Raw genomic sequence first — 576716 nt, 5'->3', positions numbered from 1 at the left:
TCAAAATGTAATTACTTTTTGTAAGCAGTTTTAACCCTGTCATATTGAAACCTCTGGAATTACTGAAATTGAGAAGCTGTGGCCCAATGTTATAGCATGCCTCAGACTGACAGCTATCACCCATCTAAACAACACAGCTATTGTACCCTGCTGCATGTACAGCTTGGTGTGGCTCAAGGGAAACCCTGGCAAGAAGCTAAAGTCAGCAGAGGAAAACGTTCCTCTGAAAGATGGGATGGACAGGAGAGCACATGTGAGAGGTTCATTACAAATATGGACAGTAGAAATAATCTTTTCCATCATGTAGTATGTTACTTGTACCCTGAAATGAAGAAGACAATATGTCTTAGAAGGAAAAGGAGGAGGGACTATGTCTATGACTTTTGAGATGGTCTCAAAGAGTCTCGATTGCTCTGTTCAAAGGAGGAAAATAGGTGGGGTAGGAGGAACTGGGGAGTCACTTCTACAAATGCCTGTCTTGGCCTGGATGATTTCTGGGAGTGAATTCTTTTCCCTCAGTTTCAGTGGATATTTAGGCAACAAGCCTAACCAAAGTAGGCAACAAGGACTTCATCCTACCAGTCTAAAGCATCTACCTGGAGGAATATCTTTGTTCTAATCAGCTGAAGATCATGGACACACAGGATTTCTATTAGAGTCCAGTATAAAGAAAATGTATTTCACTAAAGCTAGGAATGATATTACAAAAAAACATGTCTAGACCTGTCCTGGTATTACCAAGCATTTTGCTATGAGCATCAGCAAGAATAGACCCTGGTACCTTAAAATCAGACTAGTCGAATGCAATGTTCACTCTGCTTTTACAGGGCTTGGTCTTAACCACATTAGTATAAACCAGTAGTAAGACTGCTTATGTCATTACGGTTACATCGAGCAAATCAAGGTACATGGGCCTGGTTTCATGTCCTCTTCCTAATGTTCTGCCAGGATTATTCATAACACTGGTGCACAAGCAAGAAAACTATCAAAAATATTCATTTCAAGCTCCACTGTGAGCAGAGTAAAGTAATCAATATTCACTTACAAAAACAAAAACAAAACCAAACCCCAAACCCAAAAAAACCCTGAACCACCAAAAAGGGAAAAAAAAAACTTGTTTTGGAACCATTATAAGTAAAATGTAGTGTGAATAATTGGAAGCAAATAGTAAGTACATAATTAAAATAACCTGTATAAAGGAACATTCTCCATATAAACAAAATCTACATCTAATTTGCTTCCACTGTTTTTTGCTTGTCTTTTGCTTTTTCTTTTAACTTTTTTTTTCCCCATTAAATGCAATTCTTGTCAGTCTGGTTCTGTCTGAAGGCAGTTTCATTTCCCTGCACTTTGCTATTGGAACATAGTTCCCTGGCTTTGTCACACATATATTTTTAGATGAACAGGTACCTGAACTGAATGACTGAGAATTTTGTGCTTTCCCACCCTTTCAGTTTGCATAAAGATTTATTTACTTTTTATTTTTTTACCTAGGTATCACCAAAATGAATTCTCATTTCAGTTTGAAGTGAAAGTTCTACCAGCAAAACAATAACAAAACTAAACTTGAGTTTGGAAAAAATCAGACAGACTATTTAGTCCCAACGTTCCAATGTTTAATTGGAACATTTGTTTTGTTGAATTGCTTAATACTATTTTCAAAAATTTCTTTAAAACATAGCCTTATATCATCTAAAATAGTGTAAGTTGTTGGTCTCTTTCATATAGACCATAAAATGCAGATTAACTTTGTGATTGGATGCTCAGCTGGAGTTATTCCTTACTCACCACAGAAAAGCAGATGTTTCATACCCTCTGGGTAACAGTACACCATACAAAGTAATTGAATTTTTTTTCCTTTTTTTAAAAAAAAAAAAACACAGACTAACAGTATTACTGGTTCCATGGTGTTTCCCATTCTAAATACAGGGACTGATTCACCAAGAATACTAAAATGTGGCAACCCTATATGAATTTGGAGCACATAATTATAGCAAGCTTCAACAGCAGAGTTTTATTCTTTAATGCTTTCTCTTATATACCCCTATGAGCTGTAAATATTTGTTTCTCTACAATTCAAACATATTAGTCAGTCATTAATGAGAATGCAATACTGACTCTCAGAGGGAGGAAAATTCTTTACGGGTAATGCCCAAAAGACGAACTGGAAATTAAGACAGCTGCAAATAAGTATTTTTTAGAGCAGGGATGTATGAATGGATTCCATAGGATAATCTTGGTTGTGGACTTATTAGGTAGAGTATAAATTGGTCTCTGATGTGGTTATGGGCATGCTTTTATCTGACATCATATACCAGTTCCTTGAACCACCAATGTAAGAGGAGAAAGGTGACTCTCATATGTCAGAAACAGTTGTCTTGGAGAAAGAACAAATCATTGTGGACAATTAATGCAAACCACTCAATATGCAGCAAGTTCACAGCCCAGGCTTTGCTCTTGAATTATCACTCCTTATTCTTACTGCAGGAGAGATTAACAACCCAGAGACAAAAATCACCATCCCATCAGGTTGCACACCGGACAGGGCAACAGCAATGGGAAGCCCCTTCCCACCCAGAAACTCTACTGAACAGGCGGGTGTCCAGATTCAACAGGGAGACGAAACAACAGGTGGGAAGCTGAGATAGGAAAGGAAATTAACGGGAGACCAATCTTGTTTTATGTGTTGTAGTCTCTGTGCATCATTTGGCACTACCCCGTTCAGCCTCCAGGCATTTGTTGTGCTATCATCTGATGCCTGACAGAGGCTCACAATGCTGTCAGCTCTTGGACAGCCCTGAATAAATTCACAGGGTTGTACCTTGTCTCTCCAGTAACGCTGGGTATGCAGGGCTGGGAGTTTTCCTGGTACACCCACTGACAGTTTCATCATCACGTATCCTCCATAGGAGGAGAGGAGAGTGAGCTTGGGCAGGAAGGACAAAATGCTCTGTTAGAAATGAATGAAGTGGAAGTTTTTACTCATCAGTGGGAAGCAGTTATCTGAAACACTAGAATGAAAATACATATGGATATTATTAGCCAAGGAAAACTTAAAATACCCCTCTGAGGAAAAGTCCCCTTAAACATATGTACATCAATTAAATAATGATACAAGCACTGTTCTGTTTTTACCTGAGCCAGACATCTCAAAGCACTCACTAAAGTTGGTTATGCATTACTTTCCCTGAGTTGAAGACTGCTTCTCATTGATTCCCAGAGTTATCCTTAGTGTCTGCAAGGCCACACTACCCAAAGTCCTGTCCAGGATCAGAGCTCAATTTGTTTTACAACTTTTTGGAACAGCAGGATGACAGCCCTGACTCCAAAAGCTTTTAAGTTCAAGGTAAATCCTGGTGACTGGCAATGTGCCGCTCCCTGTGCAGGCTCTCTATCGATTACAAGAGGGGCTCTGTGCAGACACAGCAGTTTTCTCCTCTATGGTTGCAAAAGTTAGAGTCAGCTTGAGTAGAGGTTGATAAAGAAACAGAAATCAGAGTGGAAGGGAAGGAAAACTAAACTCAAGGCAATAAGAATAGGTGGTTATATAGATGAGATGTGTGCACAGAAACGAAATCCTGGGCAGATGTTTTATGCCAGTGGAGTGGTTAAGTGATATATGCCTTACCCCACACATCCAGTTGGTAGGAATATCAAAACCAGGCATCAGATTATTTTTTCCACTAATACCCTCAGCACTGAGTATTGCTGAATACCTGCTAGAGCATTATCAGTGTGATGAAGCAACTGCATCTGAAACAGTATTTTTTTGTCATTTGTGCTCACATATTTATTCTCTTACAACTCACTGGAGTTTCTAACTGACAGCAGAATTTGGCCCATTGAATACAAATCAGCAATTATCTGTATTTCAGAATTTGTTTTGCCAGAACCTTAAGACAAGGTTAAACAGATCCTTCAGCCACAATATCTCTCTCTTTCTTCTCTTATTTCTCCTAGTTCTATTAGCAAAGCCCCTGTTGAAACAGTGAAGAATTCCACACAAGGCAATGTAGATTCAATATACATTGCACAGAAAGAATTATGTCCCTATAAATTGATTTCAAAAAAAGGTCTTGGCATTTTGACCAAAACCACATCTCTTAAATTATCTCGTATCCCTCCAAACACACACTACTAAGCCCTTTTTTGTCCATACTAGAAAGACAGTTGTACTTTGGCACAATTTAAAAGGTTTTGAGAATGATGATGATTTAAAACAAAGTATTCCCCAAGCAGACTGTGGACTTGAGTAGAAACAGCCGCAGAGTCCTGCAGGGACTTCACAACATAGAATTGATTTAACAGGGAAGTGTATAGATTGAACAGTGATGGATTCTATAGAAAACTCTGTAATATAGAAGATAGATGGTCATTTGAAAAAGATCAAGTAAAAACACACTGAAAACCAGAAGAGCCTCCAGGATTTTCCAAATTATGATCAGTATCAGGCACAGTAAGGATGCAAACAAAAAAAATGCATAGATAAAGACATGCTCTGCTCTTATTTCATCTCTCTTTGAAAGGGCTGCCCCACTGTGAAAAAGTTGTTGCTATAATAGGTTTCATTAGACATTAACACAGCTATACAAAAACTCCTCTTACACAACATAGGGACATGCACATGATGTGTTCACGCACTGAAATATTGATATTGCTAGTGCCAGATACAGGGAAAATAAGCAGCTAACATCCCCTGGCTTCTCCTGGACAGGGGCTGAGTCCCCAGCTTGGTCCCAGCTCCCCGTCGCCCCTGCACTAGGGCAGGTGCTGTGCACAGGATGGTCACCCTTAGACCAGGGGTCTTCCCTGGCTGATGATGGCCAGCATGAGAGAGGAGGGAGCGGTGGGTATCCTGTTCTGGTTGGTGCCAGGAGCTCATTAAATACATCTCTTATTGTCTTCTTTTTTGTGGGAGAACTGTTTGGTTTGTTGTGGAGTCTAAAGAAAAAGATTGCCCATCAGTCTTACTCTTGGCAAGCACTTTGGGCCCTTTTATGTTCTGCAAGCAGAAGATGGAGTGGTGGAAATATATCTTCAAACATTCCCTGTCTTCTCATATCCCAAGACAAAATGTTGCAAAAAAACAACCACACTTTTTTGATAAATTCCTATCCGCTAAATAAAGTCTCATTACATTGTAAACACCAGAGAATGTACTTTTTGTAAAGACACTATCAGAAAACATGTACATTTGTGCTTTCAAATTCATGTTAAATTCAAAGGGCTCATTTTAAGATTCACTTCCAGTTCTTAATTTCACAAATGCTGTTAATACTTTCGACACCTCATTAGCATATCCTGTATGCTCTTTAAATTATACAGGAGCTGCTATCAAAAAATTGCCAAAGGAGATTCCAGAGAACCACGACACACAAAAAAGATGCTTAATATCTACCATTTTAGCGTTAGTCAGAGCCTACATAGATCAAAGATATATTCTGGGACAGTATGATTATAAGCCTGCACAAGTGAAGAATAAGAACCAAATGAAAGGGCAGGACTCTGCGCATCTGCATTTCTGTAGACTAAATACACTTATAAAGGAAAAAGCATTGGGAGATACTAATGAGCTGTACACTATAGCAGTGCCAAAAGAGCTGGGACAGAAGACTGGCACTGGAATCCTAAAATTATAGCAATAAAAATTAACAGTTTTCTTCCACAAAGTTTGTACTGCTTTCCATCTGGTTCTTCATAATAGCAAAATTCTCCATTTATTATAATATTTAAATTAAGAAGCCTCAAACATAGACAAGGAAAAACTTTGTCCATGAAAAATTCCAACAAGTACAAAATCTGTATCAGGAAACTTAGAAATATGATACATTTCTGTAAAGCCTTTAGAAGACATTGTGTGACCAAATACAGGCTTCTCTCAGAACACGTGAGCAAAAGTAGAGCTAATTTTGAAAGGGTTGCAAATGTTTTCATGCAGGTTTTCTTTGCATTTTCAAGCCAGAAGAGTGGTTGAAAATAATGTTAGCTTAAAAGAGCTCATGAAAGATGATGGAATACTTTTTTAAAAGGGGGCCATAAAGTAAGCTTTCAGCCTTGGAGCAATGTATCTTCAGGAGTTTAACTCAATGACCGTGCTACTTGGCACATTTACTGATTGCAAATTTTGCTGATTATTTCTTGATCTGAATATCTCCTCTTAGAAAAATTTTAAAAAGAAAAAAAAAAGAAGAAAAAAGATAGGTGGCAGACTCATTTATCTGCCCTGTAACTACTAAACAACTGACTGATTTCAAATCCCTCATTTGAATTTGCAAATACAGAAAAGCCTGTAAATGCCAATATATTCCTTTCAACGCCCATATTCCAGAAAAGTTCGCTAACATTTGTCATTCCCAAGAAGCGCAAAGAGTTTTACAGGTTGCGAACAAAGATCATTTTGCCAGCTCATAAAATAGTTTTATGTAGGGAAATAGAGCAGCAATTCTCTTCTGTTTCAGAATTAGGGAATGGGAATCTTAATTAGGCATAGGGATAATATCAGCTAGTTGCATAAAACAGAATAAAAGCGTGTAAAGGGTATAAGATCTCATGCTTCAGGACATTAGTCAAGCAGTAATGAATGGGTTAGTACAAAAACACCCCTGGGGAGTAGGCAATTTTTTCATTTCCCTCTTCATTTATCGCCTTTGAAAGTTAACTCATCTGAACAGGTGTAAATGAGTCCAGTGGGTCTAATGAGACAAATGAAAAAGAGGATGGGAGTTACAGTGAGGATCACTAGTTTGGAAATGAAGCTTCATGAGGAGAAATAACTGAATAATGCATTAGTCTGCCTGATAGCCACCTCTGCTACTTTTCCCCCTGCTCCTCGCCCCACATTTTGTTACCGATTACCAAGGTGAAGCAATTAGGCATGTCGATTCTCAACTACCCATAACCTATTGCTAGCTCCCCAGCAGGGATGAGCCTATTATGTACACAGTAATACAGCAGCTTTCCCATTTGTACGGGCCAGTACATTTTTAGGATCAATTTAGCTCACTGCTATAATGTGAAAAAGAGATGTAATGTGTCTTCTTACTAAACCAAATAGTATGTATCAGTAAGTTTTTTGTCTTCATCCCAGCATGTGCTCTTTTCATGGGGGAAACATGATGTGTTATATGAATTTTGGTGTCAGCTATAGCTTGTCTTCACTCCAGTGATGGTTATTTCTATGCAGAGATTACTCTTGCTGCAAAATCTTAATGACAAGGCATAGATTATAACCTCAGTAAAACTAAATTAACTCAACCCTACAATCCTCACCTGCAATTGATTTTGGCTACTTACATGCAGCAAAAACTACCAGCATCCAGTCTCTACTAGCATTTTACAACTAGGTAGCTGTAAATCCTGCAGAAACACCCCTCTCTGCACTGAAGACAAAGCCTATGTGCACAAACCAAGCTGCCAATAAATTCAATGCAAGTTGTACATAAGCCAGATTCTCAGCTGGCGTCGATTGGCACAGCTCCACGCATGCCAATTACAAGCAGCACCATGTCTGTCTCTGCTGGTGGTGGGCCATGTGCTCATTTGCAACAGGAGAGGACGCATAACACTGGACGGCTCTTGCCCGGCTGCAGCAGAGCACCGTGAATTAACTGTTCGCAGGGTCCGATGGTCACACCATTTTACCCAGGATCACAGCGGCCGGGGCTTTGATCCAGTCTATGTTCCCAGCTCTGCTGGAGAGGATGAAAACATCTCTCTGACTGCATTAATTATTCCATTACACAGGGCAATACGGTGAGTAGCTGTCCACTTCTCTTGTGGACATTGCTGCAGCACGCACATCGCGGTGTTATATTCACAGAAGAAGCAGGGGTGTGGATGGCTCTGTAACCTGCCTGATGCAGAGATACTGAAAGCATGACTAGAAACGATTTACGAACTCACAACAATTATTTATCAGTTAATACACACAGCAGGCAGCCAGTGCTAACAGGCTACTATGCTCATCACAAGCACACTCGCTGCCTGTGATAGAGGCACCCCGTGAGTATCTGCTGTCCAGGCAGCCATCAGTCAGATGGGGCTGTGTCAATCTCCTTGTTGGAAATGACTGAACCCTGACCTTGCTGAGTTGCTCTCATTTTATTTCTTGGAGCTTTATACTGTCACATGTCAGTAGCTTTCTCATGAGTACTTAATTTATGGCTCAACAATCTTGCTTCTGTCTGTGTTTTTACTTGTCTTACTTTGCATGGCTTTGGTTTATGTTCCCTTAGAGCTCAACACCAACTTCTTTTTCAGTAAAGCTAAGCTGAAATCAGAGAGATCAGCTTCACAAACCCAGGCCTTGGCTCTCAGAGAACTAAAACCCTGGGCTGCATGCTCTATCACAGTCTCCAGCAATGCAGTCACACTCTTTCCTTCACACCAGCGCTAGCCCTTGGGCATCTGAGCAGCAAGCCTGGAGACAGGATTGGATCCAGTTAGAAACAATTATTTTTTAATTCTACATGGATTTAGTTTGCAGGCAGGCCATACCTGGTCACATAAGTGTTAGCAGCAGCACTAAGGAGGTAAAGGGAACAGACATCCAAGGACAAAGTGAAGGGAAAAAAATCCTGTAGCTTTCATCAGCAATGTAATCTTCCACCTGACCCTACCAATTATGAAACTACAGTTTGAGAACAACCTACCCAAAAAGCCCAATGGTAAGTTGAGAAACATCTGTAGATGTGAGTCCTCCTTCCCCTAGACAAAGTAGGGAACTGAATTCAAATCTCTTGGTCCTGAAAATTTTCCCTTGATATTGTGCTACTGATTAGAAGGGACACATTTCCCTTTCTTCCTTTATTTTGGGAAAGGGCTTTAAACAGTCTTCCAGAGCCACTGCTATCATTTTTCCTAAAGATGTCCAAAGTTAGAATAAGTGTCTTCATTTCAGGTCAAATGTTTCAAATATTTCACTGAATTTTTATCTCTTCTTGAATTAGACAAGTTAAAAAAAAAAAAAAAAAAAAAAAAGTTGTAGGTTGAAATAAAACTTCCTCTTCCATTTCGTAGCCAAACCAATAAATCAGTTATTCATGTAGTCCTATTCCGCCGTGCTTCTCTACTATGTATTTTATAGAAAACATTTCCTACAGTTTGCACTGTTCTGTTTTCTCAGTGTTGTGCCCCAAACGACAGTCTTAAGGAATTACTTGATCTCTAGTGTCCCTGAGACTTTCAGAAAGAATCTGCTGATGATGCTCACTGAAACAGAGATGCAAAAGAAAACAGATTGAAGACAACTTCTATGGTTTGAGGTTATTTCAGAGCATGAGTTTAAGACCAACTTTCCATAAAAGTATAGGGACAGCCCAATTTTCCATATCAGTATCTTCTCCTGGGGCTAAAAGTAGGAAAAAAAGAGCTTTCTGATCCTTCTTTCATCTGTACTGATGCTTCTGAAGAAAGATTACATGCGGATTTCATCACTGTTTAAGCATGACTAATTTTTAAAACCTTAGCTCTGACTTCATTCTTGTGAAACTTTTCACCATGAGAAAAGATTACAATTTCCAAACCAAATCCTGAGAAGAACTGGACAGAAGATTGAACTGCTGGAAGGATTTATTTATTTGTGTCTGTTGTCACTGAAATGTCTGTGTTGGTTAGAGTGTAATTAAAAACTCTGTTTGACTGATGCAGAAGGGAAACTTCTTCAAAATTTTTCTACATTTCTTCTACCCAAAGATCCACTTTGAAAGAACCAGGTCTAGGGCCTATAGCACAGCAGGTGTGGACACACGATCTAACAAGGCTGAATTATGATGGGTGAAAAAATTGCCACTATGCAGCTGAGCTCCCACAGCTGGCCAGTTGTGCCTCCTGGCTTATTCCAATAGTGAAACAGAATATATTAGATGAAGCAAACTGTTTCCTCAGCGGTGGGAAAAAGCATGAAGAGTCGGTTATTACCACCCAGCTGCTGGGCAATGATTTCTTACACCACAGTGATTCAATCATTCTTGATTGTATGCCAGAAAGGTACATGTAATTAGTGCTAGGAGCCCAGATGATGAGTGGTAACTTTCCGAGTTTCCATGGCTTGATTGCATTTCATCATGTGTAACTTTAGATTCGTTCTCAGGAATAACACAGTCATTTGTGCCCACATTGCCTAAAGAGGCTCGTGTGGGCTTTTCAAAAGCATTTTTGAATATTAGAAACTTAAATTCTATTGAAAATAGTGAAGTATTTACATATGATATAATGCTTGTCCTAATGTATACCTGCCAAATTGCTTCATCTTGTAACTTGTCACATCAACATGTTTCAAGATGCATGACAAGATGTTTTACAACCTTAAGGTGTTTCTGTTCTTGAATTATTTTACACTGAAAGAATTTGCCATGAGTGTTTACTCAACATGATTATTTTTGTGCACAGCAGTCAGCAAAGTTTTCTATTTCTGCACTCTTTTGGGGAAAAAACTTTCAGTCTAAGACTGCATTGAGCATAACATTATAGAAATTATTTCCACTACATACTTTTAATTTCTTTCTTTTTCTTCTACCATTTTTGTGATAGCAACTCAACAAAGCAGGAAACACAAACAGAAGTGTGTCATAGCTACTTCCACCGGAAAGCCAGGGTTTTACTTCTTGGTCTTAGTTGTAAGATGATTTGTTGACTCCTTGCCAATATTCTATACAGCTATGAAGAGCTTTTTGTTATGCATTTTGGCCTTTTCAGTAAGCTGGATTTCACCTGACTAAATGTTTTTAGTGCAGACTTCAACATACAAGATATGTTCCTAGCTTCCCGTTACAGCTTTTGGAGATAAATAGGCACTGAAATAGGATGGGTTACTTTAAACTACACATCTAAAATGGGACACCTAAAATAAGACATCTAATTTGTGCCCTTAAATGTCTAATTCTTTCCACTGACTAAAGGGAGCTGATGTTGACTAGCTCAGACACAGATTTATTCAGAGCAGGCATCCAAACCTGATAGGAAGTGATCCAACGCTTTTGCAGGTTTTTCCCAGGATCTTGTTGATGAAAGGAAGTGGAAACTACACGATTTGTCACTGCTGTCAATCTCCACCATTCCAAACTCCATCCCACCTACATTTAGCAAACGTTGTTGATCAGCATGATGATAAGGAATTAAACATGTGCAGTGCCACTGTCCCAACCTCCACAGCTATAAAAATATCCTGTCTGTGAGTATCAGTTATAAGTACCCAGATGAAATGAAATACCACTACAATGTTAAATAAAGGTTATTGAATACTTTATTTGGGTGGGGGAGGGGGGACGATTTCTAACCTCAATCACATAATAATATTGAACGAGCTGCATTTCAATCTTGTTGGCCAATAAAACATTGATTACACAGCTGATGCCACAGTACCAAAATTATATCTCTCTGAAAAAGCTTGTGAATATTTCACACAACAAAGAAAGTGTACTGTGCATAGAAATATTATGCAATGTGTTACACAAAGCCAACACAGTGCGGAGTGTATTATTTCCTAATATTCGTTTTTATGGTACTTCTAAGAGGTCTGTAAGTCATCTGTTTAGCCTGAAGAAATACCTCCTGAGTGTTACAAAGCCAGGAAAAATCTACAGCTCAGAATTCATAGGCTTTTCACTAACACTCCTAAACATTTTAGAGGCCAGCTAAATTTCAGTCCTGATGGAACTTGTGGCAAGCTCCATAGATCCAAATTCTGGCTTCTTCTGCACAGTGTCTTCTTGCAAGCCTGGTCTATTAACCCTTGCTGAGGCACATTTCATAGTGTTTCTGATACACTTGTGCATTGCCACCACAGAAATTCCTCTCTGAGAGGAACTGAGTAACTCTGAGTGTTCTTAACAGTTTTCTTATTTGGTTCATATACAGAAAGACTGATAAATATTTTTTTCCTTTTCTGGCAGAGGAAGATTTTTAGAAAACTGAACAGACATATTGGAGTCCATGGAATCTATGCTCCTAAATGCTCCTCTGATAATCCTCTCACTATTCCTTAGCTGGCTGTGCCCAAGGAAATATAGCTTTCTTTTTTTTTCAGGGAGCTGTGTTTCAAAAAACAAAGATATTTCTCCCTGAGGTCTTTAGCTGGTTTTGAAAAGAAACTTAATGGACTTTCTTTTTGGTCAAGGCCTTCAAAACCTATCCCACCTTCCTTCTCTCTGTTGATATATGAATGTTGTTTAATCAGTCACAAGAAAAAGGGAGCAGAGCTAAACAAAATGAAAGGACTAGAAGAGGAAATGTGGGATCAAATTCTCTAGTTCTTTTCATGCATTACTCCAGAAATCATCAGCAAGAGATTGTCTGATTGGTTCTATTCTCATTTAATAGCCAGCTAAAGACGTCCCTTAAAGAAGCCAGTAATGTTCAGGGCCTCTGAGCACAAAGGGGCATTCAGGGATTTTGTTTCTCAGTCCAAGGAAAGTGTTCAGAATCTTTTCCGATAAGATCATTCTGTAGTTTTAATTTCTCATTAGAGGGGTTTTCAGTAAGTCTAAAGTCAGATTTCCATTCAGTTGCATCTTGTGAATACAAGTTATTGTGCTGTTAAAGTGTTTGTTAACTTAAGAGAACATGTGGTATAGCTGCGTGTGTTCTCTTGATCCACTTTAGATAAGTGTGCATGCCCTCTTTGGAGCATTGTGGGATGTATTTTACTATGCTTTTTCTCAGATGGGGAAGCTAGTAACTTGTCTGGCCGTTGGATGAACAGGTGCTGAACAGTTCTCCAGCATTATGGGCATGTTTCTGACTTGATAATAAACTGCAGACAATTCATATATCATTAAAGACAGAGGCAAAGGAAGGGAGAAATTCAGTTTGAGGAATTCAGATATGAAGTAGCAGTGGGTCTCATCTCTCATGTACAATGGTAGCACTAAGCATTACCTACTGCTCTTACACAAACTTTGTTTGTTTGCATCACACTGTTGCTTAGTGGACTGAGAAGAAACAAGCTACAGAGGGAATGGTTTTGCCACTCCAGCTCTGGGGTTTTGCTGCAGGAGAGGAGGGAGGAAGGAGTGTGATCTTGACTTGCATCTCCCCCACCTTGTACAAGATGAACAGATGTTTATGTAATGAGTTTTGACTTCAACCTTAAAAGAGAGAATAGAAAACATGGACTTTCTAAATAAATGCCCCTGAACATTAGGTCACTCCCTTTGCTAAATATTTGCAAAGATTCCCCAATTTGACCATTGAGGGGGAAAACAGGAAAAAAAAAAAAAAAAACAAAAAAAAAAAAAAAAAAACCACAACAGGAACAGTCTTTTAAAGCCTCTTCCTTGCAGCTCTGTCACACCCTTGCTCAGCCACAGCCAAGGTGAGAAACCACCCTTGCAACACTGCCTTGGGAGCCTGGCTGAGCTGGAGCCAACAGCTCTCCCCACAAAGGCTCTGCTTTCGCTGCCAGCCTGAAAGTGGCGGTGAGGCACCCAGTAAAGTGCAAGACTATGGAACAGGGGGGCCCCACACCACATGTGAGGAGCCCATATTTGTGTTTGAAAAGGAGAAGGAGACAAGGGAGTGAGATGCCTGATGAGATAGGATGGGAAATATCACTGATAGCACATTCAACATACATTCTTGCACTTTTTGCTATGTACAGCTTCTGTGCTCAACTGGAGCCTGCCCACCATTTTTATCATTTATTAGTGAGCAAGCGCTTCCCTTTATGTATCACATGGAGTGAAGCAAGGTCCATCACATTGATGGTAGAGGTTTAGACCAACAAGTAGCTGACCACCCTAAAGTACCCAGATGGACTTAAGTTTCAAAAATTCTCTTCCTGGCAAGCTAAGGCTCTCAACAGAGTAAAAACCACAGGATTATCCCAATGCATTAACTTAAACCTGACTCTCCTAAAATCTCCAAGCAAAATTTTGAAACAAAACACTGCACCTACAATATTAAATCCAAGTGTGCCCAGGAATGTTCCTGTACCCTGGATCAAGGTCATCCTTGCCAATCAACCATTAAACTGTTCCCCAGTACACATATGGCTTTTCATAGTATCTTTTACGGAAATCCCAGGTATATCCTGGGTCTTAAATTGCCCAGGGGTCATTCCCAATAGATAGCTGACATTTAATTATTCTCTCTTGGTGGTTAGAGCAGCTAACTAGTGTGCATGTGAGCTATTCCAGACCAGTTGGCCTCCACATATAGTAGCTTTCCCCAGCATGTTTAACTTGGTGGGATAGCCATAGACCAAGCCTCTAAATTAAGGTCCTAAATTAATATCTAGGCAGTTAAATAAAAGTAGCTTCATTCTCCAAGTTGGGGAGACCCTAAACTCCTGCTAAGGTCAATGGCAGTGACAGGTTTCTAATGTTCCTGAAAATTAATCTTGTTTTATTTGTGTAGAGTTTAGAAGTCTGATGTTAGATTTGGAAATTTTGTCCAAGCTCTGTGTGACAGTCTTTAATATTGAATGGATTACTCCCATAATCCCTATGGAAAATGCAAACATCCGTTTGCAAACAAAACACCAGGCTGACGTGTTTGCACTAACAGAAGTTGAATGTGGCTGAAAATTTAGCCTTGTGTGGCATAGGAAGTATATTATTTGAATCTTAGCTGCAAAAGATAATACTATAAAGTCTCAGCCAGTGAGATAATAAATTCTGAAACAAAACAGAGCAAGACCTTTGCAATCCATGGTTTGCGTCTGTTTCTTGAAATAAGCAGCAGGTTGTGGCTATTCTTTGTCACATCAGGTGGTACGTAAAATGTTAAAAAGATTTTTGGATTCCAGTCCATGGCTGTTATTAATTCCTTTGAAAATCCTCTGTTTATGCCTCATTTCCAAGTTGAGCGTGGCTTCTACAGGAACCACACATGGAATTGCAGAATACCCATTTGCTACCGATATTCTTTAGTCTTGAAAATAGCCTGCTATTAACCAAAGTGAAACCCATGCATATTTTTAATATGGTAGCCCATTTCTCTCTGATTATTTAGTGTAAACTATACAGTGGTTCATTAGCATGGTTGGGTTACAGTGTGCTTGTCACGTAAAAGCACATCATGATTTATAGAATGGACAATATTTTTTAAATTTTAATTTATTTTTAGACCTCACTTTAAAAGGTAAGTTATCTGTTTGTTACCAGGGTATTAAATCTTACTTTCTTCATAAACATATCCTTCTGAATTATCCTTATCACTCACTGTTGTCACAGCAAAGTGACTGGAGGCAAAACAATAAGTCAGCAGCGATTAAAACAAACGATGAGAGAAATGGAGCCACTGAATGGACACACTGCTTTTAATCTATAATGAAGAGTGATGCTTATACTGGAAACAAAACTATCCTGGTGGTCTTCATATCTCCTTCAATCAATACCCCATCTGCATCTTAAAAAGCAAGCTTGACTCTCTCTCTCTCTTCCCAGGAAGGATGTTTATGACCAAGGCTGTCAGCTGGCTCTAAGTGGTGTCATTCTGTTGGCTTTCATAGAGCTACACTGCTTTAGGCTGGCTTAAGTTCTCCATATACATACCAGGGGTGTCAAAGGGCAGGGTAAAGGTATGTGAAACACCTGTCTGAATACAGAAGGATAATCACCTCTTTTGACCAGTTGGTTACACCATGTTTGATGCACCCCAGGATGCAGTTGGCTGCCAGAGCACTCTGCAGACTCATATTGACCCTGCTGTCAACCAGCACCCCAGATCCCTTTATGCAGGGCTGCTCTCCAGACATCTCCCAGCTTATTCTTGTGCCCGGTGGTAGATGCTTGTTTTGGCACATTGTCTCCCTTCATCTCAATACTGCTGTTCTTCAGCCCTGTGTCAGTGAAACGAGATATCACGGGGCTGGTGTTTTATAAATACTCAGTTCAACACTGCTTTGCTCAGGTCTAATACTGGTATAACTCCACTGAATTCTCCCCCTAATTTTAGGACTGCCTGAAACCACCGTTATGTCATGTTTTACCACTTGTAAAACAGGGATAGTGTTACCTGTTGCCTTTGTTCTGCACCACGGAGCCTCCATAGGCGAAGTGTTACATAAATGCTCCACATTTATATTTCAAATAGTAAATCAAGGGCAGGACAAGTACAGCAAGCTGGAACAGGTCTTAAATCTGCAGACATAAGCAGAGTTGTGTGTGTGAAATGTTTCAAAAATAATATAAAAATGTGAGACTAATTCTCTGTAGTGAAGGAACAAGAGTAATTGCAGAAGTGTAGGGGTGAGATGAGAATCATGGGAATTACCACTCACACAAAATTAACTGCAACAGTGTTTTGCAAACACAAAGGACATGAATATGAAAGATTAGTCAAAAGGACTGGAAAAGTGATCCAGCAGAGCTATAGCAAAAGCCAGAGTCTTGGTGGCTACTGTTAGAAATTGAGGACTTTCTGGTTTTTCTTCATATGGACGAAATGAACATTACTGACAGGACTCTGCTTATATTGGCATAACTCATTTCCTCACAAAAAATTACTGCACCAGCTAAATCCATAGTAAAATTTATATTAAGCAAAGAATTAGGTCATTGTGTATGGCTTCAGACAGCCACCACATCAGTGATACATGGGAATATAGTAGCTCAAGGCTTCCTGGAAGTCAGGTAGTTTGATATCCCTGATTTGTCTGAAGAGCTACAACTCCAGATGCAGGTCAGGTAAATGTGCTTTACTTCTGAAGATGCAGAGGAAGGTCAGTTTATGCTAAGTAGGATAGAATATATTTCTATAGAATATATACTGAGATACATATAGAAAATATGATGTGGCCCATTTTCCTGGCTTCACGTATGCCTTGAGTGAGAAGGGAGATCAGTCTTGGACCCAGCAGAACTGGTATAGATATACTCTGGATTTGAAGAGCATACACAAAAGATACTCAGCTTCTGGATGCTGTTCAGTACAACTCTATTAAGGACTCTCTGATCACAGGTTAAAAACATCTCTTAATCAAAACCATTTCTTCACCAAAAGAGAAGCATTGCAGAAATGGTTGCTTCACTTTACCCAAGCTTTGTGGGATTTTCATGCAGTTTAAGAAGAGAGATCTGAAACACTTAGCTAACTCATGTGAAAATAAGGTAAAAAAAGTTACCTGTTAAACTGAATAAGGAGAGATTATGTGCTACTTCCTTAAAGGGATAGTTTCGATTGTAAACCTCCTAACAAACGTCTTCTTCTGTGCCTTCCTAATGGCAAAGGAGGAGGCTGCATGCTGAGGCCACAGGCATTAACGCAGGGCACCTGTGTGCAGGTGCAGTCGTAGCACCACAAAAAGCAATGCTCCTCCTTGGGCTCCCCCCGATGCAGAAATCCCACTGGTGGTCAGTGCTGCTCCAGGCACTTCTGGAAGTTGCTGAGGCTCCCCAGTGCCTGTTAAGATAAAAGGGAACCCAGAGTGTGCTCAGCTGTTGAAAGGAATATTCAGCATTTTGTAGAAGTGACTCTCAGAGTTTGCAATGTGAGGACATGGTGCCGGGAAGTAGTGTTTGAAGGGTAAAAACCTGAAGATCATTTCCCTCTTTCCATACAATATCTGCAAGACAAGATCCTCATGTAGACTTCAGCTATAGCTCAGACAAGGAAGGAAAATACCTTTCCTTCTTGCCCCTGGAGTCCAAAATATGCCCAGCATATTAATTCAAGGTGTATACTTAGGGAGGAGTTTCTTTTCCTTGTGAAAATATTTGGAGTCATCAGGACATACAATACTTCCCAAAAGCCGAGAGCTATTTGCAGCTACCAACAGTATTTTCTTCAACTGAGCTCCTAAATCTCAGACCTCTGAAACCCAGGAAATAACAGAGATAAGCCATACACATACACTATTTACTCAAACAGCTTTAATTCTACTGACCCTGAGTGAAATGATAGAAAGGAGGAAGCACCTACCAGTAGCTTAGCTGTACCCAGTTTATTAGTTGTAAGTGTCCTGAAGGGTTGAAGATAATATGGAGCAATCAGGAGAGCTGTGATTGTGATGTGAAGTGCTTCAGGCATCCTCTGTGTATGTGGAGAGAGGAAGAGCTGCAAATTCACCTCAGCAGAGGCTGTGGTGCCTCATTTCAGCAGCGTGCTGAATAGATTGTGCCAGAATCTTAGCATAATTTCTCTTTTTGTTGTGGGGATTATAATCCGTTAAATGTGAGATGCGTGATATCTGTGGGGTTTATCCTGGGAAACTGAAAGAGGGGCTTTAGAGGGCATTGTGTGTGAAGGGTGAGGGGATTACAGAAGGAAATGGAAGAACCATAAATATTAGCAGATGTGTTGCTTTTTCAGAGCATGGAAAGTATTTTACAACAGGCATTTCCCACTCTATTCATTTCAAAGACAGGGAGCACGCGTGTGTGGTAAAGGCACAGTATATCACTTAGAGATGGCAGAATTATGGACGTCCTCCTCACCTGCATTTGCTTTTAGAGATTTGAGATGAGCAAACTTAACACTGCAGAATGACACAGTGCATCATGGGCAGCCTCATGTCTAATTAACAAGTTCTGCCATTCGATTTCCAAGGGGCTAGTTTGCTTCCTTTGGTAATTTGTTTTTTTACCTTGTCTGCCTGCTTTTGATGGAGGAAGGCTGGAAGTGTAGCAGGGTATTGGAGCCTGTTTCAGGAAGAAAAACTGTTTCTCAGACAAGATAGCAATCAAGCACAAAGAAGGTTTTTACAGTGTTTTGCACAGAGCTACTACCATGTTTGGATAAAAAAAAAGAATACAACTTTATTCAGAAATGTTCCTTTGTCTGTATACATTGTAAGCATGGTGTGGAGTGTATGAATATGCTTGGAAATGTTTTCAAAGGATTCATTAGGCCCCTGGAAAAAATCACAAATGTAGTCCATGTCCTCACATGTTAGCACTTCTATTCCAAGGTGGGAACAAAGAGTGGTAATTACAGGTGTGAAAATCATCTCTCTAAATATGATTCTCTCAGCAGAATGAAAATATCCGTGGGTATAAATATAGATGGGGGGAGGGAAACTTGAAAAGTGAACGGATTTTTTGCTATCCCTGCTACACAGCAGTGCTAGCACATCAGAGTCTGTGATGTGCATCAGGAGTACCTGTTCTCAGCTCTTATATCCAAGCACTGTCTTTAAAGTATATTTCAAGCACCTTTTTTCCCCTCTATTCCCTTTACAGAGAAACAAGACAAAACCTACAAAAGAACAAAAGTCTTCAGATTTATAGGCATTCACAAAAGGCAGGAAAAGGGAATGCAAAAACCTCTATTAGATTGACAGTTGCTGGCAGTTCACACACTTCCAAAACCAGAGCACACTAGAGCATGCAGGAAGCCAACCTCATGCATCCCTTGCATGAGTAATTGTTAGATCCCATGAGAAAGCAAAGAACAAAGTCCCCACATCCCACTTACCCTCTCTCATCCTTACTTTGGGCATGGCCCCTTAGTTTAGGACCAATAAACCCTTTCTTCTATACTTCCAGATGTTACCTCCATTAATTCTTGTTTCCCTCTTTCTGAATATTTCTATTTGTAGTTCATTTTATTTAGCAATTACCTCCTTAATTTCCTGCTGAGTTCATATGAGTTCATTCCCCAGTCTCACCATCCCCTTAAAGAATATCCAAGGTTGACAGATACACAGATTATAACAATATGGATATCTTACAGTGATAGAATGATTTAATTTTTCTTTTGGTTTAACACGATGGAACCACATTAAGAAAAGAGAAAAAAAAAAAGTCCACTGTGTTTTCAGAGAAGATTATGCTCATTTTCAGACATTGCACATAGAAGAGCAATTATCTGATTTTTACATCATAAAGTGAATCTTCAGTTCTTATAAATATAACCCAATGTTATCGATAAGCTAATCTGTAAAAATACAGATGCTACCAACTCAGTTCTTCAATTAAAACTTTGATTTAAAGTGTGATTTAAAGCCAATTAATGTCAGAAGAAGACTTTGCACCGACTTCTAAAGGAGTTCGAAACAGACCATTATAGATGTAACATTTTTGGCTCTGCGGAAGAAATAGAAGGCCGACATGAAAATTAAATCACTTCACTGTGGATTGTGGACAGAAGAAAAACATACTCAGCATATTAAGATGAAACATGTCCTTTCCTCTAATGTGCAGAGGAACACAAAAAATAAGAGCAATACTCTAACTTTCTAATAAATTACTTATTCAAGCACTGGCATATGCTTAAGTGGCAGACATTAAGGTATCTTCAGACAGAAGACTCCATCCTGTCATTTGACACCCTGTTGCCACAGCTGTCCTCTGCTTAATTCTCATCACACCTCTCCTTCTTTGATAGTGCTCTTGTAAAGTCACCTTGTGGGTCTCACAACCTGATCCATTTTTTACTTTACAGCTAGCCTGATCTGCTTTCCATGTGATTACAGAAGAACTCCACCAGAAATATGTGCTCAGTGGCAGTGGATAAACCATGGGGTATTTGCAAGGCAGTCTTCATAAGGGTGAAAAACAACAGGGCAAAAATAACTGCTGTAGGATTAAATGTAATGGTCACCCAGCTACAGTTTTTCAACATATTATCAGTTCAGCTTACTGATAAAAGTGACAATATTATGAAGAATGAAAGCTAATACCTCTGCATCTGTTTTTTATTCAAATTGAAAGCACACAGATGAAAAATACCATACTCTAGCCATCAGATTTTCCTCCGTTCTGAGAAAGATACTGCAGTTCTTCTGGAGGTAATGAGTTTCTCAAAAACACTGCAGTTTGTCAACTAGTACAGTAGCCATTTCCTTCTTGACTGTAGGTGCTGGGAAGCTTTCACAGCTGTTGTGTGGTCTGCTAGCCAACACAATGTTAGCAAATGTTCTTTCACGTGAATTGCTAAAATAAGCAACATAAGAGCTTTTGCTGCTTTACTCTTTTAAAGAGAAAAAAAAATCTTTTATATGGATGAGGAGGGAGAAGAAGAATGTTCCTGCTGGCCCGCTCACTTTTCTTTTTTTTTTTTCTTTTCTCCCCCTCTGTGCTATTCTTGTCTCTGAAAAGTTCTTCAAGAAAAGTTGAAAGTTTCAAATAATCCCATGACTCCTGGAGCTGTGACTTTAATGAAAATAAACAAAAAACCATAACAAGATTTTGATGAAAAGATCAGAATGGAAAGACATACTGTTCATTACAATTACGCTGAAAAGTTGGGGGAGGTAGATGACAGCTATATAATTAAAAAATCCTGTACATAAGTATTCCATTCATCGATATTGAATATTTCTCTCCATTCCCTACTAGAAAAAACATAATCCTGTTCAATTTACAGAAGATTGAAAGGAGACATACTTACCTTCAAATATGTAAAAAAAAGCAATAAATTTTTTATTATGTTTTCTGGGAATGGATTAAATCAATACAAGACAATTATTTTAAACTCACAGTTCCCCAATTCTTACTCATGCAAACAGATTGCCTAGAAAGACTGCTGAATTCCCTGACTGAGAAGGGAGAAGAGAAAGGTTATTATATATAAAGAGGGATAAGAGTTGAGGTAGAGGGATGGGCTAGATGACTAATGTCCCTATGAATTCTTCTGCTTCATGATTCACCAAGCATAGTTTTTCATCAGCTATGGGTTACTATGGGTTCAAGTCTTTTTGAATGTCCACTACCTTCTTAAAACTTATTAAGATATGAATATTGCCATGAGATAGGAAATACTTATCACACATAGGTTGCTCTGAACACCTTCACCTCCACCTGTGGCATCATAATTACCTCACTGTCATCTTTAAATAGAATAAGCTCATGGTGATGAGCCTGGTCCTGAATAAATGACCAGACAAAGCATCTACAGACATAGTAGACTATCCCTTCGTCTGAAGGCTTTAAAACAGGAAGGACCATCAAGCTTAAAAAGATTTATGGAAATCAACAAACACGGTTATTGCCCTGTCTACAGTGGAGGTCAGACTAAGCTAATATTACTTGTGGTTTTCAGCAAATCATGACCACACCAACAGTTGATGGCTGGAGGATGAGCAAAAATGGAAACACCTGAAGGGCAGGAATACCTATCTGCCTGTTACAGAGCTGAGCTATAACACTAGCTGACCTTTTTCCTCTTCATTTCCCTTGTCTTGACCAATAAACAAGCAAGCTTGAGCAATAAAACCATGAGAAGGAAAACTTGCTGACTAATGAACTGGATTTTTTCTTATCCCTGACCTTGCTGGGCCATTCCACCAGTTTAGAGGATCGTTAATCAACAAATCTCTTTCATTTTATCTTTGCCTGGAAAATGAAAAGGTTCACACTTTCTATTAATGTCACACACATATAGTTTATAAAGGCTTATTCAATTAATAAATGTACACTTTAATAAATGGTTTACCAGTTGTTACAAATTCTCCTTGGTCAACAGATTGCCTATAATCCTGGCTTCTCAGCTCTCACTACCACTTCTGCTTTTGTATTCTGCTCTGTTACTTTTACAAAATATTTACTATTAACAATCAATTTAACATTTTAAAATATTCCTTCATATATAATGTGACTGAGAAGACTAAAAATATTTTAAGACTCCTTCTGATATCAGGAAACAAAGACCTTATTTTTTCTCGCTCCTCTTGCTTAAGAGAAACAATAGAATCCAATGTAACCACTAGCAAACATATATTAGTCTCTTGGCTTTATTTCTGAAACTTCTCTATTAGAGCCCTCTTAATTAGATGCATAAATCCTGTAAATGATGTCAATGTTCATAATTAAATGAGACAATTGTAAAATCAGCTGCAGCACAAAATGTAGATAAATGTGGGAAGGAACAATAAGGGATTGCTTTATTATAAATCTGCATGACTAACACTACCATAGTGATGTAGCACAGAACCTATAACATCTGCTTCATACATATGAAAATTCAATTAAATTATCAGCCATGAATTACTGTAGCACAAATATCAACAAGAAAAACTTTGACCTAATTATTTTAAGATTTTTTAAGAAGAAAAAGGTCATATTTTCGTATGATGAATTTAGATTCGTTTTGTGATGCTTAAACAGCTTAATCCTGTAGTCTTTAAAAAACATCTTTCACCAATAGCAAGAATACAAAAAGAGTGGGGGGAGACGGATTTAAAATCTACTGTTGCTCAAAATAAATCAAGTAATATAAAAATAAAACACAGTAGCTTAACTGTCAATTGTCGTAACAATCAAAGCTCTATTAATTAGGGTATACCAACTCAGGGTCCATATCCAAGCCCAAGGTACATCTTATTGTTTCTTTAGAAGAAATATCTGTTTGCATTAAATAAGATGGATGCTTCTGTCAGTCCAGTAGTTTTGTGGAAGGAAGAGGAGTTTAGGAAAAAAAAATGACCAGGGAAGAAAGATTTCAAATGTTTTCACCCTCCATACATTCAACATATATAGGACTGACAGCAACATTGACTTTGCTTGCTGTAGGTATAAATAGACATTTATATGTATATTTACACATACATGAATGCACACACACACACACACACACATATATATATATATCAGTATATCCCCCTCCTTTTGCTCCCTCTCTGAAAGAGTCCAATTTTGACCACACTGACATCTAGCCAGACTGACTTCCTTAGGAAATATCGACAAATACTAGTATCCTTTCAGATCAGAAGTGAATTTTAATATTTTTCCCCAAATAAATCTTGATGACAGATGGACTGTTCTTTCCACAAAATATAACTAGGGCTCAGATTCTCCAGCTGGATCTGGCAGCCCTCTTGCAAAAGCAGGCAGATCCTCAAGTCTGCCACCATAAACTCTCAGCTGAAGGACTGACTCCATCACAGGTAACATATCACAGAAACACAGAATCATCTAGGTTGGAAAAGACCTTGAAGATCATCTAGTCCAACCATTAACTTAACATTGACAGTTCTGAACTACACCAGATCCCTAAGTGCTGTGTCAACCCGACTCTTAAACCCCTCCAGGGATGGGGACTCCACCAAGCCCTGGGCAGCTCATTCCAACACCCAACAACCCCTTCTGCAAAGAAATGCTTCCTAATCTCCAGTCTAAACCTTCCCTGGCACAACTTGAGGCCATCACCTCTTGTATCACTTGTTACTTGGTTAAAAAGACTCATTCTCAGCTCTCTGCACCCTCCTTTCAGGGAGCTGTAGAGGGCGATGAGGTCTCCCCTCAGCCTCCTCTTCTCCAGACTAAACCCCCCCAGTTCCCTCAGCCACTCCCCGTACGACCTGTGCTCCAGACCCTGCACCAGCTCCGTTGCCCTTCTCTGAACACGCTCGAGTCATTCAATGTCCTTTTTGTAGTGAGGGGCCCAAAACTGAACCCAGGAATCAAGGGGCGGCCTCACCAGTGCTGAGCACAGGGGTCAGATCCCTTCCCTGTCCCTGCTGGCCACGCTAGTGCTGACACAAGCCAGGATGCCATTGGCCTTCTTGGCCACCTGGGCACACTGCTGGCTCCTGTTCAGCCGGCTGTCAGTCAACCCCCCCAGGTCCCTCTCTGACTGGCAGCTCTCCAGCCACTCCTCCCCAAGCCTGTAGCGCTGCTGGGGGTTGTTGTGGCCCAAGGGCAGCCCCCGGCATTTGCCCTTATGGAAACTCCTCCAGTTGGGCTCAGCCCATGGCTCCAGCCTGTCCAGGTCTCTCTGCAGAGCCTCCCTACCCTCAAGCAGATCAACACTCCCGCCCAACTGGGTGTCATCTGCAAACTGACTGAGGGTGCACTTGATCCCCTCGTCCAGATCATCAATAAAGATGTTAAACAGGAGTGGCCCCAAAACCGAGCCCTGGGGGACACCACTCGTCAACCAAATTTAACTCCGTTCACCACAACATTTTGGGCCCAACCATCCAGACAGTTTTTTACCCAGCAAAGCGTGTGTCCATCCAAGCCTCGAGCAGCCAGTTTTGCCAGGAGAATGCTGTGGGAAACGGTGTCAAAGGCCTTACTAAAGTCAAGGTAGACAAAATCCACAGCCTTCCTCTCATCCAGTGAGCATCTTACAATGCTCCACGATTCAGTGCTTCAAAAATATACTGCTCCTGATATCACATTTACTGCTGTGAGAAGCACACAGAACTGAGCTCAAGGACAAAACTAGCCAATTGCCCCTTGTCCACATTCCCCATCTTGGCAGTACCAGAACGGGGCATCTTCTGCTATTCGTTATAGGCTACCAAAAATATTGTCAGTGCTTAACAAATACTGTCAGGACTTACTTGAAGCATTGACTTGGTGTTACCAAATGCAAACAACAGCTAGATGGGAGGGTGCCCTCAAGTGAGATGTCTAGCCAAAGACCATCCTTTTGCACTAAAGGAACAGCTCAGCATGTTCTTGGCCCTTGCATGGAAACGCAGGAGACTATAGAAAATGCTCTTCTTCTCCTCTTCCAAATACTTTATTAAAGGCTTAGGGATAAGAGTAATCCACAGGCCTAATGGACAGCAGGCAATACACATCCTTGGTCTTGGAAATTGTTGGAGAGCTTAAAGAAGGCACAGCTATACCATGGCTGACAAACCAGGCTGCTGTTTGGGTTTGGAGAAGGCAGGTCACTGCCCTGGTCTTTCACCAATTTTTCCCTCCAAACTCACAAATGCCACAGAATTTCTATTCACCTACACTTGTACATCCAGATGTCTAGGGAGAAAGCCCTTTAGACACAGAGGGTTAAACCCTGAGGTGATCTTTAGCTCTGAAGGTTAGGAAGCTTTAAGAAAGGTCATCTGTATCTCTGGAACAAAATTGCCAAAAGAAGCCCACAGGCCACTCCATAGCCTGAACTCTGCAAGGAGAGTAGAGGAGAAGTGTGCTTCGTATGTGTGAGAAGGTGCTGGCAGTCATTCATGGCTCAAAGCTAGCTGGACACAAGCCAGCTCTGGTTCAGGCACTGTCTTATTGACTGGGATCGCATGGCTTCCCTATCAGAGCTGGCTGGAGTCCAGATAGCTCAAAGCGCATGTGAGGAAGATGCAGACACAACTGTCTGCACCCCTCCAGACAGATATGCCTCAGGTCTGATCAGTCTTGCATCCAGCTGGAGTCCAATATTCGTTCCTACCATGCTTCCCCTACTGCACCCTACAAGCAAGACGGTTAGGTCACAGGTTTCACAGCTTCATTAAAACTAGTTGGTTTGGATGCATAAAGTACCAGAGCAGGAGAGAAGTCATGGTGCTGCAAAGCGGCAGAGGCCATATTTCCCTCACCTTAAAAAAAACATGTTTTCCTTCTGAAACTTGGTTCTGGGCCTCTTCATCACCATATGGTCCCTGCAGCCACTTCTGTTTCACATGTTCTAGAGCACTAGGCATTGGTGTGGTGCCCAGTTGCTGAGAGTACATCCTTTACCCTATAAAGCAATGTTAAATTGTTTAATAACATTGTTTTTAAATAACAATGTTATTTAACAGAAAAAAACAAAAAAACAAACAAACAAAAAAAAACCAAACAAATAAACAAAAAAAAGGCAAACTGCAACAAGTCAGTCATCATGCAGTTCTGCCCTGAGACTGAGACAGGAGAGAATGATCTGCTTCTGACAGATGTCACATAAAGCCCCACCTGCAGATGGTGATGCTCTGCAGCGTTCAGGGCACCCGCATAATGCACCTGCACAAACTAGACTGAGTTTTGCCTTATTTACACACATACTTGCTGGGCTACTTAAAAGCAGGCACATGCCCTAATGGACAGCTCTTCCATGGCACAGTGCCAGCATATTAACAATGTTTGGTTTAAATATCTAATTTGTAGAGGAAAAAAGACCAAACTGGTGTCATAGATTTGCTTCCAATCGGAAGACAGATGGAGTGCTATTAGCTACAGAAAGCCTATATTATTAACAGAGATATAGCTCCTAGCCTCGTAGATGGCTAATATGGTGTCTTTGTTTCCATTATTAACTGAGATCTATATGGAGTAAATGAAGTCAACATGATGAGTAGATTTTATAGAGATAATCTGGATCAAAAAGAGTCATCTACTGTGTGATGAGCTGCTGCTGAGAATTGCTCCCTATGGTTCAGTCTGGTACCATCTAAGCTGTATTGAGGGCATAAAAAGGTGTGACAAACCCACGCCTCCTGCATTTCACAGCTTGCTATGGCCTGTACACATTAGTTTCTTCAGCTGCACTGATACTTTATCCTTGTATATTAGCAGCTGATTTCAGTTATAATAGTAGATTTAATATGTCAGGTTTTAGAAAAATTCCTCTTTGTCATATAACTAAACCTGGAATCACTACTGATTTTTAACACCCTTGCTTGTTCATCTTTTCTTGTACTTGAAATTACAAGTGATGCTAATTGTTAACACATGTAGCAATACGTTCCTGTCACTCTCCTATCACTGCATCTCACAGCCCTGCTGAGTCCTGAATCCACCTTTTTCATGTTTAATAAACTGACAGCAGGAAATCCCTAAAGATTTTACCATGCCCAGAAGCAACTGCCCTCAGATCTCACTGCCTTCTTGGTGAGATTCCCCTGACTGAGAGCAGACCTCTACTTGCAGCATCTACAGCTGAACCAGTCACCCTTCCCTTGGCAGGGGATAAGAAGTGCAATTCAGTGCATCCTCAGCATATTGTTTTCCCCTGCAGTTTTTTTTCGGTGTGCCATATATTTAAATAGGCCTTAGTGAAAGATTTATTCAATAAAATTATAAAAAAGCACAAAACAAAAACCCTTGCATTCATTGTTCTTTACTTCATTAATAGGTCAACAAGACCAGACAGGAGAACTGTGATATTTCTGTTCCAGGCAGACTTCAAATTCACACCTATTATGATCCAAAATTATGTTTTTAATTAATGTGTTCCCTTTCTCAATAAATATTCAAAAAAACCTTAACAGTAAAGTACTAGATGTGCTGAGATTCAGAGCTAGTCAAAGCCTTTGGGTTTTGAGCTTGCTAGACTATGGCTTCTCAGTTTGACTGATTACACTGCTGTAAATCACAACCTGGTCAATAATGTCAGACAGAAGCAGTATAGTCAAGAAAAATACTGGAACCAATGTAGGGGTTGTATTGGCTTCATGTCCCAAAACTGCTAGACCCTGTGTGCCCTAAACATCCTGAATCTCACAATTTTTTGCAAGTATTTTTGTGCTGTCACTGTGTTTGTGTCATATGCTTACACTTTTTGACTACTGAATAATCTTAGATTTTTACAGAAGAGCATAAAGCAGCCTTGGTATAGCAGATTAAGAATCAGCCTCCAGTCAAGTAACAGAAATGGTAAGATAAATAGATGCCAAGACACTGTGTTGTTACTGTATTGCAGGGATATGACTCAGCATGAATTTGACACTTTTCAGCTTTTTTTTAATATTCACTCTTTGGCAATGGAGTTGATTGAGTAAGAAGTTATTTAGGTAGCGAGATGTCTGAAGTTTTCTCTCTCTGGCTCAATATCTTCTGTCATCAGGACCCACCTGTGTCTATTTTCTGTCTATCTGGCAGATGTCTGCAAGGGAAACACCCCACTCCTTGGATGGTCTTTGAACAGCCAGCATGGTGACAGCACAGCTGAACAGTTTCCATAATTCACACCCTATGAATATCCAGAAAACAGCACCATATTCATACTGTAGCTTCAGTTTTTCAGTCTTCCTGAAACTGCAGGAGCACCTTTCTTCCAAAAAAATTAAAAAATATCTGTGGTGTCAAGAGTAGACATTGAGTTCAGTAGCCATGGAGTACAAAGACACAGTGGGCTTGGAGGCCATTGAGACCATCAATCTCTCCAAAGGCACTTGATATCACACTCTCCAGGACTCTTTTCTGACTGGTTTTCCACTTCAGGATCTGACTTTCCTGGAAAAAATTACTTGTGGTATGGATAATGTGTTGAACTGTCACAAAGGGTAGCTAGTCTGCAACTTTATAAATATGCATATGCATTTCTATATAGGCATTCAATATACACTGGCTGATGTGGGTATAAAAAAAAATTAAAAGGAGTAAAAATGAGCCTTACATTTCAAAATTCATCATCCCAAAAGAAAACAAAACAAGAATGGATTCAATCAGGAAAGCACAAAGAGACCATGAGCTTCTGTTTCTTTCCATTCAGCTTCATTTCAGCTAGCAGACTGAGGATGAACAATGAAATAGTTAAATATTCTGGATTAAACATTTATCTTAGAGCATTTGCCTTTTCACACATAAATTAAATTTTCTTGTTTAATCTCTGCTTTTCTTCTAATTATCTCTCTCCACACACACTAATGGCTCACAGCTAGCATCTCTCTTCAAGCAAGATGATTAGGAAGTGTCTGTTGTTGTTGGGCTTTCTTTTTTTCTTTATTTTTTTTCTCCTGGAGATGATAATACTCTTCACTTGCTGTGAAGAAGCAGTTATAACAATATACGTAAAAGTCAAGAATAGACCAACAATTTAGGCACCTTCTCCTAGAATGGGACACGACTTACATTTTTGATAACTAACACATTTTTACAGATTCTTTAAAAAGAAAATTCCTGTAGTTCTTCTTCCACCTTGACACATACGGTTGCTCTTTCAGCTTAAACATTGATCTTTTGTGTGTATGTGTGGGTAATGTTTTAGAACTGAATATCTCGTAAGACTTTATTACAAAGAAGCATAATGTCATTATTACCTGTGTATTTCAAAGCGTCGCTATGAAAATGGGTTAGAAATTAGAAAGTTGAGGCTGACGGATGTAAATAGCATCTATCTAGAAGCTACATGGCTAAGAGAAATGACCAAAGGACTGGATCCTAAAACTTCTTTGTTTCAGTCATATAAAAGGTAAACACAACTCTTTGCTCCAGCCCTAGATTGGACTCTGAAAAGCCTTCCTGGAGCACTTCCTTTTATATATGGAATCACACATACAGGTGTAAATATATATTTACATTATATCAGTATCTAAAAATAGTAATACAAAGCATTTTTATGACTGCCTTCTACTAGGAAGAATTAGATCTACCCTGTTGTGTATGGACTAAGCTCTCCCTTTACTGTCCATGTGAAGTTTCAAGTGGCCATGTCCTTTAGGAAAGTAACATCCCTAAAATCTTCAAGTGGACAGAAGTAGAGATTGATAGACAGCTACATCCATACATGCATACTCACAAAAACATATACACTTGTCTGCAAGGATGTGTACCTCTAAAGCATTTTAAGAGCATTGTCCAAATGTCACTTAAACACCAGAGGCATGGCGCATCAACCACCTCTCTAGGAAGCATGATCCATAGTATAATAAGAAAATTATTTTACAGCATAACAATACTCTTTAACTTTTGATTAGCCCTGAACTGGTCAGGTAGTTGGACTAGATGACTATTTTAGGTCCCTTAGAACTTCTATTCTATTCTATTCTATTCTATTCTATTCTATTCTATTCTATTCTATTCTATATATCCAGTGAAGCTCCTGCGTTTGCCCTCAGTCTGAATACACAATATAAGCACCAGGATGCACAGACAAAAATTAAATAGTATATAAACTGTCGTGTCTAGTCTATATCACTCTGAAGTTTAATCCCAATGTGTTTTTAAATTGTTTCAGTGATATGGCTTTTAATTGACTTTTCTTCAATATCACATCACAAACACATAGTTCTCACTTGCATTTGTGTCCTGATTTTGCAGCTCATCAAAGCGTTTGGCTATCATTTGGCTCGAAGCATCTCCAGCCTTGCCAATTAATTGATGAAGAACCATTATGAGACAAATATATCATCTGCATTTTAACTGCTTGAATGGAAGGTTATTGAAGTAATAACTGGCAACATCAAAACCATTAATAAAATATGGGCTGGGAATAGCAAATTACAAATTTCTGTACCTAGTTCCCAAAATAAATTTGCTCTTGAAAGTAGTTTTAGCATTCACGATGACATAGATGAATGATGCTGATTAAAAAGGAGTGAAGAAAAGATTATCACTTTAGCATAGAAACCACTGGCATCATTATGGGTCTCATCTAAATAAAAAGTGTTAAATTTTTCAGTGGTTCATAGCCTTGCTGTGAAATTGCAGGTGTCATTGTGTACTAGTTGTTGAGCACAAGATAAGGCAAAAATTGAGATAAAGTAGGTTAGACCAAGAACAAAAGCCCACAAAGCATGAGAAGAGGTGATAGTTCTGTGGCTTTAAAACAGGCTCTTCCTGGCCTTCCTTTTGTGAATGAAATATCTGTATTGCTTCTGCCAGTGATGATACGTCCCTTACAACATGAACAGATGCAAACACTGTGAAGGAGCCAATACCTACTCAAAGAGTAAAGATGTAAATTATTAAGAGTGCTTAATGCTGTTATCACAACCCAAAGACATGAATAAGCTTCCTAGAGAAGGAATGAATAGGACACAGCACTCAGAAGTACTCTCTCTCTGCCAAATATTTGCAGGGAGCCCGTAGGTGTGCCTCTTTCCCTCTCTATATTTTTCTTTCCTCTCCCACTCTCTCTGTCTTCTTGTCAATTTAAAATTTAAACTCTTTGCAGCAAGACTGGCTCTCACTATGTGGTTTGTACAGTCCCTCGCACAATAAGGCACCAATGTAATGCAAATCACAGTATTAAATATTCATACAAAAGCTTCATAGTGTGACTGCATGAAATCAGAACAATCAGGGAACAGGCATAAGCTGAGCGCCTAGGTAAGATGAAGCACGGAGATTTCTATAACAATCGCAGCCTCATTAGAGGAAGTGTGCTGACATAAGCTGTGTTTTCATTGTTGTAAGCCCAATTTCATAACCGTGTATTAGAGTTATGAGTTCTCCTAGCAAGCCATAATGTTTTTACTTTTGGCTGTGCAATCACATATTGTTAGCTTAAGACATTTAAACTATAAATGGCTCTGTAATATGTGGTCTTTTCAGCTATAAAATTGTTCCTTAAAAAATAATCTGAGGCACTGGTCACCAGAGTCAATGTCACCTAACAGCAAATAAATTTTGGCAATAAATTAGAAGTTAACTACATAGCTGTGAGTAATTCCAACTAAGAATTAGACATATATTCTCTTTCTGTCTAATAAAAACATCACTAAAATGCTATGCAGTGTTCCTGTTCCTATCTGATGCTTTGTTTCAGAAATGGTAAAGGATGTGTCCAACGATGAAGTATTTGAGGCACTTTGCAGGACTTCGCACTGAGAATTTTAGCAGCCTGTTTAGGGAAACTTGTCTTATTCTATAATCCAGATAAGGAGACAAAAAAACCCCACATGTGAATGGCTTGGTAACATGAAAATACACTGAGTAAAAATCAAATCCACACTCAATAAAAAGCTTTTTTTTGGCCCTTTATTGAATGATTGAGTCTGTCTCTGGATATATTATCTGTCTATTTAGTTTGTAGGCTGTTCAAGGCAGCTTTTATCTCCTGTTCATCATGAAGCATGCTTTTCCAGTAAATTATAGCTCTGGAAGCTCATTCTTACTCTATACTTGCTTACTGAAACTGTTCTTTTATAGAGGAAGAAAACAAAGCTGGTGTCTATCATAATGAATTTATATGCAGTAGAGTTTTTATAAATATATTTTTATCACAGTGAACGTGAATTGAAATCTCAGGAATTTGACCTAGGGCTAATATTTTGCACTTTGAACCTTTAGACCACAGAACTTCAGTGTGCTCTCCTAAAAGCAGACTTTGGACAATGATTCCAAAAATGACCAATAACGCTTACACCTGAAAGACAAGTGGGTGACAGACATCCCAAAACCCAACATTTACAGATGATCATCATTTTAAGAGATCACAGCAAGCCGTTATGTCTTTATTATTCTTATCTTCTTCTGGTGTATGATAGGAAAACAAATGTGCATGTTGCACTCTGCCTGCACAGCCTTGTGGGTGCAGCTGCAAGATGGGAACCAAAGCATGGCACGGCCAGTGGGGTTGTGTTGCCACCAGCATGATCAGGTAGGGATAAAAAAAAACACCAAAACCCCTCATTCCTGTCAGAATTCTGCATTGATTTTTAGAGTGTTTAGAAACTTTGTCCACTGTAAGAATAAAAAGCAGTACTCAGAAGTATCCTCAAAGCTCGCCTTTGTGAGAGCGCATGTGAGAGCTTCATCTCTCTTCCTGAAAAGGTGCTGGTGTGGACTTGCACTCTTGTGGCTTCCTCAGAGCTGCCCTTGCACAGGGCTGTTCACAATGAAGGCAGTGATGGCTGTTTTGGTGGCACTTTCAGCAATATCAAAACATGTGGAAGAACTTTCCCTATTTTGTTCTTTTAAAGGACTTATATTTATTTGATAAAGATACTTCTTACTGGTAAAAGCATAAAATAATAATAATCATTATCATCATCAGTAACAACAATACTACCAGTAATAATGATAATAATAGAACAATGACTGTAATCTCTAGATATCTGTGTTACAACAATATCTGACCAGGCTGACTTTTGACCAAAGCTCCATGATATCAAAAGCTTCACCATCTCCAGACTGCGGCTGTTTCACACCAAAATCCAAATTCCATACCCAATCTATTTTTCTCCAAGCTATAAATTCACAGACACATCTTTCTGAGAGAGCATCTTGACTAGAGAGGGGAGTTCATTCATTACTTCCACATCCAAAAAAAGACGGAAGGGCTGAGCAGGTCAAGGGTGTTTTTATGGGAGAACTTCATAGAAGAAACAACACAGTGGTCAGACAGGAGATAAAGCAGAGGTTAGATGTGAGAGGTAAGCATGTTCCAGCTTTGCTGTTGGGCTGCATATTGACACAATATTGTGGAGCACATCTCATTTCCCTGCTATTCACAGAAAGAAAATCTGGGTGTATGGTGTGGCCAGGAAAACCCTGATCTGGATCCAGGTAAGTCAGTAAGTCTTGACACAGCCAGAGATGTGAGCTGGCTGATGTCCTGATCCTGTGGGCTTGGACCACATACTGGCAGTGAACAGAACTAGGATATTTCTGCATTGATATCTTTAGGGCTTTGAACGGACTGTACAAAAAAAGTACACAAGATGATTTTTCTTTATATGCTGTCAGCAACTGTTGTTGCTACTGCTGGCTTCTGATTCAACAGCAACATAGGCATATTTCTTTAATAGGAGAAGTTGTGGGTTTTTTTCCCCCAAGAACTTCATGTTCTGAGTGAGTTTATTCATGAACCATGGAAACATCATTAACATTCACTCTGAGGAAAAGAACAGCTTTTACTGCATGCACATTCATTGGATGTCTCACTCGATCCCATATGTTGCCCATCACATTGAACACTCATTCCCCTGGACCGTTTGCTCCCAGTAAACAGAGAGCACGTTCTGGGAAGTACAACAATGTATCCTGAGAAAGCAAACAGTTTTTAGCTGCAAGAAAAACACAACACAAGTGTTTTGAGTGATGAAATGGGAGACAAGACATTTTCAACTAGCTTCAGAGGAGATCCTGTAAAATTGACACTGGCCTTTTAGGGCTTACAGTGGCAGTGAATTAGTCATGTGGGTTTGAGGCATAACTCAGTCTTGTAATTCTGGGGCTTGTTTTTTAACCCACACTGTGTAACTTTCCCTTCTTATTCAAGTGTGAATTTCCCATCTGAAACACTGGAGGGGAAAAAAAAAAAAAAAAAAAAAAAAAAACCTCTAAGGTTTTTTAATCTTTTTATCTCACACTAACCTGTACTTCAGAGCTATGCTTGAGGATTGCCACTGCATTTATGGTTTTGATACTTCTTGTACAAGACATATTTCTTTCCATTGTATTTGTACAATAAGAGTCCATTAAACACATACCAAGGGCAATTAGACATTATTGCAACTATCGTATTTATTAATAGTTATTACCACAAATCCATTTCATTACTTGTCACCAGCTTCTTACACTGACCCAGCAGTCAAAAAAAAATAGCAAATTTAAGGGAATATTTCTTCTTCTGAGTCAGAGCAATGAGGATCCCTTCCTTTCTTTCTTTCCTCTATTTCCAAGTCTTACCATTTGTATACTTATGACAGTCAACCAAAACCAACTCTCTGGATGCCTGTGCTTTCCTTCCTTGTTCTGACGAACTGAATATATTTTCATCTCATGTCCCTTTGCTCTGGAAAGTGTACTAGTTAACCATCTTTAAAACATTTCCAGCTTTATAGCAATCTTAAATGAACCATGTCTGTAGACAGACACTGGAACAGAAGAGCAACCTGCAAGGTATGCAGATACATCACTGTTTCTGACTGCAATATTACCCAAGTGTTTCTACTATGCTTAATTGCATTCCACTTACCCATGGTCACTAGGAAAAAAAGTACTAAAACCAGACATAAAATAAAACACCCTACAAATAATCCTCAGATAAGTCACAATGGACCAAAATTTAAAAAAAAAAAAAAAGCTTTCTAGTGATTTTGATTGATGCACCAACACAAGTCTTAACTTGAATTCATTATGATAGCTTTCGAAACACAGCTTAATCATCACATGAAGGTCATGAAAACTAAAAGGAAGTGACAAGAAATAAGAATGATGTTTGTAAGGTGGCTGGGTGAAACCAGCTACAACCTTTTTGCATGAGTATCTAAAGTAAGTGTAGTTCTTAAGCATTCTTCTCACAAATTAATAATAAATCTGTCATAGTTTATCATTTTTAATTGGGAAGGGAGGATTTATTTTTTTTTTAATTCTTAAACCGTGCTGTCCTATCTATTATTTTGAGGTAAACCAGCTGCAGTAGTGGAAGGGGTCAGATAAAGACACATGGAAGCATGAAGAGTGCAACCTGATAAGCACCTTCAAAGTCTGTGGTGGACAGTAGCCAAACTGAAGCAAGGAGTACATCAGTTGATGATTAATTCCAGTAAAAGAAACTGAGCTACTCAGTGACATTCCCAATTTTCCACAGTTTTATGTTCTGTTCCTATGGCCTATGGAAAATCATCTTTGGCTGGAGCCAGCCACAGCTTTGTGTTGGCTTTCTACCTCATACAATGTGGCTTCTGGGTACCAGCAACTCATGCCCCAAAAAAGCAAATCCCCTACTGGGTCCCAATCACATCCTTGACAGCAGTATCCCATTTATAACTTTCCTCCTTTCCCCAGAATGATGTAAGGCTGTGCTGTGCAAAGCTTGTGAAGATTTTTTTCTTATTTATTTCCTTTTTTTGATATATATCTGAGAGCCAGTTTTGCTTACTGATGGTAAATAGTATGTCTCCCAAAGAGAGAGTACTGGCTTACCAGTAACCCTTTTCTCAAGCATGAAGATCAGTCACCTTAACAAAAGTATTTGTCACTTAAGCTTTTTTCCAGTTGCAGCTGGAAAAATTATTATTTCTGGTGTTTCCATAGTTCCTGAAGGCCCCTGCCAGGTCCAAGGCCACTTTAGGATGGGACTACATTAACTATGTTTTTAGAAGCATTTGTTAGTCACTGATTTATCAATCCAAAGGAAGAAACAAAAGTATAAGGGAAATGGGAGCACTGCATGAAGAGATTATTTGCAGAGTAAGGAAGAGAGCTTGATCTCCCCAACCTGAGCGTGGTGCCCTGCTCTGTGCTCCACGCACTTTGGCACCTAAAAACCCACCAGCAGTTTATGGAAAGGGCTGTGGGCACCAGGCACAGGAAGGTAACTGTGGGGCTGGATAAAGCGGGGAGAGAACACAGGGGCCCTTGTGCAGAAGCTTGTATCCCCACAGTGGGGCAAGATATATGGGTGGGAAAGGGGTCAGGCAGAGGATTTTGACACAAGTTGACAGTGAGCAGCTGATATCCCTTAGGCAAATACCTAGAGGAGATGGATGGTTGGGTTGTCCTTGAGATTTGCTGCCTACTTGCCTGTACCTCAAGCTCCCTGAGAGATTTGGTTTTGAGTTACTGGTTCCAGCCCTTTAGATGAGGTTTCTGTCTATTTTATAACTCTATTTAGTACCTGCTTACTCAACATGTCTTTTATATCCATAATGATAAAATAAAATGTTATAAATTTACCCAACAGATGACAAATCCACTGCTCAGACATTCCTCCCTATGCAAAGAAACTGCTTTTAATGGTAACTATTTGTGCAGAAGGCCTTCCTAACTGCAGATGATCTGCCTTGATACACAGAAACATTTGGTTTCTTTACTCTTCCAGAGGAAAAATACCAAGTTGATAGGAATGGTACAACTGAAATGTTCACAAACTCTTAACAGTTACAGACAGGCTTCAGCACCACTCCAGCAAGACACATGCCAGCAGCAGCAGCCACAGCAGGACCAGGTTCTGCTCTTCAGCTGCTTCTCCACTCCATGAGCAGAACATCTACCTCCTAACAGGTGGGCTGCAGCCACCTCAGCTCCTTTGTCCCTTAATGACTCCTTCCCTGGTTATAGCAATAATATTAGTGGGTTTATACCCCAGTATTTGTGTTGTCTCAGACTGACATCCCAACAAGGTCAACATCCTCAAATCACATGCCTGAAAATTAGACTAGAGAGTTTCAATAAAACTAATTTTTTAATGTTTCTTATACCTTAAAGCTGTCAAAAAATATTCTTTCTTCACAGCAAGCTTAGCAACATGAAACCTATGCGCTTGTCAAGCCTACAAGCTCCTGGCAGCTCCACTTTTCCTTTCCAGTGAGGTGGCAATCCTGGCAGCAGAGCCTTTGGCCTTGCTGCTGAGAACAGGCACCAGTGCAGGATCAGCCATTTTGTGGAGCTGCACAAGGCAGATAGCTGGAGTCCAAGTCCCCACAGCCACTCACATTTGTCATGTCATAAAGTGACAGGAAAACATGAGAACAGAGATGTGAAGAGCGAGACATAAGCTGACATCTTCCAATATCAGGACTGGGAAAACAAGCCTGTGCACAAATAAGTATCAAGAGTTAACAGCTTTATATCATTTTCTGCTTTAATTGAATGTGTTTATGCAGAAACTCCCATCTGCACATGCCTCGGGACCTTTCCTGAAACTCGGTTCCTGAAAAACATTCCTCTGTCTCCTGATAGTCTAAGCACCTTACCAATGATTTCTAAGGGGGACTTTTGAATTCTCTGTGTATTAAATGCTTGTTTTCCTTACTCTTGTTTGCTGTCAATAGATTGTATATTTTTTTCATAGGTAGACCATCTTATGTCTTATATTCCATTATTTTGGAGCCACTTTTCATACCGATGTTTGCAATTTCAAGTAAAGTTCTGTTTAACCTTTCCTGTGACAGTCTGGCTTTCTCTATGATAAGCTCTATGAATATTTATTTTCCTAGCTCACATCTGTGGTCAGCTGTGACATTAAATATTTGAATTGTGATGGAGCCAGGAGACCTTATCCACCTGGTGCAAAGTCCGCAGTAGCCAAACTCCTTGCCATGGCATACACCTTAGCCTAATTTCCTCCTGTGATGATCTGATGGCTTGTGCGTAGAGTGAGCAGCTGATCTCACCGTTCACAATAATGCATTTTCTTCCCCAAAAGCTTTGGATAAACATGCACCAAATTGCAGACCTGCCCATTTTGGGGAGGCCTTCACAAGGAAGTCAGTAGCAGGCCACAGGCCGGATGAACCCTCTTGGTGGGTCAGAGAACAACCACAGGCTATGGATGAGGCATTTAATGCATGTGGTGGTTACATGGTACCTACTTGTATGATTTAGAGCAAAACTTAGCTACACAATGACAGAAACATGTAGATGTAAGACTTAGAAGTTTATGAAAAAACAAGATCATTCAGCAAGATAAGCAGCAAGATCAATATACCAGCTCACTATATTCTCACAGCCAGTTCCTAGAGCGTACAGTTCTCAACCCTTTATTGCTAGCACTGCAGAGGAGAGGTGGTTATACTCTGTTTACTTTCCAGATGACTGTGTGGAGCATCAACAGGCAGACTAATTTCCTCTGCTCCTTCCCAGGGAAACACACTGTTACAGATGCTTTCAAATAAACAACCAACAACCAAAAATAAATAAATAAATTTTATATATATATATATATATATTATTATTAACACAGTTAACTAGCTCTCCGTAAATTACAGGTTCAAATGTCTGTGAGAGAAGAACAGAACAGCTTTCTAGGGTTTAATGGCAACCCAAAATGCTCTCACTCACCTGACAAGTGAGGGCTCTCAACCTCGAGGACCTGCTCCGGGCAGCGTCCCGACCCAAGGCCCCTCAAGGAGTTTCCTTGGGCAGCGTCCTGACCCCAGGGGAGAGTCCTCGAGTGCAGCTGCTGCTCCAGGGGACGAGCTCCCAATGGCTCCCCCAGGGGACTCCATTTACGCCCGGGCCCAATCTGACCTGTGGTCAATAGCGGCTGCCACTGGCCAAAGGCCCCAAATACCGCGAGACCCTGAGAACAAAGGCAGCCCCGACCTGCCACCCCTCGGCAGCCAAGAAGCTCTGCTCTCACTGGGCAGGGGCACCTGCCACCCACACCATTGTCTTGCCAGTTAATAAAGTGTAACCACCTACAGAAAGCTTCAGCAGTCAGAGCAAAGACTGATCACGCTGCTTACAACACAGTTCTCTAAGCCACGGACAAAAAAAATCTGTGTGACTTTACAACACATTGCCCCTGACATTTAACATGATGGTCAAAATTGGGAGTGGTGTCTATCTATGGATTTTCAAAGCTTCATGTCCTTTGCCTTTCTCCACTTAAGCTGCTTTCACGAAACAGTAGAATCTCCAAAGCTGATTGTTTGGGGGTTGAAGCCGATAGGGAAGATTTGCCAAGATATCCACAGATTAGTTTAGCTCTGATCCAGTCTCCTTCTTAACCTGACATATAATCAGTCATTGTCTGTGAAGAACTATACTGAACTATAAATTCAGCTGAAGGATTCTGAAATGCTAAGTCATATAATTCTACTTCTATTTAATTTCAGTAACAGTGATGAATTGTATAACTATATAGTATCTGATATGCTAAACTGAATGGGCAGCTGTCATCAAGAAGAGTTCAGAGGCTGAAACTAAAACAGCTATTTCTTTCTTTTTAACAAAAAAGATGGCTAGTACTGAAAACATCGTCTCAGTGATCAACTTCTCTGTTATCCATTATCTTCTCCATGAATATGAAGGGAAGTTTATTTCCCTGTACCTTTTTGTCTCTCCCCATTTTTAAAAAGACTTACAGTAAGAATACTAAATACTGGAAAATAACTACATTCTGAGGCTATATTCTGTTATTTTATTGACACTGAATAGTATTCTCCAAACATTCTTACTAAAACCATTGGGATCACTCCTGAAGAAAAGAGATAGTGGAGAAAGAAGAATATCAAACTCTGGCTCATTAAAATTGAAAGAAATCATTAATATAATTTTATTACTTCCTGTTGGTTTTTATTATTATATTTTTAATATAACATTTGCAGTAGGTGCTTAGGTTTTAAGACATCTATGGAGACCATCAAAATGACAAATACTGAAAAAAGGTAAGAAAGGGAGTTATTAAAATATAAGAATATTGAAATCCATATCGACTAACAGGCTAATCAGAGCAGTGAATACATGGATCATTACATATTTCAAATCAAATTCCAAGGTTGAGATGTTTAATTTTTTTTTAATAGGCTCAAAGCAATAACATATCTTTAATCAAATAAGCTCAGTATTGCACATTATAGTGTAATAACATTTGGCTTTAAAAACTCACTTCCAAATAAATTAACAAAATGCAGACACATTAAAAGAAGTTTAGGGAGACATCCTTTAGAGACTCTTTTTATGTTCTAGTTCTGCAACCTTTGGAAATGAACAGATATGCTTAATGAAGAGCTACATCCTATCTTTCACTGTAATGAAATTGGAATACTGATGTAGAATATTGGAGGTTTGACTTCCTCTGTAAAGCAATGACAATTATAATTTTACATATAAGATCAGATAGCATTTTACATAAGATCAGATAAATTCTTGCAGACTTAGAAAACAGTGATCAATATCTTTTTATGAACAGGCTGTATCAATATTATGGAAAAATCTGATCATCACAGTTGCTACGTAATTACTCTTGGTTGTAGAGACAATGGATAAGACTTCCAAAAGTATGTACAAGATGTAGGACTGTAAGTCCTTGTGCCTTAACTTCAGGTTTTGCCCTGATGATAAGAGGTCTTCTTGCATTTTTAGGAATGCAGAATGCAGGATCAGAATCCTAAATTCATGAAGTCTAAATCCGCCTTTAGCTGCATCAGTTAGCTACACCAGAGTCTTCCGCTGTACCTTAAAATGTGTCTTTTCAAGGAAAAGGAACCTTACATCTTCACTAAAAACGGTCTGAACCTCTGGGGTTACTTTGTGTAAGAGCCAGCCAAACAAGCTTTCCTGCTGTTACCATAACCTCAGCAACTAGACAGAAACCTACCAGACAGATATCTGCTATTTATCAGAACGGGGGGACATGCTTTTTCACATACCCAAATCCCACCTGATGTTCCTCTTTTCCAAAACACCATTACAAGGGCTTGAGAAAATCAAGACAACACAGAATCTCACAGAATCTCAGCACACAGCCAGTTCATCAAAACACAGAAAAAAAAAAGAGGTGTTAGGTACCAAGGGTTTCCAGAACTTACGGGGCAGACCTAATGTTCTTGGATATGTCCAAGCCAAGAGTCAAGGCAGAAAGCCAAGTGTCTTCACTACCCTCCAGCAAGCTTCTTGCAGAGCAGAAATGAACTCTTCAGCCAGATAAAATGGGAATTTAATCAACTACAATCTGTAAGCATCATTTACAGTAACACCATGCTCCTGGCTATCTCTCTTAACACCAGCCTGAAAAAAATAATTATCTTTCATAAGAAAATTGTGAAACAAACAAATAAAAAATTGTTGTTTGATTTATAACAACATGTAAAAAGCTAGGACTTTTTTTTTTCCAGCTCTAGAACCATCTTCATTTTTAATAAAGACGACACTAACACTCTCCATGCCTTCTGACTAAAAACAAAAAGAATAATTACAATTTACAAAAAAGCCCTCAATATCATCTAAATTTAGAGCATCACACTGTTATCTCACTCACATACTTTATGTCTCACCTGTTAAATTATACTTGCTGGGAACACAGCCAAGGAACAACTGCTGGTGTTGTCACTCTTTGTAAGGAACAACATTACAAATATTACTCTAGAGAACACGGGTGGGTTGTGGAGATTTTTTAAACCTGGAATGGAAAAATCTTAGAAGCTATTAAAGATGAGACAAATTAACTAGGAAGTTAATCCATTGCTTTGTTCTTTGGAAATGGCTAAATGTAATAACTGTGAAGATTTGTTATGGATGTTCAATATCTTGCTCAAGAAAATATCTGTCAAATAGATTATATATCCCCACCACTCCCAGCCACAAAGCAAGTGTTATGAACACATCTCATGGAGATGTGGCAGGCAAAAAGGGAAATACTAAACATTTTCTAATACAGAATTCTTTCTCTGAACATGGTGCAAACAACTAAGTTAATTAAAATCTTTCTAAATGTTACATATCTGGAAGTGGAACAAAAAGGGCCTGATTTTGCTTGTGATACAGCCTCTTTCTGTTCCTGTAATGACATAGAAGACTACAAGGCAGATGCAATGGCTTGCCTGCTCTGCCCAGGCTGGAGGAGCTGTCAGGGCAAGGGAGCAGACCATGCCTGGGTTACGGAGCAGCATTTCACAAGACACTGGCTGCTCTGCAGCATCACAGCTGATCTCACCGGGTTGAAGCAAGAAACAAATATTGTGACAAAGCTTCCATTGTTTCTGAGCTTCACCTTTCACACAGTTTAAAGTGGAATAGAATTCTTATATTTCTTTATTATCATGCTTATAATTCTTAAATATTGCCGAATAAATTTTTGGTAATAAACTGTCACCAGATGGAAAGAGTTGAAAACAAGGTTAATTTTGTTCCTCTTCAGGTAGGGATCCTCTCTGCAGCATTATCTAATAAATGTCTGACACTGAATTTTCTGTGTAGAGTATGCTTGGGTTATGCTTGGATTACATGTTTCCAGGAGGACTTGAAGCTGATTAGATTTTTCAGCCATCAACACGCATTGAGCACCTCACTTTTAGAACCTGAAGACCCTGGAATCCAAAGGATGCTCACAATTAAGACAGGTTTTTACACTGCATTGAACTCTTTGTGTTGAATGCACATGTGCATTATCACTGCACATACAATGATAATTTATATGCAAATCCTGTATCTCTAAACATTCAGTTTGAAAACACAGCTAATCTCACTGGCAATATTGTATTAATACATAGTATAGCACTTTTCTCAGAAGCACATAGTGCAGAACCTGGTATAATGGTGCTGGGTATGAATTTAGGCAAAACAAACTTTTCAAACCCATTATTTTAAATATATTCCCCCCTGCCTTGTTTATTATGATGTAATATTAACATCCAGCTGTCAGGATTATATTGGGGTTATCTTTCAGATTTCCCAAGCTGCTTATGTAAGTCTTTCAGTTGTGCAAAGATGGAAAAGTTTGTAATTTTTGGAAAGTCTGGTGCATTTCTTATCACAGTACATAGAGCAGCTTTTGCATATAGTCCCACTATGAATGACATTGCTTCATTTTTAAATACAGTCCTCAATAACCACTTGCAAATGGCTCTGCTTCAAGGTAGTTATACACTCAGATACTCTGTAAATATTGTTTGTCAAAGATAAGTACTCCGGAAGATTGTAAACAAGCTTCAGATATAACATAAATGCATTGCTGTTACAAATACCTTGTCTTTGGTGAATTCTTAGCTCTATTAAAGTTGCTGGGAATTTTGCCATTGACCTGTCTGGGGGCAGTATTTCAACTATTCTTTCTGTTTTAATGCAGGACCGTTGGGAACTTCAGCACATCCCCTGGTGAAAAAAATATCTAACGCTTAAGGCACAGACGCCCACTTCAAAAGCATCATGCAAGCAACAGCACTGCATCCTCAGTATCATATTGGAATGGCTATGAAGATTGAAAATCAGCTCCCAGATCAAAAAGGCCCTTTCCTGCACCATCCCCAGCTCAGAATGGGTGAGGAGGGACTAAGGTCGCTCCAGTCTCACAGAATCACAGAATGGTGGAGGTGGGAAGGTACCTCTAGAAATCATCTGGTCCATCCCCCCTGCTCAGAGTCAGTGAAAGCAGGCTGCTCAGGGCTCTCTCCAGTTGGTTTCTTAATATCTCAAATGATGGCAAATACCCCTCTGGACAACCTGTGCCAGTGTTTGACCATCTTCTCAGTGAAAGGGATTTTTTCTCATGTTTAAGCAGAATTGCCCGTATTTCAGTTGATGCCCATTGTGCCTTGTCCTCTCACTGGGCACTACTGAGAAAAGTCTAGCTCCATCATTTAATCTTCTCCATCAAATACTTATAGACATTGATAAAATTCCTCCAACCTTTTCTTCTCCAGGCTGAACAGTCCCAGCACTCAGCTTCTCCCTGTGTGGTCTTGATTCAGAAAAGCATTAAGCAAATGCTTATCAGAACTTTGTGTTGAAAGGTCATCATATTTCATGGGGGCATGCAGAGATGTGGAAATTCCATCCAGATCCAGAAAAAAGTTCCAATATATAAAGATTGTCTGTAAAAGAGAAATATATGGTCTCCCTACCTAATCACTGCAGTTACTTAACAGCAAAGCCAGGATGTCCTAAAATCCCCAGCCTCACAGCCTGTGGAGCTACGGAGTCTGCATCAGCCCATCTGGAGGATTGCCCTTTGGTCAGGACTTTGGTCAGACTTCAGTCGAGACATCCCTTGTCTGCAGCTCTGCAACAGTCCATCTTCCATTTCATACGTTTGAGACAATATAGTTCTATTGCATGGCTTGTTTACTTCAAATACAATAATTTACTTGAAAGTCACAAAAGAAATAGATTTCCCCAAAGAGAGTTATTTGAATTAAAGCATTTCCTGCAGAACAGAACTTTAAATTAGAAAATAAAATCTCATACAGGCATAAAGTTGACATTTCAGTTTAATTAGGAAGACTACTGTACAAATGCTTGCTGTTAATATCAAAACAAGTCAGACTCCAAAATGCTAGTAATAATGAAATTAAAATTAGGTGCACAGATGAGACACTGAGTTAAAACTTGGACTACTCTTCAGTAATTCTGATAGGCAAAGTTCATCCATTACAGAAGATAAATAAATGGTTCATATATTGCCATACACCACCTGAGGCCTGGCTTCACATAGTGGGCAGGGTCCTTATATTAAAATTCAGAAGTGTGAGTATTACTAAGATGTTAAAACCCTGTACTAGTGCTTTACATTTCTACATGGGAAAATTATGTTCTCACTCTCATAAATTATTCTGTGACCTATATATGACAAGCTTTAAAAATATAAACTAGCTACCATAAATGGAAAGTAAGAAGTGAATAGGTCCTGTGCTGAACTCCCATAGAGGGATGGATTTCCTTTACTTGGAACAATTTAATTTACACTTACTTCAGTCAGGAACTCCTCACATCATATTAACAAACTGAAAACGATCTGTATGGATGTGTCCAGCAAAATGATAACATATCACAAGAAAAGGGATTATGTTTCATTGAACAGAATTCAATTTAAAAATCAAACTGCATCAACAAATAGCGCAGTGACATTTATCCAGCTCTTCCTTTGGTGGTTCCTGGACCAAGATATTTAGAGGACTGAGGTGTAAGTGAAGAGCCCCAGATAATACTGTTGTCAGGCATGTACTTAGAATTCAAGGCCCCCTTCTAACCCGCCCATTCACAAATTTACCCTTAACCACATAATCTATACTCCTCATATAGATCCTCTCTGCAGGGAAGCAGGCACCTCTTAAATCCCCCTCCCCCTGAACATCAACCTCAAAATATTACTTTCTGTTTGGGTTTCCCTGTGGCAAGGAGAGCAGCTGGGGCTGGCAGGACAGCGGGTCTAATCTCACCCATCATTACCCTGCCATAGAGCTGTGTCACCACACAGAGTGAAACACTGTGCCTGGCTAATAACTGATCAAAAACACACATAGAGGACACCAGAAAATAGGTCATGACTCCTTTACCCAAATTTGCCTAGATCGATATTCATGGTGCTTTGTTTCTTATTTGCAAAGGGATAAGACCAAAGAGCAGCAGCAGCAGCACCAGAGACAGACATATGAAAGAGGAATTCTCCATGAGCATTTGTTGGTTTTGTTCATAGATTTAAAAAAAAAAAATAAATTTCAACTTAAATATAGTGCACAGATGTTCTTTGGAATAGAGTACAGACCCATTTTATGAAAATGCCCTTTCACTCTTCATTTCTGGTGGTTCTCAGTGAAACACTGGCTTTCTGGACAAACCAACACTCACAGACAGACAGATTATTATTTTTAATTATTTGAAAATTGTTAAAGTGTTTACAATGGTTTAATATGAAACATACTTTACATCAGGCATCTTCAGACGCTAATCAGAACTGAATTGAGAGGCAGGTGGAATATTAAATGCAGATTTGTGGGAAATAAAGTGTCTAGCTTGCATAAATATCAATATTAAAACAAGAAATGAAGCAGCAGAACTTCTCTGGTTGCCCTTTTAGAGTGATTTCCTGGTGTGAGATGTACCCCTTTAATGAAAAACTTAGAACAACCCTCAGGAAAGCTGAACTGTAAAGAAAACCCTGACTCATGATGGCTCCTCTTGTCTGGCTGCTAATAATCTTGTGATTTACCTTTGAAAAGGTAAGTACTAAGATATGGTGCCATTTTTCTAGGTACATGTAAATTCTTAAAAGGCACATCCTTCTTGTAAGCACTTACAGTCCTCTAACACCACATAACATTTAATTTAATTCAATTACCTGTGAGATGAGACCAGCACCAACCTCTCTACAGTGTCCTTTCAGGTAGTTGTAGAGAGTGATGAGGTCTCCCCTCAGCCTTCTCCTCCTCAAACTAAAGAGTCCCAACTCCCTCAATCTCTCCTCACAGGGTTTGTTCTCCAGGCCCTTCACCAGCTGCATTGCCCTCCTCTGCACTCGCTCCAGCACCTCGATATCTCCCTCGTACTGAGGTGCCCAAACCTGGACACAGCACTCCAGGTGTGGCCTCACCAGTACAGAGCACAGGGGGACAATCACCTCCCTACTTCTGCTGGTCACACTATTTCTAATGCAAGCCAGGATGCCGTTGGCTTTCTTGGCCACCTGGGCACACTGCCGGCTCATGTTCAGCTGCTTGTCAGAACCCCCAGATCCTTCTCTTCCACACAGCTCTCCAGCCACTCCTCCCCAAGCCTGTAGCGATGCACGGGGATGTTGTGGCCCAAGTGCATCACATTACCTGGGAAGAGCAAGAAAAGGCATCATACAATAAAACCCCATTGAGATTTGCCACCTACATCATTTTTATGCCAAATGACCACAGGCTTCTGTATTTCTGAGAACTACTCATGTAAGAGCTCAGCAGATGGACTGATGAGGAAATTTCCAGTGACTGGATTACTATCCAAAAATACCATTAAGGGGAGTAATCACAGCGCCCAGGTTGGGGCCAACTTATCTATGTAATTTCTACTGCAGCTTTACCTATATTGCATAGAAAAGCAGGTTCCCCTGATCTCTGATTAATCTTCTCTGTCCCAAGTACTTCAAAATGTTCAGCAGGAGGCCAGCTAATTATCTTAAGCACCTAGAGTTAAAAGATTTTAATGTTGTCTTTGCCTACATCTAAGTGAGACTTCACTTTAAAAATGGTACAGAACATTTTGACCTCCAATGACATTTTGTTTCCCTATTTAACTTTTGTATTATACATTAGGCAAGTGAGGAAACTTTAAAAAAATGAAATGCTTTACGTTTCATTATCAAAGCAAATCCTTCCTGTTTTCTTTATATTAAATGCTTTGCTGAAGCTTGGGATTTTTTTTTTAAAAGGGGGTTTCTGTGTATTATTTTAACAAGCACATTATTTTCATTCCAGGTTCACGTAGTTACCCAGAAAAGAGAAAATCTTGATTGTATGTAGCTTCACTCAGCAGTTATTTACCTCCTGACCAGAAATAACTGCTTTAGCCTAAGACAAGTTACTGGGACTGTGCAATGGAAATTGGATGAAGTGCATTAGCCTAGGATGGATACAGCAGAGATCAGGTTAGATGATGAACTGGCCAGTTCTGTCCTTCAGGAGCAGGCTGTCCCCAGATGCTGTAAGAGAAGCCTATGCCAGAAAAGACCACCCTGGCTGAACAGGGAGCTTTGGCTGCAACTCAGGGAGAAAAGGAGAGTTTACAGCCTTTGGAAGAAGGGGCTATGCACTCACAGTGATTACAAAGATACTGTGAGGCTATGCAGGGTGGAAATCAGGAGATCTAAAGCCCAGCTAGAAATTGATCTGGCTTCAGCAATCAAGGATAAGAACAAATGTTTCTTAAAGCACTTCAACAGCAAAAGAAAGACCAGGGAGAGACTCCATCTCCTGCTAGTTTGGGAGGAAACACGGCAACGAGTAATGCCCTCTTTGCCTCAGTCTTTAGTAACAAGACTAGTTATACAAAAGGAAATCCAGTCTACTCAGGCAGAAGAGAGAGAAGGAGAGAACAACTCCCCCACACTCCAGGAGTAGAAAGTCAGTGACCAGCTGCATCACATGGACACACACAAGTCTATGGGACCAGACAGGATACACCCAAGGGTGCTGAAGGAGCTGGCTGGGGTGCTCGCCAGGCCACTTTCCATCATTTACCAGCAGTCCTGGCTGACCGGGGAGGTCCCGACTGAATGGAAATTGGCCAGTGTGACACCCATCTATAAGAAGGGTCAGAAGGATGATGTGGGAAATTACAGGTCTGTCAGCTTGACTTCAATGCCCAGGAAGCTGATGGATCAGCTCATCCTGAGCACCATCATACAACACATGTGGGACAACCAGATGCTCAGGCCCAGTCAGCATGGGGTTATGAAAGGCAGGTCCTGCCTGACAAAGCTGATCTCCTTCTATGACAGAGCGATCTGCTTATTGGATGAGGGAAAGGCTGTGAATTTTGTCTACCCTGATTTTGTAAGGCCTTTGAAACCATTTCCCACAGCATTCTGATGAAACTGGCTGCTCTTGGCTTTGATGGGCACACACTTTGCTGGGTAAAAAACTGTCTGGATGGCCGGGCCCAAAGAGCTGTGGTGAATGGAGTTAAATCCAGTTGGCGGCCGGTCACGAGTGGTGTCCCCCAGGGCTCGGTGTTGGGGCCACTCCTGTTTGACCTAGACGAGGGGATCGAGTGCACCCTCAGTCAGTTTGCAGATGACACCCAGTTGGGTGGGAGTGTTGATCTGCTCGAGGGCAGGGAGGCTCTGCAGAGAGTCCTGGACAGGCTGGAGCCATGGGCTGAGGCCAACTGGAGGAGTTTCCATAAGGGCAAATGCCGGGGGCTGCCCTTGGGCCACAACAACCCCCAGCAGCGCTACAGGCTTGGGGAGGAGTGGCTGGAGAGCTGCCAGTCAGAGAGGGACCTGGGGGGGTTGATTGACAGCCGGCTGAACAGGAGCCAGCAGCGTGCCCAGGTGGCCAAGAAGGCCAATGGCATCCTGGCTTGTGTCAGCACTAGCGTGGCCAGCAGGGACAGGGAAGGGATCTGACCCCTGTACTCGGCACTGGTGAGGCCGCCCCTCGATTCCTGTGTTCTGTTTTGGGCCCCTCACTACAAAAAGGACATTGAATGACTCGAGCGTGTCCAGAGAAGGGCAACGGAGCTGGTGCAGGGTCTGGAGCACAGGTCGTAGGAGGAGCGGCTGAGGGAACTGGGGGGGTTTAGTCTGGAGAAGAGGAGGCTGAGGGGAGACCTCATCGCCCTCTACAGCTCCCTGAAAGGAAGGTGCAGAGAGCTGGGGATGAGCCTCTTTAACCAAGTAACAAGTGATAGGACAAGAGGGAATGGCCTCAAGTTGTGCCAGGGAAGGTTTAGACTGGATATTAGGAAGCATTTCTTTGCAGAAGGGGTTGTTGGGCGTTGGAATGAGCTGCCCAGGGCTTGGTGGAGTCCCCATCCCTGGAGGGGTTTAAGAGTCGGGTTGACACAACACTTAGGGATCTGGTGTAGTTCAGAACTGTCAATGTTAGGTTAATGGTTGCACTAGATGATTTTCAAGATCTTTTCCAACCTAGATGATTCTGTGATTCTGGAACTTCAGGAAATCTTGCAGCCTGTTTTGGGAGTGTCGTACTGCAGTTTCCATAACCCCTGTAAAGCAATTTTTCAAATCTCAAGAACATGAGTAAAGCCAAGCCTCTAACAGGATTTCTAATATTATCATCCACTGTCCTAGGTTAAAACAGGAAAATGTAAAAAAAAAAAAAAAAATACTCAAGACATATTTTCAGGTCTATAGGGTAGCTAGTTCTTGGATTTATATCTTCCCCCAACTACTGATGCAGGTCTTTCCCTAAGTATCTGAAGTATCAATCAATATCTGACTCAGCTGCCAAAGTAATTTCAGAAATAGCTCTCTACTTCATTCCAAGACTTCAGCCTTCTGAGTTTTCACTCTTAAGCATTGTTGCAGCCTCCAGTAGTACTACCACAAAGCTGCCAGAGCGCCAAACCATCTGCCCAGAGCCCAGACTAGCTGCATTCTTTCTAAACAGCTTCTTGTATGTACCTGGGAGTGAGCTGCAAGCCAGAGTAATTATTTAGGCAGTTTTCAGCCTGATCCTCATCATTCTGTTTCCTGAGGGCTCTTCAGAGCCTCTTCAACTGTGTGACTGTAGATTCATCCATTCTGCAAAGTGTCTGTTGGCATATGTTGCTAAGAGCTCAACATATGTTGAGTGTACATCCATCCAGACACACAGCAGAAGTCGTTGTGGACATTGGACCACACTGCACAAGGACTGCCTGCATGTCCTGTCACAGGGCCTAGCTCATGCCCATCTTGTTACAAAAGAGAGCAGAGTTTTGGTTATGTGATGGACACACATCCGGCCACTTCTTAATGGAACGTGCAAAGATTTGGTCAAGATGGTAGCTTTTGACATATGTAATCTTTTTGTGTACATTCATGGGATAAGAAACACCTACCTTGAATTCCAGGCATATGGTGGGAGCAGCCCCACCATATATTGAGTTTAAATGGTACTAATGGAGTTTATATTTGGCACCCTCCTTCCAGAGCATTTGGTGCCACCAGCCTAAGGTAACTTTTTCTTGTAGAGAACACTCTGACAGACAAAACCATTCTCAAACCTGCTCAGGAGAAACAGGTTGCCAGATGTGTACATAGTAAGTTTTGACGTCTACAAAAGGCCTGGAAACTAAGAAAGAGAATTCTAACCTGTGGATTCCCTGTGCCATGGTTCATCCAAATTTACAGGTCAATGATTTTTTCTTGAATGAAATCTGTCAGATGTTCATGATGTACCTGGACATTTGAGGAGCCTAAGGGAACCTTGGAAGATGCAGCCGGACATCAGGGGCCGTTGATCTGTATCAGCATAAGCAGAGGCAGGAGTACCCAGCAACAAGTGAGGTGATTAATCGCAGTACCAGAAGTTTGGCCATTTGACTGATTAGATCCCATATAATGGGATGCACTAACCCTGTTTCTGATCTTGTCATAACAAGCACTTTATTCATGGTTTTTATACACAGCTGAAGCTGTGAGGGACTCTATGATGTGGCTATGACCCATTTTTTAACTCAACCTCTTTTTTCTTCTTTAGTTGCCATTGAAAGAAAAAGATTTAGGATCCTATCCCCCTCATGCTTTTTGGCATCTTTAGATAGATATCCTCCTAATTCCTAAGTCTTAGGTGACATTGGCAATTTAAAGTCTTGAATGCACTCTCAGCATGGAGAGAACTTAAATGATTTTATATTCCAACAGCACCAGGGAACAGAACAAGGTCAGGTACTGTCATCAATTCATTTTTATTTATTTATTTATTTTAAAACTAATTCAAGGAAAACTCATAAAATACTTTTTGAAATGGAAGCCAAATTCACCTCTGTCTCCATCATGATTCACTGGATCTGCACCTACCAGAAATAAGATTGAAGATAGCTGCTTCATTTGAAACCAAGACTTTTGTCCACGAGCACATAGATGCAATTTATCTCCCTCCTAGTCTGAGCTAGACCTGGCACGTCCCAGTTGTGGCTATTGGTCACATAACTCTACATTCGTGAACACTTCTGACTTCTAACTTAACAGGCAATCACCCTATGTTGAAATCATACAGTCATGTGCTGAAGGACACACTGCATGCATGCATGGATGGATGGATGGATGGATGGATGGATGGATGGATGGATCTGTAGTCACACATCAAGAGCCCTTTGGAAATGGGAGAGAAATCGCCTCTGCCAATGCATGTTTCATCTCATCTATTTTAGACAACCACCTCAGAAAGAGATGTATCACACCCTGGAGGTTCCTGCTCATCTCCTTTTATTAAGCAGGGATTCAAGACTGACTTCCTCACAGAGACATGCCCATTGAAGATGTAAATCTGCAGAGGAATTTTCCCCACCTTCCTTCCCCCTCCCACAAATATACGGTACAGCTCAATTTAGATGCTACATCTCTGTAAAGACAAGGGACCCTCTTTTTATGCACACTAATCTCCTGACCTGCACCTCAAAAGGCTGAAAAATAAAAGATGATGCCCTACCTTTTCTTTGGTTTATTATAATGAAAAAACAAGCAGTTTGTGCCCTAGGTGTGATTTATACTCAATGATGTGCAGTATTTTCCTTTTTTTATTGGGTGTGCCAACATTTGAGGAATAAATCTAGAAAATGTGCAAATTCTAATATCTGTGTATGTGAGTTTAGTGCCTTTATACAGACAAGTTAACTCAGTTTGCATCAGCCAATTTATTTCTTGGCAGTTTCTCAGTTTTGAGGTAGAAAGAAAGTTGTTTGGGCAACAGTCTACTCTTACACATCTTTGCATGGATTAATTCCTCACTCCTTTTCTGTCTGCAGAGAGTAATTGTTTTTAAGTTGAAGAGGGATGTGCTCTTGGTTTACTTTTTTTTTTTTACATAGTGATGAACAAGAGGAAATTGTCAGAACCAACAGAGCTTAGTCATTAACAAAGTTAAATAACAATCAAGGCAGATTTTTTTTTTTTATCTCAAACTTCTGTTTTGCATCAGAACTAATTATTTCAACTTAGAACCTGGCACAACTCACCATTATAATGGAAGGGAGGTTTCGATGAAAAAGCTGCACCTTTATAAAGAAGCTTGGCTTTAAGTCATCTCCCACTGAAACATCAGAAGATCAATACTGCACAGCACCCCAGTGTACTGGATTATTGTGAACATCCTGCTGGCTACAGTTCAGCTTTCCATTTAATTGTGTTCTTATTTAAAAATCTGCTGCACCCACAGAAGAGCAAGAGAAATCTGATAGGCATTTTGTAATATTATGAACAATGAAAACTCTAGATAAATGTCAAAGAAAAGATAGTAAGCCATAAATCATATCTGATGGTGTAAGGTGAAATAACCTGTTCTCTCCCCCACCTCCCCGGGGCAAGTAACTCTAAGTATGTTAAATGCTGGATTTATCAGTGATGCAACATCCCCACTGACACTTAGATATGAGGCCATTTCAGCAGTGATGGAGAAATTTTTTTCCATCTTACAATTCTTTTGATTTTTCTGGGGACAAGAAGTCTCAAGCGACAGATGAAAATAGGGCAGAGTGGCAGCAAAACTGAAAAATCCAGCCTCACAAGTGATTGCCTTGTATCTGTCTTCAAAAAGTTGTGAAATAGATCTATTCATATGACAAGAGTAAGAAAATTCCTTTTCCACTGTCTCTTTGATAATCACAAATGCTAATGGTATCTCTGCAACGTTGTCTTGTCAAATTATGGTAACCCAGGTACTCGGGCTGCCTGATGCAGTTTCTCCATACCTAGATAAGTGTAAAGCAGCAAAGAAAATCAGCCCAGCCTGGAACCAAAGGGGGAATCATTAACAAATGCTTCCAGATCAAAACAATTTTTCCTCTTGTCTCCATATTTTCTGCTTCATTTCATTCCACAGTGGCAGGGGGGAATGTTGTCATCTGGCATTGATAGCAACATCATATAAAATGCAGGACCCAAAGGAAAAAAATATTCTATTTTTACTTGAAAATTGGAGTCAGGTTTTCAGAGCAAGGCAGCTAAATCATGCCTGCCAAATAGTGAATCCTTGGAGGTGCACACAGACACAGCCACTCAGCGCATACATGTGAAGCCCTGCCAAAGCTGGGCTGAGGAACTGCAACGTCCCTCCTTATTCCTTCTCTTTACTCCTCCCCTTTATTCCTCCCCACAGAGCAGAATCGTAGCTCTGGGGTCTCTCTCCCACTCAGTGACCCCCTGCTTCAAGTTCCCCTGTACACCGTGAGGAATATCAAAACAGGATGGCAGCCACCAACTACAGCTCCTAATAACTATGCTGCCCAGAAGCTGGGGAGAAAAAGCCTCACAGAGAAGGTGTCCATCTGCAGAGGAGCCCTTGCAGAAGAGACACTCCTCAGTACCCCATTACCTCCATAGTTACACATCTCAGTCACTTGAGTCAGGTGAAGCTCTTCACATGCTAGGGGAGAAGAAAGATCACGCAATTTGAGATCCAGATGCATGTTTGCACATCACAGATGTTTTGGTGCACATTTGGGTAACATTCCTGTTTGCAGCCATCTATGATGAAGGGAAAAAACAGCTCCCTCTTGTTCAAATGATAAGATCCACGTGAAAATAACTGCTGCTCTGCATTTCACACAAGTAGTGCCCTGCACATGTTTGGGGTGGGAATCATGATTCAGAGAGATCCCTTGGGGAGCACTGAGCAGCAGGCACCCTGGCAGCAGATGTAGCATGTTTTGAAAGAGTATGGTGTGAGCATATTCTTCCTCTGTGTAGGCGTTAACTAGCTGAAAAAGCTAGACCAGATAGCTGGAGGTGTTGGCAATATTGCAGTCCTCCATCTTGGGGATGATGATGACCCATGGGGCGGAAACTCTGGCGACCATTTGCACAGAAGGGGCTGTGTCATGTTTTAACCCCAGCCAGCAACTAAGTCCCACACAGCCACTCGCTCACTTGCCCCCAGTGGGATGGGGGTGAGATTCAAAAGGGTAAAAGTGAGAAAACTTGTGGGGTAAAATAAGGACAGTTTAATAGGTAAAGCAAAAGCCACGCATGCAAGCAAAGTAAAACAAGAATTTGCTAGTTCCCATCACCAGGCTGGTATTCAGCCATCTCCAGGAAAGCAGGGCTCCATCACGCATGATGGTTACTTGGGAATATAAACACCATCACTCTGAATGTCTTCCCCTTCCTTCTTCTTCCCCCAGCTTTATATGCTGAGCATGATGTCATATGGTATGGAATATCCCTCTGGTCAGTTGGGGTCAGCTGTCCCAGCTGTGTCGCCTCTGAACTTCTTGTGCACCCCAGCCTAGTTGCTGGTGGGGTGGTATGAGGAGCAGCAAAGGCCTTGACTCTGCATAAGCACAGCTCAGTGATAACAAAAACTTCTCTGTATTATCAACACTGTTTTCAGCACAAATCCAAAACATAGCCCCATACTAGCTACTATGAAAAAAATTAACTCTATCCCAGCCAAAGCCAGCACAGGCAGGGCCAGCCCCTCTACTTCTTGAAACTTTGTTCGAGACTTTCATTTTTGTAGGGTTTGAACAGCATCCAAATAAGTTAAAACCACAGATGGGATGAATTGAACTTGGATTTAAATTTGGATTTCACACTGCACATATGCATACACATACGTGCACACAGCACAGCAGCTTCGCTGATCTGAGAGATGGGTTTGAACTGCTCTTGAGACAGAGATCAGCTGTGACAATGCATCCCTAAACCAGCCATGCCCCTGTGAATTACAGCCATAGATATTGAGGGGACAGGTGAAAGTGAGAAGGAAATATCTCTTCCTCTACAAAAATATTTTTTAATCAATCCACAGCAAATACGTCTTCTTTCCCATCTGTCTCCTTATTACCTATGACAAATAGAAAGTAACACCTTCTCTCAGCTCCAGGTTCCTTCTGCTGATTTTCTGTATGGTTGCCTTTCATATATGAGCAGACAAGGACCAAACCGTTATTTCTCACCGCAGCTCTCTGCAGCTCTAAGAGGCTCAGGGCTTCTTTCCCTTCCCCTCCCAAAGGGAAAAGTCTAAATGTTCAGGGACTCCTTGAATTTTTCAGCAGCTTAAGTTTCTCCTTTACTCCTTTGCACTTACATATCTGCAGAGAGGACTGGGAAATTACATTAAGTCTCTGATTTGCACTTACACTACATATCCCCTGAGCTTATCTGGAACTTTGATGGGGACTTTCAAATTGGGAGAATAATTTGTTCTTTCTTATTTATTTATATTAGCTTCCAGGTTACATCAGCTGAAATTGCCACTTGCCTGATCCTCAGATAAGACGGCATGGGCATTTAGGCATCTAGATCTCCAAGAAGAAAGGAAGGGTGCTGTTGCATCTGATCTCATAGGCCAGAGAATTGGTTATCTAAATTGTCTTCTCCAGAGATCTGTGTGATTTGGGGAAAGAAAAGCTGTATTCTCCCCTGCCTTGTGTCTTTTCTGTGCCTCAGTGCAAAAGGTCTTTAAATCAGAACAGCCTGGTTAGGCGCACTTGCCTTACACAGGTGTATATGACACTATGGGATAAATGGGATGTAAAGCAGGACAAACCTTATGTCTTTGTTCCATCACCTGTGAAGTTTTGTGTGATTTGTTTTTCTTTGAATTTCTAAAGTAAACTTGAAATCACCAGGAGAGGAGAAAGCAAGATATGAAACATCCATTCTTCATACATGAAACAAAATCATAGCTCTGGTAATAGTCATTGAAGATCCCTGGATACTTTATGTAAGAATTCAGCCTCCACCTTGATGTTGGATCATATTCCTACTTAACCAATTGTATTCCCTATTTAAAATACCCTTCTCTGATGGTTTTTAACACTGTTGTCAAATATTTAAGAAGCTTCCCTCAGGGACAGATGAGTTTCAATGGTGGATGAGGAGACCACACGTGCAATTTAAATATCTCTGTTCTCATGCAGAGGTCACTTGAGATGAAGAATACTAGATACTATAACAGAGCATTTCATTTACTGTGTGTCTGATAGTTAATATTTTCTTCTTCAACTCTGTTATTCATAGAACGTGCATTTTCTCTCTGAGCTTAAAAATGAAAACCTTGTTGTAGTTGGAATATGGCTACTCTTGTTCCTGTTCCTGGGGAAAAAAATAAATAAAAATAAATAATAATAATAAAAAAAAAGAAGCCAAAACCCCAAACACCACAAAACTTGTGAATTTCTAACACCAAAAAAAATGTGGTGCCTTTTATCTTTAACATCCTTCAGAAGCAAGTTAAACTACATGCAAACAGCATTGATTGAACAAGATAAGGCTGTTCATACACCAAAAAAAAGCCTTCAACTCAGAAACATTTAAGAAATGTGAGTGTGCATATTCAGTAACTTCTTTTGCAAAAGGCATATACATAAGGTGCATGTCCAGTTAATTATTATTGTATACTGGGGCTTCGTGTGCAACAGTTCGTTCTAACTGGGATGGATACTGGGACTACCATTCCCAAAAGCAGTCCAAGACATCTCGTAATCTCTGCAAATGCAGCAGAGACATAGCAAGAAATACCATTAGGAAAGAAACTTATTACTCCTCCAAAGTAAACAAGAGAATATATTTCCCACCCCAGCTAAACACAGAAACTTCTTAACTATGCCACTGCCCGAGTTAAAAACAAACAAAAGTATTTCAACAGCCATTGGAGCCTTTCAGCTTCAAGTACTTACTCAGAAAGGTTCTCCTTGTGAGGTTAATGTCTAATGAATATTGCAGGAGAACTTGCTGGTTCTGGCTCTGTCAAAAACTGGCTGCACAAAGCACTAAACACACAGAAAGGAGACACAAGTGGACATTTTCTCTTAATGCTGGGAAAAAGGTTAAGTGGGAAAACATTTCAGAGGCCAAGTTTGATTCACAAGGACTTGAATTTATCCATTTATTTATTTATTTATCATAACCTGTTTAAATGAGAGGGAGAAAAATGTTGAAGTTCTGTTTTCTAGGTGTGTGTGGAAAGTGATAAAAGGGATGACTGCAGAATGCAAAACACAACAAGGGAATTAATGAACCAAAGGGAAGCATTGGAGTAACAGGTGATACATTGTTCAGTCCGAAGCCATACAAACACAGAGCTTTGCTAGAGGGGGAAAGGTGCCCAAAAAAGAGAAACTCTACGTTCTACTACAAACCATATGTGGGACCTGGAGGAGACAGGAAAAATTATGGGATAAAGGGAAGTTCATATTGAAATGAGAAACAAAAAACTTTTATGTAATTTATAGAAAATCATATACGTAATACATGCAATATACCACCAACATTTCTCTTGAATGGCTTTGGGTTGAACTTTCAGTTAAGCACTGTATCCAAATGCACGAGTAGTCTCCTTGTCTGCAAGTGGTCGAGGTTAGATAGGTGTTTAAATGCCAGGATGGATCAAAGACCTCAGCTGTCCCTCTCATGCCACTCTCCAGTGCTTTCCCCTAGTTACTTATCTGGGTACTCTCCACTGCTGCCTGTGAGTGGATTCCCCTCATAACTATGTCCCAAGCAAGATATTCCACTTAAAAGCCTTCAGTGTCTGTTGGTAACTTAAGTGTGTGCCCTGATGGTCTCCTGTTGCTCTCAGGTTTGACACAAGCTAATAGTAGCTTTGTAATATTTATGTTTTCCTACTCCCCTCAAATTTTTGTTTTCCTTAATGAGGTCTTCTATGCATCTCCAACTTTCCAAAGAACCTGCTGCACTTTCTCCATGAATACGAGCGAGTGATCAACCTGCCCCATCACTTGGGATGCCTTCTCCTGCAGCTTCCCACTGCTGCAGCTCATTCATGCAACAACTCACCAGAGCAGCTCTTGGCCTCACTCGCTCCCCATGCTGTGACTGAAAGTTTTCTTCCACATTGTTTGCAGTGATCTTGCTTTGAGTAGCTCTGTTCCCAGAGATATGCTCAAAACTGTCAGAGGAGAAATTGTTTATAAATAAACCTTAATGTAATAAAACTTAGGTGACAGGCACACAGTCCCACAGACAAGAGGATGCTGGTCATCGCTGTCAGAAAGCTGAACATGATTAATTCAGGCTAGAAGTGAGATACCTCATTTCATTAATGAGAGTATTTGAGATAGTTTACAAGAGTTGGGGTGAGTTTCTCCCACTAGTAAGTTTGTTCTGAAACATTTATTCCAGTTCAAACAAGGTAACAGGACTTTGTTATATGAACAGATTCCCTCAATAAGCATAAGCAAAATTGTATTTCCCCACTCTCAGAAATTTTAGGTATATTCTCCTTAGCCTCCAAGGAGTCTACAACATTCCTTCCTATAGTTCATTCTACAACACTCCTTCCCACATCCAGACTGCCACAGAAGCATCGTACACTTTGTCACATCGTTCAGCAATTAAGCACAATAACGTTTGGCAGTGGACCCCAGGGGATCTGGACATTGTGTAAGGGCACCAAATCAGGCTGTCAGACTGGGGAGGAGTGTCAACAGCCACAAGGTGCCACATAAAACACAGTGGGAAGACAGAAGTACTGGAAGCGTTGGTCGCACACCACTGACTGTTTTTTGTGCATGGGTGTCCAGCAGTGCTCTGGAAATCAAACCCCGGGTGCACTTTGCATGGGTTTGTCCACCTTCCTCAACTTCCCACACTCCTTTAGCAGCTGAGCTGCTTAAAAAACCCTCTCACCTCAGATTACCACCATATTTTTTTAAAGAGTAGAAAGATTGTCTCACTAAGAGCAAAATGATCCTCTTGTGTATCAGGAAATGAAGTCCAGTGCAGAAGCATGACACACACAAGAGGACAGTAGATGTCTCAATTAGTTCCACAGTGTTTCAGGACTTATTTTCAGTGTTCAGTGTTCTTACCACAACACATGCACAATTTTTATGGAAAGCAGATAACACTCATAAAAATATCTGCTTCGTTAAAACTTGATTTCCTGCAAAGACTTTCCCAACTGCAAGTTCTCAATCAGTTCCAGACACAATCCTTCACAAATGGCATCGAAACTGTTGATTTTATTTAAAACAAAGAAAAACCCAAACAAAAACCTTTCCACTTACTGAATCATAAAAAGCTTCTGAGTGTTTAGATTCAGTATCTTATAGTTAAGAAATACTGCTAAAGATTATCTAAAAATCAGCTCAAAAATCTGACTAAACCAGAAAATAAATGTCTACAATTTATTAAGTGATCAGGCTGATGATTCTGTCAGATCTGAAAACTGTCTGGCTATTAGAAGGCGACTCTCATTAAAGGAAACCTGGACTGGCTGTAACCACAGCAGTGTGATCAGAAGATCAGGGAGTGATTTGGCTATAGTTTATCTATATCTGCACAAAACACTGATAACATGCTTTCAGACCCACAGTGATAAAATGAACACCACTGGCTGAAGTGTTAATGCGGATGATTTCAAACACAGGGGCTGTGTTTTCACTAGCAAGGATAATTACTTGTTCATACAACTTAGCTGTGGCTACAGCAGGCTCTGTGCCACCAGTGGCTTTTAAACTAAAAGTAGATCTTGTGGTCTTTGAATGATGTTCAGTTGGAACATCAGTTATGTCAGAGAAGGTCTGTGGTTTGTCTTGGTAGTGATGTCAGAATAGATTATTACACTGGTCCCTTTTCATATAAGATTTCATAAATGTGTGTATATAAATGTGTATACAAAAGTATGTTTTAACTGCAAAGATGTCTTCTATATATGGCTGATAAAACAGTTTTGCTGAAGTCAAAGCATAGAATCATACAATGGTTTGGGTTGGAAGGGACCATAAGGATCACCTAGTTCTAAACCCCCCGGAACATGGCTCCAGCTGGGTTCAGTAAGCTCTTCACAATACTACCAACGTTTCAGTGAACAAATTCCCACAGAGCTGGAACTGGGATCCTCCTGCCTGACAAGGTATTGCTCACAGAACTGTAAAAAGGGAGAGGAAAAGAAGGAATGGCAATAAATACATTCAAACCTCACTGCACGTTTTTGTTAACACACAGAAAAAGAGACATCAGGCCTGTAGGAGTGGCAGGAACTGAAAGCAACTCCTGGTAGCTAGTGTGGAGAAGGGACTTAGAGAGGACTCTGGAAGAGGGAAGGAGATAGAGGTTCCTCACGTAGAGATCATGTCTCACAAGGACTCTGTTTGCATAGGACAGAAAGACTCCGTCACGCTGGTCACTTCTATGACACACCTTGCAAGTCATCCCTTTTGTTATATCCCTCTCTGGAGGAAATCAAAGGACATTCTGCAACCCTTCCCCTCTGGTTCTCAGATGTGCAACAGCACCTCTCTCACAACTAAGACTCCAGGTGCATTTTTAACATGTCACAGATATTTGGTGGATAACCTTAAAAATAAGAAGGTTAGTGAACTCTTTGATGAATTTCAACATTTTTAGAAACCCATTTAGTACCTAATATTTTTCTACAGCCTTCAATGTCACTTATGCATATGGTTGTAACTTTGATGAATGTCCAGCTTTCATCCATACGTTAAGGTAGAAATAGCATTTAAATTGAAGATCGGTAACTTGAACTCAACATTGCAGATATTTTAGTGGCTAAGAAAAGGAAATACCCGTATTCTCTTTCCAGCTCATGACATCATTTCCTTCTGCACGGGCTTACATTGGAGCAACATATCAAAATAAATTCAGTAATGACAATAACACTTTGCACTGTTACAGCACTTGTCACAAACAAGTTAAATAACTCCTCCTCTTCAAACACTTTCACCACCACTCTGGTTTTAGGATATTACAGGCTGGTGAGAGATACTAAGTAACACGTCTCATACCATTCTTAACATCTGTTGCTGAAGCAGGAATAGACAGCAAGTCTCCTGAGCATTTACCCATTCATTTCGCCACAAAACGATCATTTCTGTCTACGATAGGAGTTCTTCAGTCAAGAGATTTCAATTACACAGCCTATGCGCACAATTCACATTTACCCTTGGATTAAAAAAAGCATTTGATTCAAAGGACCAACTTTTTTTTTTCTTATTTTTTCCATTGGACTTTAAGCTAATGATCTTAGACTTGACAGTATAAGACAAAGGTTGGCAGTTCACATCCAGGAATACTCTAACAGCATTAACTTGCCCTGGTGCCCCAGTCATGGGGAGGATTTATTCAGGGCAGCTGAAAAAGGTGCCTGTTGGAGAGAAAAAGTATACCAAATCAATTGCGATCTACCTTCTCATCTAAGAAGAGTCCTCACAACATTCATGGTATCTCCGGCTTAAATGGGAAAGTATAAACCCCTTCCAGATAAATCCTGGATAAAATTAAATACTATGAAGCTCTTAACTGCTAGTTTTATTCTATTCTATTGGTGTCATTTGGGGCCACTCACTACATCTAAGGTTAGACTCCAGACCGCATTCTCACCATTAAATCTGTAGCATTTTGTTTACTGTCCTCAAGAGCAGTAGGATTGTTCCCTTAAATTTCAGTACTGAGAGATAATGAAGGCCTTTCATCTGCATTGAATATAGGGATTAAACACATATTTATAGAAACATGCTTCTCACGTGCTGTGCTGGATCAGGGCCAACATACTCTTCATGTTGCAGAGTGACGCCATCTGGGGCATATTCTCAACCCCACAAAATCCAGTAACATTATCAGAAACAGATTTTGCCCTATGATTTCAATGTAATGGAAATGGTGCCTATTGCCCAAGAGGCAGTAGGACTAATACAGCTGCCAAGATTATCCTACTACTGTCAGAATTGCACATCTTTCAGGAGACATCGTGAAGTGGATGTTTTACCTGGTACAATTTCCCCAAGCTTCTCAAAATGACATAAACATTTTATAACAAGCTATTATAGAGCAAGTTTTGTTTGTGGTTTTTTTTTTTTTTTTTTCCCATACAAAGATATGCATTATAGGTTGGAGGTCAGGAACTTACCTGGAAGATTTGTGGAAACTGAAGGAAATAAAATTAATCCTTCGAGAATAAACCTGCACAGTTCAACTTGCGATGAGAAACAGCAGTTTACACGTTTCTGTCACTAGCCTCTGGGTAGCCCAGGAAGGGAAACTACAGCAACATTTCTATAAACAATTAGAAATTGTATTTTTGGCTGCTTCAATCTATTCTCTTGGAACTTGGCAGTTGCTCAAATAAATTGTTTTCATTTTTTTTTTTCCCCAGAAGAAAGACTGATTGGATTATTTAAATATGGTACAGCACATTCTAGCTCTCCCTGCTTACCAAAGATTGCCCCACTTTTTTGGAATAGGAAAATACTTTCCCCCCACTTTACCTCCAAAATTGTTTTACCTTAATATCTTTTGGGTGAAAGGGGAGGACTCTTTCACTCTACATCAGAGGAGATTTCTATGTTAAATAGCATTTAGATCTGACTTCTGCTTTATCAGCAGGAAATATGGAGCTGCTGTGCCATTCTTCTTACACCCTGCCCCCATTTCTGAAATGAGTTCAGCAACCATCTGTAATTCCACTCCTAACAAGTTGAATGTCAGAATTCCTTTTTTTTTTTTTTTTTTCACAATGTTAGACAGCCCAAGGGAAATGACCATTAGCTTATTCAAATGTCAAGGGATGTGACATTTTCTACAATCAATAAATCACCTTTCAGCATGTGAAACTTCGAAAATCCTTGTGTCTCCAAAGCAGAGAGTGCATAAAAATAGCTTCTAATATTTTCCCTCTCCCAGGGGAAATGCATGCTTATGCACAGGTTCAAGGAAGAACTGAGAAGACAGAACTGTCTTCAACTCTGTCCATGCTAGGAAAAGGCATATGCTTTGAAATATGATAGCAAACACATTGTAAAGGCATCAGGGATACAGACTAAAGGAGAGGTACATCTGTATGTTGCTGGTCAAAATGAATGCAGTGTGCTTTGGCCCTATATATATGTGCTGTTGAATCATCCAAAACATTTTAAAAAACTGACCTACTTCATTGCTAATGGTAACAGAAGCGCAACATGACTGTTGCTAACCCAGGCACCCAAATTGCTGGTCTCTTGACTGAGTCAGTGACATGGTGCTCTCTACATCTGCATATTAAGAAGATGGGATTACAATGGGTCACACTGAGGGTTCTGGAGAGCCAAGGATTTTTCACTTCTTATAGCACATTGTGATGCTTTCTGGACACATGCATAGAAAAGAAATAACAGAAAATAAATAAGGTTGCATGGTTAGTGCCCTAGGGCTGCCAACTTTTGTTGGTTTATTGAGGCTTGAGATATTTACTGATTTACTTAAAGTCACAGCTCCTTGGGTCTGGTAACTATATGTCAGTTTTATTTTCATTTTTTAAGAATGTTTCTATTTTTTATGGTTGAAGAAGAAAGCTTGAAGCTTGAAAAATATGAAGACAAATAAAAAAGGAAACCAAGAATACAGTGGGAGGTGGGAGGAAGAATTGGGTTTTCAATTACCTGGCAGCCTCCTGCATTTATCTTATGCATTCGGAGGGTGTCTGTGTATCCTAGATTTTGAATGTGCAGAATGTGCAGCACTGGGGTTGGAGAATTATTTTAAACAGCTCAAGATACATGTAATCCAAACAGATTGGACATGTTTGGGAAGAAACAAGCCGAACGATCCTCCCACTCTTATCCCTCTCCCTTACTGTTAGACTAATCCCTTGTGTAGATACTAGCATCCTTAAAATGGACAAGAATATATCAATTTCCAAGTGTTGATCCCCAAATCAAAGGAGTGGCCACTCTCCAACAGTCACCCCAGCTGCAATCTCCATTGCTTTGGCCATAGCAGATGTTGCAAGGAGTGTGTTTCATTTCTTTTCGTGGCTCTAGAGATAAGGAGCACCTTTGCTAGTGATGCTTTCTCACTGCCATAAGAAACTGCTTAGGGGACAACATCACAGAAGACTGTCCTGATCCCCACACAATTAAATGTCCCCAGTCAAACCCACAGCTACCAACTGAGGACAATTTTCTCATGAGGAGAACAAGAAAACATGGAAATAGCCATGAGAGAAAGTGTTTGTTGGGTCAGATTTAGTGGACCTAGGCTGGGCAGGAAACATGAGCTTTTTCAGAGAAAGATGAGAGTGTTCTGGCTTTGCAATGGATGAGATCTTTTGGATGTAGCACTTTCTTCAAGGAATAAACTATATTTCATTATATTTCTAATGAAATACCACTGAATTGGTGATAATGAGTTTCTCCCTATAAAGCAAGGGAACTAAGAGGTACTGTGCAAGGTTTCCAAGGCAGAAGAACCAGGACTGATGTTGGATATAGCACATGAGTTGTCTACTTCCAGGGTTTCTTGGGTATGCTTCCTTGTGCAATGGTGGGCAAGTCAATTAATCCGGCTGGACTTACTTCCCCACAAACAAGAAAAGGTTTCCCCTTTTTTCAAAACCCTTCCTTTTATTTTTCAGAACAGGGACTCTTTCTTCTTCCATACAGGAAAACTGGGACCATATTTTTGCTTCACTATATGTGGTAAAAGGAGTATAAAGCAACATTTTGCAGGCACACAGACAGTAAGGATTTTTTTGATGGCGTGTTGTCTCTCACAAACAAGTTGCTGCTGACTTGTTCTACTGTTTCCTATCCTCATATGCTGAAGATACAGAGAGTCTTGTTTGCAAATTTCAACTTTCGCTGCTCAGACAAAAACACTGGAAAACGTACCACTGGGTTATGAACCAGTCAGTCTGAAGAAAATGTGCTGGCTGGCTTTTGCTGTCACAGTATTCATGATAGGCATATTACACATTTCCAGCCAAAAAGGGGGGGAAAAAAAAAGAATAAAAGCTTCAGCCCATTAAAACAAAGTGAAAGCTTTTGCCATGATATAATTAGCCTCTGGAAATGTTTCAAATTAGGGTTTGTTTTGTTTTCTATTTCATTTGTGTACTTGAAATATATGGCCAACAACATAAGGGATAAATATTTAAAAGGTAATCTTAGGGCACAGATCACTTGCAAGTTTTAGGTAACTGAAAAATATACTTTTGAAAAATATGCTTTATATACAGAAAAAAAGCTTATTTGTCAAGGATTATGAAGATCCTATGTCTGTCTGAAAAGCACCATGCTTGAACCCAGGGTGAGGTGTTAAAGCTGAAGCTGTCAGTTCAGCTGAGATTTCAGTCTGCAGAGAGTAAGCAGGAAGATTTCTGAGAAAAGCAAATCAGAAAATATGACATTTCCTGACACTGCTTTGCCAAAGTTACTGAAGGTGCAATGATCATGCAGGCACGGCTGCCAACCTCCTCTGAAGTACAAGTGTCTCATCTTCAGCAGGGTCACTCAGAACTCATGTATTGATTGGAGCCTTCCAAGGTTTTACCCTGCCTGCACTAAAACCAACAGCAGTAACAGGTGAGATTACAGTGAGATTGGGTATTGGATGTGTAGGTGTTTGGTGTTGTACCTCAAGGATGACCTTAACACTGTCAACATGACTGTTCAGCCAGGACCACAGTGCCATCAAATGCCAAGAAAGTCACAGAAGGTTAAGGTCATCAGCACTTCAGGAGACTGTGAACCACATGACCAACAACGTGCTTATTTTAGAGGAAAGTTTTCTTCCTGCTGAATTCACAAATACCTAAGTGGTGATCATTTGTTGTATATACATGGCAAGTGTAAACATACATTTATAAACACTCATAGTGGTTCTCAAACTTTCTGAGCCAACAGAGCTTCAAAACCCTTGCAGGTGATCTTGTGCCATTATATTCAGCTTTGGGCTGAAAGAGTTGTGTTAAATCCTGCTCAGAATGGTTGCCCAAGGTGTCAGTGGGATATTTCCCTTGGGTCACCACACTACAGTTTTAGGATTACTAAACCATCACTGCTGGGCATGGACTCTGACACTGAGACTGGAAATCAAAGTGGCAACATGAAGGTAACATCTCTGTGCCCCTCTGTATAATTCATGAGTGGGGCTTCAAAACTGCTAAGCATTTCCTCCACTCCCCCCACTTTGGTATCAGTAAAACATGATTAGATGTGCCTCCTCACTAATGATAAGCCCTTCACCGTAATGATATATGGCGAATGAAGAGATTAGCGGAATGTCTAGCCTTTGCAGTGACAAGGATGACAAATGCATCATTTCAAAATTAAACATCTACAGACAGAGCAGCAGAAAAGAAAGAGCTGGAACCACTGCTCAGAGCATGACACTGAGGAATGGACAGTCCTGTGTTATGGATGCACCCCTGACACAGCCTCTGTGTGCCCCCATGCAGCTCTGTACCCTGTTACGGAGTCTCTCAAATAAATAACCAATCCCAAAAAAAAAAAAAAAAATTATTTTAACACGATTAACTAGCTCTCTGTAAATTACAGGTTAGAATGTCTGTGAGAGGAGAACAGAACAACGTCCTGGGGTTTAACGACAACCCAAAATGCTTTATCTCTCACCTGACAAGTGAGGGCTCTCAACCTCGAGGACCTGCTCCGGGCAGCGTCCTGACCCAAGGCCCCTCGAGGAGTTTCCTTGGGCAGCGTCCTGACCCCAGGGGAGAGTCCTCGAGCGCAGCTGCTGCTCCAGGGGACGAGCTCCCAATGGCTCCCCCAGGGGACTCCATTTACGCCCGGGCCCAATCTGACCTGTGGTCAATAGCGGCTGCCACTGGCCAAAGGCCCCAAATACCGCGAGGCCCTGAGAACAAAGGCAGCCCCGACCTGCCACCCCTCGGCAGCCAAGAAGCTCTGCTCTCACTGGGCGGGGGCACCTGCCACACCCCTTCTCACGGTTCAGTTTTCCCCTCTCCCATCACTCCAGGCCCTTAGTCTGACTCTTCATCTCAGGTTGACATCTCGAACAGGAACAATTTCACCAAGGGCAGAGATCATTCAGAGATTCATTTGAAGTGAAGCACAGATGTGGCCGGGCTGCCTCCTTCATCAGAGGGATGGAAGACTCAAATCACATCTGTCTGTGGGTACAGCACTGTGAAACCTCATTCTGTACAAGAGGTCAGACTGGAGCACCCAAGGGTCTCACCCAGTCTTGGAGCCTATGAATACTCAGCTTCCATCTGGTAAACAGCTGCAAGTTGATGGGGGGTTACACACTGAGAAGGTGCATTTAAATATTGAGAAAGCACAGGAAACCATCAAAAAGCAGGAGCAAACAAGGCTTCAAAAACAGGAACATGCAAAATATTTCATTTTAATAAGTGACCACACCAATTACAGCCATCTAGTGGGCATATGTATTAAGCAATGAGCTGTCAAAGAAGTGGTGCCCCTTGTATTACCGGAAAGCGTACCTCTTTCAAAGTCTGATCTGTGTTCCTAATTAAACCAGCTACCAGGGGCACCCAGGAACGCCATGCTATGCAGAACAAGGGCTGAACCACAAAACTGGGATTCTTTGCCAAGCCCTCTTAAATTTGAAGGTGTTTGCATCAAGGGCTTTGGCATGTCTCTGCTAATAGTGTAAACACGGGCTGTAATTACAATAATCCTTCAGCATTTTAAGTGCAGGAACAAGAAAAAAAAAAAAGCTCTTCATGAACACTTTACCTTGAATTTCATCAGCAGGGGATGCATGTATTATTCAATCATACACCTACCACTATTATGAAGTTGCTCTTAATTATACTACAAGTGGAACCTCTCAGGTAATCAGAATTCAGGGCTAATGCATAGCTATTCCCCCATCAATTTATAATAGACACAATTAATCCAATTTAGAATTTCAAGTTTTTAGTGATTATTAAATGCAAACAAGTGTTCTTTTTTTTTGCTTGGGGGTGGACGTTTTTTTAAGTACATCTCTTTTTATGGCTCAGTAATATATAAAGTAGCAATTGCCACAAAAGCAGTAAGATTATTAACATTAAGGAATCATGACAGAGCATGAACTTAAGCATGCTTGGACTAAGCCCTATGGGAATTCACTTACCCATCCTCCCTCTAACCAGCTGGGCAGTCTCTTTCACTCTGTGCCTCTATTGCTCTTCTGCTTTTGCCTTGGGAACTATCTACGTCACAACGTTGATAATAAACAGAGAGGAATGACCCAGTGACAGATCCTCTGTTAGCAACCAGCATCTTGGCATCTCTTTTGTTTCCTGAATTCCTACTAAACATGAAAGATCAAGTGATATGCTTATGAAATTCCTTGAAGGGAGGAACCATATGCCACTCTTAAACAGCAAACCAAAGCTCATGGTTTATGGCAATATGGCTTGCAGGGGAAAAAATAATTTAAAAAAAAATCTTTAAAAAGGCAAATCAAAGGTGTTTATAGACTCAGAAGAAAAATCTTTCCATGACTGAGAAGCCATTACATCACTGGAAGCAAGGATTGCTCAGAAAAAGGCATCTCTTTTCCCTCCTAAGTTTAAAATATAACTTATATAATTTTAACATATGTAAACATTAACATATTTAACATTTTTAACATTTTCAACCTATATAATTTTATCATTAGGTTTCAGATTTATTTTTGCGTAGCTATATATTATACTACACACCAACACAACATACTAATTCAAGGATTTTGCATGTCTTACAGATGTGGATTAAATCGTCAAAACTGTTTGTGTGTCACACTCACTGTATATTTATAGGTGGTGCATCTATCAGTCCATTAATTTCCTTCATGTTCTCCATTAATGAAAAAGCAACATTTAAAAAAAAGAAAAGGAAAGCAATGGACCCCTTCCTTAGTCCCCCCAAAACAACTTTTTTCTCAGGCAAGCAGAAGGAATAGGTGGGGAGAAAGTGGAGACAGAAGTCACAGTTGTTCTGAGGAATCTCAGCTCTCTGTATTTTTAGACATCTCTGGCTGTCACAACTGTGAAGAAAACCCAAGCTGAGCTTCCCTGGAGCAGCGGTGTGGGCTTGGCAGAGCAGACGAGCCTGAAACAATTGCTCCAAGAAATATAAACTGCTGCACTCCTCACAGCAAAGATGGTAATTCAGATGCTTATATGTAAAATGGTTAACTGTTTCACGGCCCATCAGAGCATAGCAGAAAGCATATGAAGCTCCCCACAGATTGTGCTAACTGCCTTTCCCTTTTCCATCGTCCTTCAGCAATGCCCAGGAGAACGTGCAAAGGAGCAGCCTGTTTGGCTTTGCAGTACATATGCTGCTGATGAACCAGAATTGTGTCTGCTCTGATATTTTGCCATGGGACACTGCTGAGTCAGGTGGAGATATCATGCGAGTCCTTTCCAGAAGCAGAAGCAGCTCAGATACATCAGTACAGTAATTAATCCAGAAAAGCTGATCCATGCCTATGTAGCACTAAGCCCAAAGCTGCCCGTCGGTGGCTATACTGTTTCCAGCATCCAAAGCATGAACAGGTCCGGTTTGTTGTGCAGTTATGTGGCTGGTGATCTCCACCAGGCACCTGGTAGGGGGCCTCGGTATACCTTCTGGGTCTTGATAAGGCCAAGTTCCTTCCTGTTACCTGGGGAGAGGCTTCACCAGATAGCACAAAGATGTAGTAACTGGAAGAAGTTAGAAAAAGAGCAAGTGCTCTTCACACACTATTTTCTTCATTTTTATTAAGATATATTTATTTGTTCCTTTACTTGTGAGGATTTCCATTAAATATATCCAGCCCCTACCACTGTCAGAAGTATAGGCCTTCCTAATACAGCAAAAGAACAGGTAAATGGGACTGCTGCTCTTCCCAGAAAGCAGCAACGGCATCCTGCTTCTTTGCATTACCAGCTATTATGATGTGATATTACACTGGCAGAAGCTTACAGAAAAGTTAACCTATAACGCTCAGAGAAGGCAGCAGCTGTGATAAATACTTGTGATGGGTTGCCTAACGGCAAGATGAAGATGAACTGGTGGGAACAAAATCTGTATAAAGACGGCTGAGATACTGTGCATGCATTTTAAGAAAATTAAATCTTGAAGGAAAACACTTTTTTTTTTAATCACTCTGACTTCTCTTGCAGCTCAGTTTGATGGCCTTTCAACATATTCTTATAGTTACTCATGAGCAGCTACAGATGATCTATCACAGAATCACAGAATCAACTCAGTTGGAAAAGACCTTGAAGATCATCTAGTCCAACCATTAACCTAACATTGACAGTTCTGAACTACACCATATCACTAAGCTCTATGTCACCTGACTCTTAAACCCCTCCAGGGGTGGGGACTCCACCACCTTCTAACACCCAACAACCCCTTCTGGAAAGAAATGCTTCCTAATATACAGTCTAAACCTTCCCTGGCACAACTTGAGGCCATTCCCTCTTGTCCTATCACTTGTTACTTGGTTAAAGAGACTCATCCCCAGCTCTCTGCACCCTCCTTTCAGGGAGCTGTAGAGGGCGATGAGGTCTCCCCTCAGCCTCCTCTTCTCCAGACTAAACCCCCCCAGTTCCCTCAGCCACTCCCCGTACGACCTGTGCTCCAGACCCTGCACCAGCTCCGTTGCCCTTCTCTGGACACGCTCGAGTCATTCAATGTCCTTTTTGGGGTGAGGGGCCCAAAACAGAACACAGGAATCGAGGGGCGGCCTCACCAGTGCCGAGTACAGGGGTCAGATCCCTTCCCTGTCCCTGCTGGCCACGCTAGTGCTGACACAAGCCAGGATGCCATTGGCCTTCTTGGCCACCTGGGCACACTGCTGGCTCCTGTTCAGCCGGCTGTCAATCAACCCCCCCAGGTCCCTCTCTGACTGGCAGCTCTCCAGCCACTCCTCCCCAAGCCTGTAGCGCTGCTGGGGGTTGTTGTGGCCCAAGGGCAGCCCCCGGCATTTGGCCTTATTGAAACTCCCCCAGTTGGGCTCAGCCCATGGCTCCAGCCTGTCCAGGTCTCTCTGCAGAGCCTCCCTACCCTCGAGCAGATCAACACTCCCGCCCAACTGGGTGTCATCTGCAAACTGACTGAGGGTGCACTCGATCCCCTCGTCCAGATCATCAATAAAGATGTTAAACAGGAGTGGCCCCAACACCGAGCCCTGGGGGACACCACTTGTGACCAGCCGCCAACTGGATTTAACTCCGTTCACCACAACTCTTTGGGCCCGGCCATCCAGACAGTTTTTTACCCAGCAAAGCGTGTGCCCATCAAAGCCAAGAGCAGCCAGTTTCATCAGAATGCTGTGGGAAATGGTTTCAAAGGCCTTACAAAATCGGGGTAGACAAAATTCACAGCCTTTCCCTCATCCAATAAGCAGATCGCTCTGTCATAGAAGGAGATCAGCTTTGTCAGGCAGGACCTGCCTTTCATAACCCCATGCTGACTGGGCCTGAGCATCTGGTTGTCCCACATGTGTTGTATGATGGTGCTCAGGATGAGCTGATCCATCAGCTTCCTGGGCATTGAAGTCAAGCTGACAGACCTGTAATTTCCCACATCATCCTTCTGACCCTTCTTATAGATGGGTGTCACACTGGCCAATTTCCATTCAGTCGGGACGTCCCCGGTCAGCCAGGACTGCTGGTAAATGATGGAAAGTGGCTTGGCGAGCACCCCAGCCAGCTCCTTCAGCACCCTTGGGTGTATCCTGTCTGGTCCCATAGACTTGTGCGTGTCCATGTGATGCAGCTGGTCACTGACTTTCTCCTCCTGGATTGCAGGGGGATCATTCTCCCAGTCTCTGTCTTCTGGCTGAGGAGACTGGATTTCCTCAGTACAACTAGTCTTGTTATGAAAGACTGAAGCAAAGAAGGCATTAAGCACCTCAGTCTTTTCCTCATCACTCGTTGCCATGTCTCCTCCTGTGTCTAGCAGGGGATGGAGGCTCTCCCTGGTCTTTCTTTTGCTGTTGAAGTACTTATAGAAACATTTATTGTTATCTTTGGCTGCTGAAGCCAGCTGGGCTCTAGACCTCCTGATTTCCACCCTGCATAGCCTCACAGCATCTTTTTAATCACTGTGAGTGCCTAGCCCCTTCTTCCAAAGGCTGTAAACTCTCCTTTTCTCCCTGAGTTGCAGCCAAAGCTCCCTGTTCAGCCAGGGTGGTCTTTTCTGGCACCAGCTTCTCTTACAGCACCTGGGGACAGCCTGCTCCTCAGCCATTAAGACTTTCACCTTAAAGAGTGTCCAGCCTTCCTGGACCCCTATACCCTTCAAGACCATCTCCCACGGGATTCTTTCAAGCAGGTGCCTAAACAAGACAAAGTCAGCCCTTTGGAAGTCCAGTATGGCAGTTCCGCTGCCCCCTCTCTTGTCCTCTCTAAGAATAGAGAACTATTATATCATGATAGTTGTGACCTAGTCAGCTTCCTACCACCACATCATCCACCAGTCCCTCTCTGTTCACAAAGAGGAGATCCAGCAGGGCACCTTCTCTGGTTGGTTCACTCACCAGCTGTGTCAGGAAGTTCTCTCACACATATTCCAGGAATCTCCGGGACTGGTCCCGCTCTGCTGTGTTGTATTTCCTGCAGATGTTTGGGAAGTTAAAGTCTCCCACAAGAACAAGGGCAAGCAATGGTGAGATTTCTCCTAAGTGCCTACAGAATATTTCATCCACCTCTCTGTCCTGGGTGGGTGGCCTATAGTAGACTCCAACGACAACATCTGCCCTGTTGGCCTTCCCCCTGATTCTAACACAAAGACACTCTACCTTGTCTTCCCTATACTTGTGCTTGAAGCCATCATAACAGTCCCCAACATACAGCACCACCCCACCACTTCACCTTCCTTGTCTATCCCTTCTAAAGAGCCTGCAGCCATCAATTAGCGCACTCCAGAGACATCCCACCATGTTTCTGTGATACCCATTACATCATAATTTTCCTGCTTCATCATGGCTTCAAGCTCCTCCTGTTTGTTACCCATGCTGTGTGCACTGGTATAGATACACTTCAGATGGGCTCATGTCCCCAGCATCTTTTTGCATTTTGCCATCTACTCTGGCTTTAAATTGTTTTCTCATGCCATATTTTTAAAAATATTTCTTTCCTCTTTAAAATGAAGGCTTTTTTTTTGCTTTTTTTTTTTTTAAATTCCATTTCTCTGCAGCATATTTAGAAGCATAGGAAAAAAATGCATGTTGTCTAGAGGAAACACCAACCAAGCACTAATGTAAAGGGGATGTGGCCTCTCTCTGGAGGGCATCACCCTGAAATATGTATACATAAGCCGGTCTATACCTTGTTCTATGGACCATGGTTTGTTCTCTGAAGTAATGTTCGATAAAAACATCTAGCAATCTTTGTATAGATAAGCACAAGAGAAGTAAGGAGATTTCTTTTTTTTCTATGCATTGCATTAGCCAGACAGCATCTACCATCCTGGATTCTGGTCTAGTGCTCAGATATTATGCCGTGAATTAGAAAGGTCACACAAAATTATCTGAGAGACAGAGAAAATGTCTAGTGGTAAAAGAATGATGAAGTTCAATACACTAATCAAAAAGAATAATTGAGAAATAATATAAAAACTGCACTACTCCACAAGGGTACCCAACATGAGGTATAAAACCCTCTTTATCTTAGCATAAATAAGCAAAATATGAATTCATGGAAGCTAAAGAATAAAAACACAAAAAGAAAATACAGTAATACACACATTTTTAATATACCGAGAGTGCTTAACCTCCTGAACAAACTACCAGAGGAAGTGGTGAACTCTCCATCAGTCAGTGCCTTTGGAGCAGGACTCTGCACCTTTCTGGAATCTGTGCCTCAGATAAACAGAAGTTTTGGGCTCTATACAGGGTCACTGAATAAAATGCAATACCCTGTTATGTGCAGGAAGTTCGGTGATTTAATGGTCCCACCTTGCCTTCAGCTTTCTGCATTCGGCTGCTCATAACTATGGCCTTACTAAGGACCAACGCTGTGTTGAAAAGTATGCTGTTCCTTTCCACCTTTGTGCATTTGCATGTGGGTATAACATCTACAGGAATTCATCTTCCACGTCGTATTTTGTCACGCAAGTCATGCAGCCATTTCAATGTAAATGAGAGCAGCACAAAATATAATTATTTTTTTTTGCCAGCTCCACAGGCCTTCAGACCATCCCGGAGCACACATTCAGCAAGGCACATCATTAACTGAGATACCATATCTGCTGCAACGTACAACATTAACTGAGATACCATATCTGCTGCAGAAGCACTAGCTACCCTCGCTAAGGGGATTCCTCCATGCTGGCATGAGCCCAAGGCTGAGGGACAAGTTTGTGCTCTTCCCTGAATTTAAACACTGACATCACACCTCAGTGAAGTTTCTCCAATGTAAGGAACAACACAGCTCTAAATGGCAAATTTGGCTTTCAAGCATGTCCTGTAGGGTCAAGACAGTTGCAGCCATATGGCAAACACAAAGTCAGTCCTCCTGGTCAAAGCTCAAAAAGCTGAAATTGTAAAATCAGCCACTTGGGCTTCATATCAATTTAAGTATCGTTTATCCATGCAGCTGTATCACTGAACCTTTTTCTGCTGCCTCCAGTCTTTCTCAGCCTATTCTGACCCACAGCCTTATTCTTCTCAGGTCTTCTTTTTGCTTTCTGGCCCTGCTACACAGATGTCATTATTTTCACAGTCATGTTCAAGTCCATATCTTTTTCCAGTCATTAGGAAAAACTTGATCTTTCTTTACTTGCTGTCAGACATGCCTCAATTCAAGCTACCTAGCCTGTCAATGGACATTTTCATTGCATGTTACTGAATCAATTTACCTTTCAGTTGCTCAGGCAGTACCCAACACCCTGGCCAAACTACTCCGCGGCTCTTACAGACAGACAGACAGACAGAAGTTAGGGCCAAACTTGGCCGATAGCAATGAATCTCACAGCTTAAACTGAAGCAGACACAAAAGCAAGGCAGGCATCATGTATCTGCAGTCTGGGCTTCAGAGATCTTTTTAAGGCATCTACAGTTGAAGTTGGAGCCATTTCTTTTTGTCTTTTTTGAAGGAAATTGCTATGACAGCAGGACCCCAAGCCTGACAGAAAGTGCTTGTCAGAGAGAGGAGGTAACTTAGAAAAATTACTTAAAATGCTTTATCTGACATTTATATTATTAATACAGCATGTGTCTTTCCAAAGAAAAGCCAAGGTTAAATTGCAAAATTGCTTTAAGGAGATAATAGAAATTGTAGAAATAGGGCTGGAAAGGATCTCAAGTGTAATTTTCAAACATTTTCACCCACAACTTGTGAGAAACAGGACAGTGGTCATTTCAAGACTTTTTCAAGTCATAAACCATCGTAGTTCCCTTCAGGACTTGAATCTTCCTTACTTTTATGTATGTGGCTCTATGAAGCATGTCAGACTGATCTTGAATATTGATCACCCCACCCCAAAAATAAATCAAGCATTGCATGCAAGTTTTGAGAAGAATGTGAGACATTTTTAAACTCTGATTTTATGTACCTACATGCACTTCAAATTAGCTCTGCATCTACATACAAGTTGTTTAACCTTGTCCGTCTATTCCTTGTTTGATTCTCAGATCACAGAGAAAAATAACTAGAAAAGGCTGAAATAGGGTTGCCTTTTATAACATATAAGTATGTGGTGTCACAACGCATGGTGTTGCACAGGCAAAGAAACCCAGTTTCCTGAAGCAGTTGACAGGACGATCCCACAACAGCTCTGTCAGCAGGAGGAGAGGCAGCACACCACAGCCTGGGGATGCTAAAAATACCCTGTGTAAGGAAGGAGGAATATTTGAGGCCAAATTCTTTGTAATGTGAAACTGTAGTGGGGTTTACAAGGTATGGCAAAAATTTAGGCAATTGTGCAATATAACCAAGAAGTAAATTTGGAGAAACACCTTGAGAGCAGTGAGGAAGTCCAGCTTGCTCTGTCTGTATTTTCCAATTCAACTACAAGAAAATAGTACACAGCAGGGAGACACAGTCCTAGAGACTTGGGAGAAAACTGTGAGTTGTCACAATCATATTTGGTATAAATGTTAATATTATATTCCTATTTAGAACAACTAGAAGACAGGAGAAAGATAGGTAGCAAAAGCAAAGAAGGATCTATCCTTAATAAAAGAAGCAGGCATACGGAGCTTCAGGTCTCCTAAACCAGTCCAGACCAGTGGTGGGCACAATCCAACGCTGTTGCAGCTCCCTAGTTTAGTCCCTATCTGAGACACTGAAACAGCTAAGGAGGCGTATGGGTTTAAGTATAGTCAAGGGCTGCCTTCCATGGGTTTCTTCTTGCTACCAGTTTCATAATTAAGCAGTTAGTCCTGCTAATATATTGTTTGTTGCTTTAATTTCAAGCCTGTCTAGCTCTCAAAAAAAATAATTCAGTATATGTGACAGGCAGAAAAAACCATGGTTTTCGAGAAAACTAACTTTCCCTCAAAAGCACTGACATGGATAAAACCCACTGCAGTGTCTGCAACCAAAATACAAGTGTGAATCCCAGAAACCAGGCGGCACTTCCCACCATGCTGCGAAGGTCGGGGGCACACCAAGAGCCTTTCAGCTGGCATGAGTCACTTAAACACGATCAAGAGGCAGGCATTGAAGAGGTAAACCATAGCAGTAGACAAATTTTGTACAAAAAAACCTTCCACAAAATCTGAAACACAAAGTCTTCCTTAATTTGCAGCATGTACTCTACCAGCTAGGATGACTCTCTTTTTCTCAAATTCGATGATTGGTTTTGAGTTATAATTATTTTTTAATTGCTGTTTAAAGATATTTATACTCTTAAAGAATCATGATTTTTCAGGATAATTAGCTACATATTTCCAGAAACTGAGAATCTATTTAGCAGCAAACTGCAGTGCTATCAAAGGGAAAGCTATTTCTTTCACTCTATATTCATTTTAGTGTATCAGCAACTTCATCAGGACTTGTTTCTGGTGTCAGAAGTAGTGTTTGTTGACAATGTATGTTCCAAAATCTGAACATTTTCTCAGCATTTATTTTGTGTGGGGAATCTTGTCATATTTGAACTCTACTGCAATCACCATTGCATACAAGCAGCATAAACGTTTGTTAAACACAGCACAGATGCATCCTTTTTAACCAGCCATGATGCCTTTCATAAAAGAAGTATCTTTAAGAGTCAATGCTTAACCAGGCTTTGCATCACTGCTTACACAAAGCAGCTGGATCAAGTCAACAAATATGACTGACTCCAGAGTGGTGATATAACCCGCCCACTTAGTGAACCAGGCGTTAACCATCTCCATCTGAGCTGACCCATTGAATGCCTTTTGAAGCTACCATCGTTTGTGCTTTTGGTGCTTGCAACCAGCTGAGTGCCCTCAGAGACAACAAGTGTGAGAATGAATTTTTCCCAAGCAATCCTGATCCTAGCACTGGCCAGATGATGAACGTCTGTCATTTCCCATCCAAGATACTTCCATTAAGGTAAAAGACCAAAAATTCAATCTAGGTTCTCTTCTGACCTAGTTTGAGTTCAGCCTTCTCCTGTATGTTTGCCCAACATAGCAAGCATATGGTCCCAGATCCAGTTTGTGACCAGCGTTTTCCTGCTGAATGCAGCTGATTTACAGCAACAGAGCAATCCCACTGCAGAGCAGCCAACCCTATTTGCTGCTATCAAATGAATTCTTATCTTCTTTTCAACACCAAACTGGGTGAAATGGCTCTCAAAAGCCCACCCACAAGTGCCTCTCCCTGTGACAGCTATGAACCTTGTGGGTACAACCTGAAGAGAAGTGTTACCTGGGTGAACTTGCAGTGTCAGTCGCATGCATACACAGTGAGAAAGCAGAATCATGGACAAGGCTTCCCTGCATGCTGGGGCTCTCTTGTCTATCCAGCAGCAGTGTGACCGCAGCAGGGTTAATCTAACAGCAGGCTACTCGTCATCAGAGCAGGGCTGGGAAGGACAGTAAATTCTCTGCAATTACTCTGGCAGCACTGCTCATCCAAAAAAACTTGTGCCATCCTCCGGGCATCTTCATGATGGTTAAGGCTGCAACGTTCTCCCTCAAACAGAGTGTGCAGATGCTAGGTTTGTCTGTGGAAAGCAGCTTACGTTAATAAAATGGTGTGATTTTCCTTGGTCTTGGCACTCAGGAAGCACACTGGGCAAGCAAAAAGCCTGTGGGAATGATTCACTAGTGTTTGCATGAGGTTTTTCTAATTTCTTCTTTTCTTGCTATTTTTGTCCTGCTTCTTTTGTGTGTGTGTGTGTGTGTGTGTCTACCAGCTGCTTCATATTCTGCCATTTGCTACAGGAGAAGACTGTTTCATCTTGTAGGATCCAGTTCAATGCATAGACATTGCAGAATTGGAGCTGCAACCTGGTTTATTTTCCAGTTTACAGCTTTTGTTCAAAAACCCAGCAGCAATTCCCAAGGCACAATGTGCCAATGCCAGAGACCATGAGTGATACAGAGGTGATTTCTGGAACATCTTTTCCATTTCTAATTCAACTCCAAAAATATTTTTATAACTTTTTTTCCCTCTGCTGTGATCCATAAACTGAATAGACATTCAAGCTGAAAATTGCCAAAAGATTCTTACTCATTCACATGAAAAACAAAGTTTTGAGGTTTCCTGGCCTATTGATGCTAGTTATATATTCAGATCATACTCATTTTTCAAAGAAAAAGGCCTGTTGGGATCAGGTCCAGGAATATCTTTAGATCTGCATAGGAGTGGGAAAAGCAGGAATCCCACTTATCTAGGACTCCCATTGGGAGTGAATTGGAAAATAAGACTGGAAAAAATCTAGGAGATCTATATTATGGTCAGGTTGGTAAATACGCAGGCAGTGTAACTGGGAATGCCTGGTCTCCTATGGATCTGTACCTTGCAGTTGTAGTCTCTGATGCCTTAATAACACTTGAGTTCATGTTATGGTCCTTATCCCAAAGATATTAGCAGTGCCTCTCTCATCAATCCACACTCTGTTATATTAGAACTTGTCAAAAAATAATCTCCTTGGGACCATTTCTAAATGTGATTGAAATTGCACAAGCCAAAAAATCCCTGGGGAAGAGAGTGACAGATAGATGCACAGAGAATCTGAGCACAGAAACCCTGTTTCAAAATGAAAGCAGGCTAAAAGCTGGTATACTTGCATTCAAAGTGGTATTCTGCTAATTTAAATCTATCAGTGAACATTTCCAAGTGCACCAAAAAGCGCCAAAAGAACAGGTTGTTTGCTTATAAAGGGAACGCCTTAACCATTTAACTATCACTTTTGTCGACTGATGGGGAAATGCAGTGTTACGTGGGCAATCAGACTGGAAGATCATAAACACTCTTTCCAGATTTAAAATATGCAGGAGCATGAAAGAGTGTAAAAAATGTAAATCAAAGGAACCAGCTTCTATCTGGATTGAATAAATGAAGGATCATTGAAAAATGACAGGGTTTGTGGGGAAACAGTAGTTAGAGAGTATGCTTACACATATGCTTATAAACTTATATACACTTCTGCTTACAAACAGCGCCAGGAATGTTCCCAAGTGCTGGAACTCAGTCTTCTACACTGCTAACTTGTCAGAGTCCCTGACATCACTCATCCCAGGCCAAGTACCTTCTCCCAGCCACGGATCAGGCATTAGCACAGACCAAAGACCAACAGACAGCTTGATTGCAGCCTCCCAGTAAAAAAAAAGAAAAAATGTAATAGCCTGGAGACAGCTGAGCCTGACAGAGCAGTGGCCCTCCAGCTGACCTCACCAGCAAGTGTCGAGGCAGGGATGTCATGTGCTCTGCACTGAAGGCCAGTGCCAGACCAAAGGCTGATGATGCCATGGGGAAATGTAAATGCCATGTATTGCTGACAGCGCTGTTGCCAGATGCACTTCTTTGATGTGCAGCTTGGGACAGCACATGGGAAAGGAGAAATGGGAAAGAAGTATCCATATACAGATCCCCTCACTCTTTCTTCAACAATCTTTACAAGCACAGACCAAGAGAAAGACCAGAAGTCCCCCTTGGTAGCAGCCCAAACCACACCAAGCTTGCCCTGTGCCTCAGAGGCAGCCCCAGCTTTGTGCGCTGGCACTTTTCAAGTGCCTTACAGGCCTCAGCCAATGATTGCATTAGCGATGTGCAACATCATATCCAGGTATAAACCATAATGCAGGGCTGCCTACCAGCCTCAACACTAAACCACATCTCCATGGACTCCTCTTGAAAGAGAACTCAAGCTTTTAAACACTTGATTTTTTTAATTTTTTTTTTTTTTTTAATGGGCAGAATTTTGTGAGACAGGACAGCACAAGTACTCCTAGTTCTGATTTAAATTCTCTCTGCAAACATGTTTCTCCACTTCTTGCACTTCTGCATCAGACCCCAAACTCCAGGCCCCTTCCCAGCTACCAAGGGTATCTTACCAACCACAGTGAACTGCTACAGCCATGTTATAGCTGAGACAATGTGAGGCTCAAAAACATGTATTTGTCTCATCACTGAGCCACCAGCTTTGACCACCCATCAAGTGAACATCCCTTTCTGGAAGTGAGAAGACCCTTCCTGTTGATTTAACAAGCTCCTGCTCCCACTCTGAGCTCAGAGATGTGAGGGATCAAATTCAGTTCAAAATTAAGAAGTCCAAATTTCAATAAGTAATTGTAGGTGTAGAAGATAATCTAGTTCAAACAATAAAGTAATGGGGGTCCTGCCCATTAACATGCCTGTCCAAGCACTGATTAAACCTCATTTCCTCTCCTGCATGATTGTTTTCTCCTTGAGGTGGGCTTCAGTCTTCCTGCATCCATTCCCTCTACCACTCTCTTCTGCCATGACGTCCCCCCATCTCCTCTCTTGCGCCATGCAGGACTATACCCCTGAGTGCACCTTCCCATTTATTTGTCCCAATCCAGTCTCTATCTCTCCCTGAAACACTTGCTGTGTCAGTGCTCCCAGTCTATGCTCTCCTACCACCTATGCTAATCTAAAGAGCTCCTGGGAGAAAAAAAAAACAACAAAAGACACCTCAAAAGAATCTTGTTATGTCTCCAAGACCAGGCTTCGGTATGTACTCTGACTCCCTCTGAACTCAAAGTGCTCTTACCTTTCAGCCCAGGGCACCCTGGCATCTGATGCTCACTTTAGCTAGTTCATTTTCCCTTCTTCCCACCAGCAAGAGATTCCAAGCAGATGTAACTTTCTCACAAATTCACCCCACAAGCAGTACTGCTTAAAAAGACATAGCAATGGGTTAATAAAAAGGGTCCAAGCAAATTGGATCAATGTGTCACATGAAATGTCACCTGCAAATATTTGAAAAATGCATGTTCTCATATCTAAAGGGGCATGGGTGCATGCACCAAGCTCATGTTGATTGCCTCTCTGGCTGAAATTTGTTGATGGTTACATTTACTGTTCACCTCCACATCTACTCTCTCTTGCAATCTGTCAGTAGAAAACTTTCTCTCATGTGGTGCACTGCAAGAGAAGAGGAGATTATTTGCTACAAGCCAAAATGCCCTCAGCTTTTTCAGCACTATCACATCTACCAGCAGGAAAATGTTTGGTTTATCCTATTTCATTGCCAATCCACAGCATCGATATGCAAGGCTTTCTCATCAGGCTTGATTGGGCTGTATTAATGAATGCTGCCTTCCCCATCCCGTAATCCTTCTCATATCATCATTTATTTTCAGTCTTTTCCCTGGAGGGGGGGAAGCTTCACAAATATTAAGAAGTCAACTGGATATTATAGGTAATATCTAGAGAAAACCATAAGCCGTGCATTGATAAAAACACTGGCACTTTCTTTTTTAAATTGAATGATGAAACTGTCAGGAACCGAAGGAAAGATTCCCAGCATCACTTTTATGTTAAAAAGGTAACTAGCATAGTAAGTAAGGGGAGCACGATAATCAGGGAGTATATAAGGAAGTGCTTGAGTGGTGATGGGAAAATCTTAATCCTTTGCTGAAGGCATTTAAACTGAAGGACTAAATTGCTTCCATGTTAATTTTGATGTTACTCTGTAATATCTGTGAGTGCTCTAATACCTCTGCAAAAGTTAATGTTTTCTATCCGATTAGTTCAAATGGGTAAGATATGTTATAATGATGGCATGTATTTAAGAAAGACAGGGAAATTAATGGTATGGGTACAACTCCCACCTTTTTAGGAGGAAAACCCATGAGACAAGAACTCCACTGTTCTAACACAGGTTCAGGTACAGGAAGCCCTCAGGATTCCGCCTAAACTCTGTTCTCAGTTTCCTTAAATGTGACAGGAAGGGAATATTTATCTTGTGAGATTACAGAGATCATTTTTTAAGTTGCTTTTAACTAATTCTCATCTTTTGAAGATCGAAATCTTTGCATGAGTGCTGGATACTATAAAGTATACAAAAGCAATAAGAGGAAAAAAATTTATTTTTGAAACAGATTCTTGCATCAAATGTTATATACTGAGTAAACCAAACAAACTATAAATTGTTCTCACAGTCAAATGTTATGTAGACTCGTTGCAAATACTGCCTGGATCGCTTTTTTTTTTTTTTACATTTTAGCTATTTACATCTCTCTCAGACAGTCCTTTCTCTCTTTCCCTTGACAAGACCAAGGACTTCATCTTCTGCAGTTATATTTCACTCTGTCTTTTGAACAATGGTTCTGTGAAAGGAAATGGCAATCAGTTATCACTTCTAGTTTCAACAATGACTTTCCTTCATTCCCAGAGGAACAATTTCTTGTGATCTGCAAAAGCAAAATTAAAAGAAAAACATGGAGAACTATTTCAAGTGATGAAGACTACAAAATAATAAATGACTATAGGCAAATGTGTTCAAGCAGACATTTTTTTCTACATCAGATCTCACTGCAAAAACATGTTTGGATTAATTCAGTGGATGCTGGAATCTGCTGTCCCTCTCAAACCACAGTAGATGACACTTGGAGAGGAACTCCTCCATTGTAAACCTGAAATGTCCTGTTTTTCTCTCTTTCTAAAGGCAATATGCAACAGAAACCTCAACTGCCTGGAGCTAATGACTTCCAGGAAGCACAGAAAGGCCCTGTGTTGTTCTAACCTCTTCTGGGAGAAGGAAAATCTGGTTTTCTGTATTTCTCATGCAGTCTCCACTTGATGAGGAGTCTTTCTTCCTCTTCGATGTAACTGGGATATATTAATAGTGCCAGACTATTAAACAGCTGCTGCATTTTACTCCAGAGGTGGCTCCATGTGTGTGGTGAAGAGGATGATCTCCATCTACAGCTCATAAAGAGTTTTATATAAATGTCCATTACCCATGTAATGGCAACAGCCAACAGTTTTATTAGGCAATATAAAAAGATATTAGGAATATAAACTGTAATGCCTCAGGGCATAAGCCAATCAATGACTGGAGTTATCAAGAAGAAACTTTCTGTCCACAAGTTATTCTCGCATCATCTCTTAGGGTATTTCTTGCCTCTCTCTGCAAAACATCGGGAGGCAGAAACACTCAGAGCCAGGCTGCTGAATTCCACCAGTGTCTGGCTGGGTCCAGTCTGGCAACTCCCCTGTTCTTGCTGCAATGAAGTGTGGCACTTCACTTTATCAAATGATCGATCTCCAGGAATTCTCCCATGAAATTTAGGCTTCCTAAAACAAATTATAGATCTTGTTTTCAACTTTTTATTGGTTTAGTTCAGGAGATTTCCTCACTATGTTTAAGCACTTCAAATAGCAGATGAAATGGCAAGAAACTCCTGGTTTTCAGATGGTGAAGAGGACCCTAACAATATGATTAATCCTGCAGTCCAGAGGGTCACAGTCTCAGCTTTTGCCTTGGGACTCTGGTAAGGTCTGTTGGGCATTTTCTGTCTCACAACACTGCGTTACCAACCTTTCGGATGCACACATCCCTGCAAATAACCTCCAGGTTTCCTAACCATCTGCAGTGCTGTCCTCTTACAGGCCATGCCTTAAGTGCCTCAACCACTCCTCTCAGGTTCTACTTTGTTTTAACATTTTAACATGTCTCTCGCATCATTCGCCAGGCAGTCCCAACCTGTGTTCCTCAAACTCTTTTCTCATTTTTTCCAGCTGTCTCTTAAGTGTGTCTCTTAAATCTCTGTTCCTCTCTCCAATCCTCTTCTCTCCTGTTGTCCTAACCATGCCTGGTTCTCACTGTTTGTCCTTGCCACTTCTCTCTAGTGTAGTTAATCCCAGCAGCTGACATACATGAAATTTGACAACCTTATTGTATGCACATCACACACCCTAACAGCTCCAGAAGCTCTCTGGAATATATGGAGCAACAGCAGAGTGTAACAAAGACATTAAAAAGGCTTGAAATTTTGCTACTAGAAATAAGACTGCTGTTTGCATTAAAACACACTCTTTAATTGAGATTACTGGGTTATTTTGTAAGGTAGCCTCCTAAATATAACACAGAAGCTGGTGCTACTTTCAGGGGATGCCTTTCCCATGGGCTGCTACCTCTTCATCAGACAGAAAAAGCCATAATCTCATCACACAACCTACTCAGGTTGAAACATCTTTCTGTCTGAAAAGGTGCTGATGAGGGAAGAGGATGAGATGTCTACTGGGTGGGATGAGACTCGCTACAGGGATGGCTGGGTGAGGTATTTTGGGGTGGGAGGAAAGGGAAGAGCTGCTGTTTTGTGTGTTTTGTGATGAAGAGTCTCCTGTAATGTTGCATTAATATAGGTTTGGCGAGGTGCTCTGTGATAGGAAGTTCTTTTCTATGGGAATTAAGAGACAAAATCTTGTTCTCACTGAAGATCACAGCAGCTTCATCAATGACACAGGGCTGAAAGCAAAGTGACTTGATTGAAGTGCCCTGTTTTCATTAGGTGTAAATCACAAATGTCAAAGCCAAGGGTCTCCCTGGTTCAGATCTCAATGCAATACTCCCTTTGAGCTTTCTGTGTTTGCAGCTTGGTTTGCTGAGGAAGCACCTTGTTCAGCCACACTGCATGACTGCCTGTCAGTCAGTCTGCTCCCAAAACTTCTGAATCTCTGTTTAGAAGGATAGGAATCTCACAGATACTAAATTCCTGTAAGACTTGTAAAAATATGTTGCAAAAAAGAATAAAAAGACTGAAACAGACTTACTGGATACCAATGAATTCACTCTACAAAGAGATACCATCACTTCTCTAAAGTGGAAAAGATTTCAATTTGCATCTTAATAGAAACCAGAGAATCCATTTCTGCCCTTGTGGCCCCAGGATAAGAGTTGCAACTATGATTCAGTTTCCCAGGTGGAAGGAAATAATAGAGCTTCCTGATTTTCAGCGTGTATTGAACACCCAACAATTAACCAGGTTCCTTCCTAGTTGTTGCAAATTTCCCTCCAAATCTTGAGGCACCTGTAATTAGGCATTTTTAAGCATATTCAGCTCTTGTTCTTCCTTTGGATCTTTCTTTAACCCCCAGAGACTAACATTCTGGGTGAGTAACTGGTAGTGACAGTAACCTTTGCAGCTATCTCCAGGAAACTAGGAAAATGTATCAGTTAAAAAGAGAGGCCTTGCAAAGCTGGATCTTCTGACTTCTCAGCTCCAGCTGGTACTCTGAGGAGCTGTAAGGCAACAAGCACTCAGCAGGTACCAGCACTCAAAACACAATGACACGCCAAGATGACAATGCTATACTTGTCTTGATTGACTTTTAACACATTTTATTCTTTCATTTCAGCTGTTTTTTCATCCTTTATGGTGTCTAGTTTCTTCTTTATGTCCTATTGACAGTTGATTATTCTTACCTGTCTTTACTGAAGTCATCCACCACTGGCATATTCGATGTTCTTACTAACTAGCAGATAGCTATCTTCTTCCTTTTCCCCTCTCTCTTATCCTCTCTTTTCTCATTGCTTTCCATCATTTCTATTTGTTATCACACCGAGTGCAAGCACCAGAGACTGTGGTTAGGGAATGACTCAGCTGGAAGCAGAGGGCAGAAGGCAGCATTCAAAGCCATCACTGGAAGTAAGAATTGCCCCTGCCAACCTGTCATTAATGTGGCCGCCAAAAGAAGGAGAATATCAATGCAATGAACTAGGACTCAAATCTGCATCTCAAACTCCGCTCATTACCAAGAAGGTTTTCAGGAATGACAAGTTTTTAATCCTGTAACTCTATTACAAGCTGATGCCGACAGCAGAAACTGAAGCTGTGATACAAGTTAAGCTAGGATGGCTTTCCAGGGCAACTTGAAAGTCATCTCACCTCATGTGAGATGACAGCAATGGTATGAAACTACAGATAAGATGGCATTTGTAAATATATTATTTATAGACATTTTTTCAAACCAGGTACCATGAAAGCATACAACAGCTAAAGAACCTGAGAACCGAAAAAATCATGATCATTACCTCCTGCAGAACTGTTATGCACAGCCAAGCAACACCTTCTGCTCAGTTAAAACTAAGGGTTTGCTATGACTATGTTATACTTTCCCCTTATATTCAGCAGCTTATAGTACAGCTGGTAAAATTTTGCTCTGGTTAGAAGCTTGATTTATAAAGTCTCTAGTCCTAAACCAGGAAATGAGTATTTCATCCCCACAAATTTAGGAGGATTTTTTTTTTGGCTTTTATGTTCCACAAAATCTGGTTTTATTTCCTATAAAGGGTCCAACCCAACTGCCATCAAAATCTGTAGAGATCCCCCTTGACTGCAGCTGGGCTTGGCTCATGCCTTAAGGCAGTGCTACAGAAACAGACAACACCTAATGAAATCATGTGTGTAAAGGACCAGGGAATCCCACACTAAATCTCCACCCCACAAACAGCCATGTCTAAGCTTAAATGTGCATTAAAATTGAAGTCAAAAAGCCACTCATGTCTATCAAGTTAAGCACATGTTTAAATGTTTACTGGAGTTGGTTCTTGGTACAATGAACAGAAAAAGCTATACAAAACTATTGTGGGTAAGATCAGTCCTTCCCTTATGCTGCACAGTACCCTGAATCCTTAGGGCTTTCTACTGTCTGGTTGCAGGACCTTTGACAATTTTTATAAACTCAAGTTGCTTTCATTTTAGTCTGTCTTGTGTATTAACTAACATAACATACTTCTTCAGCGGCATCTTTCCACTGACCCCAGAGTGTTCCAAGGAGAAATCTCTAAACTATTTATTGTAGCCTGTTATTAAAAATGAAGGACGTCAGTTGAAGTCAGACCTCTAGGAGGGAAATCACTGTAAAATACCTGACAAAAGATATATTCGTTTGTGTAAAACCAGGAGAAAAACTAAAGTGTTTGCGTACCACAGACAGAAAAAATGAGGCACAGAGATAATCCATGATTTCTCTGAAGTCTCACAAGATATGGATAGCAGAATAGGGAATCAAACTGAAATTCCTCTTGTAAATTCACAAAAAGATCATATTTTCTTGTCTTATGATCCCCAGTGACTTTTTCTTTTTTTTCAAAATGGGAAATCAAACTCAAGGAGGTTAAGGTAGAGGCCAAGAACTACCTAGAAACTCACTGGCAGAACTGAGATGAATGTGAAACTTCTGGCTCCACACAGCACTTCCTTCCTCTCTCAGATCTGTTTCAATGAAATAAATTTTCAAAAAAGCCACAAACCCCTGCTCTCAACTTTCTGCAAGCAGGATTTGATATGTTAGATCAAGGCATCAACTGCAGCTTATTACTCTGATGGAGGGTAAGCATTCCAGCATCACCTTCTGCGATTTGCCTTCAGCTCATTGATGACACTGTAACCCTCTTTGATTGGCAGGTCTGTTCACTGTGAAGGGACACTGTGGATATGATCCACTCCTTCTGGAGTCAGCACTACATCCAGCAGGACTCAAATGAGACCAGGCTACGGCTGGGATGAGCAAAACAGAGCAAAGACAAAAGCAAACTTAAATAATCAATGTTAAACAATCAAAGCTGATGCAGTCCTTCACAAATATTACTGTATTCTTCAGATGGTGGGAACTGCAGACACACCAGCTTGAATGTTTCCCTTCTATGCAGGATGACCTCACTCTATGAATTTAAGTCAAACCTTTGACGTTCAGCTGCTAAAAATGCTAATAGTTTTGTGCTGCAAGGCACAATCTGGCATAATAGAAGAGAAATACTTCAATATGCACTGTCAAAATTGATTTTTTTCTGTGTGATCTCATTGCAGTCTCTAAACGAGATGGAGAGATGTGGTAAAACTCCAATGCAATGTTTCCTGCATTAACAGGAGATCTTTCTTGTTGAAAGGCACCGCTAGCTAGCAATAAGCTATCTGCCATACCTATCCCCTTAATTATTCCTGTGGTAGCATCTCCAGGCTGCAACCCCTCCATTGCTGACACTTCTGCAGAGCAGTGCCACGCAATCCCCTTGAATAACAGTTGAGTAGGAATCACTTTTTGAGGAAATGCGAAGGATGGCCTTGAAGCAAATTTCTAGTGTTGTCACCATTAGGCTGTTTTGTGCTGCCACATCACGTTTCTAGAGAAGTCTATGATGAGCACCGTTACCACTTGTCAACTTTCTCAACACTGTGTTACTGTTACCCACTGCCATGAGAAGTGAGAAGAGACAAAAAAAGCTGCAAGAAATTTATACAGAAGTCCTTGGTATGACCAGGAGGCTGCCTCTCTACACGGAATCAGATAGCCAGAGAGAAACCCACCTGCAGGATACGGGACTGTGATTTGTTCACATCAGTCCTGAGGCATTTCTGATTTGGGAGATTTTACCTCTGAGAAAAGGCTTTAAGCAATGGATACCAGTTTCTTGTTCATAATGATGGACCCAAAACCCATGGAATTTGCAAACACTGGCTAAGAGATTTTTCTGCAAACACTGGCTAAGAGATTGTATCATTCAGATGACATTTCTAACATTTATTTTAATTATTTGAAATGCCAATTAAGTGAAGCACTTAAACACGGTTTGTAAATTTAACCATTTCTCAATGTATTGAAGCACATTCTTAACCAATACTTTATTGAAATGACACCTAAAACACAGATCTATAAAAAGTAATCTCACAAAAAGTTATTTTGGAGTGTTATCACTTTCCCTCTTTACAAAAAAAAAAAAAAAAAAAAAAAGACAAAAACATTGCCAATACATATGAGCAATAAACTGATGTTTCAGTAATGGCTACTTCCAAAGTTTGAATTTCAAGCAACTACAGAGAATATTTTTGTTACATGCTCATGTCTAGTTCTTCCACTTCTAACTGCTATCCAGACCTTGTGCTGGTAGCAAGCCCAGAAAGGCAACTGTAGCCCACTGAATGCCTTTTTCCATGGCCCTACAAACAGAAAGCAATTGCCTCATAACAAGCAACCTCTCTCACTGAAAATCATTGGTAGTATTTTGAATCAAGTTAGATTTTGAATCAAGGAGCCAATGAATTATGACTGATTACCTTTTCAAAGTAACTCACACAGCAGCCCCAGGGGACAGGCTGTATTAAAACATTTTCGATATGCAAATAGTTTGATACTTTGAAAAATAGCAGTGTTGCTAACATTTGGCCTGGTGAAGGAAAAAGTGTATTAATTTACCCAGGCAACTGTCTCTAAAACACTGTATAAATAGCCCTTTGCATTAATTCAAAGTGAAATGTCAATGTTTCATAATTTATGATAGTACGCTGAGATTCAGCTTCAATAGCTCACTACTGGTTCAGTTAACATCAGGTCTAAAAGCTGTCTTCCTGTCTTCTGAACCTTGAATCTTTGGGAAAACCTTTTCTTTCTGCTTGGATTTATTTTTATTTATACCAGCTGAATTATTTACTATCATTTCAATGTAAATTACTGAGTTAAGAGAAAGTGAAATACTCTGTTGTCACAGTGGTTTACTCACATATTTTTGAATCTGATCATCTTGGCAGGAAAACGAGGAGAAATTATTCTTGCTGCTCGGGATGCAGGAACCTAAAAGCTGTTTCCTGGTCTGTATCTGTAGAGCATGATGACATTATTAATCAGACACGATACTTACGTTACTGTCTTTCCAACAGCCATTTGAAACTGTTTACCTTTAAAGATCTGCTGTGAAATCACAAATTATTGTGAGGTGTGGAGCTTTGCTCCTGGCTATCTGATTGGGAGCATGTCAGCCATCCTGCTCCTGCTCTTTCACAGCGGTGTAAATTCTACTGAACTTGGTGGTGTGGGAGACAATGCAATTCCTTCTGCCCTAGTTATTCCTTAAGCAGAAGTCGGGAACTGCTCACCTCTTTGAGAAAAAAATACGATAATGAGACTGTTACAGATGAACAAAAATGTTATATACATGCAAAATGGTCTTGCTAATCAACAGAGCTCACTCCCTGCTGGAGGAAGCTCCAGAAGAACAACAGAAATCATTATCATGCTGGTAGGATTGATTAATAAGGAAAACTGCATTAACTACTTCTACTAATACTCATTAGCATTTATACACTGTAACATTCTCTAAATGTATGTGTAAATAGCTTTCCTAAGTGACAAGTAAGGGTGCCTAAAGGGTGCAACACGGTGTTACTGCTGTTTTCTGGTTGTGTGTGTTTTGCATTGAAAGAAATGCTTCTGCATTGGTTAAGAAAACCAGTAAGAGGGAGCTACAGAATAGAAGGAGGACACAGTGAAGGCACCTTTCCAGACCTGAGACAGGTTTGCCATAAAAGGAAATGAAAGCTGTATTCCAGGGAATGTTTTACTGGGGTTAAACAGGGGATAGTGAAATATGGGATCAAATCTGGGGTACTGCTGCCAGGCAGAGTGTGGGTATGGACACTACAGTCCCTTGGAGCCTCAGGAAAGCACTATGAGGAGCAGGATCTCCCCCTCCCAAGACAAAGGCGCAGATTTGGACACCCTTCTGGTTCTCCTTAGGAAGGGGGAAGCAGAAGCAGACACACTCAGAAAGCATCTGCGTTGGCCCAGATGCTATCTGTTAGTGCCTTTTGTTCCACGATATGAATTTCTGGACAGAGAACTTTCAAATAATGTGGTTTAAATTTAGAAAGTGACCGTTCAGTTATCAGTGCAGTTGAAAATTACAATGAAATGGAGCCCAGTACCTCCAAAATACTGGTCAAAAGATGATTATCTGTGTAATGTGTGTTTTCTGGAGTTCATGTGCAATTATCAAACACTATTTTTAGACTGGGTTTCAGGAGAGTTGTGTTTAGTTCTTGGCTCTGCCACAGCCTTCCTGCATGACCTTGGGCAAATCGGTTTCTTTCTCAGTACCATCTGCAGCATAATACATTTTCCTCCCACTCTAAATTTGTCTCGTCGATGTGGATTATGAGCTTTTCGGAATAGGACATCTCCTCGCTGTGTTTATTTAGTGAGTGACACAATGAGGCTCTGATCTTCTCTTGTGACATAGATAGTTTTTTAATGCAATTGATAATAACCTGCTAGAAAAGGTGACTTGCACAGGATCACCGTCTATGACCAATACAACCGGGCGGTGGGTATAGAATCATTAAATCTACTGTAGGTTTTAGGTCAAGCTGGTATCTATTACACACTTCCATTGCAGAACTTTTAATTTCAGATGGTAAATTTTACAAGCAGTTTTTGTATTTATTTTCCTTCTCATTTTTCACAGCGCAGACCATGCCCTCCTCCTTTGTGATTATTACCCTGGTCCCTGTGATTAGCGTGCAGTTGCTGGTTGGTTTCTTTGCTCACTTGTTTTTTCACCTTCACACTAAATTACAGCAGCAGATTGACTGAGGCATGTGAGTGTTTTATGGAACTGGTGAAGGGCACTACGCTGCCGGTTCTCATGGGGAACTTCTTACCTGTACTCGGTTTAGTAGTTGTGACCTGCAGCCAAGTGAGAGGCATGGACAAAGAGAGAGCAGCAGACTAGAAAACAAAAATTAGTAGCACGTCAAAGATCTTGCAGAAGAGGGAATAGCTGAAGGTAGTCACTGTTTAACAAAAAAAAAAAAAAAAAAAAAAAGAAATAGAAAAGGATGTGAAAGTGAAGTGATCTCCCTCTTTCTCTCCTGGATGAGACGCTTGGCCAGGCAGGGGCCTGGACTGCACTGCTGCGGGAGGAACCGAAGGGGTGATCAAACAGGTGGCTCATCACAACACCCCAATAAGATCGGCAGAAGGGGAACTCGGACCGCAGTTCAAAGGCGCAGGAGGCACTAAATACATTTCCTGGCGAGCAAAGCCAAAGGGAGCAGCTCTGCGGAGAGGTGTAGCTTTCGCAGCGGGGTCTCACAGACCTGCGGCTCCGCGGCGTAGCTGCGCTTACAGGCAAGCTGCAAGGGCGCCGGTAGCCGGGAGCTGCCGAGCGCTCGGAAGGCGCTCACCGGGGTCACCCCGCGGGGCAGGGGGTACCGGCCCCTCCCGCCGTCTCCTCCGAGAGCGGCTCCCGCGGCCCCGCGCCAGGGCGGGCAGGGACGGGCCATGCAGCCGGTGAGCGCGGAGCCGGCGCGGCCCGCCCGGCCAGCGCCTTCCTCCGGCGGCGCGACGGCAGGCGAGGAGCGGTGACCCCCGAGGGGAGCGGGGGGCAGCGGGCGAGCCGGCGCCTTTCCCGCAGCGGGTGACCTTGGGCAAGTCCCCTGGCGGAGAAACTTTCCGGGAGCGGCTCCGTGACCGCCCCCCGGGCCGGGGCCGGGGCCGGGGCCGGGGCGGTGGGAGCCCCGCGGCGGGCGGGGCCGGGGCGGGCGGCGGCGGCGGCGCGGTCCCTCCCCGCGGGCCGGGGGGCGGCGCGGGCCGCGCTCCCGACAGGCTGCGCAGCGCCGGGCTGCGCTGGGCTCGGTGCGGCGGCCGGGCGGCGTCGCCCCCTCTCCCTCCGTCCCTCGCTCCGTCCCTCGCTCCCGCCGCGGCCCCCAGCAGCGTCCGGGGCCGCATGGAGACCCGGCGCGGGAGGCCGCGGGGCAGCCCCCGGAGCTGAGCCGGCCGGTGCGTACCCGCCTGGGGCTCGGGCGCGGGGCGCGGAGGGGCTGCGGAGAAACTTTCCGCTGGGCGAACGCGGCGGTGCGCGGGGCCGGCGGTCGCGACTTGGGGAAACTTCTGCCGCGGGGGCTCCGCCGGGGGAGCGGGGGGCCGAGCGCCGCGTCCCCCCCCCCGCTCCCTTCCCCGCCGGCGGCCGGTCGCTCTCACGCTTTGCCCCGCAAGGTGCAGCGGCGGGCGGCTGCCCCGGGCTCGCTCCCCGCTTCGCACCGGGCTTTAGCTCGCACGCAGGCAAGAGCTGCGTTTTCATTTTTTAAATTTTTTTTCCTCGCTGCTTTTTAAGTGTGGTTTGTTTTTTGTTGGGTGGTTTTTTTGTTTTTCTTTTTGTCGCAGGGAGCGGGCGAGGGGAAAGGGGGTGTGCGTGTCTGTCGCTGCTCTTCAGCTGCAGTTGCTCTCGGCTGAGCCTGGGGACTGGCTGCAGCTGCTTGGGCTGGGGAGAGAGGGATGTTACCGGAGGACCTGCCTGTTAGTATTTTATCTCTCTCTCTCTCTCTCTGTTTTTTTCCCAGATGTGTTTAGAAGGGCAGGCTCGCCTTGCCCTCCCCGTTTGGAGGCACCGGCGCCGGGGCGCTGGCTGGATCTGGGGGGAGCGCCCTGCGCCGGGCGGGGGGAGCAGCCGTGGCCCCCCCAGCCCTGCCGGGCTCTGTTGGGGTGGTTGCTCCGCGGGGCAGAGACAGGAGGGTCCCCGACCCTCAGCCCTCAGCATCCCCGGGACACCCGACGCTGGGACCGTGTGGGAGTGCCAGTGAGTGTGTGTCCGTGTCGGGGTGTGTGTGTGCAAGGGCTGGTGTGCGCCTGGAGGGAACCTGCTCCGGCTGGGCACGGGTTAAACGTGTCTCTTCCCTCCTCTAACTTCTGCTGTTAAAGGAAATAATCCAGCCTGTCCTGCTCACTTTTTGAACCCCGCGGGATTATTTGCAGGAGGAAAAGAGAACCGCGCTGCCCCGAGAAACGCGTTAGTGGGTGTCTTTTTCCGTGTGGGTTTGGGGTTTTGTGTGTGTGTGTGTGTTTGTTTGTGGTTTTTTAGTTATTGTTCGTCGTGGCTTCGTGCCCTTGCTTTGTTGTTGGGAGGGTAAAGGGATGCCGAGTGTCCTTAGTCCCAGATTCAATTAAAATAAATGCAAGTAAACGGGACATAAAGGGAAGTCAGCGCTGGCATCCCGACAGAGGCACTAAAGCATCAGGGTTGGTTAAATGGAAGAGACTCGAGGAAATACATGCTTTCCTTCTTACTCATTTGCTTTCCCATTGCAGCGCTGTCAGACAGCCTTAGAGAGGTGCATCGTTTGATCAGGGTTTCACGGATCCTTAACCAATCTCTGTCCAGCAGAAAGAAAGAAAAAAATCTCCACAGGCACAGGCATTTTAACTTCTCTCTCATTTAGCAAATGCTTTGCTTTATGAAATCTGGTTTGAGTTCTCAGCAAAGGAACTAAATATCAGGAGAAGGTGAGCTATGAGAAATGCAGAGCAGAAGTGCTGCACCATTTCCTAGTCAGTGCCTAGACTGTGTGCTTTCACTGAGGGCTTATTCCTGGTCTGAAGCAGTTGAGGGGAGGGTGTAAATGTTGGCTGGAAAAGCAGAACAACGCAAAATAGCCTGACTAGTTCTTGGCTGTCTTCCCCCCCCCCCCCCCCCCCCCCATCCATTTTTCTCACATACAGAGAGGTTTTATCCTTTAGTTGAACAAAAAGTTAGTTTTGTTGTTTGGAGAGGACTTGGTGGTAGATGCAAGAGGAGAAGGATCGATCCCTCCAGAGCCAGCTTGCCTTTGAAGAGTGCTGCTGAGACAGAGCTTACAGGTGTTATCGTAGTGTTCAAAAAACACTGGAGTCTCGTTGAGAAAGCCAGGTAGGAGCCAGTGTACTGCAGGGCTGGGAACTATGGATATCCCTCTGCTTGATCCTTTGGTGGTGCTAGTGTTGTAGAAAATCAGCAGGTTGGCTGTACTTGCCTTGAAGCAGCAAATCACACTGTCTTTTTCTTTACTTTTGCTCCTTTTTTTTAAAGCTTAATTCTTGACATAGCATCTGTTGGCACCTTAATGACTGTGCCCCGTACCTGTGTGCTGATGGTAGGCGGGATGCTTCCTCAGTTGTGTGTTAGGTTACTGTGTTGTTACCCTGCGTGTGCAGGACAGCGATGGGGCACAACTCCCCCGCTTTCCCTAAGTGCTGGCTTGCTTTGTTCTGACATGAGGGCCTTCTATTCCACCAGGTTATGTTTCTACCATCAAGTTGCGCTGTTGTGACCTGATGTACTCTGGTGGAGGGATTCTGTCAAATACACTGAAATGAGCAATTAGGAGAGAGTTAGGGTGTTTAGCCATTGCTCGTTAGGAGCAGTTTGTAGCTGCTGTTCCACTACAGATGTATTTCTGTGCTGAGTTCTCAAATGTCTTCTGACACATGCCAACTGCACTCATACCACTTGTATTTACAGTCAGGTTTTTCTGAAGGACAGAAAGTTGGTTAGGATAAGGTTTGTTTTAGCATGGTGTGCCAATGTGAAACATCATACTTCTGGATGCAGGTTTGAATCCATTACAGTTTGGTAGTGTCTTAAATTTCTTAACTGATGAATATTTGGTTGCTTATGTGAAGGGTTTCATGACTTCTGCCTGCAGTTCATAACACAAAAGCTGCTGGCACTGTTAAGACCCTTACTGTGCTGGCTGGAAGTCCCAAGGCAGAATGGGCAGGGAGTCAGAATCGCTGTGACAGAGGTGAAATCCTGGCTATGCTGACTTCAGTGGGAGCTTTGCCATAGATGACAACGGGCCAAAGCTTCAATCCAGAAGTAGTCCTCCCTTCTTGTTGGTAATCCTGGTGTATGCTCTAGGGAAGCTTTTGCTTTTCTGCTGCCACCCAGACTGTGTCTGTTAGTGCAGAGAAGATGTAAGTCTCTTAAGATGTCATGCTGTGCCTTTCACAAGCACAGCATTCCTGGGAAGGAAATCAGGGCAGATACAAGTGGAAATAAAACCCCAAACGTGGACAAAAGCTCACTGTCTCGTTGCTCATGTCCTGAGTCATTCCCAGGAACATGGATCAAGCACTCTGAACCGAGCAAGATTAGCTTCTTGAGACTTCAGTGGAGGGAGCTGTCAGTGCCTGCAGCCAGTGCATCCCCCGGTCCCTGCTTCTGCATTTGCAAATTATTGGTTTAGTGACAGACATTCAATATGTGAAGCAACAGTACATTCATTAATTCAACCCTACTTAGCCTGTGCACACTGAGTGAGTTTTCTGTTTGTATGTGGTCTAGTGAGCTGTTCTCAGAGACGCTTCATATATCCAGCATCCAGATACATTTTTATGTTAAATGACAGCAACGAATGGGAAGTATTTGATACTTTTTTTAGAACGTGGAAGGTGTGTAGTACAGAATATTGGAATTTGCATTTAGTCAGTGCTGGTTGAAAGCTGGTCCAGAACATGGCCATGTAATGTAATAATAGCACTGGTCTTTTCACCAGGAATGTGTTGCTTCATTTTGTTGTATTTAGTAGCGTAGAAGAGGATTTGTTGATATACAGCAAAAATGTTGACTGAGATTAAGGTATTTAGATCTGTCTGATACTTTTTTTTTTTACGGTCGAAACATTTTGGTGACTGTAATTCCAGTGCAGACAGTTTTCTTTTACAGTGCATTCTTTTACAGTGCATTCACCCCAGACTTTTAGGTATTTTGCTCATGTGTGATGACGAAAGGAATGAAAATACAAATTAATGTGGAACTGAGTAGCCTGTCTTCCATGTGCATCCTTGTGTCCTTAGTTTAAGAGACTTCAATAAAGAGAATATTTTAAATGGTTATAAATTATACCTTGTTAGTGTCTCTTAGCTTGTTTGCTATGAAAATTTATGCATCTAAACCAAAACAGTCCTAATTCTCATTTAATTTAAATAAGTGCATGGGCCTCATTTTGTCCTAGTGTAAAAAATTATAGATATTTTAACAGCATCGAATCAGACCCTGAAGTCATACTAGTGATGTTAAAATCTGAATGAGTATATCAACGGCAAGTAAGTTTTGGGCACTGTTAGTACTGTCAGGATGCAAAAGATGGCAGTGCTGTGAAGAGGGATCCGAGCAAACCCCTCTGGGCTGCCGTTCAAACCTCTGCTCTGGGATCTGCATGGACTTCCAGCTTCAGGCTTTGTTGGGGTATTTTTATAAATGCAATTCAAAGAGTTGACAAGAACCATTGATATATCCTTTGCTCTGTGTGTTGTCTAAACCCTCAGTATCGTATTCTCTTTAGTGCTTGGCCTTGAGGGCTCTACTGGGAGCTGGAGCCACAACTTGCGGGGTCCTGGGCTAGAATACGCACCATGTGATGGTTTGAGAGACCCGCTGTTCTTAGCTTGTACTTTGCTTCACTTCATATGTAAACTGCAAACTAGGGAGTCATTTTGGGTGAAATTGGTGTTCCATGGGATTAGTAGCAAGGCTACAACTGATCTCAAAACTTCCTGATTTTACTTTTTTTTTTCTTCTTTTGAAAGAATCAAGAGCAGAGCTCGATGTGAGGCATGTAGGGTTTTGTGTTGGAAAATTCTCCATTGTCTTATTGAGCTGTTGTTGATTTTGCTGCTGTTCGTGGTGCATGAGCCTGGCTACTATAATAATTATACCTAAACGTGTCTGTGCCTGTACTGCCCATCATCCGCAGTAAATCAAAGCATGGACCCCGCAGGCACTTAGAGCCAGTTAACACAAATGAAAAACACTAGTGGCTTTGCCTGGGAGAAAACAGTATTTTACTTTTTTTCTCCTGGATGATGACACTACTAACTGTGGATGGCTTACAGTGCGTGAGTGTAACTTCCTTTGACATCAGTGAGTGTTGCTTTGGTCATTACACACATGCCAATGCAGCACAGCCTCTGCCACAGGGATTTGGTGGTGCTGGTTCTCTGCTCCTGCAGAGTCCATGGCTCTGTCCCTTGGCTGCAGAGCTGGTCAGAGAGACGCGGCAACACGTGGGGTGTCTTCTCTGGGCTGAAATCCTCCTTCCTTTGCTACTGAGTGGATTTTTCTCTGCTTTAAAAGGCGTCTGTGATTTTTTTTTTTTTTTTAATTATTTTTTATTTTAAATGGGTTTAGCCTCCCATCCTGAGATGGGCTGGCCTTTCTAGGCAGGTGGCCATCAACAGTCTGAGTAAGGTCACTTCTGTCTTCAGTGGAGCTGGTGCTGGTGTTTAATGCTGACTGTAACGAGAGTTGGGTTTGGACCACTCAGGGTATTTAAAATCCTGCCCTACAGCATTTCCAGATTCTTAGCTTGGTCGGTAGAGCATCTGGGGAGGGAAAATAGTTTCGCTGACTTCCTGTAGTGCTGGTGAGAAATGGTCTGTCACCAGCACTGGAAATGCACAGCACAACTTGTCTCTGCTTGCACCGTGCAAACCGGCTGTAAATAACATTTCTTCTGTGTCTTCGGAGACTTCAAAGATTATTCCAGCTGTTGAAGGAAGCCTAGTGAGAGAAGGTAGCTGCAAGTTTAATTGTAGCTTCAGGACTTGAGCTAAATCAAAATCCAAACAATCTGATAAAAATTACAGCCACTTGAATGTTGTTAAAGGTTAAAAGTGAGCCCTCTTCAGAACAACTGTTAATGTTTTACATCTTAAAATAAAGGAGCTTATTAATATTCCTAAATAACATTGAACATACATTATATTTTTGCCTTGAAACTATCTGAGCACTTTTCATGATAATGCAGATTAAATTTAGTGACAAGTGCAGATAATGACAGCAAAAATGTCAGTTTTGCTATCAGATGTGTTGCACTGGTATCTTTCTAATATTAAACGTGATTATGTCCCATATTGCTGAAACAAGTCATGGCACCCAAAGTCTCAAGAGGATGTGGTTCATTTTTTTTTTTTTTTTGAAAGCTGGTGTTTGAAATTCTTTCATGTGCATCCTCTAAATGGCGATTAAATAACTGCAGCTCATGCTTTGTCCCATGAGATAAGTTGCTGCTTGCATGGCTGCATCTTTTTGGTGTGATTGCATGCAAGGTGGAGTTGCCACCTTGTGTTGGGGCAACCTAGCTATATGGATTTCCTCTGCAGTGCAGTCCATACGGTGGATACGCTGGCAGTCCATAAACCCAGAGCTGAGGTTTTACGTGAACATTTTTTTCCAGAGGCTTGCTATGATATTTTTTTAGTCAAAATTCAGACACTGTTGTTCACCGCTAGGCTCCTTCAAGGGAGCCTAATTGCTGGTTTCCTTTGGAAAACACCAGCCTTTTTCTTGGTTCCTGTACTTTGGAAAAAATGTCATTTTCTGTTACTGCTTTGCCCTTGATAATGGGTGTCCATATTATTGTAGTGGTCCAGACCTAGAAAAAGCATGTGCTACCCAGAAGGAAATGTTTCTCTGGCAAAGAAGCTAGAGGATTGGGTGGAACAGCAGTAATAATAATAATTACTATTTTTATTTTGAGCTGGAGGTTTTCATTCATGGCCAGGATGCAAACAGAGTGAAAAGGCACCTGCTACTTCCCAGTAGTCAAAAGGCTTCAATATTATCAGGTACTGAAGAGCTGGAAAGTGACATGAGGAATGACACACAGATGAGGGACAGCGTGCTGGTAAAGCATCCTAGCACATCTGCTGCTTGCCCAGAGCAGGGAGGTTGGTTAATGCTGGAGCTCTTTTGAGTTTTCATGGAGCAGACTGGTTTTAAAGTCTTCCTATTGACCTTCCACGTGTGGACACAGCTTTCTCCAAATGATGTGTGAGCTTTGGATCACCTCTGATGCGTTGGATGGGGCTTTGCCGGCTGGCCTTGCTGCCCTGCAGAAGGCTGCTGGCCCGCTTCCCTCCGCTTCACACGGCAGCATCTGGTTGGGAGGTTCTTTACCCAGCATGGTTTGTGCAGGGAATATTTAAAGATGCCCACAAGGCTCCTTTGGTGTGGTTTATTGCATTAGTAAAAAGCATTGTGATACAGATCATTAGGACTATAAGCAAATACTCTGTGTGCTTTTGCAGCCATATCGTGAGGTCAGGAATAAATGGCAAGGCACGTACACTGCTGATGGGGCTTTGAGAATTGACTCTCGCCAATATGTGATGCGTCTGTTTGGCAGTGGTCTGTCTGGGCAAACTTATATTGTGAGGTTTAGCTGGATTCATGCTGGGGTCCTGGTTCTCTGCATGCTTGGGTGCTGCTTTGGACCAAACCAGCAGGTATAATAACAGAGACAGAGAGGAGATGGAGCCTGTGGTGATTCCCTGTGGGTTAGTATGGTACACGGGAAAAGACCTGCATAGTATGTTAAAGCAGCAGGATGCGGGGTTTTCTTTCTCTCTGTTTCCTCAGATGTTTCTGTAAATTGCATCCTGGAACATCCCTCCCAGAGCTGTTTCCCTCTGTTTGGAGTTGTTTAGTTACAGCTCAGATGATTGTTGAACATTAGTAAATATCAGTTGATTCACTGGTGACTTTTTCAGGTGTAGGGTGTAAGTGTGGGAAGACTAAGGAGAAGGTGAAAGGGAGGAGAGAGGATTTCATGATTAAGGAGTAGGGGGTACTTCCATGTCTGGGCATGGGTTAATGAACATTGAGGAGTGAAGGATGGAAAAGAAACAGTGGGAGGGTGCTGGCTTCTGGTGGTGGTGACTGAGTAAAGGAACGTGGAAGTTTTGAGGTCCTGGACTATGCTAGGTACCTGGCAGGGGAATAGGGACAGGGAGAATGATGGATAGGGAGTTCTAGCTTTATTAGCCTTTACTTTAACTGGTTCTGGGATGTTTTTTTTAAGCTCTCTTAAATACCTGAGATTTTCAGCAGGGCTAAACCAACATACTTAATATATTTGTTTGGTGTTCTTAGAGTGACAATCCTACGATGTGCTTTCACACTTAATTTTTCATTAGCTAACTGTGTGTACAAGCAGAAAGTATGTCTGCACATAGATTCCGGGAGACAATGATGTATAGAGGATCTGGCTGAGACCGAACCAGATTTGACTCTTATCAAAGTATTGGTAACTTTGGGCATTTTTCATCCCTTATATTATTGATTTGTTGTTTCATCTGTAAAAATTACAATGATGATACTAATTAAAGGAATTTTACTACCTATTCCCAGAAGCTTTGAATAAGTCACCAATGATGATACGCAGCCAAAAGCTAAAGGAGCATGTTTATTGTGGAAAATCACATCACTTATTTCACTAACTCTTCTGAGAGATTTCCTTTTGGCTTCATAATTTCTCTGCTGTGCAAGTGCTTCTTAGCCCAAGCGTTTATAAAATGAATTTAGCATCCCATCACTCCTGCAGATGTAACAGCTCTATCCGAGTCTGCTTGTGGTGTACGGCCTGTGAGGGGCTGGTCTGCCCAGTGTACTGGCCTGGCTCACATCTGCATCAAGAGGGGCTAACCTGAAGCATCCTGCAGTGATCTCTTCTGCATATAATTTACCTTTTTCACTTTTGTTGCTTTTCATCTACTGTGTGCTCTTCCCCCAGTGCTCACCCACAGTGAGACGTCCCCAGTCCATGTGCCAGCGTGGAAGAGAACTAAACCTTTTACATCAAAAGTAATTTGTCTCCCAATTGTGCATTGCTGTAGTCCTAGGAGCACCGTTACTCGGTTGAGTAGTCTTGTTGGATATGTTAACCCTGCATCTGAAGGTGGTTCAGCTATTGCCATAAGGACCCGAATTGCTCTCTAGCAGCCAGAGGTCAGTCCTCCACTGAGTCAGAAGCTTGTGAACCCAAGTACACGTGGTGGCCACTGGTGCTCCCAGGCAGTTGGGGAGTTGCCCAGCAGCCATGTGCAGAAGGCAGGCCACAGAGCTTGCTGTTCTCATGGCCGTTCTTGCAGATGCCCTTCAGGGTTTATATGGAGATACACACTGGCTTCAATAGGAATCATTAAGCAGGAATTATGTAGGTCATTATCCTGTGTGGAGTGGGAGTTCTTGTGCAGCGCATGTGTACGCTGAGGATTGGGACTGGTACTGTGGTACATCCTTACAGAGTTTAAGTAATGTTGCTCTTAGGTATTTTAAAGTTATTCATAATAGGATTGGCCATCTTCAGGGTGCACTTTATACGTGGACTATCTTTACTGTACTGATGGCATAACTATATTTGTTGCTGAAGGTTAGCAGAAGTCCTTGTTTGTACTGTCCTCTCGATTAGGTAGTTCTCGGTGTTTGTGGAGTCATTTTCAATCCATTGCAGTGAAGCTGAGATTAGAATGTGATTCTTTGGATTTCAGACAAAAAGAATAGTGACTTCTCATGAATGTTTGTTTCCATGCCAGTAGAGGCTGGATGACTTAATTGCTGCATATATCAACACGTTGATCAAGTTTCACAGCAAAGTATCCAGGGGTAACTATAACAAATATTTAAAAATGTAAGACTGGGTTGTAATTTAAGGCATTGCTTGGTTATACAGTTCTGAGTGTAATGGGACTGACAGCTCAGGGCTGGATTTTAGGGTAGTTTTATCTGCAGTAATATTCAGCTGTAGGTGCATCAAAACATTCTTCTAAAGCCAGAGCTGCCTGTGGCATGGCATTTGATCAAATATGCCTTAATAAAATCAGTGCGAGGTTCCACATCCAAAGGAGAAATCAAGTCTTTGAGTATCTCCCTTTCAGATACCTGTTAGGAAGTCATAGCGCTGAGATTGTGTGAAAATGACAAAGTTGGATTAACTGTGGACACGTTTCCTGAGGGAGTTGTGGCTGGTTGGTTTGCTCTTTCCTTCTTTCCTTCTCTTTGAGTGATGCAATGACCATAAGGCTGAAGCTCATCTCCTGGGTAGAGATAGGAGCAGAGCCCTTTGCAGTGATCACTGAGTAGCTGCTATTTACAGAACAGGATTTTAAAGCCAACCATCATGCGGAGTTGCATGCCGTGCTTTGCAAATGGAGGTACTTCAACTGTTTATTCCAGCAGGTCGACCCCAAGTGCAGCTGAGAGGCATCAGGAGGTTGTGGAGATCTACATGCAGCGATGCTGTAGACTGTACTCATCTCTTCTTTCCCCTTGCCAGTTAGAGCCTTTCGTTTGAAGTAATGTTATTTTATCATAAGCCAAACAAAACCACAGAATTAAGCTGAAAACATACCAGACTGTGGGTTTTGAAACTATCAGTCAATCTGTTAATTTTAAAGAAAAACCTTTTCCTAGCTTGTTTTCCTGTACTGATTCTTTCTTATCTCTTAACATCTCTTCCATGGCCATTCATGAGTTGCCTCTGACCACTGGGACAACAACAGGAATAAATGTGGGTTTTACCACCTTTTCCAAAAACTGTACCTCTTTCCTCCCTGAGAGTTTGGATCCTGAGTAGAGCAGACTTCATCACTGGCTGCATTGTGAAACATATAAAGTTTTGGCATCTTCTGTAATATGCAAGCTTTCCAACCAGAGATATTCACTTAGTAGTTATGGAATGAAGAAATAAGTCTGGAGATCAACAGTTCCCCCAGGGAAACTGTTTTACCATCATTGTTAATGTGCTGGGGTTCTTCCCACCGAAACAAGAAACTGAAGGGAAAAGTGGAAATCCTGAAACTCTTACCAAGTTTGGGAATATTTCCCGAATTCATTTGGAGAGAGATGTAAGACCTGAAGGTGATGGGCAGAAACATTGTACAACTCCGTAAAATCTCTGGGGTTCAAGTTCTCAATGCAGGTGTTGACCTGGTGGGTTTGTCTCACCCTCAGCATTAAGACTGAAAGCTGTATCTCATAGGAAGTGATTAGTAACAAGTCTTCACGCTTCATATAAATAGCCAGACTTGTGCTCCACCTGCAGTGGTACTGCAGAGGTACTGCAGAGACATGGGATTGTGATTCGTTCTGCTGATAGCTTTCTCTAATGAGTTCCCAGAAAACATTTAATATATCTTGGTATTTAGTGTGTGGGTGTTTCAGAAGATGAACCTTCAGAAGGAGGGAGTTTATGGAGCAGTTTGATAGGAATGACTGATAATGAGTCAAAATGCTGCTGAATGGCCCTGAACTGCTGCTACCTGGTATGGTCCTGCTGGTCTTCACAGCCAGCCCCTTCTGGAGGCTTGGTTGCGCTTATGTACTGGGGATATAGCTGCAACCCTCAAACACGTTTCACAAATAAATACCAAAAGGCTTCATGAGGGAAGGACAGGATCCTTACTCCCATTTAGAAATGAAGGAATCAAGGCAGAGGCAGATGAATTGACTTGCTCCATGGCCACACAAGGGTTAGTGGCTGAGTGAGATACAGCACCCAGCTGTCCTCAGATTTTTGATGAGCAGCAGAGCATACTCAGTAGTTCTGCCCAAGAGGAAGACACTACATAGTAGTTGTGTGGTTTCCTTCGGGTGGAAGCTTTTTACTTAACACACAGAGCTGGTGGACCCAGGAGGAGACCAGTCCTGAGATGGGTTTGGTGGTATTGCAGGGCCATAAGCTCCTTTTGTGTTGGGTATAATTCTCTTCTCCCTTTTGCCGTAGGCTGTCTGATAAACCACTTCCTTCATTTAAACCAGTATCTAATGTACTCAGTTTTTCTCTAGGATCAGAAGAGCACAGAGATAGGTGTAAGATGTTTTTGATCTATATTCTGCTGCTGCCACCATTTTTTTTTCTGTTAATCCAGCTTGGCTGCAACCAAGAATCAACTGCATTTACTCTGAAAACCAAAGCTTTGTGATTTCAGCCTTTGGGGCTTTCCTGCTTCTTGCCATTTTATTTAATTCGCACTGTCTTGGACTGTCCTTGTGCAGAGTGTGTGTTTAGGTGTATAGCAGGGAGTACATAAGGGAAGAGCAAAGAAGGAGAAATCCCAGTTTATTGCCTTGCTGTGCCTCAGTCCCTCCAGGAGTGCAAGCCCTGGCTACATCCTTGACTGTTCATTGCATAAGCTTGGCCCAGCTCTGCAGTGGTATCGAAGTCAGTCATGTCAGTTAGGATGCTGTGCATGTTGATTTAACTCAAGATTTCCCTCCTGCTCTTCCTTTTCCTGTAGGAGACACCTAATAACAGCATAAAAGTAACTACATATTTTTCTAGAGAAAAGAGATCCAGATTTTAAAGTAGTCAGAAGTCACCCATGACCCTACATAGAGGTGCAGTTTATCTGAGTCCACGCTCTGAACTGGCACCTCCCCATGAAGAAGACAGGTCTCCTGGGCTCCTTATCAGCAGAACTGGAGATAAAGGAATTCCACATATGGTCACCCTAGCTTAATAGCAGAGGCTTCCTCTGTGGTTAATGATAAGCATTTCTGGGTGAGATTCCTTCCTTCCTTCCTAGGCATCTGACAAGGCACTCGGGCAGGATGATTCATGCTGTGCTTGTTGTTTGCAGCAGCAATGGAGTTGACCAACTTAGATTAGATACATAACTTTTAGCTGACGGAAATAATATGAGAAAGATTCCCCACTTATAGTTTTGGGTTGGTTTAGTGACCTCCAGGAGTGCCACCACACCAGTGTCTGTTAGAAAAGGATATTGATGAAAGAAAAGAGTAAAGAAAGGTCTTTATAGATTAAAAAAAATAAGAGAGACAGTGTCACTACTACATTTCTTTTAATTCGAAGACCCAGGATGGTTAGCAGCGGCTAATGTACTTTGCTGGAGATGTCTGCTATTGAGAGTATGTGGGCGTTGTGTTTTGTGAAGGTAGTTTTTGGATTAAAGTTCTTGACAAAGGTAAGCACACAACTTACAGAGACTCTGTACTTGGGAAGCAGCAATTAGAAAGGAGAAAATAGCAGAAATTAAAAGAGAAAGAAAATTCTATTAATGCCTGTCTTTGTGGTAGTAAGTAGGTCAGTGAGCTGAGAAAGACCCTAGACAGACTTGCAGTTCTCACACAGTGAAGTTGGAAGAAAGATGCTGAAGCAGAGGCGGTGATTTAAGCAGGGCTTGGTGGTGTAAAGCAAAGAGTACTGGATACACAGTCAAAATTGCAGAAAGTGTCTTATATTCTGATTTTGGAAATAAAGCTGGTCTCAGCCCTGCACTCCCATGCAGAGATAGCCAAACCTGTTGTCTTTGGGTTTTATGGATGGAGGGGCTAAAGCAGATTAATTGAGGCTGTACAAGATTATTCTGCTGAGCATGTGATTGCTGACCTTGGTGTGAGGCACTGATTCTGTGTGTGTCCCGTGCAAGACAAACTGTGCTACTACGTGGGGGGTGGAGGGACTGCAGGACCTCCATGCAGAGGGCTGTGGTCACAGGGTGTGCGCAGGGACCAGAGTGCCCTGTTGCGGGACCCTGTTTGCGTGATAAGCAAGTGATGACACCGATTCCCTTTCCCTGATGAACACAAGGGTAAGACTCCAATTATTTTGCACATAATGAGGAGGTCACTGAAAGAGGCACTGGAGTTTGGCAGGATAAAATGGGAGCGTTCTTGTGCTTCCATTTTGCACTAGGAAACCTCATTGTTTAGTTATGTGGTTATGAATGAAGTTCTGGCTGTCGTGGTTTTAAGTGCTTGAAAGGAGTCAGCAATTGTCATGGTATATCTAGGGATCACATAAGGTGGTGTAGGAAAGGGGTTGCTGGGGGGAGTGTGACTGTATAGCTTAGCTCTTTTTTGGAAACAACCTAGGGCTAACTGAAGAGTATAATTCATGGGTCAGAATATAAAAAAGCATCAAATCTATTAGTATTAACCATCCTTTTTTATTTTTTGGGGAAGAAAAATTTCAAACCTGTCTTTATGCAGACTAATGCTTACTAAATGAGGACTAAAACAGTGATATTTCAGTCTAGGAGACTTGAAACAACTGGAAGAACTGAAGTGTTATTGCACAGGGCTGGGATGCTCTTGAAATGACAGCAGTGAGTGGGATATGTGTTGGTACTGGTCAGCCAGGAGTGCTCTGGGGCTGACTGGTGGTTACCAAGCTGCAAGAGGAGACTTGTCAGCACCTTGGGGAGTCCAGTCTGCCATTTCAGTGGAAACCATGATGAGAAGTCCTGAGTGATCCATTGTTCTGAAAAGGCTTTGGAATCTCTAAATTTTTACTTATTTTTGTTTGGTTGCTCTGGTTTTGACAGAATAGGATTTTCACTGAAATGGGCTTGTTAGGAATGTTTTAAAAGTTAAGAATGTACTTCTTGCATTTTCCAACTCTTCCAGTATTTTTTTCCATTCTTTAGGGGACAAGGTTGAAGAGAAATAACAAGAGATGATTGTTGCACATTGAAACCTGTAGTTATTATCCAAAGAGTTTAAAAAGCATTCATAAACTTGAATGGGACACTTTAATAAAAAAAATAAGCGTGAGCATGCACAGAATTAAGAATCATCCTCACCTAATTTTTCTCTTTTTATATCTGTATAAATTTACTTAACGCATAGAGAGACAGTGAGCTGTGTACCTGTTTAGTTTTCACATTAATGAAGCTCTAGGTTGAAAGAAGATGAAGTTATAAAAATGAAGTGCTTCATGGCATTGATTTCTCTAGACGCTAACAAGGCAGAATTTGAGTGGAGATGACAACAAAGTAATGTCTCCAGGGGCTCAAATGCCAAATTAGAGAAAATGTAAATTAACTGAGTCATCCTGTTACTTTGCAGGCTAAGGAAGTTACACAAACAATTTCTAGAGTCTTCCAGAGGTATGTAAAACTAGTGATGCAGTACTAAAGGAATATGACATCTTAAAATAATTTCTTGGTGTATTACAGGATTATGTTTTGGAGTGGGTAGTTTCCGAGAAGAAATCATTCTTTATTTATTGCACAGTTGTATGTTGGAGTCAGTTACAGGAGTAATAAAAGTCAACCCACCAAATGGCTGGGACTAAAAGACAAATCCAGTCGTTTTCAAGTTATCAAATGAATCCATAGAAGTGGTAGGATAAATTAATGCAAGTTACACGTTAAAGAAATTATTAGAGGCATGGATCTAGCTCTGTTGCCTCTGGAGGGGTAGGACAGTTTCTCTGTCGTAGGTTCATGTTTCTGCAGCCCATCCTGTGGGAGACTTTAGCACTACCTTGTTGCACAACTGTCTCAAAATAAACTTGAGATTTTGCAGTGTCATATTTGTGTGCCTTGGTGGCTTTGTTAGTTGTTGCAGTGAATTTACAATAAAAAAGATAAAAAAGATGTGCCTTTTTCTTCCCCCCCTGCTTCATCAGTACTTTGTGTTCAGCCAGGGGTAGTAGCATCCATCTGGAAACATGCCTCACCTCACGTGGCATTAGTTTCCCTAGGCTGGGTACTACTGCATCAGGTTGGGGTTTTTTTTCATGTTTAAGTATGTTTGTGCAAAAACATTGGCTTTAGGTGGTAGCGTGCAAATACAAGTGAAAAACAGGCTTGATAAAACCTGTAGTATGAGATGAAGCTGTCTGAGAGAAATTTTAGCTTTACTGTGAAATCTCCGCCTAAAACTGGAAGAGGATAATACTTGCCATGTTCATGAAAATGAAGCAAGCAGAACTGAAGTCTGTGATATCTTAGTTTTATAGAACAGATCCAGTACAGTATTTCACTTCATGAGCAGCCATCATCAGCTCAATGGATAAAGACTATACTATATGCTTTGTTGTGGAACTTATTTTGATGTAGTATGAGTATTTCTAATGCAAGTCTGGTTGCAAGTCCAGGTTGCAGTTAAATTGATTGTTGCCTGGTTTTGCCTTTCATAGCTTTAGCAAGTCAGTGATTAGAAAAAACTCCAAAATGTATTTTGGTTGTTTTTTCTTTCTTGCTTTTCGTACAGTAAGGGTATAACCCATATGTTGAGATTTCATTCAGTAATCTATGGAATTATTTTTTCAAGAGTTTTTTTTATTTTTTTTAAGAGATTGAAGGTTTCCTCTTTGCTTTCCCTATTTTATAAAGTCAAGAAAAACCATCACATGTCACATGTGCCTCTTAAAATTTTGAATTTTCTGATTTAGCATCTTCATTCTGATATATCTGGTCTAAGTTCAGAGGAGGTGGGGAGGTGACTTTTGAGACTCTTTTTTTTTTTTTTTTTTTTTTCCTGAGTTGCTCTCAGATTAATACAGTTCTCTTTATTACTTTCTGGAAATAGAAATACAGAGAGATAATACACCTATGCACAAGTAATATCCGTCTATAAGCAGGTGAGTAGAAAAAAAGTGTCCTGCAAAAATAGAATATATATTAGTTTACATTTCTTTCTGTATTTTGAGCTTTAAGAATTGATAGGGTGAGCTGTTGTTGCAAGCTTCTAGCTAATCTGATGGTTTTAAGGTCTCCTTTCCATTAGTCAGGCAGACTTGCTCCACATTCAAGTTGCTAATTCTTGACGCACAGGATATTTTCCTTCTCATTAAAATGTATTTATTTATTTTGCAGTGAGAATAGCTTGCTTAAGATACTTCTTTTGATCTTTGGTAATGTCACAGACTCAGTAAGACTGCTAGCATAAAGTGGTGTTTATCTCATTTCAGTCTTACATCCACTGTTAATTGGACCTGAATAATATAACCCCGTTGCAAAAACTGTTTTAGTTTGCTAGGTCTCAGTAAGATGTCCAATAAGATGCAGGTATTATTAGTGCTTGGAAATTGCTCCCTAACTGTAATTGGAAGGCTTCTTCATGTGTTTCTGTGATTTTTATTTGCATTTATTAGGTTTTAGGCCTTTTAAGAAGTAGGGGGGAGGTGGAAAGGTATAGCAAAAAGTGAAAAGTTTTTGTAAAACATAATTATTTTTTTTGAAGCTTGAATTCGTAATATCACTTATGTTTCTAGGGCAACAACTTAATGTAATGCAGATCAGCAGCTGAAATACTTTTCCGAGCAGCTGCAGAGTGAAGTTAGCAGGACCCACGGTCTGTTCTACAGCTGATACTGGGAGCTTTGTGACTGGTGGGGGTGACGGTTGTCCCCGCACTCCCCTTCGTGGCTGGCGTCCTTTTGGGGAGCAGCAAGCAGCGCTGAGTGATGCCAGAGTTATCCTCGAGAGACATTGTAATATAGGAGGCTACAAGTTCAGGGGAGTGAAAAATCAGATTTCCTGTAGTTCTGTCTCGGGAAAAGCTCTGAAAAGAGGGAGGAGGTGACAGAGTGAGCTTTCTCCAGCAACTTGGATTGTAGAGGAATGTGAAACTTCACAGTTTTCTCCCATCTTGCTCTTGAAAGTTAACACAAGAAATAGATAGGACTGGGAGACAGTTTTCTGACAGAAATCCCAGAACCTTCATTCCCAGAAGCTGAGATGGTGACAAGAAGCTGGGTACTCAGCAGGGAGTTACCCGAGAATTTTGTTGACTGAGTTAAATCCTCCAGCAAGCAGGTGTCGGGTAAATGTTTTGATTCTTTGCAGTGCATATTTGCATATTTGAAGCTTTCTGGTACTTCTGACTCATTTTAGTTTGCCCAAGTCTTAAAAAGAGCAAATCTTAATTTTTATGGAATCCCTGTTGTAGTGGTTTCAAGACCTGCACGCCCCGAGCTGGGCTCCTCAGTGCAAGGTCCCACTTGTTCTACCCATATCTCAGGAGGTGATGTACCTGCAGGTCCTGGCTGTTGGCATCTTGTGGATGGTTACAGATATGTCACACCTCAAACACTGTGAAGGCACTTTTAACCACTGCTATCTCCAACCCTGAATCATTTTTGTGCTGACACTCTGAGTCCCTCTTGCCCTTTCTAGCATGACTTGTATGCTCTTTCTCAGCCAGGGTGAATAGGTATGGGTGTGACAGGTCAGACTGGAGCAGCAAGCAGCTCTGGCCCCTCCAGAAGGTGCTATTAAGTGTTTTTAAGGTTTGATGCAAAGCTTTATCTGTAGTGATGTTTTGTTTATAAAGGTTATTTTTTGTCTTCATGTAGATATGCTGGGGAGAAGGAAGGGGGTTACAGGAGGAAGAAACATGCTGAGAGGGTAACACTTGATGCCTTGAAGCATTTTTATTTTCTTGATAAAAATATTTTTTTGTAAAATTTTCAGTTTTGTCACTTCTCATTTTCTGGGGTCAAGAAGGATGATAATATGCCCTCTGTAACCTTCTTCAGCGTATTTTTGTCTGGTACATTAATAGATTCCTTAGTACTTGAAGAGAAGCAAGTCTCAACTTACTAGTTGCTAATGAGAACGTGGAAGTGGTGTTGTTTTTTTTTTCCAAAACTGTAATTCAAGGTTATGCATGTGCAAAAATAGCTTTAGGCTACAACAAATATTTTCTTCGGCAGGTCTAGCTCATTTTATTGACATATTGTTTTGTAAACTGCGGGTGACTTGCATTGTTCTCAACCAAAATAACTTGCATCAATCAACATAAGAGGGTAATTAATTTACATATTCTCATTGTGCAAATGTTCCAGACTTTTTGTTACTGTACAGTGCTAGACTTGAGAGAAGAAAAGTGCAATAACACTTTGGTTTTGTAATTTACTTTTAAATTATTCCTCACTTCTGTTTGTGCTGGAGAAAGCATTGTGACCTTAAATTTGAACATGGTGTAACATTGAATGAAAATAAAGCAAGACTTAGAAGTGAAATTGTATTCTGTGACTGTGTTGCACATCAGTACAGCCTTAATGAGATGAGGAGAGGTCGGCTATTTCATGTAGTAGCAAAATTTAGTCCAAAACACTTGTCAAGAACAAATGCAAGAGAGTTAACTATTTCCTTTCAGTATGAGTATCTGAGGCCAGCATAGAAGACTATGGAAGATAGTCTGATGAATTTTGTCAGGAGTGTGCCTGCCACCTCTCCTCTTGACAAAGACAAGTGAATACACGTGTACTACATTGTCTTTGAATAGTCAAGTGCTGGTTCCTGTTTGCATAAGGCATCAAAAGGTCTCAGAATCACTGATCTCTAATCTATCGCTGAAGTATGGTTAAAACACAATTTTCTGAATGGTAAAATGTAGAGAGCAGTGTGGATATCACTGTGAATGGATTGACAGGAGGTGGCTTTTGGGGGAGTGTGAACTTGAAGGTGTAGTGTGATGCCTTTTTCTGTGCTCCTCTGCACCCTGAATATACTGTGTGTATGACTTACAGCTGCTTTTTCTTCTTTTTACTCCATAGGGTAATGGAGCAGTGAGGCAGGATGCTCAAAGCCTCCATGTAAAGGGGTGCCATACTGGCCTATTCAGGCAAATTGCTTTACTCATACCATCATTCAGAATAAAACCTCATATTTTTAAACCTGAGATGATATAATGCAAAAAAAGTCTTTCTTCATTTTACATTATGCATTCTCTGTTGCAGTGCTTGGTCTGTTGCCAACATATTATACATTGGCACTGTGACCTTAATTCCTCACTGTTAAGCACCACCTGGGGGGATATCACTGGAGGTGAGAAAGCTGCTCCAGGAGGCAGGGCATTGAATAAGATTTGCCTGACACCAACTAAGGATATCTTTGGGGAAAAAAAACAAACAAAGAAAACACTTCTGTTTCTTGCTGTTTTCGTTCTTTAAACAAGATTCCTGATATTTTGAGGAGCTGCCCATGAACAGATAGCATTCAAGCTGGTGGCATTGGCCTTTCCTTGTAACATTCACCATCAGAAAGCCACTAGCATCACCTGGGCCAATTTATTATTCTCCTGCAAGCAAGACTGCTGCTGAGATTAACCTACTGCTGCTGTAGAGAAAAGGGCTGGAATCGGATTTTCTGGCTTCAAGGTCTAGTCCTGGGATACGAGGTCAGGATGTAGCTGAGGTGCACAGTGGTACTGCTTGTGCTGACCAAGCCTAAGCAGCTTCTCTGCAACCAGTGCTGAGAAACAGCAGGGCTGGCCCAGCTCACTGGTAACATGCTTAAATTGCAGAGTATGTGCTGCCTCCTGCTTGCTTGTAGTCCTCAGTCTCACTCCTCCTGTGCCCACGCAGAAAACCCCTGCTTGCGTGTGGTGATGTTTTCAAGCTGGCTGTTCTGGTGTTGGCTCAGAGCCCATATTCTGCTTTCACTCAAGCTGGTAACCCTCCCACTTCCCAGCGAGGACTCGGGCAAAATCCAGCTGAGTACCAGTAAGCTCTCCAGAGCTTTCCTGCATTTTTCCTCAGATACTGAAAGAGTGGATGAATTTCCTAATTTGCTGGCAAAGAATTGGAGAAGTACTTGACACAGCAATGAAGAAGTTCTTGTGATTATTCACTCAGGGACATTAAAAGCAAAGGAAGCCAAAGAAGGTTATATAGACATATGGACAATGTGACTGTTGGCAACTTGGCAAGACTGAGTTAGTCCCAGGTGCTCTTATCTGTGCTAACTCTGCTGGTAAGTGCTGAGGTGACTGGAGAAATGCAGTGTGCTTTCAGCAACTTGCAAAGATTGAAATCTGTCTTTACTCTGTACCAGTCTGAATGCGCTCTGCTTTCCTTCCTTTCCATGAAATCAGAAGTGTCAGGATACTGCAATTAAGATGCCTTTTTTGACTCAGGCATGATTTCTCATCCCAGTTACTTTGAATCAAGTGGTGCAGGGGCTTGAATTTGGGCTGTCTGCATCCCAGGCCAGTGCATTTCTCTTTGCTTTGTGCTTAATTGATGTGATCTGCAAGCAAAAGAGAATTTGTGAGCTAATCTAGTGAAAGCCTGTCCTCAGTTTCAGTTTTTAATCTCTTCCTAGAAGATAAGTGATGGGTGCAGTAGATGGTGCCAAATACAGGGACCCAAATAGTACACCCACGCTGGCAGAGTGCATGTACTCCCAATCTTGGTCTTTGTAATGACTTTATGCAGTATGAAAATTCATGAGTGTTTTATTTTCCTTTGGGTTAAGGAATTATCTGATCAGCTGTCTGTCATTCTGAGAGTGTCTGGATGCAGTCTGTATTCCTTTTCCATCTCAACTCCTTTGAAAAGCTTCTCACTAGTGTCCATTGTCCTGGCAGCATCCATGGCCTCTTTCCCCGGAGAGCACGCAAATGACTGAGGCCCAAAGCCAACTGGTGCAACGCTCACTGAGCACTGCGATGCTTAAATAGGCATGAAGGCTGGAGCTGGATTGCCTGAACAGAGATATCTACTGCGATGTTAGGAGCTTTAGGGTAGCACATCACTGTTGGTACGGAAGGGCATGGATATCTCTTAGCTTCCAAGATGCATGTACAATGCCACCGTGCCCCCGTGCTTGGGCAGCTGAAACTCTTGTATGCTTCTGTTAATTAGCTGATACGCGAGGAGGAAAAGCAGTCTATATTTCTAATGCAGTGGGGTTCCTTCACAATTTTTCATTCTTTCCTGGAAAATCAGAAGTTTATTTGATACTGATCCATTATGCTAGTTCAATATATCCATTGCTAAGGAAGTTGGAAGATTTTTATTTTTTTTTTTAGGAGAAAGTGCAATAAAGACGAGTTGAAAGGTAGCAATGTATTAAAACAAATTCACTGCGATAAATCCCATTGGGATGTGCTTGTATCTAATTCTTCAGTAGCGTACCATTGCAGCAGGACAGGGGTTTGGCATTATGCAGGAGTTAGGTGTGCATTGACAGCTTCCACTATTTTAATTTGCTTTGCTGTCATGTCTTGCAAACTTATCTCTAGTCTCATGCTATCTGGTGCATTTAATAACTGGATATTGTTAAAATAAATCTTAGGAAAGGGAAGCTGGAAAAATAAATGAAAGGAGCTCAAACACTAAATGAGAGAAGAATCCAAGTATCCTTGGGGAGGGGGTGTTTGGTGGTTTGGGGTTTTTTTGTTATTTTTTTCCCCTTTTAAATTAAAAAACCATATATATATATCTCTGCCTTAATCTGGCACTGTGGTAGGCAGTTTGCATCTGGCCTTATGAGAACACATCTCTCAGAACAGGTAGAATGGGTAAACATATACAAATAGTGACTTGGTTTCTCTCATTGTCTTGGATACCCAACTTGAGAGAAGCTAAGCCTTTTTTTTTTTCTTTTTCCGAGCTGCACCAAATTCCTGCAGCTCACAGGATCTACCTGTTTTCACCCTTCCTGAATGGGAATGTGTGTTCTCCTAAATGCCATTTTACAAATATTTCCAAGCAAGCTTATGCTTTTTTTCCCGAGACCTAGCCTTTTTTTTTTTTTTTTTTTTCCCCACATTTGGTAAGTATCTTTACAGACAAAAGATACTGTAGCATTTTAAACCAGTTTTATTGGACAACTTGTGTGCATATCTGGGTCCTGACGTATACAGGCACGCCTTCAGAAACAGCTGAATCTACAACACGCTTTGGTGTGTCTCTCCATTTAGATCAAGGTGAGCAGTACACCCTGTGCTGAACGCCCCCCTCACCGCAACTTGGAGATGCGTTCAGAGGAGAGAGATGGGCACATCTGCCTCATGCCACATTCCCACCTGGGGATCTGTTCAGGGTTCCCTCTGCAGATGTGCTTCTAGGGTCTGAAATCCTGAACTGTAAGCTCTCAATCTAGCTGAAGTATGGTTCTTAAGCAGCTCCAAAATTTTTTGTCTTATCACCTGTTTTTATTCTTCTGGGGGATGCAGTTATCGATGGGGATTTAGTGTGTTGTGTAGGGCTTTGGAGGAGGAAAGCAGTAACTGTTGCTGTGGAGAAGGGGGAGAAGCAAGAGCACCTCATATGGTACCGCCTGGGTGCAGCATGGTCCAAATTTCTGACCATGTCTGGTTGCTATCACCTTCTGTGATGCTTCATGCAACAGGGGAGGGTATTGCCATTCCTGGTCCCCAGAAAGGAATCATACTGCCTCCCTTGAATTCTTGGCTACAGTTGTTCATCTGACCCCAAAGGACTGCTGTGATAAGTTACTTCATGTGCAAGGGCAACATGAAGCTGTCTGGATTTCAGCAAGAGTGGTTCTTGGGTTGTGTATGTACAGTTGCAGAACATTTTCAGAACAGTCCACGGCAAAGCCGTTTTAATGAGCTCGAATGCCAATTGTAGCATATCCTACCCAATTTCTCAGTGCGCCATCAAGCTGAAATACCTTCTTTGTTCTTAAAATAGCCCCCACTGATTCAGATTTTAATTGCAGATATTACAGCTGTCAAAGAAAAGGAGAGATGACCGGATGATTGTGTTGATAGTATAAATGGAAGCTGGGGATATGTCGAGTTCCAGTCTTTAGATCTTCCTTCATTTAATCACTATCACAGATATGCCTATGTGCTGCAGTGATTACATAGAGCAGAGGCTCTCTCTAATGTTAAGATGACCCTGAAGTGCATCGTGCCTCATTATATCCACCATGTTGACTAAACTAAACTGACAGTAAGTGTGTAGGGCTACAAGGATTTCCGCACTAGTAATGGCAACAAATAGGCATAGATATTAAATATGCTGGTTGAAGCCTGAGTCTTGATAAATCAAGATAGAATTTACTAATGCACAGAGAGATCATGATTCAGGAATTAAATTAAAACAAAAAAATAACCAAGGAGGTGATTAAAATAAAAAGAGTTTAAAGCTTGGGTGCCAGACTGCATGTTTGAATTGTACATCGATCAGCCTTGATCAGAGGATGAGGGCTCTTCTGAGTAAGTAAGTGAATCTTTTCAGCACAGACATGTCGGGAGCAGCCGTCAGCTGAGGGGCCTGCCATCACTGCTATTTTACTTCATTATCTGTTGATTTGAGTTCTCAAGTTTTAAGAGTTCATAAATCACCCTATGGAAAGAGGCAGGATAGGCTGGCTTTGTTTTTGAATCTTTTCATTTCTGGTGCCCAGGAGGATAGATTTTGGGCTGGATGCAAGAGGTACCCAGCAGGTTCCTCGGGCTGCAGGAAAGCACCATGAGCATAGTGTGAGACCATCAACCCTAGCTGATTATGAGCATGGGAAGGAGAGGAGCAATCAGGGAAAAGCCTCCAGATTGAGTCTGTAAATCAGAAAACTACACAGACACTGTGGTACTGTCTTTGAGCCATTCAGTGTTTCGGAGAAAGGTAGGAGGTAATCTCTTACAGGGCGGAGGGAGCTTCTGCCAGCCTCAGGAAATTTCTGCAGGGAATCCGAGAGGTGTGTATGCATGGTGGCACACCTTGGCAGTCCTTCTGGGTTCACCTGTGTCCCAGTGTTGCTGACATATGAAGATCTCCACTACATCTTGTATGTTTAATACTAATCACTATTAGTTACACATTTACACAATGAAGGCTCAAGTCAGGGGCCGGTTAAGTGTTACGCTTAGCAGATCTGGTCCTTAGAGAAGTATAGGGCTTTCTTTCCCATTCCTGTTGTGAAAGGTAATATCCTTCATGGTTGTTGAAGGCTTAATTATGCCCTTGCAACATTCTGATATGCCTGAGGGGATTTTGCTGGAACTTAACAACAGCAACAATAGCCAGAGACAAGATGGAGAATGTGACTTTGTTTGTATGCTTTGCTTGAAGCGCTGAAAATGGTGGGGCAGATTTTTCCTTGAGGATCACTAAAACATTTTTTTGTTCTGGTGCGTATTGCTTTGTAAACACAATTATAAAATAAATATGAACTGTTCTTTTTCTTCCCCTATATGAGTGGTAGGAGGGAGTTCTGCTCTGAAGATACTGTTACTGGCCTATGTATGTAGCTAAATTAATTACATAAGCTAAATATAATGTTGGTAATTGATGGTGTCATATTCTCAGGGCGTGGTGAGAGGCGTGTGAGTGCTCCGGATGCTCTGTGATGCCTGTCCTCTTAACTCTCACTTCATTTTTTAACTTGACACTTGGTTGAAGTGAAAGGAGAAACAAGATGAGCTTTCCTGTCTGAAATATTGACTGTCTTATTAAGAGTCCGTTAAAAGTGGAAAGCAGGTTTGTTTTAAAGTTACAAGAGACATTTGAGTTATGCTGTAGCCTAACCCAGGAGAGGAGAATAGCAGAAAGTGCTGGTACGCTAGTTGTGTATGGCTGGCAATAATTATCTTGAACTAACCTTTCCTAATGAAGTTAGCAGGATGAATGTGTATGCTTTCTAGCTGTCTTGTGTTTTCATGGCATGTTTTTTTTTTTTTTTAATTAACAGCTTCACAGTAAGGTTTAAAACATTGCATCAGGACCTTATCCGGAGCATTGATTCAGGCAAATCTTTCAGTGAAGGTGTTGGTGGTTTCACTTCTCTGAAGACGTATACAAACCCAGCATTTTATTAAAGATGAGCAGCAGGCATTGCTCACTTGTTTGTATATTGCTCCATATCCTTCTGATCACTGCGCATATTCCACTCATCTTTGTTAGAGGGAAAATAGGAGGAGGGTCTTGGCATCTCGTATCATTTACACCATTTATGAACAAGTGATTTGAAAACAAAAGCTTTGGAGGAGGCAATGTGAACAAAAATTAGGAGCTTAAGGAAAAGTCACCTGATGACCAAACCCTGTAATTTTGCAAGCCAGAAAGTAGGCGTTGTTTTTCAGAGAAACTGAACAAAAAAAATCCCCCTACAGCCCACTCTCAGATGGAAGGGAAGTGAAAGTAATGATGAAAAAGGTATTTGTTCATGGTCTGCGTACCTGCATAGGAGATTACTGAGACTAGGTGGTACTTCAGTCTGTCAGGTGGAGGTGTAATGTGACCCAGTGTTTTGGAAAGCAGAGCTGAAGGAAATATGGTACACTTGAATTTATCTTTTCACAGTGAGGGTAATTAGCCATTAGGGTAATTAACCATTGGGAAGAAATCCGCCAGAAATGTGATGCATGGCTGTCACCTCCTTTCACAACTGGGTGCCTCTCTGGGAGAGGTGCTGTTAGGAACGATGCACTTGATCCAGGAGCCATTTGGCCTGAACTTGTTCATGGCCTGAACTGATGAGTCAAGCAGTGTGCTCTTGACCTTATATTCTGTGAAACACTTGAATCACTTTTGTGTGTGTATTTTCAATCTATTTTTTTAAAGTTCTTTTATAGTTAGAAAATGGGAATTGTCTCATCCTGAGGAGGTGGTAAGTATAAAGGGATGAGTATTGTATTTTTTGCTTTGATGTATTTCTCAGTATCTGGTTGTCCCCAGCATGCTCAGAAGTACTGTTTGCTTTCCTTCTTGGCCACCAGTTGGACTGCTGATGGTATTCCTTGCATTAGTGTGCTGGATAAACACTTGAGGTACACTCTCCGAGGAGAAAGCATTCTGCATCCAGGTGATTATTTAATGCTGAGGGGGACTGAAAAGATTAATCAACTAATTACGTTAATAGCATAGTGGTTTTTTTTAAGAACGGGATTGTGCAATACCAAGATAGTATTGCACAATGAGTCCCTTTGCAGAAAAAGGAGGAGGAGTGCTACAGGGGACTGTACTACCCTCAGTAGGTATCAAGCTATCAAAATATTAAAATAGCTTTCAGTGCATTTGAATCAGGATAGTTAGGTGCTATGTTTGGTGGGAGTTACGGCTGTTTGTTATTCTGTAGTCATAGGAGGGAAAAGAAAAACATCTAGGGATCAATCTATTCTTGTAAGACAAGGAGGCGACTTTCTTCCATATTCCCCTTTCATTTAACATTATATTATATGGAGGCACTGGATGAGGCTTGCCTTGGAGTTAACATAATAGACCCCCATTTGAACTGGTTTTTAACCAGTATAGACTTGAAGGCTTCCCTAGGGCTGCAGGGATAAGTGGGAAGTGGTAATACAGGGAAAGACTGTCATCAGCCCTCAGGAAAGACTGCCTGGCCAGCTCATCCTTCCCATAGTTGGAATTTGAAATGGCCAGGTCTCTGTGAGCCTGAGTTCAAACCTGCCCAGACAAAGGAGAGGCATTTTTGCTATGTACGAGCTGCTGACACTGGTTGCAGCAGGGGCACGTCTGTGCAAACGGGCTGATCTCACCTTCTTCAGCCTGTGGACTTGCTCTGGACTGGTGGATGTGTGTCACAGGGACAGCACCGCTTAGCACTGCCCAAAAATGTCCTGCTTGGAGGTGATGTGGGCACAGTGGGCAGGGGAGCTGCTGTGCAGAACCAGCCTCCTGATGCCTGGAGGACGCTCAGCTTGTCTGCTGTGACCTCTCATGTGGTGCAGATGCTGCATAGCTAGTTTTGAGATCCTTATGTGGGCCCTCAGCCAACCTTGTCAAACTTATGTGCTTGAAGCTAGGCTCTCAGGTCCACACTTACGCAGCCTTTAGGTTGTTTCAGAGCTGTGCTAAGCACCAATGTTTCCTACTTAAATTGCTTGAATAGTTGTTTATGCTGTAGGCATGGCTTCTGTGGGACCACTATAAGCAACACATGCTGGTGGTCATAGCTGGACTGTGATGCTCTGCCTGTCTGTGGCATTAATGGCACATTCATCTCTGTGCCAGGCAGGAGGGAGGCAGCATAAAGGCCTTCAAAGGCAGAGAGGATGTGCAAGAAAGTTCAGTGCAGTCACTTAGGGATAGTTGTCCAGGCAGATGTTGAGGAGAAGGAGGGAGAAATAGCAGTTCTGGGGACGTGGCTGTGTTGCTGTGTGAGCCTGCTGCCGTGCTGCCCTGGAGGCTGTGCCTCTGTCCCCTGTGGCGGCTGGAGCCCGGCATGGCGGAGGCTCCCCGGCAGAAGGCGTGGATGCTGGGGCAGTGGCTGCCATCCCACCATTAGCTGCACAGCATGTGGCCACTTGAAATCCCTCTCGTCATCATTATGAAGCTGAAATTCAGTGGCAGTTTCACAATGGCACAGTACTCTGTGTGAGAGAGGAAAAGTAGGTCACAGACTGCCCTGCCGGCATTTGTTTGTATGGCTTGTAGGGCCGTGTGAGAGCTGAAGGCACCAAGGATCCAACCAGCCAGAACGCGTTACTCGCCACTTTCCTTTGTGTCCCTGTTTCTGACATGGGAGTTGACTGGGGAAGAGATGCTGGAAGGTTTTGTTGACTTCCCTGTTATTGTTATTAATATTTCAATACGGCCCAGAGGTTTTTGGTACGATTGGGCACCAGACATTGTACACTGTTCAGACTGCCCATGCCCTAGTAAATGCATCAGGTGGATGAGTCAAAGCACAGATGAAGCACAAGAGCATTTAAATTTTTGGCTACTGAAGTGTGTGTTCAGTATCTAGCTGCATGAATTGCAGAAAGTGATTTAGGATGAAAGTGATTTAGGATACCCATTTAAAGGCCTTCTAGCCCTAGAGGCAGTGACAGCATAGCAGCACCTTCATTTCAGCAGTGATGTTGCATGGTGTGTGGACATCCCCTGCTCCTCCTTTTAAAGCTGCAATAGCCAGCAATCTAAGGGTTGGGAGGAAAGCAAACAACGTGGGAACCCAACCCTGTAACAAAGCTTGGGGTGTTCATTGGCAGGGAAAATAAAGGATAAAAATTAAGAAACTGCATGGCAGAATTACCTTCATTGTACAGCTTGAGGTTTTCACATGCCTAAAGTCTGTCAAAGACTGGGTTAATGCAGTTGTTATCCAAATAATCGGAAGAATATTGGTCAAACCTTTGGATGTGCAGCCATAACTGACATCCGTATTCATGCATCAGTGGTTGGAGCTGAAACGAGTGGCGGATCTCCCGCCACACTGACCTGTGCTCCACGGTGTGGAAGGGTTTGGGGCTGGTGCCCCAGAGCACTCCAGCTGTGCCGTGTGAGCAGTGGACAGACCGTGTTCTTCCTTCTCCTGGCTGGAGCATATGGGGACTGTGAAGCGGCACAGAAGGCAGCACAGAGCAGGCTCTCCTCCCAGCAACAGCACTGGCCTCCCAGTACTGTCTTGTGGAAGCTGGAATTTTTAGTGTAGTATAAAAAATGATCAGGGAGTCATTCAAGTAGCTGTTCTATGTTTATTCAGTATTTTTCCATATTAGTTCCCAGCTTAATTTTTCTAAGATATGCAAACTACTTAAGAAATAAAAATAAGTCATCTGAACTGGCTTCCTGTAGGGAATGTCACTGGCTGTTGTGAGGACTGTCCATCACTTCTTAAAAATTAACAAACAAAACAAAACATTGTGGCTTTTTCTGACTGCCACAACTCTGCAGCTGTTGCTTAGCTATCACTTGGCAATGACCTTTCCCCACAGAACTGATCTTGTGAGCCTCCGGGCTGATATCAGCCAACAAAAGGAAAGAGCATAAAACCCCTGGATGAGGGTCACCCAAGATCTCTGCCCTGAACTCTGTGCTTTCTGGTCCCACCAGGAGCTCCTGCATTTTATACATGATGTGTCAAAGCCGTTAGTAATTTTGTGTGATAGTCTGTGGGATTAGATTTTACATGTAGACTGTGAGGTCTTTAAATTCTGAGCTGTCACTGTCTTCCAGTTGGTTCCTCTGTGAAAGTTGGGTGCCATCAAAGTGAAAGCATTGCTGTGTATCCTGACCTTCCGTGATATTTGGGCAGCATCACCAAGCAAGCTGCACCTTGGCAAGCAGCGCGGTGCTCCTTCAGTCATGACCCAGGCATTGCTTTGGTTTGATGCTTCTTGCCTCCAGAAAGAGCATCAGAGGGTCTCACCTGTCAGCTGTGGCCCGGGGACCCTCAGTGCTGGGGGCACTAGTTGCACAAACCACTGTCTCCATTGTCTGGAGGGAGGTCTGTGGGATTTTGCAAAGAGAAGGGCAGTCTCTTATGTCTTCTCTCTCTCTCTCTCTCTTTTTTTTTAAATTTTTTTCCTCCTCCATTTTGTAACCTTTTACATGCTGAAAGGTGGAGCTGAATACAAATACTGATGTTTTTATCAGACTGGCAGGTCATTTTTAGAGAGAAAAAGGAAGTTAATACATCCTGCATTTATACATTTCGTTGAAATGATAAGTACCGATGTACTTTGTACTTTTTTGGTTTAATTTTCTCCTGCCTATAACCCTTCCAAGGTAGATTCACCCCATCATGTTCACTTGATGTCTCTTGTTCTGTTGAACCATGCTCTAAGCTGGGCAAATTTCTGTCTGTCTTTTTCTGGGAGAAAGGGAGTGTTCTTGTTTTCAGTGGAATCAAACTCTCGTTCCCAGCCAGAGCGAGTTCAGCTGCACAGGTATGTATGGATGCACAAGGACCAGTTGTTACAGATCCAGACAAGCAGCCTGTAAGTCAGGTATTTGCAGAAGGGAAGGCAAGAGAAGATGCTAATGTTGCAGATCTGGCATCTGAACAGAGGCTCCCATTTCCTAAATATGGAATAGGATAGCTTTGTTCCGAACCTCAATATCAGAAATCTTCTGTCAAAAACCAAGGAGAGGAAAAGATGGAGACTTTATCGTGGATTTCTGTAAGCCATCAAAGTAGAATTTCATAAAATGGATGCCACAGTCTACAGTACTTTTATTGGATAGATTATGTAGAATCTGATGGCCACCTATTCTGAAACGGTAAAGAAACACAGATTGCAATGAAGTCATTAAGAAATTGGATTTCTGTATCTTTGAAAATAGTTATGAGTTAGTAAACTGTTTGTTGGTTAAACATCATCCCTAAGTAAACCCAGTACTGTCAGGTCGTAACAAAAATTGTCTTCCCTGCCATTCATGATGGTCCTTGCTTGACTTATTTTACCTCTTTGCTGGGTCTGAGCAGTACCAACCTTGCTGCCTCAGAGACTGACTGTCATGAGTGCAATAACGGGACCCAATCTAGCAAAAATAAATAAATAGTTTTTGATGATCAAAATTGTGCTAATGGCGGCTTGAGTGATGAAATCTAAGAAATACTTTGGAATTCATCAGGTTTTGTGCCAGTGTGAAAGACACCAAACAACAAGAGTAAAAAGAGGTATCTAGTTCTGGTTTTGTGGATGGATACTAAACAATTTGAATAGCGAGAGAAAAACTGTCTTATTATCTTTGGGTAGTGCAATAGTAGTTTATTACAGGAAAAGGAGAGTCAATGGAACAGAAGTTGAGTCATCTTTCATATCTCCAAAATCTGACACTGTACTTTTGCACTACAGTATTATTCTAATAAATCAAAAGATGGGATCCTTAGAGGTTTTTGTGTAGGATCGTATTTTTGAAGGGAGGTAGGGTTGAGGAGGATGCAAAAAATTAAATACATTAAAAAGTTCCTGCTTCTTAAGCTGCTCTGGTAATGGCTTTAGGAGAAGCAAGCAGCCAGGTTCAAGTTCAGACTCTAGCATCAAGGTGCTTAAGTGCTGCATTGTTTGATTTCTCATCTGCTGCAGTACAGATGCCCAGAACAGGGAATGAGTTAAAGTTTTAGCTGAAATAGAATGTGTAAAATCTTGGTCTTGCAAAATTAAAGGAAAAAAAAAAAATTCTACTATTGAACTGCTGCCTGATCACTTTCATTTATAGATTATAACAACACTACTCCATTAGAGGAGAACAGCAAGGATACATTTCAGACTGTTTAAGACTTGCGATGGCAGGCTGTTGCAAGCTCCCTTCTAGCCACATGCCAAAACAGAGGGAAAGGGATCAGGTAAGTACAGCATTTAGCCTTGACCAAAACACCCGGTTCCTCCACCGGGCCAACAGCAGCATCTCTGCTCAGCTCTTGATCAAGAGCTGCCTCCTGCCCTGCCACCTGGGGGTGCAGACTCCTGTCTCCCTGCAGGTCTGGTGTGGAGATGGCCTCTGGGTTGCACTTTAATTTGTGTCTGGGCACTGTTACTCGTTTTGTTAGTCACGCCATGCTCAGAGGAGAGGGATGCGTTCCCTGGCTGGGGGAGTTTCCAGTTTAAGAAAAGTACAAATCTGTGCAAGTGAGCTCAGTGGACGGTGAAGGAGGATGCAGGAGAAGGGAGTACAGGGCTGGCAAATGTACGAGTTGCAGTTTCTACGTGTCAGGTAACTTTTCAGGCTTCCAGAAGGTAAACCAAGGTGGTGACTGGTAGTGCGTTACATTCCCAGCTGTAACTTTCTCTGTGTAACTGCCTTGGTAAATACATATCCCTCTCTCAGAGCTGGCAGGGAAGTGACCTGCCCTTTAATCTCAGTGTAGCAAAATACACAAGAGCAGTCAAAAACACACTGTAATTTCCCACTTTTGCTTACCTCACATTCTTGCACAGCTATGCTTTAATTATGTCAATTTTTTGGAAAACATTTACCTGCCCCCCAGTGACCCATGGCTTAATTTTTTCATCTGAAGTCAATACTAGCTATACAGAGAGCACTGCTGTACCGCAGTGCTGCTGGAGTGAGTGGGTTGTCCACCAGGCTGGGCTTCATCTTGCTGAACATCAGTATTCATGAGCTGGGAGCGTGAGCCAGGCATGCTGTCCTCCCCTCTGTAGCTTGTAGAAAGAGAAGGTTGGTACCCAGCAGTGGTTTATCTCGTATTTTGAGGTATGTCTCATTTTTTTGGGATGGGACACATTGCCTTGCTAAGATGCTGGTTGCTTTCCACTGATGAGGGTGGGAGCTTTCCCCAAGACTAGTATTCAGATGGGTTAATTTTAAGTGAGAATTATCCCTTCCCAATTAAAAGTTGTTTAGTTCCTTGGCATTGGTTTGAACATGCTTTTGTGAGAAACTGCAGTCTGCAGTAGATTAGGAAGTTTGCTGAAATCCTTAGGGATGGCACCATACATAATTTGTTCACATCTGGAAAGTGTTCAGTTTTCAGCATGTTTGAGGGGTTTCTTCTGTTATGTTTTTGCTGTCCATGCTCTGTCATCATCATGTACATTTTTGGTGTCAGGGGAGGTGGAAATACACAGCATCTCTTCATGCCAAGCTTCTTGATAAGATCTTTTGTGGGCACTGAATCTTGAAAAATGAGCTTTTGGGCCTTTTGTGTCCCTAGAACGGATGAAATGGTTTTGAATGGACGATGGCTGGATAGATTGTTACACAGTTCTGGGATGAGCACATGCCTGAAAGTTTTGTTTCTTTACTGGGTGACCTCATAGGTATGACTACAGCAATCCCCAAAATACACTGCAGTGTAGAAACACCTCAGCTTGTTTTAAATGATACATTGGGTACCAGCTGCAGCCTAGCAATGGCAGCATGGAGCTCACTCAGCACTGGCTAAATTTTCCTGCTGCTTGTATGCACTAAACTTCTAGCAAAATAGTGTAGACATACTTGTAACACTGCTGGAAGAAGAGTGTTATATATAAAAATACTCCAATTAGCTAGCTTTGGGGGTGTGGTTTAGACCTGGTATGTATTCGAGCATAGAAGAATTTGTTTCAGAAATGAGGAGTTTAAGGATTAATGTGTTGAATGTCTGAATTTATATAATCACGATATTCAATGAGTTCAACAACGTTAGTTTTCTGTCCATCATTTCCTTTTTCAGTCCATTTAAATTGTTTCCTTAAGGGTTTAGTCTCTTTTTTTTTTTTTTTTCTGAAATATAAATATTAGTTTCCCTTTTTGCTTGTGAGGTTGGCTAAAATACGAAGTTTGATTTCATATCAAAGGTTTATCATGAAGGTGGGTGCAATAGAAAACCAATCTCAGTGCACACTGCATTGCTTAAGGATAACTTGTGTTTCTGCAGCTCATGGTCTAGGATCTTATTTGGTATTGATTTGGGGAAATGCTATGGGGTTTGTATTTGCATATTTAATGTAGTTAAGAGTTTCAATTGTTTGCATTAGCAATTGCTCCAACTCCAGTATTAATAAGGCAGGTGCTTTTGTATAAATAAAAAAAGAAAAGAAAAAAAAAAGAGTAGTGCCACAGGTTAATTTTTATATAGATGTAATGACTTCCAGCTGCCACAGTAACACACAATATTCCCCTAGTGATACCTCAAGTCAGGAAAGAAATTAACTCCTGTATATTAAGTTAGCAGTGGCAAACAAAATTGAAGATGAAAAGAAAATGAAGGGGCAAGGAAAAAGGCTTAGTTTCTCAGCACTGTCACAAGGGACACCAAACTTTAATTTCAAGATTTGGTTATTTCCTTTAATGTCCCACAGATGTGAAAAATACTATGGCAGCACTGGGCCATGTGCAAGTCCCTTTGAAACTTGTGGGACTTGGATTAGGCCTACCTTTTATTAGTTCTTTATCCTTTATTTTGTTTTTAAGGGTTTGTTTTGTTTTGTTTTGTTTTGTTTTCTGGAAACAAAGAGGCAAAATAGGCTTGATAAAGGGGTGTATTAGGAAAGATCTGGATCTTCAGGCTTTTGAAGATCTGCATTACTTAAAACATCCTTTTGATTTAATGGGGTTCTGATTTAGATCAAAGCTATATCTATGTGGAAAGCTGAAGTCTTTCAGCTTCGTGCAAGTCAAGTCAAAGTCACTTATGAGGAAAGCCTGCAGGTGTTTCACTTTTCCCATGTATGGTGTGTTTGTGTGGCAGCCAGGAGAAGGTGAGGACTGGAGATGTTCCCCCAGCAGAGCCTTGGGCCTCCAGCCTCCATGGGAAATAAGGGTTGCTGTCCCACAGCACAAAATCATCTCCGTGAACCAAGTTCCAGTTTGAAATGTAGCCTAGATACTTCCACTTCTTAGTCCTTCTGATTTACCAAGACACTTTTCAGTCTTGCAAATAACTTTTTTCTTCTTTTTTTTCCCCACTCATGCAGCAACTCCAGTGAGCTCTCCCATAGCACGTCCTGCTCGTGTCCTGGCTGGAGGTGGCATTGCAGGTGCCAGTGCCTGCTGCTGATGGGATGCTTTCCTCCTACAGAGCAAGAGTGGATTTGGGAAAACTATCCAATCTCCAGCAATGCAATGGCTGTTTTCCCTTCTTTGGAAACAGAGCAACTCTGTTAGCGCATAGGAAGGAAGCCAAAAAGTCAAATTGGCTGAGAACAAGTAATGAAATTAGCTAGTGCTGCTTCCCCGACATAGCTAATAAATGGGGCAGAAAATCTAACAAAAAACACAAATGAAGATGGGGTTGTCTACATTTTTAAGTGTGTGTGTGTGTGTATATATATATTTTTATCTTGACAGCATCCTCATTTAAAAACAATAGTGTGCTTTTAGTGTTTCTGGTTCTTGCCACTGCTAATTCCTTCCTAAATTGTTAAGAGACCCACATAAATATAAGGAACTTGGCATTGCTCTTTAAATGGGCAGGATCTTGGAAAGAGTTCATTTCTCTTGTAATGCGGTTAGTTCTATTTCTGTCATGTACAAATCCTGTCTGACCAAGAATATTGAATTAGAGCTGGCTTGTGGGTGTTAAATATCTCTGCAGTTTCTTTGCTTGTGTTGAACAAATGGAAGAAGGCTTAAGGGTGGACAGTCCTCTGTGTGTGTGTGTGTTACCTGGAGAGGAGCAGCTCTGTGCCCAGCTGGCTGAATAGGGCCTGGCAGGGAAAGTTAAGCAAGGTGCTTGTGCTTTGGTAGAGCATCTCCTTGTTACACAGAGATCTGTTGTTACTTGCACACTTGTGTATACTTAGTGAAACAAAACACAGAATGTTCCAGAGCTTCTCATGCAGCTAATCAACAAGCATGAAAGCCCTGCTAGGTAATCTGAGGCAGCCGAAAATGGTGGCTGCCTTGGGACTTGTAAGGGCTGAGGGTAGAAGGTGTAAGGGAAAGGAGATGTTGCATGCACTTGGGTTTCTTCAGGTCAAACTTCTAAGATCTGTTGCTGCTGAGCACATGGTGTACTTCATGTGAATTGTGCTACTATATGCTTGGCCCTTGGGACCAATCGCTATGTAAATGCAAATTATTTAATTAACATTATTGTTTCCGTATGCCATAATATGATTTTTATGAGCATTTCTAGATTAAAGTTCACTTTAGAAACATAGCGATTGCTTCCCAAATTGCTTGGTTGTGCACTGCATTTTAAAACCCTTTAATGCAGTGAGGAATCGTTATCATTCCTTAAGCCTCAGAGAAGCAACCAGAAAAAAATACAATGTTGTGTAAATATAACACTTCAGAAAGCATAACAAAAGCCCTGTGTGTTTTGACATGGTAGAACCAGTAATGGGAGCAGGTAATGGGGCAAAAAATATTCATAGATTAAATTTGTGTCTTCTGGTCTTTAGATCGTAAGCCCAGTTTTAGTTAGGTTTCTTTTTTTTTTTCTCCTTCCATCAGTAGGTATGGTGCTTTCTCAGTAAAAGTTCCATATTTGCGAACAATTACTATAGTTTTCCTTCTATGTGGAAAGTAGGAATGGAAGGTAGATGGGGGAAAAAAGTAGTCTGGGGGCCCTGGTGTGTGGCACCGGTCAGTGGTGCAATGGTGGCTTGTGTCCTGGATCCTGCCGATAATCTCTGCAGGATGGTGCAGGCACTGAGGGTGGATGCTCTTGCACGCCTGGAGCTTTGCTGGCCATGTGAACATACTGCTTATTGCTAGGTGCTTTTTGGTTCATTTTGCTGGATTAGAGGATAACTCAAAAGATCAGTTATAACACCTTTAGAATAACAATATATTGTTCTGGACTGTGGTTTGCCTAGTGAAGTTGTTCACACTGAGAAATTTGAGGACAGTCCCCTTCACTATAAATGTGAAACTGGAGAAGTGTTGGAGAATGTCACCTTGCTTTGCCTGATGACAGAATTTTCCGAGTTTGTTTACAAAAAGTTGCCATTTAAGTTTTTGTAATCTTAGAAGTAATCCAACTACATATCAGTGCATGAAATTCGAAACAGAGGAAGGTTTCCGTAGCCAAAGTTTTGTATCCTTTTTCTGCTGTCAAATTTTAGCTTGCATTAGTTTAGCAAGAGATTGGGATAATGTCTTTAATATTTATCCTCTTCTACTGTTTTGTGTTTGGGGCTTGTTTTGGCTTTTTTTTTTTCTGGTAGCAGAGCACAAGCCTGTCTGATGGCTCACATTGAGGGGTGCAAAGGTGGCAGAAGTACTCAGTACTTCCCACTGAATGTAAAGAAATAAATGTGCATAGTAATATTCAGTGAGCCCCAGATTTTTGCAGTCTGTAACTGCTAACACTTCCCTGCATACCTCTGATGATATTACAGCTGTTGATATCTATAGAAGCTGGAACTTCACTTGTTGGTTTTGCGTCTCACCCCAGATGCCTGTGGCATCATGTGAGCTGTTGCATGGGGCTTGGGATAGTCTGTGGCTCTGGTTTTGTGCTCAGAGTAAGCACATGGAGGGGGGTGAAATAAGTGTCTAATAGCCTTCCTTTTACATAGTCTAAGGTATCACTGATGACAGTAGCAGGTCAGAATTTGCCAATCAGAAGTGGTACTAGCTGACAACATACCTTTAATCTTTAATTTGCATTTATGAGTTGTGTTGTTTTTTTCACTCTTTCATCAGTTGGCATATGCAGCACTAGATTTTCCTGATTAATAGTTTACCTGTGCCTCCAGGTGCCAACAAAAATCTACAGTTGTTCGCAATTACTTCTGAGTGCTGATGAGGAAATATAGATAAAATTCAACTTCTAGTATAGGACACGTTGCTGACCTGTGACTTCTTTCTGGTTTTGGAGAGACGGAATAGGGGTGTTTTCAACAGCAGGCTTCAGTACAGTAAACAGAAAAGACAGGGTTTGAAGTAAATGTCTTTTTTATTTTCAGTCTCTCTTAATCGTGCTTGTGGGAAGAAATGGAGAATGAAGAGTTTGATTATGGTGTGGGTTAGATGGGTGGCTGGAGTGCAATGTAAGGTTGCAGTTCTTCTCTTTTCCCTGCAGTAGAGATGACTATACCTGCAGCAGCCCTAGGTCAGAGCATGTTAGCTGAATAATTCAGCATTTTGAACTGGGTGAATGAGAAGGTTCCTATTAGGCTGCAGAGGGATTTGGGGTTGAGATTTCTTGCAGCTGTGATATCATCCAATATATTGAGATTGAGAGAAAGGAAACAAGAGTGAGAGAAAGCATGCTTTTAAATGGGCTGGAAAGCAGAGGTAAGTCCTCCCTCCCCAGCCTCCACCAGGCTCTGCCCCGAAGTCAAACTACCTTCACATGACTCCACGCAGACAAGCAGTTAACCTACGCACGTGGGTGTCTGTGGGGAAAAATTGCTGCTCTGCTCCCTCCCTCCCTGCCTCCTCAGAGAAATTTCATTCATAGCCAGGATGTCCAATCGGTTGATTTATAGCATGTGGGGTATTTTAAAATTTTTTTTTTCTTCTCTCAGCTTCTCCTACTAAAAAACCAGCTGAGTTCAGTTCTCCCAAAGCAGGAGGAATGTTTTCTGTCAGTTTGATTGATCTGTGAATAACTTTGATGTTCCAAGACATAACGTTAATAGAGTTTGTGGTATAAAGTCGTATGAAGAAAATCTAAAAATAAAGAGCAGCTTGATTAACGTCCGCAGCCTAAAAAGAGCGCTGCTTGTGCAGCGGCCAGAGACCAGCAGTTTTTGGAGAGAAGTTTTCTAAAACAGGGAGCTGGAAATGACTGTGTCTGGAACTGGAATTGAATTGTCTTCAAAATAGTTTCTTTTAATTGAAACCAAATTGGAGGTCTTCTGCCTGGGATGGTGCCTGTTGGCTGTGGAGCTCATGCTGTGTCGCTGGCAGTGCCTGGGCTCAGTGGGGGACAGCTGGGAGGAGAGGGCAGGAGGGCTCCAGACCTGCTCTCAGCCCCTTGATGCCACATGGACACTCCCAAGCAAAGTAAGCTGAAATTTGTATGTTATAATACTCTTTACTGATACCACAGGATTTTTCTTGTGGTTTTTTTTCTGTTGCAGTTAGACATCAGCACAGTACACTAATAATGGTGACTCTTGGTCAAATAGAAACCCCACCATCTTGGGGAACAGGATCAGAACCTGTTTTATGGAGTTGAGTGTGAACCCCCTTTTTCCCATTCCCCTATTCCTGAAATCCACAGGGTGAGCGTGTGGCTGCAGCCAGGGCAGACATTAGCCATGGCTGGTGGTACATGCCCAGCCTGGCCTACAGCCTCGGGGGGGGGCCTGTCACCTGCCGTACTCTCCTAGGTGACAGGGGATATGTACTACATTGAATTAATGCAGAGTAATGATACTTTTCTGATGAACAAGCCAAGGTTTTGCTCTTTTGTCTGGAACTGGGAAGCCCTGCCCCTGTGAAGAGGGACAGGCGTGGCGGTGGTGCTGGGTCTTCTCTGGGTGGCTGACCCCATCCTCCAAAGACCAGAAACCTCCTCTTCGCCTGTCCTCCTCCATCCACACCTACTGCCATTGGTGACAGGATCCCACACAGCCTCTTGCAGACTGAGGGAGCATCTGAGCTGTTCCTGTTTGTTAACACTATTCCTGACATGGTTGGGGCCCTTCCTCTTGACATGCTTGGCAGTGCTGCAGAAATGTGGGTGCTAATTTGCAAATTTTGGGTGAGGGACCCTCCCCAGCCCAGCTGTGGGTCCCCCCATTGACTCCTCATGAGAGGCGGAGGGGTTCCATAAACTTTGGCTGTGCTAGCCACAGTGAGGGCTTGGCATTGCCAACTGGTGTCTACACCCCATGAGCCCTCCCCTCTGAACAGCTCTGAACGATGTCAGAAGAGGAAGGCCTTTTCTTGATATTTTTTCTTCTGTTTTGTTTAGTTGTTTTTTGTAAATCTCTTTTAAGTGGGCTGGTTTTTTTGTTTGGTGTTTTTTTGTGTTTTTTTTTTTTTTAGTTTGTGGGTTTTTTTGTTTGTTTTTTAATTTTTGGATATAAACTCCCCATGAATAGCTGTACTATGTTGGCAATAGGGAAACTATGAAGGTTTTCTAAAGACATGTGTAAGACTGTGCTTTGCTGGGACCATGTGGTGGAAAGGTTCGTGACCTGATGACTCGATCTATCACTTTCTGTCATTCCTTGCTGACCTTCCCCTGTGTTTATATGGTTTTGTGAACAGCTGGGCAAAGAGCAAGGGGGAAGAAAAAAAAAAGGCCAGGACTGGAAAAACTCTTCAGATCAGGAAGAAATACATGTCCTTGGAAACCAGATATGTTTTTATTTAAAACAAAATAGACATTTTATCTAGAGGTTTTTGTTTGTTTTTTTTTTTAACAAGTGAAACAGTTTATGTACTGGTAACTTGTAAGACTGGTAAGGAATCATACCTCATGACCACTGTTCTCAATTTTTATGATACTGTTGTAATGGTGTTATACTAGGAAATGTCCTCCATACTTTTCCTCTCCAAAAGAGCCCCATTCTCCAAGTAAGCTGTATATAAAAGGAGGTCTGAGACTCATGTGTGTCCCCAGCCCGTTTGTGATTTCATGTTTAATGATGCCATCTGGGTAGGGCAGCTCAGTCCTTGGTGGCCACTTCAAGCCTAACCTGGGAGAGCACTGGATCAAGGTTGCTACCACAGAATGGCAGTTCTGGCCCATATGAGATGGGTGGAGCAGAAAAAAAGTTCAAGATCCTTTTCCTAAAAGAAAGATGAGAATTTGATTCTCATTGGTCTTGTTGTTAGAGACTTTGTGGTATGTCAGCTGGAAGGGAGGATGGTTCCCCACTGAGCACTGGATGTTTGATTGCTCTTGTCCCAAAACTAAGACAGATGGGTTTGAAGAAGTTCATACAATGGCTGCTTACAGTTTCTTCTGTCTCTGAATTTATTGTTCACCAGAGTTAAATTCATACAAATGCATAAATTGCAGATGGAGAAGTAATAGTGGAAATGCATTATTAGAATATGTGCAACTGACTTCAAGAAGGAATAAAGCCATTAAGTGGAAAAATACTGAATGTTCAAGAGCTTTTTGTGGGAGAGAAGAACCTTAGGTATTTCACTATTTGAGTGATAAGGACAGGAAGATTTGTGGCTGGCTGTGCAGCCATTTAATAGTAGGCTGGGATATCGATCTAGTATTGTATTGTGTTTTCTTAAGATATAGGATAATAACGATACATTATCTTTCACTTTGGGAAATAATGACTTAAAAGGTATGTGAGCAAAAAGGCTGTAGATTGTAGAAATAAAATGAAATGGAAGTTAGATGAAACTGGCTGGAAGAGATCCTGGAATTTAAAATGACTATTGTAAAGCAGGTGTTGGCACTTTTTCAGCCAGGGTGTGCCACCCTGTAGCCTTTTTTTCTTAAATTAAAGGTTGCATATGCCAGTAGAAATGGAGTGGAAGCTAAGAGCTGCTGCCTTCTGCAGAGTCCTTAGGATGCTACAGGGTCCAGCTTGGGCATCTGCTGGGCTCTCTGGGATCAGTCCTGGGAGGTTTGTGCTGCACACTGCCGGCTTTGGTTGTGCAAAATCTGTGGTGCACAAAACAGATTGAATAGGGAGTAATTTACTGTCTCTCCATGCGTTAGTTGTCATGAAGTGGATGTGCCATGTCTTGGGCTGCTACTAATATGATTGAAATTTTATGCCTGTCCTATTTCACATAAGACATTACCAAGGAAGACTGTGAAGAGGTTGTGCGTTGGCTCCAGGGTATTTTGAGCCCTCTCAGAGTAACATCACTCATCTACCATGATGGCATTTATCTGAATGTGTTTCTGGTGTGGTAAACAAGCTATGAGAGATCTGTTATTAGCACCCTGTAAATCCCAAGGACAGCTGAACACAGCCTTTTATAGTCTATCATAAAATAGTCTTCTGTTCACAAAAATATGAAAATTACTGTTTTGCATGTAGACTTCCTTTTTATAAAGCAACTTTCTGGTTTGGTAAATGTCATTATTATTTTAATCAGATTAAGCTTCCCTTACATTTTTTGCAATCTGCTCTTAAGAAAAAGCTACCGTTATTAAGCATTCTTTCTTAATACTTTCTTAATCTCCATGGCCCCGAGCATAGTTGGGAAGGAAGAAGAGAAGGGAGTTAAAAGTAGACACTTTCTCCTGACTATTAGACTTTTCTTTTTAAAACTTTTAATGAGAAGCCTTCAGTTTTCAATAGCAAACCCAGTCTTTCATTTTCCTGCATTCGGTTCTCCTGGCCAAAGTGTGCCATTAAAGAATAATGAATGTTCATGGCATTCTGTGTATTTTTAAATGCAAAGAAATGGTTGGAGTCAGGAATAGCATGATTGTAATGCTTTGTCTCTCTTTGTAGGTGCACATGCATTCGAAAGTACAAAGTCTGAACTATACATACAGCTTTCTTGTTTCAGCTGGCAGTCCCTTTGAAGGGGCACTTGTCGTTTCTCTTTTACTTTATTTGCCTCTGCCTGCAGGCAGCATGTATTAAAAATAATAAATACTTCCACTAATGCCTGATGGGACAGCTTAGTAGTTCAGGCATCAGATTTAGAAATATCTGGCGATTTCAAAACTTAGAGCTCCAACACCTCTCAGGGTCTGGCTCCTTCTCAATACTGGTGTTATTGTTTTGTTAGGTTGGGATTTCTCCTGCAGGATACAAGTCCCAGTCAGTCCAGGAGCTTTCAACTCTGGGTTTCAAAGCATTTCTAAGTCTTCTGGAAATGTTGGCCAGGCTTTCCTCACTGGAACGAGCACACCATTTCTGCGCTTCACAGCTTAGGAGATGGTAAGGAAGATGCCTACGCAGGAGTTCTAGGCTTCCTGCCATCTAATTTTACAGCAGCTCGAAAAGCAAACATTCAGTAGAAACAAATGAATTGAACTCAGCCAGCCGGGGAATTGGCTACCAAAAAAAGAAAAAAAAAAAGTGAGGGGGAGCTCCTCCCTTAGCTCTTGCCTTTTGAGAAGGTTGCCAAGGAAAAAGCTGGAACTTACAGACGTTTTTGGCAGGAGGGTAGGGGGAAGAACAAGGAGTGATAGGAGAGCTCGAACCCTTGTAAAGCAGGACCCAGAGAGGTGAAAGGCTCTTCCTTGCTGTGGGTCAGACCCTGAAGGCTCTGGAAAGTGAGAACTAGAGGTGATGTGGGGCGCACATGCGTTAGAGGCAGCCCAGGGCTGTTCAAACCCCTAGCTGGTCTGGTGGCGACAAGCGCATAATGTCATTTGCAGGTAACTGGCTGTTCTCCCACTATATTTTTAATTATCTGCATCTCATCTGTTCTGGATCACTTCCTCTCTATACTTGGTGCTGGTCCTCACCACAGGAGGCATAGGGGAGTGGCAAGGGAGCTGCTGCATGTCTGTAAAGGTTATGTCCATGGAGGGTTTGAGGATGAGAAGGAGAGTTAATGGTCAGGTCCTGTAGATCAACTGCTGTAGCTGGTGCTGGGATACTCAGTGGGAGGTGTTTTCCATGTTACATGATAGCCTGCAAGAAGAAGAATTTTTTTTAAAAAAAAAAAGGAAAGAAAGGACAGATTTTGGTATTAGTCCAGTGTTAATACATCACACGTCATATTAAACTTCAAATATTGATGATTACGTTCTTTGACTGTCTCTTGATGTCCACTTGCCGAAGTTGAGACAGAGACAGGGGAGTGGAACTGCCAAGAATTTCTCTTTTTATCTTCATTGTCCTCCACTGAGAAAGCTAATTGAATCTCTTTCTGAACCACTTAATTCACTGCCTCTCATGCTCTTCTCTCTCAGTGTAAACTTCCTTGGGGCTATCGCCATAGTCCCAGCAGAGAAGGAAATTAGGGCCTCTAACAGAAATAACCTACAGCTTACATAGCGTAAACAAATCTTGGAAAGCAAACACTGACAGGTTGGGGAAAAATCTTTTAAAAAAGAAGGAAAGTAATAAAAAAGAAAAGATTAAATACAAACATAGTGCCCTGCAGTGTTTAAAACACTTCCTTATAGTCTGTCAAGCTACATGTTCAGGACCTTTGATCAGGATGGAGGTTGTTTATTTCCTGTACAAACCAGCTTGTACAGTGATCAATGTATTGTTGATACAGTGAAGGTATTCCCTTTACTGGGCTCTTTGAGAGGCCTCAGACTTGACAACAATATTGTGAGCACTAACGTGGGTATCTGCACTGTGGAAAAAATGCAAACAAATGAGAGGATTGACAATAACTTGATCCCCTGTTTAAGGGAAGAATGCATGGAGGGGTTTCTGTGGAAAGAAGCGCTGTGGGGTGAAGGTTGTTCACACTTTAGAAGAGATGATTTAGGAACCATTGGCCTAAATAATCAAGAACTTTCCTTACTGTACTAGGAGGACCTGCTGCAGGACTCCTGCTGTGATTGGAGTTATTCCTGACCAGTCATACCCTGTGGAAGGGGGAAGGCATTAATACTTCGCTGCATTTAAAGAAAACAAAACAAAAAAAACCACAAAAAAACCCAAAACCCAAACAAACCATAAAAATATACCATTTGACTTAAAACTTTACTGCATTTTTTGATCAGAATTTAGTGTTTTCTTGCAGTGTGGACCTGAATGCAAAGTTATGCAAAGAATAACCTTGTATGCACAGTAATGGGATCTAAAATAACTGTTATCAGAAAGGAAAACTTGCTTAGCTGGAGAGTGAAGGATTATTTACTCTTTGTCCCAGCTGTTTTAAGTCTGAGGCATCACGCTTAAAATGACCTGATGGAGATCTGTAATGAGGCTCTGCAGTTCACTGCCACTAGACCTTGTGGATGCCAGAATTTTTTGTGCCAACAGACAGCATCTGTACAAATTCATGGAAGAGGAATCCATTAAATATGCTTAAAAAGAGAGAAATCCTCTCCAGTTCCTGAAATGTGGAAGCTGCAAATAGCTGTGTGGCTGTGTAGAGTTATTACAATGTATTTTGCCTGGTTTTACTCCTCCATAAGAATCTGTTGCAGGCCACTATCAGGCAGGGTATTGGGCTAGGGAAACCTTCGGCCTGACCTCTGTCAGTCATTCCTGTGACTCACAGAGCAAAGGTTAACTGCAAACCTACACTTCGGGAGCCTCTGATCTCCACTTACTTTAAGCAGAGCGCTAATTTAATAATATTATGGTTATTTGGGCTATGACTGGGTGAGATGAATTCAGTTTTCCTTCTCAGCCCACACATTTCCTTTGTCACATGAAGTTCTTTTCTGTCCCTGTGAAGCACTCTGTAAAATGGGAATAATGTCTCTTTTTGGCGTGTGTGTGTTGTTTCGCCTAAGTAAAACAGCCCCCCACCATCTATTTGAGAACTGCTTTGGGGGTAGTGGGCATTAAATATCATTAATATTATCCTGCCAACAGGAACAAGAGGTGAAAAGCCCTCGTCCATCCTCTTCCCTGAAACGAGTGATGCAGAGTAGGAGCCTCCTGTTTGCAGAGAGGGCAAGCTGTTATCTGTTAATATGGCAGCATTTTGCCAAATGATTAGGCTGTCAGAATTATAGCAATTTGAACACGCTGAGCAAGCTTTTATGTACACAGGAACAAGATGCCGGCGTTAGATTACTGAAGAGGAATAACATGCGCTGGAGATTGACAAGTGCTTGGCAAGCCCACATTCCTGGGGCTCATCAGACATTCACGGCTCCTTTGCAATGCTGGTGAAGAGCATACTCAAGTGGCTGTATCATAGCCTGGGTGACATCTGGTGACATGCAGTTAGGCCTGTTGTGTTTTTCTGGGATGAATTCATTTTCACAATATTTGAATGGAATCCATTTATGCAGAGTGGAAATATTCTGGCATGTGCAAGTGACTTACAAGACAGTAATATTTTTGGTCCATCTTGTATTTGGTGACAAAAGTGTAATTAGCTGCATTAGCCACGTGCTATTTTATTGTGCAGTTTTCTGGATTTCTGTGCTTCCTGCTGGCTCTGCTCCTCCTCTGCACCCTCCTGATGCAGGTAGCTACGACTGTTGGGATGAGGAGGAGGAGGCACAGGTACACTTGGCAGTTTCCTGTGGTCATAGCTGGGGCTCCTACAGAAATATGTCTGCTGGCAAAAGCTCCCTCTTCTCTCCCTGTAGCAGCTGGAGGCTTTACGTTGCACTAAACAGAGGCTTGGACACTAAGTGGTTTTTGATCCTCTGATATTCTGGGCTTTGGTAGTGGAGTATATTGTTTTTCTACCAAGTTTGTTGGTCATTCTGCTTTGGTGTTGCTGAATGTAAGTGTTGGGAATTGGGTGAGTTAGGTTTCTTTCTCTCCTTGACCTCTCAGAAGATGACTGTGGACTTGATTCAGCATTGCATCTGAGCTGAACTCAGGTTTGAAATGGGGTTTGGTCTCCGTTGGGAGTTCGGCTTTAGCTTGTTTTTCATCTGTCTGTAACAGAGGTGCACAGAAAATAGGATTTCATTGTATAGAAAATGTTTTTCTGTTAAAAATCAAACTCCAAACAGCACATTTTGCTTTTCAAGCACTGCTCTTTCTGACAAACATCAGAGTTTCTGTGGAGAGCAAATGTGGGGAAATGTGTATTTGGTATAAGTATTCAGTTTTTCCTGAAAAGATGCTTTTGAAGGAAAATTCTGACTAGGTCTATTGAAAAATCCTCTTTCAGAAACTTCGTGCAGTGGAAGCCCTGCAAACTCGCAGTGGCTCACCAAGGTGCAGTGCAGTGCAGAACTGCATGTAGTGAACCAGCATGAGCCCACAAGGTGCTCTTGTGCCAGGGAATAGCTTGGTGCTAGGCATGCCAGCTTTAGGCTGGATTGGCTGCAAAGTGTGACCATTACTATGGTATGATTATGATCGCTACTTGTAAATATGAAGAACAAGCTGGAAAATGTATTAGGCTGCTGCCTGGCCGGCAGCAGCTAGCGCTGTCCTGCATCCTATGGGCCATTCCCCCTAGGTGAAGGGGTGAAGGCATCCACACCAAATCCCTGCTGATGATTTAGCACCCTGGGGCTGTCCTGCAGCCTTCTCCGGGGTGTGAAGGTGTCTTTCTGCTAAGCGTTGGTGATAAAACTCTCATTTCAGACTTTTGATCTGAAACCTAAGAGCCATAGTAGCTGTGTCCTAGCACTTCATATGGGGCCAAAGTATTATGTAGCTGGACACATCCAGCCCCGCAACCTGAGGTTTTATTGATTGTTTTATTGATTGGTAGCGTGTAACCTGTGTGCTTCTAATAACTTTAATGGAGAAGATCTTACGGAGTAAACTAATGCAAAAGTGTATGGTCCTTGGAGTAGGTGAGATGTGAGTTGTACCACTAGTACAGTAAGACAATTCTGACCTTTTGTGTAACTCTTTGTAGGAGCAGCTTGAAGCCCCTCAGATGTGAAACACACGTTTAGCAGTTTAGGTAGGGTAAATCTGCTTTCTGTACTTGCAGTCACACCCAAGTGCTAACGATTGTTTGGCTGAGAGGGGTCTTTGTGTGTCCAGCTGTGAAGAACAGGATGAACAAGGGGGGGAAATGCTAAAATATGGTTTCCAAATGTTCTTCTGCAGGTTGTACCCTCTGAGTCTGAACACATGCTCTGTCTTGGGCTCCATTTAGGAGTTGTCCCTCGGAGGCAGGCTGGCAAGGCTGGGGTGTAGCTTAGGTGTCTCAGGGCGAACTCATTTTAGGTTAGCCTAATTCAGCATTCCAAGTGAAGAAATTTTGTGAAACTATTTTCACTATTTGCTTCTGTGTCTTTGGGAGAAAGGCATTCCTCTGGCTCACTTTGTAAATACTGCATGCTTGCAATATTCCAGCCTGGTGATTCTTGGATGTAAAACCTCTTTTTTTTTTTTTTTTTTTTTTTTCTTTTTTCAGTACAGTACTGTTATATTTAAAAAAAAAAAAAAAAAAAAGTGCCTTTCAAACTTCCGAAGTGCCTATCACAAGGTAAGGATGAAAAAGTTTCTCATTGTTAAGATAGGCATTTTGAGAATGCCATCAAGGCATTTTGGAGAATAGAGGTATTTTATTTTTAATGAGAAGAACTAAAGAATAAAAAATGGTAGCCTTGGAGAATTGCAAATCAAAGGTTTCTTCATTGTAAAACAAATGAAAGGTCTCAGTCCTAGAAGTGATGAATAAATTGATAAATTTTTAATAGGAAGTATAGGCTATAAATGGTAATTTAATTCTTTGGGGGAGAGAATCATTTAAGTACTGTTTAAAAAGTCCAGATTTTTTTGTGTGTGAAGATTATAATGATAACTAAGGGGACAACTGGGAAAGCACATGGTTTGGCCAAGGCGGTTGTGCACAGCACTGCCTGCATTCACTGCAGTGCTTGTGTCCTGCCGGGCACGCGCCCCAGCATGGAGGCAGGTGCCCTCCTGCTTCTTGCAGGAGCCTGGTTGTGCTCTTTCCCTGGAAGCCAGATGCATCTGGGGATCTCAACCTTTGGGGGAAAAACCGAATGCTTAAAAAAGAGTGTTGACTTATGTGTGCCGTGCCCGTGCTTGTGGCCCCCAGTCCCTTAGCTCTGCAGGAGGCAAAGCACAGGGCAAGGGTGGTGGGGATCAAGCCAGCCTGTCCCTATGTCCCCTGTCCCAAACCACCTCTCTGCTCAATGCTGGGGGTGTCTGGGGATGTGGGATTGAAAATGGGCCCTGATGGAAGAAGATTGCCCAAGAGTGCTGGGATGGGGGTCAGGCAGGAGGCTGGGGCGAGAAGGCCGGAGCTGGGAGAGGAGCTTGGCCTCCACCAGGGAACAGGAGCATCAGGAAGAGTAGGCTGGGGAAGGCATTTAATGGCATTCACTGAGGGCAGCTCACTGCTGCCAGACTGACAGGCTGATGGGTGCTGCCAAATTTGCATAATAACACCACTAACAAAGGCCTCGGGGTCCCTGCCGATTGCTCCTTCATCACTGTGCACCGCTGTTGCGTTGGTGTCACGTCCCGCTCCGACGAGGGGGACAAGTGACTCAGATTCGCAAATCCCCAATTGGAGCGGACAACAAGTCTCCAAGTTCAAGCATTTATTAACTACCTACAATGCACTAATTGAACACATGATAATTGGCCAAGTACAGAGCAAGTTGTGGTGAGCAATATAATATGCTTTGCATTTCTTAATAGAAAAAGGAAAAGAGGGAGATAGAGGGAATGGGGGAATACAGATCACCGGTCTGGGTTCCTGCGCTGATCCCGCCGGCGAGGGTTCCAGGAGGCGGCCGTCTTCTCCGCTGGCATTCGTCTTCTTCGCTTCACTGCTTTCTCCAGACGGTCGGGGGGGGGCAGGGAGAGGGGCAGAGAGAGAGAGAGAGCCCTTTCTTCCCCCCTTTGATTTATACCCATTTTCCTTGGGTCCGTCCCCTAGGTCGACCCACATAGCTACGTATCCCATGTACAGGGAGGGGTAAGGTGTTTCATGGGATGATGTCATTAGCATGATCATGACAGCCCTCGTTAGCATATTGAGGGGTGTCAACTTTAATATGCATTTTGTGGATAATGAAGCAAAGTTCATTCACCGGACACATGGCCCTTGAAATTTGCCCAGGTGCCCCAGGGCAGAGCCGTCCTGTCTCCACAGGGCTCTCTCCCCCAGCTACATCGGGCAGCGTTATCAGCTTGGGCCTCCACAGAATGCACCCTGTGACTCATAGTTTTGTCTTGCGAGTGTTTGAGGCATTTCTTCAATCAGCCTCAACTTTTGCTTTCCCAGGTTGTTTGTCTTAGTTTCTCACAGGCCTGGTTTCTCGTCTCTCACATCCCACCCCGTGACTCAAACACTCCAAGTTCTTTGACTATTGTGATCTCAAAAGGTATAGGGAAAAAGAAGACAGAAGGTAAGAGAGTATATATCCAACTGCTTCAAGGCATACTATGAAAAACAAAACTTTGCACAATATTACAATACTAATATGTACAAGCTGTTTTCCCCACCCCGTGAGTCCTGAGGATCCCGGTGATGTTACCCATGACCCAAGGTTCCATACATCAAACCAGTTCATTGGTCAAGAAAGTTCTCTGATCCTGTTGGCAATCTTCTTCATTGTGGCACGGGTCTCCTCTGTAGAGGTGGTGTAGAGGTGCATTGTGGATGGGGATGCAGCATTCTCCCTCAGTCAGACTCAGCACACCGCACAGTCCATGTTCCTTCAGCAATGCTAGCTGGATTCTGTAACGCCATCCTAGATGCTTGGTGGATCTGCACCTTTAATTCCTTAAAGGTATACCTTGTTAGTACATATAAATACTAAGTTACATTTTCTAAAACTATTTGAGGTTACACAATCACATTAGAAGGTCAATAAGGATTTAAATGAGAATACAATTTGTTAATGCTTAATTTGTGGGACCAGACCCCTTCAGCTAGTCTTTGATTATTTTATTTTGCTATTGGTTATATGACATTTGCAAGCACCAGTGTGCAGTCACAGGTGACTTACAGGCTTCCTTAATTTTGGAGGTGATTCCCAATAAGGTAATTTAAGGCACAACTCCAGATTAGTCTTCCAATAAGTAGATTTTCCACACTTAGCAGGTATGATTCCACAAATTATATAACAATGTAAGCAGATTACAAATAATAATTAACTGATAATGCCTATAACTATTGAAAGCACTAAAAGTAACATAGGTCTTTGGTCGTCCAGGATCAATATCCTGTAAAACAAATACATGCATAACAAAACAATGATGGTTAGAAAGAAGGGACAATCCACCTGGTATTGATATGGTATTCTTTCCCATGGGCATCAGTAGCCACCCATGAACAGATATTGATGGGAGTTTTTAGGGTTAGGGGTACTTGCCCCACAGTGGGTAAGTCTACTAGAACAGGTTGTCCAGGATAATGGAGCGGGTTTGCAAAGTCTTTAGTCTCTTTTTCACATTAACAATTTTAGAAGGAGGAAGCACAGGCGCTTGCTATAAAAGTCTTATAGAGGCAGTTGGGGACCCAAATTTCCATTTTCTTCCTTTTGAATCTACCCAGACTTGTCCCATCAATAGGTCAAGTTCCAGGATATTTGTGGGAAAATTTCCTAGAATCATAATAGTTTCTGTTGCAGTTTCATTCCCAGATAACCAGCATTTCACCCGAGTAGTCGGCTGTGGCTTAGACTCCCTGAAAACATCTGTAACTGGAGTTTTAAGGGAGCCGAGTGGAAAAGTAATCCACAACTCTCCTTTAGTATTCTCTGTGAGCCTCCTTAAGTGGACTCACCCGCCATCCCCCGGCTCACTTACTGGGGATGGCACATCCAGTTTCCCGACCCTAAATCAATCAAGTCCTCTTCAGGGGCAGTTGGTGTTTGAGAAGCAATTACCACCATTTTGTTAGTTTTCAGATCTGTCTCTCCCTTCGTCCGAAAGGTCTGCTCGGTTGGGGGGGGGGGGGGGGCAGCTTCCTTCTGCCTTTCCAGGCTCGAATGAGCTTTTCTAAAACTGCAGTAGTCAGACCATCCATTAACTCTCGGGGAATCCCCTGTCTCGTTCCCTCAGTCCACAAGAGATTTCTCTTTGCTCTTAAAACTGGCGGAGGGGAAGGAGACAGATTTTCCTGCTTTTCCATTCTGCATAAGGAGGGCTTAGGTTTACCCGTTCCCCTGGTAAGGCCCATTCTCCGGCCATAATTTATTAAGTCTTGAGCTATCTCTCCCCAAGTCATGGGCTCTCCCGCTCCCCGTCTCCCCCTCCGTGGGGTTAATGCAATCCGCAAACGATCTTGTAATTGTACTGCATGTGATTTCAAAGAGTCCGGCAAGCCCCGGATCAGGGGAGTCATTTGATCGGGGTTAGCAATTAATAACATCGGGGAAGGCTGCTGCGGAACCAAACGCCTGTCATGCATTAATTGGAGACAAGCAGCCTTCTGCAGACTTTCAGTCAAATGACTTATGGTTGGGGTCTCAATACATACTGGATCCCCTCTTTCCAATGGGTCCAGACTCCCAGCCCAATAGGCAGCTCGTTGAGTTAACGACCACGGTTCTCTCTGGTCGTCAGTAACTAAGAAAACCCCTGGCCCCCAGTACCCCTGGGCCTCATCTTCTGATAACAAAATTCGGTCGCCACCAGTCAAAGATACCCTCCACACATATTCAGTCTCAGTTTCCTGAGCTCGTCTGGTATATTTCTCCTGAATTTTTGCAAGCTCAGTTGCTGGGTACGGTGTGGTTCGAGTGGTGACCTGCGGAGCTCTTCCACCCTGACCCTCGGTGGTCTCCGTTTTAATTAATGGTCTTAAATTTGCCCCCTCGTTTTCGGGGTAATAAATCTCTCGGCTTATCTCTAAATCCTTCATTGGGTACAAGGGTCTGGCTGCTGATTTTGCCAGACTTGTAAATCCCTGTTCACTATCCGGAACAGAGCTAAGATCTGTCCGGTTACAAGTTTCTTGTTCATTCATCTCTTTTTCAGACCGTGAGATTTTTTCTCGGTCCAAGGCATCTAACAGAGCTGTGCAAAGTCGCTGAGTGGTATTACGCTCATCAGCTAATTGACTTTTCAAAGATTCATTTTCCTTTTGCCAGAGTTTAGTTTTTTGTTCAGTAACTTTACGTTCCTCAGCCAATTGATCCTGGAGAGCTTTTACCAGATCTTGTAGGGATTCGATCATTTCCCTTTCCAATTGTTTCTTAACATGTTTATCTTTTTGGGCTGCAGTCAGTGCTGCCCCTAATACAGCACACACAACAGCTTTTCCTTTGCCTGGTCGCGACCCTTTCACCCCTGCAAGCACACTGATATAGCTCGCCACTGCTTCTGGATTTTGCCAATTATCGTGGGCCCAAACCTCTACTAAAGGAGGAGGACAAGCCTTATACTCCTTCAGCTTCTCAAAAATAGGGGAGCAGTCAAGCACCGACATTTCCTGGCCAGTCATGGCTTGCAACTGCTCGAACCTCTCCCGGCTTAAAGCTGAGAGGTCACTTCCTGATTCTCCCTGTCCTTATCGGATAGAGAATCAGTATCCCTCCGACCCTCTCCCAGCTTAGAGCTGAGGGGCCAATTCCCAGTTCTCCCTGTCCGAGTTTGTCGGATAGAGAACCACTATTTCACAAGACTTTCCGACACCAAAGGGGATCCTGCCGACTACGCCAATTTAATGTCACGTCCCGCTCCGACGAGGGGGACAAGTGACTCAGATTCGCAAATCCCCAATTGGAGCGGACAACAAGTCTCCAAGTTCAAGCATTTATTAACTACCTACAATGCACTAATTGAACACATGATAATTGGCCAAGTACAGAGCAAGTTGTGGTGAGCAATATAATATGCTTTGCATTTCTTAATAGAAAAAGGAAAAGAGGGAGATAGAGGGAATGGGGGAATACAGATCACCGGTCTGGGTTCCTGCGCTGATCCCGCCGGCGAGGGTTCCAGGAGGCGGCCGTCTTCTCCGCTGGCATTCGTCTTCTTCGCTTCACTGCTTTCTCCAGACGGTCGGGGGGGGGCAGGGAGAGGGGCAGAGAGAGAGAGAGAGCCCTTTCTTCCCCCCTTTGATTTATACCCATTTTCCTTGGGTCCGTCCCCTAGGTCGACCCACATAGCTACGTATCCCATGTACAGGGAGGGGTAAGGTGTTTCATGGGATGATGTCATTAGCATGATCATGACAGCCCTCGTTAGCATATTGAGGGGTGTCAACTTTAATATGCATTTTGTGGATAATGAAGCAAAGTTCATTCACCGGACACATGGCCCTTGAAATTTGCCCAGGTGCCCCAGGGCAGAGCCGTCCTGTCTCCACAGGGCTCTCTCCCCCAGCTACATCGGGCAGCGTTATCAGCTTGGGCCTCCACAGAATGCACCCTGTGACTCATAGTTTTGTCTTGCGAGTGTTTGAGGCATTTCTTCAATCAGCCTCAACTTTTGCTTTCCCAGGTTGTTTGTCTTAGTTTCTCACAGGCCTGGTTTCTCGTCTCTCACAGTTGGGCTTGTCCTCCTTTATGTATCTGTGACCCACTTTTCACACTCAAACCCGGATTTTATTTGTCAGTTGTGGGGCAGCCTGGCCCAGCTCTGTGAGGAAACCTTGTCAGCTCCTATAAGGTGTCCCTGAGTGCTGCAGCGTGGCCGGTGGCTGGGACCATGACCCATTGCCATGTCCCTGCCAGGGCTGTGCTCTGGTGCATTGTCTGGGCTGCCAGTTTCCCAGTTTGTGGGAATGTGATGCTGTCATGCCCACTAACTCATCCCACTTGTTCCTCTTCCTTTTCTTGGCAGTGCTTTTAAAGTTAACATAGAGAAAAACAGGAAAAAAAGAAAATCTCTGCCTCTTGCTTGATATTAATTCCCGGATACAAATTTTTATTCATTTTTCCATGCCCCATCAGTTTTCCCCCCTTGATTTTACATCACATCTCTTATGACCCCCATGGATGGAGAAGTTCCACCACAGACCTAGTGCATGGAGGTGGACTGGCTTCGCAGATCCAGATGGCTGAGCATTCACTGCCATCTCCCCAGAGGTTCAAGTGTCTTGTGTCCCTGGGTAGCAGCTATTTTTGAGAGAAAAATATGTTGCTGCTTGCACTAGTGATTGAAATCTGGTTTCTTGCTGACCTTACAGCAATGCAGGAAGAAAGAGTAGTCATATTTGCAAGCTTCAGAACAGGATCAAGTTAGTTTGCAAATGGCTGTGTCTCTATCACAGATGAATGTCTTGAATTTTTTTAACTAAAAAAATAAAAAGCTCACTTTGACTTTAAAAAAAAAAAGTTCTCTAAGAAAAGGTAATGTTTTTGAGCACTGTTACTTTCTCAAATCAGTGTATACTGAAGATGCTTAGAAGTCACGATGGGACATGTTAGTCATGGCATAATTTTTCGGTCCGCTTTCTGCGAGTTAGAAATGTATGTCTGCATTCAGACCTTTGCTTTGTCACTGGATTCCTGACGATAGGCCTGAGCTCTAACAGCTGGTCACTGGTGGCAAAAAGCTCCAAACTGAGAAGCAGAGTTGGGCTTTCCAACTTTAACCCTGTGGGAACTGCAGATGGGCAGTGATAATACTGCGAAAAATTTTAAGAGTTTTACTTGTAGCTTAAATAGCGGCACTATCATGTCACCCCAGGTAAGGAAAGGTGTGCCTTTAAGTTTTCATTTCTTAGCCTTTATCAACTTCAGGTGGCAAATGGATCATTTGATGTTATTTTATGGGCAGGATGTTTGTTTCAGGTAGATTTTCCCATCCCTTTTCAGTACTTGGGAGCTCTGCAGATTTATCCTGTATGGTTCATCTGAATGGCGGCTGTTAGCCTGAAATCAAACTTAAATCCTGAAGAAGGTTAAACGATGTTATTTAGAGGTTGCATAGGTACAAAAGGGGTTCACCTTGGGAAATCTGTGTCTGTATCTAGCTCAGTGTTTTCTTTAAGAGCTTATGGGTCCGATTCAGCTTCATGTTTATTTTGCAGAATTACTTTGGGTAGAGCTGCTGCTGATTTTTCACCAATGTGTGAGATCAGAGCAATGCTTTGCAGTGTTTAACTCTTTGCAGTCACAGCAATAAGCTTCTGAAAGCTCTGTGAGCCCATTTTCAGCAAAGCAATATTTGCTGCACCCATTTTTCCCCTGGCTTTTTGGCAGGGCAGCAGTGGGGACTTGAACCTCTGGGAAGATATCAGTGAACACTCAGGAGGAGTCCAGGCTTCTCAGTGTAGACCTTTTATCAAGCATGCATGTATGACTCCACACATTTATAGAAATTTTATACAGTTTTAAACCAGTGAGAGGTTTTGCTTCAGCAGAGAAATAAACCCTTTACATCTCATCAGCTTGGATGTTACAACAGCTCTAATGCACACAAAGCTGAAAGTTGCATTGAGTCTGGCTGCGTTTTCTCCCTCTCCCAGTAGCCTGGCTGAGAGAAACGTATGGAGTAAACCAGCACAGTGAGTGTTGAAAGAGTTTGTACAATGTATGTGAGGACATTATTATCTTGAATATATTTTAACTTGACTCTTCCTCATCCCCCTCACCATTTTTAATTATTTTTAACATGTGTGTATTAAAGGAAAACTGCGTTGCCTGAAAGGTTTCTTTGTCTGGAATTGTAGAAATACCTGAATCCAGATGATTATGAATTTAATTTGCTGGCCCTCAAATACTTGCCTGCTCTAACACTGCGCTATAGTGACTTGCACCATTGCGTTTGCTGTGCTCACTCTTATCATCCAGATTTGTGTGCGTCTTAATATTGCTTGTTCAGCTGTTGCAGTTCAGTTTAGCTCAGAGCTTTTAAAATTCTGGTTGCCTGTCTGTGTTCCAGCCCTGTGCTCCATAGCAGAGGCCAAACTCCTGCGGTTTTTCCTGTACCTCTTAGATCTGTCCAGGAATGTTGTGAATCTACCAAATGGGTGGCATTGATGGCAAAACTGCTAATGTTGTTTAGTTCCAACTCCCTTCTTCATTAGCAGTGATGGCTAAGTAATAGTTGTAGAATTGCACAGTCAGTGCTGGACCGAGCATCATTTAGTGATGTGAAAGGTGTTTTCAGACTTGTTGGAAGTTGAAGAGGCTTCTATAGCCAGCTCCATTGCTTTAAAAGGGCTGCGTGGTTTATTTGCTTTGTTGTGGTATTGTTTTCTGATAACTTTAAAATGTGTTTAAAGATTGGGAAATGGAGGAAATATGAAGGGAAATATAGGAAGTGTGACAGTCAATCAGATGACATATGGAAATAAAGATTGACAGGAAAAGGGGTCATAGCCATCAACACTATTATAGCGATGTGCAGAGAGAAATCCAGAATCCATGTTGCAAACCTGTTCCTTTGATTGGAAAACGGAGAATTTCTTGGCACAGCACTTCATGTGTTGGAAATACGAGGTATGTAAAAAGAAATGGTGTTTTTCTTTCGGATGTACTCTTCTATTGGCTAGCAAATATGCAATATGGTCACTTAAGATTTCTGGTCGTTTAAAATGACACTTTATTATCAGTTTTATGACCTAAGTTTCCAAAACCAAATTCTTTATTTGTATAGCTGTAATTAGCTTAAATTTGTTATTCAGCCTTAATGCAGTTGGTAAATTTGAATCTTTATGCTTAGTATTCAGAGAATCACAGACTGGCTGAGGTGGGAAGACATCTCTGCTGGTCATCTCGTCCAGGCCCCTGCTTTAGAGCAGGGTCAGCGACAGCAGGTTGCTCAGGGCCATGTGCAGTTGGGCTTCGAATATCTGCAAGGATGGAGACTCTGCAAATTCTCTGGGCAACCTGTGCCAGTGTCTGACCACCCTCACAGTGGAAAAGTAGTTGTGGGGGTTTTTTGTTTAAAAATAATTTCTTATATTTCAATTTGTGTCCATTGCCTTTTGGCCATAATAATAATCCTCATGAGAATAATTTGTATTCAACCTTTTGTCAAATTATATTGGTTCAGTTGTGCTTGTAAGTTCCTGAAAAATGAAGGAAATTAAGAATTTTTTTTTTTTGTATGGAATGTAGCAGAATTGGAGTAGAAATAATTTTATTTGCAGAAATCACAATGTGAATTTAAGTCTTTAAAAGCTAGTGTATATCGCTGAATAAGAACTCTTACCACTTTTTTTTCCCCAGGTTTTCATACATGAGGGAGTTTTGATTTTTTTTTTTTTTTCCTCCCCCCTCCAGTTAAGGGTTATATTTATGACCAAAGAATATTTTATCAGATCTTTGTTGTAAGTTGTCTCTTTGGTGAATGTATTATGTCATGAAACTGAGTAGATACAGGATCAGCTTTCTGATATTTTAAGACTGTCATAAAAAACTGTGGGGAAAAAAATAAATGCGGTAATAGCAGTAACACCTTAAGTCTTTTTCCCTACTTCCATCATCCTCAATTAACTTAAAATTGCACTGGACAATCCTTGAGAAATGTGAAAAAGTGGCATCTAATAGATGGAAATTATTAAGAAACTTTCAGCTGTCCTCTGGGAATATGCCTCAGTGCTTCTGTGTGCTTAAGGCTGCCAAAAATATCCCCAGTAATTCTCAAACTCTTTTGGCAGATGAAGGCAGAATGACTGGTTTTACAACAATCAAGATCAGATGGTGGCAGATCTATCATACACTCTTCTATATTAAGAAATATGTACACTGGGAAATAAGCCGTGATCATATGTTCCTCTTCTTTCCGTCGATTTGTCGCTAGTGAGTTAGTGTTAGCATTAGGAAGACAGTAAAAGTTCAAATCGTTCGGTTCTTAACGTGCTTTTTATTTCAAATATTCTTAATGCAGTTTCATTGCTGTCTTGGGGAAAAGAAAACAGTTCAGTTTTCTCTTTCACCTGCCTAATAACGAGCAACTGTCAGACACACTTTGATACTTCTGTGGCTTGGAACAGTGGTGGCCGCAGAGAAAAATACACCTTTTTCTGCTCAGTCTTTGTTTTTTCAGTGAGAGATGAGTTTATATGCTGTTGGCAAGAGATACTGCCTTTGTTCTGCTAAGATGTATCATTAACTGGATGAGTCTTGGAAAACAAAAGCATTTAATTTTCTATCACAACCAAGTGATCTGTGTGAGAAACTAGTGTGCGCCACAGAGCATTTCTGCTGCGTTTGCAAGAATGACCTTGGCTCTTTTTCTGTTTTCCAGTTTCTTTTGAGGAATTCCTATACCTGATTGTTGCAGTTGTTTTCCTCAGAGTTTTGTTCTTAGAAACGACTCTAGAATTTTTCTTGTAGTTAGCTTTATCTTCAGGTGGTTTCCCAGTCCACCAGGAACAATTGCAGAGTTGCTTCTGTATAAACTTTGAGCCTCTAAAATTGTATCTCCATTTATGCTGGAAATGCAAAACCTCCCTTTTTCAGGGTGTGTACTCAATCTTGCTGAAGTTTGTTACCATCACAGTGATGTGAGTCATCTCCTATTTAGAGATGTAATTGACCTGCTGGAATGGACAGTAGTATCTACATACAACTTTAATTCAGGATCACCCATATTTTCCTACAGTGAGTTGAGCCAGACTCCTTCTCCATCCAGACATCCTCTAGCCTAAGATAAATGAATTGGTTCAGATCTGGAAAAGATTGTGCACAAGGTGTCATCCTTGTCTCATTCCTTTAGGTAGTTTTCTCCAGTCCTACTGTTCAAAGTTTGATTTTTTTGCATATCAGTCTTGTTTAGCAGTCTACACAGAAGTGAATAAAAGGATTCAAAAATTCCTTTTCCTTTTGGATGGATGTAATATAAGCTACAATTACTCTCCTCTAAGATAAAGAACCCAGGTCTGGATTCAGGAAACAGGGATGCAGCGAGAACCCAGACAGTTGATGGTTTATAACAATTATCAGGAGTGTGTCGATGGGAATGCCTGCCCCGATGTTCCCAGCATCTGGCCTCTGTCAAGCTGAGAGGGAATCTCCATCCTTTATTTTCTTTTTTTTTCTACTTCTGATCCAGAGGATACCCGCAGGAGGATACCTCCCTGGCTGTCAGCCGAAGCCCAGAGTGGTGCTGCTTTCCTCTCGGTTCCCCCACGCAGTTTGCAAGCATTCGCTGTGCCATCTCCTTAGCAACTCGGAGCACACCAGCAGCACAGAGCCACACAGCCCCCGGGGGCTGCAGCTCTCTATTTATAGGCAGTCGAGCCTGGATGAAAATTTCTAGAGAGCTCTGGTAAGGCCTCTACAGGAACAAAAAACTTAAGGGTCCTGCTAGAGGATCTGGCTTGATGCTGTGTCTCAAAGCCCTGCTCTTCGCAGGTTGCTCAGATTTTGCAGTAAAACACATTCACTCCAATACATAGCAAGTATTTGCTGTTTACATAGCTGCTAATTAACCTTTCAGGAATCATCTTCTCTGTAACCCAGGTTAGGAAGTGAAATGCAGGTGCAAAAACAACAGCCTGGAGTAATATCGTGTTGTAACAGGCAAAGTCTCAAGGATGATGCCATGTCTGTGTTTTTTCTATTTCAGGCATATAGCTTAGCAAAATCTTAGAAAACAGGAGATGAAAATGTTTTTTTCTGAGCTTTGTGTTTAGTTTTTTAAAATTATGTTTATTCAGACTGAATTCTACATTGAAAACAAGATTTAATTACTGGTTATATTGCTTAGTGTTGCTCTGCAAAGGTTTATTGATTCAGCATTTCCGTTAGTCATGTGGCTGAGAAATGAAGTAAAGGTTGTGTGGTGGTGCTAAGAGTGATTTCGAGTATTAAAGAATTAAGTGATAATCCATTAAAATGGGGTGGATGATGACCCTGAGCAGGACACCTGTTTTCATGAACCCTTTATGTATACTGAGCTAAAACCATGAGATGCCTGTGAAGGAATTTAGTATTTATTGGGAGATAATAATAGCTTTTTGGTGAATCTTGATGAGCTTTTTGGAGATCCTAAAATTATCATATCTGGTTGTTTGACAACTTTGTACTTTTTTTAACTGGGTAAAATCACAATTAGAGACTTCCGTAGAGTGGTGAATATTTTCTTCTCTTTAATCCTTGTATCTGGACCTTGTGCCTTGATGCTAGGACTTCCCTCCCAGATTTCCCTCATACCCTGCATTCCCTGCCAATGACTGCTGATGGGAAAACCCTTGGAGGAAATGTCACTCTGTTTTTAAAATATTCTTTGATGTGTCAGAGTCATCACTGGAATTGTTCCCCTGGATGGCATGGTGAGAAAATAATGTCTGTCTTAGACTGGAGAAGCAAGGGAAGTCCAAAGCAACATTTAGCCTACTCTAGTTAATAGGAATGTGGGAATTACATGCTTTTGTGTGTGCTCGTGGGGGCAGAAGGAACCTCTACATGCAAGGAGAACATGGAGAGGTGAAGACTTGCACCGTATAGGCAGGCTGATTGACAGCCCAGCTGGTGCAGATCAGTAATTGGAAATTCATTGCACATAAATCTTGCAGTACTTATCGTGAGACATAGGAAGGAGAATATCTGAGCTCTGAAGCAGTTAACTCTTTCAGGGCAATCTGGAAAGATGTTCAGCTTTTAAAGTAGCAAGACTGCTCAAGTATTTCTCTTTAAAGCCTTCATTTCTTTGCTGTAGCGAGAATAATGCTGGTAGAGGGAAAAGCCACCATGTGCTCCAAGTGATAGCATTTAGGTGAACAGCCTTAAATATTTGATGTTTATTTCTTTTACTGTGCAGCTTCAGATTGTCTTGGAAAATTCATCTTCATATTTGGTGGCGAACACATTTTTGCCTCTACAAAATGCATCTTGCACATGTTGCCTGCCAATTTCATGTCTGATTTACCTGATTTGTGTCTCCACATTGGTGGGCTTATTGTGTGTTTGTCCATGTGCCAGCAGACTCTGCAACTGTATTTTAAGAGGTCTGTTCATGTCTAAATATTTATATCCTTTTCCATGAGGCTGAGACTGATTGTATGTGCTAGCAACTTTGTCCCTGCACCCCCCTTCTTCCCCTAGTCCAAGTGTGGTTTTGGTACATTTTCCTCCTCACTTGATTTCAACACTCTGGGGGTTTCCCCTGTGCAGTTTTAAATGTATAATTGGTTTCTGGTGACCACATTTTTTCTCATTTATTTGGGTCTGCCTCCGTTCTGTTACACACATATTTGTCTCTCCATTAATGTCAATGTGAATTACAAATAAAAAGCTAAGTGTAGATAAATTAGTAACTACACAAAACGGAAGGCGGCATTTAACTTTCTGAAGTATTTGCGTGGGCACAGGACACCTAATGAATACCTGAGGATCTGAACAAACGATCGGCTCCAGGATGTAGGGCTCTGCTTTTGACACAGTTTGCAGTGCGGTGGCTGGGGAGGGTTGGGGACTGTATGAGGGGGAATGCAACTGTAGTGGGTTTTAACGCCCACTCTTCTGGCAAGTGCTGTGAGTAGATGGACGTGCTAGTTGTGGTTTTGGAGCCAAAAATCATGCTTGCCTCTAAGGGAGCAGTTGACTATGTACAATAAATAGAAGACTGAATAGTCTGCATCTCAGTCCGTAATGTACTGAGACTTCTCTCGACCCTTAAAATGGTGTAAAACAGTCCAGAATGGTATTTCTTGCTGTAAAATTACAGTGCTTGGATGAAAGCCTTCCTTCAAGATGGGCCATGTTCTCTGCTTCACTGCCTGTGGTAACACTTTATTCATTTATGTCAGGAGAAAACCTTTTGTCTTCAGCTGAACAACTTATGCTTTGCTTACGGTGCCCTGCAGAAGCCTTACAAGAGGTTTCCTTAAAGGGAAGCACTTGGCTATTTTCTAAGCTCACTTTCAAAGTACTCTGAATTAATTATAAATGAGTAAAGCTGTCTGGCTCTTGATTACACAATTGCCTATCCTGGATTCCCTGTAATGAAATGTAAGCTGGCCCAACATAGTAAAACAGGAGGTGCTTTTTCTCCCTCTCTGTCTTATGATCTGAGCTATTCTCAGATCTACTATTCTGATTACTTTCAGGCTGCAATTCTGTCGGCCTCACATTTCCTCCCCTCTCTCCCTGCTACCCGATTTTTATTAGGCTTTTCTTTTGGCTGCACTTATGCCCATATCCTGTTATAATTTCCATTGAAAGTAGTTAACATGCATTGATACAGTGCCTTTTGCGCTGAACTAACGCAGTGCATTTTATTTATTTAAAGGATTCTAAGTGCGTGTAGTGTCTAAGTGTTTGACAAACACATAAAAATACACAGAAGTCAAGCACTTAGCTGCCCTGAGAGGATGGGTTCCCCTCTGTTTCTGCCAGGAACATCCATAAACCCAATTACTCATGTAGCACGTAGTTTAGTAACAATTACACTGAAGTCTGTGCTTTCTATATGCTGAACCCTGATCTCTTGTCTCCATCGTTTGCCACAACATCAACCTCTCAGGATATGCTGTGTGTTATCCCATTACTCTGTCTTTTTCTGCCCTCTTTTTTGTGTAGTGCTGGATATTGTGGGCAGCAGTCTTCTCACTTTTGTCATGTTTTTTACTGGGTTTTACTGTCTTCAGATGGAGTGGGAAGTGGCTCAGTGCAAGTGACGTGGATGTCCTTTGCTCTGTCATTTTTATTCTTTGTAAAAGAGCAAGAACAATGTTAAGGAGACATGAAGTCTTGGCTTGTATTGTAATAGCAGTGTATAAGCTAAAGACCCCAACCGGAGTTTTGGAGCAGAGGCCATCACTCTTGAGCATGGCACACATGGTGCAGATGGTGCTGCTACTTGCTCTGTATATTGAGGCTGCCCTGTAATGGGTGTCTCACCCTGCTTTTAGCCATTCCACTTGCTGAGCAAGGATGGGTTCAGAATGGCTTAGGACGATGGTAACTATCTTGCCCAAGATGTAGCAAGGGCAATATAAATTTATCCATCCTAGCTTTTCTCCCCTCTTCCTTGTGTTGGTTTAGGGAGTTGAAGACATGCTAGGGAAATGGATGAAGCTATAAATTTTCATCTCTTAGAACAGTAACATGGGATTGTCTAAGGATAATGGATTCTCCTGGGCTTTGGTTTTACACCTTTGCTGGAGATAGTAAACCAACAGTACGGAGGTCTTCCAGGTTGTTGGCTGAGGGTCACCTTGAGAATTAGACTGTATGTGCTGAGTTACCATCCTCCCTGCCTGTGGGATTTGAAGCCCGTGTTTAGACCCAGAATTATCAGAGAGCTGATACCTGTATATTATAATGACAAACTTTGAGTCATCTCTGTTGAAATTAATTTGGAAGGGTATACCTGATTATTATTTTCCCCTTTTACTGGGAAGTTCCTCACTAGTCAACCAAGATTAGACCATCCCAGCTGCCTTTTTCTATCAAGGTGCTGCATTTTTTTGCATGCTTCTTTCCTGCTCCCTTTGCCAGGACCTCTAGCCCTGAAGTTGCTTTTGTGGAGCATCCACAGCCTTCAGGGCTCATTCCCACAGCTGGTGCTTGGCTTTGATAAAGACATCAGCCCTGCCAGGTTTAGCCTCCAGCAACCATGGCAACCAGCCTTGCAGCCTTTGAAGGAGTAGTCCTAAGCACAAGTCTCTTTAAAGACCCATGCAGTTCACTTCAGGAGTCCTCCCCAAAATGGATAGGAATTATCACTTGATAGCATTTAGCAAATGGGGCAGAACTCAGGGAACATCTTTTCTGAAGATGACAGAAACTGTTAAAACTGTAAGGCAATTACACTAATCCACCATCTCCTAATAGCGGGCTCATCAGTCTGGCCATGCTGGAAACATGTTAGAAATAATGTTTCAGTGTGGTTGCTCTATTTATTTTCTCTCCTTCTCTGAGGGGTAACTGAGGCCTGTATAGGCAAATCATAGAATATGAAGTATTTGGGGGGGCGAGGGGACGATCTTTGTTGAGAAAAGTGGTATCAAACCAGTGGAAAGCAAGGCCTTAGAGGATACAATTGTCATTTTGCCTGTTTAGTCTGGAACTAATATACAAGCTACAGCTTGACCATCAGTGATGCCCCTGAAATGGGAAGGGGAGTTCAGCAGTCATCCCCTCCTGGTGTGCCTGAAGATTCCCTGTAAGCTGTGCTTTACCAGACAGACTGAACCAGAGGAGACTCTCAGAGGGGTTATCCACATATAACGGAGTGCTTTTGACTACTCTGACGCAATGTATATTCTGAAAATGTGTTGATGGGGATTTTGACCACTTGACTGCAGTGATGGTTGTGGTGGCAGATATGCCAACGCACTTTGTGCTGGGTTGAGCTGGCTTGCAAAAGATGCTCTGAAAAGTTGGTGCTAAAATAAAACTGGAGAAGGAGTAAAGTATGCAAGCTTGCAATGAGCGGGAGACAGAAATCCTAGGCATTTGCTATCTCTTGCCAAATCCATCCATCTCTTTTCCCACATTCTCTCTCCATTTCTGAAGAACGATGCTTAGCAGTTACTTTCTGTCTTCAAGAGTAATAGATGTGAGCAGCTGTGACGTGGTGGGGTTTTACATTTAAACTGTTATTAACATGTGTTGGAGGTATATATTCAAGCAAAGTGACACTTAAAATATATTCCACGTTGTATGCCAATATCCTATAGAAAGGCCTGACGTATCAGTAACCAAAATTAGCTGTGGAGCCATATCATCATATAAACTGGTGTTTTTCTCTGTGGAATCACAGACCACTATACAGCAATTTAGTTAGGTACTTGTAATGCTTTTATTCATACTTATTTTCCCACCCCTCTATCTGGGCCCATGTTGTTGGTTTTCCATCAGATGGCTGCTGGTGTACCCTGACCAATGTGGGAGTTCTTTTGGCTGCGTGTTGTGGTATAAGTCTCTGCCTTTGAGCCAGCCTCATGCCTAAGCTGCCAAGCTGGAGCAATGGGGGAAGGTTTCCTTGGTGCAGAAGAGGAACTGAAGCACTGTTAACTCATTCTGCACTAGGAAAAGAGACTGGAGGGGTTGGATAGAAAAGCTGTTTGAGAAGAGGTGTTCTGTGTTAGTGCTCAATGTGAGCAGGATCAAGTGTAGAGGTGGGATGTATATCATGTAACCATAGGCACATGGTAGAATGGGCTGCATCTACCGTGTCCCAGGCTGACTGTGCACTCAGCAGGGCCAGGCAGGTGCCCCAGCCGCCATCCTGCATTACCTGTGGTAGCTCTGTGAGCCACAACCGAGCACTTAGAACTCAAGGGGTATAAATTTCTTCCATTTTTTTTTTTCTTTCTGTTCATTCTGGAAGGAGCTCCTTCCTCCCTAGTAAGTTACAGAGATTTCTAATGCTATAGTCAGAAGTGTGAAAAGTATCCCAGCTAGCTTTAGCCAAGCTTGCCTGGGTGGTTGTGGCTGCCATGAAGCCATGGTAACAGATATTTTATCATAGTATGGTCAGTGGTCAGAGTCTCCTGGATCTTGATTAGATTTATGTGGTCTGTGCTGATATTTGTAGCTTCTCTGGTGTGAACAGCAATGATGTTCAGTCTAGTTTAAAATTACTTTAGGTTTGCTTATCTGTGCTGCAGTCATATTTTGGGTACAGCATCAACAACTTGCTAGTACAGAGCAAGAGCATCTCTGGTGGGAATGGTGAGAAATAGCATTTGCTTTTTAAGTTTGTGCTCCATCTTATTTTGCAGTACCTTTCTCAGGAGGGTCTGTTTTGTACCCAGTGACTAAGGAGTTAAAAGATGTGAATATTAGATCCATCAAGATTGTTTGGTCAGTTGAAATAAAGTGCCTTTGTGTTTAGCAGTGAAAATCAGGCACCCTAAAAAGATATCAGAACCTAAGGAAAGCTTCAGGGACAATGTACAGGTGCTGGTGGCTGGAGGGACCTCATGTGCACCACGTACATGCCTGCTGATCCGTGCACTTTGGGGCAAAATCCTGCCAGGGACTGGTTTCACACTGCAAAACTCACTTCTGCAGATCTCACCTTTGTTGGCAGCATGAGGGTTTAAACGATATTTCTCAAATCCCAGGTCACCTGGCTCAGGAGTGCCTTGGGAGCATGGTGGCTTTGGCATAGAGTGCAGTGAGCCCTTCGTGCCTAGCTGGGGGGTACACACGCTCCCCAAGAGCTCGCTGTGGAAGTGCATGCGACAGGCACGGCGGCTCTCTTTGGGTTTGCTGGGCCTCGGAGATGGATGCTGCTCTGGAGGCAATCACCCGGCCCCACAGACTGGCGGCTGCACATTACTGAAACCCAATTTTCAAATAGGAAATTGGCCTTTTATCTTTGGTACTTGCTACATAATGGTGCAGAGCATTAGTCAGCTGAACCTCACCATGGTTTATTGTGCAGTTGTAAATCCTAATTGGCTGACTAACCTTCTCTGATGTTAAGTGCCTTAAAAGGTTGTTTTTCCTTTATTTTATTTTAGTTTTTGTTTCTGGCTTTATGTGTTCTTTCTGTTTATTCTGCTACTAAAATGTAATTAGAAATTAAAGAGAACAAAGCAAACCTCCAACCTTACTGATACAGATGAAAATGAATCATCATCTCTTGAAAGTGTGTGTAATCCAGGCTCTGCAACCTGATATACATCCCCTTCGTTTGGTAAATATTTAAAATATCCACAGACATTTTTTCACATTCTTGAGCAAAGGCCACATCACCATGTGTTCACCCTTGTTTCTAAGTATCAACATTTTGAAACCAGGGTTTATTTAGTTACATATTTTTCTTTTGTAATTCTTAGTATTTCTTGTACTGTATCAAAGTGAATATAAATGGAGAAAAACCTACCAATTTATTTGCCTTTTAATAGTCAAAATGAGTACATAAGAAAGAAAATGTAAGCAACTTTAAATAGTGCCAAAGGCTGTAGTCTTTGAGAACAGTTGAAATAGAAGGTTTAGATAATGAACAGAGTTGATGATGCCTGTAATAAAGTGGATTAGCTGTTACAAATTGTGTTACATTATGTATCTTTACATAGCTGATCTCCCATGTTTGCAATTTTGGTCATAGGTTCTTGGGGAGCACCCAGATAGATTACAGTTCCTCAGAGAGTATTGTAAATGCTGACACTTTCCAACATAGTTTTTGAAGGAGAAAAGAGAAAAATCTTCATAGCTTTTCCTCTGGGTCATATGGTACTGCCCTATTAGCAGTCATTAGTTCCTGCCCTCAACTAATAAATACTGAATTCTTTCTCTTTTGGTAGCAGCTCTTAGATATATTTTTCCAGCTTGGACTTCTGTTAGGTACTCTTTACAGCTCCCATAGAGTTAGCTTTCATGTGAGTTAAGAAAATTCTGAGAACAATATAAGGATGTGTTCTTCCTCCAAATAATTTTAAGCTAAAAATATGCTGTTCTGTGGATTATGTTTTTGTTATCATCAGGGTGCCATCTCTGTTGGTGGCAGCACTGGTGGGCCCATACGTTGGGTGATACTGATCCCTGAGGACCATCTGTGTTGGGTAGGGTGTGCAAGATCTGTCGTGGGAGAGCAGGACCTCCAGGCAGCGCTGGCAGCTCACCAAGTTGTCCATGCATGGGAGACCTTTGGTAGGAGCCTCTCACCTAGATCAGGGCAGGTAACACATTCCTCTTTCCCTGCCTCCAGCAACAGCAAGGGTTGTTCTCTTGACAGCTAGGGACTGGGACCTTCACTATGGCACTCAAGAATTTTTCCTTTAACTAGACATTAACTGATAACCTAGTCTGATACTCATGTACTTTCCTATTTTGAGAAATGTTTCCTAATCTCTTTCCTTCACACATATGAGGTGCCCATCCATGCAATTCCTCACAGGCTTGAAAAGTCCTATGAAACTGGGACTGTAATTCTAATTGTGGATTGATATTTAAATTATTTTCTAGTAAAACAATGAATTATGAATTTTTTCTTGGAATAAAATTTGACAGTGTATAGACATGCAGATCTGTTAAGCAGCACAGGAGCTCCTTAAGTACCATGAACTGTGCTTTGATTCATACTTGAGAGTAGACTAGAATGATGCTGATTTTTTTTTTAAAGGAACAAATAGCTTGACTTTCAAAATATGTCATATTCAGTTGCTTGTGTTTAAAACAAGAACAGTCTTCACGTTAAGGGACTTGAAAAGCCTGGAATCAGTTCCCTGCTATTCTACAGCACTTCTTGCATCTCCTTGGGGAGGCAGTTTAGGCTTTCAGTGTTCAAATCATCATCTCTAAAATGGGGATAATAAAGACTTTCCTAGTGCCTAGGAGTGTTGAGATGACAGATCGACTGATGGATCATTTTATGGGTTCCAAGAACAGTTACGATCCCCTCTACAGCTGTAAACCTCAACCTTTCCCAAAATGCCTTACTACCCACTGGACCTTTTCAGTCTGGATATATTCAGTGGATTATACCCTTATTACCATGTTTTTCTGTGTAAATACTTTGATTGCTAGGGTGAATTTCTCCTACCTTTTGTCAGATGGGGCTTGAAGCTATTAACGGTTGATGGCTGTAGCTGCAGGGAAGAGGGCCGTACCGGGTGCCCTTTGAGGGTGTTTCCCTTTTTTGCAAGATTTTCCTGAGCTATCCTGGCTGAAGCTTGGCTTCATGTATCACCCTTTCATGGAAGGTGGGTACATTTTCTGTAGCAGATGGAATGTCTATGTTCCTTCACTCACATGGGATCCCAAAGCACTTGCGAAGTGCTTTGATCCCCTTGCTAAGAGAAGCATTCTGTACAAGATTGAGGCCACTTTCAGGGACACTTTAACCAATTGACATTGCCCCCTGAAAGAGGAATGTAACTTTGAAGACTCTGGATGATCAGTTTGGGATTATCAGCAACCTTTGTATCCCATTTCAAATCCAGTGTGTTTGCCATGCTGTGGTGCTGGGTTAATAATGACCATGAAGCATGATGATCTGCATCATTTTCTGTGATTTTCCTATGAATGTTCTTGTGTTTTCCTTTTAATCAAATTGCAACCCAGCATTGCCCTTCTTAGTGCCATGTTACTCAGGGGTAGTTCTTCCCTGAGCCTTCTTGCATCAGAGAACCATAGAATGGTTTGGGCTGGAAGGGACCTTAAACATGATCTAGTTCTGACCCCCCTGCCATGGGCAGGGACACCTTCCACTAGATGGTGTTTGCTGGCATGTCAGCTAGATTACATCTGCGAAGTCAATACAGGTAAAGTACAGCACCTTCATCACAAGTGCAGGAGCCTGGAATTACTGTAGCTCAAGAAACATGGACTTCATGTGCATAAGCAATATACCTGCTCTCTTTTGGGTCTCCCCATGTAAATAAGCCTTTGGTTTGTGCTGTCTGTTGGGATGGTTGACCACTGCTTGGGATTTCTGCATACTGCACATTTATCTAACTGTGAAGGATGTTACCAGGCATCATGAAGAATTTGTGACAGTGTGGCATTTGGAGCTACATATTAGCAGTTACTAACTACTAGTGTTTTGTCCTGATGTTGGGATTTTTTTCTCCCTCAGCTAGAGGGAGAATCATAATCTTAACATTATTTAATTGGAGGCTTTTTGAGTTAATTAATTTAACTCTTCACTGCCTTTGGTCGCATGGTTTTACGAGTATTTTTAATTGATCTTATTTGTATGGAAATGCAATCTCACATTAATTTAACAAGATGGATTCAAGTCACTGGTCAACCCAGCTGTTCAATCAAGGATATTGCTCATTGCTATTTATTGGGTTTCGTTTGAAGATTATGGCCACCCCAGAAACAAAAAAGGAAAAGCAGCTACTGGTGGTGAAATCCTGCATTTGTAGGCAGGTTCACTAATGGATATTGTTAGCTTGGAATTGTACTGGCCTCAGCAAATAAATATGGCTTGCTTTTCTTTCCACTGAGATTCACAAACACAAATAGAAACATGGAAAGGGGAAGGGGAGCTCTTAACCTGAGAATTTCAAATCAGTTGGATTTAAGTAAACCACCCGTTTATTCTTAGATTAATGGCTTGCAGGCAAGACTATCAGTTGTGGACTATATTGTATTAATTTGCAACGGCAAGAGTTAATGCTAGTAATTGCTTTCCTTCTACAGAGAGAGCCTGTAGTAGATTGTTTTTACATGGCAATCTGTGATTGATAGATCAGGGAAAACAGGACCAAAGAAGGTTACTGCCTCCCAACCACTTCCCCCTTCAAATTAAAATAATTTGCAATTTGTAGGATGCCTTGTTACACATGCTGCGGGAATGAAGCAGGGAACACACTAGGCTGCAATCCCTTAAAGCAGTGAACCTCTTACTGCATTTCTTTCACCAAACCAAACAAGTCATGTTGTCGGGAGTCCGTTGAAAGCAAGTGTGCTGATGAAACAGCCCCCAGACCCCTTCAGCAAACTTGCTGTTCGGTCAGGCAGCAGACCCGATGAAAGAGCCTGTTTGTGAACCTTTGGATTCCTTCCATTGATTTGTAAATCCACTTTAATAAAGTACTGCCGAAGCTAGTGAAATGAGCAACTGACGTTCCGCTTCCATCAAGTTACTAACAAATATCTCATGCAGCTTCTATCACTGGCGCTGGCACATGCTTTTTAATTTTTTTTTTCTGCTGCGTTGGATCATTTCGAGACTGGGGGAGTAGGGAAGTAGGGGGGAAAAAACACAGTCTCCATCAGCCACACGTTACATGGCTGCTTTATTTTTCAGTGCTGCTAAAACTCAGCTTATTTAATATCGATCATACCAAGGAGCCAGCGAAGTACAGTGTTAATTGGGTCCACTGGAATTCTTGTCCCCTGGGAGGGAGAGCTTCCTAGGCAGGGAGGGCGGAGGGAGGGGAGGGAAGGAGGGAGGCAGGCGGGGAGGAGGGGACCCACTGTGCGCCGCATAAAATGTAAGTGCACTAGACATCAAGGCTTCTGCTTGCATAGCTGGGAAGCAGTCGCGGCGTTTCCCACCCGCCCCCCCTTTCAGAAATTAGGCAACTCTTTTTTTTTTTTTTTTTTTTTTTAGTCCGGTAGTTCTTGAATTAACAGCTCCTTTCTCTTCTATTATTTTTCTTTCCTTTTTTGTTTTTTTTTTTTCTTCCCCTTCGCAGAGGGCTTGCGCTTTTTTATTGTTTTCTTCTCCTTTCTGCAAAGCTGCAAAAGCTCTGCTTTGAAAACTGCTGCCCCAGAGTGCAGTTGCTTAGCTGTCCTGTCAGCATTGTTCTAATGCTCATTCCATATGTATGTCACATAGGAGCAGTACCCTCCTCCTCTCCCTTCCCCCCATCCATGCATTTGATTTTTTTTTTTTTTTTTTCCCCTAAAGACTGTTGTGGGGTTTTTTCTATTTTTCCCAAGGAGCTTGCAAACAGGGAAATTCAAACTGAATGATTCTGTGCTGTGGTTACCTCTACAGCCAAGACCAGATTTCTCTTAGAAAAAGTGTTTGCTCTGTTCCTTCTTTTCCCCACTCCCTCTTTTTCTTCGCTATAAGCACAAAGGCTTTAAAAAACTAAGATCTGTAGTTCTTTTTGCTTTTTTGCGTTACCGTGACAGCATGTATCTCTGTTGCTGAAGAATGAAGCAGGCAGGCTGGAGTTTTTTTATGTTCAGTGCTTTTGGGACCACTAAAGAGAAGTCCACAGAGAAATATGTACAGCAAGTGTGCCAACTGAGTTTCTCATGCCTACTATCTGTCACTTACTCTGACTAAAAGGTAAGGGATTCTTTAATACATTTTGTTAAAGTCTTTGTGCATTGTTTGTGCGGTGTCATTTGACATGTGCAACTAACTGGCTCAGGAGGGAGGTGGGTTATGAAGATCTCTGTGTTAAGGTATTTTTGGTCACCCAAGCAAAGCCCTTTGCATTCAGGGGAGAATAAAAATCTTATTTCTTGGAATTTTTTTCTATTTCACCTCACATGGTTCCTCCAGCTTTACTTGCTACTGATTGAGACATAAAGCCAGGGCACTACTGCTGCTGCTCATCTTTTCTGGTCCTCTTTCTCTACCTAGGAAGCACACGCACCCAGTCGTGTGTGCGTGCGCATGTGTGGGGTAAAGCATATCCCCTTTACATGGGAAATACTTGGCAACATGCACGTTCTCCTCTTTTACTGTAACTAAACGTCTTCAAACACTCTTTGCAAGGTAAGAATGCCTTAGTTCAGCACACTGCAGCTTATGCCTGTTTAAAATTATTGCTTGGATTACAGTGCATACTGTGGAAAGTTATTAGTTTCCACAGAGACCAGTTTAATTGGGGGTATGTGTGCAGCAGTTCTGTTTTGTGCTTTACATATACCGCTTATGGGAGAGCATGAAATGTTATTTTTTTCTTAATTCTTGGGAAGGGTGAAGTTTACACTGTCGGTTAGGCATAACAAATGAAGTTATAGCTGAAATCGATTAAAGCTGTGGAGAAGCATAACCTTACAAGGCTTTTCAACTTATCCCTGAGAGTCAGAAGATAGTTTATTAAGTTTTTGGTTTTTTTTTCACTGCATCGTAATATGCAGAAATGTTAGCTGGAAGGCATCCTCAAGCAGAAGTAGCAGCAAATGATGCCTGGACTGGATCATTATATTGTTTATATGTTAGAAACCTGTTTAATTCACAACCTTGGTGTGCACTGCTTTGTGTGTGTGTGTGTGTGCCTGGTGCATCTTTCAACAGCCTCTTAGTTCAAGAGGGCTTTGTTTTATAAAATGTGTTTCAGCTTTGCAGGCAGGAGAAGTGCACTCTGTAACTGTCCCCTTAGCTGTGACACTGTCCCTTATTTGGCACTGTGAAAGAGGCTGATTTTTAGGGCTTGCTTTGATTTATTTCTCAGGTATTTGTGTCCTTACTTCTTAGCTGTTAGTTCTCTGCATAGAAAATACATCTTAAGGGTTTTCATTTCTCATGCTTTGAAATGATCAGTGCCTGAGAACAGTTGAGCAACCTCATTTAGTAATATCGCTTTACCTTGAAGTTTGCATTGCTGTTTTGAATAACTAGGAATGCCACCAAATATGTAATTAGTTTAAAACCACTCTGAAGATGCAAAGTATGAAGGGAGTCGTCCTGTCTGCAGGCATTAATTTCTTTCTTTACTGTAGCTGTTTATGTCATTTCAAAATCAGATATTTCCTAACACATGCTCTGTGACTCTATTTTCCCATGATTGTTGCTTTATATCAGCACTGAGAAAACAGTCATTTAGATAACAGGTTTTCATTGACATCCTTTTTATAATATAGAAAGGAAGAAGCAGTAATAAGTTAAATTGGCATCTGCTAATTATGCTGAATACAGATTGTGAGCTCTGCAAGTCGTCCCTTGCCTTAATGCTGTTAGCATATTTTAGCACTGGCAACCAAAGGAAAGAAACTTGAATGTTCCTGCTTGTTTTTTTAGGGAAAAAAAAAAAAAAAAAAGACTTGTGAAGAAATGTGAGGTTGGTGTTTTTTTAATGTTTGTATGCTGGTTTTGAACAAGAGAGCATCACGCACAGTTTGGTAGCGCTTGGTAAAATTGATTAGAGATCACTGAAGGGCTGACTTCTCTGGTGATCTCTTGAATTAATTTTGACCCTTGGTGACAAAACCATTGTTGTCCAATAGAAAACTTAGTCTTTGTGCAGGAAGAGTTTGAGTGTTTCGTAGTCACCAAATATCTGATTCTTTCAGGTCTGTGAGAAATAATAATAAAAAATAACTGTGTTCTGAACTCAGCTGTGGTTCCACATACTAAATGGCGATTTTGCTCACCTCATCTCTAAACCAGGAGTCTTGGGCTCCTGTGGAAGCAGAAGAGCTGTGCCCAGATGTGCTCCTTTCTGCCTTGTGCATTTTCCCTGTGCAGCAACATCCCTGCCTGGCCGTGGCACTGGCCCGGGCTTGGGAGCCGTAGGAGCTCCGCTTGCGGGGACTTGGCCAGGGGACGAGCTCCAGCCCTCCGCGCCGCTGGCAGCGGTAGTAGCAGACATGGAGGCGGCTGTGGTGGGACAGCCACTAGAGGGGAGGCAAGAGCTGCGGTATGGGATGTCTGTTTCCACGGAGTTACCAGATACGATGATGTCTGCGTAGGGGTTTGCAGCGTGCGTGGAAAGAGCTGACCCGACCTGGGTGCTCCGGGTGCTGGCAGCGTCCAGCGGCGGTTCCGCGGGGCAGAGCATGGGGCCATACAGCTCTTCTTCCTCAAGGAACGCCACGCTTCTGGGGTGACCGGCGTCCCGTTACAAGTTTCTACAGCAGAAACGTGTCTACGTTTGCCCTGGAGGGTCTGTGGCTTTCTGCATGTGGACCTGCCTGAGGGTTGGTGGGCACAACCACCCTCTTGCCTGTCTTGGATGGGAGTGGGCTCAGCCTTGGTGCAGCTGTGCAGATTCACTCTTGTGCCTCTGGCGTGGAGCTTTTTGCTGTGAACTTGACAAAAGCAGAAGGCTGTAAGGTTTTTTTATGTTTGCTTCTCATATCTGTAGATGACTGCAGGATGCTCATAGATTGTTTTAATTGGGGTTGAATGGTGGCAGGTGGCTGGTAAGTATTGACTCAAGACCTCAAAATTTGAAGGAAGTGTCTTTTATTCCCTTCCTGGCTGCTTGAATCTTCTTCTGTATGAGCATACACAAAATTTTTACTGGTAATGGTGATTTGACACATACATACACAGTAAGTTGTTTCATCCTGTCCCAGAGAACGGGTGTATTGAACTTAAAGGTGCGTGATGGGGATGCGCAGAGTGGGCAGTATCCTGTGCAGGGCCGAGCGGAGGTCAGAGAGGTCCCACCAGTGAGTCCTCCAGGCCAAGGTGAGGTTTCCCGGGGACAAGCGGTGCAGGAACTTGTGAGCTTTGAATATTGGTGTGGTGCGTTATGGCAGTGCTGCAACTCTTGTCTTCATGTGAGCCGAATTTTGCTAAAAGTAGTGTTAGAGTCTTTGTAATAAGACATTATGATTTTGGCTTCAATTTTGCAGTTTCTTACTCTCTTACGTGCATGTGTGAAATGCAAAGCATATTTAATGAGCAAATACTTCAAATGCTTCCAAATTAATTAAAAACAGTTCCACATCTGGAATAAATCCAGTACCTTTCATGGATGGCTTCAGCTTCATGGTTTTTCCCTCTTGTGAGAAGCACTGTGAATATCCCCATGTGGATACTTGTGAAAGCCAGGGTGGAAGAATCCAGGCTTATTTTACAAAGGAGAGATCTGAAGCCCACAGAGATCAATGGGATCTTGTCCTTTATTCCAGCAGACTTTGGATAAGACCTAATAATATATTTATAATTATATGATATGCCTGTGCATATATATAGATTATATAATTATGTATATATTTTCAGGGCATCCTGTCTTGAAGGTAGCTGTGCAAGTCTTAATTAAACTGTGTTTCTCATGGTTCACCTGCTGTTTAAATTCAGGCTGTTTTAAGTTTCCAATTAGTCACCACAAACACAAAAAAGCGCGTTTTTGTAATGAACTTTTTTTTTCTTCTTTCTCTGTCCCAGAAGTAAATAAAATTATCAGATTTTTCTATGTGGGAATGTTGTGATTTAAAGTGACACAACTAAGTGACCTAAAGATAGGCTCATTGCATAGATAAAAAATGCAGGGTTGGGTTGTTTGAACTTCATTAGCATCAGAATAAGAAACGGCAGGGCGAGTTGTCTGAGGTGGCCATGCAGAACTGGGGAAGGTTGTTCTTTGGAAAGCCTCTGAGCTGGGAATTCTTTTCTGAACCATAAATAAATAAATCTGTGTCCTGAGCAAATAATGAATACAGAAGTCTGGGCAACTTTAAGCTGTTTGGGATATTTAAAAAACCCATATGGTGCTTTTGTTAGTGTTGTTGATTTCCATTTTCCCCCCTCTACTATTTCCTTTTTAAGGTGGGCTTTTTTTTTTTTTTACTTTCTTCATTTTTGCTGAAAGATGCTAATGAGAATGTTTTTGCCAGCACTCTTCTGTAAAACTGCTGTTAACTCCCACATCAGTTTCAGTATGTGTTGCACCAAAACGTTGCCCCTGAAACTTTTGATCCTCCAGATACAGATCAGGATTGCAGGCAGCTTAGTGCTTCCAGCACTTGGTCTTTGGAGTTGTCCTGTGGCTGCTCGTGCTGATTACTCCAGGGATGCAAAAAAAAATACCTTACAGAGATCCTACTGTGAATGCATAAGCAGCTTTTCTGGGGGATCTCAGTGTATTTTACAGAACGAAAATAATTAAACCTTACGACATTCGCGGCAGGCAGATGACCATGAACCACAATAAGTAAGCTAAAACAGAGAGGGATGAAGAGCTCAACTTTCCCATGGTAGTGAATAGTGACATTCCCATTATAGGTGCCTTGTACCTCTGGAAATGAAGCTGCTGGTGATTTGGCTAGAGAGCTACCCTTTTAAAGATGGACTTTGTGGAGGCAGTTAGTATTTGCAGTTTTGCATCCAGCACTTGCCTTTTAGAGATTGAATTAATTCAGATCCCCTCAACGTTTCCTTGCTGATGAGTTCTTGGTGAGACCGCATAAACAGCAGCATCTTGGAAGGATATTGAAATGGTCCTTCCAGACTTACCTTTCCAGACATGGGTATTCTGCATTAACCAGCTTTGGTTGGAATCATGACTTCTAAATACCATTTTGTATTAAGCAGAAGGCACCTGATGAGCGTGCACCAACTCTCACCATGTTGACAGGCTTTGACCATTGCTGGGTTTTGACTTCACTGGTGTAGTGCTTCTAGTAATTCCATCTCTGATGTGGCTTTTAAGAGAGGATTGATATTCTCAAGATTACTGCTGTGATCACTGTTGGTTGTAGACACAAGAGAAAAACAGTTCTAGTGAACTGGATGAGCTGGCAGTACAGTAAAATGGAGTGGGAATGAGAAGGTTCACTTGCTTAACTGCTCTGAGTGTGCAACTGCTTCAGGTAAAGGAGTATTGGACCACATCTTTAGAAAATAAATTTTTAGCCAGTCTGCCTACTCGTTTATGAAATTTTAGAGAGGGTTTAGAGAAAAGCAATCTAAAGAGAGATCTAGGGAAGCATCAGATAATTATGGTACTGTAAGCCAGATCTGCCAATAAGCTGATAGAACGGAAAAATCACTATTAGGTCATGCTGTACGACTGGGATATATTATATAGACAAAGAGAGAGAAAACAGGAGTAACGAGAGAAAGCTATGGCCCTGATTTCTGTAGCCTTTTAAGAAAATGCCTTAAGCATGAAGAAATTGCCTCAATTTGCACCAGGGGAGGTTTAGATTGGATATTAGGAAGAATTTCTTCACTGAAGGGGTTGTCAAGCATTGGAAGAGTCTGCCCAGGGAAGTGGTTGAGTCACCATCCCTGGAGGTATTTAAAAGAAGTGGAAGGTGGTGCTTAGGGACATGGTTTAGTGGTGGACTTGGCAGTGCTAAGTTAGTGGTTGGACTCGATCTTAAAGGTCTTTTCCAACCCAAACGATTCTGTAGAAGCCAGCTAAAGCTGTTAATTGAGCGAGATCAGTTATTTTGGTGTGTGAAAGTGAGCTTCAGAGCTTGAGAGGAGAAAGCACCAGACAAAGCAGGGAGGTGTTTTGTGAGATGAAGCTGTTTGTGGTTGTGAGAAATGAGGATCAGCCCTACGCCAATCTGGAAGAGGGGAGGTGTAAGGAAAGTGACAGCATTTACTGAAGATGTGAATGTTGTTTCAATGGTGCAAGACCTCTGAAAGCAGTGTGGGTGAAAAGAGGAGGGCAGGCAAGTTGCCGTGGATTTGCATACAGAGGCAATGAGGGTTGCAGTGGGAACAGGGTAAAGTTTGTGAAAACTGAAGAGACAACGCACAAAAGAGGAGGCAACATGAAGGCAGTGGAGCCTTTTTTACCAAATCAGCACTGTGCCTGAGAGCATCCAAAAAAAAGTGAGAGAGTTGTACAACTGTATGTGCTGTTGGGCAGAAGTTAGCAGTCGCGTTATTCTAGCACTCTACTATCTCTGCCTGAGGCCACACTGGTAATACTGTGTGTAGCTTAGGCTATCTACTTATATAAAGGGTGTTACAGTCATGGAAAAGAATGAGCCAAAGGGAATGTAAAGGTCACAGAGAAAGATTAAAGGGGCATCCGATGGAAGAAGCAGGGATGTTGAGGTATGTGCTCCTATAAAGCTGTCTCACGTACTGGAAGGGAGAAATACCAAAGTTCATCCACAAAGTAGATAAACCACAAAGTGGTCGAACCTGACTGGAGCTGCTTTATATTCAGTGGTTGTTGGGTGGAACAAGCTGCCACAGAAATCACGAGAATAATAGAGTGCTTGCTGAAATTATGCCTAAAAACTAGGGATTTGGCATGATGTTCTAAATGCTAACACCAAAACGCAGGAGTTAATTTTGCACTGGCTTCCTTATTGCAGACCTGCCTAGGTTTTCCTAGGAAACATCTCTGAGAATGAGATGTTAATATTGGAACGTAAGTATTCATTTTTAAATGAATTTTAATAATGTGGGCATAAGGCAGTTTGTGTTAGCGCTTGGTGCTAATGAAATGGATTTCAGATCAATGCGCTCTGGAGAAGAGCAGAATTTCAGTATTTCTCCTATTGCACATTTCAGTTTGAGAGATTGGAGCAAAGGACAGCATCTCTGCTTCATTTGTTGCTGGTTATGCAGTTTAATTAGTGCCCATCATTACAGATTTCTGAACAACTCGCATGAAGGTGAATACAAGCTTAGAGAAATCTGCAACTCTGTAGAGGAACTCTGTAACTAGATGCTAAGAAGGGGCTGTTCATGCACTACAGACAAAAGGGTCCTTTATGCACAAGTAGCTTGTTAGCTTTTTGTTTTTAAGCTGTAGCATGTCTAAGCGATCAGGGTGTCACACACTAATAAACTGGCCAGTCCCTCTGGAATAGACATTCTTGGTGGTGATTTAGAAGGTGCATTTATACAGTAGTCTCCAGCTTCATTACTACGTTGTTTCCTTGGATACTGAGCATTTTGCATATAATTATGAGAGTGACAGTGCTTGGTGAATCTAATAGTTTTAATAAAGTTTTTCGTATTACTTCGTTAGTGATTCTCCTTTTCCTTTAACTTTCTGTGTCAGAGAGGAAAAACAAAAGGAAGTGATTTTTGTCAGCTAATTTGCACAACTTCTTTTGAGCCAAGAACAGGTTTTATTTCATAAAGCGTGGAAATCCTGCATGCTATTTGTGGAATTATGTTGCTGAATGGGTTGTAAATAGGAGTTGAAGTGCTACTATTCATTGCAACATCAAATTCACACTGTTTGGGAACAATCTTACAATAGTAAAGAAAAAGCTGTTTAAATGCTGGGCAGTAAACAAAATTTGTTATGGGTGTGAAAACATTTAAATACTTCATGTGTCTATTTAAGACTTGGGTATTTTGATAGTGTTCAGTATGTTTCTCGAAGGTACTTTCTGCTCTTTACACACCATCTTGGTTGCTTCAACTCCGGCTGTTGTTTGACAAACAGTTTGAGCTGCCATGGACATGGAAAGGATCCCTCCCGCCTGCCCCAGGCACCCGTTCCCATCTCCCTCCCTCCCTTTTGTTCGCAGGCATATTTGCGATAGGGCAGCTCAATCCCCAGTGAGAACAAAATCAACAAAAATACAAAGAAGAGAAAAGGGGGGACAAAAAGGGGAGGGGGAAGGGGGGTTAGCCCGGGACAGCTGCTTTGGTGACCACGGTGGCTTATCCTGCCGTAAAGTGATCACCAGGGTGTGGCATGAAATGATTGAGCCTGAATATAATTTGTTTTACTTGTACAAAGTGTCTGCAACTCTTGTGAAGAAGTTGGTAGGAGCATCAGGCTGTGATGCTCGGGCTTGGATGGTGATGTGCAGTGATGCACCCCGCGTTGTGGCCCGCCGCTGACCCTGCAGGAGCGTGCAGCTCCGTGTGTGTTACCTTCACAGTGTGCAGCATGTCTGCTTCTTCCACTTGCTGCAAAGGATGCATTTATATGCACTTGAGGAATGTGTTTGGGAGCAATATTTTTGCATGTAAAAAAAAAAAAAAAAAAAAGCTTTCATGTTCTTTGAGACCTCATTGGACCTTAGGTTATTGCCTAGAAACACAGCGACAAGGATTTAAACTCTTAAATGGCTGTAACTGTCACAGGCTGTGTAGTGACACGAGGTATGAGGGCATGATGAAATGGGCTGTACATGTGTGTCTATACACCCCCACTCACACTAGAAGTGTGCTCACTTACTGAAAGCATTTTTTAAGTTTGAACCATTTTTTTTTTAGTGTTGAAAGAACTATTTATGTTCCTACTGATACATTTTCTTCACAGAAACAATATATTGTATAGTTCATTTAATAAAATAAAATCATTTTTTCCAAAAGCCACAGAATACAGAATTTAATACAGTAGGATTTGAACATAAATTCTAGGGATGCATGTGTGATGGCTCTTTTACAGTACACTCAATTTTATTGCAGTTCTTATAGTGACTTTCATATGCCAAAAGCTATTCAGAACCTTTTCTTATAAAAGTGGTATAGGAATATATTATAGCCACAGATATTTTCTTCTTATCCATAATAGTTTCTTAAGCGAGACATGCTTCTTATTACCCCTTCTGTATGGATTTGTAATTTTGCTGGGCTTGTTTTGGTAATCTGATGTATTGCTATTTCATAACTCCTTTTTTATCTATACTTTCATCTTAAAAATACAGAGGAAATGATAGTGGAGCTTCAAATCAGGCAAAGTTATTCCTGATGACTTTGGTCTTTGACCCGATGCTCTCTTTTTACCTTTCTGGAGAGTTGTAGGGATCAGATTGAAATGGCAGCTGACAAGAACTATATGCAAGTAGCACCTTGCTATGTTCATTTTGAATAGAGGCTTTTAAATTCAGCATCAGAGAACCTCACTGGGCATGAGCTAATATTTACTGCTGAGGCTGGAGTCCTTTTGTTTCAGGTGAGCAGCTTTCCCTATCTCTTGCCAGAAGAAAAAAGTGGGGAAAACAATGAGCATTTGGCTAGGAAGTATGCGGTATGGGTTTCCTTCCGTGGGATGCTTTAAGAGGGAACATCCATGTGCTTTGTCCCTGGGAGCTGTGCGCTGGCATGGCACCTTTGGCAGCAGCTCGGCACAGCCACACCTGGGTTTTGGAGGAGCAGAGAGGTATCTGGTGGGATGATATGGGGCTGCTGGCACTGCTTCCTCCCCTCCCTGTGCATGAACAGATGATGTGGAGTCAGCAGATGTTTGTGTTTCCAGGATGTGAATCGGCAGCTCTGGGAGGTGTTACCTTCCCTGTTTGCATTGGTGAGCACTGAGTTGGATGGTCGTCATCATGTGATGTGAGATGTCCAGCTTGCTTACAACTTATCTCCTTGCCAAAGTGTGTAAGGGATGGGGTGGCTCCCATTAGGAAAATTTATCTGCTGGGGTTGAGGGGGTTGGTGTGGTACCACCACTGCGTGTGGTACCACCATTGCATGTGCTCCCAGCAAGTGAGGAGAAGTCCAGTCCAAGGTGGAAGGCAACAAACTGGGATGAGACTTGATGAAAGCATGGTCAGAGGGACTGAGCCTGACCCTGTCTTGTGTTTCGGTGATTTACCACAACTAGTGTTTGGTGTTCACATGGTGTTGCTTTCTGGTTGGAATTTAAGAGTACAGTCTGCAACTTGACTGTGTGCTGCAGACGATCCTGACTCCAGGAGAACAAATGGAAGAGATGTGCATGTTCTTCCTAGTAGCTACCATTTTCAACAACATAATGCAATCTTGACGTTGTTGTTGTTATTACCCCTGCGTTATTGGTCTCCATTTCATGATCAATGTCTCCAATTAACTTTTCAAGATCTAGATGTAATTTTGAAGACTGGACCAAAATTCCTGATCTGTGAATAAGTGATGAGTTTTGAATGGTAACCACTGCAGTGGTGGTGAAAAACATAACTGCGTGATCCCCTCTTCTGGAAATTTAGGCCAGTAATGCTGGTGAGCATTGCTTTGTAGGGAAACCTTCCTGCCCTAAGTCATGCAGGTACAGAGGGCAGTGCAGCGGGAGCTGACAGCTGGAGTACATGGTGGTGTCTCCTACATGGCCTGCAGCAAGGGGCTTGAGCTGCTGTTTCCTAATCTGAAATACACTGAGTGTGTGCATTTACCTGGCACTCAAATATGCATGAAAATCCGGGAATTTGAGGGCAGTGCTGTCACGGCAGGTGTAGGGACTTTGCAGTTGAAGTTTTTCTGACAGCCAGTGGATGTGGTTGCTTCAGGAAAGTCCTGTACTCGTAAGGATTTCAGGAGATAGATAGCCATCAGCTGTGGAGTTGTTACTGCTTCCCAGCATGGCTGGTGCTGAGGTTTTCCATGTAGCCTGGGCTGCTGTGCTTGTTTAAAATGCCTTTTATACAGAAAGGGTATAAAGATCGTAGCTCTGTAAGGCTGTTTTCCCTAGTTTTCTATGCAGGACTCCTATAGATATTTGAGGGAATGTGCTTATCCCAAGGGAAGCATGGAGCTGTTAGTGAAGAAGGCTACAAAAACCCCTAACTTTCTTTTTTTTTCCTTTTAATGTTGTATGATTTTGACATCTGAAAGTGGCTCATAAATAAAATGCTCCTCTTTTTGAGGTTCTGCCTCAAATGCCAGATATTTAAAAGGCACTTTTCCAAGGCGATTATCAAAACTCTGCATTAAGAGATACCTCATTTAATCTAGCGTATGCTGATTGCCATGAAGGTATTTTCAACAGATACTGTGCAGTGGTGTCTGTCATTTTCCAGGACATAAATAACTGCTGGACTGTAGATGACTGTGTGGCTAACTGACGGCTTATGGGTAACCTCTTTTCTGGCACAGAAATAATGGGTTGTTTGTTCCTCCAGTTGAAATCCTGATGTGTTTTGATGTTTCTGATTTACATTTTTAGCGCGATTCCTGATACCGTTCAGTGTTCTGGGAATGGTCTTTAAACTTGGTATTTATTTTGGAGCATTGGTTTTCCAGGAAACAAATATGTGATTAGCAATTAATGGTTTTGCTATAAATAAACAAAAGTGAACAGTTCAACTTTAAATAGTGATCATTGCTCTATGGAGCTTTTAATTGGACTGTGCCTGCGAAGTTGGACCTTTCCAAACACGCAACGGGCTTTGAGGGACTCCCAGCTGCAGTAACTGAACTGTCTGAGTTGGAAAACTGAAGCCGTAGTGGTTTGAGTTAATGTCTGGTTAGCTAAAAAGTGGTTATCGTCTCAAATATCTATGCATGAGCCAGCCATTGGAGGGGGGCAGAAGCATGCGTGGTTTCAGTATGGGTAACTCATTTGAATGTGGTGGGAGTTTCAGCATGCAGAAGACTTTCAGTGCTGTGCCTTTGCTGGGGTGGCTGCTCGCTGGGGTGGGGGTACCTAGTGGAGGTGGTACCAGAGGCTCTTCAGTGCAGTCAAGGCAGATCTGTCTGTCTGAGCACCACCAGCACTCCCTTGTGTCCATTGAAAATAACGTAATAACGTTATCATATCTCATTCAAAATAATTGGATTCAGCATCTTGTATAGATTCAGGTATTTCTAATGCAGATAGCGGTCCAAGGACAGCTTGGATGGAAAGCTATCTTCCTTGTAGTGATTGGGCCTTTGCATAAAGGCTGGAAAGGAAATTTCTGGGTTTCTGTTGTAACTTTGTTTGGGCTAAGGCTGACTCCATCTATTTTTCAATTTTCCACATGATGTCTGCAGTGTGGATTCCACTTATCTGAGAGAAACTGATGTATTTGACCTGATGTGTCCGTGCATTGCTTCTTACTTAGGCAGGTTAACCAATTTCAATGGCCTGAGCTGGATGTAATTTTAAAAAGTAATGGCAATAGCCCTTTTCTCTAAATGCTGCCTGTTTGGATAAACGGCAACCTTCCTGATTTTTTTTTTGCCTAGGAAGATTCTGGAAGCAGCCACTGTATTTATTAATGAGCATTTTTCTGTGTTTTTCTATGAACAATTGTGGGCTTAAGGTTGGTCCAGGTTTTCAGAGGCTATTTCATCAGAGGGCCAGTGGGAGGCCATTTTTTGGGAGTAGTTTTTCAGAAAGGCGATTGCTCTGCAGTGCCTGGAAGTCGACCCATGTAGACATCCCTAGCTGGTTGTAGACAACTGGAAATGGGTTGCTTCAGAAGTGGTAGCAGCTCTGTGTTACGCCTGCAGCACAGCAGCAGGTGCCAGCACCCTGAAGATTCCTACACTATTGAAAGAAAAATGTTCACTGCTAAATCTACATTTTGTTCTCAAATCTCAAACTGGTTGAGAATCTCAATCAAAATATTTGTTCCTTGCACTTCAGGCATGATCTCTCCCTATTGAAGTGTGTCACAGCCATGTCGAAGAGAAATGGCATTGTAAAACCAATAATGCAGTTCCTGGCCTCAAGAAAAAATTCATTTCTTTCTTTGTCCCTCTAGAATCATAAGATTTAGGTATTTCTGAAGTGGTAGTTCTGTTTAATTGTGTTTGTTTTTTTTCTTAATGGCACCTGGATGCATCCATATGTTGTCTTCTGAGACTTCTTCCTGGATGCTCAGGCAGTACCGTTTTCTCAGGTCACTTTGAGCGTTGCTCCTGCATGGACCAAATACCATCAAGTTATGGTAGAAACTGGAGATCAGCAACCCTGGCAATGTCTTTGGACAGCAAGCCTGCTGTGCTGTGGGCAAGAAGATGCCTTTGCCTCTGTGTATGGTAAATGGCACTGTGCTGGTTAGGGGATGTGTACCTCAGTGCTGCTCACCAGCCCTCCCAGCTTGCCTCACTGACCAGGTCCCATGTCTCTGCTCATCCCTGTCCTGACTGCCCCTTCTTGTTCCTATTGGCTCCATCCATACCTGCCTTTTCAGCACTAACTGCAGCTGCAGGAAGAAGTCCCACCACCACCACCTCTCTGTCAATCAACAAATCATTTTGGGGCAAACTTGTAGATGGGCTTATCCCAAGGTCTGGCATGGAGTGGAATACTTTATCTCACAGCCCCTTTGTGAAATCCTTACTGGACTGTCATTATTTTGACTTGGCATCTCGTAATCATAGAATCATGGAATGGTTTGTGTTTGAAGGGACCTTTAAAGATCATCTGGTCCAACCCGCCAGTCTCTTCCTCTGGTCTCCATTTTATGTTGTTTTGTTTAGATGGAGCTATCAGCTGGAAAGCAGCTTTTGTATATTCATCTCTTTTTCAACCACCCTCCTTTTGCCCATATATAAAGGTCTGGACTATTTGAACTGCCCTGACTCCACACAGAGTGTCTGAGGGAGATTTATAGTATTTTTTTCCTCTGGGAGTAACAGTTTACCCCAGTCCTTACACCTACATACCTATTATGGCCCTGGAAACAGTAGTTGTAAATCTCATAGACTTCTTTCTTACTATAAACTACATCCAAATAGTTTATACAAGCCTGTGCAAGCTGTCAGAAGGAGTATGTTCAGTATCCTGAACACAGAGCAGACCGGCAGCAGCGACCAGCAGTGCCTGAGAGTAGCAGGAGTGGGTTTGCAGGAAAAGTACCATGGAAGAGAGTACAGGGTGTCAACTGAGCCTTGTGTGGGAAAGGTGGAAGATGCTTTTTCAGCTGTAGGGACACCACATTCACATCGGTGCTGCACTGTAGTGCTTATTCCATTGCTGTGTTTCACCAGGCATTGTGAAAAGCACAGATCAGGTTGTGCTCTAGGGTGGGTTTTGTACAAAAGGCTCTCTGGTCTCAGTTGTATTTATTACTTATATTAGAGAAAGGGTAATATTTGCAAAGAGCCCAGTCACATCACCATTCAAGTCCCAGTGTATGCAGCTGGAAGGTGCTGCATGGCGGGGTATGATCCTGCCTGCTGGTCCTCAGCAGCCTTCGGATGTGTGAGCAGAGCCCCTGAGATTTAGAGGTGCAGCTCAGGAAAGAACTGGCTGTCTGTGGGGGATCCAGATTAACGCGTGGTGAAGAGAGATCCAGGGAAAAAACAGCAGTGGCAGGAGTGGGACTCACCAGTATTGGATTTTTTGTACTGACATTGTACCTAGAAAGAGATTTCAAGCTTGGTTCCTCAGATGGGGGTCAAAGTAGATTTATGAGATAAGGAGGAAAAAAAAAAATGGCCAAATAAGCAAGAAATAGTGTGCTTGAGTGTGTTTCATAAGAAAGCATATAGCCCCCATGCAAATAACTGTCTCATTTTGAAACTGCCCCAAAGTTTCCCCGTTTTACAGTGATTAAAAAGCAAGAGCCTGGGGGGATTGGAGATACACAAAGCATGCAAACTGGATATCAGGCTTTGTTTCCCTGGGGGCAGACCACCAAGGGACAAGCTCAAATCCCATGTAAGGTGGCTCCCAGGAATTCCCTTTTGACATATCTCACATGGCGGCAAATTATTCCTCCCTTCTCCCCCTCTGTCATTTCCCCAAGCCATGTTTCATCCTTGAGGGGGAAGGGAGAGTCCGACAGACCCTTTGCACCCGTTTCCCAGGAAGACAAATGATGCCTGACTCCTGCTCACAAGTGGAAGCATTTGCTGATGAACTGATACTTGGCAAAAATTGGTGTTGTATGGAAAAAATCCCCAGCACCTGCTAGCAAAACAAAGTTATTCATAACATACGGCTGGGTGGCTAAATCTTCACTTCCTAGGGACAGCCTGAATTACACTTGCTACATGCTGAGCGGCCTCTCTCCTGTGTGAAATTATATGCAGGCAGCAGGAGGATTTGCAGCTCTAAGAAAGGTTAGGATTTATAGCGCTGTCTCTTGCAAGGGCTTACTCTGCAGAAATGGTCATTTTGTCTTCATCTTCTCTTTTTTGGGATAAACACATCATCATATAATCATATCTATGGAAAAGCATATCTTTGTGCTCATCAGGGAGCAGGTAGCCCCCCCTGAATATATCCCCTGTGGCAAATCTATCGGTGTCAGGCAGGTTTTCTTCCCCTCCTGCCTAGAGCTGAATGTGGTTTTTTAATTCATTTCCGTATGGCACAAATTACAGATTCTTATTCTATATTCTTATTTCTTTTCCTGGCCAGTAAGTTGTTAGCCTTTCCTAGCTAGGTAAATTACTGTGAATGCAACTCCAGGAAGATGTCTGACGAGAGGAAGGGCCATTTAAATGTGCTTTTTTTTCCCTATTCTCCTTTGACAGCCTGCTAGTGATATTGCCTGTGTAATGGGGGGAGAGTATAAAATCCATGGCTGGTAGAAAGCTGCCTTGGTCTTTAAACTCCTAGATTGGTATCTTTCGTGTGCCTTAAATGTAAATTTCCATGCATTTGGAAGAGTTTTTTCCCATAGTTTTGGGCTTCTTCCAAGACAGGGCACTGATGTACATGGGCTCCCATCTCGTGAAAAACATCTTTTCCTGTCAATGAGGCATTTTGACATAAGCCTTAAATAGGTAGTAACTGCAAACCAGTCAAGATACTTTATAACCTTCCTTTCACCCTTTTTGCAGGGCCTGGTGGCCTGGTCATGCAGAAGTTTTTGTGTAGGCAGATTGCTGATTGTAGAAAATAGCGCGGAGAATAATAGGCTCCATTCAGGTGCATGGATTTGCCTGTGTGACAAGCATGGAAGTTTGGTGTTTTGATGATTAGACCATAAGAATAGATAGGCTATTGCCCATGTTGGCATTGAGTGAAAGGAAGGAGCTATTTGTAAGATTGAGGCCACTTCCAACAACATCAAGAGCTGCAGATGCATGACTTCACTATGTACTATTTAGACTTCAGGTGCATGTGAAGTTAATATTTTTCTGCCTCTGAAAAAGACCTTTATATTTTCAAATATACATTTTTGCTGTAAAGCTGCTTATTTAATAGAATTTAAAAAGCTACCTTTTGAAAGAGAATTGTAATGACTCTCCTAAGAAAGGAGTAATAATTTCAAATCGTAGTATTTTTCCATACCATGAGGTCACCACTCCTGTCCCGTGTGAGAAGGTGCCCTTCCTTTCCCAGCTTCTCCAAGAGAAATACCAGTTAAAGTAAAAACCTTTAAGTCAAGGTTTCTTGACCCTTTTTTTCCCCATGCACAGAGGTGTATAAATACCTTGACTCTCAGAAATTTGTCACCGGAAATTGAGAAACTGATTTTCCTTCTCCCAGCTCAGAGAACTCTATGGGTAAGAGCTTCATTGGTTCCTTGTGGTGAAAATGGAAGTTAAAGCACGGATTGGTTTCTTCTTTCTCTTTCCAAGGACCTGTAGAAAGTCTTAAGTAGGTGTGTTGTATTAACTAGTCACATTGCCTAAGTTAATTTACCTGATGGTCGACTGGAAAAATGCTAATCTCATAGGATGTAATTGGGCTTGGAACATAAGGGGAGAGAGAAGATGACTCCTTTCCCTGTTGTGACCTGCTTAAAAACTTATTCATCATGCTTGCTGAAGAAGTTAACCTGCTGTATTCTTTATATTCTATATAAGTTCTTTTGGCTATTGTTTAATATTTTCTGAGTTTATCCAAGAGGTATATGCATTGTTTTCTTTTTCAAGTATTTTTCTGGTATGGAGATCTTTGGGATTAGAAGAATTAACCTAGGGAGAAGGAATCAAACAAAGGATCACACAGTACTTGTTTCATATCTGCACATTGAATTAGAGCCACAATTTTGGTGTGCAGGAATCCTGGCAGTTCCTGGGACTTGAGCCTTCCTTCTCAGTCTGGTGGGGTGTTATGTTTGGATGCAGCCCAGACTGGAGTAGCCAGAGCCAAGATAAAAAAAAGGAATGAAGCTTATACCTCTCTCAATTGCTCTAAGGAGCACCAGCCACCTACAGGTCCCTGCAGCTATTCTGCAAGGTTTGGGTCATGTAGTTAATCTTTGTTCAAAGAGCAAAGGAAAGTGACTGAGTGGAAAACCAAATGTGAAATTATAGAGTCCTCCATGATGTTCAAGTTTATTTTAAAGAGTTTTAAAAACCAGGACACACCATTCTGTTTCTCTATGTTGTCCTTCCCACTTTAAGGCCAGAGTATTTAACGTGAGCTAAAGTGGAAAGATGCTGGACTCCTATTTTGTGTTATCTTGTTACCTTCTTGGGTAGTTAGGAGGAGGTTTTTTCTTTTAGTATCTGCTCTTTTTAGAGCTGTTTCTTTTTTTCAGACTAACCCATGTTGAGCAGTACCAGGGGATTTTTTTTTTTTTTTTCCGAGTAGCTCCTGCCCAAACGTTTCTAAATCAAGCAAAAGTAATCACAAACTTTCTCTTCACTTGAAACCATAACATTTTTTTGACAAGAAGTGCCTTTAAAGAAATGCCTCTTAATTTATGGTGGGTTGCTTTGTACTTTGTTTCTGTAACCTATCGCATTACATTTCCTGTGTGTTGAGTATGTATGTATTATGAGCTCTTAAAAACAAATATCCCTGAAGAAAGGAATTCAGTAAATGAATAAAACATTCTTGGGTAGCCCAAGTGGCAGTTTAATAGCTCATCCATTGGGACTTTCAAATAATATAATGATGATGGCCATATAAATATATGGATAGATGAATAACTTCAATGAGGAGCTTGTTACAACTCTGCATACCACATCTGAAATGAAATCAAACTCTGAAAGTGCTGCCTGATGTGAAGGTCCATTTTTTCCAGTGCCAACCCTGAAATTATACCTAAAAATACACAAACTGTGTGTTTGTGTATACATATGTATAGATAACCAAAACATGCATTCATAAACACACACACAGAGACATATACATATGTTGTTCCTAGGTGGAAGTTAGTGTCAGTACTGATCCTGATTGCACTGAACCACTAAACCTTTGTAGACTATTGACATGACTGGATTTACAACAGTGTATTCCAGATTAGGTTTTAGCCCTGGCTTTGTCTACAAACAGATTAATGGAATGGGAGTGTAAGGTTGTCATATTATATTGCCTGGAATATGCACAACTTTTTCATTAGGTTCACCTAATCACACAGCTCTGTAAATGTCTACTTTGATGCCTGTCTGCCACGGCAGAGTCTGTAACTTTGGGTATGGCTAACCTGAAGGTAAAGTTTTAAAAATATGCATTGCTAAAAGCAAAAATTCTTAGGAAAACTGATTCCTGATTACAGTGGACCTAGAAACCTGATGTTGATGGCCATGAATGACAGAGAAAACAGCTGAGGCTGAACTATGGTATGGACAGGAGAAACTACACCACCAAATGAGACGTAAATAGGATAACACGATTCATTTCATTACGCCAGAGACACGCATTTCTGGGAAACTGCTGAGCTGCAGTGAAATAAAGTGTGGGTGCTCATATGAAACGTAACATCAGTCTCCATCGTAATCCAGCAAAAATTCACTTTCTCTTAGCCGTGGAGAGAGACTGGTATTTCAGCATAGATTGAAGATGCTGAAGTTCTCTTGGTGAAAGGCAGCAATACAGTGATTTGTCTGAACATTTTAATAATGCCACATCACAGAAGAGGCACAGCCCTTTATTTTGTTATGAATTGGATGTCTCTCATTAGAATTTCTCATTCCTCTTGGCTGGCTTTTCCTTGGCGGTGTACCATATATTGCCTGTATTTTCTACTTGAGAGCATCGTCTCCCATGCTAGGCTGAAGGAGCAGCTTTTAGTAGCAGTATTAAAGTGATCACGTAAAGCCCCATGAAAATAAGGGACTTTGATATTTTCACACTGGTGGATTAAGTTGATGAATGTTTGCTGTCCTGAAAAATAAGGTGCCACTGCTCTGATCTTTTAGCTGAGTGAAATGGCAACAGTAATAAAAAAAATCCTTTCCTAGCTGAAGTAGAAAAATTCCATTTTGGGTCTTCGGGGGATCAACCTGAGCATGGGGAGACCTGGTCCCTCACGTACATAAAGCATATTAGAGAATTCTGCATATTTGATGTATAAACTGTATGGGATGAAATGTTAATCTCAGGATGTACATGATATGTGCACAACAATTGAGTCTGCATATTCAGAAAAGGAACAGCCACGTGTAGTTCTCTTGTGATTTGCCTGGTACTGGGGAATGTGGGTCCAGAAGGTGATACAATCTTAAAGTTTCCTTTTTTTTTTTTTTTTTTCTTGGTATAGTAGAAAAGAAAATAAGAAGGAAACAAAGGGGGGAGAACTGCATGTGAAAATAAGTGTATTGAAAGATGAGTGCCTTGACAAACACTTGGGAGAATTGATCAAATTGATTAATGTATTAAGCAATGGGATATAGACTGTGGGATGAGGAAGTTAAGTGTTTTGTGTGAACATTCTAACATCAGTGCGATAAATTGATTGTCGTTAGTACTTAAAACTGCAATAGTCATTCAGTTATATTGGGAGTGATAACTAACATGAATTCCTATTCCAAAACTTTCATGCAACTTATAAATCTCCTAGGGGATGTTGAAATTATGTTGGAAATTTAAATTAACCCCTGCCATTATCGACAACTTTCCCTATCCTTTTCCACTCTGTATTCTAGCTTGGAGAAAACTACATTTTCAAGCAGCTTTTAAATGACAATGAGAGCAATGTATGAGTGCAGTGGGTCTTTCAATAATTGCCTTTTAAAATTGATTTTTATGATTTTCATGAGTAGCAGCAAATGTACTCTGTAACAAAGAAGCTTATTCACACTGCCTTGCTGTAAGCACCTGCCTAGTTTCCTCAGGCTCCTTTCCTCTCCTTTCAGTGCGAAGCAGCAAGCTGGTCACGGCTCCCAGCTTCTGCAGCATCCTCCAGCAACCTTCAGCCAGCGTCTTTGTTTAACCTCGCAATTTAGATCCCTGAAGCAAGGCACTGCAGCCTTGCACCACAACAGGACTGCATGGAGGAACTCCAAATCTTCCCCAAATGGCTGCTTATTAATTGCATTTGAATACTTACATGTATAATAAGCCTTTTTAAATCAATGGAAAGGCTCTCACTTCTTTGAGGTGGCTGGAGTGGGATAGAGTGGATTGAGACATACTGACAGTGATGCAGTCGTGTGCCTTATTTATAGTCAAATTCTGCTTGGGATTGACAAAGTGATATGTGTTGTCAGCTGGAATTTGTGCCGTCTGAGCAAGGGTGCAGTCCTGCTCTAGCTGGCTGGGGCGGCCTGTTGGCAGCAGGACAGGCAATAGACTGAAGGGGTTCTTCACCTTTCTTAGGCTGGGATGGCAGTAGTACCCAGCCAATGGAGCATTTGCTGGACATACAGAAAAGTGTTCATCTGTGGCCCTATTTAGGGTGTGTCACCCAGTACATTTGGTGGAGAGAGGTGACTAATTGCAGATACATTGTGGTACGTATGCAAGGGTAAACTTCAGTCCTACAGGCTATCTCATCTGTGCCGTTTCCTAACCTGAGTCTTCACCTGGGAGCTTTATTAAGCAAGCAGTTTTATTTTCTTCATTGTAGTTTGCCTGTTCACCGAATTGAATCGTCTAGGTTGGAAAAGACCTTGATCATCCAGTCCAGCCATTAACCTCACACTGACGGTTCCCAACTACACCAGATCCCTCAGCGCTATGTCAACCTGACTCTTAAACCCCTTCAGGGATGGGGACTCCACCACCTCCCTGGGCAGCCCATTCCAGTGCCCAACAGCCCCTTCTGCAAAGAAATGCTTCCTAATATCTAGTCTTAACCTTCCCTGGCCCAATTTGAGGCCATCACCTCTTGTCCTATCGCTTACTACTTTGTTAGAGAGACTCATCCCCAGCTCTCTGCACCCTCCTTTCAGGGAGCTGTAGAGGGCGATGAGGTCTCCCCTCAGCCTCCTCTTCTCCAGACTAAACCCCCCCAGTTCCCTCAGCCGCTTCTCCTACGACCTGTGCTCCAGACCCTGCACCAGCTCCGTTGCCCTTCTCTGGACACGCTCGAGTCATTCAATGTCCTTTTTGTAGTGAGGGGCCCAAAACTGAACACAGGAATCGAGGGGTGGCCTCACCAGTGCCAGTACAGGGGTCAGATCCCTTTTCTGTCCCTGCTGGCCACGCTAGTGCTGACACAAGCCAGGATGCCGTTGGCCTTCTTGGCCACCTGGGCACACTGCTGGCTGCTGTTCCGCTGGCTGTCAATCAACACCCCCAGGTCCCTCTCTGACTGGCAGTCAGACTGTTCTCAGGCAGACTGTTCTCAGTATCTGGGTATGTGTATGCATATATATACGTGTATGCAATTGCATATAATTAGATGTAATTCTTTCTTGATTTCTGAAGGTATCTGTAGTTAAAGTAGTAGCTGGGTAGTGCCTTTTATGTACTCTTTTTTCTTGGTAGCTCAAATTTCATCAACCGTTTGATCTTTCTTAACTGTCCATAAAAAAACTGGTAACATTTGACTATCACAGTGCTATGTATGTAATGAAAATCCTGTCTCCCTCCCAAACATTGGGACTAAAATATGAGTTTTCCAATATGCTCTGAAAACAATTAAGTTTACGCTTAGTTGGAGCTACTGGTAAATAAAAATAATAATTTCTGTATGTGGTTTCTTCTCTTGTATAAACTTATTCCAAAGTGTGCTTCTGATTTTTTTCACTGTGATTATTATTCTGGACTGTGTGCATGTGTGTATAGATGTGCAAGGGTTTTATAGGGGTTTTTATGTTAAAAAAGTGCATATACATTTATATAAAATTTTGTATGTGTTTATTTGTATGCTCATGCATACATACTACACACACACAGAAAAATATAATCTAAAACTGGTGTGCTTGTGTGGTTTTCCATTCTGTTTTGTTAAATATATAGTGACTAGTTATTACATATATTTTATTTGTAATTAGAAATTTAATAAGTAATTTTGACATGACATTTTACAGCACAGTTTTTATCTCTTGACCAACTATTTCCTGGTTTTTTTCTCTCTCACAGGGTGAAAGAATGATGTGATGGAGGTGAATATGGGCCGCTGGTCAGGCTCACGGCCACCTCCGTCATCCCTTGCCCTTCTGATTGTCAAGGTTCTGGCCTCTGTTTGCCAGGTGGTTCATGGGACCGCGCCACTTGGCTTTCACTTTACACATTCCACTTACAATGCTACGGTGTATGAGAATTCTGCAGCCAGGACCTATGTCAACAGCCAAACAAGGATGGGCATTACCTTGGCTGACCTTTCATGGGATATCAAGTACAGGATAGTGTCTGGTGATGATGAGGGCTTTTTTAAAGCAGAGGAAGTCATCATTGCTGACTTTTGCTTCCTAAGAATAAGGACTAAAGGTGGCAATTCTGCTATATTGAACAGAGAAATCCAGGACAACTATTTATTGATGGTGAAAGGGTCTGTCAGAGGAGAGGACTTGGAAGCATGGACAAAAGTGAACATCCAGGTTTTGGATATGAATGACTTAAGACCTTTGTTTTCACCAACCACGTACTCTGTCACGATAGCGGAAAGCACTCCTTTAAGGACTAGCATTGCACAAGTGACCGCAACAGATGCGGATATTGGGTCCAATGGTGAATTTTATTATTACTTCAAAAACAAAGTTGATCTCTTCTCTGTTCATCCTACGAGTGGTGTTATCTCCTTAAGTGGCCGGTTAAACTACGATGAGAAAAACAGATATGATCTTGAGATTTTGGCTGTAGACCGTGGGATGAAGCTTTATGGAAACAATGGTGTAAGCAGCACTGCCAAGCTTTATGTTCACATTGAACGTATAAATGAACATGCCCCAACGATAAATGTAGTAACCCATATTCCCTTCCCATCAGACAAGGAGCCTACCTATGCAGTTGTTAATATTGATGACCTAGATGAAGGAGCCAATGGAGAAATAGAATCTGTTTCCATTGTGGCTGGAGATCCGCTAGAACAGTTTTTTCTGACTAAAGAAGGTAAATGGATGAATGAGTACAAAGTCAAAGAAAGAAAGCCTATTGATTGGGACAGCTTTCCATATGGCTATAACCTGACTCTACAAGCGAAGGACAGAGGATCTCCTCAGAAATTTTCTGCAGTCAAACTGGTCCACATTGCTAGTCCCAAGAAAGAAATTATCCCCATTAAGTTTGAAAAGGAAGCATATGATATTTTGATCAGTGAATTTTCACCTCCTGGTGTGGTGGTTGCAGTAGTTAAGCTGATGCCTGAGCCACAGGGTGTGGAATATAGAATATCTCAGAGTGAGGAATCCGAGTACTTTAAGATCAATCCTAACACAGGCCTTATTACTACTGCTCGTTCTTTGAAAATCATTGAGAAGGATCTCTATGAAGTAGAAGTATACACAAACAAAGGTGATGATTTAAAAGCACAGGTTACTGTCAGGTTAGAAGATGCCAATGATCACACACCGGAGTTCCAGCAGCCCTCCTACAGCTCATTTGTCAACGAAAGCGTCCCAGTGGGGTCTAGTGTTTTGGCAGTTTCAGCAGTTGATAAAGATAGGGGAGAAAATGGATATATAACATATAGCATTGCCAGTCTGAACTCACTACCATTTACAATAAACCAGTTTACAGGTGTCATCAGCACATCTGAAGAACTGGATTTTGAGTCCTCACCAGAAAGCTACAGGTTCATTGTGAGAGCTTCTGACTGGGGTTCTCCCTACCGCCATGAAAGCGAGGTGAATGTCACCATATACATAGGCAATGTTAATGATAACAAACCCCTCTTTGAAAAAGTGGCGTGTCAGGGAGTGATTTCTTCTGATTTTCCTGTTGGTGGTCACATCACTGCTGTTTCTGCGATAGACATAGATGAGTTAGAGCTTGTGAAGTACAAAATAATCTCTGGAAATGAACTTGGCATTTTTTATTTAAATCCTGACTCTGGTGTCCTGCAACTTAAAAAATCTCTAATTAATTCTGGCATAAAGAACAGCAATTTTGGCCTTAAGATAACGGCAACTGATGGAGAGAACTTTGCTGATGCTATGTTTGTTAATATTTCAGTAGTTCATGGGAAAGTGTCTTCAAAGACCTTTAGCTGTAGAGAAACCAGAGTTGCTCAGAAGCTAGCAGAAAAATTACTCAAAAAGGCAAAAGCAAATGTGAAGCTGAATTTGGAAGATGGTTTTCTTGATTTTTATTCGGTGAACCGGCAGGCACCGCATTTTGACAAATCCTTCCCTACCGATGTAAAAGTTTCAGAGGATCTGCCAGTTGGTGCCACCATCCTGAGGATAAAAGCCTACGATGCAGACTCAGGCTTTAATGGAAGAGTACTTTATACGATTTCTGATGGTAATGTAGATAGTTGTTTCAACATTGACGTGGAGACAGGGGTACTTAATGTTCTTATGCCCTTGGACCGTGAAAAAACAGAGCTCTATCTTCTTAATATTACAATTTATGATTTAGGTAATCCACAGAAATCTGCGTGGAGACTGTTGACTGTCACTGTGGAGGATGCAAATGATAACAAGCCTGTTTTTTTACAGGACACCTACTCAGTTAATATTTTAGAAAGTACAAGTCTTGGTACAGAGATTATCCAGGTAGAAGCCAGAGATAAAGACCTAGGATCTAATGGTGAAGTGACCTACTCTGTACTGACAGACACCCAGCAATTCGCTATCAACAGTTCCACGGGAATGGTGTATGTGGCTGATCAACTAGACCGGGAATCAAAAGCAAACTACACACTGAAGATTGAGGCTAGGGACAAAGCAGAGAGTGGCCATCAGCAGTTTTCTGTTGTGCCTCTGAAGGTTTTTTTGGATGATGTCAATGATTGTTCTCCAGCTTTTATACCATCCAGCTACAATGTGAAGGTCCTAGAGGACCTGCCAGTTGGCACCGTCATAGCTTGGTTGGAAACTCATGATCCAGATCTTGGCTTGGGAGGCCAAGTCCGTTACTCTCTGGTGAATGATTACAATGGGAGGTTTGAGATAGACAAAGCGAGCGGCGCTATCCGCTTGAACAAAGAGCTCGATTACGAGAAACAGCAGTTCTACAACCTGACTGTGCGTGCAAAGGACAAAGGGCGACCAGTTTCCCTTTCTTCTGTTTCTTTTGTGGAAGTTGAAGTGGTGGATGTTAACGAAAATCTCTATACCCCCTATTTTCCTGACTTTGCCTTCATTGGATCTGTAAAGGAAAACTCCCGCATTGGTACGAGTGTTTTGCAAGTTGTCGCTCGAGATGAGGACTCTGGAAGGGATGGAGAGATCCAGTATTCCATTAGGGATGGCAGCGGACTGGGGAGATTCAGCATAGATGAAGAAACTGGTGAGTTTTGTTTCTAATTTCCTTTTTCCTTTGTAGAGGTTTTTGCAAAAGCAAAGCTTAGGCATAATTATTTTCTACCCTTAACAAGAAATTCAGTTGTTCTTAACAGGCAAGATAAAATTATAAATAAGGATTTTCCAGGCACAGCAATGACATGACTTAATTATCTGGTACATTCATCAGTCTGTAGTTGTGAAATAATACACATTCCTTTTCAGCAGCTCTGTGATGACTCCATTTAGAAAGCAGTGATAGTTACGGAATGACTTGCTTCCAGTCGCTGTATTATCTGTTGATCACTGTAAATTACTCAGGTCACCTCCACAGACTCACAACACCTGTGACCTTGAATGCAGCGTTAAATGCAATGAAAGGAAATAAGGAGCATGAAATAAGAATTATTGAATCCTAAAACCTATTTGTGGTCTTGTTCTTATTGTTGTTGGGAGTCATTTTTCATGGGAGTTAGCAGTCTGGAATGATATGCCATTCTGAGTGATACTCTTTCTTGTAGCATGATGTTCATCAGTGTTGTCATGCTTGTGTAAAGATAGAAATACAGGGAAAGATGCTTAACTGTAAACCAACTGTGCTACCTTTCCTTTGGTGGTGGTAGTATTATGAATATTATGAACATCGATGTTAGAAAACAACAGAGTGAAGATTTTTAAGATGTTGAATTTCACTACCACGCCACCCTGTTGGAAAATGTGGAAAACACTAAATATGAAAGGCTATCTAGTAAAACACTTAACAAACTGGCTGTTTAAATGTCTGATAGCTGTTGGGAACAATGGTGCAGCTGTGGTACTAGAAATAGTGAGGAAATTAGAAAATATTAGTCAACAGTTTCAGAAATGATATTAAATATGTTAGGTTTCTGGGTTTACAGTGGTTAAAGCAGACTTTGTATGTCTTTTTCTAAAGCGTTTAATTGAGAATGTGGTATTAAAACCTAAGATTAAAATGTATGTTTTGGCAAATTCAAACTGTTTAATCAAATGTCAGCTTTCTAAACTGAACATTATGAAAAACAGACGACATTACAAATGCTGTGGATTGTGTCTGAACATAAGCAGTGAAAAATATTTTTATTCTATTTGTGCTATAGTCTCTCTGCTGCAGGTGTGCACAGATGACACAGTCAAAACCTTGTGTCCAGAAACATCAGACTTGTGTCAAAAGTCAAGAGGGCACCTACTCTAATTTCCAGAAACGTTAAGACTCACATTTCCTACAGTGCTAATAGCAGTTGAAGGCATTCAGGCAACATTATTCAGACAGTTGAACACGAATTTCAATTTTAAGCTCCTGCATTTGAAAATTTTGGCCTACCTGCTTCTTGAGTAGCAATCAACTTCAGCTAAATGGGTTCTTTATAAAGCAGTGACAGATTGCTCCAAATGCTGCAGTATTGTTCTGGAAGTCTCTGGATTTAGCATCTATTGAAGTGAAAGGAATTGGTAAGGAGAGTAGGTTAGTGTGTGTTGCTGATTAATAAATGAACCAGGTTTTTTACCTAGCCCCTAGTAGGGGCGGTAGGCTATAATAAGTTAGGGCCCCTGTTCAGTAAAGCACAAATCATGTTTTGACTTGAGTGGGAATTGTACTCAGTATTCCACTTTAAACATACTTAGTTTCTTTCTGTAATTGAAATCTATTTTGTTGCGAGAAAAGCCACCACAAAGCCCTCAAATTTAAAAGTTGAGAATATTTTTCTGCCTTTCACTCTCTCACAAGTATTTTCATGAAAATGAATCAACCTGCGCTGTTTCACTAAACCGTTCAGATGACACTTGAAAACCCAGCAGATCAAAAGACTTCTGGATTCTTCTTTTATTTTCCCAAACTGTTCAATACAACTTAAGCCTTCACGAAACCAACTTGGAGAACACTTGGGTGCATAGCTGCAGCCAGGGCAATGTGAAGAGACAGGGCTTGGGGATTCAGGAGTTACTCTGAGTCATGTTGTTGTAACCCAAGTGCAGAATTTGACCTGCTGTGTCAAATAGGACACAACATTAATACTCTGTTATTGAACCGGTGGCAACTTAAATGCTGCTGAATGATGAATCAGCTTTCTAGCTGTAGAAAAGAGCTCAAGTCACATATTGAATTAATTTACAAAGAGATAGCTGTTTATTTACTTTCAGCGCAGTTAATTTGTCACTTTTAAACTGACCAACTCTATTGGCTTATGCACTGTCTCCCCCGAAATTTGTGAAGGTAAGCAGGAGCACGAAGTACAACAAATCAATAATTTTGGCTGCTGCCTTAATGAAAAGAAGACTGCAGTATCCATTATAATCATTAGGATATAAACTAGGCCAAATTCATCCTGAGATGTGAGCAGTCTGGACTCCAAGCAAGTCTGGGCTTTCAGCAAAATTCTGCTCGAGTGTGTTATTTTTATTCTGCAATATTCCATCTTAATGGTGTCACCCCATATGCTGAGTGAGACATGCCTGTGCTTACTGGTGCTTGTTGATACTAAGGAGGGGGAACGGTGCAGCAATACCCAAGGAGGAGCCTTCCTTCATGGTGCAACTCCACTGAATCATGCTGCTGCATGCTTGTTGGCGTGCTGGCTTTGTTCTTGTTCCACTGTAGCTGTAGACTGGTGCATACAGAAATCTATATGCATCTAACTCCACTAAGCTTGACATGGCTTTTGGTGTGGGTTCCACAAAAGGCTGTTCTCGATTCAGGTCAAAACAGTGATTTATGGTCACAGAGTTTCAGAGTTTCCTCCATATTGGCCAATATAGATCGCTTTGCGTAGGGTAGATGTGCAAATTGTGGTGCTATCAGTTTGATAAGAGATGTGCCATGGGGGTGAGCCTGGGATTTCCATCCCACAGTTCTGCTCTCTGCTTTGTGTTGTAGAGAAATTGGTTTTGAGGATTATCGTTGTTGTGTTACAACATTCACTGCTAAAAACTCTAGTTCATATGTGGTAACCAGAAACATAGGGAGTGTTTGCCAGCTAGAAGTATTCGATGAAGTGAAATTTTACATGTATTTGGTCCCACAACCTTGTGAATCACTTCCAAGTTGGTTTCAGTGGATTTACTTTACTTTTTCAGGAGGCAGAGCTGATTCAAATTTGTAAATCAGTAAAAACTCTGCTGAAGTAGAAGGCAGCAGTTCCTGGCCTCTTCCAACTCCATCCCTGGTTTCCCACTAGTACCTTAGCCAGCAGACTAAATTTCTCATGGGTTTACAACTCAATCCATGATTCATATCAAAAAAATTGTTTTAAGACTGTTCTAGAGGTTAAAAAAAAAAAACACTTTTTTTTTTTTTTTTTTCAATAGAGAAGTCTAATTTGTTGATTCCTGCTCAATGGAGATTGAATTTGTCACTAGCTTAGGTATGCAGTTCAGACTTACTGATTTTCTATCTTCACTGGCATATTTATTGACTGTTGGTGTAAATGTCACAAGCTTGCCATTTAAGATCTCTGCACTGAGGGATATGTAATGTGATCCTGCCATTTATGGATTCCCTTTTTCCTTCTATCTCCTGTTCAGAACAATTATTTTTTTTGCATCCCTCTCATTCTCTTGGACTCCAGAGATGTAATATATACGATGAAATATGGTCATCTGCAGTCAGAACTAGTTACTGCAGACTTTCCTCATAGTCAACAGAGAGAAATGGGCAATTGAGAAACATGATTCATTTTACCCTAAAGTTAAAATATGAAATACCTTGGATGAATCAAGCTCTAAAAATGTGGAAAGGTTCTTGTATGACTTGCTCAGAGGTGGAGGTTTACACTAAACACCTTGCTTTGGTCAGATGTAACCCGTCCCTCTTAACTGTAAACCAACCATAAACAAGAATATGTGCTGTTAGGTTCATATGCTGGGTAATTTGTGATGATTCCTCTCTACCAGCTTCGTGTTTTTAGCTTAATTTCAGGGAATTGTCTCTCAATATGAAACTGACACATAAATGCAATTCTAGAAATAAGTAGTAGAAAAAAGGTTTTTTGAGAGTATAGGAGATGAGTTATGCAACTAATATTTTATGATTTTTCATTTTCTGAGAATACAGTGCTAGACAGAGCATCCCACCCTCTTTTCTATTTATAGAAAGTCATCAAGATCTGATGCTTTGATCTTACTTGTGGAAGTGGGTGATAATCTTCCCTTTATGCAACTTAGGCTATGGAGAATCTTGAGCCATTTCTTCATCTCTAGTACTGCTTCCTGTCTGGTATGTTAATCCATACTCATTGCCAGTCTGCTAATTGCAGTTCCTTAGAAGAGAATTGTGTAAAAACCCCTTCATATTTCTAGATTGTGTTAACACAAGATGAGCAGAGATTTGTGAAATATTTTTGTGGGATGACAGTAAACTCTGAGTTTTCATTATCCTGATAGCTCTAATAGACATAACTACTTCTCTGGAAATGGTGTCTGTCAGAGGTCCTCTACTGCCCTCTTAAAAACCTGGGTTTTCTCATCTCTGGTTTTCTCTACTGTGGTATCACCCTCATAGTACTGATACGACACTAGAGTGGTGTATTTTTGCTGTTTCAGGAGCTGGTGGTGGGTCCACCAAATTCATATGGGTTTATGATCCCACGTACCTTGGGTGACTAAATATCACCTAGCCAGTACCATTTTTCTGGCTGCAGTTGGGACTCAGGTAGTGAGACTTCCTGACTTCTCAAAAGGTTGAGTTATATGAGATCAGTCCTAGCCTAAATGCTGACGTATTCCTTCTCATTTTTTAATGATTTGTGGTTCAGCTAAACAGCATTCTTGACTCGAGCTTCACTTCTTAGTCTGACATGTGTTTTTACTCTGTGCAGAGTTGATGTAACAGCCTGGCACTTGAAGAGTTTCTATATTTACCTCTACGCTACCCATGGATGTAGTAGTAATAGCAAAAGAATGAAATGAGCTCTAGAGGAGCAGAGAGACTAGACAAACTCAGCATCTTCTGCTGCAAAGACTTCTGTAGGCTTGATTGGAGCTCGTGTGGCAGTGTCCTGGGATGCAAGGGCCACACCTCGATTCCTGTGTTCAGTTTTGGGCCCCTCACTACAAAAAGGACATTGAATGACTCGAGCGTGTCCAGAGAAGGGCAACGGAGCTGGTGCAGGGTCTGGAGCACAGGTCGTACCGGGAGCGGCTGAGGGAACTGGGGGGGTTTAGTCTGGAGAAGAGGAGGCTGAGGGGAGACCTCATCGCCCTCTACAGCTCCCTGAAAGGAGGGTGCAGAGAGCTGGGGATGAGTCTCTTTAACTAAGTAACAAGCAATAGGACAAGAGGTAATGGCCTCAAGTTGCTCTAGAGAAGGTTTAGACGATACCAAGAAGCATTTCTTTCCAGCAGGGGTTGTTGGGCGTTGGAATGGGCTGCCCAGGGAGGTGGTGGAGTCCCCATCCCTGGAGGGGTTTAAGAGTCGGGTTGACATAGCGCTGAGGGATCTGGTGTAGCTGGGAACTGTCAGTGTGAGGTTAATGGTTGGACTGGATGATCTTCAAGGTCTTTTCCAACCTAGACGATTCTGTGATTCTGCGAATGACTAGCTCCACTGTATAAGTGGGAAAACTGAAGCAATAAGGCGTTTGCTGCTTCTTAGGAAAGGATTGAAATATCTTCTTAAATCCCATTGAAACTGAACATGGAGATAAAATAGTGGTGTTAATGAAATGCTTAGGGGATCTTTAATGTTCTTGCAAAGCCTATAAGCATGGATTTAAGCAACCCGCAAAACTTACTAACCTAATTTCCTAAGGTTATTCAGGAGTCTGAGTCCCCTGATTTTCATTGGGACTTTAAATTTAGGCATTAGCTGGCACTAATTTCCACACCCATAGAAGCCCTCTGATAAGAACACAAGCTGGAGATGACCTTATTAACTTGTTATCTTTAGGTGCTTTCAGCCCTGAAATTCAAATGAATAAGCCAAGCCTGTCTTTCACAGTGCTGAAATCTTGAAGATACTATTAAATGGAGGTGGAGTTCAAGTTATTACAGACTCTATGAATTTATTTATGGTGCCAAGGATAGCAGTCTGATCTTCTATTTTGATACCTTTTATGATACCTCAAGAGTGATAGAAATTCCTGACAAACTGTGGCTAGAGTCTAAAAAGAAGCCAGTCAGTGTTGGAAAACCCTAATCATGGCTTCAAATGACTAATAATGGAAACTAGAAACACCAGATGATATAGTTTACAATAAAGCAGACCTGCCTGCACTGTTATATCTGTTTGGCAGAAGGGAATAAATTTATTGCTTGAGACTCCTTGCATGTTGTCGCCGTCTTCTAAAACAGTTTTCGGTTATTTTGTGTGCAAGTTGAAAGATACTTTCATTTATTACAATTTGAGTGGTCTGATAAATATTTATGTGGGACCATGTCTAGAATTTCCTTGAAACAAAATCAAGTAAAAATGAAAATGGTTTGTGATACTTGATTTCTTTTTTTCCCTTGCTTGTTTAATTTTATGAAAGCATGTAGGAGCTAGTGGGTAAATCTGCGCAGACTCACTGGTAGGATTGAATTGTAGAGTTTTGAGGCATTACTGTTACAGATGTTCTGCATTTTCCTAGTAAGTGCAGGCAAATTTCGTTGTGCAGGGCCAGTATTTCAGAGCCACTTAATTATCCCAGGCTTCTAAAACCAGATTTCAAAATAAATTCAGGACATACACCAAGAAAAGTGTCAATGGGTGTTTCTGGGAGGTGGCTCAGGAAAGGGGGATGCTTACAGGGGAGGCACTTGGAGCAGCTGCTCTGGACTGGAGATCATCGGTCCTCAGCCCACCCATGATGGCTCTTCTGAGCAGCCTCTCTGGGAAGGAGAGTGCCAGATGGATCACAGAGCATGGTCCTGGCTAAAATCTGGTCTGTCATCCCATATCTGTGTCAGGGATGAATAGAGCATTCCTGGGAGCAGCTATTTCTGAGTCTGTGGTACTGCGTTATCATTGTTCTGTGAGTTATCTCTGGCAGCTTTTAATAGTGCAAGCTTTTCTTCATTTATGATTACCAATTTTAGGAAAGTAATTGTTAACATTTTTCTTTTCCTTTAAAATTAGTTGTGGTAGAAAAACAAGGGTTTTTTTATAAATTCTGTGTCTGTGTTTGTAATTTCCCTGTAATTTGTAGCTGTAAATTAGTAAAGGAACAAGGCGTGTCTTGGTTTCACTGTAATGAATTTGTTTAACTTTCTATTTAATAATATGAACCCTAAAACAATGCATCAGCTTACAAAAATATTTACTTTAAAGGGTCCTTAGTATCACCTGACATACTTTCCTAAGTTTCCTAAATGAGGCCAGTCGTGCAGAATTGTTCCGTTCAAGCTGTTAAGCTCACTTGGCTTTATACCCCATAAAACAGCTCACAATGTACAATTTTAATAGCTAGCTGTAATTTGCATGTTTTCCCTTCTCTGGAAAATGTTTAGAGAATCTCCTTTATTATTCAGGATGCTCCTGATGATACAACATTTTGTTTCAATCTCCAAGTAATTTATTTATTAATAAAGAAATGTGAAGTTTGTATTTCTTCCTGCCACCTTTATCACCCTTAAGATTTGTTTCTAATAGTATTTTGTATTATTGTGTGTTCTGTTATTCTCTCCCTTAGTGTGTAAACCCAGAAGTGACCCCTACTTTATCCTGTGCATCATCATCCATTAAATTATCCAGGTTCTCCTGCGTAAGCAGAAATCTTATGCCCGAAGTGCCAGCGATGGGACCAAGCCACAAGGTAGTCAGTTAGATGATACTAGAGGAAAATTGACTTCCTGAGCATCTGGTGTTCAGTCTGAGCATCAGCTTTATCCTGACATCACTTCAGATCATGATCTGCCTTCTCATGCAAGCAGTTCGTGGTAGTTCAGAGGAAACTGGAGAAAAATCCACTTAACTCTTTCAAAGCACCAATAGAAGCCCAGGAGCATTGAGAAGTGATGTTAATGCAAAACTGAAAGCTTATGAGCATGTGAAAGGCAATACAAACAGTCCCATCCTCCTGAGACATATAGAGGAGGGTGTTTCAACAGTGTCTAAGATTACGTGGAGCCACTTTGGTCTACTGACTAATCCTTCCCTGAAACAAGGCCAAGAGAGAGGAATCTCCAGTGGCCAGTAACACTGAGGACACATCCTGCTGTCTGACCTTCGCAGCAGGTTGCACAGCTTTATAGGGAGCAGTAGAATTTTAGAGAGTTAATCCAGGAATTTGTGGGGCTGGTCTGGAGCAGAGACAGGTGTTAACACTGAACTGAATAAAAATAAAAGTCCATGTATCTCTTCCCTTGCTTCAGTACATAGGTAGGCTCTAGGATTTACCCTGGAAGTTGGATTAAGGGTACCTTTTATGAAGCTGCTTGAAGTTCAAGGACTACAAGTAATGGCACATCAGACACTTGCTTGGAAAGCTCTTCCAATCTTTCATTGCTCTCATTGCTAAAAAATTGTGTCATATTTTAAGGCTGTTTGGCTAATTTCAATGTTCAGGTCTTGGCACTTGTTAGGTCTTTGCTAACAAGGTAAAAATAAAATAAAATTTAAAAATTCTTCCACTGTCAGTTCTCTTTCTATTCATATGTATGTGTTTACCTGAAAATAGATGTTTGGAGAGGAGTTTCTATAGCTCACGGAACAGATTCTTTTAATCTGTAGTCTGCTGTTTAATGTAAACATCTTTATTACATTTTATACACTTATGGTGTCTTATTAGCATTGAAGTGTTGCCAGTAAGAAATAACTGAGAGAAAGCCAAGCAAAGTGCGTGTGGGGAGGGAGTTTTCATCACAGTTGGTTTGCATTAGGTGTTCGCTCTAATACATTTTTGTGTTTCTCAGACTTAAGTTGTCCACTGGCATTGACTTGATCATTTTGTCTGTAGCTAATAAAAAAGGAGTAGGTCCTTTCAGTTGTGGTTAGGAGTTTGTCACATCTTTCTCTTTTTTCTGGGGATGTTTTTAGGACAGCTCTGCAGGCTCTGTACCTCCAGTGTTTTGCAGAGCACAGGGCAGGGATGTGGGGTGAGAAGCTGCATCATCGCTCACTGGGCCCTGAGCATCGTAATTAGGTGACATGGGGATTAATTTGGACATGTAGCATGGGCCAGTGTTCATCTCATATTACTTTGCTCCCCTGGTTAAATGTCTTGCACAGTCTGGGCATGAATGCGGTGCTCAGGTAAGGTGAGGTGAGTCCTGCCCCAGGAGGTGAAAGGTGGCCAGGTGAGTCCTGCTGGTGGTGCCTGCCCCCTGCTCGGGCAGAAGTTGCTACAGTGCACCATGGCACAGGAAGTGTGTGAAGATGTAGGACTGTGCTTGGTGTCCTCCTTGCTCTCTGCATCAGGGGAACGAGAAAGAAAATGGGGAGCGTGGGTCTGCAGAGAGCTGTGGTACCTCCGGTGCATCCCCATCTAAATGACTGGGGACATCAGGACATGCTGCGGAGTTTACCTGCCCCTCCATTTAAATGCACATGCTGATTTTTTGCCGTTTTATGTCTGTACCGTGCCCTGAAGATACTAACCAAAAGAATATCTTCGTAGCCAGCTGCATCTCATTTTGCAGCTGTTCTCCACTGGTGACAGTCTTGTTACTAGAACCCCACCCAAGAGGTAGGCAGCCTGAAGCTGCTTCTCTTAGGAAATGCTTTTCAGTTACTTTGATGGTATTTTCATTTTGGATTTGAGCATAATGTGCTCATACATGTATGAGTGATAGTTTTCCAAGGTGAGGGACTGGAGAGGTGTGCGGCTCTGGGGCTTAGGGAGATGCTGAGGTTTGGGTCTGGCTCGAGCTAGGTGGCTGCTTTTGCCAGTGAAAATCAGTTTTTAGTTATAAACCTGAGCTTGTGGCCATCAGTACTGATGAATAATCATCCTAGCGACTATAAGGAAGGAAATTAAACTTTCTTGCTTTAATTTATGTCAGAAATAATTATGCAGAGGTGTTTACATTGGCCTGAGAGTAATCTGATTGTATGCAGTTTCAATAGCTCTCTTTCCACAGTGTGATAGCTAGATCTGGCCATTTTTCACAAGTGAAGCCTTCAGTTCTTCAGCTTTACTAAAATTAGCATAGCAAATTCATTTTTGATTTTTGATTTTGATTTTAGATCATTGCAGCCCATTATTAATTATATGCATAATTATTTAGGGATTTTTTTCCTCTTCATTTGAAACTTTTACTGAGAATTTGTGTTCTGGAAATGTTACTTTACACACAGGTCATTAAAAATAGTTTTGCTTCTCACCACTGATTCAGTTTATAAGGTAAAGATTTTACAAAAAGAAAAAAAATCCCTAACTGTGAATCAGTTAAATTTTTAATAACTTTTTTTTTTCCCAAAAAGCTTTATTTTTATGAGAGAATAACTATGGGATTTAATTAAATTTGCCAGAATACTTCACAGTCCCAGAACAGCTTTAATCTAAAGTACACAAATTATTTTTCACATTTTAATGAAGGAAGCTCTTTGATGTACAATATTTATGTAGTTTCCCATTTTACTGAAAGGGTGTGAGAGGTGTAGATAAGTTAATAGTTTGCTTCTTTTTCTTTGGGGGAGAGGGGAGGAGATGAAAATGTAGCAATTCATTAAAACCAATGGGAACTTGAGCTGTTCACATCTCTGTAATGAAGTTGTATTTGGCCGTAGCATCCAGTGGCCATTGCATACAGATGGGACAGATTTTTCCGACTCGCAGCATGTTTTTCCATGCAAGACCACCCTTACACTATACAAGCTCTTGGAGGTGGTTTTGAAAGGACTGGATTTTACTGTTTCTTCTTGAAATGGTCTTTAAGGATGAATTGGTTGGCACTGCACTACTTCTATTGGTTATATTTGGTGGGGTTTAACCTTGCTTTAATTATCATTAAGGAGTAACTCCTAGGTGATGGCAGACCACAGTCCAAGCCATTGTCAGTGATTAACGCAGCTTTCTCTGGGATGATAACCTTATATTTTGCTGACTAGTGGCAAGCACCAGCAGTGTGACCCGATCCAGGGATACCCAGAGTTCTGGGCTACCAGCAGCCAGAGGGGAATCGGAGTGAAATCTCAGTGGGACTTTGGAGCTGATTCTTCTGAGCAGATGTGGGTCCTTCCCAGGGATGGGGCAGCCTCCCTCGCTTTAACCTTTCCCAGCACTGCTTTTCAGAGACACCTGCCTCACCCTTCTCCTTAAGGAAATCTTGAATATAGCAAGATTCAGCCCACATGAGGTACTTCTGTTAGAAGCCTCACAAACTTTTAATATGTGATTTTTTTCCTCTCACAGTACCAGGGATGGGGAAGTGTGTTCTGTACCTTCGGTACCTACATGCAGAGCAAAGTAATGGTGTGTTCCTCTCTGTGAGGAGCAGTTATACCAGCCATTTGCTGATAAGATAAGGTGCTTTTTTTCAAGCATGTGACTCCTTTGCATCCCAGTGTGGCTCTACCTTTAATGAGGAATCTTCCTTTTAGGAACATGTTGTTCAGTGTGGGCAGCAAGCTGCTTCTGAGGTGCAAAGCGTCCTTCTGGAGAAAGACATAATAATCTAAAAGGAAGACTGTTCCTACAGTGACATTTTGAGAGGAGATGAGGACTGTTTATGAGGAAGGAACGGGACTGGCATTTAGCTGTGCTGGCTAAAGGGTAAATGGCAAAATATGTTTAATAAATGTGACCTAATGACTGCTGACTCTAGAGTTTGGCCCCCCATCAATTTATCATCAAACCCCACTGCTGATTCTCTCTAAAGGTGGAAGGTAATATCTAAATGATATCTGAATTATCTGAACTATAAAGATTGAATTTGTTGATGCTGAAAGTGGGGGAAAAAAAGCATTCTGCTGATGGATATCACTGACTGTAGCCATTGCTGCAATGCAAAGTGTTGTACTCCTATATTGTTAGGAGCACAGAAGGGTTCAAGTTGTTTTTGTGTAAACATACCAGTGTTTGAAACTTTCTGTATATGTTTCAGCTCTTTCATGGGGATTTCCTTCAATTGCTTAATCTTTCATAATGAACATTAATCTGTCATTGGCAAAGATAAAATCCAGCTAATTCTCAGAAAATCTGCTTCTCTATTCCCACAAATTAAAACTCCTCTGATACGAGTTGGAAGCTCTGTCTAGACATTGAACACGGTCAGAAATAACCATGTGGTCACGGGGAGGGGTAACCGGGCTGCTTTACACTGTCAATCATAATCCAGTCCACTTTGACAGGAGTGTTTGGACTCTCCTGGAAAGTCCCTGGAGGTCATGGGAACCTCTGGCAAAGGAGGTGTGACCCCCTTTCTGTAGTCACCTGGATCCAGCAGATACCATCTTCCCCAGCAGGTTTCCTAAAGGGCTGATCTATACAGACCCCCCCGAGCTTTTACTGTATTAACTTGAATTGCAAATCCCATCGTTTCAGTCAAATAAGGCTGTGATTGGTGAGCAAGTTCAAGAAAGCAATGAGAGAAGTACTCTTTTTTTTTTTTTTTTTTGAGAAAAGGAGTGAGAAGATGAGTTCCCTGATTGGATTTATGGGCTCTACATTTTGATGGAGGTAGGGAAGGAAGATCAGGTACAAAGCTTAAGGGTTGGGTTGCCTTTTTGATGCTTATGACCCTATGGATTTGAGAGCATCCATTCACAGAGCTGCAGTGGTATAACTCATACCACTCATAATCAAAATTCATACTGAGCCATATATAAGCATTTACAGCTTGTGCATATAGGAACTTTGTAATTCCCTGTTCTGCAGAGGTTGCTCGATGGAGAGTCATCCTGATAAACCAGAAGTAATTTTTAGCAGGATGGAGGAATGTCTTGGAAATAACATGTGGAAAGAGCCTACTGCTTTGTCCTGGCTTTGGCATAGAAGAGGTACCTGTGATAGAGTGAGCAGGATGTGTGCTAACACAGGGATTCAGTGTGTTAGCTGATTAGGTTGGTTATTTGCTACATGGTGTTTATGCTGTGGTCCCCTGAGCCTCTAGCTGAAATTACAAGTCAGAGCAACTCTCAGACGGACAAAGCTTCTTACTACATGTTAGAGAGAGAGATAAAATCCCTCTGGCAGTATGACTAACCTTTTCATGCCTCGCTTTACCTGTCTGTACAATAAGTCTAATGATCATCACATTGTCAGAGGCATTTTTGTGCCACTTGTGATGCTCGCATGATTAATGGGTTTAAAATGCTATGAGTGATTTTGATGGAAATACACATCAAAGTGCATTGCAGCAGTTGTATGTAATACAGTTACTTGATATGTGGAGGTGGAGGGTGTTAAAGGAGAAGTCCTTTCAGGAGTCACCTTCCCAGTCCACTCTTCAAGGAGATCTGTAGTATCTCAGTGACCTATTTAAGCTAGTACATTTGTTCCAAATAATTAACTATCAAAATGTTACATTGACTGCACTGGAGATACCCAACAGCCACATGCTCAGGTTGCTCAGTTGTTCCTTTCAGTCTTCCAGGGTGAGTGATGCTCTGAAACCTGGCTGACTGCAGTGCTGGATGGAAACAAAATGCAAAATAAATTCCAGGACCAAGTGCCACAGATCACTATTGCTCCCTTCCTGATGTAACTATCATGTCTCTATTTGGCCTAACCAAGGGACTGGTAGGTAGTCTTATGATACATCAATTTAAGAGGGTAAAAAATGGGTCTACAGGATTTTTTTAGCCATTCTTGCCAGTTGTGGAGCTGATGGCCAGAGGTAGAAAACTATGTTGGACATTTGCCTTGGCAAAACATTCCTTGTAAGAAACAATGAGAGACCGTTTTGGTGGACTCAGGAGTTTTTGGAGTTGTCTCCTGCCTCTCAGGCACCATGGGAAAAAGACGCTTGGATGTTCTTGAGCCAGATACTTTCTGAGATACCATAAATAATTTGTCAAGGGTAGGGGGTGAGATGGGGCTCTGCAGCTAACCAGAATCAGAGGTTTAGTGCTGGATTATGCCCTGGATAGCAGGAGGACCTCCAGCCCTGCACAGCTGCTGGCATGCCTGACTGCAGGACAGCAGCAGCAAAGCATGCCAGAAATGTGTGGCTTCTGTGTCCGTGCCATGGTTTGATGCACACAAGGTGAGCATAGCAGGGTGGGAAGGCATGAGGAGCTCAGTCGATACTTCTTTCTTAACTTACCTTAATAGTTTTAGTAGCTACTAGCTAACCTGCCTGCTTATACTAATTTCCATGTCAGTAAGGAGCCCTGCCATGGTGTCTTAGTTTTAAATCTAGTACAGAACTCACCAGACAGGTGACAGGAATTAATCTGAGCAACTAATTCTGATTTTTGGGTTTGGGGTGGTTCAAGACAGCACGCAGAACCTGGGGAAGAAGATTAATGCTGCCTACAGCACATGATATTTTGGCTAAAAAATATGCTGAAGGAATGTGTCTAGCATGGCTTCACTGCCTTGCCAAAATGTTTGATGGGTTATGTGGCATAAAAGACAGCAGTGGTTCTTTTAGGGAAGGATGCTCTGACATCTTGTATTCCTCCCATTTTTCCACTCTGTTTCAATAACTGTACCAACTTCTGCACTGCAAGCAGAGCTGCAGACGTCCCCTTTCTTTCCTGTGATACTTGACCTTCTCTCTTTTTCTTGGATTTTGTTGGTTTTATTTTGGTTTGGGGGTTGGGGCTTTTTTGTTTTTTTTTTTTGTTGTTGGTGTGGGTTTGTTTGTTTGTTTGTTTGTTTTTCCCCAGTATGTGGAAGTGTCTTCCTTCCCAGTACAATCTAAATTTCAAGCTATTTGTCTCAAAACCACTTTTCACTCCGCATTTCAGTGCTTTAACTCCAGAACCAGGTTTTCTTTTCAGTTTTTCACTAATCTGGAGCTAAAGCACAGGGCTGGAAATCTTCCTGAAGATACCAGGAATCTATTGCTTATTGTGGTTGGGAGCAATCTCATGTGCCAGTGTCACAGCCTGGTCTGGCTGTAGGATCAGGGCTTAGTAGTGCAGAAAAGGAATTTTTATTTAATGGAAGTGCCTAAGGACTAGGCAAACGCAAAGATTAGTGATGCTACAGCCTTGGTTGAGTCGCTTGATGTCACTGAAGTTAATTTATTTATTGAATTATGTGTTCTAAAGATGTGGAAGCCTTGGGATGGAAGATATTACAAAGACCTTAAAGAATTATTAAACTACACAGCAATAAAATGCCTTTCCCTGTCCCTAATCATTCATATATAGTCCTTTTTTTTTTGTGAAAATGGCTTTGTGTTTCTAATCAGCCTGTAAGGAAGTAGGTCTCTAGGTAGTGATATTGCTAATGGTGATAAGCAAAGGCAGCACGGGGAGGGAACATGCGCTGAAGGTAATGTTCCCAGGTCCTTGTCACCAGCCTCCGTTTCGACTTTTTCATTTGTGGTGGTGATGAGCAATGTTAAGAGTGTCTCCTGGGCAACATACTGCCTGTGTGGTGTGATTTATGGACCACTATTTTAGAGAAACTGCAATATTCTCCCTCATTCTGAAGAGAGCTTTAAAAACATACAAAAGTTGGGAAAATATTATCTGTCTTCTAAAAACAAGATTCATGAACAGATGTATATATCTATTCTGTCACCATACAGATGGGCAGAAAATGTTTAGTTGTCATGGCAGCAAAATGTACAGTATCACAGATGAAAAAGAAATAAAAAGAAGAAGTACTGTCTTGCCAGTTGTTTTACTGTGGCAGCAGCTGCTGAATTTGAGTTTTATTGTCCTGAAACTTCGACTCAAAATCCTCCAGAATGTGTTTCTCATCAGTGGCAATATCTGTGTCCTGTAACCTTCCTGCGATTTACCTTCAGAGGTCTTCACCCTGGGACACATTGGCATTTTCATCTCTAGTTATTTATTTAGATACAGTTTCTCTCTTGAATGGGAACTGGGCAGTAAGCAGTAGATGGATATTTCTGTTCTCATGAAAAAACTCCTAGATGAATTAATGTTTCTATTTTGTTGTTAGTTGAGATTTCTGTATTGCTGAGCATCATGGGTTACACCTTTGATGTTAGGATGGAATAGGAACTGTTTAGACTGTAATCAGAATTCTTGTATATAAAATGAGCAGACCTATCTACATGTTTAGACCAAAGTAAAACATATCCTTTATATTATATTAAATATTTTTCGCTAGATAATACTGACAGTATTTTTTAAATCTCACATTTGGTGTCTTGATTTTTGTTTTCCCTACTGCAGATATTTGGAAACAAAACTATAAAACTTCTCTGTGGCTGTTAATTTCCCTTTCTGCTCTCCTAGGCACGATGTGGCAGAACGGCTGTAGATTACTACACTCCATGGCCATGTTTTAACTCTCCTTTCAATTGCTTAATTAAATTTACAAAGAAATAGTGTAGCGTATTTGTATTATTCATCAGGATATTCTGCTCTGAAAAAACACTCAGTGAAAATGAAATGAGACAATTCAGAGGACTGCGTGGTGGTGGTTGGGAAAGCGCGGGCTCCCTCTCCCACCAGCACAGGGTCCGGTCATGGGCCAGCAGTCCCAGGGGCTCAGGCCATAGCAATGACGGACCTCGAAGGTGGCCTTGGCTCCTCCATAACATTCGAAATGGATGTACAAGCACCCACTGGGTCTCCACCCTTGCTGGTGCAGGGTGCTGCTGTTTCACATGGAGCACAAATACAAGGTATGTGCTAATACCAGCGGAAATTAGAATATTTGCCAATGAGCACATGAGGGATAGTAGCAATTAAGTAATTGTCTATAGTAAACTCAGAGCCATCATCAAAATTGCTTCTACTGCCGTGTCTTGCTGGATGATTTTAGACTGATTTTTAAATTGTTTTCCAAAAAAAGATAAGTGAGAGTTTTATCTTCCACCTGAATTTACTTCTAGGTGCTGGTACCAATTATCTGCTCTGTGGGTTTTGCGTAATATCATGAATGTTTAGGTGCATCCTCTTGGTTACTGCAAATGAGGTGTAGCCATTTCCATTTAAACGACTTTTTTATTTTTTTTTTTCCCTTAGCTGCTTGAAGCAGTGTTTCATTTTTGGAATAAATAAACAGAGTGCCAGGCTCTCTTGAAGGTCAAAATTGTTTACAGAGCTCTTCTCTGCTTGGCTTTTGTTTTCTCAAAAAAAAGAAAAAAATTAAATGGGGATTTCTGGGATTTTAGGATTAGTTAATGTATTTACCCAGCCTTTAAAAGGTAGTTTTCATGGGATAGAGAGATCTTGTTTACAATGTGTATAAAAAGATTAAAAGGAATTAATTTAATTGTGTAAGACTATTAAGTAATCTCCTGCCTTCTGCTGTGAACCTATCATACCTTCAGCTGTGTTGCACAATTTCTACTTCTTCTTAATCTTCAATTAACTATAAAGCTTTCTTCCATTTTCTAATTCTGTCTCTTACTATTTTCCAAAACCTTCTCTAGCAAATTCATGCATACCATGGTATGTCCTCTCCTTCTGTCTGTCTGTCATGGGTTTTCTTATTGTCCTGGCCAGCAGCATTGGGACCCTGATTCAACTAAGTGCTTTTAATACAATGAAGCCAGTGGGTTTTAAATATCTGTCTGAGTGTCTTGGAATGGGATTAGCTTTACTGAACTCAGCCCTTTATGAAAGCAATGTTACAGTTATGGAAATGAAAACCTGAGCCAGAGAGAAGATGCCACTGAGAAGAAAGAGGTGCTCACAGCTTGCAGCCACTGAATACTGAGCCCTCTGTTGGTATGGTTTAGGCTCTTAAATTCCACGTAAATCCAGATGCCTACGGCCAGAGTTCAAATCCAGTGAACCAGTCACGGGACTGTTCTGCTGCTCCTCTTCACCAGCACAATCTTGTTCCTACCTAAGGAAGAAAAGTTGATTGAGCATGGGAGTAAGAAGTTAATGACCAGCCTTTGCTTGATGTAAATTCCAGTGTTTTAATTTACATCACCTAACAAGAAAATGTGCTCAATGAGGATGATTTCTCTTTTCCACATCCTCTTCTCCTCCTTTCACAGCTGGTGTTTCTTCTCTTTCCTTTGCATGATCCTTAAGTCTTTATTCCTTGTATACAAGGGGCCTGCATCATGATGTTTTTTGCCTTTACTCACAAAACAAGACCAATAAATCTTTGCATTGAATTGCTGCCAGACCCTTGTGTTGTCTCTTGCAATGATCTCTTTCTGCCTTCTAAAGACTGCAGGCTTTTCTTCCCAGGGTTGGCAGATGGAGTGGTAACTCCCCCTGAAAGGGTCTTGCCTTGCATAGACTGAGTCTCTTCTTTCTTTTATTAAACTCAGCCTTATTGTGCTGATGCTGTTCTTCAGAGTAGCCCATATAATGAAGGAACAGAAGTGTCACTGAAAGTCAGATTTCCTAAATCTTTTTTTTGATAGCTTTGAAAATCCATCCTTGTTTCTATATGGGTAGTAAGGCCAAGATCTACGAGAACACCAATGTCCTCATGCATTCCTACATGCCTAATTTTGTGTGTTTCTGAGTCAGAATTTGTGTTTGAACTTACTAGGGCTAAGTACATCATTGATCTTAGTCCTGATTTTGCTCAGCAGTAGCTGACACGTGCTCTACCTCTTCCAGTGGAAGAGTCCCCTGACAGACCGTGGCTCATTTTTTGCAGGTGTCTGCCGTGTGTCTTGCTCTGTTTGAAGTGCAGCGGCCTTCAGAAGTACGCCAGCTAGAAAACTTCAACTGTTATTTTTCTCTCTGGGTGCATATTACTTGTGTGATCATCAGGTCTGATCTTACGGGTGCGTGCTAGAGCTCGCTGCCTTCTTAAAAATGTGCATGCAGTGTGGAAAGATTCATGGATATGAGCCCTCGCTAGTTCACAACCGGTAAATGAGCTAATGATGATACATCTTCCCCTCCCTGCTGCACTCAGAATTTTTATTACAAGGCCAGTGTCATTTGTTTTCATCTCTTGCAAATCCTCCCTACATCCTTCCCCATCCTAATCATTTCCTTTGAAAAACACCTACTGTGGTGACCTCCATTTGACTACAAAATTGAAGCACTAATCAGCAGGGCTGGTATCCATGAGTTTTTTTAAGTGTTGCATAGTACAGATCCTTTTCTAGCTCCATCAGCCTCAAAAAGGCAACACATTTTTTAAAGCAGTACAGATCCAGATATTATATGTCAACTTACATGTGAACTGCTGTCTCATCATCAACATCCCTTCTTAGAAGCAAATTTAAGGAGGCAATTTGAGTGTAACTGTTTGCAGAGTACAAAGTTCACTGTTAGTTTAAGTCACCATTCTCCAGGCTAGTAGAAATCATGTAAGGTTAAGTATGTTAAAATGAAGCTCAAGAGCAGCCTGAATGGTATTTTCTTTGTGAAAATTTTAATTGTGGATCTTGGTGTCCTCCAGTTCTGCCTGTGCAGTGAGCTCCACCACGAGTGTCTGCTTTATGAGTGGCACTTCCACATGCCAATGGCACACAAAGCAGTCATAAATTCCTATTATAATGTCCAATGCTTGGATGTACGTAGCTCCTGTTTCAAGTAGGAGCCAGGACATGAAGACTGGAGTGCATGCCTCAGTGGAGAGAGATTTTTCTGAATTTTGGAAGGTGACTTGGACAGGTCATGCTCTTATCTAAAGAAATGGATTTCAGCTGAATTTTGAAAAGGACAAATGTGTGTCTGCATTATGTATTTATTACTTAATGTCAAGAAGTGAATTATGGGTTTGGCAGATCTGTGTAATAGATGTCCATAAAAGATTCTGGCAGCCTGAGCTGAATGAAAGAGCAGATTTGTGGACTAACATATCTGTAAAGGAATGATGTTTTGACTTTGTGCAAAATTTGTTAAAATATATTTTTATTCTGTTTTGGTGGTGGTACTTGACTAATACATCGGATAAGTGCATGTGTGTCTTTGTACAGAAGCCTATGAATGGTGTATTTTTTTAATAGAAATATTTCAGTACATGACTTTTTTGAGTACTTGATGAAGTCATAAAAATCAGTGATCAGAATTACTTTGACCTTGCAGGTTATTTTATGCACTTCCTGACCCATTGTGTCATGACCTTGGGCCCTTATTTTAAATGTCCAAAATGTGGGGACATTCACCCTGCAAGACTGTCATTAGCACAAGGATGTGTGACTGTGTTTTGGCAGAGGGTAGAAATTCATGCTACTTTTTTTTATAGATATTTTTGGATGCTCAGTGGAAGTGCAGAGTACTTCTGCTCTCCCTGTCACAGGAATCCGTCTCCTTCTCCCTTCTCAGCATCTGTCTTGGGGTGACTTCATGCCCAGATACCTGCTCCTCTTTCCCACCGTGCTCGTTGGACTGATTAAGAGGGATTTCCTTCTTGCCACTCTGGCCTCCCTTTCCTCAGTCTCATCATTACTTTAGTGACATACAAGTGTCTGGCGAGCTGACAAATAAGCCCTTTCATGCGCCACTAGTTCAGAGAGCTGAAGCTGAATCCTGACATGTCCCTGGGCTTCCCCTGAGACCATGTTTCTAGTTGCAGTTCATGCATTTTAAAAAATAATTATATTTTTAGCACATCAGAGGGCCCCCTCTTTTTTTCCCCCCCTTGTCTTCATACCTAATTAGTCATTCCCTAAGTAAATACCATGGTGCCTCCCAAATTACTTGCACCGTGAGGGAATTCATTTCTCTGTCTCCCAAATACAATCTGTTTCATGCTGCATGGGAATGATGGATTTGTCTCACGGATAAATTTACTGGGAACATTTTTCATAACTGTTTAGCTTGGGGCATGTTTATGTTTTGAATCAAATCTCACATTTTTGGAGTTTTCTCTTTTTTCGGAGGCTACCATGGTCTCATTCCTTGAGAAGGGAGAGGGTGGAGTTTCCTTAGTGTTTCTTCTGATGGTCTCCTTAGTCCTTTGAGGGTACAATTCTCCCTGTCTGAGCTACCTATTTTGTATATTCCAGCAATGTGATATAATTTGGTAGCTTTTTCGTACCTTCTTGTTGACTACCAGTTCCTAAACTTGAAAAAGGGTATATTTCAGCTTTTAATGTCCTTCATGTGTCTTACAGTTTGCGCATACATATTTAACCCTCAGCGTTGCTCTCCAGATTTACCTGGAAGGAAATGCTCACCATGAGACAAAGATAATCAAATGATGAAACTGTAGTCACACTTTGAACTCTGAATTTAATGAAAAAAATCACCCGAATGATAAAGTCTGTTATTATGCTGATTTTCATGACCTTTGGGTCACAAATGGATTCTTCCTTGTGTACGGATGACATCAATTAATATCCATTGCAGCTTTCTGTTAAGTCACAGATTTGGCAATGCTTTTATATTAAGTGGGCATTAATTCTTGCTAAATGGTGAAGTAAGTCTTTCTGTATTGCTTCTTCCACCCAAATACCTGGAAAGATCCTTCTTTGTCCTAATGCTAGAAGAAGGTTGAACCATGGGAAGTTCCTTCTTCTGGGAACAACTTCTTGGGGAATAAGTCTTCTGAGCTTAAAAAAATATGTTTTCAACTAATTTAATTTACTGTGTATTTGGAAATATAGTTTTACATGGACTATAAATGTTCATTTCTGCATTGTTTGAAAGAAGACAGCTATGAAGGCTGTAGTTCTGTGCTTATACCCCAAAAGTTTGGCAGAGCAGCAGAGTTGCCAGGTTCCCTGGGCTAATCAGAGTACTTTGTTGTTAACATGCAGAGTGAATAGGGCAATACTGTCCAGTTTCCATGCTAATATGAATCTCTCTTTTCTACTGAAAAGGTGTGGTAGGTGGCTAATGTGAGTGCTGAGACTGGAGTGAGTTCACAGACAAATACTGCCCAGGCCATGTCTTGGCAAATTCATATTGCAGATAAATGAAACTTTGTGCCCTATGGTAAGAGGTAAGAATTGCACAACTAAATCAATAACCAAAGTCCTGTTGAGACTGGAAGGCGAGTAAGGAACCATGTTTCTGATGTCCTCTCACTCTTAGATGAACATTTTCCCCCTTAAAATACCTCAATCGGTTTTAAAGAAATTGCAATTCCTATAGTATGCAGTAGCTATAGAGTCTGTAATATGATAATGTACATATATAAAAATTGTATATATGTATACATATATGCAAATTGCATAGTAATACTTTTCCTCGTGTTCTTTATAAATCTCTCTAGGAGATACTGCTTTTTCTCCCTTTAGTGTCATGTTTTGAACTTAACTCCTTCCTCAGCTATGTTATTATTCTTTGATATTTCATTAATTCTGACTAAATTTTGTTGGCTGAATGATAAGCATGATTTCTGCAGAAATGCTAATAAAGGATGTCATGCCATATCTGGGATTTTTATTGAATTTAATTAGTAACAAAGTGGGTTAATCAGGTAACATTCACCTTGAACTTTTTCCTTTAAAGGGAGATAATTTCTCATCTCTTGCATTTTTGTATTAGGTGGAAAATTTCAAAGTGCATTCTGGCAGCTACATTTGAATATCTTTGTAGAGTCTAGTTAAATATTCTGTTTATAAGCACCGCTTCTTAGTGATCTAATGAGCACAATACTAATCTCTTGCCACATTATATGTCTCTGATTCTTTACAGTCAGGAAATGCATCTGGATTCATGCAGCATGTAGAGCTGTTGTCAGTTGGTGTTTTTTAATATGATAGGAAATAAAATAATTTTTTAAAAAAGACTTAAGTGCTGGCAAATTATCATTATTAAGTTTGAGTCCTTGTATTTTGTACTCTGAAAAAACCATTCATTTTAGGGCATTCAGTAGAAAATTAGATCAGTGCTGTAAAATAATGACAGTATTTCACTGCTATGTGCTAGTTTATATTGTAGAGTAGTGCATATGCAAAAGTATTCACTTTTTTCCTTAATGGAGTAACTGAATGTGGATTTTATCGGAGTGTTGCCAGCTTCTGCCGATTTTCTGTATGAACTATTAGGACAAAAGAAACTCCTTAAAATAGGTATTCAGAACATGATGTTATGGACGTAATTCATAAAGCTGCAGGAATGATTTCAGGAAGAAAAAGTAAGGCTGTATAAAATTACATTATAAATCTCAAGATGGGGAGGGGAGGAAGATGTCAGAAGCATAAAGAAATTACCCTGGTCTTCAGGGAGAGAATTGTTAATCCAACACTGAGTGTCTTTGAAAACTTCACCCTTTAGTATTCATATACTCATGACTATGCCTGGAGTATGGCACACTGAGAGTGCCTTAAAAAAGTATGATTAAGGTTGCAAAGCCAAAAACTTTGCAAGTTAGGCAAATGCCTCTATGAATCTCGTCTGTCCACTCTGTTTGGATTATCAGGCACTATAATTTTACAATCAGTAGTAGTAGAAGTACTTTTGCATGATTGTGATTATTCAAAGCACAGTTTCTTGGAGACTGTGCATTACTCTGCTTTTCCCTTATTTATGGTGGCCCAATTCACTATTTTGTAACATTCCTGAGGATCTTCTCTGATGTGATAAATTCCATAGTATGGAATTCCTATGGAATCCCAAAGCTGGGATTCCTTTGATGCTCTTCACTCCTCCCCATATCTTGCTTTCTTTTCATCGCAACCCTAATTGACTGTGGAGATTATGGTTAGGGTTCAGCCCCAAGTTGAGACTTTCAAGTGTAGACACATGGGCTTAATGTCACAGATTTCTGAGTATGAACCTGCATTTGGTCAGCTGAAAGATTAGCAAGGTCATTTCATATGTCCCAGTATTGCCTACCTGGCCTCCTAATAGAACTGCAGAGTAGTATCAGTCCATGCATAATTTCTGTCATATCTGTCAGTCTCTTGAGGATGTCTCAGATAATATACTGGGGAACCTTAAATGGCACTAGATGCTAGCGTGGAGGGAACTGATTTTTCAGATATTCATTGAGCATGAGGGGAGTGTAGGTGTTTGGCTCACATGGAGACATGTACTGAGGAATTTGAATCTGGACTTGGTCCCCATCCTTGATATTAATGTTATTAACACATTGCAGATGGGGAGCAAAGGCCCGAAGAAATGAAGTCAGAAAATATACAGACATTCTAAGGGCTGATTTTTCAGAAAGTACAGCAATCTGTATTTCAAAGCATATCAGAGAGTTGCAGAAACTTTTAGGTTGGGAGGTCCTCTAGCCCATCCTCTTGCTCCAGCCTGATCTGACCTCAGTGTTGGGTCCAGTTGCTCCAGGCCTTGTCTGAATTGGTTGAGAAAATGCTTCTGGGCAGCCCGTTCCAGTGCTTAACCACACTTACAGCCATGAGTTTTCACTTACCTCTAATAAGGGTTTCTTTTGCTGCAACTCATGACTGTTTTCTCTCTGTGCTCTGTTTTTTCTACAGCCTCTTTAGGTGAGGAACACTGTAGTGATATTGCCCTCTGCCACCATTAACCTTTTCTTTCCAATCTAAACAAACACAGTTTCCTTACCTGCTTCTCATCCGTTGTATGTTTGTCTCCCTGACAGTCTTACTGGATAGGCAGCCGTTTGTCATTAGCTTCTGGCACTGGGGCACCTAAAACAGAGCCTGCTATTCCAGGTGTGGCCTTACTTCCCTCGACTTGCTCGCTACCCTTATGGTGGTGCAGCCCAGTGTGTGATCAGCCATCATCTCTGGCTCATGCTCAGTTTGTTGCCCACTATGGCCAGCGTGACTTTTTCTCCTGAGCTGCTCCCCCCAGGCCCCAGCCCATACTGATGAATAGTGAATCCCAGTGCAGGATTTGACACTGGTCTTTGTTGAGATTTTAGATTATTCTTAACTGTTTTCATGTCATCTGTTGTTCCATCTTACTGCTCTACCTCTGAAGAGTAGCCCTGCTCTCCACATCCATTGCTTCTTCTAAACTGGTGTCATTTGTGAACTCGCTGAGGGTGGTTTTTATCCCACTATCCAGGTTGTGGTTGAACAGCAGTGGTCCCAATCCTGACCTTTTAGGATCCCTGGTCACGATGAACCTGTGGATGTGGAGCCAGGGACACGCTGAACTGCAGACCTCTATTATTTGAGCCCAGCAGTCCAGCCAGTTACTCCATCTTGTACCCGTTCAGTCCAGATCCCTTTAATTAGGCTACAAAGACTATTGAAAAACATACTGTAGGCTTTGTTGAAGTAAAGCTTTGATTTGGCCATGCTAGATCCACTGTGAGCACCAAGCCTATGTCTGTAGGTGTCTTCCAGTTGAAATAGAGCTCCATCCACCTCCTGTTTTTTTAGAGGACAGTCAGTCGCAGATGCCCAGCATGATGCCTCCATGCTGATCCAACACCGCAGGCTCTCAGCTGGCAGGCACGTCAACTCCTGCTTTAACTACCTGGATCCCATTGGCACATCCTCTTAGGAGCTTTCTAAATGCTCCTGGGTGGGTGGAAAGACTGACTCGGGCCTGTTCTTCCCCCTCACAGCATTTGCTTCTTGGCTGACAACTCCTCACACTGCCTTTTGTTTCCTGAGCAGATTTTGCTCACTCTGTGAGTGTGGGACACCCTCCCTAATCCTGCTTCTGCAGTGGGCTCCAGCCTGGGCAGCAGCCTAGACTCTCCAGTAACTTTGGTTACTGCTGTACCTGCTTGCTGTTTCTAACCCCTTCCCCACTGTGAGTAATGGAAATGCTATGGCCTTTCATAGAATTTTTTTTTCCCAATATTTAAAAATATTTTTCACTGATGCAATTCTTGAATATGTTATTTAATTTAAGTTGAACTATAGGAAAAGGTTGAGTTGAAGGCATGTATGTGGTATAGAAGGTTTAGTGAAAAAATGTTTAGAAATAGGGCAAACTTTCAGACTAATGGAGAGATACTTCTGAAAACAATTTTAAGCTATTTTAGTGTCAGTACTACAGCCCCACTATTTTAGCAAAGCTAATAAAATGTGTTTATAAAATGACATGTGTACACTTAGTTTATGCTATGAGAGGAATGCCAAGTGTGAGGACTTCCAGTTTTGCAAATTGGCTGTTTCCCTAAGTTATGTATAGCAATAAACTACATTTAATGATTGCTGTGAAATGTAATGATGGCAAAGGGAAAGCAGACATGGTTGTAAAGATAACATTGAACTGAAAAGGTGACTTGTGATGTCTGTAATGAGAGATTTTGTTGTTAATCAGCAAAGGATTCTTTTTTTATTTGAAGTTATTTGAAATAGTTGTCATATTTACTAGAAACCCTCTTCACAGTGGTATGAGGTTAAGTGTCAGCACACTTTCTTCTTATCTCTTATAAACTTCTGATACTGATATTAACAACTCTGAGTTGAGTACAAGCTTGGTCTTAGCTCCATGGGGTGGGAGGGACTAAAGCTCAGCCTGGCTGTGGGACCAAGAGTGCATGAAGAATAGGTTTATTTGCAGCCCACTCTGTATTATGCATTACACTTGTTGGTGTTGTGTTTTGCCAATCAGATGGTGTACTGCCTATTTAACCTGATGCCATTTGTCCAGAAATTACGTGTTTTGTTTAATCTAGTCACTTGGGCTTTCTCTGTAACAGACCCTTCTGAAATGCTGCGGGTGGTTTGCCCTCTGAAAATGACTGTGTCTCTCCACTGTCTGCACAGCTAGTCTGTCAGACCAGACTGGACTAGATGCCAAACTTGTAGACATGTAAGGGTAGCTGGAGAGAAATTGTACCATTAAATCAAATACAAACCGACTTCCAGGACCAGAGAAAATGACAATGATTTTGTTGCTTAGCATTTGCTTTTTTCATTAGGAAAACAGGTTCGGGAACCTTTTGATTTGTGCTTTTAGGCTCTGTGGTCTGCAGTCTTAGTTAATATTTGTTTATTTTGCTGTGGTGGAGTCATACTGACCAGGTAAAATGCAGTATGTCCATGGAGGGAGCCCAGCTGGGCCCTGAGGTGGAGATAGGATGAGCAGTACATCTGATGGAGCTGATGTGCTGGCCAAACGATAGGAGTAGCAGAAATACCCAGAAATTTCTTAATCTTCTGGACACATAGGGTGAAATTTAGGGATGATGCACATCGGTCAGTCAACCCTGAGTTAACAAGTCAAGGGTCACCTGTTTCTCCCACCAGCTCCTTGTTTAGGTCTGGTGTACTTGGCTGTTCTGCTCCTGGTTCTGCTCCCATGTGATTTGAATGGACTTCACCTTTTCTTCACTGTATTTTTTTCTTGCCATGATTGGAGGTGCACTATGGGCTCTTTTTTGTTGTTAGTCTTGGCAAAACATGGCAACAGTATAGAAAAAAAAAAGATTACAGTATAGAGGAGTGTGGCGATAGCATCCAGGTAACTTTACTCTTGTAAATTTTGTAGAAACTTCAGTATTTTTTTCTGAAAAAATACTTGGTTTATGATTTTGTGTCCTTGGAATCTTTTCTCTCTCCTCCTCTTTCACCCAGAATCATGTTTGAATTTTCTGAGCTGCAAAAAGGAGCTTTTATTCCAGTAGATTTCAAGATAAGGTCTTGCATTTTTTTCCATAGCAGATTTCAGGTTAAGACCCTAATTTAAATGCATTTGAAGTCAAAGTCGAAGTATGTTATTTCCTTTTTAATTTGAAAGGAAGATGGATTTAAAAACAAAGCTTGTAGAATGGCTGGGATATGTTCTGTAAATTGTTTGTATAAATTATATGAGAATAAATAGCAGAGAGCTTTAACTCTTCCCTTCTAATTTTCCTTGGATTTGAACTTGTTTATTCAGAAGTTAGAGAGTATCATTTGTGGCATTTACATTATACTGAAAATCAACTGCTCTCCATTTTCATTATTTTTTATGCTGTGAGTTTCCTGGGTTCCTGTATTTTCGTTGTGTTGGATGGTCAGGGCGGATGGAGAATCAGAGAATCGTTTACCCTGGAGTTTTTCCTGTTTTCTGTCTCTACCCTGCATCTTTTACAGCTTGCCTTATTTTCTCCATCTGGTATTTATAGCAGTTTTACTGATTTCAAATTTCTTTTCCTCTTCTGTTCCTTCAAAAAATAAAATGAAATAAAGAACAACCCAAATGCCGCAGCTCTCTGCTTTAGAAGTTTGAGGGAGGTGCCTGGATTTATGGAGGAGTTTTCCTCCTCGCATGCTGTGTACTGGTCTTGTATTGCAGGATTACTTCTGGCAGCATTTTCCAAAGAGAAATTTGATGAAATGTGCAAGGGCTTATGGCGTTGTGGAAACAGACTTTTTCACTTATAGCCCTGGGCTTATAACATTGCCATCTGATATTGGCTTGATAACTTGCAGGAAGTGATTTGAAGGTATCATGTATTTTAAAAGTGATTTTTTTTTTAAGCTATGAAGATCTATCATTATTGATGTTAACAATTTTGGAAGGGATATTGGATCTCATGCTTCAGAGTTTCATCCAATGGTTTCTGAATTATCTTCTGTTGTGGCCTTATGTTACTTTAATAATAACCTAAACATCAAATGAGATTGAATTCTGGATGGCTTGTAACCTCATTTGTCACTGCCATAACCCTGCTTGTGGCTCCTAGGCTCTGGATTAAACCAATGTGTGAATTCTGCTGTCCAGGTACAGTCTTTCAAAAAAAGGAGATTATTCCATATATTTCTATAGGGCCTTCTGATACAATTGTTGAAGAAGTCCAGTAAGCTGGAGGTATTTTGGGTCTAATCCTGTTTAAATGAAAACATGGTGATTTTTCAGGTTTATTTTATATTTTGTGTTTACTTGCTTTCAGGTTTTATTTCCGTGGTTGAAGATTTAAGTATATAAAATTGTGTGGCCACTGTAAAATGATGATTCTTGCTTCAGAAATGAAAAGGCTATGCCTTGTATTTCATTTAGCAGGACACGTTGCCCATGTTAGTAGGTGTCAGTGCCAAGGGTTTGGTGAGCTCCTCATGCTCCAAGCACAGCAGCTTGCAGCGACGCTGCCTGCGCATGACAGAGGTGCAGATGTGACCGCTAAAGTTTCATCTTCCCTAGTGAATTACTGGCTGTGTGAACAGAGACACAACAGAAGCAATTTCACTAAAAATGAATAAAATTCAGTGATTTTGGTTTAGATTACCCAATAAATATAATTCTGTTTCTAAGAGAAACTAGCACTGTCCATTAAGGTAAACAATTTCACAGTCCATTTGGCATCGTACAATGAAGGACTGAGTTCAGAGATTGCTTAGTACATCCCATTGGACAAGGGAGGGAGCTCTGCTAGTTTTTATTATTATTTTATCCCTCTGCTGAAGTTTCTAGAAATGGAAAGCCAAGCAACTAACAAGAATATTGGTTGTCCACATTTAATTTTGCCCCAAATGTGTAGTGTCTAGAAGCCACAGATGTGTCGTCTTTGTAAGAATTGGTTTCACCCAGGGGTATCTTTAATATTGTGAAGAGTCTTCTTTCTTGAATTGATCCAAAAAGCCTAAACAGAACTTTTTCATGAACTAAGAATCCAGCAAATCTGAGACAAGATTAAGTCAGCTATTTCAGTGCAGTGTTTTGGTTTTTTTTATATTGCAGTTAATGTTACATTTCAAGCTGAACTTTTGCAATGAACTGAGAAACCAAAGTAGAAAATAATTTTTTTATTTTTTTATTTTTTTTAACATGGAAATTCTGAATTCATTGAATTAGTTGCAGTTTTAGTAGGGAAAAAAAAAACACTATATGAGAGAGAGAGAGAGAAACAAAGAAAGAAAAAGCTGTGTCCAACCACAAAACATTTTTAGAGTAAATTTCCAAACTATTTCCAGTTTCTCCACTGTGTAGAGCTTTCTGTGAATAAGTATCATACACTCTCTGGAGACCAGATAGCTGCCATACTGAGAGGCGAGTCTGACTGTTTCACACTGTCATCTCTTCAGTTAGCAGCAACAGTATTCATAGTATTTTAACACTGTAGGTCAAAAAGTTGTGTTTGGGAGGTGCACATGGGGGGCCTTTTTCTTCAGGAATTATAATGCGAACTGAAATTATTACCTTACAATATACTTCTTAATCTATATACAGCTAAAATAAGACATTTTCTAACCCTGCTGTTCAGGTTCAAATGTAAAATCCCGGCTCTTTTTACATACCTTTTAATCACAGCCTTAGTCAAAGAGAAGGCTGAATGCTGTATTTATGGTGGTTAATAGAGACAAATGAGCATTGGTTTGGGTTTTTTTTTTCTTCCTCTTTTAAGTTGGGTGTGAAGCACTCTGAATGCTGTATTAGTCATAGTCAAAAATAAACTGTCTAATCCTACTCCTTTCTTCTTCTCCAGTGTCTTCTGGGGAGCTCTTCTCTTGTTCCTTATCTCAGGAGACTCCTGGCTTTTGTGTTCCTGTGCGATAAACCCATGCTAGAGCTCCACTTCCAGGTGGCGTGCTGCAGTTCAGCCTTTAGCAAGTATCTGTCCTTTATATGAACAAAAAAATTTAATTTCCCTACTTTTCATCCCAAACCTCCAATGCCTGCTGGTTTACACCTTGCTTGACAGGGGCCAGGGGACACATCTCAATGTCTGTGTGTTCGTTACATCCCTATGAAGTGCCTGGTTGTACCTTGCCAATGCTCACCCAAAACTGGGAATTGGCTGGGCTGCTCCTGGGCACCCACATGTGCATTCGTCTGCAAGAAAGCAGGGAGCCCCTGGGTGCTGCTTCTGCAACCCTGCTTCTGGCATGCCAAGGGAGATTTACCTACCTGGCCTTTTAGCTATGGGAAAGGTGATGAGTAAAGCAAGAGTGGCTGGAGGTGTGCCAGAGAGCTTCAGGCTCAGGTGGAACAATTGAGAGGTTACCAGCAAAGAAACAGAAAAAGGTATGAACATAAGAAAGAAAAAGAAAGTGTAAACCAAGGAAGCCAGCAGCTTGTATTGATTGTGACGGGATTTGGCCTTGACTTTAAGACCATCAGAGTCTTTTCTCAACTCTTAAGGTTTCTTTTTTCTATGGTACATTTTTCCAAATTAGCATTTAATCCAGGAGAAAGGAAGTGGTCCTGTGGTACTCTGCACTACTGAAGGCTGTAACAGAGCCATCTCTGGGGAAAAAAATGCTGTAGTTTACTTTTCATTATGTTTTCTACTGTTTAGTGTGTTTTAGTTCTAAAACACTTGCGTGTTGAGGTCATTTTCCTTGAGAAGCATTCAGATAACAGTCTCAGGCCAGATGCAGAATAAAGTGATCTTTTCAAATGGCTCAGGAAAAATAAAAGTCATCTTCAGTTTCTGTGTTGCTGAATTGCTACACCTGGAGGAAGCTAATTTCACTCTGAACCTTTGGATAATGTGATTTTGCTTCTCAGAGGATGTGGAACTTGTGGGTTTGAGTTGTATTGTTTTGTGTGTCGTGTCCCATCATGTCGTGTGTTGTCGTCCCGCCCCGCCCTGGGAATTATTTTGCAGTTGTAAAATTTCAGTTTGCTTTGTTTAACACAAAGAGCTGCATATTATGGGGCCAGAGAAAATTTTGCCTCTTGAAGTGTGTGTTCTTTGCCAGGGGAGAAATGCATGGAACAGGAGATACGTTATATTTATTCTTCAACTGGGAAGAATTTATTCTTCCCCACCTTTTGTGTTTCTTAAAAATTATCAGTCCCACAGTAGTTGTCATTTCCTAAACTGCTCATATTTAACCCATATTGGTTTGCAACCCCCCCAGAAACCAGTTGTGCAGGGGTAAGTGTGATATCAGACTGCCTGGGGCATTTAGAAGATGTTGGCCTGGCTTGGCCGTTTGGCATCCCACAGCCTCTCTGAGCAGCCTTGGAGGATTTGTTTGTAGGATGCCTGTTCCTACAGCTACAAGATCTGGTTTTATGTGTGACTGCAAGCAGCTCTCAAGAGACAATAATGGGACAAGGATTCAGCACCATCTCTCTTTTCAGGACAGTTGGAGAAGATACATGGATTAAAAAGGACAGAAGAATCCTTTGCTAATTACACTATGTAAAAGTGAGGGTTCTGTCTGTATTTCACCAAAGTGAAGTTCTTTGGAGATTCTCTGTGGAAGGTCTGCCTTTTCTTCAGGGACATTCCAGGGTGGGTGGAATTCATCTCACCTGACTTCAGCTCATCTGGAAGTTAAATGCATAATTTTAGGTAGTTGTCCAGGCTTTTGCCATAATGAATAGCTAGAGTTCTCTGCAGGACACACACACTGCTGCAATCACTCCTAAGTTGAGTACCTGAGATGGTTGGATGGTTTTGAGACGTAGTCATGGGGAAGAAGCATTTTTCCTTTTGAAGAAAATTTCTTTTTGAATTTGTTCATCTAAACAGTCTGGTAGGTAAGCAAGAAAGGTAACTTCTAGTTCATCTTCCTTCACTGCATGGGACATTAGGTAAATTCTGTGTTTTTCAAATAAAGACAATCAATACTAGAAGGAAATTATTTCCAGGAATGCAAGAATGGTTTTAGTTCAGTTGGAACGTTATTCCTTTCAAAGCAAACCCTGAAACAATCCTTAAAGGATCGTAGCAGTGCATGTCCTTTCGAGTTGAGATCAACATCTGTGTCCCCCCTCAGTCCTTCCAGGCGCTTGATCCAGCTGATAGCTAAAGTTTTCCCATATTGTTTGCTCCTGCAATGAAATCCCATCTATATATAGTGACTTAAATAAACTAATGGACTTGGGTTTATACATAAGCTCATTGATTTAATAAATAGAAATTATTAAGCGTATAAAGGTTGAAGGAAAGTTAGATAAAGAAGCCAGCTAATTAATCATGCAGACTGCATATTCGTCCCTGAGCTATATTTGGTTACTGCTTAGCAAGTAAAGGGTGAGTAGATCTGTGCTTGATTACATTCAATGAACTCTCTGTTTTGGCAGGGGAGTGAAAGCAGGTTTGTATTTACTTTTAGGGACGAAAGCAGCATTCCTTTGACTTGTGAGTTGTACTCCTTTACTGCTTACATCCCTGTTTGGAGTAATTTACACCCAGCATGCAATTTACTCCACTGTTTTAAGTGCCTGCAGGATTTGGCCCCAGCAGATTAACATGCATTTACAAATCCAGCTGGCTGTTTGGAAGCTCCCAAAGGAGTACTTGATTGCCAATTACACTGTTTCTCCTTTCTATCAAATTGCCAAGAAACAGTAACTCAATTGATTTAAAATTGTTTCTATCCCACGCAGTCTCTAAGCCTTGCAAGCAGGTTTTTATGCTCAGTTGTGTGATGGTGTTTTACCCCCTTGAATTGTGTTTTCGGGATTGCTCATCATGTGCCCAGTTGGACTCCATTTAATAACTTGCTTGTGCTACATTATCTGTGTTTCCTATCAGATAATTCTGCCTTCCTGTTAGAAAACAACGTCTCGTAGTAAAAGCAAACACAACTTGTGTCTATGTTTGGGCAAGTAAATTTCAAAACACTGATATGCACTTATTTTGTTTAAATAAAGTAAAAAAAAAAAAAAAAAGTCACAGTCATAAAGGAGCTAAGTTGCCTGTCACTGGGAGAACAAACTGTGTCTTTGCTTATCCTCTGCAAACAGTTATGTTAAAAATTAATAAGGTGGTGAGAGTGAGCACTCAAAGTTAAGTAGTGGTGGGGTAAAGGCTGCCCATGGTTCCTTGTCTCTCTTGTGCCCTGTGGTATCTACGAGTTTGAATTTAAAGGATCACCCAGTAATTTTTGCTGCAAGCTGATTACTTTATTTGGTTCCCTCCTTGAGTGGTGCTTGGGCTTTGAATGGCTGTTCAACTTTTTTCTCTTCCATATTCAAACTGAAGTGTATATAGCAGTGTTTGAATAGAGAATTATTAAAGTCTCTAAAGGCATCTGTCTTTAGATGATTTCAGGTGTCTGGCTTGTCTGAAGACATACCGTTAGAAAGCTCTGGGTATGTGCTGGGAAAAGTTGGTGCTAGCTGGGGCTGGTGAGAACCACCACATCTGGAGGCACCAGGGTAGGTGGGCAGTGCGGCCTGTGTGGGTAGAAGCTGCCCATGAAGCCCTTGGTTCACAGTATGTATCTATGGCAGAAGAGAGATTGGGATGCAGTTGCTCATGGAGCCTTCAGCTGAGCTTCTGTTCTTCTTAACCCCCTTTTCTCCTCCCTGCCTGCTTTCCAGCTCATGCAGCAAGTGGCAGGAGCATCCTCATGGACAATTACTGTGCTTATTAGGCATCGGCTTTTTCTGCCTATCCCTGGTATAACTCTTTTTTATTATCTCCTTCTCTTGTCCTCTCTGTCCTCTATTCTGGCTCAGCTGTCCAACCTAGTGATTTGTACTTTGCCCTGTTTAGGCTTTTGTTCCAGTCCTGTCCTCCTCGGTAGAGGGTTTATTGCTTTCCTGAGTCTTCCCTGCTGGACTCTATAACTGCACCCTTTTCCTTCCTTGGCTTGAAGTCATAGACCTGTTTTTTCTCTAATGTCCAGAAACCCATATTCTTGTTTTTCTGGGAGTCCCAGTTTTCTCCTGTACTTACAATCCCAAATCTCCTCTTCCTGCTTCTCAGGTTTTCATTCCCCATTTTTCCTCCTCAGCATCCTTGATGTAACCTCTTCTCCCTGTTCTTCTCTTTTTTCTCCCCCTCATCCTCACTTGCAGGTTTAATTTTTTTCAGATTCTTATATGTTTTTGGAAATGTTTCTTTTTCTCACTCTCTTTGGAGATTGCTGAAAGCACCAGCCTGTACAGTGCCTGTGCTCAGCTCTAAGACAAAGGTAGCAAAGCCCGTTACAGCAAATAACAGTGATAGCACGAGACATCCTATAAGGATATGGAATGGATCACACCTGGTTTGCAGGAATATTTTACAGATTAGCTCTGAGCTTTTAGGAAATGAGCAGCAAACATTTGTGAGCGACAGTTTTTTGAAGGCTTATAATTTGGGAGAGAAAATGGACAGTACTTTAACAGAGAAAAAAAATCAAATACATTTCTGACATGAAGGCTGCTCCCATGTCACTTCAAAGTCCATCTTCCAAAAGGCATGGACAGTAGAAATTCTCAGACAGTTCTGATTTATTTTCAGTTGTAATGAAGTAGTTGTTCTGGCTTCAATAAATTTCCAAGTTACTCACCATGGTGCAGACAGTCTGACCTAGAAAATCTCAGCCAGTTACAGGTTGCAGTTTGGACAAGTAGCAAGTAAGCCATCAAAACCAGGGTTTATATAAGTCACTTTTGGGCAACCATAACACCAGGTGGTCATACCAACCTCAGCTGTAACATGTGTTGGTTTGTGCATGTGCCTGCATAGCACAGCCAGTTACATAGAGCATTTAATGCAGCTGGAAATCAACACAATCTTTTCTTGACTAGGAGTGCTATGCATTAAGGTTAAAATACCAGCTTGGTTTTGAAAAGTCATTACACTGTGATAGTTAATTTTTATTCAAGGAGTAGCCTAGAAAAGCAAGATAGAGATGTCCATGGTCATGTCGGGTAGAGACACTCTGTGATTCGGACAGGCTGCAGCTTGGCATTCGCCTGCGCTCCCCATTACAGAGAGTTGCTCAGGCTTGCTCAGCCACCAGTTTGTAGTGAAGAGGACAATTTCAGTGACGGGCAGACTGCTTTATATAGGCCATTTGTAGAGCCTTTGGAAATAGTATTAAATAAACAAGACACTATTATACAGTTGACCAGCTAAGTTGAGCTTTAGCCAGTAATCCTGCTTAGTAAGCATATTATCAGAAGGAATACACTGGTCTAGACACTTTTTGTGATTTTTAACTTTGGTATGCAGTTACTCTGAAATAACAGGCTTTGAGAGGAAAATTGTCTCAAATGGCTAGTTCTTCTCTGCAAGCATTAAGGACCTTCAAGGGGAGAAAACATTAAGCATTAAAAGGCTCTTCATTCCAGGAGAAAAGCATAGCGTGAAGGGGTGTCTGAAAGCTGGGGCACAGCAATTCACATGGGAAGTGAGACACATTTTTAACAGTTACAATCCACTGGAAAAAAAATATAATTGAAAGTGTTGGATTTTTCTTTTTGTTCTCAAATTAAGGCTGACGGCCTTGCAACTCTTGTTTTAGCCCAACAAAACTATGCTTCAGTGAAACACAAATTACTGGGATCTGTGCAGGAGTAGCTGGGAGATGTATGTTTACCTGTCATGTACAGATCAATTTACATGATTTGGTCGAGTCTTCTGAACTTAAATATTGTGAATTTAACAGCAAATGCTTATCCATACTTCTTCCCAAGATATCTGTCATGTCCCTTCCCTTGATTTCTAGCTTGCTTGTGCATGCACATTGGTGCAGAGACCTCCTTACTTCTAGTTTTAGTGGGTTTTGGCATCATCTAGTTGACTTGGAGCCTCACTGTGTCTGGGCACAGCTGGCATAAGAAGGGTAATGGTGTCCGAAAGGAGTGGAATAGCCACTCCCCTGTAATGCAGATGCCTTGGGCATCTTTCAGTGCTCTTGTCTTGCACTCTGCTCCAGATCTATATGTATCAGCCCCTGGCCTGAAAGGGCTGCTTCTGCTTCTTGATTAATTGGCTGTGAGATGTGGAAACCAACCTGAGTTAGTTCCAAGAAAACCCAGATTAATCACACGATCATGCAAACCGTATATGGCAAACCTCGTAAGCAGCTGCTTTTGAAATCTTTGGGAGACTTTAAAGCGTAGGGACAAGAGCCATACTTACATACTTTTGATAGCTAAATAAAGGCTTAGCGGTAAGCATGGAGTTCCAACAAGCAAATGAAATGAAGCATCTGGATTCCTGTATCGTATTCAAAAAAAAAAAAAAAAGAAAAAAAAAGAAAAAAATGTTTTGCTTGAAGAATGAATGATCCTTGAATCTGTGTACTGAACAGGGAGCCTTGTGGAGGGACCAAGAGGGTAAGTCTTGGGAGGCACCTCTAGGTTTAAGTGATGCCAGGGAGCAGGCTTCTGGAAGTGCATGCATTTGTGTGACTGCCAATTTAAGCTAAGTTTAGATAGTCAGGATCTTGTTGCCTCTGCTTTTATTTTTTAGGCACCCCACAGTGTAGCATGGCAGATTAAAACATATGTTGAATGGCAGTTTTATGTCAGGAGCTGTGCCCATTCTGTGCCCTGTCAGACAGGGCTATGAAGGAAACAATAGCATGCACTGGACTAATGGCACCCTGTATCCAAAGGCAAGGGTACAGGAGGCTTCAGATAGCTTGGCTTGCTGAGATCTGGCATTGCTGAGTGCTTGTGAGATCAGCTTTGCAAGGTGCACAGCATTATACAACAAAGAAATTGCATGCAATTATAATATGCTTTGTTATTAATTATTTAAGTGTAATTAAATTATGCTTAACTGACTGTGTAAGCTCACGCCCACACCTAAACTCTGCTATGGCTCTGTGTAATGCACCTATACACCAGCCTTTCTGGAAAGGCAAATCCACTCATTAGCAGGTGTTCCCTTGCTCACTTTGTTCTGGTTTTTTTCACTAACATTTTGCCCAGGGGGAACCTGATTATTCACTTGCAATTAAAGGAAATCACGACCTGTTGGGAGTGGGTTGGTGTGGGAGCACTTTTCACCTGCCTTGAAAGTTGTTTTTGTTGGGTCTTTTTCAATTCCATCAGTGAATACGCTCTGGGAATAAATATTCAGAAAGCCTACGCTGTGGAGGGACGGGACGGGACTCTGTTCCAGGAAAGTTTGTTTTCTTTAGGGTTTCTCGCTTCCCCTTCCTCTGACTCAGGCTGTCCTGTTGCTTTTCTCCTTCCCACCCATCCCATCCCATCCCCTCATTGTTTCATCTTTTTATTTTTCATTCTTTCTGTGTACCAGCTCACATTCCTCCTTCACACAGTCATAACTCACTTCTTCATATTTCTCATCCTGTCTACTGCTGCCCTGGTTAGCTCCCCCTTCTCTCCTTTCTGTTTTTTTAACCATCCCATATCTCCTGAGCATCATATAATGAGGAACAGATTGGATTCCTTACTGAGCTCATAGGCGCAGAGCACTATGTTGATGCCAGGTTGAGCTGATACGATATGATACTACAGACAGGAGTTGGAAATAAGTAAACGTGGTTATTGTGGCACATTGAGAGTCTTGGCTTTGCCTCAAGTGATTTAAAAAAAAAAAAAAGTGGAGTGGGGAGTGAGAAACCAGCTGCATAGTCTGTTGCAGCTCACTTAGAGGGGGAAAAAACATGCAGAGCATCAACTACATTTTTTTAGAGGTGATTTTGTAACGGTTTCATCAATCATGCTACTTTATATAATTGGATTTACACGATAAAAAATAATGTATACTTCCCCTTGTTGGAAAGGTCTCCCAGCACCACTGGGAGCAGATACTTTTAAGGACTTCATAAACTGGTTGCAAGACAGAAGTTGGCATCCAGTCTGGGTATCACCCATAGTTGATATGTGATACTTGTTGGCTGCATGCTGTGTATGCATGGTGGTTTTGGTTTAGAGGAAGCCTAAGACCTGACAGTCCAGTAGAGATATAGTATAAACAGTTATTTCTTGTTGATGGAGAACTGGTAACTTTCCAGATACTTCTACAAATAAAGAAAGCTTGGGTATGGTCCAAATTTAATGGCACTCTTTGGTGTCTTGGTACCCGTATACAGTATGAATTAATGGTCTTTATTTGACTTTTTCCATCTTTTCTTGTTTATGATGAATAAACAGATAATGTAGAAATAAACAACTCCTACCAGATAGAGATTTTTAGTTGTACTACCTGCTATTTCTGGTTCTGCCTCAAAATTCATGTTTTCTTCTCAAAACTGAGACCTGTTAAATAGACTCTTAAGTCTTCCTCATTAAGAAGAGATCTGTCTGCTTAGTTTTCTTCTACCATGTCCTTCTTTGCAGTAGATAGAGCAGGGGCACTGAGTGTGAACCAATATGAGAGGGACATGACCCATGGTGCAGTAGCATGTACTGTCCACAGCCGTCCTTCTGTGTGCTGTGTATGTCCTACGTGTACATGACCAGATCCTCAGCTTGTGAAAGTCAGAGCAGCTTAAATGAAACAGTATTGTACAAGAACAGGGGAGAACTTGACCCTCACACTTGGCATCTGAATAATCCGTTTTTGCCAGGTACCTTTCAGTGTGCTCTGTGGATAGTTTTTATAGCACCATTTGAACTTACAAACATCATAGCTTTATCTTCTGTTTATACCTTTTCGGTATTTTAAAGGAAGTGCTGTCTTGGCAAGGCTGGTCAGGGCTGAGCTGGGGATAACAAATCAAACTACCCACATGCAACTCTGGACTCTAGTGCTCATCTGTAGTGTTGAAGTACTGTTCTAGTCTGAAGTCCTCTAGCCTACATGTGGAGGAGAATGAAGCTGTCATATGTTCTCCAAACAAATAAGACAGTTTCTAGCTGAACTTGTGGGTGGACCTAACACATTCCTGCCTGTGGTGATGGTGTCACTTTGATGTCTCTCTTCTTTGCTCAGCTCATGGGTTATGGTGGAGAGCATCCATGAACTGACTTGGTGTAGATTCACATGTGCAGTGTGGGCAGTGCTCAGCACTCAGGGACTGCACCTTGCCAATCACCTCCGAGCTCCTGCTCATGCAACAGTGAGTCCCCTGGAGAGGATGAACTACTGCGGGGTGGGGGCTTGAAGCTCCGTTTCTTACCCTACAAATGATACACTGGAAGATTTTCAGCAAGTCTGTAGTTCCAGATCCCCAGAAAAGTATGTAGACAGCTCCCGGTCTTGGAGGCAGTTTGATGGGGAGTATTTCTATGGGTTTGAGCTTTTATCTGCAAACAGGGATAAAAGCATTTTTTTTTTACAGGAGTGATGCTGGTGATAAATGCATTGACTGTTGTGAAGTCCTCCAGTACAAGGGAGATGAGAGCCCTCTCAGGATAAGAGTACACTTGAGGCTTGACAGTGTTTCCATTGTAGTCAATTGGTTGGGACAATGAAACATCAGCTCCCATGGGGAATACTCTTGCAAATTCAACCTTTTTCCTGGAGGCAGTGTATATGCTTTGTCACGATGGTAGGGGTTGATGAACTTTCAAAATTGACCCTCTCTCGTTGCATGCATCAGAACAAAGAATAAGAGAGCAGCAGATGTCAACAACCCTGAGGCTGATCCCAGGTACAGCAGTGCAGAGTTAATGTGCTTTTTTTGGTAAGTATTGAGATGTTGTGACTCTATTCTGCCTTTCAGTCCTTCGCTCCCACACATAAGTGACAGGCTTGACCACACTGTCTGACTGTTATTTTTTTCTGCTAAAAACAGGGTTTGGGCATCTTACTACTCTGGGATTGCACTGCATTGCCAGTGAGGTGGGAGGGGGGATCCACGGTGCTCAAGGTTTTAAAAGACTTATTAATGCCACTGTTGAGATTTCCAAAGAAAATATTAATCAGGGCTGTTGCTATGAGCCTATTTATTATGATTCATCATCCTAGGAAAAACAGTTCAAGTGCTTAAGAACTTGCCAGTTATCCTGTTCTAGGACGCACCTGGGGAGGTGAAAAAGGAATCAATGGAGGTTTTGATACTGAACCTGCTAAAGTTCAACAAGCTCATCCAAAGGCTGCTTTGCCCTTTAGCAGATGATATAAAATGGATCACTGATCACTTAGAAAATTAATATTGACAGTTGTAGGGTTTTTGTTAAAAAAAGTAGAACAAAACCCAGCACACAAACAAACTGCACCACAAACAAAATCGTTTTTCTGTGAAGCTTGACATTTGCTACATGGAGAAACAAGCAAACATTTAAGGACAAACTATTTGCCTTCTTACATGCATATTAAAGAGTGAAATCATGCTTTCTTCAGACGAGATAGTAATGTGTTTCATTTCTTGAAGAGCAAAGTGTTGTCTTTGCTGCCTGAGAGGAATGCTCACATGAATCTTTCCTCTGCAAAGTGCCACTTCTTTGGATATTGTGTCAAATAATGGCCTTATTCCACCTGCTTCAAACCAGAGCTTTCTAAGAATCTGGTTTTCACATTCCAAGGAATATTTTAGATCTAATCTCTGCCTCATAATGATAGTTATTTATATTTCTCTAGCACCAAAAGCCATTAGGCATCCTAACAAAAATGAGTGGAACCCCTCCCTCCTCTCCTGCTTCTCCCTCCACTGCAAACCCCTCAATCTGTATATTGGCTATAAAATTAAATTAGTCTGATCATATAGCATGCAAACATGTGCTACACAATGTACAGTTCCATAGGATGTTACCCATCATATGTCCTTAGGTTTTCTGTAGTGAGACTATTTCCCCTCCAATATACTTCTGAGATGCAGTCCCCTTGTGTTTGCATTGGACCTTAGTGATGATGCTCTATTGTATCGTTGGATTGTCTGCCTCAGCTGCCTTCCTGCTTTCAAAACAATTCTGGACATTAAGGGAGGTGGCCAGAATTTGTGTTGTGTGGTTCATTCCCTGCCTGCTTGGAGCAGAGTGAGTGTGGGAAATGTTTTGCTTGGTAGCATTTTTCACTTTTTGATTTTAAATATGCATGCCTGCTACATGCCTGTATTCCTGGAGGAATTAAATTTGTTGTCTTGGACTGGGCCCCGAGGGTGCTTTCACTGAAGCACTCATGGATTTAACCCTTATGGTAGACACATCTCTTCTGCTGGAGGGGCAAATGCAGGACTAAAGAGAAGTGTCTACATGGGGCTCCTCCTTTTACATTCCTGCTTTATGAGGACAGAGAAAGAGAGAAAGAGGACACATTTTTCTCTGTCCCCTAAGAAGAAGTCTGGGACCTCTAGTCTGCTATGAGGAGCAGGATGCTGGGTGGAGAGGTTGACAAGAAAGATGCTGCCACCACCCAACCAACGCAACAGTATGTGGCCTGAAGGAGATAGGTGTTTGCCTGCTGTGAAGTTGCCTGAAGCCTTGCCCTTCAGCTGGACCTCAGTTCTTTCAGGATTTTGACTGCTTTGAGTCGAAGCCTTCAAGACTGCCATGGCAGAAAGTCATGTCTGGAGGAGGGCCAGAACCACCATCAGACTTTCATTGGGACAGTCCTCAAGGCTGTTGTTCTGTGTTGGGATATTTGGCTTTTGTGATTTTTTTTAAATTTAATTTTTCCCATTTTTTCAGGGAAAGTTTCCAGAGTGTGCTGTATCATAGAGCAGTAAAGAGCACTAGCAGCAGGGCAAGCCTAAGCTTTGTTTGTTTGGGGGTTTTGTTGCTTTCTTTTGTTTTCCAGTGGGATACTCTGAGAATTATTTAAATAAAGCATTTCAGCTTATACCAACCCATGCCTGGTTTTTCCTACGCTTTAAGGAGGACAGGGTGAAAGTAACACTGTCAAATTTGCAAAGATATTGAATTAAAACAAGATGAAAGAAGGATAGACCCCAAGTACTGTAAGGGCAGTATATACAGTTGACCACAGTGTTAGGGAATGGTGTGGGGTTACTTCCAGAAACAAGGGATGCGTAATTTCTAGGGTGCATAATAAATAGGATGGGTGTTAGCATTTGGGGAGACATTCACCCATGGAAATTTTCATTACAATAAATACAAAAATGGATAAAGCAAACACATACAATAACTGCAGCATAATGTCATCTGCTATTTATTTCTGAAGTCTAAAGCAAACAAATATGATCTAATGGAGAAAATGGTTGCTTTGAAAGCCAAAAAATAAAAAAGAGGGGGTGTGCCCCAGTCTGTGGATCGTGCCTTTTTTGTTTGTGGTAAAAATAGAAATAATTAAATATATTGGCCAAAACTCAGACAATTTCAGACAAAGAGTACCAGAAAAAAAAAAAAAAAAAAAAAAAAGGCTTAAAACTGGGGAGAAGTAGTGTTTGGAAATACTGTGGTATTTAGTAGGAGTTTTAGCCCATGTAAGTGCCTTATGCTTCATTCTCATCTACATTAGCATGGTGAGACCACGTTCCTCTCCTACACAATGGTTACAGGAGGTGGCGAGCTGTGGGAGGGAGTTCTTGGGCACATCCTGGGGGATATGCATGACACAAAAATAACTGTAATTCCGACAGATTGAAACAGAAGTACCTTTATTTTAATATCCTGAGATCAGATCACCAAGCTGTTCAATCCCTTTGAGGCAGCGTCCCACTGTTTCTGCAGTGCCTGATGTGGTTGGACCCAGTGCCAGTTGTATTCTAGAGGCATTTTTGTTGCTGATTAAGCTTATTAATGATGTTCTTCTACTTATGTCTGTTACTAATAACTTTAAATTTTGTCAGTATGGAGCCAGTCCCAAAATGTCACACTAGTAAAGAAATGTTTTTTCTGACTCTTAAAACATTCTGGTCACTTTAGTGATCTCTGCTCACCTTTTGCATCCAGCTTTCACCCTCTTTCCAGCCTTTGGGCCGTATGTATGTGCATGGATATGTTTGGATCAAGATGGATTTTTAGAAGCAAATCTGGTTGTCGCCACTTACTGGGCTTTTGGTTCAGGTTGGGGAGTGGTCTCAGAGGGCCCAAATCTGCTTTCTTTTTGGAAAACTGAACTGGGAGATACACACGTGGTACACTCCAGCAGCATGGAGATGCAGCTGTGGGAGCAGGCTGGAGCACAGAGTATGGCTTTGGGCTCCTCAGAACCCCTTACTTTGCTGTACAGACCCGTTCCAGTTGCATCATACTGTTGCTAATGTAGGCATAGGTTTATTCTATCTGATAAAGTCTTGGAATTTAAGACCTCAAAGGACCATTATTCATCTTTCTGAATAATGGAAACAGTATATTGCTCAGTGATTCCTTCAGCTTCATGATAATACACATAGCTTAGAGAGTTTTGGTCTAGGAAACAACAGACTCACAGATTAATATGATAGATTTTTTTAACTCTTACTGTGAATAGTGTTCGATTCTACTCTGAATTTTCTGGCATTTTCTTCTTTATTCCCACAGTTGTTGACACCTGGTTTTTTGGCACTAGTTTTGGGGTGTGTGTGTTTTTTTTTTTTAATTGCCTTTTCTGCGTCATCTTCTATACTTCACTGTTTCGTTAGGTAAAGCAAAAGGTCCCTTGATATCACTCCATTATGAAACTGCTCCATCTATAAAGACAGTTTCTGCTAATCCAGGATTGAGATGTGTTTGATAACATAAATTCTGCTGTTACGATATACTTGGATTTCTGTAAGGCTTTAGACTTGGTGCCACCAGATCTTTTGATTCAACTTGTGTAGGCATAACAGCATATACTAGAGGGGTTTAAAACCTGTTAGATGATGGTATGTCAGAATGTCATTGTTAGGGGGAGGATATCGGTGAGGAGGTTGTTTCTCACTAGATACTTCTGGGAACAGTTCTTGGGCTGATGCTGCTCAGTATTTTTGGCAGCAATCTAGACAATGGTATGAAATCTTTGCAGATGACATAAAGATAAGTGGTGCTAAAAATGAGGGTGCTAAAAATTAGGAGGTTATTTGTCAGTGTGGGCAAAAAGAGCTAATTCAGTCCTCTGATGTGTAAAAGAAGCAGCTGAGAGGTGATTCTATCTCCAAACTGGCCAAAACAAAAATTTTTTTATCACATTCTGGTCCTGGCAATGCAGTACTGAGCAGAGACCAAAGGAGACTTCAGTCGCTGCAAAAAGATATAAAAGCAAGTATCTCAATGTATTTGCTTTTGTCAAAGAGAACGTTGCTTGGTGTCTTCATCCCTTCATGTGGAGACACACAGAAGAGTTACTGAAGGCTGGCATCTATGTGGTTCTCCTGGTGAAAGCATGACAAGATCCAATGGCTGAAAGTTGATGTGAGAAATCTTTTACTTTGAAATAGGACTGCTAGTAACTAATAAAGGTCACTCATATCAAAATGTCTGCAAAGGAACGTGATAGATCCATGGCTTGGAGACTTTAAAAAGGATTAGTTATTTTTGAAAATGAAAACCATATATATATTACTGGGCAGCTGCACTTGATGCTCTTGACCTTGAAATCTAGAAGTTATATATCTACCCGCTCATCCTGGCCCTTGAGGAGAGTGAAGATTACTTGTGTAGCCTTCAGGAGATTCTTAATACTTGAGGCTCTCTGTGCTGCTGACAAAATCAGTTCTGCTAGTTGTTGTCTATCAGTGTCAGAATAAATGAATTGCTGCTTTCTTTCTCAATACATAATTATCTGGGGATGTGGTGGGTATCTCTTTGTTTGTTTGTTTGTTTGTGTTTATTTTTTGTTTGGTTGAATTTGTCTTCTTGTCTGTTTCCTGGAGAGAGAGGGACCTCATTTGGAGGTAAGAGACTAAACATGATGAACAAATGCGTGGTCCTACCAATTTGACCATGGAGGCTTGTTTTTGTGGTCAAGATCACAGCGATGGCTGTTTGAAAGGAGAAGAAATTTTTCCCTAGCATGATTAACAGAGGACTTTGAAAAAATTAATCTCTGCAGTAGAACTCATCCATCTTCTGGGGCAGTAATTTTTGCTATATTTTCCCTAAAGATTTCCCTGCTGTGTCTTTAGTAGGAGCTGTGGCCATTTTTTCCTCCAGCCTCAGGCATCTTGAGAACAGTTCAACTTAAGGTTAATGTCTGAAATGTGTCTGAGGAGTCACACCTAGAAGCTTCTGCCTCTGCCTGCAGACCTGAAGGCTGGTGAGATGAATTCTACCCAAAAGTGGTCTTTTAGTGAACTATAATGAGACTCATAGGTGTTAATCTTAGATACATGTATTATAGATGTCCATGTTTTGGTCCTGTGAATCTGTGGAGATTCCAGCAAAACCCTTGTTTTGCTTTTGCTTATCAACTTTACAGATCAGCGGTGAGAAACTAATGCTATTTCACTTGGGAAAGACAAGCCAACATTATCTGTGAAACAGTATTCCCCAAATAGTCAGTTTGATTATGGGGAGCATTTATGGACCTCAGGAAAATCGGACAAAAGAGGGTAGAAATAGAGGATGGTTGTGGGTCAGTTCATGTAGAGAAGGTTATCTCTACAACCTTTAAAGGCTAGAAGCTAATTTTTTGTTTTTAAATGAACGCTTAAATTCTGCAGATGGCTTTGATAAGGTGGCACATGGATTTTTCATCTCCTGTTTGTTATTACTGTGAGGTCAGGAAAGGGTTCTGTGTTAAGGATATCTGGGAGAAAAAAAAAAAAAAAAAAGAAGAAAAAAATGTGTAAAGCCTTCACAGACCCAAAGCTATGAAGGGAAGAAAGCCAGTCTTCCTAGGAATGGCACATCAAAGCAGTTTAGGAGGAAAGTATCTGTTTGTATTTCCACTGTAGTTCCTCTTTGCCACTACCACCCCTGGAGCACGTTCTTGACCTCAGCAGTAAATTATTACAGTAAAGTCTTTTGGTTTTATTTTTTTATTTTCACTAATAAAAAAAAAAAAAAAAGGTTGTGTCAGGCAGGGGGGCGGGCAGAGAGGCAGGGAAAGCAATGTTTGTCTCCCCTTGCGATGGAGAAGAGCAGTCTATAATTATGATTTATTTAGTTTTTATGTGCAGCACACTGAACTCCCTCTGAGCTGCATTTCTTACTGTGGTAGATCAGGCACGAAAATGTAGCTACTGTTAATAACTGTGATTGTTCAGGTATTTGCAAAATCCCTTGAAAATAACCAAGTGACATGTGGATTGGTGGGTTTGGGGTTTTTTTAATATTTTCCCCCCACATAAAGAGGATATTATTGTGCAGTTTGAAGTCTAGTAAGAAGTTACTTTGATGTTCTTTTTCTTTTTTCCTGCCTCTTCACCCTGGAAAGATAAGAAATTTTCCCCGCTGAGCCCAGCCAGAGACAGTTCAGGTTGGGAGGGAGCAGGGAGGTTGCCCGCTGCTCTCCTGTGCCACTCCACATCTCACTGCTCCATATTTGGAGCTGAACTTTCTTGGTGCCTCACTAAAGTGACTCCCTCCGACTCAGTTTATTAATCGTGCCTGCACTTTAATTTTTGCTCCTTATTAGGCTCAAGGAGCAGGTGATTTAAATACAGATATTTAAAGTGCATGTGATGTTCTTACAGAAAGCATTGGTATTGCTTTAGTGCCGCTTTTTTTTTTTTTTTTTTTTTTTTTTCCTTGAGATTAAATCAGCAGAGGATGGTCAGTGAATTTTGGCTGCTTCTGTGTGTGTGTTGGCTACTGTTCAGAAACCCTCTTCGGCTGGCCGCAAATCTCCCCATTTCCAGTCTATCTTACGAGAAGGTATATGCTTTTAATGATTCTTGCCTTGTAGCAGTGCTGGCAGCAGGGATGCCATCCCTTCCCTGAGTGACAACTCCGCTTCCAGCCTCTGCTGCAGAGATTAATATAAGCAGTTGCCTCTGAAACATTTTAATCTCACTTTTGGTTGTAATGAAAAATGGGTAATCAAACCCTGTAAATCATCACCGGGAGACAGTAAATGCTGCTCAGAAGCGTTGAACACCAGGCAGGGTTTGCACCTCCACCTTAAATCATCTCTGACTGCACCAGGACACTGGCAAGCTCATCAGCTGGTAAGCTGGCATCTTGGAAAGGCAGCCGATGATTGATGCAGAGGGGTGACTTGGGCTTGTCCAGTCAAGCTTCATTTAAGTTACATTTAAGTTTTGCATCAGCTTTTGGCTGTGACTGGGAGGGTGGCCCCTCACTACACCTGGGACAGGAGGGCCACAGCCAGCCTGTGTGGGTCCAGCTGCAGGTCTTGCTGTGCAGGCTGTGGGTGTGGAACAAGAAAAGGTTTGTGGTCTTTGCAGAGACCCGAGTGGAAACTTTGTTTGATCAAGCACCTCTGTTGTCTCTAATGGCTTTTTCTACAAATGTGCTGGGATTTGAGCTGAAGTGCATGTGCTCTGTAATAACCCTCAAAGCTATCTGGCTGTGGAATTTTGTCAGTGGAAAATGAATAATTTGTCTGCCTTATTTTTACATGACAGTTATGAGTCTTTATAGCAACATTAGAAAAGTTAATGCAAAAGAATATCTATTGTTTCTAAAAATGACCTCTCCCTTTTTTTGCCCAGCAATCGGGCCCTTGTCAGATGATACCAGTAACTGAAATTCCTGAAAAGCATTTGCTGCTGACCTGTAAAAACCCCTGAAGCAGATGCTTATGGCACAGGCATCACAGCTGGACAGCTTTGCCTGAGTTCAGTACTGCTGAACTTTGTTAAACTGCATGAAAGTTCTGTCTTGGTAAATTAAACAACCCAAAATCACTAAAATTGCTGCCAGTGTGTGAATGTCCATGTTTTTGAGATAACAGAAAGTTGGAACAATAGAGGAAAAGACCATATGTTACTATTTAAATACAGGTTCATTAAATACTTTATTTTTAATGCAAGCAGGGGGCTGCTGCCACAGGTGTCACTTGGACCCTACTGGCCAGGGCACGGATGGGGCTGCCTGGAGCAGCTGCCATCTGCACAGGAGAGGGTGCGGGAGTGCAGGGGCTGGGAGGGCTTAGTCCAGGAAACAGCTGGAGGATGTGCCTGAGAATTAAAATCGTAGACAAGCTCACGTCAAAACCCACCAGAAACAGAGCAAAAACTTGTGTTGAATTCAGCAGGCTTTGGATACAGAGGCGGTTTGCTGGGTTTTCTTTTTTTTTTGTCATCTTCATAGCTGAATTAAATTGCAAGTTCAAAGGAAATGTGAAAAACTTAGCTAGGCTGTATTAACCCAGGTTTTTCCTCTGTCTTCCTGATCCTGTGCAGCTCCTGAGAATTAAGAGGGCACCTCCAGAGGCAGTGAGGGACTGGCATGGCTGAAGTCATGCAGGTCTAGACCTGAAGTCAGTGGAGACAGCAACATTGCTGTGAGAGCCAAAAATAGATCTCGACTGTGTGTGCTCCTGGGTGGTGAAGTTAGTCTGTATATTCTAGGCCTTCAAATAATTTTCCTATATTCAGTCCTATTTACAAATCATTGAAAGAGCTGTTATTCATCTGTTAGGATGAAGTACTTATTAGTTTTTACTTCTTTTTTTTTTTTTTTTTCATATAGATGCTATATATTTGGGTGTAATTAATATTTTGGGTTTTTTTTTTTAAATTTTAGGTGGGCATTTGCTCATTTTTACTGAATGAGTGTATCACCAGGAGTATGTCAGGGAGATGAACATTAGGTAAATAAAAGAATGATTAATATTGTTATCACTGTGCTCAACATTTTTTATAACGCTAAATATGCAGCAATTTAAGGATATGGACAACTGATTATCTGGCTGGGGATGGCGACAGATTTCAAAACACGTTTTATTTGTTAGGACACATCTGCATAAAATTGAAACAGTTTAGATAAACATCCTGCCAAATATTTTAAGTGGGTTACACGCTGACTTTTTTAATATCCATTGTATGTTAATTGCATGTTTATATTTTTGTAATTGCACTTCTAACAAAATGTAACAAAACATTTTAGAAAATTTCACTCCTAGCCAGAAATTTATAATCTGTTGCAGGATTTTTGCAATAAATCTGAAGAAATATAAATAATGGGAGAACAAATATAGTAATGATATAATATCCTGTCCCAAGGGAAAATAATTTAGGAAACAGGCAGTATAAAACAGTATAATTGCATGCATGTGGCTTTATACATTCCCTATCTGTGAATAACAACAAACCCCATCATTTAAAAGATTAAAAATGAAGACTTCAATTTGATACTTTTGTTCTTATCTTAAAATGCGTCTCATATTTTATACGGTCACATACTCCAGTTGAAAGAGAATTGTGCAGGTATTTGTAAAAATAAATACTAAGTGTGCGGGACCTGTCTTCTGCAGGTTGGGCTGTGGTGGTGAGGAGAGAATGAAAGAGCTTTTCTGTTTGCAGTTGCAATGCCAGGTGGAAAGGCTGAAACACATAAGAAAGAAATTTTTGACAGGAGAACGATGAATCACTGGAACAACCTCCCCAGGGAGGTGGTAGAGTCCCCATCACTAGAGGTTTTCAAGATGTGGTTGGACAGAGTGCTCAATGATCTCATCTAGGCTCTCTTTCCCATGAAAGGTTGGACCAGATGATATTTTGAGGTCCCTTCCAACCTGGGCTGTTCTGTGATTCTAACATCACCCGAAATGTATGTATCGGCATCTTTCAACAGTTCTTCCTGTTCAGAAACAAGTCATGTCACTTATTAAGAAATCTTTAAACAGGATTTTTCTATACCTATATACAATCAGTAGACTATGCCATTGAACACTGATTTGGAAATAGTGATATCTGAGCCATAATCAAGGTGATGGTTGGTTTTCTAAGACATGCTTGTGGGTCCATTTATACTCAAATGATCCTGGCACTGCCTGCCCCTGTGGCTCATCCCCTGTAAAGCAGTGGAGCCTTGCAAGCCTGACATAAGCCTCCAAACCTGCAGAGCAAACAGAAGAAAACCCACATCCTTAAATAACCTACTTTAGCAGTCCCAGAGAGAGTTATGAATCTGCTTGTGCCAGGTGGGCAGTTGGGGCATCAGTTTAATGGCAGCTTGCAGAGTTTTAGCTTTACTTGTTTGCAGAGGGTTCTGTGCAAGGCTATGTAAAACTGTGCACTGGAGGAAGAAACCCCATTACCACTGATAACTTTGATACCATTATCCTCAAATCCAAACAGAAGTATTACTTGCTGAGGATACCCCATTGATACCTGTACAGTTCCCTTCTGTTCTTGGATTTACATTTAAAAGGCAATTTATATTCAAAAGGAAAAGGACACCTCAGCTCACAGAATTTCTCTCCCGTACATGGGCCCATGTCATCAATGCACAGCAAATGTTTACAATGCTTCCTCTCAAAAATTTAGCACGGCAGGGTAGCCTGCAGAAAGAACAGTATTTCTTCCGTGCCCTTTCAGCTTAGGTCTGTGCTGATGCTACCACCTGTGCCCTATGAGAGCTGTGTTTTCTGTTGCTCCTAAATGGGGGTTCAGACTAGCAGACAGGAAGATGAAAGACTAGTATCTTCAGTCATTTCACTGAGCCATTCATTCCTCAGAAGGTTTGGTAGCAAATGCTTGCACTCCTTGGTATTCTGTTAGGTTTTGATACACCATTAAATGTTGAATATGCATTATCACACTTATTTTTTTCTTGTGGCTACAGCACTTAGAAACTCAGGATACTGTCAGCTGTCCTCATCTCCTCCAAAACTGCTCCTATGGTTGTATATCATGCATATTCAATGAGCTGTTTCATTTTGGTTAGATAAGGTGATTTACATGCTTAATTATCACTCATAGGTGTTTCCTATGAGCCATGTGAGAGAGCTGAATACAAGAAAATAAAAAAGGAAAAAAAAAAAGAAAATAGGAGAAAGGATAAAGAGACATGATTCTCTCCAGCAGATAACCACATGACATGCACTCAGTGACCAGACCCAGTGACCAGACCTGCCTTGGGCAGCAAAAGAGATTCTGGAGCAAATGAAATCAAAAGTCAGCACTTAAGAGTAAATAGTCCTAAAGTAGTACTCTGTAGCAGCAGTTTTCTATAGAGAGGCAGATACAAAGTCAGTAACAGAGTTGGCTTTTCTTTTTTCTGAAATTACCTTTTTCCTGTGGGTATTGATGTAGGTCCCCGTGATGCTGACCACTAGAGCCAAATGCAGCAAAGATACACTGGGCTCACTGGTCCCATATTGCTGTTTATATCTGCTGTTGACCGATTCTGGTCATGTCCTGAAGGGTTCAATGTAGGCATCCTTAAGGGGCCACGTAGGATTGGACTTCAAAGGTGTATCTTCTACCCCAAGTGTCTCTTAAGGTTCTTTGAGCTTCTGTCATGGCATTGCTGGATTCGGCCAGCTTGCTCAGCACTGAATCTATAATCCCTGGATTTGAGTATGGTGCTGCTTTCGCTGGCACCAGAGATATTAAAATTGATGGGGTTTAATGGATAATTGGATTCCTTGGGACCCTTTTGCTTTTGCTATGGAGAACGAATTGCCTCTAACATGGGAAGACCTTGGTGTGCAGAGCCTTCCTGGTAGTCCTAGGCGTCCTGGGGTGGGAAGGAGATCATCATTGCCGGTGCTCTGGGCCATCCACAGCACTGGGGACCGAGGAGGGTTTGGCATGCTTGACTCTGTAAGAAGGCAGCAGTTATGGAAAAAAAAGGAGTGGTTCTTGAAACATGAGAGCTTTGGCTTGTCATGAGCAGGGTAATGATGGGCTATCACCTATAGTGGGTGCCTGTCTTTTTACCAGCTTGTTCATTTCTCTGAGCACTTTGTAATCATGGTGAGGAAAGTAATTGGCAGTAGACTAATATGGTGAAGGTGTTACAGAAATTAAATTTCCTGGAGAACAATTTTCCACAAGCTGTGTAGACCTCTCTTTTTTTTTTTTTTTTTTTTTTTTTGGGGGGGGTGGGGTGGGGTGGGGTGGATTTTCCAGATGAACTCTGACTGACATAACGATTGCCTGTCTTCCTTTCCATGAGCTTTAGCAGTGAGTTGATGTATAGCCTCCTACAGTAAATTATATTATGAAGGGAAACCTTTACTGGAAAATAGATAGAAACAAACACAAACAGCTTGGAGATGTGCACTGCAGGAGTCTGCTGCTTTGGAGCAATCCATCGTTCCTAGCACTAGTTGGTGGCTGAGCTGCTCTCTTCTATTCCTACATGTATCATAGCTCTGTGTGTGTCTCTCTATGTGCACATTTAAACTGTGGTGATTGGCGGTCGTGGCCCTGTGTGGGAGACCAAATTTGGAGCCAGAGAGAGACACTCAGTCCTATATCAAAGTTCCTTCCCCACGTGGTGAGAGGGTTCCCTCTGGATGCCAGGACTAGCCGAGGATGTGGTTCAGCGTCTTGGCTAAGTTGTCTCCATATTGTTAATATTTTAAATTAGTCTTACACAATAAAGCATCAGTTTGTTTAAAACCCATTTTCAGCCCAGGTGGTTTAAATAATGGCAGGACACGACCTTTGCAAACTTTGCACAATGGGATTTGTGCACATTGCTTCCCAGGTTATCTGATGCTGATGAGTGTTCATTTTCATCCTCTGCTTTCAGTAACTTCAGTGCATAAACGAGCTGCAGATTAACTGCTTAGACTGGGGTGTTTTGCTCTGCATTGGTAATGTGAAGCTTCTCAGTGTGAGGATCTTGGGCTTTCAGGCTGCCTTTGCTCCAGAGTGTCAGGGAGGTTCAGACCTTTGGGCCACTTAGTGGCACCAAATAGTGCCTTTTCAGAGGCTTTTCAGTCTTCAGGCATGATATTTTGAATAATTTTTGAGTCAAAGGTTAAAGTTATGTCATCATCTCAAACATGGAGTGTATTAAGATGGGTCGATCATACATGTCATTAACCTATAATCTTGCTTTGTTTGTTTTAAAGGACATCGATTTTGTAATTACCCCAGAGATAGCCACTGAAAACCCCAGGAATTTACAGCTTAATTGAAATCCAAATATTGAAAGCTGTAGGAATGTGTCATTAGGAAGCCCAGTGATGAGCTCTGCCATCTAGTGACACCCACAAGAAAAAAGGAAATGTTTACAAAAAACCCCAACCCCCATATGTGAATATTTTTAAAGTCTGATTGCTATGACCTGGGGTCATAACCCATAAAATGCCTCAGGCACAACGGTGCCGTCATTGTCTGACGGCACAGCTCAGCTCAACCTTGCTTTTGGCCTCCTTAGATCTTCAAGGAGATCCGTGGAGATTAAAACCACTGAGTTTTTTAATGTTTTGAGTATTTACACTTATCATGAAGGTTGAGCCCTCGCCTGACAATTAACTCTACAGGGTCCCCATGCTGTATGTCTGGCAAGCAGGACCAAATGGCAGTGCTGTCCATGGGGAGGCACACACCCTACCACGTCCTCAAATGTAAAGTCTTGAAAATATATGTGAAATCTCAAAAGGCAGGTCTTGCAGTATCCTTGAGTTCATCCCACCCTTTTCTAAAGCTACTTTTTTCCTCTTCTTTGATCTTCTGAAGGACGTCGTGGTGGGACCACGTGTCCATGTTTCAGGTGGGTGTTTGCAACCTTTGGTCCTCCCTGGAGAGCAGCCTGGCCAGGCTCCTGTGCAGCTGGGTGATGCAGAGAGTAGGATATCTTCTCTAAAAGCCCTGGAGGAAAGAGTTGACCACTGCATCAAACGCCAATGAAATTCCAAATAGGATGGGATTTCCTCCTCCTCCTCGGGAGCACTGCTCATCATTTGTGCATTGCTCAGCTTTCCGCCCATGATTCAGGGACACAGGGATGCTTATAACTTGATAGCCCTGTCAAAATGCAGAAGCCTGTTTCAACTCAGAGGCTGACCAAGTGCTGATCAAGTTTTACCCCACCTTCTATTTCTTTTGTCCATCCTGTCAAAACAGTTTTCTTGGAAAACCTGTCTTTTCTCCTGTCCTGATATATTCACAGTCATTGCTACCTAAAAATTTCAAGCTGTCAGAGTTCGTATGTTTTTCCAAAGTTGTTGGCATCATCTCCATTACTGACATTTTCCAAATCTTTTAGCTCAGTTCAGGAATGAGGTAAAATCATCTTGGAAAGTTATGGGACGTGAATTGTTAAGCACACACCAAATTGCAGGAGCAGGGCCTCAACATCACATGTGTTTGCTGTCTTTGCTTCTGTAGGGTCTCATAGCCTCCATGCTGTCAGTCAATATTAATAATGCTTTACCAGTGTTTAAGAAGAGCAGTAATGACTCCATATCCTTGCTCACATCTGTGCACAGTCAAGAAAACTATAATGCGTGTATGAGCTTCACTCATTTGGCAAAGCTCGGCGGCTCTAACCTTCATTTTCTTTTTTGAGCTCCAGCTATGTTGTTATCTCCCTTAAACGTGAATAAATACAAAGACTTTTCAGTCTCACAGTAACAGACAGACAAGAGGAGGGAAAAAGGAGGCAAAAAATCATACAGTTAAGGTATTTTAGATGTCACTGAGGAGATGGGTTTTGTATGTCTGTCTTTGAAGATGAAGCAGAAGCTAATCGGTGTGGAGAGATGATGTGGTCTGACTAGTCCCCTTTCCTCTAGGGTGGACTGATAGACTTGAACATGGTCTCTGGCCACACAGCAAAGTATTCCAGAAGTCTGACTGCAGGAGGACTCTTACAACTGTTTTAAAGGACGGATTTGGCTTTACTGCAGGAAAGTTGGGGGCAACATGGGCAGTAGATGCCCTGTCCCACCACCTCATGTGGTATGCAGGCTGGGGCAAGGGGGCATCTGCTCAGCATCCTCCACCTGAGAGCTTCTGATGCCTTTGTGTTGAACAGAAATACTTGCTAAATACTGACACCATGGAGTTAGGAGCAAATTTAAATGAATTGCGATTTCACTTCCATCTCTACCTATTCATTTGCATTTCTGAAGACTTGGTGTTGCTGGGCTCTAGGAGGTCCATCCTGTGGGTGATGACACTCCACAAGCAGAGATGCAGAGGCCAAGATGATGTGGGAGGATGCCTCACTATGGTGCTGGCAGCATCAGGCCTGGTCAGGGTCTTCTGAAGAGCTGATGGTGGAAAACAGGGAGAGCTCAGGCATTCGCTTCAGTGTGGGCACCCAGTTGGATTAATTGGGTGGATTAATGAGAGCCTGCAAGGGGGAGGCATTAGCATGTGGAAATGGGGTGACCACCGAAATACATTTGTCTTGGAAGTGTCTTTAATTCAGGTTTGGGAAGGCTGGTAGAGCTGGAGCTGGTACTTCTGGAGACTGCTTTGCTGGCATTGCAGTGGCTACTCTCAAGTGGGAAACCTCTGTGTTGGCATCTGCCAGGTGCCAAAGTGTTGTGTAGTTTTAAGACATGACGTTGCCATGTGCTATTTCTCCTGCAGTTGTGCTGTATTTTATGTAGCACTCTTTGTCAGCATGCCTACCATTGGAAACTAACAAAAGGAAATTACTCAGATACATTGAAATTAGATAGAAAAATCTGTTGAAAATAGAAAATTTTCTCCTTCAATTATTAAGCTCTAAAACATGTTCACTTGTTAGTGTTTAAATAGCAGCTATTAACCTTTCTGTCCCTAACACTTATTTCTTCCCTACCTTTTTCTTCTTGTGAATTTTGTAGCCCAGATGAATATTCAATGACTGGGTTTAATAAATGATTTCTTTTTCTTTTGGAGGTTAGGCAAGGAACATCAGTGTTGATGCCCCTAGTTGTATTAAAGAGGTTGTAGATAATTAAGCACTTGCCAGGGTCTGGGCAGTTTGTTGATGTGTTTTTTTTAATTTTCTGTTGGGTGAATGATGTTCTTTGAAGAGAGCTGTCATTGGGGAAATCAGAGATGTACTGAAGCACACCAGTGCTGTCTGCACTGTCATGTTTAGTGCAAGTCCAGCAGTATTATGGCGAAGCTTATGGGCAAAGCTAATTATGCATGTCAGATGCACTGACAAATGCTCTGTGCGTCCCTGTGTTAAACTCTTGAAAATTCGTGTCAGCTGTTGGGATTTCAGGTTGTTTTCACAATAGCTTACCATGTTGTGAGATGCTTTGTGCACCATCTATAATGTAAAAGACAATCATCCGTAACACAAAATCTGAGCTGTGATGGGTTGATCCTGGATGGATGCCAGGTGCCCACCAAAGCCACTCGATTGCTCAACAGGGAGAGAAAATACAACAAAAGGCTTGTGGGTTGAGATAAGGACAGGGAGAGATCACTCACCAGTTATCATCATGGGCAAACCAGACTTGACTTGGGGAAATTAATTTACTACCAGTCAAGTCAGAGTAGGATAATGAGAAATTAAACCAAATCTTAAAAACGCCTTTCCCCCACTCCTCCCTTCTTCCCAGGTTCAACTTCATTTCAAACTTTCTTTATCTCCTCCCCACCAGCAGTGCAGGGAGACAGGGAATATGAGTTGTGGTCAGTTCATCTCTTGTTGTCTCTGCTGTTCCTTCCTCACATTCTTCCCCTGCTCTAGCTTGGGGTCCCTCCCACAGGACACAGTCCTTCATGAACTTCTTCAATGTGAGTCCTTCCCATCGCCTGCAATTCTTCAGGAACTGCCCCAGCGTGAGTCCCTCCCAGGGGGTGCAGCCCTTCAGGCACAGGCTGCTCCAGCGTGGGTCCCCCACGGGGTCACCAGTCCTGCCAGCAAACCTGCTCCAGCGTGGGCTCCTCTCTCCACGGGGCCACAGGTCCTGCCAGGAGCCTGCTCCAGCGTGGGCTCCCCACGGGGTCACAGCCTCCTTCGGGCACCCGCCTGCTCCGGTGTGGGCTCCTCCCCGGGCTGCAGGTGGGTCTCTGCTCCCCCGTGGAGCTCCATGGGTGCCGGGCACAGCTGCCTCACCATGGGCTGCCCCACGGCCTGCAGGGGAACCTCTGCTCTGGGCCTGGAGCACCTCCTGCCCCTCCTCCTGCACTGACCTGGGGGGCTGCAGGGTTGTTCCTCTCACATATTCTCACTTCTCTTTCCAGCTGCTGTTTTTTCCCCCGTCTTAAATATATTATCCCAGAGGTGCTACTGCCATCACCGATGGGTTTAGCCTTGGCCAGTGCTGGGTCCATCTTGGAGCCAGCTGGCATTGGCTCTGTCAGACATTGGAGAAGCTTCTAGCAGCTTCTCACAGTAGCCCCCCACTAACAAAACCTTGCCATGCAAACCCAGTACAAGAGTGAAAAATGTAAGACTGCTACAGTGTGTGGAACTAACCCATGACATTTTATAAGACAAGTATGGGATTTGATTTGCCTATGCAATTAAATCTGTGCAGTGGCCTTTGTTCATCTATCCGTTGCATCATTGTTTCTGAAGTGTTGGGAGTGCAATGCTGAAGCATCCCAGAGCTGTGTTAGGGAAAGGAGATGCAGAGACAGTGAATTCCATTGTCTTGCAAATAGAAAGTGTCAGATTCTGGCTACGGTCCCCTGCGAGGATGGAGAAGAAACCCTCCTATGGACTTGGGGAGGTTTACTGGTGGTTTTGGTGGGACCAGGCTCTCAGCTTTGCATTTGCTGTCATGCCACAGTTCTGGTTTCCCTAAAGTTACGAAGGGTTGTAAAGACAAGTCCTCACAACTGCTGCTTGTCTCTACTTAGCACCCATTGCCGTGAGTCAAACTATTTGCTGGTGCTTTCCAAATGCATGGATAGCAATGACTGATTTTCTGGTAGCTGACTCAGGGTGCAATCTCATCCCAATCAAAATTTCGTTTTATTTTGATTAAGGAACACAGCTTTTTCCTCAGAGCAATTTCTATAAGACCAGATACAGTCTGCTCATTACAAACAGAAAGATGCTCGAGCACAGTAACCTGCTCAGAGAGGACAATGCCGTTTAAAGCCCCGAGTTAATGAGAAGCCCACAGCACACATTTGATAAGCTTTGTCATCCTTTTGTCTGCAGATCATAGACCCTGCATTTTAATTTACTATACATAATGCTTTCTTAATGAGTTCCAGTGGATAGCCATTGAAACATGGCACTGCAGCTGCCAGTGTGATTATGAAAAAGAGGCAGTTATTTGATTTACGTGATATTCTGTTATGGTAACTAATATTTGCAGACAGGATACAATAGAGGAAGAAAAAACTCTCCATTTAGATTTTGGTATCTCAGGACTAAGGTGCTAAATCAATTTATTTTGCATGTACGTGGGCAAACTGCTAATTGAAAACTAATGGAATTATATTTGACTCTTGAAAGTCTTGAGAGACTTCCGTTTGCTTTGTACCACAAAGTTCAAGCAAACCCAGTAACACTATCAGGATTTTTAAAGTGTAAATGAGCTTCTTAATATAGTACACAGAAGCATTTTATGGAAGAGGTCGTTCACGTCTTCCCCAGTTTCAAATGATAAATTAAAATAACCAAAACTTGGGAACAACAAAACTGTAACTCTATGGCAGAAATGATGTATTGATGATGGTAAGTTTTGTTTTGTAGGGAGTAGATTTCTTGGCCTTTCTTTTCTTCAGCTAGGTCCTGTGGACAAGCCTTTATCTGGAGTTCTGTGCATGGGTGTGCACACAGCTCCCTTTCCTGTACATCCTTTCATAGCACTGCATTGCTGTCTTCTCAAACACAGGCACTATTTAAAGGTTTTATAGGGTTTTTCTATTGTTTTTCATGTTATTTTTTCCTTTTATAGAGATAGGAGCCAGAATGCCTTTGTGTGCTAGGCAGTAGGCAAGATGAATTATGGTGCTGATAATTTAAACTGAGTATGCATGTGGTGAGGGAACACGTATGTTTATGGTGGGATGATACTGTGGGACTCAAGTCTAGGAACAGACTTACACTCTGCTGCCTCATATAAGACATAAGCTGCTGGAAAAAATAACTGTGTGAACTGGAGATGAGTTAAGCTTTGTATGGTGGCAGCTTATGGCATTTTCTCACTTAGACCACTTGACTTCGCAGTCTTATAATTCTTAGTGGTGCTGGTGGTGTTATTATTCCTCTATGTGTTTGGAAAGCAGGGCTAGCAGGGGATATCTGCTGGTGGATTTTGCAGATTCCTGCAGGCACTCTGAAGTGGTGAGAATGAGATTTCTGGATTCCAGTCCCAGGTGTGGGGAAAGAGATTGTCACAAGACTTCACCCTTCATTGTCCCAATCTCATATGTCTGTCCTAGTCCATCTCTGTTTTCCCAATCCAATGCTCCCAATTTTTCCTTTCCTGATGAAGCCCCGGAATAAGATGCCCAGGGAAGTGGTTGAGTCACCGTGCCTGGAGGTATTTAAAAGACGTGTAGATGTGGTGCTTAGGAACATGGTTTAGTGGTGGACTTGGCAGTGCTAGGTTGACACTTGGACCCAATCTTAAAGGTCTTTTCCAAGCTAAATGATTCTATGATTTGATGATCATACTCACTATTTTATATACCATATAAAAATACCACTGCCCCCCCTACACAGTGACTGTTGCTGCTGCAGCCAGAGCAGGAGATGCAGGGACATCTTACCCTGGATCTGCAGCTCAGACACCAAGAGCATCCTGATGAGTCAAACACAAATGCATCTTTACTCATCCCATGAAAATTGAGATTTTCCTCACCAAATTTACAAAACAAAATGTTCAGTCAAAAAAACAATATCTGCTTTTGCTTTGGCCTAAAATACAGAGTGATGATAATTAATTTGTTGTGATACAAATCTTGAGTACCAAAGCTTAAATACGGAATTATTTAAGTTTGGCAAAGTGCAGAGGAGCAGAGTCCCACAGCTGAAAGTGTGTGCATTAACAGTGAATGGACTTGAAGTGCACATTCCCCTTCTGTAGCGTGTGAGCAAATGCATACGTTTGTGTGTGCACTGTGCGAGGCTGAGTCATCAGTATCACCCTTTTGCCAAGACACTGAGACTCTGAAAAAATAAGAAATGCATATGAAAATACACCCGACGCTAGACTAGATCAAAAGGATGTGGCAATGAGGGAGCTGCAGTAAGGCGACAGTGATGCTTCCATGTGTGCAGTGGCTTTTGTGCTAGAGGAGATTAAATGGATGAGGACTGTGGCTTGTAGCGAGGTAATATAGGGTGGGGATGCCAGAGGTGGCGTTTCCAAAGTGACAAAAAGAGAAGAGAGAAAGGAGTGATTTTTCATGGGTGTGCCTGTGAAAAGGTCTAGGGATGTTGAATGAAGTAACTAGTCAGCAAGTTCAGAGCAAACAAGGGGGAGCACGTTTCCCCCAGCACCACATGTTGGGGTTGCATGACTCTGCACCCTGGCTGCTCTGCCTCCTGGGGACTGAAATGGGCTCGCAAAAGGGTTACAGAAAGTCACGGATATTGAGAGCTGTTACTTACCAAGAAACAGTTAATTCTCATGGCTGAGGTTGCCAGAAACTGGTAAGGTCTGCCCAGGGAGGTCTCCCTGTATTCATGCTGTAGCCCAACATCTGATTCTAAGCAGCAGCAAAAATGAACTCATGGATTCGTTCGGTCCAGCTGTCCTTGTGTCTGTTGTTTTCCCAAGCTTTTAAATTAGTCCTTTCTAATTTTCTTAAAAGTTTTTGAGGAGACATTGCTTTACTATAACAGCAATTAAAACCCCGAACTCTTTAAAAATCTTGTTTGGAAGTAGGTCAGTTTGCACTTGTTTGTCTTGAAGGTTTTTTTCTTTCTTTTTTCATATCTTAGTTGTAGGCTGACTTACCATCTGCCTTTCCTTGGCAAAGTAAAGGAGCGGAAGATAAAATTTGTAAGATATAATTGGGCTAATATTAATCATTTATCTCACATGAGGTGAGTCACTGGCAATTACCCATGTCCATGTTTCTGAGTCCTCTTCACGGTCTTTTATGGTAGACTGCAAGTTCGGAAAACCTTCACAGTAAAAAAATCCCAAATAAAAGACTCATGCTGACTCAGAGGGTGCTAAGATACCTTAAAACTCTGTGTGGACAGCAGGGAGTCACTTGCAGTGCAGCAGTTGGGTTTTGCATACTTGGGAAATCATGGGGTGAGCCCAGGCAAGACTCAGGGGCAGTGCTCATGCTGGGGGATCATTGAGAAGGTTGGGCTGCCTCCCCTGCTGCTCCCTTACATCAGGTTATCAGTGAGATGAAGCAAAAGAGTTGCATATAGTATGTGCTGACTTCACCAGATACGATTATTATAATTTTAGTATAACACATTTCTGTAGTTAAAGAACGTGTCAGTTCATGGATGCTGTGTCTGTCAATCTACACACTAGATTTTGTGTATAGATTTTGTGTTTGCTAAAGTACACTGGTTTTGCAAAGAATTTCCCATTTAAAAAGTTAGAAAATACACATCTCCTGCAACATCCCAAAAGCAATTCTGCTTTTGGTCCAGCTCATTGAGTTTCTTTCCCTCCAGCAGCTGGAGACTAAAAGAGCAGCAGCACCTTCTCTCCTCCATGAAGCAAGACCAGAGGAAAATGCTGCCTCTGACATCAGCATGGTCCCTTGGATTAATGGCTTCGCCCAGCAGCTAGCAATTGTTAACCCCCTTTTTTTATATATAAGAAATTTGTGTTTGAATCTAAGTTATCAAAAAAAAAAAAAAAAAAAGAGAAGTTGCGTTTTCCTTTGTTGTTGGTTGTTCCAGGCCTCCTGCCGTAAGTTTGCTTCTGACTTTAATACAAAGTGTTCTTATTATAGCTTTCACTCTGAAATGGTTTCTTTGCGTTATCTGCATGCGTGTGTGTGTGTGTGTGCTTTTAAAAGCTTGCAGATGGTTTTTCCTCACCTCAGCATTAGAGCTAGCCAGGGTTTTTTGTTTCGGTTTGGATTTTGGCTGAAAAGAAAGGCTGGCAGGAGCAGGAGACTATTGCTCAGTCCATGGAAGGGGGGACATGGACCTTTGGAAGCAGATGGCAGCACAAAGAGGTTCGGTAGCGGAGGGTAAGAAAACAAATGCCACAGACTCTGAAGACTTTATGAAATGAGGGCCTTATAATTACTACGTTTGCAACTTAAAAAGAAGCAACACGCCATAAGTATAAATTTACTTTTGTTTTTCATCATCTTTCTCTACTGGCAGTTAGTGTTACAGGATGGGACACTGAGTATCTGTTATTTTTTTCTGGTTTTGAGGTCAACTAAAGCAGTTGACAGCAGCCCACTTTCAGTTTGCTTTCCCATGCATTTCAGAGCTGCTGGATGCTGCAGCCTGCCAAGTTGGTTGGTGATTAAGAATCAAACAGGATAGCGAAGTTTACAAGCGTGAAGGCTCGTAGTACACGTTATGCTGTTGGATGTATGGAAATGTCTCAGTCTTTTTGGCTCAAGCTGTAGCAGCCTTTTAAGCCCTCATATTATTTCTCTAAACTTATACTTACATTTTGACTGGTTTTATATTGTTCAGAAGTGAATGTTTAAGTTTTAAGTTGGGTGATACCTTAATGAAATAATTGGTCATTGACTTACAGCGAAAGGAAATGAGAAGAAAAATAATCAGTGACTTATAACATGGCCCACGAGATCTTGGAGAAGATACCTGTGTCCCCACGTGAGTCAGGAGAGCTGTAAAGAAACAGAAAAATGTCTGAAATTGTGGGATTAATGGAGACTGATTTTCAGTGAAAAATCTTAAAATTGTAGAGTCTTTTCTGCTTAGTTTATCAAAACAGGTGAAGTAATGATTGGTGAACGTGGTAAAAGCCTTCAACCAGAGACAGAACCAGGTGCTATGGGGGGTCTTCACTGCAGCAGAGAAAGGGAAAAGAAAAACCCAGAAAAGGGGAGGTTTCAGCTAGATAACTTGAGATTGAATGTCAGAGCATGAGCCACCACTGGAACAGCCTATGCCCCATCTCCCTGCATCTTCAGGGGAATAAGCTTTAAGGGAATACATAAGCTGCATAGCCCAGGTGTTGAAGGTCAGAGGGTCACATGAGTGAAATGATGTTTTCTGTGTTATATGAGAGGTCAGATTAGGTGATCTAATGATCCTTTTTGGTCTTAAAATCTATTATTATGTGCCATTATCCATTTCAGATATGGATAGTCCATGTGTTACACACAGTTCATGGTTTTGATACTGTCTGGCTGGAGAAAAAAATGTCAAAATTAATAAGTAGAATCTGAGTTTTATGTCTTTGTACCAGATTTCTTTGGGGAAATTTCCTGTGGTCTTCTATTTTTAATGTAGATACACATTCTGGCTTTGGTGATTTGTCTTGCTGCCAGATAAAGTTTGTTGAAGGAGCGTAGTGATTAATGGCAAGGACATTTTAAAATTTTTGTGAGATGGGCTAGGATTATTATTTTCATTCTTTGAGTTTTACCATGTAATGCCTGCTGTCAGTAGATAAGCGCTATGTGACTTAATCAGCACTTGGGGAGAGACCATTAGTGACGAATTCAGGTACTACAGGCGATCGTGTAGATGACTGAATAAATAGTGTTCTTCCTTCTGTAACAGCATATTACAAAAATATCATGGTGTTGATTTCAGTTGCTAGAAGTAGAATGAGTTTTTGCAAGGTTTTATATATTAGGAGGAGAGAAAAACCACATAGGAAGCAGATAGCAGAAGTATGAAGAGTACAGTCCTGGTTTTCAGAGGAAAAAATTAGCTTGGTTGGACACCCTCAAACCCTTGAAGTGAGGTAGGGACTTAGCAAAGCAGAATAGACATGAACAGGCACACTGAAAAGTGATTCAGCTTCAACTAAAGGTTTCCTAAGAGTCATAGCATCAAAGAAAACTTAAATTTTCTTTGTGTTCTGCAAAGGGATAATTTAAAACATACTCCAAAATTAAAGTTTTGTTAAAATGAAGATAAGGATTAGAGTATGTTAAAGTAATTTAGGGCTGGGCACATCACAGAGATGTTGCAGTTATTCCAAAACAAACTTAATAAATACAATATATCTAGAGTTAAAGTTAACCTTAAAAGAAATCAGTTCACCCACACTGAAACCCAAACAATCAGTTCACCCAGAGAATCTTGACTCTGTACTGTTCTTGAGGTCATGTAATATCTATATAATTATAGTGAGTGAATAATAGGGTTTTATTCTTCTTGAAGTCCTGGATCAGATTAAATTGGCCTTTTAAATGATGTTTTCCTCTTAAGTTGTGCCTGTGGGATGAAGATATGGTTAGCATAGGGTCTGAGGAAGGTTGCTACCAACTCATTTTCAATTGATTTTAGTTCATAAAATGACAAATTACCTTATTTGTGATTTCTCAGTAAATACTGTTTGAGCTTTCTGTTGTACAAGGAAGATGTGTTACACTGTGTATAGTTTAGGCTTTGCTCTTAGTGTAGGACTCAAACTAGTCTTTATCAGGTAGCCTAAGTGGCACTTCTACTGTGAGAGATGTATAAAATGTTAACATTTGATGGGAAAAGTGATTCAGGGAAACTCTGACCCTGAGAGAAATGTTATGGGCAGAATTACCAAGGAATGGAATGAAACTGGATATTTTCATTCCATTCCTTGGTAATTCTGCACATAAATGTTATACTGAATTGAATCCTACAGAAGGCAGAAAGAAAAGTGGTGTCGAGAATTGACCAGAGAAATTCAGTGATTTGCTTCTATTCTGAATGTAAGCCCAAGCAAAGGTGGTGCAGGAGTGAGAGGGAACAGCAAGTGAAGGCAAGGAATCTCTTCTTGAATATGAGCGGTTGGGTTTTCTGAGTTGGTAAGGAATCCTGGGTACCACCTTGAGAGCAGTCAGTAAGACAGTACTGGAAGATGAGAAACACCTCCTCAACTGCAACTGAGGGGGTTTCCTTTTATGAGGAGACTTTCTCATGTTACTGAGCTCATGCAAATCCAAGCACTTGGTGGATTCTGAGGTCTGTGAGTTGTGGTAGTGGCGCAGATGACTGGGACATGGGTGAATATGCTGTAGAAAATGCAGGTCCAATGATACCTCCAGAGCCCAGCACATGCCAGGGCATATGGAAGACGACTGTCTTACCACTATACGTGTCACCGTTCCACTGGAGCTGTCACTGGAAGTAAAGCACCTTTCCTTGGGATGAAGGGGGATTTTGGCTTGGTGTAAGATGGCTTTAGTGGATTTAAAGGCAGCGAGGCACTTCAGAACCCTCCTGTAAGAGCAGCAACAGCACAGGACGCCGAGTCCACCATATGTTCTTGTTTAATAGCAGTTTATAAGTCTGTGAATTTTGCCTACGGGATGTCTAAAGACTCTGGGGTCATGTAAATTGAAACAATGCAAAGTTTATTGTGCATTTAACTTAATTTAAATACCTTGAAACAAGCACAGGGGGATTCTTACCAGTTGCAGTTATTGGTTTTAATAAATACTGTTGTAATTGAATGTGATTTAATAAAAACAGTTTATTTCCAGCCTTTTGGAGTGGGAGTGCAACTCCCTGAGGGAAAGATAACAGAAGGGGGTTAATCAGAATAACTTTTATTTTAACTTGATCAGTATTACTGAGCCACTCTGAGAAGCAGGTGGGCATTTGGTTTCATTCATGCCAACTATGAACTGAGTGTTTAATCTTGATGGTGGTGAAAAGGTCTGCGCCAAGGTTACTGCTTCATTCTGCATGTGCCCTATGAAATGACCCTTGTGAAGAGGGAGAGGGCTACTTCACTTGTTGACCAATATCATGGTCTTTTTCACAGGAATTAATTAAGGAGAGCTCCCAGCTCCCAACACTCCCAGTTGACCCTACTGGCTTTCAGAGCTCAGGAGATGCTGCCCACAGGGCTGTGTGTCCATGACTCTTCCCATCAATCATCCCCCTTCTCAGTGCGGTCTTTGATCTGCTGCAATCTAACATAATCTGTGTTCAAAACCCCTGTTGAAGTTAGTGGCAAGGTTAGTATTAATTTCAGTAAACCTAGGATTTCAGTCGGTACGGATATCTGTGTACTTAAACACCTGCAGAGCCACCATTTCTGTGCAAATCACAGACACAGTAATCCCACAGCATTTAAATACATGCAAAAATGAACGTCGTTAAAAAATCTCTTCCTGTTTCTGGATTCCCAGTCAGATTATAAACATGGAAATGCGCGTGTGTTTCCCGTGTGTTGTTTTAATAGCAAATTCCCTGAAGCCATCATCAGATTCGGAAAATCTGTATTGCGTTACTTTTACCCAGCTTGTTTTATTGAAAACACCTGGGTGAAGTTAACAGTTATCTGGCACCGATTTGATATTCAGCATCTAAAAATATCCACTTATTTATGTAGTATTTAGGGATCAGAATAAATGTTTTCAGCATAGTATCACTGCTGAGGAAATCAGTTTTTAAGGCATGACTCAAAGGTCACTAATAACTTTTGACTCTTAGAGATGCCACCAGATAAGTAAAAGGGGTCTGTGACACAGTGTTTGGGATACTATTGTGCTTTAGGTTTTAAGATGGAATCTTTATTTCGCTTAAAATGAGTAGGTGCGTGAGAGATGCTTTTTATGTTCCATATTATCATGTGAACCCTGTATACTTGTTACAGAATTACAGCAAGAAATGAGATCCCTAAATTTGGGGTAGGATCAGGAGAGGTATTTTAGTTCTGTGGCCATCATCATAATACCTTTTGCTCAGCTTTGGAAAGTAGTGTGTATGATTTGTAAAGTGTAACAGTAATTTCTTTTTTGATGAAGGCTCCAATTACAGTGATTTTATCTTACGATGCTTGATTGTGTAATCTTTAGAAAACCATTTAGACATGCTGAAGCTTTAGCACCAGGTGTATGGAACCATGAAATCTGTTATAAAACAGCTGTTAGCAGCGCGTTTGCCAAGTATCTCTAAATAATTGAAAGACCCAGTTAAGAAAATACTTGTTATTTATGCAGTATCACTTTGTGAGTGCTGTGTGCAGTAGCACAGCAGAAGTTGTATAATCACCTTGCTGAAACTTCAGTGAGAATTCTAATACTCTCATAGGTAGGAAATGTTGGTGTTTGGTAATAATTGTAATTCACTGGATCTGGTGGCATTATTTCTTGGAGTTTGATGGTCAGTGAAATGGAGCCTGTGAAAGTGGTACTTTGGAGCCTGAGATCCTGCCAGCAGAGATGGTAATCAATGATATATAATAGTATAATCAATGATATAATACTAAAGATAATAATAATAAAATAATAATCAATGCTATGTTAAGAAATTATATCATTTATATCATAATGATAGTTATGAGCAGTGTATCCGAGCTATCATGGTCCCATAACCCATGAGGTCTGGGAGGTGCCTGTGTGCCATTGTTCTCCTTTGTGTGCAGTGACAACAGACAACCCGCTGGCTGCAAAGCTTGTTTAAAAAAAAAAAAAAAAAAAATAGATCCAAGATCTGAAAATTCCACAGAACATGAATAGGAGAATATTTGATAATAATAAATGTTGTTCTTTGACAAAGCTCTTACCCCTTAGATGGCCTGTGAATACCATATTATGCTAGAATGAAAATGAGATTCAAGATAAAAATGAAGAAACAGGTTCTACTAACGCTGAAGAGCCTCTGCAGGTTTCCCTGTATGGGCCAGCTTCTTTGTATCCTCCTCCCTCAGTGAGTGCATGTCGGTTTATATTTCATCAGATGATATAAATTTTAGTCCTTACAACTTTCTCCCTCTTATTTCTTTCCATTCATTTATTATTTATCCCTCTAAAGCATTTATGCCTTGCACAAGTTGTCATAAAAAATAAAGTTGATTGGTATAAATATTGTATTATGAAGTTTCTACATTTGCGACCTGCTTTTTGTTGCATACATCACTAAGATACTAAATATTCGTTTAGGTTTAGAGCCTATTTGGCATAAAATTATGTTCCTTTGTCTGCTTAAACTCAACTATATACCAAATGAAGTTAAAACTCTCAGTGTGTAACTCTGATGGTGCCTGTGCATTAGCGTGTATTACAAGCTGGACAGACTTTTTGTATGCAGATAATTATTTCCTGTTGCATCAGAAATTCTCCAGAGTATATAGATTTTTAATTTAAAAAGAAAAAAAAAAGGTTGAAACCGTAGTTTTACAGAAACCGTCACTTGGATTCATAGCTTTCACTGGCAGCAAGTGCTGTATATAGCACTTGGCTTTTATGTTTCAGTTAGTTAAAAGAATAGTAGAAATAAAGCATGAAATAACCTCAGTTTGAGTAAAGTTTGTCAATCTCTTCTGGATGTCAATTTTTACCAGGTTTGATCCCAAAACTGACAGATTTATAATGTTTTATTTATGGCATTTTGCTGAGGTGTGGAGACCTGATGCAGAGTCATGATTTCTGTCTTTCTGACTTGAATATGGAAATACTTCATCCCTCTGCTTTTACGCCAAGGGTTAGGTGACCAGCATCAATAAGAGAGAAGGTCCCCATGATTGACATTAAACATGGTCGAGTCAGACTGTGCTATATGGGGACCTCTGTTATCTAAAGCGCCAGGTAGACAGAACTATGTATTTATAACTGAAAGCATAAAATGGATTATACTGGAAAAGAGTGGCGTGTAGGAGAGAGAGTAAAAAAGTAGAGATTACTTTGTGTACTTGGAATGAATCTTTCATCAGAGCCCTGGAATGAAAATCCAAAGATTTAAAAGGTAGTGTGGATTGAGGCCAATAACAACAGTTTATCAGTTTTAGTGGGCTTAAATTCATCTTAATGCAGACAGAGAATTTCCAATAAATTAATCTTAAATAAAAAGAAAAAAAAAAGCGTCACTGTGGCTCACTTTATGTAAGATAAATAATAGGAAGGGAAGCATTTCTGCTGATAAGATGACAAGTATAGAATAATCCTGAAGATACCTTTATGCACAGTGCTTTCGTTAAGCAGCCTAAATATTTATGGAAATCACAGGCAGTGGGACTTCTGTGCCACTTTATTTCCAGATGAATGACATTTGAGTCATCAAAAGAAGAACATTAAAAAAGGGGTTTTTTTACAAAATTAGCTTGAGCCATTTGGTGAACCTGGGTTCTGTTCATGCTATTCATGGGGTAGGTCTGAGTGACCATGTTGGGGTGATTTGCCAAAGAATATTCTTTCTCAGAGGAAAATATCTTAAGTGGAAGTTAAAAAATTACCCATTTCCTATGATCCTTTGTGAAATCCCTTCCCACAGGACAGTGTTTCATAGGTCTTTGAAAGTTGTATTTTCCCTCAGAAGAATTCCCATCCATTCAGCGTACACACAAGGATTTGGGACATAACAGTAGAGATTGTTTTAAATGTCTTCATTACTCCCAGTCTGCTCCAGCATTGATGAATGCGAGGAGCAGATGCAAAATGAAAATGCAATAAAATATCTTTGTTATACTTTTCCCCTAAACCTCTTTTTGTTGTCCTCAAAAAGGCCTGGCTTTAACGAGGCGGCTTTTACTCCTGGTGAGCAGTCCCAGGTTTCACCACAGTGATGCTGGAAGCGTTGCAAGTATTTGCAGTACCTGCAGTTGGAATGAAGAAGGTAGTTCATGGCTCAGAGGTTCTGCAATCAGGTTCTTTGAAAATCTGGTCAGAAATTACAAACTGGGGATACCCAGGCCAGGCTTAGAGGTTTTTGTAAGGGTAACATATCTCAGGGAGGTCAGGGAAATCTCCTCTTCAGCATCTCAAGGTTCCCTTCTGCATTCTTGTTGGGAGACCATAAGCTTTGAGAAACACTGCTGGAATCACCTTTTTTTTTTTTTTTTTTTTTCCCTCCCCATTTGGGGATGGTTTCATCTAGAAAGTTACTTTATTTTGTACAGGTTCTCTTTGTCTTATGAATATTTCAGGAGAATCTATGCAAACGAAAAGGGCTTTTTAGCTGAAAACTGTTCCTTGCTCTTCTGAACCATGAACCATCATCCAGTTGCCTGAACTGTAATTGTTCAGCATCGCTGTTGCTTAGCAGATTGCACGCTCATCATTCTCAGAGTTATAGACTTCTCTGTTCTGTCTGTTCCCCGGTAGCTCAAGGATATGAACTTTTCTGATGCAGTTGATTTTTAACTGCAACAGAGAACAAGATTTCAAAGCTACTTTGTCCACAAGATCGCTAGGATGGCAGAGCATATGATTTTATGGTCATCTTATTTTTGCTAAAATATCCATATGATAGAGTGTGTGTGTGTTTGTGTAGCTGTGTCTCTAGGGACTGTCTATTAAGGGAAAGAGTGTGGAAGAGCCAAAAAGAGGGACTGAATATTTGGCATGGTTTCTCTTGAGATTTCCTCCTCTTCTATTAACCTTTCCACCACAACCACTTTTGTATTTCTGGTCTTAATTAGAATTTCGAGTGGAGCTATGGAAGGAGCATATCTATCCCCCAGTTGATTCCTCCATCTGATTTGGCATCCAGAAATACGTTTCTTAGGAATTAATTATAATTGCTTTTGATGGAAAGCCAACTTTTTTCATGTGTTAACTGTTAATTCTTAGCTCGTTTAACATGTGATTAAGTAATGATGATAAGCTTGAGCAGGCTTTCTGTGTGTTTGTGATTTAAACAGTTGTGTTTTGAATTTCGGACTTGATGTGGCTAGGTGGCTATGGCGTGTTAGTGGTCAGCATGGAGATACATGCTTTGGAGGGACTAGAAGACAAGATGGTATCTAGGGAGGCTTTTGCAGTTGGAGGAGCTGAGCAACTGATTAACAACAGGTTAAAACTACTGGGTTTTGAAGTACAATGACTAGTTTTTCATTTTCTCTATCACATGTCTCTCCCCAGCTGTATTCAGGTTAGAGAAGTGCATTGATGCAGTTTCTTCTTTACCCTTCAATGAAGTATCACTTCTCCACAGCTACGTGTGGCTGAGGTGCAGACATGAGCACCTCATTTCTCGTGAGGTTTTCTGTCTGAGGGATGATGTGTAACACCCAGCTCCTGGGCTGGATAAAGAGGCTGTAGCCTCTGCTTTAGGGACTCATCACAAGAGGCTCCCAGAGCTGTGTTTTTTTGGTTTTGATGTTTTGGGGTTTTTTTTCCTATATATCTTTTGGGTGTGCCTGTTATTCCAGTTTACAAGAGTAATTCCTTGTTCCGGTAACTATGTTTTTGATCCTTGTCCTTCTCTTGACAGCCGAAGATGTCATACAGGTTCTTCAAGACAGGTTAAACCATCTTTAGGCACTTTTAAACTATGCTGCTGGAAACTATTTGTGACTGTCAGGAAAAAGCATTTACTGGGTGATTTTATTCTGAAAACTGACTTTGTAAAAAGAGACTTGTAGCTGTCCAAGCACTTTTCTTTGTCAGATTCACTGAGCTTACAAATGGAGAAGTGCTTTTCCTCTTGCCAGCTTTAAAACCCATCCCAGTGCCAATCAATACATGGATTGTTTTCATCTGAGAAAGACAGTTTGACACAGTCATGATGGTTGTGAGTAAAGAAGACAAAGGCTTTTCTTTTGCTCAGTGAGTGGAGCTGTGTATAGGCTCTACCTCTGAGAAGGTAGGGTGTCCCCCCAGCCTCATCATAACTGGGCAAAAAGTAGGGAGACATCCTGTTAATGTCAAACACTCATTTGTGCTATTAATTTAGGTGATGGAATTTTTAGAGGCACCTTCTAGTGCAAAATGAAATATGAGAGTCCCAGAAATGCTGTGTGGATAAGTGCTTTGCGCAAGTATAAATTGCATGTTATTAGGAGGAGATGCTGCTGGGAGACAGCAGTGAAGGGGAAACGCTGCACACCTCTGGAGTGACTCTGACAGGCAGTCGTTTGCAAAAAGCTCCAGTGCAACCATGCAGCTACAATTCAGCCAGCGCTGGGAGACGGGCAGTCAACAAGGGTTAAAGAATTATCACTGATATCATCTTCTGGGTCCAACATGATTTCTTTTCAGCTAGGTGTAAAGCTATTCCATTTATCTCCCAGACACTAAGCAGCTAAAGGAAGAACCAGTACATAAAGGAGTGCCTTAAATGAGTAGTGAAATAAAAGAGGTTTTTACACTTGCTTAGAAAATGCCAGGGAAGCCACGAAGTCAAGGACATGTTTGGTTTGCATTCCATGATCAACCCTGTCAAAAAGGAGTAAAAATCATGGATTTTGAATAAAATAAGTATTAATTTTATTAAACCTCATCCTCTCACTGGGAAATGTTCTCTACAGTGCTTGAGATCACGCTCAGCTTTAACCCCGACCCGAGAGCTCCTGAAGTTAAGCTAGGGGTAGAGATACAGAGGAGAGGGTTTTTTGTCTCATGTTGCTGTGGTTTTATGCCTAGGTTTTACTTAAATAGAATGAACTGATTGTCTTTATCAACTTTCAACCTTTCCTGGCAAGAAGTGTGCTCTCTGTTGAAGATGCATGGCCTGGTATGTTGTGGAGTGCTACCAGCCAGAACAGGTGGTGAGATTGTCAGGTGGGGGCTTTTGGTCAAGTTGAAAAGGTGAGTTAAGAGCTGGTACTCTTAGATAACATATTAAAATAGCCATACTACATGAGACGAAACTCAGATGTTATACCACAGCCGGCAGCACATGAACAGGGAGGAATAGACATGTTGGGCAGAGGTGTTCTTGAGTCTGTACTAGCTGTAAACGGTGAGACAAAGCCACACTGCATGAGGAAAGGTTACAATTTTAATTTTGAGAATATTTGTGCTTTTACAATATTGTGTGAGAGCTGGTTAGGAAGCCATAAAAAAAATTACTGGAACTTGGATGTGGCTAATTGCCAAATTCTATTAAAGGGAGGTGGATTGATTTTCATGATCAGGAACCTGAGCAAACAGCATTTGCGTAACTTTTCATGTTGTCTTCAAGGAGGTAAGAAAGGGAATTGAAAACATCCCTTTTTTCCTGAGTTTAGGCATTTGTCATTCTATATGTGTGCAGCATCTTAGCAGAGGAAGGGCTGTGCAGGGCAGCACTTGCTTCCTTCTGCCTGTGATGGAGACGGCATCCCTGTTCCACCCAGAGGGCCCCTCAAAGTCGGGCTGTGGGGAGCGATTATGGAGTCTCCTGGCAATCGCCATATCTCCTGTGCTCACTCTGTGCCCATTTGTACATGTGCTACTGGTTTATTTACCATGGTGTAATTACTTGCTGTGTTTGTACTGTTTTTCAAAGCACATGTAAATGATCCTGCTCCACTCAATCTGCTACGGTAAACACCTATTCCGGTGTATTGTCTTTCACCTTGAATGTCCTTTATCACTGAAGCAATTTGATTCCTCTCTCTGCTTTTCCTGATAATCTTTCTATTCCCTCTTTAACCACTTCAGCCTAGTGACCCTTCCTCCTCTGGGAAGCCTATCCTTTTTGTGTTCATCTGTGCTCTAGCCACTGCAAAAGTAAGCCCCTGTCTCCACTCTACCAAGGAGAAAAACCTTTACCACCTTTCCATTTCTGTCTTTTTCTTTCAGTTTTTCTTTTTAAGAAAAAAAATATTGAAGTGGTCATGATGGTAGTATTTATCTCTGTCTGTGGTCTCTGTTCCTCTCCACCCCATGCAAGAGAGATGTTATGAATAAAACCCACTTGTAAAATCGTATTTTAAGAGTTACACTGCTGAGAGCGCTGCTGGTTCCTTTCTGTTCTTATTTTTAGCCATGTGCCATCCTGCCTCTCCTGACTGACCAGCCTTTGGTCCATGACTCTCTTCTGCCATCTAACCTGGGAAATCTCTGTCTTTTTTTTTACCTCCTCCCCCAGCGTGTCTCTTTTTCAATCTGATTCCTGCTCTGGTGACATCCTCTCCTTCATCACTTTTATCCTGGATTAAAGAGTTTCATTCGTAGTCACCGCTCCAGCACATCCCTTCAAGTCCCTCAAACAGGTTCTCTGAGTGGTTTTCTTAATTTTTGATGTTTCCTCCTTCTCACTGAAGGTACTAGCCAAGTCACTAGTATCTCTTCATCACATCATCCTAAATAACATCTTACCAGTATACCCAACACATTCAACTCTTTGTGTTAGGATTTTGGAGTATTGTATTCTGGTTTATAGCTTTTTTTTTCTATCTCATTTAATCATTCCCTACTGCCTAATCCCCATCGTGATATTTGTTGGCATTTTAAATTTTCTCTTTTTCTAAAAGTATTTTAAAAATTTTATCTTACTTTTATGTGCTCTCCCTCTGGCTCTGTTAACTTCAGCTGTCACTTCTAAACTAGTGTCTCCAAAGGTGCTTTCAAAGTGCACGTAGTCCACAGCTTGCTGCATCACATCCTGGCTCCTAGTATTTGCTTTTCTTATTATAAGTGGTGGGCAAGGTACATTGGTATTTTTCATAAGTGGTCCAGCAATTTGATAAGGAAAGCTGTGTGTGATTCAGCAGACAATCAGGCTGTAGGTATAAAATTTTGCAGAAAGCACTAAGTGTGGTCTTTTTTGCCTGAGGCACCAGTGCACGTGAAAGGAAAGGAGGGGGCAGAGGGAAAAGATAGGTCTAATTGCCACTAGGCAGTAGTGTGCTGTAGTGATGGTTCTGTTTGAAACATCAGTTTAATACCACAATAAAAGGCATTTTTGTTCTAATGTCTGTCGGTGATAAGGAGATAGTTACTCTCAAGTTAATAAATTTTAATTAAAACTGCATACAGTGATGTATAAACAGCATTTTATTCATAATCATTGTCAGTTCTAAGTCAAGGAGAGAAATTCAGCCAGCTAGGATGGGATGGAATTTTTCTTCTGAGTTTCCAAATTCATTACAGAAAAATTGAACTGAGACCTTTAGTGGAGGCTGATATGGTGCAATAAGGAATTGCTGTAAAATTAAGAAAAGTCCAACTTTCATTCAGCATCCTCCAGATAGGAGATGCTTTTTATTGGCGGTTTCCTTTGGGAATGTGCTCATTATGGTAACCATCAAAATAGGAATCCTTCATCTGGAGGCACTGCTTATGTTTGCTATCTGGTTGTTTGGGGAATGAGATCTTTAATTAGTTCAGGATATAAAATATTACACTGAATTTCCCTCCAACACTTCCTTTGTTGCTGGGGTCAGTAATGCAGCTTTGTCCTAATTGTGGTTGTAATGCTGTTGTCCTTGTCTAATTATAGCGCACTTTTTTCCCCCATAAACTGTCAGGACATACTTTTGCATTGTGTAAATAGCATAAGAAATTGTAACCTGAAGTTGATAATAAATATAACAAGTGTGAACAGTGATCTGATTGACACATATATGATACCATGACCAGTGGAGTTTTATAGCTGCCCTTACAGTAGACTTTTAAAACCAGAGGGGGAGATCTGGATTTTTTCAGAGGGAATGAGAGATTTAGCATTGGTGTGAATGGCATTATGATTTCATGCAACATTTGCTTAGAGGTTATTGCTGTAGTCTTAATGGAAATGCAGGCAAGTAGACTTCTCGGGACTGGTATGTGTTATTCCCCTGTCAGTATAGTAAGCACAGATGGCAGCAAGTCAAAGTCATTGCCTCTTATAGCCAGACAGTGCTTAAACTGGAAGGAATAGGAAGATAAAATAAGGATATACTGTGCCTTGTTTAACCTAGGTGCTATATAAATCTATTTCAGATTTTAAAACAGAAAATGTGAAAGGATGCTGGTGCTTTTTTGAGAAATTCTGGAAAGCTTTTCCCAAACTGCTGGGAAATATACTGGGAAACATACTCAGAGGATCAGCTGATGAGGATGCAGTAGGAAGGCACAGCTCTTCCCCCTGGCTGAGGAGTAGCAACTGTTTTGGGATGGAAATTCTTCTTCTTTGCTCTTTCATGTGAGAACTGCCATGGACAAACCTCATTCTTCCCGCTCTTGACTTGCTCTCTCGCGCTTCTCCTTCTATCCCTTGTGACCTTCTTCAGCTGTTGTTTGTGCCACCTCACTTAACCCTGTTTTCTTTCTTGGCATCACTTCAACTTTCAGATCTGCCTTTGTGTCCCTGGACTCAGGAAAGCCCACAATTCTCCAAGCATATCTGCCATTGCCAGGCGCCCCATCTCCTTTTCTCTCCTACCCAAGCTCCTTATTCCTGTTCTATATTCTGGCTGCCTTCATCTTCCCACTGCCAACTCTCTCTTTTCTCGTTGAGTTTCTGCCCTCTCTACTCCACTGAGATTGCAGTTTACTAAACCCACAAATTATCACCTCCTGGCCAAATCCCAAAGCGTCATGCCTGTCCTTGGCCTTGACTTGTTTTTGTATTCACTGCAGTTGACCCCTCTATCCCCTTTAATTCACTCTTTTCTCTGTAGTTTTGGCAGCTACGATTCCTTCAAATAATGGCTGATGCCTCTTATCTCTGAAGTGTGTTGTTCAGCAACTGCCTTCACAGCTGTATCTTCTCCATATCCCCCTCATCTTAGTATTTATCAAGGCTGCAGCCTCAGTTACTTTCCTTCTCTCTTTCTGATCACTTAGAAATTTCACGTTTTATTGCATCAGCTTCTCCTTCCGTACTGGCTGCTCAGAAATAATACCCTTTAATATAGAAACTTCCATTCCGGTTGGAATGGAAATTGGTATCTATTCCCAGACACCCCCTGCTAGTTCATTTGCAAGTTGCTGCAATCAGCTTGTGTATTATCCCTTCCTGAAATTCCTATTTTCTTCTCCAACACAGGGGGGGGAAAACCCAAACCCAACTCTTTTTCTTTGAGTATACGTAGGTCATTAAAGGTTACTGTAGGATTTTCCTTCTGCAGCACTTCAAAAACGCCTTTGTGTATCTCCAACCTTAGTGCCATATTGACCTAATGAACTTTAGAGTCAGTGTAGAATATCTTTTGTCCTTTTGCTCAGGTTCTGATTACCTCTTTCCTACAAAATGCTGCTTAAAAATCAGTAACAGAACAGGGAGGTGAAGTTATATTCTGGAGGGTTCATTCAGGTTAAACACAGCCTCTGCTTGTAAGGTCTTACAGTATAGCAAAAAAAAAAAAAAAAAAAGACAAGTTCAAAGCAAGATAGGCAACAACAAGTTTGTGAGTAATGGGAAAAGGGAAGGCAAGAAAAAACAAAGCACTCATGAGATTATGTTTTTAAATGAGGCACTTTGAGAAATGCTGTTACACACACGTACTGTAGGCTCATTGGTAGGGTTAAACAATATATGTGAAATGTTGCTGGTGTAAAAAATGGTGTAAAAGATGGCAGAAGTGAGTCCATGAACTGCAACCCTGCTCTGTGTTCAGGAGCCCACAGGGTTCAGCATAAGAGACCTTAAATACCTGATTGTGCTAAGGCTTCACCTCCGTGATGTTACTTAAAGATTTCCAGCAATGCTCAGAATCTAATCATTTTACTGCTGCGGTAACAACACATATTGTAGAGATTGTTGAATAATAATGACAGTAAAAAGTAATTCCAGCGAGGTATTCAGTTTATGAATGGCTGTAACGTAGTAGCTTAATATTGCTGCTCTGCTGGAAACCATGTAAATGCCTGATTATCTATACCTATTAAAAAAACCCCAATTATTTATAGCAGAAATAAAAATAAAGCATCTGTTTGTCACTGGGGAAAACACACCCTGCATTTTGCCATTATAGGCCATGCATGTATTGAGATTTCTGCAGTCTCCAGTCCTTTAATCATCTGAGTTAATAGCCTGTGCCATTAGACTGCGCGAGCTCAGGGGAGGCTTCCCCTCCGTGGGGCAGCGCTGTGCGGTGAGGCGTGTTTACCCACTTCTGTAAAACTTGATCCATTTTTGCCCGTTGAGCAGCTGAACATGTGTTGTAGCAAATTTGCACAGTGGTTCAGTTAAACTGAAGATGCACTGGTTAATAATGTGGGAATTTTAAACAGTTCTTATGTTCAGTTGGGATGTCAGTGCCAAAGTTAGTAATATGTGTGTGTGTGTGAGTGTGTTTGTTTTGCCTTTTTTAGGCTTGTTTTGTCTGGCTGTTCTAAGAATTAGCAGATGTTTCATTTGATTCATGATGCTGGATGTCACCTCCTGGAACTGGTGTTTTAATTAGGTGGCACCAGATGCTTGTTTGGTAGTGAGCAAGTTGAGATGCGCTCACGTCGGGAATGCCAATGTCCTCGCAGTGCCATTGCCACTTCCCCTCTTGTTTTGTCCTCGGAGCGATGCTTGCTGCAGCAAATATCCACGGTCTGTCCTTATTCTCAACCTCTGCTTTACTTTTTGGTTGTGCCTTCAAGTCCTTTGCAAGGACCATTCCATCAGACCTTGTTTTGCGTGCCATAGTTGTTCCTTAATAACTACAGATGAGTTGGAGGAATGCTGTCATGTCTTTCCAGGATGTTCTCTGGCGGCAGGAACAGAAACCTTGACAGCACAGTTCCTCTTGGAACTGCAAAGTGAGATCAAGGCAATGTCTGTGCTGCTGTTCGGTGGCATGGTCACAGTGCCAGTTAGCAGATATCCTTTCAAATAACTTGTTCCCATGCCAATAACTATCCAGACACAAGCCTTAGAGAGTCAACTCGGGCATGCAGGCGATGGGTGACATGGTCTTGAGGTGGGATTCATTGTGGTCATCAGGCACCCAGACAGGGAGACAGCAGGAGTAACTCCAGCATAGCATTCAGTTTATAAATGGCTGTAATATAAAGTTTAATATTCTGCTCAGCTGGGAGCCACGTAGATACCTGCTTGTCAGTGTTGCTGCATGTGTAAATAGCACCCATAAGTAACAAAATACTTCTCAGTTCAGTTTTTGGAGACTACTGCAAACCAAGGACAGGTTTGCCTGTCACTTTTCAGAAAGTACAATAGAGCAGCCCATATTTCCTGTTCCTGGCTGCCTGGAGACATTACTCAAAGTGCTCAAGTATCCTTGGATACCTTTTTCTGCTTTGGCCTGACCCTGGGAGTGTCTGGGGAGATACCTGGCACTCGCTCATGCAGTGATGTGGCTGTGCTGCCTCTGGGTGGTCTTTGGGGACAGCCACCCTGCTGCAGTTCACGTAGTCTTCTCCAGACCTTACTGGCAGAACTATCAGTCTATCAGTACCAAGCCTTTACCTTAAATTAAAGCTCTCTGAGGTATGTCAGCACCATTTGCAGTCGCACCTCTGGAATATGAAATAGAAGTGCACTCCATTCAGACATTTTGGCCATGGAGCTTTCCAGCCTAGTCCCTGGTATGATGGTTTTGAATGACAAATTTTCCTCTTGGATGTTCACCTTCAGGATCCCAGCGAATTTGTGTTTTTACTTGGTACCACTGGTGCAAGCAGTTAGTCATTTAGAATAAGCATGGAGTGATTCATCTATTTATTTTGAGAGGCTGAACGCCTGACCACAATATGTTTTCTTAAATTTTACAGTTTAATAGTAGCCTGGGGTGCTGTATTAATTTGACTTTACTGCTTCAGGAGACTAAGATATTGCTGTTTGGTTCTCTCCTGTTTTAGTTTAGCATTACTCCATGAGATTAAAATGACTGCTTGGTAGCTGGAACTTCACTCCTTCCCTTTGTTGTATTTCTGACTCTCTGATGCTGGGCTTACACCTCCGTTAAATAGGTGCAGAAGCACCTGGCTGCTGGGAGTTTTATTAATGTTTGTCAAGAGCTCCTGAAGTGATGTTGTATAAGGTCTATTTTCTAAACAATGCCATCCTTCAAAAATTCCTGGACACTGAGTCTTGGGGGAGGGAGTTTGATTGCAAACCACTGCATTTAAAATTACTCTGTTTGAAGGTAAAAAATGATTGACTGCTGAAAGTTGCCTTATATGTTTTCTTCCCACTGTCACCCTATACCTTCCCAGGGTCAAACCAACTTCCATCTTGTAGCAAATAAACCCAAAGATATTATTATTTGCAATGGGGGTTTTGATCCTCACGACAATATGTTTATAAGGTAAACTCAAGTTTAATAGAACAGACTTACTTGTTCAAGAATCAAGTTTTGAATTGTACTTTCCCAAGTAAGCTTTCCCGAAGATGCCAGTATTTTTTAAGTGTGCTGTCAGAGTTTTAGTGCTCAGCACTGGGCAAGTGGACACGTTACATCTCAATTAAGAACAAAAGATAAATGGGTGGCAGTAGATGGAGGTCATGAGTTAGAGGCATTTAATAGAAAAAATGGAAATGAAAATTGGCAAACAATCTAAGGGATCTTGAGAAGGTGAGAGTGAAGGAAACTCAATTAGAGGGAACCATGCTTCCTCCTGCTCTTGGATCTGGGATAATTTCCTGGGTTTTGTTTGGTTGGGTTTATTGCTTCCACAGTCAGCAAAGTTGCATTATAAATAAATAATTAAATTCAGTTTTACAATTTGCTCATACTGATGTATTTCAAACAGTGAAAATATAATCTTTTCTAAATTGTGTATAAATAGATAGACTTTTTCTATCTTAAGTGCAGCCCGTCAATTAGCCCTAGGCAAAGCTCACACTGGTATTACTGAGTGTTTAAGAACTTAAAGCCTGCAATACAAGGATATTTTTAAAATCTAAAATACACACAAATGCAAATTGAAATGCTAAGCGTTTATGAAAGCTTTGAACTGCATACAATGATGGATTTGTAAGGCAATCCTTGCATAGAAAGCATATTATTCATTTATGGTCTGGCCATTTACAGAAGTGAAAATAAGTAAATCACTTTTCCTTTTGGCCTCTTTCATTTAGAATATATGTATCTGCAAGTAAATGTGTACATATTTTTATATATCTGTCTGTACATATATACAACATTTAACCGAGATGATTAAGTGTGTTAAAGTGATAGAAGTCACTGAAGTGCATAAAATAACGGTTGTGTCCACAGGAAAGCCCTTATTTTCTGTGTCTTACTGCATTATGGCATGTGCGTGTGCTTTCCCTCAAGGCATCACACAGCCTATATTGGTACTGCAACACTTAATTATTTACTTTATCAAGGCGTTGACTTTCTCAGCTTCTTTAGGGAGCTTAGTCCACGTCATCATCAAACACTCTAAAACTGAGCTGCTGTAGTTTATGTGCATGTACATATACACCAGCTGGGGAATGCAGTACTTCTCCCGAGTGCATCTGAGCCTTGTCCCAAATAAGCAAGGGAGCGCCTGGGTGGGTGCCTTATGCCTCAGCAGCCCTTGGGTGCCAGGCTGCCTGTTTTGCTTCCCAGAGTCTTGGGTAGACCCACAACATCTCCTGGAAAGGTGGGCAGGGAAAGCTGGCAGACAGTACCATGACTGTGAAGAACTCTGGTGGGATAAGGGCTGAGGTTTATGGCTTACATGAAAGGCTACACTTTGGAGAGCAGCAGCCAGAGCACATTTCTTTGCTTCACTCTGTTCACAGCCAAAAGGAAACACCCACCGAGTCACTGGCACCGTTCCCAATGATCACGGTAGGGTTGTCTGCATTAAGGCTTTTATTATACTGCTCTGATTTGCCACAGTCCCTTGTGTATCTCCGCTTCCCGCTCCCTTCTGTTTTCTTGTCTGAAGAAGAGTGTCCTACCTGTGGAAGATTTTTGAAGATAAATGTCAGTCTAACACTTCCCCAAGGTTAAAAGAACAGTACTTTCCACCGATATAATCCAGCATATTCCTATATACTTTTTGAACCTTGGATTTAATATCACACAGAGTATGGAGAGTGAAACATAAGTATAATTATGGTCTGCTTGTGCAGGGTCTGTGCTAGGTTTGCCATTATAACCCCAGCTCCATTTCCTCTATGCAAGGTAGAAAATTAAAGTTCTGATTATCTTAATGTTCATGTGCAGTTTTTTCCTGCAGAGTTACCATGAGGTTGCTCAAGGGGATTTGGAAAAAATCCAACATGGAAATGAATTCTAGTTATTTCAGGTTTTTTGCAATCACAGATATGGCTCTAGGTGAGGTGACTCCTATGCAAAGCTTGTAGCTGTCTCTAAGACCTGGGCAAGATGCTTAGAAACATCTGGGATTGCTCTTGGCAATTTCTGTGGATATTTTTGCCATACTAGGAGAGAGTCAGCTTAATTGTGAGTGATCTTTGAACACTGATGACTAGTTTTGGTGAAAGATGTATGCTGTTGGAGTATGTCGGGAAATTAGAAAAGGAGGTTCAAAGAAAGTTGCGGGAGCAGCCTACTGTCTAACACACAAAATAAGACCACTAGCAAAATCCCAAACTTTGAAGGAAGGTGAGAGTGTTTGAATTGCATTCAGGGAAGGATTTTTGAGCCAGTCAAATGCAAAAAGTGATTTGTTAGTATGCAGCTCCTCAGCCTGCCCATTTGGACTTCAAAAGAAAGACTAAACTCTGCAGTTACTTCAGTAGCGCTGCAGTTATTATAAATTCACATATAGTCAAGGACTGTACTGCCCTTTTTGCTAATCCTGCAGGCCTGCAAATTCAGGTCTCAGTTAGTGGAAGAGCCAGACCAGTTCATCAGTGGCCTTCTAGCTTGCCAGCTCAGATGAAGATATCAGGAGTTTGCTGTGTGGTTCATGGTACGAACTGGTAGATACCAGCTTCTCAACCATCAGTTATCAACCATCCACAGATGGCTGTGGCCCTCTTTTATTAATACTGGAATGACTGTGGGCAAAAACATGATGCCAGTGTGGTTTCCCTGCAGAGGTTCAGAATCTATGCAAGGAGTGTCTCGTGATGACTGCTTTGTGGAGGTGAAAGAAGTCTGGGGTGCAAGACCCATTCTTGTGCTTAGGAATGTGACCACTGCTGCTCTCGTGTCTGTTCAACAAGGGAAACTGAACTCCCATCCTTTCTGAAGCAAACAGCAAGAGATGCTCCTAATCTTTTCAATGCTGACAGGTGTTCTGAACTAAAATTTGGTCTCCAGACAAGCCTCTTGCATTTTTTTTTCTGCTGCAACCACCAAAACTGCCCAGGACAGAAGCTGCAGCTTGAGGTGGTTTTATACCCTCTGGACATGAAGGATGAAAGGTGGGATCTCTTCCTAAGCCTCTTTAGAGAAGAGAGAGTAGACCTAAAAGCATACTTAAGAGAAAACGAAATGCTTTGTTTCTGTGCGGTTTAAAACAATAGTCCTGATTCAAAACAAGTCACCTCTTTTTTGACATGCTGACTGTTGTGTACCCTGGCTCCTGTACACAAAGCCAGTGTGATACAGAGGAAAAACTTTCATTTTATGGACTTGAGGAGAGTCCTGCAAATGGTTTCAGTGCATCCAGTCTGTGTTTCACAGTGTGTTGCCTTGCAAAATAGCAGCGTTCTGCTACAGCATCATGGACAATAACTGACAAAGTGTGTACTGCCTGGAGAGCCCTTATCCACTGGAAATTTCACTTGAAGAAACACAAGGGCAATTGATTGTTCTTACAAAGCCACAAGGTTGCTGCCTGAGAGCCTCTTGTAATAGAGTTTCTCCTCGAGCACAGAAGGGGACCAGTTTTTTTGCTGCCTGCCACCCCCAGGTACATTCCTCCTGGTGCTCCGCTGGACAGCAGTGGTGGGCGTTGCTCCAGGCTCACCGTTGGTCATGGCCACCAGATGTGCTGCTTCTAATGCCTTGCACACATCTCTAGGACAGGCTGTTTGGTTTCTTGCATGCCCTCATATGTGACAGTGAGAAGACAGCACAAATTATTTTTTCATTAATGTATTTCCTCCCCTCCATGGGGATGGCAATTGCAGAGGCTGTTGGGACACCAAAAGTGACCATGGGAGTGTACCTGGGCAGGTTGGGAACACTGCGGCAGCCCAGCATCACCCAGTGAACCTCCTTTCTCCAAGCTCCTTGGAGAAAACAGCTGGACAGTGTTCACAGATCTGTCATGCTTGAAGCCAGAAGAGAGCAGATCATTTGGTTTCATCCCTTTTATATCTCTAATATGTATCTCATTTATACCTTTTTTACTAAGTGATCTTTCTCTAACTAAAGCATAGCATACATTTGCCACAAAATGTCTCTTACACAACAGTCTATAGCCCTCATTTGCAGATCTGTAGAGATAGAAGAAATTATTCCATGAATTAATAACCCTCTTTAGAAAAATAAATAATAAAGGTATCAAGCTGATTGCTAATTTTATTTTTCCTGGCTTTAGTTTCCATTCATTAGATGTTGCTCCACCTTATTTTGTTAGACTAAGGAGCCCTTTACTTCCCGATATTTCCGCATGAACTTTACATGGATTTTCTAATCAAGTTGCCTCTCCATCCTTTTAATAAGCTTAGCAGATTGAAATCTTAAACTCTCTTGCTGTAAATCATTGTCTCTGCTCATACTGTTTGTGGAGGTCTTTTTTTTTAATCTTCAATTTTTTTGACATGCTTTGTAAAATATACTCCAGCGTCATATACAGTACCTCCAAGCAGAGGAAACACAGCTGTGCCATGCAGGGGGGTTAAATGGTGCTCTGGTGCTGTCTCTGTGCATCACACTCCCCTCTTCCCTGCGTTGTTCATGTTCAAGAGCAGTGTGGCTATTAAACCCCTTTCAGAGGTTCTTTTTCTCTCCTTTTTGATTGCTCCTCTGGGTTTATGTTTGGATAGAGAGAAAGATAAAGGCAGATTTCAGGGTTAATATTGTTACTCTTTTCATAGGGTTGTTCACTTGCTGTGGGCTGAAAGAAACAGCAGCAAAGTGGGGGGAAAAAGATGATTCTATTTCCAGCATAATATATATAGCTAACAGGTGAAAGACATTTACTAGGTGGAATATTCCCAATAGTCCCATGTCTGCTCTGGCCAACCATCCCAGGACAACACTCCTCAGTGCTAAGATCCATCAAAAGAGCCAGTGCCCTTTTATGTTGTACTTGAGCCTAGGTAGGGTCAGCATTACCTTCCTCAGCATGAGGGATCACTCGCTTCTCAGGGCAGCCTCCCCCAGCAACCGGGCTCCCCTGCAACGCTGCCTCGGCTTCCCTCCACCTCCCTCACCACCACAAAACAGTTGAAGCAGATCAGCACAGATTTTGCAGAAGGGTTCCCAAAACAATCTCTCATACTGTAGGCAGTACAAAAGATACAGAGCTCTGTGTAAAGAAAGAGAACCCTGCACAGAGGTCCCTTGCCAAGACTTTTATCAGAATCCTTTTGAGCATCTTTTGCCTTTTTTCTCCATCTCTTCTTCCTGCTTCAGCTTTGCTCTGCTTCTGATCTTGTTTCTAAAATAACCAGGAGAAACCCTTCTTTTTAAAATAGCTTCACAGTCCTCCCAGCAGAGGACACGTGGGTCAGACTTTGATCTCTTTATTAATCCACTAAAGAGGATGTACAAAAAATCTGGGTTACTCTGGGCATTAGCCAGACCCTTTGAGAAAAAATGCCTCCATACAAACAGGTTATTATTGAGGTTTAACGGCTTTCATCGTTGGTGCTAGCAATGTGGGGATTTCTGCTGGTACCATCCACACGTTTCGTTTGGTAGGGAAGGCTTCAGAGGTGGGCACAAGGAATGGAAGAGTTTTGTAATCCCAGAAGTGCTCACAAAACAAGGCAGAACTCAGTTTGCTGTAGGGACAATAGATACAGAGGGCTAAATGCATACAGAGAGGTTGTAATATTGAAGAGAATTCAAAGTTTGTAATTCATGTGTGGCTGGAAACCCAGTAGCCACAAGTGCTTTAAAAAAAAAGTTAAAAAAAAGAGAAGTGTAATCAGTAGAGTGAAATTAGACCATCAACTATTGTTCTTCTGAGTTACATTAAGCACATGTTCCCACAGTAGATCTTCCTGCAAGTCTTCATAAAAGCTTGAGGTATCTGAATTTTGCACAATACCTGCTACAGTTGCAAAATTGCACTTTTGGGTTTTTTTGCCTCTTTGGCTGAAAAGTTGAGCCTGCGCATATCCATCAAATAGCACAAAGTTCATCCCATGAATAGGCACCGTATTTTGCTGTTCCTCAGAGACTGAAGAGGAAGGTGGATCTACCTGGGTCAAAAGGATGCCAGCAGCAGCTCACTTCATAAAAGTTGAACAATACAGCTCAAGCCATGCGGGCTTGCAGCACATCCCATTTGTCAGAGAGGTGTCACAGTTTGTCCCATCTTTCTCAAGCACTTGTAGAGAGTAGGAAATGGTACCTGGCAGTGGTTTAGTCATTGCTTGGCCTTCATGGCTCCTCTCAGCCTGGTTTTACTGAAGGGTTTTATTGCATAGTTCAGCAGTGATCGAGTGTTAAGCTTTGACAGAGATTATTCATAAATGAGAGGGTTTCTTTATAGTATTTGTGCTTTTGAAGGCAATTTGGTTATTCCAGAGTTGTCCATTGTGTATTTTTTGTTTATCCATGTAAGATTTTTTTCTTTTTCCCAAGCAAAAAATACTAAAACAAGATGAATATAGGTATTTCTTTAAATAAGTAGAGGGATGTGATGGAAGATACAGGAACCATAATAAAGCCTAGTCAGGTGAAAATGTTGACACATCTTATTTCATTTAATTCATAAATGGAAGATAGAGAATTTATTTGACTAAGCCTCTGGTTTAGTGTCTTGATGAAATGTTTGGAAAATTGCTCTAAAATTGATGTGTAAGTGACCTTGAAGATGTTGTATTTAAGTGATAGCTCATTGTGATGTGAAGTTGTAAGCCTTCCCCCCCCAATCCAAATACAGGAAGCAAAGGAAACCAGCAGTGTTTAATTTAAGTCATTTGGAGGTAAAGAAGGAAGAATCTTGCCTTGAAACTCAAAATACAAGTAACCTGGAAGGTCAAGCACCTAATTTGAGGTGTGCCTCTATTTTAGTTCCATTAAGGTGCATTAAGGTGCATTTCCCATTACTGGGAAGTCTGCCCTCATGTCAGCAGTCCTGCAGCCTTGGTGTCTGCTTTGGGATACCCAGGGAGCTGCGATCAGACCCCTGAGAAAATCCAGTCTCTGTGGTGGGGAGCACTGCTAATTCAGTATTCATTTGAATCACATCATTCAAAAATATATGTATATGAATATATGTAAAAATATATACACACACACTCTCCATATTTGTTGGTATTCATATATATATGGTAATATATATAAAATTATTCATACAATCATATATATTAATGTACTTCTATATATGAATATCAATAAATGTTAACATACATAGATATTTATTCTTATTATTTTGATTTGAGGGGACACTGGCCAGACCTAAACTTGATTATCACCTTTAATTAGTTGAACTTCCCCTCTACCTGTAGTAAATTAATTTAAATTTGTGTTTTGCAGCCTGAGGCAGGGCTGGCCAAGGTCTGTGTTCAGGCAGGACGCCATCCCCAAGGCTGGTGTCAAGGTGATGCCCAGGCAAGCCATGCTGATGGGTCAGTACTTGATCTAATGACCCCTGCCAGACCAGATCTGCAATTGCACTGTGCATCCAAGTCATACATGTATTCCGGACTTTGGCTGGGCTGTCGTCTGGCCCAAGAACTCAGAGGTCAGAGGAAGTTTCCATACATACCTGGTAGGGATTTCAGACCAACTGGACATGCTTGGTCTAAACCGTTGCCTGGTGGTGATTTCTTCTATGAGCAAGAGCAGTTTACAGCCCTTCTGTATGGCCAGTGCTGTGCACACAACATCAGTGCTGGCCCCTCCTTTGGAAAGAGCCCTCACTTAAAATTGCTCCTGAAGCATATGGTGGCATGTTCTGTCCGGTAAGAGTTGTAAACCTGTACACCATCTACCTGCTTATGGATTACATGGAGATATATTACATTTATTAACCTGTTGAATGTCCTTGTCACAATCCTGGCTGGTTGTGATATTCATGATATTGTGTGTAATAACATGGTAAAAGATCTATCTGCAGGCTAATCCAGTATTGGTGGAAATAGCATTGCTGAAAATTGGCTTTCTAATTCTCTTTTACTGCTCTGGGAACTCAGACATAATATTCACTGCAGAAACGGCATTTTGAGGTAACAGTAAATTTGTACATTGAAAATATCAGTAAAAAAGCAAAAATTAAAAGTCAAACTCTAGACGGGAATGTTACCTGTCTTGCATTGTTTGATAAGCATGGTTTATTACATATGTTTTAGGTTTAAACCAGAAAAAAGAATATTAGGAAGTTTTAAATATGTATAGCCTCACAAAGTTAATAAAGGTTTTGGACTGGTTTCTGGGCATGATCTAGTCTCCATTTAAGTCAATGGGGATTTTTCCATTCACTTCAATAGGAGCTGGGTTTGCGTTTTAATATGCATTAAAGCCTAGAAAATTTGTGCAATAAAATAAAAACAGGAGACCACGCTTTGCACCATGGGGGGGCTTAAATGAAGGCATTGAAATAGCATTTAATCACCAGAGTAAGGAGCCCAATATTCAAAGCTGCCGGCTGTGAGCTGTGGGGGGGATGAGCAATAGGTCTGCTTCATGCTCTGGTTGAGTTTGTGATACTGCCGTCCGTATTCAGAACTGGCACTGGCGATTCACGGCTTGAGGGGCCTTAAAAAAGGGCTGAATAGAATGTGTGGTTTATTCCGATTCCTACTGACTTTGGTGGCCCCAGTGCACTGAATCCACCTGGCATCGGTGCTCAGGTTCCTGTCTTTGCTACACTAAAGCTGTTTAATCTTGGGAGTTATATTTACAGTTTACCCTTAATGGAAGTAACTAAATAAATATCTGCTAAAAGAGGTGTGCACTCTGCTTTTATACACACCACAGCCATTCTATGTGAAGGACCTAAATAAAAAAAAATATACCGGTTAGGTGTAATGTTAGCTTTCTTGAAATCATAAATTTTCTTCTTTAATTGGGTGTGAAATTTCTGTCTACAAGTCATGCCATTTTGGTTAATTTTACATCTGTTGGTTCGATGAATAATGGACTTGCAGTATTTTTAAACTTTTCCTGCCTACGATAGCTCTCTGCTAAGTGTCCTTCAAAAATCATGACTTTGCTCAACGCAAGGAATCTAGATTAGCTCTGACATTTGCGTTTACACTCACAAATCTTTCCATGGCCCCCCTGTGCAACCATGTGTGGAGTCAGGATCCAGCCAGAGCTCGGGGGCAGGAGCGGGGGTGTGCAGATGCAAAGCCTTTGTCTCAGTGAGGACAGGTGAGGTGTGTGTAAACTCTTTCTACCCCTCTGTATTTTAGCCCAACAAAAAATACTGAAAAAAATATCGCTATTCAACTTTTTTCTTCTAAAGCTGCATTTATTTATTATTTTTTCCCAGCAAGGCAATGCAACAGAGGACCTTTGGCTGATGGCTCGGTGACAGGCAGAGTGTTGTGTTTACTGCCACGAGACCTGTGGAGTCTTTGATGAGGGTCATGAATAATTAGTAGCATTTCGGAATTACTGATTTTTTCTTTTCTTCCTTTGAATTTGCGGGATGAAACAGAGCCCTGAGCGCTTCGCTGTCAGTAGGCATTCCTGACTCTGCCTCATTCCTGTCGTTTTAATTTGGGGACAAACCAGTTTCTGCTTTGTAGCTGTTTCGCGCTGAGTGCCTTTGTTTTGAAGCTGGAGGAGGGAGGGGCAGACTGGGGGCTCTGGAAACACATTTTTGTGCGCTTTGTGTGGCAGAAGCTGACATGGCCTTGCACATATTGAGGGTGAGTTTGCAGGTGCCCTGTGGGATGGAGTCAGGAAGGTGCATCCATCCCTCTTAGTCCTTCAGTCCTCTTAAAGTTTATATATTTTTATAGCTACTTGTTGTGGTTTGAGCTTAGAGAGCAACTAAGCACCATGCATCCACTCACTCCCCTCTTCTGCCCCCCCCCCCCCCCCCCCCCCCCCCCCCCGCTTGGAAGGGAAAAATAAAGTGAAAGATGAAAGATTCAGGAATCAAGATAAGGACAGGGAGAGATGATTCATCTATTATGGTCATGGGCAGAAAACAGACTCCTTAGGGGAAGGAAAAAAGAACATTGCTTTAATTCAGACACTAACAACAACACTTAACGGACAGAGTAGGACAGTGAGAAGTTTTACAACGTCTTAAACTTCCCCCCACCCCTCCCTTCTTCCCGGACTCAGATACCCAATATCTCTACCTCCTCCCCGCCAGTGGTGCAGAGGACAAGGAATGGGGGTGTAGCCAGTCCTGCCACTTCTTCCTCCTCGAGGAAGGAGGGGGAGAGCTTCTGCCATTCCTCTCCTGCTCCAGCATAGTTCCCCTCTTGCAGGAGACAGTCCTCCACAAACTTTCTCTGACATGAGTCCCTCCCACAGGCTGCAGCATTTCCCTGGCTGCTCTGGCATGGGTCACCCCCATGTGTTGCAGTCCTCCCAGTGCCGAACTACAACCGCCGGGGCTTCTTCTCCCCACAGAGTCCCAGTCTCCTTCGGGTACGGCCACCTGCTCCAGCATGGGGTCCTCCACGGGCCACAGGTCAGCATCTGCTCCACCGGTGACCTCCATGGTGGCGGTGGGGCAGCCCTGCCATCTCACCACAGGCTGTAGGGTGGGTGCACCTGTGCTCCTCCCTGCCTTCCTCCTCCCTCCTTCCACTGACCTCAGTGTGTGCATAGATGTCGCAACTTCTTCTCACAACTCCCACTTCTCCTCCGAGGCTCCCCTTCTTAAATACATTATGGCAGAGGCACAGGTAGTTGGCCTGGCCTTGGTGTAAAGACAAGTCCAACTTGGAGCTGGGGGAGCTTCGAGAAGCTTCTCACAGGGGGACACTGCTGTAGCCCCATCCCCCGCTACCAAAAACCCCATCACTCACTCAAACCTGGGACACTACTTGAACCCCTAAACCTTACGTTTGCACTAGCTAAGAGCCGTCTTTGGGTAGGAAGGTGCATGCTACACTCTGTCTGGGAACGTCTGGGGGGATGCTGCCGAGGTGTCACCTCCATCCTGCTCTGCAGCTTGTGCTGAGGACAGGCTCTGCCTTTGCTGCCTTCCATTCCTCCTGCTCTCCCCTGTGGCTACTCCTGGGTCAGGCTTTGGGAACAAGTGGGTTGTTCACCTTATCCAGCCGTTCCTGATTTCCCAGTCTGAGATGCAGATTTGTACAATAACTTCATATTCCTGAGAAAGGGTGGGAAGAGCAAGACACATCTTGTCATTGAGGTTCTTCACAACTGAACAACTAGGAAGAGCTATAACGGCGTTAAGCATGATGTCCCCCTGCAAAACCACTGCAGTATTTTGAAAAAGAGATAATTACAGGATTTTCTGTAATACTTATGTGTGATATAAGTTTTTGGAAGAGTAGCAGATACTTCCAAGTCAGTCCTCTTTCTGTCTGCGCAGGAACCTCCCTGCGTCTTGCTCATCATTTGCTGAAACCGAGTATGACTACTTACACTAGCAACATTTATAACACAGGCTACTGAGCAAAATCACGTTACATTATTTTTACATCCAGGCCAGTAACTGGGGTAGGTGAATAGGTTATATTGTCCCAGTAACAAGATACCAAATGATAGGAGATTCCGGCCCATCCCTGGCAAGCAGTTGCTCCTGCCAGATATCCTCTGCATTGAGTATTTGCGCTCTAGTTTTTCAGCCATTGACTCTAGCCATCAGATGTTGATTTGCTTTTCTCAGCTAAAGAGCCTCGTTACTCTCCTCTACTTTTCCTTGCCCAGCTTCTTAGATACCACGAAGTTGTCTTTTAATCTTTCCTTGAAAAAAACCTAACCACAATTGAACTCTTTTCAATGTTTGTGCTATTGAGAGTATTCATGAAGGATGACCTGACTTTTAGGAGGAACGTATGTGCAAAGCAGATATCCATGGCGATGGGCACCTATGTAAACACATGGGCTGACAGCTCCAATAAACACTCTCTTGCAGAGCTGTGGCAGGTCCATTCATCACATGACCTATACACAAAGTACGGTCAAACACGTAAGGTAAACAAACAGGGGGCAAAAAAGAGATGAGCAAAGAAATAATGCTTTTCTCTGATCCCTTTTTGTTTTAAGAGGCTCTTGTGTTTCACATGACTATAGTAAATACATAACTTTGAGATAATTTTTGAGTGCATCATTTGAAGTGGTCTGCTGAAAGATGTGCAGTAAATCAGTGGGAGAGGCAGGAAGGAAATCCATTTGGCTGATTCTTTGTCCACTTTAATATCTGTTGGCTTCACACTCCTATTGTTTTTGCCTTCACCCTTTATAATGTAGTGTCTCCCTGTGTGCTACTTGCAGGACCCATACAGAAAACATTATCCCATTATTTTCCCAGGGAAAGAGGGAAAACATGCCTTTAAGGGAAACAAGCACACAACCTTTGCATTGCTGGCACATTGCCGAACCCAAGGGCTGCACTTAATTTACATATAAATGTGCCCAGGATTTTAATCAGGCTTTAATGCACTCTGTTGTTATTTTTCACTTATAGTATTCATAATGCATGTGGTGCTTGGTGAATCACATAGGGCAAATGAACTTGGAGGAATGCAGTGGCAAGCATATCGGTGGCACCGCTTTTTGGATTGATGGCTGGCTTTATTTCAGAGACTGCCCTGGGCTTGAGGAAGTGCTGGCTTCAGTCCTTCAGGGATACTGTAAAATCTGGCTGGGGGCGACATAAAGAGTTCACTTACAGACTGCTCGGTTGGATTGCAGAAATTGTAGAAATAGTAGTGCTTCCGTGGCTACAGTCCCAGCGGACGGGAGCATCTGTTTTTCTGTCTTGTTCAGAAATGTGTCTGCAAAATCTTGGAACTTTTTCTTTTTTAATCACTTTGAAATTTTCAGGATCTTTACTGGTGTTTCTTTTTATTTCTTGATTTGTTTAGCTTAGTTGTCATTACCTTGTTCATGTTTCTCTTCTAATTAGCAAGCAGCTGGGAAGAGTGCACCACAAAAGCTGTCCAAGAAAAGCCTTAGAGCTGCTCCCAAAGGCCTCTCCTCCCCCCTGCTCTCCTGGCCCTGAAAACAAAGTTCTGTCTTTCTTTAGTATCTGTTAATATCTATAAGCTTTGAAGTAAGTGAGGTCTTTCCTGGATTTGTTGTGGTCTTATGCAGGGATATTCTTGGCCTTTCCCATGCTTTCACTCAGCTAAAGTGAATAAGAGGCTAACTGTGGACTACCCCAGGAAATATTTTGCAGCTCCTTGTGCCAGCTCTATCAGCCTTTTTGCCTTTCATGTCATGGTAATGAAGAAGCAGTGCTGATAATCAAGTGTCATCATTAGTCTTCAGAGTTAACATCTCATACGAAGTTTGACATCCATCTGGAAGGTGTTACACATACCTACATAGAGAGATTGGTTAAATATTCAAGCAGCAGGTGTGTTCTTGTGGGTTCTACCTTTAGACCCATATTTGGTTGCACAGCAAGGAGGCACTTTGTGCAGGACATTCGAGAGCACAGTAGAAGCTGTTCCTGGGGCAACGTGAGGGTTTCCATGTGGAAAACCTGAAAGCGAACAAAGACCTTCTTATTTATCAAGCTGCTGCATGGTGGTGACAGGTGAAATGACAAGACATATTGAGCAAAAGGAATTAATTTATATCTGGGACCTTTTAATAAATCAAAAGTAAAAAGAAGAACCAGTGTAGCAGACCCGTTGGCAGTTGCTAACACTTGTTCAATGATCCTTTCCTTCTGAAATACAGAAATGGAAAGTAACTGTTGCCAGGAGTCATAAAATGAAGGAGTGACTCAGGAGGTAGATTTATTATCAGCTCAGTATTGGTGAAATTCAGCTTCATAAACAGAGGTTAATCTGCTAAAACCTTCCGTGCTCTCACTGGGGGAAAACCCTACTTGTTTCAAATTTTGTTTAAAGATCTAAAATAATTCTTCTTGTCTTCTGAATAAATCAACATCTCTAGGAGCTCTAATGTTCATCATTTTTTGCCTCATCCTTGCCCACATGGATTTTATTTTATTTATCTGTTTCCATGGGGTGTCATTTATTATGGGCTCTTCTCATCCCTGCGATGTAATTTCTCTTCTGGACTTCTAGGCATTTTCATCACAGTTCACTACATATTTCACCCATGTTTCTACTGAAAGTCGTTACATAGCACAGGCTGCTGCCGACAGGAATATTTAGAATACACTCTGCCTTTGTCCTCCAGTGCTGCATTACTCACCTTTGCTGGGTGAATAATATATGAGCAAGAAGGACATGGATCTGATGTTACTGGAAAAAGACCTAAGCCCATACATGGCTGGAACTGGTACTGCTCCTTTCCCCTTCCTCTCTATATGTTTGATCAAATTATAGGAAAACACTCGGTTCAAACTAGCATTAAAAAACATAATAAAAAATTCCCAAACTTAAAAAAAATATTTAGGAAATTTTGAGAAAAGATGTAAGACAAGTGGGCCTGACTCCCTGGGGACAGGCAACATCCCTTCTCACTTGGTGGGCTTCTCTGTCTCACACCAAGGGTGTAGTCCCTTAGGACTGAAGTTACATCATTCGCTGCCTGCTGCTACCCCTCGTGAAAGCAGTTTACTAATTTTGGTGGTAAACTTCAGTGCAGGATGTGTTCTGCTGTGAAAGGTCCAAGGAGGTTGGCACCGGCACTGTTCATAGCATTAGATATCAGAAGCTCTATCATACTCTCAAATCCATCCCTTCTGCTGATGTCTCATGAGCACAGGGCCATCATTTTCATGGCTGCTCTTCAAGAAATGGAATAGATTTACCAGTTAACTTTTAAACCAAAGGTCTTGTCTGAATTCAGTGTCATTAAAGGATTAATTAATTGCCAGATTTGATGCATAACTTGTAAGACTGATGCTGAGGAGCAATGCAGATAAATTCCGTCTCAACTTTACATACCTCATTAAGAAGGGCTCCTGGTAGGACTCATGAGGAGGATCCCTTCTTGGCAGCTAGTGCTCTGCAGAGTGGCTGAGCACAGAGCCTGCACCTTAGCAATGCCCAAAGTCTGCCTGAAACACCTCTCTGCCTATTTCAGGGTCTTCAAAACTTTCCTAAGACTTCAGACCATCATAGAAACTTCCAGTGCAGTCTGATACTTAAGAAACCCAAAAAGCCAAAAGGCACACACATCCCTTAATGGTACTGATCTTAAAGCACCGCTTTCCTCAGATTAACTGATAATATTTTTCTCAGTAGCATCAAGTACATCTGAGACTAAATTCAAGTTTCCTGTATTCCTGTCTTGCCCTAAACTTCTCCACCAGTTTCCATCTGCTGATGACATGAGTTAATAATGGTTTGCAAACTGTCCTTTTTAGTATATCTCAAGCTTGAGAGCCACCATATTAATGTAGCCCAAGGTTTAATAACACTGGGTTAGGAGAGTAAAATGTTCTTGGTGTCATGTCCCGCTCAGATGAGGGGGACAAGTGTTGCAGAAGTGGTGGGAAAGTGCATTTACTTATTTTGAAGCTGGTGTGGTTGTGTGTGTGGTACTGGCGGACTTCATCCTCTGTGCATTCGTGGTCAGTGTTCAAGTCAGTGGACGTTCGGACTACACAAATACAAACAGGTCTTCCAATGCTCAGAGGTGTTTCTGGTTTAAGGACCCTATATCTGTTTTTATCTGTTCTGTTCATAGTTTTGGTGTTCATTTCAGGACCAGGATGGATTTCTAAATCACTTTATGCAGAAATGAGGTGGATGGAAGTCCTTCATGGCAGGAACCATGCGGGAGGTGGGGGTGGTACTTCAGTGGAGTGGTGGGTGCTCTCTGCCACTGTGTTATATACAAACACACTTTCTCTTGTGGTTTCTTAGGACCAGGTAGGAAACCAGCTGGTGTTTTCTTAAACCAATGGGTAGAGTGACCAAACCCTTCTTTTCTCTGTGATAAAAGAGGAGATGCTGGTTGTCTAAGAGCTTCTACTATGTGAGCTTTTGATTGCTTCTTATCCAGGTTTTTGTCATTGTGCAATGCGTGATCTCGTTATTAAATTTACCATCTGTTTTCTGAACTTGAATGGATTTTGTTTTTAAACTGCCACTTAGGTTTTCTTCTTTAGAAAGGGCACTAGCAAGGAGCTTGAAAAGAGAATCTACTTTCTCTTGTGCAATTCATTGTCAATGGTGATATCCCTCTCTACCAAGGTTTGTACAAGTTCACATCATCAGCAGAAAATGATGGTGTTTCTTCCGTTACTATGCCAGCTGCAGTCCCAGCAGATAATTGGCTGTGACATTAGGACACTTATGAAAAGCCATCTTTTTTACGTCCGCCCTGAATCTCTTTGGACAAAGGATTGAGGTGTTGAACAGGGTTCAGGGAACAATGCCCAAGTTCAAGTTTCTGTTTTCATTTTATGCACAACTTTAATTTTTCTAAGGGTGGAGTATTTCTTACATGCCAAACACATTTCTGTAGTACAGCCAAATCAAAATAGATGTGATGTTTCATTGATCCCATTACTGATATCCTCTGCTTGCTGTTTTTCTGCAGGAGTTATCTATACAGCAGATATTCTTGACCGTGAGACAACCAGATCCTACTGGTTGACAGTGTACGCAACTGATCACGGTGTTGTCCCACTCTACACTACCATCGAAGTCTACATTGAAGTGGAGGACATGAATGACAATGCCCCCCTCACCTCTGAACCTATCTATTACCCAGCCGTCATGGAAAACTCCCCGAAGGATGTATCTGTCATTCAGATCCAAGCACAGGACCCTGACTCCAGCACTAATGAAAAACTGTCTTACCGGATTACAAGCGGAAATCCTCAGAACTTCTTTGTAATCAATCCTAAAACAGGTAACAAAATCCTGATGCCTTACGGTGGTGGGAAAATGAAATTTAAATATTTATCAGCTTGTTCCCCTTCAGGATCTGCTGGTGTTGCATTGCTTTCCAAACCTCTGTTTCCTGGTTAGTTGTGTGTCTAAAGCATCTTGTGTGTGTCCAAAGCATTCTCTTGTGCATCGGTACACAAATGCGCTGGCAGATGATGTGCTGAGATGTGCTGCTGCAGCAATCACTCTTCTGTAGGTCACCAAATACCTTCTGACTGTTGCTTATTCCCTGTGCCTATAGGAATGAGACTTTGCTACACTGAGTCTGCAGAGCAATGCTAGGAAGCAGATTCAGGCTGTTGTAATTCATGGAGTGGTGTCTTGTCCTTTGTAATCTGGCATGTGATCCCTGAAGTGAGTGCCATGACTGTTGTCCAGCACATGTAACTGGGCTCCACATTACAGTAGCTGGATGTAATTCTATAGCTAGTTTTATGCAAAAAGACAGTTTATATAATCTAAAAGCCCCTCTGGCCTTTAAGAAAAAAAAATAAATCTGGGTTTGCATTGATTTGTATCAGCTGAGGATGTAGCCTGTGGGTGCATTGTCGCAGATACAGTTTTCAGTTAAAGTGCTGCTGCTGGCTGGCCTGACCCCGCCATGGTGGAGCATTGCGCCCATGCAGACTGGCTCTGTGCATCTCTCTGCCCTTGGTGTCTTTGCTGAACCAGCTGTCCCCAGGGCCCAGCTGAGGAGGAAGTGGCCCTAGGAGACCTAGCCCAAGGTTGTGGATGCTCTGCTGATTGCCTACCTGTGCTTGGCCACAGGTGGTGCTTGTGCCGGCGTGTACCTGGCCAACCCTTGCTCTTGGGGACCCTCTAACATGGTCCAGGGCTAAAGAGTCGGGGAGCTCTTTCACAGTAATAGGCTGATTTTTACTAAAGTAGTTCAGAGGATTCACACGGGTCTCATGCTGGTTGTGATGCTTGTTTTGTTCTGGGGTTTTGATTTAAAAAAAAAAAAAATTATTTATGTCTGCTGTAAATTTATAAACAGCTAGAAAACCAGAAAGAATAGACCTGAGAGGGAACATCTTTAATGTGGTGCAGAAAAAATACGTTCTCTAAATAGGTTTTCAACATTTGGCTGGGCAATCCTATTGCAATGTGTAGCATAAGAAGGGGTCAGGATCTTTTCAAGCATAAGCCCAGGTGAAGAATCATGGAGCATGTATAATCACTGTGTTCAATCTGCTAAGCCCTAAGGCACATATCTCACTTATTTTTAACACTTGAAATGGCCAAAGATGGCTCTTCCATCTGCATCCCTTCTCCCCCTCCCCACCCCATAAATCCCATCTGGGCAAAGTAGCAGAGTTAGGACTCTGGAGTGTTTAATGCCTGTGCTTCCCTCCCGTCCACACAGCAACCTGCTCAGCACAGCTCCGCTTACCTGCACGGCGACCGGGCTGAGGCCATGCTGAGGACCAGAGGTGGGCCTAATGCAGCCCCCCCCACACTAGCCTGGCAGCACAGCGTGTGGGGTGGCTCTTCCTCCTGCCAGAGCAGCGGGCAGGGATGCTTTTCCCAAAGAAGGAGATCTTCCCCACAGTTAGCACTGAAGATGGGTCATCTTCATTTTGCACTGAGGAAATTGGTGTCTGAGTACTTAAAGGCTTCAGGATGAGTAATGTTTCTGCTTGGGTAACCCCCAAAGGGCCCCCATTGCGTTCAGGCTGGTGGCTGGCTGGGATTTGTCATAGAGGAGATAAACCATTTCCTTCTATCCACCTCGGTGCCAAACACAGAGAAGTGAGAGCCGGGCAAGGCAGCCTCTTTTAATTTGTTTTTGCCTTTGAAAATGATGGGGCTGATAGAGTGTGTGTGCATGGATGTGCCTTGTGCCAAAAGAGAGGTTTGTCATTTTGAACACAATGACTTTGATCTCTCTTGGAAAGAAAGTGTCGACGTGTGGTGAGGTCTGCCTGCCTGGCCTCAACATCAGGAGTCTTTCTCCAGATGGGATGCTGATGTCTGAGGAATAAAAGCATAATGGATTTCCTAGAGAGTGCCCTTGGGGGTCTCTGGCCAGGCTTATTTCAGCTCTCTCCCTGCAGTGCACTAGTTTCTCTAAAACAGCGTTTTACACTCTGGTTGTTTTATACAGGCAACTTCTGCGCACACAGAAGAAGTTTATAGCTTGCCGGTCCCATATGCTCACTGGGATTCAGCACAGCAGTAACTCACGTAGCGCTTTGCACAGCAGTCCTAAATGTGGCAGTGTGCTGTATAATCAAGACAAAAAGGTTTAACGTGAACCCACATATGCGGCGATTGCCACATACGTGGGTTGAGCGAGCGTGCTCCTGCTGCTGGGGGAGAGCAGTCATTTGTGAGAAAGGGGATCTTTTACTTTCTGTGTCACTTTGGAAGTTTAAACAGTGCCAACAAACTGACATCTCACTCCTGTGACTAATCAGGTGCTGAGAGGCAACGCGAATGCAGCATCCCACATTTTTTACATCCTTTCATGGGAACAGGAAGAAGTTGGCCTCCACTAGAGATGGGGAATTTGCTGGAGTGTATGGATGCTCATGGGGTACTGAGAAGTTTCTCTGATGCCTAACTGATTGGGCATTGCTAATGTTCTCAGGGTTAAATCTCTAACAGCTAGAAGTGAGTATCCCCTAAATCCAGATTATTCAGAGGCTCAGGAAGACAGGTGGGAGAGAGGAGTTTGGCATCCTTCACTGCAAAGCAGCATGGATCATGGTTCACAGAACACTTCCTTAGATCACCTGGCTATATTGCAGCAAGAAATCTCACACTATTTCTGGAGAATAAGGACTCCTGTGCCCTCCTTCTTGTTTTTAGGACTTGGTGCTTTGTCCCAACAAAGTTGGTTTTGTTACAAAGCGCAGAGTGCACAGGGCATGTCATAGCTTATAGCGTGAGTCTGGTGGGTGGGTGGTGTTTCAGACATTTCTGCCTTGATTCCAGAAAATGCGGTTATCTGCAGCCTGACCAAGGTAAATAATCCTGTGTTCTTTTTGGATGGTCCTTGCCATCACAAAGAGGAGTGCCCTGGGCATTGCTGCACCCTGCTCCTGGCCTGCCTCTCTCTGCCTTTGCACAGTCTCGTGCTCCTCAGTGACTGCTGGAGCTCAGCAATGTCTGTGTTTGCCATGCTCTGGAGCTCACTTTCGGTCACTTTATAGCTCATGAAGGTCATGCAGATTTCTGGAGGCATTGCATGTGTTGCCACCTGATTAAGGCATCAAGCGGGAATGTAGGGAGTTCAGGTCCCGTTCCCAGTTCTGATACAGGACAATAATTGCAGCCAGATCTTACAGTGTTAATTTATTATCTGGATAGTGGAAGGAATGATACTCCTTGTATGCCATATCTGTAGGTAGAAGAAACCTTTTAGTAGACAACCTGTCACTTCCTACATTTTTATAGACTGGCACATCTCTGGATAGCTATTTTAGGTACCGTTGAGCTGCAAACACATCACATGCATTTGGATCTCTTTGAAGGCAGTCTTCAGACCTTTCAGGATTATCACTTTCTGTTTGCTCTCTTAATTTTTGAGAGAGGAAGAGCTGGTCCTGCAGGAGCCAAGGCCCACTAAAAAGCTGCTCAGAGCAAGACTTTGGCACTGAAGTCACCCTGGGCAACCCGTGCTCTTGCTGGGGGCTGGTTCTGCTGCAGGAGTGCAAGTGCACATGGGTGGCAGGGGCTCTCCCCTGCAGGCTCAGGGTTGATATGGGTGCTCTGGGGTAGGAGGATGGGCACATGAGTGCAGCTAGACAGTTATGCAAAGACAGCGTGGGCAACCTCCCATGAAAATCTTTGCTTTCTCACCTCAGTTGTTTTTCTAACATACAGCCAAACATCAGCCTGCACATCAGCATTGCACTTTTATCTCATGAGCTGATATTCATATGAGTGTATGTGAAACCATAAACCATCCATGCTTGAGAACAAGGCAGCCTTGTTCTGCAGTCTGATGGAGACTGCTGCCTAAGTTTAGAAGGGCCAAGAGAGCAAATTGGGATTTTTCTTTATAGTGGGCAGGAGGTATTGAAAGGCACAGTTTTGTGAGGGCGTAGGTAACATGTTTTTCAAATAGATGAAGTGATTCTCCAGGTTACATGACCACAGGGAAAGGCATCCCCTGTACTTTGGTTTCCCAGCCATGTCACCCAGCAGCAATGGAAGTGTTCCCAGTGCTCGGCACCTCCAGCAGCCATGGCTCAGCCTAAACCCTGGTGTGGCTGTTAGGGGAGCCAGGGGTTTCCCTCTTAGCCTGACTTTTAAGTTGGGGAAGGCTCAGCCTTGCTTTGGCAGAGCATGGGGTCACAGGGATTTGCTCCTTGGTGGGTGGTGTGAGATGGGGCTGGGAAGGAGGACGAGGAGGAAGACAGAGCCACTGGTGGAGTGGCTGTGCTGACCGGCTCCCAGATGAGCCCATGGGAGTATCACAGCTGCCCCAAGCTGAGTGAGCTATTTTGGGGTGAGAGGCATGTAGAAGAAGGTAAATAAAACAGATGATGGAGTTAATAAAAAAAAAAATTGATTGATTAGGGCTGTAAATTCGTATTTTTATTTCATGTATATTGCTGTTAATTTCACAGCACAGCACAGAGGTAGTTTACTGCATTGATTTATTACTTTTCTGTGCTCTGAAGAAAACAATGAATTTTAATTCAAACCATTACATTATTTTGTTTAGTGTTGTACATATATTGGACAAACCCAATAAGCCTCTCTTCAGTCTTAAGTAAATTAGATTAAGAGATATTTTAACTAACATGCCAGCAGACCAAATTTCACTCTCTTGCACATTGATGTTAATGAATTTACACTAAAATTATGCTGGTGTGTATGAAAAATTCAGTTACACCTTGCTTAGTCTCTTGCTAGCCCTGTTTAAACAGAGGCAGACCTCTGACAGTCCCAAAATAGTATTTGCTGCAGTATTTAAGGCAGGATGCACTGGTGGATTTAGAAATAGTACATGTAGGTCAGTATATATTTCCAGCTCAGAGATTCAGCTTCTGGAAGTTGTCTCTGAACTGTCATGTCTGCACCTAGATTTGGAAAGAGACTGGATATTTTCATGCTGAAGTAGTATTAATATTTATGTAAGCTATTATGGGGTTAGTGAGTGTCAGAATTTAATTGATATGAAAGCTACTCTCCTCAGTAGGCTGGGCTTTGCTTTTCTTGTGCACTCGCTAAGCCAGCCAGCAGAGGATCTTGCTGGGGTTGAATGCCACATTTGCCCTGACATAGCAATACAGTGCTTCACCCTCCTGCAATACATCCTGATTTTTATGGATGCTTTTGTTTGGTTTGTCCCAAGAAATCCCCACACATGTTCTTCACTCTCACAGACGGAGCCAAATCCAGTGCTCTGCTCCTGCACTGTCCTGAAGGTTGCCAGCAGTATAGCTGCTGAATACACGGTGCCTCTTCTCAGCCCAGAAATAAAGGTATGCCAGAGAGGAGAGAGAAAGAATAGTGGTTTATATATTCAGGAGAGCACTTGAACTGGGATAAATTTTTGTTCTCCAAGGCCCATGTTTGCCATGTGTTTCCAGCAGAGGAACAAAATCTGTGAAATAGTCCAGAATTTTTCAATTCTGCTGGGATTTTGCAGTAGGTACCATCTCAAGGGGACACAGCTTACTCTGGGAGGCAAACTTGAGTGATTTTAATAATCCAGTTATTAGTGTTCCTGCTGTGCTGTAGGTGATGCAAAAAGCCATATGGACAGCGAATGGTAGTCCCTGCAACAGCCTTGCACATCTTTCAGGCTTAAACCCAAGTTGCACTGCATGAGGAGTAAGACTAACATACCTTGGTTCTGTAGAGAAAGGGGCATTTAAAATCTTCCACCATGTCATAATTAAAGATAAATGCCAAACTATTTGAAAAGATTAAACAGAATAACTTTTGATGACATTTCTAAGGGATATATCAGTATCAAGCAATACTTAGTAGTACCTTGGTCCATTTGTCACTGTTCTTCTAAGGGGCATTTCATGCTTTTAAAAGTCTGTTCTTCAAGAATGGGCAGGTTTCTTAGTTCACTGACCACCAGTTCTCCCAGCTCCCACCCCATAATGAGGGTTGGCTGCATCAGTGGGGGACGTTCCTGACATTGCAGTTAATGCTGCGCATCCTGCAAAACTCTTAATAAACTTCCTCTGAAATAAGATCCTCAGAAATAAGATCTTCTTTATTTTGTAAATAAAGGCCTTTAGGTTTTTTGTTTGTTTGGACTGTGTACTCTAACCTGCTGCCTCCCTTCAGAGTGCATTTTAGGTGCTGTAGTGAACAAATTGGGAAGTGCATGTGTTGAATTTTAAGGGTGTTGCATATCACCTCCCTCCCACTGGAGGCTCCTTCTGAAGGGCATCTGGTGGCATCTCCCGCACATGCCTTGGCCACGGAGCCCTGTTTGGCAGCTCTGTGTGCGATGTAAACTGGCTATGCAGATCATGTGATGCTCACTGCCATTCATCCTGTAAGTGTCCCTGCAGTTCAACTCACCTGTCCAAGACCAAAGAAGCCCTTGCAGAGGTTGAAAACATTGACTGTAAGTCTCTTCAATCAAAGGTGAGGAATTGGTCTCCCTTTCTTCTGTGATCTCTAACATTGTTTATACAAATGCTGAGTTCACCAACAGTTGCAGAGTCCATCCCAATATATCTGCCACTGATCTGTAACTATATATAGCTTAAACAGATTTTCACAATGTAATTCCCTTAACACATTAGCTGGCTTCCACTTTGTGTAATTTATGTCTTATCAACACATGCTAAATGATCTACTCTCTCTCTTTTTTTTTTTTTTTTTTTTCACTCTCAGTATTATTTAGAAGTGTGGCTCTTAATGACTTCTTTATAATATGCTTACTGTTAAAAATCAAGCTTCTGAGCATTTTAAAAGCTTCAGTTTCTGCTTTGGGGTAGCTCATTGTTAACTAGACACCAGTGGTTTGAGCCCAGGGTGAGCAGCTAGCAAATCAAAGGACAATCGATGTTGGAGCTATGTGCTTAATCACAGTGGGACCTAAAAGCCTGCTTCAAGGAACTTGTAATAACAATAATAATAGTGATAATAATAGTAATAATTAAGGGGGAAAAAAAGGCAAACAGGAGAGAAAGGATGTAAATCATCAAGTCCATCTTCTTGCCAGGGCACATTTATTCCCTGGAGTAGATGTTCAATTAACTCCTGAGCTGCAGTCCAGCAGTGACATGAACTCTTCTTTTGACTTTGAGTGAGTCACCTAACCTCACTGTTTTTCTTTTTTTGTGTAAGTGGAAATATTTTCTTACCTCATGTGATTGTCCTGGAAATTAATTCACAGTAGACAGTTTGCAGCTCAAACAGGCTGTGGAAATGCAAGTTATTGATTTTTCAGGCATCTCAGCATTAATAGACATCCGCACAGAGTCATGTATTCATAGGCGTATAAAAAGAAAGAGGAACATCACTTTTGAAATGGTAAGATGAAAAGGAATATAAAACTTTTTTAGATTAAGTAAATCTAGTGCCAGACCACTGATTCCACTGAAAATGAGAAAATTTTTGCTCATCCAGCCCATCTCTTTCCTCCTCCCTGGCAGCGGTTCCCTCCTTACTCTGTATGTGTTATCTGTGGAGGGGATAAAGGTGTGAGCTGTGTCACCTTCGTTGAGGCTACAGTAATTCTGCTATTAATAAAATAATAAATCCAGCTTTATCATCTCTCCTGAACAGACCTGGTTTCTGCTAGCAGTGGGTTTTGATTCATGAAGCACTGAATACAGTTGAGATTGCTGGATGTCTCAGGTATCAAGTGCCTCTTTTAAAATGGCATTGGAAGATACAATACTGCTCATAAATGCCATTTCTTTGTAATCAGAAGATTTAAACATAGCTTATAGAATTTTAACCTTTCGTTAGATCTCCATGATGACCTTTTTAGTTCTCTTTCACAGTAAGAAGCTTCAGTAGTATCCCCATTGCCTTGACTGGACCATTGTGTCCTCATTTATTCAATGCAATGTCAGTTTTAAACCTGAACTCCCCATTTGCTTCAGTAGAGACTTAGGTCTGAAGGGCAAGAGTGTGGTGGGGGCCACTGAGACAGTGTTTGCTGATGGAGAACATTACTGCCTGATAACCAGAAAGTTCCCTCCTGTCCCACCCCAGTACCCATTCCGGAACAGCAAGGATTTTGCCAATAATCCTATAAATTTACATTGTCGTACATTACAGCAATCATTTCTTATTTTCAAAAACATCAGCAGAGCAGATCTTCTGTCCTGTTCAGAACTAACTTGGTCTATTAGCTGTGAAACTAATTTTTCTACCTTGCCTGTCAGTCTAGTTTCTCTATTCATAAATTTCCAGAAGCCGTGACTAGTCAGAGCTGGTCAAGAAACCAACTACCTTTTTCATATGCTGCACTATTCCTTCACTAATTTGTAATTAGAGCAGTTGCATTAATTTCCAGGTAGCAAAATACTCTTGATAGAATTATTATCAATGACAGAAGTGTAACTGAGATGATTGGGTGAAACTCTGTACTGAGTCACAACCCTGTTAAATGTATGCACAATGTATATGCTATGGATACTTCTCATACCCCTCCATACATTATGATGATAATAGCAGTGAATGCCCTGGCACTACAGTAATTGCTTGTGGTCCAAGCCTGAACTCTGGAAGGGGGAATTAGGTTGGTGAGTTAAGGATGTTGAGAGGAGCCTGTGAGCATGGTGTCTGGCACGGGGGTAAGGTTGTGGAGAGGGAGCTGCCGGGGAGGAAAATAAAGCTGTGATGTTAGCCCAGATGAGGTGAAGGCTTGGGTGAGGGAGTGGAGGGAAAGTTGTTTTTATATTTTCTTTTTATTTGCTACTGCTCTTTAATCAGTCAAGTAATTTGCATTTACCTTTGCTCAACAGTCAGAGGTGCTATATGTGTCTATGATGTTGGACCCTGCAAAACCCAGGCAGAAAACACTGAATCAGCATTTTCCCCTTTTGCTCCTTTGCAGTGAATACACTCATATTGTCATCTTAGGACAGGCACTTTTACTGGCTTCAGTGATGTATCTTCACCTTATTGTGTGAGCACTTTCTAATATCTCTGTATGGATTGGAAGTTAAAGGCAAGGACTGTAGCTATAGTTTACTCTCAGTTTACATCAGATCCTTGGTACAAACAAAAAAAGATGGAGATATTTTCTGCCTGAGAGAAAGAGCTTGACCTGTGGTGCATGTGAATATTTAAAAAAACTAGCTGGGAAATGGGAATACAAAGAGAAGGCAACTGTGAAGACAAGTGTATTTGTATAAGCCATCATGACGTCAGTAATCACCTACTATTAATTCTTCTTTGTCTTCTGTCACAAAGGAGTTTGTGTCAACACCTACTAAGCCTCCAAAGCCTTGTCACCTTGCAGTGCAACTGAACTGGTCTGTTCAAAAATCAAGGTTAGCAGTGGATTTGTGTTATTTTTCCTTTTCTCTCTGACTGTCTCCATCAGAGTTATGCTGTTATAACCAGAGATAATTATTGTCTGTGAAATTACTCTCCCCTCTCGTTCCCCCTTTCCTTTATGTTAATGAGAGAGCTTTTCTCTTCCTGGGAAGATTGACACAACTTCTTTGAAGTTAGTAGTGCTGTTGCCAATTAAGTATGTGACCTTATCTATATAATTGTACAGATCGCATTGCCATATGTCTAGACGCACAGAGCTTAATTTAACAGGAGATGTATATGTATAAAAATAAAGCAGGATCTGGGGGTTAAATATCGGAAGACCCCCCTAATCACAGCTTTCGTCTTCTACAAAACTTTCTGCAGAGATCTAAGAGGTCTGAAGTCAGATCTTAAGAAGCATCTCCCTACAAGGGACCCTGCTCTTGTGACCTTGTTTTTACATTGATCATCATGTGGATTCTGCTATGCCCCTACAGTCCTCACCTGTTGTGCATATGTGGTTTCTCCTCCCATGGTAGCTAATTCCTTCACACTGTATGGTAAGGTAGAGCAGCACTGTTCCTTTTTTAACAAGCCGGGAACTGAGGCAAAGGAAGTGACTAACTGATCTTACGCCAGTAATAAAGATTTGGTCTTAATTTGCCTTCAGAGCTACTGGCCTCATGCAGTGCAAAGCCTTACTGGCCTGAGTCCAGCCCATCATGTCCTGCTGAACCTGGAAAGCAAGGCTGACCTGGCACCAGCAGTCCCCACCGTGTGTGCAGAAGTTATCTGGGCACATGGGAGCCCCGTAGCTCCTGTTTCGTTACCCCACCATTTCCCATGCCTGCCTTTCAGCCCTTCCCCTTCTTGCTTTCCCTCAGCAAGCCTGGGTTGTCTACAACTGTGCAAGGGAGGATTCCAGTTGCACAGGGGCAAGGAGAGTGAATGGCTCTGGTGAAGCCTCCCAAGCAATATGAGGGCAGAGCCAACTCATATCTCTTGAGGGGGTGAACCAAACCCCATCTTCATCAGCCTAATGCAGGTACAGCCCTAAGCAACTTCTCTGATGCTGTCGTGGAGCAAGGAGCAAACCCAGCGTCCTGAAGTCCCGTGCTACCCCCCCAAGAATCGTACTCTTTCTTTCTCAGTATTACATTTACTTGTACTTTCCGTGCAGGAAGGTGTTTGCTTGCTGCATCCTGTGAATATGGTCTGCTGTGGGTTTGTTTCCCTCTAAGAGAAATTTCATGTTTTTGTCAGATGAGTTACATGTAAGGAATATGTGCTGCAGTGATCTATTTGTATGGTAATTAGCAATTAGCTTTTCAGATCTTGAAGGGATTTGGTTTGAAACCTAAGTATTATTTCCTGAACTTTAACTTATCAACAGCATATGAACAGCAATGCACATTCACAATTTTTTTAATGTAGTCACAATACCCAAAAGATATATGTAAGTCTGCTCTGCAAGAGAATATTTTAGCTATAATTAATTTTGCTTCCATTCACCATATGCTTGTATTTTCTGACCTTTGTTTGAATTGCAGACACTATGTAATAAAATGTGCTGTATAAAAAAACCCCAAAAATCACAGGTTCTTATGGTACTAAGCTTCAGCTGAATGATATGGTTTGTGCTGCCTGAGGATTTGACCATATAACCTTAAGAAGATATTATTATGGAAAGATGCTGTCATTGCTGAAAGATGTTCAAGTTATTTTTGTTATCGTGAGAACAAGGTGGGGTTTTTTTTAAATCTCTGAAAAAACATTGTATGCCCATCAATTATATTATTCAGAGAGATCCTTTGGAGAGGCAACAACAGATGAAGAATTTCCTCTTTTTCCTTATTATTTGGTGTGTTTGAGGCAGTTCCTGAGGTAGGACCTGGGAACATACTGCAAATGACACAAAGAATAATTGTTGCTAAATTTAATTTATTGAGTAGGTGCAAATTAGATTGATTAAACAGAGAATAAACAAACACAAGATTACCCAAAGTAGATGCAGGGATGGAAAAATGTTAGATGATATTAACAGCTTAGATATGGGTGATGCTGTAGATATTTTTCAAGCAAGTCTATAATTTCTTGAGGGATTTCTCTTGGGTTTTTTATTTCTTTCTTGTAACGATGTAATCCAAACTGATTAAGGGAATGTTATGTTCTAAAGGAGAAAAAAAAAAAAAGCAACCACATGACCAGAGTAGTCTACTGGGGCGAACTGCAGCTTTGACTCAAAGATGCACATGACCTGAATTTGTATGTGTGGAAACTTGGGTTTGCTTGCTGAGGACTGAGTCCTTTACTAAGCAATGTGCAGCCCAGTATCAGAGCAGCAATTAGGCAGGATTTGGTTATAGTCCTCCTTTGGTCAGCTGGATAGAGGGACTGCACACCCTGCCCGTGAGCAGAGCTCCGACCTGTTGGTACATTCTCTCCTCCTGCTACCTGGTGTTGAGGAGAGCAGATCTCAAGGGCTTTTTACTCATTCAGCCTGCAGGAAGAGGATTCCTCTCCAGCTTCAAAACTTCTGTTTCTACTTTATGCTTGGATTCATTGTGCAAAATAGTGGGGTTTTTACGAACACCCTGCAAGGCATCAGCCTAACCTCTTTACCTGGCTGCTTTGTTAAAAGCAGAAGAGCAGCACTGAGAATGTAATCAAAGATTTAATGGAAAGACAAAAATGTTGGAGAAGATGAAATTTCTGTGTAGAGAGGTTGGTTTTGCTTATAAACAAACATGAGAAAAAGAGATGAAAACATGAAGAAAATAATACATATTTTGTTGAACTGACTGTGTAGAGACAGTTGCATCACAGAAAATATTCCATGTTCAGGACTGTTTTACCCATATATGTGCATGCACTTGGCTTTTGGCATCATGAATGCTCACCCTCACCTCTGGTAGTGCCTTGGGGTAAAAATAAAACCCACAATCCAGAAACATATCCACAAGATACCTTCACATTGAGTCGTGCAATAAAAGTAAGGGGGATTGTGGGGGGATTTGTTTTTTATCTTTTATTTATTAATTAAAAATAATTCAGAACTAACAACTCAGTGAGGAAAAGCAAAACCTGTGCTGCCTTTTGGTAAGCTGAAACGATGACTTACTTTTTAAATATTTATTTGTAATATTGTGGCACCTTTGTAGCTGCAGTCGTGAGGCGGCACCCTGCCGTGCTTGGCAGGGTAAGTGGAGTAAAAGATGGTTACTACACTGAAAAGCTTGCAGTTTAAGGGGAACTTGAGACAACAGATGGGAAAAAGCAGATGGGGATGCGGCAGAAAAACCAAGGCAGTATTTATCAGTGCTAAGTTTGTTCGTGGGTGCTCTTGATGCTAGAAGGAGTGGAGACCAGGCTTTTAAAATCAAGGAGCAGGCAGTTTGGTACCTTGCTGGCAAGGTGCTGGTGTGCCCCTGTGTGCCATGGGCTTCGCCCTGGGGCTGCAGCTCCTGGCATCTTGCAGAGCTGGAAGGGAGGGGGTGCAGAGGATTTTCCCCAAATTGTATATAGGATATATATATATCCTGCATCTATTTCTATAGAGAGATTTTCTTTCCTGCTCTCTGAGGAGTGTGTGTATATATCTATATAATTATTTTTTAAAACCAGAATTTTGCACAAGGTGCAGAGGGTTTTGTTTGCTTGTTTATTTTGCATTTTTAAAATTAAAGGATTTTTCAGCAAAAGCATTCAAACTGCATTTTAAAAAATTTTTCCTTTAATGACCTGTGTATAGGTTTAGTTTTTTTCCCTGCTTTCCTTTTCCATTGTAATGAGAAAAGAAGGACAGTGGCAATCTTACAATAAAAAGGCTTAGCTGCTGTTTCACTGAGGGGTCTGAGGGCAGAGGCACCTAGGAAGGCTGAACTTTTCAAACATGATGTCCAGCTGTGCTCCTGAAAGGTGAAATTACTTTATATTCTAGACAAGCTGGCTCCTCTCCTCATAGTTAAAAAATAAAATATCTGAAGGAACATCCTGATCCCTTCCTCCTGCACTGTAGCTCAAGGGTTTCTCTAGAGGGAATTTTGAGAGAGGCCAGTTGTCTGCAGCCGGGGTAGGATTCAGGAAGGCATCTGGGTACCTGATTTCTCATTGATAATATCCTGATTGATAATGGTGTGTGTATAGACACATGTACTGCAGTTAAGATCCTAAATGCTGGAGCACAGCTGCTCCCCTGTGTAGGCAGTGGGACTCACCGTTAAGCGATGAAGTCCGACATGTAGAGCCAGATTCTCATCTCTTTTCAAGCATGTCTGAATCTTCTGTTAAACCATCTACTTAAAAGGATCACATCACGGGGGTTCTCAATCACCTTTTTTAAATCTAAAATTTACACCATCTTACCATGAGAAGCCAAAGAAATACAGTCTTGTGTAATTTGTCAAGAAAAATTTAAGAGATGATACCTTCACAGTTTCTGTGTGCCTACACAGGGACAGGGTTTCTGACAAAAGTTTTCTTTCATCTAATAGATAAAAGGCATAAAAGTCAGTAGAAGGTGAAGTCAGAGAAATTCAGACAAGAAATAATCTTATTTTTCTGTATCACAATAATTTTAGCTGTAAAGGTGCTATTCTAAAGTTATAGTCCAGACACAGGAGTTCAGCAGTGAAATTCCCTGGATGTTATTATCCAGGAACTTAAAATAGATGATCTGATCTGGACTAAAAACCTATTAATGCATAATGAACCATGTTTAAGCCATAAATGACCATAGCAGTAGAGGGACTCTATGGCAGAGCTCCATTTTGCACAGAAATCTGGTAGGAAAAGCCGTGTCTCTTCTGGGAATGGATAATGTATATTGAAATATTGTGTGTTCCCGTGTTTTCCTACTTGGAACTTCCTGAATAGTATTATTGCTGTGCAGTGTTATAGATATATCAACAAAGGAAATATTTTGTTGGGTATTTCCTATGGTGCTTCTAACAGAAAGGAAATTTAAAAAACCTTGAACATTAGAAAACATTAGCACTAACTCGCCTCACGTAAGAAACATGGTTTTCTTGTTCCAACACAGCTGAAACATTTGCAGACTACATTCATTTTAAATCACTCTCTTACTGATAGCAGAGTGTAATGGAGCTTTTCAGACTCTTCTTGTTACAAATTTTTGGATTTAGAAGTTTCCTATCATTACAGAACAGCCATAGGCACACTCAGAGAGGTGTGGGGTAGGAGTGACTTGTTCCATTTCTGGGGGCATGTAATATTTTATCATCTTGCAGCCTTCCTGCAATTTGGTATGCTGAGAGAAATTAATTTGACTGTTTACAATATTTAATTTTCAATAATTATTCAAGCATATATAACTACAGACATTTACAGTATGTAGTAAACAGATGGATTAGCAATTGTGCATGTAATTAGAAATTACACTTAAAATACAAAATTGCATTTGAATATTCAGTTGCCTTTAAAAAGAAAAAAGGTATAAATGCAACTCTGAGTGTCTTAGAAATGGTTTATAGAGTCCACAAAGTGCCTAAGTGAGTCTTTGCCAAAAATATTCATTGAATTGCAATTGCAAGTTGTGTATACTATTTTTTTTTTTTTAAGATAAGACTAAATTTTTCCAATTTGGTAGTATTTTCTGTGCTAGTGTGGTTTCAGAGTCACCGCAGGATCACTTTTCCCACCTTCCAAACAGAGACATCCCCTCTCCATCACTGCATCCATGCTGTCAGTGGTGTGAAACTGGGCACACCACACTGTACCAGCTCCCACCTGGCACTCAGTCCGCAGCCCTGCCTCTTCGAGAGGTCCACTTGAGACATGACACTTGAGAAATTATTTTGTCAGGACAAGATAAATCTTTCCCAGAATTTGTGAAACTGTCAAGATGTGAAAGTACCGTAAATGAATAACAGCCTGATCTTATTACTTCAGAGTTTATCCTTTCCCCACCTTGAATTGTGTTGCAGTCTTTCGTTCTGTTTGGCTAAAACTGATTTGTAGGATAGATGGCATAGTGACCACAGGTAAAATCATCAAAAATGCCTGTGAATGATTTTTAGAAGTGACTTTGAGAATCCATTTTAGATGCCTTTGAAAATATATACTTCCCAGATTTCCATGTGGTCTGGTAACGTCCTAGCTTGAACTCTTTGGTGCTTGGCACTTACACCAGGCTGTTTAGGTCTACATCAGAGCTGGTGTAGAAGAACACCAACTTCATTTTCTCTGCTAATTTAATCTTTAAAAAAAAAAAACAAAAACAACAAACCCCATTCTTTTGTCTCATGGATACTTTTGAAAAAGTGGCTATAATTGTGTTGTAACACCTTCAAGGAATGAGTTTTATCCTGCTCTCAGTGAAGTCAATGGGATTTCTGCCATTGCTGCAGATGGGTGTGGGATTGAACCCTTAGTGATTGTCTGAGTGTGAAATGAGAAAATATATTTAGCTGGGTTCATATGAGACTATTAGAGACAAATTCTCATCTAAGGTAACAGTTAGAGCTAGTTTCCATGGCCTTCCAGCATATTGACCATCAATCATGTCATGACTGTGAAATACCCCTTCCCCCCATATATATCTCCTCCCTTTAAGGGGATTATAAAGTAACATCAAAAAATGCCAGTTTTTAAATTCTCTTCCCTTCAAAAGTTTACTGCATTTAAGGAGTTATTTTAACTGTAGGAAAAAGAATAGACTATGATAGTTCTTTTTCTATAATTGTAATACCATTATTTTTGTACTATTATTGCGTTACAATCTTTGATTCCATTGTGCTATTCACTACTGCAATACTGTTCTATTTATTTGCGGATGGAAGTGATTTTTTTTTTTTCTAGACCTCCCAGCACAGCACATGAGAGCTTTTCTATTTTTTCTGCGTGTGTTATTTTCTGTTTTAGAGATGGAAGCAGAGGTTTTGCAGTGTGATAGGATAGTGAATGAACAGATTCATAGTCTTAAGGTCAGAGGGTTATTAGTTCACCTACTCTGACCCCCTACATAGTTCAAATTGTAGAACGTCACCTAATTGCTCCTAAACTAAGATGTCTGTCTGGTGTTTGACTAAAGCCTGTATTCCAGGAAGATAGTGATTTTGAAAGCTACAAGACCTTTTTTTCCCAGTGCTTATCTCCTGCAATCTTTGAACTGTCTGGTTTATTTTTCATTGAATTTGTCTGCCTCTTCTTTCCAGCCATGGGCTTTGGTTGTTGTACCTTTCTCTGCTGGAATAAAGAGCAATTTACTCCCTTGTAATTTCTCCCTGTGCAGGTACTTATGTGCATTAATCCCATTATTAAATAATTAAACACAGTATATTTCTTCAATGCAGAGAGGGGAAAAGAAGCACTGATTAAATTAGTGCCAGATTGTCATTGGTTTATATGTAGGAAAATACAGGTTGTTCTGCCTCCATAAAGCTGTTCATGGTCACAGTCCAACAATGAGTTCAGAAATCCTTCCTCCCCTAGTCCCCAGCGTGCAGGGAAGACCAGGGTCAGGTGCATATGTAGGGGTCTGAAGTAGCTCCAGGGACCTTCCCAACACGAGCAACATCAGCTGCCAATGCAGAAAAGAAGACGTGACAGATTATAATTCACAAAAATTATCACTTGTGGCTCTGGCCTCCATGGTAAGCTGATAGCTGCTTAATTTCTTTTTGGTGTAGATAGGAAGTGAATGCATATGGCTTAGCCATTTGTCATTTACCATGGCTATTCACCCCTCCCTCAAAGGACAAACTGCTTAGGTGTTTCTATGGCTAGAGATGGAAGTTTTTTCAGGTTTGGGGAGCAGTCACCCCATTTAATGCTTCTTTTACTGTCAAAAGATGGAAAAAATAGTGTTGCATCTAAACACATGGCAAGCGTTTTGGGGGTGGGGAACCTAGACAGATGTTAGCTTTCTAAATGTCACAATATATATTTAAATAAACTATAAGATGAAGAACCAAGTTCTGATATTTCAAAAATGTACATCAGATGCTCTTAGAAACTCCCATTTGTTTCCCCTTCCTACCACTGATCTCAGATTTGCACACATTGAAAGCCTGGCTGGTGTGGGTTTATCAGCCACAATCAATAAGGGGTATTGTGTAGCGCAGAAGAGGAATGATCCAGTGTGATTCGTCACCTTACCACTCTGGTCACACGTTTGCCTGCCAGAGTGCCAGTGCTGGTGTCTGGGCTGTTGCTTGGTGCTCTCCCATCCAGTCATGGGCTCTGTCCTACGTACAGGATAATGCTCGCTTCCTTACCCACCAGCAAAACCTTGCTAAGGGCACAGAAGCCAACGTAATAAATCAGAGGGAGTTGTGCTTTTGGAAAATGGGGTGTCATAAGTGAGCGGTTGGCTTTAGGTGACACCAGGAAAGCAGTGGGAGAGCTGTGAGTTTGAAGCTGGCTCCTCTCAACTCTAGCTACAATTCTGAACTGCAAGGTGTTGCATCGTGTTTGCTCTAGAGAGTTGCCAGTTAACTCACTTGTGTATGAACAATTCCTCATTAATGTGAAGTGTGGGGTAATTAACACCTGGATTCCCTCCTTAGCTCTACCATAAGGCTCTTGTGTGATCTAGCAACGTCTCTTGGGGCAGCTTCCCCTGCACAGAGGTCAGGATTTTGTCCCAGCCAGCTGACTTCACGCCAGCAGTGCAGGGCTGGTGGCCACACATGGACAGAAATCCTGACTCAGCCCCCAAGAAGATATTGCAGCTTCTTAAGAGAATGGGAGTATCTGAAGCACAAAAAGAAAATACATTTTTGTTGTTTTCATTTGCCTTCTGTCTTAGGGTAGACTGAACAGATTTACAACTTCAGATCCACAAATACAGCTTTTTTCTGGGGATTGTTTTCCTTTTGTTTCTTGTAAACGAAAGCTGAGAGTCTCTTTTAATTATGAGAATCTCCAGACCTGGAACTTCAGCTAAAATACTGAGCATCAGGAAAGCAATGATAACTCCTTGACAGAACTTGTACCTGACTTTAAGTGAAGTTTATGGTGATACTTGTGTGCTTGGCTCCTCGCAATGAAATTCTGTGACTGAAAGCACGACTTTATGACTGCGAGCAGCAGCAGTAATGATCCCCTTATTCTTCACAGTGGTCTTGTGTGAGTTATTTCATTACTGCCTGTAATGTGCTTTGAGACCTTGGATTGAAGAGCAGGGTGATTATTATGGTAGTTTAATAATATTGTTTAGAAGGATGTAATATGCTGCGGCACTGGGTTTCACCAGAACGCGATCTGCATTCAGTGTAAATGCTCTCCATCACCAAAGTCAACTCGCAGAGTCAAAGTCACACTTGGCATTGCTGTTGCTCCATCTCCAGCAGCTCTTGAGATGCTCAGGGTGTGGCATGGCAACCTCCTAGCCCCCGGCTCTGTGGCAGGACATGGTTTCAGTCCTGGTTGCTTTCACCCATCCTCCATTTTCACTGTGATCTTTGCTTTTAAGGCTCCCTGGTGCAGGATGACATGATTTGCCTCAGGGTACAATGCCTGTCCTTTTCCTCTGGTTTCCATCAGTGCCTGATTTTGTATCACTCCGTGCTGAGAGGCTTCCATGACACTATTGGGGTTATCCCTGAGGTTGAGTCCAGTCATTTACAGATTTTTGTGATTGCTTTCAAAGATTTCACTGTGGCTTTGCTCTTAGGCAGTGATTGCCTCTTACAGCTTGGTCTTCTCTCTGTCTGAGAAGGATGTAATACCTGCTCCTGTAGGTTTCAAGGCCAGAAGGAACTGTTGTGATTTGAGATAATCAGTTAGGAAAACAAGCAATTTCTCATTTTTTGCAGAGTGAGCGTGGGGATTTCATTGTGTCCTCAGGGTCCAAACCTGCAGGACTGATTCCCTGGTACTGGCTCCGAGGCAGCCCCTGCTCTCCATGGGGGTCTGGGGGCCCTGCCATGTCGCAGGGCTCTCTGTGTCCATGCCCATGCCGGCCCACCAAAGGACCCGAGCTTGTACCTATTCACAGAGAGTTTTGCAGAAGTTGCAGTATCACTCAGTATCTGAAGAAGAGCAAATTCCAAAATATCCTGTAAGCTGAATGACCTTTTTCCATCCAGTTCTATGACCTTTTGTATATTTTGCAGCCTTCAAGGCTGCTGTGCTCTTGTGCCTGTTTATCTCTGGTTTTTTTTTTTTTTAAAGGCACATGTAAGGTTACTGAAAAATACCATTTGCCACTTTAAATTGGTGCCTGAAATACTGTAGTGTCTGTACTATAGTGTCTATTAAATTGCATCTTGCTCTGTTATATTCAGATTTTCACTTGAGCCTTTAATGCCACAGCATCTAAATACCTTTCAAAAATGCATTAAGCAATCCATTTAACATCTCCAGGAAGATACAGACTTGTTCGATATAAGAAATACTACTAATATACTGTTCAATACTCAAGTTCCATTATATAAACCAGAAGGCTAAAAAAACCCTTCAGCATCCCTTTGTAATGAAAGCACAGACAGAAACCTGTCCAGAGGGCAGTTCTTCTCATTCTCATTTTAGCTGGAAGGGGTGAATAGCTCTTTGAAGGTCCTAGAGAAAGAGCTTAGGTGCCTTAACAGGGTTGTTTGGAGCCTTACCACCTGCATGGTAGGATATGTGGCTCCAGACTAGGAGAAGAGACCAAAAAGGAGGGGGAGACTTTGGAGTGGGAATTGCTATGACTGTCTCTTTTGTCCTCCTCCTGTCCCCCATCTCCCACCACTTCTGGGCATCATGGGACAAGTAGCATGAGAAGTCCCTTTACCGTCCTTTCCCTTTCTAGCCCCAGTTTAGCAACACTTTCCATAAAGAGAGAGGAAAGAGAGGTGTGAAATTATATATATATATATAAATTTCGATATCCAGCTTGTTTTCATCTTTTGCTTGCCATGGGTCTGGAACAATTAGTCTTGGTCCACATTTGGGGTCTTTGAGAGCTGTCATAGTTTAAATGATGAATATAGCAGAGCTGGTCTCTTCCAGCAAAGAAGTCATGTAGATTTTTTACCTTACTTGGTCACAGAAAATGAGAAATTACAAGAAGCTTTCACATTTGGCTTTTCAGATTGGTTCCTGGTCGTACGTGTCATGGGAGACACAAATGCAGCTTAATGATAAATTCCGAGGGGAAATGAAGAATTAGGAGGGATGTGTCTGAAAATACAACATCTTTGCCAGCTAGCTACATGCTAACATATAGTTTCTGACTGATTATCATCTAGTAACAATTAAATGTCTTTAACCTTTTCAACCTCCTGTGATTTGGTGCATTAATGAAAAATGTAAAATGGAGCGTGCATCTTTCTAAAGAGTTTACACAGAAAAAGGATGTTGAGTGAGATTTATCAAGGTTTAATTTACATAGCAAATCTGATTATTACTTAAATTAACTTTCAGAAGACAGTGTCGAGAGAAAGAACATTTTTCTGATGCTACTTAATGATTAGATTTCAAGGCTGAGAGGAATATGGTGCCAGGCACTGGTCGATTTTTTAGTTGAGGGGTTTTTTTCATTTTCTTGTGTGTTAAAAGAATCCTAATATATTTTTAAAGGTACCTTTTTAATCTTAATCTTATTTTTATCTTAATACACTTAATATATGTGGCTGTATTTTTACAGGTAAACAGACAATTTCATATCTGTAAGGACATCAGAAAATTAGACAAATTTCACCATTCTGGCCTGGTTTTCCTTGTTCTCAGTTTAAAAAAAAAAACCAAAAACACAACTGTTGCCGCATGAGCTGAAAAGTAATCTGCAGTGACTAATCAACTGCAAACATACAACACTTGGGTATTGAAGCAAATAAAATTGCCTGTCATTTTTTAAATCGGGGTCTCAATATTTTTTTCTCCACAGTTGCTCTGGGGTCTAGCAAATGCTCACTATACAGAAGTCTATAAGGAGGAACACATTGTAGTCATCCTGAAGAGCAGTTTGATCAGTTAAGCTTCTTCTTTAAAGATGAATAAAAAGGGCTGTACATTTTGTGTATTACAGTGATCTCCTGAAATGAGTCTGTGCTATTTTCCTGAGTCTGCAAGTGTTCAGTCTGTTCTGCCTCTGCTGCAGCTGTTGGTGTCTAAATAGGCTGTGTGGGTTTCTCCAGGAGTCTGTGCTGTGAAGGCTCTTGTAGATCATGTTGTCTTCAGCCTTCTGCAGTTTGGGGGTGTTTCCCAGGGAAGATGTAGCAGGGGCAGGCAGCAGAGCTGGGGTCAGGTGGCCACGTGCAGCACCTAAGAGGAGAAAGGTGTGAGGCAGGGGAGACCCTTCACACAAGTGTCAGCCAGAGGTTTGGAGATGAAACTGTAAAACCCGTTGGCTTTTGTGGTAGGTGATGCTCAACTGCATTCCCTGTCCTCTCCACAGCAGGGACTTGTCCAACAAGGGAGAATCTCTGTGCCAGCCCAAGGAGGCACCATATATACAACCTCAGGACAGTCCTGCTTGGCACTTGTCTTGCATCTTAGCCTCAACTTTGTTGGACGTCTCACAGTGGTTTTCTAACAACAAAACAAATACTTCATGTTATATTTACTGTCTTAACTTGTGGGCTATTGCCACATGACTCCCTTAACATAGCTTCTGCCATTCTCATGAAGTGTGTGTCAGAGTTTTAAATCATATGCTGCTAAAACTCAGCCAGCTGGTCAGCACTTAACTACCGATATGGGGAGCATTGCAGAGCCTGACTAAATACGGCTGTGTAGGTGTAGGCATAAGGTGTGGGCTGAAATCCAAACACTACACAAACTACCGTTGTTCACGCTCCTGGAACCAGAGCTTAACATTTTCAGAAATACCACACAGCAAATGCCTCAGCTTTGGCTGTGTGTGTAGGTGTGGGGAGAAGAGGGCCAAGGGGATAGGGTGATGAGTGAGGTGGCTTGGTGGTGGGGAAGGTGTGTGATGGGAGAGGAGGGGAAGCTTTTTAGTCTTCCAAACTATACAAAAGCAGCATGGTAGCACTCACTTACAATGTCCCAGCACTGTGAACTGGTAGCAGACATAGTGCAAGAGATGTAGATCTACCCAAGTCTCAGTTCACCCTCATCATGGTGCAGGAAGGAGTTGGTGATGGAGAAGAGCCTGAAGAAGGGGACAAGGAACATCTGCCAAACTTCCTTATGTCATGAGGTCTGGGGGCTGTTTCACAAATCATTGAAAAGGAGAAGACAGCTTATCTGTCCACCCCATGTGTTTTGCTGCTTACATTTGTTTATAGATTTCATTCTAGTTAGAGCAACCTCATGGTTTCTGAATTCTCTAGGTTGGCAGTACTGGTAACAGTGGTGTCCTTTGCAGTATTCACCTGCTCTGCCTTGGCGTGCCGAGAACAGCCTTCTCATGCTATTAAAACCTAAAATGACTGTCTAGGACCGGAGTCCCAGCATTGTACTTCTGCTGACCAAAATTACTTCTGGGCTTATAAAGAACAAAGAGCGCAGCTTCAGAGCACCCTGGGTAGCTTTTCTCAGCTCTGCAGTAACCTGTTAGGAGGTGGATTAATGATGAACAATACAGCTTTGCATAGTACTTTTGAACAAGATATAAAGAGACAGTAAAACACAGGAAAGGGAACTCTGTGAGTCGTTGGTCATTTTTTATGCTGTCAAGTATCTTCGTACAAATCACGTACAGTTCAAGCTTTCCTCTGAACAGCCCCTGGATATAATTGGTGAAGATGTCTCTCAAGGCAAGTTTGACAAAAGGGCAAACTTCTCATTTTCCCAGTGTTGACATTGACCAAAACATCCTGAAGTCCTCGCAGAGGAGCAGAGCCTGATTAATGTCTCAGCGACAAGGTGAAGGAGCGTTAGTGGAGGCTGCGGCTGCTTCCCAGTCTGTCATTATGGAGCCTTGTCACACACGCACACACCACAAAGAGCACACCAGCGTGTTTTTGCTCCACATTAAGTATGTGTTTGAGGGTTTTCCCTGCTAGGATATCTGAAAATGAAGATCCTCACAGTTGTACTAGCAGTCATGAAAGTTAGGTAGTCTGTGCTCTTCATTGCAAGACACTGTAGGGGAGGTCAAAGCATTTCCCCTCGTTTATTCTTCATAATAGAAGGAAAACTCAATCTGTAGGACCTTTAAATTAAAACCAATTTATTTCTGGATAGTCTTTTGACACCCAATGTATACTTTAGTGTTCTGTTAGAAACCCAAGATTGTTTGTTTAGTGTTCTGTAGCAAACTGAGTGAGAGAAAATGAGGCATTCCATCGTTAAAAGGCATTGATTTTGTGAAAAGTCAGCGATGTCACAGCATACACAGAACTTGTCCTGTTTTCTGCCTTTTTTCAGTGTATGCTGTAGCTCTGTGGCCATCTGGGTTCTGAGATCAAACTTTCTATAGGTGTCTGCTTTTGCAGAACCAAATAAATCTCTGGCACTTCAGTTCTGAAATGTTACAGGATCACTAGGGCTGTGTTACAGATATAGATGAGTTTCACTGCAGAAACTGTAGCATGCACAGAAGGTGTGTCATATATTAAACTATTTCATTTAGTCTTACTGGAAAAAAAAAAAAACAAAAACAAAACAAAACACCTGGATATTTGCAAGCATAAGATAGAAGATAAGAATTGTTTTACATTAAAGTTAACCTGGTAGTCTGGTGCTGAAATGTCGCAAGGGAAGAAGTTTTAGCACTTGTATTTGTATTTTGTGAGAAACAGCTTTGTAAAATTCTTTGTTCAGCCAGACCTCAGAATAGCATTGAATTATTTTCTGAATTCATTGCCATACACATCAAAAAGGCATATGCACACCTTTTCTTATTGTTATTTTAATCCCTCTTCTTACGTTTATGTAAGTTCTCTGGTTTTACTTTTATTAACTGCTACTAGACAGCAACCGAAAGACACACCTTATACTGCAGTTGTTGAACTGTTCAAGGGGAGACACAGGCTCTTCAATTTAAAAGGAATCTCTAAATCTAAGAGATAGTTAGCCTGAGGCTTTCAAAAAATATTCCCTGGGTGCCAGCACGTAGTAAGTACCAGTAAGTCCTGGTGAGAAATGTACATTTATACGGAGTACAAATGTGCATTATTCTCAACTGAAGTATGCGTGAAGATAAAGGAGAGAAGAATCCAATAAAAACAGTCGGGTGAATAAACCAGAATCTGTTGCTGTAGATAAGTTTTTTGGAAAGGAGTGCAGTGCGTTTGGTGCGAGAAGCTGGGTTGCATGGGTGACGTTTCTAGTGCAGGCGGCACTGTGAGGAAAGTAGGGCATTTTGAGCATATGAAAGAGAGAGGTGTGCTGAGCTTCATTAGGAATTCTAGTCACTTCTTCAGTACAAGACAAGATAGACAATGTATTTTGCATGTTAAGTCACTTTGGTTGTTCCCTATGTGTTCCACATGTAGGTTAAGCAACTTTATTTTTTCTTCAAATAAAGGTGGGTATCGTGCAAGACAGTGACATCTCTGAGACTGTATTTTAACAAGATGGATAAATGGTGGAATTATTTTAGATGTCCTTTGGGTTCTGATATAAGGAAGGTCTTTTCACCTGCAGCATCTTTTTCTGTGCTGGTATTATTGGACTATTTTGGATCAAATGTTACTAATGCATTTACTCTCAAATGTAGTCTCAACCAGAAGTGGTGTTCATAGCTTTCTCCACGGTGATAGATGGTACCTTTTCTACAAGCCTCAGTATCACAAACTTTTTTTTTTTTTTTTTTTTTTTTTTCCCCCTTAGTAAGACTACACCTCCCAACCCAGAATTCAGTTCTGCATAACCTACAGTGTTTGGCAGCACTCCTCAGAAACATCTCAAAAGATGCTCTCAGGAATTTCAGGCTGATAAACACAACTCAACAATCAGTGTAGCTTTTGTAAAGGATATCACTGTCTGCAATCCTACTGGAGTTCTACAAGAGAACTGGATAAATCCAGTTGAGTATGCGGGTTTTTTTGGAAGGCTTCCTAAAAGGCCTTTCACTGAAGTCTGTTAGAACCCCAAAGTTGTGAAATATTCTCTGTCCAATATATTTGTCCTCGTAAAAGGTTTCTATGACACAATAGTATTTTTGTAGTTCTGGGTGGGATTGCAGGCTACATTTACTCCTTTAGTATTTAGAGAAAGAAATAGAGTAGGATCTTTGAATTTGTTTTCACCAACTTCTTTGTTTTTTGGGTTTTTTTCTTCACTTATTCTGGAAAGTCTGTGGTTCTCAGAGGCAGCCACTGCCATCTGTAATGCCATGTCCACACTACAACAGAGCAGCAACTGGTGTATCCATTGATACTGAAACAGTACCTTGAAGAGGAAATTTCTTCTGTACCTTGAGCCAGGTATCTTACCCATTAGGAACAAGAAAGGGAAAAGCACTTGTTGGGCTCGCAGAATTTTTTAAGAATGAGTAAAACAGGGAAACTGCCACTGTTGTCTTTACAGAGTCTTTGCTATTAAGTTATATTTTTTTACCTGCAGAATTTGGCATAGGCAGAAGGAGGTTCTTCACTGAATTAGGTCTTACCCATTTGCTGGAAGACAGGACCTCGGGGTCTCACTTCTTTGATTTCATACCAGGAGAGGTTTTATTCCAAGGTCCTTTGGATTTGAATACACAATGTCCCACTTAAGCAAAGGTCTGTGGAATAATCTGTCCTGCTGGAATAATGTTTCTTACCATCACTTTATATAGTGCTGTCCCATTTTGTTGCCAAAGCTGAACACACAAGAAGAAACAAGAACCAGCAGAAGAAATGAATGCAGTTCCCCTCTGAATGTTTTAAAAAACAATAAATAGAACAAAATCTCCCTTTTGTGGGAAAGTATTTCTGTATTCCAGTCTAAGAGTTCTAAATCTCTTCAGCTGTGTTTGCACTTACGAGGACAGAAATTAGATCTCAGTATTGCAAAAAGAATGTACAAGAAATACAGGTTGAATATAGCACAGTGCCTGAAAACTGAATTTTCCACTGACTGCAAATTGTTGTAACTCAGTTGATTTAGTTAGGATCATATGGCTTAAAAATCAGCGTACAGTTGGTCTATTGGTCACATAACAGAAGTGGGAAGAAAAGATGCGGTGATATATATGCATATATATGTATACATTATTGTACTCGTTTCTTTGTAAGGTAAGAAGAGAAACTGGAAAGTGCTTGAGAAAAAAAAAAAGGGAATAAGCTATGCTTTGGCAGTTTTCTCTTTGGCATAGTTCTGTAATTTGTGTTTTGAATATATGGACATAAAATTCTGAATGTGTGCAAAAAAACCCCTCAATCTTGTCAGTACGTTACATTAAAAATGTAATTTTCTGTTCCATTAATAATGCAGAGTATTCTAGAGAAAGTGCAGTTGGAAGAGAACATTGATAAGTATAGTTAATAACTGAAGATAAATTTAACTTAAATATTTTACCTTTATTAAAAGTCAGAGTTGCCATCCTGAGAGTGACTTTTAAACTGTCAGAACTGATCCCTTCTGTTTTATCTAGCTCTGACCACATTTTGAGCAGAAAATAAGTGAGGCGATGACGTTAAATTCCTAAAAGCAGAGGCAGTGTTCCAGCTGTGTTTTATGGTCTGCCACCCACCCAGAGGTTTAGATCCAACACAATTTAAAAAGTCGATTAGTCCCACTCCAGAACAAGAGGCAACAATTACCACTGTCTTTCAGAATGAGTACAGTTATGATTTTCTAGTATTATGATCAGTAGCATTATTGGATGTGTTGCTGAGCACAATGGGTTACATTTTCCAAAGAGTCATTACACCATGGGATTGTTTTTAAAAACCCCACAGGCTGCAGTTTGTGCCTTCTGACTGCATTGCTTCTGCACACACTTAATTAATAGGATAGTAGGCAGAGAACTACAGGAAACCTTCATTTTGAGGTGATGCTCTGCAATTGTGCTTTATTTTATTTGGTTGTTTTTTACAACACAGATCCAAATTTGGCGTAGAATCCATCTTTAGTGACATATCAACTTGTTAAATCCTGTTATTATGTTGTTGTTGTTTACCTCATGTCAGTCATTTTCTCTGCAGCAGTTTAAGATAAGGCATAGTTTGTATCTTCTCTTACTAATGGCTGTAGAGCTGTTTTGAATCATCACCCGTTGCATAATACAGTAAAAACTTTATGCATACACAAAAAAAGCACTTGAAATTTCCAACATATAACTAATGTGTGAAAGAGAATTGGCTTTTTTTTTTTTTTCATACTGAAACAGTTAATTCTTTTGGTAGTAATAATTATGTCACATTTATTCAGTAGCACACATTAAGCAAGACTGCATAACCTTTGTGCCTCTTCACATGTTTCACTGCTTGTATTTGCTGAGTGCTCAGAGCAGGGGTATAAAATACTAAGTACATTGAACTCAAATGGTAAATATTCAAACTGAAGTATGATGCATCATTAAGTAAAATTAACGACATTTGCATTTTAAATGGCTACAGTTGAGTGTAGATGCTGTTTGGCCATGAAGAGGATGCTCTTTGCCTGCGCAGTGGAGGAGCCTGGGAGGGTTCCTTGGGCTGCAGCTTGCCCATAAGGCACCAAAACAGGCTGGCCCTGTGTCGATGATGTACTTGTTCCTGGCTGCTGTGATCTCTGAACTAAGATACACTGAGTGCAAGCAAGAATAAATTTATGCACATAATATACCTTATACACAATGTCACTCTAATATTCAGCATGATCCCAATCTATTTATAATCTGTGAAACTGATCTATTGATATTCAATACTGTATGGATTCAGCCAGTTTCTTGTAAGATGAGTAATAATTCTGTGATGTTCTCTAACATCCCTATTTTACAGATACCTGAAAACCAATATCCTTGTCTACGCCTTATGTAGAATCAAAATCATGAAAGGACAGTGATTTTTGGAATAATTAATAAGTTTATACACTGATCTCACTGCCAGTTTCTTCTTACTGTCTCCTAGAGCAGTCCAGTTAAGTTTGTATGGTGGCAGACCATTCAAAATAGTGATCCATGCATGAATTTATTAGGAAACCAAAAGAATTAATCCATCTCAGATGTACCAAAACTTGTGGTGTGCCTCTTGCTCAGGCACTGGGAGGGCTACAAAATTCTGCTGCCTTCCCAAGAACCTTGCACGTGTCAGGCGAGCTCACATTCCTGAGCACTGGCCCTGGGACAAAGCTACAAATTCCTCCATTTTCCTGTTGTAATTGTCCGAGAGATCTCCTGCTTGTCTTCATCTGGGCAGATAGCCCAGACCACTCCTGCCCAAGCACTGTCCCCCCTGCTCTCCCAAGCACAGCTTTGAAGACTTGAGCACATTCCAACACCCGAACTGAACGTGGAGAAATGCAACACAGTAGTCAATGCCGCCGGCATCTCTGAGCGGGTGAATGTCACCAAGTCAGTAAATGGGACCAAATCTTGTTAGCCTGAGCCTTTGTTTTAGTTTTGGTTTTAGTTGGTTGTTGGGGTTTTTTTAATGGTTCAGCTTGGTGTCCTGTTCAGCTAAAACAGGCCTGAAGTACGAAAACCAAGAAATTGGACTTCATGTGATGATATCAGACTAGATCGGAGAGGCACAGACTGAGATTCACAAAATCTGCAATTTTCAGACAGTGACTAGAAACCAGCAGTTCAATTCTCTGACTAGCATTTCATTAATTTAGTAAGTCAGTTAGTTTATATTGTATTTTTCCTATACTTAATCTGTCATTTCATAGTAAGTAATGCATGATTTTGAAATGTTTTTAATGGACTTTTTAATTGAATTCTAGTTAGCCTCCCAGTGCATTTTAATACAGGAATGAAATACAAAATGAAGTAATAAAAGTAATCTAGCAAATAAAAAAAAATCACAAATCTGGCATAGCAAATTACAGAACTGCTTTAAAGTGTGCAGATTTAATGTATGGTCCTGGTTAGAAAAAGTTTTCCAATTTAGTGTATAGTTACAGTTCAGTTACAACTCAATGTGTTTTAATGATTATCAACCACTGGACTGAAACTTACTTTAGGGAAATAACTAAAAAGTACAGCTGCAAAACAAGATTAGAATTGATTATTTAAATGAATGTTTCCTGCTTGCTGATTTAAATCATGATTAAAATGGGCGATTTAAGTCACTTCTATTTATATCATTTTGCGCAGTTTGGAGACTGGCAATCCAAGTCCAGAGATGTTATTTCCTCTCCCAGAATGACAGAACTGCCTCTGGTAAAATACAACTAAATTTCAGAGTCCTCTTGCCTTCACTAGTTACTCGAGGACTTTTTATCTCCCTCTGCTCAAACAAAGTACATCTGTATCACAAGTTAGCTAATTTCTGTTTCCTTCAGCTTCTTTATTCAACCTACATATGGATTATTTTTTTTTTTTTTGTCTAAAGTGACTTTTCTTTTACTTGTCCTTCCCCACTGCAGTGATGCCCTCCTTGACAACTCTTCCCAGCACTTGTAGAATCAGGGTATCGACAGATGTAATTTCTACAGCTACTGTGGTTAATGAATTACTCTCATCAGCAGAGCATGGTGATGGACGTCAAATGCTCTTGACTCATTCCAATGCACAAATCACCATGAAGGTAGTTTAAAGCCTGCATGCTTTCCTTTGCATTTGCAGCAGAGTAGGAGCATGCACACAGTGGTTCAGTGACAAAACTGTAAGCTGCAGCAGTTTGTTTGATTGCCCCCACCTTGCTTATGGTTGTCTGTCTCACAGTTTAGCATGACTTAGTATGGTATGGTCTGACATCATATGATAAAAGTTTAGTGTTACCTTTACAATTTCATTTAAGGGAATAATCTTATAGAGATGGAGAGTTTTTGTAGTCATTGCAAACAGAAGACATGAGAGCTTTCACTGTAACCTAGAGGTTAATCTCCATCAAACCATTACTGAAAATATAAGAGATCATAATTAAATCTTCAGGGTTTTTTTAATATCAGTTGCATAAAGCCTGAAAGAAAATGAGAAGCTCTCTGACTGACTTTAAAGAGATGGAAAGTGCACAGATTTTGTTCACTCAAACATCCAAGGTTATTTTTTTTCCTTTTTGGAACATTCATAATTCTTCTGATAAGTAAATTTGGTGATGTGTAATTCAAAGGGGAGAGTAAAATGTGCTGTCCTCTGTTCTTCGTACTTCTGTTTCAGACATATCAAAGAGAAGTAATGGCACTTCTGGGGTTAAGGACGTTCAGTTAAGGATGTATCTCATCACATTATGTGGGGCAGTTTCATAGGATGGCTGGAATGTGGTCCTGAAAAGCATACTTTAGTGGGATCCAGCCCTACTGAGTAGTAAGTGGAGTTTCCTCAAGGGAAGGACATTTTTTTGAAGGGAAAAAAAAAAGCAAAACCAAAGACTTGCATCTTAAAGAACCAATATTATGCTGTCATTGTCTCTAAATTAACCAAGCGACTGACCTACACTTTAAAGGATTTTTACATTAGTGTCAGAAGGGATTGAGTCATTCTCCTTTGGCTAAACAACTCATGTATCCTCTCATACATCCTTAATAAAGAGAATCCGCACTGGGGCCATTCATGTTTCCATCATGCTCTGCATCAAGAACAATTTGTCATGCAAGGAGGCATAAATAAAGGAAATCAATCTTTCATAAGCTAATGAGAGACAGAACTCCTATACACCTTCTCCAAAACAGGTTTCCCGATAGCATTTGGGGCACTGGAGTCAATGGTTCACTGTCCCATGAATCACAGATCTGGCAGTGGTGGAGGAAGAGTGCCTTGGCAAAGCAGGAGAGCTTTTACTGTGGTCTGCCTATGCAGCCACGAGTGGGATTTGTTGGGTCTTCATAGTACACAGCACTTTTGCTTCAAAAAATAAAAAAGAATAAAATAATGGTTTTATAAATGGGTTAAACAGTATAATTTCTTAAAAGCATTATCAGGCACCTATTGTATCTGAGGTTTCTTTGTGTGCTTGGGAAATTTCATGTTGCAGTGAAGTGGCAGATTAAATGAGGCATTTGGTTTAGTCTCAGAAGAGCAGCCATCAGGTTCAAGACTAAGTGCAGAGATGGCCAGGAGTTGCCTTACCTCCTCAGAGGGAAGCAGCACATGGAGGTGTTCAGTTCCCTCCATCCTTGTCGCACAGTGAGTCAGCAGAGGGGAGAAAGGTCTCAGACACTACCTCCTCGGTGGAATTAGGAAGAGGGAGAATGGCTAGCAGCTTCTTCCAAGGCAATTCAGAATTAACACACCATCAAACAAGCCATACTTGTCAAATTCTTCCTGATATATTTAAAATGGGAAGATGAATTATCTTTCAGTAGCATTAAAAACTGGAAGGTCTTCTGCTACTTACTTGGCTTTCTTCTTTCTTTTTTCTTTCTGATAGATTAAAAAAAAAGTAATAACTTGTGTCCTTGAATATATTATTTATTGTTGCTGAAGATTATTGTGCTGGTTAAATTTTTAAAAAGGAACAAAACCAGTCTGTGTCAGAGCTCTCAAGTTGCTTATGGCATAAGCACAAGTAGGATGGACAGAGACACATCTCCATGGTACCTTGGGACCTGCAGAAAAAATCTCTCTTCCATGTCCATTTTCCAGTGGAGATACCTACGGGCAATCTGTTCAGAAGTGCTCACCAGCATTTCTGGGGATGAACTGAGCCAACCGTTTCTGTTTAGTGTGAATATGGACTAATTTTCTATAGAAGAGTGCTTATTTCCCTTAACTCATGATTGTAACTATTAATAACTTCATCAAGACAGCTCTTCAGGTTGAGCTTTTCCTAATGAACTTGGTAATAAAAATCCTGCTGACTTCCAGGGAAGTTGCTTTGGATGCAAAGTTACCTTATTAGGAACACATTTACTGTCTGTTTCACTGATACAACAGAATTTGGCAGAGAGATGATTCCTTGTCTCTCCTCTTTGCTGGAGAATGAAATGTCAAACTATGTCTTTAAGGCAGTTTCCTAATTTTTTTCTGCTTGTAGTGAAATATAGAATTTTGCCTTTTTTAATTAGAACATAGAAAATAAAAGAAAAAGTCACTTACTGTCCCACAATTTTGTTTTATTTTTAACGAACAGTGACTCTTAGCTGAGTCTGAACCTCAGTCACTTGCTTTTCCAAATCAAACTATTAAATACCAGCAGACCTCCTTCTTATGCTGAAAGAGTTGGGAGGGTTGACAGAGTATGGTTAAAAAGACATGGTTTACTCTTAAGTTCTTGAAGATTTTACCTTTGTTCAGACAGAGCTCATAGTACTAGTGTCCCAGAGCTGTGTTCAGAAATTCTGGTGATGTGAAGTACAACTATTTTTTTTTAAAGAAAGAGATACTTGGTGTTACTGTTACATTTGGTAGGATAAAAATCATAAGTCATTCCAGGTTTTATGCTCTGGGACAGAAGGGAAAATAATTCTATGCTTTTGATAAAATTAGAAAGACTATTTACATCCATGGAGACTAGCTTTCAATGGACAGGTGTGTTTTACTTCCCTGGGAAGCATCCAGCATTGGGCACTGTTGGAAGTATAATACTAGATTACTCTCAGTGAACCACTCAGTTCTTTAAAATAAGACTGTTATTGTCTTAAAAATTATATAGGGGAGATAATATCCAGCTAAGCAGGGAAACTGAGAAGAAATTAATGAAGGGCAAAATATAGGTTACTTGAATTAAAAATGTACATACTTTGGAATGCAAGGCTTATTGTTTAATACATACATCCCTGCTGTGTTTGGCTGTGAATATTTAGCAGCCCTTGTGGCTAGCTCCAGACAGAGTTTGCAAAAACTATAGTTTGTGAAATAGAAACCAATTACATTGAATATCTTTTTCATAATCCTTTTTTATTGCTGGAAGTTCTAACCTTAGAGCATGGACTTTCCATGCAACCTCAGTTGCATTCATAATAGATCTGTCAGAGTAGCTGTCATTGTTCCGTAGCAATGACTAATTCAAACATACAAGAACAGTGGACAGGGTTGTGTTCATCATGTTTTTTAATCAAGGATTGTCTTTTTATTTATGCGTAATCTCACTGTGTCTCCATTTTGATTATAGCCTGTGGTTCAAGCAAGAGAAGGAAAGCTGCAGAAACTCGAGTCATCTAGCAAGCTTGGATGACTATATGTTTATTTAATGGTAACAGTGGCAGAAAATGAACTGTGCTGGACCTAAAACATCATGTTGCCTCTGCACATTATTTCTCTTTTGCATGTGCTAGGAGCTCTTAAAGCATGAAGAGAAGAAATTAATTCTTTAATGAGTAGAGATCCTGATTTGTATATTATTTTTCAAGTACTATAGAATACTTCAGGATGAAAGATGATACGTGAATAGCCAGATGAGACGAGACTGATTGTTAACCTTAAACGTCAAGCCAAAAATACCTTGATTTCCTGGAACCACAGATGTAAATCTTGGCAGAATCACCCCAGTGTTTATCTTTTCCTGTTATGTGCATTGAAGACTAGCCATTTTATTGTGTTTTATTCTCTTGAATGAGATCTTAATGTCTGAGACCTCATCTGATATATGTGGCCATTACACTCCATTTCCTCTTTTCTGTAACAGTAGAAAATTGCCAAATCACTTTAGACAAAATTTTGTCTTGCACAATGTGCTGTTTACTAATTGCCTACAGCCTTCAACAATGTAGTAGCTATCTGTCAGTGGAATGCCTCTTTGGCAGTGCACATCTCATTGAACGGCATTGAGTTCTGATCATCATAACAGGCTCACTTCTTCCTGAAGGACGTGTGGAGCTTGAAGGTGTCAGGGCTACACATTGTTTCTAAGCTTTCTGGATTCCTCTGCCATAAATTGAATCATCATTTTAACTTATGCTATTATTACATTATTGATAGATTTTCTAAGGGTAGCTTAATAGGATGTTCCTAGGGAGCCGAACGTTTTGCTTAATCAGGAAAACTTACTTTCTAGAGTCTCTAGAAGGTTGGTGGCCTTGCTGCAGTTCACCTCAATGTGATATATTACAGGCAATTTTGGTGAAAACAAATACAGAAAAGGACCCAAGCATGCTATTCTTATGTGACCACTTAATCATACCCCTCATAGTCTTCAGCAGAGTTCCTTGGTGAATGTTGTATTCCCAAGTCATTGGCTCTGAGACCTTGAAAGCTTTAGTGCGTTCTTTTTCCTTTTTCTAAGTAGAGAAAATAACCCCATTTGCATCTCTGTGATTTAGCCCTTTTGGCCTTGCTATTTTGGACAGTCAGTGCATGATTTTGAAGCTGTTAGGTTTTTTTCTAGGGCTGGTGCAGGTCATCTTTAACGAGACTGATTTTCTAATAGTTTGCTTCAAATAGCTGAGATAGCCATCAGTATGTCTTTTCATTTGATAGTTTCTGACAAAGGACAGACTCATTTTCACCATTTGCTCAGAGTTGTCTTCAAGAGTAAAACTGCTGTTAGAATATTATTTATGGAACACAAAAGTATTACGAAGTCCAACCTGATTAACTAAAGTGGTTCTTCTCTGTAATCCATTACTCTAAACTGATGCTTGATAGACGGATGGTTGTTGCCCTGTTTGTATTTAGAGTAGTTATTTTTCCAGTTACAAATTTGCTGTCAGAGTTATTTCCAGCTGTCTAAAAAGCCAGTGAAACCTTTTTAGAAAACTTACAGTGTTTTGAAATTAAAAAATATGGCATGTGTACTATGTTCATAAAGAGAATAACAACAAAAACAATTAATATGAAAACAAATGCAGCCATAATCTTTCCTAATCACCAGTGACAGAGCGGCAGCTGTCTGGCACTGACTATCCTTAGCGTAGTTGTACTATCCATCTTTGTTGGTTGCTTGTTTACCCCCTTAAAGAGACGTTTTCCGTGAGCAGCAGTACAAAGCAGACATGCCCTTGAAATTCTCTTTGCCTGTGCACCCATTTCTGAGCTGGACTTAGTGTTCATATCTTTCTTCAAAGATGATACTTTTTTTTCCTGGTAACCATTTGTCTTTCCTCTGAAAAAAAATACCATTATCTATCCAGCCCCGTGAAGACACAGCTGTAGGGCCTGGTAGCAGTATTTTAAGATACATATAGTACACAACTACAGATCAGAAAGCTTGGGATCACTCCTCTATATTGCATGAGTTTTCTGTGCCATCTCTGCAAGTTGTTGAGATGTTTATAAAGCACAGTTTCTTGATAGAAGAAATAGAAAAAATAGATGTCTCAGAAATTATCTTCTCCTCTCCTCCTGAGACCATTACAGTGTCTTAGAAATATTATCCTCCCAAAATCATGTGTCTGAGTCTACGAAGCTGATGAATTCTTAAATTTTGCTGCCTAATGCTTTAATCTCCTCCTTAGTTATTTTTTGTCTTATCTCCCACAATCTTAAGTATCCTGCACAGCTTCCTCCAGTGTAGCAAAGTTGAGTGTATTCTTGTCCAGCACAGGAGTTCTTCCACTGTCTTCAGTGGAGTTACTTGCAAAATGAAACACCTGCATGAAGTGGGGTCTTGGTGCAGCACTGGACAAAGTCTTGCGAAGCCTCCGTCTTCTATCCAAGGATACCCCACTTGCACTTCTGCTGTGGTTAACACAGTATTCATTACTTTCTATAAGTTACTATGTTTAGAAATCATAAGCAGAAAAATATACTTCCAGGCATGTGGACTGTTACAGGAACTTTGAGATGTACAGTTATTTAGAGGTTCTTCAGATCTCATATTCTGAAAGTAGTGCTGAATTGAGTTTCCAAAGTCTGTTAAGTCTAGTTACCACTTTGATAGGCAGGGTTATAGTGGAGGACTCTAAGAAGGCTGTAACTATCACTTCAAGATTAATTCACCTTGTGACATCAAATGCATGAGACTGCCAAACTGAAATGGGGATGGATTTTGTAAGTATTCATCATTGCTAAAAATCAAGCCATTTACTTAAATGTCTACATAAGGCTTAAAATGCCTGGATTTTAACCAGGCAACCTAATTTAAAAAGGCTAATCTGGGCATCCTTGTGGAGGCAGACATTCACAGAAGATGCATATCTAGATATCTGCTTAACTTCTACAGAACTTGTAAAACCTTGGAATTACAGATTCTGATTTATGCCCGGCTGGAAGACTGGTGGATAATTGCACCATTCTGTTGTCTTTCTAAAATTGAAATACATCTATTTCTGTTTGCGATGATAAATCCGATAATAAAATCTTAATTGGAAAAAAGCAATTTGTCGGAGCAGCAATTAGCAGTGTAACAGCTGCTTCGTTAACATACAGATGCAGGGTAATGGCTTCTGAATCAAATGGGACTCTGAACTCTCTGGTGAAGAGGTTCCCCCTGATACTATTACACATTTTGCTTTTTCTGAGTTGTGTTTTCTGTTGCTCACGAGCTTGACTTGCTTTAATACAACATTATTCAAATGTCTCCGATACCCTTCTCAACATTATCCAAGCTTTTTCTATGTAAAATTAGAAGCAATTACAAAGCTCATATTCAGATGATTTACTGTGTCAAACTTAGTCGCCTGCTCTGATGTCTGAATTCAAGAGAGTGATTAAAAATTCAAGTAGACTGTTAAGCGAGACTGACGATCCATGGGTTTGTTCTGAGAGCTGTATTCAAACCCCTGCTCTGAAAGCTTTGTTCAGGTGTTGTGCCCACTGACTGTCCCTGGGCTGTGTGGGGAACTGTTTTTTTGGCTCACCAGAACAACAGGTCGTGGTCACTCATCACTTTACAAATTTAATGTTGTTGTAGGTACCACCATCATTTTTGTTGAAACTCCTTCACAAGCCAAAGTCCTAAGTGGATGTCACAATGTCTTTGACATTTCTCTCTTTTCATAGTGCAAACCCTTCATGGGCAGAGATTTGGGTTGGAGGTTTATTTATTTGTATGAAAGATAATGGGGAAACCTGTAGTCCCACTGGTGGACCCTTCTATCAGTATGTGGACACCAGACTACAAGGTTCAGTTTTCATCAGTGCTAAGCAGTCTGTAAATGGTCATTTCAAAAGCTGAAACCTCAGCTGTCCAGCATCGCTGAAATCAGTTCACCTTCTAGGGACCTGCATTGGAAAGGCTGGGTCAGACTTACCACATGTAAAGACATTTCCTCTGTAGCAGACATTTGATATTACTTGAATGTATGAACAGCTGCTTCATTTTTAAGACTATTCTCTCCAGCTGATATATCATTTAGTCCTTTGCTTTTTTTCTGCTCTTGAAATCTCTTTCCCAGATGTGTGGGAACACTGAGATCACTTATCTGGTTCCTTGGTATGATTAGGGTAACAATACATGGTTGTTCCATGAGGACAGTAATGCCAGTAGAGATTCATACTGAAAATAATTTAAATCAGAACATGAATATTTGGTAACGTGTTTACCATAGTGTCATAATTACTGGAAGGTGTTGTCGTAATGGTGACCACCAGGCAGCCTTGTCAACAGGGCAGAGTATTAATTCAAAAACTGGTGATACCTTCCCAGGGGAGATTTCTTTTTTGCAGTCCAGTACTGTGCTCAGCTAAAGGGATAGTGAGTAAAAATCTCAGGAAAGCCTAAAATCCACATTTTCAAAGGTGTTACTTTGGTGCTTAAAGATGCATTCTTAGGCTCTGGAGTGCCATTTTTGGTTTAGTGCATTTGAATATCCTATTATGTCTGTCTGGATAATCAAAAATATAAATAACTTTGCAAGTCAGCTCTTATCCTAAATGGCATATTCACTGGGGCACTACCTGAGATTTGTATATCACTTTCTTTGTGGGTTTGATGGGTTTTTTCAAGTCCGTTTATAATTCCTAATTCTGTCACAAGTGTTGCTGCTTGTCATTGCTTAATGTCACACCTAGATAATGGAATTGAAAAAAATAAGAAAAACAATTCTGAGTATACATTGTTGAAGGTAATGACAAGTATATTATTTTCAGACAAAGGTGTCTGACTTTCAGAGCCCTTTTAACCACAAAGTAACAAGCCGAGAATACCGGCATCAGCTATGTCTTAAATGAGTAAGCCGTTGCCACAGAGCCCAGAAGTTTGTAGACATGCCCTTGTGAAATGAACACAATGTGTTCTTCAGTTAGTCTGGTGATGATAAATACCCCATTTTCACTGTCTTCAGTGACTGTACAGCGTGCAGAGCAAGGGGAAGTCTAGGCCTGAAGGCTTGCTTACTCTAGGTGTATTTCTGGAGTGATGTTTTTCTGCAACTGTAAATAGAGAAAATGATCATGTTCGGTTGCTGTTGTGAATTACAAGTACCTTCCACTGTAATACTGTATTTCCTTTCAGAATTAACACTCCCTGGAGATCCCTGCTAAAACACAAAGTGTTGCTCTGAAAGGTGTTTCTAAATACACCCAAACCTCTATATTAAAGAAATATCATGGCAACATTTGGAAGGGCACCTTATGCTTTTCATCTCTCAAATCAGATAGATCTGCTTTCTGAAAAAAAGGTTGATGGGAAGAACATCACTGCTATATAAATCAAGAATATTTCCACCACACAGTGATTTTTTATAGCCTGACTTATTCCATGATCATCTGATTTGTGTCTTTGTCTCTGTGGCTGAGTATACCACCAATATTTTATTTTTTTTTTAATTCATTGACCAGCTACAACCTTGGCACTAAGATAGACATCTTTTAAAGATGATTAAGTTCTTTCAGGTGACATAAGGATAAATAATGACAGGAGGAAAGAACAGACAGAAGCAAGTGCTGTAAATTTGTGACTTATTGGACACTGGAAAAGCTGCATGATGGACAATCATGTCAAAAGGTAGAAAACTGCAAAGCAGAGGGAGTTTGAGATATTGTGATCAAGGCCATTTTGCCAGGTTTTCATCCTCTTAGACACCAGCATCTGTCTACCACAAGACATGAAGCCTGAGGGAACTTAGTTCTGGTACTTCTGGATCTAGCTGGGAGCTGCTAAGTATGCAAAACGCTGCCATGAGTGTGGGGCATCGTTGTAACCCATTATGGTGTTAGTGATACACTTCTGGGTGCTGCTGTATCTCACCTTCCACCGTCAGAGTGCCCATTGGGCCCAGTCCCGCTCAGGAGACCATGACAGTACAGGTGACAGGAGGGTAACACCACCAGTGGTTGGCGATACAGATGTAGACGTATCATCTAAACAGCACATGGTGCAGGACTACATTTTGACATACTTGGCCATTATTTTTTGGACAATAATTGAGCACGTCAGGGTGATGCTGAAGTTATTGTTTTCTATAAACAGGTTTATCTCATGTTGTTTATAACAGGCTGTAAACTGGGAACTTGAGCAGTTGTTCCCAAAGCTTTCACAGTCAGCAGTGTGGTGCTGCTTTTTGCAGTTAGCAGTAAGGGGTAAGAGGAGTTCAGTAACCACCGTTTATAAGATTTGAAATCTGATGAGCCTTCCTAGCAGCGTGTGGAGTGGGGCCATGCTCACAGTTGCAATTCCACCATCGTGTCATCTATGAGGCAGCCTGCCTCCTTCAATTCCTTTGATGTGACATGCCAGCTTTAATAAAACGTAGCAATTTCAGGCACATGGTGATAATCACTTTTGCTTGTGGGCTCTGAGGAGGCATTAAGTGGTGGTGTTTTGGTCTTTTCTTACAGCAAGAAACAAATGTGTCTTAAAAATAACTCCAATATTAGATACCGGTGAAGTGCAAAGCCAGCTTTCAGCAGACTGCAAAATGTAGGCTGCTGATAGCTACAGCTATCCAATACCACAAAAAACTTTAAATGCCATGTCATAGTTAGATCTTGAGGACAGGAATGGAATCCTTGACACACACTTCCCTGGTAAGAGTATGGAAGCGACTGTGATAGGAAACTTGTTACCAGAAGAGCAGGTGGCTGTTGGTGCTTGCCTTGAGCTTGGCGGGGCTGTGATTGAGGCGGTTCTCCAGAGTGTGGGGGAAAAGACGCTGCAAACCCACACTGCATTGGCAGGAGTATGAAGGAGACACCAGGGCCACCTCCACTGACACAAAGCCAGATGCATTCTTTTATTTTTCCCCAGAGACAGCTGTCATACAGTGGTTGCTTTCCTCTACAATTGTCAGTGGTGACAACCTCCCTGCACTGCTTGCTAGCAAGCTAACCAGCAGTGATCCTCCATAGCTCCACAGCAGCCAAAAGGCCTTGTCACTACTTCATTTCTACACTGGGATAAACTACACAGGTTGTTCTGCAGGAAAAATATATGCCTTCCTGGCTGAGTTTTATTGGCGCTCAGTGCAGTAGCTTCTGTGACCACAGTTTTGAAAGGTTGGATGGTATAAAAGGGCAGTGAGGGGTAAGCAGTGCAGCATGAATGACTTTCTTTGGTGATAAGCATCTTACCCTCATCCCTACCTCTCAGCCGTTTTTACTGCTGAACCCAATAAAACGTGGCTTCCAGAGCCCTGATGGCTGCTGCTGAGCTGTGTCTGCAGGCTTTCCTCTCGCCACATCTCTAACATCATTCATCAGTGGTCAAAGGTGACATTAATTGACGTGGTAACCCTCTTCAACACCTCTCAGAGCTTGGGCTCTCACTATCAAAAATGACACCACAGGCTGCTGAAGTCGATGCGTTAGAAACTTGCCTCCATTGATTGCCCTGTCAGTGTGAGTCCTTGGAAAGACTCAAACGACAGCACCGAGAGCCAAGCTGTTACTGTTGAATCTAGTGCCCAATTGCACTGGGACACTGCTCTCTCCCTGGTTTGCTTTGAAGTCACTAGTGATGTCATGAGTCCCTCCGGAGAGCACCATGCTGCCTCACGCCTCCACAGTGGTCCTGGAGGCATCTCCCCAGTGCTGTCCCCTAAGCTCCGCCACAGGGCATCCCGCATCCGACTGTGCATGGGAGTCTCCCCTTCCCCCTCTGGCAGCACCCCCAGAGCTACTACAGCAGTTGTGAAGAGGAGAACAGATACCAAGAAGATACTGTGAGCATTAGCTGCCTGGCCGCATGCAGAGAGCTGCAGCATGAAGGAGCACCATCTGACCAGGCGGTGCCTGCGGAGAAGTGTTAAATTCCACTTCGGCAGGAGCCCAATCTGTTCCCGAGGAGATTATCAGCCTTTCACACTCCCTTTGCTCTTGGCTTCCTACAAACTGATGGGCAGATCCCAAAGCACATGCATGCCTGCTGGCCTGATCCCTCCGAGCCGACCCTCCCTCTCACTGACTGAAGTCTGCTGTGGCTCTGCCTGGGCAGAGGAGACAGGGAGTCCTCCACCATAGCAGATGGCCTCTACCAGGAGGGAGGTGAATTTTAAAAAGGTTAGGCTTTCTATCTAAACTATGTTTAATAGATAAAATACAAAACATCTGAAACTACTCTTATTAAGACTGTCAGGGTAGATTTATTCTGCTCTCTGGCCTGGGAAATCCATTCGACTTTTCATTTCTTGTGAACTGGGCAGCGTGTGGCATCTCCATGTTCCTCTCATTGTGTTGCATATCTGCCAAAGGCATTTCTCACTCCTTTGGTGGCAACTGGTACATTAGCTAAATTCTCTCCTTCCAGCAGATGGTGATGCTGCTGCCCCGTCTGTAAGTCTTCACTGCCTGAACAGCTCATATCACTCCTGCTCTTCTTTACTTGATATTCAGGCTGGAGTCTTCCAAGGGATTTTCTTACATCAATTTTTATGACACCTTTTCACTGGACTTGTGATCAAAAGAAAAAGCCAGGCTCATTTTCTCAGTAAGTGTCACGGTAATGAGAGAGATCTCAGCTAAACTTCAGGGGAAGCTCTTTAACCATAAGGATAGCTAAGCACTGCAGTGATGAAACATGAGATGCCATGAAACATCCTCAGAGGTAGTAAAGTAGTAAGAGAGTATCTGTAGGAGTAAAAGTAGTAAAGAGAATGTATGTTGGGAAGGGTTTAGGTATTGCTGATCCATCTTTGGGACTGTGAAATGGACAAAACTTCTTAAAGTCCTTCTGGTTGTCTTCCATATTCTTTTACTAAATTTGTTGATTAATGGATTGTTCTGAACATACTGTTCACCCTGGATGACGGTGTCTTGAGCAATGAAATGTGTAATAAAAGTAATGGTGCAGTAGGGTGCATTTTAAAAGGCATCTATGATGGAAGGTTTTTTACTCTACATGATCCTTAGGAAGAGGAATTCAGTAAGGATTTTTTAGGATAATTGAGACAATACCTGACCTAAGCTGAGTCAAAATAGACATTTGCATGACTGCTGTTTGATATATAGCTGAATCTGTGGCTTTTCAAAGACCAAAGTTAGTGGAACAGGAAGGCTATAAAAGTGATATAAATAGACCTTGAGAAGGCCACTAGAGAATTCCAAAGAGAAATGACCATTTTCATTAGTCAGGAAGCTCCTGAGAAGACTTAAAAGGGAGAACATCCTGCCTTGCAAGCATCTCTAAAACCTGGTTGAAAGAAAGAAGTCTTGCTTCTGACTTACTTGCTGCCAAACACCGGGTCTCTTGTATTTCACCAGCCCAGCAAATAGGGTATCTTTAGTTTTTTTCTGTTGTTAGGGGTAAGAGTTCAGCCATTCTGACATGTATCATGTAAGTAAATAACTCCTAGACAGCAAGCAAGATTGTTAAATATGGAGATTTATAGGTTAAATAACAAATATTTTCAAGCATGGGACATTTGTAGGCAGCTGAATATCAGCAGTCATGTAACGGATCCTGTATTAAATCTGCTTGTTTTATTCTTAATATAAATGCTCAGGTACATTTTTACATTTGCTTTTATTCCTGGGAATCCCTCTCTCATTTTATAATCAGTGATGTTTCTGTGCTTGTGTTGAAGTGCCCATGACTAGAATTTACAGACAATATTGTAGAATGACCCTGGCAGCTTTGTTCAGATGTGTTAATTCTTAATATTAGTTAGTGTTACTTTATTTTAATTTTATTTCATGTTTTTTCATAAATGTAGAGTTGAATTATATAAATACAAATAAAACTGTGTGTCTCTGTAATATTGCTTTTTCCTCCCTGATACTAATGTTTGGATATGGGAAGTTGCTGATGTTAGATAACTTTGCACGATCCCTAAAGGCAGTATCCTGGTCATCCTTCTGTAAGGATGTATGTTCTGCAGCACAAGTAATTTCATGAAATGCTGACTTACATTTATATCCTTTTCTTCCTCAAAAACTAGTCTAGTTTCAGCGTCACTAAAAACCTACTATGAGATGACCAGTCCCAGGTGACAAGTTTCCTGTCCTCGGTGTCTGTTTTGCGTTACTTGAGGGAGCACAAGCCATATGAGAGGCTTGAGTAAGAGTAAAGGACTTTGACCTGCTCTTGAGAAATCCCTACTGCTGCACCAGGATGCTCACAGCTTGAGGGCCTACACATCTCATAATGTCTTGCTGCAGTGTTGGCCCCTTTTGTAAAGATCCTGGATCAGTGTTTCTGCCTTATGTAGACACTGTGGTTGGAAGTTGCTGTGGGCTGCCTGGTGTTAGACTGAGTTAAGCTCACAGGGCAGTCTTCTACCTGACTGTCTGGACCACAAGCCTCAGTTTTCATCCAGGTCCTGCTGTGGCACAAACTTTCATCCCTGCCACTTCCCAGATGTTACCTCTGTCTTCATCTGCCCACGGTCTTAGTATGGATATAATATTTATTTGATCTCAAGAGAAGATTTGATGCACTATTTTGATACAGCTCTTGAATAGTTGTGGATGACAAGTTTGTTATGACTACATTCACAGCCCTGAGTTTTAACTGCAATGGAATGAGGCATGTGACAAGGTAAATCAGATCAATGGTTTGAAGGCACTGACAGATTACTAGTACTCAAATCATTATATCCAGGCTGTATGTCCAGGTCAATAACAGTGATAAATTCTGCATATCATGTGATCATGGCTTGTGTTAAGGTTGTGTTCTTAGAGCTGGTTGTGTGCTTAAAGTGTTTGCGGTTGGAGTAACTCTGCTTGATCACATTAAAGTTTTGTTTTATATTTTCCTGATTTACATAAACATTCTGATGACTTCTGGGAACTTTATTTAATAAACAATCTACAATTGTAAGTACCACTGAACACATTATAAGGAGTCTTAAGACTTAGAATTCACTGGCATTTCCTAAAAATTGCTCCTGGTTGGAAACAGTTTCCTAATTTCCAAACTTTGTTTCCAACAGCTTCTCAGGCATCTTGTTTTCAAAACAACTACATTGCTGAGCAATTTAAGACTTCTTAGTGGAATTTATGTCACCTAGTTTTTAAAAGCAGGAATACAGATATTTGCATTTGAGCTTGTTCTTCAGGATTCCCTAAATGCTCACTGAAAAAAAAAAAAAGACCCAATTCAAGCATCTGTGTGAAGATGAAGGATATTCCTCATTGACGTTCAATTTGTGTTGAGAAGCTAACCAAGCTGTAGAGATCTGCACTGTACAGACCTGCATTTGGTTAGAGTGCTCCTACTCCCTGTCTCTCCTGAACCATCGTTGGGTGCAATCCTTGTCCTTGCAGTCCTGCATCTCATTTGAGTTCCATTTCTAGCTCCATTTCTAGCTCCATTCTTCTAAAACATGTTGGCCGTGCTGCTCCACTTTGGATACTGTGTAAGGGACAGCTTGCTTCTTTCTGTGTATCCTGAGTCCTTTCCTCCTGCCTGTGTCATTTCCAGCTTCCTCTTCTGGTATCACATTTGCCCTTTAATTTGAAGCTGTAACAGCTGAGAGGAACCTCTGTGTTTGGATATATATGCGATAAGGCTACTCTGGTTGGCATGAATTTCTGAATAAATAGTCTTTGTAGACCTCGTCTGCACCAAATATTCTGCTATTTCTCACTCAGACATCTGTGATTTTTTGTGCAGTACTTAGGATCGCACAGTCACAAGCACACGGCTTGTGAAGGCAGGTGAGGATGAAACCACAGGAGGGTATTGTCAAAGTCACAGTAAGCAGTTTCTTAATGCTAACCTTGTTGGTTAGGAAAATAGAAGAATGACTCTTCCCTTTGAAAATGTAGTTCATCAGCAGAATTCTTTAGTATGTTTTTCACAGTTTCCTCAGAGTTGTCAGTGGCTTTTTATAAGTGAACTGCAAATAGCCTGTAGTATTAAATATTTCATCACAGTTAGGTACAGTATATTCATCAGTTTGTAGAGTGAGCTTGTCAAAAGGCTCCTTGTTTTTGTGTTCAAGTCACATATTTTTAATGCAAATCTGTTGGGTCTGTTATGTGGACTTAAATTGCTGCTTTGCTTGCAAAAATAGAAAAAAAATAAGAAACTAAAGCTGTTAGGGCTTTAAATGATTTTGAGATATCTTCGGCAAAGATGTAGGATGAGAAGTCGTATCCACATAACAAATGTTTAGGGAAAAACTTAAGAATGTAAAGGCATGTGTATGACTTGTAAGGAACAGTCATTGGTCATGGTAAGCTTTATCCCATCGTTGTTACTTTATTCCTTCCTTCATGAAAAAGGTGGCTTTATTTCCCATTAGGAGCACCCTTAGAGAATCTCATGTCATTAAGGCATTTAGAAGTTTTTACTGTTCATTTTTTCAAGCACTGAACAATCAGAATTAGAAGAAATGTCAGCTAATGAACCTATGTTGCTTGTGGCCTCAAGGTATGGAACTTAATAGGAAAGCAGCTAATGAGAATATCCACAGTTGTACCAGGAAGGATAAAGAGAGAAAAAACAAGCATTATGAACCCTTATGCTTCAGAGCCAGCCATTAATTGTCAGAGAGGTAGGAACAAGCTTCCTCAGTGGACAAGGTACATATTTTGATGGCTTCTTGTAACTTCTTCAGGAACACCTGGTACTCATCCCTGTTAAAGTGAAAATGGCAGAGTCAAGAATTGCTCAGGGCATTAGTCAGATATCAAAAATGTAATGATGAAGATGCTGATTCCACACTGTTTGGCAGCTATATGAAGCATTGCATTTGTGTGCAGATATGTTTCATTAATTAGTCAGTGGAGGAATGATTCCCCTTCCTTGGGGAAAAAAAATGTATAAAAAGAGATGATACAGGATTGGAAGCAGGAAGCTTTCAAGCAGTATGCTTGAAAACATGGTTGAAATAGTCACCAGGATATGTATAAAATAGAAATCAGACAACGCACAAAGAAAGAAGGTGTAATAAAACCATCTGTACCATATATTGTTAAATGAACTCCAGTGGTTTAGCATTTCAGCTCACCATTATATCTGCATCGATCATGACTTTGGTATTGCTCTGTAATTGTCTACAGTACAACGTAAAAGCCATGCTACATCTTGAGCTTGGCTGGAATGTATTTTAAAAGATTTTTGACCTTGAAGCATTTTGAAGCAATTTGTCCAGTCCCTGAAAACTAGCAATGCCTGCTGCTTTCTATATAGCCCATGACATGGTTATCTTCATAAAAGCAGAGCTACTGTTTAGCTCAGCTAGTCCTGTGCTGCTCGTTCCTATTACTTTTTGTAAAGCAGAAGCGAGCTGAAGGGTTTTATTCACTTAAGATAAAGCTGTAGTGAGTTAATAGCAGCAGCGTTTGTACTTATTGGTGGTTAAAGCATTGGTAAAATGGGTCCACTTTGCAAGCCTGAATAAATCCTTCAACAAAGTATCTCTGTAGTATTTTTAGTAATCACTCACAGGGGCAAGAGGTGGCCAAGACAAATCTGCAGACGATTGTACTGTTGTTACGTTGCCCTCTGAGCAACATGAAACAACAGGGGAAATGAAAGCCTTGATTTTACCTTGTGATAGATGATTGTGGCAAGAGCTGGGGGCTGACCATCCGGTCCTCTGCTGCATAGTCTAATAATGAATTGAGAATGCACTCATTGACCTCAAATGAAATTTGTCCCATAATCACAAAGACTTCTTTTCACCTTAATCTATTTTAAAGGACATTTTATAACCTTACATCTTCAGGAAGAAAAGGAAAATAGTCTATTAATTGGGAAAGTTTTCCCTTACCTGTTCTTTGCTGGCAACCCTCAGAAGCCTCTTTTGACTGCTTATAAAGAGTGATCATCTTTGTTTGATGATAATAGTTACAGTGAGAGTGAGACTGATGCGACACTAAAAATTAAGAGCATTGAAAGGGTCAGCACTGAAAATCTTCAATTAAATTTTTCATTTATGTAGCATCTCTTTTGGTAGAGACTCATAAGTAACATTAAGAAAAAAGAGACTTTTTCTTTAAGAATTTTCTGTGGGGTAAAGACTAGATTCAGAGCTTTGTCATTATTCAGAACAACACAGAACTGATTGATTAGGTCCCTTTTTTTATAAAAGCAGCTCTTGCTTTCTGGTTTGTCCTGTATCATCTCTCCTAAGAAGGAGGAGTGATCTTGGCAACACAAATTATAGTTAAATATTTTTAAGTAATGGAAAGAATATAATTCCTCATAGTCCACTTAAAAAAAGTATTCTAACTCTGGGATTCAGAGGATCACTTTTACAGATATTTTATGCACTTTATCTACTCCTGTTTGTAGCAGTGTACAGATCTTCCAGCAATTGACTTGGTCTGATTTACTTTAAATTCATGAACCAACCTTGTGATAGTTTCCACAGCTGCACTGCTGTGTAATAAAAGTCTTCTGTAAATCACTTTATGTGTATATATACATGTGCATGTTTTTACATACAGAATTCCAAATGTTTCCATACAAAATATAGGGAACCAAAAGAACACATCTAATACAGGAGTGTAGAAATCAGAATTTGTTTTTATTCTAATTAATGTCTTTCCAGTCTAATCAAAATGCAACTGCTTATTATTAGACCAGTTATAACAAGAATCTAGACCATCAAATTTCTGTAAAGGATCATTAGTAGTACAGTAAAGTTATGTGCATAACTATCTGTCCTTTCCTCAGATGTTAAGTTTCCATCCTCTAGTGCAATAGCAGGGTGAGTTCTCAGCATCCCATTGTCCTTGTGAGAGGAATATCATGTTGACGATGGGGATTTCCTTCTCCTTTTTCGCTCACTGAAAATTATTTTTCTCTGTGGTTCAACATCACAGTATTTCATAGGTTGCACTCTTAGGTTGATTCACAACGTTAGTTATACCACAATTACTTCTACTAGTCCTTCTCTGTATAAACCATAATTTCTTTGGGGGGAAGCTAAGCAGAAACAAAGTTAAAGTAAATTAGGTAACGATGCAACTAAACCAAATTCAAAACCACAAGGCAGTCAACAGGCAAATAATCACAGGGTAATTTTACTTCACAGCTGGCCAATCTATAGAGTAGGCATCTGATTGTAGAGCAAGTGGCAAGTGCAGCAAAAATGTATTGACTTTTGCAGGTACAGCAAAAACAAAGCTAAAACACACTCAAGACCAGAAAGGGCTAACAAGGTTTGAAGCTGTGTATAGCTCATACAGCTCATTATTGTTGTAAAACTTGAGATACGGGACAAGCACCAGCATTTACCAACAGGGCTCTGGCTGGGCCACAGGGCTCCTGTCAGTGTGGGGTGGTTTGAGTCCTGCCTTTCTCAGGACTGCATAAAGGTGACTTTGAGAAGAACTGATTTGCGAGAAAAACTGTGTTGCAAAAAGGAGATGACAGTTTTGCCTTTCTGCAATGTGATTTTCTGATTCTTAAAGAAATCCTGCCAAAAGAAAATCAGGTTCAGTTTCCTCCTGTGCCTGAGGTCTCTAACCCAGGTCTCCTGCCTTCACAGGAAGCATCCTGGCCACCAGGCTGTGTCCCAGGTTAGTCGACAGCTCTTGCTGTCCTAAATCTGGACAGTAGCTCCACCACTGGCATTTCACACAGGATTTTATTACCAGCCAAACCTCTCACAGTCAACGGTGCTTGGTGCTCAATAGTTTTTCCATTGACTCCCACTGGCAGCAGGGTCTCAGTTTCGGAGGCTGCATCGTGTTTATGCGAGGATTTGGATTTGAACAGCTCGCACCCCTCTCTCCCCTCGGGGCATAAAGAAGCCTACAACAGAATGCAATATGTGTTACGAGTGTCTTGATGGAAATGAAGGCACGGTGAAACACAAATGCTCAAAGAACCGTCCTTCTCTGGCTCCAGAAGAGACTGGCAATGAAACAGGAAGTGTAATAGAAAGTATGATGGCCCTTTTCCATGGATATATTGACATATATCCCATGGTATTGTAACAGATTGAAAGCTTCTGAAGCTGGAGTGCAGACAGCATGCTCTTGGTAGCAGGCTACCCATGATCATATACATTCATGTTTGGAGTACTTGCAAATACAATGATCTATTGCCTTAAAGTTGTTGCACACCAATGACAGTATAATCTAATCAAATACAGACATTTATTCAAGATGTCACTGTCATGAAGCAGTAGGACCATTACGAACCTTAATTCTTTGGCAGCCCCTGGTTCTGCCTTATACAATTCTCCGTTGAAAGTCTTTTCACATTATTTCTTCGTGCTTGAAGCACACAGTGTTACTTCACTCTTCTGGGCTTGACTGCATGTTGCCAGGCATTTTTAGTGGAAAACATTTGGAGGGGTTTGTGTAGCCCTAGTCCTGTTTTTTGTCTTTTGGCTTCAACTCAAGGGACACCCTCTGCTTCCTTTGGGGGAGCTGGTCTGCAAGAGGGAGAGTCTGCAGTGAAGGAAGGAACACAGGCAGCCTTGTCCTTCCAGTTCACATTCCAGGTCCAATACTGAAATGTGGGTGGTTGTTGACAGGGTGTGGATGGTCATAAGATGTCATAAAACCAGACTCTAACTGGAGAATAGAAGTAAAGCTGTTCTCAGACCGGTGGTAGCAGATGCTGTCAAGCTTGTAACAGTTGGAAGGGAGTATGGGCTGAGTGAAGAGGAGGATTAGAGATGCTCCTCTTCTGATCAGAGCTATATAGTCGATCTGCTCTGTTACAGCTTGGGTTGACTAGAGATTTCACTGAAGCAGAGCTGATTTCTGCCTGACAGAGCTCTGACCTTAGCACTAATTTTGAATTCCAGGGGAAACTGGAGTAAGTAGGCAACTAGTAGATTGACATGTGAATGGAAAAGCCAGGAGAAATGGACAGAGCCACATAACATCAAGTATCCTGTGTTGAGGCACGAAGGATCCACTGGCAGGAACAAAATTGACAAAATGAGATATACTGTGTGTAGGGAGCACTGACTGAACCAAAGTACTGGTATTAGTACAAGAGCTTATGTGGTGCCCTGGCTCCTGTGTCAGTGTTCTATTCCCTTAGAACTTGTGCTAAATTTGTCATTTCTAATTTGTTGAGAAGCAGCCCCACTCTGAGCCACTGGGAAACCGGCATCAGCAGTTTTGGATTAGCAGCGTGTTCCGTTTGATGCACGACTTGGCCTCTCTCTGTTCTCTCTAGCTCAAAGTCCTGTGGAAACTCTGCTGAGTTTATCTCTGTCATTTCTCTGAAGCAAATCAGCTTGGCAAACGAAGCAAGATTATATGTAATAATTTTGCCATCATCTTTCCTCCAAAGAGATCTCTTGAGGCAGATGTTTGTGAATATATCATTATTTGGAATGCAAACCCAGTTTTTTCCTTAAGAACTGCAGGAGCCAGTAGGGCATGCATTAGCTTCATCCCTTATGAAGGCAATGTGGCCAGTAGAAAAATGTTAATGTCTAGTGTTGATAGAAGAAGTAAATAGGATTTTGTGCTTATTTTGCCTGTTTAAATTCAGCTTACATCTGACCAATTTGTTAGGCTATGGGTGCAAATATTTTGGGGTTGGGGGAAGTATTGCACACTGCACCTTACTGCCCTCCTGTATTTGAATCAATTGGGCACTGTAACAAAACACAGAGTCTTAAAGTACCTGGAAGAGCTGCTGGCTCAGCTCTGTACCAGAATTGAGAGGACATGCTGGGGGTTCACCCAAGGGCCTCTTTTCCAGCTTGCAGGTTTAAATGGATTTTCAGTCCAGAAAGGGCCAAAAGCCTACAAACATCAACTGGATCTTGCTTCTTGGGAGAGGTTTCCTCAAAAAAAGGATAGGTATGGGGGAGGCCCACAGCTGAGGGAGGCAGTTCTCCTTATTCATTGGTGTCAGTTGAGGGCAATTACCCTCTTCTTTACTGGCCTGGAAATGGAGTGATTAATGGTTTTATACCATAAAAGAATGTATTTGATCCTGCTGGCTGTGGGCACATACAACCAACCTGCTGATATTTCTTACTGTTGCCCCCAGAATTGACACACATGAACTAGTCTCAATACCTGACAGCAGTTTCTAAGAAAGGTGTGCTGCTTAATAGTGATGATAATGAGTTTTAATTATTAAGAATTTTTTTCTTCCACAGGCATGCCTGTTACAAGTTGTCTGTCTTTAAAAAATATTAATCAAAATCGTGCTTAAAAACAACTAAACATGCTTTTAAGTTGAGGTTTGGAAAACAGAATTTTCTCTTCTCTTTCTATATATATATCTTTAAAGTTCCCTTCTTTCGCCTTCCCATTCTCAGAGTATTCTGACAGTGCCACATAGGCTCCTACATACAGCTGCAGAGATTAACTGATCAGATTTTAGAAGTGAACAGAAATGAATGCTTAGGCATTTTCCTCCTTTTTCTATCTGTTGCTCTGTCATGCTTGGTTAATGCTGTCCAAAAAGGATAAAGAATCACAGGAGCATCGACGATTCAGCAAGTGCAGGAAACATGATAGCGCTCAGCATGGTCTTTCAGGAGGAAAAAACTCTGGTGCCTGATGAGTTGCATGTTTCCTCTTCCATTCATCATTCATTTTTTGACACGTCGATTCTCTGATCACCACTAAGTCAGTTGAAGTCGTGCTACAGCTTGAGCACGAGGAGGCAGTAACGTGGGCCCCCATCCTTTAGCAGGCTGCTTGTTTTCATGAGATTCATAGGAACTTGGATAGAGAATTCTCTCTTTCTGTCAAATTAAGGTTAAAATTAGCTAAGAAAGAAAAAAATCTTACTGGGTAAGAATGACAGGCATACATAATGCGTTCACTTACCTCTCAGTTCTTTGGAAATAGGGACTGTGAGGTTTGCGGCGTGTCAGCAGGTGTAGCTTCTGATGGGGGAAGCTGCATTTCACGGTTCAGGAAATATCATCAAGATGTACATATTTAGGAACTCCTTACCTGCTTGCATCCTTTTCAAATCATGAAGCTTTTATGCTGAGTAACTTAGTTCACCACCATTGCATGAGGAGAGTGTGATTTTCATAAAGGGGAAGAAGGATGGCTTCCCAAGTGATATCAACTATACATGGCATTAGGTCAAGTACCACTCCTTAAGCTTCACTTAGGAGCCAGCAGAGATTGCAAGAGAGAGGTCTAATGAGCCATGTGGGTACTAAGAACTTTTTGGGTGAGCTGCTACATAGCTAAGCAGTTATGCCTGCCTGCGTTAAGGCACACATCACAAAGCATTTTGAGAAGGTATTTAAGCACACTCCTAAAGCTAAGCATGTTCTTAAAAACAAGGAGACTAAACCATATGCACAATGTGTTTCCCTGAATAAAAGTCTGAAAAAAAATCTGAAAACCAGTGACTGTAAAGGTTCAAATGTAATCACCAGCTTCAAGTTTAACAGAGCTACAGGAAAGACACATGTTGTAATATTCCTTATCTGTGTTGTTTCCCTCTTGTTAGAAATTCATCCAAAGTCCAGAGGGGGCAGGAGTTTGATTGGGAAAATGCAGCAAAGGCATCTAAGACCATGGCATTTTAAACGACTCTGAATTCACAGAGTCGGCTGTTACTCATGGGTCTGACTCCTGTCTTATTTGACCCATTTCCCCACTTCTGCAGTGTATTATATTCTGCAGCACAAGTTTCTGAACCCATGACCAAGGCAATCTCCTGCCACAGCTGTGGCTCTCAGTCATGGTGCTATGATCACAAATTTGCCTGTCATCCAGAAAAACTGGCAAGCTGGCAAAATGCAGCAGCATCAGTACTAATATCTGATCAAATTTGATATTTCAACCCCCAGTGAAAAAATGGACTGTCAACTCAATTATTGTTCAGAGCAAAACACAACAGTACTGTTGGCTGCAAGCCATGTCATTATTGGGACAATTGAGTTTTATGCTAGGGAATAAAATATAGTTATCCTTAGTGTCTGTCTGTATGCACACTGCACTGCAGACCTCCATGCACCTCCAGCACACAAGTGCCAGGACTGTTTTCCTTAGCATATCTGTCTGTCATGTGTGTACCTAAATGCTTTAAGTACCCCATGCAAAGGGGACATGGATGTTACTGCATAATTACTGCTGTCCTCACACATTGTTATTCAAAAGAAATTATTCATACCCTGAATATGTCCTTATGAATGAGTTCCTTTCTATTCTTTTTGTCTCTTTGAAAAAAAAAAATAAAATTGTTTTCATACATGAATCATGGAAAAGTTTAGATTGAAAGGGAACCCTGGAGGTCATCTAGCCCAACTCATGCTCAAAGCTGGGCCACTTAGGTCAGCTTCGATTCAGACGTGATGTGCTTCCACCAGGCACCAAGGAACTTCTGAAATAAAGAAAGTCTTGATCTCCTCCTAACTTACTCGAACACTCCTTTGGTAACTGTTGTGGCTCTCCTGAGGTCACCATGATAAAAGATTTATGAGTCCATGTCTCTGGAGCCCTATGTCTGTGGGAATTGTGTTGTCTGTGTATTGTTCACTTTTGGAAAGAGCATGTGGAGAGCTGATTCTAGGTTTCCTAGAGGAGTCAGCCTCTGCTCCTGTAGCAAAGGACTGAGGTACATGCAGTAATGTCAGTGGGTGCAAACTGACATTTTACACCCACTGAAATCCAAGGCCAGAGCTTGGTTTTAGAGTGACAAATTGGCTGACACAAGCATGGCTTTGTAGCCTTGCCCTGTGAATATTGATGTTCCATACTGATAGACTTCTCCTTGCATTTCTCCATTGGTATTGTTTGAACCTGGAGGTGTCACTTCATTTCACGGAACTACACTCATGAGTGATGCAGCTTGGAACAACGCAGCACCGCTAAGGTTTCATGCTGGTCCAGAAGCATTAACCATGAATTCCCCATCTTTCCAAGCCCAGTTGGTTTCTGCTCCATTGGCATTGCCTAAAAAGATGGGCTTTCCGGGCTCTCCCTTTGACAATGATAACTCCCAAAGATCTCAGCACCTCTCACAGAAGCCATGGGAGCCCTCTGAAAGAAATGCTTCTGAGCCTTTGAGCCTGCCTGCTGCCAGCTTACCCTTCCTAGGTTTTTGGCTCTGGAGACACCTTCAGCCTTAAAATGGCTCTTCTTGCTCAGGGCCGTCCTTCCACTTAAGAGTTGACTTCGTAAGTACATCACACTACAAGTACTACACATTACAAGGATGTATTGTTTTTACATCATATAACCTTTCCCCGCTTTGTTTTTATGTTCCGTCACTGTAGAATAAGAGTTTTCTGATTTGTTCTCCAGATTGTCTGATTCATCTCCTCCTTTGATGAATAGTCATTGCTCTATCAACTTAATGGGTGGATATCTTTGGAGGCATGCAGGAAGTCATGAAGAGGAAGTCCAGCTTTACAGATTCCCATGGAGGATTTAGAGAAGCTTACATGTGAACTCAGGGATATATTTGCCCCAGTCAGCATTCAGCCAGTTAGTCCCATCCTCCCAACAGAGAACAAGAATGCACAGGAGTAGTGTGGTAGATGTCTGCCACTCATGCCTTGCCCAAGCAGAAGGCTGACAAGCCCCTTACAGGGCTGTGGTCCTCTTTCTCACCACCTATCTTTTCTTTCAGTGGTTCCCATGGCTAAAAGAAGTGTGAGACTGTGGTGTCGCACTCTAAAGATAAGGATGAGACCAGAAGAACTGAGGAAAAAGAACAGAGGAATAAAAAGACCTCAACAAGACAATTCTGTGTTGATTTTGTGTTGATTTACAATGCCAAAACAAAACACTCTGTTGGTCTTCTGGAATTATAGATCCTGCAAGTGCTGGACATGTGCTATCAGAAACTCTTGACAGTCAGGGAGGAGTATTATTTGCAGTATCTGTGAAAGAACAGTTGGTGTAGTATTCACCTCACCTGCCCTTAGACATCTGCAGTTTACATATCCTTGTCACAACAGGTTTGCAGGTTGCAATACAGGAAATTCCAGCTATATATTAGAGAAGACTTTTTCACTGTGAGGATGGTCAGAGACTGGAACAGATGCCCAGAGAGTTATAGTTTTCATCTTTGGAGATGTTCAAAATTCAACCAGTCCTTGAGCCACCTCTTCTTGGCAGTGATTTGAGCTGTATGTCCTCCACATGTCCCTTCCAACCTGAATTCTGCTGTGTTTCTCTGACTCTATAAGCAGTGGAAAGAAATAGGCCATTCCAAGGCACAGCCTCTCTGCTTTACAGATGTATTGTTTAAGGAAAGGTGAAGGTCTCCCTAAATGTTTTGGGGTTTTTTTTCAATTTTTTGTCTGTATTGACTATAAAGAGGGCCACACACAGATATCTGCACTTCATCAAATTAAACCTATCTTTGGTGACAAAAGCATTACTTCAAGCCCCTCCACATGCTTTGGACAGTACTTCTTATTTGAGAAAGGGAGATGCAAGGCTTTCTGTCTTTTTTTGCTTATTAATTTAACTTCTGAGGATTTGCTGTGTTTGCTTGATGTAAAAAGATGCCTGATCTTTACCTTCTCTGAATGGAGTCTTTCCTGACGTCAGTATAGAAATGGATCTTACTAATAGACAGATGAAGGTCACAGGGTTATTATCTTAAAACCCTCTTGACTTGGGTATGCACTGAGGTGTGCAGCTGCAGCTCTGACCTCCACCCAGCTGCAATGGTCAGTTTATTTCCCTACAGCTCATGAAGCAGGTTTTTCTCCTGACCTTTTCAAAGCCCCTCAGAAGATCTTCACATGTCCCTAATGTGATGCTGTAGCAGTGGCTTCAGGAGCACACGTATGCAGGGCACTCCCATGTCTGCTCAGAGTTTCAGGGCTCAACTTCAAGTGATCTGGGGTCTGCTCTGCAGCCTGTGCATCTGTATAAGCATTTGGCAGAGATTGGGAACTTATCTAGGAAATATTTTTATGATGTGTGGTGCCTACACATTCTGTGTCTTGCCTTCCCTCCTTTTCTTTGAGTGGCATTCTGGGCTCTGCCATAGGAGGGAAGAGAGGAGGGAACACATGGAGGGGTAGGACAGATGTACCCCCCTGTGAGAAACGCTGGGGAAAACAAAATTGTGTGGAGCTGAATGTCTGGGGCATGTTCACTCTCCTGGTAGGATGCATATGTGCATATAATACATCATGAAGAGCTCCAGTTCCTGAGAAGTAAGTTGCATTTTTCAACTATAAATTTCCAATTATAAGAAGCCTTTTTCATGTAAAATGAGATTGCCTTGCATACCACAAACATCAAATATGCAAGTAAAAAAATTCTCCCCCCCCCAAACCACAATGGACAGATATCTGAGGAGCCAAGCAAGCCTGCATTTTGACATGCTGCACTTCTTAATTGAAGATTAGGAAATCGGCAGCTAAGCATGTATTTATCTCACTATGGCAGAAAAGATCTTTTGACGCACATAAGCAGTTTCTGTTGCTAGCCTGCAAACACAGAGAAATTGCCTGCTGAAGTCAGAGATGATGATTGCTTCCACATGGGTACTGGCTGGTTTTGCCATTTTTTCTTTTTCTTTTAATATCATCAGTGATATTTCTTTGCATTATTATCTGTAAAGATATTTTTTTCAGACTCCATAATATTCAAATAGCAAATAGCTCTGTTGTCATGGAAATCATTACAGAATTAGGCCACAAAGAGTGACAGTGACTCAGTAGCCAGGTGATACAGGCACTCAACTGGGAAAAGAGAAATCTGTTTTGCTGCCCCTACCTCCCATGAATATATAATTACCTTTTCTTTAATGAAAGGGAAGGGGATGGTTCAGAAAACTCCTGTCACGTGACTGCAGTAATCCTTCAGGCCTGGATTCAGATCTCTGGTCTTTGTTGGGCAGAAGGAGGGAAGAATCGAATTTTGCTTTCACGTATCTTAGCAGAAGGAATTAATCTCTGGGTGAGGAGGTGAGAGAGGAATGATGGGCCACACTTGCCTGTCCTTGTCCGGGTGCTTAGGCAAGCTTTGAGCACACTTAGCCCACACTGTCGCAGCTAAATGAACTGATAGACAAATGGGTCCCTAATTTTAGTGCATCAAGAATCAGCCAGGCGTGAAACTGTTTCCTCATCACACAACAGATGTGGGCTCAGGAACATGGGCAGCGATGGGAATTTGGGTGTCTGAGTGGAAACTAAGCAGGAGTATTGGGAATCTCTCTTTATTGGCACAGGAGCCTCTGTTTATCTTTTGAATTCAACACTTCAAGGTTTGGTGTTGTAAAAAGAAAAAGTTTAATAAGAATTGAAATTGTGAACCTTGTTTGTACAAAAGCTCACAATGTAACTTCAAGAGGATGAGCAGTCCCTAGAGAAAGCAACAAACTGAAATTCCCAAGAGGTCCCTTCCTGCCTGAATTATGCTGTGGTCCTATATCTGAAATACCTAGCATGCTACCGGGGGGGTAAAAATGCTTAAAACCTTGTTCACAGAACAGTAAAATTTAAATATTTTTCCAGTCTAAGCAGTTCACGTGAGAAAGAAGGTCATGTTTGCAGAAGTTTATCGAGAGAAGCCAGTGGTATTATTATTAGAAAGCCAGTCTACGTTGAGACATAAGAGCTTTCACTCTGATTTTAGTACTAACTTTGATACTCTGTTAATTAATGAACTTCACAGAATCAGTAGAATAAAGTTAAAACATTTCAGCAGGAAAATAGAAATTTACATCAAAACTTTGGCCACCTAGTACATCCTCCCTTAGCTTGCAGAAGTGTTATTTTTTTTTAGCATCAGCTTTTAGCTCAGTACTTTCTTTCTTGCAAGAGGAAATGGCAGTGCAGTTCTGTAACCTATAATAACTTGTCAGGGATGAGGGTGGAAGATGATTAGTTTATAAGATTGTAATCTCATCTGTTATCTATTTTTGGACAGATTTTGATTAATTCTCCATTAAACGAATTCAGTGGTGTGCATTATTATACTGTCATGCTTTTCTGTAGCATGCTACCTTTGTCATGTGATTAGCTGTCCTGAGGGCAAGAAACCAATAAAAATTACATTTTTGCTTATTATTTGCACCACTACCCTTTCATAGCCCATCATCAGCCTATGTGTTGCCTAAGTCAAAAGTTAATTAGAATGACTGCCACTCTGTGTCATATTAGAGATGATCACTGTATGTACAGGAGAAGTTATATGTCTCCATATACACATTTGTCAGCAGCTCTGCCAGTTGTGCCTCATTCTTTGTTTTTAGTGATTGCTGTTGATAGGAATATGGGACATTCAACAACCACGAAGGTGGCAGAATCAAATGCTCAGGAAGTCAGCAACCTGTTCACCGTTAATGCGGTGTTTCCCTGGAATGCTTTAACTCTGCTAACCAAAAGCTCTTCCTTGTACAAAATCATCCTTTTTTAAATTATTTTAAGCTCTTCCTTTTTATTTACGTCAATCACTGGAAGAAGATTTGTGAAAAGATAGCAAAGAATAATTCTTAAAATGCATGGATATGAATTGTAAGATAAAAAACTTAATTGCAGTTTAGACTTCAGATTTATTTGAAAAGGGGATAATGATAGTAATTACCCAGTTTGAGTTTTGTAGAAGGCTAATTAGATCCCAAAAGCATTTGTATGCACAAGGCAAACCATAAATACAAAAGACCATCTGGTCCTTATCAGCTTACAACACTAACACTGTCTGTAATTATTTTTTCTATATTGTTTTGATGTTGACATTTTATGATGCAATACATCTAGCCATGGTTAGGGAATAACCTGTAACTGCTTTTTGGTTGTTGCTGGGTTTGAGTTTTTATCCTGCTTTAAAGACATTGCCTAACTCTGGGAGTGCAAGAAAGCAGTCTAGAGTTTAATTTTCATTTTGGTGCATTTACACTACAAATTGGTCAGCATTTTAAACGGAGTTTGACAGTGGGTTTTTTATCTAAATTGTTTCATCCGCTTTTTCCATCATTCTGGGGTTCAAAAATAATTTATTAATATGTTGAGATGGGTTTATCAGGCAGTGAAGTAGTTTTAAGGTCTCCAAACAATATCAGAGCAATAGAAGGAGTAATTCTGATGCCCTTGTTCAGTGTTTAGAGCCTGCCATCTCAGTCTGCCTGTGGTTTTGCTTGAACATGAAGTCCTTCTGTGGCCTAAAGTCACACATTAGCACTATGGATTTACAAGTGTAGTACCTTCTCTACTTTAGGGACAGCACTCCGTACCTCTCTTCCAAGAAGCTACATCAGCCTGAGCATCAGAGATGCCCCAGCAGGATCTCTGCCAAGTTGCAGAGTGGTACTGAGCCTCAGAAGAAGTTACTGCAGCAGCTGTGGAGAGTGTTAGTGGGGTCCTGCAAAACATGGGGAGGCAAGGCTGGCTCCAAGCCTTAGAGAGGTTTTGAATATTGTCTTCGACCCTTCATCAGTCCAGATCTTGAAATCTGACAACAGTTGAATGTAACAAGTGCTGAAAGTAACAAGTTGTCCTGAAATTAAATCTTCTATAAAAAATATTTTGATGTCAGGTGCCTTCTCTTTGTGCAAGAGACAGGCATTTCTTTTCAAATATTTTTCTCTTAGTTGCAGTGTTTGGAATCTAACATCTCTTGTGCTTTAAGTTTATCATATAATTTCATTTAAGAGGGCACAGAGTCTCTAACCAGAGTCAGACCTGTGTGAACTTTATGTTTTGAAAGGTCGACATTAGAAAGGGCACAGCTGTACAAGTAGCGTGAGCAGGACTGTTGTATATGTAGATCCTATATTTTCTATGGTTTTTCCTTTTTTTTTTTTTCATGGTGTTTACATGGTCTTTTCTCTTAGAAAATCTGGCCTGTGTGAATACTGAGAATCTCATTCTGCTTGTGCAAGGCTTAACCCACATGCCCCATTGTACCTCATGCAGTCTTGGTGTCCAAACTCATACACCTTTTGTAGCCATCAGCTTCCTGGCTCCATCCACAGGAGGGTGAGTCTCTCCCGGATGTGGCATCATGCTCTGCCTCTCCCCACAGCCCCCATCCCATCAACAGCCTGAACAGGGGATCCCCTGTCTTAGCTTGGGGGTGAAGGAGCCTTTATGCTATCCACACCATAAAACTTGGCTTTGGGTAAAGAACTTTAAAATCTGTACCTGCATAGGAGCATGTGTTTATTTAAATGGGAAGAGATGATTGGGACATGAGTATGTTTTGCAGGAAGTCTTAGGTGGGTGTATTGTTTAAAATTATTTTTAATTGCTTTGAGACACACTGGTTTTGTGCAGTAGCTGCAAAATTCCTTCAATTTTATTTATTTTTAAAAAGACCGTATTTGAAGTAGACAGTGTTTCTTAAGTAAATGCCACTGAGTGTCCTAAAATTTCATGTGTTATCTCAGTGTTTTCACATGAGAACCACCTACTCTCCCCATGCAAAGCCATGACCCAGATCTTCTGGCTGTTGAACCCTGAACAGATCACTTCTGCATGACCACAGTGTTGTAAAGCACTGAGCACAAACCAGATAGCCAGCCGCTGGAAGTCACCCCAAGTCTGTAGGCAGTGGCTGTATCTGGGGAAACAACAATTTAATGGCATAGAAGCGTGTGGCTTCTTGAACCTAGACTATATGCAGCCCTGTTACCATGTGTGTGGCATCGAAAAGGATAAGTTGAACAGCAGGAACCACGGCAGGTGAGTTTACTTCCTAATATATACTGTCGGGAAAAAAAAACAAACAACCCAACAGTGTTTTACTACTAAAATTGCTCTGGGGGTTTTTGTGGAATCGTCTTGTTTGAGTTTTATAACTGTCTGTAGGAAATTGCTTGGTATTAGTCTTGAAAGTAGTGTTGTGTGTGTGAGATGGATGGAGCTGTGGTATGCAAGAGTGATCAAAGTACGTGCTGTGTGCCTGAGGCTAGTGCTGGTGCTGGGAAGGATCGTTCAGACTGTATGGAAAAAACTTCCCCTTTGTTGTCCCCTTCTTCCTGTGGTCATTCCAACACTCCCAGCAAGCATCTGAGCATCCAGTGCCTGCTTCCCCCTCAATGCAATCCCCAGATCTGCATGCGCTTCCTCCAGACCACAGAAGATGTTTTTGTGGGGGTTTGTGTGTGAAATGAACACCTGGGGTAGAACTCTAAGAAGTCAGCATTTCTGGAGCATTTCTGGAGCCAGGCTTCATTGATTGTGAAGGGACACTTGGGTGGTTACCCTGCTAGAAAGTCATTATTATACACTTAGGTGACAGGAAATCTGCTTCTGTTGACAAGTCACTTGAGGACATATCAGAAAATGTCTTCATTGCCTAAAATGGGGCTTAGAATTTAGATACCTACATCTAATAGTGCAGTCCCAAAAGCCTTAATTACTTACACACAACCTGGAGGCCTCTTCAGCTTTTCAGTACATTTGCATAAATGCTGAATGCTCCCGCCACCCCAGAGTCCTGAGATTTTCTTTCCTGGATCACTGTGGTCTCAACAGAACTGATCAGCCTGCATTGTAATTCACATATAAAACTGGATGGGCTTGGTCCAGGAAGGCTTCTCTGTGTGTAAGGAACATTTGTTGACAGGGTTGGGCTCCCTGCATCTTCTCATTTCCATGCTATTTTTGAAGATGGCTGTGGGAAGGATGGAGGGACTCTATAGTTGATGGATTAATGGAATGGCTACAGCACTTATCCAGGAAGCTTAATGTTCTCTCACCTCAAAGATTCAAGATGGCATTTCTGCTCTTCCAGGAGATGAGTGTACTAGGTAAGAGGCACTATACTGATGACTGCTGTGCCCTTTCTTTTTTGCTGGCTCTCAGTGCAAAAAAGAATTCATGATTTTCTGCAATGGAAGGAGAAAAGTAAAGCAAAGCAGGCTTTGCAGAGACAGCAAGAGAAACTACACCTTTCCCTTGCAGTGTTATGAGCATTTACCTGGGAGGGGATGGTCCAGTCCCTCTTCTCTACTGTTGAGGCATTTTTGGTTTTTCTTGCTGCACCACAATTTGATTTAAATGGCTAAAATATATCTGGAGGATTTGCAAGGTGAGACTCTCCATGAATGAGCTCCTAGATCAGTGATCCAATTTAAGTTTTCTCTCAGAGTCACTAAATTTTAGATATTTTGGTTTACTGTGGTGCAGTGCTCATAGGAGGAACATGGAGGTTTCTGTGTGTTTCCACACATATGCCTTGAGATTTGGCTTGGCTGTTCTCTGAGGAGGTAGGACGTAAGGTTTTGGATTCACCCCCAGACATAGTCAGGAGCTCAGAACTGGCCATCCCTGCTGGTAGCCGCTAGTGCTGAGACTTCTGCCTGTCATCAGGGGTAGATCCACCACCATCTTCCTGAACATGCTGTGTCTCTTCTGTCTACAGCTGCTGGTTTTCCTGAAATACATAAAAAGTCATAAGAAACTAGTATCATAGAAACCCATACTCTTCTGTTAAATTTTGAAAAATTACTTAATAAAATGGATTGAGGGATTTTATCAGGCAGCGCAAAAGTGATCAGGGGCATTTATCAGGCACCACAATCTTGTCATCTTGTTACCTCAGAAAAAAAGGCTAAACTAAGGCTACGTTATGAAGTGAATATCAGTCTGCCTGTGACACTTGGATGTCAACAAGAGAAGGCGGCAAGTGTAAGCTTCATTACAAGTTTTGATTTGATGTGATGATTTGACCCTGGCTATCAAACCCTGTAAATAAAGCAATGCTAGTTTACCTAGATTTCTGTCTGACAGGAGCACGGAATTGTAGCATTATGAACTATTATCTAGCATTACTGTTCAGTGATGGTTTGGGAAAGAACCTCCCTTCAGATATAATTTATTACTTCTTTGTCTTGCTAAACTCTTTGAGTGACATTCTGACTTTAGAAGAGCCAATTATATTGCTTCTCATAATAGACATATCCGTTTGCAGAGCCTTTTAGTAGTACTTAGGATTTCTTGACTGCATTTGTCTTTTATCTGTGAAGCTTACTTTCAACGTCACTTACACTTTGCTGCTGGAGATAATCTCCAGCATCAGACTTCCTTTCACTCCCATACCCTGCTCCCTCTACCTTGATTTTCTCGCAGAATTTGCCAGCAGCTGAGGGATGTCAGCCGTGGCTGTAGCTGTGGGAGCTGAAGCCTGGTGCGGTTATAAGAACAGTCGGGACCGCGAAGACGGCTTCTACCATTGCAGCCCCCCTTGCTATAGCCCTTGTTAAAACCCTGGTTCACCTGCCCCATCGCTTACACCAGTTGTCATCAGTTGGCTGACTTCAGGCTGTCTGACTTCATGTCTTCCTCTCTCATCAGCTGCTTGATAGCTTGCTGATCTGTTTTGTTTGCAGTGTGATAGGTTTGAGCATACTGTATTATTTATAAATGTTTGGTAATTTTCTGTGTCAGTGATGTATTCTTTGGGGCTGCTTCAGTCTTTCAAAAACAGACTTGACACCAAATCTCTTTGTCTCAGTGTTAGAGCATTCCCAACCGGTTACTCTGTGTACTTGCTTACGTTTACTGTAATTTTAAAAATGTTCTTGAGAGCTTGTGCTGAATGATTAATTCAAATTTAATTAGGATGATTGGTCTAATTCTCATCCAGGTTACAATAGCATGAACGGGAAGTGGCTACAGAGGAGTCAGTGGAGTTAAGCTACTATAAAACTGGAGAATGAGTGCTGTTGTCTTTGGTTATATCATCACATAGTAAATCTTACTGAAGTTTCTGTACAAAACCTAATAATTTGGAAATAACTTATTTTGTCTAATCACTTTTCTATTCGTTTTGTTATTAAATTTACTGTATTTATATTTAATGCCTCAGAGGCCAATCTTGAGATATGCTGACCCACCTACAGCTTTCCTTCAACTTGTATCTCATGTTTTTGACCTGAATCAATAAAGATTACCTGCAGTGTATTCTGCATTATGTGAGAATTAATATATCTTCAGAGAGAGGAAGAGAGTAGTGTCTCCTAACCCCTAGTTCTGTCTCCTTTGGAAAGATGAGTTGACCTTTTCAGAGCTCAGTGGCACCAGCACAGATCTGCCCTTACAGGGTTGCAGAAGGGTTTGCCTTATGGAAGATCTGCAGAGCATCTATAACTCAGCCTGTTACCTGCACCAGTCTGCCTCTTTGCTTCTCTCCACCTTTACCCTACTGTCCAGGCAGATGCAAATATAATTAAAACTTTGAATAGAGATCCCTATATTAGCTTTCAGTGAGCTTCCAATTGTTAGCTATGTTGTCTAGCCGTGACAGATCCTCACTTTCATAGGTGCAAGCATAAATTACTTTAATTCCTTTTGAAAATCAAAGAAACTTGACCCATGTGGGTACAGGTCACCTACTTTTTTTACATCCTTATGTGCATGTGTGTGAGAGAAAGAAAATAATCTGTGCAAGACCTGAAAAACAAGATGTGTAGATACGAAAGCTGAGAGTCAAAATTTGTGTAAATCCTGTTGGTCCGTTGTGTATGTCGTATTGCACTGAATAACTTCCTTGGTGTCTTAAAAGTGTTGGTAGTTAATAGTGCTTTCTTATAAGCTGTTCCAATCCTCGGTATAAACTCCGTCTTTGCCACAGATAAGGAAAGTCTCCTCAGGGCTGGGGATGGATAAACTCCTCTTGATAGTCCAGTCTTTAGTAGATAAAGGGATTGAAGAGACACAAAGATATCGTCCACTAAAACCTGATACTGTCAAAATGAGATATTCACCTCCTAATTTTGCTGTTAGCAGTACACATGTGAAGATATGTTAATGGCATACAAATTTTTCATGACCATTGTAATTTTTGTCTATTAAAAAGGTAGCTTAGTATCTTCAGAGGAAGAAGTACATTTCTGTAACATTCCTTTTTGAGGGCAGAATAGAGTTATTCCTCAGCTTAACTAGACAAGCAAAGAGTGCATTAGGAATAAGGAGAACAAAAGATGCCCAAGAATTATCTCATAAGACCAGATGGGTAAGCAGAAGTGTGGATCTCGGATAAACTTATGCTGAGAAAATACCATCTCATTTGCAAACAGGCACTGAACAGGGTGCCTGTGAAACTATTGAGAAAAGATGTGCTCGATCCCCAAATTTAAATGAGAGCTCCTAGTTGACAGCAGCTTTGATTACTTCTTGGAGTTACCGAAGCGACTGATGCAGTTGTCAGCCTGATCACTGACTAACTGGACCCATCATGTTCTGACAAGTGTATCAGGTACAGATGCTTGTAAAATTTTTTAATAGGAGAGTCAGACAGGTCTATGTGGAACATCAGCTGCCTCAAGTGTGGAGAGGCCACCATCATCATTGCTTCTTGCTTTTCTCTCATCCTTGTTCAGCAGAGAAGCTTAATATACTCCCTGCAAGACCCATGAAGGTTGTAGCCTCAGAGCTCTGTAATGGCATCCATTACATGCACGTGTATACAGATATGTTCATATTTTTCTTGTCTGGATTCCCCCCCTTTTCTACCCAATGAGAAAAAATAGTTATAGCTGTTCTGCCCCACTCTGCCCCATTTTATGTGCTTCCCAGGTTGTCTAAAGAGCAGCAGCAGCCAGACTCTCATGTTGCCTCAATGTCTGTAAAGATCACTCAAGAGCCTTCAGCTTTTATATCTCCTTGTCCTCTGGCAGATGTGGATTTCTTTCTGTTTCTCCATTGCCTGCAGCGGTGGACACTCTTGCCTGGACCTCTCACAGCTGGAGTCACAAGCACTGGGTATGAAGAAGTGGTTCTTCTGCTTTTCTGTAGTGGCTTTCAGGTGTAGATAGTCCTTCCTTGTGATCCAGATATCAGTAGCCAGAGACATCACATGTGGGTGCAAAGCATCAAAGAGCACAAACATTTAGCAGTTAATGGGAGCAACACTGTCCCCATTAAAATCTGTACCTCACCTCAGCATGAAAAGAGGAATTTAGCAGATAGGACTGACTCCTAAGAGTTGTGCCCATGTGACAAATTTTAACACACACGTATTATCTATTCTTGTTTTAAAGTAATTAGATGAATTCATTATGGGACAGTTACTTCAGTTTAGAGGCATCCAAAATGAAGCAATGAACAGGGATTTGGTTTCAGAAGATGCTGTTCTTCAGTCATCTGAAAACCCGACTTCTTTAAGGTACCTCCATTTCTAGCACCCAAAATTATTATGTCTGAAAATTAAAAGTAGTTATTGAAATATGGCTTTGTCCCTTGTGCCTAAGAGCATTATAACTCAAATCGTCCTGCTGAGCCATAACTTCAGTTACCAACAATTCCTTCAGATGCAGATTTGTTTGCTTGACAAGCTGGCTCAGAGGGAGACAGTGCCAGCATGCTGATGCACTGCTGCCATTCAAGGCTGTGGTCTTTTCTAGTTTCTAGCAGTAATTTGACCTAGATGTTTGTGTGGACCTTGCATGGATGTGGAAGAGAATGGAGCCCTGTGCAGCTCAGCAGATACAAGCCCTGGTTACCAGTGATCACTCTTCTTGGCCTTTGGCTCTGATTTGAGAAGTTAGAAATATCATCAGCACATCAAGTCTTACTCCTGTGCAAAGAAACATGAAGAGATTTGACAAAACGGGCATGGGTGACTGATAATTTATCCCTTGGCCAAGTACCTAGTGAGCTGATATGATGAGCCAAAACTAAAAGTTTGGCTCACCTGGGTGCAGTATACTGTTCACTGTCTTCTTTCTCAGAGATGTTGTGGGCAGAGGAATTATTGTTTGTCTCTTGCAGACCCAACATCTACCCAACCTTTGCTCATTGCAGTAAAATAGGTGTTCAAAATTAGGATGGTCATAAGTGCCAGTTTAAAAAACGTTGATGACTGAGATGCTGCTTTCAAATCAAGTATTGACTATTTGTATAAGCAAGAAATAGATGTTCCAGAAATACATTTTCCAGTTGTTGCTGGAAGTGACACAGATTTTATCGAGTTTTCTAAGTCCTGTCTGTAAATGAATCTCACAGTTGGTCATTTGGAGAGGATAGGAAATATATGGCCATATTTTATTTCCATTTAATATAGCACATATCCTTTGGAAAGACTCCATCCCATGCTACGTGCCCTGTGCTCCACATGCATGCACATATGCAGGCACTGTGCAATAATGTACAGTAACCAAACTCCTAAGCTACAGTTGTTGTAGGAGGGGAAATTTTGGCTATTGATTTCATCAGCACAAAGACAAGGTCAGCTGTTAAGTGTTTCAACTTACTTGTAAATTGTTTTATTATCCTGTTGTCTTTGTAATACATGAATAATCATCATTGCTGCAAATTGCTGGTATTCCTGTATCCTGTGGTTTACAACAGAAACAGGAGAAGTGGAGGAGAGGATATGCAGAGAAGTTGGTAAGAGGGAAGTAACTTGGAGTTGTTCTTGAAATATTTACTGCCTTTCACAGATTTTTTATGGGCTCCAGGAGAGATTTGAATGAGGTGTTAGGTTGAAAACTGAACTGAGAGGCTGTTCCTTATGTAGGGGAAGATGGTATAAAGGAATGAACTGTTTGACAGCTGGACTTTGACTTGTGATGGATATTTTTTACAGGAGAGTGCGAATCCCCCCCTTCCTTTGCCGGCTGCTCAAAATATGGGACCGGGTGTGCAGGGGGTCACCACTCACTTCTCGGGCCCCATGCTGGGAGTGAGTGGATGGGGACTGGGTGGGAGGCTTCTCCTACCTCCAGACTCTCCAGGGAGCCAGGTCAGAGGGAGCCGTGCTGGGCTGTGTTACTGGCAGAGGTCCATGGTGGGTGACTGCCTCTATGACATGACAGAGAAGCATGGGTGTAAGTGGGACTCAGTAGCATGTGTGTGAGCCACGATGCCTCCTGGAGCTGCTCTCCTAGGGGTGCAGGTTGTGTTCAAGTCCTTAATCAGGGCTTGGTTTACACGCACTATCCAGCCTATAAAAAGCTATTAAAACATAGCAAGTAATCCCCCCTGGTAACCCTTGTAGGCTTGCAGAAAGAACTCTGCAAATAAATTACTGCTCTTCAGCATCAGCTTGTATCTACCCTGTAAACCCATTCCTGAGCTTGGCATGGGGAAAGAAATAAAATAGCATTCAACCAAAGACTAGAGTTATGTGTTGTGGGGTTTTTTTTTACTCTAAAAGTTCAGTTATTTTTACCTAACAAACAACATTATTACCCCTCTAACTCTCTCTCTGTTGGCACTGGGGCTCTGTGTCGCCGGTGTCTGACAGCTTGCTAATAATGCAGCGTGGTACGAGCACGTCCTGTGCCAGCAGCGATTACTGCGAGCAGGCGGCAGCGTGATGACAGCCTTGAGAAGCGGCAAGCACAATCTGAGAGGTGACATCGGAGGGAATTTCCCAATTATTTCTGCTTCATTATGCTTAGGGTGACGGGAAGGTCACACAGCGAGCCCACTCCTGCCCAAAAGGTGCAGGTCATCTTTTTCAGAGTTCTCAAAATAGTCCCTTTATAATTAGGGGATGTGATTTAATTTTATTATAATTCTTAAAAGATAATAAACTATTGACAGCTGAGGTTGCAGGCTGAATTTAGCCATAATCACAACCACAGATGCTTGTGTTTTCACACAAGTAACTGTACTCATTAAGTCTTCCTGTATAAACAGTTAAACCTCGGGACTAAATTGCCAAAAGAAATCAAGACTTTTGAATACCAGTGCGCTGCTGCCCAGGGACTTACAGAATGTATCTGAGTGGGCAAGGGGAGAGAGTAGGGAAGAACAAGGATCGATGAGGACAGCTTTTTGTGGTGGTGCTGCTGCTCATGAAGCATGGGATTAATCTTTTTTAATGTCACCATTTCAGAGTTAGGCATCTGAGCTAAACCAGGATTCAGACACTGTAGGCAGTGGAGAGGGACCAGTGGTCCAAACTGCTGAGCAGCCTCTCCTATGCCTCTTACAGCAGAAGCCTGGATTACAGGCTTAAACAGGACATCCGGATATACTTAGTCAAAACTAGACAAGATGACTTTCATCCTGTGTGGTGTTTGGCATGATATCAGTTGAAATATTAATCCTATTCCTGTGACAGCCTGGTACTGCCATCGTGTAGCTCTTGTACAATGACCAGAAAGGTGGGTTTTTCCCCTCTTAGAAGATGTTTTAATATAGAACAATCAAGCAGCTTCATTTAAGGCTGTATATTCTGATGGTATCATTCTGTGGAAAGGGCAGTGTGGAGCAAGAACAGAGACCTAATGTCTCCTGTGGCTGATGCATCTCACAGCCCCCTGTCCAAAGCCAATCCTTTGCTTCTTCCCTTGGGGGAACAGGGCAGGGAAAAAGTGAGCAGTTGCCACTCAGGAGCTGGTGTCATTGGCAGTGACTTATTGAGAAGGGCAGGAAAATAGATATATCTGCTTGCAGCCCGGAGCACCCACTCATTCCAGGGCTAGTTGGGGTCTAACTCAGCTCCTTAGTCCTTCCAAATTGGACATGTTACACAGTCAGGGGATGACACTACTACAGAAACTGAATATGTATCATCCCAGAAATCCTTTCTACAAGGAGAATTTTCAGCTGGTGATGTGCCACGAAGTTATATATCACTGTATAAAGCACAGGAGAGCCCAAGTCTTTCCCCCCCCATTAAAAAATGTCCTATACAAGTTGAATTTTGGGGGATGAAAAATCAAAATTTAAAAGGCTTCTTTGTTTTTTTGAGAATAACAGTCCTGAAGCCTTTTCTACAGCTCCCAGTCCTCTGGGCTGGGCAGCCTGCTCAGACAGCTTCCTCCGAGCAGTTTTTGTCCTGATGGGATTCTGGGATATGAGGGCTGTGGGAACTTGGACTACATCAAGGCAAGAAGAGAGACTATTAGACAGCACATTGAGATCCTCAAATCCAAACTCCTAATTTTAGAGAAAAAATATGGAAATTAAAAACACTGTAATGAAGAGGTGTGGGGTTTTTCACAAAAACCCACAACTGTTGGAAAGCTGAGATTCAGTGAGAAAAGCACTTCATTTGATGCCCAATTTTGTCAAAAACACTTGGGAAGGAGGCTATCACTGCTGCTGAGCAATGTAGGAAGGTATTAATTAGCACAGCTTGATGTCAGGTAGGGTCTAGAAAACAGGCCATATAAGATGAAAATTAAATTAGGGTCACTGAAAGTAGGAACCTAAATTGTTCTTCAGTGACTTGTCCCCATCACCATGTTGCAAGAATGTGAAGGCAAAGTAACATTTTCTTTTTCTCCCTCAAACTGGGAGGAGAGCACTCCAGATGTGAGCATGGAGTGCTAAATGAGAAGCCCTGGGATACCTGAGGCATCCAGAGAACCTACAGGAGAGCCACATCTCTCAAGTGCAAGGGCTGGGGACCAGGAGTACTCAAAGCCCTAGATGCTTATGTGTAGTCAACCAACTTGAACATGCACTGAGCTCCCTACATCACATGCAGACACCTAAATGTAGGTGTCAGTCTCAAGATGAATCCCATCTGATGTTTCACATTTAAAGAATAACTCATTTTTCAATTACAGACCCGCTTCCTGTAAAAGAAACTTGTATTTCTGTTCCACTCTTCATCTCTAAGGAAAAAAACACAACTCCAAATGGAAATTTTGCATATTTCTGGAAACCTGTTCAATATATGTGTCACTTTTGTTACGCATTTTCCATATTTATGCCATATATATTTTAATTATGACATGCCCTTTGTTTATACCAATATTGCATGACCCACCTGGACATTTGGGAACATAGAATGTGTTTGGAAATGAGGAGTTTTGTGTTGAGTTGGTGTCTGTGCTGTTGCAGTATTTGTAGACAGCACTTTGGTCTTTCCTTGCTCACGCATGTCAATGTGTTTGACCTTGAGCAAGTCACTAAGCCCCACTGTACCTCAGTTCCCTGACTGTCCAACGGCAGCATTCCCACCTGTCTACATTCACAGCTTTTTTTTTTTATTAAACCTCCTTTTTTTTCCTAGACAAGGTATTTCTTGTAGTTTCCCATGAGATTATTCTAATATTCAGGGAAAAGAGATAAAGAGACCCGGAGTAGAAAGCTAAGCAAAATCTGTATCCATTATCACATTGATGGGTTCAGCAGCCTCTTGGCAAATCCAGTCTCAGCGGAAAGCACAATCTGGTTTTCTGTGGTTTGGAGTTAAGTTTAACCCATGGAGGGTGATTGTGGGAGAGGGGAGTGGTTTTCTGGGGTTCTTTTTTCTCCCATTGTTAAGCTATATACTGTGCAGGGTGCAGTTTCTCCCATGACGAGTTGACAAATACTCTGTCCAAAGTATCTTGATGTATATCCAAATCTCTCTCCAAGTGAGGCCAAGCACTTTGGCAGGTCCCTTTTGCAGTGAGGTGCTCGAGAGCTGACAGCCGAGGCCCTGCTGAATGGGCCAGCGCAGAGCCAGGGCTGATTAATGGTGCAAATACAGCCCCAAGAAGCAATGCCTGAGCAAACAGGGGTGATGTCAGCCCTAGCAACAGATGGCAAAGCCCCTTCTCCCGCGCTCCATGGGCTGTTCGAGCGCTCGGAAATGGTGAATAAAGAACAATAAGGGTACCACAGGGTTAACCACCACTTTTATCAGCGTTTTTGTGCTGGCTTAGCTCTTTCACAGCAAAATGTCAGTGGCTGAATTGATTATTTTTTTGTTTTGCTGTCCAGATGCACGAGAAAAGTGACCGCAAGCAACTTTTAGTTCTTGGGGCCTCCTGCTAAAAGTGGCATAATAAACATCCTTCCTGCAAATGTGGCAAAAGCAATTGAAGGTGGAGTTGTTTTATAGAGGTTTCTGACGCTGGTGCAAATTGTTATGGGTCAGTTGCTATTTCTAACATAAACCTCAGCTGCTCAGGGTGGCTGGAAATGTCTGTGTTAATTACCATTAGGCTGAGGTCTTGTGTGTAGACACAAGTTGTATTGCTTTAACTACACTGGTACCATTAAAGCAGTACAAATACCCTGAAGTGAATGCATTTACAGCAGTATAAATGAGCTTGTTTATCTCATAATCTATGCCAGTATAAAGCACCTTTATGCCCATATAATTGCACTCACTGGGGGTTGTGCCAGTGTAAATGTTTTGGTACAAAAATCAATAACTGGCATAGTTGAGGCAGGAGGCTGCAGCACTGTAGCAGGTTCCAGACTGAATGCTCAGCTATTTTTGTTTTTAATCTATCATTCTTGTCTTGACTTACTTAGAAATAGAAATTGAACAGAAAGTTGAATTTATTTCAGCAGCAGAAATAGCAGTCACAGGGGCTATCTCCCTCCTTGAACTCTAATGGCCAGAGGATGAGGGAACTGTCTGAGCCGCCGGGCAGGAGAGGTCCCTCCTTGCACATCGAGACGGAAAGGGGCCAGCTAGCAGAGGATTCCAGAGAAATATCAATGACAGGAAAGAGAGTCATGTAGCCTATAATAAGGAATTCAGAGCTGCTTCTCAGCTTTCTAGGGCTGCCCTAATTTATGCCATAAGGCCATGCCGACAGCCCCAGAACCAGGAGAACCTGGGGGAGAGACAGTCTGTTCTGCTTCCTCATCTGCCTGCTGGGTTTTATATCTCAGGACACAGAGGGTGGGACTCTCCTTATCAAACTGTAGTCATCTGCACCTCAGCTAGTTTTGTAAACTCCCTTTATAGTGGCTGTAGATAGATAGACACCCTTAAACTGCATTTTATCTCCTCTTAGCTTGGATATCTCAAATAAACCATACCAATCATGTTTAAGAAGTGCCTGCTCCTCTCCTTTGACTGAATAAGGATGTTTGTCAGCCAGGTAGGATGCAGGTGAGTACAGTGAGTCTTACATGTGCTGGTTAACCAGGGTCCTGTTCTGGTCTGTGTCACCTGCACTAGCCCTTGGCTTTGTGAGGGGTTTTGGCAGCGTGGCTGCAGGAATACTCACTGACTCTTGGAAAAATGCATGTACTAAAAATTAATTTAATCTTACTTCTTTGTCTTCCTTCCTTTAACTGGCAAAGCAAAATTATTTTTGGGCAGAAGGTGTCCTAGTGAACTTTTAATGAGCTATTATTGCTCATTTAACTTTTTAATGAACTACTGTACATTATTTTGTTACCTTGCACTGATACTGCCTCAATTCATTTTTGCCTGCTCGTACAAGCATTGCCTCTGGAAGAGAAACGACTGCTGTAGCTTTTCATGCATCTCTGGTTTTGTACCACCATCACCACTCCGTGCAGTAGCTACCAGGATTGTCCATGTGCTCCAGCAGTGCACTCAACTCTGTATGTTGCTGTTACCAGATATCATGGCCTTTTTTGAAAATGGTGTTTTGTTGTTCATGTGATTAGATCTGTGCCTGTCCTGACTCCGATGGAGCCTCATCTGAGCTGCCAAGCAGTCTCCAGTCTCTGCTCCCAGTTCCTCCATGAATTTGTGATACCCCAACACAGTAGCTCCATGCTCAGTGCAGTGTACTTGGGGTAGATTTGGAGTTTGAAGAAGCTGAAAGTGATTTCCTCCATCTTAAAATATTTTGAATACCTAATCCATTTGCCTTTTATCTCTGGGTTGTTTTAATTTCACCCGGCACATCCCAGGTACCTACAACAGGTATAACCTGTTCATTTTGGATCCAACAGGACCAGTTTCTAGACCTAAGGCTGTGCTATTGCTGTAACAACAGTATTGCCAGTAAAATTAATAATTCGGGTGAGTGAGAATGCCTAATTGATTCATCAGGGGTTACATGGCACAAATGCTTAAAAGCATCGTCACAGGATCCTGCTGTGACATGCCACTCAGCCTCCTGCCACACCAAGCCCAAGGAGCAACTGCTCTGCATGTTTTAAGGACGTACTGAGTCTTAGCCTTAAAAACCCAGAAACCTATGTTTTTTTCCTTACCCAGATACTAATTGTTGTGTATTTGTACATTATTTTTACCTATTTCTACCCATCTTTTATCCCGAGACGGAGTCTCATAATTGCTCACATTCTTAAAACGCAAACCTGAGAGACTGAAAATTAGTTTTAAATATGCTTCTGCTGTGGTTTGCACCAGTCTTCAACATGTAGTTTTATAGCTAAGATTCCCCATCTGTAAAAGGGGAGAAATGTGTTTAACCTGTGGAGGAGTTAACTTCATACCTCACACAGGCTTTGGTGCTGAATTCATTGACATTTATGAAGTACAGTGTCATCTTTGTATGCTAGATGTTGTTAAAGAACATAATGTTGAGGTTCTTAGATCTTCCTGGATTTTTTAAAAAAAATTATTATGCCTGTTGAAAACTATAAAGTCACCGAGGAATGAAGTTTTATTTCCAACTTGATAAAACATATTGAAAATTATGGAAAACTGAAGTAACTTGGTGTTGTTTTGAGTCCTGTGTCTAAGGCGGTTTTATTCCCTTTAGTACTGAATAAAAAAATTGTAACTGATCTGTAAATCAACCCTTTGATGCAGTAAAACTGCCAGAAACCGAAACTGCTCTGGCTCAAATGATAGACACTTATTCTGGCTGACAACTTATACTTTTAATTGGAAGCTACAGCTTTTGAAATGAATTGGACAGGGTGAAATCATCACAGTCTTAGATGTAGACAATGACAGAAGCCAGTATGTTCAGTTCTTTTCGTTGAGGCTTGTAACACACAGAGAAAGCTGCTGATCTTACTGGATTGCGATTGAAGATATTTGCCCTTCGCTGAATAATGAGCTTGCAATCACATTTTGCTGCAATAGGTTCTTTGTACAAACGAAACTTAAATCAGAAGGAAGTTAAATCTCATCTCTTACTCTCCGATCAAAACCTTCATGCTTGAGCACCTTGTAGGGACGAACATTAGGCTCACATTTCTGTAATCTTATTTGTTATTCAAGATTTGCTCCTGATAGCTTAAACTACTGAAAAAACCCCCCCACCCATACAGCCTTAAAAATGAAAAATTGATTCATTTTCACCACTTTGCAAAGCCTTTCATTATAAAGGGGAGCAAAGCAAGTAGAAAAGAACTGCATGCATCCAAAGTCACCAAATCTTTCCACTTGTTCCCAGGGCTCGGACAACAATGCCTCTATGAAAATAGCTCTGAGGAGGAAGAGCATACTGGGTAATGAGATGCAAATGAGCACACCAAGCATCCCACTCTGCTTCAGAGCCTTTGTATCCAGTAGTGCAATAACAACCAGCTTTTGAGTCATGATAGGTTAGCACAGAATAGGTTTCACAATGGGTATGTGTATTATCCTCATGGTTCTCCTCAGCTTGTGGTCAGCAGGATAGTTAAACGTGGCATCCATTTTATTGAGAAGTCGCCTAGATTAAAACTAGCTGAAATAGGAGTGTCACAGTTAAGTGTAACAAAACTCAGTGTGAGACTTTGTGAAGGGAGAAGGGTATTTTATTTTATTGAACTTGCTCTGTAAGTTGTTTTTCTCTACTCACACTCGCATACTCTACACACCAAGGCATGTGTATCCAAGTGCTGTGAACAAGATGACTCGTGCAAAAGTGAAGTCTGCACTGTGTCTCTTGGCTTCTTCTTGACAGACAATGAACTGAGTTTTGGACAAGGTTTTTAAAACATTTAGGAATTAAGTTATCTTTGCATCACGATCTTGCTTACTTCTGTCTCTGTAAATCATTGCTTGCTTTCTTCATCTCCTCACCTTGGATATCTTTAGGGCTATCATCTGTTTTTCTCTTAGGATGACAATATATGTGACATGCCTTGTTGCCCTCCTCTTGTTACCAGACCTGACTGATGTTTCTTTTGGTGCTTTCACACACATACGATTCCTATTTCATCCGTATCCATCTTTTTATTTCTGATAGGGATCTGTACAGGAGGAAGGTAGCTAAGGAGACTTGATTTACTCAGTTGGAATGACTAAGGAAGGAATGGAGGAGTCGCTTTGATTGCTCCTTGGTCTCACAGTTCTGCCACACAGGTCTAGGAAGACCTCAGAGCCCCATTTGTGCGACCAGGAGAGGAGCACATGTGAGGCCTGATCAAGTCACACACATCCCTCTTTCACCTAGGTGAACATCATTATCTGGGGCCTTCAGAGAGTGAAGAAGTAGAATATGAGGACTTGTGCACTAACCAAGAGTCAAAAGGAGAACGTAGAAAGCATAAAAGAGGAATGTATAAGCAGTGATAGAGCAAAACAGCAGAGTTGTGCTTCAGGCAGGAGAAAGTGAAAAACAAGTGGTGGCCATCCCTACAGATGCAGTACTTCAGCAGTAGCTTTTCACAGACTTTGGATGCATCTTCTGTTCCAAAAGCAAATCACAGTAGCACCATTCCATCGTCATTCATTAGGTGATGGCTGGCCCTTGCTCTTCTGTTATCAGCCCCACTGGTGTCAAAGGCTTCCATAACATGCCCTGGTTTCAGTCTCTGCTTCTCCTCTGCTGGGACTGATGCACGTTTACATTTTCCCCCGGTGCACATCTCATTCCTCCATCCCCTCTATAGTCTCATCCCAGTCCCTTCAGGTTTTTCCCCAGTCACTCTGGGAGTTATAATTAAATCAGTGTTGTCATTTAAAAGCAGCCAGCAGGGACGGTGCTTTGGGGTGCTGCTGAGACCCCAGCTGAGCAACTGAACACGGAGTCTGCTTGCCCTTCTTCTGCTCCATCTGACTGTGCACGTGGAAAGAGCTCAGCCTGAGGATCCCACTCGGTGTCAGAACAAGAGAGAGATCTTTCAAATAACTGATTCTGCTCCTCTTCCTCCGCCAAAGATTGGTACCCAGGACCCGCTCTTGCCTCTCCACTCTGACAGCTGTTTGACAAGGCTGAGGTACTGGACCGGCTTTGCAGAGAAAAGCAGCTACTGGTCGTGTTCTGGTTTTACTGTGCCTTTTTACTATTTGTTATGTTCTGAGCCGTTGAATTGGGGGGTCAGAACTAATACTGTATTTTACTCATGGATAACAATTTAAATAAATCCCTGCACAGAGAAGTGTAAAAAAGAAAACAGAAAACCCCAGAAAGCAAAGAAATTCATTTCAGTCTTTAAAGAAATTGTTTTCTTTACTTATTTAACAATAAATTTTGGAAAATGCTTAGTGCTGTTATGGCTGAGCTTTATGAGTTGTTAGTTAATAATAATATCTTGCTCTTACACAAGTCATTTTTTCCTTTATAGATCACAAGGCACTTTACAAAGAAAGATATCAATTATCCCAGTTTTATGGGAGGGGAAACTGAAGCACAGAGGTGTAAAATGTCTCATGTAAGATTACAGACCAAGATAGAGGGTGAGCTGGAAACCAAGCAGAGGTGCCTCAGTACAGATGCTTAGACTGGAGACCACCTTGGGAAGGGCAGCAGATCCTGACAGTGCTGTCTGTCTGTGAGATGCGTGTCATGAAACAAGGCCATATATCTTTTCTATGAGGCTTCTTTCCACAACTCTCCGTTCTGCCTCTGGATCAGTAAGGTCACCTCACCGATGAATCATTTTTTTATTAGAGATGAAGATGAGATTGACTTGATCTGGGGAATCTGCAGTTATCACAAGGTTCTGCTCTCCCAGTACCTGGCTTTTCTGATCTGGAGACAATTGCTGGTAATGAGGGATCAATGCCTTTCTTTTGAGCACAGTTGGGAGAAAAGCCAGAGTTGTTTTTCTATTGTCAAGAACAGTGCTTGGTTGAGGGTGTGTGTGGAAAAATGCAAAATCAGTTCTCTTTTAAAGGTAATGAGGGTGTCTAGATTAGGTGGAAAAACTGACAGCTGTGCCCTGCGCACCCTCCACACCTCCTCCACAATTGAGAAAGGAAAATACCAGGACCTCATCATGCTGTGACCTGTGCATATGTTATACAAAAGCATACATTGGAGATTTTTTATTATTATTTTTTCCCTCCTTTGTTGTAATATGCTAGAGAAAGAGATCGAACAATAATTCATGATGTATTCAAGCCCAAGGTGCAGAGTATTTGCATAGCCCCTTTCCACTGAAAGCGGCACCACCTACCCCCACTGCGCGTGTTATATAAGTCTTCTTTCTTGCAAACAGTGAAATTAATTAACATAAATTATAATCAGAGTTTAGTTAGGCTCAGTCGCTGCTTTTGCAGAATTACGAGGCCTTTGTGCACAAAAAAATTAAAGAAAATTGTATAATGATTATGTGTGCTGGTTACTAAGCTAGCCACCAGTTATATATATTTATAGCTATTCCTGCCAGTAATAATTATATGCTAATTATAACCCAAATAGAATTCTGTAATTTCTCCCTGAAAATTAAAGTAATGCAGGGGGATGTTAAAATCTGTGCTGAGGCATCCTATTAGCAATTAGGTTTTTAGGCAGCACTGCACTTTTTAAGGGAAGAAAACAAAAGAAGATAGGAATGCTATTTCTATTCTTATGTGTTCATTTGAGCCTAAATAAAGGATTTGAATTTAAAAACCTTCTTTTCCTGGGAACTGTGAACTTCCCTATGAAGTGTTTTAGGAGAGCTAAGCACCTGCATGACAGTCCCTCAAGGGCATTTGGTCAGTTGTTTCAGAGCATCACAACCCAAAGAGGTGACTCAGGCTACAGTGACACCATGAAGAAACTGCCAGCGCAGCTTGGGTACTTTGACTATTATCAGTCTTTTCATTTAAAAAATGTAGCTATGGATTGCAGACTCTCTGTGTTTGATGGTGGCTCTACCACCCTGTCCCTAAGGGATCATTTTTGAGGGTGGTCTTTTTGGGGTCTCAATTTGAGCAGTAGCTTCGTCCCACCTGAGTTGAGGCACTTCAGTGAAATGCCTGAAGCTATTTATGGTTCAAAGCAACCATAGTCAGGTGATAACTGTGGTTTGGTACAGGCAGGTTTGCAGACTTATCCTGCTGTCTACAGCTATTTGGGATTTGGCTTCTTTCTGGCCAGCCCCAACTCACCACCATCCCTCTTTTAGCAAGTAAGAATAACTATGATAATCTCTACTCCAGAAGTGTGAAGGAAGTGCACCTTAAATTAAACTTCTGTAGCAAGTAACTGTTGAAGGGTATTATCAAATCTGGGATTGGAACCATACAATTGGAGATAACAAATAAAAGGAATAAGCCTTGAAGTCACAGAACTGTTTATCTGACCTCTGTCCTCTGCAAGGATTTTGAACAGATTTTGAAGGACGGTATAATTAAAAACATGGAAATAAATAGAAAATGGCATACAAGTGCTCATGGGTTTACCAGAAGTAAATCCTATCAGCCTATCTTGATGTCATTGATAAGATAAATGATGTTCTAAGAAGTGCTCTGTATGTGATGTACATGGACTTCAGTAATGCATGTGATATGGTTGCACTGCAGAATTTATGAGGTACAAGGACATGGAGATTAATAGTTGAATTGTTATGTGCATATGGGTATGGCTAAAGAGGAAATAAAAATGATGAATCTTGAAAGAGGAATTTGCATGCTGAAGGGCACACATTAACAGATTATTTCAAGTATTGGCTAGACAGATGATCTTGTTTGGTAGTTTCTTCAGTGATGCTGGCTTCAAAAGTTGGAGTTTCCAGTGTTAGCAGGCATAGTCCAAACAGTAAAGGTTGGGGGGAAAAAAAGAAATAAAGGATCCCTGGGAATTTGAAGAGTATAAATTTATTAGTGGAGTAAATGAAATGGTATATTTGAGGACTAATAACAAGATTGCCGCTCTCTGCTAGACCTGCATCCACTGGAGGCAGTAGGTAGGCTTCTTTAGCAGGGCTGGATAGCTGTTATCTGGAGCCTCCATCCATCAGGCTTAGGAGGGATGAGGGCTGGAACTGCAATGCAAGAAAGGCAATGGCAAATTCATTAGGCGAGAGGAAGCCAAAGGAGCTTGGCTTGAATTGATCATAAATGCAGCCTGTCTGGAAACCAGATCTCTCAACCATGCAGTCTTGTTCCCAAACAGCCTTCCAGGAGAAATACAGGCAACAGAAAACCTGACCACTTTTAAAAGGAAGTGGAAATGATGAGGACTGCACTGACTGAGTTTCGAAGGGATGGAAGGGAGTCCCTCTGAGTCCCCCATTCCACCAGGCTGAACAGACTGGCACACCATATTGTCATTTTAAACAGATTCTAGGAACAAAAAAAGCTAGAATCTGCCTTTAAAGGGAAGCATAATCCAAATTCTTCATTGAAGTAAATGTTTGCTGTGCATTTTGTGCAGTTTTGATATTTTCAGCAATAAGCTGAGGGAACTCTAAAGAGAGACAGAAGGGACAACCAAAGAGGAATAAAAAGGTTTTGCTTCAGCTTCTCTCTCTCTCTCTTTTTTTTTTTTTTTCAGACTTAACCACACATTAGAAAATGTAACTGTTTTTAAAAGCAATCATTTTTTATACCTAGCTTATTTCAAAGAGGTCGTTTCACTCTCATTGTCACCTCAGGAAAAACAATAAGGCAGCAGTCCTCCACATAATTGCACAGGCTCGCCTGGTGGGTTCTCTTTCTTGTTCAATGAAGTATCATTCATTTAGATCAGAATACAGTCTTTCTAAATTAGAGGTTTACATGTGTAATTATATAAAATGATATGTTTGTTTACATCTCCAAGTAAAATGTACATCGTTTTCTATCATTTATCTTTGAAATTCAATTTCATTCTGTCGATCCCTAATTTATTGCAGGAGATGAATGTGCTGTTAGAGTGTTTACAACGCCTCTCACTGCCTGTGGGTAATAAAATTACTCTGGTTATTGCTGTTCATTTCAACAATTCTGTGGTTAGGAATATGCAATAGTTTTACTTTCCAGAATATATGATGGAAAGCTTAATGCTATTTATTGTGGCTACCCCTTTTTTTTCCCATTTAAAGTCTGAAATTTACTTTCGAAGAGTAGCAGGACAGTTGACAGCTGATGGCTATATTTCTCAACAGATGTGTACTCTTTCCTGTGTTCAGTATACGTATGGAAAGTCTGTGTTCATACCTTTGTGTGTACTGTTAATTTCTGTAGCAATTTCTAGTAAACCCATCAGTAAACTCGTACATTCCCATATGAATTTTTGCAAATTTAGACTAGGAGCTCTGTGGAACAAGCAGTGAGTATAACCAGCCACTGAATTTATGGAACATTTTTGGAAAAGCAGTGTTCTTTTTACGTATTCATTTTGTCTGTTTAACTTGTTGGGTTAAAAGACCCATATTCCCAGCAAATAATCCCAAGGCGTTTTTCTCCCCAAGCAGAGCTTTTAAGGGTAACTCTACAGAACGTTTGCTTTGATATCTTCATATGTTTTTCCTTCTGTATCCTTGTTCCCTACAGTATGTGAGAAAGGCAGATTGCGAACCGCATCCATTTTGGACTGTGACAAGATAGCATCAGTGTTGCAGGATGCTCAGAGCATCTTGCGGGGCAGAAGAACTCTGCGGAGAAAGCTCTCTAATTTTATAATTTTGTTACCACTTCAAAATTGGTTTCTTTGAAGATGAGGATTGGTATCTTAATGAGAAGAAATTTTCCCCCAGCAACCGGGGACTAGAAAGCTTTAAGATGAGACCTCAGCTAATCCATCCAGACCATGTCTGTGTGGGTGTGATGTATAAGCCCTGACATATAAGGTCCTGTGCTGCCTGGCTGTCCTGGTCGAAGACCCTACCACTGGGAGTGGAGAGGGTGTAAAAGGGTGTACTGCCATGACTTGCAGCCAGGCAATATACTCTGAGGTTTCAGTCAAACCTGTGTAATAACCTGAAGTCCCTAGTCATACTTCTAACCCATCCCATGCTTATATTTTTTTAATGGAAAGTTTTTTTATGAATATGTATGGCAGGAGAAAAAAGATTATTTAATAATGGACAGTAAAACATGCAGTAAATTGTATCCTGTTAGTCTTTTGCCCGGAGAGGAGAAGACATTGCTTTCCTAATCTACTTCCTAACTCTATGAAGTCACTCTGCCTTCAGCTTAAAATAGAGGAACATATTGGGCTGCTTCTACTTTAGCCTGCTTGTTACCTGTCATACACTCTTCATGTTTCATCTAAACAAAGTTTGGAAATAAGAAATTAATAAAAGAGTTCTTTAAAATGTCATTTTAAAAAAATTTAGTCTTTATACCATAACATTTGTAACTCTTCCTAAGACAGCAGTAGAATATGCTGTCTCTCCATACCAGATTTTGTTAGCTCTTAAGCAGTACTTCAGGAAACAGCTCAGGTAAGTTATCCATCTGCAGGGTGAATGAAAATAATTTAGTTTCATAGGGAGAAGGGTAGTGAACTCTCCTTGGCTTCATAGTGATATTAGGGAAATTCAATCTGTGTTAGAAAATAGCCCGTGGCGAACTGATTTTTTGTTCCTAAGTGCCATAGTATTGAAAAATAGGTGAATTTCTCCTAAGCCAAAGGTCAGTTTGGTTCACGATCACACCTACAGCCATGGGCTAATCTGAACGAATAGAGAAGAAGCAAATACACAACAATGTTTCCCTCTGTGTGTTACTGTTCAAGCTATACAGTGCTTAGAGATTTCCTCTGCCATAACCTTTGCATTTAACAGCCCTTGGTGAATTTTTCTTCTATAACTCTCTAAGTCCATGAATTAATTTGTTTCTAACACAAATATTTAAAATAATGCATATATATAGAAAGAATGAACATTGATAAACCTCAGAGCTAAATATGTAAATATGTGTATGTTAGGATAATTTTTAACATTCACTGGTATATGTAAAATGTCACACACATACATACGCATACTCAAATATTTGACTGTATATACAATATATATGTATGTATTTATATATCATGGCCTGTTGACTTAAGCATACACAGACACGCAGAGGTTTTATTTGTATGAAGACCATTCTGTGCAACAAGAGAGCTAACTGAAGGCAGAGCATGGATTATTCAGCTGTAAAATCCTAATTGGCAATTGACTGCTCTAATTAAAGCATTGAAGGCAGAGTTAGCAGGCAGGTTTGCCTTCGTCCAGGTGCCATCACCCTTCTTGACTCCAGGAACAGAGGTAGGACATGCCTTGAGTGCTCCAGAACAGAAAGAGTTAAGAAAACAAAGGAACGCTTAACTTTTCCAGCATATAAATTAGGGCTTATGTGCATGGTCTACTCTGGCTGACTATTTGATTGTTTATGGAATTTATAAAATAGTGTGTCCAATAAATACACAATCCTCAGGTGACAGTTTGGGCTAGTGCAGTTTTGGTGTTATTTCCCTCATTTTAAGCTGTCACCTTTGCTTTGATCAGCATCAAAGTCACCTGAGATTTGAAAAGTCACTATTTGCTTTTTCTTTGCTTGCAATTCTCAAGAGTCTCACTTTGCTTGCATATTAGGCCACATTTCTTGTCAAGTTAATAATAGAAACAAACATAAACATAAGTATCTCTGTTAGCTTTAGAGCATCCTATAAAACATACCTATATTTCCAGTTGTGTACAAAACAAACTTTTATAAAGATTAGCAAAAATGTCAGAATGTAATTAAATTTTGGAGCTCTGGTAGGATTGCATGGCAGTATCACAACCTCCTGAGGAAGGAATAATCTGGACAAGCAAGTGGAAATATAATTAGTGAGCTTTTTGAAATGAAAGATGTTGTCCTCAAATTACATTTTAATATAAATTTGTTTGCCTTGCTTTGTGTTAAATAAGTTAATATTTTCTGTGCTTTTTCATGTATTCTTGACCAAAACTAAAATTGCGAAGGTTACATTCATTTGAGAGAGATTCTTAGCTAGCATAAATTTACACAGCTTTTTTACTGCAGTAAAATTGTGCGAGATTGAGCCTATTAGCTGCATATCATCAGAGCATGACGTGTACTTTCACGTACTCCTCAGATACAGACGTTTAGCATAGCCACATGTTTAGGCATCCAAGCAGAACTACTGTTCAAAAAAATACAATATTTCACAGAAGACTCAGTCCGAGACAGAACATTATACCACTTTTGAATAACAAAGCATACCTTAGCTGACACAATAGAACCAACAAGCTGCTGCTCTTTCTTTCAGGTTTGCTGGCTTTATTATTAATAAAGATGTAGTTTTCTAAAAAAAAAAATAATAAATCGTTAGTCGTACTGTTGAATTCATAACTATTCTGGATTTTATGTCATCTTCAATCATCTATACAGACACACACACACACACACACACACGTGCGCGCATCCACACACATACCTGGTATTAATTCTAAGACATCAGACCTATGATCAAATTACCATTTGCTAATAAGTTAGGTTTCCTCATCTGCATAGTAACTGCATGTTTCATTCATTGCAAATGTGACGTAACTCATGTAAGTTTTAATCTCTTTCACTGACCCTTTTTCTTTTTTTCACTTTACATGTGATGTACTGAAAGCATTATCCCAAGCATCAGTGCTAAGTGTTGCTCGTACTTGATCGCACATCTGAGCCCTAAAAACTGGTGATTTGTTTCCAACATGATGCATTGACTGAAGATTGTATAGACTGATATATTGGTTAAAGTGTCAGGCTTTCTTAGTCTTGGTCCTGTTCTTTCTTCTGTCTGACTATGGCTGCACCAAAGCTGTAAGGCAGGTCTGCTTTGTTGCCCACCCCAAACCTCTGGTTCTCCCACCCAGATTATAAAATGATGGTGAAGGACACTGCTATTTCTTCTCTGTCCACATGGTGAGTTACCTTTTAGAGGGGAATGATGCAGAAACGGATGATGATTCTGTCCAGTGTACAGTGAGGTGTTGGAAGGCTGTTCCCCAGTCGGTGTCAACTGGGACTTGTCACTGTGTCCTGCAGTATAATGGGACATGTTGTGTGGGGTGAGCTTCTTCACCATCCAGCATTTCCAAACTCTCTAACGGGAGGAGAATAATAAGCGTTCATTTGTTGGGGTGGGAAAAGTACTCCAACAGCAAAAATAACAGGTATGTAGAAAAGCAAGTTACATAAGAAAATATAGTTATCTCCAAGCTGAAATATTGGGTCAAGCAATGTTAGAGTTTCACAAACCAGTTAATTCAAATGGTCTGAGGAACAGATGTGCTGGGACGCACAGAGAGATTTTTTAACTCAGAAAGTCAAAGAAAAGTATGAAAAACTGGGAACAGAATCATATACCCTCGCTTGTGAGCTGATGGTTTTATTGTAAATAACTTTTCTATTGGATCCAGTTTTCCTCTTCACTTTCATGGCTGTTCTTAAAGAATCATCACAGTTATAAATATCTCCTGCCCTTAGCAGGACTGTGATGTTTCCCTGGAAATCTGAGACAAACCATTAGAGAGGTGTGCTATGACTTTTGAAGCTTGTTAGTGTTTTTGACTATTTTGTGATAAATGTGTGCTATATTTCCCAGCTGTCTTTGGACAGTTGGCCAGATGTCTGTGTCTAGAAGAGCTATGGCACATATTGAAGATAGGAAAAAAAGGAAGGGTCATTTTTTATTATTGTCCCCCTGTGATTTTATATCATAACTAGCAGTACAGCCTAACATAATTTCTTTGCGTTTCTTTTTCTCTGTGAGTTATTTTCTTTAGATAATGCCTTTACACCATAACAGAGTATGACAATTTAATACAGTTAGAGAACTAAAACCGGGATATATTGTCTTGTGCAAAGCCAAGTTTCTTTCAGTTGCCCCTGTATCTCAAAAATAAAGTTCTACATCCTGCTAAACATTACTATTATTATGTAGCTGTGGCATAAAGTACTGAATACAGGGGGGAGGGGCACAGCAAGCTTTTCATAAACCCCGTGAAATTAATTTATATGAGACTGGAGTGGTAAAGCTGTGGGTAGTCTTAGACATAACTGGAATATTTTTTTTTTTTTTCCGTTTTGATGATTGGTCTTAAACAGAATTTCTTGAAATACAGTTTTACAATCTGAAAGGACCAGATTAACATCCATAGTTACATGTGACCATAGTTAAATAAACATCAAGTAGATGAGATCTGATTTTATGTGTAGTCATATTTTAAACAGTAGTATTGTGTAGTGTGATCTATTGGTGACTTTGGGAATGTATGTGGAAGTGAGTAGCCAGGAGACTGCAATGGGGCCACCATGAGCCTTGGATGGGAGAGTTCCCCAGAGAACAGGAATGGAAACTAGATGCCCCGACTGCACACACAAATGACCAATTATTTCTACAGAGTATTGTAGCAGCCTAATGAAACTGCCCAGAACTAGCAGTTGTAGAGATGTCTTTAAAGCATAAACAACCAGTTGTACTAGCACCATACTTCAGGATCAGGTCTGCAGAACTGATGATGATGGTCTCGTTACCTGCCCTTTAGGACCGGCTGTTAAGTCTGGCTGCTAAATCTGTTAAGAACTGCTACATTTAAAATATAGGCAGTTCTGCCGTACAGACTTGCCATATGTTCATATAGCTCTTTTAGAAGGAAATTCAAGTCTGAAGGCACTCTGACCATTATTGCAGTCCAAAAGGCTCTACACTGAGAAAAGGAAAACGAAAAAAATCCCCACTTTAGTGATAACAGTAGTATTGTGAGGAGGAGCAGTGGTGGCAGTAGTGGTGGTAGAAGTAGTAGTGGTGGTGGTGGTGGTGTAATAGAAGTAGTGGTAGTTTTAGTTTTACCAGTGAAAGAAGTACTATTCGTTCTGAGAGTGATATTTCAGATATTGGTCTTCAAAACAAGTGTGAATTCATCAGCCTGAGGAAGATGATGAGGACACAGACCTTCTATAATTTGCAGCTAGACATTCCTTGTTTAAAAAGTAGGTGGAGTTCATGGTGATACATTAGGAAGGAAGAAGGTGGAAGATGATATAAGAAAGATCATATTCCTTACCATGGTGAGGTTGTGCTTGATAATTATCCATAGTGACCATGCATGCATGTGATAAAGAGGGTTATTTCAAATTTGAAATGTTTACTTTATCAATTTATTGGGGATGAACTTCTTTCATAACTAGAGCTTCTTCCCTTTATCTTTGCGTTGTCTATAGACATGGGGGGATCTTTTGTGAATGACAACTAATTTGTCATCCATGCTGTCATGTCTGTTTAAACTCATGCAGTGAGTAGATGTCTGAATACTAACAATTGCTTAATGCAGGCAATGCCAGTTGTTTTGGTTTTTCAGCCTTTTGTCAGCACCAGGTTCTTCCATGTAATTGTAATGATCCACTCTGGTTTCTCTGACGTGCCCTTGGGTGCCACCTCTGTGGTCTAAGAGATCTTGTAACAAGTCTGAAATGCTGAAAGCAGAGTGGACTTCCCTTTGTTCATTTTATCCCATTACCTCAAGTAATATTTCCCCCCTTCTCACCAAAACAGATAAAATGATTCCTCCAAGGAGAAGGTGACAGTGTATGAGGAGCTACAGAAGCTTTCTGGGACTACAGGTGTGATGTAGACATGATACTGATGGTTATTTTGAAGAGTTTAGGGTCATCATGGATTTGTGTTTAGATGTTTGGCTGGTCTGATTAAATAAATAAGGATAATAGGTAATCCAGGGAGATTTATTTTCTTGTCTTCCTTGGTAATCTTAGAGATGAGGAATTCTTGAGAACAAATTTGTCCACTGGCATTGTCTCCAAAACCAGCTTTATCTCTAGGAAGAGTCGGTCCCTTTATGCTTGTCGGAATCTATCACAAAACAAGCACATGATGGATTTTCCTATTCAAAGAAATGTTGTGTATCAGGGAAAACTCAAGTCTCTAGTGAGAACAAAATAAAAAAACTAAGTTATGTTCATAGAAGATATGTATCGCTTTTCTTCAGGGAACTTTGGGAGTGTTTCATTTTCTTTCTTTGTTATAAATCTCACAAGAGGTTAATAATTTGTGAAAGTGAAAAGCTTTAAACAAAAAGAGATCTTGATCATCCTCATGTAAAAGGGTACTTTATTTTAAAGACTCAATTTGAGCATGGAACAAATTGATGAAATTGTAGTACAAAACCTTTAATGCATTAGAATGATTGCATTTGGAAATCATTATGTATACAAGTAGTTATTACAGAAATAACCTTCTTTGTCAAGTATTCTTGGCGTGGAAGTAATCAGCATCCTATCCCATTAATTGTTTGAGTCCCCTGAAATCTGTAATGAGGTTTTTTACGGAAGGTTTTCAGTCAAATACAAATGATTCATTGAAGCACTTAATCATAAGATAAATAGTGATTCTTTAGTAAGTATTTTTTATTCACTGTAGTAAATGTGGCATGTTAACTGTAGATGCACAGCTAACTGTTTTTCAGTTACTTTTCTCACAGCATTTTTCTTTAAAGATTCATTGTTAGTCAGAAAGTAATAATGGCTGCACCAAGAAAGAAACTGCTTGACAGATGTCAAGAAATCTGTGTCTGATATAGCTTCAAATAGATTTTTTTTTCCCTTCGAGTGCTTGAAAAATGAATTTATTTCTTCTGGTCGATAGAGACATATATTTTTCAACAGGTATTGACAATCAAATATCATCCTTTTTTCACAGGTCTGATTACAACAACATCAAGAAAATTGGATCGGGAACAGCAAGCAGAGCATTTTTTGGAGGTAAGATTAAGTGGAAAATATATGTTAAAAGGTTAACTGATTATAGTAGTTTAAAATCACTTCTTCCTGTTCCAGGAGAGTGGTATACTCCCTTCTCTCAATCTTTGACAGACTTGTACAAAGCTGAGAATTGCCTGATTATACAGAACAAATAATACATTTTGCAATTCACAAGCACAGGCAAAAATTGAATGAATATCACAACATTTGTTTTCCACTTCTAATCCGCTTCAGTTAAATCTTTTATTATAGCCTTTAAATTTTATTTGTGACAGAAGTTTAGAATATCCAGAGCAAAAAAATTTATTTTTTTTTTTTTTTTTAATGGGAGGAATCACCCCAACCCTACCAAGATTTTCAGTCTCAGGTTAAACATGTTTAAAGTTATGCACCTCAGATCTAACATACAAACTATTCTTTTGGATGAAAGCAAACTTTGACCTTTCACACATTCACTGCATTATCAGAAACAGTGAATAAATTTCTTGGCTTTCACTTATTGGAACTATCAATGACAATTTTCAAGTTAAAAATTGATCTCTTATAATAAGGCTGTCTAAACCATTCCCTTGGCCATTAGGTGAATGTTTCTCTTTATATGTAGCTCACATATGTTGGTTATGGAGTGATATACTTGTAAACTACTGGTTTTGCAACATGTGGTTTTTTTCACATTACTGTATACCATGCTGTGGGTTGTGGTTTGTTTTTTTTTTTCCTTTGGGTAGAAGATCCTTGACTGTTCTCTTGTCTCTGTGAAATAAGGAATTCTTGTTTCATGTTGGTACGAGTAAAAAAGCACCATATTGTCTCACGTAATCAGTCATTCCTACTATGTATTTTAGGAAATTCTCTTCAAATCCATGCAAGTTAAAAAACATCTGGACAAAATAGTTCCCAATGCAATCACTATCTGGCAGCAAAATAGTCAAATATACTTCTGCATATTCCATGGTAATTTCTGTTTGTTAGTCTGATTGAGTCCCCTGAAATAATCACAAATTATTTTACTGCAGAACATGGGAGAGAAGGGTTAATTTATTACTGTACAAGTTTGGGTTTTTTTAATCATAATTCACTGTAGATGCTTATACATTCCAGGCCATAAATAAATGGAGGGAAATAAAAGGATTTTCCCCTTTTTAGGATTTATCAAGTTGGCAAGTTAGCAAAATAATAGTGTTCCAATAACTGCAAGTTTCCAGTTTATACTGTCACAGAAGATCACAAACAATGAAATTGGCAGTAATTTAAAAATATATCTATTGATGAGAATCTTGGGTCTGTAAGTCTATTTTGCATTTATGTGTTTGCCTCAGAGACCTCAGTAAAACATGCCAAATTTACATTTTCCAGAGGATTTCCACACAGATGGGGAAGTGTTATTATTAACAGCAAAAAAGAAAAAACTAATTACTTATAGGAATTGGGCTTTAGTCATCAATGCAAGTTAATATATTCCTTCCCCTGAATTTTATCTCATTTGAAAAAATAACTATCTGCAAGATTTTGAGGACTGAAGATGCACTGGAGGGAAACTGGTGTCATAGGGTGCTTCAAGGCTTGTGAATGGGGAGTGAAGTGGGTGGCAGGCTACAGAGAAAAGAAACACCTGAGCAGGGTGTCCTGGAGAAGTGGGGAGAGGACAACAGTGTTGTAAAACACACCTGGAACAGTGCGTGGGAAAGGGGATTGGTCTCTGGCGGGACATGGCCCCGATGGCCAAATCGACCCTCTGAGCTACTGATGAACCATCGCTGCCTCTTGGGAGGCGTTCCTGGGGATCGGGACAAATAAGCTGCTGGGGATCTGGAGCCAGGCTGGCCAAGCTGTGCTCGGTCTTGTGGCACACTCAGAAAACGTTTTCTAAAATGCCTGGCTGTCTCCGTGTGTAATTAACCCCCTGGGGAGGCCTTAATTGCCGAAACAACCGTGGTCTCCCAGTAGTACAGTATTTTCCTTCCGGCTTCATTTCATACCCTTCTTCCAGTAGCCTGTCTGGCATAAAGGAGAGCAAACTTGGCTCCCTTTGAAAAGCTCTGATTAATGCTTGACCTGGCAACCCTTTCTCCCCTTTGCCCAGTGCATGTGTGAGGCAGTAAAAAACTTTTCTAGATACAACTTTTTAATTATTTTTAATAAGCCTGTCTTTTCCCTACTTGAGTTTGACAGGGACACTATACACATACCAGGCAGTACTTACTGAGCAAATGCGACTACTAGCAATATTTCCGCTCTTTCACAAAAGTTGTTAAGAAAATGAGGTAAAATAATATGGCAGAAGTTATTCATTGTAATTGTGTGTAGTGCCAGTGCTCATCTCCAGACTGCTCCCTGTGATGGCTTAGAGTGGCTCTTCTGGACTTGTCTGTCCCTGTCTGTATCAGAGGAAACATGAACTACCCGTGAGGACTGAGTAGGTGTTTTTAAGTCTGCAGTGCTTAGGAAAGGTGCATCTAAGTGACTCTCCTTGTAAGTACATAAGAAGTCTGTTGCAAAGTACTGAGCCCCAGTTAGCCATGCATCTCTCCTTCCTTCCCCCTTTAATTATCTTCTTTGGACATATGGACCTGTGTCCATGAGACATTTTCAGTGGTACCCGAGGCGGCTGTCACAGCACTTGCACTTGCAAGTGTATGTGCCAAAGTGAGCACAGAAACATGTCTAGACCCTGCGTTAAAAGATGCATGAGGAAGTCAGGAATAGACTCCCCTTTATAATAATTGAGATTTGTTTGTTCGTTTTGGTGATGTTGTTTGGGGAGGTGTTTTTTTTGTTTTGGGCTTTTTGGGAGGAGAAAAAAAAGTATTTCTTCTCCCAGATTGGTCATTGATTGTGGCATTGTCAATGCTGGTTTTTACAGCTCCCAAGTTGAGGGCTTAATTTTTTTTTTTTGACACATTTGTAATGTCTTGCAAAGCTGCAGGTTTTTATTCAGTGCTTGTTATCAGGTAGAATTTCTCTGCCTATGTTTAAATTGGATGTCACTGGATTTATACATGATGGTCTCTTGCTTTAGTGGATTCTTAATATGGATTCTGCCTGAAATAGGAGGAAAATGACCGCTTGATTATATTACTTTTTCACACGAAGCAAACCAAAAGCATTTGTTTTATTTCACAGACTTCCTTAAAGGTTCTATAGTTGGGATGAAGTATTTAAATATCCATCTGAAACAAGAAAGGTAATTCTGAGAGTTACCTGCTTTGCAAATAAATGAAAACAGCAATGTATTTCCCACTGAGGTGCAATTGCAGGTGTCGGGTGATCTCCTTCAATAATTGGACACATCATCCTCTGCTTTCCTTCTTTCACTCCTTCTTTCTTGGGGTATGTGTAATCTTCTAGTAATTTCTGTGTTAACACTTAAGTCTCTCTGCTTTCATATTATGCTAATTTACTAAAAAGAAGCAGCTAGAAGTGGAGAATATTAGTTTGAGCTATGGAAAAACACAGCAAATAGTCTGGCTGGTTTTTCTCCCCACATTATTTGTGGATGCAGCCTATTCCTGGTCTGACAACTTTACAAACTCCGGCGATTTTGCTATGTGATTTCATGCAGACAGCTGCTAGAGTGGTGGAGGTCCAATAATAAGTGTAAAAATTAAACCATTTCATGTGGGATCTGCATCTTGGTGTTGTGTCACCTGATTTTGAGATGTCCAGAATATGAATAATTCCTGGTCTGCTTTACAGTGTACATGTGCATCTTGATGGGAGAGGATTGTTGAATCCAGGCTACAGTTCATTGACTTGAGCATCCAGCCCAGAAAGTGGATCCGAGCACATGCTTTCTCACCCTGAGCAGTTTCTGAACGTGCTGTTGCACATGCTGGGTCACTTACGCCTCCAACATGGAAAGTCTCTGCAAAATGCACCCACTGCTGGGGGGTTTGGTTTGCTGGGAATTGCTAGACCTGCGTTTAGCAAAGAATGAGCCATAAGAGTTTCAGGCTTCAGTGCGCCATTCTAGCAACAGTCTTTGAAACTTTATGTTTGGGGGGATAAATTATCTGTAGCGAGAGATGACCTCTTCATCCTCTTGATAACAGTATAGAGTAAGTTGGTGCTTTTAAAGTGCTGAGGCTATTTAATCATTCCTTGATGAGGGCTCGTGGTGCAGGCTCTTAAGTTATTTAGCCAGTTTTGAAAGTTGTACCCATAGTTATCTCTCTCTGTTCCTCCAAATTATGTTTAAATTTACCACTGTAGATTCATTCAGAAATTATCTTTTAACATTTATCATGGTGGAAAACTTGTCTCAGCCTCTCTTAAGAAAAAAAATAGTTGCTAATAAGCATGGTCAGAACTTTAAATCTCTCCAAGAGTGACAAAGCAACTGAAGACAATAGGTTTAAAAATACTGTTACAGCAGCATTAGCCTTTCAAGGTCCGAGTCATGTACCATAATTAATGAGGAGGAGAAGTGGGAGCAGCGTGTTGACTTAGTGCAGCTAATTTTTAGCCAACTTAGTGCTATCAGAATAGTAACAGTTCCTCTCAAGAGCCTTGCTTTTGTCGCAAATCAGTATATACAAGCTTCATCAATCTTCCTGCTGTGATGCTTGAGCGTAGCTCTGAGAAGGATGTCAGTAACAGTGCAAGGGGTTGTAATGAAGATAAATTGGTAAATCTGATGTGAGTGTCAAAATACATGGGCTGAATGAAACATATTGGTTTCTATTTACTGTAAGTACACTAACAGGGTACAATAAACTGTGTTACATGGTATGTATTTATATGCAGTAATTAGAGGGAAGCATAATAATCTGCTGTAATTGTAGCCTTCTAGAAAGAATTCAAATTTCCACTCATTTAATGGGAAGTCACAGTGGTGAGGAGAATTTTGATGGAGGGACTATGATTTTATTCCACTTGGAATTTGGTCTGGAATGTCACAGGGGAAGTTGCTGCTGGAAACATTATTGCCACAGTTTGCAGGGGAAGAGTGGGTTTAAAATCTTGAAAAGCAGCATTTTAAAATAGCAGTCCCTCTCAGTTCTTCCCACAGACACCACACTGGTGGTTCAGTGTTGGACCAGTGCTGTGTTCTCTGCCATCCTCCTCTTTTCCTCTAGCATCTCCCACTCAAGAACTTCACAGATTTAACTTGTTTTGCTCTTGAGCCTATTCAGTTAGGCTGTAGCCTTTGCTAGTGGTGATGCCTGGAGTCAGTGGTCCTTTGAGAGAAACTGCAGTGATTTTTGAAGAATGTAGGCAGCTGTGTGGCAACATGCTCGTGTATATTTTTACAGGAGAGGTACAAAAGCTGAAGTTCATTTGGTTTATGTAGCTGAATAGTACTCTACAGAACACTGATTGCTTAAACCCTGGATTATGAATCTGTGTAAGCATTTGTTTCATGGATCTTTAGCATTGCCCACATTTGGCAGAGAAAGCTGCATTTTTTCTTGGTGACATGTTGGTGATGGGGTAAAAATGAGGCAGTGTGTCTGATTGAACATTTTGTCTGAGGTTTAAATGGCTCCAAAGGAACATGCCTTTCCCTTTTTAACATTAAAGCCTATCACATGATGCAAGGGAAATTAAAAAGTAGGTAAACAGCTTCTTGTTTGCAGCTTGAGTTTTAAAATCATTACTGCCTTTCCTTGCTGGAAATAAGAGAATTATTTTTATTATTTCGAGGACACATGAAAGGATTTTTAGAAGAACAGTAGGTATGCAGAGGCAACTTTCTAAAAAGACAATGAAAGCTGTATCATGTCCGATTTGAATGGTGACATACTGAACTTGATTGTCAACCTTAGAGTTGGAGGTAAATCGAAAAGGAAAAAAGGAAAGAAAGGTAAAAAAGAAAAGAAAGGGAAGAAAATAAACAGTTCTAAAAAAAAAAATTACAACCATGTTCATCTCATACTACCTCTCCATGGGTTTATCAGCAGAGGGTGAAGTTGCCTGTGGACAGGTCGGTCTGGCGATGGATCTAGCAGAGACCCGAGTTCTCGGCATAGAAGGCACATGCTGAGCTCACTCATCCCACGCTACAGATTTCCATCCTGCACCCTGTGTTCTTCAAGAGTTGTTATTCTGCACCAGCTTTGTAGAGATGCATGGGCTCCACCTGCCCCCCTTCCCTTTCCCCTCACGATTATTTTTTTTTTTCCCATCAAGTTGCTATTTTCAGAAGTAGCCAACAACTTTCCAAATGCAGAAGATGACCGGAGGTTAAAACTCCCTTTCAGAGACAGATTTGCATATGACATTGCACGCTGCTTCTCATGTGTATTCAGGCAGAAAGTCTTACACAGCAAAATATGGGAAAAGTCCTGGTATGATTCATCTGTCTGCAGTGATAAGTGGTCTCCTCGATTAGGTTGTTGTCTCTAACTAATGTGGTCTGATAAGATGAAGAATTACCAAGTGCATCACTGAAAATATTACTAGTTCAGCTGTTAACTGAGTGGCCTCTGTGCAAGAGATATGAACAGGAATTTTAAACTGCAAAATAATTAAGGCATGGCATTTTTACAGATTATTCTCCTTTCTCTGATTATTGCAGATTTCAATAGCTCCCAGATGTCCCTTTATTTTAGATAGCGTCTTGAGAAGTAACACAGACGACAAAGCCTAAGCATTGGGAAAACTGAGTTTAATAACATTTTTCTTCATTCATGTGGAATTTTAATTTTGCTTTCGTATTAAGTAAGAAAAAATTCTTCACAAAATTATAATAATAGGGCAAAATAAGTTAGAATTAAAAAAAAAGGAGAGTTGTGTATTTGAATTCCTTAATATTTTGTGTTAGAGGCAGGTAGCCAAAGGGAAATGTACACACAACTCTGACATGATATATACCAAAGGCAAGGGGTAAGAATGAGTCCACATATATCAAAGAGTAGTGATGACCCTCAGCTCATTTCAGTTATTCAGTGAAATACCAATAGCCTTGAGAGACCGAATGTGCAAAGAAGGTCTATGACATTAACACAGAATTTGTAGACTTTTAAGTCAAACCTAAGGATGCTTTGTTTGCTTTTTGTTTTGTTCTTATGGTTAATTTCAATCTTTATTTTTTTATATACTAGTCATCTAATTCTTTTAACTCTCTCAATATTAGACTGTTTCTCTTAAAAATGTTTTACACATTCTAACACCAGGATGATGTCAAGGATAAACACACTACCGACAGCTCAATTAGTGCAGCATTTATATCCAAGTATCTGATTCTGGCCTCTCTTGGAGAGTGTTTAAGCCATCCAGCTAATCTGATACTATATGGAAGTTTTCACATGGCAGGATTTTAGTCCAGTATTAAATATTTCAAAATTTATTTGGTTAATGCATTCTATTGATTCAGGATACCAATAGCAATGAAGAAAAGCAGTCCTTTTTTCTATGTTTAATGAACTTCTTAAATCAAAAATCTTTGTAACTCAATATGCAAAACCTTGAGCTTTTGTTATGAATACTTGATAATTATAGAAATTATTAAATTAGTTTATAGACCTTTTATAGATGTATTGTAAGCTTGGGTTAATTTATTTGGGTATTAAAATTTAAAAAGCACAGCTTATTTATTATTTAGTCACTTCTTAGCTCATGGAAGAGATTTGATTTTCCCAGTTCATTGATACATACAATGACAGATTCACCCAGATGCCCCAAGTATATTTTCCACAAAATCATGTTTCACCAGACAGTGAGTCTGCTAGAAATGGGCAGGGAACAATCCAGGTTTAAACACCTATTAGCCATTTAGATTAAAAGTTGGCCCAGTATAAAGATAGAGATGATTTTGTAAGTAGTGATGCAGATTGAAGAGTGTGGCAAGAGCAGCATTGTCCAGGGCTAAGACTTTGGTTCACACACACCTGTCTAGCACAGTTCTTGTGTCTCGTTAGAAAAATGACATTTCTGATTGCCTAGAGGTTTGCCTTAGTTAAAGAATGATTTGCATATATCTGGAGTTTGCAGAGGGGAGGGAGCTTGTTTTACAGATTTCATGAATCACTGACCTGAACTGCTGGGTCATGAAATGAAAAAATGAAAATCCACAAAGCACAGTGCTGTCAGCTTTTTCATGCTGGGCATCAAATGCCTCTTGTAGGATTTTCCTCGTGAACCCACAGCAGTCTAGCAGCAGGTCTTGGCTTTAAGCACCTCATCGCGTGCAAGCATGGAAGGAGATACTCAGCATATAGGCTTCATGTGCTGTCTTATCAGGCATTTTCTACCTCTTTTAAAGGCAGAACAGAGAAGGAGGAATTGTGCCAGGAAGCAGATCCAATTTACAGACCCTGAAAGGTCCTGAGCATCTCCTGGGAGCCCAGAGGTGTATCAGCATTTCCTTGACTGTCTGGACCGAACTCAGATCTCACTGGACTTAACATCATGCAGTTGTGAAGTCAAGTAGTGCAAGAAAGTGACCCTTTGGTTAACTAGCATTATGTTAAGATGCCTGTGATGTCACTGTAGAGTGGGAATAGTCTCTTATTTATTATCCTGGGAGCTAGTTGAGTTCCTTTGCTTACCCTGAGTGGTGCGCTTAGTCCGGCTTCAGGAGCAATGATTTTCTTGAAGTTATCCCTGATAATCCCCAGGACGAGAGAATTAGACATCAGCACCCATGGCTGCATTTCTCCTGTTATGTCTGGAAATAGGTGAGTGAACACATGAGAGAAAAGCAATTTAGAATATACCCAACACCTGTTTCTTCTGCTCTGTTTGCAGAACTACGAGATGGCAGAGCATTAGATCAATGCAAATGGGATGGAAAAGTATTATTAAAACACCAAACATTATTGTGTGGCTTGAAAATTAGCTCTGCACCCATGTGTTAAATGCTGTTGAAACAGAGAGGGATATATTAATGGTCTTCCTTCTTGTTTTATAAATCACTCCTCATGCTAAGCTTGTGTAGGCAAATTCTGTGGTTAATTTATACCAAGTTCTTCTCTTCTGTTGAGATTTAGTCGTTTGGTCTAATCTTTCTTTCTTGCTGAGGGATTAGCTCACAGATTAGCTCAGGGTTAACAGGTTTTTTCTTCATTGTATGTTTCTTAAGATCTGTAGCTCTCTTTTTTTATGGGCTGGAGCCCACCTACCAGGCCCAAATTGGTCAGATATACCCTTTCAGGGTGTCTCTTTTGCCAGGCTCAGTGCTTGGTGAGACAAAGAGTCATTGTGAAAGGCACGCTGCTTTAATAAATCTTCAGATTTGTTTTATGAATGTACCAATGTTTTAATCTTCTGTAGAAGCAGCAGGAAATCTTTCGCATGATTTGAATCTATTTTAGATGTACAGAGCCTTTGTGTTATCTGAAGCATGTCTGCTTTAGTGCTTTATCATGTTTTCTGTAGCTTTTGCAATGCCCATCAGCTGCCAGACTGTTAATTTATGTCTGTAAGTGTTTGAGCACACATGCATGCATGCACACACATTTTATGAAGGTCTCAGTTTTCTACCTTCCTGGCTAAAATCAAGCTGAGCATTGCATTTAAGGCAGGGGAACATCTTCTTATTCAGTTAGGAATGCATTTCCTCTGTATTAAATCCTATCTGGGCATGAGAAGTCCTAGTATGCCTTTTAATTAATCCATCATGTAGAAACATGCCCTTATATAAGTTTTGCATCCATTTGTCCTTTCTCCCAGGATGATCTGTATTCAGCTGTTTGGAATTCATGCTTGTTATCTCTAAAGAACGTTCATTCTGAGGTATTTTCACAGTGACTTCACTTGCCACCACAATTTATATGCACCTAATTCAACCACCCTGCAATACGTTGTGTAGGGAACCCGATATTAAATCTCCAATTCCTTTGACTTGAGTGGATGTTGGGTTGGTTTGAGACATGGTCTCACTGAAACATGATCACAGGTTGTTTCAGTGTCCATTGACACTGACTGGAGATAGTTTCTAGGACACCCACAGTTCAAGTGTTCCGTTCCCCAGATCATCTTCACTTGTGAGCCTTTGGATTTACAGGCAGCCTCTTCACAAGGGCAAAACTGGAACAACTCTTTCCTTCTGTAAGTTCTATTAGGTTTTACCATTTTCCCTACAGCTCTCTTTTCTCCATCATGGTGAAGATCATTCTTATTCTTGAGGTCTACTCCCTTGAGTCATACTGTCAGTTTAGAGTAACAGTCCAGGGTTTTGTCAGTGCTGCTTCCTCTGGTAGGTTGTTTTGGTTTTTTTTTCTCCATCTTGTTAGGTTCTTATTATCCAGAGTCTCATAAATTCCAGTATTGATGATGTACTGAAAATTCTTCATTCCCCAAAACTGTCCCAACCAGTCTGTCTGTGTACTTGGTGGGAAACTCTTCCTAGCATGCCGTGAATACACAACATTTTCTTTGAGTCTCAACACACCCCTTATACTTTTCTCACCGTAGCCTGTAATGTCTTTCAATATTATGTATTTTCCCTCTTTATCTGTTCTTTGATATTCTCAGGTTTCCACCCTGCCCCTTCACCATATAATCCTTCAACATTCAGCTTGAGCAAAACAGACAAACTGGAAAGAGTAGGAAAATGTCATACAAAAACGTGGTAGTCTTAAACAGTGCTTATTGTTTTTATTTTAAAACAACTTTTTTTATGGCAAAAGTGCCTTGTGCCAAATGTGCTGAAATAAAATTGGAGTATTCAGCATAATTTGTAAGATGACACAAATTAAAGTATTTACAAGACACTAGAGATAAGAAAACCTAATCTGGTTGAGAATCAGTTTAATAAGCATATTTGACACCTTTTTTCTCCCTAAATATATTATCATGGAACATAAGAACCTTAATGCTTTTCTTATCTGACTTCAGCTTGATAATAATCAGAGACCAAACAATTCTTTTGCTTTTTATGAAGATATGATTTAAACAGAAAAGTATAAAGGCCCTGAAGCATCAAGTGCTATGAAATCTGCCCTCAAAAGCAGTAATTTTCTTTTCCCAGCCTAACAAATTTCAGTTGTCAGGAAACAGATTAATCTCCTCATTCTGAAATGTAATATTGCTGTTTGCTAATCTCTCATGATACAGAGATGCTGAAAATGTTATCATAGCAGTTCTAGAGTACATTTTATGTTTTGGCAAAAAAATAATACTTTCTTTGGCAAGGAATATTCTAAATATTCAAAAGCAAGGATTAACATGAATAATTGAGAGCAAAAATGTCAGAATCAAAATAATGAATTATTTTTTCTCACTTTCCCTGGGAAAGTAAAAAGTACAAATATTACTAATAGCAGCCTATCAGTTCATGGCTTCAACTTTTCTAAGGACTGGCATGTTATCTTTAATCCAGATACCAACAAATAGCTTAATACTTTCTGTCATAGACTGAAATATCTTTGGTTTTTTCCCTGTGAATCTTGTTTCCTTCCTCTACCCTTCTAGATAACTTGGTGTCCTTTCCCTCTCCTCCACTCTGCAGCATGGACTGGCTGCTACCTCAGGACTTCCGAACTTGAGAGCCCCACCTGGTTTCTCTGGGTGTGCAATATGCTCCACTAGCCCTTGGATGCCTAAATAGTAGTAGCTGAAAAAATTACACATTCATGCTCTGTTTTGTAAAAGTTATTGAGCACACGTTCACCAGACTTACATAGCAAAACAGGAACTGCCTCTTAAACCTCACCTGACTGACAAACTGCCTCTGCCTCACTGAGCCTGTAAATAAGATCTAGCTCTTTTGTCAGATCAGTAATCCAGGGATTAGACTCACTTTGAATACCTCCATTCCTAAAACTGGATGCACTTTTGGAGAACAAGTATATTTAAATTTTACACACAGTTTCTCAAATGAAGCAGCAGCAGTACAGATGGTGTCGGCCAGGGCTCCACATCATGAGTAAGCATCCCCAGTGCTGACCCCAGCACCCAACATGGGGATTAGTATATAGGGCTGACATACGTGATTTCTCTGTGCCAAGGGATGTACTGTTGTACTAATCCTGACAGGATGCACTTGTGCTGTTCAAGACTTCCATGTATCAGGAGCTTTCTCACAGCTCTTTCCAACAAAGTACCTGGCCCCTTTAACACTGCCTGAGACAATCTCAAAAGCAAAGCAGCTCCTAAAGCTTTGCTTTTTCAATTTCTTCTGCTACAATCCAACAAAGCAACTCATTAGAGGGTCTCCTTTTGCTTCTCCCCTTTTGCTTCCTTCACCTGGTGAGGTGAGGGCTAATTGGAGGCCCATGAAATGAATCCAGGAAAATTCTTCTTTTTCTCCCATATATCAGTCCTGCACTACCAAATTGGGCATATTGTCTCATGCAGTGTTTTATTGTCCCCCAGATCACTTTATTGGTGGGGCAATCTCACAAAGGTTAATAGCATTACTAGGTTGTCTCTGGGTCTGACATTCTTGCTCATCACTCTAAATCCAGTCATTTTTCCAGTAGCATTAGACATCTCTACTGAAGTTAATTGGGTGCTGCTTTCCACTGACTTCAGACCCAACTGTATAAATCATTACTACTTGTAGCTGATTGTCCCTGCTCTTAACTTTCATTTCACAACTGGGAAAAGTATGTGTGAGTTGATATACCTGGCTTTTCAACCGCAGTCTTCGACATTTGCTGTCCAATTTTCGGTCATCTTGCCATTCATTCAGTCCAACTGTCCTCCTGTTGGTATGCCATGTGTCAACACCTACTGTGTATACTGCCCTAATGGGAAAATAAACAGTAAATTATGAGCCTGTATAAATCCATTAAAGAGTTACTGTGACTCCATAAACCATGGAAGTGAAACTGAAGTGCTTTATGCAGTTGCTGGTATCCCAGGTTGGAATTGCTGCTCTGTACTTTTAGAAGGTCTCAACTAACTGAAGTCAGGCAAGATAAGTATCTTTTGAGAGCCTTGGTGTCCATAAAGTAAGAACATGAACCTTAAGAGCTGTGCATGGTGAGATTTTGATATTATATTTGTGAATAAATGGTTGTCATCAGTAGAAATCAGTAAATTTGTATTTATCATTTTTGATTAAATATTTCCTTTCCCCAGAAGGAAAGGATGCTTCCTAGGCTCTACTTGTATTTCACTGACCCGTTGCACAGCAGTGAATGCCATCCTGTGGCTGCAAAAATCAAATGCATGTTGAAGACTAATTCTTCAGAAGAATCAAAGTGAATATTTTAAAAGTTGCAATCTTTTAAAATTCCTCCTGCACTGCAGGAGTAGAATGTCATCTTCTTATTATTCAGACACATAAAGATCCTTTTCCAGGACTCCAGGCACTATGTAATTAATTAATTATAATAGTATTAATTGATTAATTAATATTAATAACCTGAACATTTTTAATGTGTTCTGAGTGTTACTCAGGGAAATTAACTTTTGAGGCCAGGATTTTTTTTTTTTTTTTTTTTTCCCAACACATTTGGAATGTTACAACTTTGGTACAGCATTGTATCGTTACCCCCAAATGACCCTGTTCCTATACACACACACCTACTTATTTATGTCAGCAGTATGGTCTTGACACATTCTGGAAATTATTCATATACAGTGCTCGCAAGGTCACTGGCTATATGTGTAACAGATTGAACCAACAGGAAAAAAAAATCATGTTAAAGAAAAGAATTGTGTATGAAATTGCTGTTTCTTTAAAGTAAACAAAAAAATCACACATTTGCCTGAGTGTTAAAGTAAGATTCTTCCCAGTCAGTTATGATGCATACAGTGGTAGTGGTGCTGTGATGGTAAACATCTTATCTACCCTTTAGCCGAAGGCTTACATCTTTCGGGTACTTGTTATGCAGTTGGAGCACAGGCCTGGGCAAAAGCTGAATGAGAATAAAAACAAACTGAAATGAGGTGGTTGAGCTCTAGGTGCAACCCTGTTCTCAGCAAAGTCAGTGGGAAAATTCCCATTGATTTACAAGTCAGAGGATTTCACAGCTGGCCAGGTCCCTTTCCTCCAAGAAGACACCTGCAATTCTTTGGTTGCTCAAACAACATGAGTTCAGTTCAGCAGGGGAACACTTGACTTTAGACGTTCCCTGTGTGTCCCCAGCCATGCAGGACATGCAAACACCATCTATGGTGTGGTTGGGAATGCTGAGGCTACTCAGGTGTTTGTGGAAGTTTGTAGAGGTTCAACAGAAAGCAAGCTGGAAAGAGAACTAAACTGACTACATGAAAAAACAGGGTTACAGTGAACTAGTCCCTAAATGATCAGTGGCTGGAGCACGGTCCTATGAGGACAGGCTGAGAGAGTTGGGGTTGTTCAGCCTGGAGAAGGGAAGGCTTTGGGGAGACCTTATCACAGCCTTCCAGTACTTAAAGGGGGCTACAGGAAAGCTGGGGAGGGACTCTGTATCAGGGATTGTAGGGATAGGATGAGGTTTTGGAAATAGACGATCTTCAAGGTCCCTTCCAAATCAAACCATTCTGTGATTCTATGAAATGTACACTTAGCTGTCTCAGTCTTGTCTAGTGCAAAAAACTAAAGGTTTTTCTATGTCAGATGAAACACAGAATCCTAATGCACCCATCGGGGAAGGAGCTGATGGCTCACATCCTTCATCTCCAGGACAGTTGTCTGAATTTCAGTTTCACATCTTTTGATCTGGACGTAATACCCAAGCCTGTTTTACAGGCTGAATTTTCAAAGCTGGAAACTGAATTTGGAAAAAGTAAAAAGGTGGTCCAAGAATATGAGTTTTGCTTCAAAATGGGAATCTGCATTTTTCCCCTGTCTATTATACCATGCTGGTTCTCAACCAGCTTGTAAAACTGCCCCCCGTGTCAATGTATACTGGGTAGTAGATATTTATAGACACTTAGAATCAACAACAAGTGAACACTGAGATAATAAGGCTTGTCTGTGTTGCCTATTAGATGAAACTGTGATTAAATACGGCCCAATTAATGCTTATTATCTGTCTAAAATTAATTTGTCACAGAAAGTTGTGAAGTAGGAATCAAGAAGGCAAGTAGAATTTTTTATTGCTAAAATTGAAACAATAATTGATGTGATTTACTTTAAACTGGCCTGACAAAATCAGGATGATACCATCATTAAAATACCTGCCCTGGGAAGACCCCCAATAACCAACCTCCTTATTCATGCTTATCTCCTTCACCTTATTTTACTTATTTTTCAAACTGATTTTCTGAGCATTTTCATACTACTTTGTATGATATTTTAGGATATAGTCCTCAACTAACTACAAAAATTACTTTATTCAAACATACATGAGTAATTGCTATCATATTGTCCTCTTAGTTGATTAAAATTTTGCTAACCAAAGAAACTTCTATCAAGTAACTTGAATATCACAAAAAAAAATGACATCTTCATTTTTTCATTTTAGATTATTGAAAACAGTCACAGAAGTCTTCCTGAGTGACTGTTCGCTAATGCCAGATGTATTTCTGAAGCCTAAAGCATCCATTTTTGCCTTTTGCAAATTCAGAATATCTCTACAGGATCAAAAATTAGGAACAGACTGTACCCCTTAAAGGTCTGATTTTATATGCTTTCTACCTGGCTAAGAAATCCATTTTTTATTAATCAGGTTTTTAACTTGTAAGCTTTATTTTGAACATAAAACTATAGAAGCTTGATTTTTTGCTCTGAAAAAAATAAATTGCATTTAAATGTCAGAGGCTACTCGTCAGGCTATCAGCTATAAAACTGCCTTTGAAATGTTTCACATATATGTGTGAATGAAGAGCATTCATTACTTCTTGCATATTGTGGAAAAATAGTGTAAAATGGAAACTGGATATTTTCAGCAGTTACAGATGGGATACAAAGTCTTCAGATCACCTTGAGATCACTGGTTCTGACTTTGCCTACTTTGGTATTGATCAAAGGCTTGTTGGTAAGCAATTAATTCAATGGTAGGGATTTTTATTTTATTTTTTTTTTAGGTGAAGGGTAAATTACTATCTGTAGTGAAATTTCAGAATTCATTACCAAAACTGTAGTTACACAAAGCATGTTCCTTCAGTGGCCAAACCGTCTTAAGAAATATCTCCCACCCTGACTTGGGGAACCTAGCATGCCTCTCCTTGTCATTCTTTCTCAATGCCATCACTTGTTAACCATCTGCCTTTTGGGGGATTTTGTTTCCTTTCAGTAGTCCATTTGAAACCCTGCTTATTTCAGTAGCTCTGTTCGTAGCACAGATAGTTTATTGACAGGTGAAGGTGGCTGCAAGCTGATGACAGGGGAAGAACAAATGGCTGGAGGAGGAGTTGGAGACGGGGCTGCGTGCATCTTAATCTGCCTTTCTGCCAGAGACAAGGTGGTGTCATCCTCTGTTAGCACAACCAAGTGCTGCTTGCTAGAGCAATTTAAAAAAAAAAAAAAAAAAGTGTTATCTTTCTTTTGAAAATACTTGGTTTGGCTTCAGGTAGCAGCGTAGAATTTGAATGCAGTGTACCTTCAAAGTAAATAACTGTAAGGAATTACAGTGTATATCTTTCATCTCACTGGTGGCAAAATAAATGTATTATTACCTCCTAAGTAATAAAAATATTGTTTCAAGACTGACCATACCAGAGCCTCACCTAAGGGCATTTCATCACACATCAGAAGGCACCGGCTGTCAGCATGACAAATATTATTTAGAAGTAAATTTTAATATTTAAGAGAGAAGGCGGTAGTTCCTTTGAAGACTGAAAGTTTTAGTTCTGTTGGAACAGAAACTGCATGCTACAATATTTCTAAGGGCATGCAGAGCAAGCTCCTTCATACTATGTCTTTTCTTAGAGGAAGTTCAGCAGCATGGTGAACTTCCATGTACACACGAGGCAGTGCTTCTGACTTTGTGCAAAATAAATGGAGGACTATTGCCACACCCACGAAATCACCTCCACCACATCTCGGAGTTTCTGCTAAAAAAAGTTGCTGTACCTTAATTTCCCATCAGTTTGAGTATCTGAGGATCTATACTCCAAACTGATACAGCTGCACACCCAAGCAAGGATTTAAAGTATCTATTGATTTGCTGCCTGATTAATTAACTCCACAGTGACTAAATAGTACTATAGCTTGATTAGATTTTGGCAATATATCAGCATATATTTTTAAGCACAGCATTTCTGCTGATGGTTAAAAAATAAAATAAATTATTAATATTAGGAAAATATTTTGGAAGCATAGATAAACTCTTGTGTCTTTATTAATAACCAGAATGTTTTTCTCACATGATTACACATATTGACTGGTCTGGTATGAAAAATGAAAGATTGGGGGCGTATAACAATCTTTATTATTTTGAGAAAACTTTGAAGAAGGTGTTTAGTTCCTGCTTATAGTGAAGATGAGAATCAAGTGACTTTTGTGATAGAAGATGATATAATTGTATAGTTGAGAAAAGGGTAGTGCAGTGAGCCTAGAAGTTGATGCACAACTCTTTTGAAGCACAAAAACTGAGAGCTACTGTATTTCCTGTGTGCTGAGATAAGATTTTTGGAGAAAGGCATTATCTATAGACGTAGATCTGGTAGAAGTGAGCTTACCAGTATTTGATCACAAGTGTTTCTTATCACAAGAAAAGCAAAATCCACAAAAGGCTGAAGTAGATATCCAGGTATGAATGGAATTACAGTTGACATAGAGATTACTACTAACATTAAACTGTATAAATATCTTAATTGCAAGCTTTATGTTATTTAAAGCTGCTTGAAGTGAAATATTCTCAGATTTGACTACTCATTTTCTGTTCACCAAACTCCCTGATTGTAATCTTCACTATCAGCAGGAGCTAAACCCTTTCTTCAAAGTTTACTGGGAAGATCAATACACAGCTTTTATCTTCTTTCTCATTTAGAGGCTATGAGAGTAGTTATACTTCTGTTTAGTAATAGGTTGTTCCTAAAGAGGTTCCATATGCCTATCAAAATTATGTCTAAGCAATCGCGTATGAGTCTTTAGCTTGTTTCTAAGGTGTCAGTCTGAAGATGGGTGAATTTCCTTGGGTCCAGATATTATCAGAGGACTATTTGGAGTGTATTTCTTGGCTTTTCAGATTTTCCTTCATTATATGCTGGGTTAGTGAGATTCATTATTGTAGGTTCATCAACAAAGAAAGGGAGTTCTTGATATACTCAAAAGACCTTTACAGTTGTTATCTGGAGACAGGTTGATGTTCGTACTATGATCAGCTCTAGTTTTCCAATCTTCTAGTTGCAGACTGCTTGATGTGGGATATGCAGATTCAAGCACCACTTCTGATGGTGGTGTTACCATATAGAAGGCCAGGTAAAGTCCTAGCTGAGCAATGCTTTCTCTTACCAGATGATTTCTGCTGAATCATAAGTGATTACGCACTACTGTTAGGTAGTAAAAGTGAAGATTATCTATATTTAGTTCTACCAGTGGAAGTAGGAGGCACATTTGGACTTCTGGAAAGCGATCGGCTTAGAGTCACTTCTAGGCAAAGTTGTATCTACAGTTAGTCCAAAGCAAAATTATATGAGCTTGACATTCCTGGGGACCACCGTTTTCTTTTTACTTAGTGAGGATAAGTGGAAGATACTTTCTGAGGTTGCCTAAAGGAGTTTCTTTTAACAGGCTATTCTGTTGTCCTGGGATTTTAATGGAATAATGGCTGGTTCTGCACATCTTAGCATGTATTGATTGAAGAACATTATAAATACAGCCTGATGCACAAAGGTTGCCAGGATCTCCAGACTGAAATGAACTTTAAAAGCAGTGTCAATGAAAATTGCTTGTTTTCTTTTAGAGAGTCACTGTCAAGAGCTATGCAGATCCTCCCTTGGATTGCTACTGAAGCTAAAATACAAGCCATAAGTTTATTTTCAGAGTTTTTCTTGTTTACTGTTTCAATTTGCAAAAAGCTCATAGAATAAAGTATGACACAGAATAAATGTAGTAGTAGTAGTATTTCTGGACCTTTTAAGTCACCCATTCTGATATTTCATTCTGCCAGGTCATTTGATTACCAGCTACTGGACTGGTACTGGGAGCCTGACAAAAGTTAAGATTTGAAGTCTCTAAGACTTTCTTCAGTACGCTCTTCTAATATTTAGGTTTGCAGATACTGCAGGGAGTATTTAACTCCAAATGAAAAAGCCTTCCTTCCTTCCTTCCTGTCTTCTGGCAATACAGCATTGAAATTACCTGATGTCATCGTTAATTCTCAAATGGTATAACAGACCATTATGCATCGTTTTCCAGCTTGAATGTGGCTGGAAGACATTGACTTTCCTAATCAGCCACCTAGAGTGTTTGTGTCAGTAATAATCTGTATTTAAAATGTATTCTAAATTATTTATTTCTCATAGCTGGCCAGAGTGAATGTATTAATTTTTTTATGATTGAAAACAGAGTTCCTAGATTAGCACATTGTAAAGGAATAAGGAAAGATGACCCATATTGATATGATTGGCACACTTTCCTACAAGAATTGTTTAAGTAATTTGTCTTTTGGGACAGCACTACATTCTATTAGGATAAGTGAAATAAGTATCTGCCTGCTTCTTTTCCACGGTTGCCAAATAAGGGATAGAAAAGGCATCTAGCTTGCTACAGTTAACTCAGTAGTTGTGTTGAACTAAAAAAAAAAAAAAAAAAAGTATATACCTTTTTTTCTCTCCTACTCTGTATATCTTTGAGCTATGCTGCCTTCACTTTGTAGCAATAATCCAACATGTAGCTCAGTAATATCATGCATTTCAGAAAAATATTTCCTTGTAAGAGTTTAGCTGCAAATTTAATCTCTCTCTAAGTAGGCAGAGATAGTAATTCAATGTATTTGACTTTAAAGTTCCATTCATCCCTCAATGAGCTCTCCTTTATAATCTTTTATTTCTCTTACTTGGGCTGAATTCCAGAGACTCTTACAATAGGTATTGCAGCTCGTTTGCGCATTGGCAGAAGAAACAAACCCATTAGTCACTAACAGCAGGGGTATGCCTCAGCTCTCAGGCTCCCTTTGATCATTTTTCTGTCTCCAGTAACTCAACTAGATTCTCTTTTCTGAAGTTTTCTGAAGCAAAAATGGCATTTGTGGTTGGGGGAAGGGAGACACTTTTACCTGAAAACCTCATTATGCACACTTCTCAGATGAGACACAGTCATCTCAGCTCTCTCTTTTTTTGCATCAAGCAGTTATCACACGAACGAAAATAAACAAGCAAATATGACACATTCAGCATTTTGCAATGCTAATGACAGTAATGTGGCAGTTCCTCTTACCTTAAAAACTGGGTAGGCTGAGTACTTCCTTCTGCCAAGGAATGATATGGAAGAAGTATTCTCATTCTTAAGGCTTGATAACTCACATTAAGCACCTGCTGATTGTCTTGTTATACTCATTGAAGTAAGATCCCTCCTAGCTACTCTATCCAGCTGAGTTAATAATTATCTTGGAACTCATGAGCTTTTGTTAATGAGATTCAATATTGTACTTCTTATTCAGGAGGGTGGTCCTCACAGTTGCATTCCAAAAAAATTCAAGAGGTAACCTTCTTCAGTTAACTGTCACAGTCCAATTCATAGAATTGACTGTGTCAAGGCAAAATTACTTTTACCACCAGTATTGAGGTCTGCTAGACTGACCCGGTGTTTTAGCCAATCCTGTCACAGTAGACATCTCCTCTGTGTCTTCTCCATGGTCATAAAAAGAATAAATTTTCAGTATCTAACATTCCATCTGTTGCATGTTAACAGTGTTGACCTTGGTTTTCACTGAGAAGGTCCATGGCTGTGGAAGTCTTTTTGTAGTTGATCTGTGGACTTGAACATAAACATGGACATGAATATGAAGGACTATCTCTCAGTCCTGTAGGAAAGGTAGTGTCAATGTCTGTAGACAAAGCCTGCTGAAGTAGATCCTGCAGAAGAAATAAAAATTGCCTTACTTGGATTTTGAAAGTTCTGTTATTATACTGAATTTGTCATACTCTGCAGAAGGAGACATCTTTGTGTGTTTTTCTCCAAAAATATATGTCTGATGTAAGTAGAGGGTTTTCGGGAGGTCTTGCCCTGGTCCATCCAGCTGAAGGAAGCATTGTAAGGGATGTGTGAATGTCACTACTCTAGCAAAGAAGTTTCCCGGTAACCAATACCTATATGTGTGTTGGCTGACATGTTTCAGTTAAGTCATAAACTTTAAAGACAATGGGTAAATACGGATTCCTGACAGAAAGTGCATTTGATGTACTGGAACTGTCTGTAGGTTGTGGGCGAACAGCAGTGATGCTTAGGATTTCACCATGAAAGTGGTATATAAAGTTCATATTATTCTTACAGTCTGATGCTATCAGACCCCATTAAACATGTCATCACATTCCTTTTAACATATTCCACCCTTGGTGAATGGACCAACCGTTTGTATGGTTGGTCAGAGAGTCAAAATTCAGCTGCTTTCATGGCTCTAGCTCAGCTTTGGGAGGTCGTATGCTGTGTTTAGGCGGTGTTGACCCAGCGTGAGCAGCCATATCTAACCAGAAGGGCAGAGGGGGTAGTAGCTGGCTGGCCCATCTCAGGTTGCACATGGACAAGAAGCAGCATGTCTGCACCCACTGTGTCTGGATACCAGACTCAGCAGATAGACTGGAGAAGGTGTTCAGCATTTAAGAAGGCACATGCTGACGAAACTACCATTTCTCTTTTCCTCTGGGAAAGCTTTAATTCTGGTCCTCACCATTTTGATTACTGAGAGATGCACCTCTTGTTGGGTTTTTGATGTTACACCTTGACAAGCATATATTGAGACAGTCTGTCATTCATCTATATCACCTTTATTCCCCCCATTTTTTTCCCTACCATAGCATCTGCATGTTTCTAAACAAAAGAACCTCACTGGTCCTGAATTACGGCTTCACTCCTGGCAAGGTCTCCTATGTCTTGCACATCTGCCTTTCACATTTCCAGAGATAACAGCTGTGAATTAGCTTTTGTATCTTTGTCCTACAAACGTCCCAACCTCCTTCCCCTCCCTGGTTACTTTTCACTGCAATTTCCAGCTGTTTAAGGATTTTGCTGAGATCTGTGCTAATGTTTGAATCAAAATTGCCTTAGTTAGAGGGGCCCCTAAGTGCCGCTGCGATACAGTGCCCTGATGGAAACGGCATTTGCAGAGTGGTGTGCTGAACGACCTCTCAGGTCCTCCTCATTCTTGTCTGGGAACAATTTTAAATTGGCAGCAATTTGTTATTTTGTTTTAATGTGTTGTCGTAGAGTTTTTTCTGTAGGAGCAGAGAAAATTTTTGCAGCCCTTTTTCCCTGTTTATAGCTGGAACCTGAAAAGGCAGGCTGGGGTCAGGCTCTTGGAGCAGAAGAGAGGGGTCAGCTGGGGCGCGGATTTACAGTTAGGGAAATAATCACATCGCTGGTGTGAGGGTGGCTTAATTAATTAATTTACATGCCTACAAAGAGAGAGCTTTAACTCACACATCAGCTCCCGTGTCTGGCACTCAGATCTTTTTAAGCGGAGCTGGAGCCTGTCATTTTGAAAAGTTTTGAGTGTCACCCAGAGAAAAAGGCTTAGCTGGTACATAACATTTTCCTCTCCAGGGACTTAAAGTTTTAGACAGAGTAGAACTGACTATCTTCAGGCTTTCTATGTTAATTTCTGTTAATTAGCTGACATTTCTTGTTATAGCCATTACTATTATCAGTGAACTGTCAGCAAATATTTTCAGTGCAACTTTTCTGTTACTGAACAGATTTACCACAAGTTTGGGCTTACAAAAACAAACAAATGCGTGCATGTATTTACTGCCACAACACCATGTTAGGATTTCAGCAGTAACCTAACAAGCTGGGAGGCTGTGTATTGGTAAGACAGGAGGATGGCTTTGCTTCTTGAGCAGTCTCTTGACTTAAGTAGGTTTTTCATCATAGTCACTTGACTGTTTATGCCACTGTGGTTTTCAGAGAGTTTTTTACCATTAATAGTTGTAAACTTTTTATCTCACACACACATATTTTTTTGTAGTTGACAGCTAGCAGGCTGAAGAAAATGTCTTTTTTTGTAAAAGTTGAGTGATGTTCTACTAAGAAACCAAGAGTTTCTTGACTCTCCCTAGTATTTTCTATGCATTAAGATCATTACTCCACATAAAAGCATTTTGTTGGTATTTTTGACCAGCATTTGAGCAACTGTGTCCCCGATTGTTTCTATGCACTACAGCCTGTATTGCCTGGCAGCAAATATCCTCTTAAAAATTTTTCTTTGTTAATCTGAGAGCTTGGCCAGTTGCACCAGAGTAGAACACAAATCGAGGGGATCAGCCTCTAAGTGTGGGGCAAAAGCTATTGTTGAAAGCCTGTCATAGGAGAATTGGTAGAATTGGCTTTTTGTTTGCTGCAGAAGCTCTAAAGTTCTTCCAGATCAGTGAAGTGGAGACGATGAGGTCCCTGGCGGTGTTGCTCTCCCTGGGTGGAAAGGCAGATTCGCAGCCACGTGTGCAGCCTTTTGGTGTTATAAATGCTGTTTTGGAAAGCGTAGCAAGTGGGGGCTGGATGGCTGAGTACACTGGTAATGAGCTTCATTTCCTCTCCCCACACTGTTGCTGGTGACTGACAAACAGCACGTTGGTGGCTTTGCAGGGTGGGGATGGTCCCTGTCTGGCTCGCAGCAGACAGTCATCCCCATCACGAGGTGGCAATCCCAACAAGTGCTAATTGCCAGTTCTGGTGACAGACAGGAGAAGGAGGCTTGAGACTGATACATGTCATTGGGAGGACAGGCTCCACTCTCCAATGAGTTATGGGCCGGTTTGGGGGATTTTACATTGCCACTGTATCTTGCCATACCGTTCATTTTTCTATAAATAAAGGGTTTCAGTCCCTAAGCCTGTCAGTCTTCTCCCTTCCACTGCATCAGTCTCTAAAAGTATAGTTAAATACAGGAAATGGAAAATGTCCTTTACCTTTCTTATAGAAAAAGTTGTGTTTCTCCTGCTGATCTTAGTACTAAATCGGGGTTACCCTAAGTTTAGACTTCTTGTCGCAAGGAGGTGACAATGGCAAGGGACATTACTCCCAGAAAATTTTGCTTTGCCCAAGGACTGGACATCAGGGCTGTATGATTTGCGAGGGAATACAGACATGTTTAATGAAAAATAAAGCATTGAGAAGTTAACCACCAAAGAAACTGATGTGCAATGGTGGGTATGAGCAGGGAAGGGTATGTTATATCTTGTCCCTCCGTCATCAACAATTGCTACTGTGGGAAATGTCATGTTATCATATGTAGCTGAAAGTGAAATTTGAACTTCTTTCATACAAACAGAAACAACTTTCTGCCTTACTTCTTTCTCTTTAAAAAATGCAATCGAAATATTGAGGGGGAAATTTGAAATGTATTGATTGCATTTTGAAGGCATATTATTAAATCTCTTGAGTGCTTGTTGATCTTGGATCATTTTGTTTTCACAGTGTTTCAGACTGAAAATTATTAGTAATTCTGTTTAAGTTGTAGCTAAATTACTAATTAACTTTTGTCTCAAAGATTTTATTTCTTACGTATGGCAGCACAGTGTGCTCTTTACACAATGCAGCAGAAATTTTTTGCTACCTGCCTCACTGTGCTCCTTACAATCATATAAAACACTTTTGGAATTAATGAGCTGTCACATCTCAGGTAATGAATGAAAAGAAGTGACAGAAATCCTTTTGTTGTTTAAGAAATTCCAAATAATTAATGGGAAAAAAGTGACAGAGACTATTCTAGGATTTAAGAAGAAATACGTCTTTCAAATTCATTGCATGATTGAAGAAACTTTAAAATATGTTTGCAAAAAACCAGGGATCTTGCTTAATGGGTTAATTCGAGTTCACTCCTCTGAGATAAACCTGCAGAATTTCAGATAAAAGGATTTAATGTTTTGAGAAATAGATTCCTAGTCAGCAGGTTCTCTGTTCCAGGTTCATCTCAAAAGTAAAAAATCTTCTGAATTCCTGTATTTGCCATTGTGTGCATATTTGAGTTAGGCACTGAGCATGTTTATATTGAACATGTCTTGTATACACAGAAGACTTTGTAAACCGCGGGTTAAGTTTGGGTAGAGAGGGGTGTTTCTTCATATTTTATGGTTTTTCCCAACTTATAAAGTCCCACTGTACCTATTCAGAATAACTTCTACTGCTGTCATTTTTCAGGTAACCGTCTCAGATGGGGGCACATCTCCCAAGCAGTCCTCCGTTTGGGTGGTGGTCCAGGTTCTGGATGAGAATGATAACAAACCTCAGTTTCCAGAGAAAGTCTATCAGATCAAGCTGCCAGAGAGGGACCGTAAGAAAAGAGGGGAGCCAATCTACAGAGCTTTTGCTTTTGACAAAGATGAAGGCCCTAATGCAGAAATCTCATACAGCATTGTGGATGGAAACGATGATGGGAAATTTTTTATTGATCCCAAAACAGGGATGGTTTCTTCTAGAAAGCAGTTCACAGCGGGGAGTTACGACATCTTAACAGTAAGTGCTCTTTCATCGACATAAAAACCCATGATCTGACTTTTTTTTAGAAATAGGCCCTCTTGTATAAAGAGTGATACATGACTGTGTTTAATGTATGACCTATATGTAAGATCTGACTGTATTAAGAAATCTAATATTCACATGCACCACAGAGTGAACTATTCTCAGACTGTTCACTCAACCTGCAAATTGTTGCCCTAAGTCGTTCCACTGAATACACAGAAATGAAGACCAAGGGCTTGTGTGCTTGCAAAGTTGTATCATGTTGAACTGGGACGATATAGCTGCGAATGGTTATTCACCTTTTGTCTGGATACAATTGCTTGCCTTCATGGAAAGGTCTTTATACTGTCCGAGTTAGGTGACTTCAGGGAGGAGAATTACTGTGTACTCTACATTGTGGTACCCTTCTGACCACATTGAAGAGTGTCAGTAATGGCAGCAATTTCAGTTAAATGAAATCTCAGTCAGAATACTTTGCAAATAACTCAAACTGTATAGACAAGGTCAAAGAAAGAAAGAATACAATATGGTGGTATGGATATAAAGCACTATAAGACTTGAATGTGCACTCTTCATCTACAGCAGTAAGCCAACAAGTTGTAGTTAAGGAGATGACAAAAAAATGTCAGAGGTTCACGATCTGGCCCATAGTAAAGGAAGAGATGTCACTTGCAGTAACGGGTCTCTGTTGGGATACCTTCACAGGGTTGGAAACTGACAGCAAAGTTAATAAATATCAAACTATTGAGAAGCACCTTGTAATCAGAGTAGAGCACCCTTTGGGTGAGCGAGTACCTTTCCCTGTGCAGAGCAGGAAGTCACGTCTGGGATCTGGCCCTTATTATAATGCAACAGCTGAAGGTTTTCTACCTTGGAACTGCTCATTACACCCTCAGCATCTTTTCACTAAGGGCCTGCCTTCCTTGAATGGAGCAGGATGGCAAGTGTTAACACCAAACCCACTTAACATATTTCCAGAGAAAGAAATAGGGTATAGTATTTCAGGAAAATACTTCCCATTTTTAAAAGGCATAGTAGCAGCATATTTACATCAGTGGTCCTATATAGCCAGAAACATTTCCTTTAAAGTAAACCCCTTTGATTGACACTGATATTATTCATCAAAGCACCCATTTTGTAACCTACATTTCCCCCTTTTTTAAGCACAGTGTTTCTTGCTGCTCAGATTGTCTTTTCTATGCTAAAACCATAAAGTGTGCCAGGCAAATTATCAAGTCTATCCATCCCTCTAGAGGACATTATAATAAAAAGAATTAGCACCAAGCTGGGCAACTCTTAGTGAGCATGGCAGAGAGGAGGAAGCAAGGAGAATAAATAAAGAAAAAAAAATATATTTGTTTTGGAGAACAGGGAAAATGATCTGAATCTTACTTAATTAAGGATTCTGAAGAAGGCAATATAAGGAATACCAGTCTTATATACAATACAGATGCCATTTAAAAACAGTCAGGCATGGTCTGGGTGAGCATGTTTTACAAGTGCACGCCGTCCCTCAGGGTCGTTGTAAATCTCCCAGCTTTTCTGCAAGAGGGAATTGGGTGGAAGATCAGAGACAGAAACTGGTTCTGCAGATGAGGATCTGTGTGGGGAGCGATTGAATTGTATCTCCAAAAGGCCTCACACCAGCATTTTTAAAACAAAACATTTCAGTTTAATATCAGTCTTTTCAGTGAAAAGTCAAAGTGTAATGGTAAAAAATCAGTACTGAGAAATAAGTTCTTATCTTCCTCGTTTTTTCATGGATTTTTTCATAGAGGATTAGAATGGCCATTTTCCAAGCTGTTGTCATCATGCGATAGAAGTAGGTCTGAACTGCCAAGCTGGGATGCCAGTCTGAGTCCTCTTTCCTTTGTACCTGCCAGATAAAAGCAGTGGACAATGGCCGGCCCCAAAAATCTTCAACTGCCCGCCTCCATATTGAGTGGATAAAAAAGCCTGCACCCTCACCCTTGCCCCTGACTTTCGATGAACCCTTTTACAACTTCACAGTCATGGAAAGCGATAAAGTGACAGAAATCGTCGGAGTGGTCTCCGTGCAGCCATCTAACATTCCCCTCTGGTTCGATATTGTCGGTAAGTTGGGAGGCAGAGGTGTGAGGAAGGACGCTTTAGAAGCAAAGCATATGGATGTGTGGTTTTGAGAGCAAGAAAACTAACCATGAACTGTCCCACCCCAAATTAAACCCACTTTCTTAATGCTGAAATGAAAATGCTATTTTAATGTAGCAATAACAACAATAATAATATTCCTGCTTTTGTTATGACTCCTTAGCTAAGCTGAAAAAAAGAGCGCTGTATGGCTGAATTGTTTTTTTTCATACTATGTTATTTACTGCAATTTTAATGTTGTCTGTCATTTAAATTCTATTGTCATACTTTGCTAATCTCATTTCTAAATGTATTTATGGTACTTAGACTTGCTGTCCCTCATTTCTCTCTTTCTTCACCTTTTTTTCTGCATTCTGTTCTTTTTTTTCTGCTTCCGACTGCCCTGCTTCAAGGTGGCAAGCATGCTCGAGAGATGTTCTATATTCTACAGACAGCTTGTGGGCAGAACTGTTCAACAGAAGGTACCCTTAGTGCAAACACATTTGCTAAAATACAACTATCCAGGCTGCCTTTTATTTTTGCAAGTTCTTTGAGACAATTTATATTACATCTTTCATAAGTGCCTGTGACAGGATGCAATGCGACACATGGATGTGCTACGTTTCTTTCTATGACAGCTTTTACCGTATTTGTGTCCAATTATTATCATTTTATTCACGGATTTTCCGCAGTTTATCACAAATAATTAATTCAAACTTTTCACAGTCCAGTGCCATCCATTTAACTGTGAAACAGAATGGGATGCATCAACATATGGGTTACAAATGGAGCCACCAAAAGTTTGTCTTGAATGCAAGCTGAAAAAGAGAAATGTGTTTTGATGTGAGATTTCAACCACAAAATTGCCTTACATAAAATTGTCTATAAAAATAGGGAAGGAGAACTATCCTTAGCAGAGGAAGCCATAGAAGTAGTGGTCTTAAAATCACTGGGAAATGCCACTAAGGTTGTAGCTGCCAAAAAGACAGGGAGTAGAGGGTCTCACTTAATTGTGGTGGAGAAACAGGAATCAATGCTCCTAAGCATTTCTTTCCCAATTCTGCTGCTGATTCAGTTATGTCATTTAAAATAACTCATTTAACATCTCCAAAATGAGACTTTCCTCAGCAGCATGATGACCCTGCAAAGTCAGTGTGCTACTTAATATTTGCCTGTAAAGCTTGTATACCTTTGGATGTAAAACACTCTGTCTGCACAAAGGGGTGCAGTATTTAAATGAAGGGTTATAAAGCGAATACTATATGAAAGATTAGAGAAACAAAAAGCCTTTGACACAGACTTAGTGGAAAGGGTACATCAGCAGTCTTTATTTACAGGGATTGAGCCTGGCTCTCATTTCAGCATAGCTATTTGCGGATGGGTTTAGCCAACAGGAAGGGCAAGGACCACAAGAGAAAGGGTCTGTCAGAGTCATTTTCATCCACCTTTTATTGCCAATTTGTGCAGATGAAAGACAGAAGCAGCAACATTTCCTCTTTGAATTTGTATCATGGTTTCTGATGTGCCAACTATATTAAAATTAAACCCAAAGCTATTGTAATGTTCTAAGGTTCCTGTTAGCCCCTGGGGAAGGACAGCATATGCTTCCTACAGTTTTCGTCCCATTCCCTTGGTTGTTTTAGTATGCTACATGCAATTTATTAGCTAATGTTTACATTCCCATTCTCTTCCTCACTGACTCTAACTTTTCTCCCAAGAGTAATCCATCTTTATTGATGTTATTTACACTTTGTTCCCATTTGAACCTTTTGCTGGACTCTTTGCCTTTCGCAGCCTTTTGGTCCTTTCCTTGACAAATTCATTAACGCTCATTAAAATGCTGCTTGTGTTAAGCACTGCGAGAAGCCCCCACTCTTCCACTGCATTCTTTTACATTATTTGAGTCACATGCAATCAAGCAACACCTTACAATAATATTTCATTTTTGCCTACCAAACAGGGATTAAATTTAAACCTTTTATTTGTCATTTAATGGAACCTTTATGGCTAAAACAGTTCAAATTATTTAGAAGATTTTTGCTATTTATACAACTCTAATGGTTTCCCTATGGGCTGTAGCTCCTGATGCTGCAAGATGCCGCATCACTGCGGAGAGTCATAGAGAAGATCTTCCCTAGATTTAAGGAGAAGTCGGTGACCCTGACCTTCCAGTTCAGTACTGTTACCATACAAATGTTAATGCTGCAACTAATAGAACTAGCAACAGCACCCATTTCTGCAATAGGAGTGGCCAACAATCCCAGGCATGCAGGAGACCCTGTTGTTCTAGATGCTCTGCATACAAGGTGCAAAGACAAAATCCACCCTGAGAGGTTTACAGGCACAGTGCTGTATATTTAGATTATCTTTGCTGCCTTTAGTCAGTGTCAGTATCAAAACACACTTTTGCTCCTTGTTCCTCAGTATCATTACATGGAAGAAAAATGTGTTGATACTTTCCTTTTGGGGGAACATTAAGGTCTAGTGCTGAAAAGCCCTGTCAAAGGCTTGGGTTATTAGTAGAAGTTAGTCGTTGTGTATGGAAAGCTGTATGGGACTGCTGATGCAAGAGATGGTTTCCGTGCTGCTGTAAAATCTAGATCTGATCCTGCTCCACCTGGTATTTTGTGATTTTGGACCTCTGTGCACAGTTCACAGTAATGTCAACAAAAGCCCTGCAGGCTTATGTAGAGACATGGTTTAATATAGAGTTTGCAGCTTGACCTTCATGTTTATGACCTTTTCAAACTAAATGGGCATCGGGCTTCCAGAGGGCCTCTTTTTTAATGCATAACACACTTTTGCCCAGCTAAATAAAAAGAGGTAGGGTGGATGAAGTTGGCTATGTAGTATTTTGTCTGCCTAACTTCAGCATCTAATTTACACCTGGACTATATAAACTTTAAATAACTGTTTAAGTTCCCGAGTTAATCAGTTCCAAGGGAGGAAAGTGCCTCACAGGCAGGGAGATCGTCTTCCCTCCATGGACTAGGGAGGAACAGGATGCTTAACTGTTTGTTTGTTTGTTTGTTTAATTGGGAATGGTTGAGATGTCATACCTGGTTTCTGTTTTCAGACTGCATTCAATGCCATTCTCAGTTCATGCAGATCCCACAGTGTGAAAGACATGAATGTAGGCTGTTTCAGTTATTCAGTCTTTTGTGCAAAACTAATTTTCAATGGGAACTCCAAAGTAAGTCGGAGATCTTTATTTCTCCAGGTAAACTGAACCCCCTCTGTCTCTTCTCCTTTGTTAGTGGTGGGAATGGTGTGATGACTATTTTGACACTGGAGCTAAGCTGCATGGTGCTAGTTTTTGCTTAAGTAGCATGTTGCACAGCATCTCTCTGATTCTCCAAACAGGCCTCTCTCTATCTTTCCTTCTTCCCCCAGCCTATGCCTTTATAAGAGCAGCCAAACTTTAAAAGCACATCAGAACTCTTTGTCAAGGGTGCTTAAATGGCAATAATTTAAATATGTATTGATTTTAATTAATTGTCCATTTAATTCACAGTGCTGCAAATTTTCATGAATGCCAGAAACATGTAGCTCCCTAGCTTCCTTTGAATTATCTTCTCTGACAACTATCTAAAATATCCTTCTAATTTCTTTTCTGCTTTTTATGCCCTTACCTCCAGCTTCTTAGCAGAAAACTCAAGGATTTGACTCTCCTTACAATAATTTTGTCTGAAAATTTAGAGTCTGAATTATTTTCTTATTCTTAGCATGATACAGAAAAGAATAAATATTTGCATGTTGTATTATTAATATTTATTATGTTATGATTAACAAAAGCCTGTAGTTGAATTTGCATTTCTTGAGGCAGTTGCTAAGTTTATTTCAACTTTTTTGAAAAGAGAAAAATTGGAAAATTTGTCTTTGCTTCTTTTCCTGAAAGTCCTAAAGGCACTTCAGACTTACCTTTGAGTTGCAGGGTGAATTAGTTTTATACATTTTCCTTTGATGCTCTGCTCTGAGCAATGTGAGAATTGTAATGATTGGCCCAATCTATCATCACTGTCCTTGGTGGTGTTACTTTGGGGCAAGACAAGTATGTATCTTCTCTGTCCTGAGAAAATGTGGTTTAGAGCACTGTTCTCTAAGTTAGATCATCTCTTGTATTTTTCTTCTCCACTTGTCCATCATGGCATGGTAGGCTTGTGTGAGGACCTCAGTATATCCTGGCTTTATTAAGTTTGAACATGGAGCATGTATGATCTTTGCTATCTACCAGTGAAGGAAGAGTCTTGCCAGGTTTTAGCCTTATTTAATTTGGGGATATCCTCCAGAGTTCAGTGAGATCCATCTTTGCATCTAAAACTGAAGAAGTCTGGTTCTCCACAGTCATCAGATATTTCTGAGATGTGTATTTAATCCTACTCTTCTGGATCGTTCCAGTGAAAAGAAGGAAAAAGGCCCCCATGTGGGACTCATTTGCCTACAAGTCCTCCAGGTTTGCTAGCATGTTTTCTTCTCAGAGGAGAAAATAGTTTCTCACAGCAGCATAGTCCCATCTTAAACTGCCTATCAACAGCTGATAGGAACATAGGGAGGCTCAGCATCTTCCCAAAAAGGAACCCCATCTAGGAAAAGCACTACAAAAAAAGACTTCATTGCTTGAAGCAAATGCAGTAGTCATAAGCAGAAAATGCTTGGAAAATAAATAAATAAAAAACAAACACTGACATTCAAAAAGGACAGATATGCAGAGCCCACATTCTGTGGGAATGCAAGATCTGTGTTGTGTTTTGCTTTAGGCAAATTTTCCAACTGACCTCTAGAAACCCCTTTTAACAGTTCAGGAAGTTTTCCTTGGCCTGTCCATTGCACCAAATGAGTGGTAAGCTTCACATCAGAAGATCTTCTCCTCATGGTCATGTGAGATTCGGTGCTTGTTTTTTATAAAAAGGAAACTTAATTCTTTTCAAAGCATATGGGACCTTTGTCAGAAGAAAAATATGTTTATAGTGATTGTGAAGCCAATAAACAAGATAAGAATTAAGGTAACACTCTGATTCAACCGGAAGATGTAGCCAAGGCTACTCTATATCAAGAACTCAACCTAAAGTCTGCAGGCTCAGAGGTGTCTTGGTTCAATTTCCTGAGACTTACTTCTTGACCATGCTATGCCATCTGTGAAAATGAAAATCAGGGCTGTGCTGGAAAGGTCTCGTGAAGCTGTAGTGAGAGCCAACTAGTAAGATCTTTTGTACCAGGGGCTGTTTCTAGAGCTGTCCTGAGTTTGATAACAGCTGGAATTGGCTACAGTTTTATTGGAAAATCCTATATAAACTATAACATGCTTTCAGATAACATAAAAAAAAAATCCTAGTTGTAGAAATAGAATGCTTCGAGGCTTTATGCAAGAGCATTAAGATCAATCTCAAGAAAGTAAGGGTGGAAATCATCTCACTTAAGTGTCCAAACTGTAGAGATAACTATCTATGCTAGGTGTCTTTGGGAATCTTAACAGTCAATTAGAGAGAAAAAGCACTTTCTGGATGAATTTTTATCATCCCAACATGATAAGCCTTCTCATCTGAAGATGACATTGCAAGTATATGTGGACTTTTCATGAAATCCCACTCTAAGTGCTTCAGTTTAATGAGAGTGTTTTAAGTAAAGTCTTTAATCTGTATTGAAGATGTATCAGCATTACATTTTAGCCTGCAATGGTATTACAAGCAACAACTAATCCACATCTCTCTGAAGTCATTCAGTATTAAAATGCTTTCTCGGGACAACCTGTCTACCCAACTTGCCAGTTCAATCATCTTGCCTTCTTTATAATTGATTTTCCCAAAGTGCCTGAGGAACTCACAACATATTATCTTCATTTGAAATATTTCTTTCCTAATGCAATTGCGACCACATTAGCAAAGACAGCTTCTACATATCCTGTATCTGAAAGCAGGTTTTAGTAGACAATAAAAAAGAAAGCATGCGCCATATGTTGGAAAATGGAATAAGTCATAAAAATTCACATTAATAAAACTGAGCAGCTGAACGAAATTTCATCATCCTTAGTCCCCTTGCATCCTAAGATTGTGATCAACGAAAATGTTAAATGGCTGATAGTTACACAGGTAAAACCTATCCCTGCAGGAGCTTACAGCACTGCAGATGAGCCCTCTTCAAAACGCTTGGTAGTTACCCAGCAGCATGCTTTCAAAAACCAGCCTAAAGTACCCCAGAAATGTGTGAAGCTGACACCTTCTCAGCTGTCACCTCCGATGGGCTCAGTCCTCCGACCTCAATGTGAGTACCTTCAGAAGGAAATGGTTTCGTGTGGAGTTACCAGAATAGTTCAGCTGCAGAACTTTTTAAGAGTCCTATTTGTTTTCACACAAGAACCTTCTTTCTTTCTCCATGCGCCTCTGGCACTTGTCTTTCAAAGATAATTGTGTTGGGTGCTTCTCTGGGTGCTTCATAGTAGTCCTTGCATAGGCCTAACACGTCTATAAGACTCTTAAGAGCTTAGCATTTTTACCTAATTCATTCAGTGCTTAAGTGCAACTTCAGAAGCATTCATCATATGACGACCTGTTTTGAGGGTATATGAAGGCTGAGGAGCAGCACAGAGCATTTCCAGACTGCCTCTAGTACTCCAGATGAGAGGCAGTATCCAATATCTGAGGCAATATTCCCAGAAGTTCGGCCATCTGAGTGGTTCTTCATCTGACCATGGTCTGTTAAAATGTACCAGACTGAATCAGGAATAATTCAGTGTTTCACTCCAAAAGAGATTATAATCACAAATCTCACAGCAGGATGTTCTCTGATACATCTCTGTCACAGTGTTTGATGCAGTTTCTGCCTTGTTTAATAGAAAATTAATCAATGTAAAATAAAGTGCATTGCCTGGTTGATTACAAGTATAGGCTAGATTGGGGTGTCTGGCAACCAAGATTTATTTGTTTGTCACTAGACTATTTTGGATGATGTGAAGAACATATTAAAAACTCATATGATGGATTCAGTTCTTATTTTAGGGAAAGAATATACTTCACTTAATGAAAATGGATCAAAGAAGTTGGTGTATTTGCAATAAACTACTTAGTGCCCTGCAAACCCAGCTCTAATCCAACAGAGGAAGGACATTTAAAACATTTATTGCTAATCCTTCCGTGTTACTTCTTGGAAGATTTGAAGGCAGGATTTCTTTGGAAGTATATGCCAGTTGATAGCATATAGTTTTTGACTGCTCATTAAGATGTTTATTAAGCATCTTGAAGTATAGGCTTTCATTTTGTTTTCATGGTTATCAGTATGAAACATTCTCTTTGTAAAGTGCCTACTGTCCCAAGGCTAGCTTCATTTCAGCAGAGATTTCCTTGCAAGAATCTCAAAGTCTTTTCTTCAAAGGATGCTTTTTTTCAGAGTTGGTTTTCATGGTAGGATTTTTCTCGAGCAAATCAATTTAAAACATCAATTGGGAGATGGCATCTTTTTCTCTGGACTAAGACTAACTTTTTTTTTAAAAAAATAGCAAACACTGAAGATACAATTAATGTTCAAATACCTTGTTATTGCTTAAATATCAACTACAATTATGCTTTTTTTCCTAGTGTCAAATAGTGTTAAATATATATGTATCGATTGAGAAAAATACACTATTTGGGCCTGCAGAAGGAGGTTAGGGAATAAGCAATGTTTCTATCCACCATGAATCACAGCAGATCCAGTGTCAGTGTTTTCCCAGAAAACTACAACTGCATTTATTAGGCTTAGAGCTGTATATGTGTATATACATATATTCAACACAGGGAAGTCTGATGGCACATCTGAAACGACTAAGTTTGGATCATTTCAGTGGGCAGAAGTTCACCATTCTGCCTTTCCTTTGCATAGCTCTTGTTCTTTGCACTCTTGCTCCTCCTCCCCCTTTCTTCTCCCCATCCCTGAATGTCCTCCAAGGCAGGTGTGGACAGAGCAGCCCTTCTTCTAGATTCCAATTTCTTTCCCATAGCCTGTGCAATGGGTCGAGGTGCAAGTGAGGGTTTCTTCAAATTAAGGAATTCATAGACTGCAATTTCACTGTGATTCCTCATAATCTACAACTTCTTGGAATGCCAAAACCTCTTTCCGCTCACTAAATGCATGACTGTTTCTGAAGATAATGCTGGTTGTTGTTCAGCAAACCATGCAGATGCAAGACTCAACGGTAGAGCAAGGAAAACCATCCTCTTTGCTTCTCTGTCGCCAGCCCTAAAATGAGAGCCATTTTGTCCATCCATTCAAATACATATCTCTATATATATTGCATAGTCAATGGAATGGATGTTTTTCTACCTGTGGATCTAATCTCAAGAGGTCTGATCAGCTCTTACATAAGTTTTATAACCAACCAGTGACATTTGAAAGCCTTTTCCACTTTGCAAAACTGGGTTGTCAGACATTACAAGTGGCATTGCATTGCTGTGTTATGAATATATCTTAAGAGTTTGTTTGTCAGCAGTGTTGTGTTCCACCTCTCCCTGTCCCCACCCTCCAAAAATTTCAGACTCAATTCATAATAAATTCCACTTTATAGATGAGTGAGTAAGAAGCAGCTTAGCAGCAGGGAGTGTGTGCTTTACTTTTTAATGTGAGTGGTTCTGATTTATAAACTATAGCTGTGGCTGAGAAATCCTGTAACCCTTTAATCTCAAATTATTTATGGCTTTCTCTTACTTTTTAATAGATTTATTTTTTTCTTTTTCCTTTTTTATCTTTCACCTGAGACTCAGGAGGGTTTTCCCACTGCTGCATCATTCAGTGTCTGACAGGATAAGGGGATATTAGTTTCAGAACAGTGCTTTGTGAGGGTTTTTTTAATGGAAAGGAATTTAGGATGTGTATCCTGTCAGATCTATTTGAATAATTCCTAAAAGACTAGTAGAATTTGACCTTTGCTGCCATTAATTATCATTGTCCTTGAAATTAACATAACAAATCTCTATTTGCATTTTTAAAATTGATTATAATTGTAATTTTAAAAGACTCAGTTGATGGACTTTGCACCCACGAACATCAGTGAGAATTTCCTGAAAATAAAAGTTGCAGAATAAAATCCTCTTAAAAATATTTTTATTCAAAAAGATAATTGTACTTGTTCATTATCCAAACTACAAGGGCACACATCTTATGGGCTTACAGCCATTCGATGCTTTTTATAGACTCAGTTATGGTTCACTTAAATATACTGCTAGATTTTTTTCTTGCAGTGCATTTTAATGATATCTGCTTTCCAATATACAAACTGTGCTTTGAAATATAAATGAGTTATGAACAAAGAAGTATCAGTAGATGTACTATGTATGCTAAGGCAAGCCGTTAAGATGGATGCCAATAAACAGATATGCCCACTTCTAGGAAGATTTTCAATGGAAACTTTCCAGAGATGGCTAATTTAATTGTATTTTTGTGCAACAATTAGGAGGGAATTACGATAGTTCTTTCGACGCGGAGAAGGGAGTGGGCACTATTGTCATTGCAAAGCCCTTGGATGCAGAGCAGAGGTCAATATATAATATGACTGTGGAGGTCACCGATGGAACAAACATTGCCACGACTCAGGTAGAATATCACATTCCTTTCTTGGCAAGTTTTTCATTTGTTAGTGGAATGTATATGCTATAAAAATCAATAATTTTGCCATCCAAATAAAACCTCATCCTTTGAGACCACAATTAAATAATAGAGGGGATATTTTTCAGAGCCTTTCCATCTTGTGGTAAAGAATCAGCTGTTGAAGATTTCAAACCATTATTTCTCCTTTTGTCCTCTTAGTGCTTACATGAAAGTAATTTGCCTTCCTCCAGCTGAGGAAGTCCCTATCACAGGCGGCGAAGCTTAGATTTTGACAATTGTATCAGCCCGTAATGGTCCAAAATACAGCAGTGCTTCTGTGGTGTTGGGAAATATTGCTATTGATTGTATTAAATGGAGTTTATGCCTTTCATCCTCCCAAGATCCAAATGGGGGATATGGAATCAATTGTTCAGAGAAGAAATTGTTCAGAGGAGAAAATTAAAATTCAAAGGATCTCTCCTTTAGTGTCACTGCCTGCAATCACATTGTCTTCCGGGGAGCAGTTGCAGTGAACCCTTTAAAACCAGGGTTGTTTATCAGGCTCAGTGCCTTTCACCAATTAAAAAGTCAGGTCAGATAAATGTGAAGAGCTGGGATAATGCTGGCTCTGACACAACTTTGTCGGAGAGACCCTGATGCAGAGCCTGGGTATCTGTTCAGTGGGAACCAGTCTGGAGCTGGGACACAGTCAGGGTCATGGCACACAGATAGGGGTGCTGTGGTCCACATGGCACCAGGGAGATGCCAACGAGCAAAATCCTTCAACAGAAGGTGGATTGTGGCGTATGGATTAGCTAGGGCCTGAAATCCTACATGTGAAATACTGCCCAGGTGTAAAGTGTGTCTATAGTCTGAATATTATTTGACACATAGGAAAAGGCACATACTGGTAGAGGACACCTGTATACAGCCTCAAATCCTTAAATGTGGTTTATAGAGGAAATGAAAAAAATAGGTTTGTGATGCTATTTGCTTCTTTATAATGCAGAAGAAAGGCCTGAACATTTTTTTATATTTTTATATATATGTGTGTGCACACACAGATGCTTCTGTTTTACCTTTCCTTTTTGATCAAATGGTTCAGATGTAAATCTGTATTCACCAACTTTCCTAAGAGACTCTTAAATCATTGAGTGCTTTCTCAGTCTGAATTCCTGTTTATAACCAGCCTTAAAATCTCTAAATATCTCTATCGGATAATTTCTCCTGATAATCCACTCTAGATAAGAAAACATCAGCTGATAGTAAATTAGGTGGTCGGAAATCTTCTGTGTTACTTTCAGTAATTAATTGCTTCTCCGCTAAAAACATCCCTTATTTTTAACTTGATTATATCTGGCCTGTATTCCCTGTTACGCCTTCTTTGCTTTAAAGAGCTTTTTAAAAACCAGTGTTTTCTCCCAAGGAAGACACTTACTCAGAATAGTCAAATCACCTCCCAGTCTTCTGGTAGATGAGCGAAGGAGGATGACCGACCTCTTTATGTTCCCTTTCCATAAGGCATTTTCTTCAGCCCTTGTGTAGTTTTTTTGGTTTGATTTGTTTTTTAATCTTGGTAACACTCTCAGCCCACATTTCAGAAATGTGGTGTTGAATCGCTACCACGGCATTTTTTTCTTACAAATATTTCAGCCAAACAAATATTAAAAAGCACGAGAAATTTCAAATATGCTGGATACAAGTAATTTCTCTTCTCATGAATATTATGTTTATTGGTTTTGATGCTTTTGGTTTAATACATTGACCTCTGTGACAGTCCTCAAAACCTATTTTGATGAAAACCCTACATTTTTAATTAAAACATATGGTAAAAACATATTTCAGTAAAGCTGTTACATTCTAAAAGAAGCCTGAGCATTCTTTGTAACAGTGATGTGACCTATTTAAAAATGTAAGATAGACCTTTAAGTTTGAAATAGTATAGCGTTAGATAATAACTAGTGGATACAGGCCCTTCTTCCCTCCAACTCCTCTCCATGTAGATACTGTTTCAGTATTTAATTGTGGCCTGGACAACATCCGAGAATGTGGGTTTTTTTGGTCTTCACAACAGAGATTTCTAAAGTGATCATTATCTCAAATCTGACAGAATTATGACCTGCCTAATTATCTCTCACTTTTACAAAACTTTCATACTGTAATTTTGACTATATTTTGGAGCCTTTGCTTACCTTACCTAACTTTATTTCCTTTTACAACAATAACAGAAAAATCAAACAGTTAGGTTAAGTCAATTATTTCACAGAAAGAGTCAAAAAAGCATTTACTGATAGCCTTGCTCTGAGTTTCGATAAAATGACATCGTGTTTTGTCTCACAGACATAGTACCACCTGCATTTTGAACTATAGCTGCAAGAAGATATGGTAGAAGAGGAAGTGGGTGGAAAGCAAATGTATAAATTCATCCCCTTGTATAGCAATAAAATAATATAGAGCCCCCCTCAAAGTGCGGTGGTTTATTATGAAACAGCTGATCATCCGCATGCCAAATGGAACAGTCTTGCTTTTTATTCCACCCCACCTGTTTCCCTTTATCTCTTCCTGGCCTTTTGTCTATTACACAGTTGGAGGTGGTAAAATGCAGCATAAAAATGCCAAAGATTTTTGCTTCGGTAACGTGATCCCTGGCACAGACTTGCAGAAGTTTCTTCAGCAGTGTTCCTGCACGCCTTAAACTCTAATAAACTGTTTGCTTCCTTCATGCCTTACTGCACACACGGTTCACTACTGTACCATGAGAGGAAGGAAATAATTCTGATTTAAAAGTTGCATCTGTTGTATTAATGGTTCACTGTTGTGAAAAAGAGGCAAAAGGAACATACGGAATATGAAGAAAAAACAAAAAATCACAAACTTCCTTTGTAACTGAAAGCCTCTTTTGTTTGGGTCACGATCAAGTTTTTGAAAAGAAATACAATCTCTGAAGTGAGAACCAAAGTGCCAGGACTTGTTGAGCTGCTGCCACTCACCGTGCTGCCCATCCAGCTGAGTCCCAGCCGTCCCAGCAGCACAGCCATGATGGGGAGGGGTGGAGGGGGCAAAAGATGAAGAAATGTTGACTTGTTTGATTTATATATTTGGAGTGTGGGTATAAAGCTTCTGTCATGATGATTAACTTCTGGGAAGGCTAAGTCTCCTGACTTAGCCAGGGAGAGCTTTTGTTTTTATCCCTTAGCCTAATTCATCATTGCTCAAGGCCACGCAGTAATTTATTAAAGGCTGAAGGCATACGTTGGTTCTAAATCCCCGTGAAACACGATTCCTGCAGCTGCCAGGCGAGCTGTTGGCCTTGGGGGGGTGGACAGGGCTTCTGCATCCCGCACACCGGAGTGGGCCGGGGACAGCAGCTCCGGGCAGTGACCCTGCTCCTCACCACTGCCACTGCCTGGTGACTGTGAGGCTGCTGAAGGGTCTTTTGCCCTCACTTGAGCAGAAAGAGTACTCTCCCAGCAAGAAATCAGTGTAATGGCATCTAAATGACCACTCCTGCCACGATTTTGACTAACTTTGACTGTGTAATGTTAGATATTCTCTGGGTCATGAGTCAGGTTTATCACAAAGCCTCCTTTTTTTTTTTTACTGAACAACTCAGATCCTTTACAACCAAACACAACATAGGAATAGCATTTATTTAATTCTTCATAGTGCATACTGTTGAGTTTTGCTAAAATACCCACAGAACTACAGTACAGTGGGGAGCAATCATCTAAGTGATGATAATTTTTCAATTTTAGTGAGAATGTTGTACTAGCAGATAATTTATTTTTTTTTTAAGAACAGACTCCTGGAGTCATGGTGACAGTTTTACTTCCTGCTTATTTTAATGCTTTCCCCTTCTTTCTCATCGTCCTAACCTCTATAAAAAAGATGCTTTAAAGCATGAAGGCTGATGTTTCCAAGCTAGGAGGCAACAAGTTCCTCAGTTTCACTTACTGCAAAACCATCTCACTGTTTCCCAGTAGAACGAACACTCAGAGAGGAACATGCAGTTCCCTCTGAAAATTTTTTGTAGCTCAATACATGGTTCACTTGTAATATCTTCAACTGGAGCCAACCAGGCTGGAAGAGCAGATGGGAGAAGTTACTGCTTATTGCCCCTTTCTCTTTTAGGACAAGAGGAAATGGCCTCAAGTTGCACCAGGGAACGTTTAGACTAGATATTAGGAAGCATTTCTTTCCAGAAGGGGTTGTTGGGTGTTGGAATGGGCTGCCCAGGGAGGTGGTGGAGTTCCCGTCCCTGGAGGTGTTTAAGAGTCGGGTCAAAATAGCGCTGAGGGATCTGGTGTAGTTGGGAACTGTCAGTGTGAGGTTAATGGTTGGACTGGATGATCTTCAAGGTCCTTTCCAACCTAGACAATTCCGTGATTCTGTGATTCTGTCTCTCCTTGCAGAAGACTGTGGGCTTTTATTTATTCTTCTGCTCAGGGTTGACTTTAGCTGTGAGTTTCAGGATACCAGACTTGGTGTTAGCTTTCAGAGACCACCTTTTCTTTATAAGATTGTTTCTTAACAAAGAGAAGCCGATCAGTCACCCCAAGTGAGGGAGGTTCTTTTAACTGTATGGTGAAAAGCTTTTCTTAGAGGACCACGGCCAAAATGTAGCTAAGTCATTAGACCCTGCCAAAGGGAAGAGGCTGAGGATTCTACTTGGATGGGCAAGAAAACATTGGGGTTTAGTTCAATTTAAACTCCAAACTAGAACCAACCCAATCCTTGATTTTTATTTTTCTCCCAAACAGTGATCTCAGCACTGCCTTGCCTATGAAATAAAGACTTTCCCCCCTATTTTAACATTACACAAGGGTCGTGGAAAAGTATAAATAACAGGCCACTGAGGTTGGTAGGGAAACTGTTTGCATTTTCGTGTTAAGGTTGGAGTTTGGAGGAGAGGAAAACTTGTCAGGAAGCCGCAAATAAAGCTGTGTGGTAACACTGTTGAGAGCAATATTAAATCAAAATAGGTTTTCAAAACCCATACAAAAGCGTAACCTGAGTTTAAGTAATTCAGGCACTTAATAGGTTGTACTACAACACTGTGCCCAGACCAAGCAATTAGCCAAGCGGATTCTTCCAGCTTCAAATGTCTCTAAAGCAGTTTCTGGCATTTATCCAGCTTTCACTCAAATACATTTGTGCCTAAACCAAAAGTATTTGTGATGGGCAACATTAAAAACAGCTTTGGAGAGACTTCCTGCATTAGGTTTTGTCCTGCTTTGATTTGATTGTATTTCTCTAGGCCTTTCACTTACCATTTTGAATACAAAGTCTTTGCTAATGCTCTGAGTGTTACTTTGCCTAATTTGTAAGCTTGGAGGCTCGTGAATCCTTTATTTGAAACTTGCTTTAACTGTGGGAAATAGGAAGTGAGCAGGGAGAAGCAAATCTTTTATAGTGAGGCTCTCGTTCAGACTATAAATTAGGTTCTGCACAATGGAAGCAGAAGGAGGCAAGCCTGCCTTTCTGAAGCCCGCGACACGCTGGAAAAGATACGAGCTTTCAAGGATAACCAGGCAGAGACTGCTTTGCTGCATGTTTGCTTTATGAGCGTGGAAAAAGGACTTGCAGCTAATGTTTGTCTATAAAAAGTGGTTTAGTCAATAACCTTGCACAGTCCTAAGCAAAGAGAAATCTCTACTTAGCAGCAAACAAATAGTAAACATTTCCATTCATCACTTTTCAGAGATGTGTTGGGAAACTTTTAAAGCCTCTCTTTGATTTTACACAATGGGTATTGTCACAGCTTAACACTCTGGGCAGCTTCACAGTAATAAAGGATATTTATGTAACACAGGTCATTCTTGCCATATCTTCCTTTTGGAAATAAATATGAAGAAAGTATTAAATTACACATACACTGCAAGTCTTTGAGTTGCTTCAGTAGGATAACACTTGATTTTGGGTGAAAGATGTGCTGCAGGCTGGCTAAAGCTTAAGTCTTCAAGGAGCAGAGTGATGACCCTTTTGAAGTCAACGGGAAATTTGCCAGCAGTACCAAGATTTTATGCCTAAATTTGGCAGCCATTAAATGAATTTGAGTAACTTTCCTCATATTAATGATCTCATTCATCTTACTGAACTCTACATATGTTTGTAGAATTAGGTTTTCTATGATCCTGGTGTTCATGTCAGTATAATATTTGTCCATTAGTAAAGGGAAAAATTGCCCCCTCTTTTAAGTACCACCTTACTAGAAGTCCTGCTGGAGCAGAAAATTGCCTGCATAGAAGGGTGGCATTTTAAGGTGACCTAATAAAAGGGGAGTGGCTCAAAAATAAACCTAAAACATCTTCCCCAGCTTTGCTACTGCACTTCTCATGTGGCTTTGGTAAGTCATTCAACCTTGCTGCAAGTCAGTGTTTTCCTGGGCAAAGGATGGGGATAATAATGGCCACCTGCTCCTCAAAAATGTTGTAAGGATTGGAGGACTAATATCAATTTAAAATGGCACTTAATTTACATTTTATTTTTCTTGATTTTGTTTCAAGTAGCTCCCAAGACAGTTACATTTTTAAGAACATAAAAGAGTTCCATTTTCTTCTTTTCCATAGCTTGTGGGTTTAACAGAGTGGTGTATAATCAGTGTTCATATATATAATGTAACTTCCTTTTGCTGCAAGGAAAAGCCACCCCCTTCTAGTAAATGTTAACCATAATGTTAAAATTACAGCTGGGATTTTGAGGGACAGCTGACAAAAATTGGAAATACTCTTAACTGCTTTAACAGAAGAAATTGTGAATCAATAATGACCTCTTTATTCATTAGCATCTCTAACCCACTGCCTTCCATCTCCAGATGGAAGTGGCTGTTGAAATGCAGAGTATGTAATAAATAATGTGTATTTCAATGTGGATCACTTGACAAATCATTAAAATACTGTCATCTCTGGGGAGGAAGATGCCTGCCACTTAAACAGGCACTTGATCAGTTTTACAGTAGAAATGAAGTGAAAGAAAAAAAGACAAAAAACCCACAAACCTAGAAGTTGTTTTCTGGAAACTATTAAAGCAATTTTAAGTGCATAGTTCCCCATAAGTCTGATAACCACAGTGAATGAGAACCTCAATTTTTTTACCTTTTCCTTTCCCACTCCCCAAGCACCATCATTGTCCATATCTGTGTATTAGGGCATTAGCTTATACCTTTTTCAGTGGGAAGAAATGCTGCTCTTTGAATCCACGCTATAATTTCCATAATCTCATATCTTATCCTTGGTCTCTGATGTTGATCCAGTCCCACCCAGTTTAGTTTATGCAGTCTAGGGAAGGCTTAAATCACAGAGCTGTGGCTTGCACAGTCACGGTGCAAGCCTTTTGGTGGATAAAGCTTTGTGCATTCCTCTGCTTTCCCAATTTGGAAGTGATCCCAAAATGCATTAGGTATAATGGGAAGTTGAACTCCAGCACTGGAGTGATCACACACCACACAGACGAAACAGCATGTCATTGCTGTAGCAGTACCTTTAAGACACATTAGTGTGCATCTGTACTTTTTTTTTTTTTCTTACAGAATAGCTTGAGCTTACACACAGCAATGTTAGAAACAAATTCACAGATATAAGCCTGTCCCTCACATGGCACCTTACTTGTTCAAGGTAGACCCTGTTGTACTGGCATCAGCAGGATCACACACTGTTGGTATTTTCAATTGAATCCATTTGAAAAGTTTTTACTTCTCTGTTAGACTATCTAAAATGATTCATGACAAAGTTTTTGGATACTAATTAAAGGTAAAATAAATTGTATTGTCTGTGTTAACAATGCAGCAGTGAAATAATCCAGCCATGTTACAATGGTACCTGGCAAGGACTGAGGGTATCAAAACTTCTCAGGAAGATGCCTTTAAATATTAAACACTGGTAATATAGATTTTCCCAAACTATATTGCTTCAGTGTCTCATCATTACACTAACAAAAGTGATTCAGCACTGACTCTGTGTCCTGTTAGTGTTGAAGTCTTTTCATTTTTTCCTCTGGCTTTTCATGTATTACAACTCATTTCTTCGCATATTTTTCAGAGGCGGGTTTGGCTTTTTGTTTCCTCAGTCAGGTCAGAAACACACCTTGATACATTATATAGCAACAACAACAACAACAAAAAGCGAAGTAACTCTTCATCATTATTACAGGCCCAGCAATGTGTATTTCCCCACAGTTTTATTGCTATCTGTCCAAGACTGAAGCATAACTTAATAAAGGCTTCTCCCTGCTTCACTCCGGCATACCATAATCTGGTGAAAATTAAATTGTATGGAATGTGCAGTTGAAGTCCTATGCCATTTAACTTACAGAGCATTTTATTTCAGCTGTCTTTTAAACAGTTCCCAGGCTAGTTCATTACAACTGCTGCTTACAATTGCTCATGTTCCTTCTGGTAATGTGTTCTGCAAACCCTTCCACATATCATGGAAATCTAAAGTTTCATTTCTTTCTGAGGCCAACATCTGTTTGTGCAATATTGCAGTAAAACTGGTTTTGTCTTCTGTTAAGAAAGTATGGGTGAACAGGGCTTGATCAAGCACAGTAATAAAATATTTGCTTTAAAAGAGCCAAATACGTTTCAAAACAGCACAGAAAATATCATGAAGGATGGGTCAAGTCTCCTAGTCTTCGGGAAGAGTCCTGTGAATGGCCTTTCCCACATTGTTCATTGGACTATTTCTTATTTCAAATTATTTGAATAAAAGATAGTTCCCTTTCACTCACTATAAAATTAGGTGTATGCTTTCACAGGCATATTCTGCAAAAGATACTTTTTGTTTCCAATACTGAAAAAGAGGCAGCACTTGGCATTTCGTCTTTCAGTATTACGTAATTTGTCAAGGGTTTTGCTGCCACACTGCCCAAAGTAATCTATAGCATACAAGGTCTGGAAGGCAAATTTCTTCAGGGAGCGACTCCTCCAGTGGAGAAAAAAACAAAACCTCATCAGAACCACACATGCATTACATTGCATGGTCACCTAATTTCTGAAAGGCAAAGCTTGGAAAACTGATTCTTAGTAGTTACCAGAGTCAGCTTGCAATACATTGAAATAGGTGTAATAGGCAGCAACAGTGGTATGCTGGCTGCCTTCCCCTGCTCCAAGTTTTTTAGGGTTTAATACCGAGATTTTAAAGACAGTCTTGAAGCAAATGGCACAGCATTTGTTCACCTTTTTAGCAGAAGGTTTAATATTCATAAACTGCAACAGAAGGGAAACAAGTAGGTGTTTGAGGGGAAAGTGAATTAGTTCTCAAGAAAGAGAACCATCACTGGCAAAGGAAGAGTGAGGATGAAACCACAAAAGTAATCCTTCCCTGTCACCAGTGCCATGAGATTACCTACCTGTCCTTGATGGTATGTACTGATCTGTGTGGGGTAGGCTTGCGTGGTTGTGAGGTCCTGTCTCCTGTTCTCATCAAGTGTCACTGTTCCTAAGGCAGCCTAAGGTGTAACAGCAACTTGAAGTCTCCACTGCTGTTATGATTTGACATCTCTAGTATGTCCCAATGCGATATATTGGGCAGAAAACAACACAGGATCTAGCCAAATCTTGATTGTATGAAAAGCAGACTTAAGTAACATGAAAAGGATTCTTTTATAGCCTTATTAATAGTGAAGGGGAAAGCAAATCCCATAATTGCTCTAGAAGTCTCTCGTAACCAAAGCAGTTACAAGGGACAACAAAACTTTTTCTCTGACCGTTTCAGGAGTATTTTCTAATCTATAGATACAGATATATGGACTTCTTTGTCAGGATCTGAGTAGGTCTTGTAATTAGGAACTTTTTGCCTCCAAAGTCAGATCCTTACTGTTTCTTTTGATCTGAACAGTCAGCATTTAATACTAAATTATGTTTCTCAGTCCTACCATACAGCGGCATAAAATCATCAGTCATGTAAAGTAAATTACATTTCTCTACGTGCCTATGCAGTAACTTGACTAGACTTCAGTAACTTCAGATTTTTTTCTTTTATTAACTGTAGGTTCTTATCAAAGTGTTGGATAACAATGATAATGGCCCAGAATTCTCTCACCCAAGTTACGATGTCACCATTTCAGAGGACATCCTCCCTGATACTGAAATTCTGCAAATTGAAGCTATAGACAGAGATGAAAAGCATAAATTGAGCTACACTATTCACAGCAGCATCGATACAGTTAGCGTGAGAAAATTCAGAATTGATCCCAGCACTGGGGTGCTCTATACTGCTGAGAGATTAGACCACGAAGCTCAAGATAAGCACATCCTGAATGTCATGGTAAGAATGCAATATTCACTTGTCTCAGGACACAATCACTGCTGCTTCAGGTGCATGCGTGCCTTAGTCTTTGCATAAGCAAAGGACTCTTAATGCAGTAAGTAGTCATTAATTTCATCTTGCCTGCCCTGCTGTGTATTTATTTTACATTTTTTCTGTGGGCTTTTTGGGAAACTTACTGTGAATTCATTGTATAGAATATGATATGATTTGCTATCTCAAGGGAGAGCAAGCAGGAAATTATTTAATCTCTTGGCATCTGGTCCCCTCACTCAAGGTAATTTTCAGAGTTTCTGAAGTGAGACTGAAAGTTACTTGAGAAGTTATTCACAGGAAGATAACTACTTTCTTGCCATAGAGAATGCTACAACCTTTCTGAATACAATCCTTGTTTATAGTTTACTTTTACAGACATTTCAGTACATAAACTGTTGATACACAAAATAGCTTTCATCTACATTTCCAAATGTTTGGCTATGCAGAAAGAAAATTAATTATAATTTTTAGTTGAGTGTAAATTACAGAACATGTCTGTCTGTTCTCAAGTGAAGAGTGTATATTATGGGCTGGAGGTTAGTAAAAAAAAAATCTGTGTTAATTTAAACATTATAGTATGCTATATTCTTTAACCACTTAAGACTCCTGCAGAAGAGATCTTTGAAGGAACAGCTAATGATGTGTTAGGTGTGAGGCCATCTTTGGGCAGGGGACCCTAGGAATCAGAGAGCTGCTCTGAGACCCACTGAGCAGGAGCTGAGTGGGGTCTCAGCTCAGAGTAACAAGCTGCAAATCCTTTGTCGAGCAGGCTAAGAAATAAATAAAACTGCATCACAGAGAGACATGGCTGACAGAGGTCATTTCCTGGTGCTTGGTTTTGACCTCCACCTGATACAACTCTTTTTTTGCTCTGTTTAAGAACCAAACTTTTGGGAATCATGTTGGCAGGTTTATCAGTGTATCTGTGCTGAGATATTTTGTATGGGGTTGAGAGAGGTGTGATAAATGATACCTCTGCTGGGAGTGCTCAGCACTTCTTAAGGTAATTCCTACTCTGTTAGGTATTGGTATCATCATCTTCAAAAAGGTATGTACATATATAATGATGAAAAACTCCATTGGCAGCTACAAGCATGAGACTGACACACAGCTGATTATAGTGAGTAAAATTGTTTGTAGGTCTTTGAAAGAAGGAGCAATGGGCAAGGTATATTTGCCTCTATGCTATAAAATAGGAAGTGGCAGGGCAAAGGCATGACCATTTAGCATGTGTTTTTAAAAAAAAAAAAAAAATTCTTGCACACCTAAAACCAAATTTAAGGAGTCATGTGGTTTCCACTTAAAAATTCATGTCAAAATTGCCATGCATTTTTTCACAAGTGAAAAAAAAGTCCCTAAGCTCTTCCTGTTTCTTTAACTTTACCATCTACCATCTCACATGTTATGTATTTTAGACTGTTCTTTGGGACAAACGGATTTTTCTAAAACTTTGTATTAAATAGAACTGAAAGTATTATTAGCACTCAGGTGGGTAATATTTATGAAATTTTACTAGATGAGTATCAAGATGTGTATCATGCACTTGTTCTATAGGTCCGAGATCAAGAATTCCCTTATAGAAGAAACCTGGCCAGAGTCGTCATAAATGTGGAAGACTCCAATGACCATAGTCCATACTTTACCAGCCCATTGTATGAAGCCTCAGTGTTTGAATCAGCAGCAGTTGGATCAGCAGTCTTGCAGGTCACGGCTTTGGATAAGGACAAAGGAGAAAATGCAGAGCTTATCTACACTATTGAAGCAGGTTAGAACAGAGGCTGAAAATGTAACATCATGATTCATGCCGTACACAGAGCAGTGCAGTGATGGTGGTCTATCTTCACACACAAGTCAGCTTCTTTGGTTTACCTTCTCCCGTAGATCTGGGCAAAGGAGACACCTTCCTGTTGGCTGTTTTTTCATTTTGAAGCTACTATACCCAAAACCTGTCAGGACAGAGTCTCATTCACGTTCACTAGAGCCTTTTACCTCTGAGTCATTGGTTTAAAAACATCACAGAAGATAGTTATTGAAAGCTGCAGCCAGTGATTTGTTTTCAGGTTGCTGGCTTCAGTCTAGTACACAGAGGATCCTCCATAAACAAATCTCACAACAGCTGGTGTGTCCTGGCATCTTTGCCAACATTCAGATCAGATGAGCATGGAGACAAACACCAGGGCGATGCTAAAAACTTCTATCAGCAGAGTCGTAGCATTTTAATGGCACAAGGTCTCTTGAAACTAAGGGAGGGCGTGGTGATGCCAGATTAAAATTGCTTTTGCTGTTAATCTCTGGATATTTAGTAACCATATAATCCGTACCCGGAAAAGCATTCCTCTGCTGGTCCAACAGCACGGTGATGAGAAATTTGCATTATCCCTGCCACACATGCAAGTGAATGTAACTTTCTGTGGCTGATATGGATCTGAAGTTAAGAATTATCTCTGAGATAAACCATTAATATATATACAAGAGGAGTACCTGGAAAAAGAGAGGAGGAAGTAGAAATTTGTAACCTTTGGATTTTTTATGTTTCATTACTACTTTTTTGTTGTTGTTGTTTAGTAATATGAATCTTTGTATTGTAATAATAGCAAACTATAAACCTATATTGCCCTAAAAAGAAGTCTTATATACTGCAGATTGTCCCCATATTACTCATATCACAAGCCTTTCCCTACAGGGTCATTATTTATCCCTTTATTATTATAAATACTTGACACTAGCTAGGATGGCTTATGTCAATTAGGAACAGGCTAAATGACAAAAAATAAGTAATGAAATAATAATATCTATACCATCTCATATTGATTTAGCTTCATATTGTTCAAGTTCACACCTTAAATTAAGCTGATAGAAACAGAAGCTTAGAGAAGACCCTAAGGAACTTCGTTCTGTCATTACCCTGTATGCTCTGTGGAAGTAGAGTCCCTTAAGCAAACCAGGAGGTGAAGTCTTTTGCAGCTAGAAGTGTTGAACTTAGACCCTTGTGATCCTACAAAGATCTTAGCGCTACAAAACAAATATTTCCTTTATGGACTGCATTTGCTCTTACCAGTTGTTTCTCAGTATTCTCCAGTGGCCTTTTAACTTAGATCAGGGGAAATTTTACACATACCCAGGCAGGACAACGTTGTGCCTTACAGAACGAACTCTGAGCAGACCAGATCACGTTCCTGGGGCAATGTTTTTCAAGACTGTTCCCAGCTTTTTCTTGACACCTTATTACTGTTATGGGCTATCACCTATAGGTGCTACCACAGCGTAATGAGCAACCTGACTTGCTAGGAGTATGGCTGCCATACACTGGTAATAGGATCATACGTAATGCAGATAGAAAAATATGATGATTAGAAAAGATACTTTAGCTATTAGATGGTCCTTTTTAATTTGCTTTTTTTTTCTCTCTTTTCTAGAGTCTCTCTATTCCATTACACCTGGTTTCTGTTTCATCATGAGCTCTTGCTGCAGTGTCAGAAATCAAACTTCCATTTAGTGTAAGACATGCACTCCCCCAGTTTCATTATCCACAGATGTTCCAATCCCAGATGCATCAAAATTCAGTCTTCTGCTGCTGTAGTTTCTATGATCCATAAAATCTACAGATGAGGATACTGATTTTAACTGCAACATTCAGATTGTACACAGCTCTCTCATTCAGAGGAATTACTTACATCGCTTTATATGTAAAGAGAGCAATTGGTAAAGGAAGTAGCTTTTGTGTAATTTCATAAGAAATTCCTAAAGGAGAAGAACCAGCTCTGGCCTTACCTGAGGCAGTCAATGGCTAAAAATTATTTGTATTAACAAGCACTGAAAAAATAACTGCAGCAGCATTTGTAGTGTCTGCAAATGTGACAGATACTGTGATCTTTATGAGAATTGGTAGCTCTGGCAGAATCTCAGCTCCTCAGTGAATAGCACAATTTTTGTTTTACCTAGTAGAGTAAACTTTACTGATCTGAAAGGATGGATATAAATAGAAAGCCACTACCAGTATTGAACTACATACAGTAGTATGTACCTTAAATTAGCCTCCAGGGCCCAGAATTTACAACAGATAGTGAATCACTTCTCAAGAATAGTTCATATTAACTAACTTAATTTAGGATTCCATGTATTTGGTATTCCAGCTGCAATTTTCACATTTACTGGTCTGTGCACAGCACCTGTAACAATCACCAGGAACATGTTATAGTGATTGGAATTGCTGTAACTTGGAACATGCTGTTTATATTTAGAATCAAATTCAGAAAAAGAGTCTGTGTGCTTATACATGCCATATACACACATAGCATCCTGTACTTTAAGCAGGCACTCAAAGGAACCAGAATTCAAAATATGGATTGCCTAGTAATGGTGATCTCTAATTACAGGGTAGGGATACATAGCAAAAGTTTTGAAGGAGTCTTACTAAAGAAGAGGTTGTCAAAAAGACTAAAAAGAAAAAAAAAAACCAACAACACAAACACAGAGGGTCATTGATCCAAACTTATGTTTTCACCTTTATGCAGTGAGTGATATCCCTGCTTTCATGTTATAACAGACATGACATTTTCTGCTAAATCTCATTCATCTAGATTCATCCTCCTCAGAGATTGTATGATAAACCTTTGTGCCACAAGATACTTGAATCTCTTTTCTATGCTATTTGTTCTTTTTTATTTTTTCTAAATGCCACTTTAACCTTCTTATATTCAATTCTTTGAGTCTTGAACTACTATAGTCTTCTCTACAGTTGCTTAATATCCCCTTCAATTAAAGCCTGAGTTGTTATCCATTTGTCATGTAATTGGCTTGTTAGCCTCTGATCTAGTTTCTTTGCCTTAGGTGTACATGTATTTGACTAATTCCCATAATTTAGAGATGCTTTTTCCTACTTCAGTAGGAGTAATGTGCATGCAGCACTTGCTCAGATGTTGATACACAGAATCAAGATAGAGATAGCAGCACCTGAGTTTATGAAGGTTTGAACATCTATACCATCTACTGAGATAGCTGATTTTCAGAAAGGAAGGCTGGAAGAACCTTTAGAATTCTTTTATGTTAGGGTTTTTTTTTTTCAGTAACTGCCTTTAACAAATTGCAGCTAATTGTTCCTGGTTTAAATTCTCTTTAAGTGTGTTGTATTTATTTTTTAATTTGCTTCCAATATTTGTGTTTTAGGAAATACAGGAAACACATTCAAGATTGAACCAGTTTTAGGGATCATCACATTAATGAAGGAGCCAGACTTAACCACAATGGGACAGTTTGTTTTGTCAGTCAAAGTGACTGATCAAGGTTCTCCACCGCTGTCTGCAACAGCAATTGTGCGAATATCTGTGACGATGGCAGATAACTCCCACCCTAAGTTCACTCTCAAAGAATACCAAGCAGAAGTTAATGAAAATGTGGACATTGGTACTTCTGTCATCTCTCTCTCTGCAATCAGTCAGTCCACGCTAGTTTATGAGGTTAAAGATGGAAATGTGGATGGAGTCTTCACTATAAACCCATATTCTGGAGTGATCACCAGTCAAAAAGCCCTTGATTATGAACGTGCTTCCTCCTATCAGCTCATCGTACAGGCAACAAATATGGCAGGCATGGCATCAAATGCTACTGTGAACGTTCAGATTGTTGATGAAAATGATAACCCACCAGTTTTTCTCTTCTCTCAGTACTCAGGAAGCATAAGCGAAGCTGCTCCTGTAAACAGCATAGTCCGGAGTGCAAATAACAGTCCCCTCGTGATACGTGCCACTGATGCTGACAGCAACCAGAATGCTTTGCTTGTCTACCAGATTGTTGAATCTACTGCAAAAAAGTATTTCACAGTAGATTCCAGCACAGGTGCAATCAGAACAATTGCAAATTTAGATCATGAAACAATAGCCCAGTTCCACTTCCACGTGCATGTTAGAGACAGTGGGAATCCCCAGCTTACAGCAGAGAGCCCAGTTGAAGTGACCATTGAGGTAACTGATGTCAATGACAACCCACCAGTCTTCAGCCAGGCTGTATTTGAGACAGTCTTGCTCCTGCCCACATATGTTGGTGTTGAGGTTCTCAAAGTCAGGGCTACAGACCCAGATTCAGAGATCCCTCCTGAACTAACATATAGTCTAATTGAAGGCAATATGGACCATTTTTTAATTGATTCAAGCACAGGAGTACTCACCATTAAAAACAATAGCCTCTCCAAAGATCATTATATGCTAATTGTAAGAGTATCTGATGGGAAATTTTATAGCACTGCTATGGTGACAATAATGGTAAAAGAAGCCATGGATAGTGGGCTCCATTTTACACAAAATTTTTATTCCACTTCTATCTCAGAAAACAGCACCAATATTACAAAGATTGCTGTGGTGAATGCTGTTGGTAACCGCCTCAATGAGCCATTGAAATACAGTATATTAAACCCAGGCAACAAATTTAAAATCAAATCCACCTCGGGAGTCATTCAGACAACTGGCATCCCCTTTGACCGAGAGGAACAAGAGCTGTATGAGTTGGTGGTGGAAGCAAGCCGCGAACTAGACCACCTTCGTGTCGCTCGAGTGGTGGTGAGGGTTTACATTGAGGACATAAATGACAATGCACCAGTGTTCATAGGGCTTCCGTACTATGCTGCTGTTCAAGTCGATGCTGAGCCTGGTACCCTGATATATCGAGTGACGGCTATTGATAAAGATAAGGGTGAAAATGGTGAGGTGTCATACCTTCTGAAGGAAGACTATGGACATTTTGAAATCGATAGAGGATCTGGTAGCGTCACTTTGAAAGAAGCCTTCAATTCTGATTTGTCTAATATAGAGTATTTGGTTGTCATTCTTGCAAAAGATGGCGGTAACCCATCATTGTCTGCTTCGGTAGAGCTCCCCATTACTATTGTTAACAAAGCGATGCCTGTATTTGACAAGCCCTTCTATACAGCTTCTGTGAATGAAGATGTAGAGATGCACACACCAATTTTAAGCATAAATGCAACTAGTCCAGAAGGCCAGGGTATCATTTATATTATTGTTGATGGCGATCCCTACAACCAGTTTAATATTGACTTTGATACAGGAGTTCTGAGTGTCATTAGCCCACTGGACTATGAAATAAATTCTCTTTTCAAGCTGATGGTGCGAGCCAGCGATGCCCTCACTGGTGCTCGAGCTGAAGTCACTGTGGACTTGATCATTAATGATGTTAACGATAATCCACCAGTTTTTGATCAGTCAGCTTATAATGCTACTTTGTCTGAAGCATCTCTGATTGGGACTCCTGTACTGCAGGTTGTTGCTACTGATGCTGACTCTGATAATAACAAGATTGTGCAGTATCAGATAGTCCAGGACACCTTTAACAGCACGGACTATTTCCATATAGACAGCACCAGTGGCCTCATTCTGACAGCCCGGATGCTGGATCATGAACTCATACAGCAGTGCAGCTTGAAAGTCAGAGCAACTGATAATGGGTTCCCACCACTAAGCAGTGAGGTTCTTGTTAGTATCTCAATAACAGATATGAATGACAACCCTCCCGTTTTTAACCAGTTAATTTATGAATCGTATGTGAGTGAACTGGCTCCTCGGGGTCATTTTGTGACATGTGTGCAAGCCTCTGATGCTGACAGTTCTGATTTTGACAGACTGGAGTACAGCATCCTATCAGGAAATGATAGGACCAGTTTTGTTATGGACAGCAAGAGTGGTGTTATCACCCTCTCCAACCATCGCAAACAGAGGATGGAGCCCATGTACAGCCTAAATGTCTCTGTGTCAGATGGGCTGTTCACCAGCACAGCTCAGGTGCACATACAGATCCTTGGGGCCAACCTCTACAGCCCTGTGTTTTCGCAGAGTGTTTATGTTGCAGAGGTTAGAGAAAACGCTGCTCCTGGAACTAAGGTAATCCATGTGAAGGCAACAGATGGGGATTCAGGTGTATACAGCCAGATAAGCTACTCCATAATAAATGACTTTGCAAAGGACCGATTTTTGATTGATAGCAATGGGCAGATTCTGACAACTGAGAGGTTAGACCGGGAGAACCCGCTGGAAAGAGATATTGGTATATTTTTGAGAGCCCTCGATGGAGGTGGCAGGACTACGTTTTGCACTGTGAGAGTGATAGTAGTGGATGAGAATGACAACGCTCCTCAATTCATGACAGTCGAGTACAGAGCAAGTGTCAAAGCAGATGTTGGGAAAGGTTACTTGGTGACCCAAGTGCAAGCAGTAGATCCAGATGATGGAGCCAATTCCAGAATTACGTATTCTCTGTATAGTGAAGCCTCCGTTTCAGTAGCTGATCTGCTTGAAATAGATCCAGACAATGGATGGATGGTCACCAAGGGTAGCTTTAATCAGCTGAAAAACACGGTTCTGTCATTCTTTGTGAAAGCAGTTGATGGTGGCATTCCTGTAAAGCATTCCCTCATTCCTGTCTACATCCATGTCTTACCCCCAGAAACTATTTTGCCTTCCTTTTCTCAACCCCAGTATTCTTTTACCATAGCAGAGGACACCCTCATTGGTAGTACCATTGACATTCTGCATGTTTTGCCTAATCAGGGTGCTTTGTACAGCACAGTTAATGGTGAGCTGACTGAAAACAACAAAGATGGTGTTTTCATCATAGAGCAAGACACAGGGCTCATAAAACTGGATAAGAGACTTGACCATGAGACAAATCCTGCTTTTCACTTCAAAGTTGCAGCCACCATTCAATTAGACAAAGTAGACATTGTGTTGACTGTGGATGTGGAGGTTAAGGTATTGGATGTAAATGACAACAAGCCCATGTTTGAAACAGCTAGCTATGACGCTATAATAATGGAAGGGATGCCTATAGGAACAAAACTTATGCAGGTTAAAGCGGTCGATGCAGACTCGAGTGCAAATGGGCAGGTCACCTATACCCTTGCGGTGGAATCAGAACTGGAGAAGATCACAGAAGCATTCACCATTGATAGCAACAGTGGCTGGATCAGCACACTGAAGGATCTGGACCATGAAAAGGATCCTGCTTTCACCTTTGCAGTTGTGGCCTCAGATCTGGGGGAAGCTTTATCCTTGTCATCAACCACCTTGGTCTCAGTTACTGTGACAGATATAAATGATAACGCACCCATCTTTGAGCATGAGGTGTACAGAGGGTCAGTGAAGGAGAGTGACCCTCCAGGGGAAGTTGTGGCTGTTCTTAGCACCTGGGATGAAGACACTTCTGATGTCAACCGGCAGGTTAGCTACCATATTACAGGTAAGAAACAACTTGCATGCTTTCTTCCCAAAACCACCTTTACTGATGAACTGTGCATGTGTCGTTTTGGGTAAACATTTAGCAGGGTTTCAGCTAAATTACCACTGTGGATCAGACAATTGCATCTCACTTAGGGGTTTTTTTTTTTCTTCTTTAATTTGGACAGCATTTACAGCAACTAGCAAAGCTGAAAAGAGGGAAAGGGGGGGTGTGTGTATGTGTCTGTCTGGGTTAGTCTCTCTCTAATTTCCAAGATTCATGATTTGCTGCAGTGCAATGTAGTGTGACCCATCAACCCATCATAATTGATGTGTCAGCTTGGAAACCATCATGAGTTAATGTTTCAACCAAGGGAAGAAGAACATTTTGTTCTTGAGGAGAAAGTCCTTACATTTCCAAGCATTGAATTTTTTTTAAATAGCTTTTTTCTTTTTGAAATAAGGAAGTGCATGCAGGAACCACTTTGAAATACCACTACAGGACAGGGAGAAGAATGAATTTTACATTGGAAAGAGTGAGGGGATGCCATTTCTTATCGGCACAGATTTCTGGCCAGGGAGATAGTAATCTGCTTAGAAGCACTGGTTAGCTGCCATGCATTGTTATCTACAGTATAAGGCAATTTCTATTACATTACTAACATACTTTACAAACTGTGTTAACACTGCTCTCTCCTATTGTGCTATATTTATTATCATTCTTTTCTCCTAGATTCAGACTGGCTTTTGTGTGAGTGAGTGATGGGGTGCTGCACTTATATTTCTGTCTACAGCTTGCATCGTCCAATAGATTTTGTTAGGGAACAACTTGGCACTCCCCCCAACCTTCACAGTCCAAGAGCTAATATTAATTACCTATTAATAACCAGATTATTAGACAAATTCACATTTTTCTCACTAGATGGGATAAGAATTAGACAAGACTGCATGTAGGAAGCAGGCTACAGGCAAAAATGACTTAACTAACGAGATAACAGTTTATATATTTTGCTGTGGAGGATAAGACTCCTATCCCTTCGTTAGCTATGAAATTGGAAGTGGCCATGGGATGGTGTGTAGGGAGAGGTGTGATACTCCAATTAGCCATGGATTGCCTGTGTTACGTGTCTGAAGTAGCATCATTTTCAAAGCAACCAGGAATTCATTCTGACCATTTTCTTGAAAGTCGATTCATTTTAAAGGCTTGCAAAGACTATGTGTTTATAGGCTTGCATAGACTATGTGATGAGTTGTAGGACATTAGAAGTAGGGGCAAAAGCACTCTTGTCAACAAAGCATAGGATTTGGAGGCTTTGGGCAAGCTGCATTAGCTGCTAGTGCCTCAGGTCCCACATATCTAAAAGTAAATAAGTAGTCTCTCATCCTAGAGATTTTGTGATATTTGAAAGAGTTTGAGGATCCCAGTATAGAAAGTATTATAGGAAATGCAAACCCTTCATGTTTGTAGCAAATGTTAGTGTACCATGATCATTAGCTGAAGGTACTGTTTTTCTGGTCTTCCAGTCATTTTTTATAATGATTATGCTTTAGTCACATAACTGTGCTGTCAGTTTAGCAAAAAACTGGAAAACTGTCACATGACTCAAAAATTATAGATCATTCTGTACCTTAATTTCTATAATAGTTCAAAATATGTCATGTACTTTGCTGGCATTTTAGTTTCTGAAAATGTTAGATGTCAAAGCCCAAAACTTTCTCTAATGCCTACTGTACAATTACTAGTGTATGAACTCAGAAATTCCGCTGTCTTTGAATATATTCTTTGAATTTGGGGAAAAGCACAAGGATAAATTAGGTTCTTTTGATTATAACGTCAAAACATATTATAGTTTAACTAAACTATAGAATAGTTTAGTGAATAGACTAATAGTCTATTCACTCTTTACCTCAAATTGAGCTCAGGAAATGCACTTGAATATTTCATGGATACAGATTAGCTAGATGATTATTCAGGTGCTGTGGCTTTCTGGAGGCATTTTTAGCCATAGAAATATTTATTAATACGGTAAACAAACTCTGAGGAAAAACAGACACTGACAAAAAGGGAGAAGAAAACAAATTATGAGAATGACACGTGGATCCTCCAAAAACAGCTTTGTGCAAGTGAGCCTGAAGAAAAGTAGCACACAGAAGATATATGGGAAAAATTATCATTCAGGAGATGAAAGAAATAAACATTCTGGGTCAGATATGATCACTGAAGAGTCCTTTTCACTGTTTTGAGAAATACAAACGTTTATTGCAGTCTTCTGGTCTACTTTGAAAAGGGGTAGATACATTCTGGTGGATAGATATATATTCTGTTTTGATCTCCTTCAGTTTAGGATTGGTTTCCATGATTACTGCCAAGTAGGGGCCATTTTCAAATCCACCTTCATCTGCATTTGGTGGCGGGGGGGAGAAGATTTGCACTTACCCTTCATGTGTACTTTGATAGCAGCTGGAGATGTCCACAAAGCAAAAGTGCTATATATAAATCTTAATAGAAAATCAATAGGAAGCACAGATGACACAAATGCGCTTAGGGAGCACAGTATTTTTCTTTTGAAGGCTCGTTTGAGGTAATTGCCTATATCATTTGAGGCAGTTTGGCTAAAACCAGTCCTCTGCTGCTGTTTAACTAGGATGTTTAGCCAACCTAGACCCAGCCAGGTATTACTGAGATTTAACAGTGGTAAATTTGGAAAAGCCACCAGAAAAATGTCGGTTGCTAAGGCTATGGTACAATAAAGTGTTTGTGTTCCTCAGTGATGTTAATTGGGCTCCATCAGGCATGTAAATCTAAGGACAGACAATAGTCTTTAAGCTTGGTTCATCTGAATACAAGGAAGATGAACAATGTGGTTTTGGAAGAAAGAACTGGTACTGTACGCAGTAGTTTTTTTACTAGTTTGATTGCCCAGTATGAGCAAAGTGATGGGGTTTGTTTGGTTTTATTTTATATTTGAGATCCTGGAATTCTAGAGAAATGGATGTTTCAGTGCTTGGGGAGGACTTCTGTTGCAGGCTGAGAACAGTGTCTGCAATTTTATGATAGTAAAGCTAAGAGGAGTGGGTTTATCATTTCAGCAGCTCAGTATGCAACATCTTAAACTGAGAGTGGAGGATAAACCTATTGGTTTTAAGTGATGCAAATGCCTAGAGATCTAACTGGGAATTGAAATAAGTGCATGAATAAAAGAGACAAAAACCCCCCTAAGTTAGTAAATATCCAGTTCCCCCTCCCAGATCAGGACATTGCAGTGAAAACTGATATTGTTTGTTGGCTTCTGGTTTTCAGTTCCCTTTTAGCCATTATAATTCCCTCTGTGTGTGCTTTAGTAATGATGTGTGTCAGGATTTGTTTATTTTGGATCACTGTGTCTCTGCATTTCATTTGTATCTGGCTGTTTTCTTTCTTTACTTAAACTTGAGCTTGATTTGCCTTTGTACTATTTGCTGACTAGGGAGGAAGGGAGGGAGAGCATTATTTAAACTTCAAGTAACAAAAGATAAAAGATAATGCTGATTCTTTTAGCCTCAAAGCCTTTCTAAAAAGTTACTGGAGGTTTTTTTGTAGCTAGCACTTCACTGTTGTGACATTCAAAGTAGAACATAAGAAAACTGCCAAAAGATTTTAAAGAATACATTAATACATGTAGTCAGGAGGCTTCCATTTAGAAAAGCTACATTATTCAGAGTGAAAAGCTAATTAATTAGAACGCCCCTAGGAAACTGAATCTGCTTACATATATTAGTGAAAAAGTTAATTAATCACTGCAGAATGAGATCTGTGTCAAGACATATGTATAAGTACTAGAAAATGGTTCCCTGGGCCACAATGTAGATTTTTTTGCCTTTTTAAAGAATATTTTCTTGATGGTATTTTAGTGTTTACATCTCATTATTTCTGTTACACTTTATAGTACAACTGCCACCTTTGTCTTCCATCAACAAAGTATATAGCCAGTCATGAGAAGCAAAAAAAATGAAAGGTAGCACTAATGAAAAAGGCATGCAGATAAAGTGTTACATATTTTCTGCTTATTGCACAGGGTTCTTGGTCATTTGAATTGATCCTTTTCTAGTGAAGTAAAGGGGGGGGAAAGGGATCCCAAGGACCTTTCTTTATACATACTTCTCAAATTCCTATGTATGATTTAAAAGCCATTCCATCAGCAACAAAGCAACAGTGATTTTAAAATTGCTCCAAGCTAGTGTTACTGCCAGCCATAAAAGCCACCAGCTGATTTTAATTAGATTTTACCTTTCCTCTTTTCTTAGCAATGGGATACCCATACCTTGACTGTATTGCTTCATAGTTGGTAGGGACAGTTAATCATTTCTTTTTACAAAAGAAGTAATATGCAGGAAAGCACTGATTGATATCACAAAGCTAAATAAGAATATTTAAGACCATTTTTATTAATGGTTTACAACATTAAACTCACTATGACAAGATTACAGCCATTTATAAAGGAGAGTTAAGCTTTTATATGCTGATGTTGAACTGAATAGAGAGAATTTAATGTCAATCAGCAGGGGTCTACCTTCTTTGAAAGTCACATTAAGATTCAAGTCGACAGACAGATTCTCCAATACAATCCATTGCCTTGGATTGTATTCAGATCTGGCCTGTAGTGCACATTGACATACTGTGTAACCTTCTTTAGGAGAAATTTGTGTTTATATCACACAACAGATTAAACAAGGTTTAACTGAGTCCTCTGGTGATTACTCCAGACTGTCATGGAAATCAGTGGGAAAATTGGGATCTGCTTGGTTTTGTGATCAAAACCAGTGATTTTCTATCAACAGAAAATATCTGTGTTTGATATATCCGTATGATTAGAGGGCCTTTTATAATTATAATGCTGATCTGACTAATTTACTGGAAATCTTACTCATTATAACATGCTTTTTTACACAGTTACAGCTAGCACAAATGGTGATGTTTAACAAGAAATATTTTCTCAGCCTGTCTCAACTGACTTAGTTTTCCTATTAAATAGAAACCAGTCTATCTTGTCATTGGTAGCCAGTGAAAAAGGCACAGATTACAGCCTGTGACCTTTTTTCTGCTTTTTGATGTCGAAAGAAGGTATGAAATGTGTATTAGACTTTTTTGCTTGGTTTTAAACTAAGTTCTAAGTTCACATAGTCTCTGCCTTGTTTTTTTGCTAAGAAGGTCCCTGGGAACGGACAGAATTGTAACACTAGAAGCAACAACAGTGACACCTAATCGCTTGACAGCAGAGACAGCTCAAATAAATTCAGCCTTGGATTTTTTTTTTTAAATACTTATTTACTCAGATATTCAACCAGAGTACTAGAAAGGAAGGTTTAAGAACCTGGTCTTTCCATTGAGCTTGGACAAATCCCATGACGCATGTTGGGACTCTGAATAAGTTGTAAGCAGAAGTACAATATCATGCTTGACATTCTTGATCCTGTTACAAGAAAGAAGAAGCATACCCTTAATAATTTTATCCCACTTTTATACATGAGAAACATGGAAAGTAGTTCTCAGATTGCATTTCTGCATGGAAGAGCACAGCAGAGAGATTAATATGGTGGGGAAGGAGCTGGTAGCAGTTTAGTTGGAATTAAAGTTCACCCAGTGGAGCGGCATGATGCTTTTTTCTGTGTCCTCACTCAGTTTCTATCGCATATGAGTTTGCTCTGAGTATAGTGCTCTATCCTAAATTATTAAGTCTACAGATATGTTTTTACAGACCAAGGTTATGTTAGATGCTGGGCACCAGAAGACTGAATTGTTGGCTTTACTAGTTTTGGCTGGGGTAGAATGCTGGTGTGGTGCTATGTTTTGGGTTTATGACCAAAACAGTGTGGATGCAACAGGGATGTTTTAGCTATTGCTGAGCAGTGCTTACACAGAGCCAAGGCTCTTTCTGATTCTCACACTGCCCCACCAGCAAGTAGGCTGGGGGTGCCCAGGGAATTGGGAGGGGACCCCAACTTACCAAAGGGATGTCCCATACTGTATGATGTCATGCTCATAAAAGTTGGAGGAAGAAGGAGGAAGGGGGGATGTTTGGAGTGATGGCATTTGTCTTCACAAATAACTGTTATGGGTGATGGACCCCTGCTTTCCTGGAAATGACTGAACATCTGCCATGAATTCCTCATTTTGCTTTGCTTACACATGCAGATTTTGCTTTACACATTAAACTGACTTTATCTCAACACACATGTTTCTGCACCATTACTCTTCTGTTTCTTTCTCCCTTTCCACTGCGGGGGTAATAAGTGAGCGAATGTGTGGGACTTAGCTGCCTACCAGGGGTAAGCCACAACATTGGTTTAAAAGATTTTACTGTCTGGTCTGACAGGGGGTTGAGATCAGGCTCAGAGAAAGGTGATTGAAGATGTTTTTTTCATGGATCAAGCAGGGGACTCCACCATTTCAGATGAAAGAGTAAATAACTGTTGGAATCATTAACAACAACTGTGCCCACCTTGATTATTATACCCTTCTGCATGTGACATCCTTCCTTCCTTCCTGAAGATGACATGGACCAAAATTATCCCTCTCCCAACCTGCTTTTGTCACCAGGCAATTTAATGATGTGGAAGAGCAACATTGCCATGTTCAGTGTCAGTGTTACGGCACGATACAAAGCTGTTCTACTTTGTCTCCTGCACTCCTTTCACCAGCTTTCACTCTCAGATACATTTGATCTAATTGTACTGCTTATTTTCCAACTGCTTCTCAAATGACCTCTTGTTAGGACTATTTAATACTAATGTGTCTTCCTGTGTCGTGTAAACTTTTTTTAAAACTAGAATGTTAATGAGCAGAAGAACAGCGCAGCTGTATGATAAAGCTTTCATTAGAGGATTCCTTAATAGAACCCACTTCCAGTCCTTGATTGCATAATCAACAGCTAATGAAATTGTCTTGGTAACAAGAGCTACGGTGTATTACATCCTCTCCCGAGACTAAGTGGAAAGACAATTGTACCAGCCTGAGAGGTCTATTGATTGTTCACAGTTTGAATTTGATTGCCCTTACGGGGAGCTAAACAAGAGATCATCTTCAGCTCCGCTAAATGGATTTTGTTTCCACTGAAAGTTATTGGTTCACTTTCGTACAAGGCATTCGGGGGCAATAAACACAGGGAGCATAATCTCATTACAGATTTCCTGAGTCTGCAAGTTTGAAAGCACCGATCACTGTAAAACAAATGACAGCTGCTTAGTTCAGGTCCTCTGGGATGTGTCTGTGTATTTAAACTAGGTGGGAGCTCTGAAGGGACACCCCAGCCAATACGTATTTCTTGTCTTGTTGCAGGAGGGAATCCCAAAGGAAAGTTCGCTCTGGGACTGGTTCAGAATGAGTGGAAGGTTTATGTTAAAAGGCCTTTAGATCGGGAAGAACAAGACGTTTATTACCTGAACATCACTGCCACGGATGGCCTCTTTGTAACCCAAGCTGCTGTGGAAGTGACCGTTGCTGATGTTAATGATAATAATCCAGTTTGTGAACAGGTGAGTTAGCAACACGCACGGCAATCAATTGTGTTGAAAGTGATGGTTTCCCTGTGGGTGTCCCTGCTATTTACAGGTATTCACAGAGGATGCCCGTTTTCATCCTTAAGGTCTTTAGTTGGAGAATCTGTAGTGATATGGGAGAGGAGAAGGATAAAGCAGTCCTGTGAAGCCAAGACTGAAGGATAATGGTCTAGTAAAGCTAGAAAAGGGGTCTTGTCCACAGCAGCCTTAGTTGGCTTTAAAAAAATTAAAGCATTGCGAAGTGTCACTGGGCAGCCACTCCTCCCCTGCAGAAAAAATGTGCTTTCCCTTTACAACCTATGTGGCAATGTCTTCAATCTAGTTTAACTCCAGTCTTCCTGAACACGGCAGATGCCAGAGACCCAGTGAAAAAGACAGAAGATTGTAGCTTGCTCTTATGTTCTCAGGCATGCATACAATGTGGCCTGACCACAGATTTCACAATGCTTCCTGTCTCTTATTCTGTGAAAAGGCAATGTGGAAAACTGATATTACTGCAATAGTAACTTCCATGTGGAAGAAAAGACACCATCAAACCCAGAGTTTCTTAACGGTACCACTCACAGAATCTTTTATATATATATATATATATAAATATATATATATGTATGTATATATTCCTATAATTCCCATCATTACATTATCCCTGATGGACCACTGTTATTGCAAGCACCACTCTGGGAATTCCATCTGTGTCTCCCTCAAACATTGCTGGATGAGGCAATAAAAACAGTTGTCTTCATTAGCAGACTCATCAAAGTTTCCATTGCATGGTGTTGATGAAACAAACAGAAGATAGAAAATGAGACTGCATGTAACACCTCAGATGAGCCTTATTAAGAGTCATAATTTGGCATTGTTTTTGTGACACCTCAAAGCTTAACAGTGATTTGAATTTATAGGAATGTGCTATGTAAAGGGAAGTTGTTTCCTATATAGAATGGTGGACTACAGAGAATTTAAAAAAGGATTGTGCAAAGACCATAAAATACTGTTACAGCATAGGTTACATTTCTGTTTTTGTCTCTAGGTTGCATACACAGCACTGTTTCCTGAAGACATTCCATCAAACAAAGTCATTCTTAAAATCATTGCTAAAGATGCTGACATTGGGTCCAATGGTGAAATTCGCTATTCTCTCTATGGTGCTGGAAACAACAAATTTTTCTTAGATCCAGAAAATGGTAAGATGACAACTGAATTTTTCTGAATAGCCTTCTTAATCCCGTAACATCAGTGGGTGCTAGTTTCCGTAACTAATGTTAGGTTACACTTGGTTATCAGCCAGTTGTTCCAGTTATGGCAGGCTTGGATGACCACTTCTGAAGTGGTGGTGGAAAGAGGGAGAAAGAGGGGCATCTGTGTTGGCCAGGTTGAATGTTATAATCAAAACTGCGGATAACAACCCTTTTGTTTCCCTGCGAGAGCTCAAGTTAGGTCAGAATCATAGAATAGTGTTGGAAGAGACCATCTCCCCCTGCAATAAACAGGGACATGTTTAACTAGATCAGGTTGCTCAGAGCCCTGTCCAGCCTGACCTTGAATGTTTCCAGTGATGGGACATCTACCAACTCTTTGGGCAATCTGTTCCAGTGTTTCACTACCCTCATCATAAAAAATTTCTTCCTTATATCTAGTCTGAATCTACACTCTTTTAGTTTAAAACTACTACCCCTTGTCCTCTTGCAATAGGCACTACTAAAAAGTCTGTCCCCACCTAATAAACCCACAAGTACTGAAAGATCACGTAACTTCTCTCTAAAGCCTTCTCTTCTCCAGGCTGCACAACCTGAACCCTCTCAGCCTGTCCTCACGGGAGAGTTGTTCCATCCCTCTGATCATTTTTATGATCCTCCTCTGGACCCACTCCAACAGGTCCGTGTCTTTCCTGTGCTGAAGACTCCAGAACTAGACATAGTACTCCAGGTGGAGTCTCACCAGACCAGAGTAGAGGGTCAGGTTTACATCTGTCAGACTTCTGGTCATGCTTCTGTTGATGCAGCCCAGGATACAGTTGGCCTTCTGGGCTGCGAGCGCACATTGCCAGCTAATGTCCAGATTTTTACCCACCAGTACCCCCAAGTCTTTCTCCTCAGGGTTGCCCTCAATCCCTTCATCACCCAGCATGTTTTGATACCAAGGGTTGCACTGACCCATGTGCAGGACCTTATACACTTGGCCTTGCTGAACCTCATGAGTTTCAAGGGGCCCACTTGTCAAGCTTGTCCAGGTCACTCTGAATGGCATCATGTCCCTTAGGCCTGTCAACTGCACCACTCAGCTTGGTGTCATCTGCAAACTTTCTGAGGGTGCACTTGATCCCACTGTCCATGTCACTGATGAAGATATTAAACAGTGCTAGTCCCAGTATGGACCCCTGAGGGACACCACGTCACCAGTCTCCATCTGGACATTGAGCTGTTGACCACTACCATCCAACCAATGGAATGCAACCATCCAACCAATTCCTCATCCACCAAACAGCCCATCCATCAAATCCATCTCTCTCCGGTTTAAACAGAAGGATGTTATGGGAGACCATGTCAAAAGCGTTACAGAAGTTCAGATAGACGACATCCGTAGCTCTTCGTTTGTCCACCAATGTACTCACTTTATTATAGAAGATCATACATTGGTCAGGCAAGACTTGTCCTTGGTGACGCCATGCTAGCTGTCTTGAATAACCTCCCAGTCCTCAATGGGCCTGTCCTGGAGTCTTTTGAGTACAGAAGAGGGGAAGATGCTGACATGGTCCTCCTTCATCTTTGGACTTCACTTCTTCTATCTTGGTCTAGATATATTGGTATTTAGACCCTTTAAAAAGACATTCCTTTTATACCGAGATTTTGGGAGAGAAAGGATATCAGTTTGTGGGCACAGTAGAATGCTACAGAGGTCTTGTACCTTTGGCAGTTGGTCTGGAAAAAGATACTGATCTCTGCTAAGAGCTAGATTTTGTGGTTGTTATGAAATAAAGCTAACTAAAATAATTTTCTCATAAATAAAAATCCCATCCCTCTGTTATTCTTAGGAGTTTGGTTTCAATAATGATAGACTAAGTCCTTTTCTGTGCAATGCCTCCTCTGCCTGTGTTGTGGAGGCTTTCAAAATAAACAGACAATAATTAAAATTTATTTTGATACAATCGATTGGCATTCCAGCATTCACAAATGGCAGATCTGAATGTCTGTGAGAGGAAAAAACTATTACTGAAAAAACTTCTAGGATTTAACAACAATTCAAAACACTTGGTCACTCACCTAAAAAGTGAGGGCTCTCAACCTCGAGGGATTCCTTTGGATGGCATTCCGACACGAGGAGAGATCTCAACTGCAGTGTGCTGCTCCAAGGGGGATTAGCTCAAAATGACTCCCTCAGAGGACTCCATTTATACTGGACCCAAATCTGATCTGTGGTCAATATCAGCCCTTCTTGGCTGAGGGCCCCAGTTACCATAGAACCCTGAGAACAAAGGCATGGAAAAAAGAAATCAACAGCCACTGTATTTCAGCAGCCAGGAAGCCCCATCTTCACTGGGGTGGGTGAACCTGCCACAGCCTGACTAACAGGAGGCAGCACTCACTATTGCCATAGCGTTACTGATGGAAGAGGAGGTGTTTGGAGATCTGTGCCGGATGTGGAAGGGGGAGTATTGCCATCTTCAAGAACAAATCTTGTATTTAACTACAAATTACACCCTTTACAAAATTAACCCAAAACAGAGCAGTAGTGGATGTTTGCTGATGCAGCAATGTTTGGCAGTTGTTTAACTGTGCAGTGACAGACGGATCATGGGTAAAGCTCTCACAGTCTGAATAAGCTGGCTTTTGTGGCTGTTAATGTTTATTGTGATACCTGTCTCTGTACAAGAATAAGAAGTTTGTTTCAAACTAGATGCCAGAGACGTCTACAGGAATTCAGAACTAGAGATTGCTTTGTGGGGAGGAGAGGGGGATGTTGTTATTTTTGAATGGTAGCATTAGAAAACTTTAGAGTTCATTGTGGCTGCTATCATTAGATTCAGGATGTGTTTCTAGCTCTATGAGTCTATAAATCTTGAGAGTAACAGAAACACAGACTTGGAAGTAGACGGTAGTGTTCATGTGGGTGAAGATGTAGGCTGTTGAAGGCCACAGTGAGTGGCTTGTACTCCTTGCACTCATATTGGCAGCTCACTGCGTTGTGTAAAGAGGAGTGAGAAGTGACACCTCTGTGAGTGACACTGCTGTGAGTTTTTAGTCCATTCATTGGTATAAGCAAGATTGATTTCTTTTTCTCCTTCCTATTCCTGTGAAATACATGTTTTTGAGATACACTATCTAGAATTTGTGATGTTGCTACAGTAGTAATGATGGCTGCTGCTTTTAATCAATTTTAGGTGAGCTGAAATCCTTGGCCCCTCTTGACCGAGAGAAAATCCCTGCGTACAACTTGGTTGCCCGAGCCACAGATGGTGGTGGCAGGTTTTGCCAATCAGAAATCCATCTTATTTTAGAGGATGTTAATGATAATCCACCAGTGTTTTCATCTGATCACTACACTGCATGTGTCTATGAAAATACAGCCACTAAAGCTTTGTTAACGAGAGTCCAAGCCACTGATCCAGATGTTGGTGAGTAACGCTGCAAACAATAATTAATGTTCAGGCAAACTCTGTGAGTTGATGGAAGTGTTATACGGATCATTTTTTCTGTTGCTGTTTTTCCTCATTCTTTCTGCCTTTTGCTTCTGAATCCTCCTTATTTTTCTCTCTTCTGTTTCTTTACAGCAAAATATTCGTGACTGAGCTTGACATAATGGTATTACAAACAGAAAAGTACTGTGGCAGCCACAGAAGCATGTAGTCTTTTATTGTCTTGATCGGTGATAACTATATTTCGGGGTCAATTATAGTTTTGGGGCTGAATTCCAACTTTCTTCCTCCAGTGGTCTCATCTCTTTCCTTGAGCCATGATTTTGAATATCCATGCTTCTATTTATGCAAATAATATAGTTATATGCCGTAGGGACCTATACCTGATTAATCACAGCTTTTCTAGAGTTTTATATTGCTGTAACTCCCATTTGTTCCAGCTGGTTACCTTACCATAAAACTATTGTTGTACACTGTGAATGTACATTATGAATGTTCAGGTTATTTAGCTGTGCATTCTTTTAAAGTGTAATAGTTTATGATATGAGTACCTTAAATTTGAAATCTGGGCCCAATTATAAATATTTAAAGGGGTTTTTTTTCATAACACGGCGGTAAAACCAACCAAATACCTCTTTTTAGCTCATTCACTTCATTTGGAATAAAGAAGTCCCATAGTTGTTTTTTTTTTTCCTGTGGTTTTGGAGATGTTTTGTAAAAACTGTGGCTTGAGTAGCTTCACATAAAAATCAGACCTTTCATTGAATGAAAAATATTTCATGTTAAAGTCTTTTTTTTAAGTACAGTATATGCTGGAAGTCTGAGTTATTCCTAAGACTGATAATGTAACTATACAGGAATCAGTAAAGGCAACAAGCATTCATTCATGTATCTATGAAGACCTACATTATACACCTTGGTTGAAAAATCGCAATTAATACTATGATACTCTCCTGCAATGAAAAGCCAATTACTGGTAGTAAACAATGGAACAGTCTGGATATCCAGTAGTGTTGTTTTCTGCTGGTTTAATTACCATTTTTCTTATAGGTGAGCTGACATTCAAGGAGAGAGTGGAGACAGAAATAATTAGAATAAAAAGTTGCCAATAAAAGTTCTTGCTAGCACCAACTTTATATAATAAGATGGTTAGCAATGAAAAAAAAAAAAAAAACAAACCAAACCATGAGCGAATTGCTACATTTTCCTTCTGAAACTACACGTTAAAGGGTGGGATGCATGTGATGAATGAGAAGGGGCTATGTACTTCCTCAGTGATTAGACCTGACAATCAAACAAGACACTGTATCATATGAAAGTGACCCTGGTCTCTAAAACTGGATTTTTTTATTGATTACTGTTCTATTAATCCATACTAAAATCTCTGATTCCCTATTGCTGTATAATGAGTGAGTTCAGGTAGCGTAATGATCCCATCACAGAGAAAAATGTATTACTGATATTCCTGATGGGCTATGATATTCTTGTAAGGTTTTGTGGAGCGTTATCCTGAAAACATTAGTGGAGCCAGTAATCATCATACAAATCAATTTTTAACATTCAGGAAACATCTTACAATCATTCTTGGAATTTACCCATTCTTCTGCTTTGGACTTTGAAGAAACATGTACTGTAAGGATAGGAGTATCAGTATAAACATCATTGAGATAAAGCTTGAGAGAAATCAATTTGTGGTCTGCAACTAAACACAATTTAACATAAAAATGAAAATATTGTAGTCAGACACTGTTGGATAATTAAGAAAATTTCCACTTAACAGGAAAATAATGTTATAGCCTGCCTTGCATCTGATATCTTTTGAAGTTCCTGAACTCATAATATCATGGGAAATTTCAGGACTGAAACATAAATGGTTGTTTAATATATTTGTAATTTGGATGAAGAGATGCTCATGCCATGCTTAGAAACTAGCTGTACCAGCTGGACACACTGAAGCAGAGATCTGATTTTTTTTTGACAGTGTTCAACAGAAGAAAATGGCTTTAACTGTTTAACTCTAGTAGCAAGCAAGTTGATTTTGCATAACCTCTCCATGTAGCTAGGTATCTTAAATTAAATGATCGCCTGAAGGAGAGAGAATATACATACATCCCTATGCTTAGACATATTAGTAACTTTAATATAAAACAGTTCTTTCTCCCATCCTGCTTTCATTGGAAATTCCTAATATTTTCACAAGATAATATTTCCTACTAACTTACAACCATCAGGTTTGGAAATGTGCAAGCTTAAGAAATGAAAGATAAATGCTGGTTTTACAGTTTTTTAGAGAAGTTCACAGGGAGCAGTGGATTTTCCACCTCCCGCTGTCTTCAAATCAAAGTGCAAAATTACTCCATTCTGTTCAAATTAAGGCACAAGAAGAATTGGAGTGAATGCTGAGGTGTAATTATCTGAGCAAACCCATCAGACAACTACAATATCAGCCTGTTTCAAAGAAATTAGGGTCATGCTAGAGCAGCAACACTGAGAAAACCTATATGGGTCTTTGTGGCAAACGGGACTTTACAAAATTTATAAACTTCAAAATAAACTTGGAGCCCAAACCTGAGCTGCAAGTGTATATTCATTTCCAGTGCTGCTCATGTTTTCTGTGTGCATACAGTGTTGCAGCCTTGCTCACAGAATACAGGGAATGACTGACAGCGTGGTCCAAGCTCAGTAGTACTTTAACTGACAATTAAATCCTGGCTCACTTGCAGGTGCTTTGCATTGCGAATGATGTCCATACTTAGGCCTGTTTCTTTGATGATTCGTGGTTTTGCCTACTGAAGGCAGAAGCACTTACTGTGCTAAATATGAACAGTGTGTCATCTGTCCTCCTGCAGTCCTCTTCATCACCACCGGGGCATCAGCAGTTCCACACCTTCCACGTTTGTGGTCAGTTACTGACCTATTGATTTTTTTTCTGGGTTTGTGATGAATATGGGGTTCTAAATTTGCTCGAAATGGGAATGATCTTGTCAGCCAGCCCTGTCTTGCCTGCCACTGCTGGCCTCTGCATTATCCTATGGTTAAAGCCATGGCTGGTACCCGCTCATGCAGGACTTCCCCCATCCCCTGTACAACCGCCCAGTATAGGTTGTCTTGGAGCCAGCACCTTGTATTGCATGCAGCCAATGTGTAGGAAAATAAAGGCATGTAGGCAGACAAAAAATTGGCAGTAGTGGCCGTTATTTGGTTGCAAAGAGTTCCCTGAAGTGCACAGACCTCCCTGCTCTGTCCTCGGCTGTCCCTCACCCCCACACTACTTCTCCAGCCCCAGGGCCCATAGGGGTACATTGCACAGGAGGTGTGGTGACATGCACCCTGCCAGGAGCCAGCTGGTGCCCAGGTTATAATCTGGATAGCCAAATCCAGGAGTTTCTCAGAGACATAATACAGATGGATCTAATTCTTCCATGAATAGCAGTTACACCTCAAATAGCAAAGGCCTGCACCCACTCACGTGCCCAGCCAGGCAGTCCTGCTTTGCCAGCTTCCCTATTCTTTGACATAGTTTTGTCCACACCTTGTATTTTTCACAGTTCACAGTCCACTTCCCAGCAGGAATGACCCTGTGTTCCCCTGCCCCATTTTTGCAGTGTGTGCAAATAGCAAAAGAATCAGGAAGGGCCCTCGCTGTGGGCTGAAGATGAGGACCACAGGGTTGTGCATGGTGACAAGTCAGAGGTGAAGCACTTTGGATGGCCTTGCTAGAAATGTGTCTTCTAACCTTGTGGATACAGAGGTGTCGTGCTGCAGGGTTCACACAGTCACAGAATAGTTGAGGTTGGAGTTGGATGGGACCTCTGGACGATCATCTTGTCCAACCACACTGCTCAAGCAGGGCCACCTACAGCAGGTTGTCTAGGACTCTGTCCAGATGGCTTTTGGATATCTCCACGGATGGATATTCCCTGAGGGTTGTGCAGTGTGGACACCGGGAATAACCAGAGGCCTGCACTGTAGATACAGACAGAAGCATACCATCCTCAACATGACCTGGCTGAGCAGTGCAGACAGGCAGCAAACCCACACTGATGGCCTCTCTGACTGACAGTTCTTCCCAAGCTGGACATAATTCAAAGATGAAGGATTAATGGCAGGTGAGATTTTGCAGAAAGTGTAGTTTGGGGAAATACTCTCCCATATCTAATAGCAGATTTAATAGCATTGAGTAATGCAACCTAGAAAAATTATAAGTAGTGTGCTTCTTTTTTCAAAGCATTTTCTCACTTTTGTGCATAGGATGCCCAGAGTTACAGATGTGTCCCAGCTTCTGCAGGGCTCTCAGCCTCACAGCAGAATGCAGAACAGTCTGAGGTTTATTAGTCAGTTCCAAAAAAACCACCCAGGTAGTTTGGAGGTGAAGAGATTTGAATGAAGACCCTGGTTTTCTGTTCTTTGTTCTCTGTATTTGAAGCTTGGGTACTTAGGTAGGTGTGAAATGGATGAGAAGGAAAAAAATGGGTGTTTAAAGCTTAATTCAGGGAGCCAGGCTAAGACTTGAGACTCTCCCATATAGATAATATATATACAGCCAGGTTATACAGGTTAATTGTGGTTGATTTCGATTGTGTTTTTTAAAGAGTTGTGTAGAGTTAAATATTACTTGGGCCAAGATTTACATGAGAAGGATTCTGTAGTGGTCTGATTAGTGCATTTGTGTTTCATGTGGAGAGTTTAAATCAATCAGTCTGGTTCTTGGTGTGGGGAATTATTCACCTCATCACATAAAGTGGAAGAGCTGCGGCAGAAGGGACTCAGCCCTTCTAGGGAAGCCATTTGACCTTCTCACTATGAGACAACTGTGCCCTCACTCTGACCTTCTCCACCAAGAAGTACAGGGGAGCAGACTGTGGCCCAACATCTGCCTGGTGAGCAGCTGGGGAACCTGGCAAAATGGGGGAAGGAGTGCCATTTTCTTTCAGCTTCTGATGGAGTTTTATCTTGGATTTCAAAGAAATCTGTGGAAAAAACTGATATTTTCCCTGCAAGGTTTGACCTCAGTGATTTTGATGTTTCAATAAAGACTTGCTTTGTCAAAAAACCCAGAAACAAACTCTTATCACATGCACATGTAAGGCAGGTGCACAGGAAAAAAATGTCTTTTTTAGGGAAGAATGGTAATATAACTTCTCCTTTAGGTTTCACTCAGCCCAGTCTGGAGCAACACATACCTCCAGTAGGGTGGTGAAGCATATTATATCTTATTTTTGTTCTTGCAGATACAGGACAGGGTAATGGCTTTAAATTGAAAGAGGATAGATTTAGATTAGATGTAAGGAAGAAATTCTTTACTGTGAGGGTGGTGAGACACTGGCACAGGTTGCCCAGAGAAGCTGTGGCTGCCCCCTCCCTGGCAGTGTTCAAGGCCAGGCTGGACGGGGCTTTGGGCAACCTGGGCTAGTGGAAGGTGTCCCTGCCCAGGGCAGGGGGGTGGAACTAGAGGGTCTTTAAGGTCCCTTCCAGCCCAAAACATTCTGTGATTCTATGATTCTGTGAATCTTGTCCTCTCCTTATGTCAGTGAGAAAAATGAAGAAACCATTAAAACAATAAAAAGAAAATACCTATCAGAAATAACAACTGAGGAACATAGTTCTTCAGAGTTTCATAACTTGTTTGTAGAAAGTGGAATCAACATGCTGGTGAGCACAGCACAAAAAAACCTCTCCATTAGGTTATTCAGTGGGTTACCACTTTCTAGAACACATGCATGGGATTAATGAGTACAGACTTCGTCTTACCAGTGGTGGGCTTTGCTCTTGAAGGAATTAGGACAACTGAGCCTGTTGTGCACATAGCTAGACTTGTGAAAGGGTAGAGTGCTGCCAGGTGAGATTGCAGAAGTGTCAGAGAGGAGTGCAAGGCAGTCACAACTTGATTAAAGAGCAGTTTTCTGTGTTAGGTATAATAACAAGTAACAAACTAATAGAAATACTGAAATAATTGATTTTGGCATTTTCTGACAAAGCCAGAATGCAGCAAATCTGTACTTTGCACGTTTGTTTATGTTGAGCAGGTCCCTTAAAATGGATCTAGGAACTTTTGAGACATTCAGGATCTGAAAAAGAACAAGGATTGAAACATGAACAAGAAGAATAACAGAGATAACAGGACAGTACTAAAACCCAGCAGTTCATAGGTAGATAACTTTGGCAATGATGCCACCACTAGCTAGATGATATTTCTGGGTAGTGCCTGCAGATTTGTAAAATAAATATTACAAGATACTTTCCAGATGATGGCTCATTCTCTTCAAAACATACATGGAGCTTTCTAAATCTTTGCCCATGTCTTTGCCTCGCTGAATTTTAAAACAGACCAGGGGTTAGGGCTCTAATGCAGGATATGGAAGACCTGAATTATTGATTTCTTCTTCTGCAGCTATTCAAAGCAGCATTGCATAAGTAGGGGGTTATAGCTGAAGCAGGAGGTCCTTTCCACTGTCACTGAAGCTGTTGTGAAAAAGGATTCAGGAATTAGGCAGACAGAAAAAAAAAAAGACACGAGAGAGTACTGCTCTGTAGCTTGGTGGGTGATTGCATTCTGGGCTCTGTTCCCCAGGGCTTATTCCATGAAAAGTAACAGTTTGTGGCAATGTACCTTTGTACTCCTTCCCAGAAAAGTGTCCTTACAAGTAGACTTCTTGTCCATAAGGAGAGTGGGAGGGCAATACCCCACATCCCCCAGTGGGCAGGCCAGTTCTGAGGGCGCCTACAGGTCCAGTGAGTTGTTCAGGAGAGAACCTAGCTTGCCTTCCTAGTAAAGGCAGAAGCACTTCTAGGAACGCAGAGATACAGCACACTGGGGCCCTGAAAACTTGCCAAATAAGAAATAAGTCAGGCCTTGCGGAGTTTAGACTTACCTACTGTTAGGAGGTAAACAAACAAGGTGTTTGGGGATTATGATAGAAGGCTTAGGTTTCTGCCTAAACAAGCCCTACTTCATATTGCTTATTTTGCTTCCCATGCCTAGGTGCTCAGGAGACCTAATCCTGTAAGTAGTCAGTCTACATGACCCTGTTGTTGAATCTTTCAAAGGGCCAGATTTTTAAAGCTGCAGATAGGTAGTCAGGGGAACTTAAATCACCCAACTTGCATTAAAATAGTGAGTGTATGTGTATCAAGATGACTAAAAGCTAGTCTGTGTTTAGCAAGCAGAATTCATCAAACCAATCTCATTCCCTTCTGCAACATGCAGAGGAAGAGGCCATATAGGAAGAAATATTATGGGTGGTATGTCTTAAGTTTAGTGGGGTTTTTGACATTGTACCACATGCTATTTTTATAAGCAAGCTAAGGAAGCATGGTCTACATGAAATTGTTATCAGGTAAGTTTGTAATGTCTGTTACACTGGAGGGATAAGTTAAGAAATGTACTGGGTGTAGCATTGCTCTTATTTTAATTCCTGGATGGACAAGTAGCCATAGGGTCTGTATTGCTAGATGTCAGAAAGTGCAATGGGGCTGCAAGTGCCCTGGATAGTGTCAGAATCATAGTTGTGGGATTTAACAGTTGGAAAAGTGGTGTGGAAAAATACAGTGCAAGTCATCAAGATAAATGTGAAATGCTCTGTTTATATAAGAATAACCAAGTTCACCAGTATTTTCTGGGTAATGACGGGCCAGCAGAACTGCAGAGAAGCAGCTGTATTATGGTGAATCACAGGCTGAATGTATGTTTATACTTTCATATAGGTGTGAAAAGGCAAATACTTTAATGAGATGGGCAAACAAGAGTAATGCTGGAAAACAGAAGTAGGCTTGTTCACTTGGTGTCAGCTAAACCCTGCCCAATAAAGCTGTGTTGAGTTTTGGGTACAGCACTTCCAGGAAGGTGTGGGCTACCTGGAGATTTACAAGAAGGGTCATAGGTCTGGAAAATGTGTGCTACGAGGATACATTAGAACAGTTGAGAGGGGGTGACAGGGAAAAGAGAACTGTGGTGATAAAGTATAACAGTCTTCAGATATCAGACAAGTAGCTCTGAGGAAGGAAGTCAACCTTTGTTCCTTTTTTTCCCTCATCTTTTATTATTTTTATTCAATCTCAGCAAAAAGTCAGAACAAGATTTTTAGTTGTAAGAAAGGTGAGGCACTGGGGTGTTCTATCCAAGGAGGTTGTGCAAGTTCAGGATCAAACGATAGGCCTGTGTTTGGGGATAAATTGTATCTATCCTTTCTTTGTGCAGGAATAAATTAGATGACCTCACAAGATTCCTGCTCTCTTTATACACTGCCATTTCTGTTAATTTCTTTAATTTTTGAGATTTCCAAGGTTATTGTTAACAACATGGAGGCAAAGAACTCCAGGAGAATTATACCTCTTGCATTATGTTGACTGAATAAGCCCTATATTTAAACTGGAATATATATTATCTAATATGTATGTGTGTCTGTATACATATATATGCATATGTACATACATGCATGTATCTTTATATATATATCTTTCAACATGTGCATTCCATGTCCAGATCTCATCTTACCACCAAAAAAGAAACACGTGACCAACTGAAATGGAAAGCAGGGTTTTAGACACCTGTAGAAGGTATCATACCAGTAAAAGCTTATGCCTGCCATTTCTGTCCAGTACTTCCCGTCAATAAGGGGTTGGTTGTCTTCATCTGTCTTCTGTGGCCCTGCTCTCAGCCCATGATACTGTGACTCCACTGAACACTGGTGTCAGTAAAGGCCTTTAGGGTTAAGGCTATTGTTTCCCTACAGGAAAGGGAGAAAGCAGTGAAAGCCTGTCTCAGTAGTGGTGTTATGGATTGAACTTGGCCACTTTTACTGCTTAAATTGTAAAAATCACTTGAAATATCTTTCCCTATGAGGCTATGTATTATTCTACAGTTCAGCAAGGTAATTCTTGCAAGATTTTTCTCTTTCATCTCAAAGTGATGGAGTATTATAAAAACTGGTTTAATATTCGTCTTCAGTCTTGTTTGCTGTTTATGAAGTTGAGGATTTTTAACGTCCAGTAATTGGTGTTTTGATTAACGTTTGAATAATCAGGAAAGGCCATAGGTACACATCAGTGTTAATAGTCGCACTGTGAAAGTCAGAGGCAAGAAGAAGCACAATAATCTGATACCATGCTTGCAGATCACTGCTAAATTGATAAAAAGATTTTTATACAGTTCTCTTTCTGCATAGCTTTCTATTTTACTTCTTGTTTCTTTATTTTTAATGACTGCCATTACTTTTCTTTCTGTAGGTTTTCAAAATGAAAATGAGCAAATGACAAAGTCAAGTATCATTTTCCAGAGATAAACAATAACTAGTGGGCTAGCTGTAGTTGGGCATACACATTAAATAATGAGTTCAGGGTGAAAGATGACAACAGAACGAAGAAACACACTGAATGATCTTTAATATGTGTAAATTTTAGTTTGTGTGTGATGCAGTTGGCAGGTAATGACTACTGCAGAAACTCAATGTCATATGGGGATTGTGCCTATTGTATTAATGCTCGGTCTTTTAATTAGTGTTGATCTGGAACAAACCATGCTGTAACTTCAGGATTTTCAATTGAGCTGCATCAGTTTTGGGCCCCTCACTGCAGGAAAGGCATTGAAGTGCTGGTGTCCAAAGAAGGTCAACGAAGCTGGTGAAGGCTCAAGAGCACAAGTCTCATGGGGAGCAGCTGAGGGAAGTGAGGTTGTTTAGCCTGGCAAAAAGGAGGCTCGGGGGAGACCTTATCACTTTCTACAACTACCTGAAAGGAGGTTGTGGTGGGGTGGGTGTTGGTCACTTATCCCAAGTAACAAGTGATAGGATGAGAGGAAATGGCCTCAGGTTGCATCAGGGAAGGTTTAGGTTGTATATTAGGAAAAATTCCTTCACGGAAAGGGTTGTCAAGCATTGGAACAAGCTGCCCAGGGAAGTGGTTGAGTCACCATCCCTGGAGGTATTTAAAAGATGTGTAGATGTGGTGCTTAGGGACATGGTTTAGTGGTGGACTTGGCAGTGTTAGGCTAATGGCTGGACTCGATGATCTTAAACATCCTCTCCAACGTAAATGATTCTGTGTGTTAGACAATGAGGAATTTGTTGCTCCTGAATTACAAAGAGAAGTTATTTTATTTCCCTGGTGCTATTTAAAGAAGTAATGACATAGAAGATGTCATTATGTGACATTCAGTGCATGGCCCTTTGTTTTAGTACAAAAGAAAACAAAAAAAACCTGTTTGAAGGATGGTATTTAAGGTACTAGACGGCTGTATGTTGTACAAGCTCTTCACACCAGAGATTTGGCAAAGGGCAGTATTCTATCATATGCTAATAAAAGTCTAAATGGAAAATATGCTAGCTAATTCCTTTATTTAAAAAATGTACTGCAATCCTCTTATAGTAATAGTAATTTCTGCAAAGCTTTCCATGTTGAAATAGCTTATGTTTGTGATTGGCACCTTAGAAATCTGAGAAGTTTAAGTAAGTGAATAGACACACAGTTTGCAAACATTAATCCCCCAACAGCTGTGGGCAAGCAGTGTGGGAGGATTGCTCTCTTTACCAGTACAGGAACCATGGTGTTGGAGCAGTTGTTTTCTTTCCACAGAAAACATCTCCTATATAGTCACAGCAGAAACTACCATCGCCTCCACGGCAGGGATGCCATTGACGCACACTGGTGGACACTTCTCTCTCAGCAGATGGTAGCCCCTGGACTAAAGCATTTTGGATTTAAGTAGAATAACTTCCTACTTCACCTTTGCCTCATGCCCATTTTGTTTCCAGCCTCGGCTCAGGAAGCTGAGTGGAAACAGCTATTGATACCACAGCACAACACTCTCTTCAGAGTGCTGTTTCTTTGACAGCTTTTTATTTAATTAATTTTCCTCCCAAGATGCACGCATCAAATTCCAGCCACACAAAACACCATGGGATAAGGTCAGCAGGCAGCTGAGATCTGCCTCTAGCTCTTCCATTCTGCCTCTGCTGTCAAGCTGAAGGCCACCAAAGGTTGGTGTCTCTGAGTGTCCCAGCTCAGGTCTTCTGCCCTGATCTTCTGTCTCTCCTTGTATAAAATGGCTTTTTCACCCATAAGAGCTTTTCCTCTAGATTCCATGGGAAAAATAAGACTGTTTTTGTAATCAGACCAGGCTGGTACGAGATAACCCACATCTCTGAAACTTCTATATTCCTCTCTTGTTTTCCAGGAAGGAAAAATAAAAGCACTTATCTTCAAGAAGTAACTCCTCATTTCTGCCTAAAAATCCCTTATATTAGAGTTAGCAACGAGAACACCAGTTCTGTATCTGAACTGTCTTCATTGTAGGCTCACTAGCAATCCCTTATCAAAAAACATTATTAATTTTTTATATTTTTTATAACATTCTTAATTAATGGACACCACCTTTAGGAAGTAGAATACAAGGACAGTGGTCAGATTATTTATCCATCAGATTGTATTCACTGGAGTTATCACTTCCTGTATGTAAACTCACCCTACATGGTGTTACCTGCAGTGAATACTGTCTCTCCTCACTCCCCCTTGCAAGATATTCTTGCTGAAGTTTTGAGGTATTCCAAGACACAAGTCATGGGCAGGCCATCTCCTTTCTAACTATTTATGCCTTTAAAGAATCTTCTGTCTTGTGTCCAGGTATGCTGTAATGATATCAAATAGGTGTTTTTGTGAGAGAAAAACCCAAACCAGACTAAGGCTGTCCTGTGGAAGGTGTGCGTTAAGGTCCTTGACACAGAGAAGTATTTCATTCTATATAGAAACTGTCAGACATCAAGAAATTCCAGTAGAGAATACTAAACAGCTTTACAGTTAAAACACATGTGTAGGTTGGGTGTTCAAGTGCATGCCTTGAATCAGTCAAAATCCCCTTTTCCAGAATCCCCAGGGATCAGCTCTAATTACTACCTCGTTTATTGTTCTGCTTGGGTCTGTCCCTTTCTGTGGACTGAAATTTGGGGAGGATTTCTAGCAGAAAGAGATTTTCCCCTGCTGGAAATGTAGACACACCTTCAGCCATTCTGAACCTCCAAAACCTTGCACTTTCCAGAGGATTTTACTCCTTTTTCACTTTTGTCAGTTTGATTGATTGTCAGCTGACAGCATTTGGATGCATGTGTAAAGAGGCTAAGTGAGCATGGTCTCCAGCAGGCCGTAGAGTATTCAGAGTTCAGGTGTTTCAGCACAGGGAAGAGTCTTTGACTGGTTTGTGGACTGAGCTCAGTTCCTTGTCTAGGACAATAGTTACCTCCTTGGCTTCCTTGCTTGTTTTACTGAAGGAGGGCCTCTGTATTTTTCACATTTGAGATGCCACAGTGAATAGAGAGGTGATTACAAAAACCCAAACTGGTTCATTGCAATATTGCCATTTAAAATGTTCCTTATTTTAAAGACATTTGAATGATTCAAATACACTCTGGTGTCTCAAGCACTGCATAAAAACTTTTTCCCTGAAGAGGCTCCCTAGTGCTCTCCAAGAAGGGTCTGGGACTTTGTAGTTGCTCTAGATTTTGTGTGTGTGATTGAAGAGTCTCCCAGCTCCCCCTTGTGTGGATGCTCTACTCCTGCTACGTCAAGCAGAAAACAACTGTGATTTGTGCTGCTTTTGATCAGACATTTCTACAGTACTTTGCTGCTGGAAAGCAGAATAATACTGTCACAAATTTTAAATTAACAAAATATGCCTAGAAGGGATTGGTAGCTCTTGTTCATCTGATTAATGTCAGTCTTGTAAAGTCTGTTCTCCAACAAGAAGGGCAGCAAATGCTCAAGTGAGAGATGTTAAAAACAGTCTCTTCATTTTGGTGGATCTTTGCGTTTTAGTTATAATCTCTTAGTGAAGCACCCAGGATCAAAACAAAAAATCAACCAGCATCAAGGGAGTTGAATTAGGTTGTATCTGTGTTCACTTTTAATTAGATTTGAAATGGCTATCCCACTATCCTACTGCAGCAAGCAGTACCTTCCCCTCAGGCCCTACACTGACAACAACCTTAGCATTGATCTGCATATTTAGCAGCTGGGTGGACAAGTGTTATGTATTGGGAAATACGGGCAGGATTTGAAAAACACAGGATATCTTTCATACAACTCAATTTTTGCTTTCAAACTGTGGAAGTGGGAGACCTTCCTTTCTAAAATGTCTGTATTCTGGCAGGAACTCTGATGCAGATTTTGTCTAACAAGATAATATTTTGCTGCTCAACAGTGGGATCAAGGCAGTACTGGTAGCAAGTACATTCTGTGCCACCTGATGTATTTTTATGGGTTTATTTTTCCCTTATGTACATTTCTATTCCTTCAAGATGTGCTCTGAGACATTTCTAATTTCAGCATTCTGCCTCTCATCTAATTCAATTGTAAGTTTTTCTGGGCAAGGACCATATCTGGATTCTGCTTTCAAGTTTCATTACACAGCAGTTCTGCAAAGTGATCTTTTAAAAAAGTATCATGATCAGGGAAGGAACTTAGATTATCCTTGGGGATTTAGCATGTGAGAAGAGCATGTCCTGTTCTCCCAAACTTTCAGCAATACTGTACCCACAGGCATTCCTGTTTCCATGGGCTCCACCCCCACTGGAAATGATCAATGTGATAGCAGATTTTCTCAGGGTTTCCATTAGATTGGAAGAGCTTATTATTTTATTTCACTTTATCATTTTCACATTTGCTTCTCTTTCAGGTGTGAACAGAAAAGTTACCTATTCCCTGGCCGACTCAGCAGATGGTTATTTCTCAGTTGACCGGTCATCAGGAATCATTATTTTGGAGCATCCACTTGATAGAGAGCTTCAGTCTTCCTATAACATCAGTGTAAAGGCCTCAGATCAGAGCATTGTGCTGACCTTGTCCTCATTTGCCACCGTTACCATTACAGTGCTAGACATCAATGACAACCCCCCTGTGTTTGAAAGAAGAGATTATCTTGTCACAGTACCTGAAGACACCTCACCTGGCACTGAGGTCCTTTCTGTTTTTGCTACGAGTCAAGACATTGGTACTAATGCTGAGATTGCCTATCTCATCAGATCGGGGAATGAGAAAGGGAAGTTCAGGATTAACTCAAAAACAGGTTTGTAAAGCAAAATGAAAGCATCAGAAAAATGTGAATGCTTTGGGGAGTGCTCTAGGCCCAAAGAATTTCCAAGAACAGAGAGTCAGAGCTTGTCGATGTGGAATAAGTTGCACAGTTAAAAACCAATTTTAGGTTGGAGAATGATGTAAATTAGAGTCACGCTCAGCTGCCCCAGATCAAGTGGAGAATACTTTTCTCCATTAGTATGTCTGTTGAAGTCAATGTAGATGTGACAACCCGTTAGCCAAACGGTGCAACCCTTACAGTTATGAACACTAGCAATGTTTACCTGCCTACCAGCTGAGTACCGCCTCAACTGTCTGGACCTTAGCAAGAATCAGACAGGGCTATCAGGACCAAATAGCTGGCAGTCCTAAAATGATTGTCGTTTATACAACTGTATGCAAACTTCACTGACTTAGCTTGTTCCTGATTTGTGTTGTCTGACAGTTGACTTCAGCTGTGGTTTCGGTTTGGGTTTTCTTTAGTTACACATCATAAATTTTAAAAACATACTGCTGCTTCTCTTTAAGAAATATTAAGGAAAGCTACCTTATTTGGTGCAAATGGCTCATTTTCCTTGAAATTCCTTAGTGAGGATGTGTTCTTTATCCTTACTGAGGTTTCAATCCGTCAACAGTAAGCTATGATTCTTCTGTGCTTCCTGTAGTGGATCCCCTTATTCTCATAACATTCAGGCAGACCAGTATTAATCTGCCACAAGAGCTTCAGAGCAAAACAATCTCGATTTTGAAAGCTGAAGGTAACACTTGTTTGAATGCAGCTGTAATAACCAGCAACCTGGAAAATTTCAAAATGATGCGTTGTGTCATTTATATTGCTGTGTGCAAAAATCTCTCTCCACTCTGCGGAGGCTACTGCCTTAGTGCAAGGGACTTAACATAATTGTATGTTGCCTGTTATCTTCATAATGTTGATTAGCGCTAACAAAATTTAAACATAAATATGCCTAGACAGTGATACTTCACATCTGACAATGAAGCCAAGGAGATAAATCAATAAAAACCCATAATGAAGCTTAATCACACAGGGAAAAAAAAAACCAACTATTTATTATTCATTAATGTGTGACAGCTCCATTATTATCGGTTTAGAGGCAGGAGCTCAGTTTCCAGACAGCCGGGTGCTGATGTAGCATGCCTGATCTGGGTTTGAAAAATAATGCCCTTCACACCATTTATCAGTGGGAACTCTCTGCTAGCCACTTGGAAGCTTCTCTTCAGGGCTTCTGCTTCCAGCAAGTCATGCTGAAAGGTAGGATTCATTTGGAGAGAGCCCAGACAAGATTAAGAAGAATGATCCAAGGTCTGTAAAATGTGGCTTACCAGGAAAGACTGAAGGAATTGAGACTATTTAAGCTAGAAAAGAGAAGGCATGCTGTTAGTATTCAAGCCTGTAAAAACTACCTACAAAGAGGAGGGGAATAAACTGTTCTCATTGCCCACTCATTAGAAAAGAAGTTTCAAATGGTCTTAAACTGCATTTGGATTATTTTGGCTAAATGATAGGAAGAAGTTCCTAACTCTAATGATTATTAAGTACTGAAATACGTTTTCTAAGAAGGTTAGGAAACTGATGTTGGAGGTTTATAAGAACATTAGAGATGAGTACATTCAAGAATGATTAGGTTTAGCTGACCTGTGTTGGGCAGCAGTTGGACTAAATGACCTGTAAGCCCCATACATCCCTGCTCCCGAAGGGTCTGTATTGGAAAGGATTTGTCTTGCCAAGGTTAAGGATTTGCATTTAAGTCTTTCCTGCCATACTCAGTATTACTTCCATTACTTCCTTCAAGGCATCACTTGTGATCTGTGCACAACTTACTCCCCACTTCAGATTAAGGTTATAGGTACATGGGAAACAAGTGGAGGGCTTGCATAAAAATAATTTCTGTCCTAGAGGGGGTCTGGGTAAACAGAGTGAGTCAAGTTACAGTGAATCTTAGTTTTGATTGTGTGGTGAGGGAACCCAAAATTTATGAACCTAGTTGAGTGGGAAGTCCCTGCTTAATCACATAAATGATAGACAACAGATTTCTCAAAGGTATTCATACCCCATTCATTTGTATTTAATTCATGAGAAGTTAATTATGTGGGAGTGAATTTCTGTTGACTTGTCAGGGCTGATTTCCAGAATCAGCATCCAGTTCTCCCACAGGCTCTGTGCATGAGCCCAGGCAAATGGGTGGATATGGTCCCCGTTTCTCTGTCTTCAATATTCATATAATAAAAGCTATTTTCATGAGAAACCATTCATTGCTTCGTGCCTTGTGAAGGTCCTTTCTGCAGAGGCAACTCAAGTGCGGTTGGCATCATTCTTTAATCAAACGACAGCAGTACAAACCTGACCAAATATTTTTATTGGATTGGGCAGTTACAGTTAGAACAACATATTTTGTATGTGTGCCATGGTGATAAATAGCATGCTGTACTGTTTACTACTGTCAAATCCCTTAGTCCATAGCATTATTTGTATTTTGCTGGCTGTTGACATTCCCTCCCTTGCTTCAAAGGAGTGATTTCCATTTTTGAAGCTTTGGATTATGAATCGTGTAAGGATTTCTACTTAGTAGTGGAAGCAAAAGATGGAGGTACTCCAGCCCTGAGCGCCGTTACAACTGTGAATGTAAACGTGACAGATGTTAATGACAATGCACCAAAATTCAGCCAGGTGGTCTACAGCGCGGTCATCAGCGAGGACGCTGCCATCGGTGATTCAGTGATCATGGTGAGTGAGGCTGTGGGCAGCATTTACTCAGGACGACGCTCTCTGCCACATGACCTTTAATAAAATAATGCTGCACTTGTTAATAATGATAAGTACTGCATCTTGAGTCACCCAGACTGTTCTCTGGCCAACACTCTGCATCTGCTACTGCTCTCCAGGCTGCTGCCAGTTTCGCCCCAAAAGAAAGTAGTAGTAGTGGTAGTACAGACTGTTTCTTTTTAACCCAAATATACTGTCAAAGAGCAACGGCATGTTTAACGCATTGCATTTCATGAGTCAGCTGGAAACAAGTGGGTTTTATTGGAAGGGCAGAATTCAACTTTTCACTGAAATACATAGTATTTATGTAGTCTGGCATGCAGAGTGCCATACCCAAACCTCACTGTACTCTCATCTTGCAACTTGTGGATCCAGAAAGAAAGTGTTATGTGGAATATAAGGATTAAAATATTGTGTATGTTTTAAGACTAGAATTTTTAAAACATCCACGGGGAGCCTCCTGTCAAAAACTGATTGGTTTGATGCTTGCCTTGGTGGTGTAGAGGAGTGCAGTTCAGATATAATTAGTTTGATGGAATACGAAGTATTTGGGGATGTTGAACAGGCAATTAATGTATTGATTAAGATGGCTTAATATTTATTTTGCTAATTTTCACACTTCTCTCAAAAAAGTTGATAGCAGAAGACCTGGACAGTCCTTCCAATGGCCAGATTCATTTTTCCATTGTGAATGGGGATCAAGACAATGAATTTTCAGTTGATCCTGTTTTGGGACTCGTGAAGGTTAAAAAGAAATTGGATAGAGAAAGGGTAAGACATGTGGGACTTCTTAACTTACGACTTACAGATGTGTATTGATCTCAACACTCCTGCTAGCTTGTTTTGAAGAATCTTCTTTTATACTGTTCTACAATCAGCCTGAGATGTTCCAACAGGTCTTTCTAATGTTGTTCCACTTCTTCCCACCCCAACCCGATCTCCAATCCCATGTACAAGCCAACTGCCCTGCTAACATTCCCATCCTGCACCAACACAGCAGCTGACACCAGATCGGGGAAGAAACCAACCCTGGATTTCTCCTGCGGTGCCACCAGCAGCTGTTGCTGTGTTAACGATCCTCTTCTCTCCTTTGCGTGCAAGCACACACGTGCAGCGGTGTGTGCAAGCGAGCGATTACAACATACTCCAGATTGTGGCACCAAGCACCGAGCTGAGACCTCCAGCCATTAATTAGCGCTCTGCAAAACATGTCACTGGGGAGGTGATGTTATGAAGTGGCCGGGCTGTACCAAAAGTGAGAGTGCTTCATTAAACAGATTCTGCTGCTTTGTTTGCTCGCTAGATTATTCATTCAGGGTGATTTATCACGATTTTGCCATAGCTAGCAATTAGCAGCTTTTGAAAAAAAAAACCCAAACAAATACAGTGCTACTAGCAGGGCAGGAGAGTGCTACATGTCTTCAGAAATCTTGCAACACATAATGAAATCCATGCCTCCTGCCTCCAAGCAGTGCATCCAGGAAATTGGGGAAGCTGATTGCTATCCTCAGAATACGGGCTCAGCTGGAAAAACTCTCTACTGGAAGCAGAGCTACTGCTTAAAACAGTGGCAAATATCCTTTCTGTGTTATCAAAAAGGCAGGATTAAACTGTCAGTATTTGGTGGCAGAATGACTTTACTGCTGACAGTCGAGGACAGGGAAGTAACGGTGACTGTGAATGTTACAAATCTACTATAATACATTTCTCTCAAATGGCACAGGCTTAATTTCTTAATATGATTTTAGTTACTTTCTGAAGTGCACTCATGTACATCTGCATCCAGACACACACATTCACCCTCACTGGTGTGTGCATGTTTAATGCGTTTTCCAAAGTTTCCCTTGGTTAAAATAAGCAATGATATTGTCTTTTTCTTTGCCACCTTGGCAATTTCCTAGACACAGGTGTTTCTGACCCCTTCAGGGAAAATGATACATGATGCCCCATCTGCTGTAGACCCCCAAAGACTGTGCTGACTCCCAGGTTTCAGTGGTTTAAGGAAACCTGTTTCCACAGCTGTAATCACACAGAAACCATAGCTTTTGCCATCTACCTTTCTGAGATACACTGAAATGAAAGCAAACACACACAAAATTTGGGAAAGTTCCCACAAAGCTGTCAATCTTGTCTTTAGCTAGCAGGGGAAATTACAGCTCGAAAGCCTCGGTTTCCTCAATTTCACAGTGGAGGATTCTTCCTTCCTCGCGTGTCACTATGTCCCCACCAAATCACAGTCTTTCTTCTCCCTACAACCCCCTAAAAAACCTTTCCTTTTTCTTTAGGTTGGTCCCACATCCCAAAAGCCCCCCCCCCCTTGTTTTGTACATTCGTCATGTTCTTCTCCCTCCTACCCAAATGGGTTTTATTTTTCAAATAGCCTTGGATTTCCTCCCACCTTGAAAGATCTTCTTTAACATGACATTGTTCCCCTCTGCAGGGATGTGCTTTTCCCCTTTCCAGCCCTGCACCAAGAGGCTGGAGCAGGGTGTTGTAACTGGCATACGTTTTGCCCTTTGCTTGCTCCCCCGTAGGGCAGAGGGGCAGACTCTCCCTGGGGAGCGAGGAGCAATATACAGTAAAAAGCAGTTGTAAGACGTAAGGAGGCTGCCATAAGGATGCAGTTCATAAAAGCAAACTGTCATCTATAAGCTGTGCATAGACAGAGCTTTTGCAAATTGTCACATACACTCACACCTCACGCACAGGCACATATGTGTGTAGAGGGCCCATGGGTGATACACTGAACTGCCCACACCATGCTGAGTAGTTTGTGTCTGTTGCAAACAAGTAGGCTTAAAAAACGTCTTATCTTCTACTGAATGGTGGATAATATCTTATTGCTACAGAGACTGTTGTCCCTAGCAGTCTCAAATATTTTCCACTGTGTTTAAGGCAACTGCCTGTGAACTTTTTCTTGGTTCATCACGTTAGAAACACTGTGTGTCAAACTGAGGTTGGCTCTAATAAGCAATTTATATAATATCCTGGAAACCATCTGTAAGACAAATAGAATTAGGTCACATATCCCAGCTGACACCTAGGAGAGATGAAAATGTTAGCTACAGTGGTAATGGCTGAGTTTGAATATTATATGTCGGTCATTTTTTGTCTGCCCTTTTGTTTCGTCATCTAGTACAGTTATTTTTATACAGTGAAGCTGTTATGTTTACTGATAGCCTTATAAAACAGAAAGGGGGCACAGTGTAGCAATAAACAGGATAAAGTTATACTAAGGTGTAAGTATATATACTGTACATACTATACTATATATAATGAGGCCAAATAGCTTTCCTCAGAATAGTGTAGTGCACTGGATGTAAAGAACATGCGTTAAATATTAGGACTGCTTTCACAATGATTTAATGTTTCCACTTTTTTTCAGATATCTGGTTATTCATTAGTTATCCAGGCGAGAGACAGCGGCACCCCTCCTTTGTCTTCGTCTGTGACGGTCAATGTGGACATTTCTGATGTGAACGATAATAGCCCTGTATTTACTCCAGCTAACTATACAGCTGTAATTCAAGTAAGTTTATCCTGCACATCAAAAACTTTTCTGTCTTTTAAAGTACAAAAGCATTTGGTTTCAGTTAAGTAGCTTTTGATGATTTATCTGCAAAATATGTATCAAGTGATCTTATTTAAAGGAAAGAATAAATATGTCTTTCAAAGTCTTTGGTAATTTTCTGTTTGCTGAGGCTCCTTAACCTCAGCATCTGTCACACATTTTACTGTTCACCCCTGTTGCACCAGGTACCCTGGCCACAAAAAGTCTGAGCTGGGATAAGTTAACACTTCTTTACACCTTGCTCAGGGTGCAAGTCTTAATGGTTAGTCAGCCCTGATCAGACATAGGATCAGGCAGAGCTCATCAATTCCTGGAGGTGTGGTGGGTACCTCCATCTCTGCTACCAGTCCGTGGGGTGTAAGCAGTGTCAAATAAATGTTGCTTATGAAATGCTGTCATAGGCAAAGATCATCCAGTTGAATATTCTTGATAGCAAAACATGGTATTTTATGATTGTGTATGTATTAATCCTTTTCTTTATACACTGTATATATGTGTAAAGGAAAATAAACCGGTGGGCACAAGCATTTTGCAGCTGATAGTGACAGACAAAGACTCTTTTCACAATGGCCCCCCTTTTACCTTCACCATCCTCACTGGCAACGAAGAGGAGGAGTTTACACTGGACCCTCATGGCGTCTTGAGATCTGCAGTCATCTTCAAGCACATGGTTGCAACTGAATATGTGCTCTGCGTGCAGGTATGGCTTGATTTTTTGCATCTGCACAGGAACAAAAACCCTAGTAGTGGTAGGTCATCTGTACATTGCCTGTGTGTGTTGGTTTTAATTGACTGTATGCTATGAGTAAATACCATACATTCCAGTTTGCAAGTACACAATAAGGTATATTTCCTTTGATGTCCTTAAACCTAATTTCATATAAATATAAATAGGTAGCCATCCACCGTTCCAATTTTCTCTGCATGAAATGGATTTTCTGAGCAGTGGCCGTTATGATTTAAGATTTTCATCTTTTTTTTTTCTGTAGCTAAGCGAGGAAAATAAGCAAAAATGCATTATATACGTATAAATACACCGCAGAACAAGTGACAGCAAAATATTGTTCTAGGAAGGAAAATCACTTCTGCTTTTAAGTCATAAATTTAAGCATAAAGTTTTGGAAGCCTACCAAGAATTCATGAAATCACATTTCCAAGGTCAACTTAGCTTTTAAAGAATGTGAAAATAAGACATGCGGTAGAAGTCCGGCTCAAACTTAGCTTTAGAGTAATTGTTGAGGAACTTTGTTACCAGGGTAATTTTGATTACAAAAAACTGTAAATCCAAAAGTAGTTTGTTCACATTTCACAAGCGTGCCAGAGAAAATATATTAGGGTTCAGTAAATATGCAAGTCTAGGGAATGAACACCTCTTCATTGAAATGGGACATGGTCCTGTAAACAAAGTCTGAAATGCAAGCTTCCTCCATTTGCTTTGTGGGGGTTGATTTCTCTAAATACAGCCTGTCTGCTCCATTACAAGCACATTTAATGCTGTTCATAGCAGTGATATCCTCAGTTAATTACAATTTTTAAAATATAAGCTCTGATGCTAAATAACACTTCAAATCAAAGTAAAGTTTTACAAATTTGCCATCTAATATTCCTGAAACCTATTTTTTGAGCCTTGCAGGAAAATAAAAAACCTCACCTTTCATTCTTACCATGCCTTCATCCTGAAATATTTTGTTTTCAGGGAAATTTGTTAGCCAAAGCTCCAATATAGCCAAACTTCAACATGAGAGTTAAATTTAAGCATCATCCTCTAGCTGTATAGATCCAAGTATGTTATATAAATGAAGTATTAGACAGACCACTATGTCTGATATGCACCAACATGTGCAGAAAAACATCCTCTTGAATTGGGGAGGCCTAATTCCTCCTAGTATTATTTTCTTCAGAGTTTTCTGCAGTGAAAACATTTTATGGATTTCTGTGGCATATAAACCATAGAACTGTTTCTTACCATTCATATGTGGCAGAGTGCTGCTTCTCCTTTCCATCACCAGGTTCCTCCTCTGTTAGGTTTATTGAAAAGTAATGTTAAAATTGAAAGTAGAATGGGATGTAATCTCTGTGCATGGATGTGTGTACACATATACATTTTTTTTTTTTAAAATACTCCACCCAGCCCTTTTAGGAGTGAGGACGAATGAATTTTAGAGTGTCTTAAAGTTATTAGTCTTTTCCTAGTAATGTCCATATTATTATTGCTATCCTGCCTTTTTTTTTTCTTTAACTTGTAAATTTTCCGCCCCGTGTCCAAGTGCAAAGATCTTTGTGTGCTACATCTCTGCCCAGAGGTAGTTTAGTCTTCCATTCTTCTCTGGAGCAAATAAATGTGTGGAGCAGTATATCTTAATAGTGACTTCAATGAAACATTTTTCTTAGTGCAGGAAAGGACACTGATTCAAGTTTGCACACCTTTCTGTCAAAATGGCCTTGGTTTTTTTGTCATACTTGCTCTTTTACTCTCTATAAAAAAGTGCAAATGATGCTATCATATGTGCTCTGGGTCATACAGTCATCTGTCCAAGTGTAGTGCTGCTCTCATATTTTATTGTTAGTAACAGCACAAGCACCCTATTTCATTTTTGGAGGGTGATAAATTTTACTTATTTCAAGCATGTTTCTTGATTGCTTCAGGTAAAATAGTACAGAGCTCTGTAGCAAAACGCTGAACTTCCTCACACCCACACAAACTAAGCAGGGTCTGAAACACTTTGGAGCACACCAAGCAGTGCAGAAATTGTTGCTGGTATTTCACTGGGCTTCAGTCTCTTTTCCAGGGTAGAAGTGAGCCTAAATTCCATTTGGTGCAGAATATACCACATTCAGATGGTTCTGTGAAGAGGACAAGTGATAGCTGTGGGATCCTGGGAACATTTCAGTTTGAGTAATGAGACATTCTGCTGACACATTTCTCTGCAATCCACTTACATGAGATATCTGTGCTTCCCTAAAGAGTTTGTAAGTTCCGCTGCTAGAAATGGCGGAGACGTTTCTTTACATATGTATGTTGCAAATGCGTTTGGGAAGTTCTTTTGAGAGGTCTTCAGAATTACCGATGCTGTCAAAATATATAGAACAAGAAGTTATGGTTGTTGGCTGTGTAGTTTATTTTGAGTTTTATTTTTTATTTTTTCTAAATTACATTAGGCAAAGGACTCTGGGAAGCCTCAGCAGGTTTCCCACACCTACGTGCAGGTGAGGGTTATTGAAGAGAGCATTCACAAACCGACTGCCATTCCACTGGAGATTTTCATTGTCACCATGGAAGATGATTTTCCTGGAGGAGTCATTGGCAAAATTCATGCCACAGATCAGGATGTGTACGATGTCCTCACATACACACTAAAATCAGAGCAGAAAAGTTTGTTCAAGGTCAACAGCCATGATGGGAAGATCATTGCCCTTGGAGGGCTCGATAACGGCAAGTATGTCCTGAATGTCTCTGTCAGTGATGGCCGGTTCCAAGTACCCATCGATGTTGTGGTCCACGTTGAGCAATTGCTACAAGAAATGCTGCAGAACACAGTCACTATCCGTTTTGAGAATGTTTCCCCGGAAGACTTTGTGGGCCTTCACATGCACGGGTTCAGGCGTACCTTGCGAAATGCTGTGCTCTCCCAAAAACAAGACAGCCTACACATCATCAGTATTCAGCCAGTGGCAGGCAGCAATCAGCTTGACATGCTGTTTGCAGTTCAGATGCACAACAGTGGTTTCTATAAGCCTGCCTATTTGATTCAGAAGCTTACCAATGCAAGGAGACACTTGGAAAATGTGATTCGTATTTCTGCTATCTTGGAGAAGAATTGCTCTGGACTGGATTGTCAGGAACAACACTGTGAGCAAAGTCTATCTATTGATTCACATTCCCTGATGACCTATAGCACGGCACGAATTAGTTTTGTGTGCCCCCGCTTCTACAGGAATGTGCGCTGCATGTGCAATGGTGAGTAGCGCTCCCTCTTTCCCTCCCATCTTTACACATTATGCGATAGGATCGGTTTTATTCCTCTGATGCAGATTAGAAAGGGCATTTCAATTCAGTCCGTTAAAGCATGACTGGCTGATGTATTGTGGGAATTGATTTCTCAGGCTCGGGAAGAATTGTTCGTGTTTACTGATGTAAATGGAAGTTGATGAACTTTGGCCTTTTACGACAAAGGCCATTTTCCTGGAGGCTCCCTAATCGGAGCCATCAGCCAGCTTCCAGGGGAGAGGAAGGAAGAGGAGAGGAGTGGAGAGGAGGCAGAGGGATGTAGCTTCCCACCCCCTTGGTGCCACCACTGGAATAAACCTGGAGTGTGACTGTAGCAGAACAGCCTGGTCTGCAGCGATGCACCAGCAGTCCCCACGGAGAAGCGCCTCTGACCTAAGCAGTGCAGATGGAAGGGCCTTTTCCAGTCCCATTTTTGAAGAGAGGCATGGCAACCAGTGAAGTATTTTACTAACTGCAGGGAAGCACTATGCCTGACCTTTAATGCTACAGTAGGTGACAGGGTGGGGTTTTGGGTGGATTTCAGGTTGTTGTTCCCTGGTTTTGGCAGATTTCATAGGGGCATATATGACAAATAGACTTGAGAGCCAATCTTCCTTATGATTCTGCACTTGGAGTATAAAACCTCAGGCAGTTATAATAATAGTTCTGTTTCTTTTGTTTGCCAAGCTATTTGCTTCTCATTCCACTTCATTTAAGAGTGGAGAAAAAAGCTGCTGTAAAATCAATACATCTAAGTCTCCTTCATCTTAAGCACACATGCACACATACACACAGAGCAGTTACAAGCATTCAGCAGCCATGTCTCTCCGTAACCAACCTTTGTTTCTGCAGCAGTCAGCAGGACTTTGTGTCTTACTGTCGACTTTAGTGAGGAAGAAAATAGGCATAAATTGCATAAAACTTAACCAGAAATCATTGTCTCCAGTGGCACGTGAATAATAATGCCATAGAACTTCAGTTCTGTGAAAATAGCAGAATTCTGTATCTGAGGTATTTTCATGTATTTTCAAGAGCAGACTATCTGGTCAATTTTTAAGTGATAGCATTATGAGTTTCAAACAGATGTATCCATTATAACAATAGTTGGTGCTTTGTTACCCATGAAAGGCTCTGAAATAAAGGGTTTTCACAGGTTTAAAAGGGACAATGCCACAGTATCCTCCAGAGGAATCCAGGAGTCAGTGCAGGAGCACTGTCTGCAAAACACTTTTATGTTCTCTAAGTCATAGCTTTGTCTCATTTTTGTACCAAGAAATCACAAATCTTCATCTCCATGGGGATAGCGATAGCCTTCAGTGTCAGAAAAAGGTTTCCTGGCAGCCAAAATTTTCACTGTTTGTAATTTCATTTCACTACTTATTAAAGTCAATAATGATCTGTTATTCCCTTCAAATACTAATAGTAAGTGGATCTGCCTCATAATCCCTTAGTTTAAATAAAAATAAAACAAACTTTGCAATGCAGTACGGTTCTGATCCAGCAGCTCTCTCCCTTTTCTTCTCTGCACAGCAAGTTTCCACCGGAAGCACAAAAGTTCAGCTGGGACAGCAATTTCTAAATTTTTCTGTCACGTACCAGTCAATCCTCAAAATGTATGGCAGGGTGCTGGACAGACAGTGCGGTTCTGCAGACCATCTGTAGTCCCTGGCCTCTGGACCATTTATCACGCCCTCCAAGACTGCTATATGGGAACAGTTGCAACAGGCAGCTTATCCTGGTCCAGCTGGAAAGCTGGATGGGTTCCCACAGCTCCTGTGCGAGCCACTATGTGCTGATTTCCCATGGGTGATCCACAAGACTTGGGGTGGGGTTGTCCACCATCCAGCCTGTAACAAGTGTTCAGAGCTGCTGAGTTCAGTGTAGCTACCAGAGGGGTGAAAGCCTCGGTGCCTATTACTTGCACAGAAATAAGCGATCTTGGTGGGAAGTAAAAAAATCCATGCATTGCCCTTCTCCACATTAGTTAATGCTACTGCCTCTTCTAGCGTTCATAATTAAAGGAGCCACAGGAAATGTCTTGGCATTTAGATAAATACACAGATACACAGTGTTTTATCTCATAGGAGGTAACACAGACTTCTGAGAGTATATTAATCAGAGAATGTATTTATAGTTTTGCTTTCATGAAGGCTAAAGACTAGGTCCACTAAAGAATTAGAAAAATGCAAATACTTCTTTGATCAGTAGTTCTTGTACATTCACATAAATGCAGCAAGTCAGGAAAAAGCACAAAATACTAGAATAAATTTCTTTTGGCTTGTTTAACAAGACAACATTAGCAAGGTATTACCAGTATAATAAAAGTATTATACTTCTTTTGTTACTAGGATAGTTTTATCATCCAGTCCAGTAAATATTAATAATTTGAATTATGACAAAGACATTAAAATATTGCATATGTTTCCAGAGATCTGATTCAATTATGACCCAGAAAGCTTGAGTTTGAACTAATTCACTCGTTCTTGAAATATATCTCATACTTGGAGTGTTTTTCCCACTGGCAGATGTCACAGATATGCACAATTTATGCATGCCAGCTGTGCATAACTTACCTAGATTACCTTTGTGAGCAAACAGAGTTATCTAACGTGAAAATGCAGGGAGACTCTAAAGCAGGCAGTGAGTGAACTTTGGAGATTCAGCAGCTCTGCTCTGGAAGAGTAAGTTTGAAGGTTCAGGTGCATCAATCTAAGCCTTTAAAATCAATAAAATTGAAGAGTTTTCCTATAACAGACCGTCTCCATAGGTTTCTGGCTCATCTGCTTGTGTTTCTGTGAAAAATATTGTAACAAACTGGGGTCTGTTTCAGTGTGGCTGTAGGGGCTATGCAGTTGCCGGTCTCCCATCACATGACGCGAGGTATGCAAACATCTGTCAGTGCTTTTGGGAAATAAAGATAGGAGGACTAGAATAAATATATTTGTGTAAAAGAGTTCTCATGACATTCTCATTTTTCAGAAGCAAAAATCTATTCTGTATTTTTATTTTTTTATGATGCAAAGTAATTCTTTTGTGTTGAGACGAAGATGCAGGGAAGAAGCAGGTTTTGTTGGGACTACTTTGGTACAGTTGTTCTGCATTATAATCATACAAAAGTGGGGTTATATTAATATGTTTATGGGAGAGGGCTGGATTGAAATTATCTTGACAAATGTGGGTATATATCTACATCTAAGCTGGTCACTCCAGGCCCCATTTGCAGACAGTGGAAAGAATGAGGTATTTTTAATGATGTGATACATCTCTCCCTAGATGTCTAAAATCAGTCAGATGAATCATGCCCTAAAGTTAGATGAGATGAATTCCATTTCAAGTGTTTAATACGGTTCTGGCTTAATAGTTTGAAAGAATTTTTCTAATAGACCCAGAAGTGTTCAGCAAAAGTGCAGACACATCCACGTTATTTAATCAAGCGAATAGCAGTCTTGGACCACTTTGTCGTGAAACCAGGCAATTCAGACTTTATGGAGCCACTTCTAGCATTTTGTGAATGTTCTGACAGAAGGAAATCATAGACTGTGATATCTGCTATTAATATAGGATCTCATCTTCAGAGGTGGTTTGTGTCCTCAGCTCCACAGGGCACGCACTGGCTCTTAAACAGTCCTGGGTGTTTTGCAGGATTGGGCATCAGGAACCCAATTCCTATGTGTACAACACTGCTTTTACCATTTTCAAGAAGTACACATGTACGAATGAGCCTTGAGCTGTCCTGACAAGGTGGTCAGGAAGACTGAAGAAGAAGGTGTCCTGTCTGTGCTTGGGAACAAAGAACTGCAGATAATTTTGATAGGTTTGATTTGGCTGTAGTCCTTTTAACATTGCACTTGTGTAAGGAGAGATGTTTCTCCCTGTGAATATTCCCCATTTTAAGGCCCTTGTTGAGAATGCACAATCTGGTATAAAACATGGGAGAGCTGAAGCATGAAGTGGGGGCACAGCAGTAGAATCGGAATTGGTATCTGTCACTTGAGGGGTCTTAAGTGAAGCTGTGATCAAGGATTGGTGGAATTGGTCAGATGTCTCAGTTCTTCTAAAACTGGAGAGTATCTGATTCACTAGGACATACTGTGTGACACAGTGTTTTCCAGGGGCACTTGAGATAACTGAAACCCATGGCTGACTTGTGCAGAAACAAGTTTGAAGCATCTGCGCTGATACATACACAGTAATCATTGTGTACAATACCCTGTCACCATGCTCCAAAAATAAAAACAAATTTCAGCTCATGAGTTGAAGATCTTCCCTCCCCACTAAACTAATTATTAGATCGTTTAAAAGTAGCAGTTTGGACTTTGCTTTACATGCTTTCTGGGACTCTGGCCTTCAGGAGTCACCTTTCAAGCTTTCTTCTGCAAGTGAGAGAAACAGATTCTTTTTTTTAATACTCATACAAATTCAGGAGAACAGGCTTACAGAAAAACAACAAATATCACGAGGCTCAAGATAGAAATTGATGAAGCACTCTATATTCAAAATATATTTACATTCCTGGAAGTGATTCTTCTTCAGAGGGACGGGAATTAAATAAATGTCTCATTTTGTCGTGGACGAGTGTTTTCTTCCTCAGTATACCAGAAGGGAGATTGTGATACTTTTACCTTCTTTTAGAGAATTAAACTGAAGATGATCTGTCAAAATCAAGTGGGTCTGTTCCACCTTTTCCTGCCATGCACTGCTTGATGCTAGCTCATGTGTCTCTGTGATACCTTGCAGAGAACAGCTTTATTAATGCTAATGAGAGTTTCAAGGGAATGCCGTGGATTGTCTGGACTTGCCTACAGAAAAAAAAAAAAAGATCAATTCAAATCTTTATTTCTTTAATCTCTTACTGGATGGTAAATAGACTGCTCTTTGGAGTGGAAATGCAATATTAGAATAATTTTATTTCAAGTCAGGCTGTAAATCTTTGATGTGGACAATGTAACCTTGAACAATTTCACAATTTTGCTCCTCATAGTTGTGAAATCAGCCTGAAAATGTGTGTTAGCTAGGGCAATGCAATAGTGCAGATTTGTAGCTTATGTGCTTATAACCATACAGGCAGACATAAAGCATTTTGTCTCCCAAGTCTGAATATTTTAAAAATTTTGTGACAACTATGAAATCTTGCTACAGAATGAATAAGAAGTTGATCTGCTTGTAGTTTACCAGAAGATCTATCCTTGGCCTGCCAGGATAAGCAGCTCTTTAGTGTATCTCCACAGTTGTACTAAATATGTTAGATCCTTTCCATATATTTTTTGACTGTGGAAAGATTACTCTAAAGTACAAATCAGTGTTTGAATCAGCTAAAAAAAAAAACTGTCAGAGATGGATAACAAATTAAGCCATTGCTTTATTGCTTCATGTCAAAGATACAGTCATAGGTTAGGGGATGTGAAAATTTGCAGAGCCACATTTGGAAACCTCAGTGCCCCTTACTGCTGCACACTGACGAGCTGTGGGGCTTTTGTCCAAATGACTTGTCTGTCAGCTACACAGACGCTCACTTGAATTACAGCCTCGCAAAAGGTTTAAGTGTGTTCAGAGAAGATATACACTCTGCGTACAGCAGAATGCTGTGTATTTGTCACACAAGAATGAATTAAAATAGCTAAGAGAAACAACTAGAAAATACAAGGCAGCTTATAGAATATTTAACCACCTGTTATAATTTCAGAAATAATTGTTACTTGCCATTGAATTCCAAAGAATGAGGGTTTTTTCCTAAAAAAAAAAACCCCAACTATAAAAAGGCATCATATTCTCTGTTAAATTCTACAGACCTTACATTTAAATAGAACATAGTTCTGCAGTGCAGAACCCTATTAAATGGCATTTGTTTCTTGATTCTGTAAGACATAAAGTGTGACTATATTGCAGCTGTTGCTCCTGTTAATGTTACCTACTGAAGTGATTAATAAAGATTACCATGCATCATTTTCTAACAGTGCTACAGGCAGTACTGTAAATCGTTTACTGCATAGACCTCTCAAACAAATGTTTGACAAAGGAAGGGAGGATGTTAAAGATTAAATTGACTGTGCTGTACATCAAGCAAGACATTTACAGTCATTGCCGTATTTGTAGTCAACCCATGTCCACTTTGAAACCTACAGCAGTAATTTTTCTTTTTCCAGAAAATACTTAAGAGTGCCAGGTAATTTCAGCTATGCTTAGTATGAGCCCTGCTTTGGCTGTACTAAAGTGTGAGAGCAATAAGATTCTTTCTTTCATTACTTTCGGAGATACACTCTATGACAGGTTGATTTCTTCCTTTATAAATTGTAAACAAAATACATATGCTCAAAAAATAAAGTAGTTTTTGAATATGATAAGGGTCCTGCAATAAACAAGAACTGCCAATATTCAGAAAGTGATGAGTAGGAAGGTGCTGGCTTTTTATTGTTAAAATCATCACCTGCATGTATTAAGTAAATGAATTTCAGAAGCAGAACAAGAGGTGCCTGTCCATTCCCAGCAACCGGCTTTCACTCTGTTGAAACTCTGGCTGCAAATCGATGGAAGTAAAGGCAGGAGTGCCTTTTTTCCTGCACTTAAAGGCTACTTTTATAGCACCCACACACAGATGTCCAAGGGGAGAAGCTGATCCTGCATCTACTGCAACCAAGAAAAGGCTGACTGCTGTGGAAGTTGTGTATTCCTGAGAATTCATATATTAAGCAGCAATAGTTGTATCATGGTTTGCATTATTGTAGACGGCGTTTGCACATCTTTTAAGATTAGGGCGATCAGAACAGTTTTATTTAGATACTTTAGAAGTTTTATCCAAACCCCATGGAATGCGAAAAGTTCTTTTGACATTGACAGGCTTTAAAGTAAGCCCTTGACATGCTCTGCTTGATACATGTTAAGAATTTAGGAGGTTTTGAAGAACCTTAATGAATTATGTCACACAAGTATTTTAAACAAATTTAAAACTCAGTAGTCATCTGTCCCTTTGGATTACTTCCCTTATGAAGTTAGTAGTAGTTCTGAATTCACCTACTCTTGGGTAAGATTAGATTTCATACTAATAAAAGACTTTCAGGAAAGAGTTGACACTAGAATTCAGAATAATTTTATCCAAATTATACTGTTCCCCAAATACAAAAGGACATTAATGTTTTTCCCAATTTATAATTATAAATTGGGATTGGCTATTTAGAATATTAACCTGCTTCTTTCTTCAATTTGGTAATGTCAAGAAATAGTCAACTTGTTTTTGAAATTTATTCATACTGAGTTCTTAGTGACCAGAGCAAGTAATGCACGGTTTTGGGGTTTTTTTTCTGAACATACACGGTTCCAGAGGCAGCTTGTGTAGTCACAACCAGATGAAAGAAGGATAGGTTTTGGCAGTCTGGGCAAGGTACACAATAGGATGTGCAATCTCAGAAATGTCAAGAGGAACATGGGGACAGGACAAGTTTGCCTATGCTGTACGATCAGGCTGTCAGCATGTCCTGTGCAGTATGAGGATGAAAAATCCAGCTCTGTAGCCCAGGAATGGCTTCTTATTTTTTTTCTCCTAGGGAACGCTACCTTCATAAATTTGCTTCTCGTGGATGTGCTGGGGCAAAAGGACTGCATAGCTTCGAGTCTTTTTTTTTTTTTTTTTTTCCTCATATCTCTAAATCCCCTGTGCAGGAGGCTTTCTGAGAAAATGAATGGCTTGAGAGTCACAATACCAATTATAAACCAGTTACTGTTCATAATAGTTGTTTTTTATAATACAATGCCATGGGTTTTAGGGCAGCCTTTGAAGAACTGTAACAGTTTTGTTAAATACTTGTTCAAAGGACGTCTCTTCTGTGAAGGTTTTATTTTTTTGTTATTATTATTATTATTATTAAGCCATTCTTTGCTTGTACCCAAGTGTGAGATCAATAATTGTCTTTCATTACTCTTGTATTGCTGCAGATCATGTGTATCCCTGACAGTGTTTTAACTTGTTGCAGGAGGACTCTGCCCAGGGTCTAACGATCCCTGTCTGGAGAAGCCATGTCCAGGAGACATGCAGTGTGTGGGGTATGAAGCTAACCGGAGACCGTTCATCTGCCAGTGCCCACCAGGAAAGCTTGGCGAATGTTCAGGTGCATGTCACAGTGGTAGAGGGAGATCTACTTGAACAACAAAGTGATGCCATTCTCATTTTTTTAAGTAGAGGTACAACTGAAGTCAACAGAAAGTGTACTGCTTAACCCTTCTCAGCACTGGCACTTGGTGTATCTGTTTATAAGCCCTGTAAAGTACTTCTTTTTCTAGCTATGGGGCTGTATGAAGACTATGATCCAGTTTCCGTTGGGAAATTCCCACCGACGCAGTTGATTCCCAGATCAGCAAAACAGGCTGCTAAGAAAACAGGACTTTTCCTAGAGACTGTTATGCCAGATGTTTTCCTGCCATGGGCAAAGCTTTATAAATTAACTCTTCTGCTTACTATTTAGATTACTGAAATTCCAGTCTTTATTAATGAAAACACTACACCATCCCAAAAGAAAGTTTGGGGACATTTGTTAGTTCTCTGCAGCTGTGTTCCCTGGGATGTAAAGAGCCAGATAGAAAGACAGTGAAGTAGAGCTTTTAGCTGACTAGTGAATCCAGGGCTGCATGACAGAGGATGTGTGCTATTTCTCTGATGAAAATACAGCAGATACTGAACTGTATTTACTATGGTCCTGGCCAGTGGTTGTGGGGACCTCAAGGGTTTTGCTGGCCTGATGTACAAGCATGGTTGTATTTAACTCTTCCCGTTACCAGTGAGGCGAGATAGGTGCCTCCAGGGGCATATAACCTTAAAAATGCTGAATACTTGTAGAAAACTTTATTTTTTATAAGTATGGAATTTTTCTCCATTCCCTGAAGAATAATTTAAAAAAAATACAATATGTTTTTGTAGTAGGTGCCAGCTTTTTTCCCATCAAAGTTGTTTTTTATTTATTTCTTGCTAGACATTCTCATTAGCTTTATGAATTCTTTAATAACTTGACAGTTGAGGAATTATTTCATGTGTCGCTAACAAAACGTGTGTCTTTTCAAAATGGTTATTTCAGGCCACACTTCCCTTAGCTTTGCTGGGAATAGCTACATTAAATACCGGGTTTCTGAAAATAGCAAGAAAGAGGAATTCAAGTTGGCTCTCCGTCTGCGAACCTTGCAAAGCAATGGAATTATAATGTACACCAGAGCAAATCCCTGTATAATTCTGAAGGTAATTAAAATAACTTATCTTTTCCACAGTTGTTTTTCTTGATTATATGTTTTCTGTTGGCTCTTGATTTGGGGAATGCTGTTCTCATTTCAGCTGTAGATTGAGAAGATGAAATCTGATCTGTTTCATGCTAACAGGGAAAAACAACGATTGCGACAATGGCAGCAACAACGATCAAAAAAGCATCTTGTTAGTGGTACTTTACTTGGAAAATGCTCCATTGGGTGCTGTTCAGTATAAGAACATTATGTGTGTCTCCATACAGGAGCCAATCTGCACAAGATGTAAGATTTGGCCATTTATATGACCATATAGTCAAAACGATGCATGCTGAAATAGCTGTTCTTCCCCTGTGTCCGTGCCTGTGGTTAGAGGATATGCCCTCACTGCTGTTTCCAGAAACCAACTGCTTAGAACATGTCTCCTACTAAATGTGAAGATTTCTGCACTCTGTGAATTAAGAGTATTTGTTGAGAGGCATGGGGTAGTTGGAGGTTGGTATCACAGTCTTTAATTGATAAACTCTCCATGCATTTTTTTTCCTTGTTGGGTTTCTATGGAATGGCAAATATCTGCTGGATGAAAAGGGAGTGCTAGGCTCATCCAAGAGCCTGCATGTATAGTATTTCTGCTAGAGCCTCTAAGGTACAAAATGAAGACATTGACTTTTGTAACTCAGCCACGTCCTATAATTCAGCAGTGGGAGAAATGGCACAGAGCCTTTTGTGTCTGTATTTGCAATATTTAAGAGTTCTTTTGGCTGAATGCTTAGGTAATGTTAAAATGGCTAGATGAGTTATTAATGGACAACAAATAATTTTATAGCAGTTAGACTGAAATATTTCATGAACAGGAGTACTGTCTGTCATTCACTGGGGACTCTCATCATTGCTCAGATTTGTACAAGACAATTACGCTCTGTTTTGAGACATGGAGAAATGCAGAGTTTGATGTTTTCAGTATATGTTTTTGTTAAAAAAACCAAAACAAAACTGCAGGCTTGAAGACCTTCTTTGACGTCTTCATCATGGTTGCTCTTAGTATATATCAGTAGGGAATGTTTGCAATTCTGTAGTTTTGAAAAATGCTTGGAATAAAACAAATGATCCTGGTGGAAGGTGTCACTTGAAAGCAGTAGGTGATGATACAGAAGCAGACTGAAATGGAGTTAGAATGATGATAGAAGAAGTTATTTTGTTAGAGTTTAGCATATAAAACTATTATGATTAAAGAGTACAGCAGGTCAGATCATAGGCAACTGAGCAGAAATCTCCAGTTGAAGCTGTGAAATTTTGCCACCGAAAAAGAAAAAAATCATGCTACTAAAAAAGGTAGCTCCTCATTGAAGTCAACTGGGTTTTTAGTTGTGGGGTAGGAATTATGTGTTTTCAGTCACCACTTCACACAATCACCTAACCATTTTGCTTGGAAAGATTCTGGGAGAAAAAAAATAATACTTGAAGGAGCAGCAACAAGAGCTGTGGCTACTCCGCTCTGATCTCATAGGCCAACCTCCAAGTCATGCTCTGTTTTGCTTCCTAGCTCTAAGAAAGGATTACCCGTTCTGAACCCATCTCATGAGGCACTTAGTAGAGAGCTTCAGATGCAGCTGCCACCTCACGTGTCCAATGAGTGAGGTCCAGGGTCGTGGACGCAGCAAAGGCAAAGGCTTCACTTTCTCCCGTGCATTGATCGGGAAAGAACACAGGGAATTCCCTTCCCAGAGCCTCATGCTTGGCTTTTAGGTAGGGCAGAATTTGCAGTTGCAGTGAGTACATCATTTTCCCAGGTCTGGCCCTTGGCTTCTGTAAGCATAGGGTTTAAAGTAAAGTAAAGCATTACATACAGCATGTGTTTTTAAGAAATGGCATCACTTAAAAGATCAGGAATTCCTAGAGTGTTGCTTGTGAAGGTCATTTAGCAAACATGGCTGAAGTCTCACAAAAGTGCTCTATGGCAGACGAACGGCATTATCCTCAAGGGATGTAGCCATAGCAGGTCTCTTCAGGGATGGCAGCTAACTCATGAACTGCACTTTGGAGATCCCTAACTCAGATGTTTTCAAGCAAGTTACACTTAGATTTTCTAAGCATATATTTTTTTCATTTGTAAACCAGAGGTAAGGCTTTTTTTTTTGCTTTTTTTTTTTTTTTTTTAACCAGGTATGTATATTGTGAGATAGGGAGACACTCAGAAATGAGGCCATTAAGTAGATTAATTAGAGGTCTATAAATGTGAAGTTGTTATCATTTGAGCATTGCTTTCAATTAAATTAAACATAAGGAGAAGCTTTCCAAATAGAGGATAAAGAATGGGATCCTGTGCTCTTTCGAGCACTCTGGCATCACTCCAGCAAAGCACTTAATCACTTGCTTTAACTTCCTGTATTTGAAGGCAATTGGAACTACTCACATACCTTAATTTTAAGCAGGTACTTAAGTATCTGCCGGATTAGCACCAGAGAGCCCAGCACCAACACCGAGCACTAGACAAAGGCAGAGGTGGAAGAAGTTTAGACCCACCACATAGTACAAGCCCACAGGAGAACAAACAGAAACCACCACCACTGTTGGGGCATATAGTGGCATTGATTTTTTTTTAAGCAACGCTACCCCACTGCAGTCTATTTAAAAATTAATGCTGCAATATGGTTTTCAGTGTTTTAAATGACCAGTTTAAATTTTGGAGCTCATACATTTGTGATAACTCCAGGGATGGAAATATTTCATAATCATAACAAGGTGTCCTTCTTGGATGAATAATCAATTCCAGAGACAAAACTGCTTGTCTACTACTTTTCTGAAAGCCTACCAGCTACACTGTGTTGATACAATATAATAAAGGTGTTATTTATTCAGCTGTTTCAAATAAAGCAACTCATCCATCGATTTTGAGAGGTTGGCCATTTTTTTCATCGTGTGCTCTTGCTTTTAAGACAATTGGGGCAAAATGAGATGCAGGTCAATGTCATTTTTTTTTTCCTTTGAAAAGATTATGTGTACCAAAACCGTTTCCTTTTTCCTGCATAGAATCCTATGTAGCACCTTTTTCCTATGTAGCAAAAGTATGATTTAACAATTTAAAGTATTATGTAGACCATTACAGAGAATTCCATAGTTTTATTTTTCCAAAGAATATAATAGTGATTCAACTTGTTTTGTGAAATTTAAAGGATACATAGGATACTTTGTGATACTTTTGTGAAATTTAAAGGATACTTTCCCATCATGCCAGAAATACAGCTGTTAAATGGTAAAAGGCAAGCACGTGTTCTTCCATCCAGGCAGTTAATGTGAAACTTTAGTTGAGTATATTTTATACATTACTGCTGCATGGCTTATGCTGGATAAGTCTGAAGTTTGGATATGATCCCAGTTATGGCTGGAGTTGAAACAAGTAATATTTTAATTAAATATACCGTTTTACACAAACGAACCTGAAATGTAATTCAGCTAACGAAATATTTCCCCAGATAGATTAGTAGGCAGCATGCTGTATCCATGGTGTGTGACTGCAGATGGACTGTGTGAGCCTGAGGTGGTCTCAGAAGAACCATTTGATCATTTTATTACCTATGTTGATACACAAATATGGATGTTAGCCAAACATCTTAGCCAGGCTAATATTCTAATATAATTTGCAATATGTGTTTGGCTCCATTTTGCTCATTGAATGAAACTGTTGAAATGTAAAAGATTGCATCAGATTTTGGAGCCTTGTGTGTTCTTTGTACTTCTCTACAGGTGAGGAATTTTGTGTCTTTAAGAGCATACATGCTTAACGATGCATTAACCTCACTGTTCTAGTACTTATAGTGAGAGATACTATAACTAAACCTAGAAAGCTTGTGGAAGCTTGGTGGGAATTGTCTGTGCAGCTAAGAGGAAGCATTGTCTCTCTGCTTTCATCTTGGTGCAGAGGGTCTCTGCTGGCATCGTAGGCTGCTTTAGCAAGAGGTTGCAGAGTTTGCGTCTCTGCTGCGGAATGGAGTAATTCAAGCTCTCTGCTGTGTTACATCACATAGATTGAGGAAAAAAAGCAGTGCCATACGTTCAGTCCTGAGAAAAGAGGTTGATGCTATCAGCCCTCAACCAGAGCAGTCATCCCCCTGAGGTTATTGTCTGGATAACTGCTGAGCCCGGACAACAGCATTGGCCATTCATTGGACTTCCATACTATTTGCTTAAATGTACCACATTTAGTAAGAAACTGACATGAAGTTCAGCTTTTCTTGGTACCAAGGTCCAGGCTATAATCAAAGAGCCCCCTTTCAGGATTGGTGTCCCTGACATTACAGTTGTTACGAGGAAACATGGGAACACCAGGGATTAATCGCTGAATCAAAGGTCCGTGGTTGAATTCTACTTACTTGGGAGTGGAGACGCTGTTTTGCCCTGTTGAGTGGAGGACCCTTCTCCCTGCCCAGCCAGCCTAGCTGCTCAGTAGGCAGCACAGGAGCCCCTTGCACCCCCTGCTCCTGACGGGCTGTTCCTGCTCTTCCTCCTCCTTCTAGAGGCATGGCGCCAGTAGGGGACAAATACAACCTCCCTGTCCCACTACATCAAGGCCTGTGACCATCTGATTAATTATTTTTATGGTCCCATTGCTAGGGGTATCTGGGCATGTCACAGTCTTTAATGTATATATCCATAAAGCAGTGGTGTGAGGTAGGGAAATGACGTTATTCCTCTTTTACTGATGGAGACCTGAAACTAATGACTTGCTTGAGATCCCAGAGGAAGAGTGTAGATTCTCATGCATATCTATCATATCTTAGGCTAGTATTGTAAGCATCAAACCATCCTTTCCATCTTTCACGCTAGCCTAAGGTGGAGATTACTGGTGTTTTTTTAATGAAAGGAAGGGAACATAGCCTTTCAGACAATATATATTTACTGTGTATGTCAAATCGTCTGCTGGTAATAAGAAATAAAAGTGGATGAGGAAGATGTATAAAACATATTTTAATGGCAAATCTTCTAGATCATCATTTCCCGTATACAAATGGTGTAATATTTATCCCAGGTGCTCATATGTGGTGCTGTATTTATAAAGATAATTGGAAAAGCATGTTCTGTAAGGGTAATAGACATGCAGGCAGTAGGTCCTTCAGGGTATAAGTAGTCTTAGGGGAGGTATATGTATATTATACACAATCAGTAGAAGAGTTTCCATAGGAAAAAGCCTTTTGAATAAGAAGCAAGTTAACTGCTTATCCGATGATGGCTTTTTTTCAAAGTGTAATATGTTGGCATGTATTTTTCTGTTTGATTTGTATTCCTGTTGAGCCAGACCACACTTTCTGAACAGCACCTTCAAGGTTTGTGGACTATTTTGTTGCACAGGGAGAAAAGAAACTATTGCTCTGTCTCTGGAGAGAAACCAGCTCAGTTTATCAGGGCATCTTGTTTACAGAGATTCCTCCTGAGCAGATGCTTTAATAGGCCCAATTTCAATCTACGGAAATAGTTTACAGCTGAGTTTTGAGTCCTGTAAGAAAATATTTTTTTTTAATGAAAAATGATCCAGACTTACTTTTCTATACAACCATTAGCCTTTTATGATTGAGCTGTAGGAGTACCAAGCAACATCCATCCCTCAAGCATGTTTTATTACAATCATAGATCTCATTTCTTCTCAGTTTCATTACATTGTACAGTTCAAGGGCTTCAAAATAGCCTTCTGTCCATAGCAGGGGCTAATTCTTGCTTTTCTGGCTCCTTCTACGTGTGTAACTCTCTAACATCCTTCATGCCAGGCAGAGTAAGTAGGTAGCTGGCATTTATAGGGAGCTTGTCATGTGCTTCGCATCTCTGTGTCCATCCCATCCAAGCAATTGCAGAGTAGTGGAGTGGTGTGGTTTACACCCCGACTGCCCAGTGTGCCTTGGCTTGAGGTTACAGCCTGGTTCACATTTCACTGGTCAAGAGACTGAGGTCTGGAAAGGAGAAGAAAGTCCAAAGATCATCAGAACTCAAGATTTTAGCCTTAGCCTTTCTCCAGGTAGTTTTGTGAACCTTTAATGACAGCAAAATTCTGATAATGACACGACAACACAGTATTCTCTTGTTGATTAATATGTCCCATTTACCTTCAAGCCACTTGAGAGAGCCTAGCAGAGTTTGAGCACCAGTTCAGACACATGCCAAGGGGTGTCTCTAGCTAACACAGTTTTAAATGACTATTCATGCCAGAAACAGCCAGAAATGTCCAAAGACAGATAGACACAGTGCAGCATCCTCACATCTGCATTAGTCATGTCAGTTTAGCAGGCCACCAAAGCTCTGGGGCCGTTCTTGCATTGACAGCTATGGCAACACTGCTCTTCTGGAAGAGAGCAGTTAGGGTTGTGTTATGGATAAACCAGTGAGAGTATAATGTGTGCTGCAGGGAATGGTGAAAAAGGACACAGCGCCTGAACTTTTCAGGGGGATAAATAATAGGACAGAACTGTCTTGAAATGAGGTTTTCAGAAATAAATACTTCCTAGAGCATGACATAAAGGTAAAATAATTGCAAGAGTTTTCAGAGAGCTTGAATCCAGTTAATGTGTCATAAGAAATTATTTCCAGCATTGTCAGCCATTTTAAACTTATCTGCCATCTGTTAAAGAAACCTAAAATCTTTGCGTAAACTGCTAATCAGGAAAGCAGCACTTCATACCTATTCCCTCACTCTGCACTTTGTCTATCCCAGCAGGCTGGTACAGATTTTCCCTTTATGAGGACTTCAGATAGGTGAGAGGCAGAAGGGAGAGTGAGAAATCCTAACAATTCCTCTAAAGTCATGAACCCAGCATAAATATTAGGAAAGGAAGAAAACTAAGAGACATACTCTGTCATCTACGAGGTATGCGCAGAACAAGTGATACAGCATCCTTAGAAAATAGCTGACGTTTGGGCAACCAGAATCTTAGTGTTGTCCTCAGAGGAAATAAACTTGTGACACTTAGGGACAAATCTACACCTTGCTGAGATACTCCAAAAGGTTACGGAGGCACAGGATGTGTGCATGAGCAGATGACCTAACATCCCCCGCTGAAAGCCGTGGCCGCTGACGTTGCCTCTCTCAAACAGGCAAGGGCGGCCCTTGCCCTGAGGGACTGTCCTTTTGGTTGCATCAGCCACCAGGAGCAGAATCGCAGCACATGGGCACATGACGGGACTTGCTCAGAAAGACACGACTGCTTAGCAGCAGAGCCAAGAGCAGAAAGTGGGTCCTCCAGTCCATCCCCTGTTCAGCGAGGCATACCATTACCCCAGTCCTTGCATGTATTCTGCATCTATATCTTTTTCTTATTTTCAGTTTGCCTATGGTAACTGGCTTTGGGTAAATTCTAAGTAGGGTGATACTTGTCACCATATATTTTTTGCTGATGACAAAGGCACAGCTTTTTGCTGTTCTAGTGTCATGCAGGAGAACAGCTTTAACACTGTATAAAGACTGTCTAGAAGTCCTCTCTGTTTCCAGATTCCCTGTGAGAGTGTGTTATGAGACAGCTGAGTGTCTGAACCTGAAGTACTTTGATTTCTGTTTTCCCCCTGCAGATTGTCGATGGCAAACTGTGGTTCCAGCTGGACTGCGGAAGTGGCCCGGGAATCCTGGGAATTTCTGGCAGGGCCGTTAATGATGGAAGCTGGCATTCGGTCTTCCTGGAGCTGAATCGCAATTTCACAAGCTTGTCCCTGGACGACAGCTACGTGGAGCGCCGCAAAGCCCCCCTCTATTTCCAGAGCCTCAGCACGGATAGCTCCGTCTACTTCGGCGCCCAGGTCCAAGTGGACAACGTCCGCAGCCTGACTGACAAGAGAACCACGCAGGTCTTGAGCGGCTTTCAGGGCTGCCTGGATTCAGTTGTCCTAAATAACAATGAGCTGCCGCTCCAAAACAAGCGCAGCAGCTTTGCAGAAGTGGTTGGCCTGACCGAATTAAAGCTTGGCTGCGTCCTCTACCCCGATGCCTGCGAGAGGCATCCCTGCCAGAACGGCGGCACCTGTACCAGCGTGCCATCTGGTGGTAAATGTTTTGCATTACTTTATGGGTTTCCCCCTCCCCGTTTTCCTCTATAATTTATTGCCAGAGATGGTTTTATGCAGCAACATGCTTGAAAAAATCTCATGAACTCTATAAAACTCTGATAGGTATTGCAAATTGTGTAAAAGCTGTTTGCTCTCTATATAACGGTGGAATGGTTCCCCTTCTCATTGCATTAGTGTTCCAGGAGGAAATTGATTTATTGGCTGTTAAGATAATCCTATTTCTATAGAAACCAACAGAATTACAATTACTGTAATGCTCAGCTGGATTTTGCAGGATCCATTTACAGCATCGAAGGTTGTACACAAAGATGGTTATTTCAAATGTCCATCATAGATGCAATGGCACTGTTGTCTTTCTCTGTTTCTGAAGCTGTCACATATAATTACTGAGCTGTCCACAAACACCTTGGTCCTTTTGTGAGTAAGTAATTTGATTACATGTCTGCATGGAAAAATAGGGAGTCCATGCCATTCTAACACCCCCCCTGCCCAGAAGTGTATTTTACAGCTTCCTCGGAGGCCTGAGTGCTTCAAGGTCTAAGTAATATTATCCAAAGTTTATAGGGCATTGATTTAAACTGTGCTCGTGGTGGAGTTTCCTATCCAGTGGTTATATGGTGGCTTATGTTATTTGGAGCCCGTGACTTACTACCCAGTAATGTAGTGCACAAGTTACCAAACCATAGGAACAGTCAGCATCTTAGCGGGAAAAAAAGCAAATGACATACATCTAGGTCGTTTCTTCTAGGACTGTTCTCTCATTGCAGTGTAGCTTTCCCTTCCAGTTCCACATACTGTATTAGCAGGCAGCATCACTCACCTTTTATGGCAGACTAAAACTTCCTCTGAAAAAGAGGGTGCTCAACAGAGAGGTCTTCTGCAAGTTCAGAGCTTTCCATCCACTTATTGTCAGTGGATTCCATATGGTTGTGGTTCCTTAAGGAAGTTCCCACTAAACTCTTTTTTTATGGAGCATTTAACCACTGTCCCAGGGCTTTCTGCTTTAATGTGTCCATGCAGTTCCCTTGCACCCATAATTATTATTTCTAGTTTTCATTGTTTTAAGCCTTGTTCTCGTGTTTCCTTTCTGACCCCCATTCCCCACATAGATTTTTCTAAACTTTAGGAACTTCCTAAACTTGAGAACAGTTTATTTTTCAAGGCTGAAATCTGGTGAGATCTGAGCAAAACTGACTATCAGACAGAAGTTTCTTGTTTGGATAACCCTGCTCTTATAGGGTAAGCCCTGACAATGTGGATTTCCTGATGCTGAGCTATCTCAGCTATCATCTCCTCTGGATCCTTGGCTTTGATTCAGCCACCTCTTCTGCCATGCCAGGGCAAATGTTGCGTATCAGGGATGCTGTCAGCTTTTCTGTCGGTGGAAGGAGGTGGAGGGACATTTGGGAGGAGAGAAGCACAACACTGCAAAGCCAGGATGTGATGTGCAGCACGAGGATAAATATTGCTGCTTGTGTGTGTCATTAAGGGTCTTTACCAAGGGAAGGAAAGCAAAGGAGTGCTGCACAACAAGGGCAAAAGAAAATCTTTCTGAGGCAGAAGAATGCTGCAGTCACTGAGAGAATTGCTAAGCAAGATTATTTAAATCCCTAGGAAATGCAGCTGTAATATGTACATGAACATAACATGGCTTTGATTCAGACTCCATACTTAATAAATGAGGTTAACCATTCACCTGGCATCCTAGGAAGCATGAGAACAACTCCTTCTATTGATTTTATTTGAGTCCATTTACAGTATTGCGCAGCAATCTCATGATGAGTAAATTGAAACCTTTCTAATGAAACGCTTTGCAGTAATTCTTTTTTTCCCAGCATCATGCACATGCCAATTCAAACTGAGGGGAGACTGGGGTGGGGGAAAAACAGGCAGCGCTGAAGATTGGACCCATTTTATAACTGGAATGGCACGCACTGTTTTCATGTCTACATAATTCGCTGCTAGAAAGCAGTCATGGAACTGATTTAACTTGCCTGCGTTCCTGCCTCGGTGAGGGGGCACGTGCCCTGCAGGGATGTTTTGGCTGCCTGCCGTTAAAAAATCTGTTTGCTGTTTTTACTGCCTCAGCAGTGTATGTAAATAAAGGATTGTTATAAAGCCATAATTCCAGCGCAATGGGCCCTGACTGTACGTCAGTGGTTCTGCAGCCCAGCCCACAGGGAGAAGGCATGGGCATTTTTGTTTCCACAAGGCAAAGCAATTCTGCTGTTAGTGTCCTCCATATGCATAAAGGCCACGTAATTAAATTCCATAGAGCAGCGAGCCCAACAGCATTGCAAATGCTAGTTGTGGAGCCATAAATTGCGGCCTGCATTTAAGAATCAGCAGCCATTGTATTCACTGGCATAGATGTTAGCAGCTGACTTTCATTTAAAATAGAAAAAAAAGTAGTAGCTCTTCATTTTTTATCTTAAGAAAGAAAATGGCAGCTTTTTTCTTTTTTAGGGGGGGGAACATTCAAAAATATACAGTACAAAGGTCCTTTTTCCAATCCCAGGGCATTCGGTAGCATCAGGATCTCTTGACCAATGTTTTCCATGATATTATCCTCCTATTAAAGTTTGTGGAGAGTGATGTTCTTTTTTCCTAAACAGACAATATTTGGCATAAGGATAGGATTTGTTTTAATAAATAAATCCTCTAATTTGAATTTTATGGAACAGATTTCATATACTGTTAACATCCTTTTCCTTACAGAAACCCTACTGTGCTTTGCAAGAAAATTAAGAGAAAGAAAAAGAAAGCTCAGATTTATAGCTAACTTTAAAGGAAAACAGCCAAGCAAAGGTTACCCACCATTATAATATGAAAAGAGTTGCTGGCTACATGCCAGAAATCAAAGGGGCCATGGCTAATTTACATATAATTTGCATAAATCGATCATCTAAAACATAAACCTCCATAATAGTATTCCTGTTGTGAGATCTTCCTTTCAATAGAAATGCCTACTGCCCTGTTCACCATTAATAAAAATCTGCCTCTGATGATCTTCCATTTCATCCTGCAGTTACGGGAATAGGGTAATATTACAGCCCTGTTTGGGGAAATGCTAAAGCAATGCTTTATATGCACTAGGAGTGTGTCCACACTGCTGCTGTTAGTGTTTGTAGGGGCAAATTCACAGGTATGCAAAAGGTATTGCCCCAAAAGGAGAGTTGGCACAGGGCTAGTTCACCTGTGCTGGCTCTTTCTGTCTGACCTCTCTGCATATTGGAACAGGAGGAAAAAACAGGGATCTTAGCCTGCAGGATAAAGCATAGATAGCTCAGATGTTCTGAGACATCACTGAGAGTATAGAAAAACCTCTCTGCCTTCAAAATCTGTTTTCTGGGTCGATGGCGTGGACGTCTGCGTGCACTCGTGTGTTCCCGTGGGTCCAAATCAAGTCCCACAGCAGCAGTGTATGCCCAGCATTGTCGGTGGTTAGAGAGGGTGCTGCGTGCCCAGGGACCCCACGGGAAGGTCCCATACATGCTATAAAAGGGCTGGGAAAGGGGAACAAACACTCACTAGTGCTCCTGACAGCTCAGGAGACTCCTAGCAGAAAACGCTTTATATAGCTTTAGGACAATTTTCTTAGGAGACACTGGAAACCACAGCCCTGAAACACAGGCCACGTTCTTCCAGACTTTTCAGTCCCTACCCATAAGTACGGGTCAGTAAAGCTATTTTTGAGGAAATTTGTTAGCATTTTGAAACCTAACAAACAGCATGACTTTCAGAGACAGCTTGGCTCTTTGGACTGAAATTTCCCAAGAAAATTCAAGTAAGTGTTTAAAGTGTGGTTAAGCTATAAGCTGCTGAATATGAGGTCTTAAAATGGGAAATGTCACACAACCTTAATAATAGAGTGGCGTTACCAGATCTGCCAATAGTAAATGTATGTTTATCTGCATGAATAACAACATGAGCAATCACAGCAACAGAAAGCTTTACTGTAATCAAATGCAAACACTGCGCCAAGGTTTTCAACCACAGAGAGAAGCCTTGTGCTTGTAAAGCCTGCAATTATACGTATAGCTACTTCCTTTTAATTTGATCAGTCCTATATACATCTGGCTTTGATTGAAGTAAATGTCTTATGTGAGTAGGCAATTTTATTTGAACGCGAAGCATTTGAGCAGAAATATCTACTGAGTCAAGGACTGTGAGCAGAGTGTGAGGACAGAAAGTCATTGATATCCCCTCTCCTCATCTTTCCTTTTTTTTTTTTTTCTTTTTTTTATGAGCAGAGTTAAAATCCAGAGAGAGGGGAAAATGCAACCCGGGTCTTAGGTGGTGGTTATAATACATGTTTTAAAGCATGTTGGCAACATTGACATGAGTGTTTTTGAGGATTAGTTAGTTGATAAGAATGACATCAGGAAAAAAGTGGGTGTATTAATACCAGTCACGAACTGAACTGGTCTTACTTATGTTCTTCATCTTCCTTTTTCACACACACAAACTGGCTTGCTGTAATGTGAGCATACCAAATGCACATCAGTTAATTTTTAAAATCTTTTTTATAGCTAAGCTTTTAGACATCTGGATTTAAATTCCTACTTTCAAAGCACATACAAGCCAATCCTTTCATGGAAAGCACTGGTTTAACAAAGACAGAGGTTCGTTTTCATACCAACCTAGTGGCAAGGCAATCATCTGTTTGAAGACAGATAAGTTAAATCTGAAGTGGCAGGAACATGTATGGCTGAAGAACACACAGTTCTTGAAGGTGGCCTGGTATGTCTATAAACATACCAAAATACAAATTCTGGGAGAGGCCCTCTTTACCTTCAGTTCTTCTCATCAGTTAACTTGCCATGAAACGCTATGTGAGTAGGGCCAAGGGCAGACCTGTTTCAGGGCATTGAATTTGTCAGGTCTAGCTGCACAGCAGGGAAAGAAACTACATGGAGAGATCAAATGCAAAAGCCAAAGCACGTAACAGATAAAAGCCAGCTCCTCTTGCATGTGATAGATAGAAACAGGAGCATACACATGTTCAAAAAAAAGAATTGGCAGCAGTTCGGAGCATCCTCTCTAATAAAGCCAAGTAAACCTGAGGATAGACAGACATTCAGATGTGCAGGCTGGGAATGTTACCAACGGAGACGTTTGCTGCATAACGGCATCCCATCTGCTGATGGCACCGTGCCTGCCTTTTGCCACTGTTTCTGCTTATTAAGTGCCAAGCAAACATAGGTATAGGCAGGAAGCTTGTGTAGTATCCTCGCTTACAGCGTGTTGCTTTTCCGTAAGGTCTGGGCTGAAAAATCCCTTTTCTCTGGACAGGGACATGCCAACAAGGCAGGAAGAGAAGCTGTTGGACTCAAAGTGAGAAGGGGAGACTCAGCTAAGTAGAGAGGACTCAGATTAGTAGAGGAGCATGAGAGAAGCCTTATTAAACAACCAGAAAGTGCAAGACTATGTGTAAGCAGGAGAGGGCTATGTCTGCAGAGCTTTGATGTGAATCTTCTGATGATCCCCTCTCACTGTGCTTCGGTTCCCACTGTGGAGAGGTGAGGTTTCGGAGGACAGGACCAGGCTTCCCTCTGCATAGTGCTGAGCTGGAAGACGTGCACCAGGAGCACAGCTAACGTGATCCTAAAGCCCTGAAATGTGTGCACTGAGGGTGCTGCGTCCTCAGCACCAACTGGTTTGCTCCACAGACCCACCACTGTTGCTCTGCAGGGCTTGCTAATGTAGATATCATTGCTCATAGCCTGTTCCTCTTAGGTCAGCTGTTGGTACAGGCTATTGTGGCACATGCTGAGGTCCCACCCCAGAAGCATTGCAGATATGTTTACCAGAGCTTTCTATCTTTTTCCATTGGTTCCCTCTGAAGAAATACAGTGGTGGCATCACAAAATTTACTGCCTTGGAGAATGCAGATCAACATTTTCCAGCATCAGTGTGCAAAATGAAATATTCATATCTCTCGGAGGGAACTCGTATGGACTGTAGGATCTTAAATGTTGATGAATTTCTAAGACTTCCAGTGACTTCATTGTGAGCAAGAGCAAGCCCTACATTGCTTGAAAGAGTTTTTTGATCCCCTGCTGAGAGGACAGGGCACTTAGCCTTTTCTTCAGCTCTGTTGTTCTGGGACATGGGAAGTTTGCTTATTATTCTTGTGCTAAATGGATGGGACGAAATGCATGATACATTACCTGGATATGAAATTAAAAGTGTAAGAAAAACTCTTTCTTAGACCTTGGATGCACTCCTGTCCAAAAAGGTTTTCTTTATGATGACACTTTGCCCACGACCATGAGGCTACAATGCGCAGTAGCAGGCAAAATTAAACCTCTGCTCAGAGGTTTGGAGAATCATAAAAGGTCTGGCAAGTGTGCTGGCCGAGTCAATATATGCTGTGTACTGAGCCATCGTATCAGCTCTTCACTTCCCTACTCCATGAATTTTGACATATGCTTTGCTGTGTTGGAGACCTCCTGGGTGAATGCTCTGCAGCTCTGAGCATGTGTGTCACGGGAAAGTTCTGTGTCTTTTGCCAGTGGCTCAGAGTTGGCAGGTGTATGGCAGTGCTTCCAACAGGAGGAAAAGGCAGTGATAAATGTTGTCATTTTTAATACTGTCTTATTTTATTGCCTTTTTTATTTCTAACTTTGATCCCTAGACTTAAAATCTGTACTGAATACTTCAGTCTTCTAATATCTGACTGTGTTCCACCATGATTAAATGAAGTTCAGCCAAAAATGTAGGCTTTCAGAAGCATACTTTTCATTTTGGTCTTAATCATACACCGATAGAGCTCTGACCCATCCAGAGCATTCAGTTTAATCTCGTCTTAGTATAAAATGTTAAGTGAAGTTAATATAAACAATAGGCAACAATAATAATTAATAAATCCATGTTCCTTTTATACTTGGTGGTAAAAGGATTAATTTTTTTTACCAAATCAATATTTCTTAAAATTTTCTGCAGTGAGTACATGTAACAGAATGTTACAGACTGAGAACCCAGAACTTAAACAGCTGAAACAAACAGAAGACATGAAAAGAAAGTGATTCAAAGGCTTTATCTTAGAAATGATTGGCAGCTAGTAACTTAGCTACAGAAAGTTGGATTTTAAAGTCACTTTAAAGTTATGTAAAGTTATATAGGTTTAAAATACCAGTTAGCAAATACAACATATCTATTCTGCTATTATATAAGGCAGCATATATGTATGAATAAAATGTTTTATATTTGAATTGAACATTTTAATCTCACTTAAACTCATTGAGACCATGAAAATACACAAAACATTACTGCAAATTTTTGAACTATAGATGTCACTGTTCAGTCATAAAATGAAGCACTGTAACAGCCTTATTTGTTCATGCTATGATTTCTACCTACAGTATTTCTGTATCAGCTACTCTGCCAACTATCAATAAATCTATCGTAGGCATGGCATCAAAATGCAATGCCTGGTGGAGTCACAGTTGTGTAATTCTTCAGACCCAGATCCCTACAAGTCCCGAAAGTTGTTCACATTGTCTGAGTGAGATATGTATAAGACACCAAAAAGTAATGCCATCTTGCTGATGCTGGCCAAACATGCATTTTAAGAATCCCCAAACTCAAATCATTTATCTTCTTAACTCTGCAACCCTGCAAACAGCAGTGCTTCTATCTCCCTTCTTGTAGCAGGACAGCAAAACGGTGTGATGTTTGAGCATCTGTTTCATGTATCTTCAATTAAATAGAATTGGACTCTTGACTGAATACACCAACAAGTCTGGTTCCAAGTTTGTTCTCTAAAGCCTGTCCTCATGAAAGAATTCAATTAGAGTAACTGAAAAAGGTGAATTGAACTGGATAGGACATAAAAGATGTGGGAGTCTTAATGCAGAATTGCTTTTGCCTCATGCCTCCACTGGGCTTTACCACATCATTTCCATGAAATTCTTTTCCTTGTAACTGTGCTGGAAATTCCAGCCATGTTTCCTAGAACAGTGGCACTTATTTCTTTTCAGATGTATAGATATAGAAAGTTTTAAAAAACACATTTAAAAAGCTCACTACTAAGGGATGACATTTCAGCTACATCAGCTTGATCTCTAATAACTTTGACACCGAACTGAGTTGCATTCAACCATTTCAGCTCTATCTCCAGAAGTATTAATGGCAGGAAGGTTCATTGTTCCACTTGCTTCATATGCTATATTCAGTAAGCATATGAACCCCTTAACTGGATCTTGAACCTTGCCTACACATCTGCTTGGGGCATTTGGATTGTGTATATAGTTTTTTTAAAAATCAGCCAAAGTTTTTTACAGATGTCTAGGAGAATTTTGCTAGTTCAACATCTCTAATCTAGGAATCTTTCCATCCCGGGGACTTCCTTAGCCATCTCATGGCTTTCAGAACCTACATGTTACTTGCTCTTTTTAAGTGAAAAAGCACTCTTATTTCAATATCCACTTCACAGCATAAAGAGATGCACTGCCTCACTGGATTTCTTTGTGATATTAAATAAAAGTTTTTATTAATGGCATTGTGCCATATGAAATCACAAGAAGAGGAAAAAAAAAGGTTTGTCATTTGATACTTGGCAGAGCAAATTGATGGGTTTAAAAACTGTTTCTTCCTCTGATGTTGCTCCTCTGTTGGCAAGAAACGTGGAAGTAGGGCTTGGATCCTTTACAGGGTCCCCCTCCACTGCAGTGGAGTTATGTCTGATGTATTGCAGCCAGTAATTAATCAGTCTCTTAATAGCATACACTGCACATAATCAGCTCTGATTACAGCTGGTATTGCCCAGTTCATCTGGTATTATGAAGTTTATAGTTCATGCCTGGATGATGCGCTTTACGAAAGTGGAAGGTATCACTACCAAATATTTTATTGCTTTCACATTCCTACTGTGTCGTCCTTCTAAAATGCAGATGTGGAAAAGGTCTCAGCTCATTTATTTGTTCTTAAGTTCCTAAAGGAGTGTGGGCTGCCGCTATCAGCAAATATGGCCTGTATTTTCAAAAATATTTGGAGGTGCATCCTAGAATATTTCTTGTGACCAAAGTTGATCACAGACAACACTTATTCTTATCTGAGTCATAATGATCAGGATAGTCTGAGCTGCAGAGATTCCTCTCTGGTGGTAGACATGAACTTCAATTGTCCAGACATCCTGGATAAACAAACTCTCTACTGGCATTAATGTGCACCACACAGGCATACCAGAATGAGTATAAACATTCCCTTTCCCCCAGAGTACAATACATTTTTTGGAATAAAGTACCTAAGTCGATCTCCTTGCTTCTAGGCAGATACAGTGGTAGACTTCTGATTTATTTCTCTGTGTCCCTCACCTCCCAGGCTACCAGTGCAATTGCCTCTCCCAGTTTACGGGAAGAAATTGTGAGTCAGAGATTACAGCCTGCTTCCCAAATCCCTGCCGGAACGGAGGCTCGTGCGATCCCATCGGCAACGCTTTCATCTGCAACTGCAAAAATGGCCTGACGGGAGTAACGTAAGTGACCCTCTCCAGGTGGGCCACAGGAGCTTTTTGATTCAGTGATGGGGTTTTTTATTGATCAGGTATTTTGTACCCAGAAGCTATGACTCACCTAGCAAAAAATAAGCCACAAATTAGTGCTTACTTCAAGTATAAGCTGATGACAGCTGAGAAATCCATGAGGCCTTCATTCAGAAATGCTTTTCTGAACCTGACCTCCTAAATTATTTTTTCAGGATGTTATCACCAGACAGTTTTCACTGAAATATGCACACCTAAGTCTTAGAGGCTTTTTGAGCAATCCCATAAAGCCTGTGGAAGCTGCTATGTCATCTTCTTTTTTTTTTTATTGTATTCATTTTTTAAAATCCCAGCCTTGATCATATACTTGATGTGGAAACAGAAAATCCTCTGACCTGCCCATCAACATGCTTTTTTTCTCATCTAGTTTGTCTACTGTTTGTACTTTTTGTTCTGCCTTTTTTGATCACCTCTCCTTTCCAATTCTCTTTTCTTCGTTAAAGTTTCTGTTCTTTTTTTTTCTTCCCCTGCTTCTCTAATATTTGCTCATTTTATTTTCAGCCCTAAATAGTTTTACACAGTCAGTATATCTTCTCTTAAATGAGTACTATCTGATTTTTTTACTCTATTTTTTTTCAAATATTTTCTCCTTGAATTCCCCTAATATTTTGTATTGAATCCAATGGGATGGTCCCAAAAAAGTATAAGAAGGCTGAGATTCTCTATTACATTCAGTGAGCCTCATTAGGTTCCAGGATCCTTTTTCTGTCAGATGCATTAAACTCTTACTTCCTTCTTGATGCTTCCATTTTATTGTCTTAAAAAGCCATGAAATAGCTGTAGAAAAAATTAAATATCATTAAATACTATGGTAATTATAAGATCATTTGCCAAGTACCAGCAAGGTGTTAACTGTAATGTTACCACTTTGACAAGATAAATCATCATATACAAGCTGGGCTGCTGGCTAGGTGTTCTCCAAAGTCCAGACTCACCTTCTCTTCTTTTAAGGTGTGAAGAAGACATCAATGAGTGTGAAAGAGAAGAATGTGAAAATGGTGGCTCCTGTGTCAACGTATTTGGTTCATTTCTGTGTAACTGCACCCCTGGCTATGTGGGGCAATACTGTGGTCTTCGCCCTGTGGTGGTTCCCAATATACAAGCTGGGCATTCATACGTTGGCAAGGAGGAGCTGATAGGAATAGCCGTGGTCCTGTTTGTCATATTTGTGTTGATCGTCCTCTTTATCATCTTTCGTAAGAAGGTATTCAGGAAGAACTATTCCCGCAACAACATCACACTCGTACAGGATCCGGCTACTGCTGCCCTGCTCAACAAGAGCAATGGCATCCAGTTCAAGAACATCAGGAACAGTGGGGACAGTAGAAATATCTACCAAGAGGTTGGGCCTCCACAGGTCCCGGTGAGGCCAATGGCCTATACCCCGTGCTTCCAGAGTGACTCACGGAATAACTTGGACAAGATAGTGGATGGGCTTGGCGTGGAGCACCAGGAGATGACAACGTTCCATCCTGAGTCTCCTCGAATACTGACAGCCAGACGAGGGGTGGTGGTTTGCAGCGTGGCTCCAAACTTGCCCGCCGTGTCTCCCTGTCGCTCCGACTGCGACTCCATCAGGAAAAGCACATGGGATGCTGGGATGGAAAGTAAGTATCACTGCATGCTGGTCTCTCTCTTCTCTGCCGTAAGGTTGCCTTCAGGGTTCAGGAGGTACAGTGGCACAGGTACGCTTAATGCTCCAACCTCGTACACTTACAGTTGTTACATTTCTTCAAGAAGTGATTTGGTTTAATTTTGAAAGGTGTTATGGAGACTCTCAAATAAACAACCAACCACCAAAAATTAAAAATTTAACAATTAACTAGCCCTTTGCAACTATTCAATTACAGGTTCAAATGTCCGTGAGAGCAAAACATCTTCCTAAGGTTTAAGGGCAACCCAAAACACTTTATCTCTCACCTGACAAGTGAGGGCTCTCAACCCCAAGGACATGCTCAGGGCAATGACCCGACCCAAGGCACCTCAAGGAGTTTTCCTGGGCAGCGTCCTGACCCCAGGGGAGAGTCCTCAACCACCGGGTGGTGCTCCATGGGGCAAGCTCCGAATGGCTCCCCCAGGGGACTCCATTTACGCCCAGGCCCAATCTGACCTGTGGTCAATAGCGGCTGCCATTGGCCAAACGCACCAACTGCCATGAAGCCCCAAAAACAAAGTCAGCCCCGAGCTGCTCACTTGAGCAGCCAAGAAGCTCTGCTCTCATTGGGTGGGTGCACCTGCCACAAAAGGTTATAATTAAACTAGGTGTGCAAGACCTTTACTTCTATGCATTAAGTATGACTAAACACATTTCACTTGTTTACAAGTGATACAATGCATTCTTAAATATAAACTCTGCTAAGTTTGGGCAGTTGGTCTTCTGGGGCAGCTAAATTTTCTTCAAGAAGCACTCCTGTTTTTCAACAGGAACAAATGAACTAATATTCTCTCCTCCCAGTGTCTACAAAATTAAGCAGAAAATCATTCACTACTTACAGGATCAGTTTCAGTCCATTGCATTCCCATCTGCATTCAGTATCAGTGATCCAAAATTTCTGATTCTCACACCATTTGTGGTCTGATCGTTTCTCACCTGATAACACAGTGCCTCCTCCACTCCTGAACAAGTTGCTGAAGATGCAGCAAACTTCACATATTCTGTCACAGCAGGAAATAGCAGTTTGCTGGGACAGAGTTACAGCCCTACATTGTCTACCCTTGCAAGTAAGAACGTATCGTATGGTCTGGGAGTTGTTCGTTTTAGCATATGGGGTTTTTTTATGATGTTTTCTCTTTTTAGTAGTTTTTCCTGATGCATCTTCCACCCCACTGCAACACAGCCTTAACCAAAACTATCAAATACAACTCCATGATCCAGAAACTTTCATAGTCCAGTAGTTTTAGGCAATAGGAGTTGAGGAAAGGAGAGAGAAATCTGGCACTGTGCCCTGCACATTTTCTTCTAAAGCAGCACACTGGCTAAGGTCTTCTAGTGAAAAGCAGGAATGAATTTTCATTTCTTTGGGCTGTATTTCACAGTTGTGTTGTGGTTGACCTTTTTAATCATTAAATATATTTTTGCTGATTGAAAGCATCAGCATGCCAGCCTCCAAACGTGCTCTGTTTTATATTCTCCCGGGTGTTTCTGCCACAGACACTGCTGGTATCTATGAATTTCTGCACAGCGTGAGGCCACACCATGGAGACAGACCTCAGCTGTCAAGGAGTGGGAGGCAGTGCAGCTTCGTTACTGCAGCACTCGCTCCATCTACTACATTCCCTGCTTCTCAGCAGGAGCAAATCAGCTCTTTCTGTATGGAAGTGCCCCATGCTGGGTAGAAATATCTACAACTAGCAGGTGGAGAGCTGTACTTACGTGTTTGCAGCACCTGAGCTTGTTCATTTGTAATTAGCTCAGGTATCTCAGTGCTTACTACAGAGGATAACTTTTTGTGCTCCTTATTATCAGTCATGTAACGTGTAGTTGAATGTGTCTATTCATGTGTGTTTAATTACACTAGAATTTATATAGGCTGCAGTTACATTTCTGAACTGTAGAAGAGTTGCAAAGACTGAATGTCCCTGATGAAAAGCAATGTAAATTGAAGCATAATCTTTTATATGTCAGGGGTGGAGCCATTAAAATCTGATCCAAGGGCCACTGATACGAATAAATAGATGCACAGTAAGTTTATTGAGCGTTGAATGAGCCTTTAATGAGGCTTTCAAATTAGGAAATGAACAGGAAAGATAAATTTAACTGTAATCTCTTGTATAAGATGTTTATACCACATTTTTTCAGTCATCATTTTCTTTGTTGCTGAGACTACCTGTCATCTAAAAAGGCAGTACTGAATACAGATGTTTCTTCCTTGATTACAGTGGTGTCAGCCACTTGAAAGACTCTTTGAGCTTCAAACACTTTAAAAGTCTAGGTATCTTTATCAGCTGCCTTCTTGACCAATAGATCATTTCCTCTGTCTGAAGGAAATAATTTGATTCTGACAAAAATAATAGAAGGCTACTTGTGGGCAGGATTTAAATGGCTCCGTGGTATAAAGAGACAAATTGGCATACCTAGAGAGTACCATTTTGCTTTGTTTTTGCTGTCAATGAAGGTAAAGGGGTTGATGACGCTGAAGAAGTGACCTGTTTTGCAGGAAGTAATAAAGGTAGCAACTCTGAAGTACAGTCCCTCAGCTCCTTCCAGTCTGATTCCGGTGATGATAATGGTAAGAAACGGTTTTATCTTTATTATGCTGAGGACAAAGCTATTTAATTCTCTTTCTAATATTACTAAAAACATTTTGGTGACATCTAGAAAACACTTTAATGATGCTAGAAGTCAGAAAGTCCTGGGTTCAAACCCTCACTTTGTGTCCATTTTTTAAATTATAGGAGCATAATTAAAATCTTGATGCTTGGAGATGTTGTATCAGTACCAAGCTTTACAGTGTACTAGAGGTGTGATAAAGCAGAGTCACGTTGCCAAGATATAAGTTGACTAATATGGTGCAAGTGAAACTGTAGAATTTCTATCATTTTCCCTCTTAGAAGAGGATGACTTTCATGTTTCATCAGTCAAATTAAAGGGAATTTCTGTGCCATTTGCCAGGTCTCATTCATGGTCCCAACAAAACTCTGCTGGTGCTCAGCAGCAACAATGAGTGGATGAGCCGGTCCCCGGTGGCTTGGCCTTTCCCTGGCAATCATAGCTCAGCGAACAATAGAGCACCATTAAATCCTTGCTCGGTGCATGTTCGTTGCCCGCTCTCATATCCTACATCATTATCTCAGTGGGTGACATGGGCAGAGCCATACACAGCCTGAAAGAGGCCTACAAAGTCAGAGCAAACCTTTGTTCCAACAGCCCATGTATGTTGAGCGTTGGGTCTGAGAAAAGGCAAGATGTTTCTGCCAGGGAGGGATGATGGATGTCAGGAAAACCTCATTCAGATACACAGAAAAAGATTAGCACAAAGAAATTGTACTTAGTTTCTTCAGCCGCCAGTTAATGAACTGTCTGGAGACTCAGTTCCTCAGTCATGTCATGCAGCTCTTCCCTAGGTACTCTTAAATGTTGAAAAAAGCACTTAAAGCAAAGTGCACTTGCAGTTCCTTTTGGTTCAGCTGTGGCTGAAGCGTCATGAGTATTTTTGTCAAGCTTCTCAGCGCTTTTCTGCCCCCACGGCCCAAAAAGATCCTTTAGTGTTTTTTAGAATAATAATTATTAGAATTATTATTATTTAAACAATACATGTTTATATTATAATTACCTTTAGAATAATTATTCAGGTGGTCATTTATTGTACCTGGTTACTTTTTGTATCTCTCAAATTTTCAAGCATCTGATCCTGCCCCCATTTAAATCAGTGACACAGTACCCATTGAAGCTGGATTGGACCTTCTGTGCCTGCTCATTTTTTGTGAAAGCTGCATTTAAAATATGGCCTTTAGAGATACCAATTATAGTTCAGGGTCTAAACAAATCCATATCTTCAGGGAATATGAGGGAAGAAACTTAAATCATGAGCCATTTGCAGATGTCAGTACAGGACTGCACGCTCTGGTGTTCTTGCAGCAGCAGGGAAAGTTTGCAGTGAAGGAGCTTAAAATAGAAGTACAAACATAAGTAAGCATATACACGTTCACATACATGTACATAACAGATATCCCTCTTGAAGCCATAAATCCTTCCTCTTCCTGTCATTTTAATTCTTTGTGCTTCACATCCCTGCAAAGGTTAGAAGGTTGTCAGTGAAACCACAACAAATGCAATTCAACATCCACACTCTTTGGGGACACAGGACAGGCTGCTCCTTCTCCAGACTCCTTCCTCCAAAGCCAAGAGCAGTGCTGCAGGTGCTCACATGGCTGGCCATGTGTACAAATCACTGTGCCAACACTGACTTGTGAAACTGGTTAATCACTTCCGATGGGGGAAACCTGGGATGCACCAGAGAGGCACTGGGATGCATCCTGCTGAAGCTGTGAACAGCCCTAGGCTCTTCCCTGTCTATCAGGTGCAGGTGGCCTCCATGCACCCTCTCCATGGTGTTTGCAGCCTTCTCTTGCTGGGTCTCACCATGCAAACCCTTTTGGGGTGTGATTTTGAACCTTTTATTTTTTTCACCTTATTTCTATTGCATTTAAATTGCTTAGCTCCCCCAGTCTCGCTGAGAGTAGTTAGCAATATTTTTTGTGATCAAAAAGCAAAAATTATTAGCCACAATTTTTTTTAAAAAAGTTGCCTACTTTCAGCAATAATACTTGGAGAAGTCACTTCAAAGGCAAGTTCTAGGTTTCCGTGGTAAGCTATTTTGAATGCAGAGGAGACATGACAAAAGTGTATTTTTAGGTTACTGTTTCACTGCAGGCTAATGGTTTGTTGTACTGGGAAGTCCAAGGAACTGGAACAGCAGTTGTTAGCCCTGAGCGCTACCTTGCACTGAACTGCCTGGGGTAGAAGTTTCCCTCCCTCCATGAACATGCTCTGCTCTGCTCCCACCAGTCAACCCTTAGTTGCAATGAAGGCTTTACTGGCCTTCTGCTTTTCACTGTTGGTTGTTCTCTTAGAGTTTACAGCTGCACTCCATCTCTTTTTCCAGCCATGTAGCAGCAAATTAACATGGAGTCACTTATTTTCCCGTAATGTTTATTATGCATTAACCAACACGACTGTACCCTTTTACAATTATCAGTGCTGTTGATGGCATAAATAAACTCAATGTTGACACAGAACATGGTTTCTTTGCTTTATCAAGGCTCTTTTTGCCAATGCTTCAGAAGGACTGATGAAATTGGGTGAGATCCTTGATCCCGTGCTCAAAATTTAATAAAGATGTCAACATACTCAACATACATTGCTGATAACAATGTTTCTTTGACCTCTAAGTCTACTGGCTGTGTGAAACAAAAAAGTATGTCTTGCCCAGTATTTATGGTCTCCCTTTTAGCCTGCTCCAAAGCAATGTTTTCTCATCATTAAAGACAACAGAAAAGGGATGGATCCAGTACCCACTGAACCAGAGCTTTCCCTCTGGTTTTGGTGGGTTTTATTTCAGGTCCTTAAAGGTAGGGGTGTTAATTGGTCCAAAATGTAGATCATCTAGAGGAGCACACATTGTAGGCCTGTTGGACTCCACGTTAAACAATTGCACAATCTACATTAATTATTTCAAGGGAAAAGTATGTTGTGGCGAAAAACCTGCAGAAAACACTCAAAGCATTTGTGAAAATATTCTGTCAAACACAGATCAAAAATTTGAACCAAACCTACTTGAATGTGTCCTTATAATTATAGCTGTACTGCTTAAAATCCCAGAGGTATTACCTGGCACAGCACAAACAGTACATAAGTAAAACATTACTCTTAGGAAATAGATGGAGCTTAGCGCCGTTTCAGATGGTGTGATGGTCTAAAAGATAATAATCCATTGGAGCACATGGCACCGTCTCTGGAGACCTTTAAGCAAGAATGAATTTGAAATTAGTGTCAGGTAGACAAGATACTGCTTTGTTTAATGGAATCAGCTGGCCAGTCTGCTTGAATTTATGAGGTGATACACATCATCTCATATGCCTTTCTGGAAATGGTGGTTTGGAATTTATCACCACTCTGAAAATGTATGGGATTATCTGAAATGAAATGTCCTGCAACCCACTGCATAAATCATGCATTGGTCAGCAGCCTTTTTTTTTTTTTTTTTTTTTTTACCAATGTCAGTTCTGTCTGGGAGAATTTATTGTGGTAACATATGATGTGTGTTTTAAATACTAACCTGAAGCTGTCCTTCCCCTCCCTTTATTTTCTGCTTTCCCTCCCCTGCAAGCTTCCATAGTGACTGTCATACAGCTTGTCAACAATGTAGTTGACACTATAGAAAATGAAGGTATTTAAATTTTTTTCTTTTTTGTTATGCAACAGTGCTTCCTGTTTTCATTGTGAAACATCCCAGCAGAACCTCACTAATCTACACTGACCAGCAAACCTGTGGCACAGATTGGGTTTTGTAGATCAGCATGTTCACCAGCAAACATGAAAACACCAGAGGGATATACCACACTATTTGTGGGAAATTGCGAGTGGTAGAAAAGGTGTCAAGGCCTTCATCCTGTTTCTGTTCAAGTCAGTGTTTTTGCTTGCTTATTCCCATTGCCTTCAGAAAAAATTATTAGGTTGATAATGGAGCCAAATTATTGAGATTTTCTTGCCTGAAGAGACCGGGAAACACAGGAAGGCTGTAAAGTATCCCAGGCTGCAGTAGAACTGGGTTATGCACTCTGACAGGACCACATGGAGAGGAACAAAGTGGTGATAGGCAGGTGGCTGGTGTCTCCCAGGTAACACTATCAAACGGAAGATGTGTAGACACAACTCTGTGGATGCCGTGTAGCAAGGCAGCCTCACTGCCTGTCCCCTGAGGTTGATGTGCCCGTTGAATAAAGCATGGCAGTTGGGTCCAAGAACCTAACACTCAGCTCTGCCACTGATCTCCTGGGTACCTCAGGCCCATCATGTTACAAGTGAAGTGGTTTCCCTACCTGTAAAACAGGAATATCACTATTTTTCTCTTCCATAAAGCACTGAGGAAATGTGATGTATCATAGATAAACATTACTTCTGTTTACTTATGCAACATTTATCCTTGGGAAAATGTCAACTCAACATAAACTCAAGTCATCCACAAGTCCAAAATTTCATCTGTCTTTGGCAAATTTAAGACAGTTTTTGAAGACTTCAGGTAATCCAGTTTGCATAATGTTTAAGGATGATCAAGGAAATTATTTTTGTGAAACAACTGGTTTTTTTCTTGACTCAGTGTCACAGTAATTTTGAAAAGCACTTTTGCTCCAATCTAGTGATGGCACGAGTATTTGTCTATAGTATATTTACTGATTTCCTGAAGCGTAAGAGTGCCGTTCTTCTCATTATCAAATAAATGAACTAGTCACGGTTAATTAAAAAAGGAAGTCCCACTCAAAAAATAAGAAAATAACCTTGAAAAGAAACCACAGACACTGTAAATGGCCTTTCTTTCCTAAAGAAAATCTTAAGCAAACACAGTGGCTCCCCATCATGCTTTACAGGTCAAAAGAAGCCAGCCTGGCAGCAGTTTCAAGAAGCTGTCACTGAAAATGCTTTGCCCACTTCCCAATTCCTTATATGAGACTTAAGAATCTTGCATGCTCTGCAACAGAGCTGCAGGAGGATGGGGCTCCTTCCCCAGGGAGTTGTTGGGAGGTTATGCAAGTCAGCAGATGAGTGAGGTTCTCCTGGATCCTGAAACCACACAACTCAGAGGGACCTGACACATCTCGGGTGCGATGTCATTACACTGACCAAAAGACAGCAAAATACGCTTTAGAAAAAAGAGAGAAGTGAAGGACGAGAGTGGTTAGGGCCGGTTCAGACACTGCTGCTAAACCTGCTATAGCCCCAACCCTCCTCACCTTGGGCTAACACAGAGCAGGTAGAAAGCTGTCTGGCTAACGAAGAAATCACCACCACCACCTGCACCGTATGGTGGTAAGCAAGGGCAGGAGTGGTGTTAGTAGATGGAGGCCTGGAGAATAGTCTTCTCCATCTTCCTCTGTGAGCTCCAGAGGATAAGTACTGTAATGCCATAAAGATCCAGCCAGACCTCCTCCAGCAATGCAGTCCAGAGACCTTGCCCAGTGACTTCTTGCATGAAGCCCAGTAACACGTGGCTGAACAAGAGCATCTCATCTAGAAAATGCTGCAGCTTATTCCCTGCTCTTGTCTTACATAAAAACCTCTTTCCTTGCTCTCTCCTCGTCCCTGCACCCTCTCCATACTGGAATGCCTCCCTCCCCACCGGCTAGCATGGCAGTGCAGGTGGGAGGTGGGTATGGGGTTGCGGGGCATTGTAGCTGACAGCCCCATTAAATGGCTTTGTATTCTATTCTATTCAGGTTCTTATACCGTGCCCATCACCATGGTATCTGAGCCCAGGTGGGCCCAGATTTGTTTGAACCGGCCCTGAGAATGGTAGATTCTTATTTTTCTGTTTCAAAGTGAACAAGTGAGAGAGACATGTACTTTGCAATTATAAACCATAAAGATGGTGGATAGCCCTTTTTGTATTAAGAATTCCAGCTCTAATGTAATTCCATATCTGTTCAGTGAGGGTAAATAATTAAGATATGATAGAAAAGGAATATAGTACACGACATAATCATTTCTTTATGTATGTCTGCATTTGACTGGGCAAGCTTATCTTGTACGCTAAAATAAAGAACAATTAAAAATCCTGTTAAAATGACACAAAGGCAGCTGTATTTTAGAAATATGCATGCAGTGTTTTGTATTTTCACATGTAATACAATGCTGGTAACAAGCTCCAAGTTACCAGTTTTTACTTTTCACTTTGTATCTGACAGTGTCTGTTATGGATCAAGGACAGAACTACAACAGAGGTGATTTTTCTGAGACACATTCTGCCTGTTGGACTGGGCTGGGGTGGGCAGTGCACTGACTTGATCTGTTTTTTTCTTGAACTGTTTCATGTGTCCTCTTTTGTTTGAATTCTGTTCGGTTCAAATGCTGCATGAGAATGGCCAGCCACCTTTTTTATTTCAGGATCCAGTGTTCAGTCAATCAGATTATTTGCTTGCACACTTTCTTTCTTGAAACAAAGTCACTGGAGGTGGAAGGGGAGACTAGATGTAACACCATAAGCATGCTGACTGCATTTATAGATTTTTTTCAATTAGCTGTGAAAAGCATTAATTCAGAGATTTTTGTCATTTTGATTTCTTGGACTCATAGTTTCTAATACAACCCAGTAGCATCCTAAAAAGCAAAATGTATGAGAGTGACCATGTTTTGTTTCTTTGCTTGTTGCATTAGCATTATAATTCAATTCATTCTTCTCCCCTACCCCTCTGGTCAGAGCATGGCTGACCTGTGTCGATGGCCTGTGGCGCATGCTGTGATTTGAACATGCTGTGAGGACTAAGAGGCAAGTGCATGCAGGACACTTTGCTCTCTTTAGCAGCCCCATCCTAACAGAGTGCTGTGGTTTTCTTCCCCGCTGCAGCGTATCATTGGGATACCTCTGACTGGATGCCAAGTGCTCGCTTGTCCGACATTGAGGAAGTGCCCAATTTTGAGACGGCAGATGGAGGCTCAGCTCATCACGGCAGTACCAGAGAGCTGGAAACAGATTACTACCTTGGTGGCTACGACATTGACAGCGACTATCCTCCCCCTCACGAAGAGGAGTTTTTAAGCCAGGACCAGTTACCACCTCCTCTTCCAGAGGATTATCCGGACCAATATGAAACCCTTCCACCCTCGCAGCCAGTCTCAATGGCAAGTACGCTCAGCCCCGATTGCAGGCGACGGCCGCACTTCCACCCTAGTCAATACCTCCCTCCTCACCAGTTCCCCAATGAGACGGACACCACAGGGTCTCAGACTGGGAATGAATTTAGTACTTTCGCTGTTGGCCCAAGTCAGAACACAGAAAACGTTAGTGCAGGTAAGATGACCTTATCCTTGCACAACTCTCTAGATGCCTCCTCCTCTGACGTCTCAGCCAGCTGCGGCTTTGATGACTCCGAAGTAGCCATGAGTGACTATGAAAGTGTGGAGGAACTCAACCTAGAAAATGTTCACATTCCATTTGTGGAGACCCAGCATCAGACACAAGTGTAAAGGAAGCTCTTTTCTCCTTCTTCTTCTTCTTCTTCTTCTTCTTCTTCTTCTTCTTCTTCTTCTTCTTCTTCTTCTTCTTCTTCTTCTTCTTTCTTCTTCTTCTTCTTCCTCCTCCTCTTTTTTTTTTTTTTTTTGGTTGTTATTTGGTCCAATTAATAGTATAAATATTGAGAAGAAATTTTGCTGGAGGTGTATCTATATATATTGGGCAAGGCAAAAATACAATATAACCCCCTATTAACTTGTTCAGAAATGATACTGTATGTGCAGACACGAAGAGACCAATTGTGTTAAGTATTATAGATCACAAAGTTGTTACAGACAATCTGGAGAGTATGTACCTTCTATTTATTACCAAGAGTAAAACTCAGCTTTTGAGGCAGGGAGAAATAATAATTGCTAAAGAATTTCTTTCTCTCCCCTTTTTCTTTTTTTGGTATTGTATTATTAAAAGTGTTACAGTGTTATGATCTCCCCACAGTATTAAGGAACTGGTATGGATCATTCCAAGATGCACTGTTGCATGAAATTTTATGTCAGCAAACGAGCGAAAGCAATTGATCGCTGAGGCTGCTATGTACAACACGTCAGATGGCTGAAAAAGCAGCATTTACAAATTGACCTGTCAAAGACAAGCGACCAGTCATTTGTTCATAAATATTTATCTGTGCTTTTGTTTGTTACGTAGCATTATATTCTACTTGGTGTGCATATAGAGCAATATATACAGCATATATTTACTCCAAACTGGCCTACTTTGGTTGCCATTTTTTAAGACCTGATGTCAGGTGAGTGTGCATAACTTCACTCATGAGGACTAGAAATGTCAGAGTTTGGCTCAGTAGTGGCCCAGTTTTGCCCCAGCTGCGTATGCACAGCCTCTCTTGACTTCTGTATGGAATGTGAACATGTATTTGAAAACATCGGGAATCCTAACTATCTACAAAGCGCTACTGAATTTTTTTAAATTCCTTCCTTGAGCGATCACCTCTTTAACAACAGGCATCATGCTACAATTATTGCAGTAAAATGAGTTGCAATTAAGTTGCATATAACGCTGCTGTAACCTCAAATCATTAGCTTAATGTCATTTGGCAAATGTCCATCCTTAGAGTTTACGGGATGAGTCCTCAGCTGCTGTAAACTGACTCAGTCAGTGGAACTGCACGGATGGGCTGCGGCCAATGATCTGGCCCTAGATTTTCAGCTGGATGTGTGATTTCAGAGGATGAGGACTTCCAGAGGTTGTTTGCAGACTTCAGAATATTGTTGTGGGGTGAGGAAAACCATGGCATCTGTATGCTTTTATGCTTCCCTCAGCCTGATTGGAGTAAATGGCCTTTAACACTGATTTGGCCTAAGCAGCTAAGTGGATTATGGAAATATGTGATTTTCACTCAATGTATTAAAGCAGAATATGCATACCTGTTGCTCAGTGCTATGAAAATGTTTTTACCATTGCATTTTACAGCATATATATACCTTATACAGTGAATGTGAGTCTGCAGTTTGCATTAATGCTGGGGTTTTCCATTCCTTCCATGGCATAATTCAGTCATTCTGAAAAGCTATTGAATACACAAATCGTTGTTGTGGATGAACAGATTCATTAACAGCTTTCCTCTGCTGCTTTCCACGTCCTGTCTCTTGGTCAAACATCTTAACCGGATAGTTTGAGCAATTGTATTTCAGGGCACGTTCTTGACTGATTTGAGTTTCACCACAAATTAAATTGTGGGTTATTCCTTGACATACAGGACTTTTTTATTCAGAAATTGCCCCCAACACAAAGAAATTATTTATAGAATGTAATCTAAATAATTGCAGCTTGTAACACTTTTAATAAAACAGGATTTCTAAAATTCTCAAAGTGGGTACAATATGTTGCTGCTTCCCTCCAATAGCTCATATAGCTGTGAAAGATTTGTGTAGATATTTTCTTTGGGATCATGCAGCAATTCTTCATGAGAAAACAGCTCATTATACAGGTACATGAATAAATTGAGTGAACTTCTGAAGAGAATGTACTGCACATACAAGTATTATCAAGTACTTGTCTGCAAACAGTTCCTGTCCATTGAATTTATGAATGTCCCTTGGTCTTCTCAAAGTAAACATGCTTCTGTAACAGTGATATATTCTGAATGTGCTCATGGTATGTTTCAGCCCCTTTTCCCTGCTACTACCCCTGTGTTTTCAAGAAGAAAAAAAAAATATGGAAATTTGTATCGCGATTGCAAGGAACTGAGGGATTTGCCAGTAAGCCATGAAATGGTTTGGCAAACCAAGAGGCACAGATAGTGGATGACTTGCATTGTTCATGAAGTCTATGTTGCAGGAAAACAGTTGCAATTAGACTGATGTCTCTTCAAGAGTAGGAACATTTGAGTTTGAAAAACAAAGCTGCAAATTTAGCTGCACTTTTAAAAATGGTATGGCTTCCTGAGAATGTAACGCTCTCTTAGCATCAGGCTGCAGTTTACATGAGGTTTGCTCCTACTTAGTTTTGGTGTGAGACATTTTTATCCATTATGAGATTATTTCTATTCAAGCCCCTGGTTAGTTATGAAGTGTATTTGTCATCTGTTTCCTGTAGTGAAAATTCTTGAGTAAGCCTGAGATACCGATATCAAAATTTTACTGGGACATATCAAAAGTGTCACGAGGGAAAACACCATGGGAGCCTAGCAATTGCCATACAAAAAAAAAAAAAAAATCAATGTTTCTTACAAAGCTTGTTGCCTCAGTAATATCTTGTTGGTAGTGAGTTTTACTAGTAAAATATACATAAATACAATGTATAGTACTTTTTCTGTTCTGATGTTGTTGCCATTTCATTTCACTGAACACCTACTTATTAAAGTGCTGTGGGGAAGGTTCCAAGGATCACCCATTCAGCCTTCTCTGTCCCACTCATGATTTCTATACCTCAGTATCTCCTCCTCTCCAAATCAAATAGGCTTAATCCGTCTTTAAACAGATGCCCCTCTGTGAATACTGGTACTTCTGTGGCCTTTCTGGTTTTCTTCTGGCTCTGTTTGATAATTATAAGACCCGAATGCAGATCTCAAGGTGAAATACTTCTTAGGGAGTAAGATTTTCATATTAACATCTCTCTTGTTAATCCGAACCATTTTATTTTATTTTTAATTATGGCTCCACATGGACAAGCTGCAGTCTTCTAGCCTGAAAGATAACGACATCCATAACCTAATACAAGAATTAGAGTTCATATTATTCCATCCAATATATATTTCTTTTTCTGCCATATGATGATTTTTTTATCGCTGCTGCTGTCATTGCCAGATCCCTGGTTCTGTTCCCTCACATCTCTGCTTATCTGTGTGTCTGTATTTCAATTAACATTCCTGTAGATGGCTCCACTACACGGTGTTTTCTTTTGGAATCATCTGTAGGACAGGTTTCATAGACTTAATAAAGTACTTTTGAGTATCAGTGGATTTTAACTCAGTATCAAGACAGTCTTTGCTTTTTGTAAAGAAACAACAAAAGAAATAATCAACTTGTTAAAATGCAAATACATGCTTGTGTCAGAAATCACTGACGGCCAGGGGTGTATGAGTCTGAGAAAAAGGGTATGAGTTCTCAGTGTTTTGATCAGGTAGAGAATGTCATGCACATTGACAGCCTTTTTGGTAACTCTGGTGATGGAAAGAGCCTTAAAGTGACTGACAACAGAATTTATACTGCCAATACCACATTAAGTGGCCTTGTGCAAAAGGAAGAATTAGGTTTATGAACCTTTCTTAAATATGATAATTATTTTGCCTTTGCATTATAAACATCCTAAAAAAAAACCCAAAAAACACAGAACCATAGACATTGGATGTGATTGCTGTGCTGAGCCAGTATCTTATAGCAGGGCAAAGGGCCAAAGGTGACACCAAGGACCTGCAGAATTGCTTCCCTCCCATGGGGCCAAATGGACAGCCTCACTAGAAGACCACCATAAAGTTGCTTTCCTATAGGGCCCTCCTATAGGACACAGCTTATGAAGGCAACCAGGAGGATGTTGCCATGCAGTGATTCATTACAGTCCTGTGATTTCCAGGAGTCAAGCTATTTTCCTAAAGCTTGGTGACATCTTTGATCCTGAATTATCCAATGGGTTTCTTTAATGTACAGTTGCAGTAAAAGACTGAAAGGAGTCAAAGGCTTCCCACTTCCACTGTTTTCCTGAAATCAGAAAGTTGTGCTCCATCTCTCAAGCAGGCTCTTCCCCTCTGCATATCCCACAGAAAAGTTAAATTTTGTTCCTCAGAATTTTTTTCTACCCTTCTCTAAATTCTCTAGTATAGTCTGAAGTATTGCTAGCCTTGATGTATTGGCACCAGTCAGAAACTCAGAGTGGGTGCAGCACAGTGAAAAAATGCATGCCACTGAAATGCTGATTAATGGGGAGGCAGCAGCCAGGCAGGTGGTAAACTTTGAGAACATGACATAAAAATTGTTGCTCTTGGCTCAATATAAATTCCATTGGAAAGAGAAATGTGGGTTGGACAGGACAAATGGTTAAACTTTACCCCTCATCGAGCTCCTGCTTGAAAAAGCTAAATGGATGCTACAGTGTATCCTTATAGCCAATAATAATTGCGGTCATGCGAGGGATCTGGACCAGTTCTGCTAAGCTTCCTTTGGAAAGGTAGCATCCTTAATAATGGGGAGACACATCTATTTAAAACCAGTAGTGAAAGTATATCTGTGGTTTGTTGATATTTTTGGAGCTATTTACTGAGTAATAACAGATGTTTCATAGGTTTCCAACAAGAGAGCTACATCTTCAGGTTCATTCTCTGATGGTTTACTGTCATTTACCATATAGTAAAACTGTGCTTTTTGCCTGTTTGCATCTCTATTCCTCTCAATACACCAAACTGTGATTTGAGCCTTAGAAATTTGGACTATTGCCCATTATCCATGGCTTTTAGCCTGTGTTTCATAAACTTGACATTCAACATCTCCATTATCAGAAGGGCCATTCAGTTTGTAAATTAGTTGCATCATGCAAGGGATGGGCGGATGGGGAGGAAATGAAATTAAATTCATTTCTTTATGTAATAATGAAAAGCAATAATTGCAAATGTGTCGTATTACACAAAGGCCATAAGTAATCTTTACCAGTGTTAAGAGTGCACTTGAACTGTATTACAGAAAGAGATTGGAGCCCTCAGAACTGTAGCATTCTTCTGTCATAAGAATACCTGAATCGCTATTATTTAACAATTTAACAAGCCCATACTGCTGCTTTTCAGGAGGTGACAAAGATGTTTAGGAGTGAAAGCAGTTCTCTTTAAAGCACTGTATCAGAAAAGATTGTCTTGTAAATTTTACCTGTTGCAAGCAGGCTGGTTTGTAAAAGATGTATGTTTTGGTGTTTAAAAAGAAGTTTATAAAATAATGTATATAATGGTTTCAAATTACCAGGCTTTTGTAGATATTTGATGCCAATCAGGTCGCTTTAATTTTTTTTTGTTTGTTTGTTTGTTTGTTTGATATAATTCTAAAGAGTCATCAAAGTTGGTTTAAACTTTTAAGGTAACAGCAAAATACAAAAAAAAAACCTTTTAGATTTGAAAACTTTTTACTCATTTCAAAATGTACTGTAACTTTCCTTTGGGTTCAACTCTTTTTGTTTAACTTTTTTCTGTTTTTAAGAAGATGTTTTTTATTGACTTTTTTTAAATGAATGTGTTTTGCACAAAAAACTAGAGATATGATTTTTATGCCATTTCAAGTAGGTGTTAAGAGATGTCATTTCTCCAATGACAAGAAATTCAACCTTATGCAAAAGGGAAGGTTTATCACTTTTAAGTGGGTATAGTCCTTCATCCGAAAACTAATTGTTCCTTCATAATTGCTGTTGGCAGTATTGTCTTGTGTTCTTTTGCTATAAAAACAAAACAACAAAAAAAAAGTGTACAGGTTTGTAACTGCCAAAATTTGCTAAAGTTGATGGTTAAAACAAGTTTTTCCAAGTAAACAAAAAGAAAAGCCCAGCTGTGTTGACTATTTCTTGATTTTTCTCCTACTTTCAAAGGAGGGAATAAGATAAGACACATCAGTTCTGCAAGGAATGTAGCATTTCATTGCCTCTCTATGTACAGGATTGCAGAAAATGCTACTTTTTTGGATTCTTCCTATTCGTTTCATTATTACATGGCAACTCCTCCATAGGGGCCCCTACTTGCACTGCAGAGCTCTCTGGACAAAGAGTTGCTTAGCTGATGTGTGTACACTAAGGCAGTTGCCTAATTAAATCCACATTCTGAAATGATGCAAAAGGCATCATGTAGCCATCTAGACCGTGAGCTCCATTGACTGAGACAATTTCAGGGGACAATCCAACTATCCTGTGTTAGCAGCTTAGTAGGGTTAGAGGGACAGGTTTGTAAACAGCAGCCTGCTCCACAGTGCAGCTTGGAGATTTGTCTCCTGCCATGGACATCCCTATACTCCAGCATCATGGCACTGGCACCTGGGAGCAGCTGGGACAAATTCAAGTGGGAAGTCTTGTGTGTGTAAGCACTGCCCCAGAAGAGTGCTAGGAACAACAAATGTGCTAGGATCAATACTCAGTCTGCTCAGGGGGTTGCATTCAGGGATACCCTGTTTATTTCTCCTTCATCACATCTGTTCAACTTCATAGCCCAGGCTGCCCCAGCTGGGCTAGACTGAAGCATGACTAGCCCAGCGGTGATGTGGGAAGAAGGAGAGATGTTCCTTCCAGAGCTCTTTGAACACTGAGCCATGATGCAGACAGGAGCATGCATCATGCTGCTGGGGAGGAGGGATGCTGCCTGCAGCACAGTATCCCATTAAAACATGTAGCACTCAGAGCAGTGTTTCAACCAAGCCCGCCAGCCAGGGCACAAGTACCCCTTCTCAACATTCTTGAAACAGAAGTTTAAGCCATGGAAAGGCAAAATTAAAACAACATAGAAGTCTTTCTTCCCTCAAGAATAGCTTTTTTCCTAGAATGAATGAGTCCCTTCCTTTAGCCGTTTTTCTGTTTAATTTTCTGTTTCTATATTTCCTGCTTGTAGAGGAGCTCTTTTTCTTTTCCACCTTTCCCAGTAAATTTTGACACAATCTCAGGGAAATATTTGTGGCAGGAGAAATAGCACAACAGTTCAGTGAGGCTCACTGTTATAGTGAGATGAAACAGAGCATATGTTATACACGGATGAGCATGTCATACACGGAAGTACTCATTTGGAGAACGTTCAAGACTAAATGACGTAAAATTCTTACCTCTGTTTAATGTCCAAAGCTAGAGATAGGGAATGACAACAGTATTTCTTTTGGGACAGAAAAGATGAGAATCGAGATGGCAAACAGGTCAAAAGGCACGTAAGTGTCTTGTCAAAATGGAACCACCACCACTTGGGCCAAAAATAAGCTATTTCTTCCTTCCATGTGTTAGAGTAACAGGTTGTGTAAACTTGAAGCATATCCAGTCCAACATGGTGGAAGCCACCTCCCCCCAATAACTCTGGAGTGCTGCCAGTGCATAAAGTCACACAGGCAGCAGAAACCATTGCGATCCAAAACATCTAAAGTGAAGAAATGGAAAGTATCAGACACTAAAACGACAGCTCCGGTGATTTCAGTAGACCTGGAATTTTTCACACAGAAGCTTTTTCTTTATTTCACAGAATCATCTGTAGTACAAAGCAGTGTGAAAATCAAGAGTTAGGTGGCTGGCTGTGGCATTTCCCGCACTTCAGAAAAACTTGGAGGTCTCCTGCAGTATCCTAGGAATTGATCAGCTGGACATGAAGAGAAGGAAACAGTCCTCCCTACATGCAAACTGACTGAGTATCTCCATTTTCAGATCGAAGAAAGACCTTTCCCTGCTGGTAACATCTTTGCTGCTTCCAATTCTCATCCTGCCTGCCCGCACTCTTAACATGCAATGGGGAAGAAAATCAGTGAAATAACTGTGACTTTCTCTCAAGTTCAACAAAAGCAATTTAGAACACCCCTATCCCTTCTCAGCCAGCAGTCATACACCACAAGGAGGAAAGTGTTTTCCAGAAGGCACGTCAGCCAGCTGAAGGAAGGGCTCCTGGCTACAGAGAGAAACATGCATGGTATCATAGGAGAGGAGGCAAGGAAGAGGTAACAGCAGGTGAACGTCAAGTTCTTCCTCTCTTAGTTTAACTCTTTCAGATGTATGTTCTCCCAGCAGTACCAAAAATCTTTCTATACATATATTTACCTCATATCCCCAGTTAAACTTACTTTCCTAGGCTTTCAAGAGACTACTTAAATTTACTTCTTCCAGCACATGAGACCCTCATGCCCCTGGTTCTGGGGTGGAAGAGCGGTCAACCAGTAGGGCTCCTTATAGGACTCGGTGAGCCAGACACATAAAGACATGGTGACCAGCCCTGGCAGGAAAAAAACTACCGTGTCCCTAAGGCCACTGCCATGTTGCTTATTGGTGAGGTATGGCCAGGGACGATCAAATGCAAGCCAGGAAAGGCACATGAATTGTAAGTCCACTGCCAGTTTGAGATGACTTTTAGCTTCCAGCAAGTTTGGAATAACTTTCTACAGCACACCTAACATGAGCTCCCACTAGAGCCAATGGGCAGGCACAGGCACCTCCCGCAGAAGACATACTTTAAAAGCTAGGGGTAAATCCACCACATTGTGGACACAGCTACTCTGAAGCTATCGCCTAGCAAAAAAGAAGGTACAAAGAACCAGCTGCACAGAAGCTAATTCCAGCTGTCCCACTTGGCTAGTTCTTGGCCTGCTCAGACATGTCATGAATTGCTCTCAAGGGAAAAATGCTGCTGTAAACTGGCCAAACAGAGAAAGCAGCTGCCTGCTGCAACCTACTGAGCAGTTATGTGGGAGTGTTTACAAGGCCGTTTATATGGCAAATAAAAAAGAGAAACTGTGAAGAGAGGGGTTTTTTTAAGTCACTTTAAGTGTTTTATTTAAAATAACATAGAAAATTAAACGCATTAATTACTGTTAGCGCTATGTTATAAGGTGATCATATCTTTATGAAATGATGTGAAGATTCAAGCAGCACAAGTAATTCAGCCTTATACATATAAAAGGTGATGTGCTGATTTTGTTAAGTCCATTAGGTCACTCCTGTTGTCTTCGGTAACTTCACTGGGTCTCTCTGAGAATGGGATGTTTGTAACGTAGCAGTTGGGGCATTATCACTGCCTAAATAGAAGCAGAAAGGATTTCTCCTGGAAAATGTTAGGGAAACTTAAATATTCTACTTAAAGTTAGGTGAGAATTGAAAGGTTGCAAGGAGACCAAGTTCATGACAAGCTCCATCCCACTTAGAGCAAAGCAGGGTTAACAATTTCTGTGCACCTTATTGTCAAAGATTAATACCTGAAGAACTGTGGCTTCTGCCTGCAGGGCTTACGGTGCGAATCGGTGTGCCTCGTGTTTTCTTCCCAGCAAAGACCAAAATGCAGTCATGGGGGAGGATTCCTGTCAGCTACCCTCAGATATCTGCAGTGGTGGTGCCTCCATCTGAGACAGTCATCCTTAGCTTCTTTATATTCAGTGAAGAGATCTAGGATGCAAAGTCTAACCTATTGTTAATACCTACTTGAGAAGGACACCAACTGAGAAGAGATTATTTCTCTTTAGTGACCATTAAGGATTCCAGATGATAATCTCAGCCATGAATTTCTATTTGGATCCTATGGATTCCACCTCCAGTGTATAATTTGCTATCAGGAACTATTGTTTCATGTAATTGTTTTAAGTATAGTTATTCCTATGAGACAGTGATTAGCAAACTGGAGAGATCAGAAGAAAGCCATTAAGAGGGCCAGGGGCTGTCATATATGACATATGGGGAGAATTTAAGGGACTCAACACACTTTGTTCTGTGATTCTATTTCTGTGCTTTCTGTCATGGGAAATAAAATCTGTTTTCTGTTCTACTGAAATTGCTCCATTGCCATGTATCAGTATTTGCCTTTCATAAATTACTGTAAACAGAAATGTTATTTACTAGGTTGTCAGGAAAATTTACCTTATCTCTACTTACTGTTCAGTTTTAATAGTCCTAATTATAGCAACCCCCAAAACGATTACTCTATGAAAGGGAAAAAAAAAAAAAAAAAAAAAGTTAGGCAATGCTCTGATTAAGGCCTGCTTTCCATTTTGAAGTTTTGCTAATACATGCTGGTTTAGTGTTTGCTGTTGAATGCATCCATACACAGCCTGATGTGACCAGCAATACTCAAGCTGTACATCAATGTACCTGGTGAAGCTGCCAGATTGACCAGAAACCCACTTTTTCCTCCCTCTCTTAAAAGCCTAGAAGTGTTTAGGAATGTTGCTTTCTGCACTGGCCTACAGCTGTGAACCAAGTAGTATAGCTCCTGGTCAGACATTCACTACATGAATCTTATGTTTCCAGAGCAGGAAAAGGGCCAGATTTCCTCCGCCTGTGAGTAAAGGGTCTACACAAACCTAAACTAGTGTAATTGCAAGATGTTGGTTGCTTATCTTCTCACAGAGCTGATGCGACGATTCAGATAAGCAGTGGAGATCCTGGATCAAGAGGTCCTAAATCAGCACACTATCCTAAACTGTGAATAGTCTAGGTCAAAGAACATGCAGTCTGGACGCAGCCGAGAAAGCATAACTTCTTTACATGAAGAGCTGCTTTCCATCCCTTATAATTTCCATAATCATCTCTTATTAGCTAAAATGGGTGACTTCTGGTATGATAAGAGGATGTGAGCTTACCCTGCCCTCCCAGAGATACAGGATTTCTTCAGAACACAGAAGAGCCAGAGCCAGAGGTACCAGGAGGACAGTAGTGCTGCAAGTTTGCAGGAAAATACAACACTGTAATACTGCTAAGTGCCACTCTTTGTGCTATGCAGCCCTCTCATTTTGGAAAATGGAACAGTAGTTTCCTAGGCCAGAGGTAAGGCTAGTTTAATTCCTTGGATTATTATTATTATTCATGATAAATTTGAGCCATTTAATGAAAAAGTGACTTGTGAGTGAGAGCAAACTGAAATAAGTTGAGGAGAATGTAATCATTCACCTTTAAAAGTACCTGAAAGCCTGCCCAACTGGACTGTTGGATGCTGCAGTTTGGTCACCCTCTTCAAAGAAAGGTTTACTACTGTAATACAGCCTCTGTCTCCCTGTCAGGTTATTCCCTTGGGCTGCACACAGCTAGGTGTGGGGGCAGTGCTTCCCAAATGAGAGTCCAGAGGACACAGAGACCTGCATTGCTCCAGCTGGTGATACTAAAGAAGCTGTCGTATGCAAAGCAGTATCTGCTTAAGGAATTTTATTTGATCTAATTCATTACTAGTTAACAACTTGATTATTGATACTGGTAGCAAGGTAAAAATGAAGAGAAAAATATAGCCAATTAAACAAAAACCTAGGGAAACAGCTCTTTTGCAAGTTGCAGACCCTCAGGGATGTCCCTGCCCTCCTGTGAATGGCCCATGGCTGCAGTTCCTCATGGGTGTCCATACCCCAGCATGGGTCGTGCACAGCTGCGGTCCCACCAGAGGGGTGGAGCTCTCTGTCATGGAGCACTTCTTTCATAGAATCAGGTTGGAAAAGACCCTTGGGATCATCGAGTCCAACCATCAGCCCTACTCTACAAAGTCCCCCCCTACACCATATCCCCCAAGATCTCATCTAAATGACCCTTAAACACATCCAGGGATGGTGACCCCACCCCCCTCCCTGGGCAGCCTATTCCACTGTCTGACCACTCTTTTGGTGAAAAATTTTTCCTAATGTCCACGCGTTTCCTCATGTGTATCATCTCATGTGTCTTAACGCCTGCAGCTGACACTTCTCCTTGGCAGCCTCATACCTATGTCTTTGACTTAGAAGACTGCATGTTCAGTTGTCCACATTTAGGCAACAGGTTCAGCCCCAACTTCTTGAAAAAGTTTATTTCCCACATTCCTCCTATTCATTTCTTACTTGAAAGGGAATTGAATGACAGTCACAGTTTAAATAACAGTACTGCTGGGTTCCAGTTGCAGATGCATGGTAATTAAGAAGACCAGAGTCCTGTCTTTGCTTCATTCGTCTCTGCAATTTTCATAATTCACATGAACTCAGCCAAGAATTTTCATCCAACCATAAATCAGTGACCATGGCCATGTCCATCCAGTTCTGTGGCTGAGCTCCAAACCCTGCAGCATAGAGTCTGACATTTCCTGCTCTGTGTTTTAGAGTTACCATGTTTCTCCTTAGTATAAGTTTTGAAGATACACCTACTACATATTAGTATACTGTAAAGTTCAGTGAGTATATGACAACTAATGTGGTCAAAGCTGGAGCTCAACTTGATTGAGGTCCCGACTCAATCTGCCATGGAAAGGCAGATATGTCCAGCATTCAGGCTGAATGAGGTTGCAAAGGCTGACATAACAGGGTGAAAAAATACTAGCACTAGAAGAAAAAATAAAGTTACAGAAGTTCGTCTAAATAGTTTAAACATCACACTAGTAAATGAAACAGCCGTGAGTCATCATCCAGTAGACACATTCCAGAAGATCATGGACAGGTTCACTTCTTGGCTAAATCTCATTTATAAAAATGGTATGGAAATGTATAAAAGTCTTTGCTTGTATAATTAATAGATGGTACAATGACACAGAGCTATCATGTGAATGGTAAATAATTATGGAAGCTGGTTGGTGTCCTGGTTTCAGCCGGGACAGAGTTAATTTTCCGTGGGCTGAGAGGGAGCACAGCTAGAGGGCCGAGGCCAGATCGGTGATTGGAGTATTCCATATCATGTGATGTCATGCTCAGTATATAAAGGGACGTGTGCTCTCTCGTTTCTGTTTCCCTTTTCCGGTTGGCACAGTGGGATTCCGGGTGTGGTTGGGAATGCTGCTGGGGGCAGGCTGCGTGCCGGTCGGTGAGAAGCTGCATTGTATATTACCCAATTTGGACTTACTGTTGTTATTGTTGTTTTGTTACTATTACTATTTTTTTTTATTCCACTTACAAATTTCTTTTTTTTTATGTCCCTCCCCTGTTTCACAGGGAAGGGGTGGGAGGGGACTAAACAACTGGCCATGTGGTAATTGCCTACTGGATAAGTTCAAAGCAAGACGGTTATACAGAGCAGCACGGAGAGTACAGCAAACCAGAACCATTTGAGAAGAATAATTTTTTTTTCAACACCAGCAGAGTAATTGATCTCAGACAAATGAACATAGATAGATCTTCTCTACAAGTTGGAGGAACTGCGAGTTGGTATTGTGTCTCAGTAAACTGAACTCAGAAATAGTGTAGTAGAAAATTATTTGAATAAGTGCTTTAAGTGTGATGGTAGGAGCTCGTTCTACAGCTGAGAAGCAATCTTTGGCTACACAAGACTGGAAATACCAAATGGGAGTAGGTAGATGCTATCTCCAGCTTTACTAAGACTCGTTCAAATACAGTTCAAAAAGGGATGTTGAGAAGCTTCAGAGCATTCAGAAAAGCTACAAGACTGATTTGAGAGTTGAGTTCCAAAGTTTAGAGTGACAAAATACAATTTTGGAGCTCTATTTATTAATCAAAAGATGTTTGAAAATTAATCTATGGAAACAAAATTTTATCTATTTCAGACTAGATCTGTAGTAAGGCAGGGAATTAACATCTAGAAATTACTCACTTAGAGCTTGAATTGATTGTCTGTCACTGGTTGTCTTTAGATCACTCTGATCTTAAATCTGTCTGTTCTTAAACAAGTCTCCATCTGTCTCTCTTCAGATAAGCTGCAGTTCAGGTAAAGGTTACAAAACTGACAGTATGCCCAGGAAAGTTGTTGGGTCCATGGTAAACAGAAAGCCAGTCAATGTGGTCAAAATTAATCTCTTCTATTATTAAAAAAATATTCATTCACATAGAGAGGAAATGAAAAATCTGCAAGATACAAAATTCCCTTTGGTGCTGAGCGGCCTCTGCCTGGAGAAACCCCTCGGCCTGTGTCTGCCTTGTGAGCACCTCTCAGCCCCCCTGCCTGGCTCAGCCAAGGTGTACAGGTGGGCACGAGAGCTGCGACAGTGCTGAGCTTTGCTAGTAACTGTTGAGGGAGAGGGATGTGATTTATGAGCACTAATTCATCAGCTGCAAATATTTCTTTCTTACTTCACCAGCCTCTTTTTTTCTTTCTTAAATCGTATTTTTAATCCAGGGTTGTTTCATTATATGGACTGTAATATTGAAAACAGTAATATTGAAAGCAGTAATATTGAAAAACAATATTACTCCAAAACACTTTCTGAGGAAATTTAACATTTGCAAAGAAATTACTCATCACGCACTCCGTAGGAAGAAACAAATTCTCCTCCAAATTGCCAAGGAAGTGGTTTTTCTTTTTCTTTTTTTTCCCCCCTCTCTCTTATTTGCTCTATTTTCTTGAGACAGAGATGTTTTTGACATTAAATCACTGCTTTGACATGCTTTCTTCACAGGAGACTAATTTTAGCGGGCAATGGAGTTTATCAGGCGGAGGAGAATTACTCATTGCTTACGGGAAGTAAGCAAAAGAGAAAAACTTCAAATCGTCAAAAGCACTCACTAGAAGCTCGGACTCTGAATGTTTTAGATAGCAAAAAGGGATCTGGCATGTTCCCATACACAGATAAAAGAGGAAGGATAACGGCTGCACTCTTGGCAGCAGAGAAGGCAACAACATTGGGACTTTCAGCTAGTCCTCAGGGTATGTGTTGCAATGATATGACAATGACATCTTGAGATTTGTTATAGGGAAAACCGTTGTGTTGGGTGTTCCTGCTGCACCCCACAGAACTATTGTGCTAACTGCTGTGTAAGCGCTCAGAGATACTGCCACAGTCTTACGGGCCTCAACAGCAGAAGACAGTTACTGAGTTTTGTATAGGACTGAATCAAGTTATGGACATATGTTTCACTGAATTTCAGGGTTCTGACCTCTTGAAAAACACAGTGTCAATATGGGTTTTCAGAATTTGGAAGAAGATCAATTACCCTTTTAACATGTATGTGTTGATAAGCACTTGAAGGCTTGTAGATAAGCAATGCAGAGTTACCCATCTTGGTTCCATGATGGTCCTGAGATTCTTAAAAAAATCCAAGCTGTGTATTTTAAGGCTCTATACTTGACTGTATCCAAGTCAGCATATCTCAGCTGACCTTTTAACTGTCTTCCAGCACATTGCCAACACCACTTTCTAGTTGTGAAGTAATGCACAATAATTTAAAACTTGTACGAAAGTGTAGTCAAGTACTTAGTATGTGATAAGCAATACTGAAAAAACATACACTGACTTACTCATCTCAAACTTACCCAGTCTAAACAATGTCGCCCACGAAATGCTGTTCTGCTGGTTAGCTGCCTCAGCAGCAAACAAAAGCAACCTTCTTCCTGTTGATTTAAGGCCCTTCTGAATTCTTCCCCACATTATAAAATCATATCAAAAGCCAAAGATGGAGAAACTGTACTCCTGCATCTTCTTTCCCTGTTTGCCAGGAAAGGTGCAAATCATTGAACTATCATATTTTCCTGCCCTCCTACCTGGAGTAGAGCACTGAGCAACCTGACAGGCAAATAGTAAGTCTCCATCAGATGAAGAAGCAGCAAGGTAGAAGCTGTCAGTTCTGTCCAGCACTAGGACATCTCCATGCTTACCTGGGTCTTTTTGTTGTTGCTATCTCAATATTCTTGGGTTTTTTTCCTGAAAGGGTGTACCTTGCATCAGTCCCTACCTGAATTGTTGTCCTTTTCCTAACCTTCGCTTTCCTGTCTGTATGAAGAAGCAGAAGAATATATAAACAAATAAGGAAGATGAGATGAAGGGAAATAATGGCCCCGGGAAACCACATTGAGGCTGTGTATGAAAAGGCAGCTTTAAGTAAAATAAGATTCAGGAAGGAAAAATAGACACACTGAAGGAGCTGTTTTCTCTTCAGTATTTTGGCTGGTTGGAGATTCTGGCCATGACCTGGGTGAGTCATAGCAGTGGGGGCTGCTGTGTACACACCAGGGCAGTGAGGCTGGCGTTGATGGAGGCCCAATGCACAAATGCAAGGTGGCTCACCAGCCAACTGTCTGTATGTGCCCTTTCCTTCACATCCTGATGCCTGGTTCCCTCCCGCATGCCCTCCATCTGCACAGTTATCCCCTTAATAAACAACCTCTGCAACACCACCTATTGCTGTGTCATTCCTGTTGCTCACACCAAGGGGGTTCTTCTTGTCTTCAGTCTGGTCTCATGGTGCCAGTTACAGCATGGCTTTCTGTCAGGATCCCAGGATGCCCGCTTTTGTCCTACAAACTATTTTCAAAGCTAAGCTACTTTGATCATCTCGACACAGAGAGGAGCAAATTGCCTGGCCATGATAAGATGGTGCTGTCAGGAGACAGCGTGCCTGTGGTGGCTGTGATAAGTGGCAGCATTCCCCCTCCCTGTGCTCTTTCTGCCTGAGGAGATCGTGTGATTTTTTATTCCAGACATATATGTTGCATCACTTCCTAAAGCACAGGGTGGCAATGCCTGTGTCCTGCAAACACAGCACAAGCAAAATCTAGCCAGCTCTGCAGAGGGGCTGATTATGAGAATGCTGCTACACATACAGGCTCTTTTCATTTTTCGCCCTGTCCCAATTCCTGACTGTTACATAAAAACTTTACTGCTCAAAGAAGTTAGTTTAGTTTTTTTAACTTTTTCTGAAAGCAGATTAGAGTGGCTAAAACACCCTTCTGTGCTCACAGAAACTACCCTGAACCAAAGTGCAACATGAGCAGTAAATAAGTGGCATTTGAAAATGTAACTTGTGAATTAGGCCAGAATGCAACTGAATATCACATTGGAGAAGAGAAGCATGGTAGAAACGTTTGTGCATGGCTGCAACCTAAATACAGGAAATTGGCTGCCAGACCAAAATGTACTTCATAGCCACACTGGTAGTGATTTCCTAAAAACCTATGAACATTTTTCCTACTTGGGCTTTGGATTTTCACTCAGTTGAAATGGGCAATTTGTGAGATTCTTTATTACTGATAGTTTTCCTCATTTCCCTCTTTCGATTTCCAGAGTTTTAAGATGAAAAAGATATCAATATTCAGGGGAAAAAATATATAAAATAGCAAATACAATGTAATCTGTATTGGAAGGAGCAATTTCTGATAAGTAGCGAAATGCTACTGAGAGGAATAGAAATTCTGATGATAAATTCTGCTCACAAAGAAAACTTCATTTATTACCCTGACATGTCATTTCAGTGCTCTTAACATTTTTAATCATTGTCAAGGAAGAACAAGAATCTAAAATAACTGAGCAGCTGCTTGGTTCTGGTTTTCTTGCTATGAAAAGAAAATCTTTGCTTTTACTCTAACGCCCTGGAAAAATACTTTCTTTCATGAGTTTTATTTCATTCTAATCCTCCTGGTGTATATGTGAAAGCAATTGTGTGTATAAATACACAGAGCAGCTGTAGCCATATTGGATAATAGGCCTGTAATTACTTCTCTGATTTAAAGCCTAATAGTTTATTCCACAACTGTTGTGATGCATTTTTATTAATATTGCAATAATTTTGCTGCCCTTTTGCTAAGTTGTGTACCATTGTCTCCCAAAATAAATGGAGTACTTACAGTTTAGGGATAATTAGAATTTAGCTCAGTATGGAAATATCTACTTAACTCTCAGTGAACCAAACTGATCTATTTACAACAGGAATTTAGGAACTGGGTTATACTAGAAGTCTGTGGCTAAGCTGGGGACAGGTTCCAGTGCTGGCAAATTTATTACTGTTCACCGTGCTATGCTCAAAATTTTAAAAAAAAGTTTTGAGTTTTTTCTTTCCATCTGCAAAAAAATATGTCCTATTTTTAAAAAATTAAATATGCTAGGAAAAAAAAAGAAAGATTGATGTAGGGGAGTAAGAGTTGAATCCATTTAGGGACTCTATTGCCTGGGGCTTTGCCTAGGTGTGCAAGAATGTAGAAAAGGCCATAATAGCTCAGGTAAAGGGTCCATCTGGACTCAGAAGCTGTGAGAGGATTTGGAACACCGATGGAAACCCCAGTGCATGGATGCCTGCTCCACTTCTGAAGCCCACACAAAGCTAATATACAGCAATCTCTGTTTCCTCTGGCCAGACCATAACCTGTGTCCAGCATCTGCAAAAGTGCAGTAATTCTTGGGGGCTGGGAGGTGTGTTCTGAGAGGAGAAAAGAAACCCTCAGAAAGGTTACTCAGGGAAGGGCAACAGGATGAGCATGTATGACACTTCTCACTAGTAGTATCAGCCTTGAACTATGTTCATCTCAGGAATGTCCTTAGCTGGATGCATTTGGTAAACCTCAATAGGGTTATAGATATTTCCCTGGATTATCTGTACAGAGGCAACACTGGTGTGTGAATACTGGTGTCATTTTGTGCTGTGTATGATGCATCTGGTCATTTGCTTTATCCTCCTGCGTTAAATTCGTCCATCACAGGAAAGTTTGAACACTGAAAGTTTGGAAGGCCTTAGCTTTTCCTTCTTGGATTAATATAAACAAAGAGGAACATGTATTAAAATGGGACTTGCTTTGTGCCGCCTTATTGAAAGCATTTAAGATGAACCAAGGGGTAAAACTACTCATTTAATTGGGGCTCTAAAACAACTTAGGTTTCTTTAAGTGATTTCTCACGGCCTGAGGTCAGTAAGTGAAATTTTACTTCCTGTAAAGGTAAACACAGCCAAGATTGTCCCACTGTGAACTAATATCTGAATTTCCTAGAATTTCCCCAAGAGTTCTAACAGTTAGAAATTTGCTGCACTTCTAACTAATAAGCTTATTGATTTAGTTAATAACAATACCAGAGGAATGGAAGGCAGCAATTGTGATGCCAAATTTTATAGATAGCTTCAAGTAACTCAAACCACTAAGACTGATCATTGCACTAAGCAGACAACTGGAAAATCTGATGGAGAATAGAATTAGAGGAGAGTTAGCACTGATTTGGCTGGTAGAAGCAATCTCTCACAAATCTACCTGAGTTCTTTAGAGAAGTTAATGAGTGTGCCTAGGGTCTGTAAAAAGCTTTCAATATGGTTCTGCAAGAAAAAATCACCGAAGAAATTAAGCTGATGTGCAAAGACAGAAATCCCTCTGGAGGAAAACCTGGTTAAAACATCAGAAATAATTGTTGAGAAGAGATCAAAAGTTTTATTATCACTGAGAGGTTACAGAAATTTCAGAAGGATGTGTGCTAGAATCTGAGCATATTATTCACAAAAGTGATGTACCAAAGTGTGCAAATAATATAAAATTATTCAGGATATTCAAGATTAAAGCTCACTGCAAACACTTGCAGAAGATTATTGCAATTCTGGGTGACTGCATTATAAAATGGCAAATTAAATTTTTTCTTGATAAATGCCAGGTACTGCACATTACAAGAAACAGCTCTATCTTTGTGTATAGCTGATTGTAATGATGTATTTTTATCCAGAAAAACAATCTAGGAGACATTATGAAAATTACCTTTCCTCTGAAAACATCAACTTAGTGCTTAGAAGTTGTTCAGAAACAATTCTTATTAAGCATTATTAGGAAAGCAATTGAAAAAAAAAAAAAAAAACAAGTAAAAATATACTTCAATCTAGATCCATAAAGCACTCTTATCTTCAGTTATGTGTATTTTTCTGGTCTTCCATCTCACATAGGACATATCTGAACAGCAGAAGGTGCAGAAAAGGACAGCAATAACAGTATTCTACCATACAGGAAGATAATGTATATTAAGATATTTCATTTTAGAAATAAATAGCAAAATGTTTAATGATAAAGACCTGTAAACACTTGAAATGCACATTTGCACAGATAACATGCCTAGGAAACAATCATTCACTGCTTTTCCTAATGAAGAATTAGATGGACCCAGTGAAATTGTTAAGCAACGATTTTGAAACAAACTGAAGGCAGTAAATTTTTTACATATAGTTAACTTGTGAAACTTTTTGCTTAAATAGTTATGGAGTCCAAAACATAAATGCAACCTAAAATAGGATCAGAATCATATTTTTAAAAAGCAATTGTTTCATAGATTCCTTGATGGCTGTTAAATGAAATTGTTTAAATGAAAACTCTGGCTCAGTTATTTCCTAGGAGATTTCCCCAGCCCTCTCCAGTAGTAAGGATCACTACATACTGGGAGTTATCCTATTTTTTATATTCTTTCTCTAAGCGTCTTATACTAGCTGCTATCGTAGATGAGACATGTGGGTTGTTAGTGTCATCCTGTGTTCTTATGTTCATAATTTAATAAGCTATGGAACACAAAACCCAGTGCTCCCCTATAATGTGAGTTGGGAGCATTAACCTAATTTGTATCCATTTCTCTTCAAGAAGTACCCACTATCTGGTTTAGCTAAGTGATCTAGCTTCAGGTAACCTTCTGTCAGATGGTATTTGTCCTGCACGAGATTAATCACATTACCGCAGTTGAAATCACAACTATTTTTGAACCATGGGGGGTTTTTTTTAATTTGTAGCTGATGTAGTCAGTGTTCAACTAAATGTTTCAAGATTTTGAATAACTGTCTTGCTGATTAGGTCTGATCTGAATATTAGGCACTTTAAAACTAATTGTATTGACATTCATTTACATTAATTTACATTTCTGACTTTATCTGCCACCAAGTTCTTGGAAAAGTTACAGTTCTTGGGTTCAACTGACCTGGTTGACATGCTCCCAGAATAAATCATAGCTTTCATTGATTAGATAGATTCAAGTGCAGCTGTCAGAGCTTCCAGAGCTGCTGAAACATCAGATCTTTGAGGCGGCTTGATGTAAGCTTAGTATAAATTTTTTACTGAAGTTACTTTTTTTGCCATCCATGCACCTCTCATTAGGATCCTCCACTGTCCAGGACTGCTGAAAATATGCCTTTTTACAAAATCTGTTTCAACAGTTTGACTCTTTTCAGTTTTCTCTACACTCACTGGCATGGTCTATGTTGCCTTCTGTGAAGCACAGGGGTTGTTCCCTCAGTCTGCAGAAAACCACGTTACTGCCACATGTTTAAATGAAATAGTAATTTTCTCTGTACCAATAGGCTAAAATAATGTTATCTAGGTTACAAACAGCCTCACACAAGAGTCTCTCAGTCTCTCATCTCCAACTTGCCTGATACAGGATACTGACATTGAGCATGACTGAAGGGCGTTCACCTGGTGAAGACCATGCTCAGCACAGTTCTTCCCTTTGGTCTCCAGCCACAGCACCTGACTCTAATGCCTGAACTGGAACAGGTGTCTATAGGACAGATAGAAAAGCAAAAATATCAAAGCACATACAGAATTTTGGCTCTTCCACAACTGAACTGCTAAAAGAGTGCCAAGACTTGATTGAAAGATATTGTCTGAGCATATTATATCTGAAAAGATATGGATGACTCAGTGGTGTATCACCAGCTTTACAGAGTAACCAAATAAATGCAGAAAGCAATCATTTTTACTAAAAATATAAGCCCATGACCTGGAAAACATCAAGGTAGCAATTTAAACAAAGCACTACAGAGAACTTGCTGCTAAATGCCCTCCACTGATTCAGGACAACCACAGTGGGAAAAAAAAAAAAAAAAAAATCTCAGTGCAGGATATTACAGACAAATATTAGCTATCTCCTCTAGATAAAGCAAGCAGCTACCTTGTCACAGAGTGGACAACAAGAAAGATATGGAAGCAGTCAAAAACACCGTTTGGGATCCAAACCAAAGCAAACTGCCCCATTACAGAAAACTCAGCAATAAAACTTATAGGACCTCTGATTTCTGTTGATATCAAAGGTATGAAATATAGAGGGAAAACCTGGCTTGGACTCATGGATTCACTGTGGTTTTCCTAATCTCCTAGCCTGAGCTCTTCAGCTCATTTTGAAGAGCCAAAATGAGGCGAACAGGCTGGGAAGAGGAAGGGTGTGTGACTAACGGGACAGAAGAAGGAGATATGGCTGCCTGGATCTCTATCTCCATTTCTCTACACTTTCCTTCTTTTCCCAGGCATCACTTGTTCTCTTCTCCTTTTGTCCAAACCTCTACTTTTTTTTGTTACTTTCTTCTTTTAAACATGGATTCTGTTGACCCTCAGTTCCACTTTGGTGTCCATGACACATTTGGGTCTGAGACATGAAGATGTCCATCAGTGATGTGGAGACTTCTGCCAGAGGGGTTCTTGGTGGCCCACGCTGGGGCTCATACAATCTGAATTCCAATCCATGTCAAGGACTTCCCCAAATCCCTTCTCATATCCAGTCCACTGCATAGCCTGCCGCCTTCTGTGCTCTCTGTTGAAAAGGACCAGCTGTATCTGCAAACCACCACCCAGATTTCTGTTTGTGTCTTTGCTCACTTCCACCAAGAGCAATATTTACCAAAACACTAGCAAGTTTGTTGATTTTATCAGCAATGCTCAGCATGTGGCAGCTGCTGTCATTTCTAGTGGGAAAAGAAAGCTGATGCAAATGCAGTTAATGGTGAGACCCTGCCAGCAGTACCTGGAAGCCATGAACCCCTGACGAATGAAAGCTGGGGTCCGATGCCTGCTCCTGCACGCACTGCCAGCAACCCACCAGCTCTGGGGCTTGGCAATGGGAACAACGCAGACATGGAGGTGTGTTTACCAGTAGGGACTAGGGAGCTTTTTTGTTATTTTTTTAATACATATCTATATTGGGGAACTCTGGTTAAAAAGAATTATCGAGCATGTCAGTCAAATACATGAGTTCCCCTTCTTTTATGTATCCAAGCATAGCACATATGTAACCAAGCATCGCACAGACTAAAAATAGTGTATGTGTCACCCTGTGTCCCGCTGGCAAAGACAGCGATCAGATCTCTTTATCAAAGGTCAAGTCACCTCCTGATCGTGGACGAAATCCCACTCATTTAGAGGAAAAGAGCCAACTGTGTACACACCTACACTGAAAAATCATGTGCATTATTAGAGGAGCTGCTTCTCAACTGCGAAGCAGGGCGTTTGTGCTGGTCCCCCCCCAACGTTACACATGGGTGTGGGGTGCTGGGCTTCCACGCTGGCTGGGCAGGGAGGGACCTCTCAACTGAGGCAATTGCATTGAACAGGGTGAAGGGTAACCTGGGGATGAGTGATAAGAAACTAGGATTTAAGACTCTATTGTTGAGTTCAACAGAGTTATTGAACTGGGGGGAAAAGCCCTTACTAATAATTCTCTTGGTGAATCAGGCTGCGGTTTTGACCTTGGTTGCAGTCAGGGTTAACAGTCAGACATCTATCAGGTATTAGCTCAGATTTCTCACTGCAATCCCTTCCTACTGCTCTTGCAGAGGGATTGTCTCCCTGGTCCATGTTTCTCTTTAACTTCCTGCAGCTTGTTTTCCGAAGGCTGAGTCACTCACAGATCTCTCCACAGGTTCCTGTGTACAATTTGGAAAAAAATCTGTATCCTCTGGGAGTTTTCTGAAGCACAGTCCTCTCCAGCCAAAGGACAATTGGGTCTCCTGGTAGTGATGTGGGAGCCTGTACAGAGACCTGCTGAAGACATTGCAGGGCTGGCACAAATTTGCAGGCAGCATGAGAACCCGGTGGTGGGGAGGGAATGAAGGGACAACAATAACACGCATATGATTTCTGCATGCTTGAAAAGGGAAAATGGAGAAAGGCAATACTCTCCTTGGAGACACTGGCTTCTGGAGTACTTCAGTCTCACCTAAGCATAAAGGCCTGTCACGTCATTGCAGCTTTAGGAAATTATTGTTTCTGCAGCTGAAGACACAATGGAAAACAGTCCATGATATAAATTATGGTTCTTTCATTTGTGTAGAGGTGACAGGCTGATACTTCTGTGCCTAGAGCAGGGCGGTTTTGGTCATAAGGTGTCCACTTATCTCTATTTAGATCCCTTCCTAGCCCTAAATACCACGCTGACTTCTACCACTCTTGCTCAGATGAAAAATATAATGGAGTGTGACCTCTGTAGTAAATGCAAGAAAAGATGAGGTCAAATGTGCTAGTCCCACAAGATGAGGTTAACAGAAGTCTGGAAGAGTGGAAGGCAGGCTTATCTCCCATGAAGCATAATGTCTGATGGCACATTTTATTTTAGCATAAGACTACATTAGTATTCCTCTTTTATTTTATCACCAACATACAGAGGTGAATGCAGGTATCCTTTTTCTTTGTAAGCAGTATTTTGCTATATAAACTACTCCATTATTCTTAATGGCACAGCTTCCAGAATAATATATTCAATTCATATTTATTGTAAGTATGAGTATCAAAATTTTGACATGTATAATGATGAGAGTACTGTAAGCTTTTAAAGGTGAGGTCTTTCATTTTAATGTGTTCTATGTAATATACCTGAAATATTATGACTTGTTTAGCAATGTGCAGGAAAACAGAACTGTTCTCTTAGTGTTAATGATCCTTGATAAAATAGATAAAATAGAAAGCATCTTAACAAAAGGAACCATAAAAAAACATTAATATTTTGTAATGTTCTTAAATAACAATCTAATAAAATTAATATAACTTTCTACTAATGGGGCCATTTTTATTTCTTGGGCTAAAAAGCAATGAGCCATGTAGAGCAGCAGTATCTGAAGTCTAGGGAACATAGAAATTCCTTAACCAAAGAGGTAAACATATTTTTAAAAATTTAGGGGCTAAAATGCATGTTCCTACTAATTTCAAACCTTCTGTCACTGATAATGTAGTCTCCTGAGCATCACAATTCTCCTTCCCCTTTACTGAGACACCAGATCAGGACAGACTGTGGTATGATTTGTTTTGGGATTAAAACAAAGCAAGGAAAAAAGCTCACTTTTCTTGGGGACCCTGAAGCTGTGAAAAATGGTTTGTAGCTCTACCCTAAGACAATAGCACACACTTCAGAAAAGGGATATTGTTGCCTGGACCACTAGAAGATTCAAAGCAGAAATAGACAGGATCTTGCACTCACTAAAACCAGAGGTTTTTAGTCCCTTTGCAAGGACTTCAAAGGTTTACTTACCACTGCATATCTAAGCTAAGGACAAGCCACAGGACTGTCACCAGTGAAAATGTTAACACAGCAAATCAAGATTTATTAATGACCAGCAGCACTTAATCATTAACCAATTTAAAGATTCACAGAGTAATTCAGTAAAATACATTATTATTAAAATAGCAACTTAGCTATGGATTCGAAGATTACAAGATTCACACAAACTCAATATATGGTACCTTAAATCAAAACATATAAACATTCACAAACACAAGAAGTACAATCAGACAGACAAAAAGCATTTGGATTCAGTGAAATATATTTACCCACATTTGTGAAAATAACTGTGTATATCCGAACACATCGGTAAGCAGAGAGACAGTGGGTGAAAGAGAAGCTAGCTCAAAGTTAAAATTTCCCTCTTCTCAAGTGTAGAGTAAATACTCACAAAGCATTTGCATTCTTCAGTGGGTGATAACTGAGACTCAGCAGGTCGACTTCACCCTGGCCTCCCGTCAGCTCTATCAGTGGACGGTACCTCAAGGAGTTGATACCTGAGAAGTGTCTCAGCTCAGTGGAGTTGCTGGTCACAGCCCAATACGGTCCAGGAGAGCTCAAAGGGTCTCACTTGGAGTTACTATTTATAGGGTCCAAGAGAACTGACTTTTGTCGAAAATGAGTCTACTCTGGTCTAGATCAAACAAATAGCTTTTCTGGTGTCTTCCACCAGTTGCACAAGAATTTGATGAATGTGCAATTCTGTTATTGTTCTCAGTTGACCAGGCTGTTAGGGCTGTTATAACCGTTCCCAAGCCATAGGGAGAGCAAGAGCCAGGCTGTCAAAGGGGTGCCTTAACGCTCTGGTTTACTGCCATTATCAGTCCCTAACTGCCCAGGTTGGTATGTGGCACAGAAGGGGGTTTGGATTCGCACCAAGTGGCCCAGCAAGGAGAGGAGTGAGGGTAGGAACTGCACCACCACAAGGATGTAGATGATGCAGCAGCTCAGTTTAAGGGAAATCTTTGCTTTTCTCAGTAAATCCTTTACTGTTTTGCCACTCTATATTCAACCTTTGGATGGAAAATGAGAATTTTAGATGCATCCATCTACATCTTGCAGTTAAGTCAGATTAATATATGTTATGAAGTTAAAGGACAGTAGCTATTTCATGCTTGAAAACTTATTCCCAAGTAAACATCTTTATGCAGATAGTTTTTCAGGAGCAGTTATGCTGAAAGAGCTATTCCCATGCAACTGCTTAACCCTGAGCCATCGTGAATGCAAAACATTTGCACCAATTCTCTTGCAATTAGCTTACCTACACCAGTGCAACTATCGTGGATCGGACCTGTTGTGCTGGAGGAAAAACATACATGTACAATCTGTCCTTTTATTAACCCCTTTGTAAAAAACATGACAGTTTCAAAACAAGTTCAAGTGTTTCCTGAACATTTCAGACTTTGAAATGACACTTTCTAGATAAAAGCTTTTCTATTTAAAATGCACCATCTCTCCCTCAGATGCTCCCAAGGCATCCATGTGTTTTCGAAGATGCCAGTATCCAACACAAGATGGTACAAGACTTACCCTTTACAATTTAGATGTCTTTATCTGAATACTGTTAGGTTTTATCCCCTGAAAAATATACATGGCAGACAATCACCTCCATCAGTGTAACAGAACAAGAGGGAGATCTCATAGGCCCAAATTTTGCATTTCTGCTTTCCTTCCTTTCAGTTAATTATTATCTTTTATTATCAGAGTCCTGCTTCAAGACCCCAGGAGAGTAAAGCTCCTTTGGACATGATGTTGTGTACATATACAATAAAGGTTTTATCATAAGCTTCAATGATTTTGTAGTCTTTCCTACCGGAACTGAGACAAAATATACTGATTCCTAAGACACTGATTGGGAAATTAGACTAACCAGGTACTTCTCTAATTAACATCTCGCCAATATCACTCTCTACCAACACAACTGAGATAATTAATGTTAGAGAAAATACATGGTACTTTGTTCATGAAAGCAAATAAGAATTGCCAGAAAATGATTGTATTTTTCTCAATAAATGTCCATTCAGTGAAGCCAACCTTTTTTTTCTTGTAGAAGAAAGTCTAGACAATGCAAGCTGTCTAAACATCTAATTTCAATGTTTTTTGATTTGATTTTCTTCAGGAAAAAATAGCTTTTCCTTTAGAGGCTTAATCTGAGCCACAAACATGATGAATTCAAGTTAAAATTAGGATTAAAATGTGCCTAAAACCCCCTAGATGTTTGAGAAGACTCAAACCAAAATATCATCATAATTCACAGAGAAAATTTTAGATTTTGAATTATCATTCAAATTTAAAATTAATATTTTTTTTTCTACTTGCTGAAACATTTTTGAGACAGAAACAGGAGCTTCTTAACAGTTAGATTCTCTCATCTCTATAGAACAGAGTTATAGGCAGCCACATGAAGAAACTAAGAGATACCTGAGGTCTCCTTACCCTACTCTGGGGCTTGTTAGGGGAATGAACCTAAACATGTAAGGTAAAGGCTACTGGCAAAGAATAAATGCTTTTCATGGAATCCCAGAAAACTTTTAGTCTGATCTCATGTGAATTATAGAACTTTCTTCAATTCCTGTTTGAATGAGTGTTTGTGCTGCTTAAAAGCACAGTATCTTTCTCCCTTAAAATTGCCTTTAGTAAAGACCCTACTATAACCTTAATTATTTTATGCTTTTTGAGACAGTTTTTCCTTTTGAATAACACATTCAAAATGTGAATGTCTAATGCTATTGTGCAACTAGTTTGCAGTTGTTTCCTGCCTCCAGAACCTATTGAGACTGGTCCATAGCTTGCTGTGTCTGCCAGGCCCTGCCTAGGCATTGCCTGAGAGTGTGCTCATGGGCTGGATGGACAGGTTATTAGGTGTGTTAAAAACTGGCTGGACTGCCAGAATCAGAGGGCAGTAATCAGTGGCTCAGTGCCCAGTGGACAGGCAGTAATGGATGGAATATATCAGAGACTGACTATTTTGATTGATTATCTGGGTGATGAGGCAGAACAGACACTCAGCAAATTTGTGGGTTAAGTTAAATTGGAGGTGCTTGATATACAGAGCAGTAGAGCTTCAATTCAGGGGGACCTTGATACATTCAGGGGTGGGACCAACAGAAATTTCAAGAAGTTCAACAAGAATTAAAAGTGCTTCACCTGGGACAGAGTAACTCCACTGTTACAAACATGAGCACACATGGAGAATTGACTGGTTGACCGTTGAACAGAATGCGAGAGTTTTGGTGAACACGAGGCCAAATATCAGCCTAAAGCATGCACTCCTCACAAATAAGACAAATTGCATAGCAATGTTATGTATGGAGGAGCAAGACCAACAGACCAAAGGCAGATACATGCCTTTGCAAAGTACTTTGCAAACCTCAGTCCAGTTTTGAGTCTTCCAGCCAAAGATGGATGTGGAGAAACTGGAGAGTCCAAAGGGTGGCTATAAAGATGGTCAGTACCTAGAATTCCAACAAGGAGATGTTAAAAGAGCTGGAATTGTTTGGTGCAGTGCAGAGGAGGTTAAACAGTGACCTAATTGCAGCCTATAAGACTTGAAGGGGAGATAGAAACTCCTTTCAATACTAGCAGACCATACATAAAAACCAGCAACAGTTATAGACTGAGTTATGGGAGGTTCAGGTTAGAAATGGGAGGAAATATTTTTACCAGCACTGTTGAAGGTTTTCAAGTCAGTTAATAAAACCACACTGCTTTAATGCTGTCGATCTTCAAGTAGGAGGTTGGAGAAGAAACCTGGAGAGATCCCTACAAATAATGTTAGTCCTGATCTGGTTCTTACACAGATACAGCCTAGGGCCTGCAGAGATCCCTTCCAACCAACATTAGTCCTGGTTCGTATGTAGACATTGCCTAAAGCTTTCATACAGTTTTAGGCAAATTTTGGTGTGTCTCCAGTGTTTTTTGCTGTGTCTCCAGTTGCCTGTTCCACCTTTCTGCTGGTATAATTACTGTCCTCGCTGTACAGCCAGCAGAAAGGACCCCAGTTCCCTGTCTCAGCCGCTGCCCCACAGCCATGGCATGCACACTGGGAACCGAGGCCCAGGCACGTGCTCAGCTTCACCCACTCCAGTGGGGAAGAGGCTGTAACAACCTTTGAAGACACAGTAAGATCTGACACTACCACAGCTGTTTTCTAGGCCAACGTGACCTGGCAGACTAGGCTTAACCACATTTGCAGTCACAAGTTTTTTAAGCCTTGCTGAATGGAGTAATAGAGCTGTTATCTATCCTTCCCACTTGCACACTTTTAAATACATGGTTAATGAAGGAGACCTTCATTGAATGACAGTGTCTGTCTGTCTCTGAGCAGTAATATTCAAAAAAATGTGTTTGCTGAAATAATTAGCACACAATAGGATTATTCTAGGTTTGTATCCAGCATGTTTAAAATTCATCAAGTCCTGGAGACAGAGTCATCAGAAAGGTAATTGCAAGATTCGTACTTGGGGCAGCAAAATACTACTTTTCTCAAAAACAAGACAGATTACAAAATGGCTGATCCCGCTCTTTATGTGGTGATTCATTATCACCTCTTACCAGAAACACATTTACCAATTCATAGATGTAAGGAACACTCATCTTTTCCAATGGTACACTATAAATCTTTGCTTGTCAGCTTTACTCTGAAAAATGCAGTGTCCCACAAGAAGAAGCCTTATTGTGCCCTCCCGAGCACAAGAGCTCTGAACTGCAAGCATAACCTTTCTAGGAAATACAAACAGCTCGCTACACTTCAGAAAAGTGAGTTAATTTATATCCCATTTGACAGTATGAGTAATCATTCATGTGACTGTCAAGCTGGATGGCTGCTGCTCTCATTTTACGTCTTGAATTAATTCAGTACCCAAACCATTTGTCTGGAGGTAAGCAGTACCGACAAGGCAGGCTTATCTGCCTTAGATAAGGAACTGGAGTGAAAGAGCAGCCAGCCTAAAGAAATGAGCATGCTGAACAGACCATGAGACCGTCCAGCCCAGGTCAGCATGCCCCTCAAAGCCCAGTTACACATCTGTCAGTAGAAGGCCACCATCTCCTTACTGGACTTCCTTATGCTTCTTTGTTTATGCACAGCACAGCCCAGGGGTGAGGCAGCAGCCCTCCACAGGTACATCTGTGCTATGTGGGGTGGAGGCTTCGGAGGTCAGTGTGCTTCCTCAGACAACGGCTACTCGCTTGGGTGCTTCACTGGGGCCCTCACTGTCTTTGCTAGTTTGGGAGAAGGTGAAGTAACATCTGTGTTTTGATGTTCCACTCACTTGCAATGACATATACCTTCAGATCAGACTTCACGCTGCACAAGGACAGTAATCAGACTGTGAGATCATCTCTCATTACCAGAGCTGGTATCTCTTGTGTCTCTTGTCTATATTGTTAGTAAATGTATATTCATACAGGAGATGGCCTGTTTAACCCACCATTATTTTTGGATATGGATATGGGTTTTTTTCCTTTTTTTTCCCTCAGAGGATAAGTACAAGCCTGATGCTGGACACACAGTGTAATGTTTCCTGAAGAGTATCAGCATGTGGGAGAGTAAACTGTGGCAGCATGAACTACAGCAGACAGGGTGATTGCAACTTTCTGGACTCCGGCCCTCCTAAAGCACAAACCCTGTCATTGAGACCTTCAGTCAGATTTATCAGACTTCATGTGTCTGTCCTTGAGCCAGTCACCCTCCCTCAGAGTCCCAAGAGGCAAAGAGAAATAAGCAATCTGATGGCACAATTCACTGTATCCTGATGCAGACACATAAAATAAATGTATTGGTTGAATTACAATAGCTTTCTGTTCCTCTCCATTTCATGGAAGGGGACCCAATGTGCTATCTCAGACGCAGATGATTACACTGCAGACACCTCAAGTTGGATGAGACTGTTTCTAGCCCTAACATAGCCTATGTTCCCACTTAGTAATAGGCAAACTGTTTGCAGAAACTTCAGCTTTTAAGTATTTATTTCCTTTTTTTTTTTTTTTTTTAACAGCTAGGAGACAACAAAGAATGATTTCCCATTGTAAGATCTGAGGTTTACCTCTTTACTCCAACAATTTTCTCTACACAATACCCCATGTATTTGAGCCCCAGTAGCCTATTTATAAGAGTTTAATTTTTCCTCAAAGTAGTATCTATGTACTGGATGCACTTGTATCTTGAACAGCTCCTCATGAAGATTTCTAATTCTCTGAGTAGGAATCCTTTTGTTTCAGTACATTATTTCATTTTTTGAAGGTTTTTGCAAAATAACTGCTTCTCGCAGGCATGCTGGCTCTCCTCAAAATAAACTCTTACTTTGTTTATCATGCTTCTCCTTTCAAATCTATCCAACTTGTATTTTGCAAATCATTTCTTAGGATATGTAGTTTTGTTTTTCTTTTGCGCATTCTGTAAGATCTTGCTGATCTTGCAGTCCACTGCACGCTATTCTGTTTTCCTTTTGAACAGCTATTTTTTGCAGCCTGAAAAATGCTGATTGCTTTGCCTCCGCTTGAAAAAGGAACCTTAGCAGTTCTGTTTCTCTTTTGAGTCCCCGATACCCCGTCTGGGCTCAGATTCTGCAAAACATCCAAAACTGTATATTCAGATCTGTATTCTCAAATCTGTTATAAATGATGCAGCAGTTCATCCTTCTTTTGGCTTCTCCTATCAAGATGGTATCTTTTAGAGCACAGTACTCTTCAAATATCTGTGACTGTCTAGCTGTCATACTCTTCCTCACTTAAATGTTATTATAATATTAAATCTATCGTGTCCAACCCATTAATATTAAAATTAAAATAGCTACTTTTTGCATGCCTTCCTTTCCAGAAGGAATAGACTAAATTCTTGCCAGTGATGTTTCCAGTTGGCAGCATTTCTGGAGAATTTGAGGTGCTTTGGGGTTTTTACCTTCTGTTCCAGTTTCTCAAGCCTTCTCTTCCACTTTTTCCACCTCCACTATTATTGTGTAGTGTGGCTAATGTGATGACTCACATGAATTTTGATTCAAACTATCTCTGATGAGTCTTCCATATGACAAAAGATAAATTAACAAAAAATGGAGAAAAGAGCTTGAGAGAAAAGGAGATGGAGGAATTTTCATGTCTCATTCTTTGTCAGATTGTTCATCAAGTAACTCTAATAAGCCAGAGTTCAAAAGCAAGATAAGCCAAAGCTCTTAAATGCCCAGTCAGCTGTACAACCCAGACATTTCCATATCTCTATTACAAAAAGGCAGAGTTTCTTTCCGTAGTGTTCTTCCAACCTCTTTTCCAAATCAAGAGAAAGAAGACATTGTTGAGAATTACTGTTCTCTGGGCAAGACTCAGACAGGGTATTCGGGGAAATTGAAAGAATGCTTTCACACAATAAGGGAAAAATTTGGAAGAAATATGTTAGGTGAATTTGGTCCTCCAGCTAAGCAGCATGTCTTTTCCCTGTTTGTTTTAATTCAGTAATTCATTTCTTCACCAAAAAGAAAAAAAAATCAAAAAGCAGATTACTGATTTGGGGGCAGAGGGTGAGGGGAGGAATTCATGCCAAAGCCATGGAAATGCAAGAGTTTGTTGTATCAGCTACATCTCACTTAAATGAAATTATTAACACACAGTTGTATGAATTGCAGGGAAATGTTTTAATTTTTGTGCAATGAAAAGAAGGTTGTTGATTTTGAGATGGGCTTTCACCTTCCAGATTTTGTAGCTGGGGCTGCAGTAATTGGTCCGGTGAAGGAGTCTGACCTCCTTCAGTGCTGTGGAAATTGTCAGTGAGATGCATTGGGTTTGGTGATTAAATCAACCTGGGTGGTCTTGTCTGACTCAGAAACCAAGATGATATTTCCAGAAAGAGAGTAACAGAACATTTGAAAGTAAGAGGCTTTCTGATGTGGAAGAGAGTTCAGAGAAATATGACTTGCATGTCTTGTTGCATCAACAGCCTTTTTTACCTGTCTTGAATTAGCTGCTGACACAGGAATGTCCTCTCTGTTTAAATTTACAAGTAAAATGGTGTTTCTCCATTAAACAGTAACAGTGGTAACTGTATGAATTCATGATCACTATTTTTTCTAGGATGTAGCATACTGCATTTCTCAAATGAACCTGTAGAACTTTTAATTTCTGGAGGTTTGGAAACTTTTAATTTCTAATAGACTGGAGTGAAATTCACTAAAATATTATCATAGCAAAACCAAAAAAAAAATAGTCTCCATGCAAAAGAATAACTATTATTCAAGAATTGTGCTAACAAAGTCATTTATAAATGAATGAACACTTTGTTCCCTGGAACATTATAATATATGTAATATTTTCTTTTTCAAGTGTCACCTAATGGCCCATGAGGGTTTCATGGCTCAGACTACCTATACCATAGGCACAGAGAGCTCTAACTCCAGGGCTGTGTGTTAATCCAAAAGTCGAGGCCTGTGGAGTGTCCCTTCACCTTTGGGGTGGTGCCATGCCTGAACTACTGAGCTGGGAGATGCCATTTGAGCCCATTTCTGAACTTGAGTAGCAAGTCAGTATCATAGTACATCGTCAGCCCCCTAGAGGCTAAATTTGTGGTAGGAGCAAGACTACTGTCTTCAGCCTTCTCATCATGGAGGATTTGTTGAGACCTCATATATCTGTGAGAACTAATTTTCTCTGCAGCTGTGTTCCTTGGGTCCAGTTGCTTTCCAAACATATGCTCTGTCACTCTAAGACAGCAAGGTCCCCTGGCTTGCAAACAGCACGGTGGAGGAAAAGCGGTGCTGTTACCAGGCACAGAATAGCAAGTCCATGCCACCTTGTACCACATCATGTAGCTTTACTGCTTCATGTTTCTAGCAGTTCTGTATCTCTGCATTGCATTCCATTTCTTAGCGAGTGAGTGCCCAGAGAAGATTTGTGACTGACCACCATTCATCTCCAGCTGGTGGACTCAAAGACATGTAATAAGGTCCCTCTTGTGATAAGCCAGAAAACACTTGCAGGATGTTCAGCAGATGTCCAAGGGCAGATGAGCTCATTCAATCACATCCATTAAAGAAGACAAGTCTTGCTTCTCCCTCCTGTGCTCCAAACCATGCACTCACTCTTGTGGATGAGTACAATGTCTGTATGCTCCCTGGAGCATACTTTTATCCACCTGGCTTGCTAAGATAGCAAAAGAATATCCACCATTTTTACTGGGTGTCCAAAGGTTTAAAGATCATCAGATACGACCGACGGAAGATAAGCAGCAAAAATGTGTGACCAGGAGGGGGAAGTGGGTTTACCCCTTTTTGGCAGCAGTCAGCTATTATGTTTGGTGGAAACATAGCTCTATTCAAGATTGATCCATGAGACTGTAAAAGAAGAGAGAGGATCACAATTAATAGATACAGCTTATAAAACTGTAAGGAAAATCTCCAGCAACAGACCCACATCAAGATTTACAGGTTTGTGTCCATCAACAGGGACGTTCATCTGAACTGAGATGCTGCAACACCCCAGGTCACTGTACTTCCAGCTGATAAACCACAGGTACAGTCAGACTCAGGAGCCAAATAATCAGCTCTCCAAAGGAGCAGTTATGAAGCTTTCAAATATTTGGGGAAAAGGGATAGAGCACAGATTCTGTGGCAACCTGTGCAATATGGCATGTTGAGTGGACTTCAGACATGATAATTGGGATCAGGAAAGCAGGAGACAAGCTTATTTATTTTTATGCAAAAAAATAGGGCATGCAAAAGAGGGTGCTTGCTGATAATGGTGTTGTGAAGACCAGAAAAGCTGCATACCCTTTCCCAATACTTTTTCCAAAAAATGTAAACTTTTTGTGACTTTGCACACAGTTTTCAGCAAGCCTGAAGTAAGTTCTCTGCTCCCATAATACAATGTGCTGCATGTAAAGTTTATGTCTTGATGGGAAAAAGGTTGCTATGCTGCACAGGACACTCAACACAGTGGTGTCTATACAGGACTTTTCTCATGACACGTTATCGGGGAGAGAGCCATAATTTCCATTATTGGTCCCCTTGTGCTTTGTGAGTAAGGTAGATGTGGCAGAGAAGCCCTTCAGAGATCTCTGTTAGGGAGGGATTAAATAATTGGAGTTTCCTAAAAAGGATTTGAAAGTGGAGGAGGGAAGCATGGGAGAAACTGTAAAGCTGTGTCCTGGTTTCAGTCCAGAGAAAAACAGAGCACCACGCAGCCACTCACTCACCCCTTTCCCCTCAGGAACAGGAAGGAGAAAATAAAGCAAAAGGTTTGGGAATCACGATAAGGACAGGGAGGGATGACTCAACCATTATAGGCAGAAGACAGACTCCTTAGAGGAAGAAACAGAACATCAATTTAATTCAGACACTAACAACACTCAATAGACAGAGTGGGACAGTGATAAGCATTACCATATCTTAAAAAAACCTTCCCCCCACCCCTCCCTTCTTCCTGGGCTCAGTTTTGTTCCCCGTTTCTCTAGATCCTGCCCCCAAGTGGGGCAGGGGGCAGAGAATGGGGGTTTCAGTCAGTCCACTGCTCCTTCCACGTCAGGGGGAAGACAGAATCACAGAATCATCTAGGTTGGAAAAGACCTTGAAGATCATCCAGTCCAACCATTAACCTCACACTGACAGTTCCCAACTACACCAGATCCCTCAGCACTATGTCGACCCGACTCTTAAACCCCTCCAGGGATGGGGACTCCACCACCTCCCTGGGCAGCCCCATTCCAACGCCCAACAACCCCTTCTGGAAAGAAATGCTTCCTAATATCTAGTCTAAACCTTCCCTGGCATAACTTGAGGCCATTACCTCTCGTCCTATCGCTTATTCCTTGGTTAAAGAGACTCATCCCCAGCTCTCTGCACCCTCCTTTCAGGGAGCTGTAGAGGCTGATGAGGTCTCCCCTCAGCCTCCTCTTCTCCAGACTAAACCCCCCCAGTTCCCTCAGCCGCTCCCCGTACGACCTGTGCTCCAGACCCCGCACCAGCTCCGTTGCCCTTCTCTGGACACGCTCGAGTCATTCAAAGGACTGCTCACAGTCTTCCCCTGCTCATAGTCCTCCATGAACTTTCTTCAGCATGAGTCCTTCCCACTGGTCACAGCTTTTTCTGAGCTGCCCCTGTGTGAATCCCTCCCATGTTTTGCAGTCCTCCCAGCACCAAACTACAACAGCAGGGACTTCTGACAGAGTCCTGGCCTCCTTCAGGTGCAATCAGCTGCTCCAGTGTGGGGTCTTCTGCAGGCTGCAGGTCAGCTTCTGCTCCACTGTGGACCTCCACAGGGGGGTGGCCCTGCCATCTCACTACAGGATACAGGCGAGTCACCTTCTGCCTTTCCTCCTCCTTTCTTCCACTGACCTCAGTGATTGCACAGATGTTCTCCTCGCAACTCCTCCTTACAATTCTGACTCCTCCTCCTAGATTCTCCTTCTTAAATACATTATCACAGAGTCGCAACCACCATCACTAGCTAGCTCAGCCTTGGCACAGAGGGAGGTCCATCTTGGAGACAGGGGACCTTCAAGAAGCTTCTCACGTGGGCCACTGCTGTAGCCCCTCCCCTGCTACCAAAAATCCCACCACACACAAACCGAAGAGATTCATCATCAGGTTCACATTTCAGATTTCACTGACTTTCAGCATCTACTGATTCTCAGTTTCCTTTCAGCTGTTCCACCTTATTAAGAAGGTAAATAACTGACGAGAACTGAAGAAACTGCTATCACATACTGCTACAAAAATACTGTGTGATTAGCATGAAGCGAGTCATGTGTTTTTTACCATGTGGGAGAAACCTTACCTGCCTGAAAATATTTCCATGTTGTCCTGTATAATCCTTTCAACAGTACACTCTAACACATAAAAGCAGGGTCACGGTGCTCTCAGACAACTCACAGGTTTCATCTGTCTCCTAAAAACACCAGCTCCTGGTACTTTTAATCTTTAGCGCAGTGGTGAAGGGAGCCATTTTCGGCAGTGTATCTAATTGAGTCTTCTTTCACAAAGGGTGAATTACAGGTAGGTTGGGAAATTGTACCTAAGAAGTTGTAGGTCAGTTGACTAGAGCTCTATGACATTCATTGCATGGTATATATCAAAAGAACAGTGTAAAAAGAACTGTTTACAGCCTCAGGCCATAAAATGTTGTACGATCTCATATGGGAGATCTCTTTCAAAAGTGCAAGCCTAGTAATTCCTTATTCAAAGAGGTATCCTACAAACTGAAGGTAACAGCTCAGAGGTCCTGAAGGAATATCCGGCATTGTGCACGCCAGTTCACAATACCTTCATTAGTATTCTAATCATATTTCTTCTTGAGCTTGCTGCCTACAAAGAGTAGATGCAGTTTCTTGGTGCAGGTTCTATCTGCTACCATGTATTTTCCATAGGCAATAAGGCACTATGGTGTGGAACTTCCATATGAAATATCAGCATTTGGACAATGAAGATGTTTGCAGCCTGTCTTTTCCTTTAGTTATGAGTTGCTGTAACAAATTAAAACTCTACTGTATCACAGGTTGGTTGCATCTTAAGGCATTTTTGTTGGCTAAAGCATGCACGAGGTTCAAGGTCCTGGTGCTATAATAACTAGCTTTCAGAGGAAAGGAATGAAAAGCTAGGCTCCTCCATCTCACGAGTTGAAACTGGTGGAGTATGTAAGCATATTGGTTTTTCTCTGCATCCAGATTACATTTTCAGTGAGGCTGATTACTTTTTATGAGACTGTTATTATGTATTTTTTTCCAACTTTTTCCCAACAATAGTTTAGCTGTTTAACTGGCCATGAGTCAGAGTGCAAAGGCAGTGTTAAATTGTAGATTACACAGTGCAACCCTCTACTTGGAAAAAAACTCTCCCAGTCTTCAAGTCTCTTTCTAGAGACCAGTCATCATATGCCATAACTTCACCACTGTATAGTTCTGTTCTTCTCCAATCCTCCACTTGCATCTAGGAGAAGCTTACCTGAGTTTTAATTCATTCTTTAATTCACTTTAATCCTAAAATGGTACAGCAAGAAATCTCCCTTTAGAAGTTCATTTCTGTTATCACCACAAGCTGTGGTAATAGCTCCCCTACCCTAGGTTAGGTACCACCACAATATAAATTAATCATAATGACAATGATTGTGAGATGGCTTGAAATGGATGGCAGAATGAACAGATAATTCAGGCTTCACCTCAGCTTAAACTATAACATTTAAAAGCTAATGATCTAAAAAAGGAATGGATGAGAAAATTAATAATGCACTGCAGAGTAGAGCATTCAGGAGAAACTTCTCCTCCCCTCCATACCAGGGCTAATGTGATCTATTCTAATAAAAATAACCCTAAGCACTACTTATTCAGTTTTAACATCCCGTATTCCAAGCTAATGTATACGTGTTCTTTAAAAAACTACAGAATTTGAGTAGTCATGAATCATGCCACTTAAAATGGTACTTTCAATTGTGCAAGAAAATCCAAGGACACTGATATTTCAAGTGGTTTATTGCTATTTATTGCTAGTTTCATATTGCTATTAAGGAGTTCAGGTGGTTTTTCTTCTATCAGAAATTTTTTTTTTCTTGTACTGCTGCATGTGCATATGCTGCCAGACTACAAAGGTTGGACCAATTTTTGCACTAATTTTTAGTCCATGAAACCTTAATGAAGTCAAAGGGGTTTCACAGGATGTAAGGGGTAGCAGTTTTGGCCTACTCTGTTAAAATAGCAGCAGTGAGCAAGAAAATGCTATAACAATCACCACAATCACTCCCCTCAAAGGGAAAACATCTCCAGGGATGTGACTCAACTACTTCCCTGGGCAAGTGCTTTTGATCAGTTTATTCATGTGTGCAGACTGTTATGTCCTCATTTTCTTTTCCATCTTTACATTAGAATCAAAGAACCATCGAATCATGGAATGGTTTGGGTTGGAAGAAACCTTTACAGATCATGTAGTCCAACTCACCTGCCATGGGCAGAGGCATCTTTCACTAAATCAAATTTCTCAAAACCCTGTATAACTTCACCTTCACAATTCCAGTAATGGGACATCCATAACTTTTCTGGACAACCTGTTCCAGTGTCACATTCGTTGTATAAAATGTCTTCCTTATGTTCAATCTCAATCCAACCCCTTTCAATTTAAACCAGGTCCACTACAGGCCCTGGTAAAAAGTCTCTCCATCTTTCTTATAAGCCTACTTTTTATATTAAAAAGCCACAGTGTGTATATACAGGCACACTGTATATGAATGCTTCCCAGGAAATGTTCCAAAAAAGAAATTGATTGAGAAACAAGTGAGATTTCTTGTAACTATTCCTCCTTGGGGAAAAACTGGCATTGAAAGTTATTTTTAACTTTAGACTTACTATAGTAAAGAGTAAAACACTGGAAAATAAACAAAGGAATGGTACACTGACAACTAATGCTAAATTGATTATTGTTTTCCTTTAGTTTGGCAATATCTTGAGTAAGGTATCGCACACACACTGTATATGGGTAGTAGATTACATCTGTAGATGTTATTACCATAGGTTAAAACGTTTTGGAAATGGGTTGAAGCAAATGTCAACCTGATTGTTGGCTGTGCTATTCCTTATGATTGAGGAGTATTAATTATGAGGACATGCTAGTTATTTCTTATTAGCATCAATTGTTCTTATGTTAGTAACTGATATATGGAATCTTCATAGGCAGATTACTATAAAATTAAAAATGGAAATCACTGAGTAAACTATCTCTCTTATGAATTTCACATAACAACATCCATGAGTCACCAGGTGAATTTCAAGGCATGGAACGCAGAATCACAGAACTTTATGATTTATACATGTGTTGTTAAGAAATTTTTGCTGCTTATAAAACTGCATATATTGCGGTTTATTTGGCCCCTCTGTCACAGATGTACTTGAAATATGTGGCTGTATGTACACACAATTTGTGTTATGCTTCTATAAGCATTTATATATGTGTATTGCTGTAAACTTTTCCCTACTTTCCTTCTGGGGATAACAGGATGAAGAAAACGGGAAAATTCTCCTCCCATTGGAGAAGAGGGAAAGTCCTTTCCAGTCCCATGACTGGAGTGCTGGGATGGAGGGCTACAGGCTGTTCTGGAGGAATAGGCAGGGCAGGCAAGGTAGGAGGTGTGGCATTATATACAAGGGAGAGGTTTGATTGCACAGCCCTTACAGTTAGTGATGATGTGGTTGAGAATATCTGGGTAAGGATTAGGGGGATGGAAAACAAAGGAGATGTTGTAGTGGGTGTCTACTAACGATCATCCATCCAGGATGTAAGCACCAGTAAGCTATTCTGTAGGCAATTAGCAGAAATTTCTGTATCAGTAGCCCTTGTCCCTATGGAAGATTTCAATTCATCAGACCAGCTGGGAATACCGTACTGCTGTGATGAGCAGGTCTTGGAAATTCTTGAAGTTTCCAGGGGAAAACTTTTTGTCACAAGTACTCAGTGAGCCAGCTAGGAAAGATGGCCTCCTCGACTTGCTATTTGTAAATAGAGAAGGACTCATGGGGGGTGTGATGGTAGGTGACTGTCTTGGCCACAGTGCTCATGAAATGGTTGAGTTCAAAATTGTAAGTGTAGTGACAAAAAAGGACGACAGAGGTTCTACCCTGGACTTAGGAGAGCAAACTAAGCTATTCGGAGAGCTGTTTAGCAGAGTACCCTGGGAATCTGCTTTTGAGGATTAGGAATCCACAAGTGCTGGTCAGTCTTTAAGAACCATTTTTTAGAAGCACAGGAGCAGGCAATTCCACTGTGTCATAACTCAAGTAAACATGGCAGAAGACCAGCTTGACTGAACAGGGAACTCGTTGTGGAGCTCAGGAGAAAAAAAAAAAAAAAAATATATCATATCTGGAAGTGAGGTCAGGGAGAGTACAAAGCTGTGGTTTTTTTATGTGGGGAGAATACATAAAAGGCCAAAGCTCAATTAGAGTTTAAACTGGCCAGTGTTATTTCAGATAACAAAAGGGTTTTTTAAAGTATGTTAATAGCAAGAGGATATCTAAAGAAAACATTGGCTTGATACATGTTAAAGATGATCTCCTGACAAATAGGGATGAAGAAAAAGTGAAGGCACTCAATGCATTTTTTGTCTCAGTCTTTAATAATACTGATAGACCTTAGACTGCCTGGTCCCATGAGTTGGAGGACCGTGAGTGTGGGAACAGTGAATTTTCATTTGTGGACACTGAAATTGTTAGGGACCAGATGTATCATCTGAATGTTCACAAGTCCATGGGGCCTGATGGGATTCATCCCACAGTTCTGAAGGAGCTAGTGGATGTTATGGCAGAACCCCTGTTGATCATCTACCAAAGGTCTTTGGAGTCTGGGGAGGTCACTTATGACCAGAAGTTAGCCAGTGTTGTCCCAGTCCACAAGAAGGGTGTGAGGGAAGACCCAGAGAACTACGGACCTCTTAGTCAAATATCAGTTCCTGGAAAAATTATGGAGATTATACTGGCTACTACTGAAAGGCATTTAAAGAATAATGCAATCATCAGGAACAGTCAACATGGGTTCCCAAAGGGTAAATCCTGTTTAACTAATTTGATATGCTTCTGTGATAGGTTCACCCACCTAGTGGATGAAGGCAAGGTGGTGAATGTAGTTTTCTGGATTTTAGTAAGGCTTTTGATACTGTCCCTCACAGCATCCTTCCGGACCAGTTGTCTGCGGGATAAGTGGATTCACAGTGCACTGGGTGAAGAACTGGCTGAAGGGCAGAGCTCAGAGGGTTGTAATGAATGGGGCTACATTTGGCTGGTGACTGGTCACCAATGGTGTTCCTCAAGGTTCAGTTCTAGGGCCAGTCCTGTTCATCATCAATCTGGATGCAGGATTAAATGAACCATTAGCAAGTTTGCTGATGATACCAAACTGGGAGGTGCTGTTGAGTCTCTTGAGGGTCAAGAGGCCTTGTAGAGGGATCTAGATAGACTGGAACACTGGGCTATGATTAATGTGATGAAATCTAACAAGTCAAAATGCCAGATTCTGCACCTAGGACAGAGTAACGCCAGGCACAAGTACAAACTGGGAGAGGAGTGTCTGGAGAGCAGCCCTACAGAAAGGGATCCGGGGTGCTGGTCGGCAGCAGGGTCAGTGTGAGTCAGCAGAGTGCTCTGGCAGCCAAGAGGGCAAACCACGTCCTGGGGTGCATCAACCATGGTATAACCAGACAGTCAGAAGAGGTGATTATCCTGCTGTATTCAGCACTGGTGCAGCCTCACCTTGAGTACTGTGTGCAGTTCTGGCCCCACAATTAAAGAAAAATGTGAAGGTTTTTGAATGTTTCCAGAGAAGGACAACAAAGCTGGTGAAAGGGCTGCAAGGCCTGTCTTGTCAGGAGTGGCCAAGGGCTTTGGAATTGTCTAGTCTGGAGAAAAGAAGGCTGAGGAGTGACCTCACTGCTTGCTACAGCTTCCTGAGGAGGGGAAGTGGAGAGGGAGATGCTGATCTCTTCTCCCTGTTATCCAGTGTTAGGATGTGTGGAAATGGTTCAAAGCTGCACCAAGGGAGGTTTAGACTGGACATTAGGAAGCATCTCTTTACTTAGAAGGTGGTCAAACACTGGAACAGGCTTCCTAGAGAGGTGGTTGAAGACTGTCAGTGTTACAGAGGTATTTGGACAATGCTCTTAATAACATGCTTTAACTTTTCGTCAGGTAGTTGGACTAGATGACTATTTTAGGTCCCTTCTAGTCTACTTTATTCTAAATAAATGTGCATCCACTACAGTTTTGCTTCCTTTTAGATCTGCAACAATCCTTGCACAGTTACGTTCGTAACATGTGAAAGGTGTATGCCAGATCAGCATAAGACAGGAAAGGGCTTGTCTGTTAGCTGTGTCCTAATGTTTGAATAGATCACTGCAGCCTGCACCCAGGGAGAGGACCTGTGGACAAGATAAATAATGATGAATAGACTGAAATGCTCAGGCTTCCTATACTCAGTGCTTATGCAAGCAAGCTGGAGATGGAGGCAGGAGAAGACACAGCTGTAGGGGTATAAAGCAAAAATGCTCAGTGATGCACTAAGCCCCACATAACATAGGCCACTGCATTTGACCCAGGTATGCAAGGACAAGCCTTGTGCTGAACTAAAAGAAACTTTACAGACTGGCATCTGGTCCAAATACAAAGACATCAGGGAACAGAAAGTCCATTCCTTGCCTTGCTGGTTTGTTCCTTTTGTTAATTGCTTCCAATAGAAAAAGTTCCACCTAATTCGTTATTTGCATATGATTATTTCCACCTTCTGGCATTGATTCTTCTTATTGTTTTCTCTCTAATTCTTTAAAGTTCAGTATTCCTTTGTGATGGTCTTATAGATTGGAAACAAGTGATTTGTCAGGTTTTGTTTTAACAACTAAACACACTAAGCTCATTAACTTGGTCCCAGAGAAGAATCTCCTTCAGCCTTCAGATATTTCTGTGGCTCTGTACTGATCATCTACAGATTTTAAGAAGCAGTCCTGAAAGACTGCAGCACTCTAGTGATGGGTTTGTTTATCCCAAATACACAATAGAAAATGCAGTCTGACTATGTCTACTGATTATTGCCCTGATTATAGATTCAGATGTAATCCTAGTTCTTCGTACCACCACATCTGTTCAACACAGTCTGTAAAACACTTACACAACCACTGCTTCTTAGGAGTTACTCTCCCATTCTGTGTGTTCTTTAAATGGTGTTACAGCCTTGTACTTGTATTTACATGTGTAATTGCTGTTGTCTGTATTAAAACACAGCTTGGATGAACTGAGGATACTAAGCAGTCCTGATCAGTCATTCTGTCCGCACATTCTTGTTTGTGGTGACTATGTTGATCTGCAGTTTGATAGTCTGCAGTGAGTTAGAGACAGGATGAAGCAATTTAATGGCTTAAACTACCTCAGTGGGCTTACACTTGATAACACCAGCCAGTCATGTTTGAGATGTCATTCATGTTTCCTACCACCTCTTATATTTGAGACTTTACACAGAGTGTGGGACACCCCCTTTTTGATTTTGACCTTCCTGCTTGGATTCATGTCAAGAGTGATTATGAAATAAACCTTGGGGCATATTGCTAGTCCTTCCTGGAAGGACCCCACATTATCAGATGCCAAGTTTGATGAAAGGGGTATTAGACAGCTTCTTCGCAGAGTGCATTTAAGCAGTGTGGACACCAGATGTGTGGCTCACACGCTGCCTGTAAGTGGCACTGTGGCTGCACAGAAGTGGATGAGTGGAATGGCCTCCAGCAGTTTTAATTGTGTTGGCTCTGAAAAGATGACATGGATGTAACTTCACTCACCAAGGGCTTAATCCATTTATTTGTGCTCTGCAGTACAGTACTGACTTTTAACAGGAATGCCAAAAGTTAAATTCTTTAAGAAGTTCAAGTGATATCATTACCTTTAGCAGTAGAATAGAAACCTGGGTTAGAATGGAAATATTACTTAACATTTCATAACCATCCATACCTCAGCTTTATACCATCTCCACCTAAAAATGGCACATTGCCATTACTAGAGTTTCTTTACTGCTAGCACTGTTATATTTTTTCCCTTTCATTTCCTTAGTTTTATGCATAATTAACCTTTTACAGAGTGCTGTTGAAACTGCATAGTGGTACTGAGCATACGTGTTTTACTGAGTGATGGTGCACACAAAGTAGACAGCGTGTAAGTTGACGGGCGGGAAGGCACCCTGCAAGCAGCTGGCCACCAAGGCAGCCTGCAAGAGTGCATCAGCCACGAGTGGCATGAAGAAACCGCACCGCTCCCAACCCGTCACAGTGCTGCTGTGCGAGATCCGGGTATACCAGAAGTCGATGGAGCTGCTGATCTGCAAAGTGCCCTTCCAGCCCCTGGTGCGCGAGATCGTGCAGGAATTCAAGACTGACCTGCGGTTCCAGAGCTCGGCCGTGATGGTGCTGCAGGAGGCAAGCGAGGCCTACCTGGTGGGGGTCTTCGAGGACACCAACCTCTGTGCCATCCATGCCAAGCGCATCACCATCATGCCCAAGGACATCCAGCTGGCCTGCCGCATCGATGGTGAACGTGCATAATCCTCTTTAGAAAATTACCAAGTATTACAGAAAATATTTTAACCAACAAAAAGGCTCTTTTAAGAGCCACGCCTCCAGCAGCAATACAAGCTTGGGGAGGAGTGGCTGGAGAGCTGCCAGTCAGAGAGGGACCTGGGGTGGTGATTGACAGCCGGCTGAACAGGAGCCAGCAGTGTGCCCAGGGGGCCAAGAAGGCCAATGGCATCCTGGCTTGTGTCAGCAATAGCGTGGCCAGCAGGGACAGGGAAGGGATCTGACCCCTGTCCTCGGCACTGGTGAGGCCGCCCCTCGATTCCTGTGTTCAGTTTTGGGCCCCTCACTACAAAAAGGACATTGAATGACTCGAGTGTGTCCAGAGAAGGGCAACGGAGCTGGTGCAGGGTCTGGAGCACAGGTCGTACGAGGAGCGGCTGAGGGAACTGGGATTGTTTAGTCTGGAGAAGAGGAGGCTGAGGGGAGACCTCATCAGCCTCTACAGCTCCCTGAAAGGAGGGTGCAGAGAGCTGGGGATGAGCCTCTTTAACCAAGTAACAAGCCGCAGGACAAAAGGGAATGGCCTCAAGTTGTGCCAGGGAAGGTTTAGACTGTATATTAGGAAGCATTTCTTTCCAGAAGGGGTTGTTGAGTGTTGGAATGGGCTGCCCAGGGAGGTGGTGGAGTCCCCATCCCTGGAGGTGTTTAAGAGTTGGGTTGACACAGCACTGAGGGATCTGGTGTAGTTGGGAACTGTCAGTGTGAGGTTAATGGTTGGACTAGATGAACTTCAAGATCTTTTCCAAAATAGATGATTCTGTGATTCTGTTTTCCCATTTATATTTTTCACCAGTGTCTATGTTCATGTCCACTGGCTATTCTCTTTTCTCTGCTAAAGAAGGGACTTAGCCCAACACTGTGGGATTTTACTATTCTCATTGTTTAAGGGCTCACATCCACTGAACATGGGAGCACTGTGCAATGTTAGCATTGACTGATTTGTTATACGCAGCCATGAAGACACATTAGATTTGGTGCTCACAGCTGAAGAGAACACTGCCTAAGCCACCAAACTCTGCCACATCCTTTGCCATATCTAAGCCCTGCCTCATTTTGCAGTGTAACTAACCTAATAAAATCTTCTTCCTTTTCATCTGCTTTCTTGTGGCTACAATTTTCTCCTGATATATTTCACTAATAATTTTCCTTAGACATAAAAAATGTCTCCATATGAAACAGAAAATATGTATCTTACAGTTGGGACCATCTGTAACTTCACAAGTTCGGAGTAATCAGATCATAGTGGCTGGTATCCAGGTAGCATTTAGCTTTCATTTCAGAGATTACTTCATTTTCTGAATTCAGCATGGCCTTGTAAATCCTCAGGGCTGATTTAGAGAAGAAAGTTGTAGTAATTTTTACATAAAAGGGAAAAATAATTCAAGGCAAGCTACTTGTAATTATTTTGCATTGACAGTGAGGAAAAGGAATGCATACATCAAAGTACCCAGCTACTCATTAACCACTGCCTCTTGTATCATCATATTAAGGTATTCTTTAACAACCACTGAGGAAATCAATAAAGAACTTAAAATTTTCAGTCCCTAGAGGGGACTTTCTTGGGCTTCATTAAATATGGGTGCTCATTACAATGAGGTTTAAAATAATTATTTTCTATATTATTTTATATATCTATATTATTTTATATATGTTTAAAAGATATGAGACTATACATGCTTGTTTTCATCTTCCTTGGAGACAGGTGCTTGCAGCTCTGTGGAACAAACTAGGTAACCTCTCTCTTAGGATTTGTAGACTGTACCCAGCAGCAGTGGTTCTGCCTGACTAGATCTGCTGTCCAGTCAAGGTACTACTAGCCAGTGAGGTGCAACAAACTGAGGAGATGTAACTTTGAGATTTGTACAGAGCTCTGAAGAATATGATTTAGATAGAAGAGAACTTCAGTGGAGTAGAATTGACAAAAAAAGTATAAGCATTTGTTGCCTTAATTGATTAATGATTGATTGATTGATTGATGCACTGAAGCCTTTATAAGCCAGATACTGGTTAGAGAGACTGAATGTCCCATTGCTTGCTAGATAAGACTGCATGAGGAGGGCTGAGCATTCAGTTGACACTGTTTAATGGGAAGAAAAGTGGGACCAGTGTTACAGCAAGAAGTGGGAACCCATGCCTAAATAGCAGCTGAAAATGTGCACTAGATGTGTAAATGAAAGGGAGTCCCTGTGTAACAGAGTCAACTGAATCTTATTTGTAATAGGCAGAAGATTGCAGTGCCTGAAGTTTCAGCTTTCTTTCCATTTGTGCTGCAGTGGTTGGCCTCCACAGGCTCAGCTCGAAGCTTTCAGTTGGGGACATTTTGTGGATAACAGCTTCTGATTCTCCTCCTCCTTCTTTCTCTCCCTCTTTTATTCATTGTGCTTCAATCCAAAGTTTGAGGCAGCAGGTAGATTTAACAGCCTGGGATCAGCAAATTCCTGTTATGATGAACTGAGAGAGAGTAAAACCCTAACTTAGCTCTGTTGTAGCAAAGAAGAATAATTGCTTGTGAGTCAGTGGAGCTAGGATTCCACTCTGCACCTAGAGTCCATCTGACAACTTGAAAGTGAAAGCTCTGTGATGATCTGGCACTTTTAATGGTATTCTTACAGAGATTATAAAAGATGTTAATGAAGTAAAAAAATTATCAAGATGGTAATAATTATTTTCCATGTAAATCATATTAACAAGCTGTGGATGATTTTATTTATAAAGCAATGGCAATTAAAGTGCAGCAAGTCCTGTTTCTGATGTATCTTGACTTCCTTAAGGACTATCAGGAGCACTTTCTGGTCATTAAGAAAAACCTGCTTTCTTGGACATTATCATATACATTAACATGTAGGTGTTAAAAGTAAACAGTAGGTGGCCTCAGAACATTAGTATTGCTCTTCAATGGGACAATGTAAAGTGAGGGCAGGAGCCCTTCTGGTTTTCTGTGGCTGGGTACAACTCCTTCTCTAATTATATGAACGATGCTGAGATGCGTTTTACAGCCCAGTTCTATTGCTTACACCTGGAACGGGGCCATGTGTTAAACCTTAATGTAAGCTCATGTGATCTAATTTTGCTTTGGTGTTTTAAACACATTTTGACCATTGTCATGTCTCAGACATTAGAGGAAAAGCCAGTGTTGTACAAAGAAAATGAGGAGGTATGCAATTCTCATTATTTGATGTGGCATACCAGATATACTAACTACCTGTGGTGGTGAAGAAAGACTGGAAAATCCACTTGATGCTTTACTGGCAAACATTCTCTATTGACACACCTGGCTTTTCAAACATCCAATGAATGACAACATCTGGTAGTTTTGGAGATGATGACTGATTACCGCCATGAACCTCTCCAACTTCTTTACAGAAGTTATTGCAGATGGTAAAGAATCTAGACCAAACCTGTGGGCCTCAGGGCCCTGAGAGTCAGTTCTCCATCTTGGTCAAGGTTTGGTCTCATCAAGTGTAATTTATATCACCAGCCTCTAATCCTGGGTCTAAACTCTTGTACTTCAGGAGAATCCTTGATTTCAGAGTCCAGACCCTATCTATGATGAATGTCAGTTTGCAATAGCTGTTCCATCAGTGCTCTTCCAGACTGCCAGATCATTTCAACAGCTGGGAGAAGGAGGGTATGTTATTAAATCTATGGTTTAATTTTTTTCACTGTTGACTCCTTGGAAAATAAAAGTAAAGTTCAACCAATCAACAAAAGCCTTGTGCACTAAGGAAGATGCAGTCATTATAATCCATACTGAGACAAGGGGAATGAAAGTGCAGCAAGTCTCATGTTTTCCTTCTATTGTGGCCAATGTGAACACCAGTGTATCATCATAAGAGGTCTGTTTACTAGTTAAAAGCATAGTGTCTATCTTCAGTCCCCCAAGGACCTGCAGAGATTGTGATGGCAGAGCAAGGGGCTGTCCAAGCTGAAGGAGAGCAGGACCTTGCTCCATACAGTCCTTTTTGCAGAACCACTCAGCAACAGAAAACTAACAGAATTTCGGAATTTTCTGTATGAAATCTAGCAAGTATCTTCTAACACAGGTTACAGTGATGACAGAGTTGCTGTAAGACCAAGTACTTTACTTAGATATAGCTGAGGTCTTTCCAGCTGTGGGATAATCCACATCTTTTCCAGTGTAGGGTGCATGCAATGGCCTTGCTACTCTGTACCCCACCCTGTGGTGCATTCACAGAGATATTTAACATGTTCGTTCAGTCTGCACACAAATTTTAAAAGAGAGGCAGCTCTTTCTGTTAGAAATTGTGGAAAACTCAGTTCCAGTAACACTCCAGTACTGTTGAAAGTTTTGCAATTACATGGGATGTTTTATAACAGGCATATCCCGTGTAACATTTTAAATGACTGCTGACTGATTAACTGAGATTTATTCCTATTAATAAAGATTGATTTTCACTATGCTCTCTGATAAAATCAGAACAGATTTAGTCTGAGTATCTAATTTTGAATTTGATCAGCGCTAGAGTTCAATATTCAATGCCTCTTCACATTTACAATTTGCCAGCAGAAAGATCAGCCAAACCAGTGTTACTGGGACAGTGACCTGCGGAGTGCTGTAGGAAAAGTCCTCTGTTCCACAGCTTTTGCCTCTCTGGACAGTTACAGTTCCCAGTCCGTATCCCACAGACAGGGCAGGAAAGCACTTTTTCAACAGGCATTCAAAGGACAAAGGAGCATTAGGTTTGCCAACCTGGGGTGTGGTTGCAAATTCCCATCCCTTGGTCTGTAAAATATCATAGACTTTTAAGGCTAAAATGTTGTGCTTGAAGTAGGAGGAAAATATGTTCTTTGTGCCTCCAGTTTTTCCACAAACATAAATTGTCATCAGCTCATCCTTAAAAGTACAAAAGGAGACAGAGAAAGCAGCTTTGCCTGGAGGGGAAGTTACCCTCCCTCTCTCTCCCACTTTGTAGTGCGATATCAAGGATGTTACCAAGGCATGGCACTATGCCTATTTTTATTGCTGATGAATCTTCATGTCTCTGCCAGAGAGAAGCAGCACTGCAGAAAACACACTGGCAGGTCCATCCTTTCTAGAAAACATCTCCAAAGGAAAAACTGCTGTGGGAGTGCTGCCTTGGGAATAACGAAACTCTTTGTGTAACAAAGAAGTGTTCTATTTTGCATCCACATCCATCAGCAGAGAGGCCTCTGAACATCTCATCCATTAGGCAGGGTTAGACCTGCACATCAGGAGGGCTGGCCGACACTGTGAAGGCAGGAGTCTAGGGAGCATGGGCAAGGTTAGAGACTGCCCTACCCATCCTAGGCTGCCCCACTGCTCACAACAATCCCTGTATGCAGAGTGCTTCCTGCAGCTGTGTCCCCGCTGCCCAGGGAGGTGCCTTTTCAGCCTGTCCCCTTCCTTTCACAGCTCCTGTGACACTCTGCACACCTCCCCTGTATGGTAGTTATCAGATCATATTGCAACTGCGTGACAGATACTGAGTTAGCTCTCAAAGTAGCAGCGACAAGCATGAGGCTAATTACCACTTGACCTGCCTGAAGTGTGAATACATTAACAATTTTCTGAGCCTGTCTTTCACTCAGTATCCCACATGGAGCAAAGGACGGCCCTGGACAGCATTGTGCTACTGTGGCAATGGCAGCAATCTGCATTTGGCTCATTAGAGAACATGATTTGGCCTTCCTGAATTTCAACAAGTGCTGACATGTAGCTGAGAGCAGAAATCCTCGTGAAATGTCCCCAATCCTGTCTTTCCATTCAAGTTCATCTGCATTATCCTGCTGCTGGCTGCACTCCAGCTCATGGGAATCCCCAGTGTCTTCCACTGTGAGAGATAAGCTGACAGTGTGAGGCAGAGGGAGAGGATGTGCAATTTTCCATCACAATGGATTTATCATCTGCGTGTGAGAGAAGAATATCCCTCATTCATTAATGTTATTTCAAAAGAACCCTGAAATTTCACTTGCATTACAACTGACCCTGGTTTAACAATCTGAAATGCTGTTTAATGAGTTATTGGTCTAGACAATTTCACTCACAATTTGATGATTTTTTTTTTTTTTTGTGTTTACTGGGCTAGATTCATACTTGAATTTAATTGCTATAATGCCACTGGTTTAGTTGGAACTATGCCAGTTCAAACTGCTGAGAGTTTGACTCTTGTTTAAATATCCATATCACTTTTGCACAGACGGAAAATGTCCTCTAAATTGTAGGAAAAGCTCAGAAAGCATGAAAGTACAGGATTTTAGTTTAAATAGCACATTCTTATTCTAAAAATATGAGAATGTTTTTCTTCTCATCCCATTAGTTTTACTGTCTGGGGTGATTAAATGTTGGTCATCTTCAGCAGCTTTGTTGCAGAGCAGAGCTGGGTCAAAAAATCTTCATATGGTCCTTCTCTAAAGAGATGTTATGTTCAGGATGAGTGAATCAATACATAAAATTCTGTGCCTTGCTTATATACTCTTGACTGTATCATAGGCTACATATGCATCATAGACTACATCTGTCTTGCTATATAAAACTGAAGTTGGGGAGTATCTTGCTGAAAGAGCATCTTGCCATGAGACCAGGGAGAAAGGCTACATAGCCCTAAGCCCTGGGTTTCTTCCAAGTTCAATGTGGTATGTCCTTTGAACCCCTAAACCATAATTACTACTTTGTTCATGTGGGGTTTTTTCCAGTTTCAGATCCATAACTGATGTGAGGCTGTGCATCTCAGTCCATTAGGAAGCTGTTTCACAGTGGGAAGCCCAGGGTTTGTGTTGCATACCCTGAAAAGGAAGTCCTGGGGGCTCTGTTGAAGGGCTGTGCAGGGCAGAGAGAGGCAAAACTGAAGCAGTCGTTCTCAGCTGTTTTATCAGGAGTACGTCAGGCCATGTGCTGTTCCTGTATAGTGCTTGGGAGAGAGCACAGTCCCAGCCCAGCCTGTGGTCACACTAGCAATGCAGCATCGGTCCTGTGCCTTAGACCACTTCACCAACATAAACATAACCAGATCCTTACCCTTTTTTACTTTTCTTTCTGTTTTAAGAAACTTCCTAGTTTTCAATAATGACATGGCAACCAACACTGTGATTCATTTGACCTGACTTTTATTATATAAATATTAGGCTTTAGCCTAAGCCAGCATCTCACTATAGTCAACAGCAAAAGCCACATCCCAATCCTGAGATTGCTAGTGTAAGATGAGCTGAACTTTACTGAGAGTTGCTCATAGAGAAGCAACTAGTGGATATTTGGGTTAGGTTTTAGCCCAGCTGTTGACAAATGTTGAGCAAACCACTGAAGTTTAGTGTCTCTCAGAAAGAAGTAATAAACTTGACCTGTCTCTTAAATGGAGTACTAAAGGACTGCAAAGCTTTTTGAGATCCCTGGCTTAGAAGTGCTGGTGTGCAAAGCTAATCAGAAGGTACAAAAAGAGTTTATAACTGTGATGAGCTGGCATGATTGTTAATGAGAACAAAAATTGTATTTACAGGAGAAAAAATGAAGCACAGAGCTTAAATTTGTAAATAATTTCTATAGTGTTATAAATTTCCTTACTTCTCCACACCAAGTTAAAAAGCAAGGCCTGTGTCCTGACACACGTGCTACCTCATTCAGACAAGTGTAATGCACCAGAGGATTTCAAATACAAAATATTCTTGGAAAAGACACATAACAAAGCCTTGAGGGAAGATATGATTTAAGGAAAACCTTGCAGGAGGAAGGAGAGGATAAATGATGCACGGAAGTGGGAGGATGGCCAGAGAAAAAAGATAAGAGTGGAAGAAATAGACAGATATGTCCAACTTTTGTTTTCAGTTACACTAGCACAAATTATTTTTTCCCCAGTGGTACTTGCCTTTGGAGAGCCTAGACTTCTTTTTGCTGCTTTACTCTTAATAACCAAGGACCAGCCAAAGCCAGAAAACAAAACAAAACAAAACAAAACATATAGTGTGGTCAGTACTCTGATGTGGGTTTACAAAATTTGTCATTTTAGAAGCAAGGAGGGTGGGTGGGTGCATTTTCTCGCTGTGGGATGGGATACAGTTTGTTTTCCTGAAAAATTAAATAACTTCTTGAAATTTACAGCTTTGGATTTAACAAGGAGGGGGGGGGGGGGGGGGGGGGGGGGGCGGAATCTGGATGATCTTTTATCTTTAGTGGACTAGATGACCTGAAAGTTATTCAGCCCTTAGATTTCATGCCTATGTCTACCCTGCAGGTAGAAATACAGCAGGTCCAGAAAGGTAATAAATTCTTGGAAAGCATGTACATAAAGAGATAGTAAAAGGACAACATAGGGACTTATGAGTACCCTTAAACCACTAACTGCACAGGCCAGGCTCACATGTTCTCCCTAATTAGCATCTCTCTCTGTCACTGCCTGAGATGCAGTATTAGGCCAGTCGGACCACAGGGCAAGGCAGAGCATGTCTTATGTCCTTACACTCTGTACCTGACAAGATAACATTGTGCTTTCAAAGTTGAACTCTGCTGCAGAATTAGCCAAACTGTGTAATCACGAGATCTTGGCATATACATGGGAGACCAGCCAGGTTGTCCATGGTAGGGCGGAAGCCAGGCATTGGAGGGAAGCTGGTGGGATGGGGAGAGCAGTGCTCTCCCAGGACACTGTCAGAGTGATCCAGGCATCACCTGCAAAACAAGGAGACCCACAGGAACTACACTGGATCAGTGGAAGATTTAACAAACCTAGAATTTTGCCAAAAGGGAAATACTAGGATGGCATTCAGAGGAGTGTAGGGAGTGCAGACAGAGCAGAATGAAATGCCAGTTGACTGAAAGTTTCTCTGTTGTCTCATTTAATGTTTAATACCCTTTTCAAAGTGTGACACATACCAGCCAAAGTGTGGGAGGTAATTCTGTATCACTAGCCTGTTTCCTCCCACACAAAGCAAATGCTTTTACCTATCCTCAGCTTTCACTGTGAGGATACACAGAGCCAGTTCTTCACCTTTTGGAAGATGTATTTTTAATTCAAGATGCTCTCCTACACACATTTTCAAGTAAATCTGCACTGAGCACACTGCAAACAGCAGGTACAACAAGCCATGCAACCTCTGACTCCTGAAAACTGTTGTTCTCTTGGCTAGGATTCATCCTCATTAACAGAGGCCTCATAAAGAACACTCCTCAAAGGGCATTTCATTACAATGCCTTTACCTGCAGTCAGAAATCTAACTGCCCTGACTGCTTTGGCAGATGCCAATCAATGAAGGTAAACAAGCTGAGGTACTCTGCCTGGCCTTTGGGCCTTTCAGGAATATGTAAGCATCCTATAGGTACTGTGACAAAGCTACCAGCCCCCTGAACACGATGTTGGTGCAGTGCAGCTGGGACTAGATGTGGGCACTGACCCTAGATGTGGCCACCTAGAACCCACTCTTAGAGGCTGATCTCTATTGATCTACCATCTACTCTCACTTGATTGTACTGGTTAGTGGAGGGATTCATATGCCTAGACACCTGTAGTGTCATTTAAGTCTCCAACAACCTCTTTAAAAATATATGGGTTTCCTGTAGGCTCCTTATCATTGTTGCCAGCCCTATGCATGTATCTTGCATAGGGAAATTCCAATGGCATTACAGAGTGTATTTAGGCAACTGAATGAGTATCCAGATCTACATTGCCCAAAATAGGAATTTAAATGCCTACCCTTCACCTACTTTTTACTGTCTAAATCTCAACTGAGTGTCACTAGGAGATGGAAAGTGAATTTTTCCCTACAAGATAGGCTTAACACTGTGATCAGGCCTCCTCTGGGCAGCTGAAGTACTGTCTTCCGGAGAATAGATTTTTTTTTTGTTGTGCACAAACGCTTTGAGTCTAGAAGAAATCTCTATGACATGACGAGGGTTTGCTACAAACAGCCATTGAATTAGTCATGTAGGTCCATAGCTGCCAACTCTGTGTGTCCCTTATGTGGCAGCACTGTGAAGGAGTGGTTTCCAAATGTTCAGAGAATCACAGGGTCGCTGACATTAGAAGGGATGTCTGGACGTCACATGGTCCAACCCTCCTGCCACAGCAGAACCACCTAGAGCTAGTTGCCCAAGACCATGTCCAGACAGCTTCTGAATATATCTAAAGAGGGAGAGTCCACAACCTCCCTGGCAACCTGTGCAAGTGCTCGGTCACCCTCTGATCTTCAGAGGGAAAGTCCTCTGTTTCAGTTTGTGCTGATTGCCTCTGGTCACTGGGTGGCACTGAAAAGAGCCTGGATGCATCCTCCTTGCACTTTCCTTTCAGATCCTCCCTGGGCCTTCTCTTCTTCAGGCTGATCAGTCCCAGCTCTCTCAGACATTCCTTCCATGTGAGGTGCTTCAGTCCTTTAATCATCCTGTGGCCTTTCATTGAACTCTTTTCAGTATGTCCATGCCTCTCTTGTACTGGGGAGGCCAGAACTGGACACAGTACTCCAGGTGAGGCTAAGTAGAGAAGATCAACATGCTGGCAATACTTAGGCTAATGCAGACCAGAATTCTCTTTGCCTTCTTTGCAGCAAGGACATATTGCTGGCTCATGTTCAACTTGGTGTCCACCAGGACCCCCAGGTCCTTTTCTGCCAAGCTGCTTTTCAGCTGGGTGGTCCCCAGCATATATCGGTGCATGGAGTTTTTCCTCACCAGGTGCAGGACTTTGCACTTCATGAGGATAAATTTGAAGTGGATGATGAATAGAACTTCAAAGGTAAAAGAAATGTAAGTTGACAAATACTGATGAGTTTCCCCAGAAACTCAGAAGCCATTGACTACCTAGTTGATGCTGAAAGGAGCTTGTGGCACAGTGATGGCATGCAGGGACAAGGGTGGCTTTGGTTGGACTGTTCAGAGGTAACCTTTTCTAAGGAAGTCACATGAGAATTGAGTGGCATTTGTCTTTAGCCTGGAGTTAGATGCAGTTTGCCCATGAAGCCTAAGAAGCTTTGAAGTTATCACAGACACAGAGTTACTCTCCTAAGTGGTGAGAGGCAAGGGCGTTTACCAAAGTGAACACGCTGGCTAAGTCCACATTAGTGAATGTGAAGTCCTTTCAATGCCTCCAGCATGGTTCTGGCCAAGGCCAGTGAGCATTCTCTTAAAATAACTGATCAGGGTCCTGGACTCACCAAAGGCTCAGGATCATTACCAATTTGTCGTTGCAAGATGTCACCCATTTTTGGAGAGACAAACAATAATTGTGCCCACCTATCCTCTCCATTCCAGATAACAGTCCTGGGAATATTAGATATGGGAAGATTTGGGAACACATAGCAGTAGACTTGCCCTCAGGTTTTGCACATGGCATCCACCCACATTATTTTGCCCCCTAAGCTGAATTTTCACTGCTGCCCCTTCCCAGCCTAACGATCTACCCTCTCGATAGCCTATTCCCTATCCAGATCCTGAAGCCCCCCCAGCCACAGTAACTTAAACTACAGGGTCTGGGGAAACACCTGTCCTTGCTATCCTCTTCCTTGCAGCATAGATGGTTGGCTAACCCAAAACCAGAATGACTGTGTTTTGTATCAGAGCTTATTAGCAGGTTGACTTTTAAGTTTGACACAGTTAGTACAGAAGTTAAATACACAGAAATTGTGAACTTTCATGCAGCAGAGCTGGGTGTAGGTTAAATGTCTTTCTTTGAGGTGATATGAGTGAACGTATGTTACACATCTAGAAACCCTTGTGCATTGCCCTAGATATAGATGCTGAAACAAGGAGAAGGAATTACCCATGAAAGCTTAACCACCTAAAGCCACTTCAAACATATATTTTCAAACAGGTGAATCTCACTTCTATTGTCTGGACTTGCAGAATTCTCAGAGCTGTCTCTAAAAAATAAACCAAACAACCAAAAAAAACCCAAACCCACCCACAAAAAAACCTCAGCAAAACAACCTCAACAGATTATTTGCTCAACCTTTGTTATTTTTTTCTATTAAATGAAAATGACAGTCCATTCACTCTGGACTTCTAGAGGTCCTGAAGGTTTTCTACCATTTTTCTTCTCCAGCTATCAAATTCAAAGTTTATTCCTTAATCCTGAGGAAAAATTTACAAGGTAAAATGCATTTGTTGGCGAAACACTTCTCATTAGTCCCCGTTGATATCAGTGTCCCTTCATCTGCCATATGTTTCACATTTTAAGCCTTGCTTTAGATGTTCTTAAATTCTGCCTAGAAAGTATGAAAATTATTATGAATCCAATAAAATTTGAAGTATAATATATTCTTGATAAAATTTTCATGTTCTCCACCTTGACAGATCAGTGTAGTGGAATCTCAATTTTATCTTTCCCCCTTCAAAATAAGCTCCCCTTGAGGAAGAAAATAATGAAACCAAGACATTTTTTATCTTGAAAGAGTGAGATTTTTTTGTCACAGGATGTCATGTGCATGAAGATGCAGAGCCATTCTGCTGAGTCACTTCCACAGTTGCACCATGTTGATTCTATTAGTTCCAATTCAGAAAAATGAAGAAGTAGCATATTTCTCAGAGGCAGAGTATACTGGAGGCAAGACACAAGAAGAAATTACTCAGCATAGTCGTGCTTAGTTGGGAGGTACATAACCTGTAGCATTTAAGGCTGAAATAAAAGCATGATGTTGGACTGCCCCCACACAGCATTTATGTATGATTTTTATGTGTGTGAACTGAATGAATGAAGGAGGAACCTTATAAGCTCAAATAATATCTGACTACAAACTGTATATGCCAGTTTGAGGAGCTGGCATGTCCTGTATCCATGCATAATATGTACACTCCAAAGCACAAGGGAAGTCCTAGTCACCATGCAAATGCAATCATCAGAGAAATTAACTGCAGTTTTTTATCTCTACAGCATATGCAAAATGAAGCTCTAAAACTTTTAAACTGGACAAAGTAGAAGACTTTTAAACTGGACAAAGTTGAAGAGCTATTCATAGCAATTTCAAAAAGCACAGCTCTGTTGCGAGACCATCAACTAAATTGTAGGTACTTTTTCAAATCACAAAAATGCTGGACCTTCTTAATGAATTAATTTTTAAGAATTTTTATGTTAAAGCAGACATTTCTGTTAACCTTTTGCTTTAATTAGGACTTCTGATATTTATTTCAAAATGTCAGAGGAAAGCGTATGGAACTGTAGGTTTCAGTCCAGGTCTTAAGTAAGTTTGACATAATTTTAAGCATCTAAGAGCCAGCAGGTAGGAGACTCCAAAAATAATGAAATCTGAGACAGGGAGACAAGGTAGAAAAACTACTGTCTGCTAAGTCTGTCACGTGTATGCCATGTAGGGATGCTGTATTGTGGTTGGTTGGCTTTGGCTAACAATTTAGCTCCCACCCAGCTGCCTGCTCACTTCCCACCTCTACTAGGGGTGGGAAAGGGAAACAAACAGGAACAAGAAAGCCTGTGGGTCAAGATAGTCAGGAAAATTGCTTACTAATTACTGATGTGGGCAAAACAAATTCAATCTGGGGAAAATTAATTTATTGCCAATTAAAATGGATTTGGGTAGTGAGGAAAAAAAAAAAAAAAAGACAAACATTAAAGCAACGCCTTTCCTCCTCCGTTTCTAAGGCTGAACTTCAATCTTTCACTCCAGACTCCTCTAGCCCCACTGTGAGTGACATTGGTGTGAAAGGGGGCAGGTTATGGTTTTTTTCTCTGCTGTTCCTACACCATTCCTCTGCTCCATCATGGGTTATCCATGCATTGTAGTCCTGTCAGGAGAATCTGCTCTGGCATGTGATCCGTCACACCACACCATGGAGCACCTCCTCCTCCTCCTCCAACCTTAGTGTTTCCTCTTTTGTTTCTCACTTTGCGTTCCCTCCTTCTCTGTCCATCTGGCATTTTCAGCCCTTTCAAACATGGTTTCACAGAGGTGTCACCACCTTGGCTGATGGGCTGTGTCCTTTAGTGGGTCCATTCTGGCACTGTCTGGAACCAGCTACATCTGGCATGGGGCAGCCCCAACTTGTCCTTACAAAGGCCGCCCCTGCAGCTTCCCCACTACCAAAACCTTGCCACAGACACCCAAAATATATACTTTCATCACTGTAAGTTGAAAATCAAGCTTTTAACAGATTATGGTCTTCCATGATTTATGAGTTATGATTCAGAAAGTTTAAATACAATCTCAAAATTGCTTAAAACCAAAAAACCTATCTTAAAATTATAAAGAATGTACTGTTTAAATGGTGAAAAGGAATAACTTTTTAGAAAAGTTAGAGAAAATGAGGAAGAAATCTGACTGCCTCCATGCACACTAAAATAATAAAAATGAAATGTCCCTCTAAATGTCCCTTTATTGAGCCTGGTTTATGTACTCCAAGAAATGATGAAGGAGATGTAAGTCCTCACAATAATTGTTGGTATAAACCCTAGTATGAATATTATATTAAAAGTGAGGGAATCTGTTCTTTCTAGGAGGGAACTCTTCCATAATTAAAAAACATTTATATATGTAATCCTTTATATAAGAATGTATACAATGCTTACTAACCTTAAGAATAAAATAGAGAGTGGCCAGTCCCTCAAGGCAGCCAAGACATTAGAAGATCTTTAGCGAAGCGAGGGAGTTTCAGTTCTGCCAGTATCACCCCAGGGGTGCTGCTGGAGCTGTTCCCTCTTCACAGTCAGCCAAGACTGCTCCTGGAGCACAATCCCACAGAGCAGCTGAGAACAAAGCTGACATTCAATAGAATCATAGAATGGTTTGGTTTGGAAGGGACCTTTAAAGTTCATCTAGTCCAACCCTCTTGCAGTGAGCAGGGACATCTTCAACTCAATCAGGTTGCTCAGACCCCTGTCCAACCTGATCATGAATGTTTCCAGGGGTGGAGCATCCACCACCTCACTGGGCAACCTGTTCCAGTGTTTTACCACCGTCATTATAAAAAATTCTTCCTTATATCTACTCTGAATCTACCCTCTTTTAGTTAGGTTGTGCTTCAGCAAAATATATTTGGTCTGTGCATCTTTGATAACTGTGTTTCTTGTTTGTAGAAAATTGGGCAACCTCATACTTTGCAAGAACAAACTTGGCTTCTCCCCTAGTATCGTCTAGCAAGAAGCATATGCTTGAAGCTATCTATGACACCCTGCAATCTCAGTTTCCAATGGACTGATTGGTGTCCCCATCTCAGGCACTTCTGATTCACTTTTAGTGTCTGTTTGTCAACATATTTTCAAGACCTGAAGGGCTCTGCACCAAACTGTGAGAGACATTCTGGGTGCTAGTGACATCAACTGTCAGGTAAATGGAAAAAAGTATGCCATAACCCGTGCAGTTCAGTGCTTTGCAATAGCAGGGATCAGGACTCGAACAAGTAGTGTTATTTGCACTGTCTGGTATCAGCATAGGTACCTGTGGAGAAAAAATGTTACCAGCTTGGGAAGGTAAATATAATGTAGCCTCAGTTCCGTCTCATTGCTATGTGGATCTGTCTTGCCAGACTCTGTTCTTAATCCACACTGATGTATCTACACTGCACGTATGTGGAGCTAGGTCAACAGCATGGTCAGCAAGACTGAATGGTGGGGTTACTTGTCTGCTTCAACTCGAACCTTGTGAAATATACATGTCTTGACATACTTGTCTCGAATACAGCCAAGAGAGATACATACATGAGAAGGTTATTGTTTCTTGTACCCAGTCATATACAGCAGGTTTTTCTCAGACATCTACCACATCTCCTGAGGTTGCAATATAGTAGAGTTTCTGCCAAGTTTATTCCTATCCACACTCCACTAACAACTCCCTTTTTATATCTCTATTGGTCTTTTTAGCCTTCACACTCTTCAGGAAAGCAGATGTTGGGGTACCACCCCAATGAAGTACCATTATGATTTCTCACCTGCACAGTGCATTCTCCCTTCCCTTTGGGATTATTTGATGACACTTCCTTGTTCAAAACTATGGAAGCCAAGAGAACATATGGTCCATAGTTTATAATAAACCCCTGGCAGTCTGCCTCTACAGATGTTTTAGCACATTGTGGGGACTTGATAGCTTGCAACATTTCCTCCTCAGAAAGATCATTTCCTGGTAGTTAGTGTTGGCTGTGTTAACAGCTGCAATTTTGTGTTGGGACAAAGAAGCATTTATATGTAATGAATAGCAGGAAAATGGCTGTGTGATACAGCACTGAAAGGTATAAGGGTTTGCACTAAGAGCTTCTTGAGACAGAAAATGAAGAGCTTTCTCTCATTGTAAAATGGAGGTTGATTCCCACTTTCCGTCAGATCATAACCATTTTTCTTAAACGCAGTGGCAGCATTCATGTAAATCCATATTCAGTATAAAGGATTTCCAGATTCTGAGTTCATCTAAAGAAATTTAGCACAGATTTTTCACCAGGGTTATAGATGATATGAAGATTTTTCTCTTGTCACTGTTTCTGTGCTCTGAAGCCACCACTTACTGCCCCATGCATTGAATGGATAGAACTGCTTGCTGGTTTTCCTGCTAGAGCAGTTCCACAAGTGGTTGCATTGAATAGAGGAGCAGCTGAACTGTGCCACGTGTAGGAAGGGAGCGGCTTGAAGTGAGATTGAAACCACATGACATGTGTCCACAGAAAGCATCACTTCATTCGTAGATACTCTTGTCCCTTCATCTGTCCTCAGATTAGTATTTTCCCTTTACCTTTACAGTGCCCCTACCTCTTCCAAGACTCAAAATTATGGTTAAATCACTTTCCCCACCAAAAAAATGAGGACCTGACCTGGAGGCAGAATTAGTTGCCTAAAGAGAAGTGAACTAGATAGTATCATAGAAGCATAGAATGGTTTGGGTTGGAAGGGAGCTCTAAAGATCATCTATCAAACCCCCCTGCTATAGGCATGGTCATCTTCTACTAGATCAGGTTGCTCAAAGTCCCATCCAACCTGACCTTGATTACTTCCACTGATGGGTCATACACAACTTCTCTGAACAACCTGTTCCTGTGTCCCAGTACCCTCAGTCTAAAAAAGATCCTGCTTTACATCTAGCCTGAATCTGCCCTCTTTTAGTTTAAAAATGTTGCTCCTTCTCCAATCACTACAGGCTTTGGTAAAAAGTATTCCTCCATCTTTCTTATAATCCCCCTTTATATATTGAAAGGCTGCAATAAGATGTCCCCAAGATCCTTCTCCAAGCTGAACGCCCCAACTCTCTCAGCCTTTCTTCACAGGAGAGATGTTCCATCCCTCTGGTCATTTTTGTGGCCCTCCTCTGGACCCGCTCTAACAGGTCCATGCCTTTCCTGTGCTGAGGGCTCCAGAGCTGGATGCATTATGTGTCTCTTCTTAGGGCAGCGGCCTCTTCAGCCCATGCCAGCAAAGAGCACCTGCCTATCTGTGGAGTGGGGGTCTGTTCAGCCGTCCCTGGGAACTGATGTGTGCCTCTCCTTGTTCTCTTCTGCCGTTTTGCACAGAAACTGAGCAACACTGCCAGGTATCTTCCTCAGCCTGTACAGCAAGAATTTGTCCAATACAGACAGACTGCCCCAGTGACACTGTAGGAGTCAGACTGTAGTGTTCTTTGTCTCATCTTACATTTGTCCTTGGGCAGAAGAATAATCTTTGCTCACATAACTCATTATAACCTCCTTCATCTTGTTCAGTTCAGCTAGCAAGATAGATCGAGACCCTTCTGCCGCACTGATCAAAGGTGGAACAGTTACACTTTCTGGACTCTGCTCTTTGGACTCCTGTCCTGAGCAGAGAGGCTGGCTTTTTCAGTGTTCTCAGATGCATAGTCCATTGTGCATATACCTGAGAGCAAATGTTTCTGTCTTGGAGCAGGGGTTATTCGGCCCTCCCTAGGAATTAATGTGTATCTCGGAGCTGGGCCTGTCCAGCCCATGCATACGTATAGAGGCTGCCTATCTATGGGAGAAGGGTGCCTTTAGGCCATGGGAGTTAATACACACCTCTCCTTGCAGCAGGGCCCTCTTCAGCCTGTGTTAGGAATCAGCACCTGCCTATCATTTTTGCAGGGGCCTATTCAACCCTCCCTTACAATTACCATGCGTTTGTCATTATAGCAGAGGCCTCTGTAAGTATTAATGCACATCCCTCCCTGGAGCAGGGACCTATGCGGCCTGTGCCTGTGAACAGGGCCCTGGAGCAGGGACCTATGCAGCACTCCCTGGGAATTAATGCATGTCTCTCCTTGGAGTAGGAGTCTGTTCAGCCCTTCCTGGGAATAAATGGATGTTTCTTCCTGAAGCAGGGGCTGACAGCACCCTCCCTAAGAGTCAGTGCATTTCCTGGAGCAGGGGCCTGTTCAGCACACACTTGCACATAGGGCCCATCGACCTGTGGACCATGACTGTGTTCATCCCTCCCTGGGAATGAAGGCGTTTGTCCTTTTAGTAGTGGTTGATTTTTTTAAATGATCTTACGAAATGTTGTCACCACCTCTGTCCTCTCCAGCCCAGGACCTGTTCTGCCGAGCCGCTGGAGCCCAGCCCAGCATGCCTGGGGACATGGGGCTTCCGCCCAGGCTGAGGGATGCGTCTGTCACCTTCCTGTTTGCAGGTACAACCAGCAGTGAAGATGAGCACACATCCCAGAGACACACACACAGCAAGATGCACACAGGGCACATTGAAATGGCCAGTCACAAAGACTGCCACAGACATGGCACTGCCTTCAACAGCACCCACATATGGGAATCACATAAAACAAAATAGACAGCCAGGTGCCCTCCTCCTTGCTCCTCCTCTCCAGCTGGTACCCCTGCCCAGACCTTGGGCCTTCTTACCTGTTTCATGGGTCCCCTGCTTGCTGCCTAGTCCAGCTTGATGCCCATTAGCAAACACACACTCTCACACACTCTTCCCACACTCCACACTTGCAAGTCCCCCTGGGCATACTAGCACAGACCCTCGTCTGCCTGATACCCCACCCCGAGCTGAGGACATCCCACTCGCCAGCTAGTCTACCTTGAAATTTGCTACTGAATACACACATCCCCTCCACACACACCAGGTATGGAGAAGATACAGACAGTCGCTCCCCCCAGCAGCATCACAGAATCACAGAATCATTTAGGTTGGAAAAGATCTTGAAGATCATCCAGTCCAACCATTAACCTCACACTGACAGTTCCCAGCTACGCCAGATCCCTCAGTGCTATGTCGACCCAACTCTTAAACACCTCCAGGAATGCGGACTCCACCACCTCCCTGGGCAGCCCATTCCAAAGCCCAACGACCCCTTCTGCAATGAAATACTTCCTAATCTCCAGTCTAAACCTTCCCTGGCACAACTTGAGGCCATTACCTCTTGTCCTATCGCTTGTTACTTGGTTCAAGAGGCTCAGCCCCAGCTCTCTGCACCCTCCTTTTAGGCAGCTGTAGAGGGCGATGAGGTCTCCCCTCAGCCTCCTCTTCTCCAGACTAAACCCCCCCAGTTCCCTCAGCCGCTCCTCGTAGGACCTGTGCTCCAGACCCTGCACCAGCTCCGTTGCCCTTCTCTGGACACGCTCGAGTCATTCAATGTCCTTTTTGTAGTGAGGGGCCCAAAACTGAACACAGGAATCGAGGGGCGGCCTCACCAGTGCCGAGTACAGGGGTCAGATCCCTTTTCTGTCCCTGCTGGCCACGCTAGTGCTGACACAAGCCAGGATGCCATTGGCCTTCTTGGCCCCCTGGGCACGCTGCTGGCTCCTGTTCAGCCGGCTGTCAATCACCCCCCAGGTCCCTCTCTGACTGGCAGCTCTCCAGCCACTCCTCCCCAAGCCTGTAGCGCTGCTGGGGGTTCTTGTGGCCGAAGAGCAGAACCCTGCATTTGGCCTTACTGAAACTCATACGGAAGGCACCAGGTACATGGCTGTGACCTGCAGTCCTATTCCAGATGCTGATGCTGAGCCCCTCACCCTCCTCACTCATGCCTGTCCCTCCTAACAGCTGTTTTTCAGGACATGCAGCTTTCCTACCCCAGAGGCTGGTGGCCAAGACCGCTATTTGCTCCAGTTGCTGAGGCTGAGACTTCACCCACTCCAGTAGCTGACACCATGGGCCAGAGGTGCCTACACCCTGGCCCGATTCCAGTAACTGGCACCCAGTCCACTCACACTAGTTCCCCCAGTAGTTGGCACTCTGGGCACAAAACCTGTAGGACAAGAGAGCTGTAGCCCATCCAGCTAGGGACCCTTGTGGGAAAGAAACACTCACTTCAGTTGCTGACACCACAGGTCACCTCTCTAGCTGGCTCTTAGCTCTTGCAGCAAACATACACATAGGATGAAGAGTGAGATTAGGCAGACAGATAGCTGAGATAAGATTTAGTAAGATGATAGGACAGACTTTGCTCCAATCAATTCAGACTGTGGTGATCAGGTGCAGGGCTCAGCCAAACATATGATCAGCCCTGGTTTACATACAACAGGCCCCTTTTATACCCTTATCTGTCTACCCCCACTCTTTTTACTTCCTTCCTCCCTCTTCCCCCTGCATGTTCATCCTGGGTTTGTACAGCTCTATCAGTTCCTGCACCCCTCCCAGCCCAGTATCTGAGGTCTCTCCTGGTTTAAAGTCTTATCAGATTCAAAGTCCAGAGTGACGCCTTTCTGATAGCCTGTCAATTAGTATGACTGGCAAGGTTTGCTTCTAGTCATGGTCTCCATGTTTGTTTTGTCAGGTCTTTGCATATTTTGGTTTCTGGCTTCCCCTTTTCCTTTAATAGACAAGGTCCCTGATCAGATAACTTCGCTGCAATAAATTCTGGCCTCTAATGGAATGCAACACCTGGAAGCTGAAGACAGGTATATTCTGGCTAGAAATGGGATGACAGTTCTTAACAATGAAGATAATCAAGCAAATTAGCTAGTAAAGTTTGTGGGTCTGATTGCACTATAATGGTCTCATCTGGATTTGAAATATAGAGAGAGTAGCTGTGGGACCAGATGTCAACACTAAGCTCATTCAAAAATCCACCTTTAATTTTGACGGAGAACTTTAGTAGAGCCTCAAACATTTTTCCATCATTGTAATTCTAAATTAATTATTTTCACAGTGTTGTAAAGCAAAATAATGATCACATTTTATCTGGCAAATTGCAAAGAGGATTCTGATAAGCTAATGAGTGAGGAAGCAAAGGAAGTAATTTAGGATGAAGCTCTCCCAGGATGATCTGTCATGGGCTCAGGACAACATGCCTGTGTACAGGCTGGAGAACAGAATGACTCATACACTGTTGCATTAGTTATGCAAACAGTAACTAACTATGATGGCAAAAATAAGACCTAAACAGCGGGTGATTCTGCAGTGGAGGAAGATATGCCACCGAGGTGAGCTCCTTTCTGCAGCCATGCCTGTGCAACCACACTGAAATCAATGCGGTTGCATAGCTACGACTAAGAACAGCCTTTGGCACAGTGTTCCAAGAGGTCAGTCACACAAACAGAGCAGTTACATCACTTGTATTAAATAACATTTAGAAAATGATTGTATCAGAATCAAATGAGCAGCTCACTCAAGAGATGCCAGTCTTCATTTCTGAGTGCCTCCTTCGCACATGTCCTCACAGTTGTGCACATGAATTAAGTGTGCAACTGCATACTTAAATGTTTCTTACTTTGGACCATTACTGAGTATCTCTTGAGCATTTTTTGTGTAACTTAAAAGGGAAAAACATTTGAAGGTGAAGATCTGGATGGAGAGGTAGGAGGAAGAACCTGTTGTGAGGACTTTATTGCACAGTTGTGGTGGGTGAACCCGAACTAGCAGCTAAGCCCCCAGCCAGTTGCTCGTTTACTCCCCCCTCAGTGGGACGGGAGAGAGAATCAGAAAGGCAAAAGCAAGAAAAACTCATTGGTGAAGATAAAGACAATTTAATAAGTAGGGCAAAGCAGTACACACAAGCAAAGCAAAATAAGTAATTCTTTCACTACTTCCCATCAGCAGGCAAATGTTCAGCCATTTCCAGAAAGCCAGGCTTCGCTGTGTGCAATGGTTACTTGGGAAAGCAAACGCCATTGTGATGGTTTGACTCTGGCTAAATGCCAGGTATCCACCAAGTCGCTCTATCACTTCCACCCCCCCCTTCCCTTTGTTTTCTCAACAGGGTAAAGAGGGGAAAGAAGATAAACTAACCCTTGTGGGTGAAACAAAAGCAGTTTTAATATAAGCAAAGCGAAGCAAAAGTCCGCGCGCGGAAGCAAAAGCAAACAGATTTATTCTCTCCTTGCCATGGAGAGGCGCTGTGGGGCCTTCTCCGGAAGCAGGGCTCCAATACGCGTAGTGGTTGCCTCGGAGGACCAAGGGTGACCCCAGCCCCTTCCTCCTTTCCCCGGCTTTATACCGAGCAGACGTCATGTGGTATGGAATATCCCTTTGATCAGTTTGGGTCAGCTGTCCTGGCTGTGTCCCCTCCCAAGATCTTGCCCACCCCGTCCCACTGGGGGAAATGTCGGGAAGAGCCTTGGTGCTGTGTAAGCGCTGCTCAGCAGCAGCCACAGCCCCAGGGTGCTGCCAACACCCTGCCAGCTCCCGACATAAACACAGCACCGTGAGGGCTGCGATAGGGGAAAACCAATTCTGGCTGAGCCAGACCCCATACAGCCATGACTACAGACATCCCTCCTTTCCTCTGTCCTCTGAGATTTTATAGCTGGGCATGACATTATTTGGTATGGAATAGACCTTTGGCTGGCTTGAGTCAGCTGTCCTGATTGTGTCCCCTCCCAAACTCTTTCCCACCCCCAGCATGGGGGAGGTGAAAGTGGGACAAAGAAAAGGTCTTGACTCTGTGCAAACCTGTTCAGCAATAGCTAAAACATTGGTGTGTTATCAACACTGATTTGATCACAAATCCAAAACACAGTGCCTTACAGGCTGCTCTGAAGAAAATTAACCCCATCCCAAGCAGAACCAGTACGAAGGTTCATTTTTTTCTTCTAACACAGTTGGTAGCACACTTAATGCTATAAAACACTGCTGACAGATGCCTTTCATGAATTCTACCAGTCTGGCCTTCTCCCAGTTCTGCTCACACTGATCCACAGCCAGGAGGTTGCACTTTTATCCCCAGCAGCTGCTAGGACAGTGAGACAAAGAATGTATCTTTACTGGCAAGTGGCTGGATAGAGACATGTCTCCCAGGTCCCTTATTTTGCTTTCAAGATATTTTTGTTACTTTACTATCCTGTTTACCCAAAGTCAGTTAATCAAAATTCTTAATTAAATAAGGATTAGTTTTACCCCTTGGGACTTGACAGTACTATTTCCTGGATCCAGAAAACCAGAAGTCAATATCTCCTGGACAGCTTCCCAACAGAGTGCTTGGAGAGAACCACACTGCAGCTTGCTGAAAGCCAGTTATGCTCCAAGTTCCCACACATCCCATACTCATATAAGGGATGGCAGAGAAGACTTTACAACTTTGTCTTCTTGTTAAGTGTTTAATTCAGCAAACTCCCTGTCTCCCCCTTAAGTTACCTGAAGATATAGATCCCAAACTGCATTTCCAGATCTTGTACATTTTAATGTATTTGAGTTCCAAAAGACTGTATTTATCTGAATGCGTTCTTGCCTTCCTGTATATCTCACCCGAAAAGAGAGCAGCAGGTGCAGTATGCACAGGTAAGGCATCTTTCACTACTTGCCTTTACAAAGTAAAGAGAGCTTCCAGTACTGAATTTCTAGTAACACGCTGTGACTGGGAAGGTCTTTGCTTTCCATTTGTTTCAATATCCACCACATAAAATGATTCAGCAGAAGCTTCTACTGGGGAAATGTGCTTGCAGTGACATCCACTCAGTTACAGTACTTCTGTTCCATGAGATGTCATCAGTGATGCTGTGCTGCATGCAGATAGCCAGTCTTGTTTTGTAAATTTTATACCAATAAGAAGGTCTTTCTAGATGTATCTAGGTGTATGTATCATCTAAATCTTGTGTTTTATAAAGTCATAAATCTTAGTTTCAGCTCCACCAGTATCTGCTTTCCCCACAATGTGATTTTGCTAGGTGCAATTATCAGTACTTTACCTGGGACTTGAGTCACTCTTGTATACAATATGTACAATAAAGATGAACACTAGTAAAAGTTTTAACTAGATTTAAAAATAGCAAAACATTAAATTAGTAACCATCTGAATTTCAGACTGTCCTGATAGAAAAGCCTGGAGTGCATGATTTTGAAAGCAAATTACTTGTAAGACAGTCTATTCTTATTATCAGACATAT

General features: G+C 41.1%; 2 protein-coding genes across 9 annotated transcripts; both read left to right on the top strand.

The window, feature by feature from the left end:
• Positions 1-93567: 93567 nt before the first annotated feature.
• Positions 93568-517373, top strand: FAT3 (FAT atypical cadherin 3). 8 transcript variants are annotated; one of them, XM_074917386.1, is made up of 30 exons: positions 93568-93688; positions 94249-94484; positions 187183-190494; positions 286685-286999; positions 375771-375832; positions 400893-401207; positions 403097-403307; positions 403736-403804; positions 412741-412880; positions 422861-423136; positions 424727-424937; positions 428339-432412; positions 439706-439902; positions 440957-441110; positions 444305-444538; positions 458220-458609; positions 461146-461360; positions 462033-462170; positions 464785-464928; positions 465473-465670; positions 468130-468928; positions 476923-477057; positions 478018-478175; positions 485723-486191; positions 495542-495695; positions 496713-497368; positions 499919-499990; positions 503591-503650; positions 506163-506198; positions 506822-514423. In XM_074917386.1, the coding sequence occupies exons 3-30, from the start codon at positions 187200-187202 to the stop codon at positions 507439-507441; spliced, it is 13797 nt and encodes a 4598-aa protein (XP_074773487.1). In that variant the 5' UTR covers positions 93568-93688; positions 94249-94484; positions 187183-187199; the 3' UTR covers positions 507442-514423. The 8 variants fall into 8 exon arrangements, with proteins under 8 accessions (XP_074773487.1, XP_074773469.1, XP_074773495.1 ...); XM_074917368.1 differs by having other exon boundaries at positions 499877-499990; XM_074917394.1 differs by lacking the exon at positions 403736-403804 and having other exon boundaries at positions 499877-499990.
• A 34743-nt stretch (positions 517374-552116) lies between these two features.
• Positions 552117-552527, top strand: LOC141973700 (histone H3-like). Its single transcript, XM_074932546.1, is given in 1 exon segment — positions 552117-552527. A coding segment is annotated over 1 exon segment (411 nt).
• The last annotated feature ends 24189 nt before the right edge of the window (positions 552528-576716 follow it).

Source organism: Athene noctua, chromosome 1 (assembly GCF_965140245.1).
Source record: "Athene noctua chromosome 1, bAthNoc1.hap1.1, whole genome shotgun sequence".
Lineage (NCBI taxonomy): Eukaryota > Metazoa > Chordata > Aves > Strigiformes > Strigidae > Athene > Athene noctua.
The sequence above is the reverse complement of the archived record's forward strand: the minus strand, read 5'-3'. Positions and strand labels throughout refer to the sequence as shown.

Bases quoted from the DNA above. Each gene is read 5' to 3' on its own strand.
- FAT3 (XM_074917368.1), top strand. From the start codon at position 187,200: ATGGAGGTGAATATGGGCCGCTGGTCAGGCTCACGGCCACCTCCGTCA. The intron at 423,137-424,726 runs GTAAGAATGCAA...CTTGTTCTATAG, and splicing joins AGCACATCCTGAATGTCATG to GTCCGAGATCAAGAATTCCC. The intron at 458,610-461,145 runs GTTTGTAAAGCA...CTTGCTTCAAAG, and splicing joins CAGGATTAACTCAAAAACAG to GAGTGATTTCCATTTTTGAA.